The 566319-nt window shown below is 39.2% G+C and overlaps 5 protein-coding genes and 2 long non-coding RNA genes across 10 annotated transcripts; 3 read left to right on the top strand and 4 right to left on the bottom strand.

Annotated features, from left to right (window-relative positions):
* Positions 1–36564: 36564 nt before the first annotated feature.
* HS6ST3 (heparan sulfate 6-O-sulfotransferase 3) lies at positions 36565–309981 on the bottom strand. 2 transcript variants are annotated; one of them, XM_053935495.1, is made up of 3 exons: positions 309381–309981; positions 141029–141041; positions 36565–41646 (listed from the first exon to the last, which is right to left on the bottom strand). In XM_053935495.1, the coding sequence occupies exons 1-3, from the start codon at positions 309901–309903 to the stop codon at positions 40941–40943; spliced, it is 1242 nt and encodes a 413-aa protein (XP_053791470.1). In that variant the 5' UTR covers positions 309904–309981; the 3' UTR covers positions 36565–40940. The 2 variants fall into 2 exon arrangements, with proteins under 2 accessions (XP_053791470.1, XP_053791469.1); XM_053935494.1 differs by lacking the exon at positions 141029–141041 and having other exon boundaries at positions 309371–309981.
* LOC128784172 (uncharacterized) lies at positions 146948–149934 on the top strand. The gene is made up of 3 exons (XR_008429392.1): positions 146948–147126; positions 149194–149275; positions 149796–149934. It is a non-coding gene; the product is annotated as an uncharacterized LOC128784172 (long non-coding RNA).
* An 11380-nt stretch (positions 309982–321361) lies between the features above and the next one.
* Positions 321362–326065, bottom strand: LOC128784163 (uncharacterized). The gene is made up of 3 exons (XR_008429386.1): positions 325529–326065; positions 323153–323202; positions 321362–322824 (listed from the first exon to the last, which is right to left on the bottom strand). It is a non-coding gene; the product is annotated as an uncharacterized LOC128784163 (long non-coding RNA).
* Positions 326066–326377: 312 nt separating this feature from the next.
* Positions 326378–402133, top strand: UGGT2 (UDP-glucose glycoprotein glucosyltransferase 2). Of its 2 annotated transcripts, XM_053934018.1 has the most exons (39): positions 326378–326535; positions 328463–328545; positions 336493–336623; positions 337732–337844; positions 340511–340685; positions 343196–343292; positions 344360–344441; positions 346486–346586; positions 349516–349615; positions 353426–353486; positions 356201–356292; positions 357204–357354; positions 358350–358469; positions 360631–360716; positions 362241–362376; positions 363912–364043; positions 364756–364920; positions 365367–365490; positions 365589–365687; positions 367509–367603; positions 369764–369970; positions 371151–371282; positions 373182–373309; positions 374490–374585; positions 375674–375776; positions 380490–380569; positions 381941–382130; positions 382955–383113; positions 384264–384349; positions 388473–388557; positions 390007–390092; positions 392857–392955; positions 394110–394194; positions 394610–394792; positions 396007–396167; positions 396454–396568; positions 399168–399284; positions 400276–400420; positions 401326–402133. In XM_053934018.1, exons 1-39 carry the CDS (start codon positions 326378–326380, stop codon positions 401346–401348), a joined length of 4581 nt encoding a protein of 1526 aa, XP_053789993.1. In that variant the 3' UTR covers positions 401349–402133. The 2 variants fall into 2 exon arrangements, with proteins under 2 accessions (XP_053789993.1, XP_053789996.1); XM_053934021.1 differs by lacking the exons at positions 396007–396167; positions 396454–396568; positions 399168–399284; positions 400276–400420; positions 401326–402133 and having other exon boundaries at positions 394094–394194; positions 394610–394697.
* Positions 402134–408044: 5911 nt separating this feature from the next.
* On the bottom strand, positions 408045–434657 carry DNAJC3 (DnaJ heat shock protein family (Hsp40) member C3). Its single transcript, XM_053934028.1, has 12 exons — positions 434450–434657; positions 429199–429309; positions 426101–426225; positions 425015–425089; positions 419140–419292; positions 417665–417846; positions 415593–415712; positions 413700–413805; positions 413484–413604; positions 409587–409719; positions 408707–408855; positions 408045–408277 (listed from the first exon to the last, which is right to left on the bottom strand). The coding sequence occupies exons 1-12, from the start codon at positions 434529–434531 to the stop codon at positions 408120–408122; spliced, it is 1515 nt and encodes a 504-aa protein (XP_053790003.1). The 5' UTR covers positions 434532–434657; the 3' UTR covers positions 408045–408119.
* A 5415-nt stretch (positions 434658–440072) lies between these two features.
* On the top strand, positions 440073–480957 carry DZIP1 (DAZ interacting zinc finger protein 1). 2 transcript variants are annotated; one of them, XR_008429320.1, is made up of 21 exons: positions 440073–440183; positions 442034–442105; positions 443443–443512; positions 443589–444083; positions 448531–448615; positions 450144–450268; positions 451612–451773; positions 453149–453286; positions 454278–454340; positions 455573–455713; positions 457979–458027; positions 459339–459398; positions 468688–468833; positions 469121–469316; positions 471736–471865; positions 472043–472093; positions 472878–473080; positions 473439–473569; positions 477016–477187; positions 477923–478063; positions 480822–480957. XR_008429320.1 is itself a non-coding variant. In XM_053935204.1 (20 exons), exons 3-20 carry the CDS (start codon positions 443510–443512, stop codon positions 478003–478005), a joined length of 2433 nt encoding a protein of 810 aa, XP_053791179.1. In that variant the 5' UTR covers positions 440073–440183; positions 442034–442105; positions 443443–443509; the 3' UTR covers positions 478006–478183. The 2 variants fall into 2 exon arrangements, 1 of the variants encoding a protein (XP_053791179.1); XM_053935204.1 differs by lacking the exon at positions 480822–480957 and having other exon boundaries at positions 477923–478183.
* Positions 479742–492902, bottom strand: CLDN10 (claudin 10). Its single transcript, XM_053935205.1, has 5 exons — positions 492659–492902; positions 485630–485791; positions 485384–485465; positions 480815–480922; positions 479742–480111 (listed from the first exon to the last, which is right to left on the bottom strand). Exons 1-5 carry the CDS (start codon positions 492876–492878, stop codon positions 479997–479999), a joined length of 687 nt encoding a protein of 228 aa, XP_053791180.1. The 5' UTR covers positions 492879–492902; the 3' UTR covers positions 479742–479996.
* Between the last annotated feature and the right edge of the window lie 73417 nt (positions 492903–566319).

Raw genomic sequence — 566319 nt, forward strand, 5'->3', positions numbered from 1 at the left:
GGTTGCTTCCTGAATCCATGGTAGCTCTTTTGGAGAAAAGAGCTAGTCTAAAAATACTAAAAAAAAAAAAAAAGAAAAAAAATACTAGTCTATTAGAGGCAGATACAGATTCAGAATGGGAGTAATCCTAAATTAATTTTATTAACTTAAAAGATAAGTGTAGTCTGAGCTAGAGACCTGACTTTTTTCCTAAGCCGTGGAGAGGGGTAAGACCCTCTGGAGATCAAAACCTGTCTTAGGCCTCTAAGAGGTTCATCTCACCACCCTGGAGACGTTGACAGGGTAGGCATATGCATATAGCTAATCACCTTGTCCTCATTTTAAAATTTTCCATTATAATGGAAAGAAATAAGCAATTTTAGAGTGTGATTCACTGAATTATTCTTGATGTGTGCATTTGGACAAGGTGAATCGTGACCTAGAAGTGCCTGTTTCTCTCCACTGACCATAAAAGTTAAGTAGATCAGACACAGAGTCAAATGTTTGTGCCTGCTTTTAAAGAGCTGAGGCACAGCTCTAGTACTGACTGGGATGGATCACTCTCCAGAGGTGGCTAAAAATGCAGCTTACACAGTAAGACCCCATTCAGTGCCTTTAGTGATTGCCTGAAGAGTGATGGTGGGGTAATACAAGATCATTCTTACAAGGATTTTCCACACTACTGATGCAGAATCTGTGGAATCATAGAGCAGTTTTTCTGGGAAGGGACCTTTAAAGGCCACAGAGTCAGTCCCCCTGCAATGAGCAGGGACATCTTCAACTAGACCAGGCTGCTCAGAGCCGTGTCCAACCTGATCTTGAAAGTTTTCAGGGGTGGGACAATCACCACCTCTCTGGGCAACCTGTGACATTGTTATACCATCCTCATTGTAAAAAATTTCTTCCTTATATCTGGTCTGAAATGGCCCTATTATAGTTTTCAAACCATTACTCCTTTTCCTGTCGGTAAAGTCCCTATTGAAAGTATCTCCCGAATTTTCTTATAAGCCCCCTTTAAGCATTGAAAGGCTGCAACCAGTCATCTTGAACTTTCTCTACTACAGGATGAACAATCCCAACTTTCTCAGCCTTTCCTCATATGAGAGGTGTTCCAGCCCTCTTTATCTTCATGGCTTGCCTCTGGACTCTATCCAGTTTTGGGGATCCAACCTAGACACAGCACTCCAGGTCTCATGAGAGTGGAACAGAGAGGCAGAATCCCCTGCTGGCCACACTTCTTTTGATGCAGCCCAGGATATGGCTGGCTGTGAGCATGCACTGCTGGCTTGTTTTTCATTCACCACTACCACCAAGTCATTTTCCACAGTTCATAGGAAATCAAAATAATTTTTGACCATTACATTGTTCAGTGAAGCTCTTGGTCACACCAAGTAAGGAACAGCTTTAAGTAATAGCATATATTACAGGCAATATGGGCTGTCTCAGGGGAGAAAAATAGACTTGTAGAAAAGCATGAGTCCAATACTTGAAGATATATCTAGAGAGGTCCCAGTACCAGCTGAAGTACCCTGGCCAACAGCAATACAAAAATATTAGCAACATAATATTCAGAGCCCAAAAGTATGATCACAGAGTGAATCCTATAACACATTTTTATAACAGCCTTATTTCATGTTTCATTACTTTTGCTCTCTACCCCAAAATGTCCATTAATCAATGGGAACACGTGCTGCCTCAAGCTTCTCATGCTTGAGGACCCTTCTCCTTATCCAACCCCTCTATGCATGAGCTGCTTTTCAAGTGACCACCAGACCAAGACCACTAGAGCACCACCCCCATTAAGCACATGTCTGAGTGACTGGCAAACAGCCTGTGCCTCCCCTGTGCCATAGGGAGCCCATTTCCTGCCTATCCCACAGCCAGCTTGGGAAGAACAAGAGTGAACAGAAAGCAGCAGGCTTGCTGAGAAAGTGAGAGGAGATAAGAAACTATCCCTGACATAGGAATGAGCAAGATGGGGAAAGGAACAACAGCATTTCTTTGGGCTAGGGCAAAAGACAGCCTGTGAATAAAATATTCTGTCAGAAATCAGAGGAGGAAGCCATTTTGCTCCCAAAATAGGCCATTGTATTTTAATCCACCCTTAGGTACTCATCAAGGTGACTTCAAAAACTGCACAGCGCAGAATGATTTCCCCTGAGACCACTGTCCAGCCTCAAATTATGGATGAGGTCTTATGGTGAAAAAGGAAGCTAGCCATTAGAGGTGTTGCACGATGCAACCATCCAAAAGATGTAAGGAAAATGCCTCCTACAACACATGCTGCATTGATTTTCACAGTCTTCCAGGGACAGCTCCTCCTTTTCCACTACACTTGCAGTGCTGCTCTGAACCACTTGCTCCTGAGACACCAGACACAGCAGATACACCATGAGAAGGATGAACATGGCATTTTAGCTGGTTTTTCATTTTAAGTTATTCTATAAAAAAACAACCAAGTTTCAGGTGTTTTTTGTGGGGTTTTTTTTTGTTGTTTTTTTTTTTTTTTTTAAGTAAAATCAGGCTTATGCATTATCTTTTAAGCCTCTACTGCATATCAACACCTAAGTTTTATTAACTCCAATCAAGTCCTACCTTAATATCCACAGCGTGGAGTCTGGTTCTTCTGGTGTTTGAGATAGAAAAGGGACTGCCTCTGTTTTTGCAGCAATATGTTGGTAGATTTTGCTTTCAACTTTAAATGAAGCTCTGTATTAGTCCCCCTTCAGCTCTACTTGATGTTTTCTGGGTAGAAAACATCAGCACACTAATTTGTTCATACTCAGCACACTCATTTGTTCATACATCCAGGCTATGTACTGTTTTAATAAATGGAAGATGCCTAGAATATTTTCCAGGGATGGGGCATCCACAACTTTGTGTACCTTTTTACACAAACAAGGGAGAAACCATTTCAAAGAGAAACCCAGGTGCTGCCTTCAGCATGACAGTGACAGATTGTTGCCATATCATGATAGTCAGATTTTTGGCAACATGGGTCTCCAGAACCCCACAACAGTGCCACTGAAGAAGAGAACAAGGCTAGTTTTGTAAGGTGTACAAACTTTACTTGATCCCTACCTCTGAGGAGACAGAAATGTCCATTTTAAGAATTCTTAGAGAGCCCAGCAGATAGTCCAAGACTACCTAATGAAATGTCCTGTACTTTCCAATGATGTGTGTGTGTCATGTGTGGGAGGGCAGAAGGGACAATGAAATGGGGAGGGGAGGAAAACCCATATCAACTTTGATGATACTCTCATCTTCTCTGAATGAATATGATACACACACACACACTTTCCTTTTGCTTCTTTAATATTGTTTTCATATTTCTCTGACAGGTTGTGCTCTGGGATACCTCTGCAGACCCCACAAAGGCAGGACATACGGGTCCACCTGCCCAGCACAGCTGTGGGGAGGGAACACCCTGCACACAAAGACTTTGTAAACCAACCCACAAAACCAAGTCAGATGGTCACACTTGGTTTAGAAGTGTAACCACACAAGGAAGGACATACAAAATGCTTTTTGGTCCTGCATCAGACGTGGAGGACAAGAAGCTTATGCCAATTTATCAGCTGTGTCCATTCCTAAGGAGCAAACCTGAACCTCAATTAAACATACCATTATACAAGCACTGTATTGAAAAACTATGACTGCCAGTAACCTTTCTTCTTCTACATGTACAAATCCGATGCAAATTCCACCTAGAATTTCCCCACAGATCCATCAGCAGATTTCCCCTTTATGAAACTACCTACCCAAACATCAACCTCAGTGGCTGCTCATGGGTTTGCATATGCAAAACCTGAGGGACAGAGGCAGGGATGACTTAACTAAAGAAAGCACATGCACTAGGTTGAGAACATTAGCTACTGGCATTAGTACAAATTGGCCACAGGCATTGGCACAGGCATTCAGGCATTAGCCACAAATTATGTTGACATTTTGAATCTCTTGCCTAAAGCCTTCCTAAATTCCTGTGATACGTTGGGCCAGGCTGACAGGGATGGTGACAATACCAAAATAAAATATTAGAATAGTTTGGGTTGAAAGGGACCTTTAAAGGCCATTTAGTCTAACCTGCCATGAGCAGGGACACCTTCCAGGTTGACAACCTTCTTATGCTAGGAGCCCCAGAGGTGGATCCAACACTCCAGGTGGGGTCTCACAGGAGTGGAGTACAGGGGGAGAATCACCTTGCTTGTCCTGCTAGTCACAGTTTTTTGGTGCAGCCCACGATATATTTGGGTTTCTGGACTGCCAGCTCACATTGCCAGGTCATGTCTAGCCTCTCAATAGCCAGTACCCGGAATCTTTCTCAGCAGGGCTGCTCTCAATATCTTCATTTCCCAGCCTGTGTTGTTACTGGAGGCTGCCTCAACCCAGGTGCAGCATCTTGAACTTGGCCCTGTTGAAACTCTTGAGCTTCCCATGGGCCCACTTCTTGAGGCTGTAAATAAATCATGGTTTTATATAGTAGCAAAAAATGAGCATGTGAGGGATTTCTGATTTTTACATAATTCCACCGGGGACGTACAGTGGACAATCACACCAATTTGCAGCATTTATTCTCATTACTGCATTATCACAACCACAACAGAAGGTTTTGCTCCTACTGATCTTCGGAAGTGACTTGAGCAGGTCTTAAGAAAGCAGTGTGTTTTGCTCACTCTTCTGATCAGTTGGGCAGTTTCTCACCAGAGATACGATCTCATGGGAGAAACAGGCCGAACGGCTGCATTTGTACCACTGTGATTCTCCTCCATTACCCACAGAGAGGCTGAACTGAGTGCATCAGCAGTCATGCTCTGGCTCATCCCCAAGGCAGCAGGGCTGACAACTAATGCAAACACAGAGGAACAAAATTTCTGCAAGAATCATCAGTGCAAACCAAATCTCCTTGTCCTGAGCAAATGCAGGTGTCTGATTTTCAGAATGGCCCTGGTACCTTGGCCCCAGAGAGGGGTGGAGGTCCAGAGAGGATCCTGTGACTTGCTTTTCATGTCACCTTGATCCAGATCCAATGACAACATCCCTCCTTCCCTGCCCAGCTATGTCTGCATGTTGGACACCAGGGCCTGGACTTTAGGCACAGAGATGCTGGTGCTTTGGGAAGGTTGTGGAAAACATCTGGGAATTTTTTGGGAGCATTGTGGAAGGTGGACACGTAGAGCTAGGAAGGGTGGCATGTAGAGATATGCCAGAACTCACTGCTCCTTGGTGGTTCCTGGTAATGTCCCCTTGGGGAAAGATGTAGAGGTTTGAGAGCTTCCTCTTATCTGCCCTTCCTTTTATGTGTGATGGAGAAACAAGCCTGTAGCAGGGAAATGTTTTCTTTCTCACTCCTACCTCAAAAAGAAGCCAAACAATGGCAAAATCTTTTCCTTACATGAATTGAAATGTGCATGTGGAAAACCAGGGCTGATTTATGCCATTGGGGGTCTTCTCTGGAAGGGGCTGATGTTGCTGTGCAGCTCAGCTGTGGTTGGGGACATCCTGATGCTGTGGTTCGAGCACAAGAGGGAGGGACAGTTTGGCTGTGAGCCCAGGATAAAAAGCCAGAATGGTGCTGCTGATTCACCAATAAATCAGTGCCAGGCAAGCAAAAAGACTGTAGCTGAATGACCCTCCCATGTAACCACAGAGAGTCACTGCATTTCCCCCTAATTATTTCCCCTGCCACATTTTATCCTCTTAGAGTTACAAGCTCTTTGGGGCAGATGTCTTAGCGAGTATTTGCACAGCAGGACCTGAATCCCGAATGGGCCCTCCTGGCATTATGAAAATTCAATCAAGGGCTTCAGCCATAAAAATGTAAACGAGGTAGCTACTTATCATTTGTGCGTATAGAGACACATAAACACACATACGCAGATACAAATGCACGGGGAAGCAGTGCCTAATGCAAAAATACAACTCTTTTAAAGTAACAGCACTATGTTGTGCCTGAGACTCTTCCTCTGGATATGAATATGCATTTTACTTGTCCCTTTTCTCTCTTGTAGAATAAAAATAGTGTGACACTGAGGACAGAAGTCAGCTGAATAGAAATCCCTTTTCAGGACAAAAAGCAACGGCTACAAAAGTAATTGCAGCAATGCACAAAATCTTCTCAAGCAGTTTAAAAACTTCTTGTGATTTTCAGGTATAATTTTCTGCTGTATACAAATTAGTAAGATTTCACTGCTAATTTGAAGACCATTCTCTAAGTATGCTTTTTATTTATACCTAATATCAATAGCACCTAAAGCAATATAGCTTTTCTTTTTTCCCATGGAAAATAGCTGTATTTTACTGTACGATAAATTCTAATGTTGTGTAGTAAAATAGATTTGGATATGTGTTCAAGGGCAGGCTATTCAAGTCTGGGGTATTTGCTTGTGTAAATTTTGCTCTTAATATATTGGTATTTCAAGATTATTGAAATTGATTATCATTATTTCTCCACTGCAAAATTGAGTGTGTCTTATCATCCCAGCAGGCTTATTTACATATGTAGAACACAAAGAATATTCTCATCTGACCTGCTTAAATATATAATTTACATTACATACATAGAGCTGCATTGCTCTCTTAAGGTGACTATTTTTGACCTATGTACCATCAAGCATCTGTTTTTTTCTCCTCTGGGGAAAAAAATTGTCTGTCTTTTATCCCTTTTTTTTATTTTATTTTTTTTTTCTGTCATTCTGGTTAAAATGTCCTCAACCAGCTCCAGATAACATAAAGGCCTAGCTCTGAGACAGCTGTCTAGAGTGTTTTTATAGTCAGTTGGCAGAATTGAGAGCTTGGAGGGTCCAATTATCCCCCACCAGGTGGGTCAGATGAACTGTGCCTTAGAAGTGCCTGCACAGGGAGTCAATGGTGTCCCTGCTTCTGATTTCAATGCCAAGGCTTTGGCACAATGATAATGGCCCACTGTGTCTCATCTGTAGGTTGATTGTTATTTCTTATGAAAAGTTTGGCAAAAAGAAAAGGTGTAGGTTTTGATATTGTGACAATTTTTAGAAGTATGTGTGCAGGGCACTACACTGAATTTTTAAAATGCTCTCTGGATCATCATCTTCAGGTAACCTAGTTTAAGAAGTCTGGATTATATTCAAGGGTCACTTACACAGAAAATAATAAAGAACATACTATATTTGCCCTCAATGTGAGAGAATATATAATGGAACACATAGAACCATGAAGAAATAAAAATAAATGTAAAAACTTTCAAGGACAAGACGGCTCAAATATGTGGTACATGAGACTGGGGGTATCCCAGGCTCTGCCCCCATTCCCAGCCCTCAGGGAGCATCCCACTACCCCCCTGCACACATCCACAGGGAATTCACACCATTTAAAGGGTTCATTTTCTTATGCAAGCCAGATGCTGATAGGACTCTGCTGTATGGGAAAGTAAGGTCAGGCCAAGGCAGGGGACTGTGCTAGTATTTGGCTTTGGACACCAAGGAAGAGCTAGAACAGAATTGGGAAGGATGACTGGAGTCCTTTCTACAGATAAAGAAAAAGAGTCTGCTGAGTAATAAGGGGAAAAAAAGCTGGAGAAAAAATAAAAAGAGCTTACAGGATTTGAAAATGGTATGACAAGTCATTAAAAAAATTAATTAACAGACAGAGGGACATCACAAAGAAAGAAAAGAAAGACTCCTGTGTCAATACAGGTGCAGGTACACACACACACACACACACACACACACAGAGCGAAGCTGTTCAGAGGGTTGTTATGCCCAAGTCCTGTTTGTGCACATTTGAAGAGTCACTGCTCTGTATCCCTCCAAACTTTTTGAATTCACTGGAGAACTTTTCTGAATAACCCTTAGAGTAGCTTGTCCAAAAAGGATTTCTCATTAGACACCTTTAAATTGCCATAGCTGTGAGATGGGACACACTGTGACTGACACACTAAATGGGTAATTTAAAGAAATATTAAGGAAATTCAGAAATACAATTTATGGTAGATTCCTCCCTGTAATGTAACCAAACTATTAAATTTCTTCCTGAAAGTTCTGAAGCACATAATTTTCAGTACTGAAATTGAGGGGCTGCCAAGTGCCTGAGAAATATGGGTGGCAGGGAGATTAAAGGGAATGGCAGCTCGCAGGATGACAGCTGCTGGAGAGATATCTTCACCACCTGTGGAACCTGCTCCTGCTCTGACAAGCATTAATGCTCATTTCTAATACTTAGTAATCTCTAAGCTACATGTATAGTTAAAAACTGACACAGCTGAAAATTTGTCTCAGCTGTACCCAAGCAATGCCCACATAAAAGGATAGAGCACAAAAATATCCTCCATGTACACAATAATAATTATTTACATAATAGCTTACCAAACATTGTGGGATGAACAGGGAGGACGGAGCTATAGAGGGACGTATGTGGCTTATTCCTTGTGTCCTGAAGCTTTCACTATATCTTGTTGATCCAGCTGTTTTTATACTGTCCATTCAACATTATCTTGGTCCTCTAAAATTTACCAAGACATACCTACCAACCACAGCAACAAATTAGGAGGAGACTAGAGAGCTCCTTATCTACTGACAGGATCCATATTTAAGTAAGCTGCCCTAGCTTCTCATAATCTGAGTTTATTCAGAAACCCATAAGGGCCCATAAACACAGGTTATTCTGATCATTTTTCCCAACTTGTTTAGAGCCTTGTTCCCTTAAGAGAATTGTGCTTTTCTGCCATGCTGTGTACTCTTGAGAGATCACAAGCTGGACAGAGTCCTCTGTAATTCAGCCCAGCAGATCATGGGATTCCTTGCAATGACACAATGAAATCCATTTGCTGTGGATGGGACCTAAAATGTGCCACCAGCTCAGAGGGTGGAAAATCAGTGGCCAAAATGTTACATCCCTCCATCAGAAGAGCAGAAAGGCAGGTACCCTTGATGGCTGAGGCAGGAAGAACCCTCTCCTTATCTATGCACAGCTCTGACCCACGCTCTGAACACCAGGACCAGTGAGTGGAATGAGGCAGGCATGCCCAAAGGGACTTATTTCCTCCTAAAGCAGCTGGCATGAAGCACCTATGGAATCTCTTATCTAGGCACCTGGATGTCCATTTACATATCTGTGCATGGACAACACCAGGGAATCATAGAATGATTGGGTTAGAAGGGACTTTCAAAGATCATCCTCTTTCACTAGACCAGGTTGCTCAAAGGCCCATACAGTCTGGCTCTGAACACTTCCAGAGATGGAGCATCCACAGCTTCTCTGGGCAGCCTCTCCCAATGGAGAGGTACATTCAGGTATACCTTTATACACATATCACCCTCAAAACACACTGAAAAGCCCAGACCTTGATCTTGCTGTGGCGAGGCCAAGGGTGTTTCAGCCTGAGTGTCTCTTCCAAACAGCCCTATCTCACAGTCCATGCAAGGGGACAGGGTCTGAACTGCCACCCTGTCATGGCTAGGCACTGTGATAGTCACCAATTATCTCCCTACCAGCTTCATAATCTCTCCCTTCCCTGCAAAATTCATGTACTGGAAACCTTTTTCCCCAGAGCTCTTTATTTTCAGATTTGCCTTCATCTTGCTTGCATACCCATGTGGACCATTTTATTTTTCTTTTAAGATGAAGATTTTTTTTTATTATTCAGCTTTCATTTCCAAGGCACTGGTCATTTGTCACAAAGTATGCATGTCTATAAATATTGCCACACCACTGTCACCCTTACTTGTCCAGCAGAGGGTTTTCTGACACAGACTAATGGCACTGGAGCTGACTGGGACCACCACTGCCAGTGTATTTGAGTATAACTACTGACCTGTTGACAAGGTCAGTGGAAGAAGAACCAGAGCAGTGATGAGTACCAATACAGGGTAGTTCCCAATTAGTGCCAGTATCTTTGCTCATCCATTTAAGTAGCTTCACCAGAGCTTCCTCCAGGTTCCTCCAGGTGCTTTGCAGTCACCAGCGGCACTGGTTATCAGATGTGCTTCTCAGATGTGTGGGATGCCAGAAGCATCCCTCAGAGCAAGAGAGTTTATTTACCTTATTCTAGGCAGATAAATGTTTTGTTGACTCTGGCTGCAGCTTTCATAGGATAATTAATGCACATATCTTCTATTCATGACTTATTTGAATAAGTATCTGCATCTGCCCCTAAAATGTCATGTCAGTTACATAGATTTGTCACCAAGAGATAAATTAATCCTACCCTCAAATTTATGATTCGTGTGCTACTGTAGAAATCCAAATGCTAAGTTTAATTAACTCCTGGACTAATTACTTAATTTTATTTAAAAAAAAAAATCCTCTGAAGCATTCCTAGCCAAGCATTTGTGAGACTACTGTTGGTCTGAAAGGTACTAATGAGCCCATCAGCAGGGGATAAAGTCAACAACAGATCCAGTGCCTGGGCAAGCAGCCTCCCTCCAGCATAACACTGGAGTACTGCGGCCAATGATGTTTATCAGATTGATAACTTTGAGATACACTATTAAATAATGACTAAATGCATTACTTTTATTGAATGCTTCTTTTTTATCAGCCTCAAAAGCACCTAAGAGATGTCAGGACTTAGTAAGCCTCAACTTTTAAGTAGTCCAAAGCAAAAATTACACCAGAACCAAGACTGCATGCTCAAACCAGGAATGAATATCTAAGTGTACTGGAAGTGGTAATGTTTATCTGGTATTTTTTAATTAATTGTACCTTTAATTAGTATTCCAGTGCTCTGCAAACTCCCAAAATAGTTCACTGCAGGCTCTTTTCGAAGTGTTGGGCATCTCTGATGAGAGTTACAGATTTTGTGCCCTCTGACCTGAATCTTTAGGCTGAAATATGAGTGCTGTCTCTATAGCAGCTGGAGGGGAGCCCTCCAAACAGCTCCAAACTCACCTGACTCCAGAAGCTGGGGCTGAGAAGCAACCAGCAAACCTCTGGTTCCCAGAATCCTCCAATAAGTTTAGAGGGAGTATCTTCACCCAGGTCCGTGCAGAGGTGACAAGTGTCAGAGACAGCCCCTACACCAGTGGCTTGCAGAAAAGCAAAAAACATCCTCTACCAGTGCTGTGAAATCAGCTGGCCCTCAGATACAAATGCCATCAGTGCAATGCTTAAGGTATGCTGCCATTTATAGACCTAATTCCAACCAGCTCCTATCCGAGCACAAACCCTCCCCGCAGAGCTGCACGCAGCCTCAAAGCAAGACTGGGACCATAAGAGTCCTCAGCAGTGTATTTCTTGCACTCTGTAGCATACATTAACAGACTAGGAGACTCAGTGAATTCATATGACCACAGTAAAAGACTGGTTTCACTCCTAGCTTGTTAGCTGGGATCACTTCTTGTCAAGTAATAAACATCACTAATTAAAAACCTGATCCCAGTCCTGAGCTGCACCCTGTGCACCTCAGCCTTATTGAGGACTACAAGTACCCATCAGGTAGGTGTTTATTTGCTACATAATGCTTATTCCTACACCTGCACATTTATATTAGAACCCTATTATTTAAATTGTAAAAGTTCATTTAAATCCCTTTCAAAAGCAAGCAGTACAACAGAGGAAAAAAAGCTCCGTGTGTAAGCAGTCTGCACCTGCACAGTGCAAGAGCTAGAGCATTTTAATCCTGTGGTATGTTCAGCTACAGATTGGAGTCTGGCAGTTGTGAATAACCTTCAGCTCTTTGGACCTGTGGAAATGATATAGTTTGTGACTAACCCAGAGCCAGAGGATTTCAGATGAAGGTGCAGTCCCTGTCTGAAAGATGAGGATTATCATCAAGAAATTACTGCCATAACTAATAAGCAAAGAATAAAATATCCCCCTATCCAGCTCCTTCTGCCATTCTGCTCCTCACTGTCATTCCCATCATCTCCTTATCATCTTTCTTCTCACATCACAGGTATTTTGAATATTTATTTAGCCTGTGGAGAATTGGAGCATAACATGAGAAGGAACACCACTTTTTTGGTCAGTAATTCAGTTCCTTGAATCATCAGGATAAACTACATGGCCTTGAAGAGTGTTCATCCACATGAGAATTGGATTACAGTCTCATAAAACAGCACAGTGCTCCTATTATCACCCAAATAAAGCTGCCATAATTCTGGAACAAATAGGTGGAAGTAGTCAGCCACCAAGTATACAGTGTTGAAGCGAAGAATAATAAGCTGACATACGGTTCTCAAGAAATTCCTCACAAGGAGGCAGATTTAAAGCCCTGAACACCAGGCTTTTATGCACACAAAAACACACACTCATCTTTTATATCACTGTCTTATCTAAGATGCTGAGGGCTTAGAGACAGGATCCAGGTGCAGTGCTTTCCGAATAGCTGATGATGACAAAGCATCCACCACATTATCCTCTCTCACAAGAGGGAACCTGACAAATTTCTCAGCATTTATAAGCTAGGAAAGGAGCTGGTTTTGTTGCAGCTGCCCAAGATTTTACCTGGGTCAATACAAAATCCTGGTTGATTAAAAACATTTCACTGCAGGTTTCTGCAGCTTATGCTGAAAAATGAGCTGGTGAAAGGTTCTTCCACAGTGTCAGCTGGACCCTGTTCTCAGTAGCTGAGCCACTAAAAAAGTAATTTTAACTTCTTCATGTGTCTATAAATGGGGACAGGCTCATTTTTCCAAACATCTTTGCAGAAATACCTAACGACAGTGGTTTATAAGTGTGATGTGCTGTCACTACTTTTTGTCATCTGGATATGGTGATGGAACTGTTCACCACATAGTAAGCATGGGGGACCATGCGTTTACAAAATAAGGACGGACAACCCATTTAAAAGGGGTTTAAACCAAAAGACCAGGCCCATCTCTTTTCTAGAAAGTGCTCACACAGCTGTTTCACACGGATCATTAGGAAAGACCTACCTTCAGGACCAGGTCATGGTAGTAAAACATATCATTTAAGACCTAGTCATCCCTCACAAGAGCAACCTTGGCCAGTGCACAGGCACCAATAGGGCACACATCCACTTCTGCCTCCCCTCTGCCCTCTCCCTGCTCCCAGCCCTTTGTTCCTGCTGCTTGCCTTGTGCCAGTGAGGGACAGATGCCCTGTGGGCCATCTTCCCTCACGTAATTGCAGAAAACTACCTCAGAAAGAACCTCAATTTGTGTAGTTTCCCGCTGTTGGAGTCAATTGAAGCAGCTCAGTCAGGAGTTCAAAAAAAGCCAAAACTGTACAAACTGATAGACAGACACAGGAGCAGGAATGGCCTAAAGTTTCCCCCATCCATTTCAAAAAGCAATGAAGGGCCATGAAATCGGCCCCGTCTGCCTGCAGAGAGGGATGTGAATGAGCTCATACAAATACCCAGGCAAAGAATGGGCCTTTCTGCTGTACACAAGGAGGCAGTGTCAAACCTGCAAGCAGCATTGCTGGGACTGATGCCAGCCAGTGGTATCCAGTATGGATGTCCACACTTCAAATGGATCCTAAAGGCAGGTTTCAAAACAGTTACAGGAGCAAATACACTGAGAAACCCCTGATGTTCAACCTGTTTGGCTTAACAAAGAAGGGGCTGTGTTGGGCTCGTCTGAGGTTAGGTGTATCTTCATGATGAAATCAGTGCCACCAGAAAATTCTTTAATCCAAAGAACAAATGCATATCAAGCACAGCCTCTGGGCAGGGAGCAGAAACTGTATTAATTGAGATTCAAAATGAGATGCACAGACACGCTCGATTCCCCAGTACTCAAGGTGTTTAAATCAAGGCTAGATGCCTTTTTAAAGGCCATGTCATAGCTTAACAAGGAGTTACAGGCTTGATGCAGCAATCTCTTGATACAGTTTTATGGTGTGTAACACACAGTCCCTTCTTGCCTTTAAAATTTCTGCAGGACCGAAATCAACAACAAAAGTTTGGTCTGTTTTTTTGCACTGTGTCCCCTGCAGCACAAAGGACTCCAACAAACCAAGCTGCACTTGCTCCAGTGTGTACCCAACTCTGCTCCCCAGCAGAGTGAGGAAATTGCTTACAAGAATAAATAATATGGTGGTAAATCCAAGGAGCTGTCTGGACAGCCATGTGCGCTATGGTGCCACTACTATGATGGGGTCAGACCTCTCTGCCCTTGTCTCAGCCGGCATCTTGTGCTCTAATAGCAGCACCCTTTTCCTCCAACCTTCCAACATTCTCACCTCTTGTTGGTTTTCTGCCCTCATTTGGGGCCTTTTTGGTGTTCAGCTATGGGAGAAATCCCTGTTCAAAGTCTGAGCTGCTGGAGTTCACCCCATGAGACACACACTGCGGGTCTGTATGCACCATCATGCTGGGACTGTGTGTGTGTGAGAGACAAGGGGAGTGGAAAACACTGGGTATGGACAAGGCCAGTGCTGACAAAGCATGAATGGTAGGAGATGGAAACCACACCACAGAGTCCTTCTTGTAAGGTGCACACCATGCACATCTACAAGAGGAACAACAAACCCCTCTCTTTCCCAGCATATGAAAACACTTCCCCATACTCCAGCCAGGATGGTGACTGTCCTTCAGTGCTTTGCAGTCCTCTTGAGTCTCTCCAGCTGGCATATGTGAAGTCTGATCCTACTCTCAGTGTTAAAGCAGTATTTGAGGTGTTGGAGCAAGCAGAGGCAGCCTGCTGTGTGGTCACTGTGTGCTCTGAGGTGCTGGCCTCATATAAGTTACTGTCCAGCAGTCTCCAGCTGCCAAAGGGGATATGGGAGAGGTGGAGCAGCCTTGGAAGACAAGTATGAGACCCTAATAGTGGGCCCCGTTCTATACATGCTTTCTCTTCCCTGAAGCAAAAGGGGGGGGGGCAGCAGAAGGCACTCCCCAGTCTAGAAGCCACCCTGCCCTCCACATCCATTGCAACAATGCCCAAATGACAGAGTCTTTTCACAGAACTCCAGTCATACTTCTCATCCTTATCCCCATCCTATTTTAGGACCTGAAGTGCTCAGCTTACCCTTGCAGCTTTTAACACAGCCATAAGCAGCTCCAGCAGCAAGATGCTTTTTCTTAATCATCTTTGCTCCTTTTGCTTGATGGAGGAGGCTGTGGAAGCAGTGTGGGGTATTATGACATGCAGTGGTCACTCAAGTACACCACTGCTTCTTCCCAAGATTCCTCTCCCCAAATTAGGGCCACAAAAAGGTGCAGGGGTGAATACATCTTCCTTTGTGCTGGAGCAAAGTGAGTGCACAGTCAGCTTCCAACGATAATGCCGTACTCCAAGCAAACAAACCTCAGCTCATTCCAAAACCTGTTTATTCGTAAGGAAACTTAGCCAGCAAAGCGATAACTTGCTAAGCAAACAGCTATCCATGACTCATACCTCAGGAGACAGAGATGCTTTCTGAGAGCATCAACAAAAGCAGACTGATGTGCCCTGAGAATACACAGATTCTGAATGGTTTTTCCTCCTCTTTTCTCTCTGTCCAGCTCCAGCAGAAGTGGATGGACAAAAGCAGCAGGGTACTAAGAGGGCTTAGGAGCATCAGTAAGCAGGACCCAATAAAGACGCTTGCTGGAGCAACTGGAGTGACTGATCTTTTAGGTTTCCATGGCTAATTCTGGGGAAGGCATCGGTGCTTAATTGAGCATAAATAGAAGAAGAGCAATCAGAAAGCAAACTTAGGAGCAATGGTATCAGGATATATTTAGTTTTCCCCAAGGAGAGACAGTGACATAACCAGAATTATTACTCACTGTTTTGCAGAGGAACTGTTCTTCCAGAGCCTGCAAGGTGATGGTTGCTTTCTCAAGTGCTGAACTCACTCCACTCCCACTCATGTCAGCAGATTGGCTCACAGATGATTTAAGTCTTCTAACCAAAATTACCTTTTCCCCTCCTCATGAGTGTTCTTGCCAGGGAGTCTTCCTGAAAAGCACAGCAAGAACTAGATTGCTTAGGTTTACAACATATTGGGAAAACTTGAAGTAGGAGCAACAAGGCAGCTGCTCCCCATCAAACATCACAGTAAGGACCTGCCTGCTGAGGAGACATTAATTTCTCAACTCCTGGGGGATGATGGGGACTTCAAAAGCCTCTTTCTGAGACTGAAATAATAATTCTTTTGTGATCAGTCTAAGTATACGATTTTTGTATGTGTTTTGTGAGAAGACAGATTCTAAAGAACAATGTAATTTTACAAAGAAATGGGAAAAATATTGAAAGATAAAGCTTTCATTTAAACAGTACTCCTTACTTCTGTCACAAAGCTACTATTCCTCTATGCTAGCAGGACAGAAGCTATGAAGTTACCAATTCCATATGATTATATACCACATGTCTATACGGCACACCACTGAGCCCAAACTCTTGCTTTTCTTTAATCTCACTGCTGTCTATGTGATCAACACTCCATTTCCAGGCTGTGCCAACCCTCAACGTGGCTTGAAATCCTCATGTTCTCCGAGTTCAGAGTATACTTGACAAAAAAAACCTGCCTTCTGTCCACACAATAAAAGCAATGACACGGATGAATGGCAAAATTTAGGTGGAGATCTTGGGTGGCTATTGGGAATGTAACCCAAAGCTGCAGATAGCACACCTTGCACACAGGCCTGGAGGGTAATATATGATGCCCAGACATCTCCATTTCCAGTGGAGGAAGGGTTGGGCTGCTGTAAAGATATCCCGAGGCTGATTCAGTACTAGGCAGGTCTCTCCTCTTCTGGTTTGGTTACCCCATGCATTTTTAAGCAGAGGCATCTAATGCAGCAAAGCCAACTTTTTTGGATGAAAGATAGGATGGACAGTCAGGTAGTTATGGGTTTCCCAAGAAGAAGTGAGGGGAAGCTGGGCTCTCTCAGTTTTAAAAATGCCAGTAGCCAGGACGTGACCCATCCCCTTGGCCCCAGAGTGTTCTGGGGAGGACACTCTCTACACATCCTTTTGAAGCTGGACACTGCCCAACCCAAAAGCCTAAAGCAGCTTCCTTCTCTGGTAGAGGTGGCTGCTGGGGCATGCATTTGTCGTGAGATCTCCATTGAATTGGTTGGAGGAAGTCCTGGTTGGAGGGAGTCCTGGAGCCCAACAAAGGGCACAACATCTGATCTAAGCAGTCCCTTTGGCATCTGTTCTTTTTGTTTGGGTTCTCCTTCAGCCTGGTGCACCAGACTGCAGGGAAGCCCACTGATTTGTGAGTGGCTCGGACATCTTTGCCTCAGCAGCAGCTGCCTCTGACAAGCCAGGGGACAAGGTGAATGGCCAGGGGGAGGTGGGAAGAAGCTTATGCTGTTCAATTTTAATCTGCAATTGCAAGGCTGCTGGACTGTATCCCAGTTTAGGCAGATTGACTCCCACCTTTAATAAGAGGAGGTGAGGAAATGCCTCTTAAACTGTTTCTCATCTGTGTCTGGCTGTGACTGTTTTTGGCCCATTGCACTGCCAAGTCAGATGTTAGGGGTGATTTATGCTAACATCTCGGATATTGCATGGAGAAAGCCTGGAATCAGTGGCTGGACGGCTACCACAGAAAGCTGAGGAGCTTGAGAAGCTGTCCCTGCTCTGGTGTGAAGTTCCTCCTTCCTCCTGTCAGTGTAAATACTCATCTTCTGTTTCAGCACAGCAACAACAAAAAAGGTGTTCATTTAAACTCTGTGAGGGTGGCCAGAAGAGCCTTTGCACAATTAGGCACAGCTCAGAGACAGTCTAAGCGCTTTAGCGCCTCTTTGCTGTTAGTAGCTGCTTCCCAGCTGAGACACAGGGTCTGGCTAGCTGTTAATTTGGATACAGCAATTACAGGCTGAGAGCGCTGCTGGGCCAGATCCCAGCCTCCATGTGTAATGTCGATATAGCTATAGCTGTGTTTCTGGCATTTGTGGTAAAAAAAAAAAATTGCCTTTGGAAACAATTTTATGCACTTTATTTTCATCAGGGCTCTCTTAGTAACATTTGCCCAGATTAGAGTTCCTGGTATTCCTCCAAATCCTAGGACACCTACGTTTGAGCTCAAATTAAAAGCTGGTGAGGGGTCATTTTGTTTGGCTCACTTTGGAAATAATAATTTAAAAAAAAAAAAAACTCTGTCAGGTGAAGTGCTAGAAGAACTTGGGAGGAAAAGTCGTGGTATAAGAAGTACACCATGATACTTAAAAGTTCACCCCAGTCACATTAAATGAGGGAATGTTTAGGGTTTGGCCCCTCAGCATTAAGCTGTGGATGAGACCCCAAGAACAGGGCAGGACCCAGCAGCAGCATATTGCTGGGATAAGCAGGGGATCAGGCAGCAGGGATCTGCAGCCACCTCACCACAGGCAACAGCATCCCCTCACCAAGCAGCAGTGTGTCCTTTGAAGATACCTTGTAAGCCAGTTTTCTTCTGGCATATTATCTTCCTTTGTGATGATGTGCCTGTTTATCAGAAGCATAGGCTGTTTCCTAAATCCTTTCTAGCTCACTGCAAAGAGCTTCACCTGATGTCTCAGCCCTTCACCCACTGGCTCCATGTGATTTTTCCCTTTCCAGCTTCTGCTCAGGCCCCTCCTGCCCAGGATATAAAGGCTTGTTGTTGTTTTTGCATTTAAGCAAGCTTTTGCTAAGAAGAGGTATCTGAGGCATGCATATACTGTTTTTTAATCCTTTACCTCCCACACATCCCTCTTTTCTTAAACCAAGCTGTTAATAAGAATACAGATTACTGCAGCCAGAATTTATAGTAAGAATTTGCAGTAGTGAAATATAAATTTGAAAAAGTGGCAGCAGCATGATCAAGCCACAGCTCTGCTCATAAACATTTCTACAGTGTATATTTTCCACAGTTTGCCTACCACAGCTTATAGCCATAGATACAGTTTTAAATGAGTAGGCTTGTTTTTAAGGATTTCCTGCCTGACAACCTTCAGAGACAACATTTCATATCTCAGTGTCATTAAGTCTGCAGTAACTGTGAGGTCCCAATGTGATTATCATATGTAAATGTAAAAAAAAGGAAAAAATAGGCAAAGCACCCCGAGAGTCCTGCTGAAAATGGAGAATGCAATTCTTCACATCCTACAGATTCACTTCAGGGAGGAATTGAGCAACTGGGTGTCCCTCTGAAATGGCAAGCATAAAATGAAAAGACAGAAAAAGTGCCTCTCCTTCTTTGTCAAGAAGAAAATTTTAATCCAGGTTTGAAAGATGTGGTCTGGTTGCCCTTGACTGTTTGTGGGAGAGGCCACAGCTTCACCGGGGGCATGGGGTGGGATGTGAGAGAGCACAGAGCTGCCTGACAAGCAGACAGGCACGCACAGAAATGGGAACAGCCCGCAGACAGTGTCAGGCCAGGTCAGGTTTAGGACATGGAGCTGGTAGCAGGGCAAGCTGAGTTGGTGCTTGATTGCTTTATGAACCCCCAGTCAGCTCTTTGTCCCTTCAGCTCCTGTTCAGACGCCTTTTACTCCCCTTTCCCTCACCCTTTTCCAGCTCAGACTCGTGGTGGCACAAGTCCCACAAGCAGCAGTCAGACTGGTGCCCAGGCACTCCCAGGATGCCCCCAGGGCTCTGTGGACCTCCAATCCATCATCACTGCACGTGTCCCCCAAGGGGCCTTTACCTCCCTCATTCTCTTGTCCTGCCAGGCAGTGGCACATCAGGAGGCCTCTCACTGCAGGCAGTGCCAGCCTCAGGGCATGGAGGGGGATTCTGCACAGCACCATGGCGGCTCTGCACACTCAGCCATCCTATTGTGCTGAAATCTCATCTGGGATCACCTCAGATCAACCTTTTCTCCTCCCCCCAGTGGTGAGCAGGAGCCTCACACCCTGCTGTGTACTGTGTCCCTGACAGCTACAGCACAGCTGGGCCAGGTGGGACCTACTGCAGTTTCTTCTTATCTTAATGTAAAATAGCACAGAAAGCATCTTTCAACAGTGCTTTACCAGAGCTACATTTCCAAAGGTACCTTTCTGAGTCCATAGCTTATATATGTGTTACCCATGCACCCACCTGCCTCTCTTGCCTTTGACCAGACCTTATAATGGCTGCTGGTTTTGAAATGCTCTTGCAGCCCTCCACTGCTCAGCCCACAAATCATGTCCCTGCCTTCTCTTGTATGAGGTTGAAACAAAGGTTTGTAGGCATTTTTCTTTGTAAATTGTTTACAATTTGTACCCAGCACAAAAGCTGACAATTAGGCACGTTTTAAAGGTGTAGTTTAGCCTACGTACATTAGTCTCAGCTGATTGCAGTACCACTTCTTCAAAAAGCAGTAACCCATTACCAAAAAGGCTTCTCCATTAGTAGCACTTATGCTGGTTGTGCATATTTAATATAAAATTGCCCATGAGTAAAATGGCCATTACATCTCTCAATTAAATTGACATACACAGGTTATGCAGGTCCCACATCACCTTTGTGCCTTCATTCACTGCTTGCTCTCCTGATGATTTTCCCTGCAAGGGATGACAGGGAAGGACATCCCAACGTGCCCTGATCTCTACACCATGTGGTATTCAGTACATTTGCCCCTGTTCAGATTGGGAAATGAATCAGGGCCAAAGCAAGTGATAGCAAATGAAAGTAAAAACTTATTAGTCAGGTTTCTTGGAGAGGATGAGTTTCACACTGTTGCAGTCTCACACTTCATAGCTAAAAAAGCAAGAGGCGTCACAGCACAGTCATTATTTAAAGATCTGTTTCAGTCAGTGGATGATAATGCTTGTAAAGGCAGGGGGGACAAAGCAAGTTCCATTCCTGAGTTCACTGTGAGGGGTGCATTTAGACAATGTTTAGACAGCCTGTGACACTAAAAACTGACAGCCTGTCCATGGATGCTGCCACACCTCCAGTCTCTCCAGATATGGGACAAGCTGATGGCTCTCAGTGGGGAGGTTCTGGGTCTCAGACAGGGCACAGTCTGCAAAGTGAGTTCTTGGGGAGCAGAGGACTAAATGGAGAGCGTGCCTGATGCTCTCAGCTATGCCGAGGGACTGCGATCACAGAGTCTTTTAAACTTTCCTGCTTTATCACCTGCTCTAAGGAAATCTGAACTCCTCGAATACAGCAGCCCTACTATGATCTAGTCAAACTAATTTTTCTGCTGGTCAGATGCCTGGCAGCTGAAGGAAGCTTTGCACTCTTTCATCAAACTCTTTAATGGGGTTTTGACCCAGACTCCTCAATCACTGCTGCTCTTTGGATCTGTTGCTTCAGAAATTCCAGGAAAGAGTGGAAATCTTGCCCTCAATTGCTGTCCTCTTCAGAATAGGCACCTGTTCAGTGTAATGAACACACATTTGGCCTTTTTATCACAAATTATTGACTGCTCCCACCAAGCTGTTCAAGGTCTCGGGAAACACTTCTGGTGTCTCCCAGCCTGCTGCTGCCAGACTGGGCAAACATATGAGATATATTCTAATGGAGAATTCAGCTGGCTACATCTACACAAGTGGCTCAAACAGAGGTGTTCTTATTTGTTAATGTTCTCCCCAGAAAAGTTTTGACTTGGCTTTCCCTCAGACACTGCCTGGGGATAGTTTAGGGGCTCACACATTACAGGGAAAGTTCCTAACAAGTTGTGCAGGCAAACTTAACCTGGTTTGGGAGGAGGGAACAGTATCTGGTAATGCAACCATGAGTTGGTAACCCTGCCTCACAGAGGACTGAAGTGCAAGTCATAGCACAGGCACTACAGGCATTCTTTACGCCCACCCATCGTTCTCTTCCATGACCATCTCAGGTCCTGCAGTAATGAAGCTTCAACCTTGGACACAATGCTTTCCTCAGAGGAACTATCCATCAAGCTCTCAGCCCTGAGTCTGAAGCTCAAGTAAGTAGGGAAGGGAGTTCTCCCTCAGCTTGTCAGAAATAATGAATAGAATATGCAACCAGGTCTACTTACCATCATTTCAGCAGTGGGCTAATGAACTGAACAGCCAGGCCAGGCATAACCACATACAGGGTGCTGGCACTAGGGAAGGCCTTTTCAGCACTTGGGTGATATGTATTCAACAACAGCATTGTTGCATCGCTCTGGGGAATGATTCCCACCCACCCCCCTCCCCTCCCCCAGAGACCCCTGTAGCTGTAACCATGTTAGTTTAACCCTTCCTTCCTTTCTGGACCCAATTGGCTGGGAGCCAATTGTCCCTTCCTGAACTGGAGGGTAGAAAAGGCCATGCTCCTCCATTGTTCGGTCTCTTGCCCGTTCTCTTTCCCCCTCTTTCCCTCTTCCTCCTATGGAATAAACGTCCTGGACCACATCAGGGGTAAGAGCCTCTTTTGGAATCTTTTGCCTTAACCCTGTAATATTTTCCCCCAAAGCTCTCTCAGATCTGGGCTAGCCTTGTAACTCCAGAGGGCTGCAGGGGAAAGTATTAACACAGCATAGCTTCTGTGTGTTGGTGTTGACCAACACATTGATCAATATGAAATGTAGGACATCCTCGGTTTTAACTTGGTATTCTGTTGCTATTCCCTTCACACTTGTCCTTCAACAGGCTTTTCCTTCTTCAGACTTCTGGTCCCTAAAAACACCATGTTTCTTATTCCTTAAGGCAGGTCCTACTAATTACAGTATCTAAAGAATTCAACTTGCTATAGTTCTCCCAGAGACATTCTTGATATTCATTGCTTGCTTGGCAAATATCATGAATTTGATTGCTGATTTACAGGATAGCGCTTAAAACCAGTGTGGTGTACCAAGACAGTTGGAGAACAGGACACAAGGTCTCATTTCCAGTTGAAATTAAAGAAAGAATTAAATATTTTATTGTAGCAGTTCTGCTAAGGCCTCTATTATGCTAAATAACAGCTTCTGTATTAACTTAACAATAGGTTTTGGAGGTCCTAAACTTTATGTGACTTCCACTTCAACAAATCAGAAACTGGAATGAGCAACGTAGATTTAAAAAACCCAAATGCTAACCACATCTTACTTTACTATCCTCTCCTCTTTCCCACAACCTTTTCTACTTACCACAAACTATTCGAAATCCCACAGCCTTGTGCCCACAAAATTTTCCTCCCAAGCACTCAGTCAGCAGAATCATTAGATGATGGACCTCTCCAAGCAGGATATACAGTTCCATGGCACTAGACCTGCCTGGCCAAGACCAGCTCTTGACCTTCCTCAGTACCAATGACAGATTTGTGTCTTCCTTATTTAGTGGGTGGCTTAGGCTCAGGCAGCAGTGGGTTACAGAGCTGTGGTCTCAAGCATTTTTTTTGTGCCTCTACAGGGACCCAGAGATGGGGATTGTAATAGATAGCTCCACACAGTAAATCTTCATCTAAGGTAAAGTGTGCAAACACAAGACAAAATGATTCAGACCTTAATATATGGTAGAGGAGGGGGAATCAAGCCTCTTCATATTCAAGATGATCCTCGTGGAAAAAAAAAAAGTGATGCTTTCTTCCCTGTTTTTGAGGTCTGGCTCATGTTAAACTAATCCACCTGCAGGCCTAGTGCTTAAGGCACCAAAAAAATGCTGACACGTGAGAGCTGCATACTAACCATTGACCTTGAAACAGCAGCTTGAGTGAAAGAAAACATGTCTCTGGGTGCTAGGTAATTGATTTAACTTTAAGCAAACCAAGATTAAATGCAAGATCTCTGTGTCAAGAAGAACGTGAGGTCAAACCCAAAAAAACCCTCCACATGGTGATGAATTCAAGAAGGGCAAACGAAACAAACTGGAGATCTCAGCCAACTACTCTCCCTTGGAAACACAGGTACCCCACTTCTTCTTTGTTGAGATGTGCATATAAGAAGCTTTGACCTCCTTCACAATCTCTCAGCTCAGCTGAAATTGGAGCAGAGGAGGCTGCTTACCTGCTATTCATCCTTCTCCTCCACCTTCTGCTCAACTCTGCCCTCAGCTGAACAGATGGGCATGCCAGACTCTTAGGAATAAAGAACACTAGGTTCAAACCTCCTTGGACCAGAAGTATTTACAGGCTACATTTACATATTTTAATCTCACTTCCATCATGTGGGAGGTGCAGAGCATCCATGCACACTTGCACAAGACTGGCACAAGAGCACAGGGAGTGAAGCATCCTGGTGTGGCAAAGATGCCACACTGGTGCTGGATGCCAAGGCAGAGGGAAGGCAGAGGCTCTGAACACTGTCCACTTGTGAAATAGCATTTCAGACCAACTCTTTCAGAGCTCAATGTTACGAGTCCCACTGAAGCCCTCTATGCTCCCCACCAACCCCTAACTCAGCACTCTAAGTGCCATTTAGGAGTTTAGTGTCAACTTTAGGCATTTCCTTGTGAATTTCGCTGAACCTGTTGTGTCAGTGGCTGGCAGTTATGGAAATATTCTGTATTTGACCAATGCTACCTTGGCCATTGGCCTTTCCACAACGTCTACTCCTCTGTGTTTAGGGTGTAAAAGTCTACAAGGGCACCAAGTGACTCATCTCTCAGTCACACAACCACATCCATTAAAAATCCTACAACTGAAATAATGATTTTCATCTCCTTTAAAAATGAGATTTATTACGGGGGAAAAAAAAAAAGACACTCTGCTGTGGCATCTTTCTAAAGAAAGCAGGTAAAGTTTATTTCAGTTGAAGGCTTTACGTTGTTCCACTTGTCTCAGACAATCCGCCAGGGACAGGGCTTGTCACCCCTGGGAGGCTTGTATCCATCTCAGTGGCAGGAGTAGGGAAAACCGCGATTGTTTCTCTCAAGCCTCGTGTCAACAAGAAGCCTGGAGGTCTCAGGGAAGCCGAGTAATGAGCCTCTTCCTCTGGGTGTGGCTGCTCACAGCTGGCACTGATCCCACCAACCCAAACCTTAGAGTTTGTCTGCAAGAGAACGTGTTTTGTTTTCCCATTACCTTGTGGCGTGGCCATGATGACACTCAAATGTCTTTTTTTTTTTGTGCCAGGTTAGTTTGCCTCTGACAGGAGATATTGTATCCATGAGCCACCCAAACTACTGTAATTGTTTCTGAAGAGTGACAACCCACCTGTTCTACTCCCCGCAGCCCACTGTGTGGCAAAGGGGCTGTTAATGGCCCCTCTATCTACACAACAGCAAAACATTAGCATTACCCAAACAGAAAAGATAAACTCTGGGAGTTTGCCAAAGACTTAATTAATAAGCTAAACTTCTTTCCCTCCTCACTGAGATCTCAGTGTTGTCAGAAGGGCATCAAGGATTTATCTTTATTAGAATGAATTTACTTCTTCCCCCAAATGACAACTGCAGTTTGGTTTAAGCAGTCAGTCTCACACTAATTTATTTGTTCTCTGAGTACCCTTCACTACCCACAGAAATTATCAAATTAAAAATTGTCAGTTTCTGTAATGGTCTGACATTTTCAATCTGACAAAGTTCAAAGTGTGGCTCAACAGGTTCAAAAAGGACATCTGCCAAGAGCAGCTGCCCACACTGGAGCATCAATGTAAATGTTCGAGCAGGTCACTGGGAGAGCTTGAGAAAATATCTTGCTGGGTGAGCAAGAAGAAAAGGTGTCATGTGTAGAATGAATTAAAAAGGATACAGCATTTTAATGATATATCCTAGGGAAAACCAGAACTCAGGTATCTATCTAATCAAACTCAGACACTGAAAGGTAATATATCTCCATACTCTGAATTCAAACAAGGGGAATAACAAAAAATCCAATTGCTTGAACAGAAGCTATTAACCCTTTATTGCCTGCTTTTTCTTTTTAGTAAATGTCTATTCACCAGTTATCTTCAGGAATCTTAGACTTCATCAACTGAGAGCCATTGTGACACAGCCCATACAACTGTACCCTTGGAGACTGGCAGGGCTTGTGCTTGCTGTGATCTTGCTGCAAGGTGCTGCTTGAAAAGACAGCCACAGTGTTCCCTCTCCCTCTGCACCCTCATGTCAGCTCTTGAGCATCCACAGAGGCAGTGGGGGTCAGCTTGAGCCCCTTCTCCAGGTCTGCCAACGTTTGCTATCTACACAATGGGTACATGGCTGCTGGCTCTGGTATGTGGGAGGCTGTGGGTCAGAGGCAGGAAGGTAGAGCAAACCTGGCCTCTCCCCTGCTAGAGGGGTTCAAGAATAACATAAACAGATCCCAGTGACCTGATCCTGTTTCATCTGACATATGTGAGCAGCTGTACACTGTGCCAAGGCTTACATGGGGGCGGAATTAGTGCTGGGTTTTAGCCAGACACAGACGTGGTAAATCAATGCAGGGAAGGATGGGGACTAGCCAAAGCAGTGTGTCAGGATGTACACCTTGGGCCTTTTGCTGTCATTACCTCTTACAAGGAATTGCTTGTAGGAAGGGTCTGGAATTTTGTTTCTCTGTTTGTTTGCAGTCCTTGAAAGCACCATATGGGATTCCTGTGACTCCCAGAAACACATGACCTCTGATGTAAACTTACCAACACATCGTGGTGTCTAATTTACTAATGGTCTTCCCACTAATGATGCAGATTTAAAGCAATAGCTGACAACTCCTTGTCCAGAGGAACTGTTACAGCTCTCAGAAGTTAAAGTTTGGTCTCTCACAGAGACCAAATCTGAGGGAGAAATTAATGCAAAAGTTCCTGATTCCCTGATATAGCTGTAGCAAGGATGGAGTTAATGCACACGGTTCTTTGGGATTTATCTCAAATCTGTGATGAACAGGGAAAAAAGAGATGGTGTCTCTCTTGACTTTTTAAAGTCCTTGATAAATTCCTCAGGGACTAAAGGTTTTCTTCTGGCCTCCTGGCAGGCCAGTTACCATAGAGTTTAAGCAGTAATTACTCCATGGGATGCTCTCAGCATCAACAGAGAGCAGCTTTGGTCCCTTGGATTTTATTTTTTTAATCAGTAATTCAGCCATTTTACTAATATCTAAGAGGCAAAATTGAAAGCTACATGACCATGCACTCCAATTACATTATTTTTTACAGCAGTGGGGGTCTTCACAGTTTTCAGTATTTGAACACAGATTTTGGGAATTTTAACAATGCTTGCCAGAAAAGGGAGGGCACTGAGAAGAGAGAATGAGCAGACAGCTTACTGGTTAATTACATAATTAATTACATACATTACTTGGAAAATATCATGCCTGGTCCCTGAGATTACTTTGCTTTGATTACTGTACTTCAAGACTGCGTCACTGGCTCTGCAGACCTTTCAGAAAACATTTTACCAGTGGAATTAGGAAGCCAATAATCAATGTCACCAGGCCTCCAGCCATTCCTGCTGCCTACATGCCTTTTCTCCTCCATGTGGTTTAAGGTTCTGAGTACAGTTAGCTTTTGTTTACTGCAAATGCTTCCTTCATGAAGAATGATTCTGCCTGCCACCTGTGCATTTGACCTGGTAATGCAAGCCCCTCTTGGCTTCCCTCCTCCCTGCCTTATGTCACTGTAACTTCCTTTCCAAAAGCTGGTCCAGACCCGTTTTGTTCCCCCTGGTGGGCTTGCTTCTCTTTAATGAACTGTCAAGTCAAAGCAGAAAGTGTGTGGCTTGCAGGGGGTGTCTGTGGTAATTACAAGCTTGTGAATGATACATGGGCAAAAAAAGTTTTTAGTGTGCAGGCAAGAACATGTTAAAAATGTCCCTGGGGTGCAATTTTCTTTCCAGTAATGAAGTTGCATGGGGACAGATGCTGTCAGATGTGGTCTAGGCTTGGGAGGCTTTGCTTTAACTGGGTTTTAGTTTAATTTTGAGTTTTCAGTGATACTTTGTGGTATACCAAAGAACCTCCAAGGTGTTCCCTTGATGGACGGTGCACAGGCATGTATGATTTTTTTTTCCATGCTGTATTCCTCACCTGACTCCTCATGGACACCTCCCCATGGAGAGGCAAGAAGGTTCCCTGGGTTTCAGGCAAGGTTGTCTTCCGTATATCTGATTGACAGTCTTGAATGAAGTGTCCACTGAAAGGAAAGTCAGATATATTGTTGCAGACCTTAAGCCATCATCAGCTTGAGGTTCCTTACCTGAAGTAAGAGCCCAAGTTCTGCACTAGATGCATGAAGCAACCACAATTCAAAATTCCCACTGCACAGAAAGACCTCCCTTGACCCTCCAAGCCAACTCCAGAGTCACTCCATACTGATGGGCAGGCAGCTTTTAAAAGAGAATTGCCTGCTTTAGGAGAGACTGTATTGATATTCACCACATTCTTACAGCCTTGGCATGGGAATGCACCTCCTCATATTGCTATATTATTTATAGGTTAGGCCTAACACCAGGATATTGAAGTAAGGCTACAAAACATTTTCAGTTTCAGAAACAGCTCATAAATAAGAAGTTAAGTCTTATATTTTAAGAAGAAACATTCAAGTTCCTGTCCCTAAGCTTTACAGGAAAAAGCTGAAAAATATATGCTGCACAATGCTGCCAAAATCTATTAATCTGACTCTTCCACTGCTCACCTCTGTTGTAAACCAATTTGATCCCATGATTGCCCTGCCAGCAGAGGGGAACTAGGTGGCTGCTGCCTCTGCAGTGGAAAGGGTAAAGCAAAAGGGATGATTTACCCAAAAAGTCTAACTCCTGCTGCAACAGCTCCTTCCTCCAGCCTTCTTCTGCTCACCTCCATTTCCTGCCATTCTCCAGTAACTGACTGCAAGGAGAAAGGCATCCACCTCTCTTTCTTCTGCTATTTTCCTTCTCCTAATCTGTCAGCTTATGAAACCATGTTCTGCTCAGGATGAAGGCTTGCTTCCAACAAATGAGGAATTGGAGTTATTTACTTCATAATGGCTTTGGTATCCTTAAGCACCAGCCCTGGGTCAGCTGCATGCTCCTAAAGAAAACACACCACAGACCCAGACCAGGTTGTAGCAAGATATTGTGGCTTGTCCCATTCTTTATGGCTTCTAGAGCAGCTACCTTCTCACTTATGTATCCTACTGCAGACACCAGAGAACTAAGCAAGCCTGAATTCTTGCATCCTATTGAAATATAAACATGAAACCATTATAATTATACCTTTCTAGCAGTTGTTAGGATGGTAAGTTTGATTTTTGAGCTTTCAAACCAAAACACAATTAATGAGATTTTTGCAGTAGTAAAAATGCCTCCCCCCTTATTGACAATCTCTGCATGTAGCTTGGCCTTGCTTCCTACTGTGTGCAAATAATAATGTGGCTATCACTGCATTTTTGCTATAATTTCCAAAGGCAGTTGGAGCAAATGAAATCAGAAAAGGAAGTTTATAGTACTTCACATTTTTCTACATAAGGTTTCATGCTGTGTTATACACTGTTCATCACATTCTCCATACTTTATTTGCTGTGAGATATCTGAAATTCTTTGTCTTATCTGATCTATGATTTAAGAGTCTGACCTTTTCATCTCTCTGTAATTTCACTGCCAGCTCACTCAATATGCCTTTGTTTATAGCCTTACAGGAGGGAGACCAAGAGAAGATGGGTGTTGCTTATGCACTGGAAAGACCGAAATTTCCATTTGCTAAAAATTTGCGTGTGAAAGAGGGAAGTAGAGATATAATTTCAAAAGTTTTTGTAGAATCTGGAAATACAGATGAGAAAGCAGATTCGGCACCCTTTCAAACAGGACATTCTGCTAAAAGAATGAATGCAAAAGCAATACCTTTCTGTTAATGGCAACCTGTGTGAAAAGCAATTTCAACACTAATAAAACCTGATTTTTCAGCTCCATGGTGAGAGCAGTAAAATGGCAGCACATATCCCAGCACTTTCATCAGAATGGTTGGGAAGGCAAATGAAGCTTTTATATCTGCTACTGGGATGTTATATCAGCTTGCCTCGAGTTCTGCTCCCCTGCTGCCTAGGCAGGTTGCAGAACGAGCTCTAGGGATGCTAATTTGTGCTGGAGAATAGCTACTAAATTATTCAGGGCACTAAAGACAAGGGCTGAGTGTGAACAGCAGAAGACCCTGATGACATAGAGTGATGGCAATAAAATGACAAATGAAATTCAGTGTAGATAAATTTAAAGTGAGGCACCTGGGGGGAAAAAACCCAATTTTGACTTCCCATACATTGTGCTGAGTTCTGAGTTGACTACTGATACTTGGAAATGAGATCTTGCCATTGAAATATATAATTTTATGGACATGTCAGATTTGTGCTCAGAACTACTCAGAAATATCCAAAACTGAATTCAAGGAAATATGAAAATAAAAGTAAAGGTAAAATATAAAATAAAAGTAAACAACACCACTCGTATTCACTTCATATAAATCCTTGGTGTATTTAGTACTGTGGGCAGCTGTGGTCACTCCATCTCCAAAGAAAGATGTAGCAGAACGAGAAATGCAGCAGGCAAGCTCAACCAGGATAATCAAAGACATGGAGACTTACTGAACAGTCTCGTGCTCTTGCACCTGCTATGGAAAGAGGGGAAAGAGATACAAAGAATCACAAAATCAGGAGCTGAAAGACGATGAGCAGGGACTTGTTGCTCAGCATCTCTCCAAATTTAACAACTAGGTGTGCTTCAATGAACCTAGAAGAAGTCCAACTTGAAGCAATCAAAAAGTGGTAGTATCCTGTTGTATTCATGAAACTTTTGCCATAGTTAAGCTAAATAGTGCTAGAAGTTAATATTTAAATCCAAGGAGAAACTGAGTAAATTCAAAGAAGATAAAAAGTCCATGAAAAGCCCTTTAAATTCCAAGATGCTAAATTTGGTCAAGAAGTTCTTGACCTAAAAATGATTGGCAGCTGGGAGACAGATGGCATATATATAAATACATACATATATATATATATATATATTTAAACAGACATGCTTTCCTGCATATATATACACGTATATACATATATTTAGAAGAAGCCACACTCAGGCCTCTATCAGAGAGAGGATGTGGGTCTCCTTGGCCATAGTTGAATTCTTCCAGAAACTGTTTTTAAAGTAAATATTTATTGTTTTGGTCATGGGATGATATTGGCAGAGGCAGACAAGCCAGGCAGATTTCTCAGTTACAGAAGTCACTGTAAGCTTCAGTTCATCCAGTGATCATGGTATCATAGCAGATAAATTAGAGCCTACAGATACAATTAATCTGCTTTAGATTTCTTTAGTTTACATTCCTTTGCAGTATACAGAAATAAAAAGACAGACTAGTACGTCTAGGTTTAAGTAGATGTTTCAGGAAATGAATCAGCCTCTACTAGTGCCTGTATTTCCCAAGTCTGGGACAATTATGAGTCAACAAGAGAGCATATTTTGCCCAGGAGTACCAGAAATACATATTTCCTACATATTAATTCCTTCAGATAGTTATTCTATTTTGTGATTTATTTAAATAGATTTAGATGTAGCCTAAACAATGTTGACTGATAAATCCTGGTTGGAGTTCATAAATAAAGATGCATCTTTGAAACAAAATCTGGCAAAGAGAAGCCTGTCTCAGACCGAGGAAAAGTTTAAATTTGGCTCATGTTCTGCTGAGCTAGCTGCCCAGTTGATCCAAATAGAAAATGAAACATCCTGTGATTGTTTATCTAAACCTTACAAAAACTGCGATTAATTTATTTGCCACTTAATTCTCATAAACACAAAGCTGAGTAAATTTAGGGTTGTGCGATTTAGATGGTCAATGATGAATCCACAACCTGAAGTCTTGGTCACTATATGAGTCACTACTGGGGTAGTAGGGTGGCCGTAGCTCCCATACAATGGATCTGTTCATGTCTCCTTTGCATGGAGAGCAGCAGGCTTGGAGCAGGCAAGGGATATCTTCCAGATCAGGGATAGCCACAGAAACGAAGTGCTTGTGTAACCACATCAGAAGTCAAAGAAGGCCTTACATAAAAATCCTTACATAAAAAACAAGAGCAGATGCATAGCTGGGCTCTCTCTGTCTTCAAATCCAAAGCATGTGCGCCCAGCACGTAGGGATCAATCCAAATAAGTGGCCAGCAGTGCATTTTGACAGACATCAGGTGTTTGCACACATGGGATGCAGGCACAAGCACACACACAAACACAAACACACACACACACACACACACACACACACACCCACCCCACACATAAACCCCACTGCTCCCTGGGACCATACCTGGGCTGTGCAGCATTAAAGTTTTCACAAACATTCATGCTGTATTGGCAGTGTTTATTTTGCTGAAGTTCAACAAGGCCAGGTGTAAGATTCTGCATCTGAATTGGAGCAATCCCAAGCACAAATACAGGTTGGGCAGAGAATGGATGAGAACAAGCCCTGAGGAGAAGGACTTGGAGGTGGCTGACGGATGAGAAGCTCAACATGACCCATCAACATGCTCACAAAAGCATATCCATATCCTGAGCTGAATCAAAGCAGTGTGGCCAGCAGGATGTGATTCTGCCTCTCTACTCCACTCAAATGTGATCCCACCTGGAGAGCTGCATACAGTTCTGGGGTCCCCAACATTAGAAGGATGTGGACCTGCTGGAGCAGATCCAGAGGAGGGCACAGCTAAGCAGATTTTTCTGAAGATCTTCACATCCTTGCTTGCCCTTTGCAGTGGTTGTCTCCTTGGGTATCTGATGCTCACAAGCTGCCCCACCCCCCTCTCCCCCTTATTTCCTATTTCTTTGCTACCTCACTCATTACAGTGACTTTTGTCATCACCTTTGTACAGAGGGTCCCCAGATCTTCTCTCAGTCCTTAAATCTCCCCCTCTGATCTTTGTTGCATATTCAAATGTTTCTAGACCTATCCACTTGGAAGCCTTAATTCAATTTCAAGCATAGTCTTTTCGAAAGTGAAATGCTGCCCCATCAATCTCTGGCACAGTTGAGGTTCTACCTTCTCAAAAGTATATTTGGGGATTGTTTCCCCCTCTATGAACAGATGGAAAAGACACATTCCTGGGATGAGACTCTTCTTAACTATCATAAATGTCCAAAGCAGGCCAGAAACTCATGCCTGATGAAAGTACATTTGCCTCCACCACCCATAGGAAGGTCTCCAGGTGTTGCCTGAGGACATTGACTGCCAGCTGATCTCTACTTATGTAAAAGAAGTCTCATTCAATGTGTGTCACAGTGAAATGGTGAGCTGCTTACCCAGTGGAAAAATTCCTGCAGCAGCTTCCATGTCTGAGAAGGGCAGCCCTTATGTCCTCTCATCGCTACACATTTACATCACTCTAGGCTCCTACAGGATGGTGAGATTTATAGGTCATTGACTTACCTCCATATTATCTAATCTTACTTGCTCATGCTCTGAATTTTATTCAGATGGTGAGCAGGATACTCGCAAATTTCTTAGCAAATGTTGAAAGGTGTCACACCTTGGGTAGCATCTAGAGGTAAAACAGAAATAAATGTGAATGAAATCTTAAAAATCCCAGCCTTTCTCCAGTCATATGTAATATTGGCCAGCAATGCTGAGTCTCACTTTTGCTTTTAACTGTGACATAAACTACACATAACAGCACAATATTCTGATGTACTTCTTGAAATGTAACGATGTATGTGGCAAAAAATTATCTGTCTCCTGGTGGCAAAATCAATTTCTCCTTTGGCTATATAGTAGCATTTATCAGCAATACAGACATTTATTTCACTTATCATCTTGCTGCTCCTGCTTTATAACTGCTTTTACTAAAGTGCAAGACCCAGAAACACAGCAACATTAATTTTCTCTCACACTACCCTGCAGCACACGTAATTTTGTGCTCAGAACTGGTGAAGATGATGGACTTTCAGTTTGCAGATCACTTGTCTCAAGTGAAGCCCCCAAATGCTACAAACACTGCAAGAGAAGTTTAGGCTTCTAACCATAACTCTCAAGGAGAGACACTGTTGGTCGGAGATCTGCAAGTATCTGAGACATCTGCACTGGGTTTGCATATAAAACAAAACCTCTATTCTGAGATCTGTATCCTTCTGGAGCAGCAGCTGAAGGTCAGATGGGCAAATTCAGGGCACCATAAGCACCGCTGGATTATTCTGTTTAGCAGCCTGTATTGCTCCTCAGTAGTATGAACTCCCCATGCCATCTTGCCTTCCCTGTCAGGATCCAGCCTTTGGGCTCACTCAGCCAGTGGCTTCTGGGAGTCTGGTTTCAAACAATAGTGTGAGTTTATGGAGGCTGACATGTGTCTCCCAGGAACTAAGTTAGTTTTACATCAAGAACCAAGCAAGCAGTGAGATAGCACCATGTCGGTTTAGAGAAATCTGGAGATTAGAAAGTCATCCAACCCTTTTGTTTCCTCAAAGTGATATCAGTGGCAGGAAAATGGATAGTTGCAGTAGGGATCTCATTGGTGACATGGAAAGGGGCTGCAAAACACTATCTAACGCAGTCCTGTTGCAAGGCATATGTATAATTGTATGTTATTTTTTCCTAATTATTAATTCATAGCCTTGCCCTCATCCACTGTGTGGGTCACTTTTTCATAAAAGGAGATCAGGTTGGTCAGACAGGACCTGCCTTTCACAAACCTGTGCTGGCTGGGCCTCATGCCTTGGTTGTCCTGTACATGCTGTAAAATAGCACTGGAGCTGATCTGTTCCTTGACCTTCCCTGGCACCGAGGTCAGGCTGACAGGCCTGTAGATCCCTCTTCCAGCTCTCCTTATAGATGGATGTCACAGTTGTGAACCTCCAGTCAACTGGGACCTCCCTGGTTAGTCAGGAATGTAGATAAATGATGGAAAGTGGCTCAGTGAGTCCTTCTGCCAGCTCCCTCAGTACATTCAGGTGGATCCCACCCAGCCCCACAGACTTCTGTGTATCTGAGAGTGTAGCAGGTTGCTGACCATTTACCCTTGGATTATGGGGGCAACCTTCTGTTCCTGGTCCCTGTCTCCCAGCTCAGGGGTCTGGATATCCTGAAAACAAATGGTCTTAAGTACCTCAGCCTTTTCCTCATCCTTAGTCACTGTTTTCATCCACATCCAATAAAGGATGGAGGTTCTCCTTAGCCCTCCTTTTACCGATGATATATTGAAAGAAACATTTTTATTGCATTTTATGGCAGTAGCCAGATTTGGATCTAGCTAGGCTCTCACCCTTCTAATTTCTCCCTGTGTAACCTCACAATGTCCTTATAGTCCTCCTGAGTCACCTGCTTTTTTTTCTAAAGTTCTCTACTTTTCGCCAAGTTCCAGTCAAAGGTCTCTGTTCAAATAGGTTGGGGTTCTTCCCTGCTGAGTCATCTTTCAGTACATGGGGACAGTCTGCTCCTGTGCCTTTAGAACCTCCTTCCTGAAGAATGTCCAGTCTTCCTGGACTCCTTTGCCTTTCAGGACTGTTTCCCAAGGGACTTTGTCAACCAGGCTCCAAAACAGCCCAAAGTCCGCCCTCCAGACCCAAGGTAACAGTTCTGTTGACTCACATCTTACTTCTTCAAGAATTGAAAACTCGATCACTTTGTGATCGTTGTGCCCAAGACAGTCTCCAGCCATCACATCGCCCACCAGTCCTTCTCTGCTCACAAACCGCAGCTCCAGTGAGGCCCTGCTTGAGCCGCTCACCAGCCATATCAGGAAGTTCTCTTCCACACACTCCAGGAACCTGCTTCCTCTCCACTGTATTGTACCTCCAGAAGATCTCTGTAAGTTCAAGTCCCCCATAAAAGCAAATGCTAACATTTGTGAGTCTTCCCCCAGCTGCTTATGGAATATTTATCTGCCTCTTCAACCTGGTTGGCTGGTTTGTAACAGACCCTCACCAAGATATTTTTGGCTTTTCCCAACATGAATGTTTGTGATTTTTACTCATAAACATTCTTTTCATCACCGTCAACAAACTCTGGAGAGTCAGAACACTCCCTACCATACAGGGCTACCCCACAGCTTTCATACAGGTAGACTTCAAGAGCAAACCAGCAGTTCAAGGCTAACAGTGCAGCAACAGACTACAGCTTCTCATTATTCCCCACAGAGCTCAGGAGATTATCCTGACAGTTTGGACTGACCCTTAGTGCTGTTGGAGCAGAAACAAAGTCCAATTGGAAGCAAAAGATTTGGTATTGGGGCCTAATATAATTAAATAATAAATTATAGCAATATGATTTTCCTCCATGTACATTTTGTTAAAAACACACAGTAGATTTTTACTATGACATGAAACATTTTCAGTCATTTTTATGGCTATGTAGATAAGATAGAATCTTTAGTATTTCAAAAACACAATCAATGTTTATTTGTTCTTATAAGTAATTCATGGACCCAACAATATTCAACAAAATTTCATTTTTAACAGATCTCTTAATGAGTATCATTTTACATAAAATCACCAACAAATAAATATATGAAAACAATTGCTTTTGACATCACAATGGTTAAACACATTAAATAATTCATTAAATTGTGCTTTATGTCAATGAAAATTCCTAGGTCTACAAACTATCTTTTAAATAGGAATGGAAGTATATATGATTACTCACAATACAATCTCTCAGTAGCAGAATTCACAAACATTATTGCACATAAACAGAAGGAAAATTCCTAAAGAATAAAGTAATTTACAACCTATTAATTTGTTAATTCATCTTAAATATGGCAACTGATGGGAATTATTTTTATTTTTTTTCTTCTCTTCCAACATTTATGTGAAATCACAGAGCAAATGATATGGCCAAGAGGAAAGCCAAGGGCATTGCAGGCATGGAACCCATTCCCCTCCACAAAATGTAGACAAAGAAAGTATTACAGGAACCAAACTGAAAGAAGTGTTACAGTGAAAATTGGGTACGTTTTTCGAGTATGCTTTTTTTTTCCTGCACATACAGAGGATACCGCCATCAACTCCAGCTGAATGACTTTATTGTGATTGTTTATCTTGTACATAGTATTCCCCACCAGTCTGGAAACGAGATGATAATCCTTATCCCAGACCAAAAAAAAAAAAAGAATAATTCCATATCTATCAGGGAAACAGCGACAGAGGGAAGAAAAAGTGAGATATGTTTTACAACAGCAGTGCTCATAACTGATACAAGAGTGCAGGTGGAAACAAGATCCCACTAGGGCAAAAGGAAGCATGTACTAACAAGAAGACCAACTTAAGAAACCTGATTTAGTCATGAATGTCAAATCTGAAGCATCTCCAGACAAAAAGGTGATGTGACCTGCCATTTGCTTGAATAGGTATGATACAGTTATGAAGTGTGGCTCTGGATCTGACTTCCATCACTTTTTTTTCCCCTGCATTTCTGATTTTAGTGAACAGCAAGTAACTGCTGTATATTGGGTAGAATCCCTAGCAAGGCTATGACAACCTCACTATTAACACAACAGCAGTGAAAAGTACCCAACGTCAGAAACAGTGGGATTTTTTTCTCTTGATGGTGAAAAAGGTTTTTACTGTCAGCACTGGTGAGTGGGGAAGAGAGGACAAATTTTCATTCCTTAATAAGGCCATAAGGCCATACGGTGAGTGCTTGGTCTAGACATCAAATTATCAGGAACAAGTTCGAATGACACAGCATGTTTCTTTGTCCACTCCAAACCTACAGTGAATTATAACTGGAAAAGGCAGTGCTGGGAATGTGATGGGAGAGATTAGCAAGTACATCTTCATTACAAAAGAATGAGATTTGTTTCACCACCACAGTAGCAGAAGCCAAATTGCCTTGTTTAAGCAACAAAATAATGCCAGGAAGATAGATAGATAGAAATCCTATAGGATTGTTGCTCACAAAGCTTTAGAAACAAACATACTGCTCCCTGATCTTATATGGGCCAGTGTAATTATGGTGAAGTTTATGCTGTCAGAGCAATGAAAACCTGGAACAACAGAGATATGAAGCAGGACCTTTCTTTTGCTTTTGCATTACATTATTTCAGGCACAGTGCCCAAGAGGAAAAAAGCTGCAGGTCTGTGTCTTAGAAGTCAGCCTGAAGGTGTTTCCAAACTGCTTTATTTGTCATGTGTAAGGAAACTCTGCTAAGAAAAACAGGATTGTTAGTGCAGTGAGTTTGCTGGATCTGCAGCTGGAGCTAGGGAAGGAGGTGCCAGGTCCTTCACTCCCAGGGCTCTGGGCAAGGTCTTAGCTACTGACTGCCCACTCCTCCTAAAAAACCCCCAAAATAACAAAAGCAACAAACCTACTCCTGCACCAGGGGTGCAACACCAGGGCTGTTACATAGGCTCCAGAGGAAAAAAAAAAATCCAACAAACCAACTTCAATTTTGACTAAATCCCAAGCGTTAAGGCAAATCCCATTAACATAGATGCCACAGCACATTAACATCTCTTCAGGACCCTAATCTTGACTCCTGGGAAATGACTGATGAAAAAGGTTAGGCATCACATTATGATTTTGCCAGGCTATTCAAACTAACGTAAACCACCTATTTTCCTATTTTCCTCATTAGGCTTTGTTTTTTATCAGGCAAAAGGAGCAGTCTGGAGAACAGTTGGTGTGCTTAGACAGCTGAAACTGATACTTACAGTTACTGGTGAGGCTCCAGGGAAGTATTTCTCAGCACTGTCTCCTTTCCCTTGAAAAGAAAAACACTGCATTTTCTAAATGAAAAATGGGGTTGCAGTTGCTGTGAGCAGCATGGAGAGGTGGCCTGCTGAGCAAAGAGGTATATGAGGAAGGGACAACTTCTTTTTGCACTTAGGATGAAGAGAAAAGGATGCCCTACAGAACAAAAGACGAGTTGGAATTTATCTTACTTCCTTGCTTACCTTGCTCCTTAATGTGAATTTGGCCTTCCATCTTTCTTTCCACATGGCTGGCTTCTCCCCTGCCCTTCAGGGTCTCCCCAGCACCCTGAGCTACCTGTGCTCATGGAAACAAGAACTGCACTGGCAAATCCTGGAGACTGAGCCTCAGGTGCCAAAAGCATCCTTTCCCTCTCATGCTGTTTGGTCTCCAGCAAGATGTGGCAATGGGCGCAGGAATGGGGAGATGCAACAGTTCCCATCATCCCTGTGTCATGGACCAGAAAGCTCCTTCCCTCCACAGGTCCAGGGCCAGCCCTAGTGCCAGCAGCTAAGATGTCAGATCACTGTGAATTACCTGCACTGTGCTAAAGGTGCACTAGTGCCTCAAAGGTGCAAAAGTGAGCCTTAGCTCTTCATGGCCCCACTGTCCTGCAGCCAGGACACCCAGAGCGAGCTTCAGACCTCAGCTGTAACGATTTCAATTTAAATCTTGGAAGGTTGGTGTCCATACGTGAACAAGGTGTCGGAGTGCCTCTTTCAGGCAATGGGGATCCAAGCAGCACCATCCAGGAACCCAGGGAGCTCCTCACTCTTCCCGGTGGCAGGCATCCCATGCTCAGACAGGAGAACAACAATCTTCTTTTTCCCTTCTGAATGTGGAGGTGGGAGAAGATGTACATGAACTGTGAGTGGAAGAGGTATTAGGGACCAAAACCCACCACTACTCATCCCGAAGTAACACATTGACAATCAGACATAAAGCAGCATATTGTTAATGAACTACATTGATCATGAGGCATCATCCTGGTAGCCCTCTTCACTTCTTAATGCTATTATGATATTTCATGTTCAATTGTTGGATTATTGTATGCATTAACTTTCAACAGGATCATTAGACTGTATTTTTTATATTCTGCATAGATAAGTAGCAATAGCATTGTCAGAAGAAGAGAAGATACGGCATGCACAAAAAAAAAAATCCAACTTGGAAATGAAGGGACAAATTTTCAAATTGAGCCTCTTTTTTCTGTAACACATTATTTTTTCAACCAACTGGATAGAAACCTTGATTTTTGAAAACAAGCGAGAAATGTGCATCCACATCAGGTACTCCAGTACTTCTAATTAGCAAATCTATAAGGTAAAAGCCATTCATGCATGCAATAATATACTTTCAGCATCTTGATTTAGCAGCCATGTTGAGGCACTTAGAGAAATTTCCTCCTAATGCTTTACATTTATGCCAGAAGAAGAAGGAAAAAAACTCTCAGAAGATCTATTGTGCACAGGACCCTCTTTTTAAAATTTCACTATTACGAATGGAACAACATAAAATCTTGGAATAAACAGATGCAGTTTAGCCACAAGAATGGAACACATGGAGGAAGAACCCATTGAATAATTTTCTAGACAAGGAAGAAAAACAGATACAGATCTCTCATCATGAAAACAATAAATATACAAAGAATCCTCATATAGAGTAATAAGTATCAAGACTTTCCACATATCCATTACGTATCCCATAAAAATGAAAGCTGATTTTTTTTCTAGCCACTACTGTAGTTAGAGAGAAAACCAATTTAAACTGTATGCACTCAGCATCAATGTATTTTAGCAGACAATATAATAAACCTGCCTACCTTCACAGACAATGTATCTCCAGGCTTTTACACCAAATCTGGAAAATGTCACACTAATATTTAAGCTTTTCCTTCTCTCTCTTTCCTCTTCCCTGGAGTTTGCTTGACCCCTTTTGTGAATGTGAAGGCAGATTTCATTGCCCCCAGCCAGATAATCTCTGTGATGTGTGCTCAGCTGCCACGTGGACCTCATTTCTCAAAGCTTGCCTTTGCCACACACACTTAGAAGGATGGTTCCTAACTGGCTGGGCTCGGTACTCTCAGCACCTGCAGGGAAATAAGCCAACCCCTCCACCACCTCACCTGTAATCAATCTCTCACTGCTGGCCTTTGGAACAGAGCTAGAAGTGCCCCAGTCCTACATTTCCTATGTCTTTTTTAATCATCGAATCAAATTCTTCCCTTAATCAAAACACAGCATGTAGAAGTTTGAAGGGCGATGTGTGCACCTTCTCCATTTCATTCACTAGAAAGTTATGCACTACAGTTGTAACGAACAGTACGAAATAAACCAGCTCTCATGTCACAAACCAAGCAGGTATTTCCCCCCAATTTATCATTCATGTCTGCACAAGTTTTTAGTAGCTCAGATTGTACAGGGTACATCTGTTAATGCAAAGAATCTCTCTCTCTTCAACCCATCCTCATAGCTTAGGCCTTTGAAGGAAGTCTTTTCTGGCAGGAATCTTATTCTACTGCCATTTAATAACACTAATCAATACCTATTGAGAAAAAAATACATTCTCACTGGCAGAAACCAAGAAAAACTGAGACAAGGAGGGGGAGTTGTCAGACGAGGTCTCATTTACCAAAGCAGTAGGTCTCCCTTGGCTAATTCCCAGGTAGCCACATTGCACAAACAATCTGATCCTCTCATAGGTTAGGCAAGATGGAGGAGCATCACCACCTTGCAACCTGGCTATTATAATCTTCAGTAACAGCTACTTCTGCTGCCTCTTCCCTTGGCCACTGGTGAGCTCTCTGCTCCCGCAGCAGTCGCCGCTCCTCTCGCCTCTTTAGCCGGTTCTTCTGATGCTCCTCTTGCTTGGAGTACTGGAAGCGCTGCAGGAACAGGTCCTTTGCGTACTCATACAGCTGCATGTCCAAGAAATTCAGCTCCTCTATCCGTTGCCGCACATCCTCGCCGATGTCCACATTCGAGGCCCGCGTAACGTTGAATTGGGTGAATGGGGAAATGAATTTTAGGTTGAATGTCCTTTCAAAGAGATACTGTGTTTTCCTCTGAAATTCCGTCAGCCCGAAGAAGGCCATGTTTTTCAGATTGTTCTTGGCGCTTTGGAGAAGAATCATATTTCTCTCGCTCTCATTCATGAAAGTCAGGTTGTAGCACCCCACCAGGCTGAGGTCTGCCAGCATACGTACCTGGCGGTTGCTGGCCAAGTTGTAGCTACAATCCATGAATTCCTGTAAGCTGACTCCAGACCAGTCGTCTCCTTCATAACAGGTAGGCAGCTCGTCTGGTGTTGGACTTCTTCCATCGCACATATGAAGGGAAGTTTTCCATGTCGCACCCCTCTGGACATGTTTCCACTCACTCAAGTACCGTGACACTGGATCCCTCAGCATGGTGATGTAATAGAAATTCCTGAAACATAGAATTAAACACCATTTTAAGATTTCAGTAGATTTTCCTATTTATTCTCCAATAAAACTATTACCCAACACTGGCACCACACCCTTCACTTTTTCCAGTGCAATGTAGGCACTTCAGGTGACTCTTTCTGAGACAGTAAAATCTTCATAAATACTGTGAATAAAATACAAGGTAAATTGGGAGAGAGAGAGAGATGAAAGGAAGTAAGCAGTTATCAGAGAAACAGAATTACTTTGACCTATCAAGTGTTCAGTGATAGTTACTTTACATAGAAACCAATGAACTGAAGTGTGCTCCCCTCCACATTGAAGTATTAACCGCCAGCAATATCAGGAACTGTGTGAAAAGTGAAATAATCCTACCACTTCTCTTCTGGATTGAGACACATGTCTCACAAGATGCACAGGATGATAATCCCTAAAGCACTTGGGCATAACCTAAGAAAAGCTTAAGCAATTTCATGTGGATGGTGCAAGTGCTAAAAATAATAGCATGTGGAAGAATGGCATGAGCCACCTACTTAAGAAAAACCCTATTATTAAGTGGGTTGGAGTGAAGATAATAAGAGACCAAAAATCCATTCATATGACTTAATTTTAGACAAGTGCTTGATTGAAATTAGTTATAATCATGTAGTACAAAAGCATTTGTTGGTGCAAGGATTATTATTATTCAATCTACCTGTCAAGAATACAAAAGAGACACCAAGATAAATGATCTGAAATAGAGAAAATAACTATGGAGCTCACAATGTCAGTTCATCTTTTTGCTATTAAATTCAGTTTGTATGTCTTATTTATGGCAATCTGAAAGAGACTGCAATTAAATATGTATCAAGGAAACTATCATAGATTGAGGGGTTTTTTACTGAGGGATGTTTTACTCAATAATAACTCACCTGAGTTATAAGGTGATATCACAAACACAAAGCAAAACTGAAATACTTATGATTTATCTCAGCTAGAATAACCAGATAAAGAATCATGACTAAAATTAACACATGATCTGGTACAAAAATAGGCTTGTGAGTTTGCATGACTCATCTTACTGCAAACCACACATTAATAAATCATGAGCCCTAAGATTTCTTAAGAAAAGTCTGATCTCAGTACTTTTTCTTCAGCCTGGAAAAGGATGAAGAGAGTAAGCAGGAAGCAGAGAAGGTTGAAGGAAGTAAGCAGGAAGCAAGCATGCTGAAGACAAGCTACCCTGTAAACAAACCAACATTTTGGAAGTGTCATCTCATACAAGAGCTAACTCCAGTAAAATGAAAAACCTCAACATTTTTAACAACCTCCAAGACAATTACTTTGCTTTTTCAGGTGTCACCCATTTCCTACCACTAAAGATTCACCATCTCCATGAACCTTAGGTTAATCATAAAAATATTTATTTCCCCACATACTGCTAAATATGCAGATATATTTCCCAGTGCAGGCAAAGCAAAGGGAAGCAGGTCTGAATACTTCATTCTTATTCATTCTGAATTTTCCACCCACAGGACCTATAATATATTTTCCAGAATAAGGTTATGAGACCAAACTATGGACTATGTTCTGCTGCAGGGTAATTTCCTGAGCTACAATCTAATGGAAACAGCTGTTTCAATATTTATTTCACAGCAGAAGGTTTACAGGTGGAAGGATTTAAATTAGGGAGTGTCATGGATGTATTTTCACTATCACTTGCACTGGAAGCCAAGATTTCTGTCAGCATCTGATGACACTTTGAAGGATGATATTTCCAGAATCATTTGGAGTTTGGAGTTTCTGACCACTGCCCACACATGCACAAATTGCCAGATTGCATGTGATCTGCTTTGGTCTTCTTCAGTTACTTACACCGCCCTCATCAACAGGGAACCCAAGAATCACACAACCCTTCATAGACAGGTATTTCTAAAATCCCTCTTCTCCTGCAGAGCAGAAGTACCAGAAATCGTCCTGTGTGCTCTGCAGGATTGTTCCACTATGAAAAAGCAGTCGTTGGCCACATCAGGCACAGCTTTCTCTTCTCAGATTGGATGCTTATCTCATCTTGGCTGTACACTGTATGTATGAGAGCACATTAAGAACTACTTTCCATTTTACAGGGAAAAAAGGGGATGCATTTCACAAGTGCTATGCAGACAAAACAGCCCAACTCTCAAACACCCATCAGCTCCGAGCATAACAAGCTGTTGTTGCAACATCCAGGAGGCACTGATAGGGTTATGACCAAAAATGGCTGAAAATCCAAAAGAACAGAGATGAAAAAAATGGACAAAGACTCAGAGGCAGTTGCAAACATCTACATCAACAAAGGTGGGGCATTGGCTTAGTCCTTGTATTGCTGCCCTTCCTCTCTTCAGGTAATTTTGGATGTTAACAAGTGGTAACAGACAGATTTAAAAGTTGCTCTTTACAGTTATTTATACCTCTAATAATAGTTCTGTCCTTCCTCACCCATCTCCAGCAGTCCCAGTCAGGTATGATTCAGAGCAACAACAATTAACAAAAATACCTCCTTTGCATCAATCATTTCCCTTTCATCCCTGGATATGTAAATGTGTTTGATGTGCAATGAACAGGAGTATAAAGCAAATGCATGGAAATGAGAACAGAACATCTTTGGTTAACATCCGCAGCTTCCTGTCTGCATACCGGGCCAGAAACCTTCGCCAGCCTGCTGCTGCTCCTCCTCGTGACTACCTAACGTCTGCAGCTGTTTTCACTGCCCAGATAAATCTGCTGCTGGTTTCTGCAGCTTCCAGGGAGTTGCCTTCTTTTATTATCCACTGAATGGCTTTTTCATCTGGCAGGCAACCTTTAACAGCAGCTTGACATACATTTCGTTTCTGAGGGGCTGATAACTTACACCGCATTCACAGTTTATAACCTTCTGATTAACCTTCTGGCTGTGACCCTCTGTCACCCTTTTAATCAATATCTGTGGTTGGAAGACCTTAAGATTTTTTCCACCTAATCCTGGACACTGTCCAGATGACACTGTTACATGCTACCCCTCGACGAGGGGGATGCTACACTGAAGATGTGCACAAAAGTTTTCTTTCAGGGAATAGTGTGTCACGTCTCCAGAATAATGATATAAGTAAACACACTAATGCCATGAACATTTGTTTCAGTTGGAAAATTATATAAATTATAAAATTATCTTAGGAAATGTTTTCAAATTGTTTTCTAATGTTGACATTTATGGAATAATTATTGAAGCATTTTGGAGCCCTCAGTGCCTCATATACAAGCATTCAATCACACTGGGAGTAGCTGAGAAGTCAGCTCATAATAAAGACAAGAAGCAGGTTAAAAATACGAAACAGGAAATGGCCTTTCTTCACTGTTCAGTAAAATAGCATAAAGTTAGCTAAACACTGAATATGCTTGAGCCACTCTGAATACAGATGTGTACTTGTTCTTATTGGTGTAAATGACCCTCTTGCATCACCCATGCTCACACTTACGGCTATGTTGAACTCAATGGCTACCCACTGTGGTAAATACTGAGCAAAGAATTAAGTAATGACTTCTGTTACCCTGTTTGTCAAAGCAAATTCATCACAGACTTCTTGGCTTCATTTTTATAGACTCCCATCATCGATTGCTGAAACTACTGCCACAGATACCCTCAGTGCTTAAAGATTAGCCAAAAAGAATATGCTGGTATGTTAGGGAGAAGATATTTTTCAGAAAATATTCCAAGTTAATTAAAACCCATACAAGTTATATCTATATAATATATTTACGTAATCAATATCTATATCAGCATGTGCATGTGTGTATGTGTAAAAATTTACACTGAAATCTGGCCACAACCTGCTTTTGTCAATGATAGAAAAATGACAGTAAATGCATGTGAGTTTGCCAATGTATCTTGGGACTGTCTCTACAAACACAGATATGTAAGAACAGTTTAGATTTCATTTCAAACATCAGCCCACTAGTTGCAGTGTTAGCTCCTCCTAAAAGGAAACTTCATGCAGCTTCCCCAGATTAAGCAATCTCCTTTTGAGCATGATGTACTGAAACTAATGGATTATTGAAGTTGTCACTATGGGACAGTTGATTTTTTGGACAAGTGATGGTCACGGCAAGGGCCTGATGATCCATGTAAGGGCTCAAACAAGCACCAGTGTGAAGTGTGGGCTGCACACTGTTATTTACACTAGAATTATGAAGTACTTGCTAATTCCTAAGGCTCTAGTCCTACTTGCATGAAATCCAATCTCTTCATTAGCATTAGGCAAAGAAAACCTTTAATTAAAAGAACAGATAAAATAAGCTTCTAGTTATAACCTAGGAACATGTATTTCTTCCACATTATAAGGTATTTTAATATAAATACTCTAATCTTACATTAATCCTTCAATAGTATTGCACTGGTTTAGAAATTAATTTCAGAGGAGCAGAGTCTGCTATAAGCAGAAGTGATCCCAAACCAGGGCATTTTGCCTCTTCTATCACCATGGAACAGATGTCCCAGCTGAGGGAGATTTGCTAAATACGTGAAGGATCACCGCCCACTGAGAACAGAAACATCCTGTAGGGCCTCCTGGGGAAGAAGGATGAATGGCATCTCCACGAAAGGAGAACAGCGTGCTCATGGCAGTGGATGCAGAGACAGAAGAGTATTTGAGGTGGAGAAAAAGAGTCACCAGAGAATATTTTGGAAAACACTAGCAGACATAAGAAAGAAAAACCCAAGTGACTGAAAAAATCCAGGCACATCATAAAACTGTCCACATTTTGGTTCTTCCTGGTAGAAAGGAAAATAAAAGCCCTGGACAAGTTTATGTCCCAAGTGGAGATAAGTTAGTCGCTTTAATTGTGGAAGTGAGTGTGCTCCTGAGGAAAGGTCTGAAATACCCACCAAATGCCATCCTGTCAGCACACTTCTGCTACCAATGGAGGTTGTGGCAAGATGAAGGCTTAAGAAGGATCCGCATTATGTGAACAAAAGCCTTATACTTCCCAGTTTTATCCTGAAGCCCAAATTCTCACAGGCAGTAACAGAGTTAGCCCACAATCACTAACCTCTCTTTGGGCAAAGTATTGTCAGTATGGGTAAAAGTGAAAGGAAGAGGGTAAACAAATGAAACAAAGATAAGTATAATGCAGCACATGTACAATTAGGGAATAAGAACATGCAACAGCAATGATTAGGGAAGGCAGAAAGCAAAGAAACATTGTCAGGTTGATCTGAACTGGTCAAAGTCACCCTAGTGAAATGCAGATGTATCAGCACGAGGCTGGCAGCATGTCTGTGCAGAGTGTGTCTGCATCCATGGTGTGTTTAATTTACAGATAAACTGCCCAAAATAACAAGAACAGACTGTATACTTATCCAGAACAATGACACTGTAACGAAAATCTATGAAACAGCGCATGAAATATATGCATGTCCATCTGTCTGCAGGAAACATCATACAGCTTATCCACCAAGCCAGACAGATAAACCCTAGCTGTCCCACAAACTTTTGCAAAGATAATAGCAGGAGCACATAGGCTTTTTAAGCTTAGTGTCTGACACAGGATGCTAGACGCTGTGATGGAATGGTTTTCTAAGAAATCCTTTACATAAGTTTGTGAGCTTAATACTATTATCTGTCCTTTCAGGTTTTCATGGGTTTCTTTACAAGACTATTACTGAAAGAACAGCCACCAGCATTAAAAAGTGAAGGTTTATCTACTCTTACCACATGCATCACCTGCTCAGCATGTAGCAAAAGCACTTAATTAGCTGTTTTCTCAAAGGATCTGAGCACTCACCACTTCTGCAGTTATCTGGGATGATGAGCACTTCACTCAAACCAGTGGCTGTAATATTCTATAGACACTCCACATTAAAGGAGAACTTAGCATAGTTAAATAAAAGAAAAACTAAAAAAGCCCAACTTTAATTTTGATGTATAAAACTACACAATTTGAGATGTGTCTCATTGTTCCATCTAGATTTTGTCCCATGGCTCTGAATCCAACTAGACTAAAAGCTGGCCATTGTTTCCTATTTCCGAGTTGGCCACAAGACTCTGTCGGTTAAACCTACCCTTTTCATTACCCCAGTGGCATAAAGAGCAGCTAAATCCAGATGATATACCTGCTCAGAGAAGGGACTGGATGCTGCTTTCAGGGTAGGACACCTAATTGCAGTGGTCCACATATGAGCTGTGCATCGAGGCAAGCTCTGAAACCAGCAGGGAGTTGCTCAGCACAGGCAGTGATGTGTGTCTGGCCATGGCAGGGGCCACCTCTGGCATGAGCTGCATTCCTTTAGAGGCTCCCTCTGCATCACACCATGTACCTTGGCCACAGAGGGAGCTTAATTGCTGACCTGGAGGCGTCTATGTTGTACAGGTGTCTCTATCTGCAAGGTGAACCCTGCACTTGGAGCCAAAGGGTCCTTGCCAGAAGGGACGTATTCACAGAATACAAAGTTCAGGCCAACATCAAAAACTAACCACTAACATAACATTTTGTAATGAAGGAGAAATAACGACCGAGAACCTCAATTTCACAACTCTTTGTGCCTATAATACATCTACCCGTCATGGTATAATGTCTCTTTTTAAACATGCTTATAGACTTGGAGCATTCCCCAAAGCAAAGCAAAAATTTTAAGCAAGTTCTGTATTGCTTCCTACAAATGTCCAATCCAGCAGTTAGAAAAACAGTCCATTATAACTTTGTTGTCCTTGCTGAAACATCAGTATATCAGTGTGACAGAGGGAGGGCTGGGAGTCTGACAGCTGGGATTATATTTCTGGTTCTGGTAAGAAAAGGCGGTCGCTTGGGAAGTAATTTATGATGACACAGACTGTTATAGGCAAGAGAAATGTGGTGATTGGGCACTTAAGAAGCACTTAAGAAATGGGCAATCTTATATTTTCTTGCATGTCAGGAGGAATACTCCCTGCCACTAACTTCAGTTTCTTTTACAGTAATTCACTGCTTTCATCACAAAACTCCCAACTTTTCTGTTTAGACATTGCAAGCCCTTTTTTTCTTTAAAGATATCCTCTGAAATATCAGATTAAATTCTGTATCCATGCCATCAGAAAAACCTCAGAAAAGCTTTATAGCACTGTTTATGGGGTTTTTTTGCACAGTTGTTGATCAGAAGATTAGTGTCCTACACCTGATTAAAGAATGACAGATGACAACGAGTGCCTTTAGAGATCACTCACACTTTGACATCAAACAACTTTCAACAGTAGTGATTTAGGGTAATCCAGAAGGGTAAAAGAAAGGGAGCGAACCTTTGGCAATACAAATGCTACACATACAACATTAGGAATTTTTCCACCTAAAGAGTCCAATTTTCCTTGATGTGAAGCTAGAACAAGTTCAGTAATGGCATAGAGTGATACAAAGATATGAAAAGAATGAGATATTAGGTAAGCTGTTTTAACATAGCACTGGTTCATAGATTCATATAATGCAGAAAAAATATTAGTTTCAAAATCCAGCACTACATCTGTACTGAAAACAATGGTAAAAACTGCATTTGTGGAGATGCTATTTTTTTTTTTCTTAAATACTTCAGGAATGAAGACAAATGGCCTCAGACTATGCAAAATGACAATTTCTTTTTAAAATGTCTGATTTTAGACTTAGAACATGTGATTTTGTACTTTTTTAAAGTAATGAATAATCATGACAATAATAATCACATTCCTGACATATCACATTGCCACAAGCCCTTCAAAATTATCAGTGAAAGTGTATCTTGGGACCTACTGCTGCAAAAGGATAGTGAGAGTGCTGAGAATTTTTTTCTTCGCATAGGAGAATATAAGTTTGTGAGGATACAGACTTTAATAATGTATTTCAAAGAGGTGTCTAAGACATTAGGTGGAGATGAAACAGCCACCTTTCAGCACCTAAGAAGAGGCCAGTGAGAATATAAAGCAAGGCTTTTCACTCTTGTGCATGTCAGGATACCTGAGGGACAATAGATATAAATTGGAAAAGGTGAGAATAAAAGGAAAACCATTTTCATTATCAGAATAATTAAGCATTGGAAAGTTTTGTCAGTAGCAGCTCTGCATCCTCCACCCTCTCAGATTTTGAAGCTCCAACTGGACAGAGCTCTGAACAACCCCAACTATGCTCAGTAGTGGTGGCCCTGCTCTGAGCAGGAGGTTGGACTTCTCCTGAAGTCACTTCCCACCCCTGGGGTTCTGGGATTCTGAATGACAGCAGAAGGTCTGCTGACACCAAGTGTACAGTCCTGTCAGGCAACACAGCAAACACAACCAACTTGACAACTCCCTTGTTCTCTCCTGGCCACCCTAGGAACTGTGCAGAGGATTTTTTGTCTCTTTTAAGAGATGGTGCGGTTTTTAAAATAAGGTTTTAACTAGGCCTATAACACTCCAAATGAGCACACCCTGAATTATTGAGCAGTTTCATGAGTACTTATTTCAATGACATGTTATTAGAGTCTCCAGAAACTGGACAGTGCAGCGACTACCTGTCCCTAAAGAAATTAATTCTGTTCACACATATCAAGTCTGGATCTTGAGCAGCTCCTAGGTTAATGAAATGATGTAGTAACCCATGGTTTTAATCCCAGTGTTTTAGAAAATGTACATGAATAGCATATGAGTATGTGTGAGCTCTCTGAGCTAATATAGGTTTTTCATGTGTGTTGCCTTCAGGATTTAGGCATACATTTTCAAACACAGAGCATAAAGTTGGGGATTTTACTCTATATTTAAACACATAGGGAAGCTCAGCCTCACTGGCAGTGAAGAAAATAGAGAGTAATATGAGCAGATACAAAGAAATTTGTTGATTTGTTTAGGGGAAAAAAAGCTCTCAGAGACATCACAGTGCCCTACCTACCCTGCCAGCACAGATAACAGCACTCAATTATCCCTTTCCTAACTGCTTTTGAAATATTCTTTTCATGCCATTGCTCCTACTGAAAATATCTTGTGAAGGTTGCTTCTTAGAGTTAGGAACACAAGTCTTATTCCCAGACAAAACCTGATCTTGGTCTACTTAGATCCAGTTGTTCTTGAGTTAACACTGCAAAAAACATAAAGGAGATTTATAAATGTAACATCAGAAAAGGAGAAATAGCATTTAAGCAGAAGATCAGAGAGCAATCACACCTCTCAACTTTCAATTTACAAAGCTGAACTACTTTTTATTGTCTCCTCTGATAAGAAAAGTCAGAAGTGACCAAACTGCAGTCCCCAAAACCCTTGAGTCATGCTTGGATCCTTTTACTGACTTTTCCAACATCTCAGCTTGTCATGCTAGCTTTTGATAGGGGGCGTACAAAAGAAAGGAGATCCTGAGATTTGTTCCAGGTTTTGTTCATCATAGCAGTCTTTTCCTGGCATTTGAACTTGCACACTTCAAATTTCACTGTACATGGCTAGAATTGAGCAAATTTCACACAAGGCTTTAGAGGTGTCTTGTACAATAAACATTTCTTACCTCCACTGGCAACATATTCTCTGCTACACCCTCACACTGCATTTTGGTTTTTTATGGGGCCACATGACTCTGGGAACCCACACTCATTGTGTCACTGGCTCAGATGGTCCCTGTCCATGGCAGGGGTTTGGAACTTGATGGTCTTTAAGGTCCCTTTCAACCCAAACCATTCTGTGATTCTATGAATATGAAGACTTCCTGTTTGGCTGGTAAGCACTCAGTAGATAGAGGACAGCTGTTTCTGCCAGCTTCAGATGCATGAACCATGCACTTTGCACTACCAAACTTCATTTCCCCTATTTTTATTAAATCCTCAATGTCATTAAGCAAATTCCATTAATATACTTAAGCTTTTAGTGCCAACATCAGTAATGGAAGCATGAAATAGGGTCAGAGTTAAGACTAGCCCTGTGGAAATTCATGGATAACTTTAAGTTCCTCTTTCAGCACATCCTGTTTTGCGACCAGCTTCTTGTTCACCAGAAAATTCTTAAGCTCAGCCTCATGCTTTCTGCCTTGTATAATAACTTTGCACATGCTGGTCTATAAAATACTTCATTGAAGGTAAATTTCCATTCTGCTATCAGAGATGGATGCTGGATTTATATGTCACATCCCAGAGGCTGGTGGCCCCAGCTTTGGTGCGTGTGAGAATAGAGAGGTTGGTTAAAGATGGGGAAATGACAATTTGTTTCAGAGTGAAGTGGTCTGGAGTAGAAATGGATAGATAAGGTGATTTGATGGAAGAACAAACAAGCTTGATACAAACTGTAAATCATTTCTTGATGAGACACAAATCCAACAAATTTCCCTCCAGTGATTTTTGTTCTTTGCCTAAATTATATCAAGCTCACTTGTTCTAAGTATTCCTTAAATTGCTGAAAGGAGTAAAGTAGCAACAACCTTGCTGAAAGAAATACAAATACAAAATGCAATAATAATTCAAACAATGAGAATTGCATTGTTCTATCAAGCACACACATAAAACAACCTTTGTACCTCTTAAGTAACAAGGTGTGAGCACATGCAGGAGGAAATACCATTCAAAAGCAATAGACGTCTTACAAGATTCTTTAACAACATGCAAGGCATTTATGCTGGGGAGAATAAGAAATCTTTTGTGGTGAGAACTGGCAAAGGAGGGATCCATTGCTCACATCACCCCCATTCTATCAGTCACTATAGTTCACAGGTGATTGCTGTGTCTCAAAAGAACCGTGTAAATCTGAGGAACACGTGATCTCTTTACTCAAAATTGTTGTTTCTTTTTTCTCTGCCTTTGCTAGGCCACTGCACAGAAGGGAAGATGAAATAAGGGTGCATTTGCACTGCTGTCCTACCCACCTCCCCACTGAGCTGCCTCTAGCCCCAGCCTGGGGAGGGAGCTCTGAACTTGCCTTTCTCAGGAAGATGTTACAAGTACAGGGGATGGCCCACAGCAGGAAGTGGCGGCAGAAAACAAGAGCTGGCCAGGGAAAAGAAAGATGATGACAGACAGGGGCCAAGAGAAGAGCAAACTTGAAGACAGTGTTGCACAAGGGACCTGCAGTTTGAGTTTGTTTTACCAATATAACCTTAAAGGGTTACAGAAACCTGTTTGGGAAGAGACTCTCCTGAAAAAGTCTGATACCTATGGGCATGGGTAACAGCTTAGCATAACAGGATTCGTAAAATATCCCTTATGCACACAGGACAAACCATAAAACCCTCCTCAGAATCACGTCGCAGTCTCTCAGCAGCTGCCAAAAAGGTTAGAGGAAGTCCCTGTTTCAGAAGGATTCTCATGGCGTCACTGCCTGGGTGGCTGAGCACTCCTCCAGCTCCAGAGCAAAGAGCTGGGGACACAGAACTCCTCCCTGTCCAATAACTTAAACAACATAAGGCTTTTCATAATGGTTCTAAAGGAAAAAAAAATCCCTGCATACTTTCATGTAGAATTATGAGAGATCTGTTATCAAAAGGGTCCTGGCTGCCTGCAGGAATACACTTGGGTAGTAAAATTCCATTTCAAAGAGCCCCTGAAAAAACAAATCAAATGTAGCCAGATCCTTAAATCTTCTGACATTTACATTTCTTCAGTCAGATTTTGTTAGGTCTAAAACAAAGCAAAATTAGTTATTTTAAATGCAACTACAATGTTTGTTTTCATCCTCTTCCCGTTTTTTGAAGGAGCTGTTGCTATCCCATTTTATTCTCTGGCTAGGTAACACTTGCAGCACCAGCATCACCAGTGTTCCTTTGTAACTGGTTTCACTGGAAACCAGTTTGTGTCACAAGTGTAACAAGGCTCCCTCCCCAGCTGAGCTTTCTCTTATTTCCAACTAAGAGCTCAGTTGCAGGCACTCTTTTCCAAGCCTGGGATGCTCAGATAAAAGTTCCGTGGGATTTTTCACTGCAGTGCATTTTGAATCAGTACAGTAATTCTGCTCAATTAATAAAGTAATTAACAATAAAAAGGGCTCAGTAATTAAAATCTCTTTGAAAGCACACTAATTTATTCTCTCTAAACTTTGCCTCGAATCTTTATTAAGTCTGACGTCAAGCAAAATGACCATAAATTATAAATGATCATCACAAAATCCAGGCATCACAATCATTTTCTTGTCCTACATGCTGAGTTTTTAAAGCCTCCCATAAACAACATGACAGCACAGATATAAAAGAATTTCAGGTTTTTACTAATGAATACATTATAAGAGAAGTGTTCCCTATTGATACATTGAAATAATTCACAAAACCTAGGGAAATTACCCAGCTGTAAAACAAAAATGCTGGGTTTTTCCTTCCTAAAATTCCTCTTTTTGTAACGCAACTGCATGATTTTACCTGTAAGCCAATAAGCAAGAAGATGACCAGGTATTTCAGTAGAATACTTACATGACAGACTGCTGACTTTCCATTTTACACTGAATTTTGTGTTTTACTAAAATACTTCATAGCGTCTGAGCAAACCCAGAAATATTTGGTATGAATATATAACTCTAAGAAAACCTAGAAATATTTGGGATTAATAATATAACTCAAATATACGCAAAATTGCCATTTTCCTTCTGCATTGATCTAATAGGTATTTTTGTACCTATATAAATATATACACACACACACACACACACACACACACACATATACAAAAACTCTCCACAAGGGGCCCCTCTAATCTTCCCCAAATCTTCGCAAAAGCTTAACTTGCTTTCCAAAAATTGATGTCATAAAGCCTTTGTCCACAGATACTCTGGTATCTTTGGAAAAAAGTTTTTTACCAACTAGAAGTGACTTTGTGATAGAACTTCATACAACAAAACCTGTAGTTTGAAATGGAATCACTTTTTATGCACAATTCCCACTATATACTTGGCATGCAAAGAACTTTGATCAAGCTTTTCCAAGTTCACTACTTGCAATACCCAGCCAGAATGAGACCTTTTACACACACACACAGACACAGCCAGCTCACACTGCCACGGCAAGGCAGCCTCCAGGATGCAGCCTGGTTCTGTGTTGTTTTATAATTTGTAGGCAAAGCCCAAAGTGAGCAAACATGAGTGATTTCAGCCCTGTAACAATGCATCCCGTAGGCGCCACAGTTAAGGTACAAATGGTATTAAAGTTATTTGCACTGTCCTCTCAACTCCCTGCGGATATGAAAAACAAATCTTGTTTGTCATACCTTGTTATCTGCTTTAATATTCTGAATGTCTTACAGACACAGCGTTATAAGTCCTCATCTTCTTAACTCAGCTGTAGCTCTGTGATGCTTTTATTATTTACCATACCTTTGACCTTAGTATAGCTAGAAGAAATGGGACCATCTCTTTCTTCTGACCTCAGATCTTAATTAATCAGGCTTAGTCACACATGCCAGGTTGTGAACTGCACTGTACCATCAGTTGTGGATGGTATGCTCTGAGAAAGAAGCTAGTAAGATGAAATAAAGAATTCTAGGCTTCTAAGCAACTTCTATGAAGGATTCTTTATCTTTTGGGAAAGCTAGATAGAGATTATATGCATTCAATCCTGCAGATACAGCACAAACCCACCAATCTGCTAACTCAATCAAATGAATCTCTGCATCTTGATCTGCGGCACAAACTTTAAGCAAAGTTTCCATGATTTCTCAGTGATGGTACTGTATCATACTGTCATGTTTTACCCATGCCCATGACAGAGTTCAGGCTGCTCCAAAACTTGTGCATTCACATAAAATAAAGCACCCAAGAACCTGATGGGTCTCCATAAGTATACTGGCTCAAGCAAGTCATCATGGATGCCTGTGGCTCTTTAACTTTCCTCTGAAATGGACAAATCCTAATCAATGAAGCACATCTGTACAGTGGCAAAAAAAAAAAAAACACTTTCCAGTCCCTTCAGGCCATGAACTGACTACTTGAATCATAACATTTGATTAGCCTTATTATCCCAACTCATTTATACATAAATGTTTTCAGGGACCATGAAGCCATCCAGCCTTTATTAAAATCCAGCCACATTCTCTGAACTGATGTTCTCTTCTCTCCCTTCTTCCTTTTTGTCTGTAAAAACAAGGAGAAATGTCTTTTTCTTTTTCTTTATTTTTTAACTGTGGATTATCATCTTGCAATTTGATTATTGTCAAATAACCTCCTCATACATAAGTGCAGCATACATGCTCACATATGCAAATAGGTCAGGCTTTCTAGTCTTTCCCCACAGAGATATTTGACATTGAGACTCAACATGATCTAGCATCTTTCTGAACTAAAAGCCAGGGGAATTGTGTGTGGGACTTCATTTCCAAAAGTATTTCTCATGGAAATTAATGAACATCTGTGCAGATGCTGAATGTGAATTCAGGCAGCAGAGAAGGCCTATCTGAAACTGAACTTAAGCTCTAGAAATACCTAATGGTAAGCATGTTTATCTTTTGATTTCTTCCTTTCCTTTGAAGAGTCAGAGTGCTCTTCAGGTCACAAACTTTTCTTGCTCTAAAAGGAGTGGGATGATGACAGAGTTATGAAAGCTATTTCAGCATAAACAAGGAGCAAAGTTGCTGATGTGTATCCTAAGTAACACAAAGACTGAACATGAAACATTCATTAGGATTTCTTTAAAGACTCTGTAAATTGCTTTCTGTTTCATATGGAGTACTACTGCCAATACAAGTATAGAAGTGATGCAAACAGGAAAGCAAAATTCAGGTTAGATATTAGATATCATCATGAATATTTTTCTACAGTTTTAATGACTTCAATATTTCTGTCTTTAATCTAATAGAGATTACATAGTCTGGGTCAATCTTATTTGTGATACATATATTGAATATTACATCATTTAACATTAATTAACACCTGTGAATTTAAAAAAGAAATCTCATCAGAGCTGAGTAACTGAAGATATGCTACCTTCCTAGAAAAATTAGCTAAATAAGAGAAAAGGTTGCAAACTAAACTGGTTTTGGCTTTTTTTTTTTTTTTTTTTGCTTTGAAGATGTTCCTTTCCAATGGGCTTTCTCTAAAGCAACATTTTTGTTTATAATTGGATAATTTTTAATATATGGCAAAACTATATATCCCAGTAGTCTCACCAAGTGCTGTTTAGCACTTGTATCCCTGCTCTCCCTCTGGGGATAGAAGCCACTGTATGTTCAGGCTAAAGAACAGCCCTGCCTGGATGAAAAGGAAGTTTGCATGCACAGACACCTTTATTCATGACACTTTAATTTGCTCCATGGCCTTAATAAATACACCAGCATTAAGTATTCTCATACAAACCACGACACTCTTCAGACATTTTTTCATGTTGTTTCCAGTTACATTGCTTTTACTACAAGGAGCAATAATTAGTACAGGCATCATTGAAACCCCACACTTCCTAGCTTCCCTTCATTGCTCTTTGTTTTCCTCATTATTTGTGTCCTGACACAGCAGTAGCATAACTTTATGCCTGACGGAGCTGCAGAGGAAATGGAGCATTTCCATGTACAGAGGAAATTCAGCTTTCTCCTAGCTAAGTTTAAGTTTAAGCCCATTTGCTCTTGCACCAAGTTTCTCTATACAGGGAGCTGGCTGCAGGGAAAATTTGAGTGGGAGTGGGATGGTGTCACTCAAAGCCCCTGTCAACCACAGAGCTGTGGTGCCACTTGTCGGGGTGGGCACAGGGGTTGTGCAGCTGGCTCAGGAGGGCAGGCTGAAAGCTGGAGCATGGGGCACAGCTCTCACCTGGAAGTGTGTTGGTTTAGGTATGTGGCTGGTTCTCCACAGGCCACTTTCACAGTGCTGCCCTCATTTGTGCCCTTCCTCTACAAGCTAATCTTTTTAATTGAGATTTTAAAATTTTAGCTCTTTGCAACTGGAACCGCCTCATTTTTGCATCCCAGGCAAACAGACTCTCTGAGGGCTCAGTTTAGATCCCTGTACATCGGATATATTACTGTTTGTTCAGGCTTCCTTAACAAACATGAGAGCCAAAAATTATTTTGAAAACCTTGGTATGCAGTCCTCTCCCTTCTGCAGGTTTACCCCTGTTATTTGGTGTTATATATTGGCATAACCCTATCATTCAGCATATGGCAAGCGGCATCAGTGTAACTTTCAATGCCAGATATCCTAAGACAGTTATAATACTACAGTATTGCAATTGGATTTTGTTATTTTAACCTAGCCTGGACTTAGCTTTGCTTCCTAAAACGGCTTTAAGGCAATAATGTTCTATAACAACAGCTGAATTAAAAGTATCATATTAAAAAGGTGTTGAAGAAGCTACTTGACATGGCAGATAAACCCACCAACAGCTATTAAATACAGAGAAATCTTCAATAAGCAAGAAATTCTCAAGCCTTAAATTTTTTAACCAGGGGAGTGTATTCAGGTGTATCATCATTACATGCTTGCCTTGTTCTTGTCCTCCTTGGTCTCTCCATTTTTGGAGGCAAGGTGTTAGGTTAGATGGACCTTTGGTCTGACTCAGCTTAGCCATCTCTGTGCTACTTCAAGCCACCCACACAATGGTACTTTTTTTTTTTTCCCCTGACATTGATGAGAGAAGTATCTCATGTTGATGACTTAAGTCAAAGCAAAAAAAAAAAAAATTTTAAATCTGTACTGTTTTAGTCATATGCATAAGGAAGAATCTGGATGCCATGCTTGCCATAGAAAATGTTCTCTCACCTTCAATAAGAAATCTGTTTTCTGTTTTCTTAAAAATGGATGTGGGTGTTACAAATGGCAGTTCTTTACCACTTTTAAAAATGAATGCTTTCCATTCATTTAAGAAGAGACTATCAGAAAATATATTATTAGCAAGGGTTGGTAGGAGGTAACATCAAACAGCATGTCAGCTCTGAAAGAGAAATGAACCATGGAAACAGACCGAATGCAGGAACTGACCGCTGAGGTTCAGCACAGAGGACAGGAGTATCCCATCGAGGCCACGGCACAGAATGGCAGCTGAGACCTTCAGGTAGGCTGAGAAATGGCTCAGCCCCTTCTGACTATTCCACTGCTGCTCCATTCCAGGCCTGTGTGTGGCTGTGTGGCCTGGCACTGCAAATATGACCCATGGCAAACCCAGGCAGCATGAATTAGCTAAAGCACATACCAGCCCCCATTGGTTTTATGTGCTCACATGTGATATCTGATGGACACAGGCAGGTGCAGAACAAATCAGCCTGGTATGGCACAAAACCGATTTGCTGACTCCTTCTGAACAGCTTGAATTGGCACAGTGGTTTTATGTCAGAGGAGCAATTTGCATCATTGTTCAAGCCTGCTTTTGAGCATGTACTGGGATATCTAAAGCCAGTTCGACTGTATGGTCAAAGCAAAACAAAACTGTGGCCTTAGTACCTAACCTGTTAGAGCCATGCAGGAGTTACTCTGGATTTATGAGTGTGCAAACACACCAGGATGATCTGCTTTGTTTTGCTGCCCTGGGCACTTCCGTGTCTGTCCCAGCTTAGCAAACCTCTGCAAGTCTGTCCATGTAGTACACATTTCTTGTGTCAGTCTGCTAGAACTATATGAATGAAAGTAAATGACACAACTAAAATATTAAATTCCTTAAATGTTGAATATCACACATAAAATTCAAGTAGTACAACATATTTAATTACAAAAGTGTATCAATTCCATGAGAAAAAGTAATGGATAAAAGCCTCCATTACAAGGTGAAATATTGTCCAGGCACTTGAAAAATGGAAAAGAGTTTTATTTGTGCAGCTTTTATTTTGCCACTATAACACCCAACTTATTTGCAATAAAAATTATTATTTTTCCATAGAACTCCTGCTTTGTTCAGTGCACTGAACAGGCAGTGCTCAGTGAGATGCTTGTTCAATATTTCTTTTTATCATCATGTGAAAGCTCATAGTTCAGTGTTTTATTTACAGCAGATTGCACAGACTCTGCTCAGGCACAGAATATCACATCTCCTCATTGCTTTTACTATCACAATCATCCTTGCACTATGGTGTACTTAATTTCTTTTTGACTAGTATTTTCTACAACTCCTATTACCTATCCTTGCACTTTTGCATACCAAATTTTTATTTATAAATTTATACATTTATATTTTATTTTGGATCAAAAGGAAACATAACCAAAGACCAGGGACAAATTCCTTCCTTGAAGAGACAGGAAGTACACAGCTGCAATGATCTCATGAGAATGGGAAAGGCAAGCTTGAGTCTCTTAGGCTATAGAAGAAAATGAAGAAACATCCCTCAGTTCCTACACACCATGACCAGCTTTTGACAAAAGCAGACCCAACTGTTATTTGGTGTGGCACTCACATCTGCAGACACCGTGTGTGCCACAAGGATCCTGAAGGAAAGTGTTTCCCACTTGTGCTCCCCAAGAAGGACCCATGGGGCTTCTCAGATTCCCCAAAGCAGGCAACAGTAATGCACATGCACAGAGAGTCCTGAGACACCTTACATATCACAGCTATGGCTTCCAATGACAGAATCAAGAAAGGTTTTGTGTATGAGATTCCCAGATTTGGTACTCACTCCTTATGGCTTGGGGCCTCAGATGATTTAATTAATACCAACAACGTTGCAAATCAGGCCACGCCCTTTCTGCTTCATCTGGAATTCTGAACTGGTACAGTACTTCAAAATATTAGCATCTTGAAGATTTAGTAATTTGTCTACCTTAGAGTCTTGTTGTGTGTACCTATTTCAAGCGTGCATGGCCCAGGACAATGAATAGGTTGTTGTTTTGAAAACCATTACTACTAAACATGCCACTTCCAACAGAGATTCAATGCAACAGATAATTCAACAGCTATTTTGTGGATATTTTATGGACATTTTGCAGGGGTGGTCCATGGACTAAGGGAACGATATCTGCTTATTATATCAAAGGATGGGAAGGAGGGGATAGTGAGTAATGAAGTTATGTTGAGTAGTGTGGTACCTGGGTATGATGAAAATGGTATGGAGTAATGGGTGGAATGTGCTGGTTTCAGCTGGGTGGAGTTAATTTTCTACATGGTGGCTGCTATGGGCTGTGTTTTGGATTTTTGCTGAACACAGAGCTGATAATATAGAGATATTTTTGTTATTGCTGAGCAGGGCACACACAGAGCCAAGGCCTTTTCTGGTTTTCATACTGCCACGCTGGTGAGGAGGCTAGGGATGCATGTGAGGCTGGAAGGAGACACAGCCGGGACAGGTGACCCCAACTGATCAAAGGGATATTCCAGACCATAGAACATCATGATCAGTATGTAAAGTGGGGGAAGGAGGAAGGAAGAGGTGTTTGGAGTGATGGCATTTTGTCTTCCCAAGTCCCCATTACATATGGCATAATAGGGCCCTGCTCTCCTGGGATGGCTGAACACCTGTCTGCCCTTGGTGAGCAGTGAATTGATGCCTTGTTTTGTTTTGCTTGTGTGCATGGCTTCTGCTTTCCCTGTTTACCTTTATCTCAACCCATGGGTTCTCTTGCTTCTACCTTTCTGACTTTCTCCCCAAGCCCTGTGGTGGGAGAATGAGTGAACAGCTGCATGGGGCCTGGTTGATAGCTGGGGTTAAATCCCAACACTGTCTCACTTTTTATTTGGAGATGGCTGTCTCATATTCTTCATGGCGCCTTTCAGGCAGTACAAATCTTAATGAGGAAATGACTGACATTAATAAGGCAGTAATGTGTTTTCATAGCCACCACTTAGTGGCAGATGCTTAGAATAACTAAGACACAGATAATGGACAATTAACAGAATGATGATTTGATTTTTGTCCACCTATTTCTCATGAAGAAATATATTCCTGAATGCAAAAACTGTATTCAAATAGTAGATAAGGAAAAAAATATCTAATAGACAAGGAATATTTGAAACATCCATAAATAATACAAAGTTTTTCTTTTTTTAATCCAGAGGACATATGGATGAAATAGGTATTGTCAGTCAGCCAGCAAGTAACATTAATATCCTTTAAAAACATACTTCTAGGCTACACAGAAAACTTTATTTTAAATTCAGCCTAGCACTTTGTACTCACTAATGGGCACAACTTAACAGGCAAAGTTACTTGAAGACAAAAATAACAGCTTAATTAGATGGGGACCAGTTGGCCATCTTGTCGCCATTACCACCTTGTACAAAGTTAAAGGCTGAACAAGGACAGCCTTTAACTGCCTTGCTGAACCAGGACATCAATTATTTGTGGACATTAAAAAAGGTATTATCTAATTCATTATGTAGTGAGACAGTTGTTAGCACAGTAAATTAGCTGGATGATAGGTGGACTATGCATGCTCAGAATTAAAGCAATCACGGCATTATTTTCTCTGACGAGGGTTTATTCACTCAAAGAGCAAGTAAAGGATGTAAATATGAGCAAACAGACAATTGTCACAGTAATATCTCAATTCTGGAGATGTTTTGCATTCATCCAAGTTTGAAATCTGACTGCTTCAGGCCTCAAAAATCTGTAAGAAGAAGACATTATCCCTCACAGGAGCAGAGAAACAAAGGTTACAGGAGACCTACTTTGTCTGTCCAAACATCTGCAAGACCCCAGGCTGAAATGCAGAGGGGAAAGGATGGGTAACCCCAATGAGGCACTGTGTTCCTGACTCATCAAGCAGCATCTGTGCAAAGGTAAACCAGGAGCGGGCAAGCCAGTGTCCTTTCAAGAAGACAGACTTCTTCAGTTTAATTTTTCAGACAAAATTAATATTTTTGACCTTGAAAATACTGAAATATTTCCAAAATAAAATCATGTGACTCTCTGGGATACAGTATCAATTATTATAAACAAGATGATATCTGATATTTCAATTCTTTTTCAATGACTGGAGATATCTTTTTTTTTCCAACCAGTCAAATTTTTGGAGACTCGTTGGATACAATGGTCTTCTAGTCTTTTAAGTCTGTAGGATACTACAGAACTCTTGAAATTCTCTTTCTTCCTTGAACTACAGTAAATTGAAATATAAACTTTTGTGAGATCTCTTCTGAGATCTACAGAAAAAGTTCCTCTCACTTTTCCCAGTTGTGAGCTCAGAATTACCATGCCTGTGCTTTGTTGTGAACCACTGAAATAACTGATCTCTGTAAATGGTTTTTGCTTTAAATGTCCTTGCTCTGGAATCTTGTGAATGCACTCTGCCAGTGTATTATGGAGTAGCACAGATCTCCATGGTTTGAGAACAGCTGTGTCCAGTCTTCCTTACTCTTTTGACATTTAAATTTAATTTAATTATGTGGATAAAAAGCTTCCTCTGGGGAGTCTGGCACTGGGAATAGAAAACAGGCACCATACATTCAAACACAGATATTCTTACTCTCTTATCTCTAAAATGTCAGCCTGCCCTATTTCTAATCTATATTGTAGGATGAAAATGGTTAGTGTAAACACATTCAAAGCATCCTCAATTTAACATACAGCCTTTTGACTTGTGTTGACACCTACTCCTTCTCACAGGACTTCTAGGGTAAGACCTACTCAACCTGCTGTCTGTCACTGTGAAATTCTGAGTCTCAGGCAGTTCATCTGCAGTAAGCAGAGAAAGGCAGGTACTTTCAGAGATAATTTATCCCCTCCAAATACAGCTGTCTTCAAGACATGGAATGAGTTTGTCTCTGAAGGTGTCAGTGACTGGCAGTCAGCACACAGAATGATGCCTGCACTTAGCAGATACTTCTTCCCTTACAGCAATTGGTGAACAACATGGCAACCAGTCATAGTCTTTGATGGCCAGCTGGAAAGACATTTTCCCCAGGTAACATACTTTATATTACTGGAAAAATTACTCAGTTGCATCACTTCTTTTACGATATGTCTCTGAGTGCTACTTGTGGTGATTCATTGTTGGACTGAGCTCCTCAGCTTTGTAAGTGTGGCTGCACAGCAGTCCATTGAGCCATTGGTTTATTGCCTTATCATTCAAAATAAATGACAGCCCAATTAATTTTTCAAACTTTTGTGTCAGTGCTTTTGCCAGGACCTGCTCACGGCTGTCACTGGACAGAGGACGTTACGATGCCGTTTGGCATGTGCTTGGTAGGTGTGGAGTTACTCACTTCCTTCTGCTTCCAATAAGGACAAATAACATCGAGGGGTTCCCTTGAGAATTGCAGTAGTGGGTTGCCTGGGCTTAAGGCTTGACAAGCAATAGCAATTTTGTGCAAAAATTGTAAGCTCAGACACCATGAGTTTTATAAATAGGATGGAAATCAGGCTTTTAAATGGGTGTCTAAGATCCCAGTAGAAGGTGACTGGCTTCTTGCACAGTGGATTATTGCAAGGATTTCAGTCACCACAGTTCAGGTATTAAAGGACTGCAATAAATTACACAAATTGCTGTAAAATCCAATATAGCCCCATAAAATCATGAAAAAAATGCTAACATTTCTCAGTTGCTGACATGGTTATACAGACTGGTAATTAAACAATAAGGGAAAAATATAGAAATTAACATCAAGTCTGGAAATACTGCAAGGAGGAATTGATAACGGGTGCTATTTTGATCACTATTATTGGATACACTGTTATCTAGTATAAGACATGATGATTAAATGCTCTAAGATAAAAGCTAGCAAGTGGACTAATTATGACAATGACTGTAATTTGGAAGATACTAGTTAACTTCATGAAAACAATATAAAGATACTTGAAAGAATTTAGTAAAAAAAAAAGTATAGAAATGCATACAGAAAAATATATTCTGAAACAAATATTTTATGGAGTGGAAACATTTTAGGCCTTAAAAATATCCACGTTGGATAGGGCCCTTAGCAACCTGACCTAGTGCATGGTATCCCTGCTCATGGAAACAAGGCCAAAACAATATCTTTAGAGGATCCTTGCAACTGAAACCATTCCATGAAGATTCTATGAATATGGAATAATATGAGAAGTGCTTTTTACATTTATATTTTGGCAAAAAATGGGAAATTTGTCACTTCACACACAGAAATATCCCATTGTATGGTATGACTGTGCTGACTTAAGCATATTAATGTCTCAATTAATTACAACATTTTGGGATACAAAAAATAACAAAAAATTTGAGGGCATGGCAGTTTTGATGGGACAAGAACAAATATGTGTATCTGGGCTACATTAACTCTTGCTTCTTGAATTTTGAAGACAATGAAATTCAGCTACTGCAGTTTTCTCTGGACCATGTCCAGTTGGGTTTTGAGTGTGTGTCTCTGCAGATGGAGACTCCACAACCTCCCTGGGCAGCCTGCGCCTGTGCTCAGTCACTCTCACAGTGAAAAGGTGTTTCCTGATGTTAAGGAAACACCTCCTTGTTTCAGTTTGTGCCCATTGCCTCTGGTCCTGTTCCTGGGCACCACTGAGCAGAGCCTGGCTCTGTCCTCTGCATCCTCCCCTGGCACTGTCCTCCTTGCAGCCTCCCTTTGGGTATTGTATGTGTTGGAAAAATCACTCATGAGTCTTCACTGATCCAAGGCCAAACAGTCTCAGATCTTTCAGCTTTTCCTTATACACCCAGTGCTCCAAAACTTAATCATCTTAGTGATCCTCCACTAAACTTATTCCAGTACGCCCATGTCTTATACTGGGGTGCTCAGAGCTGGATACAGCATCACACCATAGATGTGGTCCCACCAGTGCTGAGCAGAGGGGAAGAATCACCTTCTTTCTTAATGTCAGTGGTTGTGGAATTGGGTTCCCTTAAAAATTGTGCAATTTAAAACTTTATCATTTAAAGCACACTAACAAAGCAGTGAAAGAAACCAATTAGGGAAAAAGTAAATGGCGAAACAGTAAGAAAAGACATTACAATAATTTATAACCCTTGTAAATTAAACAGAAAAAAAGAGATGCCTGGATGGTGGCAGCAGTAACTGCTCTGAGAAATTATGACAACTGAGCTAACTTAAGCCACTTGGATTTGTATTAAGCATAACCAGATCTAAGCACTGGGAATAGACACTGGCAGTAGCAGAGGGAAAAACAATGTTAGAAAATGCAATATGTCTCTTCCATTTTTAACTTCTAGGAACATGTGTTGCTTCCTTTCTGAATGCTAGCAGATGTCAGCACCCTGCAGACTGGTTTCTCAGTGGAGGAGAAATCAGAGTGGATATACTCTAAACGCAAATTGAGTAATTTACATTTAGACACTCATCCTGGAGCGGAGCTTGTCATAAATAACACGCAGGCGATCCCTTCTTTCAAGATACTCAGCCAAACGCCAATGCCCTGTTCCCAGGGAGCAACTTCAATCAAAGATATTGGCCGAAAGCAAACTCTGCGGCCTCTCACACAGCGATGGCCTCATCAGAAAGGTGTATTAAAATGTCAGCAGGAAAGAGATGCCAATCTCTGCCTTTCCTTGCACACAATGACATTTTGAAAGCAGTGCCACCTGGTGACACCTGCCAAACAACACTGCTGCTGCTCAGCGGAGTATACACCACCTCAGAAATACCTCAGAGGAGGGTCTGGAATTGAACAAAACCAAAAAGAAGAAGAAAAATAGAAGTGGCTTTTTTATTTATTTCCTTCTATAATTCCTTGTCAAGTTTCCACATGCAAAAATCTTTTTTCTCTTTTTCTGAATAGCGGTGAGCACAGGCAATGGTTTAATCACTGGCATCAGCTCCTGCCTGCTGGCACTGTAATTTATCTCAGCAGAGCGCAGCCTCCCCTGTGATAAGCTGCCATGCTACCACAAGTTATGAATCCTCTCACTAACAGTGAGGCTGACCCATAGCCAACAGTAGCGGGCTTGGTACAGAGCAGGTTTTGAAGCACAGTGAAGCTGATGCCGGAGTGATCACACAGCCTTTGAACGCTGCAAACACCCAACACAATCTGGAGCAGCATCCCCTCCTCACAAGGCCAACACAACAGTTTTGTTATGCTGGCCACCATGAGAACCAGCCTGCTGCATCAGGAATGGGCCCCAGACAAATTTGTACATTGGGGTTTAGTTAGAGAAGGTGAGTCAGCTTTCTTCTGTTTTTTTTTTTTTTTTTTTTTTTTTTTCCGTTTCAGTTCCACATCAAACTATAAACTGTAAGTATAAGGGAGCCAAGATCCTGCAGGCTGAGAGGGAAGCCAAAGCAATACCTTCTCCATAAGCATCTCAAAATATGGCAGGGCTGTTACACAAAGCAAAAACTTACTGCTTTAAACTGTCATATCCTTCAGCTGCAGTAAATGTAGTCTTTTATCTGTCCTCTGAATCTATTTTTACCTGCCTATTCCCAAGCACCAAAACTTAGCCAGCAAAGAGAAATCTGTTGCTGCTGAAGGTCTGTGCAACTCTAATTCCCCTTAGGTCTTGCTATGCATGCCATCCTCTGTGTCCACCGAATGATTGACATTAATTACTTCAATCACAGCATGTACACTAGCTCTGTAGAAAAGGAAAAGGATTAAAGCAGGAGCAAATGGAGGAAATTTTCTGTAGGAGGATGCAACACCTCCACATTCAATAGCAACTTCTGCTGGCACAGTGTGTGCTGCTATAACTGATGCCCATTCTGTGACCTACTCGGACACTTGTAAGCATCCAACCATCAAGGTGTCTATGTCCCAAGAATGGATGCATCATGCCATCCAAGTAGGAATGAAAAGAAAAGGAGCTTGCAAATGCTTTGTATTGAAGTGTTATTTTTCTTCCTCTTCTCACTTGCAAATCAGAAGACTCGATCATAAAAAGATTAGGAGCGGTCTCTGAAACACAGAACACCAGGTACACATGCATATAATAAAAACATCAGAAAAGGAAATCACTTCTGGGTGTTTTTTGAGAAACAAACGTTCATTGAATTGGATATGTGAAGTGGTTTGATATCATCTAGCTGCTGAAGATGAGGGCAAGCCAAGAGAAGCCAAAGCACCATCATGAGAGGTTCAAAGCACTTTAGTCATTTTCTTGTTTCTCTTTAAAATGGGGATTTTTCTTCCTATTTAAAGAGCTATTAAAACAAAGAGAGAGCTCGTATCAATTCACGCTCTGGATCTAAATATTTTAAAAGGCAAGCAATAACACTGAAAATATCTGGATGCATATATTCCACCATGAGTCATTATATTTTAATATTTCGGTGTCTGGCAAATCACCAAGTGCATCATCACTATCTACCCTGTGAGATAATTAAGTTTAAAAGTCATAACAAATGTAAAATAACACATAATGAAACAATCTAAAAGCTATGCATTCACTTTTTCCTTTGAATATTTTCTGATTACCCTCTTGCAAATTGTCAGCTACCCAGAGACAGTAAAATTGTTTGAATAATTTTAAGAGAAAAATCAAACACATTAACTTTTAATAGTATTTTATGAGACTCATAATTCTTTGGGATGTAATAACCTCTTATCCTACTGCGATTAGTCACTGGGATCCATCATGCTGGTCCCCTGGTTACTCAAGACAATCTAAATTTTGAGTAATACTAGAAAAGGTAATAGAGATCCAAAATTAATATGATCCTTTGTGCTTGTAATGTTACCCTAATGGAAGTAGGTTTTTTTATAAGAATTAAAATTCATCAAGGAGCAAATGTGAAGATCCAGAAGATGACATAATTTGTAGGAGATAACACTGAGATGGGACTCCAATACAAGGATTTAATTATTATCTTGAATAACCTCTGTCCTAATGACAGTTGTCTGAAACTATACCAGACACTGAAACTCCCTACTGTCAAGGCCAGCAGCAAGAGGCAGGAAGACTGTAAATCCCTCAGCTTGATGGAGTGCAGGGAAATCTCCCATTACCATTAGCCAGCCCACAGCCCACCAAGCCCACCATCCGAGGCAGTGGCTGGTACTCCGTGCCTCACAAAAATCCACCATATTCCTCTCGCATTCTTGTCATTGGAACTGTTTATCAATTTAAGCCCTGCTTATCAATTTAATGCCTTGGCTAATTTCACCCCAAAATAATGTTTGTTTACACAAATCTATTCACCATGGTAAAACAGCTCACGCTTGAGTGTTTCAAACGTTATCCTATTAATGGGAGACAGGATGGCAAGAGTAGATGTCCTATTGAAAATTAGCACACTCTCCAATTGCCTGTGTTATTCCTGCCTGTCGGTAAGTGGTGATTAACACCCCGCTGGCTGCAGCTGTACTTCTCAATATAGCTTCTCTGAGTGGGAGGATGCACAGAGAGTACCTCATTACTATGTCTTTAAAGCTGTAAAGCAAGGAATAATGCAAAATAAATCCTTTAAACTAAAGGTCATAGACTAGAATATGTTGGCACGAACACCTGCTTGCAATTTTTAAAGAAAAAAAATCACAAAGACAAGTGATTTATCTACTTTTATTTCATTCCCTTTCATTGCAGGTATGCAGAGGCCACACAACTGGATGTTAATAATTCTCAGCCACAGCAGTATGTTTTTATATAATGCCAGAAGAAAAGCTTAGGAGTTTAGCTAACAGGCTGCCTTGCTGGCTGAGACAGTAGAGCTGGCATTACCTATTTCTTCTCCTTGCCCCAAGCTTTTTGTTCACTGCAGACTGCAGGAGAACAGACCAGTCATCCAGTTCCCGCCACACTTCCAACACTGAAAACTGTCTTCCAGTTCAAGCTCACTTTGCGTGCACATTTAATCTGTTAACTGATAGGTAAAACCTGGCTATATTGCTAAGTTGCAAATTCCAATAACCGCACACTTATATGAGAGAAAATTACTGCCTGACAATGTAGAGAAATCTGCAGGGTCACCTCCTCAATAGATTTTGGTCTCTTTGTGGATAATGCTTCTGACCAGGGAGGATGTTGGTGGCTACCCTCAATCTTTATCTTTTGCTGTCACTCACACAAGCTCAGGGGCCATGCAGTCACACAGACAAGGGTGGGTGACACTGTTGTGTGTAAAATCTAACAGTGCTTTGCTGTGGTCCCATCAATTTCCCTTCTAGGTGGAGATAAACCCTTTGCCAGACACACCCTGGGCTCTGCCGGGTGCTGCAGGGGTCCAGCCTCAGCACTTGGAGGGGGCATTACCAAGCTGAGAGCAGGCACCCAGTCCTTTTCCAGGAGGACTCAGCATTCCTTGGAAAATCTAGTCTCACATATGAGCAGCAAATGTATCTAAAAATGTAACCACAAATTAGAGTCTTCTTGCCCTATTACCTGCTATGGGCATGTTGAAATGGATGCAGCTTCCACCACCACTCCATCTGTCACAGAGGTGAAAGTCAGTCTTGGGCAGATGTCAAGGAAGAAAAATAAAAATAAAAAGAAGAAAGAAAATATGACTTTTTCTATTGTAAAATGCAGGTGAACCCAATGGGAAGAAATGATTACGTCCAACATCAGTTCAGAAGGCTGAATGATTTCTTTATTATAACTATGCTATAATACATTAATATACTATATAAAGGAAGATACTAAAACTACGTGCTACTTTCTCCAACTATCATATCTAACTACTGACAACTTGTGACCCTGCTCTCGAGAGTCCAGACACAGTTGGATCTGATTGGCCATCAGGCTCAAACAATCCTCACCAGAATCCAATCAAGCAATCACCCCAGGTAAACAATTCTCCAAGCACATTCCACATGAGAAAAACAAGGAGCAGAAATGGAAATTGTTTTCTCTTTCTTTCTCTCTGTGCACCTCTATGAAAAATCCTGAGAGAGAGAGAGAAATGTGCCGCCACATTTTTCTGGTGAAAGAGTCTGATTCGGAAGTACTTGAATAGGAAAGGTTTTTATGCAACTGGGCCTTTGCAAAGCAAAGTAATGTGATCCCATCTCCCACTGCTTCAAGAACTGAGCACAGCACCCCTTCAGATCACAAATGCATTGTGTGTCAGGCAATCATTTTCTCTCATCTAAATCTGCAGTTTTGTAGCTTAGCAATATGGACTTTTTTATCTGTCATGTTATGGATTGAAAGTTAGCACAAACAGACATGCAGACTCAATTGTCCCCAGAAAACACCACCTCTCACTGCACAGAATTATCCTCCCAGGCACAGGGTTCACCCATGTCCAGACCGGCCAAGCAGACTGAAGAGAACCCTTTCAGGAGGAGAATTGGGAAAACATTCACTTTGTGCTTCAGTGACTGAAAGAAACAGTATGTTGGAGACTGAACGAGAGCTCTGAGAGCTCTGCAGAGCTGTGAGATGATGTCTTAAGTTTAGCAGTTGAGGACAGATTTTCTCTGGTTCCCTGTTGTCTTGCCGCTCAACCAAAAAGCTCTCAATGTTACCAGTCCTGACAGCCTCTGTGATCAACCAACATCTACCTTCTACTCCGAAACACTTTACAGTATTAATATAATTTCAGAAATGATAATGTTTCTATAAAATTCACAAAACACTGCTGAACACTGAACCTGTGCCTTCTGTTTGTTTCTGAGCTGGCTTGTTCAGAAAACAGGCACAGGGAGTCCTGCTGGGCCTAGGGATTATCCTTTCTAAGATCTCTGTTTGAATACTCCCACTGAGATGAAAGCTCTCCTTTCCACAGCAAATAAAGAAAACATCCTGCTGGACCCTGAAACACCAGCTTCTTCCATCTCCCAAAGTTCCACTGGGGCTGCATGAAGAACAGCCAGCAAAAGTCAAATTCAAGTAAGACTGGTATGGGCTGAAAGAAAATAAGCAGTGCTTTCAAGAATTCAAAGTTCTTGTGGAATTGGAAGCTGCGTGTGGGACACCACCCCTTAATTCAGTAGATTTACTGGCAGATCCTGGAACCCTCAAGATCTGCAGAAGCCAAGGGCACCGAGTATCACTGGCAATTCTCTACTGCCCACCCAGCATCTTGGTGTTCCCTCTGTGTGCTGCCTCGAGGGCCTCAAGAGAAGGAGCTCTGCCTTCCCCTCATGTGAAACCTGGAAAAGACACAAGATGAAAAAAGGTCAAGGATATGATGGAACCAACCACTGAGGCATATAGCCCGTCCTGGCAACCCACTGGGTGTGTGGCATGATTCAGCTTTCTGAAATGACATTTCCCTCTAATACACATGGGATTACTTGACAAGTCACACTGCACTACATATTCACCATTGCCCACCAGGATAATTAAATTGTCACCTAATGGGGGGAAGATCACAAGTACAGGGAACAAACCTGATGTAAGAGCCAAGCCTGGACTATTGAACATTTTATTTGTCTTTTTACTTATTTTAAAAGAGAGAAAAATAGTCATGAAACATGTGCGAAACTGCAAAAATTTAGCACAGCTTTCCCTCAACATGTTGTTTACAGAAAGAAGAACAGAAAAAAAGTCATAATTAGAAGAACTAATCACATTTCCAGAATTATTAGAAATAGAGTATTTCTTCTTTTGAATACTTGGGAGACACTCAGTGTGGTTATGTCAGAAGGCTTTAGATTAGACTGGTAATGTAAATATGCCAAACTTGCCCACCTTTAGAGATGAAGTACAACTAAGATTAAGAAACATGTCACCAAGAAAAGCTTATGTACCAGAGTCTGCAGATTTGCAACTAGAATTGTCAAGGAATTCTTGGGGAAAAAGTCCTTATGGAAGAAAGTCAGATAAGTTCAGGAGAGTCCTGATTGCAGCAGTTCTTATTTAAACCCAGGAAGTATTTGGGTGGTGACACCCTCTGCTTCCCACCATTGTTTTAAATCTGGAGATACCACAGGGATCTCTGGGTTGTTTCCAGACAACTGAGTTTACCTTCACTGAAGACCTCTGTCCTCTGGAATGCAGAAATCTAAAGGAATATCTAAAATATCTATAATTTTGCTAGTGTTTTGTCTGAAATAGTGACTAGAGAAAGCCCTTAGGCAGTAGCAAACAACTCCCCTCTGAAAAAGCTGCACAGTGAGATGGCAGAACCAAATCTGAGCCTCAGTCACTCACTCACCATGAGAGTAACCCTGCAGGGTAACTGCAACTAGTGAGGAACCAGCAGTGAGGAGGTGCCACGCCAGCCTGAGCCACACTGGCATAGACAGGGGATGATCCTGTTACACTTTTTAATATATATTAAGCACAATTGTACTGTTTTTGATCCTACGAAGAATTATTATTCTTCCTTAATGCATGGAAGGCGTGGTTTGCCATCAGCCACCAAAAGTCATTATGGAGGTTACACCTGGCCTGAAGATGAGACAAAGAACTTAAATCACTCCTGAACCATGGCATAATTGTGGCTTTTCTCAATAATGAGAAAAATGTTTAATTAATCATATATTTTTTTTGCTTTTCAAAGATTATGTTGTTTTTTTTTTTTTTTTTAAATGTATGATCACATTTTTAAATTAAAAAAGGGATAGGAGTACAATTTTTTGAGAGCTTCCATAATTTCACCCAAACCCAAAAGTAATTAATCCAGTAAGTTGCTTGGGAGTATCAATACAGACTGTCAAAACCAGTTTAACATTTTTTAAATCTTCCTGATATTTTCATAGTTATTAACTATAACACAACAGTACGCTTCTGGGAGCTCCACACTTAATTAGCTTTCATGGGTAAGAAAAGTTTTATTTAAGCATTCATACATATTCCCTCATGAAAGAGTATGTCTCGAAGCTACATTAATGCAAAATATGCACAAATAAATGCATCTGTGTGATTTGTGGTAGCTTTTTGATGCATTAGAATGAAGACAACAAAAGCTATGAAAAAAATCTGACATTTTTCTTAAAAATAGGTGCTTCCAGAATACATGCATAGTAAGTATTCTCCATATGCACAGCACTCAACTAAAAGGTTTTCAGAAACATCCTCATTCTATGTCATGGCAAGAAACAATACAAAACATATTGGTTATCGAACGGCTGGCATGAATTTTTACTGCACATAAAGAAGTATTAAATTTCACCATGTGAGTTACCCAGCTGCCTTAACAAGAAAAAGTGCAAAGGATCACATTTTCTTAATTCTGCAGTATGGATTCTTCATGAAGCCATTCTGCACAACATTTATTTATTCATGCCACATGCAACACAAAACTTCCCAGACAGAAGGAAAGAAGAGCACCATTTAGAAATAATTATGGTTTACAAAGTTTTATATGTTCTTTAATGAGGTTTTATATAAACATACAACATTTAGAATAGATGCTTATAAGCTGTTTGAAAAATTTTGTGCCAGGGACCGAATGTCATTATTTATTCGGGATTGCCTTCAGGAACACACCTTAAGGAACACCTGCTACCTTCTTGCTGTGACAGAGAGGGTCAGCCCAATCTGTCCAGGAGATCGATACAGCTGTAATCCTATTGCTTGGTTTGAAGCACGCCCTGCTATTTGAGAACAAATACAAACAGAAAACATAACTTAGCAATTCGTTGTATAGAAGGGGCAAGCCACTCTCTTACTAGTCTCTAACTAAATTTCAGAAGCTTCACTCTATCACAACAGCACATTCCTGAGCTCTACCAGAGATGTAAGGAAACAAAGAGAAGCTGTGTACAAGTTCAGCACTGGCTGCTGGGCCAGTGCAGCAAGCAGGTCTTTGGGGAAAAGCCTGAAGGGAGAGGGAAGCACTCAGTAGCAGCTTGGTGCCGTGTAATTTATCACTGCACAGCCACAGGCTACAACATATGGTGCTCTCAGTGAAGCACCCGAAGGCAGCTTGGTAGGGCTCTATGAAGATCAATGATACACCAAAGAATACCATTAAAAGACACATTCATCTTTCTCCAATCAATAACAGCCTTAAAATGATCTCCGTGACACACTATTCTTACAAGCATTGCTGCTGGGCTTCTTTAGCTCACTTGTCATGCTCTCGCTCAAATCTTATTACTGCCGACTACTCCACATGCTCCCCTTAGTGGAGGAATTCGGCTTCCCCTGAAACTTAACAGACAGAATGAGGAAGTATAAAAGTGACATCAAGTTCAATGAAGATACTGAAATGCATTCAGTCTCTTCAACAACCTCTGATAGAAATGGTGCATGTGGCAAGCGGGTTTTTTGGGTCTTCTATCAGATCAAAAAGTCTACTCTTATACACCCTTCATAGATTCTAGCAAGCCATTGCCAAGGAGCTTCAGAATTAATCAAAAGTATCTTAGATCTGAATAAAAAGCAATTAAAAAGAAAGACACAGCTGTCTAAAAATGCAAAGCATAATTTATCTTTATGCGCAAGCAGAGCATTGTGGGAATTTAGGTCCTCTCCATCAATAGGAATTCTTTTCCTCCTGCGATGGGCTTTATCCTCTGCATGGAAAACCAAGGGTCAGGCCCTGATGCAAGGATGTACTGAAGCAGCGTCTTGAGGATGCCAGAGTCCCATAAGTTTCTTGATCAGGCTGGCTGATGTCCCAACTCCTGCACAAATGGGAAGTGCTAGTGGCCTGTGTCCTTGCAGTTCAGCTGCCCTTAGGGTACCTCCTAGTGAGCACCCTGCAACCTCCTGGACCACAACAGGACAGGTTCTCTCTCTGGTCAGGGGAGCATAGGGAAGGGCAGTACTTCCCTTGCTTTTTGGAAAAATAGATAGGCAGTTTCCTTTTCCACACAGAGGCATCACTGAATCAGAGGATACCTGTGGGTCCTCAACCCTCCCACCAGCAAATGGTCTTTCTAGGCAATTCAGTATTCACTCCCTGAAAAAACTAATACTGTGGTTTTGCTTTGGCTGAGAGAAAACAGGTGCTGCTGCTGCTTGCCATGAGCAAGGGGGCTAACACATGAGTTAACACATCCTAGAGAAATCCTTTTTATTTTTGTTGATCAAGATACTAAGTCAAGACATCTTAAGCATTAATGCCAGAGTGACATTGGTCATCTGCTTTATAATGAGCTTGGTCAGTGTGGTTAAGCAGGGTTTACCTTCACAATCTGGGGACAGTAACCCAGAAGCCATTTAGGAAAAGACTCCCACAGTCAATGTCCAGCAGTAACTCTGAAAAACTTCCCTCACCTATGACACACACTTGTCCCTAAGTTCACCATATCTGATTTACTGCTCTTTGGAACCATGTGGAGCACACATAGGAGGTCCTTTGCTTTCCTACTTAGCTGAAGTTTAGTTCTGCCTCATTAAAAACATCACTGTAGCTGTATGAATGAGATTTCATTAGGTTCTTGACAGATATTCATTTGGTAGAGGTCACAGTCATGACAATATATGACTGTTTTTCCTGGACCTAAAACATAGTTCTGCCCAGCAATAAAGTTCAGATTTGAACCCACTGCGCTGGGAAATCCAAAACACAAGCATATGTTTGAATTGAGAATTGCACTTGAGGAAAGTGCACTGAGCTGAGAGGCTACACCCCCTAGAGCATCCAGAATTAGTAGCATTGCAACCAAGGCTTTGCCTGAGATAGTTCTTCCATCTGATGCTAAAACTTGCAACTGTGACAAGGTTTATATATACTTAAGAAACAATTACAGCTAGTGATGCAAAAATAATTCCCACACCAGAAATATTTCAGAAATTAGGAGAAAATATAACTCAATTTTGATTATAATTAGGTTTCCTGTGGTTAGTTAAATGCTTTCTCATTTACCCTTTCATTCTAGCAGGGCAATCAGTCACCTAATTCTTTATGAACTGTGCACCATGGTGTACATGCAAAACTGGCTGGAGACAGTCTCAGGACCAGCTTCTGCAAATGTGATGCCTCAGGCAGGAAATAGGCTTGGGGCACATACACATTAGAAAAAATAATAATAATAATAATAATAATAGTAATTAAGGAACAAATCTTAGCTCCACTTTATTGCTTAAAATTAATGTAGTTATTATACTGAGCAACAGGACTTTTAATTTCTAATTACTGTATTTATTTTCCTAAACAGATTTCAAAGTTGTTGCAAAAACCTGGATAATTGTTTCACATGAGCAATTAAATATTAAGACTAAATAAACCATATTCATCAGACAGTTATGTTAAACTATGCAATTATTTAGGAAAACCAAAAAAGAATAAATAGTTTGCATTTCTAAACTTTGGGAAAGGAATCACTTTTGGAGTTTATTATTAAAAGCAGAGAATTTTTCCTGTCTAAAATTCAGACTTGAGCTGGTTTAGAGAGCTGCTTGCAAACCGAATCTGTAGTTGTGGTGAACATGAAAATAGCTAAGGAATGTTCATTCACCACTTAAAATAGACTGCTTTTGAGCATAAGACTCCTTGTTGAGATTTTATTTTCCTTTAAAGGGAAAGGAAATTTGGCAGGAAGTCCAAACAGGGCATAATAAAAAAAAATAACTTCTCCAAATCTTTCTGTATTTGGTTCCATCCCATTGCAGCTTCTCTGCTTTGCAGGATGAATCAATAAAAGATATTTCCACTTTTAAAGGAACACAGAATTAGAGTAGTTTTAGCAAGTACCCCATTTACTACAAGGAGGTAAATTAAGATGGGGCTTTGTTTTAGGTGCTTTGTATAGGCTCCCACTGAAGCTCACCAGCAACTCATTTTAGTGCTGCTCTAATTCCAAGGCAACTGTCTGCATTCCCATTTAAACACTGTATTTCACCTGTATTGAAAATAAATTTTAATATATGCTTTGGGTTTTACTGTCATTTTTTTTATTCTACTGGAAGTTGCCCAGAGAAGGTAGGGGAGCATCCACCCCCAACTACTGCTATGGCTTCCATTTTGCAGCTCAGTTCTAAGTACCTCTTCCTGTGCTGTTTTTAATTTCAAGCATCCAAATAACATTTTAACTAGAAGTGTTTCCAAGATCAGGACATTGATCTTTCATTATGGTTTATCACTTTGAGACTGGAAACAAATGAAACCTTTTTTTAACCTTTAACTGTTAGTTGGCATGAGGATAGCTTTAAAAAATCACGCCAACCACCCCCTAGATAATTGTATGTATTTGTGCATCCACATGTGTTCATTTCAATGTATTATCAGTATTAACCAGCTGTTCCCTTTACTGAGTACAGGGAATACAAGCAATACTCTAAATCTTGATGTTGTCACATCTAATTGCCCAAAATAAATCTGACAATATTCCAGGGAAAACCACTGCAGGTATCACTACATATGCTCACTGAGGGAAGTCTAATGAAGAGTCAAAACAGAGCATGGAATGCCAGAAAACGCCAGTGTTCCCACCTAGGTTTTAAATAACATGGACTTTATCAAAAACTAGTGACTGCAAAATTTTGACTTTATAGATCTTCCTCTCTCAGCTGCATATGAAGTTGTGGCTCCATGTAAGCACAAGTGAGCAGCTTGCCTGGTGCTTGCAATGATTTTTCATGGGGAAAAAAAAAAATAAAGCACTGCAATATCTTACAGAAAGGGAATTTTTTTTTTTGGGGAGGCTTCCCTGACAAAGCCACTCATACCCTAGAAATCCAGACATGTTTTACAACTAACAGTTTTGTAAAAAAAGAGGCAATTTCAGAGCCAGAAACCCATGAGCACAAACATTCACAGACAATTTATAATTCTGTACCATAAATAGCTGGTCCATAATTCATTGACAAAGAGTTAATGAGAATATTTGTAACTAATACCCATAAGAAAGATAAGGGATGGTATAATGTGGTTTATACTTTCCTACAATACTTTTCAAGGACAGCAGGGAAAGGCTCCTGACAGCAAAAAGCAACAAGAAATATTGCACTGACCTACCAATTTCCTACAATCCCATCAAAGTAATCCATGTGTAGAGACATTAAAGAACAATTTGTCCCAACTGACAATTTCCAAATAACTAGATGCCTTTTAATTGCTGGCATCATTAACCTTAATAGTATAATTGTATAGCTCCAAATAATAATAACAATAGTAATATAATTTCCTCTTACTTCCAAATTGTTCAGCAAAAATGTGATGCACAGAATAAATTCTAAGAAAGAAGAGAAATGGAAAAAAAAAAGTTTCTAACAGATAAGAACAAGAACTTTATCAGTTGTATATGTCAGCTCACAAGCTTTAAGGAATACCTTCACGTAAAGTTCCTTAGACAAGTAATAAATATTAATAATTGCCAACCGCCTATAGGTTTTAAGTGACCTTTTCAAACAACATGTCAGCTCTCCCCATTCTGAGGACACACTGTGGAGCACTGTATAAAACCAGCCTTGTCTTGAATGATTCATTCCAAGGGAAACACAGGTTTCAGCAATGCTACCTGCTACAGTAACCTCTGCTGAAGACTTGCTGATATGCTCTTTCATTGACAAGTTTAACTGCGCATACGAAAAAAAAAGGAGGGATGTTCTCTCCCTAAACAGACCAAAAAGCCTTTCCTACCTAGTCTGGAGTTCCTGACTAGGATTGAATACTGGTCACTGAAACTTCTCTCTGTATTCAAGAGGGAGGGAAAGACATCTCTAAAACGAAATTCAGATTTAATGTTCTCAGTGACCCTCTGGGTCACTGGGTGACCAATAGGTTGGTTAGTCTGTACCTAGCTGGTGGTGAGGAGCACTTGGATTAAAATTATCTATCATGTTTTATACAGAACACCACATGTGAGGTGAAAGGAAAAATCCTTTTGTCAGATAAATCTGACAAATAATTGCAAATAGCTTGTATTAGAAATAATTGTAAATAATTTTATTATAAATAACCTTTGGCATAGTCATGTTCATGGAAAGGGAAGAGCCCAATAGATCCCTTCATTCTGCATTAGGGAGCATAATGTAGCAAATGTCTGATTCAGCACATGAACTTCTGGGTAAGGAGCAGTGGCCTTCAAGGGGAGGCAGATGCTCAGTGTTTCAATACATGTGTAAGTGCTGCATTACATATAAACCCCATGTTATGCAGTTCTCTCTGTCAGTGAAAAACACAATTATATAACCTGAATATTAATCTTTGAGAGAAAACATCACTAGAAAGCAAGGAATGAGGAAGAACAACCACCTGGATAATGCATGAGGCTTGCCCTCATCTCTGTTCCTATTTCGGCCACTCTTCTAGTTGTCCTTTGCCAGCCTTTTCATTATCTTTTGACTCCTTCCTCACACATAAAACAGGGATAATAATTCTCAGCTCCTTTAGGTAGTGCTTTGAGACCCATTGATAAAAAGCTAATCACTACAATGAGATTTCTATTGTAATTATAATTGTCCTAAAAGGCACTGAAGTATACAAAGAGAATAGTCTTTACATTTTGAACTGTAAAATATGCTTGGCAAAAATAATTGCTTAATGAAAGTGTAATTTCCTAAATGTTAAAAATTCAACAAAGCGGTAAGCTTACAAAATTTCTGATTCTTGTACCTTCAGTTCTGCATTAAGCACACTGATTTTTCAGAGATGACATACATCCAACAGCAGTGAACACTTCCTTTTGAATCTATATTCTGGATGATCAGTACTGTTTTACTATTATATATATAATATATACACACTGTTACACTATACTGTTGCCTGAAAATGTATTTCCAGGGATGAGTGCAGTGCTTGGAGCCCTCATCCATTCCTATAAAATCCTTATACTGTTATTTCTGAGTTTGGTGTGACACATGCTGGGGTTTCTGTGTCCAGCCCCTTCTGCTGCACTACAGCAGGAAATAGCTAATCTCCACAAACCTTTCTCCCCTGGAGTATAAAGTGATCAGTAAAACCTACATAGGCACTGGTCTACATCCAGATAGGCTATTTTATTTCTTGGCACAAAGTCATTCAGCTTCAAAGTCAGCCACAGACATACTTAATGCCCTAAACAGAAATGTTATGGAGTGGTTGGAGGACAGGTGTATGCACAACCTCCAACATTTTTTAAATTTAGCACTTCTGTTGAATATTGCATTTCCTTCCCCACTCTATGTTCAGAGTTGATGCTCATATCATATCATATCATATCATATCACATCATATCAATCATATCATATCATATCATATCATATCATATCATATTATATCGTGGGACAGATCTATCAAAAAATCAAGAGGATTTGATTCTTGCCATGACATACACACATATGCACTCTGACTTAAAAATGAAGTAAGACAAAACAAAACTAAAACTTGATTAACAGATGTTTCCATAAAGGCTCAGCTCAAGCAAAGCTATCTCCAGTGCACTATGAATATTCTTGTTAAAAGGGACATTTAAACATTGTGGCTCTCTAGAGCAGGCTTGTTGAGATCTATATGGTAGGAGTGTTCTGCATGATACTCTCACCAGAACAGCTGAAAGCTTGAGATATTCCATAGACAACCAGCAGCAATCTTGTCATCAGTCATCTCCAAATTTTATCCCATCCACTCTTATAAACTGTTATTTAATATGACTTTGTCTGGAGAGGCTTCTAGGAGAGCTCCTGCTTCTAAACAGGCAAAGGAAAAAAAGAGCTGTTGTTAATCTTTCATGCTAAGAAAACAAGATTCAGCTAAAAAAAATAAAATTAGCAAATCAGTTCAATGTAGTGAAATACAGCCAAGCCTGCTGCCTATTTTTTTTTTTTTTTGCATTTTGTTAACACCAATTTTTGTCTTTCTCTTGTATTTTTGTAAATTCCAAATTATTCTCTTTTTAGTTGCATAGCTTAGGTATACTATTAAGACATGGACATTGGGGTATAAGTGTTCCTCTGTAAAAAACTCTTTCAATTTAGGGCAGATTGTGTTTTTTGCTTTGCTAAAAACCTCTTTTGTCTTAATCTTCTCTGCAGACAGCCTTAAGGCTGTGTATGAGAGGAAAATCATCAAAGAGAAACATGCAGATTGTCTCTTATAAAATGCTGATATCAGCAGAGCACAGGCTTTTTGTACACAGAGTTGATATTTTCATCCATTAATACCTCAACCAAGTATTATTGGTTTTTGTCACCTATAAAATTATGTCTAATTTTTAGGCTACAGACTAGCAGTCTACATATCAGGAGATAGCTGTCTATACTGTACTTGCTATGTGCTGCATAGCAAAAGAGTTGACATTTCTTGGGAACAAGCCACCACATTCACAGAGCTTCATGTTACATTTGATATTCAGGGATGTTCTTCATTACTTTGTGACAGCTGTTGCCAAGTTTTGCTTCAGAATGCACTGTAAGAGTGAAAGCATACCAAGATCAAAGGTAAGCTTTATAAAAAAAGACTGCTGTAGAAAAGTTAAAAGAGGAAAAAGTTTGCTACTAAAATCACGTAAGACTGCAGGACCAGATAACTTAAACAAGCTCATTCCCCATGAGATGAAGATGAACTAGAAAACTGTCTTCTTGGGACCTCTGAACTGAAAAAGTTCTTCATTCTGCATGTGATCACACAGAAGGAACTCTGTAGGGATAGTCATGATCAAAAATATCTGCTTTGTGCAAATGAAGGTGGTACCATATGTTAAAAATGTATTTCTGACACTTACAATGAACAATGAGCAATTCTGCTGTTGATGTGCTTTAAGAAGCTACTAAAAATTATGACTTTTTATAAGGGAGGTGATGGACAACATTAAACATCGAGGAAAAAATAGATACACTTCCAGGAGCTCTCTCTTAATTTGATAAAAGGTCAGGAACAATTTTTCTTACAGCAACAGATTATCTGACTGGGGCAAGAGTAATCTCAAGAGCCATGTCTTTTGCTTTTGGGTCTTCCGTTTGCTCAATAAAGCCAGGAAGAGTTGTTCCACATACCACTTCAAACAGGCCTAAATAATTGTGCCCTTCTGCAAAGCTCTTCTGAGGAATCAGCTGCAATTCATGAGACCAAGGCACTCTTAGTAGTTCAATCGGTGTGTTACTGACTGATATTTCTCTTGACTTTTACCATTTTAACTAGAGTTTTCCGACTTCTTTTCTCCTTTGGCACATTTACCAGTTTATGAGATACATGCATACCCATTTAAACACTTGTGAAGAAGTACAGTTTAGATTTTGATACTTAATGGGTCAAAGCATTCTGCAAGGACAAGGTAGGTTTGTTGTAGGCTCCTTGCTTAAGCCAACCAGATGGCCATGTTATCCAGCTGGCTGGATTGTTCCTATGTGACACAGAAAGAGAGGACTGATAAAATGAATATGGAAAATTATGATGATGAAAAAAGAGCTAAAGGGGAAAAAAAAGGCTTATGGCTTCAGGTTGTACCCAAGAAGAAGCTATTACACCCATTTGTCTGCAATCACTTACAGTGTTAAACTGCACAGCTGTGATGTGGCTTGGTGGTCTCATTCTCTGTTAGCATTGCACTTCAGGGAAGCCAGTGGGCCAGTAAATAGCAAACAGCTCATAGTCCCTGAAGGCTACTATGATCTTTTTAAAAGAAGTATCTGTCTATTCCTATGGAAATACTGGAATATAATTTCCTAAAAGACATATTAACTACTTATGTTCAGATTACTGTATTCAGCAAAAAGCTTATTATATTCAGTTCACAAGTTCCTTCTCCCCCTCTCAACAAAATATACCTACTTCCCCTGAGATGTTTTTTAAACAACAAGCTATTTGCAAAAAAACTCAATGTCCCTTTAAGTAAGTCTCAGCAAAATACCAGTCAACTCTTAAAATCAGTGAAGCCCCATCAAATGCAGTCAGCATGGAGGGATCTCAGTTGTCTTCAACAACACTAGGAGAAGTTCCTTTCTTGTAAGAGGCAACAGGTCACTAACATGGCAAATTCTAGCATTTAACAAGAATGAATTGCTCTGGAAGTTATGGCTCAAGTAGCAGTCACAGTCCGTAAGAAAAATGCTGGTAGGTCTAACAGCATGCATAAAAATTTCTCTGTCCAACATTCAAAGGATTCCCATAAAAGCACCTGCCAACCCCTGGAGCTCAGATCATTAAGCGAAATAATGTAAGTGAACATCCTCTTTTTAAATTCAGTTTACACATTCACTCCAGCCTTCTGCTTCTATTTCCTGATAGGAAATATATCTAAGCCAAAAGGAAAGAATTCACTTTTATGGGACAGTGTGATCTTATTTGGCTTAAAAGCTTCTGATCTATTACATGATAACAAAACACACAATGTGGTTCCTGTTTACTTAATGCACTATTTCCCCAGGAATTCTGGTATTGTCATAAATAAAACTTCTTGCTTTTATTCCTTTAGAGATATTTCCCCTTTTCAGTAGTTCTAACAGAACTAAATTGTTAACATAAATTTTGTCTTCTTTCCACTAATGTTACCAATCAAACCTATGGGATAGTAAGCAGTGTCAGTGCTGTTATGAAAACTGTTCATCTAATAACTCCATGTGGATGGCACTCTTGTCTTTTGAAAGAGGCCAAAAAATAGACTGTTCGGGGAAGAAATATCTGGCACCTCTGCATATCAGACATAAACTCTCATTCTGGTTTTATGGCCACCGCCAGCTTGACAGGTAGAGCAGAGGGCCAGCCACCTCCTCTGCACCTTCCCCCACTGTGAGGGTCAACAAGGTTGCCCTGGCCATCAAGCTGCAGTGGGGGGGATGGGGCTTGCTTGGGACGCACAGATGAGACAGTGGGCTTTTTTTAGAGCATTTGCACTCAATCCCTCTTTGATGTCTACTGTCTGTTGTGAAGCTGGCTCTGGAAAGGACACGTGTCTACCTGATGTCCTGTCAGATAGGAATTTTCATCAGGAAATCTATATGGTTACGGATTATCATATCCACTGTCCTTCTGGAGGTAACCTTGCCTCAGGTGGTCCAAGATCTGGCCACCAGCACCAATCTACACCTGAATTCCCCAACGTTGAACTTTGATCCTTCTGATGGCTCAATGAGAAAGGAATAAGCCCCACTTTTTCCCCTGCAGTCGAGCACATCAAACAGAATAAAGCCATTGGATTGTCAAGCACTGGAACAGACTGCCCAGGGCAGTGGTTGAGTTATTCCTGGAAGTATGTAAAAGATGTGCAGCTGTGGTGCTTAGGGACATGGTTCAGTGGTGCTGGCTCTTCCTGTTTCTTCCCTCATCATTTCCTGCAACTGGAAGGACAGAAAAGAACCTATGCTCCTGATCTCTTTCCCAGTTGTCCCAACGCCCTGAGGTCTCTCTTGATTGCCTTTGGGATTCTTGTTGCAATTTCATTGCTGCCAACCTGAAAAACCACTAATGGACAATGATCTGAAGGCTGTATTTCTCTTCACATCTTCAACCCAAGCCTCAAAGGAGGCAGCAGATTTCCCTAAAAAATGGATACAGGCTGCACACTGAGCCTTCTGTTCCCCTCAGGAGACAGTCTCCTATAACTATGACCTGTCTTTTCTGCTGTATGGAAGCAGTGTTGATGCAGGTGACTTAACCTCAGTGGCACCGCCATGCTGGCTGAACCACTGCCCTCATCATTGTTTAGTTCCACTTGCACAACCTTGTACCTGTGATTTTGGGGTGATGTGGGGGAGTCACAGGGGAGATGTGCCTGCTGCACTGGACTTGTTGATCTTAAAGGGTTTACCCAGCCCAAATGGTTCTATGATTCTAAGTCCAGCTGTGCAATTTTATGCCTATTTCACGAGTCCACTTGGCACCATCTGAGTTACACCTTGACAGAAGCACCTGGATGGATGCTGCACTCCCACCACCCCAAAGAAGCAAAGGAAGGCTGAATGGCAGCAGCATATGAATGACAGAGTTTAGAACCTCTAAGGAACCACATCAAAACTACTGGGAGGAAGTCTAAGTATCCTCAACAGAAATTTAGTAAGTGGTGTCACAATGCCACTTTTTTTTTCATTTGGAGAGCAAAGACAATAGAAGAAGTAAGAACAACCACAGCGTGTCTTTTCCAATCTGACTAGGGGTCACACTGCTTCTACATTTGCTTTTCCTAACTTTCAGAGACAAAGTAGTGTGTAATGTCTGAAACCTGCATGAGTGTTCTTATATACTTGGTTGAAAATCTGAAAAAAACCCCCATTGTTACTATACAGAACTGGCAACTTTTAATTGACCTTTTTCTATAAAGGAAAATATTTTTTCAAATATAAGATAGTATATTATTATATTATCTCCAGAATATTAAGATAGTTTTCCACCTTTCTATCATAGGCAAAAATCCTTAACTCCTGTGTCAGTGTGCTCAAACCTAGGCACACTTGAGATTACTCCCACAGCTATCCCGTGTCTTATACACTCCTTATAATAGGTATAATTTCTTAAGACTTTACTAACTTCTCAGTCCTAAACAATATTTTTAGCAGAAGTTCAAATAATTGTTTTCATTGATTGTGGTACAACTACAGATTCGCGCTGCTTTCTGTGAATTCTTCCATTCCAAAAAAACCAGTAGGAATTAAGATCCTACTGTGGATGGGGCAGAGGGGGACTGGAGTATGTTCCTCCAAAAGTTTAATTGCCTGGCAGAGGTCACAAGGAGAAATGGCTTTTCCTCCAGCTCATGGGTTCAAATACCACCACCAAAGTAGTGCGAATGCAGAGCTTAAAATTCTCATTTAGTTCCCTACATGAAGTCTCCTTATCCTTGACTTGAGAAGAGCAAGATGAATTTCACTGATGGAGAATTTCAGGACAGTGCTTGATACATACTGACTTTATAATTAAAAATATACAACTGAAGGAAAGATGGTCATAAAATGTTGCCTAGGGCTACGTCTAATACATGATGTTGTTTTAGTTTCCTCCTTACATTATATTTTTATCATCAGCCCAGGGAGTTCATTAAATCTGTAAAGCTGTTGGAGGTTATCTGACAGCAGATTGTATTACTAGAGAGAACTATCGATCCAGGGTACTCAGTCTCATTACAGCACACTTCCATAAAGCTTGCAAGAGGCAGCAATCTGTTGCTTCTGCACTGACTACAGTTATTTCTCATGGATGGAATAATGAAATGTTTTCTGATGTATAATCATGACAGATTTTATCGAGAATGAGTAAAACAAGTAAAAGTCAGTCATAAAATATAGCATGGCTGGAATCAAAGGAAGTAAACTCCTCTGCTCTTCCATCAGATTGACAAATAACCAACATATTGTGCAGCTCCTTGTATATGACATTAAATCTCAATCAGTTGTTTTCCTACTGTGAAATTAAAATGGAATTATTTATCTGGAATATCAAAAAGGGCACTGCATCATGAACTCTAGTCTTGTTTTGATGCACTATCTTTCCCAACAAAGACTAAAAAATGCCAAATGAACTCCCTTATCATTGAAAATATATGAAATCTTAAGCAGCACAGGAAATTACCACTTGCATTTTTAAAACAATTATTAAACAGTGTTTACATCATAACATAATGCTTCTAACTGGGATTCATTAGCTTGAAATTTGTGAGGAGGAACTCAACTTAAGCAAATCTGCAACCCAAAGGACTCAGATGAACCCCTTCAGCAGGTTTTACATAATGGAATACCTAATTATATGTAACAGTTGATGTTACTATATTGACAGCTGGCAGTACTATATTCCGCTAAAGCAGTGATATGGTAATTTCAGTACTCTCAATTTAATCAAATTTCAATATCTGGGGCTGAGGTTTTCAAAGACTAACACATGCACTTTGTTTTTTCTCCAGTCAGTGTTGGAATTTTTTTTTTTTTAATCTCTTCTCTGTATTGACCAGTTGAAATGTAAGAATTTGCAATCATTTTATGAAACAGCCTGAACATGATTATGCTTTGGAATGGCAAAACACAGCTTAGCTGCTACCCTAGTGCCAGGAGCACAGGCACATTGAGGCGTTATCCAAATGTGGCCATATTGTACCACTTCCATAAAACAGTTCATACACGTTGATCTATGCATGACTAGCTACCTTGGGGAGGGAAGGGCAGTGGCAGAAAAAGGCCAAGAAAAGCCTGGGAGTACAGTCCAACACAGAATTTAAGATTTAGGGACCTCTCAGCAATGCTCTGCTGGCAGGAGAGAGAGCTGGGTGAGAAACTCACAGTTCTTCAGTCTGGCTGCTGCTCTTCTCTCTTGCCAAGAATTACCTGCTGCCTCACAAACTGCAAAGGTCTGCTCCATGCTGTGGATGTAAAGGAGTCTCCTGCGCGGGATTTGTGGGAAATAGTTCACATTAAATGCTGAATCTTGGTACCTTATCCCACCTTCTCCCTACCCATGACCCGTCACACTTCTAAATAGTTAAATTAAAAATGCTAAGATGGCACAGTACAACTGGTGAATGAAGAATTCTGTATGCAACAGCTCATCCACCTCATAAAAAAGCTTTTGTCATTATGCACTATCTCAGTTTAATTACAAAATACGCTTGTGTCAGGGTGAATATACTCCAGAATTTGGATTATAAATCACATACATGAAAGAAGGGCATTAAAATAACATGGAACTGCTTTACTTCTGGCAGTCTTTGACTTCTACATGCTTAATTTGACACAGCAACACTCTTCTGAAAACAGGGTTTTTGCATGTCAAGCTCTTATACTATTATAATGTACATTGTACTTTAGTTGCATTCTCTAAATGTCTGTTCAGTATTGGAGTGCTGCTTAGAAGTAAAAGAAAAAATGCAATTTAAGATGGAAAAGGATATCCTATAGATGGACTCTATGAAAGGAGTAAAAATACAGCAGAATATGAGCTTGTGGCATCAACAAGCAGGAAGGAACAGGAATTCTGTACCTGGGCTATGGCTTGAACTCCAGTCACATCATTTCTTATGGTTAGAACACACAAAACCTTCCCACTGCTTTCACTGAGGGGAGCCCACAATAGAGACCTTCCAACCAGAGTTCCTCCATCCAGTTACTTTGCTTTATGAAATGCATAGAAGTAATAATCTGAGACCTTTTCACCTCTATCAGTTTTTTTACAGCAGATTCACTGAAGAAAAACAGGCGGACACATATGGTACAATCACATAACCGAGAAAGGACTTTGCTAAAGTGCTGTTGAGAGCTGAACAGAACATAACCAGCAATCAATAACCCAAGCACTACAACTTGACAAGCGAAAGACAAGAAAATCTGACATAAAAGACAGCTTGTTGAAGAGACTGCACATATATGATGTACAGCATGGTCAGTTCTATAATTAGAGAAGCGTAGAAACCTCCTTTATAAAGGTGTCCTTAGATGTTACCAAATAATTTCACAAATGGCTTCTTGATGTTTTTGCACAGGGTGGTTTCAGAGTTTAGATCACTATATCAGAGCCTTATTTCTGAAAACCTGACCTCAAACTCAGCGGCTGCTTCCCACTGGACTTTAAAATTGGCTGAAGCACAACAAAAATTCTATCAGGTCTCCTACTGCAATAAAGCAAAAGCGTGTTACACAGTAGATTTCTTTTTGCCATTAAAAGTGTCCATTCCTTCCATAAACTCCGGACTGCCACATTAAGTTTTTATTTTCTTCTTTGGAATGTAGTGTCTTTGTTTATTAGACACTGTACAAAAGATAGGAAAGTGCCCTTCTCCAACAATTAATGAATGATACAGTGTCCCTGTTCTCTGACAACCAGCAAGTAAGTCGGACTGAGTGAAGAAGTGTTTCAGACAATGCAACAAAAATATGAAATATAGCATTGGGTTGGATAAATGAAGCAACAATTAGAAGAAAGATAACTTTCCCTCTAACTATCCCATGGGTGGAAACAATATCAGAACATCATATAGCATTCTGCCATTTTCCTTTTACAAGAATTAAATAGAAGAGGAGAACTTACGTAACACTTCACTGAGAGCTTGGAAAAGTTGTTATGGTGAAGGACTTCAGAACTTAAAACTGTTTCGTTTTCAAAATAAGACCAAGAAGAGATTTGATTACAGCAAAGCTCTACCTTTTCAGGGAGAAAACGCCAATATTAAAGGCCTATTTAACCTAATGGAGAATGACTTAACAAGAACCAATGACTAGAAGCTGAAGCTAGATAAATTTAAATGAGTATTAATGCCTCTACTTCTAGCAGAGAAGGTGATTAACCTTTGAAACAAACTACCAGAGGAAGTGCCAGTCACTCCATTTATTGAAATTTCAGATGGAGGCTGTATGACTTTCTGGAAAATATCCATCGGTCAAACAGGTCAGTGGGTTCCACATGCAAAGCTTTTCCTTAAGAGTGAAATTTACTTTACTTCTTGAATACCAGCAACACAGCTGTCACATCCACATCCACTCACATATGTATACACATCAACACCTTCATTTTTCTAAGACTCTAGCTCTTTCCAAAGTAAGAAAAGCTATACTCTATAAAAAGGCTAAAGAAGCCAAGGCTAAATTGCTCCTTTTCTCTTCTCTTGCCACATTAAAAGTGAGGTAGGAGGGAGGTGAGCTCCCATTTAGCATTCTCACTTGGAGGGGACATTACTGCACTACCAACACAAAAAGCACATGCTCTTGGTGGATCACATACTGCTCTTTGATTCCAGCCCCATTCAGCCACATACCTTACTAATGGATAATTAAGCCCTCATTACAACAGTTGGAAAGCTACTCTGTGGTGTCAGTCACACAAACTGCCCCACTGCATAAACTCCTACTGATGTCTCCAAATGGGCACTCCTTTCCACCTGGAAGAGGCTGGGCGTGGTTTAGGAATAATGCGCTCACCAGGGTGATGGTAAATGTTGCATCCATGTGCAGCCTCACTCCTCCAATCTGCCACAAGACCCAGAAGGACAGAGCAGCAGTCATGTGTTAAGCCATGTGTTTTCAAAAGTGTTTCATTAAATGATGTACAGAGGGTTTCCACAGTGGTGTTTTGAACTACCACTGCATCACAGGAAATGACATTGTAATAAATGTATATGTGTTTCTTAACTGATTTTTTATATTAGAAGAAGGTGGCATCTTACTTTAGGTGCATATTTTATTACACTATCTTTGTAAGATCACTGAGAATAGTCTCCACATTTTGCCAGGTAATGCATAGAGATTGCTGAGTAATACAAACCAAACACATCACTACACTGCAGTCACAGTCAAGTTTTTGTCTGACCCATCCTGACCCTTTTACTTGGTTTTCTCATGCTCCAGAGCCCAGAAAAGCTTTTCCACCTTCTTTCCTCTGCTCTTTAATTATAGAATCACAGAAAGGTTTGGGTTGGAAGGGACCTTGAAGATCATCTAGTTCCAGCCTCCCTGCCATGGACAGAGGCACCTTCCACTAGACCAGGTTGCTCAGAGTCCCCATCCAGCCTGGCCTTGAACATGGCCAAGGATGGAACATCCACAAATTCTGTGGGCAACCTGTTCCAGTGTCTCACCACCCTATTCCACCCCAAAGTCATCCTCTTCTCACTTAGAGAGGTTTGCTCTGTGAAGAGTTCATATGAGGGAAAGAAAACTGTTAGATGACCCACTGCTGTTTATTCTTGCTATCTGATGTTTACTTGGGTGATTTTTACAGTAAACTGGTATAAAACTGGCAATGGAGATTTCACCACCAGCCACATTTCTTCTCTCCTACAAGACACTGCACACGGCTCACAAAGTTGCGATGAGCCAGCCAAGTGTATTTATTTCAAAGACATCTATTCACTGCTTGATTTTCTACTGCTGGCTGTGTCACAGTTTAAAAAGTGCACTCTTCTCAAGAACTATTTCTGACTGCAGTGATATTCCCTGTATTTCAATGCAGGGGTATTGTCATTCCACAAATCATACAAAATATTTTTATTTTACTCACTGCAAAATGACAACTCCACAGTTTTCTATGATTCCCAAAAAAACCTCTAAGTTTCTCTTTGTTTTATGCTCACCTTAGTGCAGTATGCTTTCCTCTATTTTGGCTCAGGCTTTTCAAATAAACTGTGGCAGGTGATTTTGCCAAGGTTAAAAAAAACACTTACCTGATCTGTCACAGGCAGTCTTAAAGACAGATCAGCTAAGTCTGTCTAAGTAGTGCCTCCCACCCAACTATTTAAATAGAAAGTAGTTTAATATGCTATAATAAAAACCTGCCTGATCCTGACAGCTCCAAATTTTGCAAAGCAGAATGCAGCTGATGGAAAAATAAGGATTAGGCCAAAATGTTCTGTCATTCCAGCATCAAATGACTGCACTACAGTTTTTACATGACCTCCAAAACCCAGAAATAGAAATGCAAACTCTAACTTCCCTTGTGACATTGGTGACTCATTGTATCTCCAAAAAGCAAATCATAAAGTATCTTCTACCAGGTTTGAGTAAGTTTTCAAGGTGTTGCATTTGGAAACACTTCACATATTCTTTGAGGTATTTATGACCACAGCAATATTTCCTGTATGTATAAAAGGGAATATTGCTGGCAGGAATACCAAAATTGAATATTTAGGTGTATTAATTTACAAAGCCTTCTTCAGCTTGGCTAAAACATCAAAACACTGCCTTGTTGTCAAAACTAATTTCTTTCAAATTTTCTTGAGTATAACCAAAGAGTTCCCAGTGCCCCTCTCTTAAACCACTAGGAGCTCTGATCAGTGGGTAAGAGACAGCTCACCAAAACAGCTCCTTTCTCAGCCACACACCCAGCTTGAAGCAAACCCAGAAACATATTTCTCTGGGATCTCACCACCTCCTGCAAAGCTACAGCTTGAATAGCGTGTTCATTGAACATTCCCTAATAGGAGAACTCTATTCAAAAATTCCAGTGTAAAAATTTTTAATTATTTGTGTGAAGCTGCCAGTTTTAAAGAGGCTCCTGAAAGAAATGTGAGACTCCTCGGTCTGCTGAATTCTTGTATCCATCTGGCTCATAGTCCTACATGACTACCCCAGCATATGCATAGTCTTTCATTATGCATTATCTTAAATTACCTAAAAACCTAAGTATCTCACCTACAATCAAAAGATGTCCTGAATGACCATTTCTGCATCTGCAGGAACAGCTCCTACTGGTCATGGAAAAGTGTCTTGTCTAGGTACAAGCTGTAGCTGTAAAAGAGCAAAGAGACTTCCTCAAAAATCTGCTCAGCCCAGCAGGACTGATAGGGAAGGGAGTGTGTATTTAGCAGAGTAGGGTAGGAGCTGAATTTCTGTCCTCTCAAACCTTTTACCAAAATTATAATAAAAAATCTCACCTGAAGGATTGGTGTGATCACCTCAATTCAGAAACAAGGGAACAAACCCAGGAGATGTCAAGGGATCTAATGAGCATATGTTACATGTTTTTTATTCATTAAACGTTTTTCCTAGTTATACTATCAGAAAATACAGTAACAATATAAAAATATGCATTTTGTCCATCTGAGTGTATGTTGCATCCTGGGTTTGGGTTCAGATTAGGGGTTCTGATCTATGTTAGCTAGCCAAGTTCTTAGTACCCCCGTGTACCCCCTGTGTTTCCCCCTCCCCGCGGTGGCTCGCTCCAGGCTGCCTGCTATTGGAGCTGCCCCCCGTCACTCCTGTGACCACTCCCTGTCCCGTCCCGAGAATTCTGTGTCTGTCACCCCGATCCTGCGACCCTGTTCGCCCTGGAGCCCCGTGTCCGCCCCTGTCGCGTCCCCGTTGGCCGCCGTGGTCCAAGTCATCACGATGGTGCCTGTACCCATTAGGCAGGGAGGGCTCCTGCTCCCCTCGCCCCGTCCCTGATAAAACCCCGCACCTACCTGGTCCTGCCGCCATTTCCTCCACGCGGGTGCTGGAAGCGCGGGTCGCGGCTTTTCCACCTCAGCTCTCCACAGCCATTACAGCCTTCCTGCCTCCCTCGTGGGTGATTTGAACAATTCCTTCCCTCTTTGCCTCGTACCCTCGCACAGGCGACAGAACCTGGCAAGCCCCGACCGGCGTGCCGTGGAAGTGGCACCCGGGAGCATGCGGCGAACCCGGTCTCTGGAGGGAGGCGGTGCTGCTCCAGGTGCCGGAGCTGCCCGGAGCCGGGAGAAACAATGGAGAGCCACAGTGTAAGACAGACCAGAAGCCAGGCTCTCAGATTTATAATCCTGCCATCACTGAAATAAACTGATGACAGAATACAAAAACAAACAAAAAAAATCATAGTTTTCATTATACCTCCTCACCTTCAAAGTCTGCCCTTTATGATGAGGTGCATTAAAAAGGAGAGAATGCTCTTCTTTAAGTGCTTAAGCCCAGGAAAAAAACCCATCAAGATTTACAGGAACTACTGATAAATAAATTATATTTGGGCACTACAATTTTTAGAATGCATAGGTTTTTTATTAAAATCAGCCTTCAAGCACCAAAATGAGAAATCCCAGGAAATTAGACCTGTGTTTCTGCTGCACTGCTATGGCTCTGAAAATACAGGGCCCCTGCTGATTTACAGGACTGGCACTGTTGATTCTACCAGCTGACTACTTACAGGCTTGGCTGCTGGTTTGAAATAGTGCTGAACTTTGGCCAGTGCAGGAGTTTGATTACAGAGGCAATGTCTCCTGTTCCTCTTCATTATGCTGATAAAACAGCACCTAGCATTTCACATTAGGCCGAGCTTCTACTTTAATTACAGGATTTTTACTAAAGCTTGTCTTTCGGTGTCACTTCAGGAAATGTGGAGTCTGCAGTATAATGTAAAAACAACTAATTGATTCTGTACCACTGTGCCTGCGTCACTATTTGCAATAGATTATGGCTCCTGGTATTTCAAGTATGGAGAAGTAATATAGTGATATCCACTTGCTATGTAAGTAAATATTCGGTATGAAGAAAGGCCTTTTCCTGAGGTAATGCAAGCATTAAATTAATTTCTTTTATTGTTTTAGATAAAACTTTTTATTAAATAAACAGAAGTTTGATATGAAGAATACTTAGAAAAATGGCTATCTGTAGATGGTGACAGATTACTCATGTCTAAAAACTGAGTCAAATGCTGAATTTAATCAATATGTGATTGTGATGGCAAAGTCAGATTCATGAACATTATAAGAAGTGGAACCTGCTAGGAACAAAAAACCCCATTCCTAACTAGACACAGGCAGCACCTTATATAAATGCTGATCTTTCCAACTTTATCAGAGATCAGAAAGAAATAAAAACATAGCACTGTACTAAATTCTCTCATGGGCCACTGCATTCCTACGAAGTATCAATGAAGGTCACAGACTACGGGACATTACAAAGGGTTCAAAAATTAAGTGATTTCTGTTTTCTTTTCAGGCATCAGCCATTTTCAGGAATTACTTTTCATTTCCCTCATCAGGCCCCCATGGGGTAATCTTGCTTACTTAGGATATCTGCAGACACAGCCACCAATAGCCAAAGAAGTGGCTACAAACTGGCCACCAGGGCCACAAGTCATATGAAAATTTTGGATGCCTAATGACATCATCTTGGATACAATGAATTGTGCCCTAAAAGTTCCTATTGCTGTCCATAGACTATAAGAAGAGCCCAGACAAATAACTAGAGCAGGTATTTCCAATACAGAATCACAGAATATTCTGAGTTGGAAGGGACCCGCAAGGATCATCGAGTCTAGCTCTTACATGAATGGCCCATACAGGACCAAACCCACAACCTTGGTATTATTAGCACCATGCTCTGACCAACTGCAGCTGATCTCAGTGACAGGCAAATCCCACCCTCAGTGTCAGTGCACCTGCTCAAGCCTAGAAATTTAGATGCACAACTCTCCTACAAAGAGGACTAACATTTTCAGGTATAAGCACAGAGGTTCTTTCCCAATCATACTACTTCCAATATAACACAGTTAAATGGCCTGCCACAGCAAAATACACTTCACAACCAGGAGGCACCTGCATGTGACAGAGATAGTGTCTTTCTCTTCTGATGAGTGGGTGTAAATGCCTTGTAGCAAACAGGAACTTGAGCTCCTTTACCCTCAGGTTGAACAGTATAATCTCCTTACTGCTTTACAAGCAGTACCACACATCAAACCTAGGGTAGCTCTGTTTGTGCTACCGTGGTTCTGAACTTGCTGATGGATTTATTCAGCCACCATTCCCCGCTCCATGGGGGATCACTATCACCTCAGCCAACATTTCTAGTATGAAAAACCAATCTATCCTAGAGAATTAGTGATCTAAGTACACTTTCTACAAATTACCGGTTCTGTTCTCTAAAGTGACCAGCCATACAGATAATGAATGCCCTGATGTCAATAGCAACACTCAGCACCAGACTATAAATAAGTGAGGTCTAATTCAGTCCTCTCTTTCTTAAGTGTGACTCAAATCTACTCAGGTACTACTGTGAGTAAAGCTGCAATTGTCCAAGAAACCTTCTGCAAAATTATTTGTTTGCAGAGAGGGACTGATAAGTGGACATTAAAAAAACTAAGCAAAGCAAAACAAAAACCCAAACAAAAATTGGATATATTTTTGCAGAATTTTTGGGGAAAAGACAAAAGTAAAAAATAATTAAAAGCACTTCAATTCTCCTCACCCCTGCAGCTTGTCCTATGCTTCAGTGGGCTCAGTAGAGGCTGCTGCATCACCAGCATGCAGCATGCTGGATCATCACTTGAATTGGAGCCAGCCAGCCATGACAAGGATAGACTCATGGGCACTAAGCAGAAGAGAAAGTCAGTTTTGAGGTAATTACATGTTGAATGCCCTTCTTAACCTGCAGCTGTTGGGGGCATTCAGCACATATGGTTAAGGTTGATGAAATTTTTAAAGTCACTGAAATTTATAAGGTTACCTTGGCAGGCCACCCAGCTTGAATTTTTTTCTTGCTGGAGTAGGAAACAGCAGAGAGTGAGAGCACACTGTTTACTGATGGTAGAAGGGGAATGCAGTCATGCTGTGTCAGGAACTGCTCAAGGACCAAAACTGAACCAACACTCTTCAGTGCTCCAGGGAAAATGATTGAGGGAGAAGACAGACAGGAATAATTATCCATTGCTTCCTATAAAGCACCTTATCACTGTCTTGGCTCTCTCCATCCCTTTCCCCCAACCTCAAAAGAGAGGGAAGCATTAATAAAGAAAGATGCTACTTCCCTTTCTGGCTGCTGCATGCCTGTGGATGTGGGTACCTCCTGCAGTGAGTAGGGGAGCTTCTTATAGTGCTCAGACTAATTTTTAGCTCAGTGAGGAATTCTGACAATATTTTTGAAGGAAAAATCCTCAAGAAAGATTACTTTTCCTTTTTTTTTTTCCCTAAAGAAACATATTCACAGGAAGGGATTGGCTCACAGAGTCGTGGCCACTTGCCATTCCCCTTAGATTTTTGTCACACATTATATGATCCCAGGTGTGTGGCTTCAAATAAAGCTCAAGTAAGTTGCCTTAGAAAGACATTATTACTTAGAATAGACTGAAATCAGTTGTAGTTCTTACTTTTAGTCAGCTCTTTAGACCATTCTCCACTGTCACAGAACTGAACCCTTGTCTTTATGAGGAGCCAGGCACTGAAGAGCTGTCAAGACTAAATAAGGCTTTTTGGCCTTGGATGCTGCCAGAAGAATTTCCCCTTACTTACCAATCCCTCCTCTGCTATTCTCTGCTAATAGAGAGGCCTCAGCCACAGCCTCCAATTAAAGTAGCCATGACCCTGCTCCAAAAAGTTCACTCTCAAAAGAGAAAATATATTCTACAATTTTTCTTTTTCTTTTGAGTTGGTATTTAAAGCTGTGTTTGTCATGTGTCTACAAGCAGGTCTTAAAAACAGACTTGTACAACATTATATGAGGCAGTAAGACATCAACTGAACAGTGCATAAAGTGAGAAGTCATCTTATTTGAAGGATCTGAAATAATCTTTCCCAATAAAAGGATGAGGCTTCTTTTAAATCATCCCTCCGTAGGAAGGCTCCAGTGTTCAGGACTGTAGAATACAAGTTCAGTGTAATTACAGAGTATTTCCATGCAAATCACTGTGCAATTGCATTGGCATTTTCAGAACACTAATCATGATAAATGTGTTGCAAGCTTCTTTACAGTTTTTTAATGAGTAAAAATGTAGATCTGGCTGACTCAGAAGAGGCAAGCTTTGGACATTCAAAGTTTGTGTTAAAAGCAATCATAACAGTAGGACAACCTTACTGAGTCCTTGCTACTAACACTCCTTCACGACCTCATAGAAGATGTAAATAAATCTGCTGTTTGGAAACCTTATACCTTTTATCTAGAAATTAGTTGCAAATCCTTGATTGAGTATAGTTGTGAAATACAAAGGTGTAAAGTGAAAAACAACAATCTGCAATTAGGAGATCTGGTCAAAGTACATAAAAATAATCTCTAGAAGCCAGGCTTATTGCAGGAGTTCAAGTAAAAAAAGAGGCTATGCATATGCATGGCACTGACATTGAGGAATATTTAGTGAAGACTCAAACACATTCATCTTTACATGCAGCTAATCCCAGTGAAGAGTTACATGATGCTTAAAACAGCCACATACTGGCCAGGTGCCTGGTAAAATTGATAACTGAAGTATAGTTAAACCGGTACGTATGCACAATGTAATCTTGATTACCTATGTATTTTGGTATAACATAGAACTTGTAAGAATTAAGTGATGCATGGCAAGTGAAAAATTACCCATGTAATTTTTTCCTTTTGGAAAACCAGACTAATTTGCAGTGCTAATCAGTCTTGCAACAGAGGAAGAACAAAAGCCAGCCATAATGGGCAAAGGCAGTCAACTGTCTCAGCCATGTGAAGGAAGGTAAGAAGATCTTCAACTTTAGGAACAGAGATTGAGTTACATTTTCTGCACATGGAAAACTTTCAACTATGATAGACATAGGTCATCTCTATGGAATAATGAGCTGAGTCCCTAAGTATTAACCAGAAAGTGAATGGGAATCACCTTATGTTAATATTTTCTATGTAAAGATTATTACAAGCCACTCACACTATACCAAGACTATCAAGAAAGCAGGATAATGTAAATAATTTTGAAAAGGAAGCCAAACTTCAGATGTATAAACTGGATGATAGAGGTTAACAGCTCTGGTGATTCTGCTGACGCTTACTTTATTGTTGGTCTGTATTCTAAGGAAGAAGGCAACAGCAAGTCACTGCTGGGACAGAAGTCACAGTGGTTTCAAGAGACCTGGTAAAGTCCCAGGTAAAGTCCATTCAAAGCCCTTTCTTCCACAGCAGCCACAAGAGCTGTGTACTAGGGTACTTTAGATTACTACCCAAGAGTAGTGATGGTGCTCACCAGCCATGTGCCCTAACACCACATCCTAGTACACACTGTGAGGTCCAAATCAGACTGCACCATACAAATACAATAGCTGGGGCTCCTGGAAATATCTAGAGAGTAGATTAGCAGTGAGGTGTTGCTATTACTTCATATAACTAAGAGTACCTAAAATTTAACCAACTGCATAGTCAAGCTTAATTCAAGTGAATCAATAGAGTTTCCTGACTCAAATGCTACAAATAGTTATGAGGGACCTGCTCCAGCCTCTAAAGCTGGAGAAGGCTCATGACTGGAAAAGCTCGTTGACAGGCTTGTTGCTACAACCCCTCCAAAAGGATTTGGGATCTACATTGTTGTGTTTTGCTGCTGGAAGTAACTCTGTTCAAAAAGGAAGAAAATGCCTCATAAGTGAGTGAGTCAACAGGACTGGAAGAAGTTAACCAGTGATTTTTTCTGAGAGGGATCACGTCTGAAATATCAAAGACAGAATTGATAGAAACTGGAAAGTCAGAATTTCATTCAGACAAACTGGAGCCTGGAGACTAATGGAGCAGGCAAGCTTCATGGTTAAAACTTCTGTGACTTCTGTAGTGCCATCACTCAGTGTTGAGATACTGTGCTCATGCAGCCCAAATGCTGTGCCCATGGTAAAGTCAGACTACAGTGAGTACTGATTTCTGCCAAAGAAACAGTTAACACCAAAGCACACATAGTTTTAGTTTAAGTTCTCCTGCTGTTTACAGGAGCTAATTGCAATCACAGGCTTCTTCCTTTCCCAAAGCACTAGCAATAGGTGATGGCAACATTTGTCATAATTATCCTTTCTCAAGAAGTGCAAACTAAATAAAATCACCACAACACTGGCTGTCTTGAAAAGGTATCAGGATGATTTATTTATATAGAGAGTAAGATGAAGTATCGCCCACACTCACAATATAGTCATATTCACTAATCACACTGGGACACCAACAGCATCTTCTGCTTTGAAGAACTGGGCAGAAGGAAGCCAAAGGAAAGAGGCAGGCTGAAAACCCCTCCCTGCAGTGATCTTATGTAGGGGCACTATATTTGTGTTGTGTATGAGGAGCTTCAGCAGACCCATACGTTGTTACTATACCTTTAGCCATCCCTTAAGTGTTCAAACTTCACTGCTAGTGTGGAAAGTGTGTGACAGATACACAGTTAGTATCTCCAATAATGATACAAATGAATGACATTCTATTCAAACAGTTTAGACAATGGCAATAAAAATAAAAAAGCACACTAAAAAAGAAAAGGGAATGTGTGCATCAAATAAACTACCTGTAGGCTTGAAAGATGGAGGGACAATTTAAAGTGTGCTATTAGAGTATCAGAATTGAAATTAATGTCAGGCAAGTTTGAGGCTAACATGCTCATTATCCCTTTGATCACAGTGTTCCACAGTATTTAGCATGTGATGGAGAGCTTTCACTTATTTATGGTAAGAAAAATAGAGTACAAATTATTAATAGCTCTTCTCATTCACTAAGTGTTAAAAAGTAGCAGGAGGGGTGCAATGGCTGCTTAGAAAGCTCTTGTTTTGGAAGTTTTAAAGGAAATTCCATATTCAGTCCAAGCTAATAAAGTACCTTTGAAAGATAATACAGCTTAGTGGTACCACTTAAGGACAATCTCTTAGAAACCTTCCAGTGGTGCAAAAGGAACTAAGGCAGCATCCCTGCCAGTGCCCTGCCATTTCAGTGGCTGTTAATAGCACCCCAGATTTTCATCCCACCACGTATGAGTTCTCAAAATTGATTCCCAAGACAAACCACCCAGAGGAAAGATTTATCTGCTTTTGCTGAACCAGAGTTGGAATTTTCAAGTAGCCTGGAAACTAGCAAAACCAGTAAAGATGTGAGGCTAGCAGAAGGAAGGAGCCAACTGGGAAATAAAAACCAAACAAAACCAATCCAACCAAAAAACCACTTCAAAACCAAAGGTATGTATCTTTGTAAGATACATATCCCAGAAGTTCCCTGGGAAGCCTAAACACTGGGGTAAAAACACACATGTATTTCCTCTACCACTGCCCAGAGGGACAAATTCCACAACTATAAGTCTCAAGAATCAGGACAGCACCATCCATCTGTGTGCTATCCTGAGAAAACCTGTTAGGTTAGGAATTGGATGTGAGTTCTGGTGGACATGCTTCAGTCAGTTATTCATTGCACCTCCCATACTTGAACTATTCCTGAGAGATGTTTGTCCAACCAATTCCTAAAGAGCTCTACAAGCTCCATTGCTTTCTTCATTATTCCTACTTTTGGAAAGTTTTCCTAGTATAACCTGCGGCTGGCACAAAATACCACTTCCTTACTTGAACAGAAACTAAACTTGCTGAAAACCTCCACAGGTGCACTTAGATATCTGTGTTTTCTTGTATTTTTAAAAGCACACCTACTGCTAAGCTTGTGTAAACTAAAATGACCAATAAGTAACCATGACTTATATTTTAAGACTCTCTAAATAACAACTCGGACTGCCAAAGAACCTCAAGTCACACTTTAACTAACTGTATAGAAAAATCACTTCATCTACAAGCAATAAGCAGACACCACTGAGATAAAAAGCACCCTCTGCTTAGCAGAACTCCATGACACTACACAAGAGTTTATGACAAAAAGTGAAATGCCAGAAGGACAGCAAACTGATTTTTTAAAGTTCTGCATCTATTACTCAATAGCTCTTCTCCCAGTATGTAATTCTAGCAACACCTGCTCTCCTCAGTGTCTCACATCTCCTCCTTTTACTCCTTTTAGTTCTGCCTAGCCAAGAGATTTATGGCAGTGTGTGGTGTCCCACTGCAAAGCAGAAGGGAATACCCAAGATTCATAGATGCCCGCGGTGGAAAAAGGAATGACAAAAGTCAGAGAGTCCATGAAAACTTAAGTTTTATTAGTAAATTATACACTTGGCATGGAATTGTTATAAGCTGGTTTCTTCTAGTATAAACACACAGATGTGGATTTGGACAATGGGATAGAGTGAAAGAGAAGACAGAGAGAAAGAGAAGAAAGAAAATCAGAGAAAGAAGGGAGAAAGAAAATGAGAGAAGGGAGGGAGGGAGAGAGGGAGAGAGGGAGGGATGAAGCTGATCTTGTGAAATCTGTGTGAATTTTAGTATCAGTTTCAGAAGAATTGATGGTTTGGGTCATGAAGGCTGCAATCTTCAGCAGAACTTGGCAAAAGCATACAAACTAAAACAAAATTTGTATTAGGGGCTTCAGTTTACAGTTTCAGAAAGCTGAACTGAACCAGCTGTGGTTTGACCAACCAAACATAAAGTTGCAGCAATAAAATTAGGATAATAAATTCAGCTTGTACATATGTTATTCTATATACATCTGGCAATTTCTCTTAGAAGGATGAAAACAAAATAGTGTAAGATACTTCCATAGAAAGGCATACTGGTTCACACATATCCCTAACTGAAAGAGCTATATCAGTACAGAAAGCTGTCCTTAGATAACAGTATGTAAGTTCAAGTAACAGTATGTTATGATGTTTCTTTTACTTCACACGACTGATGCTTCATAGTTCTTACAACTAAGCACAGTTCTAGCAGGAAATATTGAGAAAAAGTTATGCAGTGTTTTTACACCACAGTGGTTAAGGCCACTGTTGCAAAGTCAAATCCTCTCCCTGTCTAGTTCAAAATAAGTAAACAACCTAAATCTTCTCTATCCTCTTCCTCTTCTTCCTCTTCTGTTCATAGCTGTTATTCTAGGGCAGCTCACCACATCCTTCCTGCTGAAATTGCCTTATTTTATAAGACCTGTTGAGAGCTTGTATGTGCAGAAAGGAAATTTGCCTTAAGGCAAATGGACTATTCATTTAGAGTTTGCAATGGTCAGATTCCTGAAGAGAAGAAGTATTTAATAAGCAGTGAAAGAGTCTGGCCAGTCTCCCACTGTGTGGAAGACCAGAGTTAGGAAGACCTGATTAATGAATTCATGCACTTACATGGTGAGGACATGAGGTACTGTGCTATTACACGTACCATAGATTGCTTCTCCTGTTTTGATCTAAACAGTTTGTTTCCCTAAGGTATTATTGGAACTGCTATTTCCACTTGAAAACAGTCATTTTTGATGAGCAAACATTTTCTTGTAAATCACTTTCCAGCATATTCTCAGTCTCGTTTTAGATGGATACCTGTCACATTGTGAACAACCTTTACACCCTCAGACATTTTCCCATCTAAATGCTAACTAGAGGTGATACTGCCTACTTAGAAAAGTCATATGAAGTCATAGCCCACATTACTGTAACAGCAATAAAAGGGCAAGAAAATGAGAAGCTGTGCTATTAAACATGATGAAAATAATAAATGTTGTAGCGTTTGCAAATGGGCTGGGGAGTATTTTGAAGTGCAAGCATTTTTCTTCCCAGTCTAGAACAGAGCTTGGTAATGAGGAGCAAGGTGCCAGAAGCAGACACATTGCCCTGAGACACGCTGGAATTGGTGGATCTTTCCAGCCTGCTTACTGCAGATTAGGCAAAGAGAGTAATGAACTCTCTGCAGTGCACTCGCGCTGAAAAAACTACCACCTACTAGAGGACAAGGCAGATTTCAAGGAGAGACTGGCACTTTACAGGGAAGATACTGGGATTTTGCTATACCAATAACTTTTATAGGAACGGTTGAAAGTGGGTATCAAGGTCTTTTATAGTCAGGCAATAAAAAAACAGAACTATGTGAGAAAATCTTCCACCATAGCTGAAAAATGTATCTGAAGCCAGGGGAAAAAAAAACAAACCTTTTTAAAACAGAATGAAAAAATGGCTATTTTCTTCTTGGGGATTTATATATCTTTTTAACAAAAAGGGAAAGAAGAAGCCCTCTCATTTTTCCTACTCTCCTTGTTCAAGTACATACTTATGGTTCAGATTCATCCTCCTACAATAGACTCCTTTCTGGTGTTCAGCATCAGACTGATCAAGTATTGTTTACATCCTGGCCTTGCTGTGCATTACTCTGAGCTAATTTACTTAGGTCCTAGCTATCTATCTGCTGGCCTCAATCTGCCCCTTCAGCCTTTTCTCAAAGCAGGAGATGGAACCTCTCTACATAAACTCAGGCTAATCCCACATTAATCATGGGAACTCCGGTATGCAGGGTGTTTTTTCCCTCGTACCATCTTTAAAATGTGGAATGATACAGATTAGAAGTAATGAATCCCTGAAGGATGGCAGGTGTAACTTTTCCCTGGTAACCTGCTCTTAGGCTTTCCCAGTGGGGATCACACCTTGGGCAGAGGCAATTTGCTCCCTGGCTCAAGGAAAAGAATATGCCAGACACAAAATAAAGGCCAGTCAGTCTATATGCCAGATACTCATCCATTTAAATAACACTGGGAGGAGAAAAGCCCCAACAAAACAAAAACATTTAGCTGCAATGGTGCAAGATTCTGTGCAGACAATCCCTAACCTTGATAAAGTCAACACAGGAGGAGAGGAGCAGTCACTTGCACTGAAAATAACCATCAGCTAGTACTCTCTGTACTGTTTTCTACAGTTACTTTCAACTAATTTACTTAGAAACCATAATCACCCATCTTGTCATGGCAGACGTTAATTAACTACAACATTCAGAATTATAACAGTCAGTCAAGTATCTCAGTTTTGACAAGAAGTGCAGCCAAGGTAAAGTCAGCTGATGCAATCTACTGGATTTCCTTCAGAAGAAAGTCAAAGGCTGTGAAATAAACTTCAGGAAGATCCACAAATGAATACAACCTCCAGCACAAGGAGCAAAGCCTGCATCACTGACACTGCCCTCAGCTGCAGCACACTTCATTATTAAAGAAAGCCAAGGCACTGCAAGCCTTAATTTCCTTCCAAGAAAAGGAACATGGGAGGGTGAGATTGACACAAGCAGCTTAGCATACTCTGGGTAATTAAGACTCAGCATTCTCTAGGGTGCTGTAATTCAGATGCCATAACTTTGAAACACTGGAACTTCAGCAAAGACAATTCAGTCTGTCCAGCGCTTTATTTTTAATTTGCTGTCATGCAATGATTAGTTTATTCTAGAGTTAAATTTTTATGATTATAGTTTGTAGCTTCTCAGTCTTCACTCTGTTTCAATACATATATGCTCTCTGTTTTCCGGTTAGCTACATCAGTTTTCAAGAAAATTACACTGATATTCCATATGCTTTGGTTTCTTTCTAACTTGATAGTTTTTTGTTCCTTCTTCAACTGATTTGATGAATGGTGGCTTTGTAATCCCTCTTTCAATAACTGCTCACATTAATGGAACTCCCCCCACTCCTCCCAAGCTCATCCATACAACCTGGTCGTGCTGTTTTTTCAAGTCTGTCTTTGTCGTTGTTGTGAACTTGCTTGTGGGGTACAAAACCAAAGACTTTTTTGGCTTTCTCAAGGTCTAGGGCTATACAAACAGATAATATGAGGCAGTATGTTCCAAGACTACAGAGCTTTGAATATGTCACTCTAAAATTTAAGAGCCATCTTGCCTCGTGGCATCTTTGGACCCCTTCACCTCAACCCCTTTACTTTAGCTGAAAGAAGCTTCACTTCCAATTAGCTTTGATCCACTTCATAACAAATCAGAATTAATGCAGGCTCAGGAAGCCAGAAAAAATCAGAAATTAATTTCCAGCATTCCGACATATAGCCTTTAGGGAACTTATCTGGCTTGGTCTCCAAGTCTGCTACAAGCTGCTAAGACTTCAGTGGACAAGATGTTGTGACTGTAACTAAAAGGAAACAACTGAAAGAACTCAAAAACCCTGATGTGATTTAGGTTTAAACAAGGACATAGACATTAGGAAACTATTTGATTTGTGGTAAACATGAAAAGAAATAAAACTAAGTGTGTGTGTGTTGCTATTTCACGACCCACTGTGCAAACATTGCTGTAGGCATGGTGGGTTTTATTGCTAATTAGTAAATAATCAAGTTAAAAATAAGATGGTTGGGAAACTGCTGATTGATGAGGAATAAAATAACATGACATAAACATCTGTCTCCCAGTCTAATATGTGTTAGTAGAGGAAGACATTGCTAAGGCACTTGAATGCTCAATGCCCTGATGAGATAGTGATTACATTGGGAACAGTGTAATGCAACTACAGCTGCCATTCCCCTTCCCACATGGGGAACGTTACAGAAATGTGGGTCTGGATTGTTTACTTCCAGAGTGTCTTTAATCTCCTAAGACTTCCACAGGGCACAAACTTTCCTTCCACATAAAACTCTGCTCCCAAGCAACAAAGATCTTAGGCTCTTGCTTGCAGCATGGATCCCTCCTTTACTGGAAAACACTTTCCCAGCTACAGACAGTGACAGCTGACATGCCCTCTCACCTCAGGCATGTCCAAATCTACTTTGTCAGAAACACAGATAGATCTGTGCAACAAAGAGCTTTTAAAGCTTAAGCATTTAAGAAAAATATCCCACACAGGTACAACTAGTTCATAAAAAAACTTATCTGGCAGAGAAAGAGCAACACACGGACTCTTCCACTAAGGCATCTTCTTCATTGGTTTCTTCTATTAGATTTCACACCTACAGAACTAAAATCACTACAAATTTTACTAGTGAACACAATATTTTTTCAATTTCTACTGGCCTTAACTTCTGTCCTCCAAAGAAGATAGAAATACAATTTGTCCTGGGTGCCACCCACACCCTGCTCCTTTGGTATGCCTTCACACTGAGAAGAAGAAAGGCTGCATTTGCAATGACCATCTCTCTACATTTATAAACTCATAAAGATCACACACAAATAAAAAATAGACTCTTTTCCCAGTTAAACATTAAAATAGCAAGAAAGTATCTAGCACTGCCAAACAGCCTGTCCTCAAAGGTCAAACAGTATTTTGGATTTTCCACACTTATAATAAATAAATAAATATGAATAAAACTACAAAGCTGAATAAATACATGTTATAAGAGGTGCAAACAATTTTCAAGATGTCAGCATTTACCTCACATCATCATACATTTATTCAGATTTTAACAGGCTGACTTCAGCCTATTTGAGAGTTATGAGCAAAAAGATACAGATTTTGTATTTAAAGAATCTACCTGCTTTCCCTGGCCACACCACTAAAAATTTATTTATGTAAAAATTAGATTACTTATTATAAAAAACTTATTATAAAAATATTAAAACTTGGCTTAAAAATAATCACCTCGGTTTTGATTTTATATTTTAGTTAAAGAATCAGTGAAGGAATGAAACAGAAGCAGTATTTTCAGAATACAGAGTATAATGTCACACCACACATAACTCTACCTGAAAAACAAATGCACACACAGCAAAAACTCTCTGAAAAGAATATAAATTAAGATTGCTGACAGATAATAAGTTAAAACAGTATGAAAAAAGGATAGATAAATAGAAGTTCAGAATGGTGCTGATATCTTGGATTTATGTAACATCCTCATTAACAATTTAAAAACAATAAACAGTACACTAAGTTTTAAATTGATGTATTAAATGGGGAGTAGGAAGCAGCTAGATTGGGAAGACTGAAAAGAATGGGCAGAAAACATTACCTAGGCAGAACACAAGAGATAAACATCTGGGACAAATATGCATGACTGCTATACCAAAGGAGACAGAGACCACAAAACTGGGAATGAAAGAAGAGACATGCAGAGAGCAGCAAACTAAGATCAATCTGCTATGAAACACACCTGTAGCAAAGGCACAGCGAGGCTGCCAGTTTGCACAGACCATGAAGTCTGCAGCCAAACCCATGTCTGGTAGGCCACCAGCACAAATGGCTGCCCCTTCCCCATGCCTGCTTGCCTTCTGTAAGCACCACCAACACAAACGCTTTACAGTGCTCATCACACACACTGTGAGCCTGAGGTGCACGCACTGACACGAGCACAGCATCACACTCCTGGTGTTTGCATCAGGTCTGGTGGCTGTTCCCAGCGGGGCTTAAAGGACAGTTCCCGCTCAGGAGGCCTTGTAGCACATTTCTAGTGGAGATGTCCAGCCAAGGAGATGAAGCTATACCTAACCTAAAGCAATACTCCCAAAAGATACATATCGAAAATAGGATGAGCAATATGGAATGTAATCAGAGCTGATGAAAACACCTCCAATTATGTAATTTAAATTACTTAGGAATATTTGCTGGGAACTAATGTTGCATAAATAACGGAATCAAAGAGATTACTTGAAAAGTTTCTTTTTCAGTTTTCATCAGTTGATAGGCGAAACATTTCTTTAGCTGACTGGGACCTCTGCTGCAGCCAAGAACATCTGGAGGAATTATGTAAATCCCCTGCAACTATGCTGTAGAAAATTAAACTAGAAGATTCCAATAATTGCAAGTGATAAAATACTCAGGCAGCTAAAATCTAGAGTGTGTTTTTTATCAAATAGAAGAGTTGCTAGCTATACTTTCTCTGTACAAGCTGAGAGTTAAAATGGAGCCTATTCACCAATAGTTTGGGAAGGTAACCTCTTGTCATTTGAGAGAAAAACCACAAAAGGTTTTCAAGAACCACAGAATGGAAGTTCCTCATACTCCTACACACACTGTAGAAATTCTTCCCTCAACTTTCCCATTGGCTGGTTTCCTAAACTTTTAACTTTTTTTATATATATGAAGAAGCTTTGCCCACATTTCCTTGAAGTAGTATAGTAGTATTTTGGGGAGCCAAAAGACTTTGAAGATCTTGGCCACACAAGATGAAGTCTTGCAATGGTCACATCCTTATGTTCTAATCACTCTTTCATGATTCACTGCTTTCACATTTTATATTGCTGCATTTTGTTGTTATAGTTGAAGTCCTACTTTCTATATTGTGTGAATTACATATCTTTTCTTCCTGTTCCACACTTTATCATGCAGACAAAAGAAATAAATTTCTGTCTATTTTGAGATTATCTTCTCAAGGTCAGTTTCCCAACTGCTCTTGTTGCCAGTCAGCCCAGAATGCACTTATGCACAATGTCTAACTTTGAGCATGATTATCATCCCACTGTATCATAATTTCCATAATGAAGTCAGAGTAAAAACTCTCTTACCATCTGCTTCAAAATTAAGAGACATGGAAAGTCTCAAATCAACTGCCTAAGTTAATAAATTGATTACCAGTCTCTTTAAAAGTCTGTATTTACTAAAGCAAAACTACTGAAATCTTAGGAACCCTATTGTCAGAATCCTTCCCTTTTGAGATTGCCATTTCCCCCAGTGAATAAAGTCAAACCACCAGAAACTGAGCAGAGTTCTTCTGCTAGTGATGGTTGTGCATATGCTCTGTATTAATAGAGTCAGTTGCCCCGAGGAATTAGCCATCTATATTCATGGATTAAATGAAACCGTATTCATTGACCAGTTGAAGACAGCACAGTTGAAGAACAGGTAATTTCTTGTATTCAGGACTAAATCTTTGCTTTCTGTTGCAGATGAAGGACATTCTCTATGGGTTCAATAGTATTCCACCCAGACCCTTTTCTCTTTCACCAATGCTTCAGTCTAATTCTCTGTAACTGAGATTTTAACTACAATCACTCGATTGAAGTATGGTTCATGGTGACACATGAGAGTACAATGAGAACTGATTTAGGGAACACTAGTCATTAGTAAGGCAAAATGCAAATAACAGGTACTTTTGGAACCTATATTAGATGCCTTTCAGATCTTAAATGGTATCTTAAAGCCAGACTACTGTATTGTGACTATGTTATCAACAAGGGGTTCAGCAGTTGGCCTCTTCCGAGCTTAAAGGTTCAATGTCCATTCGTAGATCCATTTGAAGTCAGTGAGGTATTCAGTACACAGTGAAGGAGCAAAATAAAAATGTACAGAACTGACCTGAAAATAATAAAAAAATGAAACAGCACTGTATGGTCAGGTGATAAGTACAGTCTTTTATTAATTCTCTTTTTAAGGTGTTTACTTCCATTTTTATCTTTGCACTATGTCTTTTCCCCCTTTTCAGTGACTCTACCGTGACACACGTGCAACAGCTCCTACTGTGAAAGGGGTTCAAGAGTTACCTTCCCTTTACTCTAAATGTTCACTTTATGAAATAACCTCAAAACCAAAGGGAGAACAAGAATAGATAAGTAATTTCCAGTATGCAGAGATATAGTCACCAGATGTCACAGTCATGTATGCAGCCTTGAAAGAGGCATTTCATCTGAATGCATTCATGAATACATGCACCAATTGGTCCAAAAGATTTCCTTGGAAATTTCCTGGATAAGCTCTAGGACTTGGCCTTTCTCTGGCTCCTCTGGTGTATCTCTTTGGAGCAGGATCCCATCCTATGATTACTTTGCAAAAAATGAACTTATGCTTTATTTTCAGGAATTTTTCTGCCCTCCCTTTCCCTCTACTCAATAATTCTGATGAGCACACCTTCTTTCTTGAATGTGAACACCTTTGTCCCTCTTGACTGAAAGTATAACATCCGTAGTGTCCTATAAAGTTCATTGTACACACAGACCTAGTGCAGGAAGCTGAAACATATATCACTATTTCCCACTTCCCTGGCTGCTTGGGAGCATTTACTGACAGATGTGAGCTCCTTCTGTATCTCCAAGGCATGGTGGGGATTGCTCCTTCCTTCTGGCCAGGACAACACTCTCCTCCTTACCCTTTTTACACAACCCTGCCCACGGAAGACCTGCTCCTGTTTAATTCTCTCTTGCTCAGATCTTCTGATCATTCTCTGCAAGACTGAAGCACTCATATTCCCAGACATGAGTTCTCTTGTTCTGCAACTAGATACTTACACTGCTCCTACTTTGTGTATCCTAACATATTCATTGCTTATTCATCATTAACATCTTCATGCTTAACATCTCCTCAGCATTCCTCATCTGCCAGGACCTGGGGTAGTACTGGCAGCGAGTCCACACAGACCAAGGCATTCAGTGAAAAAGTCCTTTCCAGAATGCGGGACTTTTGCACAGCTGGTATCTCAGTGGTCATGGCTGTAAATACACAAAGGGCGCAAGATGGTACAAAACAATATCTGTGGCATTACTTCAAGAAATACCAAAGCCTTCTCTGTTTCCTCAGCCCACAGAAACACTGTGTTCTATTTCCACATCACAGTTTTTTCCTACATCTCTGGCGAAAACATGGCCCCTTTTTTTTCCTTTCAAGGTCTCAGCCCAGCATCATACACATGCTAATACAGAAATTAAACATTTGTTGAGTAGCTTCCCATAAGTTTAGAAAACAAGAAAATAAAGTAACTAGACTTACCCCAAGGAAATTAATATTAGAATATTTTTCAATCTTGGCACTGAAGTTTTAAACAAAATAAAGTACAAGTAAGTCCTCCAGCAATGACTGTGCCTGCCAGGTAGATAGGGAATATACCTTTTCACTCTGGATTTACAGTTTCCCATTTGATATTTAGATAACTTTGTAACATTATTCATTATTAAGGCTAGATTCAAATCAGTAACCTTCAGAAGGGAAGTTACATATCCCATTTGTTACTCAGTTCTCCAGATAAGTGCTTCTGCCTCAAACTCATGCATCAGCTTTGATGACAGAGAAGCTGTGTTCATTGAAGTGTTGCTAATGCATTCCTGAGTCTGCCTAATTACACACAATCAACTGATTCTCAAACATCAGGATGCCAAATATTGCCTTAAATCACTACCACTTGATGGGAAACTTTCTATTGCTTGAATAGGTGAAAACAGTTTAGCAATGAAAATCAAATCCAACATTTTGAGACAACTTCCTGAAGGCAGCTACACAGAAATGAAGGCCTTTAACCCTCCTCCCGTCACACAGAAAATAACTTAAGCTATTTTTTTTCTTCCTTACAAAATTGAATAAATACAAGTCTTTAAAAAAAAAAAAAAACCCTCACACAAAGTATTTATATGTGTTCAGTAAGAGTATTGTTATAACTCTCACCTGACTAGATTTGTATGACAACACACTGCCTGGAAAACAACGGGTGCTAGCTCTTTCTCCAAGGAACATGATTCCACACAAAATTCCAAATGCACCATGGAACAGAATCAGCCTTCTGCAGATAATCCACCAGGACCATAATCTAAAATCAGCTGCTACCTTCACTCTGGATCAACTAATTTCACTTTTATCTAGAGTTCTCTGATATTTGAATTAGCTAAAATATTGCTGGTCAAGGCATCCTGAAACATCAGGATAATTAACAGAGGAATCTGGTTGTGGAAGACTGTTTCTGTATTTGTAAATCCCTGCAGATGTGCAATAGCAACAGACATAGCAAGATGACAAGGCCAAGGAAAACAGCAGCTAATAAAATAGACCAAGATGAAACTATTGATGCAATAAATCCTACTGTACCATCAACTCAGCTTTGTTTCCCAAGCTAAAAGTAAAATTTAATTGGGTGCTGCAAATCTAGATAACTAGCACTTGACCTATATCTGTCAATATGGGCTAATGCTGAAAAACATGGAAAGGATTCATGTACCTGGAGTAAGGCATGCCAGGGTTTGATCACCCTCCCTCCTGGCACACATGTGTCCGTGCCCTGTCACCCAAGACACAGCAGTGCCATCCCCTGCTTTGCCACCAGGCTCTTGGTTGTGCTCCTCATCAAGGGGTTTAGCTATTTATAGTGGGACTTCTGAGTAGGTCAATTACCTATGCCTGAGTCAGGTCTTCAGAATACCCACATCTTCATGTTTAATGCTGTTGACACAAAATACACTCAGCATTGTAAGCCCGAGAATTTTTTTGGGGGTGAGTAACATGACCAGCGTACTTCAGCGTTATGACTGTTCACTTGTTTCTAATTAACCTTTAATAAGGCTCTATTTTGAAACACTTCATTTCATAACCAAAAAAAGGAGGGTGGACAAAGAACCCCTAAACCCAAACAAGCCAATTCTCCATCAGTTTGGGCATCCTTAGACTAAAATCAAGATTGCACCATTCATGTGTTTATGAAGAACATTTGTATAAAGCTCCTGGAAAGGATGAAGGAGGATCTTTCAATGGTTTGAAGCAGACAATTAAACCTGAAAAGGGTGAGAATTCAAGATACAGCCTGAACTGCAACACTTGAGCTCCTTAGTTTAAGGCATTGCTTTGCACTGTGGATCTCCTGTGTGTGTAACTCTCCCAACACCTGTTAAACACAAGTCAGGCACCAAGATCACAGGTATGCATCTAGGGAAACATAAGACCACCAAGAATAAAGGCTTCCTAGTTACAATGCAAATGTACATCATCATCATCTATGCATGTGCAGGAGTTCCAAATATTTTTCCTGACTCTCCTGAAATCAAACAAAAATACAACACTGGCCACCATTCCTATGTGAAGCAGAGATGCCCCCTTGGAAAACAAGCATCTATATATTGACAAGCTGTCATCTCTGATGAAGTCAGGAGCAAAGTGCTCTTAAATCAACCTTGGAAGATAAAACTTTTAATGGTAGCTTTGCATTGCTGTAACTGGAAATGGATCTGCAGCTTTGTATTTTAAAGGCCAAATCCTTCTACTCCTTTGTTACCTTTTTTTATTTTCCCTTCCCTTTTCCTTTCCCTTTTCTCCAAATTAACATTTGGAACACTTGAAAATGCTAATTGAGTTTCACTTCATTCAGACAGGAAATAATGACCTCAAGATAATAAGACAAGTTAATAGTTCCCTGCAGATAAATTAACACAAGACCAAATACTTGAAGACCTTGAGGATCACAACTGTTAAACTTAAGTATGCATTCAAAGCAACTCTGAGTACCTAACAAAGCAGGTCACAGATCATCAATCAGAGTTTAAAAAAAAAAAAAAACAACAACTCTTCAAAGAAACAAGAGAACTGCAGAACTCATGAGGGTAATTTCGTTTCAACATCTACTTTAATACAGCCAACTGAAAGATGCTGTTAAGTAAATATATTAAAAAAACCACAACCTGTATGCTCAAAGTGTATGAAAAGGTGTGCTCAATGAAGTCATTAACTCATCCCCCAAATCAGGTATATTTCAATAAGCAATCCATCAGAAACAGATATATTTCTGTTGCAATAACATTGTATTTTCTTTTTGTAATCACTTTATATGGTTCAAAATATGAATTTGATTACAGTATAGCCATGAAGATGAAATGCTTACAGAAATCATAATATTGCTTTAGTCACAAAACAAACATTTCACAGCCCATAAACTGAAAAGTGTTATAAAAGTGCCCAAAGCACAATAGTCACTCCACAAATCACCTTCATGTCAGAATAGACAAAAATGTCTAACCTATAAGCACTCATAGAAAAATATCCTCTCTCTTTAAAATGCAGCTGTTGACAAATAAATGGGTAATTTTGACAAACTACTCAAGTTTAAATTCATAGCCCTCTGCTAAAACAGCACCAATGTGTTTTAAAACATATTGCTGGATCATGTAGAAATTTAAAAAATCAAATAACACTGGTTAAAAAACATAAATTATTATGAGAAATACAGAATCTGTGTGTTCAATGTAGTTTCAAAGATATCACTTGAGGATACTAAATTATCTTAGTGCTTAGAAAGGAGAAAAGCTGTTATTTACAATCTTCTATTTTTAATTTGAAGTTTTCCCCTTAATTACTTTTTGTTTCAGCTCAACTAGCAGGTGTCAAGAGCATATTTTCTTTGCTTGCACGAGTGCATCTACAGTTAAGATACCAACTCTGAATGGAAAAACCTGAAAAGCTCATTTTCCTCTCCCAACACATGAATATAAATTACACGGTAAGAAGAGGGATCTGGCAAATTGAAAATCTGCAGGACATGCACAGATATTCATGGGTGCCCACCAGTACAGGTAGGCAGCAGAGACCTTTCTGACAGAACATTGTCTCCACTGAAGGACTGCTGCAAACATAACCCTGACACTTTATCTGCTGGGACACACTGTTGAAGTCTTTGCATTGATAGCTGATTAGACATCCAGAAAACCCAGTCCAACAGTGACTAGAAACAATAATGACATTCAGTAAATCTGTTGCTTCAAACTGGAAACCTGACATTGACAGAACTACAGTAATAAAGATATAATAAATGCAATCACTATAAATGTGTTGTAAAATTCTAGCTTTTCTTGTAAAGCACTTATTTCCATTCAAACAGGAAGGGCACAAATTATGAGAGCCATAGTAAGCAAACATGAAATATATCAAACAACATTATCTGTGCAATAAAAATTAAAGAGAATAATTTGATTGGAGCTTGCTAATGATTAAACCACTTGAATTAATGTTCTGCATAAACAGTATGCTGGGTTTGCAAAGTGAGGCCTCAAAAATGAATGTGAAGGTTGTTTCAATTAGAAAAAACTATACATCAGTGGGTTTTCCTGTTTTTTGCTTCTTGTTCTGCAAAACAAATGCAAAATAAGATTTAAAAACACCCACTTAAAACATACTTGTTTATTTTATCACTACTGTCATTACATTAAGCTGTCATTAGAGACTTTAAACCTTCTGTTTAAGCCGGTTCACCCTTTTCATTTCTGTGCTATTCCCTAATTGGCTCAGTTTGCTTTTCCAATGATTTGGGGTTTTATCCTTTCTCAACGTTACAAAAAAGCACACTCCAAAGAATTTTCTATACGGCTTTCTCTGCAGTGGTTGCATGCATCATAGCAGTACTTTCCCAAACAGCACTAATACTATCTCGTGGTTTCTGAAAAAAGCTTTTCAATCAAAAGGCTGCATCATCCAGGATCAGGATGGCCCCTGAGGAACCTGAAAGGGCTTCCAGAGAGACTACATGCGACTACACACAGGTCACAGTTACAATGACTGGCCCAAAGCAAAGAGAAGAAGGTGCTCTGGAAAAGAGTTGATATTTATCCCAACATTTTGCTGCCAGTGCCCGAATCTCACATGAAAAACAGAGCACCTGCATACATGCAAATGCATCCCACACCATTAGAGCAGCACTGGTGCTAGTTCATGCATCATTCCAATCTAAATAGATCAGTTGCTTTCTCCATAGTGTCATTCTAATTTTCAATAAAAATTTATTCCCCAAAGTCCTGTGCAACATCTCATGGATCTGCTGCCTTCAAACTAAAGAAGAGTTCAGATTTTTATGAGAAGTAGTGTGGTGGACACCAGTTTTTAGAACCAACAAGGTATAAAGTTTAACAAAACAATTAGGTAACTGGACCACAATTGGAATAATACAGATCAACTAACTAGGTGTCTCTTCTACTAAACTAAATGTATATATTGATTCTCTTTTAATCAGTTTAATGAAGTTAACACTTAGACTAGGTCTCACTCACCTCACAATGGAGGCCTCCAATTAGTCTGAGAAACTTAAATCCTTGTGTTTCCCAGACTTTTGTTATTACCTGAAAGCTACTTAATTCTACCTCTCTAAAAATGAATCCAAAAAGATCTGTGTAATAGTTACAGAATATTATGCTACCATATAAAGCACTTTCTATAAGTGCCTTGTACAGAGATAGACCACATTAGAAAAACTCAGTTTCCTAACTTGTACACAATTCAACTCCAGATGTGGCATTAATTTTTTCATCCAGAGGTATCACAGTTGGAATTGCTCCGATTTACTTGTTTATATACCAAAGAAACACAGATGCTACAGTGTCTTGTTTAGGCAAAGAGAAGAGAAAATGGTACAGCATTTCCATATGAAGTTCTGAGGAAATATGCATGACTCAACCCAAATTTAATACAGGTCCATATTGTCCTTGTTTAGATGCACATATGTAATACCCAAATTTAATAACATCAGAGATCTGCTCACAGAATTTCAATGCTCAGTGGGCTTAGTCAAATTGAGAAACTCATAAGTTTGTGGGAAAATATTAGACATTGTTCAACTAAAATCTTACATGACAATGACTGAAACAAGGTCATGAAAAAGACAGTTAATTTTAGTATTTGCTTATGTAGTTTGTCAGTTCATCTTTCACAGTTCTAAATATTCATGGGAAAGCAGAAATAAAAAAAATGTTGAAAGGATTTTTTGTTTACTAAAAAAAAATAAATTTGCCTTCTTACTGTGAACTCTCACCTTCTTCCTACTACCAGCAGCTTTTGGCTACTCACTTTTTAGACTGGCTTTTAAAACAAAAAATTAACCCTTTCAATTTCTTCTCCTTGTCTGGGGAAGAAATGGAAATTACCATCTCTTTTGGTTCCTTCCTTAACAGCAAGTGTTCTGTTGTTATGCACATGCATTACTAAATATGACTACTTTGACGTGAATTTATGAAGACTGACTTCTGTTTTTAGTGCTTATGTCTCTACCTACATTCTATCCTTCTGCTCATGTGTTGCCTAGTCAAAATTGTCTGAACTTGAGCCAGTTTGTACATTGCTCAGTGCATGCCTAACTGAGACCTTAAACTTTAACTAATATTCTCAGACATTACTCCTTGCAGAACTGAATAAAGATATTCTTAAAAGGAACAGTATTGGGTAAAAACTTATCCTACTACCATGCAGAAAAAATGTTCAGGGACCAGACACATACTGGGCTTTTTCCCACAGATCTGCAAAACACATTTTGCCCTGTAGATGTGATGGTCCCAATTAGAAGTCATCAGCAGATTTTGAGAAAGTTTGTGGTTCTTGGTAACCTTTCAGATTATAACCCTCACTGGAGCAAGGAGTGCAAAGTGAAACCAGGTGGCACTGGGAGATATCTGGGAAGAGAAAACATAGAACATTTCAGATCCTTTGTGCATCAGTCTGCATCACCACCTCACAATTTTTCTCAGGTCCCATGAATCTACCTGCAGCATGAAAGGACAGGACTTAAGAGAAGGCAAATATTCTTCATCTAGCTTGTTTTTGACTTGGCCAACTGAAGATCAAGTAGACAGCACTCATTTTTTTAATACACATACAGTTGGTAGGTTTACCTTTTTCTCTCATTAGTATGAGGCTGTCACTCCTAGTGACCATCAGCAGTTTCCTGAAGACTTGAACTTTCTGCACACGCTGGAAATACATTTAATTCATAGTTTTACATCAGTTTTTACATCAACTGTCTTCAGTGTTTAGAAAAGCAAGTAACAATATTCTTTTAAGAAACAGGGCTGAATCCAACTCACAATAATTATGTGCATAACTTAGTCATGCAGACTATAGAAGGGAAGTAGGGAGCAATCTCTCAGACCACCATACTTACACTTCTTCAGTGCAAGTAAGTCCCTCTGGAAGTATAACTGGAATATCCTCTTGACTCTATTAATGCACAAGAAATTTGTGCATTTTGAGAGGGAGATTAAGCCTGCTCAATTTGTGCAATTACTGTGAGAGAACAGGGTACCAGCCTGGAAATGGAGCCTTCAGTCAATCAGATCCAAGAATGGATTTTGCTTTTATCAGTAATGGTGCAGTTTACATCCATATTCTGAGGAACCCTGAGCTGGGAAGATGAGTTCAGCATCCTCCTTACCCATTAAACCAACTTTCTTGTTACCTGCTTTCTTACTCGGCCCAACTTTCACAGCATAAAAGGTGACAGCTCTGCTGAGGACACCTCAAGACCAATTCGTTACTAGGAAATCGGTCAGGCCAATTCCCTTACCAGGAGACTAGGTCATCCATCTCCAGGCTGATCAACAACCAGAACCTGTGTTCCCCACTTCCCAGCCAACAATAAAAAAACAGCCTCCCACCAAAATCCATTTCAGATCTGCCCATATCTCGTTTTCTGGACATCTCTTCAAGATTTATACACTACTTTTCTAAATCCATCTGATAACACATGCAGGGCCCAAATCTTCCCTAGGCCACTGAAGTTAAGCATTTAGGGACCTTAGTGAATAAGCAACAAGTTCAAGAATGCAATTAGGTATCTCCTGAAATTCATCAGACTGGGTGTCTGTCTGGGCTTAAACTCTAGGTATTGAAAACTTAACACAGGGCTTAGGAGTCTAATCTCATCCATGGTCATCTACAAATCACGAAAGCTGCAGCATAAACAGCTCATGATCCAGGCCTCAGCTGAATTTCTACAAAAGCGGAAATTATCTGAAATCTATGGCTTCGTATACAAACTAGCTGCATATACAACGCGTGGGAAGCAAAATCAATAAATAACTCAAAAGGTCACCTAGTCATGAGTATGCACAAATGCCTTCTTGACAGATGTGCTTACCAACCTTCAGCACTGCCTATGGAAACTGGCATCACCTCATCCATTCCAGCGTTTCATTACCCTCACCATAAGATAGTCCTAATATCTAATATGATTTTTTTTGTTTTGGTAGTGAAGTTTGTGATTTTGCTATCCTGTCCTTTTCCCCATGTAGCAGCATTTATGCATAAATACTATGTTTTAATACAAAGATTTCCTCAATTCATTGAACATCTCTTCTTAAGTTTCCCAGGTATCACTGACAACAAAATTATAAATCTCTGCTTCATAAAGTGCAATAGCTGCTTCATTAACTCAGATAGAATAATTACAGTCATTTGAACAAACCTGAATTACACCCATCCAACTAAGCAAACCAGCATGATCCAGAAAGTTCCCAATTTCAATTAGCTGTTATTTCCTATGCCTGAAAGTACTGTAACCATACTGACATAGTATTTGAGGGTTGCTCTTCAGTTCTCCAGACTAGTAACCACATTATATAAAACATCATAGAATATGGAAGTCTCCTGGAAGAGACTGAAGGACTGAGGGTGGTTGGACACCTCATCCTATTTGCTGGTTTGTTTGAATTAAAATTGAAGGTTTGGAATGAGAACCTGCCATTTTCCCTAAGCCTAACTGAATATTAAATAATTGGGCAGAAGGCAAAATTTTCAGGACAGAAATATTCTCTAATCCAGGGGAAAGCAAGCAAAATGCGAAACTGCTGTTTTCTCTCGTTAGCATGAAACCTTAACTAATCAGGGCTTCTGCTCATTACATTTTCTCACTTATTTTAAATAAATAAAACATACCTTATGTAAAAAAGCATAGCTCTGTATCTTGAGTCTTGATTGCGTCTGCCTTAAATTGTCAATAAAGTCCAAAATTTAAAAAAAAATGCAGTACTGAAGGAATATCTATAAATTTAATCAACTATGACCCATTGCTCACCACTTTCCAACAGCTAGGGAAAAAGGAATTGAGCTGTAAAATTTGTTCTGGGCAGGAACTTGGCATTTGCTATCAAGTCAGAGTCCAGAGAAAATTAGCATCGTGAATTTCAAATACATTGGCTTATCTCATGTAACTCAAAGCCCAGAGATTTGATTTAAATCATAATGGACTAAATCCTGCCAGGTAGTCAGACCCATGCATGGGACAGGAAGGATTCTGGCAAGGAGAGAAAAGGGGGTAGAAAAGTCCTAGAAGATTTTGCCTTGGTAGGGTGAACTGCTTGACATCTATTTTCCAATGCTAGAAGTAGATGTAAATACCATTTAATCCATTCCCGCGTCCCATTAAGCACTAGTTAATAAAAAGCATTGAGCGCTGCATTCATCGATCCCATCCTTTTTGACTGCACAGAGTTTCAGGCATCGGGACAGGTGAAGGCCTTTTGATGGTTCTCTAAAAATGCTATTTTCATTTTTAATTAGGACTCACCAGCAAACAGCAACCCTGTTTTCTCATAACCAACTCCCAGCTTTAGAAGATATGCTTGAAGCTAAAGGATTGGAAAGGTTAGATTCCTCATATTTGATAGACCAATCTCATCATAAATAAGTAGCAAAATGGACAGAAATACTAGAATTCCTCATTAATAATTTATCCAAAACTACAGACAAGTTTACTTTTGTTTAAGAAGAAAATATCTGCTAAAGGTAACAAAGTATGTTTCATAACATTGTAAGATCAAAGCATTCACAGATTTTACAGTAACATGGAAAAGGTGAAATACCTTCTCATCAGTATTCTGCAGCATTTTGTTATTTGAAATGCTCTTTTCAAAACACTTCTATCAGTCATCAGAGATTATACTCTTTAGGGGAGAACAGAATTAATGTGGCATTTGCCTTACCTCTCTTCAAGCTAACTCATGCTAGAGTAGTTCTGATGTCTTCTGTGTTAACGTGTACACCTGCCATTGGCTTGGTATCAGAAGAAAACACTACTCACTTCTACACAGTGAAAAACATTTTGGTTTCCACATTTTCAAGGCGCAGTCAGAAGCATTTCATCAAACTTGTGAAAGGGCTAAGATTTCCAGAGTGGGCCAGGTTCTTCCGTGACACAAGCCAGATCTAAAAGACTGCTTAGTGCTCAACAGTTCAGTAGAAGATGCAAAAGTGGATGAAATGCTTAGCCTATGGTTTTACTCATTATATTAGATACTGCTTTGGCAATTGAGTTTGTAGGATAGAGTCCTCACCTATTTTCAGTGGTGTCCCCTTCCCCATAATATGCGTTGCCTTTTTCCTAACCTGGAAATGAAACTTGAGATAATTTTAGTAATGAGGTAATATAAAAGGGGACCTTTATTTGAAGGCCTTCAGAGGCAGTTATGGGAAGATGCCCACAAAATCCCACCGCTCCCACAGGTGAGTACATTTTTAAAGGTTTTAGGAAATTAACATAATTGATAAAAATCACCATTTAGGAGAACACATGGTGATGCAGTTCTCCCCCACGTCAAGCCCTTTCTCTCTGAAGGGAGCCCCCCTTCAGCACCAGCTGTACTTTGTCCATGAAATGTATCTTGAAGAGTTGTTCTCAGCCTTGGTTCCCAGGAAAAACCAAGACAGGATAGGGGCCTTGTATCTCCTGGGCCTTGGAGCTCTGGAATTCATTTTGTCTTTCTGCTTAAGGGAGGGCCATGGAAAAGTACTGAGAAAATTAGTTACTAATACAATAGACTACAGAGCTACAAATGTATGTGTGAAGAATTTAGAAAACACATAAAATAAAAAAAGGCAAAACCCAAACCGGCATCATGTGTGTATAACTGCAATTATTTTGGCAGAATAATTCATAATTGAAATTTCCTGGCACCTCATTTCCAATGTAGAGCACCATTGGAGGAACATGAGAGCAGTTTGAAGACAGTCTCGTTATCTACAGTACCTTTGTACTGCCTGTCTTGACCTGGGGAAGAGGTCACTCAGTCTTTTAGAAGAACAATTTGTAAGATGAGTCAAGGATGAAGGCAGGACTTGGAGAGGGCAATTTCATCCATAGAAAAGATGTAATGTTTTACTTATAATCGGATAGCCACTCCAAATAATTTGTAAAGTCCCAAACAGTACTTTCTATTCATGCATGTTTTAGGTGCAGTGATTTCAAAGATAGTTCAGTACGCAGTGCGTACTTTGCAAAGCAAACACCAACACATAATTATCTCCCATAATTATTTAAATAGTTCTCAAACAATTTCTTTTCTAAATTACATTACTGTGCAACTGGAACCATTACAAATGATCATATTGTTTAATTAGCCAGTTTCTCCTAATTTCTTCTACATTTCAGATTTTTAATTAACATTTCATAGCTCTTAAACTGAGTGTAATTACTAACAGCTCACATGAACTCTAAACTAAAATTAAATCTTTTAATAAACTGCTATTCTGAAAACTGTAAGGAAATTTAATATTTAATAATTAAGCATTTGTTTGGCTAAAATCCTTACCTATTCCACATTAAGAATTAGTTCAACAGCCCACATAAAAATGAAGTAAAATGCCCAAGTACACAGCAGTCTCTGTTTCAGAAACTAAAATAACAGCATAGAAAAAAAAGTATGCTGCATCATATATAAAAAATGCATGCTCTCATTTTCAGCTTCTAAAAGAGATGGAAGGCAGAGTTTTGACTTGGTTGAAGATAAAGGCCACAAAGAAGGTCTAAAAAGGCTAAATTAATGGTGAGAAGCTACCATTTTGGAAGAAGGCAAGGCATTGATCTGTACAATCAGTGAAAATGCTTAGGGTACAATCCAAGGTTTGGGAGGTATAGCAGGACACTGGTCCTAAAGATGAAGAAAGATATTAGAGAAGCAAATAATTTAGATGTGATAGACATTAATGGGAAATTATGGAGAAAATCAAGTGAAAGTAAGCTCAGCAAGGCCAAGAGGAAAGCAAAAGAACATGCTATTTTAAGGAAAGGATTAAGTATAAAGGGCAATCACCTTGAAAAGTGGAATTCAACCTACCCAGGGAATAGGTTGGAAAGGTCTCCCGGGAGAGGAACAGAAAGGATGGATGTGTTCTGGAGAGCTAAAAGAATTTTATTAAATACAAAAGCAAAGAGCTATGCTATTGCAGAGGAAGGGTACATAGTGCAGTGATAAAACAATATGACTGCCTTTAGAACCCTTTAGCAACCTCAGAATAAAAAACACTTTACAGAAAGCTTAAATAAGGACACCTATTTATGGACAAGGACACAGGAACAGCACCAGCATGTAGGAGTAACACTGCAAAGGTTATGACATGGGACAAGTTATAGTTTGTAAGGAACATAAGAGGCAACAAAAAAGGTTAATAGAAGGAATAGACAGTGAAACACTTTATTTCTGGAATGGGAGAAGAGAGCACACAATGAATGAAGCAGGGATGTCGTAAGTATTCAACACCTACCTTCTTTCAGTCATTTATTCTCCCCCACCCCAAATTAATTCATCTGACTTTAATAACTAAACAGGTCTGTGAAGGAAAAAGCTGAGTAGTAGCTATCTGAGTCAGGTTATCTGAACTGCCCCCTACACTCCTTTAGAAAGTAGTTGAGGATGTCTTTGAACCTAATCCACCTCAAAATATTGTCAACAACATGAATTTGTTTAAAGGCAAAAAAGATTTGGACTGAAATTCCTTCTTTAACTAGTTCAGAGCAGGAATTTTTGCCAACATCTCCTTTTTGGGGTAACACTCCTATAGCAGAGTATTACATGAGAGCCTAAAATAGTGTCCTTAATATTTTGTTGGAGCTGTTCCCTCTTGCATAGTTTTACCAGCAAATGAAACAATCAGCAAGAAGAAAAATACTCTCTAATTTATATGACTGGATCCTACTCTTTTTCTCTTACCCACAGTGAAAACATGCCAGTAGGAAAGGCAGAGGGTGAGATCTAGTGCTGAGGTGTATTTATTTTAGGTGTATTTAGATTTGGAAAATTTCTGTTTGTGCCCTTGAGATAGAGAGAGGAACTGAATAAAGTTCTCCCACATCAAGGGTGAATGCCCTAATCACCAAATTAGTTATGGGATTAACAAATAGAAAACTTCCAATTAAGCCTTGGATTTTTTCCAGCCACAATTAGTTGATACATTCAAATGCTTCTGAGACTTTAAATCACACTGTTCAGCAAATTTGCAGTTTTTTAGTAAATATAAACATACAGCCCTAATGAATATTGCCTGAAGGTGAACAGAGAAGCAAAGAAAACTTATAATTAATTGAGCCAGAATACAATTTTCTGACAAAGTGTTCCCTGGCAGTTATGGCCTTCATCCCTGCCACCCTACTTTCCCCCAGCTTCTTCTAGGGGACCCTTTCTGCTTCCAGAGGAAGCCTCCAGCTTGGGAAGCACTTTGCTTCCTGCATGGCATGGCTGAACTGCAGAGCAGCAGCAGCTACTTACCATAATACCATTTACATTGCATAGATATGGAAAATCAGAGTGCATTATTTCATAAGAAATGCTTTTAAGCTCCATATGTTCATAGCACTGTTCTCACTCTCCTGTCTCCCTTCTCATCCTCACATTTGTAAAAATAACACCAAGTTATTATCCAGTCTTTGTGATAGAAGGTATATGCAGAGCACTAATTAGTAACAAAGGATGAGAACAATGTATTAGCTAAGTCTTGAAAATATTTCTTATTCGCACACCCATTACCTCACTTTTATGAGGCTCACATCTGAGTCAGCAATTTTGCCCAAGCTGTTGTTTGAGGAGCAATGCAATAGCCAGATGGCAATGGTAGCATCCACATCATCTTCATATTCAGTGCTCACTGAGAAGGAGAGGAATGAAGCCACACTTAATCCTCAGAAAAGGTCTGGGGAAAGCAATGCAGCCATTCATCAGACTCGGACTTCATCACCGCTCCTCCTGACTGCAAACCACCAATGTATTGCAGGGAATTGCAGCCAACCATTCCAGAACTGCCAGTCTGTCCATTTTTGGTGTCTATACAATATGTTATCAAAGCCTGGTGTCTATAAAATATGTTATCAAAGCCATCTCCACATCCTTTCCATAAGGAGACTAGGAATCAATAGATTTTGGTGGAGTTAGCTTTCCTCCACCTTTCTCATGGTTTTGCATAAAAAAACCACTGTTGCTATGCTATCATTCTAAACTGCTAAATTTATATGTCAGGAATATTTTATTTTCTCCTTATGTTTTAAGTCAGTCATCTTAAATGTTTCTGCTGTGTGACAGTTACGTTTTGCTGTTTGAAAGTGGAACCTAAACTACCAAATATTTTTCATTGTAGGACAAATCCATATTTGTGGTAAGAGAAATAGGGTTCCATGAGCAATAATCTAAATTTTTAAATCCTTGTTTGTCATCTGGGGTAAATGTACAACCAAGATTCTCTGATAATCATCTTCAGTATCCTTCAGGCTCGAAGAACCTTTCTCCCAAAAAGGGAATGTTGGCTTAAGAAAGCACAAATTTAGCTATTTCCTTCCAGTTAGAATATGATGGGGTGCACCATTCTACATGGTGATATTTTACACTCAGCAACCCCATTAAGACTCTTCCTAAAATAAAGTATTTACATTATTGACACAGGAATGAGCAATAGGCACACAACAGAATCAAGGCAAACCTGAGGAACACAAGCAACAACTCACTAAGTAGCTCAGCCCCATACTGAATACATATGCTGCATTACTTGACTTGTAGCTCAGTGTCACACAGCATGTGATAGAAAAAGGAATTCCAACAGGAAGAGTGAATATCTGCTTCTATATGGCAAAAAAAAAATACTCATATAGGACTAGGTATATTTAAAGAATTCCTAAAGGAATGCCAATATAGTTCAATTGTATTTGTTCATAAGCAGCAGCACATTACAGGCAGCCTGTGATTAATATCACCTACAGAAGATGAAAGACTTGCAGAGAGCTGTAATAGTGGTTAATACAATAGAGACAGCAATTTGTTTTAATGAAAGTTACTCTCAGCCTTCAACTAGTTTGAGAGGCCAAAAAACCCTTTCAGGATCTGTACTGCCAAATTTGCAAGCTTCATTTTGGGTGCCTAGAAAAGCTCTCCTCAAAGCAGTGGGAAAGAGGCAGGTGTCCTTGAAGGCTTCCAGAAGGAAAACCTCTCTGCCCAACTTTCAGCCTTTTTGTCATCAGACAGGTTCACCTAACATATTTTAGAAGATTCATCTCTAATCCCAGTAGTTAATGCTGTATTATTGAACACTTCACTTTAATTATGAAATAAGTATTTGTCAATCTTCCTTGCTTTCATTCTGAATGTGATTACCCTTCCAGGTCTCTGCTGCCAAACGTTAATGGCTTGATTTCAGAGGTTGGTAGATGTTATTTTACTGTAGAGTTTCTGCACAGACAACGGCCTACCACCAATAAGAAGAAAAATATTGGACTCAGACACAGAAAAGTTGCAAGAAAAACATTATATGCTGGGGAAAAATAGTAAATTTAGAATGTATGATTCTTCTCTCATTATATATACATATATATATGCAGAATACCTTGATCAATAAACACTTACTAAAGCTGAGAGAAGCAGAACAAGCAACCATTCCTGGCTGGCCTCAGTTATTGTAACCAAAATTAACCAAGTTACAGAAAAATGTATTTTTAATTTCATCTTGTCAGAGAAAGAAAATGAGGTTCATCTGTGTGGTTCCTAAAGTTCTTCCAAACAAAAAAAAAAAGCAGAGTAAGAGTTATTATTAGTTACATAAATCTTGGAAGCTTGTTGCAATCCAGACTGTGATCACTAATGACTACAGAGCAGAAATCACAGTAAAAATCTAGCAACAAATTGGTTTATCTACCTGAAGCAATAATGAAGTGCCCTACACTCCCCCTGATAACTTCAGCTTCCACTTGTCTGACCTGTTTTAGTTCCTTGTTCCCATCACCATAAGATTTCATTTGACCTGTGGGCTCAAATGAACAATTCTGTGGGGTTTTTTGTTGTTGTTGTTGTTGTTGTTGTGTTTTTTTTTTTTGTTTTGTTTTGGGGTTTTGTTTGTTTGTTTGTTTGTTATTTTACAGAAAAGCCCATTCATCTTTGCAGAACCCCATTCATCTTCGCTGTATATACTGCTTCTCTCTCAGAAGCCTCTGTTGCTCCACTCTCCTTTCCAGGCATCACCAGCCCTCCCTCCCATCCTTCTCTAGTTACCTTCTGGCATCCAGCTTCTATGGGATATATAGTGCCACAGGAATGATGACATTTCAGCACAATTCAAGACCTCCCCTGACAAAGCTGTTTTCAACTGTCTCCCTCCTTTCCTTTATGTAGCCCATGCTGCTAGTCCCTGGGCCTGGATCATTACAGTACTTCCTTCTCTTGCACCTGCTTTTACTCCACAAGACACCTTTGGTAAATACTGAAAAGTATCCCCAGTGACATTCACCACCGCTGATTCATCTGCTCTTCTTTTAGCTCAGCCACCCTCTCCTTCCTTTTAATACCTTCATTTAACTCCAAGAAATCTCACACTGACAGTCACTGAGACCTTTTCGATGTCCAGGATCTGTTCCTCAAAATCCCAAAGCATTTTGTGTCTCTGCTTCTCTCTCCACATATAATATTGTTGATTTCTTTGAAAAATACCAAATGAAAACTCATTTTGGCCATTTTCTTTCTTTCAGTCCTACTTTTCAAGGCGAGAAAGGAGCCAACCTGGCTCTGCCAAGTACCCCATCTCTCTCTCCTATAAAACCTCTGCTTCCCAGCTGTCTTATCAGCTGGGATTCATCTCACCTCACTGTAGACACATCTGCACTGTAAATGTCTACAATGCAGCCTATTAGACACAGCAGAATGTATTTTTTTTTTGCCTTTACATCAACAGGGAAATACATTGCCTTAGTGCACAGTTCACCTTCCCCCAAGTCACCTTTAAAAAGAGGACAAATGAGTTGTGCCCAAAACGCCTCTGCTTTTCTGTGTCACCCATAACAGGAACCTCAACAATGAAGTCAGACAGATGTAGCTTGTTAAAATTAAACAACAAAACATACCCCAGCATGCATCCATCTCTGTCTTATAGCTGCCCATGCAAGTTCAACACAACTCAGAAGCTTGTCATGCCTCCTTTCATATTTCTTCTGATTACCACCACAGTGCAGATCTTGGTCCTGCAACTTGTACATCAGACTTAACTCTGATTTTTTTGGAACTCTTTCTTTTTGTCAGGAGATCCCTAAGTCCTGCACATGTTTCCAACTTAAACCATAATTGCTCTTCAAATCTCTTCCCATGGTTCTCCATCGCCTCCAGCCTCCCAAAGCCAGGCCAATGGTACTCTGTGCAAACGTTGTTTATCACATCACCATTTAGAGCACTGACTGACACACTGCGTCATATCAGTAACTGTAACAATACATTGCTCTATTCCTTCTTCTCCTGAAATAACTCATTCTCTCATCTTAAATTCAAATCACTAATTCTTAAGGATAGAGATAATATTTCTGTTCTGCATTTGCCTATCTTGTAATGGGATACTGTGTCATGACTATGCCTTTGAGGTATTATAAATATAAGTAAATAACACATACAATAACACAATTACATTGGTTTTGCTTACAGCTATGCAATTTTTCTTGGGTATTAAGCAAAAGAAAAATGAGACCTAGCAAATACTTCTGTGGAACTCCCTCAAATTAGAATATTTCCTTTATTAGAAATGCCACATAACAAATAAGAGAAGAGTAATAGAAAAACATTAGCAGATTTACGAAAGGACCAAAAAGCACAGATATAATTGTATCTAGTTTATTGCTAATTTGTAGGGCTCAGAATACTTCTGTAGATTTACTTTCCTGTGTTTTCTTGATTTGGTTTTGGCTTCTTCATTTTGCTGTAGCTTCACACTCTTGAACTTGACAGCACTAGAAAAATAAGGCAAGTCTACAAAGTTGTTTTCACAGATTTATCCAGCTGTAGGGAAAACATTACAAGAATGTCCTACTTATTTTGATATTCTCAACTGTAAACCTTCCCAAGTTTCCAAAAGTAAGGTTTCAAGAGCAATTCTTTCCATTTGTAAGAGGTTATTTAGTTATTCCCATCTGTCAGTAAAAATCAGAAACTGCCCTTTTGGATGGCAGGCAAAAAACTACGCAAGGTCACTTGTGCAACCTGAAGTTTTTTTAAGATCTCTTAAGCTATTTTACAGTTCTGCTTATAAACAGTTAAAATAATAGGATTTTTACTACCTCAAAATAAAATCATTATCTTAATGTTGAAAAAGCACAAAGATATAAATGGTGCACTTTTTAATCCCTAGAGTATCCATTACCATACTTAACCACATAGCTACTAGGTTATATACGTACATACATGCCTTGCAAGCAGGGCAGAGCTCATTTGCAGATCTTTAATTTGATTACTTTTTCTTTTCTTTAAATGTTCTTGTTTGAAATCAGTATCTTACTGTTGCACAGCTCTGTCTTTTGTTTACTGCAAGTGATTAAGACAACCAGAGGCAGTAATTTTTCTCAGCATTATAAAACAATACAAAATATTCCAGTTCTTCCTTTATTCATGTTACATAAAATATAGCTGGAAATTCACTTAAATTTCGGTACTGCAGTTCATATGCATACAACAGCCAGTCAAGGGAGTAAAGCTTTAACACACCTAGTCCACCACACAAGAGAATCCTGTGTTGGTTATGGGATATAAGGGGTTTTGTGCTAAGGCACGTTCAGTATGAATTGGCACTTGAATTAGCTGATGAGTTAGGCACTGGCGTAACTCTTTGTGTGAAGACTGCATCAGCTTGACCAAAATTTTTGGTTTGTCAATAGGAAAACTAGACAAAACATACACATTCAGAAGTAAGAATGTTTCTGAACGTGGGAGTTTTAGTTTCCTGAGATGTCTAATATTCTTCTCACATTTCCTCTCCCAAGCAGTTACTGCACTCCTTTAAATGACTTCTGAGAAAACTCAGAAAATATAGTGCAATTCATCCAACCTACATTTCGCAAACTTAAAAAGGAATAAAAATGTTGTTAAAGCTGCATAAATGACAACTTAATCCCACATCAGGTAGAGGTAAACATAGCAAGAAGCCAAATTAAATGCCATCTCTTTTTCTGTTTTTCTCCTTGGACTGCCACACACCAAACATTTCATATGATCTATGAGGTTTCCAGGATAATAAAGCAAAAAGATACATTTGTATAATTCTTTTTGTATTTACAGCAAAACAAATTGTCTTGTTTTGAAAAACCAGGGCTGATTGGAGTTGTGCAACAGGGTATAAAATTGTCATTGCAGCAGTCTGTGTTTGCATATAGTCAAATATCACACTGACAGTACAAGAGGAGTTCATTGTGCTTTGAAAGAACTGTATCTGTACATTGTTGTCTGAACTAAACCCCTGAAATCTTGCTTTGCACTTCTAATTTTCTAATTTTACTCTGTTTCCAATGTGTACAGATTGATCCAAGATGTGAATGCAAATCTGGAAAAATACCAGAAAGTTATTTTTACCTATGTTGTGCTGGCTCTACTAAGATGTTTTGGTATTTACACAAAACATGTTTTCTATTTGCAATTTTTCTTCTGTTTATTCAGTGAAAAACTGAAGTGATAGCCACCAATGTTTTCAAAGACGGTGCCTAAAACTATCCCTTCATATTTAAGCTTATGGCCTCCATTAAAACCAGACATATTTTAGAAGACATTGGGAACTAAAGTGTTTTCAACAATTTGATCATGACCTGAAAATCTTACAGACCTAATAAGACCAGATGCTTACACATGGCACAGTTTACACAGCACACTCCCATTCCAAGTGAATCCAAGAGCGCCCAGCATCCTCATGGACAAATCTCCAGTGTGCTCACAACTGCTCCCCCTCACCCTGAGGTCTGGGGCACTGCAGCAAAGCCCAAGACCAAGCAGCATCAGCCCCTTCTGCCACCTTGTGCAGTTGTGAGTGGGACCAGTTCACTTCATGAACAGCACAAGGAGACAGCTGGGGGCAGATCTAAGGCTCCACAGAGTCCAGTGCCAGGAGGCCACAAATGTGGAAGGTTGAAGTGCAAGCATGGATAAACTGCTAGCATGCACCAATTTTTGATTCATGCACTTTCTAGTCCAAAGGGGCCAACGTTCAACGTGAGTGGATTTTTCTTTCAGTAATTTGTTCAATGCCTTCTTGAACCTCTAAAAACATAGAGCATCCATTCATTGTCACCTGAGGGGAAAAAATTCTACAGCTCAAATAAACGTTGCATGCAGAGGTATTTCTCTGACAGAGTTCTGCTCATTTTTGTCATCTATCTCTAGAATTACATCTATTGACAAGATTTGCTCATCCTTTCCAAAGCAATCTCTAAAATAAAAAAGACTGTCTATTTCTAAAAATCTCCTTTTCCCTGAAGTGAGAGTCATGAACAGCAACTCATCATTCCTTCCCAATGCAAAGCAATGCAACTCTAATAGGAATAACTAGGAAAACTTTCCAGCTTGCTTGGTGAAGGTGTTGTCTCAGGTTTTAGCTTTTATATTTTTCAGATTCTGTGCTGCTTTAGTGTGTGGGTCTGGGCTTCATATAAGGGGATAGTAAGCTCTTTTCATAGAGTAGGTAGATAAAATAATTCCTTCTCTAGCTGGGGACCAAGGACAAATGATCCAAATCTCAGGCCCAAGAGCATAAACAACGGTGGACTGAAGGGAGAAAAACAAGAAGGATGGGACTTCAGGGGCTAAAGCTGTAATTGGACAATTAGCTAATGGACAAATATGCAAATGGACCAAAACTTATAAAAATGACCAGTCATCCATTTTTTATGACCATTTTGGGTTCACCTGGGTTATAGCCCTGGCTGGGCTCTTGTGCTGCCCAAGGTGGATCCATTGAGGCCTCCTAATAAATGCCTACTTTATTCTTTAGCTCTGTCTAGTCTCTGTTCTAGGTCAGCCTTCACAAGGCATCAAAGGCACAGAATGTCCTTCAACATCTGTACTCCGTAAGGAATTTGAGTACAAAAGGGAGGGACAGCCAGAGGGACAGCCCTCTGGTATATCAACCACTGCTTTAATTTTATATTGTCTGTAAACTTGCTAAGAGTGTATCCTGTCCCATCAGCCAGGTCACTAATGAAGATGTTAAACAGTAGTGGTCCCATTGTCCAGCCTTGGAGCACACCACTGGTTACTGGTCTCTAGTTGGACTTCGTGAAACTGGTCACAACAACCTTTTGAGCTTATCAGTTCAGCCAGTTTCCAGTACGCCTCAGCATTCACTCACCTAGAAAATTAAATCTCCAACAGACAATAACATAAACATTCTCTAGTAAACTGAGTTGGACAGAAGAAGTCAGAACGTTTTGGTGCAAAGTGCATCACTTTTTAAGTCAAATACTTCAGTCCAGCTTTGTTCACTTTCAGCTGCAAGGTGCCTGCTGTGAAGAAAACAGTGAGCTACCCAGTGCCATAGGCATTCTCCATGGTGTTCAGACTTTCACTGTACATGAAAGCACACTAATTATGCTAGTCTTACCTTAGATTTTCTTCCCTAAGATAAAAGTTCCTTAAGTGGGATGTAGTATGTCCTAATATAATACTGAGGCTTTTATCAGTAGCATATAAAATTTTTGATTCCTTTAAGTAGATTATCCTATGGCCATATGGATTTTCTGGGACATACTAGTCATTGTGATGTCTGTCAGACATCATGTTCTTCACAACTCCACTGGGAGCAACAGAGCTTATAGCAGGTCCCGAAGGATGGTCTTCATGGTTCAGCTGCTTTGCAGGAAGCATGCCCATGATCATGGTGTCTCCCTCTGTCTCCCCCGAATGCCCTGTCCAAAACCCACATGATTTTTATAGAGTCTGACGGGGCCATTGGTCAGTCCAATCTAAAACCTGAAGAATATTCCACAGGACTAGGAGTCTGATACCTGCTGCTTAGAGCTCTGCTGAACTTGCAGGACCCACACAGTGGGACAGGGTCCACAAACTGCCACATGTGTCACACATCCACCTCATGGTGCAAAGACGACAGCACCAGCATTTTACAATTATCCAGACAAATTCAGAGGCCGTATAAAAGTGGGATCTAGAAGTTTTTTATCTGTTTAGTGTGTCTATGCTTTAATTTTTTTTTCAGTGAAAATGGGATTTCAGTTAAGGAAAGAAATCAATAGCAACTCTGCCTTTGAGCCTTGTTTGTGAGGGCTAAGTGACCCTTGAGCTCCGTAATCCATAAAGGGCCTGTTCCCCATTATTTTCTGTTTCTCATTTCTTACCTTCACTCCTCCTAAAGTCTCCTTTCCCCAGGCACTTAGGTCCATGATTAATTTGGATATCTCACACTTTGCAGTGCGTGAAAGGTTTACATACAATCATAAATTAACTAGGCTATAAATAAAGTCATCACTGTACACTGATTCACAGAGCTTCTTTCTTTTTCAGGTTTTTTTTTTTTTTTTCATATATCTTAAGCAGCTTTATTACAAGATGGCAGCCTCAATTAAAACAGGATGAAGAGACATAGGGCTAACTTCACCTTGTCTAGTTATTTGCCACCAGACAAAATGAATATAAAACTGCCACTATTCTGTTACAATACACTTTCAAAACTTTTGTACCCACAAGTCTCGAGCAGCACACTTTCCAGCTGCAATCTTATAATTAATCTTTAAAAACAAATCCATCATTATATTTTGTCCTTAATAAAATCACATAAAATAAATAAAGTCACATAAAATGCAAATTCTTAACCAAAGTTATCTATTGCCTGTTAATTTGGTTTCCAAATTAAACAGTTGCTAATGCTGAAATAACTAGAAATATCTCCTCATTGTTTCAGTTCTAAAGAAATTACTGAAGAACTTCAAGTTCACTTCTGTTTTGCCACAGATCATTGAGAATTTCACAATATGTTTCAGAAAATCCCAGAGTAGCAAAGGATCCCAAAATATTTGCAGAGAACAAAGCAGTCTGGCATTAGACTGCTGTCAGCTGATGGACCATAAAAGCCACACAGGTGAGAAGCAGCTGATTATTTGAGAAGAGGTTGGAAAAGGATGATTTTCATCTGTCAGGTGAAATATACTATATGCTATATAATATTATATTATAATACAATATGTAATAAAAGATATTGTCTCTTCCTGAAAATCAAAGCTCAAAAATGCATGGGAAAAATACTCAGATATAAAGTGAAGGCCCACAGAAAAATGTACTAGGAGGAAGAAGCAAGGGGAAAAAGAATGTTCTGCTCAAAAAAACCCAGATAGTATACTGCCATCACAAAGAAAATCAATTTTCTGTATTTGATTAAAAAATAAATTTGTGTAAATCTCTCATCAGAAACCAGAAATGAATCATTTAGCAGATGATTTCTACATACTCATAGGTGGAGGGCATTTCCTTTATTTTCTTTTTGCCAAGACAGATTAAGGATGACATGGGAGGAGGGTGTCAGTACTGCTGCCTCTTCACAGGCTCAGTTCAGGAATCACTTTGGAAACTACAAAGAGTTGGTGGTATCCTGAGTTTCCTTAGCAGAAATCAATGGCATGTCCTACTTAAATTTCTTACTTCAGGTGAAATATCCTGTATGTTCCTTCAGTAAGTGTCCTGATGTACCTCCATAGTGAAGCACTGCCTGTGCAGGAAGGCGAATGCGATGCTCACTGCAGAAATAATGCTGAATTTTTCCACATTCAGAAAGGGCTTATTCAATGTCTACATTAAGCCTACTCAACCACTAATTCCAGCTTGGAGATCCATTAGGATGTAAAGCTTTTTCACACAGACAAAAAAGTAAAGTTATGCCCTCATTCAGGGAGGTAGATGGGAAATGAGGAAACTACAGGGAAAGGCAAGAAAATATAGTTTTTTTGTTGTTGTTTTTTTTTTTTTTTTTTTTTAATCAGGTAAAAATAAAAGAAGAAGTAAAAAATTCAAAAGATCTTTTACATCAACTTTCTTCTGTTAAGAAAGATTCAGGACAACTTCAGTAAAACAAAGAAGTCCCACACACCTTCTGGAAACCCTCTGCAGTTGTAGGTTACAATGATGAAAAAAATGGTGAAACGAGGTTAGTGTAGACCTGGTTCCATCCTGCCATACTGGATGGATATTACCATAATTATTTATGACATATTGCAAGAGCACGCTAGGAAAAATTACTTAAAAATTAATTTTAATGTACCTTTAGATACAAAAGAGTCACATCACAAAGACAAATTGACATCCCAGGTTAATAATGTTCTTCTAATGTAAAACCCAAATGCATGTCCCTTTACATCCTGTTCAGCATTCAGCATTATTTTTTGTGAGGAGTGGGGATGGGTTTGTTTTGGTTTGGTTTTTCCCTCTTAAATACAGTCATCCAATCTAAAGCTTTAATGTAAAACTTACATGGATGTTTATAATTGTGCTGGAAATAAAATAGCTAGAGCCGTTTAGCTCAGTCTAGCATGAGGAAAGATGGCTAGGGGTAAAACAGCAGTCTCGGCTTTCCTGGAGCACTGACAGACACAACAAACACTAAGGGTCAACTTCCCCTTTTCACATGACATCGTGCCATTAAAATCTGCACAAAAACCTATTTGCAATCTATTAGGAAACCATAAGGTTTCTTTCAAAGTTTTTAAATATTATTTTAAAAGTGTTTCTCTGCAAGTGCAATAATTCATGGCACTGCCCACAGAACCGGTCCAACACAGAAGGCTGGTTATCAGTCTGATAGAACATGAGCCTGTAGTGGTCAAAGAGAAGTAAATCTCTACACATTTCATTTTTACACACTGAATTGTCCAATCACATCCTATCTACTAAAAAAAAAAAAAAAAAAACCCAACCCAAAGTCATATCTTCACTGATAATCATTCCTTCATGCACTTTTTGGCTTTAGATACCATGGTTACAGATACAGGCATTGGAGGAGGCGTCCTTTTCTTTCAGTCCCACTCAGAGTTTCATAGCATTGTCTATTAAAAACACAGTGAACCTTTAACTGAACACAGTTCAGAAACAGCAGGTGAGCAGTAAGATAGAAAAGTGTTCATGGTGCTTCAGTCAAGGGGACCAGACAATCTGGAAGAATAATGCTTTGGAGATCTTCACATCCAACAAGGTTCTTACAAGGAAGAAAGAAGGTCTTCATTTGAAAAGACACATGGATTTTAGAGGCTGTCAGAGTCATGCCAGTCTCACCATACAGACTGGATCTGTAACTGCTTCTAGCTCCTCAGCACACCTCATGCTATAGATTGAACAAAAATGTAGGCATTCTCAAAAGAAGAATGTAACCTCTCGGACTACCACATGCACTAGTCAAGAATATGCAATCACTAGAAAAATAAAAAGGATTTTAAAGGAAAGCAACTGGATTTCTGTATTTTAAGAAACAGACAATTCATAATACAACTATCCTTTCACTGACTGTGTGCTATGTGGATTAAGTCCTATAAAAGAATGAAAACACAGGAAAGTCACAGAAGTAAGCTGTTATTTTTTTCCATTACATAAGAAAATGAATATGAGTATTTTTCATGTTGTTCCAAATAGGCATTTATTTTTCTCATTAGCAGGATAAATTAAGTTATACAGTTTGATAACTGTCAAGTAGTTAATTTGTTTTCATAAGTTTATACAAAATTTCAGCATGATCAAATACCATTTATTTGTAACTAATGATTCAGGAAGCCTCTGTTGCGAGATCCTTTCAACAAGTCTGTTTTGGGCATGCTAATGACAAGTATTGTCCTATTCTTTTAATCTCTGCAGCATCATTCCCAGAAATTTGTATTGAACACCTTAATATTTTTCCAGAGATACAAGCTAAGGAGTACTGAAATCACTTAAATGACACACTGAAGTCAGCATGTCGGTTCTTGGTACAAACATCCCACCTTCCTCCATTTCAGGGCTCTGAGAGCCCATCAGGTTCACCAGCACTTGTCATTTTCTGTTCCTTAAAGCACAAACAGCTTTCTACACAGGAGACTCCCAACAAAGCAAAGCAAATACACAAAACCAATCAAGCAAACAGTCCCATCGTGTAAGAGTCTATCTGCTGGGCTTGGAGGGAATTTGCACTCAGATTCCTTTTCTTCACTTTTAGGAGTGGGAAAGCAGGAACCAGGTGCAAGGAAACAAAAAGGAAAATTGCTGCTTATATCTAAATGCACAGACCTTGAGGAAACGTCACAGGAAACTCTCCTATTTTTTGTCACAAAACTTACCACATGGGGAAATTTCCTCAAATGCCCTTTTCTAGGGGCAAATTGAGAATCTCAGCCCGTATTTCTACCCACACACATACCCAATGTATAACTGCTTCTAGTTTTCATTAAGGTCCAAGTTGCGTGGCTACTGCAAAACAAAAATGCATATTCATTACTGACCAAGCAGAGGTAATCTGTGCTTGAGGGTAAGTGACAGACACCATCTCATGACAACAAGCAGGTTTGCATCGATCACAGCTGGATTATTGGGTGGGAAGACAGATATCTTGTGTGCTATCACTCCTACAAATCAGATCCCTTACAGTCCCTAACTTTTTCCATCAGATTAATTTGTTTTCTCAGACCTGAAACTTACTGGGATGATCCTTCTTATTATACACCAAGAAAAAGATGGTGCAAGGGTGGAACACCACAGGTTTTCAGAAGCCTTCCTTAATACCCACACTCTTCTTAACAATGGACTTGTTCCTTGTGTCCTTTCTTTGTTCCTTTCCAAACAAGCAGTGGCAGTATAATAAACTGCAAGTTTTGCAAAGTGGTGAACAGAAGCAGTTACAGAGTCTTAAAAATACTAAAATAAAATAATAATAATTAAAAAACCCACAGAGTAATATGGCTTGCAGTTGCCAGCTAAGAAGGCCACATGGGAAATCAACTCCTGCATTTTCCAGCAAACAGGTTCACCCCACACTTTAGCACCTCCCTAATAACTCTATTTATGAAAAGTCAAAACTAAAACCCAAAAAAACCCACAGGGAACAGACCCAAAGATACAGCTTGAGAAGTTCTCAAAAGTGAGGTAATTAGTCATGGACAAGCTGAAAAAAATCTTTAGTGGTAAACTTTTAATTAGCACATTTAAAAAAACCTCAAGCCTCTCTTTGGAAATACACGTTGAGACTCACTTTCTCAGAGTAAAACATACTATAAATGCATAAAATGCATTTGAATCACTCTTCCATTTCATCGTTTTATTTTCAGAAGTTGTGTACATGAACATGCGTTGATGTCCCAATAGCCTGATGTTTTGGCAAGAACTTTGCTTTTCTGCCTGCCTGCCTGCTTAAAAGCCAGGCTGTCAAGATGATGCAGCATTTCAGCGCTAAGTCTGGTGCTTCTTATTTAAATAATTTACTACTAAGATCCTCTGGTACATGTCCTCCTTGTGCTCCTCTTGCTTTTTCTGAGACTCATGTGGCAGATGGTTCAAATGGCGTGACACACGCTTGGTGTAGAGAAGGAAAGTGACAAGTCGGATGGGGCTTTGAGCAGTCTGGTCTGACGGAAGGTGTCCCTGTCTGCAGCAGGGTGCTGGGAACTAGAAGACCTCTAAGGTTCCTTCCAACTCAAACATTCTATGAAACCATTGCTGGATCCCTGGACACGGCCCCCCAGGGCTGAATCTCATGGGTTGAGGAGAGCCATGTCTCAATATTAAGTTGTGTGGGTGTGGATGACTTGATGTACTTTGTGGTACCTTTCCTCTGGTATTTCTCAGACCCTTTCTTGCTCACGCACTAGGAGAAACTAGGACTCTGGTAAAACAGAAGTAGAGAAACTGAGCTGCAAGTCCATATTTTTTCCTTTTCTTCTTTTTTTTTAAAACTGTTTTCATTCTTTTGAAATTCTCCTTCAACATTTTCTTCTTTAATGGAAGATTTTCAGTCTTAGACCCAGAAAAAGGAATTTGAAAATGACCAAATGAATCATTCTCATATGAAAGCTGACCGTTAGCAACAAAATTTTAAGCAAATGCATTATATTGTATTTTGGCTAAATTTGTGTGCATGCTGCACAAATCACCTAAAAGAGATTTCTGTTTCTCACAGTCCCATGTTCATTGATCTGGATTTCTCTGAAACATCAAGATTTCCAAAACAATTCACAAACAAACAAACAAACAAACAAAAGGAAAGACATTGGTTCAGGCTTGTATTGTACTTTCTGTGTTGTCACCTACCAAAAAAATATTGAAAATATTATCAAGAGTCTCTACACAAGCAATATGTTGAAATGTGAAGGAGTCAGTGGAGTACAGAATTATCTAACCCCAGGGCATGGGATATTTATTTTGCCAACCTCTGTGAGTTTATTTCTGTGTTAACACTGTATTAACAAAACCTTTGCGGTACACTGCCCTGGAAAGTAAAATACTTCAGGGAATTGGTATCATTTTGCTCCACCAAGCATTTACATTAATTTTGCATTATGCATGCAACCCCACACTTTCCCATTTACTAGTTACAGAGCAAACTTTAACTGAAGTCAATAATACACATTAATAGCCTCCAACTGTATGTTTACTAGGATATCCTCAAGTACTCAATGCATAGCAAGAATAGCATGATCATTTCACAAACCATTTCATCTGAATGTGAGGATGTGTGTATCTCCCTGCTATTAGAAGAGCAAGTCTACAATACCAATAGCTAACATTACACTGAGAGGACATTCTTTGTTTTCTAAATCTTCTCAGCTCTCAAATGCTGGAAGGCATTGTGGGACTAACTGGATCGTATTCTTCCATGAAGAATATCACCCAGTGGAAGAAAAGGTGATGTTACTTTGGTTTTTTACCTTTTTTTTTCTTTGATGGAAAGGCAAGGCTCCCCTGTTAAGCAACCTTTGCCAGAGACTAATTCACTGGAAAATTGCTTTTCTGGTCCTAGCTCTTTTTTCTCTTGAATAGCATCTGATTGTCTCCACTGGCAGTTTAATATACACACCTGACAGACATGGACAAGAATTACTTTGTCTTTTCTGATTTCAAATTACATGTATTAATTAGCGTTCTGATTGCTATTTTCAATATTTGAAGTATATTTTTCTAATACTATAACTATCCCAAATCATTATCAGAAATGTAAAATTTGTCAATGCACATTTTCTTCCAGCTTAGTTATGATTCTCTAAGGCCTTTATGCAGCCAATCACTGGGATAAGAAAGAGCTCCAAATAAAGAACCTAACAGCTGAGTGGAAAAAAGTTCTTTCAATTACTCTAGGAAAAAATGGTCAATTTCTTTGGATGACCAGAGGTGGGCAGGTACCAAATAACAGAAAAGTCTTTCCCAAATAATAACCAAATAACTGAGAGAAGAAATTTTGTTATGTGGTAAAGTCTGTTATTTTTTAAAAAAACCTTATAACCAAAGTGACTGTGTGTTAAAATGCACTTCAGATGGAATCACCAGCATGAATAGCTTACCTCTTAAATAACAAGGAAGCATCTAAATATGAGCAGCTGAATAGAAGTTACCTTAATAAATTTGCTTCAGTGACAGCACTTAAATTATCACTGAAAAAAAAATTAAAATAAAAAAGTTCCTTTAGTGCAACTGATGTGCTGTCTCTTTCAATGAAATTTTCATTTGCCAGTCATTATCATTTTGGTGGAAGACTAAATTATTTGCTGCTTGTCAGTGAGGGGCAGAGTGTAGACAAAATGTAAGAAGTTGACAAGTTAGATGATAGAAATGAATAAAATTTATGTTCTTATGAACCTAATGGCAAGTAATTATCTCTGAACTGGCAGTACAAATGTGCTTTTTCATCATGAATATCTGACGTGCATTAGAAATTTCCAGAAGACATATTATTTATACAGTAAAGCAACAGAGTGGAAAACTTGTTAAATATATGTCTTCTGCACCCAGCATTTAATAGAAAAGTTTAATTGAGTGGTGAACCTTTTAGAAATTTTTTATGCCATGTTAAAAGGCAGGTGGTAAAAAAATCCCAAAAAACACCCCATAAGTCCCTAAGTCAACATTCTAATTTTGGTTTTTTGTTTGGTTTTTTTTTTTAACATTTATCAGAATCCCAGATATGGCTGTATTGTATGTTCTGGTCACAACCTGCAGCATTAACAAAGCTGGCTATAAGAGGATGAGTGTGTATGTGTGTCTGTACACTACAACAGACACAATATCACAAAGTACAGCACCTCCTAACACCAGTATTGAACTGTAAGTGGGCAGCCAGAAAGTTGCATATATCAGAATTATGGTGGACTGTGCTGCTGTTGTTCTTTCTCATGTGCTAACGTACACTTACACTCCCAGCACAGAAGTCTTGATTCATACTTTTTCTAATCCAGGATAGGGGCTGTGCCTCATTTGGATGCACGGTGCTCTAGTCAGCATTTTGTACATGACCGTATACCTCGATTAGCAAACAATATTTGGATCCTGCTAGAAAGACAGAATGTTTAATTTCCTTGCAGACGGTACAACATTATTCATCCCTTAAGTACTTAAGTGGTTCACTAATAATTTATCCTCACAATATTCCTGAAAGATGAACAGCTGGTATTATCCAAACTTACAGATAAGAAAACAAAGCACAGGAAAATCAAGGTCAAACATACCCATTAAAAGGAGATGCCTATTATGAGCATCTAAAGTCAGGCCACTGCTGAATACACAGCACAACATGGCTACAGCTGCAAACATTCATGAGCAACTGGAAGGAGCCATCAGAGGAAAGCACAGTGAGCTCTTCCTTTTCTGAGTGAATATTTTGCCATTAGATGTTTCATTTAGCAGATCTGTATAAAAGGAAATAGTTTTCATACTTAGAAACATCAAGAATTCTTAACACGCCTTGTGCGTTAGTGCTGAAAAATTAAATGCATGTGTCTTGGAAGTTTTAAGAAGCAAATGAGGCCTACTCACTATATTTGGTTTCAAAGTACTTTTACAGGAACTAAGTATTTTGAAGTTACGTAGGAGTACTACAAGTTCAACCTGTACAAAAATTATCTCAACGAACATCTTATATACAAGTGGGCAGGATTTGCTAACTGACTTTTAGAGCTGATAAATCTAAAAGTGATGAAGCAAGTGTGTCTGATACTTCAAAAGTGTTATTTTTGTATAATTATACTTCATAAAAGCCCTTGAGCACAGCCTTGTAACAGAACAATGCAGAACAGGACAAACAGTCCTCCACAAAACTGACAATTCGGAGTGAATATAAAAAGCTACATTGGGCAGATTGCCTTGTGCTTTTCAACAACACTGTACTGAATACTTCCTTCCCAGGAGGAAGGAGGTAGGTGGGATTTGAGAAAATAGCACTCTCAAAGGATGACAATTACTCTCACAGGTACTATCCCAATGTTCTCATCCCCAGAAGAAGCCCCTGTTCTGTGGATATTCTCAGCTCAGTCAGAGAAAAGAGAAAGGTTTTCTAACCAGGCAAGAGCCTGGGAAGCAGTTGGGAAAGAATGTAAATAATTCTCTAATCTATCTTGTTATTCACATTGTTTATAGATATGTTCTGCTACTGTGCGTCATTCACTGCCCACCAATGGTGTGGGATGTTTTTACTCTAAGACCAATGAAATTAATCTGCACGATGTTCTCTATATATAGAGTGGTGCATTTGAAATAAAGAGAGAGTTCATTTTCTTTGCCTTCTGATCTGGAGTTTTTTGTTCCCGTCCTGCTCAACAGCGTCACTGTTCTCTCTCATAAGTGATTCTCTCTAGGTGCCATCCAGGCACCTAAGAAGAGGGTATAGCAGTATAGCCTGCTTGGATTTCCTCCCTGTTTAATACAGCTCCCCATGACAGGTAACATTAGCCTCAGGACACAGAAGTGTCTTATTATTAAGTTGGCACCTCAGAGAGTACAAACAATGGAAGGAGCTCAGTTAAATGAAAATCAACTTAGCTGAAGTTTTCTGTCAACAAAGAAGAAAATTCGTTTTTTTGCAGTATTTGTCTTCACTGTCTGTCCCATTATCAAAATTTGTCAAATTCTGCTTGAGAATATCAAACTCTATACTACAGCAGTCCTGACAACTTCAGTATTGAAAGGGAATAATTTCAAAAAGTAGAACCCCCTCAGAGCTTGCTTCCTGAGGCTGGTACTCCGAATGAATTTTCCATTTCATCAGATGAGAAACACAGTACTCTGAGCAAGTTTGCTTTCACTGCATTATTTCATGATTTACAGAAAAGGCATTTTATTGACAACAAAATTACAATATTTATGTCTTTGACCCATATAAGGCTACATGTTATTATCTGACATCCATCAAAGGCCAACAGGTATCAAGTAACGTTAACTTATATTACTTGTGTGTGACAGAGGACAGTGCCAGCAAATATTACAGGACAACAGCATTAGTGCACAAACACATCCTTTTGCTCATAGAAAAGCTAAATATAATGTTTCCTAACCAAAACCATCTAAGAGATCAGTCTGTACTTAACACACAACCTAGACTGCAAATTCTTTGCTGTGTTTGTTGTATGTGGGCTTTTCCCCACCAGCATGAGGAGCTCTTTGCTCAGTCTTATACAAAGCATCTGACACTGTCTCCCCACAACATCCTTGTCTCTAAATTGGAGAGACATGGACTTCACACACAAGCCCCTTGGCAAATAAGGAATTGGCCGGATAGTTGCACTAAAAGAGTTGCAGTCAATGGCTCCGTGTCCAAGTGGAGACCAATGAAGATAGGTGTTCCTCAGGGGTCTGTTTGGGACTTTTTAACAGTACTGTTTGGGTACAGTTTAACACCTTTTTTAGTGACCTGGACAGTTGAACTTGAGTGCAAGTTTGCCAGTGATACCAAGCTGTGTGGTGAGGTCAACATGCTGGAGGCAAGAGAGGGACCTTAGGCTTAGGAGATGTCTGTGTGAAACTCATGAAGTTCAATGAGGCCAAAGTCCTTCACATGGGTCAGGGCCATTCCAAGCACAAATGCAGACTGGGTGGCAAAGGGCTTGAGAGAAGCCCTGAGGAGAAGGACTTGGGGTGTTGGTGGATGAAAAACTGGACACGACCTGTCAGTGTGTGCTCACAGCCCAGAAAGCCAACAACAAAGAAATGCGATCACCACGTCAAGGGAGGGGATTCTGTCCTTTCCCCTGCTCTTGTGAGACTCCACCTGGAGTGCTGCATCCAGCTCTAAGACCCTCAAGGTAAGACCACCATGGACCTGTTGAAGCAAGTCCAGAGGAAGGCCATGAAGATGATCAGAGGGCTGGAGCACCTCTCCTATGAAGACAGGCTGAGAGACTTGGGGTTGTTCAGCCTGGGAAAAAGAAGGCTCCAGGAAGACTTTAAGACAGTCTTCCACTACCTAAAGGGGGCCTCTGCAAGAGAGCTGGACAGGTTTTTTTTTAAAAAGCATGTAGTGACTGCACAAGGAGGAATGGCTTTAAACTGAAAGAGGGCAGGTGTAGATCAGGTATTAGGAAAAAAAAAAATTTTACTGTCAGGGTGGCGAGGCACTGGAGCAGATTTCAAAGAGAAGTTGTGGATCCCTGGAAGTGTTCAAGGTCAAGCTGGATGGGGTAGGAGGACTGGAACTAGATGACATTTAAGGACCCTTCCAACCCAAACCATCCTATGATTCTATGATTTACTAAAAGAAAATTGTATAAATTCAGTTTGCTGGAGGTTTACAGCCTTCTTGGCTACTCCTGAACGGAGAGCAATTGGCAAAGAATTTAAGATACATGAAAGTTAACCTAGAGGAAGGAAAAGGAAAAGGAAAAGGAAAAGGAAAAGGAAAAGGAAAAGGAAAAGGAAAAGGAAAAGGAAAAGGAAAAGGAAAAGGAAAAGGAAAAGGAAATTCCTTCAAATCAACAAATAAAACCCAAGAAAAAAATCCACACAAGAACAGCAAAGGCAGTATTTTCATTCCATCAATTTCTGAAAAAAAACCCAAAAAACCAGTAATTTAAACCACACATTCGTGGGCTTCTCAGGAGGACTACCAGGATGGGAAAAAATGTAAAAATGCTGAAGCAACTGCCTGAAGTCAGTTACTGAGTTAACTACCTGAAGTGACAGCACCCGGGTTTTCCCCCGTGCATATAGCAAAAAAAAAAAAAGCCAAAGAAAGTTAATTTTCTGAAGTTATAACACTTTATTGATTAAAAAAAAAATCACCTTGGGTGTTCTAATAATAAAGTTTTCAGTTAAAAAGTAAAGACCTCATGCCTGCTAATAAGTGTAGGAATATGGACAAAAGGAATATTTGAGCTGGACATCAAAAATGAATCCTCAGTCTCTGAGAAGTGAAAGGTTCCCTCAAGGTTTCTATTACTGTTTCTCAGCAGGTCTACACATGCAGTAGCAATTTGGTGCTCACAAGCAAAAATACTGAAGGTTTAAGGTCAGTCTCTACTGTCCTAGTAGGAGAGAGAAGATAAAGCACTGAACAGCAGCTATCTTCAGTTATCTAGGATTATACGAAACTGAAGGATCTCTTTTTATTTCAAACCCATGCTGGGTAAATCGGGTTAGCTGTTAAATCAGAAGACTCTGTTACATACCTTTCAGCAGATACATCATTACAGCTGCCACTGCAATTGTTTTCTTCTATTTTCTTCAGAAACCATAGGCAACTGTACAATTTTAGAAATTTCCTCTATTACATACAGATACCTGCAAATGTCTCTTCCCTCTATCTGATTTGAAGGACAATAGATAAACTCTCTTATTCAATGAATACGTGACACTTTCACATTTTCCTTTATCTTCAAATTTCTATTTTTACCCTTACCCCCAATTTCTAAAAAAATGTGCAGTAAGGTCACACCTGTTTCCCTTAAAATATTTCAAAGTCACTACTTTTACTCCGTATTTTGAGCACAGTACTTCCAACTACATCTGTACATTTGGTATTTACTAAGTCAGTCTGTGAAGATGGACAGAGACGTGTCAATTTATCCCTATCATCTCTTACATCCAGGCGAGGATGGACACAAAATGCCCTCTGGAAAGGCCATCCACTTAGACTTTCCTATCCTGCATATCCACATTTGGCAGGATCAGTCCTGTCCATCATTGTTGCACCAGAATACTGATATGGAGGTCTTGTACAAGAGCTTTTTGGACTTACCCTGCCAGTGTCCAAGTCATTACCTGCCTCTCAGTGAGTCACTGCCCCATGCCCATCCATCTCATTCATTTTTATCTACTAAACTACTACCTGACCCCAGCATAAGCCACATTTTCATTCTGCCTAAGGACTCACCCTGCCATTTCTCTCTGGAGCACTTTCTCCCTGGCTGACCTTTATGCAGGGAAGCAAAGTGCAATCAAAGCCTTTAAACAGCATCCCCACTTTCCTTCAATTCTTCACGAAAACACATCTTTTGTGGTCTTCTGCAAAGCAAAACACCCTTGCACTAATGAGGCCACTGGTTACTCAGGACTACTCAGTAACTACTCAGGACTACTGATTTATCCCTGCAGTTTTTCCCACATTACCCTCATAAACAAGAAACTCTGCTGTCATCAGGCTTCCTGAAGCAACTAAGAAAATGCATTTTGTTTACCTGTTGAATCCCTCCATAATCCTAAAATTGAAGCTCTCTGGTTGGTTTAAATTTTATTTGTAAATACAGCCGACGTGATTGTATAAACCTCAGGCTACAATGTACATTATTACAAATAATAATTTGTAATAATTTGTGTTGCAGCCTCCTGCTCCTGGGTAATAAAACTGATTTCTTTTGAAAGAGAAAAACTATAGCATTTCTCAATTCTCTGAAAAACTCAAAGGATTATCAGAGAATGAGAACATTTTGGTAAAAGCATTAGCAAACCATGCCTAGTGTTGCCACCACTTTTACAATTTCCCTGGAACTTCAGTAATTCTTTTAAAGACTCCTTTTGGAGTTAAAATAATTTGCAGTGATCTTTCTTTTCACATGAAACAAAGAGCTAAGTACCAATTTAGCTCACTAAAGCTTAATCATTAAGGTAAGGTGACTAATTTAGCACTAAAACCACCTCCAAAGTGTCTTTTGCATCTCAGTTACCTAATCATGAAGGGGCCTATATTCCTCTGTTGACTAGAAGGGAAGTCTAAGCAATTGCATCACTAACACAGGTACTAGCACCAAGTCAGTCAAAGCAAGGTGAGTATATGCCTCATGCTTGTGTCATCAAGCTTGAACCCAAGGTTTATGTGTTTCATAAATAAGAGGCAACTAAAATCTCAGCATTAACCACTAAAAAAAAATCCTTTCATTTTAGAGGCCAAGTAATAGCTTCAGACCCTACTCTGTGATCACCAATTTACCACATTTGGGAGAAAAATAGTAAGTCCCAGTGCTTTTGCAAAATAGTGTAATAGGATAATTTAAGACTGAGGATACAAGCTGGAGACACACTCTGTCTCCACTTCAGCAGAGCACAACACAGTTCAGCAGGCTAAGGCAGATGAAGAATGGAATCTCTGAGAGCTCTTGTTTTGATGTGAAGCTGAGCTCATTATAACATGCCTGAAAAGTCCCAGTTCCTAAGCAGAATTCTAGCCTGGGCTTGTCACTTATTTACATCAATTGAGCCCTTTGGCCTATTCCTTTCTCTGTGTATTTTATTTTATCACACACAGGGAGTAGTCGCTGACCTCATTTGGACTACACTTTCCTCTCAATTGACTTTGAAGAAAAACTATATCAGCATCAATAGGCAAATTTACTGGTATCCACCCAAGCATGACAAAAGGTAAGAGCTCATGTTCCCCTGCCCCAGCATTCATCAAAGCCAGAGAGACACACACAAAAGAAAGGGCACACTCCAGTGACACACACCCAGTGATGGGAAGCCTGCCACAGTATCAGCCCAGTGCTTCTCAGTCACAGTACGTGGCAGTCACACAGGCTGCTTAGCTTAACCCCTGGAAAGCTGCTGATTTGCTGTAATGCATATTTAACAGCCACAGTCACTTTGAGAAACAAATTTTGTCCAGTTGGGCAGCTAGGTTAATAATGCCCACCTTTTCTCTTTGGCTGGCAAAAAATTAATTTGATGAACATTATCAGTATTCAAACACTTGCTTAATTTCAGAAGGGAAAAATACAAATATTTCATATTATTTCTATTTTTTAGTAAAAAAAAAAAAAGACTAGAAACTAGAATGTAGAAAGATCAGAAGGGAGAAATAATAGAATAGAATAGAAGGAGAAAGTGCTGAGTCTGTTGGTTCAACACAAGCATTACTATTTTGGGGATTCTTCTTATCTGATTGAAGATTCAGAGAAGCTCCCTTTTTCATCTTTTCTTTTGCACTGGCAGAGGTGATAAAGGAATGAAGTGGGGGAAAAAAAGATTACCCTGCACTGTTAAGCACACTACTGACTTTGCAGGAGAAAAAGGAAAAACTGTCACCTAAAATTGGGTGTCCTGCTCAGAAGCAAAGCCTCTGATGTGTGCCACCCTGCAGAACCAAAGAACAGACCTAGTCAGATAACTCTGCGGAGCGCCGCTCATTAAAGGGAACCATCTTGGAACAGGTGGAGAAAGAACAGGCAGAAAGAACAGAACAGTCAGAGCAGCCCAGGCAGCAACAGAAAAAAAGCCACTTCTGTGACTTGCAAAAGAAGAGATTTCTTCTTCCTCCCCTTCCCAAATTTAGTAAATTTGTAGAAGAAAAAACAACAATTGGATAAAGGGGAGAACCGAACAGTAATTTAATGTATGACAGGGAATCAAAAACTCAAGACAAGGCAAGTCATGAACTAAAAGATGTAATGGAAGAACTGTGCTGGATTAGGCATTTCTGTGCCTGGTGGGCTTGTTCAGCATTTGAATCTGCTGAAACACGTTCAGTATTTTTGGAGGGGCTGTGGGATTGAGCCGGGCTACCCTTCAGCCGGTTCAGGCTAAGATGTGTGGCCTCAAAAGGGTTCATACCAGCATAGCTCAGGGGAATGAATGAGCAGAAACTGCTTTTTTTAATTGGTAGAGCTTCCTGAGACAGTATGTACTCTGCATAGAGAATGTTCTGTTTCTGCAGCTGACAATGGCAATTTCAGACAAGAAACAGTGAGGATGTGGGTGCTTAATGGCAAAATGTTGGTTCTGCAGACTTCAAGTTAAGCTGCTTCGTAGCATGGCAATTTTAACTTCATCTATTTAACACTGTTCCTAACACCTTGAAATTTTACATACTACAAAACCTGCAATTTTTGTTTCCTGCCATGCTTTTAAACCAATATGCATTAAGGGAGTGCTCTGTAACACTTGGGCAATGACTTTCCGACACCACATCTGTGTGTCCCTCTGCAGCATGCCTGTAGAAGTCACACAGACCAATTCCATGCAGAGATCCTGGCACGAGCCCACTTGTATTCCTAAAAAGCAGTGTATGTTCCTCATGCATTAACCACCCACTACTGTGTCCTTTTATTTCCTTTCATGTCACATGCTTGACACGCCTGGCCAGCTCTAATGATGCATGGGATGGTGGAGCAGGGAGGAGGCTGTGGAATTCCTTGGCACTGTACTGACAGGAGCCTTTCTGGGAAGCATGAGCTCATGCTACACCCTTGCATCCAGAGCTTTCTGTCACATGGCTGTCACTGTATCTCACTGTATGGACTGATAAACTGGGACTTCATGAATTACAGAACTTTGATGTGGTATTTCTGGAAAATCATGAGATCTGCCACTTGATCCTGTTGACCCCCTCACCACTGTAATTTTCATTTCTAGTTTTTTACAAAGCACCAACTAGCAAATGCTAGGAAACATACTGTTGTTGACTAAAATGTCATGCTTAACCCCATCCAGGAGAGCACCCAGCAGAAATGCCTTGAAAAGCAATCAGCCCAGCTCCAAAAGCACATCTGGAACAGCATGGTGCTGCATCCTTGTGAGTAAGCAGAGATGAGGCCTGCAGAGACCACCTGTGATTTCCCTTGGTTTGTTTTTGTCCATCAATCCATCTACCTCTTAAACTGGCAAATCACTTATTTCATAACGACCACCACTATCAGAATGCATGTCAGTGTTCAGATGGAGGGGACATAAAATGGTAAAAATTATGGTGAGATGAGAACACATTTCTGGTTCTGAGAGGACAGACTTAGGTAGCTATTTTGTGTGATTTACATCACACTCTTCTTGGTTTCATAGCCATGTGAAGCGAAAGGAAAGGATGAGTGTTTGTTCCAAATTCATGGACAGATCTAAAATTAAAAGCCTAAAGTAAGACTGCAGCACCAGAGCTGACCATAAAAAAGCATGCCTGGGGGATGGTGTGCCCAATGTTCTCATGCTTCCAGTTATGGTAGTATCCCGACACCATTATCAGCTACAACTAGAACCCACTTGAACCCACCCAAGGGAATAGCCCAGTGAATTCTCTAGTTTATCACCTTATCTCTCAATAGATGGCAATCTACTGGGACCACACCACTGCCTGACCCACAGCTCCCATCTCTCAGCACGCTTCCCAACAACTGCATAGGGGTTTACGCCACCCAGGAAAACGGGACACTGCGGAGCTCCAAACTGCACTTCACTGCACCAAATGATAAACACATGCATGTGTATTCCATATATTATAATTTTTCTAGATTTTTCAAAACTATATTGCTTGACCCTATCCTCTGGTGATACCCATAATTGCAAAAATCTCAAGTGTACACTTCAGCTGTCTTTGTCTGTTGCTGAGTTTTTTGGGGTTAATGTTTCTATAACACCATAGAAGTTGATGTGTAGGACCAGGTGCTCACACAAGCCTCAAGAAGAACTGTTTTATTCACTGACTGAGGAAATTGTACCTGATGTGTGTCAGGACAGGGTCCTATCTGTGTTCCAGGTGGTAACACCTGAATTCTCTGCCTCGGGAGAAGAAAGTAAATAATCCACCATCCTAAGCTGCTCTTCAATATGCAGAAAGCTGGTTGCTTATATAACCCTCAGTAACTGAGAAGCCCTTCATTTGTCCATCTAAGTAAGCTTTTATTCTCAGAGCATTCCTCACCCATCTATCTCTAAGTGTGACACAACAAGCTACAGCTCGCTGCTTTGCATGTTACCAGAGCACAAAGACCCTGGGACATTTCCTGCACCATTTTTTGATCAGAGGAAAAGACTTTTTTGTCTCTTTTAGATTTAGCAATCATCCCAGGTATCAGGTTGACCCAAATCAGTTGCAGCAACAAGACCATCTAAACTTATGCCTGACACAGCACAAGTCAAATCAAGGGTGTAATTCTGAGCGATGCTCACTATGGCATGGTGCAGTGCTGGTCAGCAACTGACTTGTAAATTGACCATAGGTCTGTAGATCAAATCAAACATTTAATTATCTTGTATTTTGCATGAAATCATTACATCTCCTATAATCACCACCTGTAAAATTACTGTAGGGATAGGGAACTTTATAACCATCCCTGAGGCAGCCAAGCATTTTATTCTGCCTCCTTGGTATCATTCATGTCTTACATTCCCATTAAGCAGCCAGGTCTGACACCTGTCTCTTTAACCCACTCCCATGGATAACCACATACATCTGCATGTAAATGATTAACACTCCCCTCTCGTGAAGCCACACATCTTTGCGCTCCAGTGAGAATAACTGCTTAATACTATTGCAAATAATAAAATGTGTCATTCAATCCTTGTAATAAAAGCTTAAACTCCAATGTGAGGTGACGTGGGTGTAAGTCAACATCAGCAATTTGGACTCGAAGGCAGTTTAACGCTATTCATAGGTTCAAAGATGAGTAAATCTTCTCTTCTGGCTCCTATACTCTACCATCATCCCAGTAATCAGACTTCTGCTAACAATAACCTACTCGAACCCCACAGGGATCATTCTTCTTTGTCTACTTTCTCCTCTTAATTTTGGCACATAAATTACACTAGCTTTGGTTGACAGGGAAAAATGCAAAGCTGATGTGTAGAACCATGTAAATAACCCATGTATAATAGCTTCTAAAAAGTTTACTTCTTCAGTCATCTTTACTGTTTGGCACATGTAACCTCACAAAGGAGTACAATATTCCAGAAGACATTTACCAGTGAACTCTTATCCAACTGTAGTGTATCTGTACTTTCATTTTTTAGCACAGTGAAGGTTTCTAACATACATTCAGACAAGTGTTGTGCCCTCTGCCATAGACTTCCCTGAATAACTGAGCTCCAGAGGTGAATGCTTCTCTTAACTGTATCCTACCATGAGATACTAACATAAGCAAGGGAGAAATCCTGAGGAAACATAGATACTGTTTTAAATTGGGCTGGTATTATTTAGTTGGAAAACAGTTTTTCATTGTATTTCTTCATTCTCATAGGATAGTAGGATTTGTTTCTAGTTCTAAAAATCTATTCATAGATCCATGATGCATGTCCTTCCCTTCTTCCACTAGAATGATATGTTCTTAAACTGAGCTCATACTGTATTTTATGCTTCACAACTGCTGCTAGAAATGTTCTTGCTCTTTTCCCAAGATCAAGCAAGCCTTTGCTAGAGGGAATGCTTACAGGTGCAAAGAAACCAGATCTCCTGCCCTCAAAGTGCTCCTAATTCTGGGTGCAGGAGCAGTGACATACGGCTCTTGCACCTTTGTGATGCCATTTTTTAAAGAAGAAAACTACAATAATCAAATCAAACTGGTAAATTTACTGAAACAACAATAGGAAAGGACATTCAGAAAGATAGGTGAGTATCGCCTTACAGGGAGGAAGTGCCATACCAAAGCATTTCAAGTGTTATCCAACTACTCCTTACACAGACCTTTTTGTGAAAACAGTCTCATTGCCTGCAGTTTATCAGCCTTGCCCAACCTACCCAAAAGGTGATCTAAGGGCTCATATGCCATTTCCATGGGAGATGGGACATTAAAATAAAATATATTCCAGCTCTTTGATTCCCATTGATTTTGTGGGTAATACAATAACCAGAATGAGATAGCTGAAACCAATAAAAACTGATTTATAGCATTAAAGGCATTCTTTATAGCACTTATTTATGGTACATTACATCTGAAATCCAATTTCACAGGCTGCTGTTTGAAACTTTCTGTTCAATCATAAATACACTACATACAGCATAGCTCAGTGCCACAGAGTCAGATTACACAAATGCCTATGTTCCCAGAAGGAACTGCATTTCTGCTGTAAATGAGTTTGACAGTAATTTTTCCCAACCAACTTCGAACCAAAAAGTTCCAGGCAGCAGTCAATAAATTTAGAATATATGGTTACTCCTTTAGTCAAAATAAACAACCATTTATTAATGTATTTCAGTTATTGAAAAGGCATTAACAGAAATCACAGAAAACAAACTTGGCATATGTTGCATGATAAACTACTGAATACCTTTAACTATTGTAGCAGGGACACTGTTTTAAAGGCACACACTAGCAGACATGTGTTCCACTCCCATTAATGGGGATGAGAATGCTACAATCCTTCTCGTCTAATTTTCAAAGAGTGAAAAAAAAGGAGACCCCTCAGTGTATCTCAAAGCTGCTCACTTCAAAGGAACATACCACATTCAGGTCACTTACTATAATCACTGTCAAGAAAAGGGCAAAAAATCAGATCTGACTTTTACAGAGACACTGTCATTTGAATCTGGAGCAAGTTCTTATTTATTTGAAAAGACTTTTCCCTGAAAGTTAAATCACTGCAAACTATGTATGTCAGGCTTTACACAAATCTAAGTTGAAAGATGTTTTCTCTCTGTCTCTGATATGAAGGCAGACTTTGTCTTTGCGTGATGTTTCCTTTCTTGGTTATAAAAGATTATTTTTAAAGATGGAATTACATTGACACGTTACAAAACAGAGTACCTGTAGTGTTAGTAACTAAAAAACTAATTGATAAAAAAAATCATATTGTGCCACATGACGTTTTGCTCCTCTAGAGACCCAACTCCACGGAGAAATAGAGAGACAAAATTGTATCTCCAAACATACAGGAGTACTTCTGACCTTTGACTCTTCAGCTATAAAGCCACAGACTCCTGCAGGGAATAGAAAATATATCAATACTGTAGAAGCAGACAGTGGCTGGAGACCTAGTGGGAGCAACAAAAAAATGTTGACTGGTATATGTTTTGGGGGTAGGGAGGGGAGGACAGAAAAGGAGAACTCAAATCCCAGGTTTCCAGCTGAGAGCAGACCTGACCTGACACATGTACTTTACTCAAACTTCTACAGGAAGCAGAAGGGAGGGAAGGACACTTTCAGTAAGGAAACTTGAGACTGCAAAGTATTAATAATTTAATATCCTGACTTGCACCTCCAGAACACCAATTCAAATCTGATCCATGTCAGTGGTGACCCAAACTTATTAAAATGGCCTGCATGTTGAAACAATCTGATAGACTTAATTGGTTTCTAGTGTATGTGAAATAAAGCTGGCCACCACCTTTGACAGTCGTAGCAAACTTTACAATGGTTGAAGGCAACAGATGAGAAAAACTCCCCCAGAAGGGTCTCCCCCCTCCAATGCACACTAAACAGCTCCCAGGAGAGACACTCCCTCGTACCATAAACAAAAGGAACCTACGTTGCATTAAAGCACTGTAAAAATATACCAATGAGAATTCATCAGTGTTTGGTATTTTTCCAAAGAGCAATTACTGTATAACATGGATATTTATTTAGTTTTGTTTTGTTTTGGGTGGTTTTACCACTGAAAGAAAGGTTTGGCCAATAAAACCACATCTTGAGCGAGACTACACATTTGGCTGACGTGGATATGAGCAACCATTTGACATCTTGTATTCTTCTAGATTATAACCCACATCCTACAGCTGCAGCATAGTGGACCCAAGGATAAAAAGGGGCAGAATGGAAAAGAACTGCAGATTCCATAATCCAGGTCCTGGTCACGGGCAGAAAAACCTTCTGTTTTTCTTGACATAATTTAAAATGACTTATACCTGAGAAAATACATAACTTTACACCATCTTAGAAAGCTTCTGGACCTAAAACACAGACTTTGGAGCCTTGTGGAAAACAACATTTACATACATTTCACTGAAATGAAAAAGATATCATAACACCTATTCTGAGTTTTAATGAAATAAAATTAATTAGCCTTGATCACAAACTATTTACATACAAATTGAGATCTCACTTCAAGACAAGACATATCTAAGTCTGTATTTCCAATTTTAATGATGTCTCCAAACCAAAGCCCCTTCCATAGTCTTCCTGCATAAAATAAGCAGAACAGCTACAGAAATTATTTTTTCAATTTTTCAGCAACCCAGAGTTTTGCTTACAATGCAGTTTAATTTGTAAAAGAATTTATGATGAGTCTGCTCAGCATATTAAATGCAGCATGCTAGTACTTTGATGACCTTTTCCATGGAAAAATGTCTCCACCCAATCCACGAAACAAAAAACCCTACAAATCCTGTGATCTGTCTTAAGGGCAAAATAATAGGGGTAGTAAAATTTTGCAAATTACAGAAAACATTTAAGTTAGTTGATCAAAATTTAAAAAAGGCCTGAGGTCACTAGAAATACTTCATTTAAATAAGTGTACAATATTAAACATATTGCATACAATGCAGAAAGCTTAGAAAAGTACTTAGAACACTCGTATTTCTGAATTCTTCACTAAACCATTCTAATGGGAAAAGAGTGAAATTTATATTGGATAGTTCACTGACAAGTCCCACTTTATATAGAAGTTCAGTTAAGATGATGGAATGAATTGGAAAATTAATTAAAACAATAAATCTATATTTTATGTTATAGATTGCAAACATGTTCAGTTCCAGTAAAGTACACTCTTTGAAAAAGAATATAGAAGCATCAGAGGGATCCAAAATTACAGTGATAATGGTAAAAGACATGAGAATATTATTTAAGCAGATAATTTACTAAAACAATAAATTATGTTATATTTTTATGCTTTTCCTGTAAGACAAGATGAAATTCAAAAATAATACATTTAAGTCTAATTAAAGGATCTTGAAAAAAAAGATTAAATACAATACATTCCCACAAGATAAAGAGCAATCTAGGCTGCTATAAACACAAAAATACAATCCAAAACCACTATGGAGTATGATAATTCCTTGAAATTACCCAAATGCCTTTTTGTTATTTTCTGTTAAATGAAATGCATAGCTCCTTACACATGCAGAAAGTGACAAATGTAATGCTGGCACAGCTGTAATGTTTCACATGGACACACAGCTTTTCTCTGGATACCTGAATAGGAAATTAATAGCATAACAGACACCAAAGTTAACACCTCACGAAATCTAGCTCTACTTGCTTAACCAAAGGAAAGCAACAAAGAATTGCAAAATGGAGTCAGCTGCAGCAGAAATTCAAATTCCACTGTCCTGCCTATGGATGGGTGGACAACAGGGCACACTAAACCTCTTCAGCAAATCCTTAGTCTCCAAAATAAGGGCATTTCCCTGGAAACACAAGTGTTTTCTCTGTTTATCCTTTGTGTTCACTGTTATCAGGCTTCAGAAAACTTACTAAAAAAAGGCAGAAAAATAACAGAAATGGAACCAAGTCTGGATAAAACCTCTTGAGTTCTCAGATTCCGTTTCCTTACATAACAGTTACTTCTCCCATGCCTCATCTCATGAATGGATCATGCTCTGTTTCAATAACAGCCAAGAGGGCAATTAGACGTACAACAGCTGTACAGCCCAGGATAGATGTCAAAGATGTTCTGTATGTGAAAACAGAATATCTATGTGAAATCTGTATGTGAAAACTTCTCACAAGAGAAGTTCAAAGATGAAGAAAAGAGGCACATTGTACATTTTACACTGAAGAATGGCACATAAATCTCAGAGCACGTTACCTAGAATCCCACCTAACCGCAGAGATGTCGGAAGTCTTGACAACACTGCAAAAGGAGGGCCAGCATCTAATTCTCTGTCCCACCAGTAGCTCCATTTTCTTCTGTGTTTATCCCACCCAGTCCAGACTGGACAAAGCAAAATGATTTTTGTGGGGATTTTCAAAGCACCTGAAAAGGCTCTGCTGCAATAAACAACAACAGGGCTTTATAGCAAGAAACTGAGTAGGCAGGTGAATGCCACGGCAGGCAGGTGAATGACAGGCAGCCACGGGGCCACACTGGAGAGGGCCAAGTCTGCTCAGGCAGTGTCAGAGAACTGCAGGGAAGAGGAAGATGAACCATGTGCCTTTTTGGCCACAACACTGTCTGAGAGCAGTTCCTACAGTAAACTATCCTCAAGCAAGGTGAACCCATACTCAATAAAACCATCTGCCTCTAGGAATGTGATGCATACCCCAGGAATGCCTCCCTCTGGAAAAGACAACACGTGACTGCTACAATGACGATCATCAAAACTGGATGCCTTAGAAACGGGACAAAAGGTGGAGAGATGGTCCAGGGCCAGCACGAGAAGGGCATCAAAACCATTGGGAGGAACACTTTTACATCTCTTGTGTCAGAGTTACACAGTCTAAAAATCCTCTGGGGCTGCAAGAAGGAAAGGGGCACAGACTCCAAAATGGCCCCACAGTGCCCTCCTGCTTCAGAGTCTGAGACAGCTGGAGTCTGACAAGCCATCACTGGCAAAAACCCAGCCCAAACCTTTTCACTGTTATTTGGTTCCAGCTTTCAGGGAAATCTAAAATGTACATTTTCCCCAAGTTCTAAAAGACGACTAAAAGACCTTTACCAATGTTTTCCCACTGGTATGTGGAGGAAAGTCTGAAAATCATAGTAATAAAAGTAAACAGCACTCACCACTTCAACCTGAATTGACAGTACTTTGACCCCCCATAAAAAGACCTGTCTTGCATTAAGGTAGAAGTATAAGGAAAGAAGGGAGAATGCACTAAAAAGCAAATTTAAAATAGTATCCTAAATGCTCCAGAGCTATTTTTGATGCATATTATACATTTTCCTAATTTTTCCTTTTCATTAGTCTCAGTTCAATACTGTGCAATCTACTATAATTCAGGGAATTAAAAAATGTCAGTCTCAGCAAATCAGGGTTAAGATTTAATAGAATAATGTTGAAGCACACAATAAACAATTATAATTATTAAAGCAAACTAGACTTTATATTTCATTTTCATTTATTTCACATCTAAAGACTTTATTATGTTTTATTTACTAGTGCATTAGACTGAAAAATTTGTAAGGCACTTTGAATTATTGATGGGACTTAAGTTTTCCAGTGTGCTCATCATATTTCTGGCCTCATAATTGAAAGCCTAGAGGTTCTGAACTTGTTCATGTAACTCCTATCCAGCTGTTAGAAAGAGAAAAGAAGGGAGACTCCTCAGATCAGCCACCATCATGCAACACAGAATCATCACAGAATCATCATAGAATCAGAGAATGGTTTGGGTTGGAAGGGACTTTAAAGATCATCTAGTTTCAACTTCCCTGACATGGCCAGGGACACCTTCCACTAGAGCAGGTCACTCAGAGCCCCATCTTGCCTGGCCTTTCCAGGGATAGGGCATCTACCTATATGAGACAGGGAAGTTTAACCTTGATTTTACAGTCTAAAATTACAAATCTCAATAGTAGCTGCCAAGGGGAGCTACCTCCTACACACTGAGTATGGGACACAGAGTATTTCCTTTTGTCTCTGGAGTATAGGTAATCACAGAGGGCCACATGCTATAATTAGAAATCTTGCATATTTGGAGGGCTTCACTACTTCTGCAAAATGTTATCAACTTTTAATGAGAGAATCTCTATGGCAGAGTGATTTTTTTTCTCATTAACCACAACAATTAAACAAAATATACTTGCTTGTTAACTCTAAATCTTTCAGGGAACATGTGTCATATTATGAAAATTATAAATTCTCACTTTTAACTGACTTTTCCCTAATTAATAACCATAGTGCTTCTTGTGTTTTTATGGCCACTATTAATGAAGTCCATGAACTCATTGAAATTGGGAAAGCTACTGCATGCCAAAAATGCTTCATAATTATTCTAAGTTGATTAATAATTTTTATAGCCAGGTAGATCAAAGCCAATTCACTTAACTTTCAGTTAGAAGTATTTTTAAATGTTACTGTTTGCAGCAGTTGTACCAGATGGCAACCAAGATGCCCTGCTCTTTTTGAAAGTTCACAACATCCCTTTCACCAGTCATCTTCTGTACTGTAATCCAGGATTAAATATTTCTGAGAGTTTCTTTGACTGATAAAACAAGTCACATGTACTTAGAAAAAATATTGCCTAATATGCACAAGCTTGTAAATATCTTTAAACTGCATCAATAATTGCTCATATTTTTAAGGCAATTTTTAATGTTTATATCGTCATCAAGCTCATAGGGGCTTGAAAGAATTAAAAGAATAAAAATAAGTACCTGGCTTCAAGTAATGAGCTGCAGAAACAGCACAGAGGTGTGTAATCAGCGCAAGTGAAGCCAGTGCCTGAGGAACAAATCTTAGTAATCTGTTGAAGCTTCTGCTGAACAATGAAGTTCTCTGGAGCTGTCTTGCAGTTAGGGAAGTGAGATCACATTCCCATCTTCCCATCAACTCCACATGACTCACTAGGATTTATTTGAGTTATACTGCTTGAACTCTGACTGTAGGAGCAGCAGTGTACAACTGGGCAGGTATAAGCTCACTTTGACTGTGCCTTTCTAATGCGATGAGGTGGGTGTACAGCAAGCTCTGGAATTTTCAATGATGTTTGTATTGAAAAATTTCATCCCATGAACAAACCCTTTGGATAATGATGATGTATTGCCAAGAAGCTTCATGGGTTCCCACTCTACGCTCTGCAGTTTCTTGACTGCAGAACTGAAGATGCAGGCAGGAGACTTGACCTTCTCTGTTGATTTCCCTGCAGCCATATGCTAGAAAATGCTCCCACTGAAATTCTCAGAGTCCAAGGAGAACTCATACTTCACTTTTTTCTCTTCCTAACAAATGCCCAGCAGAATAACCTGGACAGAGATGGCAGAAGGCTGACAAGGTGAACAACAAGGCATGACAGTGCCAATTTGTTCAAACTGGACAAAATATATTTTCAGGCAAGTCATTTTCCTAAACCAAACAAATGCTGAAACTGCCCATTATGAAAGGGAAATGCTCTCACACAGAGCAAGAAATCCAGGAAGAAGCATTTCAGCCCATGAATTTTTAAATATTCTTTTCTCCAAAAGAAGGCGAGGGAATGAGGAAGAGCTTGAGTTCCAGCAAAACTGAACTCAGAAGGAGGAATTGAAGGATAAGATCCTATTTCACAAATAGGTGCTAAAGTAGGATGGTAAGATAGTTCAAACTGAATTGCATAATAGCAAACAGTCTGCCTCTAGGCAGAAGCACTGTGCAGCCTGCAATTTATGCTGTGAGGGAAGAGAACTGCAGAAAAACCTCATGAAATCAAGTGATTAGTCAATAAAATGGCAAGTGAAATTCAGTGTAAACAAATGTAGTACACATGGGGAAAACAGTAATCTGAACCATGCATTCAGCCTAGCAATGAGATCTTAATGGGCTGTTTCCACTAGAATTGAGACTGTGGATAACAGGAATTTTTATGAAAACATAAGCTCTGGACTGATCACCTGCATTTACTCCAGGGTTGGTGGGTCATCCAAACCAGATGCCTTTCTCTTAAAACAATGTATTCAAATGTCCTCCTGTAACATATTTTTGTTGCAAACATCAGATTCTAAGGCTTTGGCTGTAATTTGCTTTGTGTTTCTGCAATATAACCATAAGTACACTGGAAAGATTAAAATGCTTTATTAGGCCTATTTAGGTAAATCCGACTATGCAGTTTATTATCTTCAAATAATATTATGGTAAATAATTCTTCAGTCATCCTCCCATCTTAAAAATAACATCAGAACACTTAAGATTACTCCCTCTTTTTTAAAAAATGCAAACATATCCAGGACTTACCCTTCACCAAAAGGGCAAGGTTACCCTTCCCCTACTACCTTGAAATGCTTATTCATTAAAAAAACACTCCCTGGAAAACTTTCACAAAACAAAGGAGCACTGCTTATTTGGTTAGGCAGAGCAGTAATGCATATTTACAGAACTATGAGACTCAAATACTGTCTGCTGTTGCAGCAAAGCCCAAAATTTAGGTCCAGTCTCAGAGCACACTGGCAACCACAGTGACTCCTTCTCCATTGCCCCTGTTTGGTACGAAAGAGGAGAAAAAGAAAGAGATGAAAGAATGTTTTGCACAAGCTTCATGCTACTGAGCCTGTCAACTCTGCTAATCTCAGCAAGGAGAAGGGTCAGAGCAGCCTAGGAGCTATTCAAAGTGTTCAAAATCAGTTTGGATGGGTCCTTGAGCAGCCTGATCTACTGGAAGATGTCCCTGAACATGGCAGAGGGGGGTTGAACTAGATGAACTTTGAAGGTCTAACCCAAATGATTCCACGGTTCCATGTTTCCGTTGAAAATGAAGACTTCAGCAACAACAACCCAGGAGGTCCATGCAAGCAGGCAGAGTAAGCAGAACACAGCACACCTTCCCCATTCACTCTCCTACTCAGGGCAGGGGACTGCCCAGAAGAACGGGAGGGAGGACAGTAACAGGACCCCACTCTTCATTCCCCCTTTGCCACTCCATAGCAACATTAGGATCACTGTTGAAGACAGACAAGAGCAAGTAGGAAAACCTGGAATTACAGCAAAGGTTAACAGGAAAGGTGTAGCTCATGCCATTTGTCGTATTATGCTTTGTCTTTTCCTCTCCCTGAACAACTGCCCTCTCCCTGCATAGAAAGGAAACCCTTTTCATTATGAGGTAGGTTTGTGCCATGAAAAATCTAATGAGTAGATGAAACAGCAATTCATTATCTATTTAAATATTGCAGTGGGTTAATCCAGCACATGAAAATGGAGCATGAAGCAGATGGCCCTTTATAGTTCTCATGATTTCTTAAATATTCCCTCCCAGTGCACAGTCATTCTTGTATTTAACATGAAATGCACAGCTTTCACCATGCGCACATTATGCAACCATTCATACAACCTCATAAATGTTACATCTTATAGAGCAATTATTTTTTATGCCTTTTTTTAGAGGAAAAGCTGTATCATGTCACAGCAAAGTATTCTTAGATGTCTTGAAATAATTTAAGGTAGCCACCAATAGCAAATCATAAGTCCACTAAATGCAAATATTTGCTCAACCTACTTTTTGGACGGATATTAATATTCTGGGTTCAAAAAATAACACAGAAAAAGAATTTTGACATTGGATTTGGGTATAATAGTTCAACTGTTTAGTATCTTGCAGAATACATGCCAGGAAAATAGGTATCTGAGCTCCTCTCTGCTTCATTAGAGCAATTACTGTCCATACTGAAATAGCAACTGCTGCTTTGGATTTCACAAAAATCTATTCTCTGCCACTGAAAAAAAAAAAAGGTAAAAATCAGTGATTGTCTCTTAGTCGTTTGCATACGTGACAATCCAGTCCAAAGCTGTCCATATTCCTTGCAAAAATCAGATTATGCAAATACTTTAAAAAATACACTTCCTCAATACTGTGACCCACATAAAGTGAAAAATTTCTAAAAATAATTTTTGTTATTAAAATGCACTAAGATGATAACACACCAAATGCAATTAATATACCACAAATTAAATCTGTTGTGTGCAAAAAGCCAACAAGAGTCTCATATACCATCTAATCTCAATCACAAGTAAAGCAGTACTTATACACATATTTTGTAATGGGGCATTGCCCTCCAGATAAAAAACACAATGTAACTATTATCAAGTTTTATACTTTTGTTCCTTTTTAAACTACTATATTGGTACTAAATACCACAGTGTAATCCAATGTGCAAACAAGTGCAGCACCCAGGGGCAGACAGGAATGCCTAGACAGAGCCAGAAGAGCCTCCATGGAAAAGAAGCTGGGAGAAGCGAGGAAAAAGTCTGAAAAAGGACCTGGCCACAAAGAAGAGACAAAGCAGGACAGGTCATAAGTGTTTGGTAAAAGGCAGCAGGGATGTGGGCACCCAGAAGCACACCTTGTTCCAGAGCTGGAATTAACCCCAGGATTTCCAGCACAGTAAGCCAGTTTGTATGAGGCAATTGAAAAAGTCAACCAGAGAAAGTAGCTGCTGACTGCTAATTTAGTTTCAGCAGCAAAGCTCTGAACTGTGCATTTCAAATTTTTTAATCCTTACGATGACCTATTTCTGTACTGAATTATTTGCTGCTTTCTTCCTAATGGATCCTCTAAAACTACTGGAAAGTGCAGGCACAAAATTGTGCTGAAACAACCTTGTGATGACTTTAAGTCAAGCACTCCAGAGATATGACAGCAGGAATCTGGTTTCGTCTGCCAATTTAACTTACTCCCCTCCATGCACACAAACTATAATTTGGTCCTTAATTGTCCCATCAGAGTAGTTCATGGAGGCTGGATTCAAATGTTGGGATCTGTTTGCAGATTGATGCCAAACAAATTCCTGAAGCAGCCGTCTGGCTGTGACAGTTTCTGACAGGCACAGGAGGAGATATTTGGCTTTTTAGGCAGACGTTTTGCAGTGACTGAAAACCAAAAAGGTCAGCTGAAAACATCCTTAGGATAGGTGAAACCACCTGACAGGCACAGCAACTGCAGCACGCCGATACCTGCCCAAATGCACCTCTTTACTCCACTGTTTGCAAGCAAACCTGATGTGCTGGAAAGCAAATTGTTGCAGACGTTTTGTACCAAAGGCATGTAATGACAAAAATAATATCAGCAAGGTGTCAGAAGAAACCATTGTGGGGTTTGGGGAATACAAAGAGACATTGCACTGATCCTCCTATCACAGTCACATGTTTTTCTGCTAATATGAATCCACATGAGGAAGTCTCCAGGCTAAGTCGATTCTTGAAGCACCTGAAGGTTGAGTTTGAAATAAGTAAAAAGCTCTTAGAGTGCTCATAAGATTTCTTATCATTACATGGTATTTTACAAAGCAAAGAATTTAAAAAGGTCCTACTTGCCTAATTGTGATCAACTCAAGCATAATAATTTCCCCTGCAGTTCCTCAGTAGCCCAATCCCTTAGATCACAACAGGCAAAACATCGCTGAAGCACCGACAGAACTGACAAATTTGTGAGGCAAACAAATCTCACTGTGACCAGGAAAAGAAATTTTTTCTCACGTGGCCAAGATTATAAAAAAATACTAAGGCAATTATGGAGAACAGGTTGAAGAAGACTATCATAGCAAGTTACCATATTTGCGGGAATGCCATGCTATCTAGTGAAAAAGCAAGGAAGAGATTCCATATGAAAAAATAATAAGAGATCATTTAATTGGAGGCTGTGTCACAGGCACAAAAATTAAGTTTGCATGCTGCTTTTGCAAGCTTATTATGGTCTTATTACAATTTCTGTATTTGCTGCAAATTTATATCAATATTTCATGCTATACTAAAGTAAGATAGATGCATTTAAACTGGAAATAATTGGTCTTCTCCAGAATTTATTTATATTCAGCAGTTTATATTTGTTTTTCTATTTCATATATTTAATTTGCATTTATTTTGGCTCGCATAGAATATTTAAAATGGGTATTATAAAGTCAAAGATATTCTTACAGCATGAAAGAGATTTAGAGAGGAAATTTTTTTCCATTTAAAATTGGAGCAAGCATAATTGAAGAATGAGAAGAAATCTGAACCATCTAAAAGAATTATAATTAGAGCCCAAGTCAAAGATGACAAATTTCACCATTTAGAGAGATCATGATGAAAATGGTAAATATGAGTTGTCATGCTTTAATTAAAAAGGAGTGAAAACGGCATGAAAGCATTCATTGTTAAAATGTTCTTAGCACTGTAATTATTTTTATTGATTAAAGTAATTATTAATTCATGAACAGGCTCTAAAATGTTGATACTGTAATTCACGAAATGAAGAAAGGAATATGCCATCTCATTTATTCATGAAACCCTTGTATTTCCATAAATAGATTTTTATAAATGCATGATAGCTAAAAAGGAAAAAAAGTAAAGCATAGTCCAACCTGAGACAAACTCCTGAACACATCCAAACTTATAGAGTGCAGAGCCTCACTGAGAAATCTAGCCTTTGCTGTTTGCCCAGCCCTAAATTACACCATTGCTCAACTCACTGCATCTGAATGGCTTTTCAGCAGAACTGCCTTCAATGTATTAGCCTGGTGACAGGAATAATACTGATACATTACAAAAAAGGGCTCTCTTCCCTCAGATCTGTCCTATTCTTTCTCCTGGAGAATTTTTTGTGCCTGAGTGGTAGAAAAAAAAATTAAATTTTAAAAATATTTCTAAAATGTGTGGGACATTTTAGACCTACATGCACAAGCTGGTGTGGATGACAGGGATCCCCTGAAAAACCACTGCCTCGACACACACAAGCACAGCAGTTCCCAGTCTTGCTGTGCATAACATGGTATTGAACAGCAAATGGCAGCTTCCCTGGAAGCACCAGCCTGACAGAGGTCAAGAAACATTTGGACAATTCTCTCAGGCACTTGGTGTGATTCTTGGCGTGTCCTGTGCAGCAGTTGGACTCAATGATCCTTGTAGATCTCTTCCAACGCAAGAGAGTCTATGATTTTGATTTTATGAGTCTGTTTTTTTTGCATGGAAGGTCAAAAGCCCTGCTGACTGTAGTTCCAAAGGCCTTATTCTCAAAAGGGCAAAGTTCTGGAATTCCTCGGGACTGAGTGTGGTGGGAGATAAGAACCCTATGAGCATCTCTCTGGCATGCTACTGGCAATAACCTACACACACCAGAGACATCAGCCATCCTCAAAGAACTCTTCTGGCATCTTCTAGAACACCTTCCCTGTACTAAGAATTTCACCGTTGGCTGCTGACGCCTGAGTGGGCAAAAGCCCAGCAGGGAAGCTCCTGCAGGTGCACAGAGTGGGAATGCACAGACAGTCAGGTGAGCAGCTGGGCTGACCGGGTGACATGGGGGGCTCTGCACAGCGGGAGGGGTGCTGGGAAGAGGTGTTTATTATGCCCTGCAAGGCAGCCCAGGACAATGTCTAAAGCCTCTTCTGCCTGGTTGCTGCATCCTTCAGACAGTTGCAGGGAAGAGGTGTCATAAAAGTGACTTTGGGGTCTATACTTTGTGTCATCTGACATGCTCTGAAAACAGCCTTGCAAGTCAAGACTCCACATCAGCCTGGACGGGATCTGCTGTACTTAGCCAGCGTGACTGAGTACAGTCACGTATTCCAAGGGTTCTCCTTCTCTTTGCTGACAGTCTGCAATGCTTAAACTCTGTCTTTTTACATTTATTATTACTACTATTATTATTATTTCTATTTATTGTTATTTCTTTTAAATCTGTTTTATTTTTAATGGCACCCTTGTGATTAATAGCACGTTGCTTTCACTCTCCTCTCCCACCCAGCCCTGCTGCAACTTTCCACTCATTTATCATCTCTGAGCTCTGGGGTGGGGGACACTGCTGCACCTGCAGCCAGAATATGCACAGTAAGGAGATCTTCCTTAAGCGATCAGGCATTCTATTTACCATTTAGTGGGGTATTTTCCATTTCTCTTTCCAGTGCCCCCAAGTGCCAGTTTGCAGTTATTGTCCTCCCCATCAGCCCTGCTTGATGTGCTCAGCACTGGGTGAGCACTGATTGTCTCTACCCAGACAATCCTGATTCAGGGCAACATCTCAAGTAAGCTCATGGACAAGCTTTTGCACCTCATGTCTCACCAGCAAGACCTCATTCTGGTGGAGGAAAGCCTTGATGACAGCCCCAGTGAGGAAAACAGGCTGATGCTGATACAAAGGTGTCCCACACTGCAGGGCAGGTCTCTGACAGCCTCTATCACAGATACAGCCCTAGTGCCAGCTCTGTGCATTTTACCCAAACAGAAACAGCCAAAACAGGCAAGAACTCACTGTTTTTTGAAAAATATATATATATTATTAATTGAAAAAAATATGGTCTTCTGAGGCACAATATCCCTGTTGATACTGGTTACAGGGACACTGGGATGATGTGGGGTGAGGTGAATCCACAGATACCCAGTTGTCCTGTGAAGAGGCACCATAAGCCAGAAAGCAGCTGAAGGAAGTGGGCAGAGTTGGGAGATCTGCATGCTGGTCCTTCTCCTGACTCTGCTTCACCTCTACCTCTTTGATCTTTGCTTTTCCAGAGCTTGTCCTGGTGCTGCTCCACGTCTCTGGGGGGCCCTGTGCAAATGCATTTCAGAAACAACTACTCATCGGTATTAACTGAGAGGACAGTTAGAGGACTGCACTGAGGAAATCTCTGCAGAGTACTGCCAGCAGATGCTTTTTCAAGCCAGCAATTAATAAATGCAGCAAAAAGCCAACTCACATGTCTTTCTCCCTCAGCCATGACAGACATATGCAACATACAATTATCCAAAGCAGCAGCACCCCCAAGCCTACTGTAATCCCTAGAATATAGTACAAGTCTGGCAATTCAGTTTTCTTAGTCTTGGCCTCTTCTTCAAGCTCTTGCCCTGCAGGAGAAGAGAAAACAGCACACATTACTGTGCTCTGTGCTACAAATAATCTCACAAGTGCCATCATTCCCAAAAGAGCAAAGTTCTGAAATTCCTGGGAACTGGGTGTGGTGGGAGGTGAGCAATCTCTCCTCCTATCCAGACAAGACCACAAGCATCTCTGTGGCACCCTGCTGGAAGTAACCTCCACACAAGAGAGACAACAGTTGTCATCAGAGAGCTGCTCCTGTTTCTTTCTCAACACTGCCTGCAGCCCTGACAAAGCCTGCTGGTCCCTGCAAACCAAAACTACCTGCACCTCCTTTCCAGCAGCCAAGGGCCCTCTCTCCTCCAGTGACTGGCAGGGTGCTCTCCCTCTCCTGGCTCAAGAGCCAGTAGCTCCTCTGCACATCCCTCACACATTCCAGAAGCAACACCAACAGCCATACTCATCCCACCACAGCTATGAGTCTGCTGGCTGAAACTCCATCACAAGCAGAAGTGCCTGCAGAATCTCTCCTGGGTTGTCATTCTTGCCTTGAAGCTGGGCTTTGCATGAGCTGAACACAAATTCAGCACACACCTGTTCGTGACATCTGGATATTCACATCTGCACAAAGCAACTCTGACCAGTAATTGTGCAACTGTGGCAGCAGCTGCCCCTGGGACTCATCTAGGAGCTCAGCTGGTAGCAGACACCATGCTGGACCATCTCTGTGGCTCTGCAGCCCATGCAAGGTGTGAAATCAAGTGTCCCTGCAGTGAGGCTCTGACTGACCCCTTCCTGCTGCACAGGAAGCTAGAAGCACAGCTCTCCAGGTCCTAACAGTTAACAGCGAGTTGTACTAACCGTTTTCAGTTTCCTCCAAGCCTTTCAGGACCTTCTTTGTAACTTCAAGTGTCTGCTGGAAATCATTCCCTGTTCTAGCTTTATATGAGGACAACAGAAATGATGAAGTTACATTTCACATGGATAACATGGAACAGGAAAGCTTGCCCTGTGAAGTCAGTAGAGACTCTCAGATACTCACCCGTGGGATATAAGCTGGGAACCAGCACAGAATCCACCTGAGGAGCTGGAAAAGCCCTTTCTCTGGCCACATCTACAATCAAACCCAAGAGATGTACTCACTACACATTCTGCTCTGCACTGTCATACCTGAATACAGAATGTTACAGAGGTCATGTAGTGACAGAGCACACACCAGGAGGCTGGCTAACCATCATCAAGTGGTGGAGAACCCACTGCCGAGTTTCTGGCCCCACACTGTCACTCCCCACCTCTCTGCTTGTTAGGAACCCCTCATTCCCCCCAAAGTAGCTGCAGCCACCCCCCCCCCCCCCACCTCCTCGTGGTGTGTTTGCCCCATGCTGCACTGTGGAGCCTTTCTGGCTCACCCTGCCCTAGCCCTGGCCCTGCTGCTGCCAGCTTGGGGCTGGGTGCAGCCTGCCTACCTGCTCCCTGCCCTTGTATTGGAGCAGACTGGGTGTCCTGGGCTTGCAGGACCACCAGAAAGAGGAGGAGGCACTGGGTGAGGACCATGACCTGCCACGCTCGCAGCATGCTGCAGTTGCTGCTGCTGCTGCTGTTGCAGAATTGCCCACAGCTGGCACAGAACAAGTCAGAGGGGCTCTGTGACCTCACTGCCCCGTGGGGCCATATCCTCCACCAGGGCTCCCCAAGGTGCTCCCATTGTCTGTGAATTCCTGAATCTGCCCACCGTTGAATTTCCTGTTTCTGCATGAGCATGGAAGAAGCAGAAGTGGAGAAGGGTGGACCTATTTTGGGAGGCAGCACTGCACATGGGAGTGCAGAGCCACTTAAGTCCTTCTTCTCAGAAATCTGTATCAAAAGCTCTGTATAAAGACTGCATAAAAGAGCCAACTACAAGTGCCTTTTGACTATTTTTGTCAGGCAGCATTCTATCAAGAAACTAGCTTTTCCCCTCTCCTTTTGCTACAGTTTCATTACATTAAAGACACCATTTCCTACCTCTGCTATTGTCCTTCAAAAATCAGCATGCTGCCCCTAGGCTTATCCCTAGTGAGCCAGGCTTATCCCCTTCCCCCTTCAAATCTAGTTTACAGCTCTCCCAACAAGCCATGTTAACTCCTGAGCGGAGATCTTTCCCCCTTTGAGAAAGGTGTACCCCACTGCAGCCACCAGACCTGCAAGCTGACCTGTGATCAAAACCCTCAAAATTCTGCTGGGAGCACCAGGCTCTGAGCCAGGTATCCACCTGTGTGGTTTTCCTGTTAAACACATTGAAACCCTGGATGTAGGTACAGACTGAGGAATAAGAGGCTGGAGAGAGGAAAGACACTGCTCTGCTCGTGCTGGTCTGGCCTCACCCTCAAGTCTATGCGCAGTTTAGGGCGCCACGGCAGAAAATAAAAAAGCTATTAGAAAGCATCCAAAGGAAGGCTATGGAGATAGTGAAGGGTCTAGAGGAGACATGATATGGGGTGGTTGAGGTGACATACCCTATTCAGCCTGGAGTCTGAATTCAGAGAGGAGTCTGAGGGGAGACCTCACAGTGGTCTGCAGCTCCCTCATGGGGGGAAGTGGAGGAGCTGGCAGTGATCTCGCTGGTGACAGTGACAGGACCCGAGGGAATGACATGAAGCTCTGTCAGGAGAGGTTTAGGTTGGATATTAGGAGAAGTTTCTTCACCCAGAGTGTGGTCAGGCACTGGAACAGGCTCCCCAGGAAGTGGTCATGACACTAAGCCTGACAGAGTTCAAGAAGTGTTTGGACAATGCCCTTAGGCACATGGTGTGATTCGTAGGATTGGATTATTCTTGTGGGTCACTTCCAAGTCAGGAGATTCTATTATTACTCTTGGTAGGGGGTTAAAAATATATCTGTGGTGATATTTAAGGTCATGGGTTCTCAAATGGTGTCTGATGTGAGGAGAGTGGGTTTGTATCCATCAGCTGTGAGCCAGATGGATACCAATCCTGCAACAGGATATGACTGCAAGCAGGATGTCAAAGAGATTTTAATTATGGAACAACTTAAATCTAAGTAAGAAGGAAAAAAAAAGGGGGGGGGGGGAAAGCTCATTTTGGAGATGTCAACAACACTTTGTGTGACAGATTGCTAGATTCTTTTGTTTAGAAGGCTAGACAAGGGTCAGAAGTGAGAAATAGAAGGAGCACAGCAGCTACTCATTTGTTTTTAATACTCACAATTTTTCTTGCAGATTAGCTTTGCATCATGCTGGAGTCCTTAAGGAAAGAGCTGGAGGGGTGTCGGGTATGGCACACCATGCTCAAATCACTTGTGATTATCTAACTCCTTCCATAACACAAGCACTCCAAACACAAACTGGAAAAAGAGAGTAAAAGCTTGGTGATTTTTGAGTTTGTCACTGTATTTTAAGAATTCTTTTGCCAATGCACTTCTCTTGACATAAGACTGTAACTACAAGCCATAAAACACTATGATTGGACAAGAAAGGCAAGCCCTGTTCACAGGAGCACAATAACTGCAAACTGGCACTTGGGGGCACTGGAAAGAGAAATGGAAAATACCCCACTAAATGGTAAATAGAATGCCTGATCGCTTAAGGAAGATCTCCTTACTGTGCATATTCTGGACATATTTAGGTACTGCACCCACACCTCTGAGCTTGTAGTGAGCCAGCCACATACCTCACACTGTCAGGGTCCACAGCACACAACACACTACCCAGCCTACAGCTACTAATACTGATAAAATAAGGAGTTCCAAGAGTGCCAAAAGGAGTGAACGACAAGAAACAGATGGTCTCTAATGGAACATATTTGCAAAGACAACACTGGAATTCCTGCAAAGACTGCTTTCAGGGATTGCCAAGAAGCCACCTGATGCCCAGTGTGATGCTATCAGGCAAACAAATGGAAGACACAGTAATCCCTGCACCCAACCTTTGTCACTTCCTAAGGCTAACAATCTTACAACCATACAACTTCGACTTTCTCTATAAGGTTTGCCTTAAAAAAACCACATAGAACATAAATAGTTCTCTGATCCTCAAGTTCCAGCAACACTATGGGAATAATCTCTGTTATGTGAAATAGACACTTAGGAAATCCTGCAGAGCTCTGTTTCATTGAGGACCATTATATAGCTGAATAAAATCCTGCCTAGCAAGATCTCTGGAATCCTGGATGCTTTGGATCAGTGAAGCATCTTCTAAAGCTACAACTTCCAGCCCTGGGGAAGAAATTCCGCACTGAAAGTTGCTTCATGACAAACAGGACAAATCAAATAATTTCCAAAAGCTTCTTTAGCCCTCCTAAGTTTCTGTAGACATAATGATGAAGAATAGAGACAGACATATCTTCCCATATGTTTTTACAGGAAATTATGACACAGCCTTAGTAAATGGATATGACTAATCATTTCTAGAAACATTCTAATTTCTGACAGCACAGGAAAAGAAAAAGGCATAAGTAAAGTTAAGATTCTCACATCTTTTCCACACCATGAAAAAGACTACCAAAATTAAGACTCAAGAGAAGCCTGTTCCTCCCGCAGAGGAAGATGGGAAATTGGTTCTGCTAGAACTGAAGAAAGTAAGAAAAGCTCAAAATATTTGGGCTGCAACCAGTTTTCAGAGGCATTACTGCAAGGGAGAAGACTTGCACACCTACATTACTGAGAGGAAGAAGACTAAGCAGACAGAGGAGAGAAAGGCTGGAAGGACTTCATACCACACATGGCTCTGGCTGTCAGATAAGAAAATCTCCCCCTTTACTGCCTGACCTGTATTGCTACTATCTATAGTCACTTTGCTTTGCACTGGAATTTTTTAACACTGTTTTTAACTACTATAATATCTGTCACTATATTTATTTCTTCTGGACAAAAGTTTATCTGGGTAACTCACGCGAAGAGACACAAACTTTGAGGAAAGAAAAAAGAAATCTTAAGATGAAATGCTTATGTAACACTAATTTCTCTTAAAGTGTTGGCAGCTATTTGAGTTTGCTTTTAGGATAAACACTCGATTGCCTACAGTTTCACAAAAGAGAAGAAAAATATTAAGGAAGTATCGTTTTCTATTTTGAACTGAATTGCCCCATAAACAGAAAATATTGTTCTATTTGTTCTCCATCCAACCTGTCATTTTTTCAGACTTTTGTTTTAGTTGAAAATATAATCTCATGTGACATTTCTACTACAGATTTTAAAGACAGGTACCTGCCAGGGTTTGGATCTCTTCAATGAGAACAGGAGGTAAATAAATCCAAAGTCTTTAAAACTGCATTTACTAACTTTTCACTCTCACACTGGAAAACATCAGTGAATTAAGTATTCTTCAAAGAAGCTGCTTTATCATTACATTTAAAGCATTCCAAACCATTTCCAAACCAAAGCATTCCAAAGTATTTCCAAACCATTATAATGATACATTATAATGTGTATTGCTGGAGTTCAGTGATGTCCACACTAAACAGAGATGTTTAATCATTTGTAGAAACATTCTCACTTCTGAAAGTGCAGGAGAAGACAGGGTCATCAGTGAGGCTGGATTCTTCTCTTTTGAAAAACATTGTTGGAATTGCATGTGATTCCATAAGCCTAAGCATACTCTGGTAAGATATACTTATCATTAGCATGCACTCAAGCAGCTTCATAGGCTGCCAGGAACACTCCAAAGCATTCTTCCATGGACTTGGTGTGCACAGGAGGCAGCAGAACAAAGAAATGGAGTGCTCCTGCCATTGTGATTAGGACTGGTTTTGGCACAGCTACCACATACCAACAAAGCACTGCTTTAATTGTTATTCTGGCACTGTGTAGTAAATGGTCTTAAGCAAGGAGGATTTTATGAGTATGAGCATCCCATCACTCTTCTTCCAGCTCTACCCAGAGTTACTCAAGCTATCACATGTAGGAGAGTTTACCCTTACATAGTCCTAACCCACTGGACAATTCATTATATTTGAAAAGTGAAGAGCACTTACTTTGCAATTAAATCTCTCAAGAAGGAGGAGGTGCTGCTAGGACTCCAAAGCCTTTGGAAGTTAGAAGCCTTGACTTCTGCATGAACCCTCTTATCAAAATAGAAATCAGACTCATAGTATTTCAAGGACAGAAACATGAAGCAAATTGAATGATCCTACAGAATTAAACACTGCTATGAAAAGCTGTTGAAAATAAAGCAAGTAGATGCTGTAATCACAGACCTGCAAGCATGAGATAGCAGTGAGTTAGTCTTGCTATCTTACTTTTACAGTGCATATAAACCCCAAATCATTTCCTTCTAAACTGCGAAAGGAGATTCCCCTATTGACAGGGATGCTAAAAAAACACCTTCTACACATCAGAAGTAAATTTTAAATACACCAAATTATAAATGCACCAGAATTTAATTTGGCATTGAAATATGATTAAGCTTCCTGATTGAAATTAAACAAGAAAAAAAGAATTGCGGTCTTTCATTTCTCACTGATAAAAACCAAGGAAACCTCAGAGCACCTTCTCACCACAAAAACATTTCCTCCTCATCTTCTCCCTTGCTTAATTACTGAAATCTTGAGGTACAAACTGTACAACTGACACAATGCAAAATAAAACTGCTCTACCATATATTATCAGAACAAGAAACCTCATCTCTTTTTTCTAAAAGTGAGCTATTTTTCACAGTTACTAATTATTAAGTAGGATAAGGAAGAGTTCAGGAAAAAAAAAGGACATAAAAAGTCCAGAGCGGCTTAGCACTGAAACAGCAAATGAAAAAGTATCTCTCATTAATTCCTTCTCCCAGTTTTACCAGCAAAAAACCCCATACCAATTATTTTGAAGCATAACAACTGTCATGTTGTGCATCAATTCAAGTTCAAAGCTCCATAGCATTTATATGCATCAAAACCAAATCTGCAAGCAGTGTGGCAAAAGGTACATTTGCGAGTCTCAGCAGGCAATCACATGGCTGAAGGGAAATGCAAATGTAGTCCTGCTCACAATCTACTGGTCTTTTGATGAGAAGAGAGGCCAGGATCAACCAAAAGAAGACATGTGAGCAAGTTTAAAAAACATTTTTTTTCAAATCTCTGTGTCTTTCAAAAGTTTGGTATTGATTTCTTTGACGGAAAACTCAAAAACTAGCAAGAACAACATACACATTTCTTTGCTTCCTGATAACAAGAGGGTTGATGTAGTCATATTTATGGACATTATGTTGAGTGCTTATATGTGTCTTTTTATAGAGAGGAACACCCAGATTATTAATTTAAATGCATTTAAAATGTGTATTTCCTTTTTGTAAGATCCTTTTAGAAGCTTGAACACTATAGCAGCAGAAAAACATAGGCTTAGCATAATTTAGGGTTGTTTAGTAAACCATGCATCTGTTGTAAATCCTATAGAGCTCAAACACATCTCAATAAATAGTCACTGAAGAGATTTAATTTATAGACCTCAAAGACCCTTGATTATCAGATTCTTCACAGACTTACTAGCAAGCCTGCTACATTTTATTTAAATAGCAGAGATGAAGTGTCAATGAAAAGGAAATAAACTACTGGTTCTTCTGTCCTAAATATTGTTGTTTTATATACAGTTTAAAATCTGATTTCTTTGGAACAGAACTGCAAGTTTTGCACTACAATGTAAAAATAAAAAAAAAAAAAAAAAAGAGAGACCAAGCCAAGCAAAATCTCCACCCTCACAGAGACCTTGTAAAATTTGCAACTAAACCCACTTTTAAAGCAGAAAGGACTAAGTTCAGGCTGTGCCCCTTTGAGCACATTTGAGTATGTGGCCAGAGCTGCTGCTCTACAGAACTCTTGCATCACTGGAGATAATTCTGCACGTGCCTTTGGTAACTTCTGCTTATTCTACTTACCTGAGCAAATTCCAAGCATGGCTGCAAATGGCAAGGGGGCCTCGGTGTGTTTGGTTTTTTGTTTCTGAAATAAGACCACAAGAAATAAGGTGAAGTGCTTAGAAAAAGAGACCTTATCATTGATTGATGTGCAATTCACTGCACGTTCCCTGCTCAGCAGGAGCACTGCATTTTTCTCCTAGATGGTGTCTGCAACCACAAGGAAACGCTAGGAGCAGCCAAGATCCTTTCAAACAATGTCATCTCCACGAGTCAAAAATACTTTTCCTTCCTTTTTTGCTGCTACAAAATGGAGAGAAATTAGATTTATCAAAACCCAAGTAGGATGTATATTAATAAGGAAAAAATAAGCAAGAGGATTCTGGACCTTGAAACTTCTGAACTCCATCTCCACCCTCATTCACTTTCCAGTGTGCACCCCAAGTGGAAAATGAGTGCACTGGAAACATGTTCTTAAGGACTGGAAACATGTTCTTAAGGACTGCAATATATGGTTGTGAGAAAAGGAAGGAGCAGTGAAGTGAAGCAGAGAATTCTGGTTTTATATTTACACCCTTCTAAGTTTTTAATCACTATACTTACTGTATGTTTGCTGGTAAGTTTTCTATGCAGTTCAAACAGAAAAATTGAAAAACTGAGAAAAAGAAATCCCACTGCATTCAACAGTGTATCAGACAGTGGCAACACCTTCATAATAGACGCTTCCTGGTGAAAGAAAAGGCTGTATTTTGTATCAATTTTTCTGCCTGAAGACTAACAAGTGAAACAAAATAGGGAAATACCCCTCCAGCTTGCTGTACCAGGAGCATTTTGTTTAGAAGAATGGATTAAACTATTCCCATTAACTGGCTTACTCAACAATGCATAATTTTGGAAAAGTGCTTAAAAATAAAATCACTGTACAAATTCAAGGGAATAATTTTTGTTTTCATCCAAATTCAAATGCAGATATAACTTAATGAAAGGCCTATGTTAAAAGCTGATTGCATGATTTTGGAACCCCCCAGAGCTGTTTCTGAACTCCCTTTCTGCTCACTCTAAAAAAACAAACATGACCAGATTGCTAGTCCAAGTAACTCACAAGCTGACCGTTAACAGATAAGAAACTTCCCTTCTTTCCAGCTGTGAAACTGCTACAAAAATGTCCATGATTTCTTAACATGTTAGGACAGAGAATCATGTTTTCTACTTATAAAGAATATTTTTAGGAAGAAATTAAATTCACAAACCAGTGAAGAGTTAATGAAAATGAAAGAACCCAGGAAAATAAACAAAAAAATATTTATTTTCTTATGACTGCAAAATATATTAGTGCTATGGAAAAATTCCAGATTCATACTTGGGTAGGCAATAGAGCTGGTAAGTCCCAAATACAGTAAACGTGAGAAATTGCAGGCTGGTGAAGAAGAACCTAGAGACTGAGGAATGCTGACTTGGCCTCACCTCTACCTTGCTCTAAAGCCTTCACTGAAGTCAGCATGCTTTGTGCAGCAGAGAGCGAGATGCACAGCAACATTTATACATTTTTATTGCCATTGCCTTCCCTATACTAGGGTCTGACATTTTTTGAAAATAATTATGATTTTTTTTTAGCAAGACATACCTAGCTGAGATTGAAGTCACTTATATGATTTCTTGAGCAAGTGTAGCGAATAAAGTAAAATCCTACCATGAAATTCCATCTTTATTGAAGCTGTTATTCTCAAGACTGCAGAGGTTATGAAAACATGCTCTGTATCCCCACAGTAACTTGAAAAAAGCAATTTAATTACTTCCATCCTACATAATCAAGTTTCATCTTTACCTTTGCATCAAATCCAGATGTATCTTTCATAATCATTTGCTATTTCGATGGACTTACTTCACGTGGAAGACTCTTTTGTCTTCTTAAGAGGAATCAACTAAGAGCTCTTCCCATAAAAACTTTCTTGATTGATGAGCAGATGCTTAGTTCCTAATGATATTTCCGAGGTTAGTCTACTCTAAATGAAACAGATTAGCTAAGTTTTAGCCGCTGAAGAATCATCTTAAACAAAGGTCACAGAACATCTCACTATGCAATTAATAAAGATTCAGCTAGTAATTCCTTGATCAAATATTAGTATTTTTGATTGGTCCCAGAAGAAATATCCTTTTTTAATGCAAACCTGGCACATGAATCAGAGCCACAGCTGCTGCCTGATATGATCAGCGTACAATATTCTAATCCCATGAACTCTGACTCAGCAAGCATCTGCTTTCCAAATAAACTTTATCAAACAACATTTTTGCTTCAGAATTTTGTCAGCCAAGGTTTAAAAGGAAACAAATTTAAAACCCTCTTGCAGATGCACTTTGAAGTCAAGTACTGTATTTTACCTTCCTTCCAGAAGATATTCGCTGGGAATTTAAATTGTTATGACACTGAGTTAGGCTGTTTAATTAGTAAAGAGGACACTGCTACGTTTTTTTTACTGACATTTTATTCAGGCTACAGTTAGAGGATTTGTTGGATCCACAAAGCTTGATGTGCAAGTTTTAATTGTTAGTATTTTACTATACCAATGGTCCCTTGGGTAGCAGGAATTAAGTAAATTTATTACATTCATGTTTAAGTCTGTACATTGATTACCTGTCTGCTTCTAAGCACACACAGAAAGACATAGTGGCGGTCCAGAGCTACCATTCTCTCCTACTACCTTGCACTTAAAATGACAATTTTGTGATTGCAAATTTTCCATGCAGTTTATAGACTGAGACCTTTCCTACCACTTATGGAAAAAAATTTCAGTTGCAAATTCTTTCAGAAATGAACAATATTGATACCAAAACACATGGACCTTTCAGGAGAGGAAGAATGCCAGTTTATTCTCATCTTTTTGCCTTAATGCTTTTTGAAGTGCAATCATTTGGATTGTAAACAAGCAGTAAGATCATTCTACATAGCTGAGGGTGAGCCAGAAAGAAGGAACATCACATCAATATCATCTTACAAAAGGAAAAGCACAATATTGTAGAAATGGTGACATGGAACATTGTAACTCTGGGGTCCATCTAGTCTTCTTCTCAAACCAAGACTATGACCAACATTGTACCATTAGGTCACTTAGAGTTTTATCAAGACAAGTTTTGAAAAACTGTCAAGAATGGAGACGCTGGATGACCTGTCCCGGTGCCATATGATCCACCTACTCAAGTTCTTTTTCTAATGTGCAGCCTAAACCGCCTCATACACCATCTGCTGTTGCCACTTGTTATATTCTCCATCACTACTTAGAAGACCTTTCTGTATCTGTAAATGCTTTTCAAGGCATTTCTTCAGAACTGGAAAAGCCCAGTTCCTTCAACATCACTCACACAGGATGCGAATTCCAGCTCTTGCTCATTGCAAGTAGCCCTCCTTCAACACCTGTCCAGTTTCTCAACATCCCTACAACACCAAAGTCTTATGTGCAGCCTCACAGAGTGACACAGAGACAAATAAAAGCTCCTCTCAATCTGTTGATCTCATTTCTTTGTATACACCAGTGAAGAAATGCTAAGGAGCGATGGTGTAAGGATGTAATTAATACAAAAGAAGCCTTGGCACAGCACAGACATTCACATACCACTGACAGGGGCAGGTGCACAGGTAGAACAAAACTCAGAATACAGGGATGCATGCTCCATTGCTTCTTTTCACAGATTTGGGGCAGGCCTAGTTTTCAAACAGTATGGCTCCACCATGGGGAATATACTTTCTCTTTACCTCCTTCATGTGTTCGCTTTTATTGCTACGGGTTTGCTATGCTATCTTTGCCAGTTGTAACAGGACTTAGTATGTATGCCTTAGATGGCTGCCCATTTCAGGGTGGATTAATGCCCCCCTAACATCTCTCTTACTCAAGTGAAAATGGAGGGAACCTAGAGTTCATCTCTCTTAGTCAAGTGAAAGTTGAGAGAATCTAGAGCTCAGATTTACTGTGCCTGTGTCAGAGCTCTACAGTGTAGGTGTCTACAAATGAATGATTCATTTGGGCTGGATACATACAGCCAAAAACTTTCACAACTTTTTTTTTTTTTTTAATTAAACCAATACAGGAATAATTTTCAAAACTATGTTACATTATACCATCTAAGTTATTGACAGGTTTGAAGATAAACTACTACAAAATAAAAGAGCTTAAAGACAAATTAGTCCTATAATTGGTTAACTATTGTTCTTTACCCAACACATACTACGAACATTCCATATGCATTCAATCATTATGGATTCATTAAAGATAATTGCTATATTGATACAGTCTAAAGCTACTTGCTAAAAAGAAACAAACATAAACAAACCTCCATTGTAAGATTCCGTCTTTTGCCAAGTGTTACACAGTTAAAATAAACGCTCTGTATTTAGAACTAAATGTTAGAATTAGCATAAGCAACTATAATTGAGGTTACAGCATAAGAAATATTATTTCCTATTATTTCTAATAATTGCTAATAAGTTCAGAGTACTATTGTCCGAGTTGAATACAAAGATATGATTAACTAGTACAAAAATAAAATAGCTAATTTCAGTGGAGGATAGTTTTACAGAAGTCTGTTTTAGTGCCATGGGATTGAGAAATTTCACTGTCCTAGGACTGACTTTTAGCTTAATTAAGTATTACATTCTCATTTTCCAAAAGCAACTTGTACAGCCCAAATCAGCTCCCAGTTATATGCCGTACTAGTTTTACTGATTCTTGACTTTTCAGGGCTTAATCCCAGCCAGCAACTAAGTACCATGTAGCTGCTGACTCACCCATCTCATCTTCCATGGGGTGTGGATTATGATAATAATCCAGTTTAATAATTGAAATCAAATTGTTATTATTGTTGATCACATCCATTGAGACCTCATAACATTCATCTTGCCAATTTATTCCTAAAAACTGGATCTCCCCTTTGGTCTTGACCTTGCTTTGCTTTAGAGCAAAACTGGCTTTCTGAGGGATTTGGACTATTTTCTTCCCCTTCTCAAGACTTACTCTTCTGTTACCTCACATGATGATGCCATCACTGTATTGCAGGTTTTCCCCAGCTTCATCCTGCTCCAGTATAGTCTGCACCAGTCCATGGCACATGGCAGGGCTGTGTGTCCACCCCTGGGAATGACAATTCCAGGTGTACTGGACACCCCCACAAGTGAAAGTAAACTATGGCCTGCACTCTGCCACCAAAGGGATTGAGAAAAATTCATTAGTGATATCAGCTATTCTTTACCACTTGGCTGCCTTTGCCTCAATTTTCTATTGAAGGGAGTAGGACATACCCACTTTAAATTGCTGGAATTAAGTACCTGCCCCTATAATCCCACACACTCTGCCACTCCTGACTAGCCAGTCTCAGGACTGATCTCTGGGTGGCATTCTTAAATAGTTCTTTAACCTTAAATAAGACCTGGAATACATTCAGAAGATAAAGCAAGAGGAACACGCTGGTTTGAACATCTCAAGGATATTCAAAATTCTGAAGAGCTATTGTTATTATCCTGAATGAGAAGGAGAAGAGAAATCTCTGTCATGATTTGGATCTCAGAGGAGAAAAGGCAAAAGGTAAAAGAAACTTATTTATAGTTTCCTGCAGTATGGATATGACTGCAATGCTGAGTACAAATACCATATTAGTTTGAAGACCAGCAATTCTATCACATCATAAACCAATGTTTGTTACAAAGTACAATGTGATAACCTTAGTCCAGTTCCCTCAGGTACTGAACAACACAACAGGGAGCATGTACTGCAAGTAAGGGATTACATAATGCAACTTTAAGATCAGCCATGTCAACTTTGAGAGCAAAGAAATCATTGTGACCAGTGACTATTATGCATAATGAATGCTTGTAACAAATTTGTTCTAACACATTCTAGGCAGATTTGTTGTTAACTCAATCCACTGAGCCCCACGTTGGGCACCAAAAGGACTGTCCTGGCTTAACCCAGTTGGCAACTAAATATCAGACACTCACTCACAGCCTACACAACTCCCGTGGGATGGGGAAGAAAATCAGAAAAAAAGGTAAAACCTGTGGGTTGAGATAAGAATAGTTTAACAATTGAAATAAAGTCAAATATAATTATAATAAGAGAATGAAAAGAGAGATTTGTAATAATAGGGAGAAATAGACCCCAAGCAGAACAAGCGATGCACAGCACAGTTTCCCACCACGCACTGATGGATGCCCAGCCCATCTCAGAGCAGTGATCATCCCCTTCCAGCCAACTCTCCCTGTTTATATACTGAGTGTGATATTCTACAGTATGGAATGTTTTTTTGGCCAGCTCAGGTCAGCTTCTCCTGGCCATGCTCCCTCCCAGCTTCTTGTGCACCTCTGTGAAGAGCATGGGAAACTGAAAAGTCCTTGCCTCGGGGTAAGTGATACTTAGCCACAACTAAAACTTCACTGTGTTATCACTATTATTCTCATATTGAATCCAAAACACAGCACTGCAGCAACTACTAGGAAGAAACTGAACTCAATTCCAGCCAAAGCTAGGAAAGTCTACATTATTACTTTCAATCTTCTATGCATTCAAAAACTCCTGCACTTCTATAATTATTAATAACAAGTTATTAGCTGTAGTTTCAGGCCTCATTTAATGATACTCAACTAGAAGGTCACACTCCACGTCCTGCCATCATCCTCACTGAGGATTTAAACTTCATGCAGGTCCTACAGGCAGAGATACAAGTACTATAGAAATCCATATGACCGCATGCTCTTGGGATGGCAACACAAAACGGAACATCATTACAGAGCTCCCAAAACATTGCCCTCACGGGGGAATGGAAGGAGCAGTTGGAGAGAGAGCCTTGAAAATCCCCCGTCTTCCTTGAGCCAAAGAGGTATGAAATGGCAGTGTGGAGACAATGTGACTGCCCTGGAGATGTGTGTTTCTGCATGTAGCCCAAGAATAATGGAGAAGATGAAGACATGGCAGGGTAAAGGAAGTGTCCAAGGAGTACGTGGGCTGCAGAAGAGAGGGGAAGCAAGAGTTCTCTGGCCATCAAAAGAACAAGTGGAACAGGTAGAAAGGGAAGACAAATACCAACATTGGCTACTCATGAATAACGTGAAAATGATAAAGACTAACCGCATGCTGACAGGGAATAAAAGTAACCATGGAATCATAAGGCAGGGGTGGGTATCTGGGAAGAGAGACTGAAGAAAACAACAGACAAATCCAAGAAAGAAAGTAACACTGAAGTCTCAACATGTTATTTATTTCTGATTTATGTGTTTTGATATTCATTGGCTGAAGGCAAGATTTCCTTTTCCCTTACCTTTTCAAAGACCAACAGATCACTTCACTAAGCTATGTATTGCTAGCACTGTACAGCAAGGCAGCAATTTGGGGCGTACAGGTATTCTCTGCACACTCCTCAACAGCAAAGCAGAGAGAGAGGGAGGAGAGACAGCCTTTCTTCTGAGGAATTGAGCATAGCAAGGAGCACCTACCTTCCAGAGACTGCAGTGTCTGCAATGAGAAAGTCCCAGCACAGGCTGGGAATCCTACAGATTCACACAGAGACTGCCCAGAGCCAGCAGCCAACATCCAGACCTCAGAAAGTCAGATGGAAGGAAAATTCTTCAGTATCAGAGGAGTCAGTGCAGAATTTGCTGCTATTTAGAGCCATTAAACTGCCTAGAAGCAAACACCTTTTGAACAGACACGCTGGTTTTAAATCAACAAAAATCCTGTATACTTTCTTTTCATGCCATCTTATCTATCTACTCTGAGTTTTCGGGATTTAAGAAGTTACTTATTCTAGCTTTGACTCAGATAAAATCATTCTTGAGTTCAAAAGCTTTTTGTCTCCTTCAGAGAGCTTATTAGAGGATAAAGATCTATGTACATCTACCTCAAAGGTCTGACTCAAAGATTTATTCACAGAGCAAATGAGCAAAGCAGGAACAAGCCTTCATCTGCAGAAAACCTGCCATGAACAGCTTCACATTTAGGATCTCCCAGAAATTAACTCTGCTATTCTGTGACCTTGCCAGAGCAAGCTACAGCATAAGCATGCACAAGGACACATTAACATTCTTGAAGGACAAGAGAGCTGGAAATTAAGCTCACTTCAGTCCAGAAATTCATGGGAGACTGTCTGAGCTTAAGACAGAGCAGTGCTGAAAAGAGTGGAATTGTCCAGTGCAATTTAGTTTCATCTCATAGTTTCCTCTCCCAGGAAATGTTTGTAGTTTCCAGCAGCTGTGAGGGAATTAGGGCTCAAGCTAATTGACTGCCCTTGAAAAGAGCAGATACTGGCTGTGTGAGGCAAGAAATGGCAGCAGCTGGAACGGGAAGAGAGCTTCCTACTGATTTGGGTATTCCAGGCAATTCGCAGCGCAGTAGATCAGACTAGGTTGATGGTTACTGACAAGATGTTGCTTCACAGAGCCTACTCAAGTACCTAATGCAGAGGGATCCAGTATGGAGCATTTCACAGAAACCTCTGCGACTTGCTGTGGTTAGCAAAAGGAAGAATAGTCAAGTGTAGATGGTGTCTGAATGATATTCTGTAACTGAGGAGAAACTGTATGTATGGACTTCTCTGGGAAATACACAGACAACTTTTAAGGCAGAGGTAGAACACCATGTACAGTACCAGACTCATCACACACTGGTTTACTGGAAACAGAGTGAAGTCCAGTACTCTTTCTTCAAATTAAATCACTTATGAGGAAAGGATGAGTTGGAAGATGGTTTTGAGTGAATTAACATGCCAACTCATGGCATATGTCATGTACCTTGATTCTCTTTCCTCTGGAATTCCCTGAAGACACTCCAAGACAAGTGAGAATGACTTTGAAATGAGGCCTCTACAGTCAGGGATCACTTGCACAAGAGAAAACAACCAGAGCCCTGAAGTGCAAGGGTCTGTAATTACTCAAATAAAAATTGAAGAGAGGTTGTTTTATTCTTTAGAGACAGATGATAATACAGATCATGCTACACTCAAGTCATCACTTATATAAAAGTCTTGGTCCTCTACTCCACAATAGATGTGTGCTTTCATCAAAGTTTTCCACTTTTTTTCCCCCACGCTGACAACAAAAATGAGCTTAAACTGACAGAGAAAGTGATGTCTTGCTTTCTTAAAAACACAGGCTCCTGTGAGCAATTGAGCAGTTATTTCCAATCCCAGATCTCCATCCCCCTAGGTTTCCCCAGCATCTTTTCTTCCAGAACTGTGTGCTCTAAATTGTATTTGCTACAATTATGAGATTGTTGCTGGAGCAAATCAGAATGCATTGGTCTTTAAAATGCATTTAGCCAAGTGGTAATAAGCAAGCATTGGCTTGTAAATATTTACTGCTGTTTCGTGCATTATTCCTCCCTTGTTAAACTGCTGCAAAAAGATTACACACAATTTAAAACTTGATAGATGTATACATACCAGAGCATGAGACATACAAAATTGTTACGTTACTGTGAAAATGATTGAGACCATTTCCATAAAATCCTGGAGAAGTCTTTGATTCAGTAGAGAGGAGTCATATCTGAACAAGGTCCCAACACCACATTGTTCAACTGGACACAAGTTTCTATGCTCAATGAAAATAATGTAGGAAAGATGAATACTTTTACTTTGTTCAGAACACCAACTAAGCCCATTCCTCTCTTTTCTGCACTACATATAAAGTAGTTATCAAATCTAAAATCCCACCTTCTAGTTTTTCCTCAGCTATATTAATAAATCTGTCATGAAACTTTAGCTTCATGAATTTAATAGTTTAGGGACACTGCAATGTTAAAAAGTCTGGAAATTTCACAATAAAAAAGTAAGAAAATGTTATTTGTTTTAAAACAAGCCAGAATAAAGTTATTTATCAATACAATTCTGCTACATTTTGTTTGTTTTATTCCGTTATTCAAAAATTTGAAGCAGCACTATTACTTTTTTGCTAGACTGGATGGCTACAATCAAAATGAATTTTCTGCCTCAACTCACCCTTTTATTCCAGACAATTCTAATTAGGTTTCAGGAATGGAAATGAATGAAGTATACAGACTAAAAGATATTTTTCTGTCATATCAAAGCAAAATCCCCATACATGCCTTGTCTCAATGAAGCCAATATGCAGCAACCCCAAGGACATGGGTCCACTGCCATTCCAGACAAATTGAGGCACTATTTCTTAGATGGGGGTTCATAAACTGCATTAAAAAGTTGCTTCAGCATCCAAGAACAGCCTTGTTCTGAAAATCACGTGAAGATACTCCGCTGGCACAAACTAAGATAATACATACACTGAACAGTTTCTCCTCACTGGTCTTTCCCAAAGCAGCAGCCTAGCACTCAGTTTAGGCACATGCAGATAGACAAACAAATGAATTTTCACCGTGGGCATGATCTGGAGGAACACAAACTGGGTCAGCTGTATGTGGATGCTATGGCGAGGGATGGAAAGTCATACAGTGCTTGGTTATCCCAGCCCATACTTCACACCTTATTTATGATCAGACACCAACACAGCTAAACTTCATCACAGCTAATTTAGGTGTCAGAATTCAGGTCTCAGTATTTTGAGTTTTTGTTACCCGGAGTGTACCTTTAAGATCTACACAGAAGAAAGTGGACCAACAAGCAAGACCTGCTGCCCAGTGGATGCTTATCAATCCACTCAGCTAACAGTAAGGCCAGTGACAATTAATTACATATTGCACTGGCTACTGATGTGAGAAACTCTGGTCTGAAAAGGATGATCTGATGGCTAGCATAGGAATATCAATCATGCAGACCAGCAAATCAGACAGCAGAAAAGTCATAAATCTTCTGGGAGGAACACCTCCCAGCCTTTGGGAAGAAACACCTTTTTGTGTTGAAAGGTAAGCTATACTTCATCAGCTTCATATTTTTTTAAGAAAAACAACAATAAACCAGTTTGACAGAGACAAAACTGTTGTACCCTTAAGGATTGATTAGTTCTTGTATGTATTCAGCTGTCACTCTACACAAGAGTGCCCGATACAGATGTCCAAGTGCAGATAACAGAAAATTCAGAGTACATCTGGTGGGCAACTACCTGGCAGAGTAAGGGACAAGTTCTGGTGTGCGGGTCTTTAAATACACAGTTTGCCTGTGCAATATTCATTTGTGCAGCCTTTGTGCAGCATCAGTTCAAATCACAGAAGCAGCATCACCCAATCACTCCGTACAGCTTTCCCAGCGGCAGCTGTGCGACACATCTGCACTGACAGTGCTGGCAATACATCTGTGCTGCGGCATCTATCATAGAGGCAGGGCTTCTTTGCTCCTCAAATTCTGTCTATTGCTCAACATTCCCAGGCAACATTACTCATCCCTCGCACCTTCTACAGTCAAGAGAGAATAACACCCCCAGAAGGTGACTGACCTTAAGCAAAGAGGGAAAATAGCATATTCGGGCATTTGATTCAAAATCTCGATACGCTAATGGCAACACTATAAAGGAAAGCAATTTTAAAATTTTATTGTAAGTACAAAATCCTTACAAACAGCTGAATATGCTGAGGAAACACAAAAAAACAAGAAGCATTATTATTTGAACTCAAATACACTATCAGCAGGGTATCTTTGAGCACTGCTATAAATGAAAAATAATTTTCAGAAGACCTATTAGCTCCTTTCTTTTGATGACATTAATTTTGAGGACATTAGAAGAGACAGTACAAGACCTGAGACAATCTTAAAGAATCATAGCTCAATTAGTAGGAATTAGAGAAATTGTGCTGTTATCTTCAAGTTTGAAAGAAAAAGGCTTTGGGCTCAGTTAGGGATGCATTAACACATCAAGTTAAAATTAAACATGAATAATAGGAATAGACAGTGGTGTTACAAAACAAATGCCTGGATATTCTAAGTGGAAGCAGAAATAGGGGAAAAAAGATCCCCCCCAAAATAACTATTTGCTTTTAAAATTGTGTCATTTCAGTGTCTATGATAAATTAAAGGAACTCAAAACTTTTTAAAGTAAAATTCGCAGGACTAATATTTACAAGGTTTTCAAATACTTTATGTACGTCTGGACACTTTAAATGCTCTCTGCCACACTTGATGCATGAACAAAGCAACTGGTTGCATCTTTCCATGTATTCTGTATTGCTTCACTCCTTAAATTATCTTGAGATTTCTTTTAATGAAATTTGCTGTCCTGGTATCCGTGAGGGCAGAAAGAGATGCATTAATGTGGAATTTCAGAGAAGAGCACAGAATAAACGATAGTATGTAACTGAGCTGGTCACTAAAATGGAGGTAAAAGCAGGCAGCTAGGCAGATCGTAGATTTTCAAGAACAACAAACAGAAAGCAGTTGTCCCATTTGCAGAGGCAATATCCAAAGGCCTATCCCAGACCAGAAGGAGTGACTCAAAGCCAAATGGAGTAACACCTTGCTTATAGATAAAAAGCTATTGGGATTACTTTAATAGAGAACACTTAAGTAATCATGTTTGATGGGTAAGACTGCATCATTTATCAAAAATCTATGCTAAAATTTAATTTTCCATGTGAGTCAAAGACAGCAGTGGCAGCACTGTTTGTTGCTGATCTGTGGCTGCTGATGCCTTCTGAAGTGGAAATGATGGATGCCACATGTTCTAGCTGTGATTAAATTTGCTTTGACAAAGCAGCATGGAAATCTGATTTTCAATAGACTCTTGCATTTCACCCAGTGCTGAGTAAACAGATACACAACATAATGCTATATGGTTGTCAAGCTGATGGCTAATTCATTCTGCCAGTCCAATCAATCTACCCATTAAAATATTACCTGTCAATATCAAGTAGTTTCATCTTGGAAATTGCATGGAAACAGGAAGCTGTTTAGAAGTAAACAATGCCAAAGCCAAATGTGTCATATAGCTATTTCTCCAGATCCCCCCAACAGCTTCAGTCAGCCCCAATAAAAGGTCAGCAGAAGCCTCTTGCTTCAGCATGCTCAATGCTTCTCAAACTTCTTACCATGCCTCAGGACAAAGGTACAATGTAGCAAAATCCACTCTTGCTGTGCTGCTGCTTGAAGAGAAGGAAGCAGAAAATCACATTAAGAATACAGTTTATACACCTGCACCTAAACTGCCTTCAGTGGGAGACATCCTTCATTCCTTGACTGGTAGGGGATAAGAGTTGGCAAAACACAGTGATGAGATTTTTCAGTGAACTGAGCGCAGGCACCCTCACATAACCTTTTAGTTTTACCCTTCATTTGGAGGAAATTAGGATATTACCCACTAATCTTTATGGGCAGCAGTTCTGTGGACATTCCTGCCCTCTCCGCAGTGCCTGAGTGCTCCTGCCAGCTGTCATAACCACACATGCGTGATGCTCCCAATATAATCTCTGCTTTCAGCATTCAGCTCCTCACCACGCAGCAAATCAACATGGCAAGTACTCTGAGTATATGCTGAGTATATCCTCTAAAAGTCCTCTCAAAAATATCAGTGTAATGATTTTTTGGGGCCTTTTTCCTTTTTTTTTAACAGAAGGATGTTTAGAATCATCCTATGGTTATTAAATTGTAAAACAACCCCTAGCCCTTTGACAGTGTCAAACAGAGCAGTAATTAGTAAGCTTAATTGAATCAGGATGAAAAATAAAAACATGCCAATAAGCACTATCAACCATTTCCTATTCTTCCTATTCTTCTGCTATTTGGACTTTTAGAACTTGAAAAAACAAGTTGATCTAATATAATTTCCTTTCTAAGAGAAAGAATAAAGAAGATTTAATTCAAATTATACCAGCAGAAACCTGAAAGCCCTTGGTTCATGGTCACATAATATGACAATTGCTTGACATGGACAGAAAATCATAATTGAATAATGCTGGTTATTTACAGAAAAATTAAAATATACTTGAAGTTCTTGTAAGTTTTTTAGGAAACTTGCCTTATTTTCAGATAGTTCTGTTGAAAACCATCTTTATTCAAAGTATTAATTGACTACATCTAAAGTAGGCAACACAGCTACAAATAACTGTAAGAAACAAAGTGAGTAACTAAATGAAAAAGGATTTAGCCTATCTATATCAAGGTAAAATCTGAAAGCTTTCTTTTAGTTTCCTCCAGGTGACTTCAACACACACTGAGGTCTTCTGCATGCTCTACCCTAAGAGACAGTCCCAACTACAGAGCCCACACCTAGCAGCATGCCTTCACTTTCACAGGCATTGTCCTCTTTGCACTCCCCTGGGGCTTCAAACAGAATTATGTCCCTTGAAATATATTTATAACCTCTTCTCATGTCCTCATAATTTCATTATTTCTCCTTTATTCAGAAGGGACTCTTGTCACTCCTCTTTTTCCTTCCTCAGATATGTAGAAATTCCATGTTAGACAAGGTGTCATCTCTCAAGTAACCAAAATCAACTGCTAGACCGGATAACAGAATAAATGCACTTCAGAAATAATGTCTTGGGGGGCAAGCCTCAGAGCTCATGTGTTTCCAGAACTCTGTTTTTCCTTAATCACAAAGATTCACTGGAATCACAGAGTCTTACTGCTTTGAAGAAGGAACTAGAAATCCCTACCCACTCACCCTAGATCTGCCAGCAGATCCTTTCTGCTGCGTTCCTGCTGACATTTCCTGCCAGAGACTATGAAGACTATAAAAACTGAGCAGTCTGAGCTATGGTTACATTAAGTATTTGTGGTGGATGATATCTTAATGTCTAAGTGATACACTAGGCAAGTAAGAAGAAACATCACACAAGGCACCTGGAAAGTTTCCACCAGGAATAACATAGAAGGGGCTGGTGTAGTCCAGCCCAATGTCCCAAGGAAGAGACACAACATGTTCAAAGGTCTAAAATCAGAAGTCCTGAGGCATTTGAATCTGTTGTGTAATTTTAATGGGACACAAAATAGAAACTATTCCGGCATGTTACCAAGACTGTTACAAAGTTCCTAAGTAGAAAGAAATGGCATGAGATAACACGACAGAAGCGAGAAGCTCTAACTGGCACAAACCATGTCTAAGGGACATGGTTTGAATACTGCATAGTTCTAATTCATTATTAAAGTATTAGTCTGGCTATATCTTAGTTTATTCTACTAAAAAGGTCTAAGCCTTTGGCCCAATAAATAAGCACTGAAACCTGAGGCACCTTCATCAGCAGTTATGCAATTATATACAGCACAACTAAAAATTCTAATGAAAAGCTTCACTCTGAAGTGCTTCAGAAATGGTTCTTAAACTCTTGTGTGATTAATTTTAGCAGTTTCAAGAGCACTTTCCTAATTAACTGCCCCATGTGCCTAAATTTCTCTGAAAAATTTCAATTTTTAATTATTGAAAATAATTTTTGAAGAACCAAACCTACTGCTAGAGTGTAGAAAAATATCAAACTTAAGCTCTGGGTAAACATACAGCAAATAGAAAAGCATTAATTTGAGTGTCAAAAGAGACTGGACAGGAAAAAAATGAGGCCCACTGAATAACTGTTAATCATGTCTTAACTAGATTAGCATTAGAACTAAGAGATAAATTAACCAGAAGACATGAAGTAGTATTGTCCCTCTCAACACCAACACAAACAGAACCAGCAAATTTATCTTTGACAAAATGAAACACCTCTCCAAATTAAAGAAAAAGCAAGGTAATATTTAATGAAAGCAGGAAAAACACTATTACCAACAGCAGATGGAAGGAGAGATAGACGAAAGATACAGCAAGAATAAAATTGAGATGTGAAAAAACTATAGCCAAAACCAAAAACTTACAATAAAAAAAACCTAAACATGTCAACCCCAAACATTTTCCTTAAGGAAACTTTATTGGAATAAACTCACTAGAAGTAAACTGAAAGACTCATGAGTGAAATAACAAGATGCTCACTAGTGTTATCATGGAACCAGCCACTGAATATATATTTTGGTTTTTAATTATTTTTTAAGATACTTATTTGCATTCTAATACTTTCACAGCTATGGATACTTCAAAATGAAGGAATAAGCTTTAGCATGTAGACTACACCTCAAAACATTTGGAATGTTCATCTTCCAGTGCAAATTATGTGTAATTTGTCACCAGTTCATATCCTACTGCTACTAATTGATTAGACAAAGTTTCAGAAAGCAACCACACCAAAGTAGCTTGGGAGTTGAATTTCAGAAGGGAGAGGAAGTGGGAAATGGCCCATTCAGTGTTTTTTATCTTGAAAAAATACAGTATCATTTTCAAGCAAGCATCTTTAGAGGTTTTTGCTCTTTTCAACACAGATCTACTGCCATGGGTAGCTGATGTTATTCTTGTGGAATTGTGTACCATTAAGGTGTTGAACAGTGCAACAAATTTCTTTTATCTTGGTTCTAGATAGTATGATGTGTTTTTCTAGGACAATAACAAACTTGCAGCATTGTGTACTATGCTTGTTTTGTTTCCTTTTTTTTTGATTCTACAAGCAACCTTTCTGCTCATCTGGGCGGACTTCACAATTTACCATCAATATTGGTTTCCCATTTCAAAAATAATCTGTAAATTTAAATTGCTTTTATCATTATGCAGTGGTAAAACAATGTTTTGAAACCATCTATAAATTCAGAAAGCAGTTTTCTAGCCAAACAAAATCAGACATTTGAAAAATGAACATAATTGAATCCAGAAAACAGGAAGGTTCACTCTTCCACAAAGATTCATTTGAGTCTAGATAATAGATTCCTTGGAGAAAAAAACCCAAACCACAAGTCAAAATAATTTATTGATTAGCAACAGACCTATGACGAAGGATGAGCCAACGTTAATGCATTACCAGTGATAAGGACATCTAGGAAATATTTTATGCCATTCACTAAGATAACAAAATAAAATAACTTTTATATCAATTTTTTTCTTTGACTGAGAGCATTTTGATGGCTGGCATTGATTAATACATTGGTTATAGCCCTAAGTTTTCATCTGACCACCCAAAATCAACAGAAATTTTATTGCTATTCAAGCACAGCCAGGAAAAAACACAGGTAAATATAAATCACAATGATATCAAAAGCCCACAGCAGTCAGAAAATGGATATGAAAAAAACCAAAAATTTAAAAAAGTTTTATCCAGGAACAGTTTATCAGTGATAAATAAGCAATAAGCCACTGAGTCTTGCCACATAAATCAGGAAAGAACTGGCTGAGACAATGTTAGTCTGACTAATACCTTAGTTAACAGAGCACATCAGAGACCTCACTTCACCCTCAGTGTTCATAACTAAATATTTAGTCCTTCTACTCTGCAAGGCTCTGTCAAGGTCAGGACAGCTCTCCTGGCCACCGCCAGTGCCAGAGGCAGAGGAATGAGGGAATTGTCACACACATATCATTACCAGCCGCTGTGTAATCTGTTCGCTGCACACATCATTATCTTTCACATTAAAAGCATCGTAAGGTTAAACAATATAGTGCATAAAGCTTCCCTACCAACTGATACACCCAGGAAAACATTCAGACATAAGATACAGATGGATAATGCTGGGCTGTTAGTGCTGGACAAGCCCTGATAGCTCTATCATCAGGTATTTTGCATACATAGCTGCAAATTACAGTGAATTAATATTACAGTTTTTATCAGCAGATAAAATTAATTCTTTTATTGTCAAATACTAGCTCTCTCTTTCATCTTTAAATTCATGCATGAAATACTGAGGACAGAAGCAAGACTTACAGCCATAGCAAGAGTATGTTAAATCTCTCAGACACTATTAATGATTTACAATTTTAAAAATGTACAAATAATTTGCACATTCATTTCTTTTCCAGATACTTGTTCACTCAGAACACTCAAATTTGAATTCCAGCTGACAAAACATTTGGATCTAAAGTTCTTTAGTTAAATTTTATTTAAGTCTCTGATTTGGAATATAAGTGATCACACTTAAGTTTGTCTCAATTTTTAAGTGACTTAATCAAATTAAGGCCATTGCAATTCTGAAGCAGAAAGGTTAAACAAGGATTTGATCTAATTTAACTAACTCAAACTTGGACGCTTAGTGAATTCAAAGAGATGGAAACTAATTTAATTAATCTACTTTAAAAATCAATTTGGATTAGTTTTCCTGAATGACCCCATGTATACAACCGCCCATTCTCCTGACACGGATAAAAGTATTACTCTGCTAGCCTGCACATATCAATACAAGATGATTAGTTCTCAAATAATAAATTGCAGAATCAGCTAACCAATATACCAGTTGACAGCAAAACTATTTACTAGGCTCTGGGAGACCTTCCAGCAGCTTTCTAGTACCCAAAAGAGGCCTGCAGGAAAGATGGAGAGCAAATTTTTATAAGTTGATGGGACAAATTGTAATGGATTCAAAACATAAGAAGGCAGGTTTAGAATAGATAATAGGAGGAAGTGGAGGGTGGAAATTCTTTACTGTGAGGCACTGGAACAGGTTGCCCAGAAAAGCTGTGGATGCCCCATCCCTTGAAGTGTTCAAGGCCAGGTTGGATGCAACCAGGTGTAATGAAAGATGTCCCTGCCCATGGCAGGGGGTTTGGAACTAGATGGTCTTCAAGTAAAGATCCCTTCCAGCCCATTCTATGAATTTGGCTATATATTGATAACTATTATTGAAAGAGCGATAGAGCAACACCAACCAGCCAACAACAGCCAAGCACACTCCCTGTTCACTTAATTCCAGGTCAGCATCAGTGACAGCTTTCAAGAGAGCCAAACAAAGAGCTCAGATGAGGTAATGCCAAGTGTGACTGTGTCCTGTCATCCTCAGGTGCCGGGTGTATATTCCCAGATCTGCATCACCTCCTACATGCCCTATACTCAACAGAAGTAAACAAGACAACAGGTAATACTGGAGGGAGGGACATCAAAAAAGTACCTCCCCTGTTGTAGCCCAGCACCTGCCTTGTGGTGTACATTGAGCTTTCAGTGAAGGCCAGACTCACAGTTTGCATCCACACTTGCATAACTTTGTCTGATGGAGTACAGAGAACTGAGATTTTCTACATTTTTCACAACCCTGTGTTGACTGGAACAGTTCTCCATCACCTACTGTAACCCACCAAATTATTAGTTGCGAGCAGGTAAGCCATTTCTGTAAAACATTAGACTTTTAGATCACTCCACAGCTTGTTCTTGCTGGTTGCCTTAAAAATTCTCCCAAAGGTTTGCAGATGCAAATATTGACAGTTGTTTTAACTGGAAGCAAGCATAAAGTTATTTAGTGCCCATACACAAGTTTGCCCAATATCATCACATTTGGAGTTCCCATTTTTCCTGCTCTGTTTGGGGATCCTAATTTTTAACACACACATTTGAGAAAACACAGATGAACACAAACATCGCTCAGATTTTCCTCCTCCTCTTTAAATTCAGCAGATATAAATATACAGCTAACAAGTAAATATTTACCAAGTAATAAGCATTCAGCCATTAGCATGATTCTTGTTTACTTTTGCCTTATGGCCTTCATGCCTTACAATGTCTTTATTCTAAGCCATGCTTTCCCTGCTGTGTACAAGGAGGGGAAAGCATTTTTATACTCTAGTACTAATTGCAACATGTATCATAGATTCAACTTCAATAGCAATGGCAGGGGCAATAAAGCCACAAAGAAACATCAGCATCAAATGCTGCTGGAAGAGAGTAAAAAAGACTTAAGGGAAAGGAATATAGTCTCCATCACACCTACTCCCATTGGGTATGGACTAAAAAAAAGCTGTATTTGAGTTACATGCAACTCTTTTGTGACATCCTAACAGTAAAATGCAGAAAAAAAAACCCCATTTTTATCTGCACTCTTTTATATACTAACACTCCTAATCAAATGCGTACCTCATATTTACTTGACTCCCTGCCTTTCAGTTTTTATTGTATCCCTGAATATTTTGAGTGCATTAATCAAATAATAAAGTCAACAGGAAAAGAGATTTTCCTCATTAAGAAAAGACATTATTTAGTGATTCAGATCACATTTGTCTTTCCAAAATTTAAATTCAGATGCTTTTCTGAGAGTAATTTAGATTTAAAATAAAGGATGCCAAAACAAATGTACTTTAATGTATCCTCAAAAGATCCCAAGTTTTATCCAGAGCCCATACTGTTCTTTAACCACTTATAGCCTTAGCAAGACAGTATTTTACAATATTTGCACGGCTAGACAGAAAGAAGAGGTATAAAATGTGATTTCAAAGTGTGACATGAACCCAAGAGGTTTTTCTTCCATTTAAAACCTGTAGCATTTTAGGAGATCACATCATCTCTTGACTCTCTAATGTTTCTATATTATTATGAGCATTTTGAAATAGGTGAAGACATACTTCTGAACAAATTATATTCAGGGGAATCATGTAAAGGGACTGAGGAAATAAAATATCTGAGTAACATTCAAAGAGTTAGCCCCCATACTACCCATTTAAGCTCCAGTGTTAACAATCAGCAGCTCTACAACTTTCTCATACATTAGAAAATCACCACCCTCTGTCTTCTTGAAACAACTGTGTAAGGTTTTGCACATTAGATATCGGTCTGCAGGTACATCTGTACACACTCACATCTAAGAAGAGTTGTTTGACCTAAACACAAACATAAGTGAACCACAAACTTTTTTATTGACGCTACCAAAACAAAACATTAATGGAATAAGGATGCCCAAGTGGCTGTTTCATTAAACTGGATTCTCTCACTCCTCTCTTCAGAGTATTGTAATGGCAGTCATCAATTCTGGCATTCAAGGACAGCAAATGATTTATAGCTGACTACACTAAACTAATTAAAAGCATCTTGCATAGTGCAAGATGAAAATACTGTCATCTGCTCAAAGCAGGGCATAGGTGAAAACTATGCTGCAGAAAGATTTACAAGCAAGTTTCTTGTTAGAATTGAAGCAAGCCAAAGTCAGTGTTCCCAGTGTTCACACAGATGACAGATTTGTCATACAGAATAATCAGATCAAAGGGAAAACAAGATGAAAATAAATCAAGAACTCTATTTTCAATAATACCATCTACACTCCCAAGTAGTACTTTTCCTTAGTAAATATAAAAGCCCTTGATTATAATTACAAAAAGCTTACAATTAACCTATTTCAGGCTATCATTTACCAGGTGTTTTTACAATTTTCTATGCTAAAAAGAACTGCTGACTTTTAATGAGACTAGTGCAAATAAATTTAAACTTCTACCACCACTTTACAGAAACACCATGGGGAAAGCATTAAAGCTACTGATGGCAGTGTATTTTTCCTTTCATTCTATACACTTTAGGTCTAATTTAAGGATTCTCTTTTCTCTGGCACAGCAAGTTGCCACTACCTCTCTTTTGAAAGTTGCATTATTTTCCAGGTATTGCTGGATGCAATCAGCAGGAGTCATGGCCAAAGGCAACAGGCAGAGTTTATATACTGTGTGCCCTGGCCAAACGAGGCACACAAGCAATATGAACAGTCAACTTGTTTTCCTAGAAGCAGTGTACAACCAGGCTTACAATTAAGATACAAAAAGGTGTGTTCAATGCCAGAATAGTACCTTACGTGCTGCCTAAATTCCTTGGGAATGCTTATGAGACAAAGCAACACCTGTTCCTGACCAGTAGTACCCCCAAAAGTGCATGGAGGAGGCTTGGCAAGACCACTGTTATTGGGAGAGACTGTCGAGTAGGTGGGGTAACAAGAGTCCCCAAGCCTTGAAGCACCAGATTTTCTAAACTGATCAAAATTTGTCCCATATATTATCATTATTTCTTCTACAGAACTTGCCTGGGGTTTTCAGCTCAACTTGAAAACAGACAAACAATTATAAATAATCTGAACGAGGAATCTAAATATCTGCAGTAAACTCCCTAGGTTGGTGTTTATTTTTCTTCCAAGCTTTTGTGTAATGCAAAACACAATTTCTGTTCACTTACAACTATACAGAAATATACCAAGCACTTGATCATACTTGGCAAATTAACAAAATCTAATTATGTATTTTGTTTTATCATGCTATAACACATGCTAACATGGAATAAATGATTGGTACTTCTTGTCATCTTTCTCAAAAGCAAAAGCTATAGCAAGTAATATGTAAAATTTAAAAGTGGGCAAGTGGAAAAACACAGAAGTATTTAAGGTGCCTCATAAGTCACAGAAAAGTAAGATAGGGAGAAGTACACAAAATACATAGGGTACACAATCAACCACTGCAGACATATTACATTGACTGTTTTTGTTTTATTATCCAGAAGAACAAGACAATAAGGAAAGAAACTGAATGACAAAAGTAGGATACATAGCATTAATAAAGATATAATTTTAACATATTTTTCATTTAATACATTATGATGGGTGGGGTTTTAAAATTTCTAAATCGTGTATAATTAACCATGGAGGTTACATATACATGCAGAAAAGGTACTGCCATATGTACATATGTTATCCATGGAATGAGATTACATACTCACAGGAACACTCGATTACAACAGATAAAAAGACCATAAACCCCTGCAGTGCTTCACAAAATAATCCATGACAGATGCTCACTGTGCAACACCACCAGGTGTGGGATATTGGAAAGAAGATGTTACTGGTTTATTCTAACACAGCTGTTCCTGATTTTCTGGAAAAATCTGACCTCTTCAGGAAACACTCCAAAGCTGAAAGGAAAGGAAAGGGCAATACTGTGTTGAAGCACTCAAATGTAACACCTTTTTAGGCAACAGGAAGAAGAACTACATAGAAAAAAATTATTTGGTATCACAATGATCAACTTCAGAGTTATAGAGAAAAGGGCTCGTATAAATGCTAGGGATGTTCGGGGATAACATGAGAAAGGCTTTTAAGCCAGCTATTTACAACTGAAAATCTGTTAATTAATAGAAAGCCTGAAGGGCTAACAAAAGATTGATGGCACTCCAGTAAAGGATGAAAGGCAGCACTTCCCTCTCAAGGAAAACTTTTTAGAGGTGTCATCAGCAGAGGACAATTGTCCAAAATTCACCACTATAAATCAGACCAGTATTGTTCCCCCAGGCATCCTGCCAGCTTCCAGCCCAACTAGATGGCAGAGAACAGATGAAACAGACCCAGAAGGCAATGGGAGGCTGTTGTGCCAGGGAGGGACCAACTCAGAGTCTAAAAGTCTCCCTTCAGTCGTGGATCCCTGCCACACGAGGAAGTTAATTTATAGAAAACACATGCCATGAGTTGAGGGGAAAACGTGTGATGGTAGTGAGACAGGATTTTGGTTTCATTATGTCCCCTCCAGAAGTTCACTGAGAAGGAAATGCAGCTGGTGCTCCCACCCCAAATCCCCACAGGTCAGTGAAGATGTATGACCTTCCCCCACAGCGCTGGCCGACTGCTCTTCTGTCAGGAAAACACCAACCAGCACTCATCGGGATCCCAGGGACAGAAATGAATGGAACACCATGGTTGCATGAAATTGCCACCTTTAAGAGAAGTTTTTTTTTCCAGCACAGAAAGGTGGACTTGGGAGGAGACCTTACAGCTGTCTGCATGTGTGTGTGAGTCAAAAGGTACTATGGAAAACACTTCAGCTGTCACTCAGCCCTCTGTCCTCTTCTCTGCAAAAGTCATGCAGTGGTTGCATATCCATCAGGAGTGGCCAATATGCCATTTAACAGGTGAGAGGTGCAGCTTCTCAGCCAAGCCAGTATGGGCAAACCAAATGCTTTATTTGGGAACCCAACATATATTACCCTCCCGAGCTGAATTACACCTTCAGTCTCTAAAATCTACAGCATGGGTGGCAAACTGCCCCTATTTCACTATTGCCCTGCAATACCCTCTACACAAGCCCCTGCCTACATTTTCAGCAGTAGGGAAATTGCTTGCAGCTTTCTCACACATATGTCACAACTCTCCAGCTCTGTAGCACTTAAACAAAGGTGACTACACCTTTGTGTAGTCCCTCACATCTACATTTGTTGCTCCTTTTTTTAAATGTACAACTAAAAATTGCCCTCTCCTTCTTTTTGAACTCATTTTTTGGTGTGAGGCAACCAACCTCAGATTGTGCTGCCCTTTGAATCAGCCCTTCCATTGACCATGCAGCAGGCATGAAAGGTCACACCATCAGAACTCCTTATCTTTAATCAGACATCCATTTTCCCCTCTGCTTTAATCACTTTACATCTCATTTTAGATCTCAGTAGATTTTTTACCCCCTCCTTAATTTTTCTTTTCCTTCCTTCTGTTCCCTTATGTGACAGAAAGCTCATCTGCACACACACAGCTATTACTATTTATTTCTGTACCTATGTTGTTTAGGCCTCTACAGGGTTCTCGGAGAATAAAATGCATGGAAAATAAAATAAAATAAAATAACTTAAATAAAATAATTTAAAAAGCACATAATATACTCTGCAGCCTCTTATGCTACATTTTTGAGAACAAACAAAGGAAGCTGAGACTAATTTCTGGTAATGAACAGATAAGAAGCAGAGGATGAGAAGGGTCCAGTCAATAATCCTTGATGGGCTGGTATCCTGTAAAGATCTGAAGTGTCTTTTACAACTGAGTGAACCTGACTACATTGCTCTTTTGAACTCTATCCTCCCACACACAGCAAAAGAAATGGAAGAGCAGTCTCACTGTGACCAAAAAGCCTTTTAGCTCAGGCTCTTCAGTAACAGGACAAAGTGATCACACAGAGACACATTCCAGGGATATGGTCCCAGCTGGATGCAGATCAACACTGTCCTGAATCACAGGCATGTCACCTGTGTGCTTTGACAGAGGTTTTCCTGTGTTTGCTGACACACTTTTATTCCATTTTACTCAATTTCACTTTGGTTTCTGAACCCATGTAAAAGGCTGGAGCATGCAATATCCTTGACCACACTACACAGGAAGCATCTCCGTTTGTTCTGAACCTGACATACATTAGCTTTGCTTGTTGCCTCTGACATCTGCTGAGAGACATCCTGAAACTGTTCACCTTTTCCATTTGTGCTTATTATATTCACTGTTCAATTCCCTCATTCCAAGGATGGTAAGTCCAGATTTATTTAATCACTTACTTGAGCAGAATTGCTTTCACACCTTTTTTTTTCTTTATTATTCTGCATTGTACTTTCTGCAATTCTATTTATTCATTGTCACGATGGAGGGGGGACAGAACCATACAAGTTACAGGTTTCTGCAGCTCTATCTGCTTAGTTTTTTATTCTCCACATAATCACCCCCAATATTCTGTTTCTTGGCCTACCATTGAGCACAGAAGCACTGTTTTAATGGAATTACCTCTTATAATTCGAAGATTTTTTTCTTGAATGGAAATAGAATGTTCAGGAACTCACTGTCACTCACATAAAGTTAGGATAATTCTTCCTTTCCAATGCACTCTTCAATATTTCATCTGCCATCCATCACCCTGTCACTCAGTACTTTTAACCATATATTTCAAGTTAGCATTAAATTGAGTAAACATCCTTCTTACTTGTTAGTGTCACTTAGTGAGCTTGTATAACTTTGGTTATGTTAAGCAGAAAATAAGCTTTCAAAACAAAAAACAAATACCTGTTAGCTGAAGTAGCATTATTCCACCCTCCAGTAAGAGTGTGCTCAGATGATTTATTACTCATACACTGCTGTTACACAGTGCTCTAATACTTTAGTGTATTCCCTTCTGCCTGGGTGCAATCCAGGTAGATTTTCTTTTCTCCCCTGCAGGTAAATTCGTTCAGACAGGCTCAAAACAACATTAACAATGTACTGTTTTTACACTATCCCACAAAGCTAAGAAGCATTCACAGGAATGATTTCAAGTATTTGTGGATGCTTTCTTTTCCTTGTAATTGATTTGACTCTCTGCCTGCAATGCACATCAGCAGCTGATACACCAGAAGATACAGCAGAGCAGCAGCATGTATAGGTAGCAAAATAATACATTAGTGAAGAGAAAGGTGAGGTGAGTTAATGGATAGTTTTTCCTTCTTTGATCCCCTAAAAATAAATATTTATCCTTCTAAAGAAATATAAAGGTATCTAAAAGTCTGTGACTGAAGAGAATTTTTACTTATTCACTCATGAAATTGAAACTTTCTTTACATTTTCTCCCTGCTTTTTCCTGCTCCAAAGGCCGGGGGGATAAGGGCTTCATTTATCTGTTTATTTTCTTCTCCACACCTAGCAGCTTCTGGCAATATTTCAGGTTTTAAGGTAATAGGACCATGCCTAAGATGTTGGCAGCACAAGGCCAAGCTATGGGACCCTGAAATGCAAGCTGTCAGGCTGGGCTGGTGCCACAGCCATGCAGTGGGGTGCAGGACAGGAGCAGCTGGGCACCTGGCATCCTTTTTGGGCAATTCCTAAACAACCCAAAGAAGCAACTGCAAAGTAGAAGCAGAGAACCACAGAATGGTAAGAAAAATCAGTCAAAAATCAGTATTGAGCAGGTTAGGAAAGACAGTAAATGTCAACTCAGTGAAAAATTAATTTGGGAAGCAGAGCACTGATTTATGTGCTGGATTGATTTATCCATCCAAACAGCAAGCCCCAACACAACAAGTCCCCACTTGCTGTTTCTGGATGCACAAACTGGGCACCACGTGATTGCAGCAGAGCATTCAAGATCCCAAGTCTGGAAGCAAATTCCCACAGGCAGACAGACTTAAAAGTTGTTTCATGAATGTGCAAAGTCACAGGCTGAGTTTGTCCAGGCAGCTGACACAGAAACTGAACGCAGGCACACTGTTCTCTGCCACTCCTTGCTCACCACTGCGGCACAAGGACACGCGACAGGCAGAGGTGTCTAGAAAGGAGCACTCAACAGGCAGCACCTGGCTGGTACCCAGCCAGCTCTTCAGCCTGATGTGCACCTCTTCTAAAAATATCAGTGGGCTTTTTTTTTATTATTATTATATGTTCATGCATCACAACATATTTTAGTTGTCGGACAAAAGCCAAACTGCCCTGCTGCTAGCAGGCTGTGTCAAAATGGAAATGTGTTATACAAATTATTGAAATGTTAAGTCATGCAGTATCTATGCTGTTCAAAATATTTAAAAAACTGTCAGAAAACTGTAGGGTACAAATATATGCATCTTTAATTTCAGGTTAAGATGGAGGCTTCTGAACTTAGGGAACAAGTTTACATATTTCTTACCAGCCTTCTACATCTCTAAATTCCTGAATCCATGTGCCAGATCCCACCCCAGTGACTACTACGGATCATATAACAGGTCTAGTTTGCTGCACATGGTCCAGCTTCCATGGTAAGGAAAAGGAAGGGAGTCTTCAGAGAAGACCTGTGGGCAGGCACACCCTGTGAGGGCCTCTGGCTGTAACCAGTACATCTGTGTATATAACAAATGCAATTTATGTCATAGTATATATAATGGGATATATAACAACATGACTGTACTCACAACAGAGGTGGTGGTAGCAAGTAGATCTTGCTGAACTAAGATATCTGAAACTCAGGTGAAAACCAAATGTCTGATGCTAGTGGCATCTATTTGTCACTAACAGAATTTTTATTCATAAGTAGAGATTACAATGTTTATCCTATTTCTTTGCCCATTTGTGTTCCTGTACACTCCTAGGAAAAGACAAGTCAGCATTGCCTTCTAACCAGTTTTCCTTTCTTCACACAGCACAGTAGACAAGCAGAAGACAAACGGATTGCAGAGCAGTGCCAATTTTTGTATGGGCTGTCTAAATGTCACCTACTGCAACAGATATAACATAACATGACATAACATATATAACATATAACATATAACATAACATAACATAACATAACATAACATAACATAACATAACATAACATAACATAACATAACATAAATTTAAGGTTTCTTTTCCTGATCTTAAAATGCTAATCATGGAAAACAGAGCCATCATGGTTATTCAGTTACTACACTCACACAGGCAATGTTAGGTATACACAAGAATAAAAGAGATTAGACTCCTAGAGGTGTGGATCACATTCTGCTGTGGACTACCTTTAAGTCATTTCCCACATTCTTTTTATGCTTGGAGTTCCTGGTTCTCATAAAACTTAGATTAGGGCAGCCTAACAGAGGCATGCTCTTAATTCAGAAACAAAGTGATTTGTGGTGTTTCACTTCAAAGGAAGACTAGTTACAAAAACTGCAATATGGCATTCAACACCTGAAATCCAGCTACCATATCTTTTACAGACTCACTTAACTTCTTGCTTGGGATAGGCAAGAAACTATGGTTTATACAGGAAAAAAAAAAAAGGAAAAAGAAAAAAGGCATTTCACCTAAAGGTGGGAGAGATAAAATTGGAATTAAATAGCACAAATATCTAAGAAAAACAGTTTTCCTTAATATAAGGTTGAACTGGTATAAGTGACCTTGTAATGTTAAAGTGCATCTTGATTTTAATATATTTGTTCCTTAACAGGCTGTGTAAATCAAAAGCAATGAATAATTTTTAAAAATTTTATTTTGAAAGTTTTATCTTATAATAACTGTGGGATAAAAGGCAGGAAAATGAACTACCTGCAAATGAGTAGGAAAAATAATTAATGGGACAGTGACGGTGAAATATCAGTAAACCAAAATTGTCTACCCAAATTCATTACTTCTAATTTTTTCATTTAACCCTCCTCCTCAAAAAAAAAAAAAAAAAAAAAAAAAAGAAAAAAAAACCCAAAGGCAAACCAAAACCTAATGTACAAGGTTAAAAGGCAGGCAATATTTTGGAGGTTGGTTACTAGAGAGGAGATCTGGAGACTGGAGTTTAAATCAGGCTGAGTGCTGACTAGCTGGGCACGAGGACAACCTGAAGCGCTTCTTGCTGCTCTGCCCTTTTTTTCAAGACTGAAATTCCTTCTCTGCCTTTCCTCTGGGTAATAAATATGTAAATACAACCTGGTGGCAGAAGTATAGAGTGTGGGAATTAAATAAGCCTTGTGCTGAGAGCTGAAGGAGCTGGTTACAGAGCAGCCAGGCTATGCTAAATAACCTTTGCTCTCCCTGAGTATGGTCTACTGCAGAACACTTTCTGATAGAAACCTACTAAAACAGTATGTGCAGCCACGGCTTCACTCCTAATGTCCCAGCATAGATCAAAAAGAAGGATTCAACTAAGTCAATGATGGAGAAAAACTAATTTCATGGTAAAATAATTCTAAAATATATTTAAGGTACATTGGCAAGGCTACTTTAAAGGGAATCTGCATTACAAAACATGTAAGGGAATTGAAGACTATATTCTCATGTTCTTCTGCTGCTAAAAAAACAGTTATTCATTATCAATTTTTGACTACAGCATTTTATGTAAACAATTTTCTGAGAAAAATACTTCTTCCTTTCTTCACTGTTTTGGTTTGGGTTTTATTTTTTAGACAGAATAGAAGGCACTGCTGCTTTTCCATCACCCAGAATTTCCATTTTCATCTTAGAGGACACAGGAAAATAGGATGAAGAGAAAAAATTGAAAATAACGTTTTAACTTATGAAAGAGCAACTGCCTAAATGTGAATTTGTACCACCTGTCTACGAGAAGTTACTTAGAACAAATATAAAATTGTGTTTTCACTTTTACATATGACAATATCAGGGGTCACTGCAGAAAACTTGTCAAAGCAGCTGCAGCTGAATTTCGCACATTTAAAGAGCAAGAAATGGAGGGCAGCTCTGCACTCCCTGCTGCAGCAAAAACATTTCCTGGAAACACAACTTAATTTGCAAAAATGGAACAGCCAGGTTTTCAAACCTGTGCTTTTCTAAGCACAGAATATTCAATGTTTGAACAATACCTGTGATCCTGAAATGAGGAACTTAACTTTTGACTAGAACACAGAGTACCTGAAAATAAATATGACTCCAGATCCTAAACTACTAGTGTATTCACTACCAGGTAAAAAAACCCCAATGTTCTATCAAATTGTTAGTACATGACTATTTTTAAAAGAAGCGCAGCATATTTTGTTTTCAAAAAACAGAATTATAAGGGGGGGAAAAAAGTGCTAAGAACAACAGACAAAATACACACACACATTTAACAGAGAGTTTAATTAAGGCACAAGAGTGCCATTCAAAGTCCAAATTTCTGAAAATGCTTTTTTATGTTTGCAATGCCAAATTGCATTACAAAAATTACTTATCAAAAACACATTTGAAATATAGTATTTTTCTCTCATTTATGTATCCTGTAACTGGAGAAGCAAGTCCTTTAGCCAGATCACGTTAAATTATTTAAATTACATCACTTTTCTGTAATTGTGATGTTTTGTTATTATTAAATATGATGCTACTAGATTTATCATAACTCAGATGTAACATTGAATTTTCATATCAGAGACAAAAGGGAGTATTAATTTAATTTTCATCATTACAAAGAAAAACAAAAGAAAATTTCCACATGGAAATAAGTGGATTCATTTTCATTTCATGTATATTGTGAAATTAGATGGTAAAAAATGGTGAAATATAACGCCACTCAATTATTATTTCTTTAACATCTGTTACTGGCATGTAAGATGAATTTCACTGTATGAATTTCAAGATTATTTACCAACCCCCTAGTCAGTTGCCCTACCAAGGCTCTGTTTGCTTAGAAAAAAAAGCTATGGAAGAAGATCATAACTGAAGGAGCATTTTTCTTCCCTTTCTTTTTAAAACCAATTTTACTCTACCATTCTCTTTTTATAGACACAAGCCTATAACAACAACTTAGCTGGTTGCTTTCTGTACATCCTTTCTCACCCCATGAGGTGCTGGAAATATGAAGGAAATCCCATAAATGCCAGATTGTAGAGCATCTTGACATGTGTGATGTGATCTGCACTGCAGCCAAGCCAGCCCTCATTTGATTCCTGACACTGATCCATGTCACCTGTCCAAGGAGTGCCACTGGTCACTACAGCAATCCTGCTGAGATCAAGCACTGCTTAGGCTCCAGCAGTAAAATGCAATCATCTCTGCCTGAAATATTCCCCACCTAGCCACAGACCTTTTTCTGTCATGTTTTGCAGAAGAGAAATTTAAGAATATGGTTATTTTCATGCTTATAGTTAGGATTATTATTAGCTCCTTGGTTTTCTCACCTTGAAGGGATTTCCCAGGTGTTAACAGAGCCTTGCTCAAGCACTGTCTTAAGCCACAGACCGTGCTGCTGTCTTATCTGCTTCTGTCTATGTTCTGTATTCATTTCACCAGCTCCCCCTCTAGTCCCTGTTTGTTTTGCTAATGGACTTGCTGCCATGGCATACATAAAAGTAATACTAATATGATCAGGGAAATTCAAGTCCCCAAAATGCAATCTCACAACGTTTTGCTTTCTGTAATGGGTTGTTACTCTAGCAAGTCAGAAAGTTTACAGCTGAAAAAATGCCCAGAGCCAACAAAGAAACCCAAAAGACAAAACTGGACACTGTAGCTTGAACACCGAACATATTTATGTGGGAATTTGAGGTGTTTGCTAAAAAAGAAACAAACTATGCTGCATTATTGTTTATGCTGAGTTTTAATTAGTCACTTCAGATAATGAGAACACACTGATCACCTTTTACAATTAGACTAACAGACTCCCTGTGCAAAGCACTTGAGTCCTATCCATTGTGGAGTGTTACTTTTGGACCACATGACTGAGCTGATACGTGGCTCTAGGCAAAGCAATTAATCTCAATTTATCCCAATTTCTCTCTGAGTTATACTGTTACTCTTTTATCTCACAGACACATTTAGCATTGGTAAATATTCTGAAGGTGAAATTTTCCACCAATGGTCTTCCAAACACTAACCAACTGTTAGCGCAGGATGGCTGTTTTCACTTCTCCCTGTCACACAGGAAGGATGACACAAGGCTCTTGCAAAAAACAGATGTGTTTCAAACAAAACACTTACATAGAGGAAATCACTATGTGCAGCCAAAGGAAGAGGGGAAAAACTTGCCAAAATTAAGATTATAAAAAATATTACACTTTTCTAGAAAAACAATTGGGGGAATTTCAGGAGATTTGTATAGCCTTGTACATATTTTACCAAAACTCGTTTTCTATTGTACCTCAGAGGCACATGATGATGATGATATTTCCATGGCTGAATTAACACGGCCAACATTCTGCAAAGTAAATAGGCTCCTATTAATTAAATTAAGCATGGGGTGAACTTAAGCTGTTCTATCTCACTGTCAGTGAATGTTTTGCTGGCTGGGAATGTCCCGAAAGAGGAACAGAAGTGCTTGGAATCGATACTGTCCAAACCAATTCTTTTTCACTGTTATCAAGGACAACCCTGTAATTAAGAAGCAATTCCCTTAAACTGTCCAGCACAGTACACAAGGATGACTTCCTAAGACAGCTTCTCAGAGACACAGTTTGCACCTTGCCTCATGGGTTTGAATAATGTTATCACCCACGTAGACTCCTGAGTGTAGATAAAAGGCTTCACTGCAAATAAATTTTTGGCTCAAAGAAAAATGCCTTTCATATTTACATTTATCCTGAAGAACTCAGGGCATAAGCAGGTATCATCTTGAAGAAGTCAAGACATATTAGATAAATTACATAAAGCTAAGTTAGTCTGAGGTGTTAGGTTTTTAATAACCTTGATAACTAGGAAGTCCTAGCTACATTGCAGAATTATAGGTAATTTACTTTAATCCACAGAGATAACACTGGTTATAGATTTGCCTAATAACCTCTGCAATATTTTGGCCTCATTATGTTCAGATGTTGTCTCAACATATTCCAGAAGTCTATTCACTGGTTTCTTCACATCAGTAACTGTGATACATCATCACAATGTACCTGTTCCATCCATGGTTCCAACACAGACCTCCTTCCCCAGATCTGAGGTTTGCAGAACATTATGTGTGCTTGGCCTTATTGTACCTCCTCACTCTCTCTGTATTTATATCAAGGAGGGAAACAGTTTTCCTTGCCCAGAATTTGTAAGAATTCAAAAAGAAAAAAACTCCTGAAATTTAGATTACAACAAGATGTAGAAATGGGTACAAACCAAAACAAGAATCAAAAAGTTTACCCTGAATTTTTAAAAATTAATTCATTAATTGAAACACCTTAACACAGGCTTTTCTCTCTTTTTTTTTTTTTTCCTGTAATTTTTTCCTTTGTTTGTTTGTTTGGGGTTTTTTTGTTTGTTTCAGATCTAGTTTATCACCATAAAACATGAACTGTTCTGTACGATAGTTCTAAATTATGAGAATTTGGAGTTACAAGTAATTTTATTAGAAAGAAGCATTATAGTAGAATATAAATAAGTTATAATGATGTTCAGTTAAACAGGTAAATAACGCTAAATAGTAAGATTATTAAGTAAATAATAGTAAGATTATTAAGTAAATTATATACAGTGCTTGAAAATAAGACTATGACAAATGTTTGAATCTAACAAGTTTGTTCACATGAGCTATTTATTAGAATTACCACCTGTCTTGGCAAACACTATTCATTATTTAGTAATTCTAGTAATTAAATGGTTTAATTTCTAACAGCAACAGGGAAATTATTTGCAAATCATTTTTGGCTTGTGTGCTCCTTGCTGAGAAGTTCTTTTCAAAATACTAGATAAATTGAAAAAAATGTATTTTTTAGAGGAGAAATTTACCTATAAACCTGAGTATACTCAGGTCGAGTATCTCACACCCTGGAAGTGTGCATAGAAAGGACTTCTCAGAATGAGTAATAGAGCACAGCAGCTTGGAAGAAATGAAGCAATGCAATTTTGCCTTTTTATTCATAATACTTCAATGCCCTGCAGACCCACTGCTTCTCACCAAGCATTTGAATAATGTCTGGTTCCTGAAGTCCTGCAGCTCCTTCATGGAACATCATCAACTTTGGAAAAAGGAAAGGGGCTTCAGGTAAAAAGCAATTGCTCAGGTTAGACGGTGCATTAAAAGTTATTTCAGCTGCAAGACAGAAAGGGTAAACTGTAGAAATGATTTTTAACAAAGGAGATTGAACATCATGAAATCACATAAGACCTGTGAGATTGAGATGTTTACCATTTATCAGGCAAGATAAACCAGGCAAAGCAAACATTAGTTAGAGATCAAAACAGAAGACTAAGTTCCTCCAAGTTCAGAAAGCATTTTATGTGACCACTGTTCCGCATCGATATTCAATCAGCTCCAGGGCAGGTCCCCAGCACAGTAACAGTAAACGAAAGCAGTGATTAGAGACAAATAAACCTAAGCCAGTATTCATAGTTTATCCAAGGCCTAATGTTCATTTAGTACTATGATTTCCCTAGGAATTGATGCAATGTGAGGAACAGAGTAATACATAATGAGTTTCTTAGACTAAGAGTGTATATACATTGCTGTAATTTCAGGATAATATAGAACACATTGATCTTAAGGAAAAATACTTTGGAAGCTTGGTTCCCTTCTTGTTTTAATACTTGCTTTAGAAGTAAACACAGGATCAGAAAGTTGGGTTAAGATTAGGTAGAGCCTGCTTGGAGCTGATGATGTGCATGTTAATGAAGATGCAGAGAGATGAGACTTCCTGTACTCTGCATTCCAAAGATGGTTTAACAGAGGACCAACAGCAACTATCTCCAACACATACACACCACGACCCTACAGAAAGCCCTCAGGTATGCACAGGCACAGAAGAGAAAACAAGATGCCTTCTGCTTCTAAGGCAGAAAGGTATGCCAGGCTTAAAGAACAGAAAGGTAAGTCCAGGGAGCAGCACTATGAGGAGAAATTAATGGAGCCCTTGCTCCTGAATTGCTCTGATTTATCACCCTGCAGCTACCTAATTAGGGAAGGGAATAAACAACTTGGACCAGAATATGGGAATGCACAATTGTTCCATCTTGTTTTAGGGATCCTAAACACTACAGTTCCCAGTGAGACCACTGTGCTGAGACACTTAAGGCAGTGTCTGTGCTGCTCGGGAGTCACAGTGAATGTATTGTGCACATCATTCATTCTGTCACTTGTATACAGAGTGATCTGTACAACTAGAGAGGTCCTTCAGAGAGTGGGATACTCAGAAATATTCAAAATTTGTGTATGATGTACAGATATCTCTTCTAAGACTGCTTGTACTGCTAGAAGTGTGCACAAGCAGACTTTGAGGCAATATAGAAATTTAATCAGAGTTACATTAGTTAAAAGTGTTTATATATTTGGGGTTTGATGAAAATTTGGGAAAGGTTAGGATGACACAAAGAGACTCTAACATTAAAATTCTTTGCAGGCACCACTTCACATCTATCAGCTTTGTTTGGATTGGGCTCTTAGCTTTTTAAAGAGAAGAAAATCAACTTAAAATCAGGTTAGGATTAGAACCCAATGGCTGTATTGAAGAACAGGCAATTCCTATTGCAAGCTTAGCAGGATAACTAGGAATGAAGGAGAACCCTTTACTCAACACGGGTATGATGCTATGAAGTTCTGGGGAGGAGAATCCATGAACTATTTGCATTCAAGAAAGGAAAATATTTTTAGAGTAACCCAGTAGACCAAAACATCATAAAGAAATGGATAAAGGTAACAGAGAATAAAAGAGATATCCTTAGAACAAGTTGAATTTCACTTTTCCCTTTAAACTCTCTACTTAAATAACGTAAAAGGAAACTGAAATAGCAACGATGAAACTTTGAAACAAGTATGTGAGGCAGAACCAAGGACCCTACACTGAGAAAGTTCCATGTATAACTTTCTGATGTGGAAAAACAAAGCAGTAACTCAATATGAAAAATCCAAGTAAATAATCTTTTAGCAACCATAATGCCAGCTAACCCTTGCCCTTCTGAAATCTAATGCAGCTATTCTTCAACCCAAGGAAGATGCTGTATAAGACCAAAGATTTTTTAATCTGCTTTTGTGTTCCTGACAGTGTCCAGTAGTGAAAGATCATAAAAATAGGCCAAGCTTGTAATGCCTTTTTCTTATCACAGTGGAGATTTCAGTTCAGGGATTTCCTGATACAGAGATGGTATCTTTGTGTTTAATAACCCTCAGCAGGTTTTTTTCTTCTTTTGCCTTTTATTTTTTTTCAACACATAAAGTCTTTTAGCAATAGAGAAGCATTCTCTTGCAAAAAAACCCCAAAAATTCAATATTTCATTATTTAATGTGAAAAACTGTCTTAATGTGTTTATGTTGAACCTGTCACCTGCTGACATTTAATAACTCCCAAGTCCTTATATTACAAAAGGCAATGACAATCATGTCTCATATAAAACTTTATTCAGCTAGAGCATGGTTTTACAAATGCTTAGAAGATCTCTTTTCCTGGAAAACCGAGACAAAAAAAATGGTGCCAGACAACAGTAGAATTTTAATACGTTGATTTCTTTCTTGTGCTTTATTCTAGGTGATTGCTTGGAACACAATCTTAAGTGTTTCCTGCATATTAGGTTCAGAGTCATGTTAAGACCTACACATATGCTGTCCACATCTTAATTTTATATCAGTGCTTTATCATTCTGCAAGCAATAAACAAAAATGATAAGACATTCATGACTGCATGAACATGAAAGGACAGGACAGCATGAGCAGCCCCAAAACTTCCAGCAGAGAGATAATGATCCATGGGAGCTTGCACAAAAGGAGAAAAAGCATGCCAAGAATGCCACCTTTTAATTCTTCCTGTACAAGCAAAAGTCTAATTAAGTTTCCCTGCTTAAACAGCATTTATATTTACTTGTAGTAACTTGTGAGAGTTTCTTTTTTAAGATAGAAAATACAGGCTTTATGAAGTCAGAGCATTTGTCAAAGTTGTCAGGTTAGTTCTGTAGTATCTTTATATTCCTTTTCCAAATTTTGAGAGGCTACAAAAATAGCATTTGTCAGAGACCCTACACCTATATTGTAAAACCATAGCCAAGTGTTACGTAACTAATATGATCAAGTAGTTTTCCGTTTACAATTTCATATAATAATTTGCTATTTAGTTCTCTCTCTATAATAGAACACATAAAAGGTCATTAAAAATGTTATGTAAAATAGCATACCCATTCTCTCTGTAGTGGAATATCTTCAAAGTTCTCAAATATGAATCACAGATTTTTTTTTCCCAGAAATATTAAGCATTTTTCATCACTTGATGAACAATGTAAAAACACAAAACCCACAGGGAAAAACACCCATGAGCCTTTCTCAACAATAACTTGTATACAATTGGCAGACTTTTGCAACATTTCAAAATGTCAAGAATCCTTTTAGATATTTTAAGAAATAAAAACAAGTACAAGTAAAGCAATTCACTTCCCAAACACTTTTAGATTAAATATTCCTCTTTGCACAGTATCTTTTCTATTTGATTGTGGCAAATTGTTAATTAATCCAGAGCAATGGATCATCTATTGCAGCATCACAAAAGTATCTTACACTATCATATTGTACATATGCAAACACCTATGTTTCTTTTACAGGAGGAAAAACAGTACTGTCTATATTTCTCAAATTCATATTGGGAAAATGAAAGCAATCAGAACCCACCCACTCAGCACTGGTACAGCCACACCTGCAGCACTGGTTCCAGGACTGGAAAGAGACCAGCAAAAAGCCACTGATAAGATGAAGGGGCTGGAGCAGCTCTTCTCTGATGAGAGGCTCTCACAGAGGGAGAGGGACTGTACAGCTGTAGAGAAGAGAAGGTTTGGAGGATCTCATCAATGTATATAAATAAGGGGAAGGTACAAATAGGAGGGAGCCATCACTGCCTTCCCTGCTATGTCCATTCCTAGTAGTGGTTGACACCGGATACTTAGCAAAAGAATGCACCATCCTCATTCACAGAGCAATTCTTTGCCCAACCCTCCAGCAACCTTTCATCTTCCTGGAGATTGTGATTCAGGGATTCCCAGTTCCCATCATCATGCTTAACAGTCCTAGATGGAAGTATCCATCATGAACGTGTCTAATTGCTTTTGAAACCATTCAAACTTCAAGCCTCCACAACACTCTTGCAGCAATGAACCCTGCAATATAATTATGCATATAATGATGAATTACTTCCCTTCATTTGTCTTAAAGCTACTGCTTGATCATTTCACTGAATATGGCCTTGCTTTTTGTACTATGAGAAAAAGCAAATAATAACTCTTTCTTCACCTTCTCCATGATATTAATGATTTTGTATACTTCACTCCTAATTCTTCTGAGTCATTCTTTTTCTAGACTGAAAAATTCTTTAAAGTCTCCTTACACAGAAATTGCCCCTTCTCTCTGATGCAAGACCTCTTAGACTTATACAAGAGCATGATGCTTTTCACTTATGCTTTCTTCTATTCTCATGATCATTTCCTAACATTATCAAAACCCTCCTACAATTCTCCTTTTCAAGCTGAAGAATGCAATTTACTCTTTCTGTGTGCAGAATCTGTTCCATTCTTTATATAATGCTATTACATCCTCCTTGAGTGTGGGAGACAAGACTTGCATCCAAGTAAAAGCCACACACTGTAACACAATGGCATTTTAGTTTTTCAAAAGCTGATGCTACCTGAACTATTCTATTTTTATCCTAGGTCTTAAAATCTAAACTTTTTCTACATTAAAGTAGAAAACTGTTATGAAAAATGGCCCAGATCGAGAGAGAGAAAACAAATTTGAATTTCAATCCAATCAATAGACAGCTTTTTAAACAAATCTCAAAACAGAGTGAAGACATTCCTCTGACAAATACCAGCCAAAAGAATCATAAAAGCTAATAAAAAGTCAATACCACCTTGAAGAAATGTATGTTTGTGCTGGACCATTTATTGCCATTAAATGGTGCACTGGCAGACAGATTGTTTTAAGCCAGCCATTAGCCTTGCCACACACAAGCCTAGCTCTCCTCAGTCTCTTGACTTTGCTCACATGCCACATACAAACAAATTGTTATCTGGATGACAAAAGTACCACTGCAACCACAGACACTACAACTAAAGCCTGGCAGTATTATTCCATCAGTACCCATCTGTGGAGTATCGTGTTCTGCAGGCAAACTCAGGCTGTGAGTTTTAGAAGGATTTTTCTTTTCTTGAAGGCTTCAGTCTTTCTCTGCTTTACCAAACTGCATAACCTTCATGTTTTGGAATGGATCTCTCTAGCAGGCAGTTACATTCTACCTCCATGGATATTTCTTTAGCCACTTCCTCAGATGGCTTGACTATAGGTCTCAGAAAAATTCCTCCTGAACTTGTTCAAGCCTGGTCCAGAGATGATGATCTGAGCAGCTCCATCCTCGGCACATCTCATGTGCACGGTCTCTCAGAACTCCTGTGAGCTCATGGCACACTGCAGTCATCATCTACACAGAATTGAATGAGCTCTATGCTAAGATAGAGCAGTGTATTTTGCAAGGACTCCTCCTGCTTCTTTGGAGTCTCCAACATTTTCCTTTCCTCAAACCATAGAAGGAAAACTGTACTACCCCTTGAGACAGCAGGAAAAAGGAGAAGTAAGCACTTCAGATAAGAACTCAGAAGAATGAGGAATGAGAACAAAATAAATACATAGGACAGAAGGAAAAAAAAAAAACCAGGATAGAAAGGAATGCAAAATGGCAGTGGAAAGAGAGTATGAAGAGAAACAGAACAGAGAAGGTGGGATATAAGATGACAAGCTTAAAAAAAACCCTACAGACAAAAGACATAGAAATGAACATTTAGAGTTCAGAGTATAACACCAGGGAGAAAAAAGAAAGCTATCATGGGCCCCGAGAAAAGGGTTATGACTGGGATTATGCTGACTGGAGAGTAATTCTTCATTAACTCAGCTCTGTTCTACCAGGAGGTTTGCATTTTTCCTTGGTCTTTCTGGGATGGACTATCATTTTCCAGCAATGGTATCTAAATAAGGGAGATTCTCCTGACTTGGCTACAATAAGTAAATCTCTGAGTGAAGTCACTGTAAACACCACTCTATTGTCAGTTTAGCTCTCTACCATCTTCTAGGAGAAAGTCTAAAGACATGTCATTCTCTTAATCCAGATGCCTGCTGCAAAAAAACCCTTAAACACCACCATCAAGGGGAAGGAAAAGAGAATCCACAGAGATTCAGCATATTCAGACTTTTAAATTTGGACATCTAGAATGCTAAAATACAAAAAGAATACTAAAGTTTCAAGTCCACAATTCAAAGATCAAATATGAGAAAAGAAACCCTACCTAAGCCATGTTGTCATCTCTTTGTTAAATGCAGTATGTAATTACATGATCATGTACTCTTTGAATAAATTACATAAAGGATAGACGAATTTCAGAATGTCAGTGATACTTGTCTACAAAATCAGCCATATGGATCTCTTTATTTCTGCTGTCATAGAAGTTAGATAGTGAGTAATGACTGAGAGAGAAGACTTGAGAAAAAAAAAAGCAGATTCAGTGTGGTTTATACTCTCCAGAACTGGAGAACTGTATGTGATCTCTAATATTGCTGTGTGATCCCTGTATGATGTTGATCAAGGCTCCTCTTTGAAGATAATCAAGAAGATCCAACCTCTTCTCCAACAGTTAAGTCAAGACTCTACATCAGATGATCCAGCACTGTCCAAGAGATGCCTTTCTACATCTTTACTACACCCAGTATGATCACTTGAGGTCCGATGCATTATTTAATAAATCCAAATAGCTATAACTGCCATTGATACAAAAACACAGAAAGATATTACTAAATAAAAATGTTCAGCTCCAGAGTTCCCAAATTCCTCTGGCCAAAATTATTTATTACAATATCTGTGCCTTATTTCCTTATATGTGTGCAGTGATTACAGCACCACCTCACTGCACAGGGATGCTCTAAAGATTTTTTGCAAAGATCTAAGGGGTTGCTGTAATCAGGGAGGAGATAGTGTTTTTTCTAATGTGCCTTTGATAACCTGACATCCTACAGTGAGGGCTACAAAGAACAGCTCAGGGAAATGAGAAGATTGTATCTGCTGTAGGATGCATCTTTTCTACGTAAATGACGCACAAGAATGCAAAATGAGCATACAGCAAGTGCTTGTTTACTCAACAAGACTAACCCTCTGGGATAAATGAGATGGGAATTTTTGCCGTTGACAAGATGTTTGGGGAGTAATCATATTTTCAAGAATTATTTCTTAAAATGTTTTAAAACTTCTTTTCCATTAAAAAGAATGATAAAGAATCATATTTGTGCTTCTAAATACCCACTATAAACAAGATAAAAAGTAAAAAAAATTACCAATATATCATTTCTGATAAGAAGCAAAATGTAATTCCTTACCTACCTGTAGAGGGAAAAAAAAAAAAAAAAAACCAAAATGGATTTATAAACATGAGCAATTCAGACTGATTTCGTATCTCCCTAACCCACGGAAAGTCATCCACAGGTGAAAAAAACGTCTGTTCTAAAACCAAATGCCCTATGAATGGCTCTTTAAATAGAACACTGCATGGCTTAAGCACCTACATTTCATGAAAATAAATAATTCCTTCAGTGATTGCAGACTTTTTATTACTTTCTGAAAACTACAGATACAAAAGTGCACAGAAGTGAATACGCAAAACAGTGAGTCATCTGAGAAACAAATTAGTTCCATTTAATTCTTCAAGGTTACTTTATAAATTAAGTCTAATGAGATGTCTGAGTCATTAATGCTAGAAACATCAAAGGAATACATTCTGTTCATAAATTTTCGTGATTTTGACTTATATAAAAGTGTGTCCCGTTTTCTGGGGTTTTTTTCAAATTTGTTTCCCAAGTGTCTGCAAGCAGGTGATCACAGAAGCGTGTACACTGTATTTTGAAAGATATTAGTAATTTCAATGCTCTGACTAGGATACAAAAACAGCCACACAAATTTGTGTTTCTTAAGGCAGCAAGAGTGTGACCAATGACAGATCCAAGAACAGAGACCTTAAACATCATGTGTGCATGAATGCGTAACTTTACAAATAACAAAGGGTACTTTGAAAAACAGATTATCTGAAGATGGTTAGCCTCTACCATTGCTTTCCAAGGAGTGTCATGATCTTTTCTCAAACCCGGGCTACACAGCATTTGGATGGAGGAAGGGGAGACTACCCTCCCCAACTTCCAATCCACGCTTCACATTTGAAAGTGCGTATCGCCTCCACTACTCCATATGGAAGCAAGAGCAACTCAAAGCACTCATGCCACATGTAGCTAGGTCAGATGGTTGGTTATGATTAAATTCTGCCTCAGATTACTGACCTGAATAAATTCCACGACATACGGAACAAGATGACAAATTCTCACCCAAGAATACCAACCACTTTCTCTAATAGCTGGATGATGTAGAGTGATTCAGTGTTACTCCTGGGACTCTTAAAAGATAATCTTAGTCATGGCTTTGTGTGTTGATTTGGACAGAATAACTTGCAAATTTACCACTGGGATTGTGAAAGGCACCAGAAATATTTGTGATAAATTACTGTAAAGGAAAAGCAACTTCAGAAAACCTTGAGAAGTATTCTCTCCTATTCCAAACTACCTTGTTAATTTTACTTTAAAATATTTTAATCAATGTCACGGACAATTTGTTTTATGCCATAGAGAATGTGCCAGTGATGCTGACTAATTCCCCTGTAAATATCAGGTGATCCTGGTTCAGCACTTTGCAGCACAGAATTATTCTGAAGACTAGAAAAATAGGCTTTCCAGACTTTTATTCCTTAATCTATTTCTTTCCAATATGTACTATAGCATCTGCCATCACTAAAGCATAGTAATCCACTTCTTAATACATAAAGAAATTTAAGCCCAGCATGTATCCAGATCATTATCCATTTCCTCATTTATTCTTATTTGACGGATCTATTTTTAGATCTTCCTACTGAAGGTATCATGATTTCAATAAAGCATTTCTGCTTAAGCATACTACTGTTGGGCTCTCTTTAAGGAGAATTAGGGTGTAGCTTACTGGAATCTAACATTTTTATTTTCCTTTAGTCCACTTACACATATTACACAAACAATTAGTCTCATTAATACCTTTTTTACTCATTATATATATATATATATATATATATATATATAGTTCAGAAGTTCTAGGCATAGAATCCTAATGATACTGGGATGTAAAGATGAAATGTTGATACCCACTTAAAAGATTTCAATACAAAATTTGAACTGATCTGTAGTATGTCCTTCCACTTAATCTATTAAATTACTTCCATAAGGTAGTTATGAACACAAGCTACTAAAATAATTTGAAGATTGCATCTTCTATTATATACTACTGGCTAGATAAATTAGCACTAAATATCAATGACTAATACTGCTGGGACAAACTTCATAATTAAAAGAATATAAAGGATTGAAAAATTGAAGCATTGGCATTTCCTGTATTCTGGTATTGATGCAATTGTTAATATACTTTTGCTTTTACATGCAAGTCTGTTTCTTTGAGAATAATGAGTGAGCAGTGCCTTGGCAGCCAGGAGGACCAACCATGTCCTGGGGAGCATCAGGCACAGCTGGGCAAGAGAGGGGAACATCCTGCTCTGCTCTTCACTGGGGTATCTTCACCTCGAGTGCTGGGGGCAGTTTTGGGTGCCACAATATAAGAAAGACATGAAGCTATCAGAGAGCATCCAGAAGAGGGCAATAAGGATGGTGAAGGGTCTGGAGGGGAAGTCAAATGAGGAGTGGCTGAGGTCACTTGGTCTATTTAGCCTGGAGAAGAGAAGCCTGAGGGGAAACCTCACTGTGGTCTTCAACATCCTCATGAAGGGAAGAGGAGGAGCAGACATTAATGTCTTCCATGCGATGAGCAGAGATAGGACTCAAGGACACAGCACCAAACTGAGTCAGGGGATGTTTAGCTTAGATATGAGGAGAAAGTTTTTCACCCAAATGGTTGTTGAGCACTGGAACAGGCTCCCCAAGGAAGTGGTCACAGCACCAAGCCTATCTGAGTTCAAGAAGTTTGGAGCATGCTTCCAGATATGGTGTGATTCTTGGGGTGTCTGGCAAAGGGCTAGGAGTTGGACTTGATGACCCTGATGGGCCCCTTCCAACTCAGCATATTCTATGATTCTATAAACACTAAATGTAATATACATAGATAAGGAAAATAATCAGAAATTCTACAGCAGGTAGATCCAAAGAAGCATTTAGTGGACTTTGGTGCACAAATCAAGAGAGTGATGCCACCTCCACTCTTCATGCTCTCCCCGTAACACAGTTCCTAAATTCACTATTCCTGTGGTCTTTCAACATACCAGTTTCCTAAGTGGCCTTGTGTGTGGGTTCAGTTATTTCCAGAACTGAGCAACTGGTTACTGATCTGACTACACCAGATTTGAAGCCAGGAAACTACAGAAAGCAATGCAAGAGCTCCCTGAGAAGCCAGCCATCCTACTAAGTACCAAATTCACATGATTATCCCCAAACCAGAACAAATTATTATTTTCTTTTTAAAACTGAGCTGCTAGAAGAAAATTTTCCTCACTTACTAGCCTCCCATGTTCACCTCTACCCACAGGCTGCAGAACTGAAACTCATGCATCTTACTGCTCTGAACAGCTCTGCACAAGCCCAGGTTAGAATGAAAAGGCCAGCTCTTCCCTGTACTCCTGAAACTTGGCTAACAAAGCCAAGAACTAGGGGCAAAGGGGGTGCTTTGGGAATAACAGGCTGGGGCAGGTAGGTCCTGCAAGAGTAACCCCTGAAAGAGGAGGTCAGGGACTGCCCTGTGCTGCTCACAGCCACATCAGCAGCTGAAAAAACAGACCTGTCACCTACCATAACCATTCCTCTTATTTCTTGATACTGGAATCAGAAATTACAAGTTAATATAAACCAGCAAAAATTTCCCAGTTCATGACTGGTTTTGCTCACGATGAGGAGGCAAAGGCTCTCCTTTAGTGTGTTCATCTGCACTTTGGAGGATGTTCAGCTGCTGTGCTTGCAGAATTGTATGAACAAGTGAGATGAGAAGAAAACCTTTTTTCAAGGCTTTGATGGATGGCATTAGGTTATAGAGTCAGAACACCAAATTACTCTTAAAACTGCCTTCCACTTCTGAATTAATTTAGATACTCTTGTAAGTTTCTTCATATAAATTACATACTTTTGGATAGTAAGAAATACAGCAACCAGCCTGTGGAACAGTAGTACTGGAATTTACTGTGCTGTTACATTAAAGGTACTGAGGATATCAATTCCTCAGGCTTGTGGGCATAGAGTGAATCTCCATTTGAGATCCATAAGGAACCACAGGGACCCATAACCTTCCACATAACATGTCATACACACAATTTTCCACTCAGCTACAGTTTTCCACAGCTGGTCTTCCAATTTTATCATTTCAAGACAAGTTGAAAAATATGAATTCAGTATAATGAAAGTCCAAAGCTCTTCATCTCCTGGTTTAGCATTTCTATCAAATAACAAGCACTGTGTTCCTTTCCATGTGTTTTTTCCATAAGTCCTCCACTTCTATGTTTCCTCCATGCCACTTTTGAAGCTTTATTTTCCACAAACTTTCTTTTACAATGTATTTGGGTAGAGAGGCTGGAGATTAAACTCATCTCCTCACCAAACCATTTTTAACATTGTTCTGACTGGTACTAAGCACAGCACCAGCATTTTCAGGCTCCTATCACAATGATTTCCAGATCTCTTTTCTGAGCGCTAATGGATAATTTACAGTCCATCACTGTGTTAGCAGCAACATTTTTATCCCCTTTACGCTACTTTGAATTTATTGCTACAATTTTAATTCTTGCATTATTGCGCAGTCACTGAGTATCATGAGATTCTTCAGTAATTCTTTCATTTTAATTTAAAGCTTTAATTATTTGATGCTACAGAATTATGCCTTTTTTATGACTATTTGGCATTTTTCCAGATCCAGAAATATGTTGAATAGCATATATTCAATGAGATTCCAGTTAGATCCCAACCATAATCTGCTGCCAGATTTGTGGTAACCTTCTTCCAACAAAGAAATATCATGTTAACTCCATACACTGTCTCACTGCCAAACTAAGTTTACTAACAAAACTTAGCTCTACATACTTCTACTCAATGAAATAATGATGCTATCTCCAACATCCTAAAGCCTCAAAGAAATTAGCAACTGGAAAAATGGAAATCAGAATGGCTAGAAGATGAGGGAACACAAGGGATGATTGTATTCCAGGCATTGCCATGAGTCCTCAGACCTCTTCAGTTGATCCTGCTGCTTTCTCCAAATGCTCTGTCAAACAGGAGTTAATACTTCAGACTGCACCTATGTGAACATCTGGGTATTGCTTTGAGAAAGTGTCAATCTTCATGCTGAAATACTTGGGTTAAACTGGAATGCCATGACTAGCATCTAACCCAGCAGCAAGAGCAGTAATTTTCCTCTACTTCTACTCACACAATCCTTTGGCATCAGTTCGAGCATGTCTTTTCATATGCTGATTCAACTCACTAGCCAGAAAGAGGTTTTATTTATTTCACTAGCCTAGTTTCTTTCCAAGCTACTGAGTTTAACTCTTAGGCAAAGGAGTGTGGTGAACACCACAGACACCAAGTGGGAGCTCAGCCCCTACTTCCTTTGATATGAATTCCTCCCGTCCCACACAGCCCCACACCATCAGGGCAGCGGATAGAGCAAGTTGTAAGAGCAAAGCTCTCTCTCACTCTTCCATGACATATTAGATTTTACTTCTAATTCAAAAGACAAATATATTCACTCAAAACAAAAAGTTTCCTTTTTAAACTGAGTCTTCATGGGATTACCAGAAAATAAATAATAAATGCTTTTTAAATCTTATTAGCAAATGTCAAGATCATATCTAGAATTACTACATCAAATTAGTCATCACAAAATTATAATTTATTCCTCTAGCAAATATTGAGATTAATTGCCTGTAAATTCCCAAAGACACAGAATACTAATAATATCACTACTAATGTGCATTTACTTTAATTAATCTGTAAACAAGCCTCTGGTCTTGAGACTGAAATGTCCACTCAGTGTTCCAGGGAAACTCTTACAAGGTATTGTGATCAGAATATTATTTTTCTATCATTTTATAACAATTCCTGGCCATTCCTTAGTGCCCAAGATCTGGGCATTTCAAAGTGAATTTATACTCATCATACAGTCTGATCATAATAAGAGTTAGATGGAGGCAAAGTTTAGAGTCATTAAGGCTGCTAGAAGAAGTAATTTTTTCACTTGAGTGAATGCATTCAACATCTAATTCCTCTCCAGAACTACCATCTGATGGTTATCAGCTAAAACCATGGTATCAGATATCCCACTCCCAACTTAATCGCATCCTTATCTGGTGAGACACAGACAAATCTGCTCAAAAGCAGAGTGACTGTGCTCCAACTTTCTAGTGTAGCTGTCCAAGCATTAGTGCCTTCTGCTACTCCATGACACTGTGTTAGTCACATTCAGTGGCTGATGCTGCTCCAAGGTCTGCTCTCAGCAACCAGGCTCTGGTGCAGCTAAATCTCCCAGAAACGTGCAGTCAGTTGTTATTAGATTATTAGTAGAGCCTCCCTGACCTTTGCTGTCTTGAAATTAAACTGCTCAGGGACTGAAATAAGCATCTCATTTAGGTGCACAGTAGTAATTTCATCTTAAAGTATAATGCCTGTAAGCCATTTATAAGTATTTTCTAAGGTATCTGAGACTGTTACTTAGTAGTTGACATTTCCAAATTACACACTTCCTGAACTATTCCATATGGGGTAAAATGGCATCTAATTCGGCTTTTCATGCTCTTAGCTACATGGAACTTACCTTCCTTAATGTTACAAAACTTTGTGCACACATTATTCAATCCACCTTGTGGGGAGTTGTTAAGTGTTTCTCTCAAATGCCTACAACAACTATTTTGTCCACAACAGGCAGTAGTGTTCAAAACAAAAATGATTTAACTGCTGAAGCACATTAAGTTGTCTCTCATCTGTGCATATGCAGATTTGCTGGAAGTAGGAATTGTTTACTCTTTTTCTACAACCTTTGAATTTGTAGTACATAGCTTTTAGCACCCCACTGCATCTGATCATCAGGGTTTTAGGACTCATTTAATCTGGAGATAACACTTGGTTCCCTATATTGTGTTCACCTATGTAATTAAAAAAGTTAGAGAAATGCAGTTTGACACTTACCTAATTTCTACCAAATTTCTGCAGAAATAGTGTAAAAAATTTCCCAAATCCCTACAATAGACATTAGGGACTGCATGAAGGGAAAATTATTGCCTGCTCCACCTATAAAATGGCAACATATTATTAACCACATTACTATAAGACTTGGTTTATGACCTACCTCCTTGAATTATACCATCATTTTGTGTTTTTATTTTGTGTTGCCAACACTGTTATACGAGACTCTTTAAAATAAAGAGAGGAGTTTAAGGAATGATGCAACATCTTAGGAAGGCCATCATTACTCCAGTTTGTTGGGAAATCTCTTTTAGGGATCTGAAGCAGTAAGTGGTATGATGCTGTCAAGTGAACTCTACTAGAAACAGACTTGTTCCCCATTTCTCTTGCATACAGGAAGAAGGACATGGAGGCTCCTTTCCTGATGTTTTCTAATGACTGCTTCATCCTTTGCCAGGTATGGTCAACAACTGAGCTTCACTGGTACTGGAGAGACCACAACAGCTCCTTTACCTCTCATCACGAGCTGTGATGCTGCTAACTCGTGACATATAAACAGACTGTGCATCACTCAACCGGAAGATGACAGAAACATCCCCAAGCTCAGTTTCGGACAAATACTTAGATCTTAAAGTCTTTCAACAGAAACAGCTAGGGGTGAAAGAGTAAAGAAAAATGCAAATATTTTTGGTTTTTATAGGAGATCAAAATGGAAATCTACACAGCTGCTATTCCAAGGAACATAAGGAAGGTAAGAGGAGAACAAAGATCTGTAGGTGCTTCATAACTGGCCCCTGTCCCCCAGAAACAACCACAATAACAATGAAAATGGGTCTCATCTGCCTTGCTCCCTCCTCCTACACATCCCAGGAAGGGAGTTGATGGGGTGGCATGCACAGCAGAACAATTTTAAAGCCTGGACTTACATGAACCAGGCCCATCTCATCCAGACTTCGACCAGAACAGGAGTTGCACCCAGCCATCTGTGCTCTCTACCCAATTGCAACAATCTTTGACATGCAAGTGCAGCATCCTGTTTTTCATATTAGCAAGATCAGAAAGTAATTTGCCTTATAGTTGAGACTGAAATAGATGAAACTGCTTTTCTGCTCTCATAATGAACCAGTCAGTAATTCTAAGACTCGTATGTAACAACTGGCAAGGGTAGATGGCCAAAGGTTTCAGTGGATATGAAAGCTGGCAGAAGGCCAACAGACATGTGGTCCCATCCAAGGGCAGACTGCAGGAAGAAAAAATAAATCCAGGAGGACTAGTGGACCTGAGCTCTGGAAGAACAGTAAGAGAGTAAAATCAGATCATCTTTGCCTGACAAACTCCCTAATTGAGATTTAGATGTATGCACAACAGGTGCGTAGTTAAATGTACATGAATTAATAAAGATGCTGCCTGCCATTTGAAGTGGCACTACAGCATCTGTCCCAGCTCCTGCCTGAGGCTCGAGAGTGACCTAGAACCATTAGACACACTGGACTTTGGGGAGGAATACTCAGCTCTACAGTGTGCTTGGCAGAAATTTCCAAGTATCTCTCTTGTTGATAAGCCAGTAAAATGTACTTGATGTGAGTAATTAACTATTTGTCCCTGGCGTCTCTGCAGTGTAATTGTACTGCAGACATGGTAGCAAACAGATGTCGCAGGAACCGAGAAATGCTGGGGCTTAAATAAATGTTCAGTAGTATTCTCATACTCAACTACAGCGGAACATAGAAATCTATGAACTGCCCATGCCCAACAGGACAACTCCTATAAATGCATTTTCCAGAACCAAGACAGATAGTTGGTGAAGCCTGCAAGGACAGTGAGGCCAATGAAGTAGGAAGACATTTTCCTGTAGCCTAGAGAGCGTGTCCTTATGATCACTAAACTAACAGTATTGAGCCAAATCTACCCTAGTGCTCTAACAGAAAAAAAAATAATCAGAAACCAAAACTGAAACTTTACCTAGAATAGAATCATAACATTATTTATGTTGGGAAAGACCTTTAAGATTGAATCCAACGGCAATGATCCTGCACAAAACTTAAAAGTGTCCAAAACTGTCTCGAAAGGTTATCCAATCATGCCAAAAACTGCAATGCTTTTGGATCCTCCTTTCAACTTGTTGCCACTTTTACTTGTTTCCATCAAGGGCAAATACATGACCTGTGAGCACTGAATAAAGAAGGGTTTAATCCAAATTTCCACTACAGTTCAATGAAGCATTTATTGAACAGCAGTTGTTATTAGCTTTTGATATTAGGAATCCTACAAGTCAGTGTCCAGTCTGCGGTTTGGATTCCATTTTCAAAAAAAAATTTAATGAACAAGTAATGTGTGTGTCACAAAGCAGTAAGATAAGCCTAACCTTTTAACCTCCATGCTTTGTATTAATTAGTCAACACCATGAGATTGTTTTTCCTATGAGAACCTAAAAAGAGAGTATGAACAACCATTCACATCATGAAACCTTTCTGATAGCTACTTTTGTAAATATGCTGCATTCAGACTGCATAAGAACCCGGTGATCACTGTGTACACATCATACTTCTCAGAAAACCTTTGAAAATGTTGTCCCTTAAAAATAAAAGTACCCTAATTAGCTTCCATCCATAAGTAACCTACCTAGAGAAAAAGAAAACATTTTATACAAAGCAGAGAAGATCTTCCCTGTTGCAGAAGGAAAGGGGAAGGGAGGATTTTTACCAGCTTGAGCCAGAGCAACTTTATTTATCTTGCTGTTAAGTTTAGCATGGTAAAACTCATATCACTGAAGTGATTGTCCTATCATTGCATCACCATATTCTGAACCAGCTATTTGTGCGAACATGACAGGGCTTCAGAGGCACTGACAGTACTGCAGACAAGCAAAACTTAAATATGCATGAGGTGAATCAAGCACTCATTTACAGGATCACTTGGAAACAACGATAAGTGACACAGATCCCTTGCAGTTTGGGGGATTTTATTTGAACATGTTGTATTAAACTTCACATAAAAATATATGTACTCTTCTCCTGCATTAATTTTGAAGATTGGAAAGGATAAGAAAAATTAGCATTGGTAATCACATGCAAACAGATCTGACATAATTTTATTTGAACAAGAAATAGATTATTCAAAATAGCACAAACAGGCGGTCTGAGGTGGATTAGTGGTAAGTAACCCTTCCAATACTTCCTTGTAACAGCTGATTGCATTGTTTGCAAAACTGCAGGGAAATTGTTCTCTATTTTTCTAAGAAACACTCATTGTAATTTAGTTTGTAGCCATCCTACCAGACCGGGCATCTTATTGCCCCCATTAGAGCTGTCACATCTTACAAGAAGGTTCTTGGCACTTTTTATTTCCTTCTGCTGAAGGGACCACCACCTTCAGCTACTGTGACATTAGAGTTGGGCCTGCACTACCCAGCCAAACAAAACCCAAAAGATTCCAGCATTTATGATTACAAATTATGTTGGAAGATACCTACAGAGCTACAGTGCAGTTATTCTGAGTTGCTTTCTTGGGGAATTTAGTCATTTCAGGATTTGGTTTGATGGAGTAAAAGCTCAACAGTCTGCATTTGTTCACAGCAGGCCAAGCTGTACTGATCCAAGAAAATACTAGCAGTGATTTGGTTTATGCTAATATCAATTTTTAAATCCACAGCATAGCTACAGACCTTCAACATGGGGGTCCTGTGAGTCCCATAAAAGCCATCAGCAAACTGTGTTGCCTTTGCAATTTTTTTCCTCAAAAACCAGTGTAGTTTGTAAAGACAGGTAAGATACTAAGGTGCTACCTTTTGAGTGATTAAATGCCTTTTCACGAGTCCAATAACCAACTACAACAATTTTCTGTAGGTTTGCTCAATCTCTTGTGGTGCAGGTGTAACAGCAGTTCTCATTCCATAAGTCTATGTTATTTATCACTGCTGTCCTTTGCTCCTAAAAGATCTGAAAAGATGAGGGATTTCTGCAATCTCATTGGTACAAACTGTGATACATACTTCAGAATGCAGAAAGAAAATTATTTATCATTTTTGCCTTTTTTCCCCCTAAATCAACATTAAGATTTTTCTACCTCTTTCTAGTCATAAGCCTGTAATACAGTACTAATTTCTCTTGATCTGAATGTTTTTTAGAATAAAATCTTCTTTTCTTCCCTCCATTTCCTAGCTATAGATATTTCCTTGGTGCCCTTTCCCTTACTCTTTCTAAAGGAACAACCATTTTCCTATCTGTATCTTCCTCCCAGACAATTTTAAATACAGTTTCCCTCAGCTCTGGGAAATTAGCCCTTTTGATATAAGCTTGTGATTGGACTTGTGCTCTATTTTCCTACACTAAATATAATCAGATCACAATTACTGGTCCCTAGGCAACCATCAGCTTCTAATCCAGCAGTTATTTCATTTTTATCCATCAAAATGAAACCCAGAATTGACTTATCATATATTCAGTGCAATACCTTTTTGCTTTAGCGAATTATCCTCTATTTTCTAGCAACAATAGCTTGTTTTATGTCCAACTGCACAGATCTTCCACTAAATGTCTCTTAAATTGAAGTTCCCCCATAACACCAGCATTTTATTAACTGTGAATTACAGAGGTACTTCAAGTAACTTCTTCTCTCTAGTACCATTTGATGGCTGGTACAGATCCCTCTGGCAGCATATCGATCCACACACATTCAACACCTCATGGTTACTTTCTCAGTAATACTCAGAAGGGTAATGAAATCCTTAAAAAATAGAGTGATTATCTGATATATTATTCTCTATATCCTTCAAAGAGTGACTTTAATTCAGTTCAAATGATCCTGATGGTTATATAAAATTTCTTATCACACCTTTTGCTTCTTAAGATAGCTACCATCATTGAACAAGGAACCAGAAGTTATATTCTTCATATTATTTGGAGCTTCACTGTAATTTTCTTAGATGCGCCAAGTTGCAGTCTGTATGTATTTGTCTTCCTTACCAACTTCATATAAAAATGGTAACTGAAAGCTCTCCTGGCTATCTGTATGAAGTTTTCAATCCAGGTCATTGATCTTCTTCCTGCAAGTTGCAAATCACCTTGTTTCTGTGGCTTTTCTGACTATAGATGCAACACTGATTTCCACAAAAAATGGACTTTCAGCTTCACCTCCCCGGGAGTACCTCCTGCTTAACTTCCAGAACTTTCTGGAGTAACAAAACAGGAAATGCATAAAGGCTCGTGATTAGTATCTTAAACTCACAGGAGGATTTTGGTCTCTCTTTTTTTTTTTTGGTCTTTTTTTTTTTTTTTTTTTTAAATATAAAGCATACATCTGTCTTCCTAGGACAATCCCTTTGGGAACTATTAAGAACATGCTTGGTGCATACCTTTGACTTTGTTAAGCATCAGTGACAAAAGATCAGCAATACCCTTTTTTCCTAAAGCAAATAGGTCATGCTCATTTAAAAAGAGAGAGTTCAAAATCAAGTCATAATACAGATGTTCATTAAAAGGCATGGGTTTTCTGATAAATTAGTCTTCCCTATATTTAAACTAAATGTTCATATGCAAACAAATAAATCCCTCCTTCTATATAAAACTGTGTTACATGGTTTTATTTAAAAATTACACTTAAATACTGCCCAATATCAATTGTTTTGTAATCCTAATTCTTATAAACTAGTGCTACAGATTTTTTAAAAGTTCAAAATAGTTGTCCCAATTTTAATAAGAAAATATCTAGCCTTTTTTTTCAGTTTTTATCTCCTTGACTTTGGTGTTCCCTGAAAGGAAGTTGGCTATTGTCCATCTTAACTCATGTAACATTTTGTTGCTTACATTTAATGTAATTGCAAACATGATGTGCATTCATAACTAAGCCCGAAGGGTAAGCCGAGAGCCTGAGACATGCTGGAAAATGCTAAAATCAGAGTGGCTAATCCCTTCAAGAGCAAAAAGTGGAAAATATACGACTAATGAAAGTAAACCAATAAAAATATCTATTATAGTGCAAACATGCTGTGACACCATTGCCCATGACATTGAAAAGTATATAGCCACTTTACTAATGAAATTAAATTATACTGGTTACAACAGACATGAGTCTGCACAGCCTGCTTAATGAGTCTAAATCTAATCAGAGGAACCTGTGATAGTCTGGTCCTGTCTGGACAGACCTGAAAAGCTGGAAGGCTTTCACTGCTACACAGCAATAAATCTTCAGAACCTTGCAACACCACTTTTGGTACTTGCTCCTTCCTCTTCCTTCACTCAATCTGCTGAAAACATAAGAGTCTGACATTACCGCAGGAAGCCTTTCCAAAAAATCCCCAAGCACTTCAATAACTGTGGATGCATCTCACAGACCTTCTCTGGCACTATGACCTTGTCACAGACAAATTATGTATAGCAGTCTTTATAGCTCTGGGTGAGAAGGGGGAACTAAGATAGAGAGTATGTGCATGACTGATTGAAGGGGAGTAAACATTTGCCTGGAAATTACAGCATCCCAAAAGTAACATGAAGAAATAACCCTAAAGACCAATGCCCAAAAGTAGCATGAGGAAATAACCAAAAAGGACAAAACATGGCCATGAGAAAAAATCATTCAAAGCACTGCAAGATTCAGAGACTCGTGTAATGGTCAGGCCAAGAGACTCGTGGGTATCTCCTGGCATGGTGGAGCAATTTTGTTGGAAGAAAGGGGGAAAATCCTCTCATGACCTGGAAAAACATCAGCCAACAAGACTGACAATTGTGCAGAAGCACTGGAGCCCTCTTCCTCATTACTGGAGCTGGGACAAAGCTTCATGTGGGTCCCTGACTTGGACCATGATCAGAACAACTCCATCCTGCTCAGTGGTTGAAGCCCAGCCCAAGTAGCCTCCATCAGCCAGGGATGGAAGAGCAGGGGCAAGACTCCTCTGGATAGCCACAGCATGGGCAGCAGAGTAGGCAACTGGAATAGGTCTTAGGTAGTCCTATAGTCTGTTAATGCTTTATGTAGTGTTTTCTTCAGTTTTACTGCTTTGCTGACCTCAGGCACTTTAACCAGCTAATGAAATAAGCATTTCAGTTAAGTAAGGGTTTGTCTCTTTGTGTGGCACTGCCGCACGCACGCGCATCGATCGGCTGCCACCGCTCCTCCGGGACAAAGCTCAGCGCGCAGCGTGCGGGCAGGAGGTACCGCAGGTATCCAAAGCTGCAGATCAATCCCTGCCCTCCAGTGCACAGCTGCCTCCTGAAAACATGGGAGAGCACATGGGCAGTGTGAGGCTGCCCCTGCAGTGCATAAATACCCACATTACTAACACAGTAGAAAGAAACTTAAATATTTCTCAGTAATTCCCCCTCACTACACAAAAGACTGTGATCTCAACTGTGTTGACATTTATTTTACAATGACAATGTGATGCTTGCACAGATGACCATGGCCACTCTTGGAATACAGCATGTTATGCCTTGTTTCCTTCTCATAGAACATAGATAACCAAGAGAAACTGTGCTAATAGGCACCGTGAATCATGAATAATAAAAAAAGGAGACCAAAACAAAATGAAACATCTTTGTATCTAGCTGACTGAAGGAAAAAAATAAAAAACACCCAGAACCCCATTGAAGAAAATCCTTATATTTCTCATAGGGCAATGGTTGACTAATTACCAGGAAAGCATTACCAAGCTGAAGAATACCAGGATGGAAGCAACTGCAGGGAAAAAAAAATAAATGAAAAAAAAAACCAAAAACAAAAACAAAAACAAAAAACAAACAAACAAAAAAAACCAAACCAAAACAAAAAAAAAACCAAAAACACTTATAAATCCACTGTAGTAAAAATATCAAAAGAAATCCTGCCCTTATGAATTATTTAAAAAAATTATATTTTAGTGCAATGGTATAAGCATAATAAGCAGTATACTGGATTTTACTGATCATTCTCACCCATATCTAAAGGAAAACAAAAATGGAAGTAGATAATTTTGACAGGGGACAGATTCTGAGGAAGAATCTAATAAAAGTGCAATACGCAGAGGAAAGATTTGACAGCAAATGGTATCAGTCTATCCAGGCAATAATAGGAGAAGAGACTGTAAAAAGTGCTCAAAATCCCTTTTCCCATAACATGTTTCATCTTTTTCCCAATTCTATAGCTCGAGGTTTACAAAATCTACCATTTTACAGCAAACACAAAGGACTTAAGAGCTGTTCTGAGACTGAAACTAGAACGTGGAAATCCAAAAACAAGACCAACCTTCGCACAAGAGCACAATCTTTTATATTGTGAAGACTATGAACTTCAAGAAGCACTGAATAAGACAGTGAATTCAAGGAGCTGAATAAGACAGTCTGAATTAAGCAGTGAAATGCTGCCAAAAATGGACAAAAAAATTAAAGCTAAAACTACCAGATACAGCAAACGGGCTGATTACATGGGAACTTAACTTAAATACTAAGTTGCCTTAAGACCAGCATGAAAGGTGACAGAATTATGTTCTCACATGCTAAACCCTACTTGTGCAAACATTAAATTCAAAACAATCCACTAGTGAGAAGTGTTAACCTTTGTATTTTGATAACAGAGTGAGAAGTCTCATCCTACACATATGTTCACTGAATATTTTAACATTATAAATTTTACATGACTTTCATATATTATGGAAAATCAGATCCTGACAATGACTCTTTTGAAAAACTTAATGCCCCAAACAAAACATATTAAAAGGAAAAAGGAATTGTTGGCATGTTAAAATACATAATTTCAGCAAGACTACAGAAAAACACGGAAGGTACTATCAAACCTGCAGTTCACTGTCCAGTCTGCAGTCCCTGCTCTGTGCCTGCTTACCATAGCAAAAATCAACAGACATCTCAAGTTAAGAATTTTATAACACAAACAAATGTAAGAGGACTGCATAAATACAAGAATAAAAGGGCAATCAGAAAGGTAAGTTTGACATCTCTGTGCATATTCTTCCCTAGCAACAATGTCAGGCAATAGCTGCAGGCTTTCCACAAGAAACATGACAGCTAGCAAAAATGGAAATCTTGCAATTTCACCAAAGTACTGCTTGCCTCCCCAGCTTCTTACTAGGCAGCTGAAAGTTGTGTGAGGAACAGCAAAACTGTAAGCTTCTGTCTCTATATTTTTTTTCAAAAGCATAGGGAGCAAGGATACTAAATAATTCTCAGTATGAAGGTATTAAGTAAGTAAAATAGAAGACATTCTATTTTATGCAAATAAACATCAAAGAATTTTCATTCATATTTTTAACTAAGGATTAAGAGTGCAATTATTCACCCAATCTGTTCATTTAAGAATCCATCAACTAAAGAGATTAACATGCCTTATGGTCACAGAACATGAGGCAGTTTTGTGCCTATACCTGCATTAGTTCCATTAATAAATGCAGTTTTAGCATGTATTAACATTTCTGAGCTGTCACCTGTGAAATTTGCAGTAAAGAAAGCATTCACTTCTCCCTTGTAAATGTACAGTAACTACAATGAGGAAAGCCAACCCCAGGGATTTTTTTTTTTTAGCAAATTAGTCATTGTGAAAAGGTAGTTCATTTTGCTTTACAAGACTAAATAAAATAAGTGAGAGACTATTTAAGGCACACTATTTAAAATGTGACTGTATGATAATGGCCTTGTTACCTGTGGCAATGTATGGCACAATTACATAAGATATGTAAGCTACATAAGCAGCATTCTACATAACTCACAGTAACTATTGAGTTATTTCACTTCTGAAGTTCACAAGTTCAAATGGCAAATATGCATCTCAAATTCAGTAAAACTTCTTACTGCTTACCGTAAACCAGAGGGCTCAATCTACCTAAGGGTTATATGACAAATCTAATGTGCATTCCATCTTTTTCCCCTGATACAGAAAGATAGCTATTACAGCAACAGAGTACTAGAAAGGGCAGACAAAGAGCCAAGCACTTTGACCATAATAACCTGCAGAATTACTGGAATCATATGGAGAAGGGATTAAGATACAGCAACATATCACCTTCGAAACATTCTCCAATGAAGACATGTTAAAAAATAGAGTCTGACATAGTCATAGCAATTTCGGTAACAAGGAGACCTGACAAACCTTTGCATTGTTGGAAAGTACATCTGCATGAGAACACTCATCTTTTAAAAATGTCTAGGAAACAACATTGTGCCTATTTCATGTCTACAAAGAAACTACACATGAAGTCAATCCAATTTCAAGGCATTCTTTAAGTCCTAAAAATGAATTCTTTATTCTGAATTTTCCTTTTTTGATATTCTGCCATAACAGCTTTAGACAGAGCACCACAACACAGCACAAGTCCTCACAACAGGATCATGCTTCAGGCATTTTATTCACAAAGATTATTTGCTAAAGCTGTACTCATGCCTGCATTAATTTTTTGGTAGAAGTAGCATATATATGCAGCATAACTACATTTCAGTAAAATACACGTCTGATCTACAAACTAAGCTGCAGGTTGTCTCAGGTCTGAATAAGCCCTTACACAGCCAATGAAACGAGGGGATAATAAAGGAATGTATTCACCCCACCACACAGCTTAGGAGGCACTCTCCATGTACCTGGCCATAGAGCAGATCCAGATACTGCAGACACTTGTGGGTGGAGGAAATGTGCCTTTACAGTATCTGTAACATATGAAGGTATGTATCAGGCTCTTCTTTTTGCTGTACACACAGAGCAAAAGCAACATGTCATTTTTCCCCTTGATCCTCTCTTAGCAAGGTGCTATCAGGACTATCAGTAAGCCTTGACTGTGTACTCAATCAACTTAAACTCATTTCCATTGTTTACTGTCTCTTGCCTTCTTGTTTCTGTGCACACTGTCGGTACAGGTGACTTCAAGTGTGACACATTCAAACTCTCAGACTGGAATATAAATCTCAAAACTTTTTGGCAAAACAGTGACAAAAGAAACTTACTCAAGTCGAACACTCCTCAGTATACTAACACACTTCCAGGAAAATTAGAACTTGTTTCCATTACAAATGGCTAGGATTATGAGAAAGGACTGGTTTGTACTTATCAGGAATGACAAGGGTTTTTTTAATAAAGTTATTGCTATGGCCTGACCTCCAGTGAAGAAAAATCCCAGAGGTAATTCCAGGTTAGCTGGCTCTGCACAGTCTTGGACAAAGCTTTATCTCACTAAATGTCTGCTGAAAGGACACTGCTAAACTTTTTGGCTTTTTAGTTATTTCACATTTACAGAAAGGCCACCTGAAAGGCTTGATCCTGGGCAAGTAGGACTGCCTCCCACACACAGCATGTGTGACAAGCATGTCAAAGCCCCTGGTTCCACAGGAGGAAGCTTGGGGAAAAGCAGACACAGATGAATTTTGTGACTCTGAAAAAACCTCAGGAGTCATGCACAACATCAGGAAGGGATTTGAGACAGACACAGAGAGAATTCACTCCCAGTGACAGAGGGGCAGAGGACTAGTGAAAAGAGACAGAAATCTCTCAATCTTTTTGTTAAGGTGATAACCACCAGAAAGACTCCTTTCGTAATTTTGATCCAGGAGAAAAGCTCCCAAGACAATCTGCCAAAATGTCTGGCAAGCCCATGAGATGTACCAAAATCAAGTATATTGAATGTGGATTATTATTATTATTATTATTATTATTATGCCCTTCTAGAAGTCAAATCCCTTGAGAGAAAAGAAGGGATCTTGCACCACTATGTCAGTTGATGTAAAACTGATGTAAAAGTTGATGTAAAATTGAACCTGTGGAAAACTGCAATCGTGCTTCACAGTGCCCTGAGCTTTAATGCAGTCAATATTCTTGAAGGACAAGTTTGTCAAGAGAAAAGCTGTCACACTCAGTCTGGGGAGGTGAAAACAGAATGTCCCTCAAAACACCCCACAGCCCTTCTATCTGCAAGGAAGATCAGACTGATCTTGGAAAAAGGAAAGGTCCACTATTAAAGCGCTTCCTCTGTTTCCAAAAAGCAGGATAACATGACCTAAAGGCAAAGCCTAGAACTGGGTGTTAGATGTGGGTTTGCCTCTCTTCTAGAGCTTGAAAGCAGGTTCTAAGAACCATAAAATGAGTCCTTACAGCTAGTAAAGTAACTTGTAACACAGATTTTGGAGTGACAAAAGCCACAGTTATCATGATAAACTTCATATTTTACAGAAGAGTAATTAAGTTTGCACATTTATTCAAAAGACAGGAGAAGTATCTATCACATTTCCAGGAAGGCATTTGAAACCTTCCTAGGTAAACCTGTCCTTTGCCAAAACAGAGGTACAGGACTAATGCCCCCACCTATTGAGTCTCAGACTGCTAGTAATCCAACACAGGGCTTATAACTCAAATTTCCAAGCGCTTTGTGCAATCTGCATGTAGTCTGGTCTCATCTCCCTCTTTACCCCTTTCAAACAGCAGTATTGAGATGGATATATAGCTAGAGATAGGTAAAAGATAGATAGATAGATAGATAGATAGATAGATAGATAGATAGATAGACAGATAGATTATATCATTTCTATGTCTTTCTGCTTTGTTCAACATAATTTAATTTAGTCCACTATTGAGTCCCCTTCAGCCCATGCTTTCATTCATGAAATCATCTACACATACTACTCAACTTAAGAGGGGCTTCAGTTATATCCAGGATTTGATCAAAAAGCACACTCCAGAATGGGCCAAACCTGGACACACAGCAGTCTCTCCCATGGGATGTTTTCTACTATCCCACCAGCAACCAAAACCTCCTTAAGGTTGAACAAATGTTCAGTCCTGTCACCAGGGCAGCTGGATCCCAGCAAGTACAAACTTCAGTACAAACTTAGGTAAAAATGTGCAGAGGCCACATACAACAGAACTATCTTTTGCATAATCTCTCCTTTATAGCTCTGGCAAATTTACAAACCAAGCACAGGCAAACCCTCAGTTGGTCTGTGTTGCCCCACTTCCATCAACAGCAATGAAGCTATGAAAATTCAAGGTAGCAGAGGATCTTGCATCAGAAAACTACATATCTTTCTTCTCAAAATCTTACACTGCAATCCACATGAAACAAATCATCTTTGCATAGCCCAAATACTAAATATCTGTTTTTCCTCGCTCTTCACTGTACTCTAAAAGACCATGGAAATCATGGAAATCGCAGATGTTTAGGCAGGAAGACAGATTCCCAAGGGTTTGGTTTTGATGCTCACTCCAAGCTTTAAATGCTTAACCAAACCTGTCAAAATCCCTTGTTGCCTCATAATCTAAGCACAGAACACCTGGACACAAACAAATTTTTACAACATCTGATGTCACTGATCAAGAGTAAGATGATGAAAGAAAACTTTCAAAGGTTTTAACTCTATTTGGATAAAACAGGCATAAACAGTTTGGACTCTTGGCCAAAGCTTCCTTGAACATTAAGAACTGCATCTGGCAAGGAATTTGAGAGTTAATTTCACATTAAAGCCTAAGAGCCTATGCTTTGTGCAGAACACAGAAGGGAAAAACCCTTAACTCTTCCTGTTGAAAAACAAAAGCTGACCTTTACTTAAGCAAAAAAAGGCATAAATTTATGGGGTTGAATTATCAACCACTCACTTTTACAGGGTATTGGAGGACACAGAATCAAAATTGAGGACTCTGTGGATGCTGTTCCTCTAAAAAAAGCAATAGAGACACTCACAGAGCCAGCAGGGGGATCAAAAGCACCAAAATTATCAATGAAAACAAATCTCAAGTACTGGAGAAAAAGTCTTCCTCCTCTATGCTTTGACACACATTATAGCACAGCAAGTTATAAAAATAGGGTGTTCAGAACAGATACATCAGTTGAGTCCATCAGCTTTATAATTTTTTTCTTTTCATATTCAACATTGAGGCTGGCTCTCTCTTCACTTTCAAGCACATGGGCAGCCACTGCCACCTGGACACTTCAAATTGTCCTTGGGTGTGACTGTGACCTTCTTGGCCAAGTGTTTGCATTCTGAGTTTTGTTTGGAATTTTCTTGCTTTTCATTTTTCCCTTGATCCTTTGTTCCTTGTTTTCTTTAAAAGTTCTACCAGAACCCTTTTCATTCCCACCATGACATTTATCTCAGACTGCTCAGTAAAAGACAGTCGGCTAAAAAGAAAGAATGGGTGAGCACAACAAATACTGATTTCATTTAAAATGTATACTTTAAAACTTTGAGCACAAATATTCTTCCTTTATATATCGTTAAGCATGACTAAGTATGATTCGGCTCCAGGTAAAGATACCTAAACATTGCTGACTTGCTCTTCTACTCAGCAGAGATTTCATTGCTACATTCAGAGAACCCTAAAGGAGCAATTTGCCTCTCCTGTGACAGACACCTAAGACTGGTCAGCTAATTCACTCTTAAGGCTCTGTCACTGTAGTGATTTTATTTCCTTGGACAGGAATGGCATGCTTGAGGATAGATACATAAATTACTGGATAAATAACAAAATTACAGGTATTTTCACGCAGGCCTTCAACTTGGTATGGACAGTCAGGCCTTAATAACCAAAAAAGTGTATTTGATTCTTTGGTGAGACACCACCTCAGAAGAATTCAAGCATGTTCATGCCACTGGAAATGCCAGCTGAGGGTTCTAGACCAGACCAGGCTCTGCTGGTTCCTGCTTACTCATGTACTGGACCGAGTCAGACACACTGTTTGCTGACAAAATGTGGGTGTGAAGTGGTGTCAGTGTTATTAAACCTGTATAATGTAAAGGTAGATAATATCCTTGTTACTCCAGGTTTTCAGTCTTGCTACAGTACAAAAATTACATCTATTTGCAAGTCTTAATCCAAAGTTTTGATCTTTGTATTGTTCCCTATATTGGTGTTGAAGTATAAGCAGTGTTTAATAGTCTTCAGCATCTATTCTGGAAAGACAATCTTTTAAGAGCAGTAGTTGTAGAAATTGGGCCAGCTTCCAACTGTCTGACAGGTCTTTTACTGCTGCTGTAATACATCCAAAACGTGGAAATGTCACATGCTTTAATACTGTAACTACTGATTACCAATGTCAGAGAATAATACACTTCTAGGCTGTGAAAATAGCCTAATAACACATTAAGGCCTAATGAAGCAACTTAACCAAGGCCATTCCCTCTATTTCAGTGTATTTTCAGACACCAAATTAATATAGATATATTTCACTGACATTTAGAAGAGAAATTACGATTTTGTCTCTAAACCAAAGAACTAGCTAACCTACAAGTAGACTGAGAAAATTGTGGAACAGAAAAGTCAGTCAAACCCTATTCTGAAAACATGAACTTCCCACTTGAGAGCAATCCCTTTAAGGAAGAAAGCTTGTAATTCAAAAAGGTGTTATAAATATACACTAAAGGAAGTTAATTAACTTAAGTAGTGCAATGTAAACTACTTTATGGGACACACAAGAAATACAGGTGACACTTATGACATAATTAAATGAAGGTATTAATGGTTCAGCAGTGTCCTATGTGGGTTACGTATGGCTGGCTCTTAAAGTGTTTGTGGCTGTGGTAATGTCAGTGTGCAGCTTCTTTCTCCTCTGTTTCTCAGGGCAGTCCAAACTATAATGCCTCTGTTCCAACTTTCTCAGCTCTCTGTAATATCCCAGAAATGAAAAATGCAATAAGTGGACACAGACACAATGAAACACTTTGTTGTATTTATCTTCAACCACTTGCATAAAGCAACAGAGCTTTAACCAGCACCTACTTCTTCCCATGGAATATCCTCTGCCAACACCTGCTGCTGCTTCCTCCTACGAGGACAGAAGAGTTAAACTCAAGACCTTTCTGCTCTTCTCAACAGAGACTTTAAAAACACCTGATAACTCAGTAATATTCCTGTTAAATACAGATATGTAAGGCAAAAGATTAATCTAATAGCACGATATACCAACATTTATTGTTCAATATTCTAAATGAATGCAGTTATTATCATATTGTCATGAACCAACTGAGATGTACCAATGGAGCCTATGTAAAAATAAATAGTGTTATTTAGACCCTTCTTTAATTTTTACATAAAATCTTTCCCCTGTTGCTTGATCTCCATTTGCTCTAACAAGGGTGGTCACACCTCCTACTCCCAAGGAATCCAGTCTCATCCAGGTTGAAGCGAGTTTGATTATCACAGGCTTTCACAGACACTCTTTTCACACTTCAAGAGAAATATAGAAACAACACTCTGAGAAGAAGAAAAAAAACAAATAAAACCAATGTGAGTTAGCAGTGAAAGGCTGTGCTACAAGCTGCTTTACCTTACTAGATAATCAATAACACTGTTTTCACACCTTGATGATGTTACAATTACTTGTACAAAGTGAACTGGAATTTTTATGCTTCCCTCCCTTGGTTAGTGAAATGTCACAGCATTTAGAGTTAGCGTGAAGTAATACTTCGGTTCATCAGCACTCCTACGTATAATATTTGGGAATAATGACCATAAGGACCATTTTAAAAAGCAATAAGCTATTAATGCATATGTGCTTGAATAATTTTGTTTTACAGCACTTTATCTTGCAATCAGTATTTTAGAAACAGGGGGAGAGGGGTGAAGGACAAAAAAAAAGCCAGGACCAGAGAGAGATATCTGAGTCTTTAGATTTCTAATTTGTACACAATCATGAAATGAGTCTTTTAGAAGCATTGAGCATCTATTTCTTATTCTTTAAAATAAAGCCCTGCTTTGCATAAACAGACAATTATTATAAAACCAAATCAGCCTAGTGCAGAATGGCATTATTGCCAGCACACCTAGACATATCACCTTAAAAATACAAAGAGTTGCCAGGCAATTCTGACTACCCCACACACAAATACCAGCTGGAAGCAAAACAGGGGTGAAGGCAGCCTTTCAGTCCCAGCCCCTAAGAGCATGAAACATTTCAGCTTTTCTACTTTTCCACCTCTCAACTCCCATATTTTTTTTTCAAAACAAACACCATTTGTCCCTTTCCCCCTGCCAGAACATTGGCAGCATGGTGAAAAAGAAGCAAGCAGCAGAATGTCTCCGTTTTACAGTACAGATTTCTTACTTTATACAGCAGATTTCTTATTTTAGAGAAACACATCCAAAGGCAGACTTGTTACTAAAATTTCAGGTTATAATAGAATCTCATGTTTTACACAGCACTAGATACTAGTATATTGATAGATATAATGATAGGACAGTTCTCAATAGTCTGCTCCCCTTTTAGAGTCATGACATTTTGTTTAACAGCATACACCTCTTTTAAAGTCCTTTTTTTCCACAGGAAAATATTAGTTCTTAGTAAATTTGAAACCAATTAACCAGCTTGCTGGGCTTTTTGCTGTTACCAAACAGCTGATGGACTCAAATACAAGCCAGTGTTGTTACTGTTTGGAAATCAAAATTATTCGTGCTGACTAGTCTGCTTTTGTGAGATATTTACAGCAATACGAGCATACTTTATATGGTGTTTGCATATTATGCAACTCAACCCACTTGGTAAACAGTAAATACTACTAAAAATTTAAAAATAAATTCAGATTATTTCTTTTTAGGGACATACTGGATCTCCACTCAGTAAGATGACATATACTATTTTTAGTCCTAAATGGTAAAAAAACATTAGAGATAACTCTTAGAAGTAGTTTCCAAGCACAGCTTTCACATTCTGAAAAGTCCATACCATATTTTTCACTATAAAAAGGACTTGGTGATCCCTCTCGTCCTCCCCTCATTTCATTCTCATTCAAGTGTAATGAAGCAACATGAAACCATTTTGCTCAAAACCTCTCCATTCTCCAATCTTTTTTTGCACTGCTGTTGCAGGAAGGACAGAGGCTACAGTAAGGAGCAAACAAATAGGCACTAATAACTAGATGAGCACAGAGTAGAAAATAAAACTCAGTAGATACTTTTTTTCCATCATTCCCCCAAAAAATACTTCATCCCTAAAGCCTGGAATATATTTAGGCCTTAGGAAATGCTCTAGAGATCAACTCCATGCCCCTTGACACTACAACTGCAGAGATAATCATGACTTTCAGCAGCAATAAGGCAGCTACTAACAATACTCCAAGCATTTGTGTACTTTAATAATTATACTTTCCGCTCAAATATGCAGAGGACTAGCAAAAAAAGGCAAACTATTGACCTGTATCTTGTTTCATTCCCGAAGTTCAAAAATCTTAATATTTACATACTCCAGTGCTATCAGATTTGAAGATCAAAGAAACAGTCACTGCGGCAAATTTTAAGATCTAACATTGCTGATTTCTGGATCCACCACTTATTCTAATTTTTACAAATTGCTCAACTGCAGTGATTTACCACAGCTGAAATAATAAGAGTCTATAATATCAGCATTTTGTCAGGATAAAATTGGAGGAGATGCTCTTTCCTAACCTAATACAAAAGAAACTAAATTAATGGATATTTTGTCTTCGAAACACTATGATCTGTGGTTGCATTAGTTGTGTGAGATGAAACAGTGGAGATCAAGAATGTAAGAGCATGAAGCAGTATTTAAAGTTTGAAATAGTTTTGGAAATGACAATCCAGAATGCTCAATTAAAGGTTCTGCTTGACTATCTCTGATTCTGTAGATCCATGTATTCCCACAGACAGTCTACAGTAACTGCTCTGTCAATGCCGAACTGAATGGGACACAAATTACAAACTGAAAATCAACTTCTAGACTGGAAATGAAGGAGGAGGGTTGTCTGGAATTTCTGTTTTTGCTAATGAAAGCAATGGTTTTCTCCCTAGTATCACTGTGTATCTACTTTACAAAGTTCTTCAATTTTATGTATGATCACTCCTGTGGCCGGCAGAAACTACAGTTGCTCAGAATCCAGTTTGTGATTCTGAGTTTTATCACAGTAAAAGGCCAGTTCCTGGTTGCACTCGCTTCTCACAATACTATGAATTTTGCTTTCATATCATGCTTCTGTATCTCACTTCAGGAGCAGAATGAAGATCACCAACTTTTACACAAAGCTTCTCAAAGCCCAGTGTCCAAGACAGTACTCTGAGATGTCGAGAAGGTCAGCTGAAGCAATAGCCAGCAGCTTAGCTTTCCTGACAAGTTTCCAGGGGAAAAAAAAAAAAAGAAAACAAACCCTAGGAGAGCACAAGAAATAAGGCTCATCTCACATCTGTCAGGAATGACTCTCCATAAAACAGGAAAAATGTGCTCATACAAGTACAAGCTTAAGTGGGTCACAGGCTGACATCAGCCGACATTTTGCTCAACCAGGCGTGTCTCTGCCTGAAGTATCTTACTGAAGAGGTATTTTGGGGACAAAATATTAGTTTGAACACAAAAGCACTATTACAGTTGATTCAGCTTTGAATGGTGAAGCAAGAGGGTTCTGCAGAGGTGGACAGGTGGACAATAAAGAAATTGAAATGTCCCTTGCATAGGTATTGTGATCACTACTGATTTTTTTTTTTTTTTTTGGTGATCACTACTTTACCTACTGATTTTTAGAAGACTATACACCAGCAACATTAACTAAAATTAAATCCAGAAACTTACATACACTTTGAAATATTGTTCATGCCAAACTCAAAGCAAGTTATTGGAGGGGGGAAAATGGGCAAATAGATTTTTTAAAATGGTGGTTATGTAAAATTATACAAGAGATGCACCAGTGACTCTTGTTTATATCAGAAAATGCTGAAGAAGAGCAAACAGTAAGTAGGCCTATTGGTCTTACTAGATCTAAGTGGGAAAAGAAAACTATTTCTCACTGAAAATCATAACGATCCACAACTTCATTTCCAAGGACTATCTTGAAAAAAATACAGATATATTAATCTTCTAGACAGGAACTGGCAGCATACAAGGTGGAAAAAAAGCATTTTAGAGGTAGGTTTTGCTTTCATTTTTTTCTAAACAAAAGAGATTTTAACCATGTTTTCAGAAGATAAGAAAAAGGAGCCACCAACAGAAAGGCAACACTGGAAACAGTACTGAGGACTTATTTACCTGTGAGGTATAAAGCTATTGATAAAAACTTCCAGCACCGACTCCCAGCTGGGAGCCCCAAACTGTAATGTAGCTGTTCCTGGTGTGATAATTGTGACTGCTAATGCCCTCAGATCACAAGACTCAAGCAATAATAGAGGTACAACTTAAACCACACCATGAAAGACAATGAGAACTGAATTCATTCCACTCTTAACTCAGGAGCAAGTCTTACTAATGAGGTGTGCTACTCTCACATTGCAGGAGCATGTGGCTGGACAGGTCTGACACTTTTCAGTTTGTAGTCCTGTCACAGTGTAACCTGGAGGTAATTTCAGTAGAAAATACAAACCCATCTCCTACTGTTTGCATTCAAATCTCATCTTCACTCGACAAGAAGCAACTCCCCACCATGACCTTACTATTTACACCTGGAGGCACAGCGTTTCCAACTGAGAGCCACAAAATGAGCTGATAGTTTTCCTAGATACAAACAAGTATAAAATGTTCTGAGGTTCACTGTTGAGATGGTATTTCAATTGCACCATGTGCATCACTCTGATACAGTAGGTGACCCTGAGTAAAGACAGAAGATGGAAGAAGGGAGAACAGACATGCTGGCTTAGGATGGGATACAGGAATTATCAGAATCATTTTTGCAGGAGATGTGGTTGAATTAATGTTTAAATCAATTAATTATGTCCCCCACCTCTGCATGTCGTAGTGCAACTCATAACAACTCAGTGTCCTAGGCTTCTACATATCAAATGTTTAAAAAGTAAATCCAATTGTGAAGGGTTAATATTTGTAAGCCAAAAAGCATTTATTGTGGGTGAACCATTCACTCCCCTCCTCCCAAGAACAACTGTTTGAACCCCTTAAGCAGTCTATGTTCAGAACAATTCCCTGGAAAAATGGATTAATAGGAACACTGAATGTGAGGTTCTCAAAGAAGCGTGGCAAATGTGATTTGTGATCAACTGTGTAATTCTACACATGTATCACCCTCCACAGTACTTTACCATGTTAACACATTACTTTCCATATAGTTTTAACATCATAAAATGGGCAGTGCATCAGCTTCTGCACCATATTTGTTCTATAAACAAGTAAGAACTCCATAAAGTCTGCTGCCTAAAAATCACTGAACTCATTTAAGCTGGAAAGCTTTTCCATAAAGAAAAATTCAAATATTCCTGTTAATAAACAGATAAATGCAAATGATCCAAAAACCTGTGAGTTTCATGTGAACAGATGACCTCCTCTGAGCTCCTTCTCTGGCATTGGTTCAGCATCTCCTACAACCTCCCAAGAGGTCAATAAAAGACCACCAGCTTGAGGCATTCACAAAGAGCAACTATGCCTCTCACTCTACATCAAAGGAAATAAAATGTATCATGACATTAAAAGCCTTTTTAGAAGAACTCTTTACTGTCTCTAAGCAATCAAATCACCAGGTTCCACCTCCTAGTGTTTCTCCTACATAGTGGAAAGACAAGAAATGTACCCAGATGAAAAGGTTTTGCACTTGACAACAAAACACTGAACATTGAGTGTTCTGAAAGTACACTAAATCCCTCAAACAATAATTAAGCACCAAATGAACCATTTAAAAATTCACCACTGCCATTAGAACAAATTAAATTAAGCCAAGATTAACACATTAAGTTTGCTCAACCCAAAAGCAGATAACTTCACATAGTTCCTGTTTAGCTATGTGCAAACTATTTTTCAAAATACCTGACTGGAAAGATGGGCCAACAATACATGCAATTAAGTAAATGAGATAACTGGGTAACTTGGATTCAAAGCATAATGGCGAACTAGCCCTTTATCTTTTCCCCTACAGTAGTTAGGATACTCCATTTCCAAGGCTTCTGCTGATAAAAATTAAGTTTTCACATTCTAACATATTCTAATACCCAATTTACAAAGCTGTGCCCCTTTTGATTAGAAAGTCTATTTCACTGGAAAGTATTTTGTTCACATGTGTTGAAATTTTTAGCATTCCTTTGACCTTTATGTCAATGAAAACAGCAGGATCCAGGCAGCTGAAAGACTTCAGTACAGTAGGTTACCTTCTCTGTATTATTCAAACCAGGAATGCCCAAACACAGGGCCATTATATAGGGCTGTAGGTTAAATATAGATGTTTGAGTGATTCACAGAAGTAATACAAATTTCAATACTTTTAAGTAGAAAAAACCAAACCCAAACATTTTCAGAGCCATGTGCATGTTTTAGCACATATAAGTGAAAACAACTTAGCTTAATTCTGTAAAGAAGGAAACTCTTTTCTTCGGGAATTTAAACCTGTTACCCATTAGTGACCACGGCAATGATACACAGGTAGGGTTTTTATGCAAGAACATTTACAGATTAAACCCTTCTCACTCCTAACAGGAATATTTTTTCATTTTTACTATACAAGCAATAATTCATAGAGCAAGTTAAGAAGGGCCATCCCTTCAAATGGTCATCTTGCAATGTGGTAGGAATTTTTATATTTATATTATTTTTATATCATGGTAAGTGCAAATAAGGACTATGCATTTAACTTCAAAGGGTTTAGAAAAGTTCAAAATCATAAAAAAGATGCTAATAATAAAGAAAAAATATCCCAGTGTTTCCCACATTCCAAATGTTTCAAAACATGTGGGCTTGTTCCTCATTTCACAAAAATATAGAATTTAAATATCTTTGTAGGAAATTCCATCTAAACCAGCTTCCCATAAGATGATTATTGATTATTCAGGAATATAGCAAAGTTGCAAAGTTTTTAAATTAAAAAATGCTTGACAACAGACCAATTTTTAGTACAACTACTATTTATGTTATTCAACAACCAACTATAGACACTGGCACTTATAATTGCCTCCCAGAATCTGTATGAAATTGTTTTCATATGCAATTTCAGTGTAAACTGATTAAACAGCAACTAAAGAGCCAGGCAAAATACAAAGGCTGAAGTCTTCAGTATTGAGTCTGAGCAGCAGGTGATGCTATTGATGATACCCAAGAGTGGCCTCTGATGTGCCTTGTCCTCACAGGTGTAATGTGAAGAATGGAGCACACTATAACTGCTCCAGAAGCTGCAAACTCCCAGCACAAACTGACCAACATGACATTGCGAGTAACATTTACATTTCAAAGGCAGTGCAAGATAATATTTTCAAGGAGTTTAGACATGTCATTTCATTGCCAGCTGACATAGCCTTCACATTTAACATCAATTACACTTCTATTTATGCTATTAGCAACCTAATTATCCAACCCACTCATTCTAACCAGATCTGAAAGCTACCTAAAACTAAATTCGACTAGTATATCAAAACTTCACCTTACTTTCAATTGAGTGATTAATAATAATCTAATAATAATTCTATTACACATTTATGTAGATTGTATCTGGAAAGGAAGCATATCAATAGGGTAAAGGACATTGCAAGCACCTTCTGAGGTTTCCACTTAATTCTTCAGTATTTACAGTCGAGAGAATAATGCAAATAAACAGATGGAAATTGTTACGAAAGAAAATGAACAATCTCTTTAAAAACACCTGAGACTTCTGAAAGGGCTGGTACCACTTTTTTTTTGACTGCCCCATCAGAGCCACAAACTCCTCAGGCATGAACCTAAAACTTATAATTTTTCACAGCTTGATAAAACATTTTTATTTGTTTTAAATACTGTAGCAAATTGACAATTAACAGCTCTTCATTAAAAGACTGTTTTTTTACAAAGACACAGAAATGCCATAAGCAAATGTAACTCCTATTCTGGCTGGCTCATACAATACCTATACTTGGCAGGAACAAATTAGAATCTCCTAATCAACACCTCTACTCTGCTGTAAACTTTGCATACATTTTTTTATTGCTTGGTTGGTGAAGTTTGGGTTTTTTTTTTGTGGGGTGGGTTTTGTTTTTGTGGGATGTGTGTATTTTGGTTTGCTGCTTTCTTAATAAACAAGCCATTCTTACAATCTACTTCACAAAGTGGACTTTAAGGCTTTTTCCCAACACTCGGGAGACACTACTCCTCCCACCATCCTATAAGATACCCATGCACAGGTTTTTTGGGAGTGCAAGGTAAACCATTACAGATATTCAGAAAGTACATTCATTAGTAATGTACACCATATATCACTGTCTTTGCTGACAGCTAGCATGCATTACAAAGCTCCCAGTTATTACTAGGAACTGACATATACTCCACCACTTCAGTCTTAGCCAAAAATACTGGTTGACAAGACTTGAAAGACATACAGCATGCCTAAGCTATCCAATACTGAATAATTTAAATCCTTTGCAGAGACAGGACATAAATCAACCAATTTTTTCATTGAAAATGAAGTTGACAGTCCATCCACTGAATGGCAAAACTTCCCTCTTTAAATCCATTAGACCTTTTGTCTGTAAGGTCAAGTACATTGAGAAAGATCTACTGGACCACAGGTACTGATGTCAAATTGGTAAAACGGAAACAAGTGTCCTGTGGCTCATTTCTCTTTCTCCCTTCACGAGAAAGAGTTTCTATTGCCAAAGATTCTTTTTTAATCTTGTCCCCACTCCCAAGTTCACTATGTCTTTGTCAAAGCTATAAAACCTGGAGCACAAGCGTAAAATTAGGAACAGCATCTTGATTTCTAGCTTTGGGTTTTGTGGTAGCCATACTGAAATGCTTCTTATAGTTAATTAGTCTGTATTTAAAGATGCTGAAGGATAGAGTAAAATAAACAAAGTGCTTATAGTATTCACAATATGGACTGCCCTACAGCTACTGTCCAACCTATGCTTGGCAGCAGAGCAAAAATATACAAGATATGACTGCAGCATGTAGCTACAGCTCATGGCAAAGCCTGCCTTGCCTTGTCTTACAAGGCAGGGTAGAAGGTGAGAAGAATGCCTACTTTATGAATGCACACATGGAGCAGGGAGACCACCATGAATATATTTGCTGCAGTTTTTGGTGAACACCTGCCGCAACTACGCCACAAATGCCAGCACACAGCATATTAACACATCCATGCCCAAGCCAAAAAATTTGCAATCCTAATGGGTTCACATACTTTATCTGTCATCCAAAGGTGACAGCTCATAGCCTGGCAGAGGCCATGGGTGGTCAAGAAGTGGCAATGGAGTGTGACGTTTCCTTTGCTGGGCAGAAGAATTTGAAGATTTGGGGAAAAAAAAAAAAAAAAAAAAAAAAAGTGGTGTCTTGAGAGAAAGAAGAAAGAAGAAAGAAAAAAGAAAAAAAAACCCCACCCAGGATTCAGTCCTTTCTCTACAAAGTCAGAAATAGAACAGCAATAGGAATTTCTCCCACAAAGTAATAGAGATTCAAATGACCTTCAGGCCACAGGGCAATGGCCTTAAAAGCAGGTCCTGTGCTGTTTTCATATCCCATTCTGAAACTACCAGCTGACTGTGCAGCTGTTCCAGAAGTTATTACAAGAGAATGACTCTGGCACTGATGTCGCCTACACATGAAATAAGAAGACGTGGAAAAGGGAGAAAAGATAACAGATGTTGTTCACAAAATACAGGAGACCTACAAAAATGCAATACAGCCCTGAAAATTCATATTAAGGTTCAAATTTAAAAGTTACTATCTCTCACTTTAAAAAGTGGAGGTGGTTGTTAGATGCAGATAAGAGCATAAGCAACCAGAAGTGTATCAGAACAGAATTAACATAGTTGAGGGTTTTATTCCTAAGAAGGAAGGCTAAGCATTGAGACAGAGTACTCTAAAGTACTCGCAGCATGAATTTTGGGTGCCTGGGAAGCCAGAACTCTGCCAAATTGTTTTTGACTGGTAGGTCACAATTGAAGGGTTCATTCCAAAGCTGCCTGCCTGCAGTGCACACCTGCAAGACCAGTGCTCCCCAGCTGTGGGAATACCTGCAGCAATGAGGAAGAATTTGGGATTAAACAACAAAATGAGCTGACATCTAAACATCTTCTCTTTCTTGTAAGCAAGGATACAGAAAAGCCTCCAAAATTAATACTTCCAAGAGGCATATAGACATTGGGATGGCAATTATTTCACTAATTCCAAAACACAAAGCTGCTTTCTTTTAAAGCCAAAATGAAATTAGAAGACAATGTTTCAACACAATTAGAAGTATTACTTGGTTAGTACCAGAACAAGGCACTCTCAGTTGCCAAGCAAGAGGTTAAGTATACAGCTGTGAGCATCAAGGAACTTATTCAAGCACCAAGGGAAGAAAAGAAGGCAGAAGCTGAAGAGACAAATGTTGTCAAACAGCTCTAAAGGGAAGAGAGACTTCAGACTGGAACTCTTTCCCACAAATCCCACAGTTGGATAACTCTAATTTTATTCAGGAGCTATTAAGAATGAATTGCTACAGACCAACAAAGAGCAGCTGTTCTAAAATGTCTACAGGATTTCAAAAAAATAGTTTCCCCTTTCCCCTTCTTCCCAGCATAATTTATTTTTATTATGTACACAGTGTACAAAAATAGTGATAAGCTTATTGAAATTACAGTACTAGTCCAGGAGTTAAGATTTTTTTAAAAATGCACTACACTAATGGTAATGTAAAGTTAATTTTTTTCTCCTCTTTTCACTGATCTTCATATAAAGCTTTATTTAAATGTTATCAACTTCAGCACTGGTTAATGACTTTCACAATTCTTTAACATGAAATTGGTCCCCCTTTCTCAACAACTGGTGGAAAGTTATGCCAATCCAAATGAAGCAATTACGACAGAAATCAAGTCTAACCATTTACATTTTCATTCACTGTAACAGTCTTTAAGTGTGATTAATCAAATCAGTCTTCCCTTTTCAGCCAGAGCTGTAATTGCCAAGTGCAAATTAAAGCATATTATATATGACATACGATACTTAATCTGAAGACAAATTTTTATTAAGGTTTAAGTCAAACTTTGTTAAATGAGTTAAAGATATCCACTGAATATATCTTAACATTACTTACATGCCCTATGGGAAAAGAAAAAATATTACAAAATATTACAAAAATACTTCAAGCCTCATAGATAATACAACTGCTTTGACCAAAAAAACCCACAAAGAGTAACAGTAGTATCATGCTTGTAAGAATACATAGAATATCTTCACAGATTCTATCATGCAGTTCAAAAGTGGATAGCAAATAATTCTAGAATCCTAGACAATTCCTTTTCAGCAATAATGTACAAAAATCCTTCACAATGATAAAGAACTCCTAATTCTGTGAATAACTCCCTACTGAAGTAAGCTGACAAGACTTCAGTTATTTTAATAATTGTTGACAACTGCTGGAAAAGCCAATTGCTATTACTGTCCCCATAGCAAACAGGGGCAAGAAAATTACACCAGTAAGGAATCTAAAGGATAAGAGTTGCAATTCTTATTCAATACCCTGATGTTTACTTTACCCTCTTAATTTTCCATGTATTGATAACCATATTAATGGTTTCTGATGTGGTTAAATAGTCTTCTTTGTCCTACTATATATGTGTATATGTACTACTATATGTGTGTATATATGTACTATATATGTGAACCTGTTGTATTGACAAAGTCTGTAACAGAAAAGTATTGTCTCAGAAAGACAATCAGGAAAAAGCAGGCTGCAGAACCTCTGAAAAACCTTCACAATCTAAAAAGAAAAAAAATCCCAACCAAAACATGACACAGTATTGCTTTTGGAGGGTTTGCTACCTACAGAAACATGGCATGGGATATTGCTTTAGTTCAAAGAGAACAAAAAAGACACTTGGGGTTATAGTAATGGAATCCATCTTCAGTGCACTGAACAGTCAAAGGCAACGTATCTGAGGACGTACAATTATGAAGAGTTAATCAATTCCCTTTTACCTATGAAATAATCCTCCACAGAAAGCATTTGCTTCACCCCAACAGACTTTACTATTTACATCACAGAACAGCTAATATAATTTGAATTAATATTGAAACACTATTTATATATATATATATAAAACTATTTATATAACACTATATATATATATATATATATATATATATATATGTAGATAAATAGAAGACATCTATTCAGTTCCTGTGCCTTAAGTACACAAACAGTTCTCTTAAAATCAGTTCTCTTATTTCTCCTGAAATAACTACACTGCTGCATATTACAGGAAAAAGTGTGTTGTATCAGATAACATGATGTTTTCCACCCAATTCACATTATAAGCCATGCATTTAGAATATAAGCACACTTGTCACACAGCCTATGACAGCCCCACTGGACTGGAGATGTACAGTCTGACATCTGTACATCCCATACAGGATCTAGCAGGTGCAGGATGACCAGCCAGCTGGCTGACACTACATGGAACAAGATAGAGGAGGGGAGAGATTAGAGACAGGCAGAGGTACCCCTCCCAACAGGGAGAAAGAACAGTTTCATCTCCTAGCTGCAGCAGTCACAGAATAGGGAATCTAGCACCTTTGGGAACCTTATTATTCTTTCCCACCTGACAATTGGCCAATAACTTCAGAAATTATTTTAGGGAAAGGAAGATGCATTTGACAAGTCAGCTGACAGAGAGCAAGCCTTTGACCTCTACCATGTCTCTATGCCTGGAAACCAGGATGAAATGTCCTTGTGAGTAAAACTCACATAATCCAAATGTGAATTTGTTCTATTCAATCCTCATTTTTCATTCACTAAGAGCACTGTTTCTTATATATATCCAAAACCATCTGCACAATGAAGAAAAAAGTAGATGCTAAAGGTGGATTTCAAGAAGCCCTAGCTGCTATGAGACACCTGGATGTGAAAGCTTAATGCAGACTTGCCTATTCCACTGTGGGATACCTACATTCTGTCTGGTACCTGAAATACATTTTTAAACTTAATTCAAGGCACAATTAAGCCACCATGCAATTACCACATTCTCATTTGTTTTTTCCATTAATTGTTGAATAGCATTTCTAATTGGATCTCACTAGTTTAAAATATTAAACAGAAACAAGAAAATCACCTAATTCAATCCATGCTGTATTCTCGTCATTACATACATTTCAAACTACAGGTTAATACCTTATCCCACTTGCACTCATCTGTCATGGGCAGCAGGGTACAAAGGGAAGAAGACAAAAAAGGGAGAAAGGAGAATTAAAAAGGTGCAGGACTGTAACAGATCCCTTCCTCTCCATAACATGGCAAGACAGCATTTCATAGGCTGGCTATGAGTCCAATGGTAAATAGACTTTTACTTCTGAAATCAGGAATTTTTAACTGCAGTTTGCCTTGTACTGCTTAGCTGAGGGAAACATCCTTCTCCACCCAAGCACTGCTCAATCATCAGATTCTAAGCTGTTGGTCATCAGAATGACACTTTACATCCATACTATGTAAAGTGTTTTTATATGTACATTTGCTGTACATACAAAAACATTTCTCATCCTCTGGAGAAGTTTTCCTTTCATGACACAGTCTACCACAACTGCTACTTGTAATATTCTACAGAGTACCACTCTTTGCTTAAATATACTCAGATGCTTCATGAAATTTCTGTATTTACTAAGTTTTCTTTGAAGTTGTCTTAATTACAGGAACATTTGTGACTTTTTAAAATTAGGAGTTAAGAAAAGCCAAGAACAAGATGATTAGTAGTCACAACATTAATCTTTTTGCTGTACCTAACAACTTCATTTACTATATAAACCCTTGTGGAATTGCTGTTCTATTGAGCTGATGTTGATGTACTTGCTAGGGAGTTACTTCTTCCTCTTCTGTTCTCCTCTGAGATGTAACAGATGGGCTCTCAGGAAATTGAATCTGATAGGAAACACACTCACTGACTTCAGTGAGCTCTTACAAGGCTAAAACAGAAAAATAAGGTTCACAAGTGACAAAGAAACTCAACACATTTAATTTAAATACAAAGGCTTTTTTTGACAGTGGAAAAGAATTCCTGCTTCAGCAATGAGTTTTAGAAAATATACTGTCTTTTAACATTATTATTCTCATCACTTAATAAAGATGTATTTAACAATTTTCTGGACAGACTTTACATACAGTGCTTTCATCATTGGCAAGGAATAGCACCACTCACAATGCACACTGAACAGCAGACTCCAGCCCTTAACTCCTCAGCACAGTTGAGCAACTTCATGCTACATTACTTTGGTAATGCAAAAAGAACCCAAAAATAGAGACATTTTTAACTTGGACTGTCTAAGTCTCCAGGGAAATGAGGCTTAGGCAGTCCCTCATCTGTTCACTTGTCACATTTAAATTTGCTGGCCAATTTCAACTAAATTTGACACAGAGTTTGGATACTCAAAAATAATTAAGTTCCTGCAAATTCTACAAAAATTAGAAGCTGAGTACAAAACCAACAAAAGAGACATCTACAAAATGCTTATAGGTGAAGGCAAGAACTTTTAATCAATGCCCTCATTAATGAAATAAAAACACTCAGCATCTGTTGTATTTGAGTATATATTGTGTTTATGCATATTTGAGTAAATATTCACCATATATATTCAAAACTTTATGGGACAACCTGCTCTAGACAGCCCTGCTTGAGTAAAGGGAGTGGACTAAATGATCTTTCTGCCTGATCTACAAAATTTTGGGGTGGTGTGGTGGTGTTACATGTGTAGTTTCAGAGAAGCCACACCAAATGATATTGAACAGGGATGCTAGAAAGGAACTCAAGGGGAAGAGGAAGAAGACCTCGTTGAAAGGTGAAGGAAATAAATCCAAAGGCAATTGAGTTCTAGCCATTATGCTTATTAATGGTCCTTTTTCTTCAGTGGCCTTCAGAATTTCACTGAAGACTCGTCACTGCACTCTCCATGTGCTACTAGCAGAATCATTTTGGAAATAATCTTTAAGGTTACACGCTACACAAATGTTATTACAGTAGTGTAAAACATAGTTTTGATAGCAAAAACCATTCCTTTAATCTTTTACACTGACGTGAATGTACCCACATTAGGAGTTGCATGGAGTTTGAAAATACATACTCCTTATTAAATGAAGAAATAAATACAAAAATGTAGATATGAGGCTTAGGCCTGTCATTTTGGTGAAGGAGAGTACTGGAGGACAAATTTTGAAACAGCTAACAGGGAGAAATAATGAGAACCAGTAAACTACAGCAAACGGGAAATTTAGAGAGATGATGGAACTTTCCCAGCCTAACTGAATGCTCCAAAAGATTCTTGTACAAGCAAAAGAGTAAGAGTGGGGTCTGGGGGGATCCATGGCTGTTATCTATAGACAAACTAATTATTCAGCAGCAGGAGCAGAGAACATCATGGCCTGGTATAAATTCTTGGAAGAACTGCATCTGCAATAGTCTGGGCACTTCTGATTTCTCTCAGTACAGAAAGGATGTAAATGGGAAAGTTACTGAGAAGGACAGCAAGCACCTTGAAACACATGGAATATACTAACCTAGGGAACCATTAAGACACCTGGATCCTCAGTCCAGAAGATGAGGTAACTGAGATATGAGGGTAATTTATAAGATAATGAGTAACAGGAAAATGGAGACAGAACAACTGTTCAGTGCACCTTCCAATTTAATAACTGAGGAACATTAAATGAAGTTAATGTGTGTCAAGTTCACAGAGGGCTTTCCTCACTAGTTATTATTCTTGCTCAAATACCTGCAAGAGACATCAGAAGTTTCATGTTCAAAAAGCAACTGGATGTAATTTTTTGGACTAAAACTTTTCAAGCAATAAAAAACAAAATCCACCATAGGCTAGGAGAGTATTCTGGGGTCTTTGTCTAGTGACAATGAAAGTCGCTATCTTATTGCCAACGGGAAATTTTAGTTTTAGTCAGTACAACCATTTGTATATTTTACTGGCATATTTCAGTAAAAAGCATTGGGGTAATGGCCATTTTCAGACTCTTTGACAATGCAAGAACCTCTAATTTTGTCCTAAGTATCAAAGCTATATTCACCATATTCAGAATAAGATTTTTAAAAGGTTTTTGCCTAGCAAAGATACAAAGAAAATTTGGCTTTCATATATGACTAATTCAGAAGATAGACCTACTAGCGAATATTTACATCATCCCAGATATTCATGAAAATCTGAAGATTACAAATAAATCTTTATAAGAAGTTTCTGTTACATAACCAAGCTGTGTTATCAACTTCAGAAGGCATCAAAGGAACTAATCTCAGCTCTTTATATGCAAAGCAATATTTCAATCATATCTCCTTGGCCTTAACTTTCAGGCTAGGTAGGAAAGAGTCTAAGTAGTAATGTCTGTAGAGCAACCCAACTTTGCACCTTTTTCTGTAACATATGAAGCCTAGACATAATATCCCAGGAAGCAATACTTTAAAATCTTCATACATTCTACATTAACAAAGTAAGGCATTTAAATGAAAGTCCAATATAGTAAATGTAGCTGGAGGAAAAGAGAAGAGAGTAGCAGGGGGAAGCAAGATATGATAGTATTATATATCCCCAGTGACATGAATACTTTTTTTTTTTGTTTGCATTTAATCTTCATATAGTCTTTTTCCCCAGCTCTGAATTTAATTTATCACTGTATGCTGATAAGCTGTCAACAGTGGCAGCACTTTCATATATTTTTGTGCAAGAACAATAAAAACATGACCCTTATTAGGACTTTTCAATGGGGGAAAAAAAGCCCAAAACAAAACAGTAATTTATATTATTCTTATTTTCCATCAAATAGAAACGGAATTTAATCCACAGAAACAATACATTCGACGTTTCCCTTGAGGGAGGAGGGGGAATGTTACTAAAACAGAGACAAAGGGGCTGCTTTGCAATATGCCATAATAGGTTAACCAAAGTTTGAACTCTGAAAAGTTAACATAATACGTGTTTTACAAGATGAGAGAAACACTGAAAGGATTTCAGAATTATCTTTTAGGAGGATACAGATATTGGTATTTAAAAAAAAAAAAAAGCTTTTCATCAGGAATAGCTTCTGAATCAAAACAATACTTTCAAGAACATGAACCAAAATCTGCCTACAGAGCGGAACAGTATCTGTAACAGGACTTACATTTATTTCCATTTTTCTAAAGAGGTTAATTTAATAGTTTTTCTCCAGTACAAAACAACAGGAGAAATAGAATTTGAAGAGTATCTGGGACTCCCTGCACAGCACTTGGAAGAACAAAATCTTTGAAGAGTTCTCACTGCTACAAAGAAACATGTATTGAAAATATGTTAAAAAATTTAGCCATGCACTGAAGCTGTCGGAGAATATAGACCATTCACCATCCCAAGATCTGTAGGCTAACTGTTGAGTTCCATGGTGATAGCTGAGAAACTCCAATTACTTTTAGATAATAGAGACAAATCCCCAGATAAAATACATAGAAAGTAATTACCTTTAATATTGTAACAATGCCAACAACCAGTATTTCGTTTGACATGTTTAGAAAACAAATTCCTGGAAGAGATAAAAATACTTTATCATTAAGCAGTATTTGGTCTTCTCAAAGCTCTGCAATAGAGACTTCTATTTGCATCCTTAACATATCCAGGTCAGTGTCATGTGTGAGCATATCTACATCATCATTTCACTGTTCCAGGCTGTGCACACTCCAGTATTTAGCAGATGCATGCTGTGTACCCATCTTACAATATATGCAGACATACAAATCTACACAACTAACCAAAAGTTGGGTAGTTAACCAAAAGTCAAGGCTCTTACATTGATTTGCATATTATCTTGCAAATGCAGCATGTTAGCAAACATTTTGATTTTTAGCTGATAGATCCTTTAGCAGGTTTTTTTAGCCCTTAGGACAACTACTCAGACCAGCCTCATAACACCTCAGAATGGATTTTGATGGTACATAATCACCTCTGCCTAGATGATGGCACATATAACCACTCCTAGAAACTTTTATTTTTTCCACTTAGAAAATCAGTCCAAAAAACTCTGTCACAATAGAGCTTGAACACATTGAGAGCCTTCACATATTCTAAAGGCAGGCAGAGTTTTTAATGAGAAACTCTGCAGAGTACTCAAGTCCCAAGGGAGAACCAGGTACATCAACCCCGGTTCTTTCGGCTGCTGCCAGTGACACAGCAGGCACTGGACAGAGATGCTGTTGCATCCACCATTCCCTCATTAGCAGAGGCATCATCTTGCCCTTTGATTTCACTTGAGAGGGAAGAAACTTAACTTCCTTTCCTCTGCAATGGCTGCTATCTCTAGTTTCTAGTTTCCAAGCAAGAATCATGACACATGACAGTTTCTGGGAACAACCGTGCCCACCAACCCACAGCCACCACAGGAATTTTCAGGAGGCCTTTGAAAAACAGCCCAAAGTAATGAGTGTGTTCCATTATTGTGATTCAGGTAACAGTTTAGAAAATGTTCTCTTCCAACATCAGTTTCACGCCAAGAACTTCACAAATTAAATTAATGTAATTTGTTGTAAAATTGTGCTGACATACATGAGCACCTTTAAAAATTAACTGTGTTAAACATACTCAGTGTTAAAGACACTTTGTTATTCATACACATCATGTTGCTCAAAAATAAACCCATGGAAACGATTTTGAGGGAAAGAGGGTCTGTTTATTAGAATAAGGAACTCCTAATGAAAATACACAACTGAGCTTCATGCAGTGCAAGCAACAACAACAGTTAGTAATATTAGTAAAATTCTTACAGTTATTTCTGTATTAAGCTTTGGTCCATGTACACTACAAACACATTGTTTGTATTCTGTAACCATTTGGTTATAACCTGATTTAAACAAGAGCGTATAAAATACAAGATGGCAAGGATCTACAGGTGGAATTTATTTAGATGGCCTAAAAACTAGGGTCATGGATAACAAATAAATAAGCTTTTGGACTACATAATCTCCATCACCAGTAAGATCAACTTAACCCACCTGAATAAATGCTCAAGACTTCTAGGAATCTTGCAACATCAGTTAATGTATTCATTTTGGAGTAATTTTTGTATGTGAAGATTTTATTGAGGTCATAAGACCCACTTAATTCTGACTTGTGCTTAGAGATAACCTGATGCTTACATCACCACCCTCTTTAAAAATAAAACCAATTTTAGTTCTACCCACAGACCTACCAGCTTCTACTTGTTCCTAACAATAGCAAAGGCAGCACAGTAATTGTGTGAGAAGTCAGGACCAAAAAAAGAAGAGTGAAAGGAAAAGAGATATAATTTTACAAAGAACATCTATGCTGAAACTCTTCTTAGGAAAAAAAAAAAAAAAAAAGAAAGTAATAAAAAAATCCAGTTTTGCCTGATATCAGTTTTTAGTGACCTTATTCTCTTTGGAATGTTCAGTTGTAAAAGGTAACTTATCATACGCTCAGTTCTTCTCTCCTTTTATCTAATAATACACACAAGCAACAGTCTTTTGAAACCTTTACAGAAACACTGTCGGGTACTTAGTTCCTGCTGAAGACAGAGTATTGAACTACACAAAAGAAAATCAGTGTGATAGAAGTTATGTATGCCTTAACTTTGGGGGATAACAAAAAAAGCAGGAATAAATAGCCACAGTAAAGAGGGAGTAACACAAAAGAATGCTCACAAACAAAGAGGTCCTACCAAATACAAAAAAAGATACAAGACATATTTGATAAAAGTTCAAATCAAGCATTAAAACTGTTGAGTGTATTCCACATTCTGGCTGGGGTTTGTTTTTGCCTATTACAGGTAATATATAATTACCAACAAACATCATTAAGAATTGACACATGATAAAAAGATTTGCACCAAAAAACATGTAAAAGCCCCAGCCTGGGGTAACCTCACACACTTTAAAATGTGTCAGTAATTGTATTAATGACTGTATTTCTCTAAATAAGGATTTTGGCAATGCCATCTTGGTACACAAGGTCAAAAGACACGTGGCTCCAAATTTCAGTGAACACGTGAACTAGTTGAATCTCTGAGAAAAGGATGATAGAAAGGGAAGACAATACTTCTGTTAAATTTAACGTGGCAATCAACAAAGCAAACGGGTAACTAGTATTGTTCTAGTCAACTTCACACTTAGGCCTCAAATTCCACCAAAAAGTAGAACATCAAAGAGGACTGAAGGAGTCCATGCAGGAGGAATTGGACAAGAGATTACCCCTTATTTTCTTTTCTTTACTAGTGGTACCTAAATGGTTTTATTCTACATCCCAATGGATTGTGCACCCATCCCACTTTGGATACCAAAGTCTTTGGTCTCCAAAGCCATCTCTTACCTAGGTACTATTCTTGCAGAGGCACAAGAAAAAGAGCTATATATTCACCAATCCAGGATATTAAAGTACAATGGAGACAGCTTTCTTGTTCTTCAGAAGCAACCTTGAGTGGTACTCAACCACAGCTTGAAACTACAAGCTGATAGCAGACACTTCTCTTGGCAGTATTTCTATTATATCTTATTGTCTGGATTTTTCCAGTCTCTTTTGTTATGTTCCAGACTTTGCCCAAGATAATGAAGAGCTGACAGTAGAGCTGCCTTGCTATTTCAGTCCTACCCCTGAACAAATGGTGTGGAAATACAGGCAGCAAATGCTATTACTCAGATAGGGTGAAATTACATCTTATAATTCAAGTCATTGTCTTTAAAACAAACAAACAAAAAAAAATCAATAGGCTATTTCATTGTCAACTAACGAATCACTGAATAACACCCAGAAACTTAATTACTTCTCCCTATTAAAATTTTAACCAGAGTAGAAAGCAGGATTTCTCCTCTGCCACACACTGCTTAAAAAGTGAATCTGCAAAAACAAAAAGGGGAAGCCATACAAACAGCAGGACTCCTAAGAAACCACACTAAACACACATCAACACTTTCTAGAAAAGAGCTGTTGAACAAGAGGAGGTATCATTTGTCCTCACCATCACCATTTTAACAAAGGAAGTACTTTCCAGACCCAATTTATTGCAAAAATAACGTATAGAACAGTATTGAAGAGTCTCCATCTGTTACATGAAGTCAAAACCAGATATCAAACACAGATTTTGTATTAAGCACTCAAACTAAGACAAGGCAAACATTCACCACAATAACCACCATGCTGCAAGGTTATCATAGTAAGAGTGATCCAGTTAAACTTTTCTTCACAGTTGGGTGTCCACCACAGAAGCTTCAGATTTACATAGCCTCACTCAGTCTTTTCAACCATGAAACCTAAACTGACTAGCCAAGTACAACCTGTTGCACAAAGACTGAGCTCCAGAACCAAATGTAAACATGACACCCCAAGCCCAAGAATGAAACAATAAAAAAGTTCAGAGGCCTTTAGGCACATTCAGGAACTCTAAAGTTTATATAAGGTGACCCTTAACACTTAGTTCCTGCTATGTCTAAGCTCTACACGACTATCTCTCTTTGGTGGCTTCCCACAATGGTGAAAGCAGCAGGCTCAATTTGGGAAATAGCCAAATAACAGCCACAAGAAACACCATCTCCTTGGACTTCATAGATCCTTTGTTTTTCCTTTTTAGGGTTTTTTTTCACCCCCTAATCTCAATACCATGTTACCCTACTTAATTTCAGATTCCCTATGTTTAATGCTTAATTTAGAAAGTGAAGCAATTCGGTAGGAAATGAGGCAATTTATATCTATTCCCACTGCTGCTTCCTCCCAATATGAGTGTGTATAAATAAACATATAATGTCATTAAAAGGGAAATAGCAGCCCCCAAATATCCACTGCTTTAGAATAGCATCACTTCTGGCTGCACTGGAAGAGTGTGTCCCACCACAATTTCTGAAAGAGCACTGTCATATAACACAACCTCTATTTACTGCTAGACTGGCACAGCCCACCCAAATCTCCTCAAACGCAGTTGCTGGCCTGAACTTACTAGCAAGTGCTATATCCATCTGCTGTGTGGGAGAGATATCACCCTAACTCCTTTAAGGGGGGAAAAAAAAAAAAAGCCAACCTGGATCCTGGCTACCTTTTCCCCCAAGCAGGTAAGAAAACCAAATGAAACCAATACCAAAAATAATCAGATTTATCTCCTGAAACAGTACTTTGCTCCTATGACAAGCCTCCAAAGCATGTATGTGGTGGTGAAAGGAGTCTCAGATAGACTCATTCCTTTACAAGGCAGGTTAGAGTGCTTTCTAAATTAGTAGTCCTCAAAAAGACTCCTTTTAACATCTGTAAGTCATTTAGACATGCTTTCTACATAAGAACAGTTAGAAACTTCACAGCAGACTCAAAATCAAAATTTATGCTCATTTATTATAGCTGAATTACTCTAAGACTTTGATCAAGATAGAGCAATAGATATGAAACAGTATTTTAAAAGAGCTGCTGGTTTCTCAGTTGTAACAACTCAACTGAGGCAATTCAAACTTCATTTTTCAATTTTTCATATTTCTAATGTTCTGAAGTGCTCAGTGTAAGACTCAAAACTAACATCTCCTTATTATAACTTGATTTCAATAGCTTGCAAGAAGCAGCATTTTTCTCAGCTCCATTTAAACAGCTTTGCTGATGCACAGAGCACGCAAGAGAAACACAGCCATGAAAAACGGTAAAACAAGCCACTTGGGTAGACTTAGCATCTTGGTTCCTGTGAAAGTGCTGAAAGGAATAAGAAATGAGAGGTCTCAGAGAAAAGGCTTGTGATTGTAACTATGAGTAGGAATACAACTGTGGGGTATGTGCCAATTGTAACTGTGTCCCTGCTCCCCTCCCCTTTTTTCTTTAACGCAAGGACAGATGAGAAATCTCAATCATAATGGCTTGGCACCCTCCACACTGCCACAGGACACACCTTGCTCAATGCCCATCTGCCACTGCAGAGGGCAGGGTGAGTGGCAGACTTGAAAGCTGAAAGAGATCTTAATTTATTTATGTTCTAGGACAGTTTGTCTCTTACATATCATTGCATTGCAGGTGCATCCATTGGTGCTCAGATTGTACAAGTGCTTTTTTAATCAAAAGGAAAACAACGGCAATGCTGACAATTTCACAGGACAAAAATAATATTGAAGACACTTAAACTGGCAACAAAAACAACAGAGCAGGAGAACCTCCTCTTTCACAACTATGAAAGATACAGTGATCTGGTTTGCTTCTCCTTTCTTATTCACCAGAGACAACCTATATGTTAATGGCAGCTAGAATTCAGGTCCAGTGCAACTCTACTCACACAAGTTGTATTTTCCTTTGCCCCTTAAGAAATTATTAAAAAAACCCACAGGCAAGTACAAATAGTTCATTTCTGGGGCTCTCAGACCATCTAGGAAACAGAGAAAACAACTCCCGGATTCCAAAACATAACCATTACCTTGATGGAAAGAAAAAACTTGTCTTCTACTATGTTACAAAAGGTAATCTAACATTTGAAGAGTGCAGCTTTTCAAATCCATGTCATTCAGGATATAAGCTTGAATGCTGTTGGAGTTACTTGAAACAAACTAATTCAGCTTATCAACACCAAAATCACATACACCCAGTGCTTGTCTTTGTGGGAATCTGGTATGTGTTCTTTGCCTTTACAGTATCTATTTTTTTTCCCTTCACGAACCACAATGTTTTAATTGACTTACAGATGCTAGACACCCCCCAGAAATGATAAGGAAACATGATTTCATTCTGACAACTAACTTTGTACATACTCTTTGAGAAGTTATTTTGAATTCAAAAGCTGCTCTGTAATCTATTTAATTACTGGACTCATCAGCTCAAACTGAAAAAATATAAACACAGAAGATACAGATTACAGATATATGGAACATGGTAACCACTAAATGTCAACATTTTAGTTATCAGATCTTGCTTTGCAGATGTTTACTTACAAGTTTCACTTGACTCAATAGGAGTTTCTATAAAAATATTTTTCCTATCTCTTCAGAATTGTTTTTTCCTCTATTTAAAGGGAAATTTACAGCTGAAATTATTCAGCATCTAAGTGCTTTATATACTACACAAAATTAAGCAGTCATTTTTCTATAGAGAAGGAATACAACAATCATGTGCAAGCATACTTGCACATCTGTTATTTCAAACATTTTTTTTTGTTTGTTGCTGCAGGGTCCAAAATCCCCAAATAATTATTGCAAAGGCCCACTGCTATCCAGTTGTATAAACACAAATAAACCTAAGATAACGCCCTGAGCTCTAAGAGTAATGAGAGAGGTGGAAGTGATAGTTTAGTCAGGCATGAAATTGATTTTATAATAGCAAATATCTGTTGCCTTCCACGTGCTAAGTAAATAATTCTAAAGAAGAGAGTAAAGATAATAAAAAAAAAAAATCATTACCTGCTCCTACTAAATCAAATGAAAGAGTGAAACCTGTTCTTACACTGACCCTGAAACCTGTTTAATAGCTAATTAAAGCAATTACTCCAAGCATTACAAAACCCTTAATCATCAACAACTTCAGAGGCAGAGGAGATTTTCTTTTAAACTTTCTTCAAAGTTATTAGTATTTTCTTTAAATAAGAAGTTTACAACAGCAGAACTTTCACCAGTAGTCACTACATTGTTAACCACAAACACAAATTCCAAACTTCAACTAATCTGGTTAGCTAGATATTCTTAAGACTTTACCAGATTAGACTGTTCAGGAAAAGATGTATTAAAGTATTCAGTAATTTCAGTGTTTTTCTCAAAAGACTTCAACAGTACAACACCTGAAAGTAGCTCTACAACAGACTCTTATTTCTCCTATTCAGAAACAAGTTTGGTAGCCAACAGAAATCCAGTATTATTGCAAAGCAATTACAAAAACCCCTCTTCTGCACCTCCTCATACCAGCATCTGGAATTCTGCACTCCTTCACATTCCTCACTCTTTTAAGCTTACTTCAGTTACTTTTCTCCTCGTCTCCAAAGCTGTCTGACACAGTCTCAACTTGCATTCCTTCATTTGTAAGCCCCAGCCACAAACAATGTTTTAGTTTTAATCAAGCTTTGTGTTCAGCAAATTTTCATAGCCTTTTAATAGCAAATAGTTCTCTAGTGCTGTTCCTGGTGGCTACTGGAGTTAATTACGCTGCTGTTTTGAACACTGATCATTTTCAAGTTTCTAAATGTTGCTGTGCTGTAACAAGACACAGAACAATAACCAAAACTAATGGCTTGGCCCTTATGAGGTGTTCAGCTTGACAGTATATCCAGTCATAAATTAGATAACTAAGAGGTTAACAAAAGACAAAGGCAATTTTATTAAACTTCACCTTAGCTTTGCTATTTCTGCCTACACTTAAAAACCCCAAATATTCTTGAGTTGATCATTAAGGGATAGAGATACAGTATTAAAAACAAGAAAGAAACTCATTCAGTCCTATTCAGTTAAGATCATGAACAATTTTGAGTTGAGGCAGGGGAAGTCCCCAAATGAATTCCAGGTTGGTACACATGACCACATTGCTAAAACAGAAATGCTCAAAAGACTTGTTTAATAATGTTGTCTTATATCCAGTTCAGAACACGCCCAATACCCACATTCAGCCGTTAACTGATATCTCCTGCAGGAGACAAGAATGAAGCATCAGGAAACACTGGAAAGGATCAGCTTTTGGTAGAACAGCAACATCTTTCATTGGCAAAAAAGCGCCCTTTTCAAAAGTTTCTATATGAAACACTGTAACTTGCAACCAACTCCTATTGCCTTCTCTCCTCTCCTTTTAGGTGGCTGTGGCATGGCAACACCTAGAGCAAGGGAAATCTGCCAACACAGGAAAATGTTCAGTTGAAAAAACATTAAATACATTATTTGAAAAATCACCTACCTTTTTTTTCTCAATTACAAAACACATTCCTAGTGAGTCTTAAAAAATAATAATAAATAAAAGGAAAGACAAGTATTGGACAAAGAGTTCAGAAGAGATTTCATAAGCTGTCATGGAAGTTCCATCAGCTAGTTCATTCATGCAACAATAATCCAGAGAGACGGCTTAAATAATAATTTATTTAAAGGACAAATGTAACTAATTACTCAAAGTAAAAATACTTGTAATTATTCAAAAATATTTTATATATAGGGCTGCCTTATTAGATGAAGAAGCTTAGGTAGTTTGTTCCCGAAGTTAATAAAAAGTTCATTTGGTGTCACCAGAGAATTTTAGAGACATAAGGCAATTTCACTCTTCCATAACAACCTGTGCCAACTCAGTTTTACTTTGCAACTTTACTTCTTTTTCATGTGGCAACAAGTCATCTGAGTTGACTTGCATCCCACTCCCTCCTTTCTTCTTTCCTGTTGTTGTTAAATAAAACCCACACTGCTTTGAAACTTGATTTTGAGTTCAGTGACCACATACCCACCAAAAGGTACTGGCAGACCTACAAGCAGAATCGAAGACCTGGACTATCACACTTTAGGCACAAACCAGCAAAGATCATGTGCTGTTCTTCTTCCTTCAAGCTGACTTGATCATAGAATGGATCACTTTGGAAGGGACCACAGTGATACCTCTTCCATTTTTACCTTTTTAGAGCAAAGAGTTCCTTCTGCTTTCAATCCAGTTTCTTCTAGTGAAACACATTCTGTAGGTAGGTCTAACAGAGCAGGCCCAGGGTTCCTTTCAAATTAGAGTCCACTCAAAACCAAGCTTTTCTCTTTCTGTTCCAATAACATCAGACAAGTTTCAGCCACATAAAATCTAAATGAGCTTTCTTTCATAGCAGTAATGAATATCATCATAACTATTTTTCTACTGCATGAATTTCACTTGGAATTTTTAGTACAGCAATTACAGTCACAGGAAGCGAATTATCCCAATATCTATAATTTCAGGCATGGTGACTTTACTTACAATACAAATTACTTATTTTAATGGGATATTACAGTAAACACATGCCACTAGATTTTCTGTTTCAGGGTGTTCCTGATATGATTAAACTGTTTTAATCTTTTATCAAAATGAAGTGATTGCCATTTCACTCCCTCCCATATTTGTATGCAGCACCTCTGTCAGACAATTTTGAACTTCTATTAATCTCATATATACTCATAACAACCCTGCCTATTCTCCACAACCTTTGCAACATCAGGGATGGGCCCATAATCCTAGCTTGCAAGTAAGGTAAAATACTTACTACAGATGTGCATCAGGACTTAGTAATAAAAGAAAGATCTAGTACCATGCTGGCATTCTTGTTAACTCAGATTTTAGTAGGCAGTGCTTATTTTGACAAGCTAGGGTCTCTCTTCCCTCTATCCACTCCTTAAATTATTACCTGGGAGAAGAGATCAACTCCCACCTTGCAACAACCTCCATTTGGGTAGTTTTAGAGAGCAGTAAGGTCTCCTCTGAGCCTCCTTTCCTCCAGGCCAAACAATTCCAGCTCCCTCAGCTGTTCCTCATAGGACTTCCGCTCTAGATCCTTCACCAGCTTTGTTGTTCTTCCCTGGATATGCTCCAGTAATTGATGAGAGGGACACTTCAGCCACCAAGTGTGAAAAAAGCACAACAAACAAAGAGCTAAGCTTCTCTATAATAAGGCAAAAAACAGTTGGTAAACAAGACATCACTGAAGAAAAATTATCAACAGAGCAATTCAGTAAGTGATGTGAGTGCAATAGAAAAGTCTCTTCTGATGGTTTTGTTAGAGTTTCGTGCATTGATGGAATGGGCCAAACAAGCAGCATGGATATTGCTTCTTTTAATAGTTTGCTAGAGTGAAGTGGTATTTTGCTAGAGGCAAAAAGAACTGAACAGAAAGAATTAAAAATAAATAGGCCAGAACGAAGCGTATTTTCAATTTCAGCTGCAAAACCAATGTAGCAACAACTTTCTCTTCTTTTAGTATGAAAAATAATTATGGCATATTGCAATGTCACCAACATAAAACAAAGACTGAACACAAGGGTGTTCAGTGCTTGCTTTTTTCATCATTTCAAGAGAAAACTGTTTGCTCTACTGAGAAGTTTCTTTATGCGTAGTAACACAAAAGTAGAAAACCAGCGTGTAAATCTGATATGCTCAATCTCTATATTTGAGTTTCCACTGAAATAAAAGAAAACAATCTTCAGAACTAACTGAAAATTTAAAGATGTCTAAAAAGTAAGGGTGCTTGCTTCTCTTGCTTTTAGTGAGTATGATTTTATTTACACATGGTTCAGCACTTGTTCCAAAGTGACTGTGCATACGCCCCAAAAAGTAGTAGCCTAGGTCATGAAGGTCAAATCAAATTCAAATATCAGACAAATAGATCTATTGACCACAATAAATGCATTCTCTATTTTGTTCTTGAAGCCCCCAGACACTGGAAAACAAACCTTTGGGGAAAAACAAGCTAGAGGTTGACTTCTATAGCGGTTACGGGTCCACCAACATTTAAGAGAAAAAGAAGAATAATTTCACTGCCATTTCCTGGTTTTACATCTTGCCAGGTCTATTAAAGACAATTGGAGTTTTTCCTCTCTCCACTGCAATGCTAATACATTAGTTCTCAGTTCTATTTTTGCAGGCTGAAATAAAGTAGCTCTACACTTCTCTGGAAGTCACACACTTGACACATTTTTCTGAATAATGTTTTCTCTTTAAAGATGAGGAGTTCAGTGATATGAACAAGTATATTTCAGAGGTGGGACTTAAGACTCATAACTTTTCCTTACCAATGTCATCTACATCAGCTCCTTAAGCTCTTGAAATTAGAGATGTACCAGCTAAGCATTAAATAAATGACTTAGAGGAAAAAAAGAGTATAAAAGTAGGTACTAAGATTTATATAAAATATACTAATTACTAGAGATTAGAATAAATTATCTAGTCTCTTGATTTCTCCTTTGGAAATCACATACTCCAGACCCTGAGTATTCTTATTTCTTTCTTCTGCATTGCATTTACCTGTATTGTGTTTCTGTATTGTGTTCGTCTCTCTTACAGTGCCCAAAATGGGGCAGAATAATTCAGAGGGTTTAGCAAGGCTGAACAGAACAAAAACTTAACTATTTGTGTCACATGCCTGCAGATGATGATACTTTTTATGCAGACCAATTTAATTTGACTTTCATCAAAAGAGCCTGACATCATCGAATAGTGATCAGCTGCAGCTTGTGTTGGTTGCAGCTGGGGTAGAGTTCATTTTCCTCACAGTGGCTGGTAAGGGACTGCTTTGAATTTGTGCTGAACACAGGGTTGATAATATAGAGATGTTTTTGTTATTGGTGAGCTGAGCTTACACAGAGCCAAGGCCTTTTCTGCTTTTCCTACTGCCACACGGGCAAGGAAGGAAGTTGGAGGTGGCAGGACGGCAGGACCACTTTTCTAAACTATCAAGCTCCCTTGAAATTCTGAAACCATCCCTTCAACATCCCAGCAGATGCTCTCACCCCTGTCACAAACATCCATATAATTAACAAACTAACTACTAATGTCTTCAAACAGGTGAGCCTCAGGACTACAAAGTAATTTCCTGCGAAAGTGAAATACTGAAATCTGTTCTGCATATAGTTTGCAAACAAATTCTGAACCCAACTTGCATTCTTCTTCTCTGAGCCATTCTTCCCCTGTCTAACTTGTGAATATCCCATTTCAGGAACTCACCAGAGGTCATGTAGACAGCACCTAATATTTCTTTAAATACTTTCACTAAAACTTGATATGCAGAAGTCAGGTGATTCAATTCCACCTTTGAACTTCTCATTTTTAAAGAGAAAACATTACCTTACTCAGAATGGCAATGTTCTGCTTTCTCTGTTAGCTGAGTTTTTATTAGATTTACTTAAACACTCATTCCCCCAGCTGATCGTATCCACTTTTTAAAGTTCAAATTCGGAGCTACAAAGGGAACTGGAGGGCTGGTAAGGTCAGTCCAACTTCATAACCTTAAATATACAAACCAAATGACATGTAAGTCAGACAATACCATTCATAGGGTTTTGAGCACAAAGCACACGGCATTAGAACATCTAGAAGAGGGTCCAAACAGAATTCCATTTTAAGAAATATGTCTACTGAGTACAGCCTTCATTAAAACACTAGAAAAGTACCCTGTTGTAAAATAAATTAGTGTTTTAGATCTTTGAATTGTAAATGGTTTGGGGTTTTGAGAAGCAGTTTTCCAAAACATGAAATACTTAGTTTGACTTCAGTTGATTTTCAGATCACTTAAATCCAGAAACTTGGAAGACAAATATATATTTAATTCCTGGTCTCATCAAAAGCCTTTAAGGTGAGTAAACACATTTTGAAGTCTGAGCCTTGGTGTCTCTGATTCTTGATTTTTGTATTTTCTTTTATAGATTTCAATACTCTTAAAATGTTCTTTCTCTAGCAGTACTTTTTCATGCAATGCCAGATATATATTTGTACACCTTTGATTCTGAAAGTATTGCTCTTAATGCTGGCACAAGTGCAGCAGAAACAACAGTAATCAATTTGATTTGGCCTTATGAAACAAGTGTCATTTTGATAAATGATCCTAATTAAGTTGATATTTCAGGTAGAAAGTGTATTGAGTTAATGTGTTGGCATCTCTCTAGTTATAGTCAGACAAGTACAGATGTTGCAATAAAGCAGCAGCAGTACATTATTAACTTTGCAAGTCACTCAGTCTGCATTCACAAAGTTTGATCAGAGCCACACAACCCAGCAATTGAAAGAAAATGCTGATTTTAAGTTTTAATTATTCAGCAACATACACAAGGAGTAATCCCAGGAAATTTCAAAGCTATAGGTCATTTCTTGATGATTCCTCCTCAGCATGGAAATGATTAATTAGTATAGTGGCAGCACAGTTGTTTAGAAAACCCTGCTCAGACACCAAAAGACAAAACCTGCGTTTCTTCTCTTTTACATAAATCTAATTACCAAGTGTCCTGTTAAGGCTAAAAGACATCATACATTTACATAAACCTAATTACCAAATGTCCTGTTATGGCTAAAAGACATCATACATTTACATAAATTTAATTACAAGATGTCTTGTTAAAGCTAAAAGACATCATATGTTTATGCATTACTTTCTTATGCTGTGCAAGTCTTTGATCTGTGCCTCGTGGTTGGCAAATACAAGTTTAGTTTCCATTTAGCAATTGTAACAGATAAAATAAACACTAATCATCTGCTCTGAAGTCAAAGCAGTCTTACATTTTCCCCATTTTTCTACTGAGTCCTCTGCAGCTCTAAATCACTTTATTGTGCTTACTAATTTGTACAGACTTGCAGCTGCATTTCCTAGTAAAACCCAACTCTCCTGCAGTATGGGAGCAGCTTTGTTACCCAGCCAGGACAAGCAAGCACGAGCATCAGTGGAATGCCACGCAACTCCGTCACTGCGAGTTTGTGGCACTCCAGCTGACTGGAGTTAACTGGGTGCCACAGTCAGCTGGAGCTAACTTCTGAGAGAGCAGCTTCCTCCTCAGACACCACAGGGCTACACATCCCCTTCTGGAATCGACAGGGAGCTGCTGGCCCGCTGTGCAGCCAGCAGTGGTTGAACTCGAAGGCTCCTTCCCACTCTCAAGTGGAAGAACACTTGGAAACACTTCCAGAAGCACATAGACTGAAAAGGACACTACCTGCAGCAGGTTTCAAAGGAGTTTGAAAAACCATGCCCCAGCTCCACAGTTACTCTAACCCTCAGCCCTTCAGAAATTGTCTTCCCTTCTTTTATCAAGTTTGGCCTGCTAAAAACAAGCATGTAAGGCTGAAGATACCTTCTGAGGTTTCTTATATCCATACTTCTATACAGTAATGGAAACAGGGGGGAAAGGTGAAAAAAAGAACAAATTCAGCAAATTCAGTTGGCTATAAATTCAGCAAATTCAGCAGTAGAATACTCTTCTCTGGTCACAACAAAATGGAATATTTAGGCATCATTATAGAAAACGGCAAATTATACACCTATTTCCTTGACAAAACCATATCATTAGCAGCATTACCAGTTTTAAATAAAGAAAAAATATTCATATCCACAAAATAACAAAGTGAATACCAAGAGAACATCACTGTTAAGCATTATTAAAAAAAAAAAAAAAAGTCAAGTTTTAATTTCCTTCAAAATTTGCCCAAAAGATATTAACACCACGATAAGATCTTGCTGGACTTATGAGGAATATTAGGAGTTAATCATATCTCTCACAAGAATTGTTCCAATGTGGACAGCTTATGTAAGGCAGGCAAATAAGTCTTAATGCTTTAAGATCATGAAGCAGTAGTACTAGAGCCGAAGTGGTTAACTCTCACAAGAACATAAGCAGTCCTAGCAAATGACAAAGTGCTCTGTGGACTCATGTCCACTCTTCACAGATCTGTTCATGCTCACTCTTTCTATGAGGTAGGGAACTACAGAGAAAAACAACAGATGAAGCTTTGTTAACAGCCCCAAAGCTTTGCAGGTGGTGCCCCATACAGTTATGTACAGTGTTGGTATAATAATGATAGATAAAAATATTTCCAAGAGTCAAGAGTCTCATTTACAAAGGCAACTCCACCTTGTCAACAGAAAAAAAAAAAAAAAAGTACTTTGAGATAGCTGATGTTTCCTAGGCATCAAAGATATTTCTTGGAGCTTTTCTTAGAGGGCCTGATCATCGTAGTAGGGTTGCTTCCTGTAAGAAGGCAGAACCAGGTTCTGCCAGTAGTAAGGCTCCACTGCTGATGCAGAGAATGAAAGGATTATCACCATGAACCACAGCACTCAGCTGGCCAGCAAACTAGCTGGAGTGTGCAAACACAGCTTGAGGGGAGCATGTCATGCAGGAGCTGCTCTGGAGACTGCACCAACTCTACCAACCACTCTTACAAGAAGAGACCTCTTCGACTGTTCTCAGGATGAACACCTTCACTTCTCCCCCCATCAATACCAGGTTCCACAGTCACCTGACACACACCTTTGCCTGGCTCTGATACAGAGAAGTGCCAGTCTGCAGTGCTGGAGTGGTGGTCTGGCATGAGGGAAGCAGGAGGGCTTAATCTCTGCTCAGTGCCAAGGGTATTTCACTGGCATAGCTGCCGTGAATTTTGCAGACATCAGTAGGCTAAAACTTCAGATGAAGAGTATTTTCCCCCAAACTGACCCACCCAAGTCAGAGTTAGAATCTCTCCTGTGAACTATGCAAAAATAGAGGTGCTGATATCTATCTCTGAACTTCCCTGTCTTCACTGGGCAAGGCCAAGAGAGACACAGAGTCCAATAAAGAAAATGCATGCAGTCTTCTGTGGCTATCTGTAAAGGAGATAAAAGAAGTGTCTTAAACAACAATAGCATTGGAGGCTCTGATACTTTGCTTTGGTCACAACCTGGCTAACACATTTTGAAAGAGTGAAAGGGAATACATCTTCAGCTCAAGGAAGGAAAAAAATAAAGGATACTAGGGATACTTTCTAATATTATTCTAGTGGTAAAACTACTGAAGACTACAACTAGGGTCATGCACTACCATGCACCTGCCCAGCAGTACCGTCATTTGGTACTGCAAGAGGGTACCCCTGAATCTCAGCTGGGCCCAGAATCAGCTGTTTTGATTTCAGGTTGGCATATATCCGTTTCTAATAAAGTGCAAATCATAAGGGAAACACGTAGTAAATAATTGGGTTTTTTTTCACTAAAAAAATAAAACTACCAAGGCCATAAAGATCTAGAAGAAAAAAGTTTCTGTATCAAAATCACACCTTAATAATGGATAAATCTATTTCATTTTAATTTTAAATATTCCTTTACACACACTGCACATATAAAGGGGACAGAGTTCAATACCAACAACATCCAATGCTTAAATAATCCACTATTTAGTTTAGTAATTTTGCTATTCTGTTAATCACTTTTCAATGAAAGAAGCATCTGTGCACTAAGCACCACTCAGCAAAATTTTTAAAAATAGCATATCACTCCCTCTAGACTAAACTTTCTTTTGAAATTTTTTTCCCCACCACAGATCGCTAAATCTTCTTGCACTGCTGACTTGGAAGCAAGAGTATGTGTAAGTTGCAATTCATTTCATTGCACCATCTTGTGGTTAATAGTAGCAGCCACAACAAGAATGATCCACAGCAATATTGTCAGGTGTTGACAAGACCTCTGTGCTGCCCCACGCTTTTAGGATTCAAACTAACTCCTTCAAAGTGCGCCATGGAAAGCTGTCTGTCCCATTCCCTCAGCCAGGTTACAACAGAGGGCAGAAAATTATGAAATTTCTTAGGTTTTGAGTGTTTATTTGGCTATGCAGCAAGTTTTAAACATCCACAATCACACGGCCTTGTTATCTCAATTCCTTAACTCCGGATTTTACCCTTCCCTTCGCTATGGTCCCTACAGACAGCTGTACATTACAAATGCAACAAAACCCTGACAAAGTTCAGGCAAACAAGAGGACAATCTTGTGGCATGTAGCATCAGAACGTGGTGTACCACCTTACACCTTTGCCTGTCAAGTCTGAGATGGCAAAGCAGAGGTGCCAGTTTAAAAAACTTAATGCAGAACAGCTCCTTTTACATTCACTTCATTGAGAAACCCAGAAGGCATTTCCAAATAGCCACAGGCGCTGACTATAGTGCTTATATCCCCTTCTAGAAACTTTTGTGCTTGTAGAGGAGGCAAGGACAATTTTCATACTGGTGCATGAACATGAACATACATGAGAATGAACATATTTTCAAAACCACTCCAGCATTTTTTGTTGTTTTCCAGTATTCTTAGGCCAAACTGAAGTAAACAAGTCAAGCAGAAGCCTTACAGCCACTTTTATCAACATCTTAATGCTGCTCTTGAAAGTAAACAGAACGTAAAGTACATGGAGCTGTTAATGGGAATACAGCTGTTTTACTATATAGGGCAGAGAAGGAACAAAAACCAGTCAACAGATCAGTTGATACAGTCTTACAAAAATTAGCTTTTGATGACTACAAATGAATATCCAAGCAGTTAATATTTGGGAGTCATTAAGGCTTTGCAACTAAATGACAAAAAGCTACATTGTTCAGTATTGTTCAATAAAACCACTTTTAAAAACTTTACAAAATATCAATAAAGTATTAACTTCCCAAGAGCAGAGAGCTATTAGCTCATTCCTAGCAGTGAATTTAAAACATTCTCATCTCCTTGAAAACCATTAGCCATCAAAATATTTATGCACAAGGTGTTATGAAGGCCACTTTACTAAAACTAGACAGTTTTTCTATTCAACAGCAGCAAATGAAGTAGACACTGGTATAAATGCAGAAAAGTACTTACCAAATCACAAAAGGGAAAAGGAGGGAGTACATTCACTACTGATGACATGAAAGAAGACCCCTTAATAGGTTAGGTTTAAATAGCATAGTTGTTCTTTGAGAAGTTACTAGCACAGTAAATCAGCATAAATAACTTTAAGTGTACTAATACTAATTCAACAACACTTAAAGCTGGTAAAGCAATTACTGGCTGTAGTGGTTTGATGCTGGCCAGATGCCAGGCACCCACCAAAGCCACTCTCTCACTCCCCTATGCAGCTGGAGAGGGGAGACAAATACAGAGAAGTGTTCATGGATTGAGATAAGGATGGGGACAGATCACTCACCAATTACTGTCATGCGCAAAACAGACATGAATTTGGGATGTTAACTGCTAACAAAATCAGAGCAGGATAATGAGAAGTAAAATCAAGCTTAAAAGCCACCTTTCCTCCATCCCTCTGTCCCTCCCACACTCTACTTCCTCCCCTCAGTGGTTCACGGAGACAGGGAATGGGGATCATGGTCAGTTCATCACGCACTGTTTCTGCTGCTGCTCAGGGAGAAGAATTGCTCCCCTGCTCCAGCGCAGGCTCCTGTCTCCACTGGTCTGCAGGTTCCTGCCAGGACCCTGCTCCAGCATGGACCTCTCGTGGTTCACAGTCTCCTCTCAGGCATACACCTGCTCCAGCATGTGCTCCTCCATGGGATGCAGGTGGATCTCTGCATCCCCATGGACCTCCATGGGCTGCAGGGACACAGCTGCCTTACCATGCTCTGCAGAGGAATCCCAGCTCCAGTGCCTGGAACACCTCCTCTGCCTCCTGCAGTTACCTGGGTGTCTGCAGAGTTCTTCCTCTCACATATTCTCACCCTGCTCTTCTTTGGCTGCAATTACATCTACACAATAAAACTTTTTTTTTTTCCTCCTTCTTACATATGTTATCACAGAGGCATTACTATCATTTCTTATCAGCCCAGCCTTGGCCAGCAGAGTCTGTTCTGGAGCTGGCTGCCATTGGCTCTGCTGGACATGGAAGAAATTTCTGGCAGCTTCACACAGAAGCCACCCCTGTAGCAGCCCCACTATGAAAATCTGGCCATGCAAACTCATAGAATAGCAGATAAAGCAGAATAATGACCTCTCTTTTAGGCACCAAGTGCAAATGAAAGAAAAAATTAACCATGCTAAAACTAGGTGGATTTTTTTCCTCCACAAATACTCCAGCCAAGTAACAAATACCATTTCAACACAGCATTGCTGGGCCACAGAAACCTCCAAACCTCTCCATTAGTCTACGGACATCCCAATCAACTTTTATCCCATATGTTCACTGCCTGCAAGTACTGTACCTACAACATTCAAACCACTGAACTGAAACCTTTCATTATTCTATTGGGTTCATGCTTTGCACAAGATGAAGATCATGAAGCTTGTTCAGAAACAGTCATACTTCCCTTTAGCTGCAATAGCAGCAGCCAAAGATACTGCCCAGACCCATATCAAAGGCATTTAGCACCTTCCTGCATATACAGCTTGACAGTTGTTAAGCAAAAACCTAACATCACTACTCCATGATAAGCTAATTTGCTTCCTAAAACAAACTCAGGTTTTCTTAGGTATTTCTTCCTACAGTTTACATCAGCATCCTTGATGTTGTATTAAAATGATTGTACTGTTCAATCTGGAAAAAGCCAAGTGAAATTCTTACCTAAAATTTATTTATAACATTAATTTTAGCTATCCAATCTAAAACTAAATTTAAATATAATAAAACCCATGTTAGAGACTAACCCAACTAAAATCTGTTCTGCAAAGCTAAAAGCTTGCTGTTTAAAATGCAGCACATCCTGTAATAAAATAATGAAGTTGCACTAGTGTCTGACACATGGGACTACAAATTCCCAAAGTGGTAACCCAGTTTTGCCAATACCATGCTTTTTTTGCAGGATAAGAGGCAGATTTTTGTCATTTTATTTTGTTCAAGTGGTTCCGCTCATTACACAGATTCTTGTAGTTAAGTATCTGACTGGGAGCTAAAGAGGCAGGAAAACTTTATGCACATGAAGAATGAGCATTTTGACATGGACATGACAACTCCTACAAATAGATCCCACATATACAGCAGTATGAAAGCATGTGTCCAAAAAGAAACAATGGGATTACCACAGTGAAGTTTCAAAGAGCCTTTTGAAAGATCAGGAAATTTCCCCAACAAATAGAGGAAAAAACTGCAAACATCCTAGTGTACTATTAGCAGGCGACTTTACAGACATCATACAAGAAAATAGATTTTTAAAAGTAAAAGGTTTACCAAGCATGAATACAGAAAAAGAGATGTCTAACTATCTTTTCAAAAACATATGCAGCTTAGTATGAGGCAAAAAAAGAGAAGACAGGTTTATGTGGGAGGAATGATACATGACATACCCTAATAAGATGGATAGAAATGCACTTCTCCATTTGTTATCTTTTTCTACAAGGGTAAACGAGTGAGGGCTTGGTTTCATTCACTAATAAAAAGCATATGTACAATTTTATATCTTAATATATTTTGATTTAGGTTCACACCACCATTTAGCTCTGATGAGCACTGCATATATTTCACATCCAAGTGCACAGTACGATTATTAATAAGACAAAGTAATTTTACAGAAGCTTCTCAATTTAATAAATCCATATTAGGTTCCAATATGGATGTAAAGACAAGATCTGTTACTTTGACTGCTATCTGAGAAATACAATTAAAGCCTAATTTGTTGAAAAGCACTTTCAGGCACACATACAGGATCTGATGGGCATGCAATTAAATACATTATACTTTCAGAATAGTAGAATAACTCCAAATGCTAGGTAACATACAAACAACCTTCTAGGAAAATCAAACCATGTCCAGGTATTTTCCAACATCATTAAAAAAATCTAAATGTCATTTTACTTGCATCAGTTGAAAGCCTTTTGATCAACTAAGTGGCAAGTTCATGTCCCTTTCTGGGTCATTTTTGTCATCTGATTGCAAATTATTTTTAAACAATACCGGACAAATACTTTGCTTTACTCTTCCAGGATCTGGATCAGGATCAAGAACATTTCCAGACATCCTAGAAGAAGTAAGGCGGGGGGGAAAGTGGAACCTGGTATCTAGAATAAGCCATTAGCATTATCTTACATCACGCCCCTTATCTCGTTGGATTTATTATTATTGCTCTTTTTTTTGAAACAAACACTGAACTCTATTTTTGGAGCTCCAAGTCCTACTTAAGACAAGCAAAACCCCTAAACGAAATCCAAGAAATGAATATTCACAACTGCTAAACAAAAAGTCCAGAGTTACTATGATAAAAGAAGTCTGTGCTTTCTTATTGCCACATTTAGATGGACAAACTTGTTCCTGCCACTTTCCATCCTCCCTACCACCCCTACAGTGATTAGCATATGTGGGAAGGGATAGAGTCTAGATTCCAAGTAGTAACTATACTGAATTAAAACTCAAACTACTTCAGAATTCTCATGCTTTATGACATAAAACTTTCATTATTAAAGAATCAATATTTTTTTGCTCTGAATGTCATTCTTCCTCTTTCCTGAGTTTTTACTGCTTATGCTATATACAAGGCATACAATGAAAGCCAACAATAAACACATGGCAGTGTATTTAGAAGAATCACTGTCCAGAAAGATATTATGAATATAGAAGTATATGCACACTAGATCAGCATTCATATTAATCTTAAGTATCTCCAGAAAACAACCATCAAGACAAATAACATTCAAATGGGCAAGACATTCCTATTCCTTAATTATTTCTGACAGTACTGAAGGTTTCTTGGAGTGAAAATTTAAGCTTTTTATAGTGTATTAAAGACTATAAATTCACAGTTATCAAATAAGGAGAGTGTCATCAGTTGCCATATGAATGGCTCAATGGAACTGAAATTGGAATTGGTGTTCAAAAAAAAAAACTTGATCTAGGCAAACAAAAATAAGGGACTGGAGAAAAAAAAATGGGAAGTATATATATCATTATGTAATTCATCAGTTTGGCCTCCTTTATAATACTACATACTGCAAAGCTCTAAAATCCTGGCATCAGAGTGAACTTAAATGCCGCACAGAAGATCTAATAGAGAGACACTTACAGGAATTAGAATGGTTTCCATAATAGATAAATAATAGATTGGTGCTGTTTGTTTTTATGTTATTAAAAAATTGTCTCTGTGGCATGCCTGTGGACATCTCATCTATCCTCCATGCCGAGGAAGGCAGTCAGTAAAATAAGCCAATAAAAAGTCAACAAAATAAGTGGAAATCAGTAAAGAACATTACACTCAGTAAGACTTGTAAGTCTTCAGCAATGATTGCCAGAGTTCGTCTACACCAAAACTCAGAAGGGATTGATATTAATGGACTTGTAACAATTAATGAAATAGAGATGCCCAATTGCTTCTGGCAAAAGAGTTGAGGAAAAGAAGGCATAATATAATTGCACACTGACCCTACAAAATCCTTTGGGGTTTGTTTTGTTTTGCTTTGTTTTCCTGGCTTTGCTGCTTGGTTGTTTGGGTTTTCTTTCTTTTAAAGGTTTGGTAGTGAAGACATCTAGACAGACCAGAAAATTTCACCCAGCATGGCAAACCTTACTTTTTCTGTAGGCTTTTCTCCATGCTAGTGTGCATCTTGCCAACAATGGCAATTTGCAAACATCAATAAACCAAGCTGCATGAGATACTAGAAAGCTTCAAATTAGAAAAAAAGGCCACTAAAACTATAAGTTATCCAGCTGAAGTCTGCTTTGTACATCACCAAATCAGAAAATAATTTTGGTTGGACAGCACTTTGGAGGTCTCTTGTATCCAGACACCTGCCCAAAGCCAGTCTGATCAGATGGCACCAGGCACTGTCCACTTATCAACATCTCCAAGCACAGAGACTCCAACACTGAATGAGACATTCCAACCCAGTATTTTGACCAAGGCAAGAACATAGAGGGGATGAACATGTCAGGAATACAAGAAGTTCTCCAACACTGCAGGGAGAGCCAACAAAACAAAAAAAAAGCATCTCTTACAAGAATATATTTCATCAGACCATGTTGTTAGTCAGGGGAGTCTAAAAGTCCACAGGATCTTCCCTTTTCTGATGGCTATGAGAACAAAATTGAGGTTCTTTTTTTGGTGTCTCATTCAGGCATTGCCTCTAGACAGCATGGCTTTCTATTTCAAATATCAACTACAAGCCTGCAGTCTGGTAGGCTTTTCAAATCCTAGGACTGGGTGGTGGGATTGATGCTTGGGTGGGTGGGAGATACACGGAGACAGAAGGAGCAGGGAAGTAACTGAACTAAAATAGGAAACAAGAGTGAGGTAGGAACACAACACAGAACAACAGGGGAAAAAACCCAGTAAGAATAGCATAAGAGGAGCCCAGAAAACCAGGGAATATGCTCTGCAAACCACAACCACGAAGAAAAGAGAGGAGATGGGGAAAAAAGTAGGGAAAAAAATCCCACAAAACAACGAAGAAGAAACAGCAAAAAATATCTTTGCGTATTAAGTAAATCCTACTTTTTTTCTGGTTCCAAAGTTGCTTTATACTGCCACTTATTAATGCTCCAAAGACAACATGACCTTTATGCTCTCAGGGTTAAAAGAGGGCGAGCCTTTTTTTTTTTTTTTTTAATTGTTATTTTGAGTCTGTTTCTTCCTGGTGAAGGAAAAGATTAGCCAAAAATTTTCAAGGAGGAATGATTTCTCTAATGCTTTTTGACTCCTTAGGACTGTATGCCTGGTGCTTCCACATGCATACTTCTTCTCTGCTGGAAAACATCACCTGTGAAAGCTGGTGAATCCTAACTGCACATTGTGACAGCAAATGGTGAACCATGACAGAGGCAAAATTTCACATCAAATATGATCTGAGCATGATCTAAAGCTGCAACTGTGTGTGATATTTCTACAGCAGCTAAGCTCAACTGATTGATTGTAACCCACAGCACTAATCAAGCTGGCACAAGAATCAACAGTCTCAGCCCTCCCAGCCCCAGCTGTTATCCTCAAGCTGTCTTCCTTCCCTTATATGCAGCTGCACAAATGTAAATATAGCTAATTTTAATTGACACAGATTTCCAAAACAATTCAATTTACAGCCACATGAGCTTTGGGGTTGAGGAAGGCTGGGCAAGGAGAAACATGCATTAGAACAGTAAATGAGACAAGAGAGGAGTGACTTTTTTTGAGGAAGTGCCAGTTTATCCTGGCTGGAAGTCTTCAGCTGTAGTTTTATACCCATTTTAAAGTAGCTCACAGGACTACCACCCATGTGAATGCCTACAAGATCTCCTTGAAGACAGTAAAGATAGAATGTGCTTAACCACAGCACAATTACTTTTTAGAGATTAAAATAGGGAGACATTTTGTACCATGTACCTAGTCCCATAATAACCCCTTTACCAGTTTCCTTAATTTTAGACATTTTAGAAACAAAGAAAAAAAGTTTCTTTTTTTTGCAAGACCACATTTCTAGAAACAGCTGTATTGGTCCTGCACCCCAGTCATTATCAAACTCTCCATATTGCCATGAAGTGAGTTGTTCCCCCACAGCTGTATACTAAGGAGTGTGGACAAAGCAGCAAAGCATCAGCTTTTCCTTTCCATATTTACAGTGCCTTGAATTTATGCAAAGTTATATTTGACCAAGCATACCAATCAATATATGAAGACACTGCAGGATAAAATCAGAAAAGCTTCTCCTGTGATGGGTATTTTATTACAGAACAGGCCACTTAATGAGATCTTCCCAAAGACTCCTCTAACAGAATCAAAATTTCAAGGATCTGAATTAACACCTTGTAGAACTAAAGTATTAATTAGACAACAGTTTGAGAGACATTGACTACTATAATAAATTACTGTAGGCATGAAGAGCTTTGATTAATCTTACTTTCCATATGCTTATACATAATATTAATTTATAATATCCTTCAAATAAAAGCCTGCCACATTTCAATAATCTGCCAATTAGAAACTTTTAAATGGCACATAATTTTTTTCAGAAGCTACACATGGCAATTTCAGAGCAGATATTAAACCATTTTATCACAAAGAATAAGCTTTACAGTTCTGCTATACACAAGGAATTCTTACTATTTGATTCAAACAAATCTTCGGTATTCTAAAATGTAATTGTTTTACTACTCTGCCTTAAGAAAGCAATGCTGAAATTCACATGCAAAAAATATTTTATTAGTCTGGGAGGGTTAAAATTTGTGATTTTTTTATCAATAAGGTACAGGGAAGGTTTGGGTTCATTTGGGGGGTTGTTTTGTTTTATTATGTTTTAGGGGGAAAATCTTCCCATTTTCTTACCCTTTTGTACAATTTTTCAAGATCTAATACTAAATTGGGCACAGAAACATGCAGGCCAGTACATCACACAACGAAGCACATGTATCACACATGACTAGATATGAAAAACTCCCATGGAATTCATCTTTGTACATAAGCGAATGTTATAAAAATCATTCACTGCACACCAGCAAGGTTCAGAGGTAGACCTGAACAACCCAAAGGAATGGGTTTAGTGTAGGTTACTCTAAAGAAATACAATAAAATCTAAACTTGTAACAAGGAGATTCCTGACTAGGACCTCTTGCACTGATGATGTAACGATGAGCCTCCCAACCTAGACCACAGAGTCACTGAATGGTTTGGGCTGGAAGGGATCCTTAAGGATCAGCTAATCCACCCTTCCTGCCGCAAGCAGAGACATCTTTCCCTAGACAGGGTTGCTCAGAGCCCAAGATCAATCTGTGATACAATGAACCACATACGTGATAAGGTCTCAAAAATCAAACTACAGAATGAAGAAACATAAGAAAATCACACTGTGTAGAGCAGACAGAATTGCAGAGTACATTCACATGCTTATGCACAGTTAAATATTCATATATCCACAATAAAAGTCAAAATTTTAAAATAAAAGAGACAGTCTAGATAAATTTGAAAGTTATTTTGCAACTTTCTCCATTGTTACAATGTACACTGATAACTTTGGCTAACATTTTAACAATAAATTCACAGAAGGATCAATTTTGTATAATTTCAACAACTTACACGCTTTAAAGTGCAAAAAAAGGCACTGACCAACCATTCACAACACTGGCAAACAGAATCTGCTTTTTGTACTGGTAACATCTGAAGAGTTGCCACATAATTTTGATTCATATTGCACTGAATCAAAAGCATTCAAAAAAACCACTTGCTCCAATTTTGTTTCAGCCTTCAGCAGGCTACCTAAGCGACAGAAATACAACAGCTACATAAAACAGATAAAACAGACAGAACATTTGGATTACCTTCTAAGCTTTAATTCCAAAAGCATTTCTTAAATATTAAACTGTTCCCACTTTATTGCCCTCTGAGTCAATTCACTTCCTACCAAGATTATTTGAAAAAAAAAAGCTATTCAGTTCAGTAATGTCAATTCCACCAGAAATGGACTTCAGTATTGATACAAAACTGACTGCTAATGCAATAATCTCCCATTTTCATTTTAATTTATAACAAAGCAGTCTAAAATGTACTAAAGTCAAAACACATACCAGAAGATTATTTTGTCAAATTGCTTTCCCATGCATTTTATGTAAAGAAAGTGCCTCTTAAATACCTTTTGTGTTTAAATTCAATTAAATTTAAATTTTAAAAATAACTATGATGATAATATAAGAATTGGTGGTCCTACTGGAGACTCAACAGATTGGACTACACAGGTGTGTAGAAAACAAGGCAAATGTGGGTTGTGGATAGTAATGCCTTCCCTGAAAACTCAGCATTCAATGATTCTGCCAGACAAGTGCCTTAAGTTCTTCTGGCACCTTTGGATGGCTCTGGATGAATTTTTTTCCATGACTTTGTCTAGCCGTGTTTCAAGAGGCTGGTTTCAAAAGGAGCAATGCCTAAGGTAAATAATTTACTCTTTTTTTTTCTCACAATACCAAGGAAATTTTCTTAAGCCACAGAAGGTGTATTAAGAAGACTGAAAGAGGTATTTCCGTCTTTGTATGCTACACTGAAGTCTCCATGCAAACTCCAGGGAAGTTTACAGCTGGAGGATTTGTTTTCAAGAAGCTAAGGGTTAGGGCTCTGTCAGATGTACTTGTGGAATACACACAACTTGAAATGTTGTGATAACACTGAAAGTACTTTCCGCAATACAAATTAGAAAATGTTTTTATCTCTGAATAAGCCTTTCTATAATAACTACAATATTCTCATGGGAATAATAAAAAGTTATAAATACAAGATAACAATGTTGTAAGTGATTACTAACAACATTTCCATCAGACAAGAAATAAACTGTATGTTGTTATTCACACAACTTCTAATCAAAGACAAGAATCTCTTGAAAATTGCCAAAAAGAAAACACTCTCACTGGTGCAGTATAAAACCAAGAAATACAACATAACTCTTTAAAATGCAAAAGAGCCAAGAGGTGAAGACTTTCCATTCATTATATATGACAACACATTATTTTTCAAGTACAACAAAGCCCTCAAAAGAGATATACCACACCAGCTTGGGAAAGGCTGTGGAGAGCATACTGATTTTTGCAATTGTCTTCACTCCTTCAAACAGCACACTCTCATTACCTCTGCACCACAACAGGCAACAAGGGGCTAAAACATGAAGAGCGGCAAGAGAACTACTACGTACCACAGCATGGAGACAAGGGAGGTAACAGAAAAACTTCTTGAAAACATAAAGAAAATTTTGAAACAGTAATTGTCCTTTGAACAGGACAAAGACTCATTATATTCAGCTCTGTCTGACCGAGAGAATATGGCTCAACCTAGTATTTGGAAGCAAAGAACCACCACAAAACTTAATTTACAATTGCTAAATTGTTAAACTGGCTAAATTGTTAAACAGGTATAACAGATTCACGTGTCTAAGAAATATTTTTCTTACTTTTCAGAACACTTTTGCATATTTCCTAGTTGTGCATGAGGTAAAGTAAAAGACATTCTGGTTAAACTCGTATATACAACTTGCTTCAGCTGCTGACAGCACACAAACATAGGACTTCCAACAATTTTTGGAAGAAAACCTACTTTGATCCAACATTACCTTGAGAAGAACATCCCAACTAGACTTAAATCCATCACCAAGAATGCAATATACACAGAGAGGTCTCTCATGCAAGATACAGATCGGGCATTTATTAGAGTACCCCTCTGCAAGGGTTACTCATTTATTCCAAGATTGACTACTTTCATTCCTTTAAGTAGTTAGTAGCAGTATTTTTAATAGTATACAATAAAACCTGGCAAGCAGCATACAATAAGTAAAGTCTGCAACAGGAGGTTCACACTTCTGATTTGAAAATGAAACATTGATAGGAACCTCCTTTTAACTCTAGGTTGTAATGATTTGGACCCAAAGAGTTCAAAGACAAGTTTCTTCAAACCACTGAACTTCTCTCAGTATTTTATTACAAGAGGACAAATGGGTTATAGAGTATGGCTAAATGATTCCTATCATACTCCATTATCATTTGCTAATAAGTTTTGTCAAGCTTTTGCCAATAAAGCTAAAACTTATCTTGTTTACTGTCTGTATAAGGCTTAGGAGATATTGTGAAGAAGAGTAGATAAACAAAATGAGACATAGATGTATAAGAAGTAGTGTAAGGGAAAAAAAATCTGTGAAATCACTTGGGTGCTATTCCAAGAGACAGATTAATTAAAAAAAACTCTGCTTGTAATCCAAATGCTTGAAATCTTTAAGATATTAAATGGGACCTTTCATAGAAGATCACTTGGATGTCAGGAATTTGCCTATAAGAACTCATGCAAACATGATAAAGTTTGAAAAACCAGAGCTGATAGATGTGAACAGTCCCTTAAGGCACCTAGAATTTAGCAGCATCTTTAATTTTCAATTATAGAAAAGATGTATTGAAACAAAGTACCCATGAGTATACTCAGGCTTGACAGCACATTTTTTTTTTTTTTGGTGGCTGTCACATCAGCTCCCCCTGCAGAGCTGTCATTACAGCATCACTCAATACCAGGGAAACACACGGTTCACTCCACCTAACAAAGGTTTCTCACCCTACTGATAGGAGAGAGGAATGCCATAATATAATTCCTCTTCACATCTTTTCTACTGTAATTGCAGCTTCCAGACTTAAAGAGGGCAAAGCACATCCACATATTGTGCTCACGACGTTTTACCAGCTGGCTGCTGGAAGAAGTGCTCTGACTAGGGAAAAAAACTGCACAAAGGAAGTTTGCTTAAATATGAAGTTAACAAAAAACTTTATTAAGGTTTTTAAGATTTTATTTCTGCCAATAGGTTTTCTTATACACACCTATATCTGAGTGCACCCATACTTTAGGAACATCTTCCATGATTTTCAAAGAATCCTTTCCCTAGTCATTGATTAAGAAAGATCCACCTGAGGGATAAATCTGTTGAACCGGGCCAGAGATCCTCAATGTGGAATGTGGTGCTTTTTGTTTCTCTTGCCTTCTTGCACCAAAGTTCTTTTCCTTACCCACCTTTTCTTCTTTTAATCTGTCTGTGATTTAATTGGAGTAAAAGACTACATCTTCTCCTGTGGATCTGCAACTACAGAGGCAATCAGGAACAGCATCTTAAAAAGACAGATGCTGCAGTCTTCTATTTGGCAGTTCTCCAAGTGGCTAATAAAACACTTTTCTATGCCAACCAAAGCCAGAAGCTGCGAAGTAAGGGGTCAAATACTAAAATACAGGATCTTTTCCTTTTAATCTTCCAATTGGATTGTAAGCAGCCCTGCAGAGAAGGACTTGGGGATATTGGTAGATGAGAAACTGGACAAGAGCAAGCACTGTGCCTTGCAGCCCAGAAAGGCACTTGTCTCTTGGCCTGCATAAAAAGAACCTGTCCAACAGGCCAAGGGAAGTGATTCTCTTCCTTGTGAGACTCCACCTGGGTACTGCATCCTATTTGGGGGCTCTCAACACAAGAACATGGACCTGTTGGAATGACTCCAGAGGAGGGCCACAAAAGTGATCAGAGGGCTGGAGCACCTCTTCTGTCAGGAAAGGCTGGGAGAACTGGGGCTGCTCAGCCTGGAGAAGAGAAAGCCACAGGGAGACCTTACTGCAGGCATTCAAACTTTAACAGGGACTTATAAGAAAGGTGAAGAGAGCCTTTTTACCAGCAGTAGTGACATAGTAGCAACAGAACAAGAGGTAATAGTTTTAACTAAAAGAGGGTAGATTGAGATTGGATTTGAAGTGAGGGTGGTGAAACATCACAGGCATCACAAGCGAATAGGCTGCCCAGAGAGGTGGAAGGTCCATCCCTTGAAACATTCAAGGTCAAGTTGGATGGGGCTTTAAGCAACCTCATCTAGTAGAAGGTGACCCTGTCCATGGCAAGGGGTTGGACTAGGTGATCTCTCAAAATCCATTCTAACCCAAAACATTTCATAGTTTTATTATTCTATATTCTTACACTTGCCAAATCATCTCTTGACCCTAAAAGGATGTTGAATTTTTTTTGTGAGGTACACAAACATTGTGGCAATGAGAACCACAGAAAAATCCACAGAAATTAATAGCCTCTAGTAAACAGAGCCTGGGACTCAAAATGAACAACCAGGCTAAGATAAAATATTGATTAATGTCTTAGGAAATGACTATCATCTATCCTCTTCACTGAATGAGACAGGACTGGGGGTGGGGGGGGTGTCAAGGGAGCAGAGAGAAATATTCAAGTGATTATGCAGCCAGAGATTGTATCATACTGCCCATGCACAAGGGGACAAAGTGGTAAATTAAAAACATACCACCTAAATTATGGTATTTCTTAAGCATGATGTTAATTTTAAAAAATGTTTATAATTAGCACTGCTGTCTTTCCATCAACAAAGCAGATTAACAATAACTTTAGAAACATCTTGGATCATCTCATATAGTTCATTATATTACTATTCAAGCAAGTAGAAGACATAAAAATACTGATCATTGTATTATTCCACTTTACTTTTATTAACATTTTAGTCTTTCATTTTAAAAATCCTCAAATGTTACTATAAAAACCAGAATTTTTTAAGAGTTCCTGTTTGAACACATTAGGCTTCAATTAATTTGGATATTCAAACATTGACACTACTGTAATGATCCAGCATTAAAGGAAAACAAGCATTTTGCCTGAGGAGCATTTATGTACTTACAGATGTGCACAAAACTAAACTCAGTGTGCCAGTGTTTCTCCACAGAGACAGATGCAGCCTCCACTGGTAAGGCACTTAAGAGTATAAACCGAGAAACTGATTTCAAAATGTTGAAACACACAATACTTCTTAGGCAGTTTCTTTCCTTCTGGCCATATTTCAACTTTTCCAAAATTCATCAAAGATATATTTAAAAAAATTAACTACTGATGCCACAAAAGATGCAATTCTGAATTCAATGTCTGTAGTTAAATCACACATCTTGGATGTATAATGTGACCTTGAAATCATGAGGCATCAGTACTATACACCTTGCACAAATAGAAATGAACACAGTCCTAGGAAATCCACCAAGTTGAACTTTTGAGGACGGAATAGAAGAACAATCATTTTTCTGCCTACATATATACTACTATTAAAATTTAAAATCACTTCAAAAGTGTAACTGGGCACGTAAAGTAATTTTTACTCAACCCAGTGGTTCTTAGAAGACATTCAGGATCAAATAAGATACAGTCATTTAAATGCAGGCAACCAGTTCTGTTTCAGGCATCCTAAGGTAACATCCCCCTCTTCCTTAGTCTCCAGGTTTTTCAAGGAAATGCACCAAGTCTAGACAAATCAGCATCTTCATCTCAGCCACCAGCCAGTTCTAAGTGCCTACTGTACCCTAAGGGAACCAGAACTATCAGCTAGTGGACTAGGGGAATATCTTAAAACAAAAAGCCTCTCCACAACATTTATACAGCCAATGCCTGCCATCAGCTCTAAAAACGGAGTCCCTCCTTGAAGTTTGGCACCCACAACTTCTAGTCACTTTGAAAGAATGTTAGTTTGAAAAAGTTAGCAATTCCAGTATTACCCTCAATTAAGTCTTCAGACTATTTGGTTTCAAACTCATACAGCCAGGTTTTCTTCCTTGCTTGGTGCTTCCATTATTTAGTTTATTCTCTTCCCTTAAGGGATTGACTGTTTTCCCCTGGAGTACATTCTGCTGTCCCCTCTCAATCCTTCAACTGCCTTTACACTTATAAAAAGTTATGTGCAACAGACCATTATCAGTGAGCAAGTATACTTGACTCATTCCACACACAAAATACGTAACACTTTTTTAAACCTCCGCATTCAAAGCACAATTTCCACTCACAGTCATCAAGGCACGCGTATATTGTAAAGCTGGCTTTCTTAGCAATGCCAAACAATGACAAATAAGTAATTTTTAAGAAGGCTAAACACTGCAGCAACTGGGAAAATTAGTACTGATTTTAAGGGCAATAACTATTCACTCTTACTTCCCATCTTGAACAAAATAATCTTCCTGACCTTTAATGCAAATCTGAAGATGTCTGTTCCTTTCCATAAACATTTGTACTGAAAATTATTAGCTCTTGAAATCATAATCCTATTCTTTGTGGTCAAAAGAGTAGATTACCATGAACATTAGTTCATCCTGCATTAAAATTTAAAAAAAAAAAAAAAAAAAAAAGAAAACAACAAACTACTGTTCAATATTTTCCTTTTTATAATCCTTAAAATTTCAGAAAAGCTATCTCATTAGCTAGTAGCTCAAGTGATTTATTTCCTGCTGTATTCCATAAATAATGTCCAGCCACAGAGAATAGAAGAAAGTGATCTGACAGCTAGTTTTAAAAATAGATCAAACACATTTTATACAATTATCTACAAGAAGAAAATAATTACTGCTATTATAAATCAACTAGACTTTTGAATAGTAGAAGCAAATCTTCCTCTGAAAAATTACTGATTCAAATAAAAAAAATTTGTAGAAGGATACAACACTTCATGTGGACTTACAGCTACGCCATTCTAGCAGAATACTGTTCCATGTTTTGCAATTACCAGATTAAAAAAATAAATTAACCTGGAGTATTATAGTAAATACTGAAAAAAAAAAACTATCTGAAATCTGTGGCACTCAAACTAAATACCATTATCCTTGCTTTCCAATGCAAATAAAAGATGGACTAAGTTCCCTTCCTGTTCACCATGTTTGCCACTTACAGAAATTACTATACTGGGGAAGGCAGAAGATTTTGGTGCCAATATTAAAAAAAAAAGTCATTCTGGGTAGATTGAAGCACGCACAATTTCAGATAAGGAAGAATTTTAATAGATTTCAAACCGTGGCATTGAGGCCAAAAGTCCCTCATATACCACACTCTTATTTGTTAAAGATTATCTTACTGTTAATATCACCTGAAAGTCAGAGAAATCTGAGCCACTACCTGTGGCAGCACATTTCTCTCTCTCTCAGAATTTTTCATAGAGGTGCACAGAAAGAGAAAACAATTTCTATTTCTGCTCCTTGTTTTTCCTATGTGGAATGTGCTTGGAGAATTGTTTACCTGGGGTGATTGCTTGATTGGATTCTGGTGAGGATTGTTTGAGCCTGATGGCAAATCAGATCCAACTGTGTCTGGACTCCCGAGAACAGGGTCACAAGTTGTCAGTAGTTAGATATGATAGAGAAAGTAGCATGTAGTTTTAGTATCCTCCTTTATATAGTATATTAATGTATTATAGTATAATTATAATAAAGAAATCATTCAGCCTTCTGAACTGAGTTGGACATCATCATTTCTTCCCATTGGGTTCACCTGCATTTTACAATACACTAACTATTTTAGTGTTAGACTAAAAGCAGTCTAACACTGCCAGTTGCCACTTAGCAACTCAACAAAACATCTTAAATGACAGGTAACACTTCCTCAAAAACTGTAAATATCAAAATAGCTGGTCACTTTAGATCCTACTTGAAAGGATAAAGTTCTGAAAGAGTTATTAAATAATCTGAAGTCTGTGGTTCTGTGATATCTCTGAACCAGTTAGCTGAGTTTTTTAAGAAGGGAGGGATAAACAGATCTTGTCTTAAAATTAAGCAAGTCATTTTGGTTAACTGGAAAATTTTTTCTGGATCACTCAATGAAGATTTCTACTAGAAAGTGAGTATACCTCATATTGTATTAAGGAAACCTCCACAGTTCTTTATTTGCAAAAAGTTTTCTTTCACTGGTATCATTTGTGAAGATCTCAGGGTGGCCTCTGAATCTTCGTAGCACAAACTGTAAGTTGAGTTAGTGGGACTGGTTCCAGATGAAGCAGTCTGAAGTACTGAGATCAGTGGAAACATCAATAAGCTATTTAAGACTGCTCAGTGAGCTGACCTTCCTATTTATTTCTATTTCTCAATAGCAGCATAGGAATATGGGAAGCTATAGATAAGCATTCATTCCATCTTCTGAAACAAGGATGCTGCTGACATCATGACTTTAAATCTTATGCAACTATGGATATTAGCATTCTCTGCTACTGTAAGAAGTATCCAAAATAAAAACAAACAAACCAATAAAACCACTCTCTTTTAAGGAAAGCATTTTTCCCTTTCATCCAACAGCCAGAAGATGCAAATGCAGGATATATTATATGATAGGACTGCCCAACATATGTGACTGAATTGCCAAAGCATGCACCAGGGACACTTATGCAATTGTAAATAAAACTCTGTGTGCACTGGGGGAACAGTTTGCCTACAGGCTAGGCAATAACAAAAAGACACAGTTAGCATTTCCTAAATTAGAACAGATGAACTTTAGAGTTTCATTTACCCATGTCTATAAACATAAAAGGTTCTTAAATCCATATAAATCAGATTTTTTATTTTTCTCAACTTGCTAACATTGAAAAACTAGTCTCTGAACAGCAAGCAACTGTGTTAAGATAGTAATTCTAAAATACCTTGGTAATTGCAGTCCTCTTTCCACCAAGATTATATGCCTAGGTGTATCTTCAAAAATGAACATCAAATAACCTATAGTAAGGCTAATCTGCAAGAAGAGAATCATTCTCAAGCTTAAACAAAATGAAGTCTCAAGTCCCACAGTAAAGTAGGATGTAAACCTGCATTTAGGCTCTGTGTAAGTAGAGTATGATGTAATTAAGTTTACATCCACTAAGCTTATCAGTTAATTGCACATTTTATCAATTCCTCAAGAAATTTAACAGAAAAAAAGTTGTTAAGAAGCATTAGACATTCATACCATCAGCTGCAGGTACAAAATTTGCTTCTATTAATGTCAAATAAAGTTTTACAGTGTCATTATGCTATTATTATTTACATCCAATGCAGTCATTAATTATGGTGGTACATACTGCAGTGGAGAAAAAGAAATAAAGCAAGGGATTCCTCACCTGAGTTCCTCAGAAGCACAAGAAAGCCCTGTACTATCACTGCAGCTCTGGAGCTGCTTTTCCACCTGCCCCTCCTTTGCTGTTCTCCCCACAGGCACTTCAGCCTGAGCGGCACACAGTACCAAACAGTATTTGAACAATATGATTAAATCCTGTGTCTAGAGAGAGGGACTAGAGAAGTACCTTGGCCCTTTCTCTCCACTCTCTTCTCAGGAGCCAGTCACTGTTAAATAAGAAAATAATAATCTACTCTGATTTTAATAGGGCCAAATTCAGTCTTGACCTACTTTCAACAGAAAAAAACTGAATGAGGCATCATTAGCTTAAAATTTCTTCCTATGTACTTCCAAAATATTAAGGCTATTTTTTTGTAACAAATTCTTCTCCACAATACACTTCTTACCTCTTCTCTCTAAACTACATCCACACATATGTACAGGAACAACTTAAGGGGTGCAAAGGAATATGAGCTAACATAATTGGAATAAAATACCACCTTGATTGCTCGATCAAAGTTACAAAGGAAAAACAGAGGTCACTTAATAGCTGTAAAGAATGTGAAGTCACTGTCATTGGGGGAATACTGACAGTAAATGAACACTATTTTCCTGCATGTAACTGACATAAATGGTCCAGTACAAGCCTCTGTGGCAAGCACACAGGAAAACAGAAGCATGACAAATTCACACTTAATATTATGCTAAAAAGATAGAAATTCATGTTCATCCTTTACAGAATTTGATGCTTTCACTATTTCACGAGGTTACAGTTTACAGTACACCATAAAACTCCCTACAATTCATAAAATGCCATGTGGCAAAGACTAAACCAGCAGTTTGCAGGAATGAGATGGTAAAGAAAGGAGAGATGTCTTCCCTAAACACTGAGCACTCAGCCATTAAAAATATAGTAAAGAAGCACACACGTGACAGATAGGGACAGATGGCAAGTAGGGAAGCTACAGGGCAGCTAAGACTGACAGTGTTCTTGACAGCTTCAGAAAGCAGAACCACAGTCAAGCATCAAAAGGTGACTGCGTAAAGATATTTTCTCAGGGACTCTGAGGAAAAATCTCAGTATGGAAAATGCAGATTATCTCAAGCTGGGGAACCACTAGTGGCAAGGGAAGTATGAACAGGGCTTGAAAGGAGGACTAAGGAAAAGCCAGCAGACTTGCATGACATGAAGCAAGCAGTAATTTGTTTTCCAGCCTTGTAACTAACTCTCCTTCACCCTGAGGTTTTCCTGGGTTTATCTGGTCAGGTTTTCTGTATTTGTTTTAACAAAGTCTTTAGATTCAGTGATTGAGAAGTTCAGTCCCTATGCTAGATATAAAAATGGAGATGTGGGTGAATATAGGAAGTAATTCCAACTAAATGCACCGTCTGATTCAAGGTCCTAAGTTGTATTAATGAAGAAAAAAAAAAAACCATACATCATTTTTTAAAAAGCCTTGTAGTTGAGGATTTAAAATTACAATTTTCAAGAGCCAGTGTGGTTTATCTTAAAAATGCCAAATGAAGGTAAAGGATTTCTTTGCTTTATACATATTTAAGAACTCGCAGGTAGTATTTCTAAGCATTGCTACCATATGTACCTGTGCTAACAGCTGTACCACTAAATAAAAAGCTGTCAGAATTTGCAGATTCAGAACTTCAGCTGAAAGGGATTTACCATAGCAGATGTATCTAAGCACATCTTTTTATGCACAAGTACTTTTCATACCGACATCTCATCAAGCCAAAAATGCCTTTTCATTATGTAAAAGGATTAAAAGGTGCATATACATGCAGCTCACAGAAACTTCACAAGGAGTTTGCTGTACTCCATGATGATTACTTTGATTCAATGGATTTATAATCCATCTACTGCAGTGCAAGTGTCTGCATGAGTCTGAGTGCTATATGGGCAATTAAGACCAAGAAAGTTGAAGATGATATGACAAACCAAGTACCTGCAAAGGCATGAAAAAATTGGGGCATGCAGAAACTTGTCTCCTTACCTCAAGAGTTTGCATTTTATCCAGGCAAGTTACACTTCACTGCCAAACTACAGATATCCTTCTGTTTCTCCTCTCCACTCACACTCAGCTCTAAAAGGCCCAAGTCTCTAAGAAATACTCACAGCCTTATTTACATTTGCTCTGATTCCACCACTGCAATCCACCTAAGATTACAAAACAGTGCATCCCATGTCCTTTTTTTCCCCCACCAGTCCTCTCTCACACAAGCAAAAAAAAAAAAAAAAATGGATGCCTCCTCTATGTCTTTCAGATCTTTTAATTCCCATGTCAAATTCATATTCCTTGTCTTGAGGTTTCCCATATTTCTAACCATGCCATTATCCTTAACTTTTTCTCCTAACTTTTCCTAACCTAAGTGTGTCTGATGATCAACTTCTTCAACTGAATGTCACCTTTTTCTATATCTTCCAAGTCACAATAAACAAATAAGCCAATAAACAAATTAACCATTTGTCACCACAATTCAATTTTCAATGACTGAATTTCACTTAGATTTTGGACTATCAAGTCTAACATCCTGGTTTCAGTGTACAATATAAACACCTAAAGCCTCATTGCCAGTAACAGCAAAAAAAAAAAAAAAAAAAAACCCCAACCAAAACCAAACTAAAAAAAAAAAAAAAAACAAAACCCAAAAAAAAAAAAAAAAAAAACACACACACACACAAAAAAAAAAATAGTTAAAGTGAGAGCAGCAGGACTTTTTTTATACAACCAGCAACCAGCTTAAGCTCCACACCAAAAAGCCCAAATGAGACACTTGGCTTACTACCACTGCTGCACAAGCAGAGATAAAACTAATTAGTTTACAGCATGAATTTCTGCACAATTTTCAGTTACATCTCTGCAACACTGTCTTAAAGTATGGACAGTGACTGAAAGAATCTTATTGTTGGAGAAGTGCGTAGGCCATTAATCAGTTCTGAATAAAAGAAAAAAAAAGGCTAAGCCTGCTCTAAGAGCTTTTCAACAAGACACTGTTGCTGAACTTCTCGTTCAAGAGAGTCTTCTCACAATGGCATTCCAGATCTAGAGGACTGATCTTAAGTGTTGCCAAAAAAAGTGTATTATCAGATCTAAGAATAAATTTTTAGTTCTTCATGTGGAATATTTTCTAAAGAAAAAAGTTTGAGAGCAGAAAAAAAAACACACAAAGATAAATAATAGTTACCATTTCTATCTGAAGCATACTACAACCACTCAACTTCCCTTGCAGACATGTTTTTTGACCCCTTTCTAGATGCTACAACATTATTCATGCATGATTTTCTATTACAAAAGCCACGTGGGCCTCCCACTGTGCTGTACCAGGCAACAATATGCTAATTCTACTTCCTATAACAATTTCTCCTAGTTTTCCATTGCAGATGCTAAGCTTTTTGTTAAGTAGTATGAGTCTTTAAAAATTATTTTCAAATTGTTCAAATGCCAAGTTTTAAGCAGAGGGTCACATCTATATTTACTAGTTTGGTTGCTTAATTCCTGAGCTCTTTTCAGTACCATCTAGTTCTGGAAACTGGCAATTTTAAATATCATCTGGTTTATGTCTTTGGTTTTTTCATCCCTCCTTTTTCTTTTTAAGATTGTTCCATAATTGCTTCTATCAACTCTTTACTTTGAAGAGAGATCCTTTGAAACGTCCTCCATAATGAAAGGTTCCTGTTCAGAATTTCTTCAAGTTAAAAAATGAACTTGGATACAAGAGGTAAGACAACAGCTTCTTTTTTGATAGAGCTTTACCTCTAGAGGATAGAAGGAGAGATCATCTATTAGCCCTATGCATTCTCCAGTGGACTTCTTGCTCACTGTGAGTTTCAAAGATATTAATTTTATACCTCCTGCAAATTGTTCCTCAAACACCTTTCTTAGCTGAATGTATGCATTCTTACCTTACACTGCCAGAAATTTATGAAGCTTTGTATTTTGCTCTTGCAGACAAAACTTAACTTTTATAAAATGGTGAAAATTGCTTTGCGTAACCACCTTTCACCCTGCTGTTAAACTACGCCATGCCAGTTTATTTTTGGACTTACTATCTTTGATAGGTGCATGCATTTCCTCCAACACTCCCACATGGCATCTTCAAGTAGTTTCCATGCCACTTACAAGGATTTTCATACTATAAATTGTCTTTAATATGGTTTTTAAGTTTAAAGTCATTTTATTTAAGAACAAAACCCCCAAAGCGGGGAATTTTCAGAGATGGAGGTAGATGATCCTGCAAGAAATGTAAATATATTTTACACAATGACAGTAGCACTTTGAACCAGATCCTGCACACAGTGGTCAGAAGCACATACAAAACTGTTTCTCCCTCTTCTGGTTTGCAGACTAACTGCTCCATGAAACACTCACTAACTGTGTCCAGCAATTTAGTCTCCACATCAATCATTGCCTCAGTCACTGCTGCTGCCATGCAGGCACCAGGCTGACCAGGGAGCAATACAAACAGGAGGTTAGAAGAGAATGAAAGGGCTCCAAAGAGAAAGAAGGGGAAGAGAACAACCACACAAAGTCAGCTTGTGTGCATTTAGACACCACATTGCTCATGATGCTCCAGGACTTGGAGTAACATATATGATTTTTCATGAGCTGCTGTTTCTCTTAATTTTAAACCCGTGATTACAGGAAAAAGAAATAAGAATTCAGATACTAGACGTGAATTCAAGAAGTAGGAGGCAAACAAATCTGTATTAAAAGATAACGAGAAAGCATGTGCTAACTGCTTAAAATTAGCTCTCAAAAATTTGAAGCTAAAATTTGACTACTGAGATTGAACAAGCCACTGCAGAGCAAATACACCTGAAAATACATGCTGAAAATTAGCTTGACAGAGCAGTGTGCATTCCTGTGTCTTGTTGCAAACAGATGTTCTATTTGGATTTCCTTGCATATTGCTTCTCTCATGAAATCCCTTTTTCCTCTGTTTAACTCAAGGGTATCTCCCCCTCTACTTGGACCTAAGTTCTCCTCTTTACTTCACACATTTCCAGTCCCATAAAACCATCACCCTTTCTCCCCAGGTTACAAAAGCATTAACGCCTCCCTCCTTTGCCTCTGTGGCAGGGGGACAAATCCAGGGCCTATCTGCCTTCCTTCATCTGCTGGGAAGGATTTCCCTTGATGCCTCAGATTTTAGCTTTTATGTTTTTTGGATTCTGAACTGCTTTAGTGTGTAGTTCTGAGCTTCATATTAGGGCATAGTAAGTTCTCTTCACAGAGTAGGTAGACAAAACAATTCCTTCCCTAGCTGGGGACCAAGGACAATTGACCCAAATTTCAGCCCCAAGAGCACGGTGGACTGAAGAGAGACAAGCAAGAAGGATGGGACTTCATGGGCTAAAGCTGTAATTGGACAATTAACGCCAGTATGCAAATGGACCAGAACTCACTTATAAAGTGTAAGACCCCGTGACTGGTTGTCCATTTGGTGACCATTTTGGGTTCACCTGGGTTATAGCCCTGGCTGGGTTCTTGTGCAGCCCAAGGTGGATCCATTGCGGCCTTCTAATAAATGCCTACTTTATTCTTTAGCTCTATCCAGCCTCTGTTCTAAGTCAGCCTTCACTTCTTCAGTAAGAGAGCTTACTATCCCCTGAAATGAAGCTCAGAGCTACATACTAAAGCAGTACAGAATCTGAAAAATAGACAAGCTAAAACCTGAGGCATCACCCTGCTCCTGCCTCAGGATGAAACTGGTGCCTCGCACTGTAGAGCTGGGTTTCAGTACTGCCATAGGACAATTACTGGTAAAACACAATATTTTTCTGCTAACACTATCCACCCTAAGCTTAAATACCTTCTGCTCCAAGTCGTTGCAAAAATAAAAGACTAGGGCATGTGCTGTTGAGACAACTTGCCATTGTTTAATGCTTTATCCTAGGACAAACTGAACACAAATCAAAAGGAAGTATTATAATAGCCCTCTGAGCAGCAGCTTAAGGGAAAAGATGGAAACAAAGAGTTATACAAAAATGCATCTTTTCAATCTCCTGGCTTTTCAGGTAGGAGGAAAAGACAGTTATTTTTTCTTATCTGTTTTTGTGCACTGCTAGGAAAAGAGAGAACAATAAAAGAAAAGAATTTAGGATGGATTAAACTGGTCAGTTCTGGCAGCTCTTGCAAAGCCAAACAGCTAAAAGACCCTTTGAACTTCGACAGGGCAGACAAGCTCAAGAGCTGATTCAAGCCTGCAGCGTGCTGAATACGCTGAGCAGAGAGGAGCACTACTCCAACTAGCTCATTCTGTATGCACAGCAAGCAAGTACAATGTAAAGGGGATGTGAGCCACACAAGAAAAACATATAAAACAAAGGCAAAAGAGCTGGCAAGATAGAAAGGATAGCAATGTGGGAGAGTGAGCAACACCAGGCTGCCAAGAAGGTAAATCAGAAGTGTACAATGTGACCTGAGTAATACAAGAAGTAGTAGGTATCTTTACAGAAAAAAAGATAAAAATAAAAACTGATTGTGAAAAATAAATCTTTCATATTCTCCATGTTCTTTTAAGCTCTTCTGCTATCCGTATATATGGTACAATGGGAAAATCCTTTAGGCATATATATAAATTTACCTCCTGAAAGAATACACAACTTGCAATTTGGCTTAAAATATCCATGCAACTCCAATGACTCTCTTGCTAATGAAGACTTCCCAATTCACCTTTTTTGTATTTTGTTTGGGCTTATGCTTAATATTTTCATTGAAACTACCTGATAATATTCTGGAATACAAGTAGCAGAGCATGAAACAAGAATGATAAACTTCTAGCATCCTCACTGCTCTCCTAATCAAAGCCACAGCTCTGTGTGGCTGCACTTAAGCTTCCCAGTCAACCTGTAAGTCAGATGCAGTCCATCAGTTTTCCTATTACTCTACTGCAAGGCCCAGCAGCCATTTAGATGGCTGGTACTGACCCATATCACAGTGGGATTCTTTACCCCATTGTCAGGCATCTGGCAATTTAATCAAAATGAAAAGAGGTATAGCCTGATAAAAAAGTAATCTGCACAAGTCAGAGGCAGTGCTGCAAAATTCAACATACATTTACATGGTTCTGGAGAGCAAAACAAAAGACTTGGCTGAAAAAGGAAACATATTAGAGAGGGCCTGAGCTGTTTAGGAAAAGTAATTTCAGTGACTCCTTTCATTTAGGCAACTAAATTCTCAGTTTGGAGGAAATCATTCCAATGGGTGTTTTCAGGCTTTAAAAGCCTGATGAAAAGGCATGACTACTTTAACACAATTGAGCTGAAGCTTGTGACACAAGTCTGTCCTGAAAACAGGGACTTTAAACCTTTACTTCACGTAAGTAAAGTGTTAAGCAGTAAAAAATAAAGATGCACATGCGAACTAACTATTTGAGATCACATCTTCTGAATCTTTTCTGCTTGGCACTGTAAAGCCTTTATAATCAACTTTAAATAAATGCAAAGTTCTTTGCCTATATATTTGCTGCTTTTTTTTCTGGATTCTGTATTTGCCTACAGAAGCTTTGAAACTTGCACAATAAAATCTTACATATATTGCAAGTTCAATCCAATAATTCAGGGGATAAAAGGCAAAACAGTTATGTTCTTTCATAACAAACTCTGGGAAATTATCGCATGTTAATACATGAAAAAGTTTTACACTATCACTTAACTGTGAACAGTTTAATAACATTAGCACTGTAGATGCAAGTTAGATCTCTGAAGAACACCATCTGCAATATGAATATGGAAACTATAAAAATGTTAGCTTTATGGATAAAAATAATTTGAGGAAATGGTTGACTCAACATATCCCGAAATAAAAAAGTATTTAAGATGACAAATATGTGACTGCCTCTTATTTACTGAACTGCTACTCAAGTTCTAATTTACCTACTAAAACCAATTTAATAAGAAAAAATGTACCTTCCCAGTCACCAGAGAAGCATACCATCCCATTCTTACCAGAAATGTATAAAGGAACATATTTTTTGTAATACATGTGCAATGCCAACTTTACTGGATGTCACAGAAGTATCACAGCCCATTTAAAAAGTTATTGCTGTAATAAATTGTTTCTTCCAACAAACTAATGCAATGTCCACTGTGAAAAAAAAAAATCATTGTCTATATCCTTCATTTATTTAATAAATACAGCTTCTGAGCCTGTTCAAGGAATTCTCAAATTGAGGAACAAGGAACAGTTAAAATACTTACTTCAACACCTTTTCACGTTGTAGCATCTTCTCCATTGTAATCTTGCTTCCCAATTTCCATAAATAAAAACCAAACTGTACACTTAGCTTCAAGAAGGATTCAAGGAACTACAGGCTGGTGAGTCTCATCTACAACACTGGAAAGGTGATTGAGCAAACTCCCCTGGAGCAGTGGATGTTGTTTGCATTGACATCAGCAAGGACTTTGCCATGGTCTCCCACTGTGTTATTTGAGGCATGCTGGTGGGACATGGGTACTATACAAAATCCAGCTGGTGGCTGATAACTTGTGGTGTCACTCAAGAACTGGCAGTGATGCCAATGGTGTTTAAAACTCTCTATTAATGACCTGGATGGTAGGACAAAGATTACCAGGTCAGAGTCTACCAGTCAGCAGGTTCAGGGGTAACCCCACACTGGAGAACTGCGTTGATGGGAAACTCATGAAGATCAACCATGGTAAGTGATTTACTGTAGGAGTGGTAGGACTGAGAAGCTGTGGACTACCTCTGAAAGTTTTCATGGCCAGGTTGGACAGGGCTTTGAACAACCTGCTCTAGTGGAAGGTGTCCCTGACCATGGCAGGCGGATTGGAGCCAGATGATCTCTGATACCCCTTCCAACCCAAACCATTTTATGATTCTATGTAAAAGAAAAAACTCGCTCCTGTGGTGAAGTAACACACAAGACAGGCTGGGCATGCAGTGGACACAGCTCTACAGAAATAGATCTGGAGCTCCTGGTGGACACTGATGAATAACAGCCACCAAAATGCACCCTTGGGAAGTGAAGCAGGCCAGTCAAGTATCGAGCTCTGCTGGCAGGTGAGACTAAGCAAGCTGGGGCAAGTGACTTCCCCTCACGCCACCTTTCAGCACTGGTAAGACAGCACCTGGATTGATGTGTCTGATTTTGAGCTCAGCAATAAAAGGCAGACGTTGGTGGAGTGGGAACTGTCAGCAGAGGGACACCAAGATGATGAAGGGGCTGGGACACACGACACATAAACAGTTGCCAAGTGAGGCTTGTTCTGTCTGGGGACAAGGCAGCAACCAGGCAGACCTCATTACTCTATTCAATTTTCATTTGGGAGTAAATAGAAAAGTCATAACTTGACTCTTTTTAGATGCACACAGCAGTAAGACAGGAAGAAACCAACACAGTTTGGACAATGGAACATTTCTGGAATATTTCTGCTAGCTGAAGATAAAAGCTCTTTTTACCATGAGGGTGGCCAAACATTGCAAGAAGTTGCTCAGAGACCCTGTGGCACCACCATCCCCGGAGTTACTCAAAGTTTCTGGGCATAGCCTAAAACAACCTGAACTAGTCAGACTGATTTTCAGCAGGGTTTTGAGCTACAGGACAAATAGTGGTCCCTTCCTACGTAATTCTATAATGAATACAAATGACTTGTAGTAGAAAACAACATAAAATATTTCATTAAGTTACTCTTCTCATCTAAACCTTGTTAAGTCAGCAACAGAAATGACCTAGCTTTAGCCTGAGAGAGGTGTTTCTGGCATGTAAACAAAGGTTTTGCAGTTATAGAAGTTATTCACCACTTACATTGGGAACTTCTTGGAAAATAATGGTCCTACTCCTATCACTAAAAATTAAAGTATAGTTAAATGATGAAAATTACACCTGACAAATCTGTTAGGGATTTACACTGCTGGAGCTGAAGGTGCTTAATTTACTATTTGGCTCTCTTATTACAACACTTATCTAAAAATAAAATACCTATGTAGAACAGGAGCTCAAACTACCTAGTACTTGAAGTTTTTCATTACCTCTGTATCTTTCACTTCCAGCAAGCATAAAAGGAACATATGGAGAGCTTTAAATCCTAAACCATTTGTATTGGAAAAAAAAACCAAACTTTCAAATTGCATCATTTTGATCCTTCCTTGACCTTGCAAGACTGCACAGTTATTTCTGCTCCCTGCTCTCTCCTGCTCTCTTCCAGACTTCACTGTCACTTGAGGCTCAAACTGCTTCTCCTCTTTCTTCTCTTCCTTGGAGGAGCTCCTCAAGCAAACATCATCAGTTGCTATTCCTCCTATCCCCACATTCTCAGACAAAGCCTGTGTGCAAAGATAGATGAAAATAAAGTCAAAAATTGCAAGTAGACACTTTTAAGTATGCAAATACACAAACACTGAGATACAAATGTATTTCCCACTTACACAAAAGCCAGCTTACAAATCAAATGGAAATCTGTAAGTCAGCAAGTTCTTTACATTGATATCATTAGAATTTAGATGAGAAATAAAAAAAAAATTGTATTTTTTATTAGTGCTTTTTGAAGTGCTTTATTTCACTGACCTCACTTTCAATTTAATTTATTTGCAGAAAGTAACTGGCCTCAGAGATGTCAGCTTCTCCACACACATCCCCTGAAGGGACCATTTCCTTCCAGTATCAAAGAGCATCATGTGGCAAGACTTCTCATCAACATCAAGTTACTTCACAGAACGGGAAATATACTCTCAAGTCAATTATGACTATCATTGTTTGTTCCATCCTTTGGAAACGGAGTCTGCTCATTGCTTTCCCCATCCCAACATTATTCTTCATATGGCATTCAAAGTTCATCCACTACTATGCCAGTATGTTTGCAATTTCCTTTGAGTTTTTAAACACTCAGAGCCACAGTCCACCCTGCATGACCCTGACACTTTCACAACTGACATATAACTGTATTAGTGTATTAGTACATAGAACTGTATCACATTTACATCAAGCATTTTCTAACAGATTAACAATTAATAAAGAAAAAAAAGGGGGTTAAGACATTAAGTTTAAACACTGTTTTTTCTAAGATGACTTTAAGCTATGGGCCACACTCCAAATCTTTTTAGAAGTACACATAAGACCACCTAAGTGTAAGCTTCACAGCAGAATCAAAATACTAATAGGTCCTATCATTACAAGAACCCATTTTATACCTTTCCAGTCAATACATATTGAGATCTCAAACACTGATCATGTGTTTGACCGTAAGTACTTCAAGAGTTATTGATTTTGCTACTCTAGCAATTTCTCTGAAAGAAGATTCATGCCATCTTGAACCAAATCCCAAAACACTTCTGTTAAGTTCGTCCCCTTTAAAAAGTAGTTGTTTCAGGGCTGACTAACTGTAACCTGGTGGTTGTCCGAATGAGACTCTTAATTCATGCAATTAGCCTCCTACACAGTGTTTAAAACCTTGCTCAGCAAAAACAGAGCTTTAAAGGGACTGAAAGTTACCTCCTGAAGCAACTGGGAACATTACAACATAGAAATTTGGGTTATAAATACTTCCAGAGAACAGGCAGCCAGTTGAATGCAATACTTAAAATATGAAAGAATACAGGCTTCCCCTTGCTCTCATTGGATCTCATTCTGCACAAACAGCAGCAGAGGCTTTACATTATATATAAGCTCAATTCACTGCCATGGCTTCACCAAACTCTAGAAGGAGATGCTTTACTCTTGCTTACTTAGAAGTTAAGACATGGAAAACTGTCAACACACCTGAAGGGAAAAATCATTCAGTTCAACCAGATCTTTACACTTCCATTCAGCTTGTGATCACCAGAGCTGAGCTGGCAGAGATTTTTTTCTTCACCACAAAGAGTTCTCAAAAAAAACCTCCACAAGCAAGCTTACAATTTTATTCCTATTTTTGCCAGTGGCTTGGTCCACAGATCTGATCTCTATCCATGTAATGGTATTCCACAGCAACTTTTCCCGCTCACAAAGTAACCTTTCCCATTCTGCCTCAAACCAATACATATCCTAACACTCTGTAAGGATTTAAGCAATACCCTACTCAAGAGGATGCTAAATTAGGTAGCTGGTTAATAGAAATTTAAGAAGCGTCACAACATGAGAAAGTCAAAACAGCTGTTGTGTCTTATAACACAGCCCTAGAGGATGCTCCTGACACTTCCACTCTTTTCTTCTCCCACAGGACTTCTCTGCCTGGCTCCTGCATAAAAAAAGAGAATAGCTGCTGCACTGTAAAGGAAACCTTATTAGACAGCCTATTTTCCAGAAAGAAATACCAGAAAAAAGGTAAATTTACTTGGATAAATCACTAAATTCTCTTCCAGCCAACTAGAACTGCAGTTGAGGTGATCATTTTCATAGCATGCACCTTCCTGGCTCAAAACTTACTCTGTTCCAGTTATCCATAAATTACAATGATGGATGAATAAGAACTATCCGTTCCCATTTGAAATAGTGCTGACCACTCTTTTATCATTCCTGGCAATTAACAGTAAACATGAGTTCTACTCATTTTTTGTAGGCAACCTGCTGAGATTTATAGCAGTATCTTCGAAAGTCTGAAGACAAGACTTGTCTTTGGGTGAAAGATTTTTCAGGGTTATGACAACCTTGATGCAGAAAAGTTCTGGTACATCAATCATTTGTCTGCTACTCTGACAGGGGAAAACTCACAGGTGACACATACAGGGCAAAAGTCGTTAAGGATAGTTGCTAGTTGTTGCCACAAGTTCTAGACAAGTTGTCTGTAAACAAATAGAAGAAAAATACAGCATTACTATTTCAATCAATTTGGATCAAAACAGTCTAATTTTCTTCTAAAATACAGCAATTGACTTAAAATAGGAACATTAGAAAGAAAATGCTTTTAAAAAAAAAAAAAAGGACAACTTTAGACAAAATCTCCAATTACTCCCATAAGCCAAATAAAACAGAGTCTAGGAAAAAAATATGATGTGGCAAGGGCAGAACTCCCTGGAAAGCAATTCTGAGAGTTATCAAACAAAAGATTTATTACAAAGGGATTTCATTCTATTCAATGTTTGCATCAACAACATGGATACTGAAAACAAAACCATTTTTACTAAATGTGCCAATGATGAAAAGCTAGGAAGGAAAAAACTTAAAATAAATTTTGCAAATGAAAGAAATTGACAGAAGGGGAACGAAATCCACAGGGGATGAGCACAAAGCTCCTCCAAAAAGACAACGGAAAATATAAGTAATAGTCTATAATAAAATTAATTGTGTCTAAATCCCAAACTGACAGTCAATGTCAGGCAACTGCAAAATGGTAAATATCAGTGAAATGTACAACCAGAAGCACAACTTTCAGAATAAGTCAAGTAATCTTTTCTGGTCCATTTTGTACTACACTTAAGAGACGAAATACTGTACTCCCACCAAAATACCACTTCTCAAGAAAACAACTGACACAAACCCAAAGAGTAGGCCATTCTTTGTGTTCTTCCAATAAAGACAGAGTGAATTGGATTTGGTTACTTTTTAGCAGGAAAGCTTGAAAGAGGGCTTCCTAAGAAGCAAAGTACCCAGAAGGCTACTGCAGAGAAAACGAGACTGATTTGTTCTCAGGTTCTCAAAAGACAGGAGATGCAACAGGCTTAAAATTGAAGTTAACAAGATTCACACTAGGCACTTGGGGAAGACAACACCACTTTTCAAATTTAAGAACAGTGAAACCCTTGAGCAGATTACACTGGAGACAGGTAAGGAAGTAAAAAATCCAGAGTCACTAGCAGAAGCACAGGAAATTGTTTAGTCTTTCTTGTTCCTTACTTTTATTTAAAAACTATATAGAATTTACTGGCTCCAGCACTCATTTCAGTAGAAGATACTAAGGTACAATAGAGAATTTGTGGGATTTTTTTCAGTTTAAATATTTGTGACTTTTTATTCCCTTCTCTCCATTATCTTCAGCATAGTCCTATTTTTCAATTAACACTCCTACATTTTTGTGATGATCAGTTACCACACCTGCAAAGATCAGTCTGTCTTATTTTTTTATTTTAGCTAGAGCTTAAAAAACACACAATAGTCAAGTAAAAGAATGCAAAAGAAGGAAAAGGAATTCTACTAATATTTTCTATTCAACTTTCTCCATTTCAGGACTCATGGGTTTACTGCTGAATTACACTTCCATAGAAAAGTGTAGCATATGGTAAGTTAAAAAGGACAAGGAAATAAAGAGTGTAATGGAAGTGAATTAATGAAAATCAATAGTTTTGAAGACTAAACTGCATTAACAATAAAGCTTATGGGGTTTACACAACTTGACTGATTTCACTGTTTCATATTAGAAAATTAGACAAAACTTTCTATAGAGTGTTCTTTCAAGTGTGTAGTTTAAAAGATTGCCTTCCTAGTCTAATCAAACATCAAATAAACAATAATGAATAATTATTAATTATACTGCAGGCATCATCAGCAAGGGATAAGAAGTGCCTTGATCAGGACTACTCAGGTTCTCTCAAAGCTTCCTCCATAGAGCAGAGAGGCAAAGCAAGCCCTACCTCACACCCCAAGGACTACCTGGTAACCTAACAGAGGCAGACAATCGGTGTGGACAACGTCTCTGCAATATTAGATGTGGAACTCTCCTTCTCTATTTTTAGACACAAAGTCCCAGTTCTATTCTAGTCTTTCCCTTGTCATGAGTGAATGGAAGAACCGGCCCTCCAGAAGACAATTCAGCAGGTCTCAGACATGTCTGAGACCATTAAAAGAGCTGCCTGTGTTATTCTATTTCTCCCCACTGTCTGCAGAGGCAGCCTACTGTCACTCAGACTTGACACCAACTCTTCTGTAGCATACCAGGTTAAACATCTCACAACATTTCTCTTCCCATTCTTTCCTCAAACAGTGTTGGCTAAGATTCCACAGTCTCAGCTTCTTGACACCTATGAAGGAAAGCCAAGTTCTGGGGGTGGAACTGAACACAGGCATCACCAACTTCAATGGCTTCCACAGAGGTCGATGCAAACATATAAAAGACTGTTTCTTTAAAAAGAAATGTTTTAATGAAAAAAAATAATAAGGCACTATCCAGATAGTAACTTTTGTAAAGGTGAAAGCTACACATTAGTATGAAAAACTAAAAGCTTGCCTCTGTAGACACTTAAAACAGGTATTTTAGCAGAAAATCTCACATCCTGAAAATGAAAACATATGAAAATGTTTGAAGAAATAAAGTCTACAGTTTTTGTCTTGGTTTGGTTGTTTTTGAAAGGAATGTCATTCAAAAGAATTACTTGGTTTTCTAACAAAAGAGATAGTTATACAACTTCATAGTAGCATCCAATATGTTAACAACTTTTGATACCTAAGCTGGGACAAGGCACACCATTCCATTAAGTCCCATAGAGGTAAAAGTCCATGCTGGCACTTGGGCCTAAAGAAGTTCAGATTTCTGGAGCACAACATCACTTTTTGCCCCATGTTCCATCTTGGGTCCTGAGACTTCAAAACTCCACCATTAGGAAGAGGAAAATCTAAGACAAATTCTGTTAAAAACCCTCACGTGATTTAAACACACTGTCCACGGAAGAAAAAAAATGGAGAGGTTGTGCTTCACAGGTCTTCCAGGACCTTTACCATGACCATCCACTCCTTATCAGCGAGCCCCTTCCCCCATGAATTCTAATTATAGTTTCTTCATGAAATCTTCTGAAGATCTGTGTTTAAAGGTAGGACTTAATCTAACTTACACTATTTTTAGCCCTCTAAGAAACAAATTTTCACTATCATACACTAAAAATCCTTTATTGCCTCCATGTAGTAGAAGACAGACCTCATATACAGGAATATGAAAGAACAGATTATGTTAACACCTGCTAGTGGAGAAACAAACAAAAAATCTGAAATTCACGTAACATCTTCACTCTATCGAATATATGGCACAGGAGATCAAACACCTTGGTAGCAGATCCGTAAAAGTTTGTCCTGCCGATATCTGATCATTGTCAGATATTTAACCAATTTAGGCTAATTTCCTGACACCATAGCTGGAAGGCAGAAAAGTTGAACTATTCAAAGAAGTCTAGTGCTTCAAATACATGCAGAAATCTTAAAGGAAGACTTAAAAATATTCATTATGCTTTACATTAGACTCGTATGCTTGTTTCTTGCCTGTTTTAGGAATTCAGTCTCCTCAATTCTCCATTCAGACATTAAAAATATACTTAGATGCATGCCTCTAATAGTACAGCAAAGTAGTTTGGGCTTGATTCCAATTTCACCAGGAGCATATACATTCACAGCAGAGATAATCCATACTTCAGAGTTATTTGATTCCTTTTAGAGTTCCTTGAGAAGCAGAAGTCAAGCTACATGGTTATAATGACAAAACAAAGGGAAAAATGTAAAGGTGTCTCCTAGCACAGGTAATAATTCAAGAATGAACGAGTATCAGAACAATGCAATAAATTATTCACAGCGCTTTCCTCATTTATGTGAGGACAAATCAAGAAGTACAACCTTACACTAGCCAAATAATCCACTAATTAAACAAAATCAGTAACCAAAAAAAATCAGAAAACAGTGTTCACCTATAATAGTAAAGTATCACTACACGTCTTTTTTCAAAGTAATTACTAACTATGCACTGAATAACCACTATGTCTGGCTGTGTAGTTCAACTTGAAGTTTTAAATTTACCTAATACAAGAATGGTTTTCTCTAATAGTACTGAAGCCACTACTCCAATTTTATTGCCCATTTGTAATCTTTGCAACTGAATTTAGCACTCAGCTGTTTACCTACTAATATTCTTCATGAGAGAGATAAAGTGGATTTCACTGGCAGATGATGTATTTTCAGACATTTTTACAAGTATTACTCTTCCTCCTCCCCTCCCTTTTACGTTGCAAGTTTCTTGAATATTCCTTAAAGCTCTACAGCTACCACCAAATTATTTTGTCCTTGAAGACATAGCATTTCTCTTCCATCAGCAAATACATACACTTCATATTCGGCTAAAGGTAATTCATACAATTTTATGGAAAAAAATTAACAGTATTCGACAAGTACAGCCCAAGTCCAAAACCATCCACAATAAATTCAAATTATCCTGATTGGAGTCTTTCCAAATGCAACTAGCTTTGCTGCATGGGAGGGCCTTTGATGTTCACATAGAATAACCTGCAAATTGTTCAACAACAACAATAATCAACTCTATTGTCTTGATGAATAAACCCTGTGAAAATGTGCCTATGAATGTCATGGAGTATACATGTTAAGTGACAAGATACAAACCACAATGTGGAAGTAATTTTACTGAAAATTTAAAGTTTGTGGACTCATAAAATCAAGATGGATCTAAAATGAAAAAAAAACCACAAGGTAGCTGGCAAACTATATAACTTTTTTAAAAGGTATTCTTCCTATATTTCTCTTAATATTTTACAGAGTTGAAGTTACAATTATTAAAGTGCAGAGGTTTAAGCGTGAATTCAGCTCACAACTCCTTAATACACATGTCCAAAATCAATCAAACAAATAGAGATAGGTTCTAATGCTAGCCTGAATAATCTGACTGAACGGTGAATAAATCAGAACAAAGACTAAAACTTAATGCATCACCTAGAGGTATCTCTAACCAAGAGAGATCAGCCATCTGACAAATATTCCACGATTAGAACAGGCAAGACCTTTCACAAGACCCAACAAAACCACACTATAACACGCAAAGAGGCAGCGTGCACACAGAATTCCCTATTCCACTGTCATCAGGTCACCAAAGGGACATTCACAGTGCGATTTTTGCCAGTACCGTGGTCCCTGCCCAGAGCCTGCCACGCATGGTCTCCCACTTTGAGCTCGCATGGAGAGCGAGCGGTCAGGACAGCACGGGAAGCACAGCCCCTGCCTATGTGCCAACGCGAAACACGGGTGAAAGAGTTTAAGGGCTTCTGGATACTTCGAACTCCGCTAGTTACAACATTCAGCAGCTGCAACGATCCATCAGATTCTGCAGAGGCACTCTTCTTGCTGCAGAAGAGCGTAGTGATTTGTTAAAGACAAGTTTCGAAAGGACAAACAGGAGAAACTTGCGGGAGCAAGAGCGGAGTTTCTCTCACGCTAACCCGTACAAAGCAGCTGCGTGCGCGCTGCGCGGAATCAGCACGAATTTGAGGCAAAGCGAAAGCATCACAGGTAACACACCGGGAAGGCAAGAGCCCACAGCAGAACCTCACCCGGAACACCAGCCTTGCCCCGCCGTTTGCTTCTTACTGAGGACGGCAGCGGACAATTCTCGCCCAGGGGCCGGGGAGCGGGACCTGCTGCCAGGGCGCTTTCCCACGGCGCTGGGGAAGGCAGGCTCCGATTTGGAGCATCTGGAAAGCAGGCACTGACCTGAGGGTGCGGTTGCCGGCGCAGCCGCGGCGCTCCATGGCGGCGGGCACGCAGCTGGTGAGCTCGGTCCAGTCGGCGTGCAGCCCGCAGCTCCAGCCGGTGGAGAAGCGGGAGAAGAGCCAGGTGTCCTTGTCGCCGCCCGGGCGGTGGCAGGCGCACTTCTTCTGCCCGGCCCGGCAGTAGCAGGGCTGCTCCAGGTGGATGTTGCGCACCAGGTGCCGCCCGAAGGTGGTGCCGCCCGTCTTCTGGATGTGGAGGAAGACGATCACGTCGCGGCCCCGCATGTCGAACCGCACCCGCCGGCAGAGCTCCCCCTGGGCGAACGGGAACTTGGCCGCCAGCCGCGGCATCGCCGCCGCCTCCTCCTCCTCCTCCCGCTCCTCCGGGCCCCCCCAGCGGCGGGCGGCGGAGGCCGGCGGGCGGCGGGGGCAGGCGGCGCCGGGGCAGGCGGGCGACACGTACTGGTAGACGATGAGCAGGAAGAGCAGCGCCAGCAGCGGCGGCAGCAGCCACCTGTTGAAGCGCTCGTCCATGGCGGTGCGCGGGGGCAACGCGGCACGGGATCAGGCGCTGCCGGCCGCTGCCGGGGCGGCCGCCCCGCTCGGATCCCGCAGCCGAGGGGCGCACGGTTCCCTCCCCGACGGCATGGTCTTGGCAGGCGGGCGACCGCGGCTCACTCCGCTCAGCCCAGCGCGCCGCGCCGCACTCCGCCCGAGGCCATCCCGCGCCCGCCGCTGGGGCTGGGCGCCGAGCGCCGTGCCCGGAACGCGCTGCCCGGCGGCGGCCGCACAGCTCCGCTCCCGATCCCGCTCCGCCGCAACTCCAGCCCAAACACAGCGCCCGGCTCCCGGCGGGGCGCGCCCCGCCCCCGCCCGCTGGCCAATCGCGACCGGGCCGGCAGCCCGGCCAGCCAATGGGCGGGCCCAGCACGCCGGCCCTGCCGCCAATGGGAGCGCGCGGCGGCCCGGCGGGGGCGGGGGGAGCCGCCCCGCGCTCCCCTCCAGGTACCGGACCGGGACCCCGCGCGCGGGGCGGGGGCGGAGGCGGCAGCAGCCAATCAGAGTGCGGGGGCGGGGCGACGGGCAGCCAATGGGACGGGCCGGGGAGCAGCCAGGTGAGCGGGGCTCCGCTGAATTCCTCATTTCCCGGCACTTTCCCGTAGGGAGTGGGTGTCTGGCACCATTCGCGCCGTCACGCCTGTCATTATAACCCCAAGTGCTTCATCCAAGGAGGTCGGACAGCGCTGACCACCCCACATTTTAACCAGCGGTAGCTGATACGCGGCGTTGCTGATTCTTGCGGTCTTCAAAGCACCAAGTCCCAAACCATGAACCCCCTCTGCAGAACACTTTTACTCCACGAGGCAATAACAGCGGTTCCCCAGCAGCGCTGCTGCTCCATTAAAATGTCAAAAGGTTACTTTTCAATCCTTTTCATGTATTTACAACAATCCGCGTCCTAAAACTGTGTTGTTTTCCCTACTGAAAATTACCCTTTTTTAAAAAAGACATTCAAATCTTTAGCCCGCAGACCACACTCAGCTGAATTTTTCCAAAAAACCCAACTGTTTTGCCTGGAGTGTGCTCCCCATAATGTTAAAACTCTTGTTACAAACACTTCATATCCAAAACCAAACCTCACAGGGCTCCTGGATTACAATATATTAATATGCAAAGCATTTTGTCTTAGAACTGATTGCACATCTTGCTTATTTAATTACAGAATGCCTTTATTTACTGAGGGATTAATTAGATATCTGACAGTGCTAAAGCAACTTCTTTGCTCAACTCTAAAGACAACTTCACCTCTGCAAGGCTGATAACTGAAGAACAGTGCCTTCCCGTGGGACCACTTAACTTTAGAACTTATAAAAATAGATCAATGTATTTTAAAACGAAGATTTTTTATATAGAAACTAAGAGTACTTGGATTTTTTGGGGTAGAATATCTGCTCCCATTAAAGCTTGCCAGAAATCATAAAAATTACCAGAAAATGGTCTAAACAGAAGGAGCTCAAGCAGTAAATGTTGTGCAGTGTCCACAAGAACAGCAGCCTACACCACCCACCTCCAAACGCCTACCACACATGCATGCACACTCCCAGTGTCCTATAGTAGTGGTAATACACTAGTAAAAGTCTGACAGTTGCAAATTTTTGGGCCTTGCCAAAACATGAAAAGAGACAATGCACTTCTACCTTCAGTGAAATTTTTTAAGGAAACCTTCATGGGCTGCTTGGTGAAATTCACCCTTGTACAGCCATGCACCACACTGCTGGAAGTCCTTTTATCCTTTGGAAGAAGACTTCAGAGTCTGGTGTCAAATAAACCTATTCAGTCTTCTGCCTCTAATGAGAAGAGATGTGCACTCATTGACTCTTAATCAAGGAGAAAACAGCATTTTCACCTTGAAAAATCACCGTATTCTTCGCCAGCAGGAGCAGCAGAGCACCCATCTTCTCTTTAGGGAGACCAGACTCGTTTTTCTGCTTTGGCCACCACTGTGCTCACCTGCTTTCAGACTCCCTGTGCCTCCAAAGTGTGGACTTAGTGAGTTTATCTTTTAACCTCTTTCTTTTACTAGGTGACACAAAGCATATCCTAGAGAAATTTACATATTTATATGTGTAAGATACAGAAGCATTTAGTTCTCATCTCAGCCTATTCACTACTTAACAAGAAATATGGCTAAATTCATTTGAAATAGAAGTGCTGCTAAAGGATTTAGACTCAAGTATCCCTTCTGATGCTTTTAACATGATGCAGAAATACCATAATTTAAAATTTTCTTATTAAATACCAGATTGTTAACACTGTACCTTCATCTCCATGAAAAGGAGCTCAAAACTAAAGTTGCTAAACAGAGAAACCGTCAAATTTAATTAATTTTAAATTTCAGTAGAATTTAAAATTCTTATTTATTTAAACTCACTCAAGACAGTTACTGATTCATGAAGACTGGTAAAAAAATTATGGAATAGATGTACAAGAGAAGTAAAAATATTTATAATGATATTTAGCTGAAAAGCTTGACTTTTAACAGGTTCCCCTTTTTCTGAAGCTAGAAGAAGTTACTTGCAGTGCCACATGAACTGATGGGTTTATGCAGCTTTCAAAGGCAGGCTTTTACTTATGAATTTGAATGTTCTTAATGATGGTCTGTGGACCACACTTTATGTAGAGTCACAAACCACAGCACAACCAACAACACAGAGTTTTCATTTGGTAGTCTTTTATGTTCTCTTTATAGAGGCCCACGTTTCTGTGCAAGTCCCTGTGGGATTAAGTTCTAATAAAATCATTTAGCTTCTTTGCAAGTCCGTGGCTGTAACTCCTTAGCATCAATGAAGCAATGAAAAGGGTCATTTTGAAAACAGTAGTGTTCTCATTGATTTAATGGGATCATGACTGGGTTCAAAATGAAGCCCTAAAAGTTGCAAACACTGCTCAATCACAACATTTTCCCTTTCAAACATAACTCATCTATAAATCTCCAATGAGATTTTAACTACAAGGAAAATCCAAAGTCTGTTAAAAGCTAATTTTGAGATAATCTTGCAAAATCAATGTAGTTTTTGTGGATTTCACAATAAAACACTAACATGTAAGACTTAGGATTCTCTTTTTTTTTTTTTTTCCATAATTCTCTAAGATCCTATGCTGACAACAGGTATCTCAGAGCTCACCCAACAAGCATTCAAATAAAATAATACTGGAATGACCTGTTCCTTGTGACAATTTTAGGCAGAGTACCTTTACCTGTTAAAATTTATATGCCAAATCTACGGTCATTTCTACCAGAAAGAGGCTAATATGTAAAAGGGTTGCACAGAAAAATATTTCAGAATTCCAACACAGTATGTCCCTTGTCCTTGCCAATTCCCAGGTAACGCTCAACACATTTTCCAAGTTGCTAAAAATAAAAAATGGCATACTTTCAATATATTTTAAAACATAATACAGTACTTGCTGGTCTGAAGCAATGGGCATGTGAAACAGTGTCACTGCCAACATCAAAGTTTGTACAAAATGCATTAGTAAGCAAGTGATATTTTATGAAGCAAACGTACAAAAACATGATTTCATTTGGCAATTACATGTCTGATAAGGTTAACATCTGATAGATCTGTTAATATAAAATTAAAGTGACACCTACCTCACACTGGTCTCTTTAAATTATTTATTACTGCTTGACCTGAGCTGTTTCAATACTTGTAGCCAATTGAGACTTCCAATAAACCAATTTTTCATCATGCACCAAGTCCCAGGTGTTTCCTTTGTCATGAGGATAGAAATTGTTAAATTACTAAACGAATGCTAACTTCAGTAATTTGTCTGGGTTTAATTTGTGTCAATGTTTAAAGTGTAAACTATCCTTATTTTTTGTCAGATTAAATTCTACTATGTACACTTATCAAACCTTTATTTCAATGACACATTGAGTGCCTTATTCTTCCTTGTAAAAGAATTTATGCATCATACTGCCAGCAGTTCTTCTCCTAATAAAGCTGTAATTCAGCATAAGGCTTCTCCTGCTTGCCATTCTTTTTCTGGATGTAATAATCTTATTATACCAATGACCACCTTTAATTTCCTTTACTCAGAATGCAACCACTACAGAAACAATGCTTTCAGCCAATGTCTCATAAGTGCCAGTCCATATGCAGGAGCTTCTACAAGTCATTCCTTACACCAAATTGCTGCATGTTTTCCTTACAAGATAAATGATCAGCTATATTATGCTTTATTATCCTATATTGCTATATTGCAGCTATTATGCCTATATTATTGGTAGTCATAATTCCACCTCTATAAGATGCTGACCTTGGACAGCTGGAACATCATAAATTGCTTCCAACATTCTAGTGTTTTTCTTTTTTTTTTTTTTTTTGTTTGTTTGTTTGTTTGTTTGTTTACAACCGTATAACTCCTCATAGCAATACCTTTCAATACCTTTATTTAGGTTACAATGGGTGTGAAGGTAATTTCCCAATAACAGAACATATCTGAAAACTTTGAGCTACGTTTTTTAGATAATGCCAAAACAAGATATTTAAAGGCAGATTCCCTTTCTACCAGGTAAACTTGGTCATCTTTTGTTCTTTCACACCTGGGCTTTGCAACAGGGACATCTAGCAGAATAAAGAATGACCAAATGTTCTAACCATGTTTCACTGTGATGACTCTTTCAGACAACTCCTGGATATAATTTGGAAGTCAACCATTCCAGAAAGCACGTCCAACCAGCACTCAGTGACCAAGATTATAGCTTCAGTGTCGGTCAGACCATGACATGCTATTTGGTGTCAGTACCCAAGACAATTTCTGAACATGTTTAATTTACTAATGGAGACAACACTGCTGAGCATTTGCAGGTTTCAATTTAAGCCAGGAAAATTTGTGTTCACCCTCTCGCATTTTGTACTGTGGCGTAACCAAGTTACACTTACAAAGCTCAGCTTGAAGTTACAGTGTGTTAACTAGCAAAGAAAATCTCTGGCATGTAAGGCTGCATATGGGCTTACTGGAGTCCACTGCCCAGACAACGGAGAGGCACTCAGGGAGCCTTGCTGGTATTCAGCTATAATCCCAACTGAAACAAGGATGATGCTAAGCAAATTAGCTACAGGGCCTCTGGCTGCTGTGGCCATTCAAAAGATGAGTGTGGCTTCGTGACGTGGCCAGATAGAGTCGGTGAGTGGGAAGATACTTTGAGTGAAGTGAGAAATATTCCAGTTATTGAAAGATGCAATATCAAATGACAAGCAGCCAAAGGGAGAAAGCAAAGAGTATGAAATGCAGGGTGGTTTTCTGTAATCCCAAATACTGAACACGGGGTCCTTGTGTATGCTATCTACAACCAGAATCTGCAATATGAAGACAGCATGAGGAAGGCATTTCACAGGACACAGGAAATTGTTGTCTCATTTCTGCCCCGTGCATAGAAAAACTTAAGTGTACCCATATGTATTCCTTCCAGCCCTCAGCCTTCTGAATAATGAAATATTTATTATGCAAGCTCTAGAGTGTAGAGGAGCTTTTGGGTACTTATTACAGATAAAAGGCATGTCACCTGCACCACATCCACACTTATTTTTCCACATTTGGGTCCAAATGGAGATGCTGCAGACTCAGTCACTCTGATAACCATGTGAAAGATATCGCTACTGCATTTTCATAGGGTGTTTTGGTTTTCCTAGTAAAGAACAGTCTAGCAGCACATGATAAACACACTTGTTTGAAGATCAGGGTGTCCAAGAAGTCAATACCCAAGTTTTCATATTGCAGCTTCCTCTCTGATCAGAGAGGTCAATACACAAAGAGATACAGCTCTTCTGAAATTGGTGCATGTTTCCTCTTGCCTAACAAAAACTAACAAATATTCCTATCAACATTCCCACCAGGACCCCAAAACGGCTCATACGGCAATGTAAAGGAATTGCAAGACTGTGTAATACTGCCACCTGGTGATAAGCGTCACAGAAGCATTTTCTTACTCCTACCATCACACAAAAGCCTTTTGCTTCCTTTCAGGTGCTCTTAATCTGCAAGGGCCCATCAAACCTCACTTATCCAACTATCACTTCTGCTTGTGCTTAGAAGTGAAATTACTGAGGTTGTCAAAGTTATGAAAGCCATATCCTTTCCTTCAAAACAGAATTCTAGATATGCCATGGACAGACATAGCCTATCTTGATCCAAATCCTCATCACAACTCCATATGAAATCTAGACACTTTGGTGTCTTCTTCAGAGAAAAAAAATCTGAAATAATACTAGAAAGGATCCACTAGACCTTCCCTCTCTCCAATTTTTTCTACTATTTTCAGTCTTTGGGGTATAATGTAAAAATAAAAAACAAACAAATAAATAAAAAAAACAAAAGGCAAAACCAAAAAGCCCCAATAGAAATAACAAAAAATCTTCCAAGAACCTTCCCTCTCCAAGATGGCAAAAAATATTTCTGTAGTACATGATCTCTGAGTCCTTCATCTGATCTCTGTGGGATACAGGTGAAAACTGAAGAAAAAACATGTCAAGTGGTAGCACAGGCTCAACTTCTAGCACCCCTATCTGGCTTTCACAGCTGTCTCCAAGTCTGAACCCTTCTTTTATAACTGACCTCCAACTCCTTAGTGAAAAACAGCAAGCTGAGAACTGCTATCACTTTCTGGGTTGCCGCTATTTCATACAAGACCTCTCTTGGATTTTTTTCAGAAAGCCAACCTGCACTCTTTGAAGTTTAAATTCAAGCACTCTTTAATGTGCTGCTATGAGAATTTTTAGAATAATTCAGTCCTCTTCTTTGGGTATTTTTCTTAGCTCTTTCTTATTTAACTATCATTCTGTAAGCACCTGAAGGCATGTAATCAGTGGTTCTTCCCTAACTCACGGCCATTCAAAGATTTAATGTTTTAGCTTTGTGTATTCATAATATATAGGAATGGTGATATTTATTCTTTAAATTGTCCTCCCAAGATCAGTGAAATACTGGTCCCATCATCAGTTAAAAGTTCAGTTGGACTTCTGGAAAAGGCTGAGAGGAATTCAGTTTTATTTCTGAAGGGATCTAAGTTATTTCACAGCTGAGGCTGCAGCAGAATTACTCCTGTTACCTCAAATCTGGCCAACCTACAACAGTCACAGCACAGAAAAGTCACTAGCACTGTAGGTGAGAGGTTAGAAACTCATACTCAGTTTGAAGTCTTGGTTTGAGACATCCATCTCTGGCACTAATTTATCTTACGATCTTGGATTAAAGTATGTTGGGAACTGTAATTACCATGAGAATCAGGAATTTTAACCTATAATGGCAATCTGTGGTAGCAAATGTCAAGACTAAAATAGTTCTCCTAAGCCTCAGCAGAACTATCTGTTGGCCTTGCAGTCCATTTTCAACAGACCAGTGACTACGTAAGAAATATGAGCGGGAAGAAAAATTGTTCAACACTGTGACGGGTTTCAGATTAATAAACTGTAAATTCAGAGGGAGAGTTGAGGTGAAGATTGCTGGAGTGTTCAGATTAAGAATTGACAAAAAATAAGGGAATAATTCTTCCGCTGTCAGAAAAAGGCGATCAAAATACAGATTGGTCAAAGCAGCTTGTTTGACCAAGGGGTCTAAGGGCACCTCACATTGAAGTGGTTCAGTGAGAAGCATGTACCTACAAACTACCAACGCTGCATGTCATCTTGTAGCAAAAGAAAAACTAGAATAAAATAAGAATTGCACTGCTAAGAGAAGACAGAGATGGTCCGCAGCAGTGTAGTCACACTGTGGTTTGCAGACCATTGATGGTGAGTGAAATACCAGAATCTGATCTGTAAAATAATTAGCAACCCTGGACCCTCTTCCATGGTTTTATGCAAGCATAACAGAGAATTGATAAGCATTAAAATATTTGAATTGATACTTATAACATAAAAGTCATATACTATAAATGTATTTTATTTAAATAGAGATGTTTTTAGTATAATTATCATAATTTCTCCCAACTGCTAAGAAATAGTAGGATGCAAGTTGTCCAGACATTTTATAATTGCATTCTTTTAATAAAGTGGTTGGGAACTCCAAATTTATAGCAAAACTGTGGGGAAAATAGGAGCTTACACTTTCTTTTGAAAAGATGATTCTTAGAAATATTCTTTTGAAAAAATTTGCTGGGGCCTCCAGCAGGCAGGATCTCACTTTTCATTCTTTAGTATCACAGAGTAGACCTATCATTTCACCTTAATCCTTTCAGAGGCTCAAGTTTATCAACCTATTATACTATAGTAAATTCTTGTTGACAACTGCCAGTTATCAAAATTATAGTATGAACAGCATTGTATCAAATGTGAATAACCACTACAAGCAGCATACTTCTGATTTAACTTCATTTAATGTAGGAAATCAAGATAAATGAATAACAGGAAACCAAAAAAAAAGCCACGTTTTCCAGACAGAAACCTATCTCTATTACAATTTAATAGACAAACGTAACTTTCCCTTAGTTTGAGGGGTTAATTCCGTGTGATTACCATATGGTAATCACATAGGATTGTGACCATTTTATTTAATTTATAATGATAATTTTATTTCAGAGACAAAGTTATTCAAAAGAGGATGCATTCAAGATAGCATTCATCCAGCACTAATCCTGCTGCCTTCTTTTTTTCTTCCTTTCTGTGTCATCAGTGTCCTATAATTTGAAGCTGTACATTGCTCCTTCAGCAGCGCTAGAGACAGGAGGAAAAGCTCATGCCACTGCTCTTCCCAGCAGAAGGACAACGAGATAGAGGTAGCAGCAGCTGGCACAACAGGGGTTAAACAATTTACTTTTCTTTAACGACACTTCATTTTTGCCCTCAAAGTTTATCTACATTAAAATATTCTAAATGTAGTGTGTTTCTGTAAGTCTAATTATATGCGGCATGCGAAAACATATTCGATAATCATATTGCTAATTATGTGCAATCACTTCAATACACAGGTGCAAAGCTCCAGAAATATGCATATTTTAATCACCTTGTATATAGATATAACCCACAACTTTTCATTTAAGTCAGTGACTCTTTTTTTTCTGAGACTACACTTCCTTGGATTTTTGACTGGCTAGTGCCAGAGAAAGAAATATACTAGGCTACTACAAATCGGGAATTTAATTTATATGTGTATGTTCCAGTGCTAAAAAAACTGTAATTCCTTACTTTTCCATGGTTTATGAATATTTTAAAGCACACATTTTATAATTTATTGATGGACACAGCATACTGACTTCAGAGATATGGGAATCATAATTTTTATTTTCCTTCTGGGAGCTTTAATTCTCACAGTGTTTCTGTAGTATAACTTTGCCTGGAAAATCATGTATATGTGGATGGGAATGTGTCTTCTTCAGTTTGGATTAAACTTGAAAGACCTTCTTAATGGTTTAAAACCAGAAGGTCATAAAAATCTTGAGCAATAAATTCACTTTCATTATATTTGTAATAGCTTGTGGCTGCACTTTTTGCCTCTCTTTCATTTGTATGTAACTGTTATTTTTTACATTGATTTTTAAAGCTGCCTTCACAAAATGGATTGCAATTATCTTTGTGTGTAAATCGTAAAAACTGGAAATTTTATATACTCAGATTAACTGAAAAGGACATAAAATATTAATTTGCGGAATTCAAAAGTAATATTTCTATCTTCCCTCTTAAGATATTTAGCATAAATTACTGGAAAAATAGCTTTAGATTACTTGTCTGTAAGTATTCTTTTTCACTTTGAGAAGTGAGCTGAAATGACCCTGAGAGACAAGAAACTCATCTACTGGTCTGCTTCTAACATTAACAAAAGGACAGACCAATAGAAGGGACAAAGCAAAACCAGAAAAGCAGCACTGAAATTTGTTCCACTGGAAACAAATCTGTCATACTGCACACAATAAAGCAGCTGGCTTGTTCTGTTTCACTTTAGCTACACAAATTTTTAATTAATGTGAATTACACTTAAGAGTCACAGAACAGTTGTTACGAGTATTACGCATGCTAGCCACTGTAACAGCGTTTGACAAGGTTTTCACTAGATCAATAAGCCAAAAAGAGACTATTCTATGAAGTCCTTTTTATAAATAGTGCTACAGCTCAAGCTGGATGGCTCTAAAAAAGGACCCCAAACAAACAAAACACTGGGCAATTGTATATATAAGTTTCCCACCACTCATGCAACTGATTGGACCAGCTCATGATGGGCTCAACATGAAGCACAGGGAGATCCATCTAAAATATGAGGAAAATCTTTTTTACTGTGGGAGTGACAGAGCATTGGCACTGGCTGCCCAGAGAGGTCATGGAGATACTCAAAATCTGCCTGGACATGATCCTGTGCACCTGCTCTAGGTGAACCTGTTTTAACAGGGGTTGAGACTACATGATCTCCAGAGGTCTCTTCCAACTTCAATCATTCCATGATTCTGTGATTCTGACTGGGGTCTTCCCATTCTTCCTTGGGTCCCTTCACTGTCTCTACATGGGTCATCTCTCTTCTTCTCTCTAAGGATGCAGCTTCTGCCGCTGATTGCAATTTCTTTATCTTCAGATTTGAACTGGCTCTGGGGCCTTCTTTTACTTGACCATAACATGTGTTCAAAATATCAAGGTGAAATTTCACAGCTTGCAACCTACAACTTCAGCAATTTTAGCTACTAATGCTAAGCAAGTTGTGCAAAGCAAGTTCTGTCTAAGTAGCATACCAAATCACACCACAGTTTAGGCTGGATGGGTGCACTGAAGGCCAGCTTGTTCTTCTCATGCATAAAGCAGGACCAGCTTCAAAGTCACCTCAGGTTGCTCAGCACCTTGTCCAGTCAAGAATCACAGCACCATAAAAGAAAGGTGTAATTCCATTCACCACTCTGAAATTAAAACAGCACAGTGCACACAGGTTTGGAAAGTCATTTTTGTTTGTTGAAACACTGGAACAGGTTAGACAATAGTTGGTGGTTGCTCCATCCCTGGAAATATCCCAGGTTTGTGGGGATGGGGATCTGAATAACCTGATCCAGTGCAAGGTGGTCCTACCCATGGCAGGGGGGATTGGACTAGATCTTTGGTGGTCACTCCCAACCAAACTATTATGATTCTGTGATTCTCTCAAGAAGTGCATTATAGTTTTTGTTCCTTAATTAGAGGTGCGCTAGCAAGACATTCAATAGGAAGTGAGGAATGAACACGAGATTTGTCCCGCCAGGTGCTCAGTCACACAAAGCCTGCAAGCCAGCTGGTCCTGGCACCCAGCTCTGCTGTGACCCAAATGCTGCTCTATGCAGAACCAGCAACAGGGAGTAGTGCACAAGTTACCTCTTCAAGAGCCCATGCCACCTTGCAAGGCTATGCTTCTTCTGAGTCTGTACTTCAGCCTGAGCCAGGAGCTGCTGTCAAAGAGCTCTGCCTCCCAGCATATGCTATCACTGGAGCACTCTGGATGGTGCAGGCTGCACCCTGAGCAGGTGGAAATACAATTGCAATTCTGACCCAGTTTAAAAAGGATAGAAGAGTTTGTTCAAAGAAAAACTGCACTTGGCTTTAATTAGACAGTACGTCATGGTTCTGCAGTCCTCGCTTCTGTCAAAGGTGACTTGGTTGAGTGCACATTCAGGCTCACTGGCTGATATCCCAAGTTATATTTTTTAGGCATTCTGGAAAGGGTACAGAACTCCGCTCACTGATCTGACTAAAGAGGAAAAATCACTGATATACTTTGTTGTACAGGTACATTTTATCTTTATATTTGCCACCTTGCATGTAGCAATAGCACCTTTTGATCCCTACATGATAGGCCTACAGTTCAAATCCTACCCTATTCTGGGTAATAGTGTATTTTCTTTCTATACCTTCACACTAAAGTCTCTTTTGGTGCTGGTGTGACACTATGTGGCCAGAACTGTCCTGAGGCATTTCATTGCCCATACCAGCTTCTCAATTAATCTAAAAATACATAACTTTGTGCATTTTATTTATAAATATTTTATCTTCTGAAGTTATAATCTCCCAAACAGTTGCATGTGACAAATCAGGTCTAAAATACAAGTATGTGGCTATTATTTGAATCATCAACAATGGTGATTTAATAACCTTATTGTACATTTTAGGCTAAATTATATATCATCAGCATATCACCTGTGCTCCTGTCACTGAGTACATAGATTCACAACTTACAATTAGAGAAAGAAGGAAAAATGTACTGTTTTTCAACACCCAAGAACCTCACAGCATATTGTAAATAAGAGATTATGAGCACATATCAGTAAACAACCAAGATTGTTAGTTGGCATCAGAAGTGCCAGCTCATGCTACATGATGAGCTTGACCCAGGAATAATAAGCTAAGATTTAGCATAGACAAACTCAGAAAACCCCCTGCAACATGGTAGATAAGCCCTGCTTTTATCCACTGGTGCAGTTAGTTGCTCAGATTTGACATGGTAGGAGCCAGGGCAATACAAAAATCAATGCGAGCATACCGTTGGCACAGCAGAGCAGTGGCATTGCTTATGAACTTGAGCTGGTGTATCCAAATGGAGCTGCATTCCCCATTACGACCATTTTACTGTTCACCACTACACAGTACAGACATGCTCAGAGTTTTGTAGGAAGTTTGTTGACCTGGTCCAGGAAGTATATTCTGCAGATCTCTGAGGTGGATAATTTTAAATAAGAGGCTGTAACTTCTATGTTTGTTTCACAAAGCAAAATGTTGCTCCAGTTTCCTTTTTATCTCTTTTTCACTTTTTTTTTTTTCTTTTCCATAAAAGTTGGAAAGAGAAGCATGCTGGCAGCAAGCCATTTACTATCACTGCAGCTGTATGCATGGGCATGGCAAAGCAGCATAAATTCTCATTGCTAGAAAGTTGCCACTGAGCAGATTCTGTGAGCTGTTGAAACCAGACTTATGTTACTTCTGCATCAATTCTTCTTTCACTGGCTCATCCCTGTAAATCAAAATGAAAAGTTAACAGACTGTGAAATATATTTTGCATGGTCTGCTCCAGAATAACAATATATTGAGATATGCTAATCAAATAACCATGGCTGGTTCTATAATGGAACAGACCAAAATCGATGCAGTACAGCATCCTTAGTCTTTCTGGGGAGACACCTCAAATGCCTGTCATAGTAGTGACTTTGACAGGTTCTGAAGAGATTGGCCTCCAATCTCACACAAGGTAAAAGGATACCAGCAGCTACTGCTCAGGAAGCCACCAGTTAATAACCATGTAACAGGAATATCATTTGATTAGTGTTTGACATTTACATTACCTCCAAGTTAGGGAGAAAAGAAACCTTTCACCATGAAAATTGTTTTCAATCTGTAAAGAAAATAAAGTTTTATTTTCAGCTAAGTGAATATGCTGATGAAGCTCAACTTATTTTTAGTTATTGCTACTGTTTTTATAAAATAGATATAGCTTACTGTGACTTACAAAACATTTGCATCTTACTGAGAAGCATTCATTAATCACTCCCCCTATTCACACTGAAACTGCTATGATAATCAATTTCTATTTGCACAGCTGCAATATGAATAATTTTAAATTTTGTGTCTAATTGTTTTTCTGTTCTGCTGAAAAATGGTTTCAGAGAACTAAGGTTTTTTTCACATTATATATATGGAATGTATGTACAAGAATGGCCAAGTGTTTTTTGGAATACTTAAATACAGAAAAATCTGTTGTAGAAATGAAGATTAAGTCTGCTCTCCATCTCCTAGATTTGCATTTTGCTTAACAGATTAAAATCTGCCTGTCTCAAATATACAGAAACAGATTTTTTTTAAAGTATGTACTGGCTCTTCATGGCTAGAATGTAGTTAAGGTAAAGCAAAGGAAAAACTGATAAACATGCAAAAAGCTTTTATAAGGAATACAATGTTCTCGTACAACACAGTATTTCTTTCCAAGGAACAATCCAAACTGCATCTTAAGCAATGGATTAGGTTGCCCAGAAATGTTTTGCAGGTGCCTGCCTTGGATTTTTTTTCAACACTTGACTGGACCTCAGATCGAACCTTGTTCTGAGCTGGAGGCTAGACTCAGGACTAGAGACCTCCTGAGGTCCCTTCCAACTTCATTTTGCCTATCTATGATCATAAATTCAAGGCCTCTAATAAAACAAAAACCCTAAATGCAAGATAGAGATATTTCAGCACAAAGATTCTCTGTCTAACAGAGGTTTCTGTATTTAAGCAGAAAGGATCTTTTCTCAAGAAAACTACTGGACTGGCTGTTTTCTGTAGCTCACTACAGAGTAATGATCAGACCTTTGATTCAGAGCTACCGTTTTACCTTGCCACTGAATTCAAAGCTAGTTATATTTCCATAGCCACTGCCAACAGATTTTCCTTACCTTCTTGTATGGCAAGTCATAAATTGTCACAGCTCAAGATGAAAAAAGTACAAGCTTAGGAGTTCACATTTAAGCAACAATAGCAGACTATTCAATATCAATATGAAATGAAATATAAGAGAGCAGCTTTATATAGAAAAGCAATTGATAGATTAGGGTAAGGTGGGTACATCCATCATCACATTGAATCACATGGAGATATGAAAAATGCATGATAAATGTATGTACATGGGGAATGTGCTATGTACATCTCAGTATTGCTTAAAGAAACATCAAAAAAGCAACTTGTAACTCCTTTAACTATAGGATAACTTGGACTGTTATGTGTTTTGGTAGATAGTCAATATAAACCAGCTATGGCCTACTCTGTGCAGAACAAGTGCAGCATGAGCTCTTCCAAGTTCATCAAAAGCATTTTGAACTTTGCTAGGGAGTGGTGGAAGTGTGTTTTATCAGTTCATCACATGTGCACTTTCTATGAATGGAAGAGTTTGGCCCCATACCTGGGTTATTAGCACAGAAAGACAAGGGAACCAAACTAACTAATCCGTACAGTACTCTGGCCATGCCATCCCAGTCAGCAGAAGCAACTCCTGAACTGTCAGTATGAAAGAAATTAAGCTGCTTAACTTCATTTCACTGCCCTTCTCCATAGAAAAGATGCTGGTTTTTTTTTTATTTTATTTCTAACAGCTTTACACATAAACCAAAAGAAATATTCCTGTGGTTTTCATTATTTCTGCAGAAATATAAATAAAATTGTATGTACCAATTTTAGGTAAGGTTTACTTAACCTGTTAACATTAAAGTTGGCATCACTGAGGTGACACAGTGGTAGCTGGAAATTATCTGAGGTCTTACAACAGCACAAATTTGTGTGAATAAGTTCAAAAAAGATCAGCCACAAAGGCCCCAGGCTGAATTTACATATGAATGACCCTCAGGAGGTATTTTTCATACTTAGATATTATAAAGACCCAGAAGCATGTAAAGTATAGGCACTCTGTGAAGGCAAGTTCCTGTACCATAGTTTGAGATGAGCACTAACCATCCAAACTATAAAATCCACAACCTTCTCCTCAGAGTTATGCCCTCACTGGTTCTCACCACCAACAAAGCAACTTTTAGCAGTCAGGAGATGACTGTGTGCAAAATAAATTAAAATGTATGCAGGAGTAAGACATTCCAGCTTTCAGCTTCAAGTTCCATGAGTCACATTTTGGAAAAGGCAATACTCCCTATTTTTAATACAGCTGGGGGATTCTTCCTCCAATGAACAACTATGCAGACCTGATTAACATCCCACAACACAGCTCCAGCAGCACCAGCCTCTCTTAGGTGTGAAAATCTGAGGGAATGTAGCAGCTCTGTTGAGGAAATTGAATTAACTACGCAGATTTTGAACACATTAAAAAAAAAAAAATAGAAATTAGAGAACACGAGTTTGGAAATTCCACGGTAAGCTAGGCAAAAAGTAGAGGCAGAGTTCCTGTGAAGCTCATGCTTCTTGAGGGGAAAAAAAATATGCAGATAGGAAACAAAATACACGTCAAAATTTGGAAAACTTGGAGGAAGGGGAAAATAAACGCCTTTCTGTCAGAGGAACAACCGTACGTATATATTACGTCTGAAGCTGCCCACCCAGAGTAAGACTTGTACTACTGTTTGTAGGCTGAAGGCCGAGGGAGAGCAGCCCGCCAGGACGCGGTCAGCGGGGAGGTTGCGGGAGGCCAGGGCAGACGGCTGCTGTCCCTGGACACAGCCATGTCCTTACTGCAGCCACCGCGACCCAAGCCTAGGGCACCATACGTAAATCACACACTTGCACTAAACAATCCGAAACTTAAAAGTTAAAAAATAACGGGACTGCCCCGACGCCGGCGGGGGGGGGGGGCGGGGCCAGGCGTGCCTCAGGGGGGCGGCAGCACTGCTTCTGCGCTTGCGCACTCCTGGCGCCGCGTGTCACGGCGCCGACCGCCCCGCTATTTATGCTCCGTCAGCCGCTGCTTGGCCTCCGGGCTGACCAATAGCGCAACGCCGAGGGCGCGGCGCAGCCAGTAGGAGAGCGGCATGGCTGTGTGGGCGGGGCGCGCGCCGGGGCCGTGCGGGGCTGGGCGTCCCCGAGCACCGCTGCTCCTCATGGCGGGCTGGGCGCCGCTGCTGCCGCCGGCGCTCCTGCTCGCCCTGCTTTGCGCCCGGCCGTGCCCCTGCGGCACCGCTCCGGCCTCCTCCTCACAGCCTGTGACCGCCCGCCTGGCGGCGAAGTGGCCGGCGACCCCGCTGCTGCTGGAGGCGAGGTGCGTGCAGCCTCCTCCTCTTCTTTCTCCTTCTTCTCCTCCTGCCAGCGGCCGCCTGTCCCGACTGTCTCCTGGGGAACAGGAGGGCGGAGGGACCCCCTTTTCCCTCCACTGAGCGGGAAGGAGGGCTGGCAGCGTTTCTCTCTGTCGGAGGGTGCGTTAAAGTACGTGTTGGATGTGAGGCTGAACTGCTTTCTCCCCTCGGAAAGTGTTGTGGACCATGCTGGCAAGGCTCTCCCACGCTGTGAGGGAGCTGTACAAGCGGCTTCGTATTCAACCTGCTCAGGCGTTTTGCAGGTCGCTGGGTTGAGGAGATGTAATGGGCCAATTACACGATCCCCGCCTTCCGCTGGGTAGCATCTTCGTCTGCCCCCAAGTAGTTTGCACCTTAATTAAGTGATTATAAAGGTGCTAGTGTAGATGTGGACCTGTAAAAGTGAAACACGGTGGTATTTTAAAAGGTACTTTAAAAGGTACTGTTAACTTGCAATCACAACTTCAGCTTGGAGAAGAGAAGGCTTTGGGGTGACCTAATTTCAGCCTCCTGAAGGGAGCCTACAAGAACGATGGGGAGGGAGCCTTTCTTACAAGGGCATGTAGTGAGAGGACAAGGAGGAATGGCTTCAAACTGAGAGTAGGTTTAGACTAGATGTACAGAAGAAATTCTTTACTGCGAGGGTAGTGAGCCACTGAAACAGGTTGCCCAGGGAAGTTGTGGATGCTCCATCCCTGGCAGTGTTCAAGGATGGGGCTCGGAGCAAACTGCTCTAGTGGGAGGTGTCCCTGCCCATAGCAGGGGATTGGAACCAGATAATCTTTAAGGTCCTTTCCAACCCAAACCACTCTGTGATTCACAATAGAATGGGAAAATGTTTGCCAGTTTTAGATGCTTGTGGCTCCCCTGCCCATTTGGCTTAAATTTGTTTTGTTTTTAAACTCACTTGCTGCTGTTTGGAGAACACCCATGAAGGGTAGAACCGCAAGCTTCTGTAATCAAAGGAGAGGCAAACTTCCAAAGTAAAGATTAGAAAACAATATAGTCATGCTAGCAAATGGAACTTTTTGGTAGACAGAAGCAGGGAGAGCGAAAGCAACTGATGTTCCCCTAAGGAAAATAACAAACCTTACCTGTAATTCATAGAATCGCAGAATGGTTTGGGTTGGAAGCGACATTAAATACCATCTAGTTCCAACCCCCCTGCCATGGACAGGGATATTTTGCACTAGACCAGGTTGCTCAGACCCCTGTCCAGCCTGGCCTTGAACTCCGCCAGGGATGTGACATCCTCGGCATCTCTGGGAAACCTGAGCCAATGCCTCACCACCCTTACAGTAAAGAATTTCTTATGTATATCTAACTTAAACTTTGCCTCTTCCGGTTTGAAAAAAAAGTTGAAGGGTGGTATTTAGTATAAAATAAATCTTACCTTTTTTGCTTTTTAAGGATTAGCCCAGGTTTGAAAGTGTTTCAGTTTGACAGTCTCCCTTCATGCAAAGGAGATGTCATTGATGAAAGCCTGTAATTTAATGAAAAACTATAACCTGACAGAGAGTGTGTTCTTATTTGTATAGTTAGCTACTATTAAATAAAATCTGGGTACTGAATTGATATAGTTTATAAGTGTATATTGAAATATCTATGGAAAAAATAAAGTGAACATTTGGGGGTTTTCTGTAACACGAGAATAGTCTGCATGCTTTACAGCTCTGATTGTTGAGTTTGGATGATAGTACTTTGTTCAAAATATCTTTTGACCAAAATACAGCTCAATTCAATGTTTATGGTATGGAGTTGGTTGTTAGTCATTGGATATCTAACATTTGGTTGCTGATGGGTATTTATTATTTTAAACAACTCAAGGTTTTTGCTGTGGTGCATCTTTGGACAAAAACAACCTATGGATAACTAATTTTTATTTTTAAACAGTGAATTTATTGCAGAAGATGGTAATGAGAAGTTTTGGCAGTTCTTGGAAACTGTGCGAGAATTAACGGTTTATAAGCAAGGAGGTAAGTTAAACAGCATGCTGGTTTTTAATATCTTACCTTGTGCTGTATTTAACTTTGGGGCACAACACATTAATTAGTTCCAGGCAGATCAAGCCTGACTCTTCCATTATTGCTTACTAGGTAGGTTTCTTCCAGAAAGTTGTAGCATATTTTCCCCTAAGAGCAATACTTGCAGAGGAGTTTAAAAAAGGGAAGGAAGAGGAGATGGACTGAACTGCTCTTACAATATGGAACAGAAGTGTAAAGATTAAAGATACCTACCTTCTTACATGAGTTGTCAAGAGACTTCATGTTTTCTGTAAGATGGAGGCTTGCAGGGCATAAAATCACACAAATAACTAAAACGAGAATGCTAGGAAACATTAAAGGAAAAATTCAAAGAATTACCAGAAAAGGTTTAATACTTGTACATAGCATGGAGGCTGTTTTCCAGCATCAGTACTGATGTTTTAGAGTAAAGGTTTATCACTGACAAAATAGGACTAAAAAAGCCTTGCATGATTAGACAGAAGAATATTAAGATGTTAGAAATTTGGAGAGAAGACCAAAGCATATTATCCAGCAAAAGAAACATAAAAAGCCACCCCAGAAGAAACCTTGAAGAGAAGTTTACTAGAAATGTCCATGGTAATGAGAAATTGGGAGACCGATGGGGTTTTACACCAGGTTAGGCAGTATTAGACCTGCTTGGTAGGTTAACAGATGAACAAGGTGAAAAAGGTTTCAAAACAAGGTAAGGCTGCTTCATTCTGCTCGCTATTTACAGAACAGTACAACTCTTTAGGCATGAGTGCGAGCACCTAATGCTACCACTGGAAGAGACTAGAGGGGAATTGAATGTTAAATTAATAGTCATAAGCTAACAAATTGTAGAAAGATCATGCAGAAAATGACAGTGAGAAGTGCAGGTACATGAAAAATGCTGTATATGGGAGAGAGAACTTGAGAAACAACATGTTTCAACAATTGTGTCTGACTGAATACAATTTCAAAATGTGCATCTGATAATGTTATTGAGTGCTCAGCAGTGCCCCAAGCAGCCAGTAGACTTAAAAGATTATTAGGAAGGGAACAGGGACACGCATGGTAAACGTAATTTTGCTGCTCTTGATTCCATGATGTGCTTTTATGTTGAGTAAAATGTGATTTTTGACTTTACTGTCTCCTTGTGTTTTCCTCATTGTTTCTTTAGAATGAAAAAAGTACAAGCAGAAATGTACAAAGATCTGTGATTTTAATTATATAGTATCAATTGGGGAAATGAAAAAAACCCACCCAAAAATTACTGTAGGATGAATATCCCAAGGTCAGAAGTGTATGCAAAACCAGAGAGAGTCACTGAGAATAGAATGCCCAGGTGGTGAATGCTGCTAAAAGCCATCCCGTATAAGGCATGGGGACATGGAAAATGGAAGTAGGTGCAGAATTTGACCTGTGGTCAGCTGCTAGTAGCATTTGTTGAGGCAAGTGCTGTTGACTAATGCTGTTTAAGGTCTTTTTCAGCCCACAGGACAGTGGCATGTGTTACACCCTCCACAAGGTTAGGAATGACACAAAACTTGGCAGGCTGGAGAGACAGACCAACAGAAACACTGGGAAATTCAGCAAAGGTGCTTCACAGACTCCCTGCACATGGGCTGGAATAATCTCATCAACAGCATAATCTGGCTGCTGACTGACTAGAAAGTGTTTTTTTGAGAGGCAGAATGGGGATCCTTGCAAACAGTGAGAAGGCCAACTACATGCCAGGTTGCAGCAGCAAGAGGGTAGCCAACAGGTCAAAGAAAGTGTTTGTTCCACTGTATGAGGCACTTGTAGGACTGAATCTGGAGTATTGGGGCCATGCTGGGGCTCTCTGTGAAAGGAAAGACAAGAGTCCATCATTGGAGCAAATCTAGGAGAGGATCTCTGCAATGCTTAGGGAGGTGGAGCAGACTTCTGAGGAAAGGCTGAGAGAACTGTGAATGAACCTGAGAAAGGAGGGACTAAGGAGAGACCGCTTATCTTCAGTTTTCTAGTAGGGAAATGTGCAAAGGAAGTGGAACCAGGCCCTTCCTGAAGGTACACAGAAGTATGAAAAAAAGCAAAGGGTAGAAGTTGAGATATGGAACTTGTGGTTAGATACTAGAGAAAATGTTTCTGCCATAGGATTGGGTAAACACAGAAACTGACTGCTCCAGGAGGCTCTGGAATCTCTATTCATTGAGATAATTCAAAATTGTACTGCATGAAGCCTTGAACAACCTAGTCAAGCCGTGAAATTACCTCTCTAAGTAACAGTTTGGGTAAGGTGACCTCCAAAAATCACTTTTAACTTACTCTTTTTCTTCTATAAGTGGTTTAGATGCAGTTGGTATTGCCTTGAGATAAGACTGCTGTATTAGGTGATGTGTCAGGTTTTTTTTTATCAGCCATCTCTTTTTTGCTTGCTTAGACACACACTTTCCAAGGAGTTTGAAGCTTTAATGATACTTACTATTAGTGACACAGATGTCTGTTGAAATTAGCTGTTACTTAAATACCTACTTCACCTGGATAAACTGTGATTGAGAATAAATAAATTACAGTAGGATGATCTCCATGATCTATCATGCCAGTGAACTGTTTGATGCTGGCAGTTGGCAACCTCGAGATTGTACTAAAATACTACTTTAATTAAGCATATTGAGCAGTAGAGGTTTGTATTATATATAATACATACACATGTATGTATTACACTTGTACATATAGGTGTGTATGGCCAATACACAGCTATGACAATAATGCAGGAAAATTTTGAAGTTCTTGCACCAAGTGACTTTCCTGAAAGTTGAGTCATAGTTGGGGTAGTCTTAATCCAAGGAAATGGATGCTCTTCATGAACAGCAAGTCTGCATTAGGCATTTACAATAAAGTGCTTAGCTTGAGTGAAGAGTCTGGTACTGCAAGACTGCAGTGGCGGAGTTTACAGCGAGGTGTGTAATACTGGACATCCGAGGAGATGTTGGTCCTCTATATGGAGTGGAATGAGTTCTGTCATAACTGCTGCATGTCAAGACACATGGACGTAGAGGGATGTTCATGATGTGTTGAAACTGATGTAGCAACAATTACTTCAGTAAATTAAAGGATCAAGCTAAAAAAGGATTGGTTGAGGTAATTGACTTATCAGTTATTCTCTGAGTGATGCCAAGAGTAGACAGGATGAATAACCAGGAAATGAAAGCATTGTTTGTTTGTCTAATAGAAACATTTTCATAAAAGCTAAGGAATTCCTAGATTTGAAGCTGAAAATCTGGGTTTATAGAGGAATTCAGTTATAGACTTGTATCCCAAAATACAGTTTAATGTTTCAGAAGAGTAGTAAAGTGTTAAAGCTAGAAGGCAACTTAAAAAAATCAAGTAGGGTAGCTTGCTTTTTTTCTTCCAAATCCTCCCTTGGATGATTTTCAATTTTTTTTTTAATCAGTTCTCAGAACTTTTGGTTTTAAATTTAGAATAATCAACATCTCTTGTTAATTTGCTAATTTAAAATATTTAGCATTACTGAATTAGATTTATTAATGGTCTGTTTAGCTGTGATATTTGTAGCAGTTTAATGGATTTGATAAGAATTTTCTACATGGAATTTGGTCAAACATTTAGTCTAGTGATGCATTTGGTGGGTTTTAACTATTTTCCTTTTCAATATGAACTCAAATCAACTTGGGCAGCAACTTGATTATACCATATGGAAAACATGAAAAGGTTAGTGATGGCATACACTGTATTGAATTAATGTCTTCAGGGAACATGGACAACATTGTTTATATCTACATAATGTGCAACATATTTTCTGCTAGGCTTGTGAAATACTAGGAAAGGCAGATGATGCTATTTTGAGCTGCAGGTATGTTACAGAGAAATGAAAGCTGCAAAAATTTCATACTAAAACCAGCACTTACAAAATACTGAAGACAGCATTTTAAACTTGCTGCTGCTTTTATATCCCTAAAGGTTAATTTATGATCACTGAGGGAAAGTAAATAGCCAGTTCCCTGCTGGCTAATTATTGAGTTGAGTGTTTACTGTCTTCCCAAGTGCTTCAGTTTATATAGTGAATTTTCAGCAGCCTCATAAATATATATTAAAAACCAAAACAAAACCAACATGCAAACATATTTTCTCTATGGAAGCAATTTTCTCTGAAAAAATGTAACAGTATATTTCATAAAAACAACCATCATGCAAATTATTTTTTGCAATTTAGAAGACTACACATTATTCACAACTAAATTAAAGAAGTATTTTTATGTGTATATAAACCTTAAAGATTCCAGAGGAATCAGTTTCACAAACTGATTTCTATACTAATAATGCAATAAAATAAAGTATTATCTCTTTACTGACATCTTGCTTGGATGACATAGAGATTTGACTGGCCAGTGATTGCCTGAACTACTGTTACCTGAGATCTCTAATTCCTTAGCTGATCTGTGGATCCAGACATTCATATCTATGCACTTGGAAAAGCCTCATACATCCATCCCACCAAGTTCAGCACACTGTGTTCTTCTGATTAATTATGTCCCTTACGTTTACTCTCCCTACCTCCTGTGCCTCAGTAGTTTGAATTCTCTTGTGGGTTACCAGCATATATTCAGATTAATTTTGTGATATGTGTGCATGAGGTCTGAGGAGCTGTGCTATAATACTTTCTTATCTTTTGTGATTGCCCTGGTTGTCTCTTTTAATTATGTTTAACTTGCCTGTGATAAAAGATACTACTGTAAATGGTGGATAGGAAATGTCAGCATTTAAATGTGAGTCTGCTTCGCTGACTGTTCAGTTCTTGCTGTAGTCAATCTAATCAATTTGGCTACAGGAGTTGAGAGAGTTTTTCAGCAGACTAATGAAGGCATCTTCAGAGTGAGCTTTTCAGGTCTTGTTGGCCGCTAGGCTATATTTCACATGGCTAGGATGAAAGTTCACTGATGTGAAGTTCATACATTCAGATGTCTGCAGTCTGGAGCTGTATCCTCTTAATGTGGTCTCTTATTTACTTTTAAATTGACTTTGTTAATGATTTAGTAGTAATATGGTGTCATGCACGATCTTATAACCAGAAGAATCTGGTTCTTTGTGATTCCCTGTAACATCCTAAGAAACTTACTATGAATTCTACTCTTTTGGCAATGTTAAAATAAGCTTGGAGGGCAGGTAGTGAAAATAATTTGCAATGCTTAAACCATAGTTCTGATTAGCTGAAATTAACTCAGTTGGTTAGGGCATGGTGCTAATAACACCAAGGTCACAGGTTCAATCTGTGTACAGGCTTTAAGAGTCCGCTTAAGTTCACTGTAGTGTTGAACTTCAGGATGTTTGGGGGTTCCTTCCATTTCAGAATATTCTGTGTAAGTAATAAACTCTAAAAATTGGGTTTGCATTAAGTAGCTCATAGTATTTGGCATGGATTCATGTGTCTTGGTGAAGTTCAAAGTCCAGTTTTATTCTAAGAGAAGCCAACAGTGTTAATAGAAGCTGAAGTAGTAGGAGTGGATGATTTGATAGACAGATCCTTGTCAATGTTTTACAGTCATTTTTTGAAGGCAGATAAAAGAACATCCTTTTTTTTTTTTTTTCTTATTAAAATCATCATCATTGTAATAGTCTTCCAGGAAAAAATTGTCAGCTGTTTTAAATACACCAGTAAAAGGACAGATGAAATTTGTAAACCAAAAAAAAGACTTGTGGTAAAAATATTTTATTGAGGTAGTATCTTTAGAATTACATATTTAATGGCTCTTCGTTGTCTTTAATAGGATGTTATTTAGGGCAAGTGGAGAGGCAGGAATTTCAGGTTTAATTTTATTTTTGTGGAGATAATTTGAAGAAAGTTTGAAAATACAGTTATTGAAAAAAAAGTTTCAATCTGGAAAGATTTGTTGCTTCCACATGTTTATATTCAATGTTTTGAATGTGTGAAGCCAAATTTATCTCATTTAGAATCATAGAATGATTAAGGTTGGAAAAGACCTCCAAGGCTGAGTCCAGCCTTTGACTGATTGCCACTTTCAGTTAAACCATAGCACCAAGTGCCATGTCCAGTCATTTCTTGAACACCTCCAGGGATGGTGACTGCACCACCTACCTGGGAGCCCATTCTAATGGGCTCTGATCTAACCACCCCTTCAGTGAAAGAATTCTTCCTGATGTCCAACCTGAATGTCCCCTAGCACAGCTTGAGGCCATTTCCCCTTGTCCTGTTGGTACCTGGCAGGGAGAAGAGGCTGACCCTGACCTGACAACAGCCTCCTTTTAGATTGTTACAGAGAGTATTACGCCTCCTCTTCTCCAGGCTAAACATCCCCAGCTCACTCATCTGCTCCTCACAGGACTTGTTCTTGAGAGCCTTGACCAGCTTTGTTGCTGTTTGGGTTCTGCTAGGCTATGTGTAGGTGTAGAGAGCATAGATAGGTTTTTCATCCATTGAATTTCATGTAAGACAGTAACAATTATATGTCATGGATTAACCCCAGCCAGCAACTAAGCAGCACATCTCCACTCTCTGTCCTCCCCAGTAGTATGAGGAAGAGCATTAGGAAAAGGTAAAAACCTTTCCCTCAACCTCTGGGTTGAGGTAAAAACCATTTAATCATTGAAATAAATTGAAATATAATAATAATAACAACAGGAAAAAAAAGAGGAATAAAACTTCTCTCAAGTGATGCACAATACAATTGCTCATCACCCACTGGTGACCAGCCTGTCCCCAAGCAGAGGCTGACAACTCCCAGCCAGCTCCCCAGTTTATATACCAAGTGTGACATTCCATGGTATGGAGGAGTCCTTTGGCCAGTTCAGGTTGGCTTCTCCTGGCCATGCTCCCTCCCAACTACTTGTGCACCTCCATGCTGGGAGGGCATGGGAAACTGGGAAGTCCTTGACTCAGGGTAAGTGTTGCTGAGCTGCAGCTAAAACTTCAGTGTGTTATCCCATTATTCTCCTATCAAATCCAAAACACAGCACTCACTGTTCCAGCTACTAGGAAGAAAATTACCTCTACCCCTGCTGAAACCAGGACATCATATAGAATTCATTGGAAGGAGCTTTCTTGAAATGCAGATTATATACTTTTCTAATGTTAGTGTTTTTTTCTAATGAACTACAGCAAACTCAGCCTTTCTAAATAGTGAGTCTTAAGGAGGAGAAGGCAGAAAGAAGGTATTAGAGGCTTTAAGAGCAAAAAAAGATTTTTTTTTTACATCCACAACAGGATTGTAAAGAAGAAAATGAGAGGCTAGAAGCTGCTTAGTTATGAAAATTGAGTATGCCTGTAGAATGGGAATTGAAGGTTAATTATTTCCAACCAATGTTCTGTATTACCACTTTTGTCATTCCTAGACACCATCCACCTACCTTCTTAATCAGAGTCCCAATTTTGGCCTTGAAAATACAAGATATACAGGGAGCAGGGAAGCTACTTCACATGTTGTATCCATTGTCATACTCTTGTTTAAGGAAGAAATAGAATATGTGAGAGTAGCCCAAAGAATGACACCTTTAGAAGATACTTATTTACGTAAGTTGCATGGTTGGAGTGTTTCAAAACTAAATGTGAGGAAATTATTTGTAAAACAATGCTCTATTTGGGCCTCTCCTTATTGGTTTTTTGAGAGATATTATTGAGTGGGTCTTTATATTTCTGAAAATAATTTCAATATGAACTAGTGCTGTTGAGCTCTCTTTTGTTAGTTTTTTTTTTTTTTTCTTTTTTTTTTTTTTTTTTTTTTTTTTTTGTATGTGTGTTATTAGGCCTCTGGATTCGTATGAAAGGAAACAGCTATTAGTGGACAACACTGAAGACTTTTGAATGCCAAGCAGCACTGGCATTAATGGTTGCCTGTTATATAGTGTAGGTAGATATGCCACATCATTTAGACCTAAATACTAAAAGTTTGTCTTTTCTTTTTTTTCTCTCTTTGACAGATTCAGAGTACTCGTATTACAATTTAATCTTGAAGAAAGCAGGACAATTTTTATCCAATTTGCAAATCAACCTCTTGAAGTTTGCACTTTCCATACGGGCTTACTCTCCAACTGTTCAGATGTTTCAGCAGGTGACAGTATTGCCTGATATATTTGGTACATGATTGAATGAGGTATTTTGGCTAAACAATGTTCATTGTTACAGTTCACCAAAATATATGCCAGTATTATTTGGAATCAAACATGATAAAGGTGATGTTTTATAAGGTGGTTATATTGACAAGAACAAGTAGTCGTCTTCAATTGTATGGATACCATTCCCTTCAGGGTAGAATTCTTTTGAAATTGTTCGTTTTTGAAAACTTGGGTTGTGGGGATTTTTTTGCATTGCTTCAAATAATCCTGTGGGAATTCAGACATGTCCAGAGTAGGACATTTCCTGTAGCGTCAAGTAATTTATATTTGTTATTTAGTGGATTTCTCATCTTTCTCATTGTTTTAGTATTTGAAAAGTTGAACAATTAGAAAAACATGCTTTATTAATGAAAAAGTGAGAGGACGTAAATTCACTGTGCCTCTAAACCTAAAATTGCTACTTCTTTTAGCAATGCCACCTTTAGGGTCAAGTGAAAAGTCCATATTTCTGAAAGATAATAAGCTGTAATAAAGGTAGGGAGTTTTGCAGGTGTTCTCTGGTGGAATATCATAATGTGAGACTCATGTCTTTTTGTTTTTACCTTTCATCTGGTGAATCCAGACTCACTGACATTCAGTCACATGATTCCCACTTCATATTGGAATAGCTGAGTAGAGCTTTAAAAAAAAAAGGCAGGGGATGGGAAAGAGAGAGAATCAAAAATTGGCATTATTTGTTTGGGATTTATTGGTTTAGACGTCTAGTCTTCGGATGTTAACATGATTGCTGATAGCAACCAAAGTTAAAAATATCTCAGAGTATAGTCTGTGATTTTAGCTTGTGGAGGAGATTTCTCTCCTGGCTTTACAGAGCAGAAATGTACCTTTCATTTTCTGGAGTGTGACTGCATTTAATAGACTACATCTCACAAAGGTTATAGGGTCTTAATATTTTAATTTTTTTCCCCCCCACATGTACCCAGTTTTGAACGGGCTTAATTAGAAACACAGCTTCATGGCAGCTGTTGAGTTATTTTAATCAAAGGGATGTGAGTTTAAGTGCAATCAAAGCATTCTGGTTGAGTATAATTGTTGAAATATTAGATTGCAGCTGATGAACCTCCACCAGAAGGCTGCAGTGCATTTGTGGTTATCCATGAGAAGCATACCTGTAAGACTAATGAAATAAAAAAGCTGCTGAAGAAGGCTTCTAAGAGGTAAATATAATGAACTGGTTTAAGAGGAAAAATAGATTACTAAAGAGCTTAATATTATTAGAGTTTATCAGTTATGAATCAAAGTAGAGTAGGTTTTAAAATAAAATCATAGACCTTTGGTGCTCTAATCATATGGACAATTATGTATTTTTTCCTTTATTTATTTTTATTTTTACATGGGATAGTCGGGTTTAAGTTACAGCATACTTTCTATACAAATTTAGAGTTTCACATGTCTGACATAGGTCTGTCAGCAGGGTACTTTCTCTATAGTCAGTGTCACTGCAGTTAAGGTTCTCTGGGTTGCAAGGGCTTGGCTCAGGAGTAGAAGAGGAGTCTACTTCATAGAAAGGCATAACCTTTCCTCACCTCTTCCTGGATGCTAGAAGTCTCCTGACTTTAGGGATTGATAATTTCAAATCTCACTGGAAGAGAAAGAAGAAGCTGCAGCATTCTTTTTGTGTGGATTCATCATGTCAACCTAACATATTCAGGAAGTCTTAGGCTCTTTGGACTAAGGAGAGCCCAAATATTCTGCATGTCAAGGTTAAGGTTTTGCTTCATTCAGTCCTTTATGCAACAGCGACTGTGATTGTGTCTTTTGCATTTTCAGCCATGTTGCAATGGACTGTGTGGGTCTAATTGGAAGTGTTTTGTGTGGAGGGGCAATAGCTCCAGAGCTCAAGGGCTCTGGGCATGTCAAAGAACACATGGTTAAATAGTTGGTATTGCTTATCTTGCTAACTGTCCAAAACACAACACTAAGGTTTCTGGGGCTGTTTCTGTGAAGAGCAGAACCATTAATAGAAATCACATTTTGCTCAAAACAATCAGTGCCTTACATTTGTCGGTACATGTTTGGTGTCTTCTATCCCATTGCTTCTGCATCCTATCCTGGGTACCATCTAGACAAGCATATAGTTGCCTGTACTACCCTAGTAACTGATTAACAAGTGCTGAACTCCACATCTCTGTAATTTTTTTATCTTTTTCTTTTTGTCTGCCCAATTGTTCTTCCTTGTCTTTCAGACAGCCTTCTTATGAGCATCTCTTATGGCAGGAAACTAATTACCTTTCAGTTCTAAGAGCAGGAGAATCAATTCCTTGTCACTACTATTCAGTGTTGAAGAAAAACAAAGAACAGAGGCTTATCTTGGATTTACAAGGGCTGAACACTTTAATTCTCAACCCAAGGTCATTAGAGGAGCTCTGTGCAGTGTTATTTCATTACAGCAGTTAATATTTTCATGAAGCATGTTCATTGTTATATGAGACTGTCACTATTCAAGTCATGGCAGCACTCAGTAACCACCTTCGTTGGTTGGTTGAAGTAGACTGGATAAAGTTAGAAAAAGAGAAGCTCACTTGGTTGAGGTTTTCCACTCTCTCCATGAAAGTGGCAGCTCTTTGTCTCTGGTTATGAGAAGGAAGCTGCACATGTCACATCCTGCACATATGCTTTTACTGGGGCAAATCTGGATCAATTCTTCCACAGAGCTTTCTCATTCAAGAATTGTTTCAGACTCCTGGATCTCACCTGTTTGGTCTGTTTGTCCTGTGATAGCAGTGGGACAGCTTGCTTGATATTTCTCTGACACCCAGCTACCTGCACCCAAGTTAATTCTTAAACTGGGCCCCTCCTTTTATTTCTGCCTTACAAATGAGGTCCTTAATTGCATACCTACCAAACTTACATAGGACATTGATATTAAAACCCTGAGTAACCTCATACAAATTACTCCTGGTTGAAGTGAGGGTTTGCAGCACATTACCTCCAAAGGTTACCTTTGTAGTGTAAATTACTTTACGTTTTTTTACACTGAATATGTTCCAAAGATCTGCATCACAGAAACTATGGTGCTCTGCTCACACCTTTCGAGTATGGCTCTTCAGTGAGTGTCTATCACACACAGTTCTGTACTGTGTGTTGAATTAGAGTTTCCTAGCTTGTCTTGGGCGTGCTTGGAGACAGTTTACTGGTCTTTTGATTGTCAGTGCAAAGGCAGCTTTGAAAAAGTGTGCTCATCAATAATTAGTACCTTGAGTGTATTACTCAATCATATCCCCTGTTACTTCTCCATCTTTCCCAGGTTTTATTCAAAATATGTCTTTATTCTTCTAAGAAATCATTGCAACATAACTTTTCTAGTCCTGGTTTTCAACTAGGAGGGTAGGTAGGCAGTCAAAATTTGCTAAATTAACAGAGCCTGATGGTTTCAAAATAGTATAACCCCAGTTAGTTTCCAGGTGTGTTGGCAGCTTTCTCAAACTTCACACAATCTCCGTGTGCTACTCTGTTACTCACTGATTGCTCTGTGCATCTCTGATAATGTTCTGTGTCATTCAAATTAAAAGCTTCAAGCTGTTACTGATGCACAGAATCTTCAAGTGCTATGCTTTTCATATGCTGTGTGTTGTGATTTGATAAAATATTTCAATTATTTATAGCTGATGCTGATTTTTCAGTTTCCTGTACTTTAATTTGTGAATTTGTTGTTCTGGGTTTGTTTGTGAGCAATCATGATTATTTTGTGATGATTTTAACATGGCTTGTATACTTTTAGCATATAAACACTTACTAGTTTTTTTACATTATGAAGTAGAAAAAGTGCTACTGTTTTAATTAATTTTCTGACTTCATAATATCACCATTATTTTAAAACCAGACCCAGGCCGTATCTTTTTAAGGGAGACCATAAATTCCCAACTCTCAAAGAGGATGGCCCAGTGGTTATTCTATATGCAGAAGTGGGTACGAAAGACTTTGTCAAATTCCACAAGATTTTATCTGAGAAGGCACAAAAGGAGGAAATTGTTTATGTTCTCCGGCATTATGTTCAGGTATGCAATTCAAATCATTGAATTGTTTCAGTAAACTGTTAGCATTCTGTGTTTGCTTTGCTTGCTTTTTGACAAAACACCTTTTCTACATTTATTTTTGTGTTTGCCTAAATTACATGTAATACATTTTCTAATATTAAAACTCTCCAGGTAAGTAACTCACCAAATACAAACTATGAAGCCAGGAAAGCATGGTAATGTTACCAGTCCTGCGTGCAAGCACTGATTGCATTACTAATCTTGAAATCCCTTTTTTTTGTTTTATGTCTGGGTTTTGTACAGTGTCAGATCTCGGGTGAATCTTTGTGCAGCAGACTGAACATATTAGTAACATATTAGAATTAGAAAAATGGAAAGTAGAATAGAGAATCAAATTGAGAAATTACCAATTATATTTTTTACATATTCTCCACATAATCTCATGTTCATTGAGATACAGCACCATGGGCTGTCACAGCCAGTATCATTGACCAGTTTTAAAATGTTAGTGTTCCATAGTGTCACTATTTGAAACATAATGTTTCTGAATTCTTTTCTTAACTTACTCTTCTCCCCAAAACAAAACAAAAAAAATACCAGTACATGGAATTATATTGTCCCCAGTTTTGATTATTGGAAGGCTGCGGCGGTGCGTTGTTTCTCCGGGCAGCTCCGGTGCCTTTTGGCACTGCCTCCTTCCGGAGCTTGGGTTCGCCGCTCGTTCCCACGTGCCGCTGCCACGGTGTGCCGACTGGGGCTTGCCGGGTTCTGTTTGCTTGCGCGAGGGCCTGAGGCGAAGAGGGAAGGAATGTCCAAATCACCCACGAGGGAGGTGGGAAGGTTTTATTGGCCGTGGAGAGCTGCGGCGGAGGGGCCGTGACCCGCGCTTCCAGTGCCTGCATGGGGGAAATGGTGGCCGGGACCCGGGAGGGGCGGGAGGGCAGGCTCCGTGGTGATGACTTGGACCACAGCGACCAACGAGAACGCGGCAGGGGCGGACATGGGGCTCTGGGGCGAATGGGATTGCGGGATCGGGGTGACAGACACACAACTCCCGGGACGGGACAGGGGAGTGGTCACAGGAGTGACAGGGGGACGTCCCAATGGCAGGCAGCCCGGAGCGAGCCACCACAGGGAGAGGGGTGCACGGGGGTACACAGGACTCGACTAGCTAACATAGATTAGAACCCCTAATCTAAACCCAAACCTAGGATGCAACAGAAGGCTTTTGTGATTTATATTCAAAGTACAGCTCTTAAATAGTGTGACTAATCTGAGAATAATCTGGTGGAGTGAGAGGTTGCTGTGATTTATGTAGACCAGGAATTTCAGCGAGATATGTAGTTTGCAGATGACTTGGAGTTGTTTGCTCACAGTAATGAAATAGAGAATTTGAGGAAACCAGTCTTGAATTCCAAGTTGTATGGGGTTTAGTTTTTATTGAACTTTGTTCTTTTATGCTTTTATTTCAATTAAATGCCTACTTGCATATTAAATGTCTCATTGCTCTGCCTGTCTTATGCATCATGGTCTCCCCAAATGTGTGTTGTCTTCTTGGCTGCACCTTTTCTCTCTTCAGACCTTTCTTCCCTTTTCTTCCTTCCTCACAACCTCCATTTTTGTTCTTTGGTACATACTGGGATGGATTCTCCCTCCTTTTTTATATTAAATACCAGAAGAGGGAACATTGATAACAGAAGAGGTACGGTCTTTCTGCTATCTCTTTCTTTTTTTAGCCAGTATCACTGAGACTACTTATGGAGTGCTCTGTTCTCCCTCTGCCTTGAGTTTTGCTTGGAGGGTGGACAGAGAAGCCTCCCAGCCCTGCTGGGTTTTCACTCAGTACAGAATGGTTCTTAGAAATTGCAAGTTAAAGCTCAAAAGGCTTTCAAGAAATTGCCGCTTTGCATGTGCAAATTGCATTTTGGAAAGGGGATTTGCATACATTTGGGTCAAATTAGGACATATATTTTGAAATAAGTATGTTTCGTGTAATTACACTATTGAATGTCAAACTTCCACTCCAAAGTTACAAGTAGCTGTTGTTTGTTTTTAATAAGTGGCAACCTGTTTTTCGCAGTGATACTTTAATACATTTTATTACTACTCCTTGCAGAAAGTGATTAATTGTTTTATCAAACTTTTTTAAAGAGTAAGTGTGATGCAAAAATAGTATTTCCTCTTAACATCCTGGAAATCTGTCAACATTACAAAGAAATGAGTATTAGTTGAAAATGTGAATTGTGAGACATCAATAATTGTGTACGGTGCTATAAGGTGTGCGTGTGAAGATTACAATTTTGACCAGCCTTTCTGTGATGTGCAGGAGATTAAGGACATTGTCACCTTCTTTTACATGCCTTCTCAGTGGACTGCCAATATGCCTTGCACTTTGAATTGAAAGATAAATTTAAGTAATGACTTAAATGTCATAACATTTTAAAGTTACAGTATTAGATATTGTTAATCTCCTTTAAGTACATTTTGTAATTAATGTTTTTTTCTTTTGTTAAAATAATATCATCAAGCAGAAACCAAATTCCAGGAAAATGTATTTATCTGGATATGGTGTGGAACTTGCAATAAAGAGTACAGAATATAAAGCAGTAGATGACACGCAGGTTAAAGGTATGTGGCTTTTTTAATTTATTTGGTATCTTACTGGAGAAACTATTGAAATGCATTAAAATCTTCAATTTGTCAAATATTTAGTCATTAATGTTTTGAAGGTTATATTTAATTTCTGTCTACAGAAGAAAATCTCAGGAATTGAGAACTAAGAAATCAAAATACACAAGAACGTTTGTAAAGATCTGTTCTTAGGATACAGTCAATTTTCTAACTTCTAATTGCTGTTTTCTGTGGCTCTTCAAAACAATCTGGTCTTCTTCCTCTCAGTAATTTTAAGATTGTTTACCTTTGTACTTCAGTTACTTTACGATTGTTGGCATTGCTCATATTCTAGTGGCTACAGTATCTGCACATTAGTGTTTCAAGGCTAGGGTTTGTTTGTTTGTTTTTTTTTTCTGATTTTCTGTGGAAATACTTTCACAGTCTTCTGTAGAAAAGATATGATGTACTATAGAATTTGGACTGGTGCACATTACGATGTATTGAAATAAGACATTTACTATAGAAAGTGGTAACTACAGCCTAGGGACACAGAGAAATTACTTTGCAGGGCCATTCACAAGATAAAAATAAAGTTAACTCTCTTTTGTAAAGCTAAGGTTTAATGACCTTTGAGTCATGTAAAAAAATAGTTTAGTTTTTTAAAAGGGGAAAAAGCTGATCTACTATTTTCATCAAATGCCAGTTGGAGATTCAAGTGCTTTAAGGTCATCAGGCTTTTCAAGTGTAAATTTGGTAGTAGTTGACTGATGAGAGTTATACTATATCATTTAATCAAACTGAGAAATGGCTGTTTTGTGAACTGTTAAAGCACACCTGTGTAATTTTATATAAAAAATGTTAACACTGAATGAATTATATTAAAAACTAATTTTAATGTTGCAAAGTTCTGTAGAGTAATTAATTTGGATGCCAAAATATGTCAGTATAAATTTAATTGAAACTACCTCTGGGAATGACAACTTCGTGATTTTATGTTTCTATTAACTGTTTTATAATTCATAAAAACATAATACTACAATAACTTTCTTGGCTTATATTGTCTACATGTGTTATGTATTCAGGAGCAAATGAGACAAAAGAAGAGGATGATGAGGAAGAGGAGGAGGAAAGTGATGTCCAAGGGTTTCTCTTTGGCAAATTAAAGTGAGTTGATATAAGTTATAATTAAACGTATACATTTGCTTCTGGAACCTCAACCAGTTGGGTTTTTTTTAATAGAAGAATTGAGATTTATGTTGGAAATTACTTCATTTGGTGGAAATTTTGATGTTTTATTTTTTATGTCTTCTGAACATAAAGATGCAATGGTTTATTCTGTTAATCCCAATGTATTGCTTTTTGTTTTCTAATTATCTTAGAATGTATAAAGTAACTTTTACTTTTAAAAGTATCTGCCTGGGTAACACTAACAAAACATAGAACATTGTGATTTCACCTTTTTTAGATAATTAGAATCAAAATGTTGGTTTTCAAAATAAAAGAGTAGCAGAAGAAATCCAAACATATGTGCTGTATCTCCATAAGGTGTTTTTAAGGTGGATAGTAATGGATTTCATAGAGTTAAGGGGGGATATTTCTAGGAAGATGGGCTTATTATAGATACCATCTCATTTTGGAGTTTGTGAGTTTATATTCTCTTCCAGCAGGAACTCTTATGTCCAAGCTGCAATCTGTTAAATGAAATTGAATGTTACCCTACTGAGCACTCCTTCCAGTTCTCAGTTGGTGGATTCATTTTGTGGTATCAGTCATCCAAAGTCCTTCCCTTTTCCTGTAACAGATCCATGTAGTGTATCATAAATTTTTTTCATCAGCAAAATACCTCAAGATTGTGGGTCTTCTCTAGATGTCATTCTCTCATTATTTAAAACAAAAAGTAAACTTGTTTATAAATATTGTCACTAAACTGTAAATCTCAGAGTTCAGAGCTGCTAATTCTGTCTAAATTCTTGAGATCCCATCCCCTCCCTTCCTGCTTTTTTGTTCTTAAACACATTGAGGTAGAAGTGCACTCAGATCTTGAGGCTTCCCTGTTGTTTCACCTATGTGTTTGAGATTCTGCACAGCAGGTAATACCAAATGCTTATGCCATATCTTTATCTGAGCTTTTTTTCTTCCTGTATTTTGCTAGGTTTAGCTGTACTTAGTCTCTTGATTCTCCGCTGTGACTGATTTGAGAAGCTGTCATATAATTGTATCTTTTTGACATTGTTTCTAGATTCATTTGGTTTTTTTCTCTTCTCCTTTTCATACAGGAGGTGAAATAGATGTTTCAGTAGTCTGTAAATTGTCCTCCAGTTACAGCCATGTCAAAAGTTTTACTTTTCTCAGCTGTGAAATAGTTATGAATGTAAGCACAAGACATAAAATGTTCAGAAATTAAATGGAGTTTTTTTTTAAAGCATATTTATAGCAGGCTGAAATATTTGTCCTCAAAACTTCTTTACCTACCTATTATGTTTTCAAAACAAATAGCTAAGCTTTTGTGTACCATGTTCTTTAGCTCTGACAGATGATTTGTGTGCTCAGTAGATTGATTTTGTCAGTGCTGTCAATTTATAAAACATGTTCTCAACATTGTATTGCCTGTACCTCTTGTAGTTAATGCCACAAAGAGTGCATTCATTTACAGTCAATATATAATAGAGTTGATGTACAGTTAGTTATACATCATCCTATAGTAAGCTGAATAAACAGTTACCTGTATGGTGTGTTAATACTGTCCAAACTTTGACTTCATTTATTCCATCTAAATTTATGTGGCAGGTTTTGAGACAGATCACTACAAAATAAGTGAATTCCTGGTATTTAGTAAGACTTTCCTTATAGAGAGAGTTGTCAAGCATTGGGACAGGCTGGCCAGGAAAGTGGTTGACTTGCCATGCCTGGGTACATGTGGCCCTTAGGGACATGGTTTAGTGGTGTACTTGACAGTGCTGGCCTAATGGTTGGACTTAAGAACCTTCAAGTTCCTTTCTGACCTAAATGATTCTGTTTAAGTGGGGTTTAGCCCTTAAAAATCACCTTTTCTCATCCAAAATTCATATTTTTCTTTCAATAATAAATTCAAGTTCATTCTTGGTTGTTACCCTAAGAATACAATATTAGCTGTGAGCAGTACTGTGGATAAGAGCAGACACTGATGGTTGTAATTGATTCTTTTTTGTAATAAAATGTTTTATTGTAGACGGATGCATCCTGATCTGAAAAACAATCTGATAGAGTTTAAAAAACATCTAATTGAAACTACTAACAACATGGAACCACTGAAGGTTTGGGAGATGCAGGGTATGTATTGTATTTTATTTTTAATTAACACAATACTCTACTTAATATTCCTTTTGTTATTTTAATTATGATAAAAGCTTCTTTTAAAAGAAGAGACATAATTTCATAGAAAGGCCTTAATACATCAAGTATTTAAAAGGCATGTGCTGATACCTTGTATTGTATGCTAGAAATTAAAAGAACGTTGAAGTAATTTTATAAGATGGAGGGATAATCTGCCTGTTTTTCTGCCTGGTATGTCATCTCAGGTATTAAAACTTGTTTTAGATAGTTTTTTTAGAGGTCAGGCAAAAGATATAATTTTGACATGACTGCTGGGTTGGGATGAAATACATGTTAGGACAGCTTGCTTCCTTTAATTTATAAATTTTATCAATGTACTGCAGTTCACATTGATGCATTTTTTAATATAATACCAAGTGGAAGAACATGCTTTTGAAAACTTTCATGTAGAAAAGGAAAACAAATACGTTGATTGCTAAAGCTTGTGTGCTAAAGCTTGTGACTTGCAGGACATTCTGTAGCTTGAATTAAATATAAATCTCTCATAAAATGTCACAACAGTTAAGTTTATGCAAGTAAACTTCCCCCCTTACATTCTTCAGCTTTAGAGGATAACCTGATCAAAATTAGTTTGCCTATATATTAGTGCAGTGAAGGAGACTGAGCAATCATCTGAGCTTCAGTTTCTTTTGGGACCTTGATGTTACAGAGCTTGCTAGTGATGTCCAGTCTGGTATTAGCTGTGTGAGATAATTGTAGTTCACTTGTAGTCTTTTATCATTGAAGTTCAACTGCAGGATTTATCTTTGTCCAAAATTAAAAACAATTGAAAAATATTGCTTTAAAGTTCTCTTGAGAAATCTACTTTGAAAAAAAAAACAAAGAAAATAATGGGTTGGACTATTTTTCTTTTTGTGTGTGATTGAATGCCACTTGGCTGATAGTAAAGCTGAAGCAGCCATGAAACTTCAATCCCTTTAATGTCTACCTTCAAAAGACAGTACAAGGTCTCTGTTAGTGGTGCTCTTTTCTGTGGTGTTATGGCTACATATATAAAAAAGGAAACTGGTGCTGCTCCCCAAAGAACTAGTTCTTAGTGTTGAAAGTAGTTAAGTGTTGGGGTGCTGTTAATTAATGTCAGGAAGACTTGTAGTGGCTTATGGTGCAGGATCTTCAGTCTTCAGCCTCCACATTTTTGGTGCAGTTGATTTGATACCCGGACTGCTGACATGACAGGGTGCTTTCTCTAGTTCATTCTTAATGACTAATTATAGTGGCTGAATTAATGGCTCAGCTTCTCTCTGATTTCCTTTAATTAGCTTCAAAGTAAAAATCTCGCTAAATTTAAGCAAAACTACTTCAGCTATAGGGCATACTTCTATTTATAAATGAACCTAAACACCATTCAAGAGTTGTCTTTCAAGAGCTTCTATATTTTAGGTAAGTAATTTGTAAGTACTTTTTCCTCAAGGTGCCTTACACTGTGCTCTCAGCTGTGTTAGGGTGCTGCAGGGGGAGGTCTGTAAGTGACAGCCCTGACCAGAGATAACGAAGGAGGTACAAAGATGTCAGTTGGCATCAGTGGTATTTGATTGTGTGTATCCTAGCTGGTCAGCATAACATGGAAATTATTAACAGTTTATGAAGGGTTTTAGGTGTATGACCCAAGTTCACAGCTTCCTCACTATCTGTAGTAACAGCAGCAGCTGGGTGTTTTTGCTTCAACAGATCACAACTTATATGCTGTTGAAAGGATCCTGAAACCTACTTTTAAGAGTGATTTCTTTTCTTGTTAAAAGTATTAAAAAATAGAAGTTAACACTCCACTTCTCACTCACCTATTTTTTTTTCAGCCAATAAGTACCTTATCAGGCTAAACTAGGAATGTCCTATTCACTTTGATTCAGCCTTCCATTTTTTTAAATCTTAATTGCTTCAAGAAGATGGCGCAAACTTTTACTAGGCAGCATCCGCTACATCTTTCTAGCCAGCACTTTTTACTATATGTGGCATCAGCATTCCTCAAAGTTAATAATGTGAGGCTTTCAGTTTTTGTTTAAACATCTTGACTAGAAAATTCTGAGGAAAAGCCATCACTGCACGAGTTAATTATGCAGATGTATACAAGGTATATGGAAGCATCTAGTATAGTACTGTGTTACCTCATTGATTCCAAAATTGGATTTGTCCTAGCCTTACATGTCAAAATTTGTCATGTTCAAGTTAGACTCCAGGGATAGCTGACTGAATTCCATCACTGTTTATTCAGTGGATAGACAGATTAATTTGAAACTGCCCTGTTATCTGAAAATGTACTTTGTTCTGAAAATGAGATCCCTTTAAAAATGTGCTGTTTATGAGAACTGAAATTTTAGGGTAGTTTGACTTTCCATTTGTGAGTCACTATTTTCTTTGTAAAGTTGCTGCTCCTTTTGAAAATTGTTCAATTCATATGTTCTATGCAGCTTTCTACATTAAATATATTTGTCATCTGAAAAAGTTGTGAAGTCCTGGATCTGGAAAGGTCTTGCCCCTTCCTGCAGTTATGGGTGTCTGTGGATTGGTGTGTGTCTAGGTTTGAGTGTGGTACTACCCTTTTGATGATGGCATAATACCTCGTGATGAATGGTCTGGATTTTTTGAAGTGTTTCTGTAAATTTAGAAATTACATATACAATATGTATGTTCAAGAAAGTCAAGCAGAATTCTGTAGAAAAGCCTGAATTTAGTATTTCCAACTTCAATATGACCAGTTTTTCAACCTTAATAATGTAACTTTCATAACTGTTGAATCAATGACTGAAACATAAAATATATAAATAGTGAGAATGTGTATATGGAATAGTTTTCTGACTGTAGGCAGTAATGATTGAGTGGTATTTCCAGTGATTTTTTTTTTTAATTTATTTTTCTTCCCTCATTCTAGATCTTAGTTTTCAAGCAGCTACTCGAATTATGTCTACCCCTATTTATGATGCCTTAAAGATAATGAAAGACATCGCTCAGAACTTCCCAATAAGAGCCAGGTATGATATTTAAGCTTTTTTTTTTTTTTTTTTCCAAACACTGTTTTTGTTTGCATTTGCCTGTAATGACAGTAGTACAGATTTATATCCAAATCCTGCAGTAAGATACTCATGTTTGACAGCTTGCTAGATGGATTCCAGGCAATTTCATTGAGTGGAAGATAACTCTAGGGAGAGCTCATGGTCAGTCTCTTAAATGTTTCCTGTCTGATGCAGGAGATGCCATGAGGACATGGTAATTACTTCAGGCACTTAGTCCTCATGGATTTCACTGGACTGATATTTTCCCAGCTGAAAACTTCTGTTGAATTAGTAGCAGAACTAGTCACAGTGGGAAGAGGCAAAATGCCATTAATAAATTTTGTAGGGATCTATACACTTTAGTTCTAAGCTCAGTGTTGCTGTTGAGATTGGGCCCTGGCTGTTGTATGGTAGTATTCTTACTGGGGAAGAGGTGTCTTCCATAACAGATTACTTAATAAAAGATCAAGATAAATATTAAATAAATGGACATGTCCCAATTTTAGCTATCTGAATATGAAAAATTGTTCTAACTGTAAGCCAGTAGTATTGTAATTGAGAAATGCTTTTCTTCATACTTATTAAGTTCTTCATGTAATCCTATCAGCAGTATTTGCTTGAATTACTGAATTAAATGTAATGCTAAATAGGGTTCTTAACTCAGCGTGCTTTCACATTTTGCCACTCTTGTTTAATTATCACAGTATTTCATTGTCACCCCTGATTGTCTGTTGGAGAAAATCTACACCATAATGGAAAAACTACTGTTGTAACGTCTTGTGTCAAGGAAGCAAAATGCCTTTTAAAATGCCTGAAGCATACTTATTATGAAATAGTATGGTCAAAGTTTGCACTTAGATTAGCAATCAGAAAATTCAGCTTTCCAGTAGGAGATAGTGGAAGCATACATAATGTCGAACTTCAAGTCCAGTTCTGTTCTTTAAAGGACAGGAAAAAGTCATTTTGAAGTGTGCCAGGTGACATTTAAATCATGGATTTTACAAGTCATTAAATCGTTACATTCCACTCCAACTCCCATTGTGTGTTTGTGGCATTAGAGAGCTCAATTTACCTACTCTTCAAGTATTTTCTGGGTAAAAGTATAAGAAGACTTTAAAATTATTAAAAGGGGAATCACTCTTTCTGTCCTGCATGAATTATTCTAATATGCTAATCTAGCATGTTATTTTTAACATGAGAGATTATAAATATTCAAATAATTTAAATTTGGTAGGTCTACATTGACAACTTAAAGGAGCACTGTGTAAAAATAGTGCACAGACTAAACTTCATTAATAATCTAATCATGCTTAACCTGATGAATCAAAATACTAGTTTGGAAAAAAACCTAGAATAAACAGGAAATGAAGAGATATTGCTTAGTCACTTTAGATAAATAGCCAATCATTATAATAACAGTATTTTTAAATTGTCTAAGTTTCAGACAGTTTTTATATGAAAACAACCATTTTCATTACACAAAATTTAGTTTAAAAAGGCTGTATGCAAATTCTAGAACTGTAGTTTTGAAAATAAAATACTGCATGTTTCTTAAAAATGGGATTCTTTAGACCTTAAAAAAAATTAATATGCCACTCCTCTGAAATTTTCTTTCACTTTCTAATGTACCACCTGTATTTTTGTCTCAGTATTTCCAGTTGAAAAGGTTAGTCTGAGGTAGATTTTACAAAATGTCATCAGATGCAGACAATGTACCAGATGATATATGTCATGGCAACATTTTGATAATTCATTTTATAAGGTATTTTTCATCTTTTATTTATTATATACTTGTCATATTATTGCATTCTCAAAGAGCAGATAATTAAGTATTATAATGCTCTGTTACTTGCTATTTTTTAATCATTCACAAATGTTAACATTACGATCCTGTGAAAGGCTCCTTTTTTCCTCTCAACATTCAGTACTATATGACTACATGTTCTTCCAGGTAAGAATAAAGATGCATAAAATTATAGAGAATATTTCAGCCTTAAGGTCATTCCACAACTTACCTACATCACATAGAAAGATAAATAGTATCCATTTACTTTCAGCCAGTGAAGTGTTTCTCTTTAGTTAGAGTCTTGCACTTGACGATTACAAAAGCTTCGGTAAAAATTTTGTGACGCGCTGAACAAATTGAACAAATGACAGAACTGCAAACAAACAGATGTCTTTCACAGGTATGCTTGTTACCTCAGGTTGCTAGGGTGTCCTTTTCAAGGATCAACCATCACACTTTCTCCATAAAATTATGCTAGAATCCTGCATTGTCAACTGCCATGCATGAACAAGGAGCTATTTAATGATTCCTTGGATTGCTTTCTATTACTAGAACAGCTATCAGTAAAGCATACCTTTTGCTGATGGGTATTTTACTTCCTTGCTAATGTTGGACCACCTTTGTATTTTCCTTTCCATCTTTTTATTATTTTCATATTTTTGTTTTATTTTTCTGCCTAACTACTCACATTAGAAGCCATTTGGAAATACACAGGTTGTCCTTTTTATCTGTGCATTTTTTTATCAACTGAGTGTGCTTTTGAGAGTTACAGGCCCTACTATTTCTGTTGAGTTCAACATAATAAAACTCAGGTTTTAAAATTTTTTTTTGAAATTTTTTGCTTCAGAACTCTCTAATACCAAGCTTGGAAAAAATGCTGTTTGCTCCTACAGTATGTCTCTTTGGTCACCTGGAAAGCTTGAATAGTTATTTTAAAAAAACTGATTTTATGTCTTATTTCTGACATATTGTGAGAAATGTGGAGTGTACTAGCAAGATCTATTCTGAATCAGTTTCTTTGGGGGGAGGTGAGGATTTATATTATTAAATGCTTTATTTTCCACAAGTTTGGAACTGGCTTAGCAGAATCATTCTCAGTTTGCTTAGTTAACTTTCAGGTTTAATATTACTCCAGTTTTTCTTGAAGCCCCATACAAATTCACTAAAACATGTACAGTCCTGTTTTGAAAAAAAATGTTCATAAAGACAACTAGAATATTTATTTGGGCATTTATCAGGACAGTCAGATTTAGGTTAATATGGTTTAGGTTTTTTTAAGACATGGAGAGATTAATTTGCCTCTGAAAGTGTTTTATGATAAGCCTGATAATTATAAACTTCACATACAATACACTGTGGCAGGGGAAGATAAAATAGTCATCCAGAGCATTCATCAAAGGTAAAAAAGACAAATCGATGTGTTACCTTCAACAGATGGAATGATTAAGGAAACTAAAACTTTGTCTATCTGTGAATGCTTAACATTTTCAAGGGTCTCTATCTGCAAATCTCTTTTTTCTAAGTCTCAGCTAATTTTAAAGGGGTCATTGTTTGCATGTTTTCCTTGCCTTTGTTAGACAAATCCATGGCTTTCCATGCTGTAAAGTTGAGTACCATGGAGACAATAATATTAACTTAAAATATGCAAATATGGTATGTATTCAGGTAATAATTTAGATGACCAAACAGCTTACTTTTTTACAATATACATCTAGAAAAACAAGCCATGAGGAAAGATTGAGAGTGGTAAAAAATACATTGATGATATTACTGAAAAAAAAACCCTAGCCCAAATCTGAAATGTGGGTTTACTAGAGTAAAACAGAACTATATTTGTCTTAAATATTCAGAATTTATGATACTGCATTACTCTTCTTTTTAAGACTTAATTACATTCTTCAGTTACAGTGCATTGGTTGTTTAATTAAAATACCAATTACATATAAAATAATGCTTTTTTAAAAATACAGTGGTTGAGTGATACAAATATTTTGTTTTAACAGATCACTTACAAGAGTACTCGTAGACAAGAAAATGCAAAATGAGATAGAAGAAAATCAGAAGGTTTGTTTTTATTTCTTCAGATGGACATTTGAACTACTGTTGTATTGCTGCTTTTGGAGATTTTTTTTTTACTGTAGCAACTTTCACAGGTTTTGTTAAAGAAAAAGACCTAATTGTTCTAAAATCTGTTGTGAGACAGGTAACATTTAAATATGTAATTCAAGTATTTCACTTTCTGCTATTCGTGAACCTTTCTCCATTCTCTCTTTAGGTTTTACAGAATTAGGCAAGGCCAAACAGTTTTCATGGAGTGTTGAGTTGAGTCACAGATTGTGTGCTGGGAAAGCAAAATAGGTATCAGTTACTTTTTCTATGGCTCTGGTGTTGAATCTAAGCCTGCTGCTTATGTTATGGTCAACAAATGCGAACTTTGAGCTTTTCACACTCTCAGAATCACACATGCAGCTATTCTGCAAGGTGGTTTGAACATCACTTGTGGCAGATGGTGGTTTTGTTTTCATCCTTGATTTACTGCATCATTTGTGCCTTGTACCGTGTGAGGAGTCCCTGTTGCTGTGATTTTGACTGATCTGAGATTTATTTTGAGATACCAGTCAATATTTGGTAAATTCATTATGTCTGTCTCTGTTCAGTTTGGATTTTTTCTTTCACATTGAGTGTGCAGGTGAATGTTAGGCACCATTCTTGTAGGACTGGTCATGTGGCATGACATCAATGACTGGTCAAATGAAATGATCGGGAGAAGTATCTTAAAATTTGGATCTGAAACAAATTACAATGGATATGTGTGGTTGGTCAGCTGAATCACTCCTATGATTCCATTAATGTATTAGCTACATTAAGTGGATTTTATGCACCTATCACACAGTTTTAGTTTCATGTGAGGTCACATCCTTCCTGTACTCTAAAGGCCTTTAGGCAGCTAAAAGCTAAAATTTGTTGAATTAAAGTGAAGAAACTTCCTGAACACTGCTGCTTGAGCACAATAAATTGTCATGTGCATTCTTGAACTGCAGTACATCCATCTAGCAGCGGGAGAGATATGATCCCATGCTGTGTGTAACTGGATGATTCCCTCTCAAGATAATGAAAGTTGAATAGGAAATGCAACGGGAGGAAATAAAGTTATTAAAAGTGAAAGACATGTGATGATTTAGGTGTAATGAGTTGATACCTAAGCAAGAAATAGACAAAGAACTGCTATAGATAAAAGAAAAAAGTAAAATCTCATTAAACTGAATTCACAACTTACAATGCAATAATTTGCTGAAGTTTAACAAGAAAATACTACATGAATATTATCAGCCTTAAATTCTAGTGTTGGATACCTAAATACTCCTTCCATCAACGTTTTTATGACAAAGTCGATGCACTTCTAGACAATAAAATATCTAGCATCAAAATTGTATTAAGAATCTTAACTCTGATTTATCAGTATCTGTCAAGAAGATGGAGCCAGGCTCTTCTCTGTGGTGCTGAGCAATAGGACAAGAGGCAACAGGCAAAAACTGATGAGTTGGGAAGTTCCACCTGAACATGAGGCAGAACTTCCTTACTTTGTGAGTGACTGAGCACTAGAACAGATTGCCCAGAAAGGTTGTGGAGTATCACTCACTGGAGATATTCAAGAATGCATATCTGAACACTATCCTGTATGTGTTCAGGATGTGCTTTAGGATGACCTTGTTTTGGGAGGGAGATTGGACCAGATGACACACTGTGATCCCTTCCAACCTTAACCATTCTGTAATTCAGCTCAGTTCTTTTCCTATTTGCATTTCCTACTTACATTTAACTGTGTGAAAGTAACCACCCTGCTTTACATGAATGATACCATTTTCAATGTTCTCTCATTTTTGCTCTCATTTGTCCAGTTACAGGCTTATATCAGGAGTGCTGTACTGAGCTTGAGTTGCTGCTGTAGGCATGTTTTTCTAAAAGTACATTTTTTTTGTTCACACTTACTTTGTTTAGCAAGTGGGAGCTAAATTGGAAGAAAAAATACATCTTCTGTATTTTTTGTGTTTTCTCTGTTGGGAATTCAGGCAGATCTGCAAATCTGACTGCTCCTTCTGTCATGGGTTCTACTGCTGTTTCTCCTGTCACTTATCTTGCTACAGACTGAATGATGTTGTGCCTCAGAGCTCTCTGTAGGAAAATGATAATAGATGCTTTACTCCCTAAATACCACCTTCCTCTTGTATTTGTTTATGGTGGATCTTTTTTGTTCTTTGCCAAACAAAGATACGCTATCCTTTTCTCTCTATGTTCTTTCCATGGTCCCTTTGTTAGACAAGATTTTAAGTTTCTAGTCCGTTTTTCCTAATTCCCTGAAACAATTCAACTACAAGTTTTTCAGAATTGAGAGATATTAAGTCATTGAGAAAGCCGGTTTCAAGTGGAGGGACACATGTAAGGTTTCCCTTTGCTGTGTGGATGTATAGAAATAATTTTAAAACTTCAAGTTGTATTTCTGTATGTGTGTATTTTTACTTTCTGTTGGCAAACACTGAGAATGTGTCCTTTTCTCTGCCTTGTACGGGTAGGTTGTTTTCATTTGTATCTGTACATCTCAAGTATATTAAATAGCACTCATAAAATATGTGGTCATTATTTTTTCCAACACACAGATAAAAGAAGACATTGTGTGGAAAAGATTTGATATGTCTGTTTCGCAGAATTGCTTAAGGGTGTTTATATATGTTATTATAGACATAAACCTAAATAAATAAGTGGTACTTTTTACTTTTTAGCATTTCCATGAAACACTTGGAATTCAACCTGGAGAAGCACGTTTATTTCTAAATGGCCTTCATATTGACCTGGATTTTCAAGATCCCTTTAGGTAAGATGTACATGTTGTTTGAAGGTCACAGACTTACTTATAATACTGGGGAGTTGTGCTCCTGGTCGTAATCTCATCTGTTGCATTTTTGGGGCAAGGAGTGTTCCAGTGGGAGGAATACTGATTTACAGTGGTTTTGCTTAGAGTATGGCCATTATATAAGTAGTTGAGAATAACCTTTTCTTTTGGAATATATTTTCTAATTTGCTTATAATTTTACAACTCACCATGTAAAATTAATTTGGAAATGGAAGGAATCTAACGTGTGTTTGTAAAAAGACTGTTTTCCTGATTTTTAAGTAACAGGGATATGAAAGTGCTACTTTCACAAAGTCACAAGGTCTTGCCAGCTGTGTTCTGCTGTGGAGTACTTCAGGGGGATTTTATTCTCAAATTTGAATTTTCAGATTGCAGCAGATGTTCCAGAGTCCTATTGGGTCTTCTGGGAGGTTTTAGGGTATGGCTGTGTGTTTCCTCTATGCTAAGTTCTGCCATGATACGGGCTTAGAGTTCATCTGTGTCTACATTAATTGCTTGCTTCTCTATTCACGTGCAAAGCTGCTTCTTAGAGCACCCCAGCTTGGATTTTGGCATCAGGCAGGACAGTGCAGCAAAAAAGCTTTTGCTCTGCTGTCCTGACACTTCTTACTAAAGATGGATAAAATTGCGTTGTATAAAATAGATCTAAATGAATAAAAGAATTGTATAATCTGTTGTAATTATGTTTTGAAATAAGTTAGAGGCATAGTGTTGTTAACTGATGTTGTTTTAAACATTAGGCTGTGGGAGAATATAAAGAGAAAACATTCCTAAGACTATTAAAATGAAGATTGTTTTTAGTTTTATTAATAATTTTTATGTCATGACAAGAGATCTTTGTAGACATTATGTGCTTTATCTCCCTGAAAAAGCATTTTAGATACTCTTAAACTGGAAGGAAAAGTGATGCATGGCCTTCATGAACTTGGAATCAAAGGAGAGACCCTGAGTAAATTTATGAGGTTGCATGTGCATCCTACAGATAATAATTATGCACTAGATATTCGCCACTCTTCAATAATAGTAAGTACATAAAGTTATTTTTTTAGAGATTACATCTTTGATAATTCTCTGTAAGAAACAGTTTTCCTTTTTTTTTACCTCAGTTGAAATACTCTGCATAAGGCCATATATCAATTAGCAGTTCAAAATGTTTTCAAGGGTAATATCCCTTCAATATTTTTGAGTAATTTTCTCTAGTTTATACCTTATTAAAATATTAAGATATAGGGTGTTTAAAGGAAAAGAAAAATATATTTAGAGTAGTTGAACACTCCAAACTATAGAATTTGCCTTTTATAGCAATTAATGTAGCTATGTAATGTTACATAATATCTCATATTAAACAAGACTTCTAAGTGTACTTTACAAGTATGATAAGTGAATTTTGGGCGTCTTAAATATATTACTTCTAGCTGTCCAATGACTGTGATTTTTACCCTTCTTCAAAATTTACACAGGTTTCATTACAAAGGTTATACACCAGGGGAAAAGGCACAAACCAAAACCACTACAGCACTAAAATATTATTTTCTTGTATATGAAAGAGCCACATCTCACTCTTCTGTTTGCCCCAGCTTGCACAGAAAGGACTAGAAGAATGAATCAGCCACATGTTAATTGGCTATTTTGATGTATCTAGACCTCTGTTGCTGCAGTCTGAAGATAAATATTGTGCTTGGATTACAAGATGGTTGTGCTGTATTACACACATCTGTGTGATACATCGTTATGATGTTTGCATTGTGAAAGTAATATTCACCGTTAAAAAAAACTGGTTTTATTCACATCCTCATACACAGCACTAATGATCCATTTTCCTTTTCCATCCAGTATTAGTTGTATTGTGTACTGCAGATAAAAACAGTTTGATTAAAAAGAAAAAACAAAGATAAAATTTAGAAGCTATTTCCTATTATTATTTAAGAAAAGGGAGACATTTTATAGTATTATTATGCCCACATATTTTTCTCAGTGTTCAATGCATGTTTTCTAAATGGCAGCCTTTTTTGTTTTAGTGGATTAATAATATAGAACAAGATCACAGCTATAGCACATGGCCTGCAAGCTATCAGGAACTGCTAAAACCCTCATTTCCTGGATTTTTACATGAGATTAGACGCAATTTATATAATTTGGTAAGTTTGGAGAACCTTGGGTTTTTTGCATAATGTATATGTTAATATGTGGGCAGACAGTTTATTAAAAAATACACATGCTGGATTTATTGTTATGTGGATCTGCTACGAGTAGTGAATACTGCTTTATCTAGTGAGTCATAGGGGGTTATTAGTTTGATTTGCGGATGGATTTGGGCACAGTTTTGTGAAGAGTTTTTATGTTCCTTTCCATGTTACGCATAGAAAATTCACTACTATCAAAGCATGAGGGAAGGTAATGATAGCTGTCCATGGTTTAGAGATGGTAAACTGAGGTACAAAGAATTTAAGTTATAAAGCATGCTAATTATTAATGTCTTGTAGCTTAATTTTTCCTCTGTAAATAGGATTCTGTATCACCTAGTAAGCTAGGGAAGCAGCAATTGCTGATTTAATTTAGAATTACAAAAGGTAATTCTACAAACCGTAGAATCATAAAGTGGTTTGGGTTGTAATGGACCATTAAAGGTTACCTAGTCCAGCTCTCCTGCAATGACCAAAACTTCATCCAGCCTGTTCTTTAACAATTTAAATGGTGGTCCATCCACAGCTTCTCTGAGCAACCAGTTCCACTGGGACACCTGTGGTGTCTCACCATCCTCACTTCTTCATATTCAGTCAAAATCTGCCCTCTTTTAGTTTAAAACTGCTACCTCTTGTTGTATCACTACAGTGTCTCTACTACTTGTAAAAAAAACCCTCTCCTTCCTGTAAGTCTCCCTATACACACAGGAGAAGTGCTCCAGATTCTGATTATTTTTGTGGACCCTTCTTTGGACCCACTTGAGGTCCATGTCTTTCCTGTGCTGGGAACCCCAGAGCTAGATGCAGCACTCCAGGGTGGGTCTCACCATGGCACAGGGACACAATCCCCTCCTTTGCCCTGCTGCCCATGCTGCTTTGGATGCAGCCCAGGACACATTTGGCTTTCTGGCCTATGAGTGCACACTGCCAGCTCAAGTCCAGCCTCTCATCCACCAGCAACCCCCAAGTCCTTCTCGGCAGGGCTGTTCTCGATCTGTTCATCCCTCAGCCTGTGTTGATAAACAAGGAGTTGTCCCAGCCTAGATGCAGCACTTTGTCCTTGGCCTTGTTGAAACTCGTGAGGTTCCCACGGACACACTTCTTGAGCTTGTCCAGGTCCCTCTGAATGGTTTCCCATCCTTCATGTGTGTCAGCTGCACCACTCAGCTTGGTGTCCTCTGCAAAGCTGTTGAAGGTACACTTGATCCCTTTGTCTTTGATATAGTTGCTTGAAGTGATGCAAAGTTTGTGTGTAAAAAGACAATGAAAATACCAGCAATAGATAATAAAAAAGTGTATGTTTATAATGAAGTGTAAGATGTGTAATATGAAATAGATTGCATTGTGTATTCAGGGTTAAATAAAAGAGCTGTATTATAGAAATCTATAACACACCATTTCAATATCATCTGAAGGGGGGCGTTCAAAATTTTTAAAGTTACTCTTCCTTATTTCAGCTACTGTAGCAAATTTGATGAATTGTAAAGGAAGTTTGCAGTAACAAATTTGAATAAATGAGGTCCAATTAAATCTACATAAGGATAACTTGCCTATGCAGACACATGTTTTAGATTCTATGCATGCCTGAAAGATCTGAGTTTATGCTCTAAGCTACACTAGGTGAAAGAGTGACTACAAAGATAGGTGAGACAGGAAGGAAGAAATCTTCCCAAAAGCTCAATTATTTACTTCAAGTTTTTAGCAAAAATATTGTTGATTTATTTTTGTTTGGTTTTCACAACAGAAGAGAGTTTGTTAAAAGGTGTAACAGAAAAATCAGCTATTTATCTTTCTAAAATAAATATGGAATTTATTAATAAAAGCAGAGTAATGGCACAGAGTCTTTCAAAGGAGGACAGCTGGATGGATCACTTGGTTTGAAGTTCAGTGAATGGTTAAATCCTATTTTCACCGTTTGATCCAAATTCCTTAATTCTGATGTTATTTTCATTTATAGTCTTATTGTTTTCTTAAAATGAATGCTTTAAAAAATTGAAAACAGCTGGGGCATACAGTTCCTTTGGAAATGTATGTTCTTGTGTTAGAATTAGATGAAGAAAAAATAAAAACAGATCAAGAATAAATATTGGATGCCTGATACATTTTTTCTTCTTAGGTACTTTTTGTTGATCCTGTCCAAGAAGATACTGGTGATTATATGAAGCTGGCAGAATTATTCTATCATCATGATGTACCACTTAGGTAAGGAAAACTGCAAGTCTTGAGGAAAAATCTTTAAATAAGGATTCTTTCCTTTTTTCTTCATCTTCTGTTCTACTAGACAAGGATATGAATTCAGGTTAAATCCAATGTAACAACATTCTAATAAGGCACATTGGTTACCCATTTGTGTCAAGCTTACTCAGGTATTAAGTATTCTTAAGCAAATAGATTGCAAGGTATAACATACCTGAGTGTGTGTAAAATGAACTGCAAAAGTCTGATAAATTTTTTTTATCTTGTGAAAGAGTCCCACTGGGTGCCCTTGCAAAGTTGCATTCTAATAAAAATATTCATTATGTAAAACATTATTTCAGGGAATTTTTAAAATTCAGTTCTTTCAATTGTGATTGCTTTATTTAATGTTGTTTTGATATATACACTTAAAGACCATAGTGAGATTATCCTCATTGAGTTTTGAATTTCTGAAAGTGAACATCATTTTTGAGAGAGAGAGACACTTCTGAGGAAGAGTCTGGTTGATCTGAGATACATAATTGTAAAAAAAATGAATTGGTCTCAGAAATGGCTGTTTATTTCCAGTTTATAAAAGAAGGATATCTAATGTTCAGCAAGATTAATTGCATGTTAAATATTTAAAATACTCCTGTTAAATGGCTTTTTGTGTCCTCAATAAATTACAGGTGTTTAATTTTGCTTTAAAATTTTACTAGTTCTCATCTTTTTTTGTAGTTGTTTTACTTAATTTTTTTTATCATTCAATTACAAAAGCATAATGAAAGACAGATCACAGTATTCTGTGTGTCTTCTCAGAAAGTTTTGGGTTGGAAGTGACCATAAAGATAGTATAGCCTAGTCTCAGTCCAGCTTTTTATATGAAAAATGGTATCAGTGCACCACCTCCAGAAGGCCTTTTTACCTCCAAAGCCTCATATTCCTTTGGGTTTTCTTTCAATTAATGGAAATGTAGGGATTGGTAGTAGAGATGTTTAAAACTGATATAAGTGGAAAATGAACGGCAGTGGAAGGCCCAGAAGGTTAAAAAGGCCAGAGAAGGGCTACTAGGAGTGGCACACACTGATGATGGGACATCAGTACCCCAGCACATCTTCATGCCTCTACTCAAGATATCTCTGTGAGGAAAAATAAGACAGGCAATGCCCAGACTAAAACAAAGACTTGAGTCATTAAGAGATGATGGCAGCAAGGTAAAGAATCAAAACCTTCATATAGGTAAGGAGAGAAAGTAGTGTGATTAAACCCTATTGACTCGCAGAAATCTTAATTATTGTCAGCTGTAAAAGGTATATGTAAAGTCAGTACATAGCTGGTAACCTAAGCATACCGTAGAGGTGATGAAGGATGCCTGGCTGGTATCCTGTGTCAGCACACAGTCATAGGAACACCACCCAGGTACAGGGTTTTTATGTCTATGTGCTGGGCAGATCACTTGAATGCAAACATTTGGTTCTTCCATGTTTGTATTAGAATTTTTGTGAAGCAGATATTGTGTTAAAATGTATGATCTTTTTCTTTTTTTTATAGAATTGGAATTGTTTTTATTCTAAGTACAAAAGAAGAAATTGATGGAAATGAAGATGCTGGAGTAGCTCTTTGGAGAACTTTTAATTACATTGCAGAGGAATCTGACACCTCTCAGGCCTTTACATCGATAATTAACGTTCGTTCTTTCACAAGAAATCATCTATTTACTTCTGGTTTATAATTTATTAATAGTTAGGATCTTGCTACCTTGTGATAACATGAGATGTATGCATTTACTTTATGCAGAAATTAAGTATTAAAAGCATGTATAGCATTAATAGTCTATAGAATTATTTGCAGAAATACCTTCATCTTGCAGAAACCAATTTTCTCTTGTAATTTTGCCTATCACCAGGCTTCCTTCAATAATATAAAGAAGTAGATGCATGCCTTGCAGATTTTAGTATTAAGAAAAATTATTCTGTATTATTTGTGTTAACATGATGGGCATGTCTTTGTGTTCTGTGTCTTTTGGAGTACAGGGATTTTAATGTCACTTTGGCAGTCCTATAAGATTTGAAAAGCCCTTTCTTACTGTCCAGTGTAGGAAGTGAAACAGTAGGATAATTTATTTTCTTTGGTCATGCTTGAGCTGTCCATGGCTGCAGAAAACATAGAAGTACTCCAAGCTTGCAGCTTAATGAGACAGGTTAACTTTGTGAGAAAATGCAGATTCTCATAAGACAGGAATTTCAGAGATGAGAGGTGAATGGAGGAGAAATAAGGTGAGCCATCTATATAGAGGCTCTGTGGGTAGAAGTTAGAGAATATGGTATTTATACATAACAATTTTACTTCAGTTTGTTTTCTGGTTTTATGTTTAGTGCTTAGAAAATATCATGGTGTCATGGATAAACTTAGAGAGCTTAAGATTAAAGGAATTGAAGTAACTAGGAATACCTTGGAAGAGAAATCCACAAATGTTAGGGAGCTGACATATATGGGTAACAATTATCCATGACTAGATAAAAAAAATATAATTTACAGTGTGCTCTTTAAAATGTTGTATTCCTCTCTTTACTTTGTTTCCTTATATAAAAAGGTGGGATGATAAATATAATAGATAACAAAAGCAGAAGCGATAAAATAAAGTTTGAGCTATTCAGAGCTATAGAGGAAAATATTGTTCCTCATTTTAAGAGAAATGAATAATTCTCACTTCAAATTTTTATTGTATGTTTGATGAAAGTAATAAAATATCATTCTATGAAATAAAATAATGGTAAGGAAAAATTATCACTGTAGAAAAAAGTATCACTGACTGGTTTAGGCTTGGATTAATATGGATTCAGGTAACTATTTACGTTAGTTAGTTTATAGAGAGAATTTAGATTACCTCTCCAATTAGTAGAGAGAAATAACCATTCACATTTAGCTCACATAGGTGTATTTCTTTGGCTACTTCAGATTTAGACAAAAGGTATAATAATAGATCAGTCAGAACAGTGCTTTAATAAAAAATCATGCATATGTGCAATGGTGATAATTACTAAAGCAGTATAAAAATTGCAGTACAGCAACAAAAGCAATATGAAATTATAACAGTATAAAATTTGCTAGTGCACTATAAAAGATTATACTTATTTATTATTTATTTACTTCTATTAATTTTATCAAGTTGTTTGACAATTTACTACATTTTTTAATTTCCTTCGGTTATAATTCTTACAGATGTACCATGAGGTGAAAGATGGAAATGTTCTGACAGTAGATGATGTGAAACACGTTCTTAGGAGTGAGTATCCCCGTGCTGATGTTCAGAGTATCCTGGATGTTCATTCTGAATATGATGAAGGGAGGAAGGTACGTTGAGAGCGCTGCTGAGTAAGAAATACTGCAGTGTATACAACTCGATGCATTTACTAAGCTGAAGGATTGCTAAATGTTAAAGCAAGTAAATACAGCACCTTTGAGTCAAATTTTTCTTCAGCCACCATTCAGTCATTAATGGAAATGTTGTAAAGGTTTCTTCATTACTACTCTCACTATGAAAATTTACTTTTGCCTGCTGCTTTCAGGAGCCACAAGTATTTTTCTAGTAGATGTGTCAAGGGGTCTCTCTTGAATTCTGCTTTCTTATCAAATAAAGCTTGACTTACAAACATAAAAACCTTTTGACGTTTTTTTAGGGGTCTTTCTTTGGTAAAAACAGCTTTGACTGTCTCAGGTTCTTCTCTGATGTTATTTGCTTAATTTTTATTTTTATTTTAAAATAAAAGAATAAGCTAAGAATGTTAAGCAAAATAAAAGACAATATCTCAGCAAGATGATAAAGCAAAAGTTCACAACAAAGTATATGGATCTATAATTTCCTTTGTCATTCTGTTTGACAAATGAGTCCCATCTGTCCTGTTAGGTTTCCAAATGCTTTCTGTTTTGTCCCTGCCACTCTTGACAAGGTGTGACAGTGAAGAGTGCTTGGAGATTAGAGTTCATCCTCTCTTGATACTTGTTTCATTTTTTACTACAGTCAGCCACAGTCTCTTTAATCCTGTGATATTTCTGATTTGATCAGGCAGGAGCAACCTTTTATAAGAAGAGTGGCCTGGGCCCACTGCCTCAAGCGCTGTTTAATGGCGTGCCCTTTCCCAGAGAGGAGATGGATGCGGCAGAGCTGGAGACGCTTATCCTTCAGAGGATTTTTGATGCCACCGGCTTTTTCCAGCGGGCAGTGTTCATGGTATGCTTAACATTTCTGAACGAGTGCAAGATGAGGTATTTGACAGTAAATTGTTTCAGTCATGTTTATATATTATGGTTTTTTATAATGAGATGGCTTGAAATTAGTGATATCATGCCTGCAATTACGTTTTTACAATCATTTGTGGTCATGGTTTTGAAAGAGTGTATTGAAATTATTCAAGGCTGAAAGATCAGCTAAGCATATAGTCATTATATGGAATTTTTCAACCAGAAATGAGAATGTACTGCAATTTTTCATTGAAAAATATATCTGATATTTTGAAATGCTGTCTGTGTGACATTTATATGGTTTTGACCTGACATTGTCCATAACTTGGTGTGTATAGAAACTTTAAGCTCAATTGAAAGATTGTACAAATACTTGGTCTTTGTCTTGAAAATCTGTCTTAAAAGTACAGATCTTACATTTTTCTGTTACTCCAGGGTTTGTTAGATGATCATGTAAATGCAGTGGATTTTCTTATGGATCAGAACAATGTAGTTTCCCGTATAAACCCCCATATTCTTGGAGCAGAAAGAAGATACATACATTTCAGATCCGCTTCTGGTAACTCCTTTTCTCGGATATTGTTGTGATTTGCGGATTGATTTTTGGTTTTGTTTTTGTATTTTAAAGTCTAATACTTTGTGTTTTACATTATGCAGTTCCATTTCATGTGGAAGACTTCTCTACTTTCTCCTTTTTGGACTCACAAGATAAAAGTGCTGTAATTTCAGATAATATGAAGTATTTAACGAAAAAAGGTAATTAATTTTCTCTATAGGTTATCTATCTGTCTGTATATGACTATTACAAATTGTAAAAATTTACCAGTAAAATATCCCAAGTAAGTCAATATTCCAAGGATTCCATGTAAATTTAATATTTCTCCATATACCAATATCTTCTTTCAGGAAGCAGAGCATATCTGAATATTACAAACATAAATTATAATTAACAAGGTAGTTAGTTATTGTAGCTTTGAACTGGGGTGGATGTTGTGGCTTGTTGTTTTTGTTTTACAAACATGAGGTTAAAAAGCTTTAAAAGACTTTTGCAACTTTGAAGGTAGACTCAGCTTCTATATATATGGTTTTACTTGACGATATTGAAGTCTGGTTTTCAAGTGACTCTTACTTGCAGCATTGTCAAGTGCAGAATGTAGAGTTTGTATGTTTATACCAAAAGTAGGTATTTCTAAATTTAAGGAATGATTTATAATGTTTCTAATTTATTAACATTAAGTATCTAATTTATTAAGACATTAACCCTCTAGTTAGATAATTTAATTTTGCTGAATGAGCCTTTGTTTCTCTATAGAAAATAAATAAAATTTATATTCTGATAAATTATAACTAATTTATAGATTTTGTCTTTGTTAAAACTAAAATGTTTTGTACATTTCAAATGCTTTTTGATAAAATGTTCTCATTGCGTATGCAAGTACTTTTCCTTGAGTGAGAAGAAATTACCACAATGGGGTCATAATTCTGCATGGAATTTTACAATAGTCTGTGCTTTATGAAACAGCTGCTCATTTACATCAGTCCATCAAGGGACACAATAACCCTGTTAATAAAGTACTTTCTTTCAGTGATTTTTATGTGGTATTTACAGAGTTTTAATTAATTCATTATCAGAAAGAAATGCCAAACACTTAAATTTCTTTAAAATAAATTTATTTGACTCTTTGATTTGACTATTTGATTCTATGTCTACAACCACAGGGACATCCGAGTCAACTGTCAAATGAGTGGCTTTCAATCTGTAGGATTATTTCTAAGATTGAGATCTCTTGTATAACATGTATGACCTTTAAGCTGGAACCTATATTTCAAATCTCTCTCCCCAGTGTGTTTCTCTAGACCACAGCAACAATTGATAATAACCTTTTCCTAGCATCTCACCAGAACCCTGGAAAATTTCTGTCCTTATGCATTATGTTTTAGGGGATGTATGGTAGACCTGAGTAGACTGATATTCTTCTACAGATAATTTTGCAGAATTTTTCACCCACCATTCCTCTTCTGTGACAAGTAAAGAGCAGGAAACCATAGAGCAAGAAAAACAGAAATTACCTGCATGTACACTCACCCAGTAGTTTACTTTCCTTGAACTGTATTTAGTATATTCCCATTTGTGTCCAGAAATTATAAGATTTTTCCTGCCTTTATTTGAAGGACTTTCCTTTGCTGCCAGGGAAAGTTACCGGCTTAGTTTATGTGGTCCTGTAAGTACTTAATTCTTTTCATTTCTGGCTATATGATCAGTCTTCATCAAATGTTCACAAGTAACCTCTGGTAAAGCAGGAACTAATTATTTAGGGCGCTCTTGTCTCAATGCTGAAACAATGGATCAGCTCTTTTAGTCTCTCTCTCTCCTATTAATGTGATAAATTGCCTTCTAAGAATCTTATTTCAATTCAGAGGGCAAAAGATTCTGATGTGGCAAAGATTATTCTTACAGGTGAAGTCAGCAGTCAAACATACGCATGAATTTAGAAATGACAAACCGAATTAATTTGTTTTTCATTAGTCATGAGGAGATTCTCCAGAACATAAAACAGGATTATCTTTAATTTTCAGATGAAGATGCATTGTATGCTGTTACTGTCTGGATTGTTGCTGATTTTGATAAGCCAGCTGGTAGACAACTGCTTTCTAATGCCTTGAAAAGCCTGGTGAGTTTCTAGCAGATTTTATTAAAATAGTTATTATGAATATGTTGTTAACAGCTCTCTCTGCACATTAAAAAATCATACTCTTAAATAAAAGTGTAGCAACTTTATTGCTGGTCAAATGTAGCCCAGAATGTTACCTGGAAGGACTTTGGGATACTGCCTGTTGATGTGAACCATTAAGCAGTGTTCTCTTGTATTTTGTGGCATAGCTGTGGCCATGAAGCAACCATTTTCCCCTGTACTGTTTGTGCGCTTCAAAGATCAATTTTCGTGTGTGTTTTAATACGCTAGGAGGATCATCCACATTTACGAGTTTGCTTATTTTTAAGTTCTTCTGTGTTAATAATAAGATTTATAGTATGAATGTCTGAAATATGAATATACTTCAGAAAGTATAAATGTCAAGTCAATATAAATGACAAAAAGACCCTCTGTTTGGGCCAGGTTAAAAGAGTACTTAAGCTGAAATGGGGAAAGCATCTAGATTTTCTAATCAAAAATGAAATAGGAACCACCTAAGGGAATTAGAAAATTGGAATGTTGCCAAGAGAATGTGATAACAACTGTGTCTTAGAAACAGGCTTTTAAAAAGTTAAAGAATTAAAGAAACTTGTACTATTCAGTACAAGTCCTTGTTACAGAAAAACATTTAATTTCTTGAACTATTTGATGTGTGTCTCAGGCTTGACAGATGTACTCCCTCTGTAGCTTCATTTTTTAACCCTCTTCAGCAGGGGAAATGTGCCACAGCTCCCATCTAAGAGGTGAGAATCACCTGAGCAAATCCCCCTATGCTGGTGAGAAGAATCTAGGAAAAAAGCCCAAAACATTAGATAAATTTCATGTGTTGCTTGGTCTAGTAATTTTCAAATTTCATGAGAAATAAAACAGTATTTTTTTAAGTCCATTGATTTGTATTGAGGTTATTTACTCCTTTCTAGTCCATTTTATCTCTTGAGTCAGGGTCTAGTATAATTCCTGATAGTAGCAGAATTGGCATAGTCACCACTTGCCCATGACTTGCCATCAGCATTTGAAGTAAAGCATGCAAAAATCTGGGGGTGAGAATGGCTGAAGGAAATCCACTTCTAGCTATTCCAGCTAATACATGCTATTTTGAAAACTCTGATAGATTTTTACTTCCTTTGAAAAAAAGCTTAAGCTGTCTTAGCTGGAAGAAACCTCTTGAGGTCATCCAGTTCAGCCTCTCACTCAAACTGGAATTATTGCCTTGATTACATCAGGTCAGCTATAGGTGTGTTTGAAGGATTTCTGAAAATCTCCAAGGAGGTGACTCTGTCCCTTCCCTTTTCAAATTACTCTGGTGTTGCACTGCCTTCCTATTGTAGTTCTTTTCTGCCAAGCCAAAGTTCGTGTGCATTACCCCTTGTTACACTCTTTGCTGATACCAGGAAGGGTTCATGTCATGTTTTTCACTCCCCCTTCAGCAGCTATTGGTTGCTATCCAAGTTCTCTGTAGTCTCCTTTTTGCCAGGTGGAGCAAACCCAGATTCTTTAGTGCTTCCTCATAGTTTTCTGATCATCTTGGAAGTACTTTGTGGAAGCCTCTCCAGTGCTGAATACCAGTGATTGCATTCTTTATTTTTTTGTTCCTTCCTGCATTGGAGTCCATTTACCTTTTCTTCAGTTAATGGTGTTATTTGATCCTACCTTAGAATCATCACACTCGCTGGTAAAATTTGAGTGGCATCACCCATGTTAGGAAGTGAAGGATTTTGCTCCTGCTGAACATTAGAGTGATAAGTGGATAAATTCTCTTGCATTTATTCTATGCTTAGTTCAATAAGTTTTGAAAAATAGACATCTATAAAACTAGTTCTGAAGTCCGTAAATGAATACTTGCTTATGTCCTTTGTTAAAAATATGCTTCTGCAAAATGCTCAAAGGCAGTTGTTCTATTAAAAAAACTTAACACTTCTATTTAAAATCTTTATCACAGAATAGGTAAATCCTTACTAATAATATTTTTACTCACAGTTGGAGTTCTGAGTTAGTCATTGATGTATCTTTTCTAAAGACAAATAGCTGCAAAAAATTTAAATACTTATGGGCATTTCACATAGTTATAAATTATATGAATACATTAGAACAGCAGATGGAAGTGTAAAATTGCTAACTGTTCTGTGTTTTTCTTTGCAGAAAACAAGTAGTCATACACGAGTTGGGATTTTGAACAATCCTTCATCAAAAATAAAGGAAGATAACACAGCCGTTGCAAGAGGAATTTTGGCTGCTTTTTTAACCCAAAACAACAGCAACTTAAAAAGTTTCCTAAGTAAACTCAGTAAGGAAGAGACAGCAAAATCCCTTTCTGCTGGAACTAAAATTGTTAAATTCCTCATCCCAGTGAGTACAAGCTAAATTAGATTACTTCCTTCTTTATTATACATCTATCTTATTGGAAGGAGGGGGTGAGAATAACAGTGTTTGGCTGAATGCCATGAAGTTTATTACCCATGCACCTTTCTTCTCAAGCAGATTTGGATTTTTGATGACTTTCATGTGATTGAAGAATAGAGATTTTTTTAACTGGGAGAAAATATGAGAGTATTGAAAAATTCAGAATAGGGAGTACCAGATAATTGAGACCAAAACAGTTTAATTTTTGATTTTTTCATAGCTCTCTCATTTAGTTAAAATTGCAGTATTAATGTTTTTCAAGAATTTAGAGTTCAGAGAAAGTTAAGACTACATGAGGGTGGAGGTGAGTTATGAAATAACAGCTGCTAACTACTGTTTTTTGTCTCAGAAGGAGTTGTAAATTTTAGTCTTTTTAAATAGGAGTTGTTGGAAGACTAAGAAAACTCTCTGGAACCATATTAAAAAATGAATATTTTTGAGTCATGCTCTTGTTTCATTGTTTAATAAATTTTGAAAGACATAAATGTCTCTAATGAAGCTGTGTAAGCTAAGTATGTTACTAATTCATGTCATTTTATTAATTGTATCTGAATTAATCTGTTTGCTGTTTATTGGTCTGTTTATTACTAATGAAGACATACATATCAGAGTAACTTTGACAGGTGAGGCACAGTTCCAATGTAAGTTTCAGCATGTTTTTCCCCACATTGAAAATGGATTTGTGTGTCTTCTGGATGATGTTGGCTTCCCCAAAATATGTTCAAATTGTATCCAATGGCCATATTAGAATGACTGTTAGGTTTTTAGAGTATTACAGATTTTTGTATATCGTTTTCCTAAAAGTGGAAATAGAGTTGAGTTGTTAACAGAGCATTTCTTTTCATGCAGCTGTTGTGCTGGATCATAGAAAAATTGCCTGACCTCAAGCTCAGCTTTGCTCTCATGGTTATTCACAGTTGCCCCAGCATACAAACTGCACTCTAGGTGGTTTTGAGACGTGGCTCACCACCAGCAATTATGTTCATACACTGAAGCTGAGGTGGCTGTTGTACTTTGATTTCTTGTTTTACCACATAACTTGAAGAAAATCTTTGATTTCCTCACCTGTTACAAAATTTATTTTTGCTGAATCATTCTAGCATCTCATGCTTTACCTTTGCTTTAGGGAATGGATGGCGATACTTTGGAGAAGAAGTACAACACTTTAGGACTGGATTTAATTAAAACTCAACAGATGTTCTGCCAGGAGGTTCTGAAGCTGCTTCCTGGGCAAATGGCTGTTATTAGCAATGGCAGGGTAAGAAGGAAATTAAGTCTCTCAGTATTTCTTAGGATTTTTTTACTTCTGGAACTTCAGTTTCAAACTGAAGAAAATGCATTATATTGATTTCCCAGTTATTCAGACAGTTGTTAGAGAATGGTATGAATGTATGCCTTGCTTTTTTTATTTTGTTTTACTCCTAATTTGTTCATTAGCTCCATTCCATTGAAGCTACTATGTGTCTATGTCATTCCCACAGCTATTTCACAGTTAATCTGACAAAATTCGCAAAATAGGTTAGTATCTGATTTATTATTTGTGAAGTTTAAGAATAACTTTTGATCCTGAAGTTACTTTTATTTTACTATGAAAATAAATGTATATAAATTACATTGAGTAGGTTAGTATTTCAATCTCTAAAACACCACATTTTAATAAATACTATGTTCTTTTATAGTCTTAATTCTTAATATGCAGATAAAAGTATAGTAATTTTTTTGTTTCAATTTCTTGTATGTATATGTTGAAACCAATATCCTCAATTACAGTTTGTCAGTAGATTATCTGTGATCAAAAAATACAATGTTGCATTCAATATTTAGTACTTGTTAAATGACAGTCAATGCCTTACATTACAAATACAATTTACAAACTACATTTCAATTCTTCTATTTTCGATTTACTCCACCATTCGAAAGAAATAGAAAGAAAACTATGTTGTCATCTCATAACTGGAAACTCTTTAAATTTAGTGAGTTTGGTTACTCTTATGCATCCTAAATGCTTCTGAGATGCAACTGAAATACTGCTAAGTAACACAGAGAAAGCATTTTTGTTGATGAAGCTTTAAAGAAGTGTTGGCTTTTTTTGTGTCAGCTCCCTCATAACTAAATTAGTGAATTTATTTTATAAATTATTATTACTGTTCTCCATGCCTAAAAAAGTTCAAATAATGTAATATTTTAAGTTTTGGGGAAATAAGTTTCATAAAAATGTTTGGATAAATTTAATAATATATATTCATATCTGTGTTTTCACTCTAAACTATTACTTTTAAAAAGACATGGGATAATCTTCATTTCTGTCCTTACTATTTCATCACAGAAGTTTAGCTTTTATGAGCAAATTATTTTTTTCTAATTTATTTCTCCAAATTACCCTAGTATTTCATAATTACACTATGGTTTCATCTATCTCATGCACCATTAATTAAAAAAAAAATCAAAAGTGGAATTTGTTATATAACCTCTCATTTATAGGAAGCAGTTGAATTTTGAAGAGGCATTTAGCACCCAACTTATATAATAAGATTCTACATCCTGGGAGCCCTGTAGGCTGTTGAAGCTGTCTTGGGTCAATTTGGCCTGATAGACTGAGTAGGAAATCCAAACAACATCCTCAAAACTATTTTCTGGGACTCCAAGACACTTTCCTTTCTTTCAGACACCAAAAAATGTAGTAATCCTGTATCCTCTTATATTATGCATTTTGTATCCTTTCCCATTCTTTCTATCCATTCTGATTCATTTGACAAGTGGTAGAAGGAGATTTTAGTTTTTTAATTCTATGAACACAGAGTGTGGTAGACAAATAGTAATGTGAGTTTAAAATATTTTACATGAGAGAGCTTTTTCTTAGAGTTATTTCTAAATAGTGTATTCCTTAACAGAAGGATGTATAATGAAAAATAGTGTGGATATTTCCATTGCAGTTATTCTTTGTGATTGATAATTAACTGTAATCATATAACTGTAAAAGCCTAATCCTGCATAGTTACTATAAAATTTAATTAGTTTTGTAATCAGTAGTATTGATGTATATAGAGATTGGGGTTTCATATTCAGTATTGTGCATTCATTTAAAATATTAGTTTATTTTTGCTTACAAACAGAGCATTACTGGGACATTCTACACTTAACATTTTTTTTCTCTAAGGTACTGGGTCCTTTAGATGAAAACGAATTCTATGTAGAAGACTTTAATTTGTTGGAAAAGATAACATACAGTACCTCAGCAGAGAAGATTAAAGCTATAGTCAAGGAGATGGGAAACAGTAGTAAAAGGTGAAATTCTCTTGCCTCATAACATGTGTGCAGATCTGCTGAATTACTCCAAATACTTTCCCTACTTTCACTGTCCTTACAACCAAGAGTACAGTTAACAGTAAAAAATTCCTACTAGGTTTTGTTTACATAAGAGTAATTGTAAAGAATAATAATAAGCCTGATAAAATACAGTGCATCTTAGGCCAAATCTGAGTATTAATATTTGAAGTAATTGTCTTTGGGAATTGTTAGTTAAGGAGCCTGTAGAGGCATGGGCTGATGTTGTGCCCTGATACCATGGTAGACAACATTCACACATCTGTTCACTGAAGAAGTGTAAAGATGGGATGAGTTCAGGCCATCTTCTCATCTAAGGATAGAGCTTATGTACAAAGAAGAAAGCAAAATTACATTCTTCTTACAGTATCTCTCAACTTTCTGAGTATCATTTCTCTTATCTAGAAGGACTGGCACAACTGAAAGAATCATTACCAGAAAAACAAAATCAACAAGAGGCAGACCTCAAGAGATAAGTAGTGAGAGACAAAACATATTTAGAAAAATATTGTGACTTAACAACACTGAAATGGAACTATGATTTCTAAGGAAACTTCAGTAGGAAATTCCAATAGAAAAAAATTGAAAGAGGTGGCCTGACTTGAAACCAGGACCTTTATGTCTGTTCCTTAATGTTGTCATAAATGGGAAAAAATTTTTAAAAAAGAAAAAAAGAGCTAGAAATGTCAGCAGATCTTAACATCGTATGCTCACTTCTCTTGATTCTGAATCAGGTCGCTTTGGCAAATTTGTGACTAATAAAACCTTGTCATTATTTCGGGTTTATTTTGTCTTGTGGACCAAGCCTCACATTTCCATCAAATTATACAGATTTGAAGACCCAACAATTGAGAAAAATAATTTCTGTAAGGCTGAATGATAACTCTGTGAATTCTGCATCTCTTAAAATTAAGAAGTGTCCATTTCTCAAGGCTTCTATAAGGCTGTAGTGGTTCTTGGCTGTTGTCTTGCTAAAGGTTTAACTCCAAGCTACAAGTCCTGAGGTGTTAATCACCTTAGAGTCCAGGTCTGGGATGTGGGCTTCCTAAATATCCTTTATGCAAAGAGACTGACATTAAAATGTTAATGTTTTACTCCTTTTCTAATGGAAACCAAACTCTATGTGCCTTATTTGATACAGTGGCAGTGACTTGATTATGAAAATAGACGCCCTGCTGTCATCTTTGCCTAAAACAGAGCTGAGACAAGATGTTGAATTACTCAAAGAACAGCACAGGTCAGTTTTGTCATGATAATGCACTTAGAGTAATTTTTTATTAACATTTGAATGTATTGATGATTACATAGTCTTTGGAAAGTTGAGTAAGCATTCTAATTTTGAAACTGTTGTATGAATAGCCTGATCATCTGCTACAGCATAATGCACCTTTATCTTTTTCCTAATAAATTCATTAGTAATGCCTGTTGATTTCCCAACCTTACCCTTTGCTGAAAAGAGAGCAGAGGGCTACATGTTTTAAAAGGACATATGATAATACAAAAACTGTGATCAAATTACAAATTTTTATAAATATTTTTGTCGTGCTGTTTCCAAATCTCTCCTTGTTTTTGTTGGTAAAGGTGCTCCAGTGTGTATGCTGATGGGCTCTCCCAGTTGATGAAGGCAGGAGTGAAATCAGTGGTAGCCTTTTTAAAGAGGCTGACACCTTTTTCAAAGTTACACTAGTAGCAGTCAGTACTGTGCTGCTGCTACTGTGCTGCTACCATATGCTTTGTGGAAAACAAATTCCAGTTGACCCTTTTCTCTATTTACAGCACATGACTTTTTTTTTTCATTTTTTTAAAATGAATTTTACTGATATGTCATTCCTGTAAATCCAGAGTACTTTAACTAGGGTTTGCTTGACTTAGCCTAATAAAAGTCTATCAAACTGAATTATTTTCTGTAATGCATAAAGCTAGTCCAGCCTGTCAAGTTTCATTCTTCTCAAATGCCATTTTTCCTTCTCTTTTTTTCTTTTTAAATTATGTCATCACCACTACTTGTCTGATCCAATCTCTGTCATTTTGTAGACAAATGACAAAAAGGCCCTTTTTTAAGTCTTAATTTTGTTTTAGAGAATGTATCTAATCACTAATCAGTATAGAAGTATGTAGATTAATGCTATATTTTTTACTCCTGTTTGCATTTAGCTTTTCTAATTGTATCACAGGGAGCAGTCATGATTATTGCTTGAAATTAAGGAGATATTTCCTTGAGCAGTAAAATCTTAAATGCCTCTGATATTACAAATCCGTGTCTAAAAATGTTTGTCATTTTAAAAAATTTGGTTTTGAGTTTTCATGTCACTTGTTTTTTAACAGTGTAGTAAAATTTGAGCCCCAAGAGAATGACCCATTCTATGACATCATTGCTATTGTGGATCCATTGACAAGAGAAGCACAGAAGATGACCCATTTATTGATTGTAAGATGATGGTCATTTCTTATAATTTGCTTATTTGTACTTCAGTTGTTTCTAAACTTGTTCTAATTTCCACATACGATGTAGTAAAGAGTAAACAAAATTTGGTTGTTTTTTCTTTTCCTTTAAGATATGTATTTAGTTATTTTAATTCATAAAAGAAGTTGAGAATGACCTAGTTCATCATTATGAATATCTCATTTGAACGTAAAATTCATATGCCCTATGGCCCAGTCCTCTTAAAGTGAGCCTGTAAGTGCTCTCTGCAGTCAGTAGAAAGAAAGGAGGAGATTTTGTACATAATTTTTTGCATCTCAGAATCTCAGGAATTATGTGCTTCTTTCCATTAAACCAGATTACATTAGTTTTCCAAGGCACCTAAATGAGGTGGTCTAAATCTGATGTGTAATATCATCATAAGAAGACTGGACTATAAACCTTTCAGTTCTTGGAGAGATATTTCTCAGTTGATTAATGCTACCAAGTATATCTAGATACTCTTCCATTGTGTGTAGCTATTGATCTTTGAAAGAGAAAGTGTCTTAAAAACACAGCTGCTAAAATTATTTTCTTCTTTCACCTACTACAGAATGTCACTGTGTCTCAGGTTCCTTTATAGTTTCCCATAAAAATGTAAATTTTGTCTTCACTTTATGGTCTGTTATAATTCTGAAGCCTCCAACTTGATTTTTGCTGCATCCTATTTTATCTTTTTTTTTCCTGCAGTAATTATGCAAGTTTCATAAATTCTTAAATTGCTTTTCCCCCTCCCATTTTCATACCCTTTTATGTCAAATGTTGAAGCATCCACTTGCTCTTCATATAGTGGAGCAAAGAAAAACATTTTTTTTAAATTAATGAAAAATTTTGCTATTTCAGGATTCTAGAATACTAGCTTTTCTTTAGAACCAGATCTCTCATTTCACCCTTCTCAGTGAAAATGAAAGCTTGATATTACCAACTGAAAATATTTTCACATTGAAATGGACTGGAAACTTTCCATTTATCCAGAAGTTCATATTAGGAGTATAAATCACATCAAGGATCTTGTAGCTCAGAGCAGAAACCTCCATTCCTCTGAGCTCAACAGGCTTTCTCATGCATGCTGGGGCAAATGACTCCCATGGTGTCCCAAGCTGTTCAGCTGTTGCAGATCCTGCTTGAGTCATAGGGACTCTAGTTTTATTCAAAGCCAGCCCTTAGGAGAGAGTAATGAAATGCTGTTGAAAGTAAACAAACCAGATGTATTTTAATGTAGATTAAACTTTTCAATAATATATTTTAAAAAATTTAAAATAGCCTGGAATTTTTTATATATATAATTATTATTATTTTTACCTGGAAAGCCACCACCTCCTGCTGTAGAAACAAAATAGACATACAAATACAGCAAGCCCCAAACTCAATGTTCTTAAATGAATGCCTTTCTGATTAGCTTACTATACATAGGTGATTTAAATACTATAAACTTGAGTCACTGGAATATATTTATATTTAAAGGCGCTTTTTTCCACTTAACATAATTGGATTAGAGCTGAGTATGTTGGATTGGTAACTATTCATGGTGCAAAACTTGAGTAACTACCATGGCAGAACACGTGATTCTTGCCCCATTCTGCATTGAATATGTCCATATAATGATTGGGTTTTTTCCCCCTGGTGAAACTACTCTATTATATTACGTTCTGTCACTTAATAGTTACTTCAAATAAATCTTTTGGTATTTTTAATTAAAAATACAAACAAAAAGTTACTCATATTAAGTGGAATTGAAATTGTGAGAGGGGTAAATAGCTGTAGGTAGGCTGTAATCTGAACTTTACTGCTTAGTCTGAGAGACTGGCAGTTTCAGGATAGAGGAAGGTATGAATCAGAGCACAAAGGAGAGCTCAGTCGAAGCTACTGTCTGTTTTTAAAATATCTACTGGATTGTATCATAAGAACTACTCTAATCCTCTCCACAGTGAGGTAGGTAGCACCTTCCATATAGTCTGTGCTTCCCTTTTTTCAAAAAGTTCTGTTACAGACTTCAGCATCAAGTATTTCCAGACAAGGTGGAGTCACTGTCCACTGTAAATATTTAAATGCCAGCTATAACTTTACCATGGTTAGGCCAAGTAAGTTCTCAGCAGAATATATGGAAGAGCTAACTAGTCCTGAAGTTATGAAAGTCATCTCTATGGTGATGTGAGAAAAGTAGAAATTCCTTCTGCTAAAATGGAGGACAAAACTGAAGAGTTGTGGTTCACCAAAAACAGGAGGAAAGATTATTCTGTATACTCTTAGGATTATTCACCTTTTTTTTCTTGTTCCAGGAATTCAAAAACGTGAAGAAAAAAATCAAACATTTTATTTTTTTATTGTCAGTTATCTTTTGCCTTTTTTCCTTTATTCATTCTGTCTTCAGTGAGGACTTACTATTCTATCCCTAAAGTAAAGGGAATCCCTGAAGGAGCCTCTTTTGGTGATCTAGTCTGATTTCCTACATAATGCATGTCACAGGACTCCTTTTTCACAATTATCCTTTGAAGTAGAAATAATTTTTTAATCAATTCCTAATTTAAATATTACCAAGCAGTTGTGTACAGATTAGAGCTCCTACTGAGATTTTCCAGTGGCTGATTAACCTCACTGTTAAACTCAGTATTGGAATTACAGATTTTTTAGATCCATGCTGTAAGCATTGATGTTCTCATCATCTTGCCAGTTCTGTTGAAGATTCTATTATAAGTTTGTTTTCAGTGCAGATGCTTTGTATTGTCCTGAAGTTTACAAACAATTCCAAGTGACTGAATAATCATGGTTTACTGAGTTACTCTTCTTCAGATGAGTTGTGGTAACTCAAATAAGTGTCTTGCAAATGACTTTTTATTATGCACATACACAATAAAACTAGCTTTTGAGTAATTTTCAGGCCTCCTGAAATATTTCAGCCATGTTTTCAAGTGTTTACAGAAAATTTCTATGCTGTTTGAATTTTCTTACTTAAACAGACTGAAGTCTTCAAGTATCCTCTAAAAGAGTCTTCCTAATTTTGTCACCATTTTCATGTGTTAACTAAAATGCCCTAGTTTCTGGTGTCCTCAGAAGCCCTAAATAATAGAACCAAGTTCAGTATTTCAGAATTCAGTATTGTTGACAAATGCAGAGATAATGAATTACTGTCTTATTTGTCATTTCCTATTTAAAGTCCTTTGAAATGTTAATTAAGAATGGCACTTTTTTTATTTTGTCTACTGTACTAAATTTTATGGTCAGCTGATGAATTGGGATGATGCATCAGCCTTTTGCAGGATAATTTCATTCTGTACACAGAAGCCTATCAATGCAGATTGCTGAAGAATCATTCTTGTTATTGGGATGAGGGTTTTCTTTTGTTTGAAGGTGAAGTCCATACAGGCTTTTATCATTCTTTTTATTCTGAATGATAGATAGATATCTGAGTCACTTTGACCTCTATTTTGATTTTGGTGGTCTTAAACGTATTTCATGTAATGGTTTCTCTTCTTATGCTTCTAGTGCTCTTAGGCTTTCACTTCCTGCTTCTTCACTTGTTCACACCAATATGCTATTCCCTACTCTTTGTTTTTTATTCAGTACTTTTTCAGTGATGGTATTCAGATGACACAAAAGATGAGAATAAGAAGCTAGGAATGGAACAGGTCCCTAGGGCTAAGTTACAGCATTGTAGTAAAGAATGTGTGTAAGCCATGGGTTGAACTGAGGAAAGGAAAATTATAGTCATGATAAAAGAGAGATTTAATGATGACTATTGTCTTGCTTTGATGCCAATTTATTTGCTATTGTAGTAATTTTAGATATTAGCCTTACTAGTATTGGTGTTGTAACTTAGCTTTTATGTCTTACTGGCCTTTCTAATATCCATAAATGTAGGCATAGCTGATTTATGCTTTCAGGTAAGCACTTTGTGTCAGAAACCACAGAAATTAAGGTAATTTGATAAAGGTTTTTATGAGTGCTTTAAAGAAATTAATAACTTTGTTAGCTTTAAGCAAAACAAAACAGATTGCTCACAAAAATTAGAAAAAAAATACTGTCCTAATTTTATGGTTCCTTTATAACAGCATCCAGAACATTACTATTTTAGAAATTAACAGATGAAGAAACTGAGAGGAAAAAAAAAAAAAACAGAAATATGTTAACTTACCAGAATGTTTTGAAGTTAATTGAATGGTTTAATACATCGTTGATCTATTGTTGACATTTAAAGTTATTAAGTAATTGAGTATTAAAATAGTTATTTGAACTTCACTATATTTAACAATTTTCCATATACAACTATTTTAGAGTGAAAGTAATTGTTTTAAGACTTGTTGAATTAAAGGCACGTGTTCTACTTGGAGACCTTAAAGTGTTTTAAAATCAGAATGTAACAAGGGTGAAAATATCATTTACTCAAGCATAGGAAAATGGAGGGAGCTGCTCTTGAAAAAACTGTGTGGGTAGGAGAAGATATTAATATTTTGACTATCAAGAATATCATGTGCTAAATCATGCAGTTTCAGGAAGGGACATATCTTTATTTACAATATCTGACAATAACCTTTAACGTACAGATAAATTTACATCTTTAAAAAGTTTTAGATTCCTGCTGAAAATAGAGAAATGCAGAATGTCACAAGGGGAACTTTGGCTTATTTTCAAAATTTGGTGGTTACCAAGAACCATTTTTTACAGAGATTTTTTTTTCTGTAGGTACTCAAGGACATTATCAATATGAAACTCAGGTTATTTTTGAACTGCAGATCTAAGCTGTCCGAAGTGCCACTGAAGAGGTTAGTAGTTCATAGTTTGTGATGCTCATTTTGGAAAAACAGCCTTAATGGTATATATTTTCTTAAAAAGTAAACATTGCTTTGTGTTTCTGAATTCTTTTTGTTGACTCATTTTTCACTGAATTTTACCTAAGCAGTTTGCACTTGTTTAGAGAAAAGTTCTTGTTCTAATATGTCAAGCATCACAGGGAAGTGATCTAGTCCATCAAATGCACCTCTCATTAACAGGCCTTAAAAAAATCAATAGAGAGTCTTTTATGCCTGTGAAAACTTGCAGAGGGGGATTATCTAAGTTGTTCCCTTCTTTACAGCCCACTGTTTATGTAATGAATTGTACAGATTCAGTACTCCTAGGAATTAAATTCATCTGAATAAATGTACAGTCTACATTTGTTATATTGAGGTGCTGTTATATTTCATTAAAAATATGATAGCCTGAATTTATCTACTATAATTTGAAGTTTCTTTTATCTGTGTGTAAAAATCACGGTTCACTAATTCAGTGATAGACATTTACACTGAAATGAATTCCCTCCAAGAGGATTTCTTTCCCTCTAATGAAATGTTTAAGCACAGGCATCTCCTTGGCAGGTATTTTACCTATAATCCTAACACCTATATTACCAATTGCCTGTGAAAGAGGCTGGTGGTAGTGCCTGTCTTTTAGCCAGTGGGTTGGAGAATTAATCATTTGCCCACAAAACAGAAGTCCTTAGTTTTTATGCATTCTGAGAGGAATTACTCACATCTCATGTTCCACAAAAGGGTCTTAATTATCAGTTTCCTGAGTGTCTTCTTGTGTGAACATCATTATGATGGTTTTTGAAGCTGGGCACTTTGCAGGTCTTGGTGCCTGCTTCTTTCCTTGTGTTTGGGAGAACTTTTATATATGGAATAATTGGGGTAAGAGCAGGAGAGGAACAGAGAAACCCTACCCTTCCTCTGCTCTGTACTTGCTGCTGCTAGTGACAGTAGCCATTCTCAAAGACTTTATATCCAATAGAGGTTAGTCCTTCTGCATAATTCGGTGATACAGATTCTGAGAATTCAAGGCTGCTAACAGTCAAGCCATGTAGATGCACCTCTTGGGTATTCACTTTCATAGCCTTTAGAGTGTTAATGGAAAACAGGCACATCCACAAAAAAATCACCAAAAGGGAATAGGTCTGTGTTCATCTACCAGCCCATTTGAGATGCTGTAGGTATTGTCTGATGATATTCCAAAAGAATAAGGAGCTACTTTGCCTCCAAATTTCATCATACTTGGTAATACTCACTATATTTGACAATATTTTAGAAGAGCTTCACGTTTAACTTTGTATTTCACTAAAAGTTGAAAGTTGGGGTTTTGTCACACTTTTTTTTCAACAGCTTCTATCGTTTGGTTCTGGAACCAGAATTAACTTATGGAATCAATAAGCACCTTCCTTCTGAGCCTGTAGCAAAATTCCTAGAATTGCCAGAATCACCTCTTTTGACCCTAAACATGATCACTCCTGAAAGCTGGTTGGTTGAAGCAGTAAACAGTTCCTGTGACCTTGATAACATTCATTTGCAGGAAGTAAGTAATAGATTGCAAACACTGTAAAACTTGTGTTGTCCCTTCTACTTCAAGAGGGAAGGGGAAGTGTTGCAAGATTTGTCTTGTGTCTGTTCTCCAGAAATACTTTCTTTGGCAATTGATTATTTAGGCAATATTTTACCATTTCTATTGTCATCATCTTTTCTTAATTTTCTCTCTTAAAAAAAGAAAAGACAAGTCTCAAAGGAAAGTAATGAAATACAAAAAAAACCAAATGCAAAGTACAAGTTAAAGCAATTTACCTGCTATGTTGAGCTTTGTGTTTAGAGAAATACTACATTTAAGATAAAAGTAAAGCAATTAAAGGATTCTTTGTGTTTCCTAGATAGGAAACCTAGTTCTTGTAACCTAGATAAATCTTCATGGAATATATGTCTGTTTATTAACGTAGTTCAAAATGTATTTCCCCCTCTTTTAGTTTACAATTCTTTCAATTATTATTTAATTCTATTTTAATCCCCCATCTTCAAAATCATTAGATTGTTTGAGTCAATAAGCTTATGCAAAATATTGAGGGTAAGTGTTGAAAGTAAAATTAGGATTTACCTTACCAAGGCAGAGGTGCCTCAGCTTCCTCAACAGTCAGTGGAAGAAAGGTCCCTCCAGAGATCATCTTTCCTCTTTGTCTTGGATACCTGTTTTATAACTGCGTGCAGTTCCTTCTGGATGGACCTTTCTTGGGTTGTTTTGACTGTGGGAGTTACCTTGTGGTAAATCCTACACAAAATGTTTGTGGCAGTGATATTTTGCTTTTCCCACACGGTTAAGTGACATAATTTATTGATGAAGCATTCCTTCCATAGATAAAAGGGGCAGTTACAGCAGAATATGAGCTGGAATATATATTGCTTGAAGGACATTGCTTTGATGTGACAACTGGCCAACCTCCTCGAGGGTTACAGTTCACTCTGGGCACAAAGAAGAATCCTGTCATGGTTGATACTATTGTGATGGCCAACCTCGTAAGTACTTAGTACAGGAATAGTCATTACAATTGCACACTTCTTGTGAGAATTCTTCATGAGCATCTTGTTCTTTAAATCCATTTCTCTGTGTTGCAAGCTTAGTAATGCTAAAAGTTACAGGCACATCCTGGAGCTGGCCTCATCTCCAATTAGTTGAGCTTTCCCCCCACCTCCTCTCCTGTGATGCAGTATAAGTTTGAATACAGCCTAATTTTATACTCTTGCCTGCAGTGCATAAACTGGCAGCCTAATTGCCTCTAGTAGGTGGTAGGAGGCAGTTATATTCAGGCTGAGAATCCCTGACAAAATGTAAGGTATGATTCACGTGCTGATTAAAATAATCCTTTTTGTTACACAATGATTCAGGCAAAAGAAGACTCCCATTTTAGATGCTTCAGGTGAGTTCTTAGAGCCTTGACTGGACATACCCACACCTGAGAACTTCTCTCATCTTGCAAAGTACTTACCTTTCATGTTGGCAGTCTGTAGAACCAAAGACCATGTGACTTCTGAAGTGAAAGATTTATTTTCTATTGGCTAAGGGAATTTGATAGAGAAGGATTTTGATGACTAAGACCTTTTACCTATCTGCTGTTCACTAGTCCTTGTTAATACTGTATCATAAGGAAGGAAATGCTTACTAAATTGTGAATCTTTGATTTTTGCACAAGTATTGAATATGGACTCAACAGTAGATGGTGTTTGGCATGATGAAGCTTCTAACAATTCTTCACATTTCAAAACTTGCTCTCTGTGACTTTTAACATAGCCATAGCTGTTTACAGTGTTCCTAAAATGGGAAGGAATTATGTTGACTTGGAAAGTTGTTCCAGACAAAAATTTTGAATTTCAAAGAAGCTTTTCAATTTAGGTCTGTTCAATAATTTATTTCTTTCCTGCTCTTTTACTTGGTGCTCTTTTACTGCTCTCCATGGTGGAGTTTTTGTATGCAACTTAAATTCAGCTAGAAAAAACAGAGCACTGAAAGACATTAAAACAGACGTGCAGGAAAAGTGATAGTTGTTGCATCACTGACACACTTCTTTCAGGGCTAGTATAAATGTTAAGTAGGTTTTTTTTTTTCTGGTATATGAAGATGGTTGAATCTGAAATGCAACCAGAACAAGTGCCTGTCTTTTTTACTTAGGGGTATTTTCAGCTGAAAGCGAATCCAGGTGCTTGGATGTTGCGATTGCGTAAAGGAAGATCTGAGGAGATTTATCAGGTTTTTTCGTAAGTATGAATCCATCATTCAGAAACAAAAATTAATCTGAAAGCGCAACATATTTTGAAAAGATCTGACAACACCGAAGAAAAGTGAGCAAAGATAGCATTAAAAAGTGTAAGATGGAAATGATGATTTAAAGTTTGTAATGGATACCTTATTTCCTTGTATTGGTAGTTGTTGTTCGATGGCTTCATGTGTTTTTGAAGGCATTTCAGTATGTTAATGCATAACCAACCTAAGCTGTTCAGCTAGACTAGATGCTAGCCGTGTCTCTTACTATACAGTTGTACAGCTAAACACTTTTCCTGTCAGTTCCATGCATGGTTAGCATTATCACACAATGGCTGCACCAAATTCTGTAGAAATGTCATTCATGTTGATTAATATTTTGACATTCCCAACATACTTAATACGTAATTTCAAGAGTATGTCCAATGGAGCATTGCTCCCCAGAATTATCTCCAGAACTATCTGGAGGAAGTACCCCAAATTTCCTTCCCATATTTTTTTTCAGCCCTGAGAATGCCTCTGAATGCAATATATTTATAGATGGCATCTTTTTTTAACAGGAGCATGTAGTCATTGCAGTCATTTCTAGACTATTCAATTAATTCTGAGTGTTTCTTAGTTGTCTAAGTCATCTAAGGATCACTGTGGTTACAGCTCCACCTTAGGATATCGAAGCAAAGGATATCTTCGAGACCCTGGCTGCATGTTGACTGCACCACATTTCCCTCTCTTGGGAGAAACCTCTGTCCATAGAAAGGAAGTTGTATTCCTGTAACTGGCATTTAGGTGACATCTCTAAGGCTTCTAGATGTGTCCATGGTTGATTTTCATGTAAAGGAATATATGTGCTCACCATCATTCCAACTATTCCTTAGAAGAATCACCTTTTCCCCATGTTTTATGTAAAAGCATAGACCTGTAGCCTATGAGAGCTTTCTCTTGAAGCTATAGATCTAATCACTTCTAGAGGAACAGTATTGTTTATTTAATTTAAGCTTCAATTTCTCCTTTTTTTTCCTTTTTCCTGTTACCTCTTTTCCTCCTCAGAGTAATTATGTGGTTTGAGATAGGTCTATTTCTTATAAAATATTTATTATTACTTAAAGCCCAGGAATACATAGTTCCATATGTTGTTAATTATCAGCTACTATTAAAAAACAAAAAACTTGATGAACCTCTTTGTGGTTTTGAGCATTTAGTTAATATTGGTGTTACAGGGAGAAATATTAATGGGATGTTTGATTCTTTCTATTTGTTTGCAATTTTCAATTTATTTTTTTCCGGAAATCACTTACAATTTGTTGAAAAAGTAGAAAAACATAGTCCTTACCCTTAGAGATTCACCTGATTTCCACCAACTGGATCTGTACTATTTGTTTAATTTAGCATTTCATTCTTAAGAAATATAAAGTGATTTATATAAGATAGCCTGGTTTAAAAATAATGTAGTGAGGTGCAGTTGGGTTAAATAATGAAACAAATGAAACAAAACCACTCTACATTCTAGCCTGGATCAAAGGAAATTTAAATTATCTGCTGCGGTTTTGCACATTTTCCCTCTGTAGCATAAATGGGCTTGATTGAACTCCGCTAAGTTACTAAAAACTAGTACCTCATGAGGAATCTAAACAATGCAATGTATTTCATCTCATTATTCCAACTGTAGACTTAAAGTACAGCAGGAAAAGTATGTTTCTAGGGCTGCACCAGGATCTTTGGTATTTCTTTTACAGTATTAATAGTATGAAGTTGCTATCAGAACTCAGGCAGCTATTTGATAGGATGGAATTTCGCCAAGAGCTATTGCAGTATATTCTCCATCCATATATATTAGTCACACCATCTCCTGTTGAACTCTACTTTTGAAATGTGAGATGAACCTGTTTTCTCTGAGGCACAGACCTGTACATTATAAAGGGAGTTTTAGAATGTCCTACATCTCAGTATTTATCTTACTTGCTTCTCTCATAGTTGGAAATAATTTTTTTTTTACTATATGTAAATACATAACATTTGAACTAAGGTGACTCCTTCTTCCTAAAGACTGCTTCTAACAAAGATCATTATATTGATGCAGTCATGCTTGTAAATCAATTTTTATTAATAAATTCTTATGAATATTAGGAAAAAAGAGTTGTTACACTCAGCAATAATCTGAGCACTGCTTATTATTGGGACTTTGATGTTGGTAGGAAAACAAGTAGGTATTGCAAGATAAGTTTGCAGAAAATAATTTATAGCTAAAGATACATATAAAATCCTAATTAATATTTTACTTTTTAAAAAGGCAGATATATTAGATGTAAAATATAATATTATTATATTTGGATGTCATGCAGACTGCCTAGCTGAAAGGTTTATCTTTTATAACTTAGGCAAGGAGTTGTATGTTTGTTTCTTGAGGCTGAGGTTTTAAAGGATCTCCATTTCTTGAACCCAAATTCTTTTGTTCCCCATATGGAAAATTATAATTTGTATTATATTGGTACTTACTTGTATTTGTTTAAAAGCATCTAAGTGTTTTGAAGTTAAAGTTGGGACATAAATAGTCTGCTAGACATGTTTAGCTTTTCACAATTACATAATATTAAGGTAGCTGCTATTATTACATATGTCATAGTGCTGTCAATATGCAAGATGTTTTGCTTGGATTTAAAAAAGTTGTTCATAGTAGGACAGAAATTCATCAAACTGAGTTCTGTGCAGAGTAAAACAATTGGCACTCAGTAAAGATGGCGCCCACAGGGAGGCATCCATGAAAGAGATTTAGGGAGACAAAGCAATGCTGTTGAATTTACATCCAAACCAAACACTCTGAGAATATTGCAAAGACTTTGGAAAATCCTCTTTATCAGCAGACTCCTCTGTATCTACCTACAAAATTCATAGCTTAGGGATTTTGAGGTAACTGAGGGAATAACGGAGAAAATATGGGTTGGGTGAACACTGGGGGCAAAAATGAAACATCGGGCTGGATGCTGCTATCAACAGTTCGTGTTTGGATCAAATTTTACTATTTCAGAACTTTTTAGTGACACACTTTATTTCAAATGGAATTAATATCTGAGCAGTATAATCCCTGTGATGCAAATACCATTGGCTGGGTGTGCATATGTATGATACTTTAAAAGTTTGAAAACAAAACCACAATAGAGAGTGGAAAAGTTCAGATAATTCTGAATGTTGTTTGGTACAAGGATAGGCCATTTCCATGAGACTTAGTGATTACAGGCACATTTTACCAAAAAAATTTATTAAATGAGTGTGTAAAATCCTGCAGTGTTCAGGTAAGTGGTATGATACACATTGAAACAAGATTTAAATATTTCTTTCTAGGGGAAAAAATGAAGCCTAAGGAGTAGCAGATTACTTTCTTAAACCCATTTTTCGTGTGGGTAGCTTTAGCAAGAGAAACCCACATAATGCTGATAAAAGACAGAAGGGATTGAAGGGGAAACATATGGGCTGTTGAGTTGTAAAAGCGAGAAAATTTGAAAATGATGTTGTTATTATAATGTATCACAGTAACATTTGTCGTATTAGCTACTCTTAGGACTGCAGCAGTTTGGAGACACCTGAATGGCTTTTAAGTGATGCTCAGTAGGGCAGAGGTTCATGTGGTGCTTGCACAGCTGTGTCTTCAGGGGTAGAGTTTCCAAAGCCAGCTAACTGAAAGACAATATTCACTATCTCAGCACTGTGATGAAGCCTTCCCTCTACTTTTAAAAGCAGGAATATTTTAAAAGTACACTTAATGCCATCACACAATTCCTAAGATGTTTTCCATATTTGAAAAATAAATTGTTGTTTAATATTTGAATATTATATATACATAATGCATAATAATGTGTTATTAATAAAGTCTAGGTTACTGCAGTTTTTCATTGATTAGTAAGTTTCCTGTGAAAATTCAAATTAAAAAGTGAAGGCAATGACTGTGGACAATGTCCAGTGCTGAGTAGAACTCAAAGTTTTTTAAGTTAAAATATAATTAGATGCAAGTGAAGTAATTTTTTCTGTAAATATCAGCAATTCTAAACCTTATTCTCTGATTAAACCCAAGTAACAATGCATGTTTTAATGAGACAGTACATTTGCCCGGGTTTTTTTTCCTCACAGCCATGAAGGAACAGATTCTGTAGCCGACCTGACAGACGTTATTGTGGTATTAAACAACTTCAGAAGCAAAATTATCAAAGTTCAAGTATGTATGCAGTGTTTCCTGATATGAAATATTACTTATGCTTATGTGTCTCAGGCTATATTTAATTGAAATATGTACACTGAAATATATAATTTAGATTTTGTATAATTAAAGAGAAGGATGTGCAAATTAATTTAGTTAATTTGATCCAATCAGGGTATACTAATTGTGTGGGAGATTTGTTAAATAGCTGTTAAACATAGATAATATTTATCTCATCTAGCTCGCGGTGCCCAAGTATGTAGTTTTGGTGACTTAAATTCCCTTTCTGCTTAGCAGGAGAGAGTCCAAAGGACTGTTCTTCCCTGCTTATAAATGTATTTAAACGAAGAGAATGACCTTTTGAGACATCCATTTCTCTCCAGTGACTCTGGAGAGATTTTACACGAAGTCCAGATTCCACAGTGGAAGTCAAAATTAGTTGTGTTAAATTTTACCCTAGGCAACCAAATTTGTGTCAACAAAACTGTTACTGTCATTAGATGCATCAAAACTAGCTAATGAAGCACCACTTACATAGAGAAGAAAGATCCTCATAATACACTATATTTTCCTATATATATTTTAAATCTTTTTAAAATACGTGTAAATATTTTAAAACACCAAATGTGAGTCTCTTCCTCAGTCCTCTTACTGAAAAGTTTTCACAAGCCAGGGAAAATGTGTAAGACTGGCACAATAAGCCTGTCTCTAAACCACAGAGTATGGGTGAAAGGGTGCCTAATTTTCCGATTTTGAGCCAAAATAGGAATATTATTCTATGTGAAAGGTGGCATGGATTAAGCGTATAACTAGAATATGTAAGCTCTGCCATTCAGTTGAACTCTAGAATCACTTCACTGATATGTAGGATGTGGCTTCAGGGGCATTGGCTAAAAAGACTCATGGTTTAGTGTCAACAGAAATCTGTGTTAGCTTGACAATATAAACATGTAAAGTTAATATGATTAGATTCACACATTCAGGGTGTTAGAAGCTATTTGGTTTTCAAAAGCAATTAGATTTCTTTTAATCAAGGAAATTGAGGTGGTAAATGAAATTAATCTTGAGCTGTTACAAGCATCTTGATAAGACAGCAGAAATTGCTTAAGTTGGATGCAAGAGAGCTTATGTTTCAGTGACAAATTTGTCAATTTCTCTTTGTGAAGGGCTTATTGAAAATGACTATTTCCTCTCAGGTAAGTTCCATTGTGAGGTGCTATGCTTCTGCCAGCTAATGGCTGGATCACAAACTTGTGAGGGAGGAAAATGAGATAAAATTCACCATACTTGTAATTGTTTTTTGCATAAAGATGTACAGAGGGCTTGAAATATGCTGGCTGATTTATTAATCACTATACTTAGTGGCTCTAGCCAGTTAGTACACCGTAGTTAGGTATCACAATACAAGTAGTAATTACTATCAACTACCTTCTCAAGTTGCACAAAGAAATTTCTTTTACTGACTAGGTACAGAAAAAGCCTGATAAAGTGAATGAAGAGCTTCTTACAGATGGAACAACAGGAAAAAAAGAAAATGTGGAATCAGTTGCAAGGTAATGCCTAATTTGATTCTAATTCAGCTGTTCCAGGACATGTTTATTACTCATAGCAAGTAAATTTTCTTACTTGATAGTGATACAAATGTGTAAAAAGTCTCTCCAAGGGATTTATGATGTGAATAAAAAGGAGGAAAGACAAGCTATAATGTCATGTAAATCTCCTTTTTTTATTTCCTTCTTAATCCTTCCTTGATATTTCCAGTTTCTCTTCATTTTCTCCTTTGGCTGTTTTTTTTCATTTTGCTGTGGCAGGAAATCAGTCTCAATGTGAAAATCTCAGCTGGTTATGTGGTACTCAGATCTGTCAAACTGAACATCAAAAAGCAGACCAATGCTGCTTGTCTGCTGCTGGACATAATTTATGAAATCTCAAAAAGTGTTTTTACCTTTTACTTTAAAGTTTGAGTTCTGTAAGTAATTGTAATAAGCATCTCAAGCATTACATTTGGGGCTCATAACTTCTAATTTTCTGTTTTGAACAAGACTCAGAAAAGGTTTTCTTCAGTTTTCAGTAGCTTGGGCAATGGTTGTCAGTGACAGACTGCTGAGGAAAATAAAGAAAAGGCATAGCAGTTCTACTTTATCTACTAATCAGTTGGCTCCAGTCAGTCCTGTACACACACCTCTCTTGGTAGATCCAGGGCTGGCTTCTGTTCCTGCTTTAAAACGTCTCATGGTAAAGCCTCTTGTTCCACAAGTACCTACAGACCTGAGATCATATTGAGTGTCTATTGCTGATTTTATGTTTATCACCATTTATCCACAGATGATTCTGCAGTTACAATATAATAGAATCACAGAATATTAAGGGTTGGGAGTGCCCTTAAAGATCATCTAGTCTCAAATCCCCTGCCATGGGCAGGAACACCTCCCACAAGACCAGCTTGTTCAGAGCACCATCCAGCTTGGCCTTGAACACTGCCAGGGATGGGGTAGCCACAGCCTCCTGAACAGGGCAACCTGTTCCAATGTCTAACCACCCTCACACTAAAGAATTCCCTGCTACTATCTAAGCTAAATTTCCCCTTTTTCAGTTTGTACCCATATTGACTAGATTCGGAGACCCTCCCAGACTACTATGCTACAACTCTGAAAAGTTTCTTCCACACTGGACCCACATTGCTGCACAAAGCCTCCTTTGAAGAATGATGTTAGTTGAAGGAATTTTTCATTGACTTCAAGCCCACTTCTAATTGGCTGCATCAAAAGATGTATGTGCAGAGATCAAAATCTTAACTCCCTCTAAGAAGGTTACAAGGCCAGAGATCTCTCAACCTTCCAGGGCTTGCCTTTTATCACAGTGGCATTTATCATGCTCTAAGCTTGGCTGGGCCAAGGAAGCCCCTCACCCAGTGAAGTTTATTTGCTCTTCCCAGTGATTCAAGGTTGTGGCTCAAGGGCATGATTTGAGGCTGTCAGCCTTTTGCCATGTAGGATCTTGTCAAATACCCTTCCTTTTTGTTATCCCAGAATGAAAAGAATATCCACCAGCACACTGTTCAGAACAGGAGCCCACATGTGCTCTAACATGGGAGATGTGTACACCACTTTTCCCAAACCTTTTCATGCTTGAGCTGCCCTTCTCCAACCGACTGCTTTTCCCACGTGACCTTACAGGTCAGCCCAGCAGCTTTGGGAAATTTCTGCTTTCTGTAAAGCTTTACAGAATCAATATTTTCAAGATCCTTGCATCAAACCCCAATTTTCTTTTTTCACATGTGATGGCTGCTTTATAAAGAACTTGACATCCTTTCAGTCCTGCTATCACTAAAAATAAGACATGGGACAAAATGTCAGGAAGAAAGGGGACAGACTGCTTGGACCTGTGAACTGCAGTCTGTTTAGCCTGTGAGAGTTCAGTGCTGGTTGAGAGGTTGTCTGTCTTCTTTGAAGATGCCACACCATGCAGACAATGCCGCTCCACTGACATCTCTCTCTGTTACCATGCCTGAGTGAATAGAACGTGGGTTTCTCAAAAGATTATTCACACCACTTAAACACATTGCAGCCTCTCAGCTATTTCTGAGGTTTCAGCTTTGTATCAGTGGAGTGATCTGAATTCTTTTGAATACATTGGAGATCTGAGACTTGTCTTATTTGCTCTTAAAGATTATGAGGATACCTATTTTTACACTTTCTAAAAGATACGTTTAAAAGGGATATAAAAGAAAAAGAAGAAAAAGTAATAGGAGTGACTCATGCAATCTAAGTGTGTGAGGAATGACTCATCTCACAAAAAGACTATTGAGGTATCCAACAGTATCAAATGGCTTGATAACCATTTGATAACTATAACCGATCTGGCTCTGCAGTTCTGAGATCTCTGAAGCAGTGCCTGGGGGAGACTGCAGCCACCATCTCCTGCCTCACTGTGTGCTGGCAGGCACATAATTAAAAACCAGCCCTGGTAGACTTTGTTATTCAAAACAAGCAAAGAGTGCTGTGCAGCAGAAACAGAAACCTCTGTAAAACATACCTTGAATACATAGGTTAGCTTCTAGGGAGAGGAATCAGAGTAATCTGAAGAACAGTCACCACAGACCTCCGAAAGTTATGAGAGTATTCTGGGGAAGGTTATAACTCCTAAGCCTAGGCATGTGCAGTGGAAGTAGAATGTAAGTGTATTTGTTTACTGCAGGATGTGTATTTCTTTTGTGTATTTTCTTATTTTTGATTCTCAATGAGCTTAATGATAATTTAGTAGGATTTTTTTTCTACAGAATTTTTACTTTATATAATTATTTATAATAATTCTTAGATTTTCAGAAGAAATTCCATCTGATGAGAAGGAAAAGAAAAGTGATATTCTTAACATTTTTTCTGTTGCTTCAGGCCATTTATATGAACGTTTTTTAAGGTAAGGAAAGGTAAAAGGGGAAACAAGAATTTCATAGCAAAACCCTACATTTTCTTAGTAAAACTAAGCAATTAAAGAAATGGACTTTTTAAACAACATCTAAATAATAAATTTTCAAAACTGAGAAAAGTTGTACTCAGTGAGAACTAAATTAATCTTTAAGAACAAAGTGATTCAACATATAGATGTTCAAAAATACCATTATTCTTTGAAGACAGAAAATGTCTTTCATGTGTGAAGTAGAAGCATAAAAGATGAAGTTCAGCCTTTCTGTGTAAAGACACAACAGAAGTGACTTCACTGGAGTTGTATCTATTTGTATTTCATACAAACTGGATTTACTACATGCACATACGGCCTTACTTACCTCAGGGTCCTTTCAATGAGCAGTGACTGCTTTTAAGGAATTGTTACAGTGTTGCCTGATCTCTTCAGGACCATCTGTGTTACTTTTCTGATTGGAGCACTGGTGATTTGATGGCTGAGTCATCTGAAGTTTGAGCATTGTGTTTCTTTCCTTCAGCCTGCAACCATCTTCATAAAGGGAAAGACACATTAACTTTAAAGGAGAAAAAGTAATATTAAAACATCCTGCTTGCTGCTTTGTCTTATTTTCGAGTTCATTATGTCTTGATTATAAGGCAGACTTGACCTCTTGTAAGGTTGTAAGTCACTGCTTATCTGTCTGGTTACACCAAAGACCATGATAGTGAAAAAGAATTGAACCCAAAATAGTGATTCTTACAGTTATTAAGGGTTTTCAGAAGAGGATCTGACTTGAACTTTGCTTTTTTTCTTTTCAGCAACCTATTAAACTCAACCAGTAGATTCTAAAATAAGTTATTTCAGTAGCCAAGTTAATATTTAAGGCACTAACCATTATTTGGATTTTGTCAGGCACCGCTCCTAGAATAAAATATGTTAATCCACTTATGTTCCTTCTACTATTGCTTAGCCAATCTGGATGAAATAAGGCCATCTCAAAGGACCCTTGAACACAAGCTCTTTAAGGCTTTTAATTAGAAGTAGATAAAAATTTCTACTTAAATTGGGTTAAAGAAATTGTAGTTAGAGTTTTAATACTTTCTAAGTGCAGTTGAAATTTAATGACCCATGTGTATTTGTTTGTTTATTGTAGACTTATATTTCCACAGAATTATGATGCTTTCTGTCCTACGTCATACAAAAACACCAGTTAAATTTTGGTTTCTGAAAAACTATCTCTCCCCAACATTTAAGGTAGGAGAAAAGTCATCCTCTTTTTTTTTTTTTTCTTTAAAATTTTAAGTATTTTTTTTTAATTGCAATTGACTAATTATATAATTTAAATTGAATTTTCACAGTGGAAAATAATCCCTGAATCTGTTAAATACCAGTGTTAGGTAAAAGGTTCTTCTCTTCTGGGACATGAAGCCCAGTGATAAATTATAATAATTTATTCTCTTTTGATAGTCTCCAAGAGCTTGCATGAAATGCTATTTCTATTGGTGTAGCTGAGGATACTGCTAAAACTAAGGCAAGACTTTAAAATAATAAATTACATAGTCAGTAAGGCAAATACAGCTGCAGCTGCCTTGGAACATTCACTCCTTTTCCTTTTGAGTCCTTGTGTATCTCATATATGTGCCCCTGATGGTTTTTGTTCTTCTTCTAGGGTGTAATTCCTTACATGGCTAAAAAGTATGGGTTCAAGTATGAGTTGGTCCAGTATAAGTGGCCCCGTTGGCTTTATCAACAGACAGAAAAACAAAGAATTATCTGGGGCTACAAAATTCTTTTCTTGGATGTTCTTTTCCCTTTGGCTGTGGATAAAATAATATTTGTCGATGCTGACCAGGTAAGAAAAGATAATGGCATACGACTGTATGAGGAGTTAATTTGGGCTTAAATTGATCCAGTTTCATTCTCTGTGGCCATTTTATTCAGATGTTGATCTCAAAAGACTGTTGCAGTGGTACAGACAGAACTAGTGGTGTTGCAGAATGTAAATGCAAGAATTTCACTTGTCTTCAGTCGTGTGGACATTGAGTTGTCCTAAATTGTCTGTGTAGAGAGAAAGGCATCTGGAGAGATGTGTGTGATCTTAAAGGTGCATTTAACTGAAAGCATATTGGAGTGACTCCATCTCTGGGCTGATTGTGAGAGGAATTCTCCACTATGGCCAGTGTCTGAGGTGATTTGGACCATTTGAACAACTTCTAGATGGCTGAAATTCTTCAAGATTAATCCTATCTCTGTTTTAAATTTGCATGCAGTCCTTCATTCAGGAATGAACATTGTATAATGTACTGAAAGACAAAGTGCTGCCTCAGATGAGTTTATCACAAGGTTATTAAAAACCTTGAGAAATATTGTGATGTATTTTGGTCCTTTTCCAAAGCTCAAGAATAAATTAAATTTAGATGTAGCAATGCAGACTGCAACTCTTCTGTAATTTCATTTGGATGCACCATGTGGAAACACTGGTTATCTGTCCTAACTACTGTAAGGACTTCTCTCTGCTCCCAGATAACTAAACTTTTTTTTAACACTGATGAATTAGGTAAGTAGGATTTGATGGCAGAAGGATTGATTAACAAATAAAGGGCATTTGTAAAATGTCATTAAAACCCTTTTTTGAAAGTACTTTACCATTAGATACAAGGATTTATCAAATGATGAAATAATTTTGGAGTGCCCATGGTGGGTAATAAATGAGGAGGATTCTTTAGAAGGGACATGATTGGAAGATTTCAAAAGTTATGCTTCTTTATTGAGGAATTTTATATTGGGCAACCAGAAACACTAGTCTGTGATTTAAAAAAAATATTGCCAGTTTTAGATCATCTACTCAATAAATGTGTTACACAGATGGCCACTGTTAATAATATAATAAACAATAATAAATAATAAATTTTGAACAATAATCTGGTAGATATCTCCCAGTGGAACAGTTTATCTATACCCCACTGTTGTAGCATATGAGCAGTTTTTTAATTAAAATTAAATATTGTGAAGCCTGCTGCAATACCTACCCTCACAGAAACAGTACTAAATTATATTCTTTCTTAGATTGTGAGGAGTGACCTGAAAGAGCTCAGAGACCTAGACCTGAATGGAGCTCCCTATGGATACACTCCTTTCTGTGACAGCCGCAGAGAGATGGACGGGTACCGCTTCTGGAAATCGGGATACTGGGCTTCACACCTCGGGAAAAGGAAATACCATATTAGGTAGGACAGCCCCTTCTGTACACTTCTTGTACAGTTTGGGAATTTGATTAAAATCTGGTTGTTGATCATTGAGGCATTCAAGAGCAATTTTCAGTAAGAGATGAAGAAGGCAGGAATTCTGATGACATATTGATTTCACTGTTTTATGGTAGTTTCAGCCACTTAATAAAGAAAAATATCCCTTCAGGATGGGAACATGTTTTACTTTCTTGTTACTTTTGTTACTATTATCAAAAAGGTGAACCCCCAGAAATCTTATTTCTTTGGGGTTTTTTATTCCTTTTAGTGCCTTATATGTTGTGGACCTGAAGAAGTTCAGGAAGATTGCAGCTGGAGACAGGCTTCGGGGCCAGTACCAGGCTCTTAGTCAGGATCCAAACAGTCTGTCAAATCTAGATCAGGTATATATGGCTTTGAGCATTTTTGGGTTTTTCTTTATCTTTCGCAATATATATGGACTGTCTTGTATCTCAACATAAATGTTACATAATTTCAAAATGGTTTGCCATTTACTGCTGTTTTAGCCTATTTTCAGGAGCGCATATGAGCACAGTTCAGAAAGCTGCTTTATTTTCATTTAAAAATGAGGAAAAATCCCAACTTACAGGACTTCTCACCTTTATTTGTAGTTGTTCTCTGTGCATTTATGTTTTTCTGATGATAACCCTACATTCTGATAATGGTAATTATATTCGTGTTTAGCAAGAGCTTGTTTCTTTTTTTTTTTTCTTATTTTTTTTCCATTGAGGTAAATAAAATTTTCTTTTGTAAGTTAACTGCAAATGCACTCTGGTTGCTGTACATGGTCACCTTGGAGTGGCTGGAGTTTGTCTCACTTTGGGTGAACCTCAGAAGGCTTCATAAGTGATGCTGTCCCTGCTTTTGGTGTTTTCCTTGTGGAATTACTTAAGCACAGAAGATTTTTACCTGCCTCTAGCAGTAACAGGATCCCATGGTAGCAAAGCTCACATTGCTCAGTCCTTTTCCACACCCCTTACTTGCTCTGCAAGCAAGTTTCGCTCTTCCATAAGAACATTATTGCCACTTGCATTTTTTTTTTCCAGAAATAAAAGTAAGAATTGAAAAGAGCAGTTCTTATGATACTGGACAAAGAAAAGTGGGAATACAGCCACATTAAAAACTCAGACTAGACTGGACACCTGGAGCTGGAGAAGCCTTTAGGTGTATGTTAAGAGCAAAAGGCTGAAATAACAGCAACAGTCAGAGTTCACATCTTCCTGGACCACAGAATGAATTCCTGGCCCTGATCAGCCATGCAGAGTCCTGATGTGATAGAGCTGTGTGTTCTCCAAACACAGTCTTTCCCACATGTACAAGGTGTCTTTCAGAAAGACTTCTTAAGATTCAGAGGTTACAGGGTTTCCACCATAACTCTGGTTTTCAGAAAATTGGTTTTATCTAATGTTCTCAAAATACTAAAACTTCTCATTTTAAGATTCTTATATTTCAAATTACAGCTTTAATACATGATAGCATATATCTCCTATAAGCCTGTTGGATGAAATCTAAAGCCACTTAAGGGCCAGATGTTAAGGTAGCTAAATCTTGGCAGAATGGAATTGGAATTACTTTGGAAAGTGAATATTTCAAAGTAGTATTTTCATAATAATTTGGTTTGACTGTATTGATAGGAACTACTTGCTGTCTTCATTGCTACATCTTACACAAAATACAGCAATACTCCTGGAAATACAAACCACAGTGCAATGTATTTGAGACGTGGAGAGCTTTCATCTACTGATAAGGATGCATTATAACTCTTCTATTACTATTTTTGTTTTAAATACCTGTCTGGAGTGCTCACTGCCCTTCTCAAAGAAGCAGCAATCTCAGCTCTCTGCTAATCTGCCAGCAGTGCCATCTTCATGGGTGGTAGTTAAGGTTCTTAAACCACAAAAAAAGTAGTAGATAGAAGGGGAAATGATGATTTTAAATGCAAAGGAGAATAAGTATAGAACTCCTAGGGAGAAAAAATAACACATCATAAAAACTAGACTTCCAGTACAGTTATTTTGTTCAGAGGGTTTTTTGTATTCCTTTTTTTTTGTTGTTGTTTACTTTAAATCCTGAAACTAACAGCTGACTTTCTGCTTTTTACTGCATGTAACAATTTTTTAATTGACAGCTTCTAAACACTCTGTAGTAACTCAGGAATTGTGATTTCATTTATAAAGTCAGAGAGGCACAACAGAAAACCAGTTTCTCTCTTTTGGAATTGAAATGGTGATAAACCATTCCAAATGGTGATAAACTACTTTCCAAATATTATAAGTTTTTTAAAAAATAAAGTATTTCAATTAATGTTGAATGTCTTGGCTTTTTGTATAATTTGATGTAATTCTTTGGTACTAATGTCTGTATTTCCATTAAATTATACATCTTTCATAATGCAGCAATATGTGCTATTTTATTTTGTCACATTTAGCAGTGTGAATTGGCGAAATAAGATGTGACTAATACTTGAGTATTGACATTTATTCTAAAATGCAGTGTAAGGGTTGCACACATGAGGAAGCTTGCGAATGGATGTGCCAGTTACTGCCCCTGCTCTTTGTAACTGGCCAGAGTAGGTGCAGTAGGTGCAAACCTGCCTGAGGCCTGAGGTGTTTCTCATTTATAAAAGCTGTTCCCTGCATTCAGCCACATCTTGGTTCAGAGTTTTCGTGATGAGACTACCTGACTATGTAATAAAGGTCAAAAAAAAAAAAAAAAAAACAAAAAAAAAAAAAAAAAAAAAAAAACAAAACAAAAAAACCCAGAATAGCCAGAACATAGCCAGAATAGCAGCTTAAAGCTTTTCCTTCCCAAGCTCATTTCTGGAATCCATTTTCCTAGAAGTTGTCTCAATTTAGAGTAGTGGCATAATCCTGTATTATATGTTTTTTGAGTCGGGCGGGGGGGGGTGCTTTTTTCAAGTTTAAGGAATGGAAAGCTATTTTCCATTCAATGCTAATATGTGATTTTACAAAATTTGTACAGGATCTTCCCAATAATATGATTCATCAAGTAGCCATTAAGTCTCTCCCTCAGGAGTGGCTTTGGTGTGAAACCTGGTGTGATGATAAATCCAAGAAAAAGGCTAAAACAATAGACCTGGTGAGTTGATCCTGACTTAAATGAGTTGTACAGATTAACAACTTTGCTGTGGTTTCTGGGGCTTTTCAGGTTAAGTGTGTGTCATGTCATGAGGCAGCCTTGCTGGAAGGCACTGCAACATTCCATCCCTTCCCCTGAAACATTTTCTCCTCTGAGACCTCTCCCACGTGCTCTCTACCAAATCTGCTTATATTAAAGCTGAAAACCGTACCAGAAAATTAAGTGTTGTTGTCTCTTAACCAGATGGGATTGAGGCTTTTTGTGCCTATATATGTAATAATTTATATTTCTAATTATAAACCCTTATAATGCTTATAATTTTTCCATAGCCAAGTTACTGGAAGTGTGAGAAAGTGCTGTTACCTGTCTGGGCACTATGGACTGCTGTTGTTTTTCCCACATAGAAGGTTCCTCCAGAACCTTAACATTATCATGGTTTTCTGGGTCTGTTTCATTGCTCTAAACAGGAGATAAAGCAAAGTTTTAAAAGCATAATGCTCAGGACACTATCCACGTTTAGGAAAAAGAAAGTTTCTTTCTTTGGGAATAGAAAGAGACAAAAATCTTTTTCCTGTCATTTATTATCCTCATCCCATTTTCCCCCCATTTAGATTTTTTTACAGCAACACATACTATTTGTGATGCTTTAGATATAATTTGAAAGGAAAACAGACAGTTGGAACTTGATGTGATTTTTCAGTATGCAAATAGTTTTCTTTGTGTCTTTACAGTTGTTAGAATAAGTTTGTTTGTGCAGTAAAGACAGGTGCTCTCTGTTCAAAACCCACATCACGTTCAGTTTCAATGTGCCAATCTTGCATTTCCCGGGGCAAGTTTGTCTAAATTTTAGAAGTCTTGTGCCAGCCATGTCTGTGCTATACTGACAGTCAGCAAAAAGACAACTGTTTGCAATTCATTTGTGCTAAATTCTCTGAAAAGGTGTTATTTTCACATTTGCTTTGTTTACATCTAATATGTTTTGAACTTTCAGTGCAACAACCCCCAGACCAAAGAACCAAAACTAAAGGCTGCTGCCCGGATAGTTCCTGAATGGGTTGATTATGACTCTGAGATCCGAAATTTAATACAGCAAATTGAAAGAGAGAAGAAAAATCTAACATCATTATTTCAAAAAGGTAATTTACATGGATATTCAGCTGTTAGCTTCTAAAAATTAAATGTTAGTCTAGTTTAAATTAAGATTGGGGTCAGTAGGCACAAATCTTGTGTTTGTGTAATTTCCCTTGTTCTTAGAGAAATGGTGTGGGGTTTGAGAGTTGTGTGATGCTTCTTTATAGAGGAGTTACACTGACAGGACAAACCCTCTTGTTTCATGCCAGAATCTAAGAGGAAGCTCAGTAGTCCCATTTCTGCACCACAAACGCAACCAACAGTCACACATAATTTTAGCCACAAATATTATATAAAGCACATTAGCTTAGACTTCACATAGACTTCTAATAATGTCTATTAAGCAGTCAGGACTGAGTATTAATTTGCCTCTCCATCTCTCTCTCCAGGCTTATCTACCCAAGCCTTTTTGCACTAGACTAAATTCTATTTTAGTTAGTTTGGGGGTGGGGTTTGGTTTTTGTTTGTTTGTGGTTTTTTTGTTCTGTTTTGTTTTGGGTTTTTTTTTAACTAAAATTGTTTTAAACTCCCCAGACAAACAAAACCCAAAACAAAAAAAAACCACAAAACACACATACAGGACTCCCAGGAAGACTTGATTTCTTGGACTAATATGAAACAAAATGAAAATATAATCTCAGCTCTCAGGGTTGAAATAAAAATTAGCAGATAAATATTTATAAGTCTTGAGTGGAGGAATAAATTCACTTTTCCTTATAAAGACTTCTTAGTGGGTTTTATTCTTTGTGAAAGCTTCTGGTCAGCTTGTAGCAAGGCTCCAAAAATGAAGTTCATTTTGCTGAACTGAGTGATTAGCAGGAAATGGAAAGTAAAAGGCTTTCTCCACATCTTACAAACCCAGGCACTCTTTATGTAACTCTTTTGTGTATTTTTTCCCCTTTGGTAACAGGGCTCAAGCACGATGAACTTTAGCACAGCCTGTGACCAGAAATGGTGACAGCTCCAGAGTCTTCTGGGAAGGACTGAACAGAATTTACAGCTGTTATGTTGGCACTATTTGCAGCCTTCTTTAATGTGAAGTCAAATATTTTATAACTTAAAGTGTTATTTTAAACATTTAAAATGCAATACAAAAATAAGAAATCCACAGGTATTTGGGGGTTTGGGATTTCTTAACCGGTATGGAGTAGCTTTCCCAACAGCTTTGCTTTTGTTTTCCTTCTTTAAAGTACAGTTTGCCCAGAGGACTTTGGAATGTGAAGAAAGATGTGTTCGGTATTGTCAGTCCAGGGGAGGACACACACATTAAATATGTACTTGAAAACTTGTGCATATTCCATGCACTAGGGTACTGTATTTAAATATCAAATATTTTGGTTCTATGTCCATAGTTTTGTCCCTTAAGAAATGCTGTGGTCACAAGAAAGAATTTCATAAAAAAGGTCTAATTTAGACCACACAAATGTAACTCCATGTGGAAGCTAAAGCAAGGAATGACACTCTTCATTTATTATGCAGAATTGCTGCAATTTTAGAGATTTTTTTTAAACTAATTTTTCATTCTTAGGCTCCTTTTGGCCATTTAAATGTGTGTGATAAAATTCCATTATGGTTTTGGTTGAGGTGATTTTCCGACCAGCATACATTTCATCAGAAGGTCAGTACCTGAAAGCTGCTTCTTCTCACTTTTGATTATCATCATCCTGTTTATAACTGAAAAGAAAATAATAAAATACTTGAGTATTTTTTGTCTATCAGTGGTGTCTCCTGTAATTTTCTAAACCTGTAGTCACAAACCTGTTGCTTTAATGGGATACTGACATTTTGATCCCACAAAAATTGCAGGGGAAAGTTCTTGCAATGCACATATTTGAAAATGGGGAATTTGTGTCTCAAAGTGAAATCTAGTGCCTTAAATATACACCCTGCTGTTCAGGCTGTGCTGGTTTCAAAATGGGATTGGATGAGACCACACATTCTTATAAGAAGTCTTCCAGTTTAAATGCTTGAAATTACACAAGACCATGTAATTAGCAGTAAGTGGGTGAATCAGCAAAGATTGCACATTATTTCCACATTTGCACATTATAGCAGCAAATAATTGAATAAACAATTAGAGAAATGAAGTAGATTCTGTATCCACTGTCATTGTCCTCAGCTGTTGGTTACTTAAAATTTCTTACTGTAAGAGCGAGTAATTAAAATCACATGTTGCTGATATTTTTTCAAGCCATATTACAAAGGAATGTGAGACATGCAGGTTTTTTTACAGCTTTTTACATTTTCTGTGGGTTTACCTTCATGTATTTTGAACAGTTTTAACATGTCACATACAGATTTTTAAATGTCTGTTGAAGGATTTCCTTTGTATGAAGTACCCAATAGAGTATTTCCTGTGTAACCCAATAGGAAAGTCAGTAAAGCCTAATGTCAGTTCTCTTTATGTCTGCTCTATTTCAGTGCAGGAGCTGTTTTGTTTTGCTTGTTCTCTTAATTACTTCAGGATATCATGCAGCAAGTCAAACATATTTGAACATAAACTTTAAGTTGGTATTTTTGTACCACAGAGATGGACCGTGTGTACCATTACTAAAAATGCCACACGTAACAAGGAAGTAACTGATTTGCCATAGCAGAGCACAAAAGCCCCCAAACCATTATTCAACTGTTTACTGCGTTATTTTATTTTATTTTCAAAATATTCTTTATACTTCCATCCTGCTGCCTGACTCTGCAGCAGCATTTCACATGGATCTGCCTTGGTATTCCAAGCTTGAAGCATATATTGGAAAACTTGCTCTAGGACAGAAGTTAAAGGTTCTTTAAGAAACCTTAGTTCTCTTTAATTATAATTATCTGTGTGAGCATGTTCTGCAGTATAAAAAGTGGGTAATTCATGCACCGATTTCATATTCATTTTCTCTGTAGCATCCTGTTCTTTTTAAAACTGGATTACCTCTACTGGCTTTAAACATAGTTCTTTAAATACTATTTCCTCGAGATTGCTTAAATTATTAGAATATAATTTTATAAATGTAATTTGCTGGAGATATTTTGAAGATGTAAAAGGTTTTATGCAATTGTCTAGCATTTTATATATTTGTACCAAATGTTCTGGTGGGTTTTTTCTGCATAATACTACTTTCAAAGAAAGCTGGTTTTTTGAGATACACAATGGTTTATAAAGTAAGAAAGGTCCCACAAACATATTCATGACTTTTTAAAGATCTCTTTAAGGCAACACTTTGAGTCATTAGCATGCCATTATATTTTAATACTAAATACATGGATTGTGTGGTTGCAAAAAATATTAAAAGGTACCACTGCAGAAAAAAAAGATTAATTATTTTCTGCTTTCCCTTTTTGTATTACGCAATAACCATTCCCTACTTGGTTAGCAGATCCAAAGAAAAAAAAAATGGCAGCAAATCCTCAGCTATCTTTCCTCTATAGAAAGTGTTTTTGCAAGGAAGCAACAGCAATGTTCAAAGCAAGGCATCTGCTGTGAGGTGAGATGTAGAGAGAGCTTATTTTTTATTTCCAGTCTCTGTGCTCTGCCCTGTAAAAGGGAAGAAAACACATCCTAGTTGAGAGTGTTGCCAAAACATGGTGCAACTCAGTAAATAAGCGAAAGAATATTTGAACTATTCAGATGAAGGGTTTTTACAGTTTATATTCCTATGACAGTGTCTTGTGTATATCTTGATCTTCTTGAGATTAGCTGGTAAGTTTAACAGAAAATGAACAAACCAGGCATTAGTGCACTATTGTTGATGAACCAGAGATTTAGGATTAAATATTTGTCAGTAAGATTCCTTTTAACCCATTCCCTGAATCAAGTACTTGCCTTCAGTCTGAGACTTCATGGAATCACAGGATATGAGGTTGGAAAGGACCTCAAGAATCACCTGCTGCAGCCTGCTTTGTCAAAAGCGCAGTCCAGACAAGATGACCCAGCACTCAATCAGGCCAATCTTATTGTCCAGCACTGGGGAATCCAGCATTGCCCAGGGATATTCCAAGGGCTGGTTGTTCTGTGAAATCAGCACTCAACGGAGCTTCTGCAGTTGCTGTAGTTGACTTCTATACAACGGCAGTTCTCTTCCACACAGAACCTGGCTGTCTCCTCCTCTTGTCCCCTGCCTGCAGAAATGCCCTGTGCATTCCTGCACAGCTCCAGCTTCAAAGAGCAGGGCGAGGAAAGAAGGGAAGACAAGTACACAGCAGTGCTTTATTGTCATCATAAATATCTTTATTGTGAAAAATACCATAAAATAATTCCCACAGTTCTAGAAAAAACAGTTCCTGCTTTGTAGATTTATGATTCCATATAAAGACATTTTATAATTTGAAACATTTGATAAATCTCTGGCTAGCTTTACTTATCCTTCTTAAAACATGAAACTGCTACTTAGTAATTTGCTGAGGGCAAAAAAAAATTATTCTCCCATTAATTTTGTTACGGCTTTATGGATAAAAGTGTGTATTACAGAGCAAACAATACCTTATAATAAGGCACTTTTAAATACAACTAACCTGCTATGCTATCCTGGCTAGTTTCCAGCAAAGCTCCTATAAATCACAGCCCTAAACAGAAGAATAATTCTTGTTCCAAACACCAGTCTGAAAACTGAATTGATAACCAAGTGTTAAGGTTTGGTTGGTTTTCTGGGTTTTTTTTTTAAGCTAATACATTTTCTGCATATGTCCCAAGTTTGAGCTCCTCAGTTTGTAATTCACTTTTAATCTCTTTTAATATTGATTGATTATTATATCAGTATTTTACCAAGTAAAATATGCTCCCCCCAACCTTCATTTTAAAACAAGTTGGAAACGAGTTTATTAAAACTGAAAGAACTCCACAGAGAAAGTTTGCATCTACATACAGGCCAATGATGGGAACAATGCTTCATGCACATCTCAGGGTTGACAAACTACCAAGACATTTACTTCAATGCTCAGTTACTGAACATTATTGCACTACAGACACCCACAAATAAATAAAAAGGCGAGTTCAGCTTCCTTGCATGTCGCCTGCATCATCAACACTCAGCATGAGACCAGCACTTCATTTGCCAGAGTCACATCAGGAAATGCAGCGCCGGAGCTGGAGAGCCTTGCAACATAAATGGTTTATTTTAAACAGAACTTTGTCTTTCTGTCTTCCCAGAATACCTCAAGGCCCTTCAAAACAGCACCGGGGTGGTAACACTTCTTCTGCACAGCAGCTGCTCAATACTAGGAAAGCCTTGTTCTCCACTGTTGCTTTTTGCTATTGTTTCCAAGAACCTGTCTTCCAACAATAGGAATCTATGAACAGCAATCATGCATTAATCATCTTCCTTCTTCTACTGACTACATTCAAGCCTTTTTGTTCTTAGAAGGTAATTTTCCCGTTCCCATTCATTCATTTTCAAAACGCACACGGTCCTTTTTTGTTCCTTTCTGTCCCGCTGCCTCCAAGAAACAAACCCACACTGCTCCAACATCAGTGCCTTGTATGAAGAATTTACTCATGAGGGAACATCTTATTCCTTCTCTAGACAAAAAAAAAAAAAAAAATTAAACCTCAGGAAACAATTCTCTCAGCTCGAGCTTTTAAAGCTGCACAAGGGCAGTCCTTTGAAAGAGGACTTACTGCCAGCAGTCCCCTGGCACACAGGCGCAGCTGTCTGTAGTCTTAACTGTGACTTCCCGCAGCCCAGCCACTCCTCATGTAGGGAATTGGGCACATCGCTCACGTTGCTCATTCAATACTTATTTAAAAGCAGCCCCTGCTGTAGTGAACAAGGCAATACAAAAGTGTTCCAATGGCTCACGCACAGCCCCAGGGCTAGTGCAGCTGGGCGGAGCTCACCCCTCAGGGCTCACAAGAGCCACAGGAGGACACGGGACAGCCACCTCCACAGCCACCTGCCCAAGTTTAGGTACTGCCAGCAAGCAGCAGGTGCACAGAGGCCAAGCCCACAGGGCAGCAGGTTCCTCACTGTGCAGTCAGTTCCTGTGTCTGAGCCAGCCCCTGAGAGCTGTGCCAGCCTCAAGCGCTCTGAACAGCCCTGAGCATTTCCAACAGGTCACAAGCACAAGTTGAACTTGTAGAAAATCATTCAATTTAGTGGACATCCAACACTGAAGTTTAAGAGGCTGCTGTGGTGGTTTTGTACCATAAACCATTAGAAATCACCACACAACCTCCTCAGTTTGAAGATAAATTTGTCAACACTGACCTTTCAATTGCTGTTGAAAAACATTTTACAAAGCCACATGGCCTCGCAATTATGTTGGTGAGATACTTGAGGCAGGTGCCAAGGGTGCTGCTTCAACAGCAACTTCATCTACAGTAAGAAACCCCTCCCTTTGAAGGCCTTCTTTGCTCATTTCATTTGTTTTACTGAGGCTGCTTAGGTTTTCAAGTGCCAGGAGTTGAAGAAAGAGAAGACTCCTATCAACTGATTAATGTTTTCCAGTTAAAATCCAATCAAGAGAACACTGATGAACTGTAATTCTTGCATTCCAAGAAAATGGCTGCTGATGAAACTCAGTAATTATGTCAGTAATTATGACAGAAGCAGTTAGAGAACAAGAAGACTCCTCACTCCTACCAGCTGCAGCTCTGGTAACACCACACAGCGCATTCACACGACTCCACCAACTACACCAAACCCATTTTAAGTATGTGCATATAGAAAAAAAAAAAAAAATAGAAACAGACTTTTGGCTAGTGGGAAGCAAGTCCCTCTTTTTGCACACAGCCGGTCTCTGCAGTACCAATGCTATTACATGAAAGATAAAATTCCTACAATTTCATGTAGTACTAACTCCCTGTTGCATCATCCAGCAGAATTGAAGTTGTATTACAGGGTAAGGCTGGAGTTAATATCACATTCCTGCAGTACACTCACATCACAACCTGCCTCAGTTCTGACATTATGTACAGAACCAACAAATTGCTGCAGTCAGGGAAATGTCACATCAATTTTTCTGCTCAAATCTGAAGCAGATATTTTGCTGAAGTGCAAACTACTCAAAAATCATACCTAAACACCCAAAACCACAATCAGAAACGTTCTGAAAAACAAGTCTTTCTGCCCCATCCCCACCTCACTGCTGACAATTCCACCAAGGAAATCACCCCAATTAATTTCAGGTTAGTGAACAACAAAGTGAGCAGGTATTTCAGATACAGTTACTTCCAAGCACTCTCTGTCCAGAGTGATTGTTGGGACTGGTTCAGTGCACAGCCTCTTCCCCACCTCTGGCACTGCCAACACCAATCCAGCAGGTGGTCACTTGGATTTCCTCTTAAAAATACTGGGAGATGGATCATTCTGCTGAGCACAACCAACAGTTTGTTAACGTAGAGACTACTGTAACTACTACTTGCCATGTTTATTAGGCCCCAATCCAGAAAAATATTTACATGCATTTTTATCTTTAAGCATATACTTGAGTTCTAAATTTTAAGTGTTGTCCTAAGTAGCATCTTACTGGTTTTTCCATCCGTAGAAATAAACACGTCCTGCATATCCCCAGCAGATACAACCCCCATCAGTGTGAGCTTGTCAAGCTCATCACAAATCAAACCCAATGAAAGAAAAAAGGAGTTTTCTTCTAGTGCAGTAAGACTCTGGGTTAAGGACAACTTTATAGGAATTAAGATTTTGCATCTTGAACTGAGAGACTTTTTATTTTTCAATGAATTAAGTAAAAAACAGCAGCAGCCACCCAGAAACAGTCTTGGCTCTAACTGAAGTGAAATTTGAATGTAAATGGTCCTCCTCCAGAACCAAAGGGGTTGAATCCTTGCCACGTGTTCCAGCTCCTGTGAAAAGGGTTGTTGCCACCTTGCTGACTCTCCGCATCCAGTGGGTCCTCTCCCGCATCAAACTTCCGCCTCATTTCTGGAGGAAACAAAACCAAGGTGGAATCATGGCACAGTACTAACAGGATTTCCCCAGAGTACTTCAGTTGCTGTTATAATCTAAATGCAGTTTGCAATAGCACTTGAAGCAGAAGGAGACACATATATCCTTGACATAAGTATATCCAGAGTTAGTCAATCCTAGAAATCTCTACAAGATGTTATCCCTGGAAGAGACCTTCAAAATGTAATTTTTATTTGACTTTTAACGAAAGTTACTGAAACACAATACGTACAGATTACATCTGACTTCATGCCACAGATTGGATACAAGCATTAGTGTACTGCTTTCTCAAGATGGGTAAGGGCAGAAAGGGAAAAAGGGAAGCTGAAATGCTTCTTATGACTTACACTTTTGTTTCGACCTTGATGTAAAAAAAGTAAAAATAAGAAGCCACTGCATCATTACCTGGGTCAGTGAGGACTTCTTTAGCAGCTGCAATATCAATGAATTTCTTCTCTGCTTTCTTCTTTTCTTCCTCACTCTGGAAGTTATCAGGGTGCCACTGGGATGCCAGCTTTCTGTAAGCTTTTATGATTTCTTGCTTTCGAGCATTTCTAGATGGATAAAATTACAGGTAACTTCATTTTCTGATTGCTCATATGCCACATTAATGAAGTTTATTTTAAACACTGAGACACTAATTAAGGGCATCAAGAAAGTTATGAGGTGCTGTTAACCTTCTGCAAGTGTCATTGAAGACTCTTTACACAAAACAAAGGAAGGAAGTTATAACCTTAAGCAAGATTCCTCACTCCCTCCTTTACCATCCATATACTTCTCTTGGAAAGATGCTACTGCCAGTGACTCTGCAGAATATAGTTCTCAGTCTGAGGACTGATGAATAACAAAAAACAGATCAAATTAGTTCACAATTGGAAGGATGACCAATACTAGTTCAGAACTTTGCTTGCTCCTCATTAGCAAGGGAAGTTGTTCAGTCAGTCCTTCCAGACTCTTCCAATCTATCACACTATCTGCCACAATTTTTGTTACTTTTAGTAATTCTTGCCAGTCTTCATTTCTTCCCCATCTAATTCATATGACTTAGAGTCATCTATACTATTTCTCCTCTCTTCCTGCTGTTGTTTTTCCATTCTTTCTAAAAGATTTGTAAACAAATGCCACTTTACAAGCTGAACACTAAAAATTAGTACAGCAGAAGAGTGAAGATAGCAACATACAGAGCAAAAATTAACACTCAGCAGAACAAATTCAAGTGATCAGCCCTAGAAGTACTGGTTTAAATAACCACCTAACATCATCATCTCTGGAATTAGTATCTCACCTTTTTACTCCCAGGATTTTATAATAATCCCTCTTCTGTGATTGCTTCAGCATTCTCTGGGCACGTTCCAGCCCTTCCCGAATCTGCTGGTCATTTTCACTATTGGCTTGAGCAGTCTCATAGTCTTTAATAGCTTTTATTAAAAAAGTCAAAGAAAAAATGTTTTACTACTCTACAAACTTCCAGTTCAAGAACTCAGCCACTCAACAAAACTGAAGCTTTGTTACTACCATATATAAACAGCAAAACTGTAGTTTCAACTTGACATGTTTTGGGGTTTTTTCCCTAAATTAGAAAATCTTGGAATAGAGGAAATTCACTTTCACATATGAATTAGGAAATTTTCTTTCTTCAGGTTTGTCACACTTGTGGGAAATGAAAAAGAAGGGAGGGTACCAATGTAGGTCTGGACGTTACTACAGTCACAAGCATGAACAAAATGAGTATCTAGGACTGGGATGAAGAAACAGAAACCAAGAAGAAAGATTCAGCAATTAGTACTTGAAAAGCCTACTGCACATTAGTCTCACTTTGTTGTTCAACTCAAGGATGATTTAACCGAAGTCCTTAAATGAATATTCATTCTTCTCTCCAAGTCTGCACTCAATCAACACAATAGGAAGTCTCTTCCTCTTTAGTGACTATAAAGACAGATTTCAGACTACCAGTAAGTTCATATTGTTAGCAAAAGGTAAATACTGGCGTTTTACACCTCTGCATGCAAAATATGTAGTTATATTTTAGTGGTTTTTTTTTCCAAAGGCATGCTCTCTCTTTTATTTCAAGAGTTTCATTTCTCAGGAATGAAAGGAAGAGAAGAAAATATTTAAAAAATTTGAGGTCTACACTTGTTTAAGTAAATTCTATTATTATTGCAAGTGCTTAAGACACCAAGTTTATATATCCTTTATTATCAAAATTTATCAAGGGAAGCAAGTTGAAGTCTTTAATGAGACTGCTCTTCTTTCACTGTTATAATAATCCTCAAGGTCTCATTCGCAGATCCAAGTCTCTTAGGTTTTTCAAGTTAGACAAAGTACTTGCATCAGATTATTTCCAAGCAGATGCTATTTCTCAGCAGGTGTTACATTTGTTTTTCACTGTTTCTGAGCAAGACAGCAGGAAGTGCTAATGAATTTGTATTACCCAGACATCTGATACCACTGCAATCTTGTTTCAGTTACTGAAAAAAAAAAAAACCTCCAAAAAGTATTGCCAGAGCCCAAACAATTTCCTAGGCTACTACAAACCAAACAAAATTTCTATTCATTTTAACATCACAGAACACCACCTTTACTGTTTAAAGCATTCTGGCTTCTGTTGGTATTTTTAATAATTTGTCCAACCATTAAAAAAAAAACCCAAAACAGGAGTGTTCCCTAATATGTGTGCTGAATATGTGCTATCAAAACTAATAAAAGCAGTGAAAATGCAGGGATTTCATTATGCTGCTTTATTCCTCCAATAATGTTAAGCCCCACTGAACTTCATCTGCTTCAGGTAATACTAGGAGGGGCTAGTAGAATGTCCTGCCAAACGCAGGTCACATTGCTCAGCCTCTCTGAGCACCACATCACCTACAGTACCATCATGGAAAACCTGCTCAGGGGTCAACTACTTGCCATGGCAGTATCCGATTTCTCTTCTTTTTTTCTGAATCAATTTCCTTATTTAAGGACTGCAAGCAGTAAGCACAAGGGAAGGTGTTTCAGTGCGGCACACTGCAGAGGGAATGCATCCAGCACACTCTGCAAGTACACATTGCACTTTCCCTCTTTAATTTTGATGGTACACTCCAGTGTAGGGATTTTCCTCTTTCAGAGAGCTAATTGCTCTCTCCATCTGAGGGGTGAAGGTTGGAATCAGGTGGAGAAGGATGGCAACTTCATGACCACAACAAGTTTGTTATGAAGCCAGGAGACTTATTATTAATTCCTAGTATGTCAAGTGAGATATTTAATCAGTTCTTTTGAGTCACTATTTCTAGAAGCAGTAGTACCTCACAAGCAAACAGAAGAGTCACTGTTGCTTCTTAGTGGCCTGGTATTTCAGAAAGCTTCCTTTAATCCTGCTCCATGACATGAAAGGAACAACTCTTTCCCAGTGTCACTTTCAGTTTAAATACTTCAGTCCTATATAACTCTCGCTATTTCAATACAAGAATCTTCATGATCTCTCAAAAGGTAATCATATTCTATCTCTAAACAATTTTGCTGGCTTTGGTATTTTGCCTGAGTTTTTAAAACAGTGACAGATTAATTCTGTATGTGGAATAATGGCCAATTTCCTATCAAACATGAGTAACTGCAGACAACCTACATCCATGCCAAGACTGTTAGAGAAACAACAGAACCACTTTATGCTCTTACTGAAACCTCTACCGTAGTAGTCGGGAGGAGAAAAAAAGAAAACACAAAAATTAGTATGATCTGACCAATTTTGAAACAGCAAGGCAGATTTTTTCCTTTTTTGACAAAACTTGTGCTCTAGACAGATAGACTCCTGTACTTACAAGGTATGCCAGAAATGGAGTCATTAAACATCTGTCTCTGCAGACAAACCCTGGCTCCCATGTGATTATGAAGTAATTAAAACCATCTCATGAACACAGCTATACAAAGTGAACTGCATCTTGAACACTTAACAATAATCACCTTCAAAGTTCTGAATTACAAGTACTTTGAAATTTCCTACCTTTAACAGGAAAATAGGTGCCTCCAGCTTGAAAAATTTTTTGAGGGAAGAATGAGAATCATTTTGCCCCTTTAAATATGAGACTACAATTTTAATTGCTCTCTATGCTTGTGTTCTCTATGGCAAAGAGAAACCAGCCATCAAAAGATAAATGAAGACACCTCCAGGCAGATGAACAGTAATGGGCTGGCTGTAATGCTCTTGATGGAGGCACTGCTGGAAGGCAGAGTGTAACTACATGCACCTCGCTGCTGTCAAGGGCAGGAGGAAGGCACAGGAGATGTTACACAGTCTGGAGAAGCACAGCTCTGCTCTAGCATGGTTCTTCACTTGGAACCAGGGTAGGCCAAGCCCAGCAGGCACCAACACAGGAAATAAGCTCTCCCAGAGTCCAGGTATGTCCTCTCTTTTCCTTACATCCTGTAACAGGCAGGTATTTGCCCCAGCACAAGACCAGGCTGGCTGGCTGCATTTGTGCAGAACCTTGCTACAAAACTTTTCTTTCTTCCAATTCACAACAGTTTGAGCCACCCTCCCTGGAGGTATTTAAAAGTGATGCAGATATGGCACTTGGGGACACGGTTCAGTATTGGACTTGGAAGTGCTGAGTTAATGGCTGGATAATCTTAAGAGGTCATTTCTATCACTCCATGTAATAGGATGCAACGTACAGAATCTCCATATGGAAAATGCTGCCTCAGGAATAGAATCCGTTTCCTCTGAACAACACTACAGAGATCCATGGAGGAGAAGCAATGGCTGTTACCTTCCTCTGCCCTCAGCACATGCTAGGGAATAAACAGTATTATTTCATGCTGCCATCTCAAGACATGAAAATGGAGCTCCTAAAGTGGATTTACGTTACCCTAACACTAATTACCTTTTACCTCTAAATGCAATTCTGTGGCATTGCTGATTATATAAAACATCTCTGAGCTGAGTAAGCTGCATAGTCTCATAAAACATCCCAAACACAGTCCACTGTTGTAAAGACAACTCTGCTGTAGATAAAACAAGTATATTCCACGTAGACTAATCAAGACAAATTTACCACCAAGTATTTTTGTAAATCTGCAACTACCAGGACTAATTAAGGATAACATGGTGTAAAATCAAAGCGCATGGTAAAAAAAAAAGCCTTTGAAATGCTGACTACACTTTAAACATCCAGATTAAGTATGTGCCAATGGCATACAAATGTACCTTCTTCATACATGTCTTCTAGCAAATAAGCTTCTGCTCTGTCTTTCAGGGCATTCACGTTGGTTGGTTCTAGCTGCAGAACTTCTGAACAAAGTTTGATGGCTTCTGTAGCCTGCTGATTCTAGAGAGGCAAAAGTAAAACCAAACTCATGTAGTTGTGGAAGTTTTATTTCATGTTTGAGTTGAAGACATTCAGAGGGAGATAAGCAGAATTACCTTTGATAAGCAGTGACAGATCCTTTCTTTGGCACGAGTAGAATAAATTGGGACTTCTGGCTCAGTTTTCATTACAGACTCATATTTACTGATAGCATCTTCATACCTGTTTAAATCATAAAGTGGAATATCATGAGATGTAATCACTATCTTAGGGTGTTGCATTTTATTTAAAAATTCTTAAAATTCACAGACTCGCCCATCCTTCTATCGAAGGACTTTCGCTTTAATAGCCTTGAAAGCGAGGTGTGAAACAACAGTATGAAGAAAACTTGCAGGCACTTCAAGAATTACATTCCCATTCTCTTTTCTGTGCTGAGAGACAGAAGAGCAGGCACTAGGCCTATCAGGCTTATGCACAAGGTAACAACAGCCATCCATCACCATGCACAGCCAAGGGTCTCCAGATTTGCCTCCTGCAAATGACACTGCATTTCAAAATAAGCATCTCCCCCACTGATACCTGAGATGGACTCAGTTCTGTGCTCACAGTAAGAGTCCAGACTATCTGCACACTACAAAAGGTACCTATTCACAGAGGTACAAAAAAGCTCCTTATGCCAGTTTTAATCAGGCAGATGTTTTCTCCTTTTCTTCTTCGTAAGTCACACAGTAAAGTGTTATTTTGCTGTGAAGGCCTCAAAATGCTAAAGTTACATGGTTTGAGCGAGAAACAGATTAAAACATTTACCTAAAAATGTAAGAGTGAGATTGAATCCACAGGTTGCTATAAGTTAAAGAAATGCAAGCTCTCAGGCTCCCTGAAACTTTGCTGATGCTGGATGAAATAAGTGAAAAGAGTCCAAACAGACTTCTGGCTTAATAAAACTGGCAACAGTTGTGCTTTTTCACATTCCTGATGTACTTAATTTAAAAAAGCCACCTTGACAATGTCTAATGATTTGTTCATGTGGACAGCTGGATGCCATGTGCTTGAGAACACAAAACTGAAGTAATGCAAGAACTACAAGAATACAGAGGCACTGTCTATCATTTAACAGGGTGCATAAAAGAAAAAAAGCTTATCTGTCAGAACCACTTCTGCCATCAAGGGCACTGCAGAGTTACTAAGTGGTTTTCATCTTAAGATATGGTCCTTTCAACAGAATAGTTGAAGTTGGAAGGAACTCTTAGAAATCATCTGGTCTAACCCCACTGTCCATGCAGGGCCACCTCTAGAAATCTACCTACAACTGTGTCCAAAATGCTTTTGTATAACTCTAAAGTGGGGAGACTCCATAACCCCCTTGGACAACCTGCATCAGTGGAAATGAGGCAGTGTAAAAAACAGATTCTGATGTTTTAAAGGGAATTTCATGTTTCAATTTGCACCCATTGGCCTGATCCCATCACAGAACACCACCAAGCAGAGCCTGGCTCTGCCCTCTTTGCATCCTCCCTTAAGGTACATGGATGAAATCACTCTGTAGCAGACAAGTCTCAGAGCAAACACTGCCAGCCACCCCAGCCTTTCCTTGCAGAAGAGAGATGCTCCCAGCCTCCAATCTTAGTGGAACATCACTGGACTTTCTCAGTAGCTTCTTCTCTCTTGCACTGGAGAACCCGGTGCTCAGCTGGGGTCTCATCAGTGCTGAGTAATAATATACGAGAGCTGAAAACTCCCATCCCTAAGTTTGTCTTACTACCTGCTGCAGAAAGAAGTTAAGTATGCAAAAGGGACACAGTGGCATCAGAAGAAATCAGAATAGAATAGTTGCTATGCAAGTCAATATTTATTTTAATTGTAATTTGAGAGCTCTGCTCAGTACCCACTTCAACTGACACATGCAAAAATCATCACTTTAATCAGCTCCTCAATCAGTAAGTTGGTGCCTCAATTGTGGGGTTTTTTTCTCTTTTTTTTATTCCTTTAATATAGCAGTAAATACTTACCTGCCTTCTCTGATGAATTCCTCTGCTGACTCGATCTGCTTATTGAGTTTCTTTACTTGCTTATAGAGAGAGAAGCATTGCTTATGGTCTTGGTCCAGTTTCAGACACTCCCGGACCTCACTTTTCACAGGGAGGTAAAGAGAAGGGGGAAAGAAAAAAAAAAAACCACGCCTAGGTCACCACATACTATGAAATTTTACCTGGATACACAATGCAGCATATATAAACCGTTCAGAACAACAGTCAAGCTCTTTCACAAATCTCTCCCTTCATCCACATATTAATATAAAGTTGAGACCAAAAAGAGTTTTCCAAAATATACAGGGATATTTACCTGGGTTTGGTTTTAATTCTTTTGTATTGCCAAACACACAAAAGATTAAATGCTACATTCATAACTGACTAAAGAGCTGAAAAATACCTTTGAAGAAAAAGGCACTCTGTGAAGGAAATGATATTCAGCAGTTATCAGATGAATAGATAGGAGAATTACCATCAACTGTAACTCAGATATATTACAAAATTCCTACATTCAAGTGTATTTTGTGCTGCTTGAAACCGAAAGCTCAGCTAAGACACAAACCTCCTTGATGGAATCTCAGCCAAGCCTGAGGCTGATGTTTCACTGTGAAGAATATTTAATCAGACTCTGATTAGGGAAAATATGTCTCAAAATAGTCCAAAGTCTAAAAAAAAAAAAAACCAAAAAACCTCCAGAATGCAAACCAAAAAACCTCAAGATGGAATAAATGTTTTGGATCCCATAGAGTTATTATAGCACAACCACTATGTCAATTTCAGGAAGAGATTACAAAATCTTACTTTGTTCCTAAGCACAGACAAAAATATCTTATTATTTGAAAATAATTAGGCCTTTAAGAGGAAGAAACTAATGTAAGGACAGGAGATAGCACCCAACAAGTCCAAGAGCTATGGAACTCCTTCTCAACATATCTCATGATGCAAAAATTAATGGTATCAGGTAAGAATAAAGGAAAGAGGCTTTTCTGTTTCTTTCTGATTCCACTCTGTTCTTCAACAGTGCCCTCAACTGTGCTTTTAAATGCCACCTATACTTGAAATCACTGGGCAAAGTGATGGTCACCTACCAGAAGTCATCACAGAAGTGACCTATGAGCTCACAAGATTAAGTAGGCTCTGGAAAGGGAATGCCTAATGCAAACCAATTACTTTAATGTTTACTTTTGGCTAGCTATAAAACTAACTTCTGCAAGTATAATCACATACAGTTTCCATCTGCCAAGGAAAGAAACACAGGCTTTTTCAGTTCTCTTCACCTTATTGAAGGGATTCTGTGGCAGAAATCATATTGGAAGGGATTCTGGAGATGAAGGCAGCACATCTGAAATTATGATTGGCACAGGAACCACTTCTGTGCAATAGGAAGAATTCCATCATTTGTGCAGCTAGACACAGAACTGAACAGTCCAGATTAGGCAAGTGTAGTTATCTGCCAGACTGACTAGGGACATATGGGAATAAGACCCTAAACTTAACTCAGTATGAATAAAAGGATAGGGCATTATCAAAAAGTCATCCAGGACTTTCTGGGAATGAGAGGCAAACAGCTCTGCACCCCAAGCTCTTCACACTTGGACACTTCTGTACTTTTTATTTATTCTTAAGCTTGTAACCTGAATGTATACATCTTCTCCCTGTATCTCAAGCTTAACTTCAACCTTCCTTAAGGTTTAACCTTAAGGTTAAAGGTTAAAAAAAAGCTCCACTACAGGAAATTTAGAGAAGCGCTTCCTTCTAGGAGAAATACAATGAAAACAGCACTTGTAAGCAACTCCAGTGGAGAGGAACTCTGGCTTCTGTTTAAGGAAACAAGATGCCTGGAACCATCAATGGTTGGTCTTGCCAAGAACAAAAATGGGTTTCTTCACTGCTAACTCTTAGTTTCTAGAAAGGAATTCCCTTTATCAGATCTAGACCACAGTTGATTCTCCATCCAAATGTCACACAAGAGATACTTAATGGTTTATCATTACCTATATAATTATATTTTCTCTCTCAATTATAATGATTACAACAAATAGTAAAATTACCTGAGAGATAATTCATGGTCCCCCAGCTGATAATATATTCTGCTGATTTTATAGAAGGCTTCAGTATTATCATTCTTTAATTTGGCAGCAGCTTTCAAGTCACTAATGGCTTTGCTTGGTTCCCCTTCCTTTATATAACACTCTGCTCGAAGTTCCCGTAGCTCTGCATCCCAAACACAAACCTTGAGAAATCAAAATTAAAGCTTGTTTTTGGTCCATAACACTTCACTTCTTTTCCTCCCCAAAAGAAAAATCCCATTTAATTTCACTTTGCCAACTGCAACAGCATAAGATTCAAGCTGCATGCAGAGCTCATGAAATTAGCATCTCTGCTTCCTGGTGGATGCTGTGATGCACCTGCCCAAATAGAAAAACAAAGGCCTGAAAATTTTGTAAATGATGCAATGAACTCATGCAGAGAGATGAATTAAATCTACTGGCATTGCTTAAACTAGGACAGTCTGTTGAGTCTCCAGGAAAGGATATCAGAATCATAAATTATTTTATCTTCCCAAAAGAATAGAGGTAATGAACAGCAAGGACCAAGCTGTCGGTTGTTCTCTAGGAAGAAGCCTGTGGGTAAGATGCAGCTCCAAGTTTGACCTTAATATCTGGATTTTAAAGAATAAAGAGAGGTAAAATTGTCACAGTAAGGCAAAACTAATTACTCATGAGGAACTGCCTATCAAAATTTGATTTAGGGAATTAAATCTGTGTAAGTCTTATCAGCTGTTTGGAAACGATCCTCTTAGAGGAAGCTTTCCTGCTTTTCCACATTGCCTCCCCATAAACCAATTCCTGTACTGTGGCCATTTCATCACCAAAAGCTCTGAGGTTGTAAACTCCAAGTCAACAGCACTAATTTCTATGTGCAGTCATAGCAGTTAACTGTCTTTAGTACATTGCTGTATGACACAAAATGCCCACATGATTGAGTTATTTACACTTGCACTATCAGGCTATCTATACCCACTAAGATTCAACAAATACAGATACTTAAGGAACAAGATGAAAATTCAGCTAGCTATCTATATTTTTGTGGGGTTTTTTTTAATCTTTGTTTACTTCCTTTTCTCAAGGCAAAAACTGTCTGCATATGTGCAATGAAAAATCCAGATTAAAAAAACCTGTAACTCCTATACTTGGCAGAACCTCACTGATTGCAGAAAAACTTTTTCCCAGCTTCCGCAAGAATACCAAATTGTAGAAAAACAGGGAAGTATAGTCAATAAAGTTATCTGTAATTGAAGTTTCACTGAAGTATCTTTAAGACAAACTATTATTTTGACTTCTTCTGCGGCTAGTGCTCAGCCCTCTCCTCTCTCCAACACTATTACAGACCCACAGTGCTCAGCAAAACTAAACCAGTTACACCGAAGTTATTTTCACATCAGTAAAGAAACTATTAAACAAAACCACACAGATGTCAGAAGCTCTTACTTTCTTTTCACAGTACCATTTGACTTAACACTTACTGCCAAGATTTCATCAAGAAGAGAAATAGCAGCTCCGTAATCCTCTTGCTGGTAGGCAGATAATGCTTGTGAATGTAGGCGTTGCAGCTCATCAGATTTTGTCAGCTGAGTCTGGGCTTCTTTTTCCTCATTATTGCTAGGATTGGATTTGAGCTGCAAACATGAACAAGGAGAGAGACTCAAATGCTTGTGCAAGGACCTCTTTCAGTCCCATTAATAATCATATCATGGAGAACTGACTAAAGCTGCGAATAAATCAAAATGAGTTTCAAAACTCCACTGGAAGCATTTCTACGTCTGAACTTCAGAAGAAAGAAACATTATGAGATTCAATGCAAGATTTCAGAAGTCAGAAATCCAATTCTTCATTTCTTCATACTTGATCAATCATCACTGGACACATCATACACAACAGTCACTGTCCCCCATCACCTGCTGGACATTGCAGACCTTTTTGTAACCTAATTAATTCACCTCTGCTATCAGCTGTTAAATGCTGTATTCCTGAGGAGGAGCAGACAGTGTAACCACATGGCATAATTGCATCTCTCACTTTAAGCACTATACGTATTTATAACTTCATGACAGAAATAAATGAAACATGTTCCAGACAGTTGTTACTCTGAAGTTTTGTTTCTTACATTTTCCTCACAAAAAGTGGCTGCAGCAGCAAGTTAAATGGCTACAACCAGGGAAAAGACTCAGCTGGGCAGTCATGCATTCTGTTTCTTACATAGTTTTATACGAGTCTAACGTTTTGTCTACAAGAACTCTCATTTCTCTAGCCCCTCTCTCTGAGCAAGCAGAAGTCATTACATTGTACTTGCCTTTTTCATTTAGGCAGGTTTATCTTTTCAAAGAAAATTTCTAAAAAGATCTTTCACGCAACTTTACTATCATCCAGGAAGATACATACAGCCAGAAAGAATCTCAGCCGTTCCCTTGCAAAGTCATGGAATTTGTAGCATTACTGTAGCTTGAAAGAAGCACTGGCTTCACACTTGCTGCTGATCAGAATGACTTCCAAGTTTAAAAGGGACAAATCAGCATGACTATTTTTTTGGTTGTTTTTAAATAAGAACTTTTATTATCTTGCATTCTCTACACAGAAGAATGTCAACTAAAGTCACTCAAAGATACCCAATACTTTTTTCTTTCCCCATTTATCTTGAAGTGGCCTCTTCCCTTCTTCTCACCAGTAAGTTCTTGAAACACATGTATTTTGTGCTTATGTCTCTAATGTAATTCAACTTTAGTCCTCAGAAGTCCTTTACCAGAGTTTCCCCTGGTTCTACCACTTGAATATATGAATGGAAAGAGTCTAAATGATACATCGAAATCATGCACAGGTCCCACACTTTGCCTTCAATTCCTCTTTATAAATCTTTTCAAACCTTATGCAGTTTTTCATTTTACCTAGCAAAAATCAAGTTAGACCTGAAAATTCTCCTTTATTCCTTACACTCTCTTTCAGCAAGAGGAGAGGAATGTGATCAAAAATTTTTCTTTCTTTGTAGGATTCCCAATAAAAGTCTCAAAGCTTTTCTTCCAGTTAGATCTCTGCCTATAAGCCCTTGATGCTGTGCATCCACTCTCTCCCTAAAATCTGGAGCTTGTAGCAGAGGCAAATTTCTGCACCTGTAATTTCAAAAAGTACCAAGTCTACAAAACTCTCTGAAGTTCTGAACTCTTCAGTTCCAGCTCAGCTGACTTGTTTGACTTCTTCCTTAATTTCTCAGCATTTTCTTCTTAAAAATGAAGAGCCTTTGGTATGGATGAGCCTTACACTTCCATAAAAACTTGTGATAACACCACACTCCTTAGACTCACAGTATGTTTCCTGTAATGTATTTGGAGAAAATGTCAGTGGAATATGAAAAGCGACATTACAATCATGGAGGCAAGTCCAATAGTAATCAAGACCATTTGAGCAAATCATCCTAGGTAATTTTAGGTAACACAACATGTCCAGTTAAAGACAGGGAAATTTTTCAAGGTATCATACAAACGGAAGTCATTGAGTGTGTACTACAGTATGATGAAAATACAAACTCATAAGCTCTTATTAAGTAATTAGCATATCGCTATGATGTTTAAATCAGTAATGTTAACTAAAGCAAAAAGAAGCCTGTTCATTCAGCTTGTGAAAAACATCCTGAAGGGAACTGAGGGAATCTCCATGATTTGTGCTATCTAACATCAAGACATCCATGCACTCAAGGACAGTGCACAGAGGAAAGCCCTGCACTGGTAACGTATCAGGTAACACAGCTAAAATGACAGACAGATTAAAAAAAAAACAAAAAAACAACAAGGAAATATTTAAATACCTTTTATTCTTTAGCTTGGAAGCTACAGATGATCACTGTAGCACACAGGAATGTATTTGGCAATATCTAAGGTTATATTAAATATCTCTGATGTGGTTAAGAGAGCCTCAAACACCCAACTAGATTGCCTAGTAACTTAACCCAATTTGATTTACTTACAGTGCCATAAGCTGGCCTCTCCCACCTAAATCCAAAACAGTACTATTATACATAACAACCAACCACGGAAAGCTCTTGTCCAATGTATTTTGCAACAGGCAAGGGTTTAGATGAGAAAGCAATTTGCAGCTGTACAGAGCTCAGTCACTTGGTCTTGGCTGACATCTAGTGGAACTACAAGCAGTGCCTTCAGTGTCAAGTTTTGAAGTGTTAGTTCTTCCAAGGCAGACAGAATTGTGTATTTAGGACATCTTCATTTACAGTATTTATTGCAATAAATTGCAACTGTGAGTGTTACAGTCAGTCTTAAAAAATACTAGAATTTAAAAGAAATATAACAATTTGGTCCTTTCCTCATTTTCCAATAGACAAGGCAGAAGTTCTGCTCTAATTCTTTACCTTTTACAGAATTCACCAACTCAAATGCTTGTCATTTTCTCTAGAACATAAGCAGAATCACTGACAACACGGTAAGGCACGTACACAGGGCTGCCAGGATTTGCATTGTTTTTGTCACCTTTCCAGAAGGCCTTCCATCAACAAAAGTATGCCAGAATCCCTTTTATTTTCAGTAAAAATCTCACGTTTACAGGTAAAATAAACATTCCATGGCTTGAGGCCCTGGACACGAATGTTGATGCACCCACAGATCTGTCCTGCTGACTTCTATTAATCAGAAACCACTAACCCAAACAGAAGGAACTTGATATTAAAGCATATGAACACTAAACCAAAGTCATAGCAGAAAAATAATTACTATTCATATAGCATGTGCAACAACATTGTAAAATCACCAAAGGAACTCTGCTTACTCCTTGTTTCATGTGGAAAACCTGACCCATGTAAAAAATTTAATCAGCTTGATTCATCTGCTGGCCTAAATGAGAGGTTTCTAGAAATGTAGTACTGCTTAATAGGTGAAGGCAAAAGTCTGAATCACACCCTCTTATCCAAACCTCATGACGAATTTCAGCCAACAGGAAAGTACAGAGTACAAAAAAAAAAAAAAAAAAAGCTAAAATAAAACACGAAGGCCGAATCTCAAGAGGCTCTGCTCCCAAAAAGGAATACTGCATCCTTTGCTGCTAGCAATTTCCACTGCCTGCTCTCACACCAGCACTACCTCACAAAACAGCCAGTACTGATATGCCAGAGAGGGCACGAATATATAGAGAAGCTGCTTAGCAATCAATCATTTAAAGATATTTAGGGTGCTCACCACAAAACTTCTTCCTGATACTATGAAATTATATAGAAATAATTTGAGGACATGAATTTTGTTTTCTTTTCAGAAGTACACATTAAAGGATAGGTTTACTGTTTTATATGAAATACAGTTACAATGGTTTCTTTAAGTTCTACACAAAGTCATTGGTCTTACAAGCTGCAAAAGTTTACCTGTCATCCTTCCCTTCCTTTAGATGGGCTGAATTTTCTTGCTTTCTCTCCCTCAAAAATGACTGCATCTCCTAAACTACTGAGATGCCTTTTAAGGAACACGACTACAAGAGAAGGAATGGGAAATCTGAAAGATTTAGAAAACAAGGGAAACCTCTCAAAGAAATAGGTATTCTATTTAAAGATTTCAAGGTACGCAGCACAATTTAATCCACTCCCCATATGAATAATTTAACCTATTGCAAATTACTACTTTAATATTTACTCATTTTACTTGAATATACTGTACTTAATTGAGAATTACGCCCTTCAAAACAGACCACTCTAAGCACACAGACAACACTGCTCATAGAACAAAGGAAAATGGAAGTCAGATTGAGGACTAATACACTCTTTTCCTAAATCAGCTTCTGGGAAGAAACTCTGTTCTACTTCAGACTTAAAGCCTGATTGAGTACTGAAACTATCTGACTGACCAAAGGCAGCAAATAAATTTTTGCAGCAGGTTTGGCAATAGGATATTTTACAGTTGACTGGAGAAATAATTCCACATGCAGCATTAAGTAATACTTCAAGAAACAGTAACTGCAAAGAGATGCACACACAGACTCACAATCAACCCTGACACTACATAATTGTTACTGCAGCAACTGTGTCCTCAGTTAATCCAAGCTGAATGTCTCTCTCCCACATTTGCAGACAGCAGGGCTTCGCTGCTATCAGACCACACATTCCTGAGGAAGAAGCAGCCAGATGTGCCATTGCTACATGAACTTCAGAATAAGCTGCTGGAGCTCTGCTACAGACACAAGAACTGCCTGCTACATTTCTACCCGCAAGAGCCAATCCTCGTAGCTGTCCGGCAGAATATACAGGATAACCAATCCAGTTTTGTCATCCACACTTACTAGTAAGATTTCCATTAAACAGCTGCAACCTGGACCACACAACTTCTTTTTTCATCACTCTCTTCAGAGACAGCCAACAAGACAGCATCTGCTACTTTGCAAATTCTTCTTATTTTGGCTTAAGGGACACACCAGCTGTTCAAACTAGCAACTCTTGAAGAGCAAGCAAGAATGAAGAATGTATCTTATTTATACTCCTATTTACATGAATTCTGTGCAATAGAGAGGAAATCTACATTCACATTCTCTGAGGTTTTTTTTTTTCTGGGGTTAGATCAGTTTACCTGTGCAGCATAGGGCTGAAATGCACAAAATACCCATCAAAACTAAAAACAGCCCAAGTGAGTTTTAGGTGGGTAATATCCAACTACTTTTAGCTGGAAACTGCACGATTCCTGATCATGGAGAGGAAGTACTGTCAGACATTCATGAAGATGGAGAACTCTGCAGATTAGGAGACAGAGGGATGCCACTGAAATGTACTGATTTAACTGCTCAGTGACTAAATTAAGTGTGGTATTCACATATCCTTTGAACAGAAAGAGACACAGACTTCTCCAGGATTTTCCTGGGAAAGTCTGTGTCTCTCTGTTCAAAGGGTAAGTGAATACCACAATTAAGAGTCAAAAATGCTTTTGCAACCAGTAAAAAGAGATAGGAACCTGCAAAGGTTGATCCATGATGCCCCTAGTGACTTCCCAGGGAGACATCAATACAGTGATGTAAACCAGAGTTCAACTACATACTTGGAGTCCCACATCACTTATTTCTGAATGAAGGCTGCTCCCTTCAGCTATAAGCAAGCAGAGATCATGAAGTATCAGGCACACACAAGAAAGACTTTGCAAAGTGCTCCACTGTTTCAGGCAACACCCCATTTCATTTGCATCACTATACTGCAACTTCACTGGTCATTTATTCATACAGGGTTGCTCAGCTACTATGCCTGCAAAGAACAGGAAAGACAGACTCAGGCCTAGATAGAATATACTCTATAGAGCATCAGAGTTCAGATGTGACCTCGGCTCAGAACCCAACCTTAAAAGTAGTGATGTAGATCAACACTGGTCTCCAACTTACCACATTTTTAAAGTCATCCTCTGCTTCATCGAATTTTCCTTGCTTAAGCAGTAAGTGTCCTCTCTGTAATCTTGCCTGAAATGAAACATAACTTTTTATTTACAAATGGGAATTGAGCAAAGTATGAACACAAGTTTCATTTTAGTATAGCTAAAAAGCTGAAACAGGGATCATGACACCCATTCTTTGTCTTTTTGATTTAATGATGTTCCTATAAGGCCTCTTTAATGGCAAAGGATTGCTCTGCACCAAAACTGAGGGGCAAAAAGCAGACAATTTTTATGAAAAGAACTCACGTGAGAAGTTTCATAAATCAAAGTGAATGTGACTTTACACCACTTTCCTGATTATTACTGCTCACAGATGAAATAAAGAGCAGAAATAATAAACAATTCCTACATTTAATTATTTCATTAAACTCTCAGAATAATAGAAGCTATGTAAAAAGACAAGTCAATGATTTAGAACACTTTGATTTCTAATACGAATCTATTCATACAACAATGAAGTTAATATTTGCTTCTTTATTGTCAACTATACAGGACATGCCACTGCCCACAAAAAAAAGGGATGTGAGAGAATCAGTTGGAGAGGATTCCAGCACCAGTTTACAACTAGCGAGGCAGTCTCCATTGTACACAGAATGGAGAAAGGGGTAAGCAAATCCAAACTTGCAATAGTCACACAGGAATGCAGTGAGATTAGGACAGTTACTGTGGAGATACCTCAAATCTAATGCTGATTAAGAGGAAAAAAACCCCCGAGGCATCTGTGTGCTTTCTTTTCCCTGTCCCAAATAGCAAAGCCTTGGTGAACAACAGAATAACCACAAGTGAGAGAAGTGTTCAGCATAAATCCATGAACTTAATAAAACTTGTAGTTTTTCAAATAACTGTCTAAACTGTACTCAACATCATTGCAAATTAAGGCACATACACCATTGCTATTATTTTACCCACTTTAAAGCCCTCTGAGGGATAATGTATTCTCTATTCCTGTTGAGCAAAGTCTGAAAAAAACCCCAAACCTTCTTTGAAGCAGATTTTTCTTTACATTTGAACAATCTTCAATTCCAGTAATACTTACTGATGTGAAGTCTTGCTTTAATTCAACCACTTTACTTAAATCGCGAATTGCTGCTTTAGATTTGCCCATGGCTAAGTACACTGTGGCTCTTCTGTAATAAGCAATGTAGTTCTCAGAGTCTCCCTCTGCAAATGAGCAAACAGTAATCAGAATACTATCACAACGCTACTGAAATTTCTGGTACAGTGGAACAGTAGTGACTAAAAATGTATCATCTGACTTTTAAGCTACTGGAAATAATAGTATACATTAATAAGACAAAATTTGCAACATTGTGCAACCAGTATTTTCTATGCAGTTTAATTATTTAACAATAAAGATTACACAAATACTGTAAATGCCAAGTAATTGAGAGTGAAGATCAAATATGCATGTGTTCTTCAGCTTTATACAGGAGAACCACCTCTACATACTAATGCAGTTTACCTCCAGCTGCAGGCCTACATTTCAAAGGACATTAATTCATCATTTTCCAGCCCAACTGCTGATCACCATATCAGATAAATGCAAATATTCCCAAAATTACTAATATGTTAGTGCAATGTCAACACAGACACAAACTCTTTATATCATTCATGGAAATATCAGCAACTTCTTTCTTTAGTAATAAAGTCAGCATCAACATTCCCTCTCACCAGCAGACAAATGCACACACGCTATCAACATGAAGGCTAACTTCAGGGCCCACACATTCCATGTTGTCTCCTGGTCAAAATTCCAAGATCCAGCAACTTTAATACTCTCCAAGCTAGCACATACTCCTGTACAAGAGGCAAACATCAGTCTCTGAAAACAAGAATATTACTCTTAACATTCTTCTCTATGCAGTATTTCACAGAAACAGGTTACTGCGGGCTCTCAAGGAAAAGTAACTTCAATCACCGAAACAACCCAATGCTGGAATACAGGAAACCTTTTATTATACTATTAAAAACATAATAATCAATCTAGAATTTGCAGACAAGAACATCCATATCTGAGGAACAGAAGCAGTATTTTTCTTCCTCACATCACTTGAGGTTAAAGTTGAACTTCAAAATAAATGGAATAGCACCACCAAAAATCTTATGATCAGCAATGAAGTTTCATAGCTGGCCACCTTCATTACCAAAACACTAGTTCAGTTCTCACTGAAAAAGCTATCTGCACTCTTCCTCTACAATACCTTGGTTGTGAAAATGCTAATCTCCAGAGCTGAAATTTAATAGGCACTCCCATGCTGTATGCCTCTTTGTATGTCAGGCCCTTAAAAAAAAAGGCAGCATTGAGTCCTAAAGGTGTAGGCTACATACAAATCGACAGCTGAAATTAAGGAACTTCATTAATACACAAAGGATGAAAGGTAGGAAAGAGCTAAAATAGAAAGCACATTCCAGCAGCAGATGATTATCTGACAGATTGTTTTGCCTCAGTAAAATGAGGCAACGAATTGCTGTTCATTGCTGTTGCTGGAGTAAGTTGTCTTACTCCAGCAACAGTAATGAACAGCAATTGACACCTACACAGACAGAAAGCACAAGCTGGGATTGAAGAAAGAGTTGAAAATTAACTAAAGATAGGTAATATGGACAGTAGTTTTCTTCTATTTTAGATGTTTGCAAAAAAAAAAACAGAAATAGACTGGCTGAGGCAAGACAGAAAAATCTATTTACCTCACAGTCTACAACGATGCAGTACAGCCAAGAAAGAATTCTAACCTCCTCACAAGCACAGTTGGCAAATCATGCTTAAAATCTTTTCAAAAAGGCAAAATCCAAAGAAGTCTGATGAAAATGAGGCAATCAGGCTAAAATCAGCATCCAACTAAGAATCCCATAAAGGTCACAACTGAGGTCGTCACACCATACTTCTACAAGCTGCTCAAGCACAGCTGGCAAAGCAGTGGGTTTCACTCATGCAGGCACCTCACATCACTGCTGCCCCTACAAAACCATCAGCACCTGCACAAGCCACACACTGAACTGGTCGCCTCACCCAATCCAAGTTCAAGTCTGCCAACCAATAATAAAGGAAAAAATCATGCCATAGCACTACCTGTGCAGAGGAAGGCTTTGGCAGCAATACAAACCAAAGGAGTAACAGATTACATCTAGATGGAACAAAGAACTTCCATAAAAGAAAAAAAAAGGAAGTTGCCTCTTCCATTCTCTTTATATAAGGGAAATTGATCTTGGAGAATGCAAAGAAAATATTAATAATTCAGAAGCAACCAATGTTTCGTTTGCATCTCACTATTAAACCAAGGCATAAATAAAAAAAGTATCAAAAGTATGACTCATCAATGTATAACATACTAGTAATAGTCTTTTCACAGAGAAAAAAAATGCACTTGTACACATTGTAACAAAGTCCAATAACTTAAAACAGCACCATACAATTAAGAATCTGTAATGTTAATGGACACTGCTCTTTACTGGTACTGTCTCTACACTTCAATTAAAGGATTTTAATCAGGTAAGTTGCTTTAAGACACTTAAAATCAAACATTTAACTTCTCAGTTTGTTGAAAATGCAGAACATCAAACAAGTATAAACTCACTATTTGACTACTAGAGAGGGACAATTTTGGTCTCTGCTGCCAATTCAGTATCTCAAACTTGCAGCATCAGTTTTATTGAGGTATCGCCTACTTCAAGATTTAATTAAGAAAAAATAAGAAGCGAGAGAGCGACTATTTTAAACATCGAATTATTTACAGCACTGGATAGGAAAAAGCATGGAAAAAGCCAGCCTTTCAAAGACATACTCATACTTTGAAAAACATCATAAAGATGAAACCTGATCTTGATGGGATTAGACAGACAGGGAATACCACATCAAATAATATCAGTCAATTATAATTCCTTTCATACAGCTAGCTTCTAGTGACTTAAGTGTTTATGTATCATGTAGTTAATTTAACAGTTTTCTTTTATCAAAACCAAAGCACAAATATTCTACTGCTGGCTTCTGTCCAAACTGCTGTATAAAGATAGCCCAACTTCTGTGATTCATGGAATGCAATTTGCAAGAAAGCAGGATATTTAATGAAGCAAACAGTGGGAAAAAGCCCACCCAAAGGTATTTCAGTACAGGAGTCGCCTCCCTGAGATACGCACCTATAGCTGCATGAAAGTGAGACAAAGCATCCGCCAGCTGTCCAGCAGCCAATAATTTCTTCCCCATTTCAAGTTGTTTCTCTACTTCTGCATTTATTCCACACTCAGCTCCTTAAAGAACAACAAAAAGATCAAGGTTCTGAATGAATAGTTTGATTACAGCAAACAAATACAGTGATAATACGATACATGTAACAAACCATTCGTTCATCCTGTTTCCTGTAGTCTTCAGATCACAGCAGAATTCCACTACAAATTACCCACCAGCTTATGGCTATTAAAAAACTTTCACACTAGAAAAAAATTCATTTATTAAGAGGAATACTGTATGCCTAGATTTAAGTAAGGCAATATACTGAAATCCTGAATAAGCACATTATATTAAAACCCAATGATTTATAACTTATTTCACTCAGGTTTTGCACTGAGCTGATTCAGATAGGCACTTTAAATACAAAAATGTAGCAGCACTCCAAACTTGTTTCTTAGAATCCAAATAAAAATGTTACAGTACAACCGACTGAAGGAAAGTATATCCAAACGTCTCACACTGAAAGGTGGTTAAACAACAACGTATTTCTAATGAACAAACAGTAATTTCTTATCACCAAATCATCACGATTTTAGCTATAGGCACTCTCAACACCATGGATCATAATTTTTTTTTTTCTACTCCATTACATAGCTCATAATTCCTTTAATTCCACATTATAAGAAAATCCTTGAGCTGTTTATACTAAAATGAACAAAATACCCTCTGCATCCACTAGAGAAAGTTCTATCTGTTAAAAGACTGACAATAAGTCAGCACGCTGGATTCAAGGTCTTCAACTCATTTGTTTTAGAACAATGATAGAAAGCAAATTTAAAAAAAAAAAAGTTAATGGAAATTACTTCATGAAGTCCCAAATTTACAGTGAATATTTTTTGTTTAAGTTGATGGAGTAAAAACTGCCTACATGATAAATAATTTTTATTTGAGGATCTTACTAAATTATTCATTTTAAAGTCAATTCTAGGCATGTAAGAAATGTATTCCCATTTTATGTGTCTAATTTGCAGTAAAAAAGGACATTCTTCCTTGCCCATTTTCCTTCACTAACGTAAAGCTTCAATCATCAAGCAGTCCAGTGTCCTTTAAAATGACAAAGCAAGTATAAGAAACACAATGAAAAAATTAAGAACTGAAAAAAAACCTCACCACAAATTTCCCTGGCTTTGGAAGTATGCTAGCAGTAAGCAAGTATAAAACTATAAACAGACTGAAGGATTTAACGTGACCTAATACCAACTAAAATCTCTTCAGTTTCATGCCTCCTGTGTTTCCCCACACACAAGTACCTGAAATCTTTAAAACTTGTCAGCTGGGAGTGTTATCCTAGAATTGAGCTATAAATTACTCTTTGATGAACTTTCCATCTACCCAAATATGGCATTCAATTCCCACAGTCTCAAGCATCCTTGTTTTACATTCAGTCACATCAGGATAGCTCCAAGAATATATTTTTCCCACAGTAAGATGTACCTACACAATGTAGTGTCTTTCAAACATCTTGTGTACAGTACAGTTATACAGTTACACAATATTTAGGTGTAAGGGCCATCTTTTTCCTTGAAAATAATGAAGACAATTACTAAAACAAATGAGAAAGGTGACCACTGATAGCAACCAAGTAATAAAAGCAGGAGCAACATGGATAAATAAAGAAGCAAATTGTGAAGTCTTCTAGATTTCCTGTAAAATACATTAAACATTGACATACATTAAACTATATATTAACCTATACATTAAACCTCAGCTCTGCAAGTTGCTGAACATCATAAATTGGTGCATGAATCTCCAGGAGCAGCCTGCATTATCAGCCTAACCATGACGAAAAGTGACATTTACCATAACTACTCAACACTCTGCACTGACCCGATAGTTGGACTGTTTATTCACAGAAATCTATTGCTTATTCATTTTCTGGCTGTAGGCAAACAATTGCTCTAAATAAAGCAGCGACAGTAGACATCTGAAAACTGATAACATAAGCACAGGAGTCCAAGGACTCAAATTCCCTGCAACCTGTTTGGGTACCTATGCACTCTTTGGTCTGGGAATGAGCCTAAGAAGCAAAGGAGCAAAGAAACCCCAAACCCCACCCCACAGAGCTCATTCCAACAGACACGCATTGGTGAGCTGGATACCACAGGCCCAATTGAAGAAGCTCTGCATGCTCCACCAAGAAACTAAATTTACCCAAGAGATGTGCAACTTTCCCATTATTTTTAAAAACTTCCATGTATTTTAGTTTGAGAATCATTCCTTAAGACTGCCTAAGTGTTAAATATTCACCCTGGGCCTCAAACTACCATACACATGAGCCCAGCTGTTAAGCCAAATATTCAGGATAAATTCAGAGCCTGTAGTCCTTGCAAGTCTGGGGCAAGAGTCTAAGAGTCAAAAAAAGCCAAACCAACACAAAGAAACCAAACAAGCACGAAATCCCAAACTATTCCCATATAATTTTGGTACTAACCAAAATTGCTACTAACCCTGACAATTCAAGGGACAACAATCAGAAGGTGTGAGGAAGATAAGTAGGGGCAGCTGACCTTTTTTTCCAGTTAAAAACTCACTTCAAATAAATTATAGCTTCCTGGTAAGATTTTTGTTTTATTAGGATCATTGGTACTAATATGCAGGCACCTAAGTCTACAGACTTCAACTATATCCCTGTATAATCGGTCTCATCCACATTGCAAAGAACTCAAAGCCCTGCAACTTGAGAATAGTTTCAAGATGTTACATTAGTCTACACGCTCCTGTTTTCCCCCCTGTAGAATTTCCACCTACTTTTTTCTACATGTTGTTCTCAAGCTGAGTAACAAAATTATGAAAGTAAACAGAATTAATTCCTACTGTGTACCCAAACCAGTTGTTTCAACGACAAGGAAGCAGCATGCATGCCATTAATCTTAATCACATTCATCTAAACCTTTCTTTTTCCCCCATAGAGGAACTTAATGATTGCCTTATCTTGTCAGGAGACTGGGAGATCCTGCTTTTGTAACTTTTTTTTTATCAGAATGACTCTGAATCTTAAGTTTGCTGTTATTTTTCAACAGTTTGGTCTTTGCTTTAGATATATTTGCTAACATGATTTTCAAAAACTACACTGAACTAAGTAATATGTGGACAAGCACCAACAGTTTCACAAGCAACACTTCTGAGGTTTACAAGGAGCCTCAGAGTATGCAGTAGAGCCATATGCAACTTCCACACATCAAGTTTTCACTCCCTCCCCATTTGCAAAGGAAGTTGGTAAATACAGCAAAGACTGGCAGACAAAAAAAGCCCCACCCTCAAGTAGCCTTTGCATTTGGGTCCAGGAAAAGAAAGCAAAAAAAACCCTTCCAAACTTAGGGTGAAAAAAAAGGTGGGATGAGGAAAAGAAACACTTCTTTAGTCCTCCTCAATCACCTCTTTTTGTTGTGATTAGTGTGGACAAACAGCAATCAAGAATTAATCTTCCCAAAAGAGGATCTCTGCCAAATTCATCACAAATTGAGGTGAAGAGGAGGAATCAAAAATGGTTTTTACATGGTGTATTTACTAGCCAGATATAAATAGTATTCACTGCCATCAACTGTGAGACACAAAGTTAATACAGAATGATTCTTCCAGATTCATGAATCAGATGACAAAAGGCAGACTTCTATTACCAAGACATCAAGATACAAATTTAAACGTGACTATTAACACCTTTGAGCTCAAAGACCAGTAATATTTATGAGGGGGAAAAAAAAAAAAATCTAGATACTTAATAACATAACCCCCCCCAAAAATTCTCTAACTACATATTCCGAAAAATTAAATCATTTACTAAAAAGTTAGTGAATTCAGTAAATAAGATTCAGTACTACCACTTCTCAGTCTATTACTGTACTCTACATCTTTATTAACAGAAGTTAAGACAATTTTCCCCCAAATTAGGAAATGCTCTAAGCCCAAATAGCCCTTAAACCACACACTTGAAATAGGCTGGCAGCTCTAAATTAAGAATCCTCAGCAGGAGCACCACTGCCACAATCTAAGGGGGGAAAAAACCAGTATACTCTGAAAAAAGTTACTATTTGTCTCCTAATACTACTAGAATGCATATTAAAAAAAAAAAAAAAAAGGCAAGTTGACACCACAGTACGTGATCTAATGCACGGCGTCTTTGGCACAGTATGTTGCCACCTGGCCAGCTGAAGTATTCTTTAATTTAGTGTATTAACTGAATTTTTAATGTTAACCTCTATCTTCCTTAAGCCCATAGCCGTTCTCTGACTACTGACAGCTTCAGTACCACTTCCATCTGCCACTGGCAGGTAAAGAATGCCCCTCAGGTAAAACCCTGACTGTAACCACCATTCTGCAACAGAGTTAGAAACTTAACAACAGCCTGTGAATAAAAGTCTGGCTACACAGGTGTTGCTGGCAGTGCACTATGAAAGTAAACAAGCTGCACAAAGCACAGATAAGCTGAACTTCAAATACTAATGGTGAGAGGTGAAAAAAAAAAAAAAAAAACCAAAAAAAAAAAACAACAGAAACCATAACAACAAAACACAAACAGAATAAATTCAACGCAACCATCAAAAGCCTCAGCGAATCTGTAAGTGTGGTACTAATACTGGTTGCGGTTGAGAAGGGCAACTGGAAAAGCCTTTGAACTTCGGAACTACACAAAATCCACACGGGAGTGCGAAATTCACGGCTAGCACAGAACGGCCAATGCTGTCACACAGCTGCACTCGAGGACACCAGGGCACCCGAGGCCTCACAGTGGCTGGCGGCAGCCCCAGCCCGTCCGCGAGCAGGCCGGGCAGCGCGAAGCGCGCACACAGCGAGCCACCTCCAAGCGCACCGCCTGGATCTCCCACTAGCCCCAACAGGTCACCGGCAGCGGCCGTGCCCTTGTTACGCACCCTTCGCCACAGCCCCGAGTGATGAGGTGGCAGCGCTGTACCTCCCTCCTCACACCCTTTCCCGAAATGTGCCCCCGCTCAAGACACACGGGCCCGGGGGGGGGGGGGGGGGGGGGGGGGGTGGCGAGGGGTGTGCGCCCCGCCGCCATGGCGGACACCGCGCAGCCCCGACAGGAGGGACGGAGGGAGGGCGACCAGCCACCAGCCACCAAAGCCGAGGGCCCAACCCCGACGGGCCGCGGCACAGTACCCCTCGCAACGCACCGCCAACAGGGACCCCGGCCCAGCTCACCCTGGTACTGCAGGTCGAGGAGCACGAGCAGGAAGGGCAGCGCGGAGCCCAGGCGCCCGGCGGAGGCAGAGGGGGACACCATCTCCTCCTCCTCCGTCGCCGCCCCCCGTCCCGACAGTGGCGGCTCCGGGCCGGGCCCAACCGAGCGGCGGCTCCAGCTCCTCCGGGGAGGGTCGTGGGCGACGCTGATTGGCCGCGCCGCGCGCGCCCGCCCCTGCCTGGCGCCCGCCGCCGGACGTGAGGGAGCGGCGCGAGCGCGCCCGTCCCCGGCGCGTCGGCCCCGCCCCGGCGCGGTGCCTCACTGAACATGGCGGCGCGGCCGGCCTGCTGAAAGGCGCAGGGGACGTGTGCCCGGCCGCGTCTGCATTTCATCTCCTGTCTCTTTGCCCGCTCCCGCCCTGCTCGTCTTGACATCCCTTGAGTCAGAAGTCGTTAACGATTTGCCCAGAGAATTACAGAGAATGAATATCGGATTGGGAAATACAGTCTCGCCTCATCACAGAAGCACAGAATATCCTGAGTTAGAAGGGATCCATCAGGATCTTTAAGCCCAACTCCTGGCCCTGCACAGGACACCCCAAGTGTCACACCATGTGCTTGAGAGCATTGTCCAAACACTTCTTGAGCTCTGTCAGGCTGGTGCTGTGACCACTTCCCTGGGGAGCTGTTCCAGTGCCCAGACACCCACTGGGTGAAGATCCTTTTTCTAATACACAGCCTAAACCTCCCTTGACACAACTCCAGGCCATTCCCTCAGTCCTGTCACTGGTCATCCCAGAGAAAGATCAGTGTCTGCCCTTTCTCTTCCCCTCATGAGGAAGTTGTAACTGCAATGGGGTCTCCCCCCAGTCTCCTCCAGACTGAACAGAGCAAGTGACCTCAGCCGCTCCTCATATGGCTTCTCCTCTAGGCCCTTCATCCTCATGGCCCTCCTTTGGACACCCTCTAATAGCTTCATGTCTTATTCTGAGTTGTTGCTGGTAATATATAGTAACATCAGAGGGCGGCAATTAGCAAGGAATGACTCTTGAAGCTACTCATTGCTTCAGAGACAGTGAACTGAATAAGGTGACATTTGGTGGAGATAGTTATATCTGTGGAGGACCCTGGTATGCTTGGTGATACAATTGATAGATCCAATTTCATTAATAATCTCGATTCCAAAACCACCCTAACAAAAGTTTCCTGAGCCAGGAATAATATAGAAGCAATATAGCAGACTGAACTGAGCAGAATATAGAAGCAATCTAGGAGACTGTTGTGTTGCATGCACAATCTAGTATGAAAATAAAGGAGGAGGTGAGAGAGGATAATAACACAGAGGTAGTATTTTCAGGACTACTTCTTGTAAGAGGTTTCTCAGTCCTTGTACCTCATTTTTGTTCCCACCTATGTACAACTCTGTCAGAAACTTAGCTGTGATGGAGCTAAATTAAATAGTAGTGTATATTTGCTTAAGATGGGATTCTTGTTTATGTAGGCCCATCTTTTGGGAATTTCACATTTGGATTGCTGTTCACAGGAGAGGGCTGTGGGGAAATTACCTTATCTGGTTTCCTTAACAGTATATGGAAATAGAAAGGCTTCTACAACCCACAGTTCAGCACAAGAACTTAATTTACATGCTGTAAACTTGCACTTGGAAAAGCTGATCTTTGTCATTGGTCTTGAAAGGGAGCATGAGTGTCCAGTCTTGTCTAGGACAAGGGAGTAAAATATTTAATTTATGAAAACATGCCCTTATTAAAACATGTATTTTATTTTAAGGGCATAGAATATGTTTCAATTAAAATGCTACTCTGAAAATAAAACTTCAAACAGTATCTCAAATATTGAGATACTGTTATTCTTCTGAAGTAAAGAATCTTATTTTGAAAATATATGGAAAATGTTAACATTAATGAACTCTTTATGTTTCTTGATTGAAGCAATTTCTGAAATTCAGTCTATTTGCGTAAGTTGTTTTGATTTCCCTGAAACTGGTTTTGATTTACCCAGCATTAATTACACATATTTTTCCCAGCTCAACTCCAAATTTCAAACCTCTTTGATACCAGGAAGCTATTTTGTTTCTCTTGAATGTCTCTGATTTTACAAACTGTGAAAAATACCATTGACAAAGTGCTGTGCCATCACTGAAGGTGTTTGTTCTTATTTTGTCTTCCAAAACACCGAACAAGCAAAGCTTGCACTTCCAAGCACTTTAATCAGAATTTAGAGCATGTATGTGTGCAGCCTTACCTCTGCCTCCTCTAGCAGACAGCTCCATACTCTTCTTTCCTAAGTGGATGTTTCCATCTCTCAAGACATTATTCATTCAAGCCACTGGCAACAGAACACTTCTCATGCAGAATTTTACAAGTTCATGTAAGCCATTGGTCAGTGATGGCATCTAGCATCCTCTTTTACCCACCCAGCTGCAGGCTGTTATAGCCATGTCAGTGAAAAAGTGCAATGCAGTTGTTAGAAAAAGAACAAATATCTAATGTATGCCATTAAAAATTCATCTAGAGGTAGTTAAGTGTTAAAATCCAAGTACTTGCTTGTGTGACCTTTCTGTTGCTGCAATTGCATCAATGGGTTCAGTGTCTTTGCAGACATTTCTCTATAGTTAAGTTGAATTCCCTCCAAGTTTGGAAGAAAGGAACATACATGAGCTGGCCATCTCAGTAAAATCCAGCTAGACTTGTTATGTGAAGAGAAACTTTTAAGAGAAACTGTTTTATTTTAAGATGAAAATGATTTCATTTGAAGAGTCTGAAGGACCCAAACTTGAAAATAAAATCTATTAAATTACATAGAGCAGCATCTATTCAAACTGCTTAATTGTGGCTGGTGGTATTTGTTGGATTGAAGGAGATGACACAAAAGGGTCAGGAGAGTGGTTCATTCTACCTTTCTTTTAAATATTTTGTTTTCCTGTGATAAAAATACATAAATTATTTCCTCAGGTAAACTGAGTGATGGAAAGTTTGAACAAATGGAAGTATTTATTATAGGTATTTGTCACAGTTTAACCCCAGCCAGCAACTAAGCACCACACAGCCGCTCGCTTGAAAATTGAAAAAGGTGCCGTGGTGTGAACTGGCAGGAAGGAAAAGACTAAATAAACTAAGAATCTGGCTAAACTCATTATTATACTTGCACCATTCTGGTGAAGTCAGCTTTCCACCAGAGTTAATGATTACTTGTATGCGTCACTCTGAGAGCACTGTAGGAGAGAGGTTACTGAAGAGTCCATTTCTCAGTTCCCAAGACAGTTTTTCCACTGCCCTCTCAAATTAAAATGTCTTGTACCACATGTGTAGTCCTCCTCCACACCACAAAATACACCAATAACTTTTTCACTTAACACGTTGCATCAGTGCTCTGGGGGCACTGCCAGGCCTGGCTGTCCCTGCCCAGCCTCCCTCAGCACCCAGTACCCCTGCTACTCCGAACATTTCCCAAATAGCCACTGCCGAGATGTCATCATTTTTCCCTCCACAATCAGAATACTCTCATTTTTCTGCTCTCCATTTGCAGGTACCCTCTATGAGCCTCACAAATACCTTACAAATGCTCTTGGTCCTCTCCTAGTAAATCCACGTTTCAGGATGAGTACTTTTGTCACCAAGGCATATAAGGGTAGAACTCAGCACTAATGTGGGTTAAAGAATACCCACCCTTGCCAAGTGAGGCTGTACCATTTACAGCTAGTAATTAAAGATTAATCAAGCTCTGGACCAAATTAAGAGTAAAAGAATTAAAGGGTGAGAACCACCCCTTCAGTATAAAAATCTTGGTTATAACTCTCATCCAAGGCCTGCTTGTGTATTTTGTATTAAACAGATACTAGAATAAGCAACCAAAATACACATTTCTGCACACTTCATATACCACTCCCCTCATCAACTGAAGAGCATTTCCAGCATTTTTGCACAGTTAGCATTTACTTTGATATAAAAACCACTTTCATAGCAAGAGAGATCCTTAGAAGGCACGCTGAACAGACTCTGGTGTTGCCATTAGGGCATTCTAAGGGCATGGGGTATAAAATATCTTGGGCACCCAAGGGCCTGCACTTGTTCATCTTGCTCTCTGAGTGCTCCAACTATTCACATATTCACAACTATTCATCAACTTGTATTGCCTGTAGGCCTGACCCATAGAGGCTGTGACTGTCACACTGCAGGTTTTCAAAGTCCTCTCTTAATTAAGGTTTACCACACTAAAGCCTTAATAAAGCATCTTCTTTTGGCAATGCCTGCTTTAGTAGCCCTACAGATGCAGATCTGCAGAAGCAAAAGTTGTTAGTACTGAGGACTGGATGTCCACATTTGTTCAGGTTTCCTTCAGACTAGCCTGATCCTCTGGATTGGACACACATTAGTGACTGAAGCATGCTGAGGTACCCTTGGAGCATCAAAAACTTAAGCACCTAAATGATTACCTCTTTTTTAAAGCTGGTGTTCACAGCATATGTGCCTACATCTACACTGTCACAACAGAATTTCACGGTTCAGTAAGGTAAGCTGGTGTCTCAGTATTTTGGAAAACACAGTGGCATATCCCTGGCCAAATGGAGTTCCTAAATGAAGATTAGGTGTTGTGAATGTCGCATGATTACTTTCATCACTGAATTTGCCAGTGTAATTTATATTAAATACAAACTCTTTGAAATTTTCCTTGTGGCCACAAAGGCTGCACAGCATTTATAATGGAAAAACACAATTCAAAACACTTACAGGGAAGAGGAATCAGAAGGATTTGAGGTAATCTGTAGCTGTTGGAATTAGTCTATCTGCATGATACGATACATATTTTCATTGAAAATAACAACTTCATCTGACATTACTTCTTTTAAGATACCTGCAGGAAAGCATGCTCGCAACCTTATCCTGGTACTGGAACATGGTGTTTTCCTACAAACGTCAGAAAACTCTCACTAAAGCTCCTCACCTTCTCCCGATGGAGATTATCACTACGTTCTCGGTCCCTCGGGCTTCCCTCCAGCTCAGCAGGCAGGCGAGTCTCTGCAGACCCACAAACCCCTTTCCAGCTCGGTGGGCAGGCAGGATGCTGCAGATCCCGAGACCCCGCTTCTGCTCGGCGGGCAGATGGGATCCTGCAGCTCCTCAAGACGGCCCATCCAGTTCGGTAGGCAGGAGGGCTCCTGCAAGCCCCAAACCCCCCATCCATCTCGGTGGGCAGGCGGGCTCCTACCCCCACCCCATCGCTGCCCTGCCGCGCCACCCGCCTCCCGTCGGCGGGGACTCCTCATCGCGCTAAGTTCGCTGCTCCACAGGTTTAAACATGTCATGTGCCGTGACTGCGTGGCAAAACGCGCCTTGAATTTCCAAAGACAGCCTTTCCAAAGCTTGTTGTAACTTCCCTTGCATTTAACAAAAAGGGAGAGAAAAGGCTTCTTCTCGGTCGGAGAGGCTCGGGACCGGACTAAGACAAAGGACATCCCGCCTGGGCATCAGCATCTGCTGGGCCGGTTTTCAAGCAGCGAGAGTCGACGAGCAGCGGGGGAGCCCCCGCCTGCCCCGGCGGCCGACCCCTCCGCAGCCACCACCCGCGAGCGGCCTCGGGGCAGCGGGGCCGGCGCGGGACGGGCCCGGCGGAGACCGGGGGGCGCAGCCGCCGCCCGCCGCGGCACCGCCGGTAACGGCCGGGGCGGGAGCGACCGCAGCCCCGCCGCCCCTCCGCACCCCTCCGCCCGCCGAGACCCGCGGAGCTGCAGCCGGAGGTGAGCGCAGGGGTCTCCCTTTCTCCCCCCCAACCCGGGCGCAGGAGGGTGGCGGGAGGCAGAGTCCGGAGGAGCCTCTCCCCTGGAGCAGGCGGGAGGGAGTGGCGAGGCGGCCGCGCTCCGAAACGTTGCCGGAGGTTTTGGCAGGCAGATGGAGCCCGGCTCAGGGCCTCTCGCAGGCCCGGCCGTGCTCGGCCGCCTCCCGAAGCGCCGGGTCCGGGCCTGGCCCGCGGACACCGCCGCGGGGAAGCGCCGCTTTTCCCCCGTGCCGCCCGTCCCGGAGAAGAGGGGCGGCCGGGGGAGCAGGCGGTGCCACCCTTCTTGACCAGGCCTCGCGGGTGGGTGATGACCCTAAATTCCTCATGAGCACAGAACCTAGAATAGAGTAAATCCGGCAGAAAGAAAAGGGAAAAAAGATCGAAAAGGGCCGCCTCCGTCCGTCCGTACTTTTTCTGTCTCCATCGAGATGCCGGGGTGGTTTGTTCGTCTTCTCAACTTCGTGGTGCCTCTCCCATCCCTGGCAGTGTTCAAGGCCGGGTTGGATGGGGCTCTGAGTGACCTGGTCTACTAGAAGGTGACCCTGCCCATGGCAGCTGGTTGGAACTAGATGGTCTTTAAGGTGCATTCCAACAAGGACCATTGTATGATGCATAGATCATGTACCACTGCAAGGTCACGTTCATTTAAAGCAGGTTTAATTGGAGCAGCATGCAAATCTGTATGGATATTCCTGACTAGATATATTGGTTGCGAAGAATAAGCTGTCCTCGGGCATGGTTTACTTTGCTAGTTTTAAATAATGTTTGGAGGTTTTTTTTGTTGGTTTGGTTTTTTTTTTTGGTTTTTTTTTTTTTTTTTGTTTTTTTTGTGGTTTTTTTTTTGTTTTTTTTTTTGTTTTTTTTTTTTTTTTGTTAATTTAAGGCTTCTTCTGCTTGACACACAAAGTGGTAGCTTTCAAAATTCACATGGTTTTTATGTAAAGAAATTTCTCCTATGTCAAATAGATGGGGCACATATTGGGCTTAGATCTTTGGGAGTTAGATTTCATTATGTGTAATATGGCAGATCTATATTTGATATACATCAAAAAAAGTTAAATAGATTTCTTTGAAGATTTGCTGTAGACTCTGTTCATGGAAAAGGAGGTGGCAAAAATGTCATTCTTGCAGGAGAAGACTGCAGTGTTGCAAACATCACACAGTATCTTTTCTAAATTAAAAACAAGTGGCATGGTAAATGATAGAAGAATCTAAATGGAACTGAACCTTGAGTGTAAGTGTGACCAGTAGGCTTAAGGTTCAAGATCCAAAAAACAACAACCAACATAGAAATCTACATAAAACGAAGAGGTTGTAATTTGTAAGGGTGCTCGTGTTGGTGCACATAGCAACGTTGCTGGTATTTTTGTGGTAGCAGTTCTATATTGTGATTACTGGTAAACATGTTACTGTTTATGTTGGAGAGGGCAATGTTAAAAGTGCAGATAAGAGATGAGGTTCATTACAAGTTCCTAGGAGGCGAATGGAGGGAAATACTAGGGGGGAGTATGAACTATGTGGAAGAGCTGAAAGGGGACAGAGGAGGCCTAACATGGTTAGGATCTACATGATCTATGAGAAGCTGAGGGAGCTGGGCTTATTCAGTGTGGTGAAGAGAAGGAAAAGGGGTACTCTAGTAGTGGCCTGCAGTTACTTGAACAAATATGGCAAAAATATTCGAACCATTTTTTAATCTTGGTGAGCAGATACTTGGTGACACATTAACAAAAATGTTTTCATCAGGAGGAGAGCAGACATACAGCAGGTGGTACTGGGAGGTCATGGATTGTCTGTTCATCTTAAATGCTACAGGTGATGTGAACTAGTGTGCGGCAGAAATTTGGACTGGACGATGATCACCAGAGGTCCCTTGAGAACATCTCTGTGAGTCTGTAATGCATGATGTAGAGGAATCTACAGAATGGAGTGTATGATCAGATATATATTGTGTGACTGTTCTTGGAGAGGTATGTATCTAGGAATGACCAAGAGGATGAGAAACTAAAATATGTGTGGAAGGGACTGAAAAGGTAGGGAGGGATAAATGTGGAAGATGGCAACAAGGCAGACGTAGCTAGGGGACTGAAATATTAAGAAATGGTAACAGGAAGAGCAGGTTTTTGGAGAAGAGTGGAATAGGATGATTTTGTATGGTGGAGGAGAAAGATGCTGCTGCTTAGAAACAGTTTCAAGCGACTGAGCAGGAGCAAGGGAAACACCATATGGTGAGCACTAGGGATTGAGGTGGCGCAGGAAATATAGGCAGAAGTTGTTGGTTGCGTTGAAGAAAAGTATTTGTGCATGGATGGTAAAGTAGGTGATGTATGCAAGGCACGAGGGGCTGAAGTGTTTGGGATTAGTAATATGAGACAGGAACAACAGATGTGGTGAGGTTGTAGGGTTGTATGGTTGCAGGAGTGGGTCTGGTGTGTGCTGATACCAGGCAGAGGTGTGTTGATCTGATGAGTAATGAGAGCGTGTGGAAGCGGCGTGCAAAGTGTGTGACTGTGTTAAAGTGAGGACGGTGTTTGAAAGCACCCGGCAGGAGGTTGGTGTGTGGGCATTGGGAGGGGTATGGAGTTGCAGTGGAGAGATTGCATAGAGCTACCAGCTAAGGCACATGAGGGTGCAGCAGTGTGAAGACGTACAGAGAAACGACGTATGTATGAATGCTGATGGTAGGGAGGTAACAGGTGTTGTCACATCTGGGAGAAAGTTGAGTAGGCGTGGCTGGAGAAGGACACAGGACAGCGGTAGAGGAGTGTAAGTCATGGCAGAGTGAGAAAGGTTGGAGTCAGGAGCAGCACGGAGGAGGCACAGGATGGGGATGCACGTTGATGCAGCGAACGTGCGAGCAGGGTGGTATGTACAGACCTCAAAGAAGCGAAGGGAATGTGGAGAGAGAAAGCGTATGCTGTGTAGCTGTGTTAAGGATGTATTAACATACGAGCGGAGCCGAGGATACGTTTGTTGATGCGAGTAGCGTGTGAAGATGGTGAAGGATGCGGTGCGCGGGGCAGCGGGAGCACCGGGACCCGCGGGAGAGAGATCCTTAGCGCGGCGCTGTCAGGAGGCTGTGGAGGCGTCGCGGAAGGAGGATGCCGGGAGGGAGAAGGACGGGATTTGTGCGGAGCACGGAGCCGAAGGGCCGTGGGGCGGGGAGCGGCGGGGCGGGCGGGAGGCGGCACAGCCCGGCGTCACTGCCGCCTCCTCTCGCGCAGGCCGGGGCTGCTATAGCGACGCGGAGGACGCCGGCGCCGTGCGGAGCCGCAGGGACGGAGCCCGGACATGGTGAGCGCCGGGACGGGCGGGCGGGCGGCGGGGCGGGGAGTGTCGGCCCGGGCTGAGCCGTGTCTCTCTCCCGCAGCCCTTCTCCCAGCGCACCTACCACCCGCCGGCGGCCGGGCCCGACGCGGGGCCGGTGGTGTTTCCCCCGTTCCAGTTCCGCGGGCGGCACGAGAACCCGGACTGGCGGCGGCTGAGCACCGTGGACGTGGAGCGGTTGTCGCGGGAGGGGGACGTGGCGGCCCTGCAGGCGCACCTGGAACATGTCACCTTCTGCAGCGCCGAGCGGGAGTGCTGCCCGCACTGCCAGGGCCCCGCAGACCCGCTGCTGCTGAAGCTGCTGCGCCTGGCGCAGCTCTCTACCGAGTACCTGCTGCACTCCCAGGAGTACCTCAGCGCCCAGCTCGGCAGCCTGGAGGAGGCCCTGAGAGAGGCACAGGCCCAGCGTGACCAGCTGGGCAAGGAATTGGTCCAGCGCTCACAGGAGATCCAGGAGCTTAAGGAGGAGTGCCGGCGGAGGAAGAAGATGATCAGCACCCAGCAGATGATGCTGGAAGCACGAACCAACTACCACCAGGTGAGAGGAGAGGGCCTGGTAGCCCAGTCACCCACACCTTGTCAGCTCTGGACCTGCTGGAATGGGTGGCAGCGCAGCCCCGCTCTGCTGGGGTGTAGTTGCTTGCTGGGTGAAAGGCTGGAACTGCACGGACCGGTGACCTTGCAAAAGGAAGTGCATTGCTGGCGCTTGTTTTCCATCTGTGTTTCAGAGATTCTTAGGAGAGTGCTACATCATCTTTAACAAATCCTCTTTTTACTAACAGGTGCTCTTTACTCTTGGATTTGCTTTAGATGCATCTGAAATGTCAGACACACACATATGCAAAACCTGTGATAAACATGTTACTACGTTGTTGTGTTTGCTGTCTTTCCTTGTCTGCCAACTGTGTGGTCAGAAAACACACAGGGCAAATGGATTGGAACTGATGCTGAGCAGTAATGTACTGTCTGCGAGAAGTCACTGTCCTGCACTGATATTCTCCAGGCACAAATTTTCTACTTGTGTGCATGACACAGAGGTGACTCAGGCAAGATGGTAAAGAGCTTCAGTGAGTTAGCTCAGATCTGATTCCACAACAATCTGTTCCTAAAGGATTTTCCTTAACAATCTTAATATACAACTGTTCCAACAGTGTCATGGCACTCTGTTTATATTGGGAGGGTTTTTTGTCTCACTACAACAGTGTGCTAGTTTGATCTAAGTATTTTTCAGCATCAGCATTTTCAGGTTTCAGGAATGCAAATTTTGGCTTCAAATGTAATCTGAAGTCTAAAGGGTACACTGGACACAGACTTGACATGATTTCAGGCTAGCTCTGTATGTTTAAAGTTACAGGCAAAGTTCAATATTTAAGACATCAGTTAAGTTGGCTCAAGTGTTTCTGTAAGGGAAAAGGTACCTTATGCCCCAAGAGTAGAACTATACATGAGGCAAGGTTCATACATTCAAGTGTTAGTCTCAAGGACAAGCTGCTGATATGCTATTATTAAAAAAAAAAAAAAAAAAACAACAAACCTGTGTTGCAAAAGAATACTGACTGCATATGTCATTTTATGCGTAAACTTAAATAATTCTCATACTGTGATTGCCAAATATTTTCAGATTTTCCAGAAATATTTGTAGTGTGCATCTGTCTCTGTGGAAGCTGAAAAACACGGTAGTGAACTTGTCTCATTTCTAATCTGTTCAATGGCATTTGTAGTAAAACAGAGATGGAAATCTATTTTCCATTTGTAATTTGATTTCTTATAAAGAAAACTTCTGATCTCCCCCCTTTCATTCTTCTGTTTCTTTTCTCTAGAAGTTATTTAAGTTCACATGAGAAAAATTAGTTCAGGGAATGATGTTGAGCAATACCTGAAGTTCCTACAGTGTTTTCAGGATTCTGAGTTTGAATGCCAGAATAAATTAAACTCTTCCCAGTGTTTGTAAATGCAGGGTAGTAGTGTGATCAGTAAACAATAGCTCTGTGATATTTACCTGTGCCATGATCTTCATTGCCAGATAATAGGGGCTTTTCTGGGTGTTCCTGAGAGGATAGATCAGATTCCATCCCCCCAAAGTCCTGGATGTTTTGCAAATAAACCTGTTACTTGTTTACAGATAAGCATTTTTTTACTGGAGGTGCACTTTACAGCTAATGTAAACATTTTGGAATTCAGATGTAATGCCTTTAATCCAAGATCAATATAAGTTAACCCATGAAATGCTACTATAAAATGGTACTGATACCTACAAGTCATAAATTTAAGTCTCGTTGGTCAGTACCTTCATATGAGTAATACAAATTTAATTTTAAAAAATAGTTTTCACTTTTTTGATACTTTGTTCAGAAATCTAACATTCTCATCTACAATGTGGGCATAAAGTGCATGTTGTAGTTAACACTGAAAAGTAAGTGCAAGAAAAGTGTTGCATAATTCAAAACCTAAATATTCCCTATGTTAATCCTGTCTCCTGCAGTAAGAGCTTGCTTTCACTATCAGCAAGTCAAACTGACCTGAAGTTTGTGCTTGAATGGATAACATTATTTCACAGCCAATTTAGTTCTGTAAATCATGTGCAATCTGTTACACTGTACACTCCCTCTTGGTTGGCAGTAATGCTTTGCTGCCATATTATATCACTTTATTTTGGTTTTATATTAGGTCTTGCTTTTGCTCAACAAAATTTGTCTTAATTATTCATGGCTTTACTGTTTGCTGAAAAGTGTATTTTATAGGATACCTGACTACCGGTGGCAGTATTTTAAATATAATACGAAATCTGGGAATCTCACATAATCACAGAATCATTTAGCTTGGAAAAGACCTCTGAGATCATCAAGTCCAACCCTTGACTGATCAACATCTTATCAACTAGACCATGGCACTAACTGCAGTGTTCATTTATTTCTTGAACACCTCCAGGGGTGGTGACTCAACCACATCCCTTGGCAGTCCATGCCAATGTTTAACCACCCTTTTAATGAAGAAATTCCTTCTGATGTCCAGCCTGAACCTTCCCTGTCACAGCTTGAGGCTAAGTCCTCTTGTCCTGTCATTTGTTGCCTGGGAGAAGAGGCTGACCCCGTGTAATTACACCCTCCTTTCAGGCAGTTGTAAAGAGTGATAAGATCTAAGCCTCCTCTTCTGCAGGCACCTCCAGCCCCCACTTTCACCAGTTCCACTGCCTTTCTCTGGATATGCTCCAGCAGCTCAATGTCCTTCTTGTAGTGAAGGGCCCAGAACTGGACACAGGATTTGAGGTATGGCCTCACTAAGGCTGAGTACAGAGGGACAATCTGGTCCTGCTGGCCACACTACTGCTGATACAAGCCAGGATGACACTGGCCTTCTTGGCCACCTGGGCACACATTGGCTCATGTTCAGCAGCTGTTGACCAACACCCCGTGGTCCTTTTCCACTGAGCAGCTTTATAGACACTGCCCCAAACCTGTAATGCTGCAGAGGGTTTTGTGGCTGAAGTGAAGGACCTGGTGCTTCATCTTGCTGTACCTCATAAAGTTTGCCTCTGTCCATCAATCCATCCTACCCAGATCCTTCTGCAGAGCCTTCCTAACCTCCGTCAGATAAACATTGCTGTTCAATTGGTGCTGTCTGCAAATTTACTTAGGGTGCACTCAATCTCCTCATCCAAATCATCAATAAATGTATTAAACTGGGCTGTCACCAACACTGATCCCTGGGGACATGAAGTGACCAGATGCCAACCACGACTCTCTGGGCTGGGCCATCCAGCCAGTTCTTAACCCAGAGAAGAATGCACCTGTCCAAGCCATGAACTGCCAGCTTTTCCAGGAGAATGCTGTGGTAGATGTTGCTGAAGACTTTGCTGAAGTCCAGTAGGCAATATCCACAGCCTTTCCCTCACCCACTAGGCAGGTCACCTGGTAATAAAAGGATCAAGTTAGTCAGGCAGGACCTACCTTTCCTAAACCCATGCTGACTGCATCTGATTGCTTGGTTGTCCTGTATGTGATCACACTGAAGATGACCTGTTCCAGAGCATTGCCAGGCACTGAGGTTGGGCTGAAAGGCCTGTAGCTCCCCAGATCCTCCTTCTGGCATTGATTACGGTGACAAGATCTTGAACCTGGTTTCTTACTGTCATATCACATTGATAAGTAAAAATTACTTTTTTTAATGTCTGTGGTTTGTTAAAATGTATTTATTTGAAAAAAAGTATGAGATAGAGGTAATGAATGACCCTAAAGTGATGAGGAGCCCTCATGCATAGTCTTAAAGTATGTTACAGGGTTTGTAGATGTAGCTTCTGTTCTTATACTACCCATCTATTTTTAATATATTCTGAACATTAGTAGAATGTATTTTGAAGGTGAACAAAAAGGATATTTTGAAAAGGGTGGGATCCAAATTTGACTTAAAATTTATATTCAAAACTAGAAGGCTAATTATAGAAACAGTAATTGAAAGAACTTTGTGCTTTAGAAGGATTCTAGATGGCATCTTACAACTCATATAGGCAAACCCATCTTTATTGGTTTTTTTCCAGTTGTGTGGTGCTCTGCTTTGTGGTGTTGCATGAATCTGAAGAACACCTGAGCTACTGGTTGGCTGGAGTCCGTGTATTGTGCTGAAGAGGGTTGTCATGCCTTTTCTTTATAGTTCTCTACCTACATATATGAAGCAATATCTATGGTTTATATTTGGATTTGAACTTGCTTGGCCAGAGTCTGTTCTGTTCAGTTTGTACAGTGCCTAGCACAATCAGATTCTTGCTCATGACCATCACTGTGAAATGTTAAATAGCATTAATATACTAATGACTTTACAGAAATTGGGTACCATGAGAATTGTTGTTCTTATTCTTGTGAGAGGGAATTTGTTAAAGTTACCTTATTTTTATATATGAACAAAATGTAATAACCTGTTATAAACCTTAACCACTGTATTTACCAAAAAGATGTTACTAATGTGTTTTTAACTGTTTTTTTTTTTTGTAGTGTCCATTTTGTGAAAAGGCTTTTATGACCTCTTCATATTTAAAAAGTCACATTCAAAGGCGTCACCCAGAAGAGTCTGAGATCGGTATGTACTTTAACGTTATCAAAAAAATTGAGAGATGTGGTTTAGAAAAGTGTAAATACAGTGAGGATGTGCAGTCCATGATTTTGTGTAACTTGGAAGAAAAGTTTTAATTTTTTTAGGTGGCAGATCTCAGTTTGTGTGAATGCAAGTGCCACTGACAGATACAATGTATTGGGCAACATATGTTTCAGTCTCTGGAAAATAGTTAACAAACACCTGTGTGCCATATTCACAGCATCTTTTCAAACTAGCATTTCTTTTGAATACTTCAGTCAGTAGCACAGTTCAGAGTACAGTTTCTCTTTAGGCATGTATGTTATGGAGGCATGGATAAAATGAAGAAGCTGCACCAAGGAAAAAAATTTTGCAAATCTATAACAATTATAAATACAGAAATAGTCCACCCCACCTGAAATCACTTTGAATAGGATCAGGCTCTCCTGAACTGACTGTAAAATGTAGTGAGAAAGAGAAACTGTTAAGAGCAGTCTAACTTCATCTATCTGTGATATTCAAGGTTGCTTTATCACTAACTTGCATACTTTTTTCTCTCATCACTGAAAACTGTTTAGTTTGAAAAACAATGATCTCAAAGTTTCTTTCATTCATACCTAATTTCTCTCCTTCCTGCTAGGCTGCATGCTTATGATTTATTGCTAAGGACTAACAAGTACTGACAAGTAACAGTGATTAGAAACAAGTTAGGAAAAAAGGAATGTTTGGGAGGAGAAAAAGTGGAAAGAATCTAATGAGGTCTGACGTGTAGCTTGTCAGGCAAATGAAACAGCAGCAAGAGTGAGAGGGGTCTGAATAAGCAGCTGAGGAAGTGTAAATATATTAGAAGGAGAAAGAAGCACTTGTGCACCTTACACTTGATAAAAATTATGATAGTGTAAGATGCTGCAGAAACAGTTGAAGTAATTGTTGTATAAAAGGATTAGCCTGAAATGGCTCTATGGAGAAAATATCGCATGCAGTTATTTCTGAAATAATATTCAGATACCCAGATAATAGGCAAGTAAATAACTGGTAAATTGATAAAACCTTTAACAGTTGAAGATTATTGTGACTTTGCATATTTTAACATTTTTTGTTTGATATTCCCCCAGTTCTTTCCACACAGATAATTAGCTGTATTCCAGCTGGGCTCCTTACAAAATTCATTTTGAATAAACTTAACCTAAGAGATTGAATAACTGAGGTTCACTTTGTCCTTTGTACATCCTCTTTATCAGCCTGCGTTGCTTAGATTCCTTTGAAATTAGGTTATAGAATACTTTTTCATGTAAATATGTCATAAACTATTTCACATGTCAGTGGTACAAGTATTTGAGGGTAAGTTAGCAGTCCAGAGAATATATGTATTTAAAAGCATCTATAGAGAATCATAGTAGTGGGAAGGGAAATGGTCTAAGAAAGTCACACTTTGTGAAAATGTTACTCAAACACTAGAAATGTATTTGCAGTAAGTATTACAGTTCCAGAAATTGCAATAAACCTTTTTAAAATCTGTGTTTCTTTTAAACAGAACAGAAGAAGAAAGGAAATATAGAAAAATTGCAGGATGAGATTGAAAAACTGAAGGAACAGTTGCAGCTCACCAAGTCCCAGTTAGAGTTTGAACAACAGGCTAATTTGGCCAGGTTGTCTAAGGTAGTACTTACTAAGTAATGTGAATGTCTCAAAAGAATTAGCACTTTGAACTGTGTTCACTCAGCCCACAGAAGTATTTGATTTCCCAAAGTTGAACACTTTCAAGATTCAGCTGGGCAAGGTCCTGTGCCACCTTGTCTAGTTTGTGCTGTTGTCAAGAAAGGCTGGACCAGATTATCCTGAAGGATAATCCAACCTGATCCTTCCAACCTGACAGTCTATGATGGATGATTATTTTCTTCCTTTGTTTTCAGACAAAGGATCTTGTCTGTAAGACAAGATCTTCTGTAAAACATGGAGTGTTGTTTTCCATGAACTCAGCTTCAGACTTCTCTTTCTTCAGTCCTTTTGTTCCCCTTTCTTGGAAGTGTACAGCTTCCATTTTCAAAAGTCCTGAATGATCAAATCAAAAGCTGGTAGAGTTTCACTTAGGAGTGCAGGCACTGTCAGAATAATGGGTCTTGGCCCTATGTGGACATGTGGAAGGTATTCTACTCATTCATTCTGTGTCTAGCTTTTGAGAAATACATCTATAACATATTTCTCCTGCCCCCGCAGCATTGTTTTGTTTATGAGGTAGAACTTGGAGTATTCATAACCGTGCAATGTAGATTTTTTGGTGCCTTAGGAGCTTCTTTTGAAGTCACTTGTCTTAGCTGAGACTCCTAACTGCAAGGGGACTACCTGAAATGTCCTGAACCTACAAGTCTGCAGTGTTACACAACAAGAAGCTTTCAAAACTTCTCTGTTTTTCTGGGATGTCAGGGAAGATAGAAATGTGTGGTGTGACTGTTTACAGTTTGTCTGCCATGACTGACATCGAATGTCAATTCAGGTGGCACAATGGTAGTGTCTTCTGATTGAAAGAACAGAAGATCTTATCCTTGATTGAAGGATACAGATGATCCCATTCTTCCTAGTTGCACAATGATTGCATGTTATAGAGAACAAATTCAGAGTAAATGCTGTGATGGAAAAATGTTGGTGTTTCTTAGAAGATATGTATGTCCTGGGCAGTGAAATGCAGGACTTTAAACAATTTGAGAACTATATAAAATTTCATCACTGTGCAGTGGAATGGTTGAAGTAATCTTAATGGATGGAGTAAATGCATATAGGGATAAAATAGTTCTAATTTCATCTATGAAACAATGGGCTCTGAGTTGAGTGCTGTTATTGCAGGGCAAGATCTTAAGATTGTGATACGTAGCCCTGGGGAAATGTTTTTTGATGCCATAGGAGTTCACAAATATTGAAAGTGACTGCATTCCACATGTAGTTTGGGAGCTTGAATTTGTATTGAATGTGAGGAAAAATAACAAATTTTTTTTTTTTAATTTCAGGAATGTGACCAGCAAAAATCAAAAGAAGAAGAGTTTCTACAATCATTTCATAAATGGAAAGATGAAGAAAGAGAGAAATTTGCTGATCAAATAGAAAAAGTGAAAGATATGTTTACGAAAGAGCTTAAGGACTTGCATTCAAGAAATTCAACCTTAGAAAATGTAAGCAATTTAAATTTTCTAACATTTTAAAGCATGAATCCCTTACAATAGATGGTAGTGAACTTCACATATTTGAAATGTGATATAGTCTTTGTAAAGTTTGCTACAGAACTCTTAAAAATAATGATTGAAAGGTAGCTATAATTGTATCTTTGTATACAGGTATTTTATTAGCATAATTTCAGGTTGCCTTTTTTTTTTATTTAAAGGATTGCTTTGTATGAATGAATGATCCCTTCAGCAGTTATGTCAGTTTTTTTCTGTACTCCTCAGCCTTTGAATGCCTGTTTATAGGTTAGTAGATATTGTGGTTGCTGCATGTTAGATATCCTTATATTAATATTTTCATAAGTGGTGTGGAGGACACTAACCTCTGCATTACAGTTCTGACAGAATTCGTTTGTTTTCAATACATACTTTGGAAATGCTCACTAGCTAGAGAATCATAAAAGTTTGGCTGTGTCAGAAAACAAATCTGCATGGCATTACCAGAGCGGCTTATATTTTGTAGCTGCTAAGTCCTGTGTACTGTTACAAGTCATATTTATTTTAGATGTAGATATTTGTGCCTGGCTCTCAGTGGCCACGGGATAGAGGTTGGCCGGCTAGCTGGTCCCGCTTGTGGCCGCAGGGCAGACACACAAGTGGCCGTCCCCGAGTCTCTGCCGAGACTGTTGCGGGTGGCGGTGATTGCTGCGGCGTGGGTAGCACAGCAGAGGCACAGAGCACGAGGAAACCGAGGCAGAGGAATAAGGGAGGGACACTTGTCTGAGTCTCCAAACGTTTAATGTCGACGTCAGGGCTGAGCAAGTGAACCCAATCTGAACCTGAAGGGGCTACTTTTATAGGGATGGGGGGAACACAGGGAGGACACAACCTTTGACCAATAGGAGGGCATTAGGGGAGAGGTGCAGGGTAAGGGCTCCCCAGTACAAGCCAACATGGGGAGGGAGTAAGCCCCACAACCCAATTCTGCCCTCAGGAAGGGATGAAAGACAGGGAACACTCTAGAACCAAAGGAGTGTGCTATCTTTGACAGACAGGGGTGAGACAAGGGAACAAGGGAGGTATACAGGTGGATTGACATGTGGATTGACATATAGTTTTGGCGGGGAAAACTGTGACAAACAACTCGGGACTGAACCATTAGGGAAGGCAAATGGGGTAGAGCGGCTGAGCCATTACAAACTTATAACAAGGAATATTAAAACCTACTACAGAAGAACCAACTGTAAAATAACAGACTACCACAGATATTATTAATGATGTGAAATTTGATAAATGCTGACCTCACGAGAAACGGGAGAAGTATCTGATGCAATCTCTGCATAACTGTGTTTAAAGAAAATTTTGCATTCCTTGTCTCTCCTATTAGCAACTGTTAGAATTACAAAAGTCCAATATGCAACAAAAATCCAATTTAGGAATACTGAAAGACAGCTATGAATTTACAGAGGAGAAACCTCATCATCTTCACGATCATCCATATGTGGTTAGACTTCTGGAAAAACAGGTAACATTGTAACTTAATGTATTGCTTTTGACAGATTATTGCTTTCTTTTTATTTTTCTTCATCTCTGAGTATGATATGAAATCCCTAAGTAACATTTTCATTATTCTTAATGCAAAAAATAGCTGGTTTTAAAGATTTAATACTATTTAATACTATCCATATAATGGCAAACAAGGATTTGTTTTCTTTATCTTTTATAAATGAAGTAATTGTTACTTATTTATCGATATTCTCTTATTCTTTATGATTGAGTATATCTGTCTTTGCCAAATCTGGTGGCAGTTCAATTCCAGAAGGCTCTAATAAAGCATTTGTGTTTACTCATCTATGAGGCCACTTACAGAAGAATTGCAATATTCCATTTCCCAAAATGAAAAAGAAAATCAGGAAACTTTCTGACAGGATTTTCCAACCTGTGACTTTTGTTTTCTTTCATGGTTTTTGGGATGTGAAAGCCTTTGTTATTATACAGGTATTATACAGAAGTTTGGTCACTTCTGTAAAAAGATGTGCTAAACTTAGTTTTGCTTTTTTTTTTTTTTATTGCATCAAAGAAAATTGGCTTCACTCTAAAACTCATATGTTAATTCCGGGTTTTGTCATTATTATGCAAAAGACATTGTTAATGAGTGCTCAAAATTGCATTTTTTAGAGGGAAAACCCCCTTCTCTTACTACTCTTTTTGTTAATACACAGAGATGTATAAAAATGCTTGTATATTTCTCACTCACAGTGACTGCATATACAAATCAAAGAGAAAATACAGTTTCTGGAGTGATTGGTAAGAAAACCACACTCAGATGTATAAATCAACTGTTCTAGGCATTAAAGACTGGGTTACTCAAATTTCATCAAATCCGTCATCTTTTTGGTATTTATGCTTTATTTAGAAAAATGAAGCTGCATGCATGTACTATTAACAAGAAACAAAGCTGCATATATCAAACGAAATGTGTTGTTAACAAGAATTAATGGATTTCCTCTATGCAGGAAAAAAAGTGGATGTCTTGTATGCAAGCCAAGTGTCATGACCATGAGGCAGAAACGTCCCTGGTAAGTGGCACAACAAACCACTTACACCTGAAGGAGACATTTTTTTAATTTACTCTTTTAGTAGTTCTTGATACACTCTAGTACATCTGCCAGATATCAAGAGTTTATAAGAGTGTGTCCTCTTAGCTGTATTTATCATCTCTGGTTTTTTTTTATGTTAGGATCTTGGTGTTTCAGTTAAGGCCAGGGTTGAAAATGAATTTGTCATTTCATAATCTGATGGCAAACTGAAGCTGTATCTGTCTTTTGAACAGCTTATAGATGGTTCTGTGAGCACTGTATTATACAGTATTTTCTGTTATGTGGCTGAATAGTTGAGATATGACTTGCCAACATGTAGCTTTCATCCACCCTGTACCTGCTGCTACCATGGACCTATGGCATATGTCTCAGTCTTTTTTTTCTCCTTCCTATCACTTCTCTATTGCTTTTTCTGTTGTAGCTTTCTAATGCAGAATCTGTTCAGCTTTTCCAGGAGAAAACATCATGGCATTTTATTTTGCATCAGTTTATATATTTTACTATACAAAGCTTTATTCCCCAGATTTCTTTTTACATCTGCATTTCTTTTTAATCTCTTTCCTGCTTTGTTTCTCTTGCTTCTTTTCTTTACATTTTCCTTTCATCTGCGTGACCATGTAAGAGCTGAGCAGATCATAGTGGTCTGACCAATGCTTCTCCTCCTCTGGCAAGAAAACATTGGGGATGAACCATGGAACAGTCCCCAAAAAGGATGTAGTTAAAGATACACCCATATACAGTGCAAGAATAGAATAAGGGAGAAGTAATGTAAGTATTACTTTTGGGATGGTGCACCTATATAATGTTCCCTTTCTTCCACATTTGGAGGTAATATACTAGGTTTATTATACAAATTCACATATCACCTCTTTAAAGTGTCATTGCTGGACACTATTTATAATTAAAACATTTTTATAGATCTATACACTTTTCCCTGCAATCTTATTTTTAGGCAATCTCAGCAATGTGTCTGTATGTCCTTTCCTTTATATTGAGATTTAGGTAGTCTTCCTTGTGTAATTCAAAAGTGATCCAGACAACTGTTCTATGTTATATACAAGTCCTAGTGAAGTCACAGAAGACAATCAGGTTTTCGCTGAGGAAAAAAAAAGTTAAAAGTATCTAAGCATGACGCTTGTTTAGACATTATAGTATTAAAATATTTTGTATAGTGGTAATATGATGTTACATTTCTTCTGATTGCTTTCTAGCTGCGGTCAGAGGTTGAGAACACCAAAACATCAGCAAGAGAAGACCTGAACAGAAATAACATCTTTTACAGGAAGAGGATAGAAGAATTAGAGCGGAAGATTCAGGACCAGAATGATCTGATTAATAATCAGAAGAAGCAGGTCTGTTTTGTGAAAGGCTCTGTTTCAGAGAGCACAGGACACAGAGAGACACTATACTAGCATTTGGGTTTTGATATTTCTCTGACTATATATTTAATATTCACAGTCTGTAATAGTATTGCTGAAGTGTTTTGGTTACGCTTTGGAAATTATGTTGGTAAATAAGAATAGATCTGGAAAAGAGACAGAGGAATGTAAAAGAGGAATTAAAACACATTTGATAAAGAAAGGCTTAATAAACCAAAAATTTTTGATAGTGAAAAGGATTTAATCATAACAGGATCTACTGTTTGAAGTCTGAAAATACATTACTTCTCACACTAAAAATAAACAATCATATTAATTACTGCGAGAATAATTATTTAAATATCACCATGTGAAATGTATCAAGACCAAGTATCAGATTGACCACCTGAGATGGGGTAACCCTGGTTTATACCCACATATTGGGGAACAAGAGGCTGGAGAGATGTCCTGCAGAAAGAGATCTGGGGGTTTGAGGTGATGTCAAATTGAATGTGAGTCAGCAGTGCTGTGGCAGCCACAAGGGCTAGCCATGTCCTAGGGTGCACCAGGCACAGCATCTCGAGCTGTTTGAGGGAGGGGATTGTCTTGCTCTGCTCTGTGCTGACTCACCTCAAGTCCTGTGTGCACCTTTTGGGTGCCTCAGTATAAGAAGGGCACCAGACTATTTCAGTGCATCCAGAGGAGGGCAAGCAAGATGATCAAAGCTTTTGAGGGCATTTTAGGAGGAGCAGCTGTTGTTACTTAGCTTGTTCAGCTTGGAGAGAAGGCTGAGAGGTGATCACAGCCTCAAGGAGGGCAGTGGAGGAGGAGGTGCTGATCTCTCTGGTGATCAGTGGTAGGACACAAGGAAATGGAATGAAGCAGGGGAAGTTCAGATTGGGCATTAGGAAAGGGTTCTTCACCCTGAGGATGGTTGGGCACTGGAACAGGGTCCCCAGGGAAGTGATCGTGGCACTAAGCCTGTCAGAGCTCTTGGCATGTCTGGACAATGCTCTTAGGTTTAAGTTTTAGGTAATCCAATGAGGGAATTGGACTTGATCCTTGTAGGTCCCATCCAGCATGATTTTATGATTTTACGTTTGGAAATGAATTGTTTTTGCGTAAAATAAGGTTTTGTTGAAACATAACTATAGATTTTTAAAAGTGATTGTGGGGGAATATCTGGGTAGTCTGGAGTTTAGACTATGGCATGATTATGTGGCCTATTCCTCTATTAGATGGTGCATTCTTTGTAAATCTGATTTTACACATTTTGCTTGAGATTAATGTTAAACCTATACTTGAATGCTTAAAGAATGGAAAGACAAATAATAGCTTTTACAACTCCGCCTTCACAAATTTTATGGCTGGAGAAATGGAGGACTGAATCATAGATGAATTTCCTTCAAGGCCTTTGGAAAGATAACAATATGACCACAGATGTATAGTATGTTCAGAGGAGTCCAAGTTTAGTGTTCTTAAAATACAGTTGTGCAGATCTACATTCTCAATCCTTGGAAAATAGAAGGCCTTGAGAAATAGCTAACAGAATCCAAACTTTTGCAGAATCCAAATTTAATGGACAATGAATAGAGGCACTACTGGCTATAACCAAACTGATAAATAAAAGAGGATCAGGGTCCAATATCTTGTGCCAGCTCCATCTGACAGTGGCTATGTGTTTGAATGAATCGTGTTCTTCTTCTCTTTGGGGAATTGGAGTGCAGAACATTGTTTTAGTGATACAGGATTCAAAAGTTTCCTGTTTTCTTTAGATCACATTACAGACAGTGTGTTTCCTTTACTCCGTCAGTTCAGTGCTTGTCCTGGGGTGTCAAATAGACAAACCTGTAAAGCAGAGAGGAGAGCTGTTCATGCATTTAAGATCAATGTGTAATTAAACACTCCAATGTTTCCCTTTAGTGGAAGCTAGGCTTGCAAAATGGAGCATGAATTGCTGAGGAAGACAGTGTTGAAACTCTTAAGTGCTGAAGTGGCCCATAAGTCTGCTCTCATTTGACTTTATAACTTGCAATAACAGGATGTACAAAGCATGAGTGTATAATAAGAGAACACAAAAACATTCATTAAGCATGAACAAAATATATATTGGGCATAGAAGTTGTATTTTTCTCCCCAAATCATAACAAATAATTTATCTTATGGAATAGTACTGAAACTAGGTATTTCATGCTAAATGTTCATTTTAGGTATTGATCCTTTACATTTGTATCCATGTATCTGTGTTTTCTCCTTTAGATAAGAGAACTGTCCACAAAACCAGCTCCAAGTGTTAAAACATATGATGGTGAGTACAAACTGTAAGAAAAAACATACTTAGTTTCTGATTTCTGTATCCTGGCTGAAACAAATATAGACATCAACTTGACTAACAAAATGCTGAAATAAAATCAGTACTGGAAATGTATTTGTTTTTCACAGGGTGCCTACCTGTTTCCATGCCACGATTTACAAAGATCATGTTTTGTACCTGTAAAGACTTCTAATGTACAAAGTTGATTGCTTGAGTAGTGAGGAGGTGTGAAATAGAACAACTTTATCTTGTATTACGTAAAAAACTTCCAGATTTGCTTTATGAAGTATAATTTTAATAAGTTTTTTTTCATGCTTGACTGTCCTCAGGCTGCAGAACTCACAAAAGGGAAAATACTGAAAGAGTAGACAAAACTAATTAACTTGTCAGTTAAGACACAGATGTTCAAAGAATGTTAAGAAGTCTTATATTTTTGTCTGTGCAATACTTTAACATCTGAAGTCTGTTACAAATAGCTAAACCTGATAATTGTGTTTCAGGATATTGTTCTGCACTACAAACACCCATATAGTTAATGCTGCAGTTGCAGTGACTTGAACAAGTTTATTGCAATAGGTGATAACAGATGAATTTACTCTGATCCTAGTTTGGAAACCATTTTGCTGTATTAACAAGACACTGACTTGAACTGAGTCAAAGAGCCTGGAGTAGGTTTACTTTGAGGAAGACCTAGTAAGAACATGGCCATGTAGCTTTTCATCTGTTGCTGGTCATATTCATTCACACTGAAGCACAGACAAGTAAAAGTCCATGGCACACAGGCAAATTTGCTCCTAGCCCCAAGCTGATCTGAGGAATGTAGGACTGAAGTGCAAATTCACTCCAAGGCTATACCCTATACATGATCTATAGGTGTATGAGGGTTTGCACTCATTGATGTCACATGTGGATGCTGCAAATCGTCTCTGGGGAGTGCAAGCCCTGGGCAGGCTGGTCTTCACTAAGTAGCTTTGGGCCAACACTTCTTCCCTGTGACACAAACGCAGCATTGCACTCGTGACCAAAAAAATGATCACATTCTAGTCCAGTGATGATTTAGTTAGCAGTGTCTTTTCCTGATTCTAGAAGTGTTAAAAATGCTAAGCATACATAGAGATGTACTTTTATGTTGTGAAGGAATGGTTTTTACTTCATAAATGTTTTGTTTATTTTTTGCCCATCAATGTAAAAAAATAACTAATTTATAAATATTATTAAATATTGCTATATTTAAGAATCTGTATTTTTCTACTACTGTTTACAATACTACAATTTCATTACTTTTTTACTGTTATGTTATTTTAGTGAACACTCCTGTAGAGCGTCTTCAAGAACCTAAACCAAGTCCATCAGTTCCTCCACATGGTAAGTATTTTTGATAGGTCCAGATCCAGTACTTTCAAATCTAACCCTTGCTCTTCTCAGGTATGTTGCTTGTCTAAGAGCAGTTATATTGAAAGAACATGATTTCTATGTCAGAGTTGAGAATTTCTATGAAATAATTATAAGGATGCACTACTGAGAAGAATAAATGAAAAACAAATTAAAATAATTTGGGAATATTTCCTAGAATAGTTATGTTATTGAATCACTTAGATGAAATTTATTGAGGAACAAATTTGTGTTTTCTAACGAACTATATGCTTATAGTGGATAGGTACATTATATGCATATACTGGATAGGTACATGCATCTACTGGAATTTGTGTAGGGAAACATGTGGAGATGTTTGTTTAGAAGTCTTGAAATACTGTATTTTCCATGTGACTTCAAATGGCAAGGAGCAAAAATACAGAAGAAGTAATCGAAATAGACAGTTATCCTGTCCTAGTTCTTCAGAGTATACCTATGGTTACATATAGATCATTATTTAGATATTTTAACTTGTGGCATTGTGGTATCCTTTAGAAGGGGATCGGGGCAAGGGACGTATATTTACATTGTTTTGTACTTTGTGAAAATAGTTTTGTTTTTTTAATCAGTATGCAAATTAATACTTTGTTACCATACCAATATTCTGTGATCAACTAATTCTTTATTTTCCTTTTAAGTAGTGAAGTAATGAAAAACAAGCAAGCAAAAAGTTTCAAAACAGTTTATTGATTTGAATTATGAATTGTAGTTAAATAAGGGGTTTTTCTAATTCTCTTAGTTTTTAAACCTGTCACAGGGAGACTAAATGGAATTTGTCTGTGAAAAATGCAGATAATTTTTTCACCAATTGCAAAAAGTTCTGAAAATGCCTCTGTGGAGAAAGGGCATTATATATCAAGCTTTCGATAACTTGATGAGGAATGAAAAACTCATGTAGTGCTCATTTTAAACTATTTGTTATGACAAGAATCATTTAAAAAAGGAAAAGTGATTGTATTATTGCTAATTATTCTATGGCAACATTATTTGAATAATACAGAGATTTCTTTCTAAACTATGCAAGGTTTAGTAGTTCACTGTTTGTAGCTTTCTAAGTTAAACTATATAGATGAATGTGGTGTAGACAAAAGTAATAGTATACAAAGTATAGAGAATTAGGAATAGCATTTGGAACAATTAATTCTTTTTCATTTAAGCCAGCCTCATTACACCAAAACAGTAGTTCTGGTTCTGGCTAAGAAGTCTCACAGCATGTAGTTTGGCAATTGCCCTGAATTTAATACATAAGTTTTATGAAGATTATTGCTGCTAAGGACTTACCCACCAAGCTTGTCAAGCATTTACAAAGATAATTGCTGCTAAGGAATTACTCACCAAGCTTGTCAAGCATTGGTACATTTGCTTTCATTTGTACCGAGGACAGAAACAGTCCTGTGAACATTAGTATTTTTTGTACTCTGACCATTTAAATCAGCTCATTCAGATCTTTTATAATTTCTTCCTGCTTCAAATAGGAAGTTTGTGACATCTTGTGAAACTTCTCAAGATAGAAAAGGCTATTCCTGCCATTGATACACAAAAGATTCACCATTAGTTTATTAAGAAACCTCAAAGAAGGTGTTCCCCTTCAGATTCCTTTGCTGATTGCTATTTTATTTATCTCTGCAGGTCTCTCTGTCTGTCCCCTTTCTTCCCTTCTGGATTGTTTTTTAAACTTGCCTTACCTAATTTTCTGGAGGTTAGCAGAAGTTATGGTGTCTTTCCCGAAGTTTTCAGGACTCCTCAAGGGATTGACTTACTGAATTAAGACATCATGGCTGCATCTCATGCCTTTATGAAAAGAAAAGCACTTCCTGGTAACTTCTGTAGACAAATTTATTTAGCACAGATCATCTTATAATTGCCTGCATATAATGTATCTTCATTTTTTAAAAAACTAATTCTAGAAAAGGCTCTCTAATGTGAACTTAAGTACACTTTCAAAGGCACTCAGAAGCTTTTGCATCCTAGTATTCATTCTGCACATCTTAAGTCTGTGTTATGAAAAGAAACCCAAGTTGCAAGTGTGAGTTATCCTAGATGTAAAGTAGGAGAATGACTATGTTAGGTCTGGTATTTTTGTGTTAATATTCCTGACTTCTTGTGAGAGCTAGTAGAGCTCCTTGAATGCTGTCCTGGCAGAACATTCTTCTGTCCATTTCTGAGCTGCCTGTAGGGTTTTGTGCAGATATAACTTAGGTCTTACTTTGAAAGATTACTTCAGTCTCGCAAAAAAGGCAACAGATTAATTACAATTTATTTTTCTGAATAATATTTTAAAATTAGGCTTTGGCTTCTATATTACTCTTGAAATGTTGATACTTGTTCAATATTTAGTGTTTTTTAGGTCAATAATGATAGGTGGAATTGAAGACAGTAGTTAAAAAGCAAAGCTACCAATTAGATTGTTCATTAAAACCTATGTCTCAGTCTACAAACATGGTGTGGACACCAAGGCTCACCTATCACTAGGTGAAGCATCTGAGGAAAATTTGGTTAAAGTACTTACTCTTCCTAGACAGTAAACAGAGAAAAGGGGTGCCTTCAGAGTTTAGTTCAGCTGAACTAAGATCTAAATGCTCTTTGAAGTTGCCTGTGTCTCTTTGATGACTGTAGAAGGAGTCTGAGGTGACTAGGCTCCTAACTTAGAGGCCTCAGGTAAGCGTCAAAAAAAATCAGACTTAGGAATATTGGTTTAAAATACTTCTGCTGCTTATGTGCAGTATGTGGCTTTCTATTGATCAGTTAGGGGAAAAAATATATATAAAGTGCATTAATTGAAAAACAATGGTCCAAAGTACAGGTATCACAGAGTAGGTCTGGCAGCTCTTTGTATGTGTAATTTGAGTATAAGTTAAATGAGTATATAATAAGTGTATCCATGACTTACATTCCTTACACGTCCAAGAAATGCAGTAGCTTAAAAAAACAAATTTTACATTTTTTCTTAGGTTGTTACATTGCAAGTGCAAAGTGCTTACTTTAGATGACACTACACCATAGATAATTTTATTGCTTCTGTTCAGGCTAAAAGTTTTTTAGCATTTCATATTTCAACATAAATAGATGGGATTTCTTCTTTGAATGTTGGCCAGAAGACTGCTTTTCCAATAGCACTGTCAGAATATTGGGATTTTTTTTAACTAGTAGATTAGAACAGACAAAAAATATATGATATACATGAAACATACACAGCCTGAATCCTTCATTATTGTTTCTTACATCTTCCTATTCCACCCGTGTAGAAATTGTCTTAAAATACTCTTTAAAACAGGTACTTAATTGTTTCTTAAAGTATGCTGGGCACATAATTTTTCAGTAGTATAATTATCCACTAAGAAATTAAGGTAATCTGTACTTTTGATACATCTCATCTATGTCTCCATACATACTAGCTGGCAGAAGAGATAGTCTGGAAGATATGGGATGATAGACACACCTCTGCTGGCCTTAATGATGGCTAGAATTAATATGTGATGATCAGATGGCCAGAAGAAGCACATCTCTGGTAAACATAAGGAGAGGACTCCCTAAGGGGGGTCATCTCCATACCTGTCTATACACCAGAATAATGTTTTTTCTTAAGTGTGATTCCAATGTGATGTTTAATAGATAACTCTTAGAATATGTGTACAGTGAAGAGAAAGAAAAGGCTTGTTTACATAAGGGAAGTTGGTGCTTTCAGGTGTTGCACTCCCTCCTGCCTTAGCATTTGATCTCTTCTGTTACCATGCAGTGAACAACAATATTACACATAACAGTAATGCATTTTGGGTTTGCTCTTGTGGATATTCTCAGTTCAGTCAGAGAGAAAAAGAGAAAGATTTCTGCCAGACTAAGCCTGAGAAAGTCCGAGAGGAATGTAAACAATCTATTATCTTGCTTTCAGTTCATGTTGTTTATAGATATGTTCTACTACACTGACCTAAGTCCAGTGTACCAATCAGGTGAAATGTTTTTACTTTAAGACCAATGGAATTAATGTTCACGATGTTCTCTATAAAAGAGAGAAGTGCTTTTGAATAAATGCTCATTTTGCCTTCTGAAATCGTGCGGGTCATTTCACCTGTCCCTGCTCAACAGCATCATCCTCTTGCAACTGTTCTTAGTAATTACTGGTTTTTCATTTCCTCTGTTTCTGGTACAGTGAGGAACCAGAAGCATGTACCTTTATGCCTGATCAGCAGACCATTTTCAGGTCTGAGTTCTGGGGACTGGGATTTTCCTGTTACATTAAGGCACTTGGCAAGGACTTGTGCAGAGATGAGTCAGCCCCTTTAAGCAGAGAGCATTTGAGTAAAGTACAGGTAAAATAAGCACAGTTTAAATCCAACTACACAGCAACTGCCTTACCAATTGGTAAGTCCAGCCAAGAAATTCAGAGGCCTCACTGCCCATGCAGCTTAATTAAATCTTCCCAGAATATTTAATCTGTGCTTCAGGCTCTGTCCTTCTAAACAGACACATTTCAGGCTTTTGGGAATGATTCCAAACTGTGTCTGAACACTGTTTTGGAGGATCTTAGTTGGTGAAGGGCAGCAGTGTGCCAGGAGCAGTAGTGTGGAGGATCATGTTCCAGTGCCCAGGAATGCTCTGGCCACTGGTAAGATTTACAGCCTTAGAGACTGAAAGACCAGAAGCCCATTTGTCTCTCAGTGTTTTTCTTTTACATGTTTTCCTAAGATATCTTGATATTTGCATCTTGTTAACGACTTGTGATAGTTTAAGAAGCATTTTTAAAAAACTTCTTATTTAGTGCAAGTTCTGTGGGAGCAGATCTTAAGTCTGGTAATTGTCTTGGAAAAGCAGGTGAGAGGCTGAATATCACCACAGGCATGGAAAGTATGAAGAGACCAGCTCCCATACACAAGCATTTATGCCACCAGATTTAATCTCCTTTACATGGGGAATATTGGAGATGTGGCAGTGTCACTTAGCCCCAAATGCTTCTTTCCCTGTGATTACTTATCACAGTGCATCCATGTCTGTACCTGGTGTACAAGAAATGCCAAAAAACATCTTCATGCAACGTCACTTCCTCCCCTTCTATCCAAAGAGCATAACAACCATTTATAGTGCAAGAGGTTTTTTTGTGAAGGATGGGGATATAGGCCCAAACTATGACTAATAAATTGTTTACTCTTATAATGCCTGCAGTTGAATGCTAAAAGTAGAGTTTGCATACTTTTATTGTAAACCTTACAAGACACTCAAGCTCTAGTTTTCATTGAAAGCAATTAATTTGTAGCAGGTGAATATTAACATTTTAAAAACCTGATTTGGTCTACATATAATAATTTTCAAGCATGTCTTATTGCTGAAGTTTATAAAGTTGTAAATAAACCGTAGTCTGACTTCATTGTTTGTGAAGCAAATTGTACCTGACAGCCTATAGAATCATAAATTCAGTGTGTTTAGGAAGCTGTTTGCAGCACAGACATTTCAAGAATTCTTTAAAACACGTGATAATACTGAATCTTACTCAATTGGAGTGATTGAAGATTTTTTAAATCAATTTATTGGGAATTATTTCATATATATATACATATGTTAAATCTCTGTCTTGCACATATGGACTCAGTACTTAATAATTCTCTGGAATAGTGAGTTAATATATTTTTCCATATATTTTTGAGGTTTACTTTGTCCATTTCACTTGTCTTCTTTAAACTTTTAGTGTAATTGCACATAAAGAATATTTTTAAATACATCTTAAAGAATTGCTTCTTATGAGAAATGAACATCAATATTTATTTACATAATCCTGGGTGGCCCTGTCATTGTAGATGTCTAAAACTACCCTACCTGGCCTACCTGGTGCCATTCCAGAAGTTGTGTGATGTATCAGTCAAACTTGTACTGATGGTTTAAAACTCTGATGTATCTGGATGACACCATACACCTGTGTTTGGACAACAGAATCACTCCTGAAGTGACTATTGTATTAGGGTCTTCTCTACAAAAATGTACCCCTGAGGCAGTGAAGAGTCATGTTGCAGTGGGTTTGTGATGGTTAAGCAGGTTGTCAGCAATCAAGAAAGTTGACATCAATGTGGCGGGTTTTTTTCTGACTTTCCCTCTCTGGACCTTGACCTTTTTCTGTCCTTTTTGTCTGGTGTTCCTGTTCTTCCTTATTATTAGAGCAGGCACCCTTGGTGCATATGCTGGAGCCCATAGAGGAGCTTTCAGAAGAGGAGAAAGGTAATGATTGATTTAGCTCAAAATATGCTGGCATGTGTTTCTTGAAAACAAAAAATATTATTTGATACCTACAGTATTTTTCATTGTATTTCAATTGAAGAATTATATTTTTGTGATTTGGGTGGGAACATTGTTTGTGTCAGTCTCCTGTTTGCTATTGCTTGTAAATATTATGATTTCCTCAACCAAGTTCAATGTTTTTATGAAAATCTGGCTAACTTCTTTAAAGCAGGCACATTCCATATGTCTAAAGGGATTTTAACGAAGCAGAGCAAAAATTATGGGGAAAAGCCCCTCACTAGGAAATTTTTGGTGCTGACACTATTGCAATATGTGCTCACTACCTTTTTAAACTCTGCATAAGAGGATAAAGAGTTCAGGTGGAAGGAAGTTGATGGTGGAGGTTGGAGCTGCCAGCTTCATGAATGCATCACAGGTGCTTTTACAAGTAATCTGACTTGCACCTACGCATAAGCAGCCACAGCTCCAGCAAGGGTTGTGTAATTCAGAATAAAGTTACATAGCCCAGCACTGGCAGCTGTTGTGCCTCTTCTGAGGAGACCTTGGAGAAGGTCACATTTACAATGACAGAACAGAAAGCACTGGTTCATCCTGCATGGTGTTCTTCTCCTGAAGGCAGCTAATAGTACCTTAGGTAAAACACCAAATAGCTGAGTAACATAAAAATCACTTCTGTGTGTGAAAATCAAAATCAGTCTTGAACCCTACAGCCAGTGAGTTTAAATTTCAAAGGAATGATGCTGTTTTGAAAACAAAATCATTGTTTGAATACATCTTGGGAGGTTTCCCCAGGGAAAATCCAGTGACTCTGAACAATCTGAAATAAAGACTGCTTGCATTTTTGTCGTTCCTTCTGCTGTTTCTCTTGCTTGCCATCTTCTCTCTTGATGGATTGTCTTTGTTTCTTCTGCTGTGCCTGAAGGCATGGCCTGAAGTGCAGAAGAGAAAAAGAAAGAATGCAGTCTGAAAAGATAGGTCAAGATTTTTTGGTTTTGATGACGGTCATTTTTAAGGGAGAGTGTGAAAATTCTTGACTCAGAATGTCATTTTCTAGGATTATGTAGGAGCTGAGACAGTGGACCAGATATAAGGTCCCTTGTCTCAAAAGTTAAATCTAATATTTAGGGATGAATGAAAAAACAATTCCTTAAATAATTGCTCTGGCAAAGAGGATTTGGCTTGAGTCAATTAGCAAGATAATATTGTCATTAATTAGGATAATGCTGGATAGTCTTGTTACCCTTATTAGTATGTAGTAATTAGGAATTTAAAGATGAGTTTAAATGTATCCTTTTTATTGTAGGGATTAACATTGGAAAGAGATAGGATTTTCAGAAGGCTTCTGGGAGCCTTACACTTTAAAATGTCTCATGTATGGCTTTCTGGCAGGATTTGGTACTGACCAAATGGCATAATGATGGCATAATGCCATCTTGTCCTGAGTGGGGATGGTCAGATAGCCCTGTCTTTCCTCAAGACCAATTGTTTGCCTCTTCTAGGACTCAGTTCTCCAGATAAATCAGTTTTAATGTAATCTCTGTCAGGGACTGAGTTGTCCACACAGTTCCCAAAACCAGATGAGATTTCAGCCTGATTATGTCCTCTTCAACACATATCTAATAGTATGGCAGCTGGATTCTCTTTCAGTTTTCATTACCTATAGTTCTTTTGAGGACCCCATGGGAAGCCAGTTTCTCAAAACTGCCTAATATGTCATTTGTGCATCTTGAGGCTTCTTCGTCTCCTCTTTAGAGTGCTTGTCTTTCCCTTAAAGAAAAATGAAAAGTAAATGGAACTGCTTTCTAATAAGCTGCCATTGTTTACAAATAGAAAAAGTGGCACATTTGTTTAAAAATATAATATTGGAAAGTCACAATATGGAATTGTGCCCTTCATTCCTGTCCTTCTCTATTGGGTGGTAGATGACTTTGCTGCCTTGTAAAGTATACTGGAAAGAGACAAACTCCTGCCCAAGATCTTCCTGTTACTTCAGGGGAGTTGGGAGTGTGGTTTATAGCATTCTTTCCTGGGATGTTTTATACTCTTTGCCAGTTTTGCTGACCCACTGCCAGACAGAAGCAGCCATCATGGTTCCACAGGTCATCGCTTCATTTACTTTAAGTGGCATTCAGCAAAATTTTGTCTTGCCGGTGACAATTTACAGACAGGCTCTAAATGTGTGTGTTTTGCTTCTTTACTTTCCTGTATGACCCTATAATACTTTGGCCTAACTTGAATGTCAGTCTTCATTTTAAATGGAAGAATCTGTCTAGATTATTCTTTATTGCTTGCCTAAGAGTTTTTTATTGACATAAGTGTCATTGTTGACACTTAAAGCAAGGGAAAGAGATAGGAACTTCTTTGTCTGCTTTAAGTATGTATGATGTCACAGACTTGCATAGAAGAAAACACAACACTTAACTTTGTCCTTGAAAGATTTTTGAGGATGGCTATTATCCATCATGTATTTTCTGTGAAACTAAGCCCCAGACTAAGGTTTTTTCTTTACCAAGACTTTGAAAGTGTTACAGCTTTGCAAAGATTTAATTTCAGTAGATGATTTTATCAGAGAACATCATGTTGCTTGAAGCTCTTCTTAAGAAAAAGTTTGTAGTGTTCTTGTTCTGATTTCTGCTAGAATTCAGCTTTTCTTTGAAATACCACGTTTAGAGAACTTAAGTATTGGAAGATAGTTTTTCTTTATCAGAAGTTTTCAAGTACAATGCTAAAAGTAAAGATCTTTGTTGCCAAATATTCAGTGCTGTATCTTTACAGTAACAAGAGCAATAAAAGATACTTGTGATGGTGAGTACAAAGTGCTGAGGTACAGATTCCAAGTGAGCTCGCTTTTGTAAGCTAGCCCAGGTTTTGAAAATGACACAATTCCATGTAGATAAAAAGTGCACATATATGTCTATGCTGTTTCTAAAGAATGCGTGCTTCAGTGCAGTTTTTGATTGTCTCATGTAATGTGGATTTTAAAAGCATCTCTTAACAGCAGTTTTCTTTCTTATTTTAGAAACTGAGAAAAGTGATCTAAAACCAGACAGAAGTAATAGGTATTTAATAAATGCTCTGAAGTCTGATCCTTCTTTAACTAAAGAATTGCGAGTTGTTTTGGAGGAAGCTCTGGAGGAGAAGCTGGAATCCTTGGGAATTAAAGCAGTAAGATATTGAATTATTTAAAAGAAGGGTAATCTTTGTACCGCTTTCCTTCTGTTGTCTTTCACTCCTGTACTACAGTTCTCATCCTATAAAATCCAAAGCTAAATTTCTGTGTTTTAAATAACTGTAAGTCCTTAACCAGTAACCTGAGAGGATGGCCATCAAATTACAGGTGTGGAGGATATGGCTACACTTGTGAGCAGTGTTACCAACTTCTGTGATTTTTCTACAAGCTTTGTGATATCTGAAGTCTAAAAGAGTGTTTGCAATACAATTTGTTTCCTTAGGGTGTTCGTGGAATATCAAGTGATCGCTTAAATAAAATTTTGCGAGCTATTGAATATGCCAGAGAGCGCAAAGAGAAGCAAGAGCCCACCATTCATGGAATTCGAGAGCATCTTCAACGTCAAGTTGGCCTTCGGGTTGAAGAGAAATCATTATCTTGTAGCAGAGCTGGTTGCTGTGCTCAGCTTCTTGGCGAAGGTTACAGTGGATTTTGGGGCTTATTTCATTGTCTTACATTTTATAACTGCTATTTAAAGTTTTATTTAACAACATTTCTGTACAGCTGCTTTCCTGCTTTTCCATATTAACATTCTATATAGTTATGGACAACTAAACTGTTTTCTTTGAAGGGTTCTTGACATGGTGTTTAACAGCAAGTATCTTAGCTCTGGCAAGATGCATAGTGTTGTGTTGGGAGTGTAGCAAGCACTTTGGCAGCAAATAAACCCCCTTGCTTTCCAGCTGGTCCTCACAGATCTGAAGGGCTGAGTATGACTGTGCTTAATTTCTGATTTTAACCAATTCAGCATTTGAAGTGTGATCATGTTCCCAGGTGCACCGGTAATGTGGGTCACAGTCTGAGTCTGGTCTCGTTTTGTGATACCAGATTCTCTAACACTGACACCTTAGCCTCAATCCCTCTTCCCTGGCTGACTGCAATGATGAGGGTCATCCAGCCTCTCTGCCTGATAACCTACCACCCCCTCAACATGCCTTCATGGCAACATAATCCCTTAGCTACCCATGTTGTGGCATATCTCATGGAAGTCCCTTCATCATATATCTCATTCTCATAGGCCTCATTCCTACGTTATCCACTGCGTGACTACAATCACACCTTCAGTTTGATGCCCCTATCACACCTGCTTAATGGATTTTTGGGGTGTCTCTGCAGAGCAATTGCTCATACCTCTCCCCCACACCTTTCATTATACCACACCCAGACTATTTATGTTTCTGACAAATCATTATACAGATTTTTATGTACATGTCTACGATAAAAGCAAAACATATTAGAGTCAGGATTAACATAGCAACAACAGGATGAAGTAGTTTATTGAAAATTCCTCTAGCTGTGAGTGACCATCTGAAGAGGGAGTCTGACCACTGTTGCTGTCCATCTTACTTGTTACTGTATTCTTAACAAGGTCCTAAGTAAAATTGGTTAGATGTTACCAGGACTGAAATTCCCTGTCAAATTCAGTGTCATTGAGGTTACCTTTCTAAATTCAGTGGGCAAAATGCCCTCATCTCCTTCCCTTATATCTGCTGCCACAGTAAATTTCACAAGTGAGAAGTGTGTGTGGTGCAGAATGTACTCTAGTAACCATATTGATTAGCTTCCATAGATAGAAGAAGTGAGGGTCTCCACCCTGCAGGTTGAGCACGTTGATGTGTGAACCAAATTTGATGATTAACTTGATCTTCAGTGAAGATGTGCTTGCATCATTCCCAGTATCATTCCTGGAAAAGGAAAGCAATACTTTCATTGGGGTTTGTCCAGACAGGTTATCCATTAGTGGCTTAACTTGTTTAACTGCTTGGACTAATAATGATTAAAGTCCCTTTTCCAGCTCAGAATATCTCTGTTCTGTCTCTTTCAATGCAGCTGGGCTGAATCTCTCTGGTCCATCAGGGCCAGCGTGAAACAGGCTGCAGTACCATGTTCTCAACAAAATCCCGTTGTGCTGCAATAGGGTCACTGGGAGGGCTGTGGGACCAAGCTCTGGAACTGCTTCATGTGTTGCTCAGTCCAATCCCATGACTTTCCCTTTCTGAGCAACCTGTGCAAGGGATGAGCAATAATAGAGAAAGCAGGGATATTTGCCCCAATATCCTAAAATTCCCATTAACTGTTGTAATTCTTTTAATCTAGACAGATTCTACCCATGCTCTATTTTTCCAAGGTGTCAGAAGCGGCTCCTTTAATCCATCAGGCTCTGAGGAACTTAACCTTCTTTGGGCCCTTGACATTTGGATGTAGGAATGTCCAAGCCTAAGGCTGTTAACCCATTCTTCTCCTTTTCTGTTGCACACACAAACTCCATGGGGTCTTCTCCACTTGGTATTGTATCACTGTGTTGCAAAAGTGTAACTACAGGCTGGGTACATGAGCAGTCTGTTAACCACAGGTCTGGTCACATTCTAAAGAGCCTCGGTCTATCAAAATAGAACATGTGTGGTTCTTTTGGATTACCAGAAATATATATATATACACATTTATATATATATATATATATATATATATATATATATATATATATATATAAAAGCATTAACTTCAGGGTAGCTGTTTATAGCACTAACAATACAATTGCAATCACAAGCTTATTTTCCTGGGTCAAAACACTTGGCGTAGCCAAGGATTCAATTCTAAAGGGTGTCTGATCTCTGAGGACCAGCTGTAAAGCAAGGGGGTTTATTTTCTGCCAAATTGCTACACTTTTTAACCCAACACATGGTAACTCTGAATTGCTTGGAAGAAAAGAATTGCATTTTTTTCTTCTCTTTTTTGTGAAATTATAGTCTGCAGCAGACACATCTTTAATTGTAGAAATTACATGTGAAAGATACCGAATATTGATTGTATGAATGACATAGATAACTTTTCTTATAGAAAAACACAGGTTCAACCCATTGGGAATTTCTTCATTTACCACACCTCAAAAACCATCAAAGTGGTCTCCATCAGCTGTCCGCCCACCTGGACAAAGAAAAATCATCCCTGAGTATAATTCTACACCAAAGTAAGAGATGCCATTTTAAAACACTCATACCTCAGATAACAGTCCTATGGGTTTGGGTTTTTGAGGCTGATGTGAACATTTCCTCAGTTGTAAGAATTGAGGGAAGAATTCACAAAACTTCCATATAAACTTTATGCTTGCTATCAGTCTTGAAATAACTTGTCTTGTTATTTTTAGATCCAGGAAAATTCTTGGAAGTGGAGCTTCCAGAAAGACATCTAGCATCACGTATGTTTTGTTCCCTTGCCTTTTTGAAGACGACATTTTTGTTGACATGTTTGCCATACAAAAACCATTATTAAGCTAAAATCATAAACACTCTTTGTGCTGCGTACTTCATTTTTTGGTTTCAAGTGTTACTCCATTTGAGTGTGTTATTATAATCCCTGAAAGATGGCATGTTTTTCTTTCAGCATATGTATTCTATGTTGTGGTTGAGAAAGAGCTATTCAATAAGATCAATAACTTCCTTTAGTTTCTCTCTTAGATGCTTTTTCTGACTATGTTAATAGTATTTAGAGACTTTGGGGATCTATTTTTTTCAGTTTATGAAAAATGATATACAATATTCCATGTTCTGTTCACATCAGATGCATTACTTTGCCACTTCCTGCACTGAAAGATTCCCACATCTGATTATTGTCACAAGAGACTTTCTGTAGCACAGATTCCTTGACCCTGAAATTTGCTGCTGATCCATGAAAGCCCATCTGTGTTTGCCCGGCAAGACTTGTTTTATACTGGTCTCTTGTTTTGTAAAGATGGTTATGTAAATGGAAAGAGTCATGTGTGTATAAGAGAGCATTTTGGGATAACTTTCTGAGTTTAATTACCAGTGTGATTTCTTTTAATTTTTTTTTAGTACTTAAAATTTAGGGGAGATTCTGCCTTTTTGCACTAGGAAAAATGCACATAATTGGAAAGGAAAGTACAAGGAAGTTTAAATATGTATGCGTTGACGCACGCACTGAAACCCAGTAAGTATACTCATGTTGTATGTGGTTTTCCTTAGAACACCACCATTCAGTTCAGAGGAAGAAGCTGATGAAGATGATATGAAACAGTCTTATGTAACACCAGAAGCATTGCAAAAGCAGTCAAAACCATCAAGCAGCATAGTCCATGCTTTTCAGAAGCCTTTTGGCAAAAGCAATGGGGATGGGATGGAGGAAAATGGACCTCAAGAAACTGGAACACCTGCCAAAACTTCTAAAGGTTTTTCACTGCATTTGTATATAGATGTTGTAATAGCTGTGCATGATTTTGCATTTCATGGTAATATTTCTGTGTTAGGAAACATAGTGAAGGCAGACTACCTAGTCTTGAGTGTATATATATATATATATATATATAGGTAAAGACTTTATGTTTTTGCTAATGTGTTTCTGTTAATGTATTACTTAGAGGAGATGTGCATCATGCTCTTCTATATAAATGCAGGAAAATACACAATATTTGTCACAGAGAGACTTCTTTTACTTATTTTTACGTTGGGGAAGATTTCTAGAGGGTTTACAGTAAAGTCCCTCCTTGTGAATGGAAACAGTCAATTTATTTTTTTTCTGAATTTTAGGAGCAGTTATTCAAAAACTGACCAAACAAGTTGGAGAGAGTCTTTCTAACCATGGAAATAAGAACAAACCAGCTGGAGGAATTAATGTTGCACAGGCATTTATTAAGAAAGAAGGAGTGAAAGAACCAAAGGTATCACTTTTAATATGCAGCATTGTTACATTCAGTAATTGAACTATATGTATGTTTTTTTTTTTTTTTTCCATGCTGAAATCATCTTGATGCAGCAAAGAACTTCATTCTCCAAGACAGCTTTGGAATTACAGCTAAGTAGTCTTTTTGGCTACACCTGCTCTGGATAATAGAAAAGTGCTAGCAAGGGACCAGTAGCAAGTTATTTCATCCACACTGCTTATTTAGCTTATACCTTGATTGGTTTGGATCACTAACCAATCAAAGTTTGGGCATGGTATCATTCTTATCTTCTATTCCAGCAGCATGGAGAGTCCTCTTTTATTCATTTTTCTAGTGTCTTGATTTGATGGAGGAAAAAAGGAATTTGCTTATCTAATATTTAAAAACATTATTTCTAGAGCTTTATCTAATATGGGTCTCTTAAACACATTTTCATTAGAGGACAAATGGCATTGGTCTTTGTTCTGCTTCAATCCACAGTCACATCAGATCTGTTGCTGTCCATTGAGTATGGGCTGTGTTCACCAGCAGAATACTAACACAATGGATTCTTTACCCCTCAGGCTCCTAAGGTCCTGGTCTTCTCAGTGTAGAGTTCTATAATTGGTAAACCATTTTGCTGCAATTTGGGGTCTTTGCCTGAACACTTTTTAAAAGGAGCAAAAGTTACTCCAAATGAGAAATCAGCAGCAGATAGTGATTTTATTTCAGTTTGAGTAGTTGTTACTAGATTGAAGTAGACAGGCAGGTACTAATTCTAGCATTCAATACAATATTTTTTCACTATATTAGCAAATAATATTTACTGAGAATCCTGTTACCCATAATAAAATGGATACCCTAGGGCTTCCTGACTGTGAGTCAAATCTGAAACTCACCACTTCCCCCAGAAAGAGTGACATTTCTACTTCATTTTCCAGAAAGGAGTGATTGTCCTAATCAACTTTGGCCATGAGGGTAGCATAATCACATTTAGCCTGTGTCCTTGTAATTGCTATTGATGACACCTAAGTTGTCCATTGACTGTTTGAGAGCAGCAAATTGCACCAGACTCAAAATTATCAATGCAGACATGACTATTACAGTGCAATTCTCTTTCTAGTGTTACTTCCAAATTCTTTGTAATGTCAGATTTTACAAGACTATAAAATGTTCACAGATAAATTGGTGGATGATTTTGTAAAGATCTTTCAATGGTGGGCCATTGTGTTCAGTAATTTGGGTTTCAAGAGCAAAGACCTGTAGCAAAATAAACCTCAAAACCTATGTTTTAAAAATGCTGTGGTTTTCACTGATAATCTCCTTTCCCCCATCTCTCAAATCCCTGAACCTTAAGGAAAGTATTAGGGGAATGAAATACCTGCTATTGTGGCAGAAGTTTGAGTTTGAGACCCTCAGAGAAGCCTGAACTTGGATAAGTCCATGGGACTCAGTGAGATGCTTCCCAGGGTCCTAAGGAAATTGGTTGATATAGTTGCCAAGCCATTCTTCCATGATAATTGAAAAGTCATCGCAGCTGAGTGTTTTAAAAAAGTAAGAAGGAGAACCCTGAGAACTACTGGCCTGTTAATCTCACTTCTGTGCCCAGAAGGATCATGGAACAGATCCTTCTGGACAGAAAATTAGACTATAGTGAGAAGACAGTGGGTTTTGATTAGATATTAGGAAGAAATTCTTTACTGTGAGGGTGGTGAGGCACTGGAACAGGTTACCCAAAGAAACTGTGGCTGCCCCATCCCTGGAAGTCTTCAAGGTCATGTTGGAGGGGGCTTTGAGCAACCGGGTCTAGTGGAAGGTGTACCTGGCTATCATGGGGGAGTTCAACTGCATGATCTTTGAGATCTCTTCCAACCCACACTTTTCTATTATTTTATAAAAAATGTTGTAGCTATGATTCATTTAGAATACATTGTGTCCCTGATGTATCCTGTATGGACACCGTGAGTTCAGAATAAGTTTATGAAACCAGGGCAGGCACAGCTACTTTTTTTCTGCAATCTTTACAGAAGAACACACCATCTTGTATGCTTTGGTAATTATATGCATATATTTATACCCATATTTATATGTTTAATATAGACATCTTTATATAAGTCTTTGAGTTAATAAAACTGTTTAGCAGTTTTAATTGGTGCCATGTATTTACCCTTGATCAAAACTGAATTCTGCTTGAAGTTGACATGTTTATCTCTACTTTTTTACAATCATTTGGGACTTCTTGAATGTTTGAGGAAACTCTTCCTCCAGCATTTCTCAGTATATGTGACTGACTTTCCCACTACCACACCCTCCAAATGCAGATAATTTGAAACAGCACAATAATGAATTCTGGTATGTTAAGAATACAGCATACTGAGCAGATCTGTCAGTTTTTGAAAAATAGTTTGCAATGTTAAAACGGAGTTATGTTGCAAGATAAGCATTACTGCAGTCTCTTACCCACTTTCGAGACACACAACATGTTCATATTTGTTGATTTTTCTCTAGCATATACATACCTGACATTGCTTTCTAATAGCATCTGAACCTTCCTTCTGTGCAATGGAAGCACCGTCTAGATCCTTACTGTAATACTGGAGGCTCCAGTGAAATAAGGTTTTAGCTTTGTGAGAAAACATTGTTTGCTTTCCACAGTTAAGCTCTCTAAAAATAGCTCAAATCCATCAAACCACATCTGACTGAAAAATAGGGAAATGCTGTAGCTCTTCTTGCTAAAGCTGTCAGAAGATAGTTCTCAGGCAGATGAGGTAAGAGGGAACCATAGGCTCATTGCCTAGGTTCATCTGTCTGAATTGACTCTCATTTTGTGAATATACAATACAAATATACAAATCCACCACTTATTTAAAATATGTTTGTACATATTGACACTGAGTCTTGAGGGGAATGTATACTTAAAGTTTGAGCACCATACAATTTTTTAAATGTTCATTATTTAATTTATCTTTCAGTAAATTAGGTTTAAATTGAAAAGGCCTTTACTGCAATATTTTTTCCTAGTTTGACTACAGAATGCTTGTAAACTGCCACCTTGTGTGTCATATCTTTATTTTTGTGTAAGTAATCTACATTCTAATGCTTAAAGGACTTTCATCTCACTGGAATATCCCAGGAAAGATAATCCTTTTTTAAGACTGGCATATAATACCTGAAAGCAGAGGTTTATGTCAGATACAGAACTGGCAGAACTTTAAATGTTTGCAGTTCCTGACTTAAAAAAAAAAATCAACCAAACATATTTTAGTTTCAGTACGATTACAGTGAATTAATATCATTTAGGTAATTGAATTAATGTGGATTTTAAAACTGTGACGATAGATTTCATAAAGGCCATGTGCCAGTGCATTCTTCTTTAGCAGTTTCACATTGTTGAGTTTAGGAAAGAACTCAGCACAGCTTCAACAGACAAAGGAAAAATGCCTGTTTTTTCTTGTGCCTGTTAGCTCACAGAAGCTGATGAAGATGATTGGGATATTTCATCAGTAGAAGAAGACGTTTTATTGATGAAAGATGACAGAGGTCAGAAGGCAATGACAGTTGAGAAAAACGAGCCCAATGCTGCATCTGTGGTACATGCATGGGGCCTTCCCAAGAAAAGTGCACCAAAGGAGGAAGGTAACGTATTCATAAGTGACTGACCCACCTAGAGGAGGATTAAGTACAGTGTATTACACATTGTAATTCAATAAATGGTGTTTCATAAGAAAAGAAGAAGAAAACCTTTGTGTTTGGTTTCTTGCTATATAAATATCATGTTTTTATGATACTTAGTGATACATAAACCACACACAGACATAAATACACAGAGATACCAACTTAAATTTGAGATTTTAAACCATAATATTATCAGACTTCAACATCATCTTAAAAATTAATCATCTGAGGTTTTTTTCCTTTCCAAATTTAAGGGAGAAGGGAACTCCCTTTTTCTTGAGTGTAATAATATTTCAGGTATCTAACTGACTTACCAGGCTGAGATAAATATTTGAACTAGTGCTAAAGCAAAAGCCTCAATCTTACATATTTTATATAGTAGTTTCTCACCCTAACATTTCAGTGTTTGTAAAGGTTAAAGCTGTGTCAGTTACATAAAGATACTTCTGGTTATTTTTGAAGGGAAGGTAAGGTTGATACTGACTGCTTGTATTGTGCTTTATCTTCTGTGAGAGAAACAATCTACGTATTAACAGCACTTGTCATTTGCTTACTGGTTGCAATTTGGGGCTTCCTGAAGTCCACAAGTGTTTGCTCACATAGCATGTAATTTTATTTTATAGACAAATACAAAGTAAAAATATCACCAAAAGAGTATTAATAACTATTAATTGTTCTGTCTGTTTGTTTTAAAAGGCCTTCATGAAGCTGATAATACAAGCACGTTAAAAAGCAGCTTAGTCACTGTAACAGACTGGAGTGATTCTTCAGACATATAATTGTTCCATTCCTGATTGGAGGTCCTGCTTTTGGGTTCTGCTGGGGTTCAAAAAGCAGGTGAAAACATCAAATGTTTCCCAGTAACTTCTCTTATTGGTCCTGTAATAACAAGGAATACTGTTTACAGAGCTCTTGTGTCTTTCCGTCTGACTCTGAAAAAGAATATTGAAATATGCATTACTGGCCGTGTCTGTTTGGAAACAAAGTAATTCTTCTTTCATTTTGTGGTAGTTTAACCCCAGCCAAGCCCCACACAGCCACTCACTCACTCCCTCACCTGTGGAACTGGGGAGAGACTTAAAAGAGTAAAAGTGAGAAAACTCGTGGGTTGAGATCAAGGCAGTTCAATAGGGAAAGCAAAAGCCACACACTAAAGCAAAGCAAAACAAGGAATTAATTCACTGCTCCCCATAGGCAGGCATATGTTCAGCCGTCCCAGGGGAGCAGGGCCCCATCATGTGTAATGGTGGCTTGGGAAGACAAATGCCATCACCCCAAATACCTTCCTGTTCCTCCTTCTTCCCCCACTGTATATACTGTGCATGATGTCACATGATCTGGAATATCCCTTTGGTCAGTTTGAGTCACCTGTCCCACCTGTGTCCCCTCCAAACCTCCCGTGCACCCCCAATCCTTGCCGATGTGGTGGTATGAAAAACAGAAAAGGCTCTGTGCAAGCCCTACTCAGCAATACCAAAAACATCTCTATTATCAACTCTGTGTCCAGCACAAATCCAAGACACAGCCTCATACCAGCCACGGTGAAGAAAATTACCTTTATCCCAGCCAAAACCAGCACACTCATGAGTTCAGTGGTGAAAGTCTCTTTCATTTTTCTGAGGTGAAGATTTAGCTTCTTATGTTTACATTAAAGATTGAAACTGGGCTTGCAAGAAAGCCTGTTAACCAGTGAACAGAATATACTGCAGAGTATTACTTTATACAATCTTTAATGCATATTTTTTTATATTTTATCATGAACTTTATATAAAATTGTCAACATTTTAAAGAAAATATGTCCATGTATTAAACTATTACGTTTCTACCGTGGTTTACAATAAACACCAAATGAAAAGAAAAAAAGCCTCAGCTCTAAAGCTAATCATCATTAAATGCCTCCTATATGGGGAAGTTGGTTTGTTGTGGGTTTTTTTGTATTGGAGTTGAGTCTTTGTTAGCATAAAAGGACAACAACTGGAAGAAAATTACAATGTCAAGCCACAGTAAGGAAAGCACTAACCTGCCATTGCACAAGTACTTGACATTTCTGCTTTGTCCGTATTGGCTGCCTTCTTTAAAAAACAAAGTAGTGTTTCTACTTAAATGAAGTACAGAAATAACATAAAACAAAAAGAACCTTGACTTTGTAGTTCTAATGTAATTTAGATAATATCAGATACAAAACTTTTTTTATACTGTGCCATTATTAAATAGGACTGTTCGGTTTTTTATATTTATACTGTTTTCCCAAAATAACCAACTTTTATTGAAACTCCACAGGTCCATCAGGTCAAACTTCACAACAAAACTGAGTTTAGGGACTCAGTCTAGGAAGCATTTTGTGGTTATTTGTAATCTCTGTTCTCATTTAGTGACTTGTACACATACTCCCTCAAAAGTCATCACATTTCCATGGACAGACAAAGAAAAAACACTAGCTGAATTTTTGAACTGCATTATGCCAATACAATGTGTGTGATACCATTCCCATAAGCAGCTGACATGACAAACTGAATTAGTAAATACCTTGTTTATTTCTTTTCAAGAATGCAACATCAGCTCATGATTTCCAGGTATAAACTTTACAATACCAACATCAATCTTAAAATATATAATAAAATTTACATCAATATGTAAAAAGCTGCAAGTTAATATTTTTAAAAGTCATTGTCTTAGTGGTAAGTACATTGGACTTGGGGTGGGGGGAATCACTCTGAATGAAACGTACAAAATCACGTTTAAAAACACTTTGAGTCTTCCAACAGTGCAACTAAACATAAGCGTTCTTGTCAAAGTGCTTGGGTGGGGTTTTGTCAGGGACGCTGTTGTGGACCTTTGTACGAGAAGACATCACAGATGTGGCTCCATTATAGGCATACCCTCTCCTGAAGAGAAAAAAACAACCATTTACAGCTCGTCCCACAGACTGGTGCCATCTCTGCATCCAGGCATTCTAATAATAAAGCTAGAAGAAATGTATGGGAATGTACCTACAAATTTCAGGAGAGGTGGCACGTTCCTACTCTGTGTGGTCCCATTCTAGTTAAATGTGGCCACTCCAGCTATCTCTTTGCATCTGTCTTTACACTTTCCTGTAATGTATATCTCTCGTTCACAGCTAAGTAAATTAGGGCCTAATCATGAAATAATTAAAATTGTGGCAGATCCTAGATGAACAGTTACTCTCTACAGCTGTTCTTTGTTATCACCCCTCTTCAGCTGCTGGAGGTCCCACTGCCACCACCACTCACTTTTGATCTGATGATTTGAGATCAAAGAAACTTGTCTATTCATGCCTGTAAAGCCACCTGACCGCTTTTCCTACATCATTGAATGCACTGTTTTGCAACTGTAGTAAATTTATGAAATATATATATCATAAGTATTTGTTCTGAGCCAACAGCTTTTCTTAATTACATTAATGGTGGACAGAGCGTTATCCTTACATACCCTTCCTTTCTTTTATCCACACAATCTTTTTCAGAATCTCATTACAAAGTGTTTTGGAACAGTAATCAAATTAATACATATAGCAGGTAAAAATGCAGAGGTATTGATTTCTTTCAGTAAGTACAACTTGTGTTTTACCTTGCAGAATTACTGTTTTCAGCTATTGAGAAGCAGAATATAATGCCACCAATTATGCAGAGTGAAGCTCCAGCCCATCCAATGAACAAAGCTGCTCCTAATTCATACCTACAAGAAGTTAATAAATGTATTTAACAAAAGAGCATGGATTTAACAGGGTTATTTCCAGAATAAAATAACTAAATATTTTATTTTTCTTTAATAACTTTCCATTGACACATAAATTATTTACCACAAAATCAGCAGTTCTGCCATTCACCACATTCTTTTCATTATTTCCCTCTCACTCAGGAAGCAAACTCTGTCCCTGCAGTACACTTGGGCTATGCTTCTCTCCCTGCTCAGCCAGGGTTAGGGGTTAGGGGAAGGCCTGGCCTTTGTGCATCTCCTCCTGTATAGCTTCACTGTGGGGTTATGTCATTCTATGACCTGTTTACAGCACCAACTCCTCCATTCAGTTTTGTTCCTGTTGGCTCCCAAACCAAACTGGACTGGGGCTTTTCCTGGGCCAGAGACTACAAATTCTGCCTACAACCCTCCTTAAGTTTCCCCTCAAGCTCTCAGAATCTGTCTGACTCTTATCTCTCATCTTCCACACACCAGCCTGCTTAAGAGTTTGTACATATGCATAATATGCATGCAATGTATACATACGCAATGTATGCATATACATACACAGGTGTGTCTGGTGTAACCATTTGCACACACAGGTGCATGTTCCAGCATCTTTCTCCTTCTCTAGTCCCTGTGGCTGGATTCTATCTGGAAGAAACTGCTCCCCAGCACCTCCATGGGCAGAGCTCCCAGTCACCAGCAATGGTCCCCTCTGCTGCCTTGGCCAGTCACAAACTGTTTGCTGCCAGGAACTACTCCATTTGTCTCTGAGAGGAGACAGTGGTGCTTTAGCAGCATTATCCCACTAAATCCATGTTTCTAAAGCAACAGAAGTAAATGAAGGGAAAGAAGGGCATAGGGAAGAGATTCTTTTCTTTCCTCTCAGTGCTAATTCTTCAAGACAAGCAGCAAACCATGGATGCTCCTTGTCTGCTCCATTCCCCAGCTCTCTGTCTGAGTACCACTCTTAAGGCACTTTAAGGATGACCTGCATTAGCCTGCAGCCCAACAGTCTCCAGGGTCTTCTATTCCTCACCTTTGGAAAACACTTGTATATATCTCTTGCTCTCACTCTGCTGCAGTTTCCCCTTAAGGAGACCTTTATCTTCTCCAGACTTCTGGGATACTGCACAGAAACACAGGCCCCTGTCCCCCATCCAGCCACAACTGTCAACCAGGAGTCTGTGCTGTTCAAGCAGATGCTTCTATATTGATTTGTTGTAAACTGTGGTGAGGCAGCCAAATAAAACCCCCTGCTTGACAGCCTGCCTGTGCAACTGCAACACTGTAGTTGCACTTCTCAGCTAGTTCTGAACATTTCCGTGTGCACAGGCCCTAGTCTCACATTACCAAAATATCTAACTGAAAATACCTGTCAGCTGTTCTGAAAAAATTGTATCTTTACAAAATGGCACTGCAGAAACACTCAAAAAGAATCCAGTGAGGTGTTAGAAGACCTCAGACCATAAATCATCAGTGGACCAAGAGGCACATGCAAGATCCATGAAGAGCACATGAGGATCAGGTGCACAGACTGTGAGGGGATAAAGACCCAGGGATTTCTTTATTCAGGCTCCCTCTCTGGAGACACCAAGCTCAAGTTGAAATAAACTGACTCTGCCTCAGAACACTTCTTCAGCACCAGCATGGAGTTTACGGACCCAACCCCCAACTTAAACTGCTGGGAACCATAGCTCCTTCTACGCCGGGAAACTCTCCACCCAGTCCAGTTTCACTTCAAAATCTGCCAAACCTGCAAAATTTTAATTCTACTTATGCTCACATTTCCAACCACCTTGCTACGGTTTTCACATGACTCAAGGAGATTTGTGTCTCTCCAAGGACAGGGGGTTCTCTGAATCTACATCAGAGCTCATCACCTAAGATCCCATTATATTCAACATGCAAGAAATAAACACAAAGTGCACTTTTCGAGGCACTTCTTTCACTGACCTATAAAAGCAGATCAGAGACTTGCTCAGATGTGAGGTAATCCCCCTCACAGGGATCCCTCCATCCCTACAGGACTGCCAGAGCACACCTAAGGTACAAGGACCAGGATTAGGCTCCCCACAGAAGTAGATGCAGATCACCACACTGCTGGAGAACAGAGCTGGACCAAGATCCAGGATGGCTGTTGCAGTAACAACTTATTTGTCAAGACCATTTGCCTAGAAAGTGGGAAACACAAGTTTCCATATTTTTATCTAACAACACAAAACTGTTGACCAGAGGCTGAGGGATTTAAGCAGACCAAGCGCTATCTTCTCTTCCTGAAACTCTTCAACTGTACAGAAAAAAATCATGACTATATTTGATAGAATTGGGTAGAAAAGGGGTACCTGAGTGTTACCTACTAGCTGGGACAGAAGACATGGGGTTTGGCCTTTGTAGCTGGGGTTGTTTGACCTTGTGAAGCAATATTTGTTACTATACCATGATTAAACAGATTGCGTGTATGGCCCTTCTCAGGGGACTGCCACACCACCAGGTTAATGACTTGCAGAGCTGTCCTGATAGGTCTTTCTTCCACATCTTCAAACAGAGAAAACAACCTTTCTGATTTATACTGATACTTAAGAGGAAAGCTCAAGATTTTCAATGGCATATCAATGCCTATATGGGAAGTTAGTCAGATAATTTAAATTAAAAATAGTAAAGAAGGCTGGAGGGAAATCCTTATGGCTGACACAAGGTGCTGAACATTTTGTATCATTTGTTTCCCACTGGCAGTATCTCAAGCCTGTCTTTGACACTGCCAGAATAACTTCAGGAGAGAAATGTGCAGTAAAAGGAAAAAGGCTGAAACCCTCTCTCAGTGAAGAGACAATTCCAAATTTGCACAATATACCAGCAAACATATTAAATGTGCCGGCAATGCATAACAAGTAAGGGTTCAGAGATGGCAACAAAATGGAAATTTTACATCAGTTGAGAGAGGAAGGAGCTGAATGCCACCATTAACTCAGTCTGATGCAAGGTCACTGCATGAGCTACGTGCATTGTGCACAACTCAAATTAAAATGTCAGGATTTCCTCTCTGCCTTTATCTTTGTAATCATGATTATGTCTGCCCACAGCGGAGCTATGCTGGTTGTCCACAAAAAAAGTTAATTTCTGGAGAGGATGTTTTACTACTGTTATTTCAATATTTAAACTGGATTTCTCATTCCTTCACAGTAAAATTCCACCATGAGGTCTGCCTGCTCTTTCACAGCAGACAAGGGTAAGAATAGAGTGTAGGAAAAGGACTTCTGGCAGCAATCATGGTACTTTTCACTAAGAACAGTAAGCCTGATGAATAATTAACTTCTGTCTATATAGCCAGGCTCCATTTTCTTCAAAGAACCTCACATCCTTCTTTCTTTTGGTGGCCTTTTGAGCCTGTTTTCACTACATCAAATAAGCAGAAACTAGAGGGGAATTATGGAGAAAACTAATACAAGACTGTATGGAGAAAACTAATACTGTTTCAAGATAGGAAAAGCAGTGTCAACCCTACTGCAAATGTAGATCCCTTTAGTGCTATTTATTCAGACTATTTTCTTTCTGTCAAAGTGAAACATAAAGGCTCAGGGTTCCTTACTGATCCCTTACTTGTGTCTCAGGGAAGTGTGCACCCAATGTTTGGCATTCCAGTGATTCTGGAATCACTGCCAAGAAGACTTTAAAATCCTTGCCTTTAAAAAAGAGTTTACATCATGTATGAAGGCAAAACAGGAAAGTCTATGATGCTGTAATATACAGCCAACATTTTCAGACTTGGTAGTTAAGAACGTCAACCCAAAATCCAAGCGTTGCTTTGTGGATTGCTGCTTTTGCAGGTCCTGAGAATTTGCACAGCTTTCAAGGGAGTCTTCAGGTATGCTCATTATCTCTGGTGTGGATCCCAAAATTCTATAAATACTCACTCTCTTAAATTTAATTACAGGTATAGGCAAAGTATTTATGTTAGTGCTTAAAAGATTGTGGGTTTTGATAAGGTTTATGATCCAAATTTCAGTCACCTGGGTTCTCCTCAAGAGGAATCAAGATTGCTCAGTGCTCAACACTTTTATTGAAGCCATCTGCTATCAAAGGCTCAAGGAAATACTTTTCTCCCTTCCCTATCGAATGATGCACCTAATGAGCCCCTGCGTCTTGTGCAATCCTTTTGCTGCACCTCTGGCATCCAGGCAGGCTCCATTCCCAGTTAAGCCCAGCTGCCCTGCCAGCCCACAGTAGAGCTGATCACATGGATTGCAGAGCCATCACTGTGCAGCAAAGTGTTTGTTCATTGAATTTCAGCACCTGGTTGCTCCAGTTAGAAATTGTGGTTAAGTAAAACTGCAGCCCACTCTCCTCCTCTGCACAAGGAGAGAAGCAGCTGCTGTCTGTCTAAACAGGCTCTGGTGTGCAGTAGGAAACCTAAGGTCTACTTGTTCGAAAGATTTATGGTTATAGGAAAGTACTTACTTTTGTGCAACAAAAGAAGGGTCAAAGAATTCAGACGTAATCCTGTTTGCATACAGGGAACAACTAGTCATAGAGCACAACCCTGAAAAGCATAAGACAAACCATTCAGTGGAGCTGGCAGCACAGCTTTGGGCCTGACCCTGAAGTCAACGAAGCCATGGAGGTTTGTGCACGGGTTTCTGTGGAAAAGAAGCGGCTCTGGTATGACTTCATATATGCAAACTGATAGAAATAAAGTATATTTACCAGAGAGTATGAAAATCAGTCCAGCTAAGCAAGCTATTTTTGCTTTAGTCTGATCAGAGCCTCCAACTTTTGTACATTTCATTCCAACCAGTCCAAAAACGGCACCGAAGAAGCCCAGGCAGACAGCGGAGATCATCAATCCTCTGCAGGCTTGGATGTAACCTGTGAGAGAAAGAGCAAGCTTAATGTGAGAACCGGGACCATGACAAGTTTTGCTGTAGTTTCCCTCCCTCTGTGCAGCATCAGACACTCACTATTACAAATGGAATTGGACTTTGGCTGGAACAGTATCACTTTACCACTGAGTGTGTTCATAGGGCCTCATCACCTGTGCCCAGTTCATAAGAATCATACTATGGCACTCAGGGCTCCAAAACATTATCCCATAGCACTGGGTATAGCATCTGCAAGAGGTTATACCCATGAGGTTTAGAAGAGCAACTCCAAGTGGTCTGATCAGGTCACAAGTTGCAGAGCCACCCTGTGCACTCAAAGCAAGTCTTACATCAGTCCAGCTGGGCGTGTGTGTCGCAGGTGCAATATGGCTGGCAGTGAGGCTGGCAGCAGTGACCCTGGCTGGGGTCCTGGATCTTCCTGGGCCTGCCTGGATATACCACTGATTTGATTTGGATCTGCCCAGAAGGTTCTCATTCTGCAAGAAGTCAGCCATGCACTCAGCTCCATGGACAGCAGTAGTCCTTTGGGATAAAGCAAATTGCTGCCATATTTAAACCTGGACAAACAGCTTGCAGCTGGCTTCAGCCACAAGCAATTTGGCTGTGCTGCCCGAGACTGCTCCCAGAGGGACCTCCCAGGGCAGGACCCTTCAACAGGACAATGGGCTGCTTGGCCTCTTCTCCCTTCTGAGAATATCTTGTAATTGAAAGACTGTGATAATCTCATATCGCTGCTTACGGGGTGGAACGCTGCAATCTTACACAGCTGAATAACCATCACAAGATGTTTTTCTTCATAACCTGTTGTTACATCTCATTTAAAATGAAAATGAACTCCCACTATTAGGGCATTCATTCTTTTTGCTTTGATCTCCAGTGGGTGGAAATGTTGAGAGCTAAACCACATTGTCATTGCCTATTACACCAAATTTTATTTAATAATAAATAAACAAAAAAACCCCACCAAACCCTGCATAAAGTTTTAATATGTAAGAAAATAATATATTAAAGCAGGAACTAGAGGACATCTGATGAAAACAGAAGGCAGCAGATTCAAAACAAAAGGTGTGCTTGTTTGTAAAATGAAGCTGTGGAATTCCTTTCTACAGGATGTATGGACACTAAGGCTTTACTGAGACTCAGAAAGAGACTGGATGTGTTTCTGATGGAGAAGTCTGTGTCTGGCTGGCAGGGCTTTGAGATGTACATGGCTACCACAGACGCTTGGCCACTTTCTGCTATCTTTACTGCCACCTCCTTTAGCCACTGCTGAAGGTATATCAGTTCTAGGATGACCGGCCTGTGCTTGAACAATATTTTAAATCCCCCACTGACTCACAGCTTTGAGCAACAAAGCAACGTGTAGCACATAACACCCCATTTTAGCAGGCCTGCTGAACCTGGGAGCTGTGCTGCCCATCTGTGAACACAACCTACTAGCATTTATCCACCACTGCTGGCACACAGACAGACTTCTGTCATTTGCAACAGGCTTCTGTAGCCCACCTGCTCAAGAAAGACACAATCAATGACATAAGTGTGACTGTCACACAGCTCACATGTTGGAATGTAAGATAGAGAGTGATTTGTGCAAGACTCAGGTTGGAAGACAGCAGCCTTGCTTTGTTAATTTTTGCTATAGGCATGGAAAACTTGCCTTATGCTGCTTTAAGTGGTGTGTAATGTATTTATTGTAGCAGACAGGTAAAGCACAAGATGAAGACTGGAAAGGAAGCTATTATTTTTGACAGGTCCAATTTATTGACAGTGTTAGTTAGCTAATTGACACATTAAAGTGCTGAACCATGAACATGTTTACCTGGAGGTCTTCTAAACTTTTATTTATGTCTGAACCTCCTAGGAAAACCAGTAAATATTCACCCCAACTAAGATATCCAACATTTGCTAGTAACCACAGGGCTGAAATTCAGTTTTTGCTGAAGGTCAATACACAGTTTTAAAATAGGTAGAGGGTAGCGAGACAGCAAGAAATAATTAACTCACTCACTCAGAAATCATTTTCAATTATAAACAGCATGAACTGGAGGACTGCTCAATTCTGCTGAATGAATAACCTTTCTTGCTAAATAATTCACTGAAGTGGGCAGGCCAGCTATAGTAGGGCTTATTTCAGTTCACCAGAGCAATCAGCCAACTGGCACACATTTTTAAAACAAAATATAGGAAAAAAAAAATCACAATTTACACCAGTACTATGGAAAAGCAGAAGGCTCTAGTAATCCCACTAGGCTGACTGGAGTATTAGGAAGCATGAAAGGTTGAAATCAACCTTTTCACCAAATCAAACCTCTTATTGCTTAGATCCTGGATTCAAACTCTGTATAAGATTTGGCTGTAAGAGGAACTAAACCTCTTTTTTGCTTTCAAGAAAACAAGATTATATTGGGCACCAGACTTATAGGGCTTGTTCAGCTTGAAGAAGAAAAGGATCTGGGCAGACCTTACAGCAGCCTTCCAGAACCTAAAGTGGGCCTACAGGAAAGGTGGAGAAGGACTTTTTACAAGAGTGTGTAGTGACAGGACAAGGGAAAATGCCTTTAAACTGAAAAAGGGCAGATTTAGGTTAGATATTAGGAAGATATTAGATATTAGGAAGAAATTCTTTACTGTGAGGGTGGTGAGACACTGGAACAAGTTACCCAGAGAATGGATGCCCCCTCCCTGGAAGTGCTGAAGTTTGGATGCAGCTTTGAGAAACCTTTACTAGTAGGAGGTGTCCCTACCTATGGTAGGCAGGTTGGAACTAGATGGTCTTTAATGTCCCTTCTAACCCAAAACATTCTGTGATTCTATGATAATGAAGAGGAGTGGAAAAGGGAGCTGTCTATTTTTTCCTAGTCCTCCACTCAAGACTAAAACCTGTCCTTTTCCAAATGTTTATGGTCTGTATTTGCACCAGCTCCTGCAGGAAACTTGTCATGTACATACCAACCAGCCAAATGAAGCTCCCAAGCAGCAAAAAGCCATGTGTTTTAAGCAGACAAGCAGAAAAACATGCACTGCTCATAAAGTCATGTTTAGCAGCATTCCAAGAGAAACCTATTTCAAGGTGAGTTGTTTTTTTGGGGTTTTTTTTTTGGTTTTTTTTTTTTTGTTTTGTTTTGTTTTTGGGGGGGGGTTTGTTTTTTGGTTTTTTTTTTTTTTTTTTTTTTTTTTTGTTTCAAACAAATGTGTTTTGTCTTGCATTGAAATTAATCTTGTTAAAGCTTCATCTTTCTTGCCTCACTGCTCTCACACTTGCCTCATGCTTACAAAGACTTAGAAGGCATTCACGTACTCATATCATATGACACTATGGAAAAAAAATATATATGCAAAGTTCTGGGGACTGCCACTTTCACAATAAATACCTCTGGTGGCATTTTGCAGTCTACATCACGTGAAGTGTAAGAGGTTGCCTTACAGATACAGCACAGATTCCTTCCAAAAGTACACACCCATTGCTTTTGTATGTCTTTCTAAGCTCTAATACCCTCTTTTAGCTCATAATTGAATTTTTGTTCAGCTCTGTTCTTGCAAAAGGTCATCAGATCCACTGTAGGAAACATGGAAACTGATACGTCCTCTTTTGGGGAGGTGGTTTCATCAGTAAATTTCCACCTATGACCAGTGGCACAAAAAGTAAACCTGAAATGACTTTAAGCCCCACAGACAGGAAGAGCATTTTTGCTTGCATAAAGAATGTGGGGCTCAGCACTTAATGAGGGCTAGTCAAATTGGTTTCTTCTATAGGAATGCATAAAGGTGGAAGGGGACCACAAGCAATTTTCTCTGGAAGCCATTCATGTGGAGTGATGGCCTTAAAGCCATGATGGGCTGCTGTGCCATCCCACAGCAAGCTGGGGAGGACAGTCCAAGCCCACTCCATGACAGAAACCAAAACAAGGGTAAAGAGGAACCATGTCCTGAGCACCCCTGATCTGAACTATGACACTGCTTCTGAAGAAGGAAGGACTTCTCCTGCATTCCACAGAAAAATTCCAGCAACTACAGTAGAATCATAGAGTCATGGAGGTTTGGGTAGGGAGGGATCTCAGAGGTCATCTGGTTCCCAGCTCCTGCCATGGGCAGGGACACCTCACATAGACCAGGTTCCTCAAAGCATGGTCACACCAATTTCTTTCCCCCTCATTTTGCCTCTGACCCCTTGGAAGACCTGAGTGGTCTCTGAGCGGGTAAGAAGTCCAGCTTACTTAGAGGTTTCCAATTTGACCAATAAAAAAAAAAAAATTCTGTAGAAGAGGAACTGCTCTGAGAGGCAAATCTGCTCCATCTGTGTGATGAAGGAGTAGAGGCAAGCCACATTTCCCTAGCACAGAAAAATTTTTAGGAATTTTTTTAGGAATTTTGAGGAGAGCAGCATATTGTCACTACATGTATCTTTATTGTATCATTTATCTTTATTGTTTCAGCTCACAAACACTTCCCTGAGAACAGAAACCAGATCTGCCCTGTTTGCGTCTTCTGAGTCCCCCTACCTGAGGATGGAGTCAGGAAGTTCCCGCATTCCCAGTCACAGGGAATGGGATCCACCTTAGACATGTAAGTCTGGGCAAAGAGGAAGAGGAGGGAAGGAAGAGGCTAGACAAGGGCTGAGGCAGACTTGTCTACTTGTTGAGACAAAAATTCTTTAAGCCACGACTGACACACCACAGCCCTGCACTCCCCCCCAGGGCTTCCTGTGGTGGTTAGGGTGAAGAGGGGACATACACACCCACAGTCGGCTGCTGGCAGGTTCCCTGCAGAGCCTGTATCCACAAGGAAAGGAGTTGAGCTAGGCAATGTACTGAAAGCACCTCTGACTGCAGTGGCTGCCCCTCTGACCCCACCCAGCTTGCCTGGTCTGTGCTGGGGGAGGGGGGCGGGGGTACATCACTCCCCCTCCAGCCTGCCTTTCATTCATGTTGTGCCTGGGTACCACAATCTGTCCCCACAGCATTTAAAGATGCTGTTGAGAAGCACTGAAGCCAAGAACATTCTACTACTGATAAACAACCTGGCCAGAAGGGTTGGGAGAGGGCTCTTCCAGACATGCATTTCAGATTCACTTCTGTCTGAAATGAGCTGATGGCTCTTTCACTGTGCACAAGGCACCTCGGAAACTCATTCTTTGGCCAAATGGAACATGCTACCCAACACACAAGGTTTCAGTGCACAAGCATTTGGGTGGAAGAAGGGAAAGGATCTTGCTGTCAAGTGTTGTCTTCTTTTTGAAGATTTAAATGCTCCCAATTCTTCATACATTGTAACTATGCTTTTCTTACTTTAAAATCAGATTCACCCAGACCTAAAAGAACAGCTAAACAATAGATTCAAGGGATCCAAAAGGTTTCGCTCCAACGATCACTCCATGCCTGCCTGCACAGAGACCCCTGCTCCTTGCCCAGTCCTGGAAACTACATTCTCAGCTGCTACACTTGGCCACAGAGTGACTGATGTCAATGGAGGCCAGCCAGCTCTCCTATCCCTTTGGAGGAACTGGCAAATTCCTCTGCCACCACAGGGCTGGGTCAAAAGAAAGTCTGGGAACAGCACTTCTCCCCCAGAGGGAAGCATCCTGTAGTAGTGGTGCTTAAGGGTTGCCTGTGTTGCCTCATTTTGGTATCTTGACCTCCTTCAGCCCTTTCTACATACAGAGGTTAAAAGTTTTCCGATATTGATATTAACATCATGTTCATATTAATCCCTGTTACAATTAGTATTAATCTCTGTTAGTGATTAGATTAACAGACCTTCCTTTCCTCTTAAACAGAACTTTTACACCAAAATATCTTCTCAGACTCCAGTGCAAAGGGAATGTCTTGCCAGACTGTGAACAGTAGGCATGATCTTTTGTGAGTATCAAAGCCACTGGAACACTGCATATTGCATTCATTTATAACTATAAAACTTAGAAAAGCTGCCATAATTTTAGAAGCCTTTCCTCCCTTTCTTTACAGCCACTTCTGAAGCTATAAACCGATGTCATACACACTTCTCCTGTTTCTACCAGCCACGATCGGTGTGGATTTATCAACTAAAAGTTTAGTTGCAAAGATTTCCTGCAGTGAACCAGTTTCCCTGTACAGCTTCCTTAAAGGGCAAAAATGTTTCTCCTTAATGAGGGAAGAAACGCAGCACCAACTCAACCTTTGGTTTCAAGCCCTATAGCAAAACTCTTAGCTTTGCTTCAAAATAACATTGCCCTAAAGCTGAGCAAAGCTATGCATCCCTTCTGCATACCTTTGCATCCCTGACTGCCCCGAGCTTTCACACTGTCATTTATCAATGAAGCAATTACATCTGAGTTAATAACCACTTAGCAAAACCAGCAAAGGAACATTAATTAAAACAAAACTACGCCAAAGCTTGTTCTTCTCCACCGACCGTTGCATGGCTGGCAAAACCATAAAAAAGAGGAATGTCACGACAGTCAGAAACTAAATCGGCAAGAAAATTTTGCCTGCATTCTTCTTGTGTCAAATCCACACATTCGCTCTTCTGATGGGGAAAAAAAGACAGGTAGTGACAGCACGAGAGCCCAAACCGGACACTTGGGCACCAAATATAACCTCAACTAGTGGGTTTTTGGAGGAAAAAAACTCACTTCCACAGGTGTGCACAAGCAGCACGCTGCCACCTGCCTGGGGACACGGGGGCACCTGCCCATGAGGCCGCGGGGAGCTGCCTTCGCCCGGGTCCCCGCCGCCCCCCGGCCCCGCTCGGCGCACCCCGACCCCCCGCTGCCCTCCCGCCCCGCCGAGCCCGGCCCGGGAGCGGCCCCGGGAGCTCCCGCAGAGCGGCACAGGGGACACCGGGGAGGTGTCGGGGTGGGGGTCAGCGGGAGCCTGACCGTCCAGCGCCAGCATGGATGGGAAGTCCTTGCAGTTGGAGACGCCGGTGGAGTCGGTCACGCAGGTCTTCCAGAGGTTGGCCCAAAAGGTGGCGGTGGTGATGACCGTGCCATCGATGGTGGACACCTTCCAGTAGTCGGTGGGCAGCGTGGAGGAGACCAGCACCCATCCCGAGATGGTCAGCAGGAACGCGATGATCTCCGCCGACGTGCTCGCCATGGGCCCGGCAGCAGGCGGCGGGCGGCGCGGAGCCGCGGCGGATCCCGGCGGAGCCCGGGGCGGTGGATCCCGGCGGCAGCGGGCGGAGCGGACGAGCGCGGCTGGGCGGGGGCGGCGACCGCGGCCGCGCAGCCCAATCAGCACCGGCAGCTCTCGGCATCGCCCCGGGACCGGCCCCGCCCCGCCCGGCACCGGCATCGCCCCGGGGTCCCCAGAGCGGACCTCGGCACCGCCCGACGGGGTGCTCCCCGGGGTGGCGAAATGAACCAGACCTGAAAGCAAACAGCGGCGACCTGTAATTTGGGGTTAGAGTCTCCTTCCTCCGCAGGTGCAGGGGTCGGGAGGGGATGGCATCAGAGGGACGGGTGCGTCCTTAGCGTCTCCTTCCCAGCTGCAGGTTTGCGTCTCTTTCCGAATGACCCCGTGCCATCCTCCCCACAAACAGCCTTGCCAGGAAGGTGGCTTTGAGCAATAATTGTAGAATACAGGTGTGCCGACCGTGAGTGCTCCGTATTCCTACAGGGCCATAAGCTTTTGAAACGCATAACAGGGGTTTTTAATCCTCTGAATTTCAGCTGGCCTCTGATATTATCCAGCCACAGGTGATACAGCATTTGATACCTGTTTTTGCAATGTGAGGTGATGAACTTGGGATTTTCTACCTCACTTTTCATGCAGTGGCATTCAAGCCTGCAGCTCGCAGGTGGAGAGTTATCCACAGTGATTTCTCCTCGTTTGAAGCTGTTTACTTTCCACATCAGTAGTATATTTGCCATTGATGTGGAAAGTACACTGCCGGTCTTTACTTTCCTCCTATTTATGTCAAAACTATTGTTACATTTTCTAAACCTTTTTGCCAGATGGGCAATTACTGGAGGATAAGAAGCCATATTTGCATCATTATTCTTCTGTTGAATGCTCTTTGGTTTTGCCGTGTGGACACAAACCCGGATGTAATCACCTTACAGACATATATTAAAAAAAAAAGGAAAAGAAAAAGGAGAAAAACCTCAGAGTTGGGTGTACCTTTGGATGTGTGTCAGAGCTCAGTGGGAACAGGGTGTTTGTTGATCTGTTAATGCTCCTGCAGGATAAAAGGAGGTCCACAGATGCATTTCCTGATGCAGTGGCTCTCTGCCTGCTCTCTGCCTCCCTGGTACCCTCTGACTTTCAGGTGACGCACAGCAGCATTGACAGGGAAGAGGGAGAAGGAAAAGCAGGCAGGAGGTTTGTTTGCACAGCAGCATTGGGCATGGGGCATGCTACAGCTCCATTCAACCTCTGTGCCAAGATGCCTTCCTCTCTCCTCAGGAAGGAAAAGAAATAGGGTCATGAAGAAGGTGAGCCAGCCTCCTGTGTGGTGTCAGGCTGTAGCCAGAGCTCACTTTGGAACACTGGGATGACTATAGATCCAAGTCCCATCTCCATGATACTATGATCTAGTTATCATAGGGCATGGCAGCAGAAGGGAAAAAGGAAAGAAAGATTTTTTTCAATATTTCCCCCATCATAGTGCTTTGAGACCTTACAGACTGGAATTATGTTGGTAGTGGTAGAGTAGATCAATCCAAGCTATCAACTAGGATCTAATCAAGTCTGAGGTAGGAGACTTGAGTCCAAAATTGAGTCATTGTGTTTCTTGACATGGGACCTATTGTTTTGTTGATAACACTGCTTTGCTTGGTGAATCCAGGGAGTAGCATTTGGGCAAATCTTGGCCAGGGCCCATCAGAACTTTTTGGTGCACTGTCATGCAATAACCAGAAGGCTAGAGTGAGTGTTGAAGGACAGGAATGCAGCCAGGACACCTCTAGGCCTGAGTCTGAGCTCCTGAGTCTGGGAAGGAGAGGAAGAGGGTCTTCCTGAAGAGAATAGGCACTGCTCTCCAGAGGGCCAGCAGAAGTGGCAGGCTGGTGAGTGACCCTGCTGAGGGTGGGCAGTCCTGCTGAAGCTGCTGTGGCCTCTGGCTGTGATGTCCAACAACCATCTGTTCTGTCCCAGACCATGCTGCTTTCAACAGAGCCAGACTTGGCTGCCATGTACAGTGTGGATCCATGTCTTTCTGTGGGCCACCTGTCTGCTGCCAGGGATGTCAGGGTGAGCCCATGGAGGTGGCTTAGGACGAATTAAATTATTTCAACCTCAATCCCACTCTCTGCCTGCCCATAAGGACCTTTCAAGCAGGGCTAACTTATATGTATGTTCCCTTGTAAGCCTGGTTTTATCCAGAATGTTGTAAAGTGGCCTGAGTGTACATGAGAACCAGACTTGCTTTGGCTTCAGGGAAAGGCTCCTCCTTTCATCTCCTGATACTGTTGCTTCTGAGAATGTTTTGTGTTACTAATCCAGTTATCATTTTTGTCATCTAAAATCAGAGTAAGATGTTGCACTTCTGATCTCAACTTTGGTGATGTAAACACAAAATGGCATAGTGCACAGCTGAGTGTTCACGCCAGGCTGAAGAGTAAGGCAAGTTGCAAGAGGATACTCTTCCCCCATGACATTTTCTTCATGCTGACTGGAATCTGCAGGGATTGGTAAACATTCATCTGGGAGGCTGTGTTTCTCCCCTGTATATTTTTTTTCAGCTTCTTTCTCTTGTGCAACTGCAAGTCCCTTTACCGTGAGCTTAACTTATGCATCTTCCAGTTTTCCAGGATACTGTGGCCTCTTTTCTCCCTGTTGATATAGTAGGAACTTCAACATCTATATGAAGACATTTCTATATCTCTCTTCAACCTCTGTCTTCCTGCCACCATAGCTCTGGCACTGGATTTGCTTATTTGGCTTTCTTAGCTATTTATAGTTTATGTAGTAGAGCAAAAGTCTTGTCCTTTGGGGTTTTTTTTGGTTTTTTTTTTTTTTTGATTGATTTTTTTGGGTTTTTTTTTTGTTCCTGTACTTCAAGACAAGTTATGACTTGGGAATTTTTTGAAAGTTCCTCAGGTCGCTGTGGGACTGATTTCCTTTTTCTTCTGTTCATCAGTAGATCATGTCAATATAATAGCACAGTTTTGTGCTGGGTCATTTGACTGAGTATGGGTTTTATTCCCTTGGACTGGGGACTGGGTTTATTCCCTTGGACTTAAGAAAGGTGCTTGTGTCTTTTTTGAAAAAAACAGCCCTTGTGGTTCATTTTTTGTGGCAAGTTTCATTGACTCCTGGGCATAAAAGTGGCACTTAGGAGAGAAATATTAGTATGTGTTTAGAATAGGCTATTTCATTTGGAAGGGACCTGTGTTGATCATCTAGTCCAGCTGCCTGATACTTCAGAACTGACCCGAAGTTAAAGCGTGTTACTAAAGGTGTGTACAAATACCTCTTAAACACTGATGGGTTTGGGGCATCAACCACCTCTCTAAGAAGCCTCTTCCAGGGTTTGACCATGCTCTCAGTAAAGAAATGCTTTTCCTAATGTCCTGGCAGAGCTTTGAACCATTCCCACGCATCACATTGCTGGATTCCAGAGAGAAGAGATCAACTTCCCCTCCTCAGGAAGCTGCAAAGAGCAATGAGGTCACCCCTCAGCCTCCTTTTCTCCAAATGAGACAAGCCCAGAGCACTCAGGCACTCCTCACAGGACACCATTTTCAGCCTTCTCAGCCCAGCTGTTGCCCTCCTATCCTATCCTCAACATCCATCTTAAATTGTGGACCTAGCACTGCACACAGCACTCCGGGTGAGGCCACAGCCGTGTTAAAAAGAAAGGGGTAATCCCCTCTCCTGACAGGCTGGTGATGCTCTGTTTTATGCACCCCAGGAAGTGATTTGCCCTCCTGGCTGCCAGGACACTTGGCTGACTCACACTGATGCTGCTGCTGACCAGCACCCCCAGATCCCTTTCTTCACGGCTGCTATCAAGCCTCTGTTCTGCCAATTTTTACTTGTGCCTGGCTTTTCTCTGTTCTAGATACAGAATCCAGCATATGGACTCGTTAAATTTCATCCCAATAATCATTGCCCAGTGCTGCAATTGGGCAGTGCAAAACCTTTTGTCCCCCAAGAGTGTCAACGGCACCTCCTGGGTTGGTGTCGTCAGCTAATGGTGTGTTCAAATCCTGCATCCAGATTGCTGATATTGAACAGATCTGGCCCCCGGGAATGAGGTGTGAGGAACACCACTGGTGAACATTGACATCCAGATGTAGCCCCACTACAACCCTTTGGACTTTGTCCTTCAGCCAGCACACCATAAATCCATTCATCCCACAGCTGGACAACTTGTGCGGAAGGATGCTGTAAGGGACAGTATGAAATCCCTGACTTAAATCCAGAAAAACTCCATCCCCCACCTTCCCTTCATCCACCAGGTGGGTGACCTTATAATAGAAGGATATGAAATTAGTTAAACAGGATTTTCCCTTTGTGAACCCATGTTGACTGTGCCTGGGGATTGCATTGTTCTTTAAATGCCTTTTGACAGTACCCAGTGTGATCTTCTCTGCAACTTTTCCAGGAACTGAAGTTAGACTAACAGGTCTGTAGTTCCCTGGGCCTTCCCTCACATCCTTCTTGTAGATTGGAATAACACTGGCTAGCTTCCAGTCAGCAGAGACCAACCCAGGGCTACTGAGGTTTTTGAACTACATACATTTTACAAATCAGGCTGGAATATTAATAAATAGTTGAATTTTTATAATGTACAAACTTTTATTATATTGCCATGTAAAGAAGAACCCTTCAGAGATGGTTTTGCTCTCAAGTCTGAAATACATTATATTATTTTAGCTCTTGCAGGCTCAAAATTACAAGTAATCATTATTGCCTCATAAGTTAAACACTGGATGACAACAACATTTGTTCTGCAGCCAGGATAAGCAGGCTAGGGTCGTCATGCCTTTGTCCTGGAGTAATTTTTCTTGTAATTTTACCATGCATAGGTTGGGCAACTTGAGACTCTTTCCTGGCTTTGCCATGTTATGATTTCCAGGGTGCCTAGAGCACTTGTGCAAAAGGAAAAAGTCCCGACTTCATTTTTCTTCAGCTGAAGGACAGCTTCCTTGTTTGCTAGGGTTTTCCTGAGAGTCTGAATATTGAAAAAGTAAGGCAGACATAGGGAACATAGACAGGCTTATGAGAATGTCATCACCTGGGTCTGTTGGCAGTGCTAGATCTGGGGAGGGCACCCCAAACTGGCATGTACGTTAGAGGGGATTAACACAATGGTAAGTGAGGAGCTTGCACGTTGCTCTGCATTGTGCAGAACAAAGTGCCACCTAAAAAATGAGCAACCAGATCCTCTTCCTCAAAAGAGAGCAAACAAAGGGATGTTTCTGTCTCACCTAAAAAAAAAAAAATCCATCAGATTTGGAACATCAGTTAATAATCACCAGTCCTTGCTGGGGGTGCTATCGTTGTTTTTCTTAAGTGGTGGAAAAAGGAATTAAATTAAATTACTGCATGTCTTTTGTAAACTGCCAGGACAAGAATGATTTTTAGCTATGCAGTTCATATATTACATAACAAAAAGTAAAAAATTAATAGGAACTGACAATCCAGAGCATTTTAAAGGAGTGAAAAATTGCATTCCGCAAGCCATAAACTTTCCCCTCTCCCTCTCTCTGTTCAGTGCATTCGGACATTACTGACTTTGTTTCTTGACACTGTGATTAATGCTTTGTTTCTTTCTTTTGGTTTTTTTTTTTTTTTTAGCTTGCCTTAATTTTGTTGAGAAAAGCCTGTGTTGTTCCCTGAAAGTTTGTAATACAATCTTTTAAAAATAGATATAACCTGTTTAACAAACTCAGCAGGAAATGTGAAGAAGTGCATCTCCTACTTTCCTGGAGGTGCATTCCTCCTGGCCAACAGCACAGGTGCAGCTCTTGTCTGTCAGAAGTGGCCGCCACATCAAATTAAGTTTTGCTAAGCACAGGCAGGTTGCTGTGGAAAGAGAGGAAACCTCCGGATAGATTTTAAGAACATGCGGCCCTATGTAATGCAATTTAGAATTTTGCAACATCTTAGAAAGTTTTAAAAATAAAAGAATATTGTAAGTAAAGGAATTTAAAACTATTTAACTGACTTGGCAAATGAGAGGCAAATGATTTCCCAGAGCAGTTGGGGTTCAGAAGTGATCCTTGCCAGTGAGCCATAAAGACAAAGAAGTTGAATCCTGACCAGTGTCTGAGCAGCAGGACAGTGTTTGGATATTGGTGTCCCTGCTGTGGAAACACTTTCCCACCAAGCATGTCCTCTGCCCTCGTGTGCCACAGCTGGCTTCTGCTGTTTCCTGAGCACCTGGTAGATCTGGGCATCTGTCATTTTTTATAGGCACCAGAATAGCTCCCAGCCAGAGGACACACAGAAGCAGGAGCTGACCCTCTGCAGGGAGCACAGCAACAGGACAAGGGGCATGAGTTGGAAGGCAGGAAATTCCCTTTAGGTATTAGGAATAAATTGTTTACCAGGAGGATGGTCAAGCACTGAGAGTGCGCTGCCCAGAGGCGCATCTCCCTCCTTGGAGGTGCTCAAGACTTAACCGGTCATGGCCCTGAACAAGCCCATCTGATTAGATGTGATTTGGACTAGATGACCCCTGGAGGTCCCTCCTAACCTGACTTTATTACCCTGTGATTTTGTTACCTCGCTGGAGCAGATGGAGGAGCACTGGGCTGCATTTGGCTTATTATCGCTCTAAGTGGCACCCAGGTGCACTAATGATCACAGATTATATGTTATGCCCAGAACATGATTCCATGTGGTCCCTGATACCCTGTTATTTAGCACACAAGCTGAAATCTTTTCACAGATAGGTGTATTTCAGTTCATAACAGCAGTGCATTTAACTATTTTTTCAGCTGTTTACACATAGGGAAATTTTTCCATGGTCATTCTCTTTTTTTAATTTATTTTGTAGGATGCCTCTGGACATGCTGAAGAAAACCCCAAGAGGGCATGTGACACAGAGACCTTTAGCTCTGCCAGTGTAATACCCTTCCTGAGACAGCAGAGCAGGGATGAGAAGAAGAGACAAGCTCATGGAAAAGAGGGACTCATTTCCTGGGTGGATGCAGGAGCAAAGATGTTCAGTGTGTGCTTCAGCTAATAGGTGGTGGCAGCAACTGGAGAGAGTGGCTGGGGACATGTGAGGTGACTGGCAAGGGCCCTGGAGGAGGCAGAAATAAGCTGCAGCAGAGCATGAGTGGGGTGATCATTTACACCGTGCTCTTTACCTAGCCCTGCTTAGGTGTAGCCTGGCCCTCACCATGCATTTGTCCCAGTTTCCAATTTGAAGGGGAGACAGGTGAGGGCGAGTTTCTGCCTTATACCTTCCCACCAGCATTTCTCTCTGCAAGGAAGCTCTTCCACATGCCTTCCTCTGGTTCATCTCCCTAGTTCCCACAGGGGCTCCTTATTTACTCAGGGAATGGTTGTGCCATGAAGAGGGTGTCATGGTTTGCTGTCCCTGGCCCCACTGTTTGTCAAGCATCAGTTATCCCAGCTGGTGGCATAGAAAGATTTCATTTAACCGAGAACCTGAAAACCACAACCTGGAGCAAAGCAGCTTCTGCAGTGTAATTAATTTTAGAGCAAACGGACTGGGATCAAAAAAGGTCACGGTGACAAAACGGAGTTAAAAGCTGTCTTAGATCAACATGCTCAAGCAATTCAGAAACAAAGGGAATAAGGAAATAATATGCGAGAGATTCAAAAATCAATAAACCGGTTGTGGTTAGTGTGCATTTGATCTATCATCAATACTGCTCCTTTTGATCCTTCTGGTTTGATTTGGTTTCTGACGTGATGTGTGTATTTGAAAGAGAAGTGGGTAAAACCCTCCAGTGAAAGGGAGGGGTTGCCTCCAGGTGTAGAGGCTCTTGGATGAAGAGGACAGATTTAAAATTCAATTTAAATTTTCTGAGCTTAAGAAATCACAAATAAAAGTGGCAGTAATGAGATATGAGGAGAAAAAAAAAACATCTTAAAACATAGGTGTCAATGTCAGTGTGTTTGTACTGGGGCACATGATCAAGTTCCCCTCGTTTTCCCATCTACTGAGAGCACTGCCTACTCAAAAATTACTGGATCAAATGAACTTGGAAGTTTTTTAGTGTACCAAGCAACACTTCAGCTCATTTCTGTGTGCAATCTGTGTGCAGCACCATGTTTTTTCTATTTTTTCAGTGCAATGTTCTGCCAGCCTCCATGCTGACACTTGAGGAAACAGTCCACTACTACATGTAGTAAATGAAGCAGTATATTACCTGGGAGAAAATTCATTTGGACTGCTTATTTTTGCTGGGTCACAGTCCAGAGTAGCCAGCAAGACATTTGCCAAGGGCAGGACATAATGTGCTTTGCCTGTTATGTTAATGCTTTCATGGTCCCATACGGAAAGCATTTTTCTTCCATTCCATTGCAGTAGTTCTACCTTGCCATTGCCCTTGCAAAGAAATAAAGCCTTTTCCACTGATAATAGAGATCCAGGTATGCACTGTGGGGTTTTCTTGTGTTTTCCTCTTTGTTTTCCTCTTTCTTCAAATGTTTTTTCTCAGCTGATTGTTTATTTCAGTGGCTCATTTATGTGCTGATTGTTTATTTCAGTGGCTCATTTATGTGCTCATTGCAGCTTTTTGATTCACTTTAGCTGCAAGCCGGGTGAAGAAGGGCAGAATCACTTTCGAAAATTCTTTATTAAAACTATGTAAAGTGTCTTTTTTCATACCAGAAATGCATTTTGTCTTTTAGAAAAGGAGAAATTCTTAAACAGTTTTGACTTAAGTTGCAGTTTGTAAGGTGGGAAACTGAGCATGTTTCTGATTTTGGTGGTATTATATGGATTAAAATATTGAACTGCACTTTTTATTTTCAAAAAAGTTGTATAGTGGGAGACAATGGGATGATGCAGAAATCTCTTTACTTGGTGCTAGCTCTGGGAAAGTTCAGTTTCCTTTTCTTTTCCAGTGTTTGTTTTAGTTATTTTATGTGGACAGGAGTCAGAAAATCTTTCAACAGCAAATTCATGTTTCGGAAGTCTCCGGGTCACAAAACAGTGGATTTTGATTGTAAATTGCTTGACAAATGCCAGCAAAATAAAAACGCCAACGGATGCCAAACATTGAGACTGGCGACACTAGTGTGTTTGGTTTTCTTTAATGACTGCTCTTTGTTTTTCTACTGGATGGTGCACTATTGACAAAAATTACTTTCAGTGCTGTCTGAGGATTAAGGATTTATTTGGAAAGATGGCCTAGAGCATTTTGTTCATGTGGTATTCTGGGAACTGTTAACTTTTCTAAATGCATACAAGAAAAACCTGATTTTGTAAGAGAGAGAGTTAGGATATGGCATGCAAAAGCTACAGGCTTGATGCATCCATTAGAGATCTGGACACAAACATTAAAATTTAGCTAGAGGAAGTGTTTGTGCAATCGCTGAATATTCTGTTAGTGTGAAGTTCTGTGCTTTAGTATGAAATGCAAACATAAAAATGCATGAACTTCTATTGCCAGCCAGAAATCCCACCCCATCCCCTCCAGTCCCATTAAATACAGGACATCTCTGGAAAGTGCGCAGTTTTATGGGAAGAATTTTCCTGCTTGTAAAGGAAATCTAGAGCCATGGGCTGTAGGCACCAGCTCATAGATGCCTGTGTGCAAGCTGGTCAGTGACTGGAGCCGTGTGGAGCTGCAGTTCTGTGCCAGCCATTGTCCTCACCAGGCACCTTCCAGTGACACGTCACATGCCCTGAGCTGTGAAAATATTGATTTTGGGATCACATGCCTGAACAAGTCTCAATTTTCCTCCCATCCCAACCAGGATCTAAGCTCAGGCTGGGATCCTCGTTCAGCAGGTGTATGCCCTGGAGGTAGCTGCAAGCCCTTTGCCTGCCTATTCTTTGCAGGAGGTTTTATCCACCTCTGCCCCAACTGTTCTCCAACTCTGGCAGCACAAGCTCCAGTGCTGCACATTTCTGCAGGCTGAGGATGGCTTAAGCATGACCAAAAGCACAAGTGCCTCTCTCCTGCCTGCAGGCTCCCCCTGTGTTAATCCACCACTTCTGTGGGAATGATTGGCCGCAGGTTGCCAGCCTCAGGCACGGGTCACTCCCCAGCTCTGTACAGGGTGACCAGAGAAATGGAAGACATGATGGGTTTTTAGGACTGAGTTTAAAGCACAGAAATGAAAAACCACAGTTAAAGCAAAGGGAAAGTGCAATCCTCCCCTGTGTTCAACAGAAGTTAATTCTTGTGTTTTTCCAGCAAATCTCATGCCTGGAGAGCTGACTGTGCAGCCTCTGCTCACCCACTCCAGCAGCCCAATATTGTCCTGGGTTCTCCAAGGCCTTCCACCTATCTTGTACACATTGGCTGCCTGTTCTCATCCCAGTGAATCACAGCATGAGTGGCTCAGCAGGTGGGCATCTTGGGTTTGAAACCCTCACCCCTGTGCCCCTCTCACATCTTCAGCAGTGGCTCCCACAGTGAGTGTCTTGTGCAAGCAGAAGCTGCCCAGTTGCCCCAAGAACCTCACAAGCACCAATGTGTTTCTTGGCTTTTGGCAGGGAGCAGAGCCATCCTTGGATGCATGCCTGTCAGCTGACAGGCTCCTTGCCCAGATGCATTTCAGTGATTAACCTGCTGCCTCTGTCTGTCAGCTTAGGGGTTTCCATGCCACACAAGAAAAGACAGGAAGGTTAGATTTGCTTGAACTCCCTGGGACTGGTATGATGTCCCAAGGGTAGGCATCCTTCTGGATATTCAGATCAATATCTACCATATGGTTGGAGCGATGCAGAGCACTGTAAATAAGGCATGTAACAGCTTGTATTGCAGGCTTGCTCTCCAAACAAGGCTTGGAGAAGTCAAGGAGCTCTTTTCCAAGGCAGGACTGTAAGAGGTCACTCTCCTGTTTGCGCTGCCCCTGAACTCAACCTCTCTTCTGAGGCATTTCTCGGCATGCTGGTGGTCTGTTGGCTTGTGGGAATGGCCCCTGCCAAGTTCTTCAGGCATGGAATAGGTCGTTCCCTTCTCATTTGTAAAGTGTTGTGGTTAATTTCTAATCAGAAGTGCCTTTGAACTTCTGAACTTTGAACTCAGCGAAAGAAGCCTTCCCTTGAGTACATCAAAGTTTGTTACTTGTGCTTAGGGGAATGATTTATGCCACAAACTCATCATGCCAAGAAATTATAGCAAGTCCTTTATGTGGCATAGGCATCATTGAATATATTAATATGCACAAGTAAATAAAATAAAGCCATTAGTCTAGGATGCACATCCCTGAGAGCAGAATTTTCTCTGCAGGTTTTCAAGCAGGTTGAAACACCAACCACTGATCTTTCACAAAGACAATCTCTCACGTGTTAGAACACAGCAAACAAGAACATTAATATACATATTTATTAACTTATATTGAAAGCATGTGATACAAATAATTTTATATATCTCTGCCTCATACTATGTTGCAAAAGAGATCAGGCTCTTATGGAAACTATTATTTCCTAGATATTGGAGAAAAATTGTTTGGCAACAACCCCACAACCACAGTTTCATGTTTTCTTAATGATGTTAATCACATACACATACATCTCCATAAGTAAGCATTACCATTACAAATGGATGAAACCAATTCATAAAGTAGCAAGAGAGGAATAATGGTTTAGGATAAGTAGAGAAGACTGAAACAACCCAGTACACATACTATCCCTTCCCATAGCAGATGAAAATGTTCTTTTCCCTTTCCTTGCAGAAATCTATCATAGGACACTACAAATGGTATCTGCGACAAGGCCTCTATCCACAGAATGTCTTCTGCAATCGATATCCTTACATACTACTGCACACTACCCATATATTCCTAGGATAATTCATTATTAGAAATGGGATAGGCATGTAATAATTACAGCTGTTCATTAGCCTTTTCAGGAATTATCTAGATTTACTTACAAACAGAGAGGTACTTCCTTTGTAATTCTTTTGTAGCTTTGCTTTTCAAGCCTAAAAATGCCCACCACAACAGTAATTTCATTAGGATTTTGCTTTTTCATCCCTTTTTTCCCTTATACACTGTCTGGGTTTAGAATTTGCTTTAGTGTGTAATCCATGACAGAAGAGTCCCCAAATGAGCTGGCTGTGAATCTCAGGTCACTATCGTTCTTCAGCTCCACTCAAACATCAGTTTACAAAAAGTATGACATTTTGTGTTGGTTTGTTTGTGCAACAGCTGAGCTTTTTTGTGATAGGGAAGTAAAGTACTTGAGTCATGTCCATTTGTTTTCAATAGGGCTGCAGTAGTATTGAACTGAGAGGTGTTTCTGAGGTTTTTTCCTTGATGGCTTCTAGCATCTGATGCTGATTTCACTTTTTTTCTTGTCTAGCAGCAGTCAGCCTGGTGAGATAAGCCATCTTAAGCCATTCCTGATCCTCAGATGAGCACTGAGCATACTCTTTAGCATTTCTGTGGACATACTCTGTACTGTTGCAACACAATACTTTTCACTTTAGTGTTCCATCACCTTCAGTGACTTGGCTCTATTGTCCCAAAATATTTGCAAGCTTGGGAATACCCGAAGTTATGGTAGTGGCCCTGTATAATCACCCTCTCATGCAATTAATTTTGGGGTAATTTGTACTCATCAGTAGAGCTTGCTAGATTTTCTATTAATAGGATGAAATTGCAAGGTGATGTCAATGAGCTCTAATCCTGTTCTGACTTGGGTCTCCCTTCAGAACAGCCAGGCACTGGTTCACACAATTACTTCTACACTGTGCATCCAGAGACTTGCAGTCTTATTTAAATTATGCCTGCTTATGACCAGCTCCCTAAATGGTTCACATAAAAAACTAACTGCTAGTAGTACTTTCTTCACAGGTGAAAGTGGAGGGGCAGGTACCCTGATCTGATCAGAAAGAAGATTCAGATCTCTTCTTTCTCATGACCAAAGACAGGACCCAAGGGAATGGCATGAAGCAGAGTCAGGGGAGGTTTAGTTTGGATATCAGGAAATGTTCTTCACCCAGAGGGTGGTTGAGCACTGGAACAGGCTCCCCAGGGAAGTGGGCTCAGCACCAGCCTGATAGAGTTCAAGAAGTGTTTGGACAATGCTCTCAGGCACATGGTGTACTTATTGGGGATGGTGCTGTGCAGGGCCAGGAGTTGGACTTGATGATATTGATGGGTCCCTTCTAACTCAGAATAGTCTATGATTCTATGATTCTATGATTATGAGCTCATCCTGGTGGCTTTTAAAAAATTTAATAATAATAATAATAATAATAATAATAATAATAATAAGTAATATGGAAGCAGTGAAAGATCAACACCAGAAGAGGTAAGTCAGTGAAGGATTTATTTTCTTAATACTGGAGTATTTTATTGAAGGCATGAAGCAGCTGTGAAGACTGTTTCTCCAGCTCCTAAACCACTTCCTGATGCCCGTGTCAGAAAGGATCTCTGAATGGTGACAGTAAGGGTTGACCTTGCCTTATGTATTAGTATGCTCATGTATTTTTTTTTAGGCTCTTGTTGCTTCTTAAATTAAGATAATACTACTATATTAGCTATCCCTGCCTGCTGGGAGCAAGGATGAGGCTGAGATGCCTTTGTGCCTGGGAAGCAATTTTCAGACCAGAGACTCCAGAGAAATGCAAAATTTTGCCCACCTTTGTATGCTGAGACCAGAGAGGGCACACTGTGTAACCTCACCATTTGGCTGAAATATGGCTAGAAATGTGACACTGGCTTTGCACCTGAGCATGCAGAGACACCTCAACTGAAGAGTTTTTGTGTGATGACTGTTTCATATATGCTTAAGGGGCAGGGTTATGTCTTTGAGCTGAAAGAAACTCCCTGTGAGTGCATAAATTACAGAACTGTGTTTGAAGATTGTATCATATCCAGTGGAGGTGATACAATCTCCATAGCATTTATATCTTTGAAATGAGTCATTATTTTAAATAATGATCCATGCTTGTTCATTTTCATGTGAACAGTTGAGGAAAGCTTAGCATGAAGGATTTACTTCAAGCTTTCAAACTCTTCCTCAGGATCCACTGGTCTGTGAAGTTTAAAGATCACTGACTAAGGCCATGTGAAGTGGTAACAGGGATTGATGACACTTGAATAAAGAGAGTTATCGATCTGTGTGACAGCTGCCATCGTTAACAATGTGGTCTAACCACAGTGACACCTCTCTTCCTCTCCCTTCCCTTGCCAGCCAAGACTATTTCAATCTCTCTGCAAATGAGCCTTCATTCTGCTCTGTATTGCAACACTGATGGTAGCCCCACAAACAAAGTAATCAGAGCTTCCCACAAGTTCATTTACATTTGAAGTGAATATGATGCAATATGACAAGTGGTGTTTGGCAATAAGCACATTATAGGTAACCCTGCTCCACGCTGCCACTGTAGAGCATTTCCTGGCAAATGCAAGAGGTGGGATTCTGTTTAGCTTGGATGGCCAAAGCACAGATGTCCACATCTGGGCCAGTCATCAGAGCTCCATGCACCATAGACAAAGGAATCTGCAGAGCTACTCAGCTGATAAATATAGGGTGAAATGGGAGAACTGTGTCCCTGAGTGCCTAATTCATTTTATTGACTGTAAAAGGAAGCAAAATGGGCAGATTCTTATGTAGTCATCTATATTACAAATGTCATGGGATGAGATTTTTACTGTCAAATATTTTAATGTCAAATCCCATATTTACAAACTGAGATATTTACAACCTGAAAAGGTTTTGTCATTCACAAATACAGGCTGGCAGGAATGTAGTGCTTTTGTATTGCTGGAGATGGATGAATTTTGCACCCTCTACTGGAAAATATGTTTGGTGCATATAAAACATGGAAAAGGGACATAGATACAGTGAAGTCCTCTCCTCATTGTCCTAGAGCAAAGTTGTTATATGCTGACTAATCCTTAATTTCTCATCACTTATGAGTACTGGCACACATGACTCTTGATTTGTGAATTTACCTGCTGCCAAAGTTAATAATAAGACTGTAGCCTCTTGTGAAATGTGATTTCCAAGTGAATACACTGAAACTCAAAGAAAATAAAGATTTTTATTATTTTTAAAATTTCAATTGCTATGTATTCACCTGGAAAATCCAGAGCACAAAACAACGTGGAAAGCCTGAATATAAGCTCAACTATGGCAGTTTTGTAGTGACATAGCTTGATTAGTGTTAAGATCTATGTAGCTCTGAGTTCACAATCAGATCTTCTACACAGTCACAGGAAAGCAAACAGCAATTATTATTTCACTTGTAAGAAGAAAAAGCTCTTTTCAGGGTTACATCACACGCCTTGTCTCCCTGAACAAGCAAATGTGGCAGGTAGATAATGCAAATGAAAGAAATGGTTGGGCCTATAGGGTCTGACCTTGGAAGAATAGTCATTTCGCTATCAAAAAAGAGAGAGCTGATAGTTTACCCTCTAAAGGAGAGGTTCATTGTCTGAAACTTGACATATGTGAAAAGGGGCATGAAAGGAGTGTGGACAGCTTTTCAGGTGGGATGTGGACACTCCTGTCTCTGAGTTGTCTCGTCCAATTCAGCTGAATGACACGTCTTCCAATCTTCTGATTTAAGCAGGATACAGTAAAATGGAGCAGGTAGTTACCAGAGTCTGATATAATGAGTCTGTACACTTTCAGCAGAAGTGTTTGCAGGGAATCTGCTTTCCACTGATACGACATGGTCACATGCTGGAGGTGTGTGATCACTCAGAATCTCACTGGATCCTGGCTGGGTATCAGTAAGTGAATAGCAAATAAAACACATAATCAGATGGATTTATTGTGTTAAATTTGCAAAGATCACAAACTACTCTTTGCACTGCTGACAGACCCTGGTCATAACATCTTTGGCAGTCTTAGCCAAGGGTGTGAAAATGATCGGCAAAATAATCAGTTCCCTCCAGGCATTCTGAGAAAGAAAAGGCGCTTTGCCAGGAATAAGAAATGAGATCTGTTCTGTGAAATGAACTGTTCTTCAGGTCAGTTCTTCTCCCCAGCTTGGATAAGACAGGATCAAGTCAGACATGGTACTGACAGCTAGCCTTGCTTTGCTCAGCTGTCAGGTATTACCTTTGCTAACTGTCCTTGAAAAGGGAGGAGCAATGGGGCAGCACATAGATATGAAAAGATGTAGACCCACTTCTCCTGGGGAAAAGGACTAACACTGGAACATATATAAACATTTAGCATCCAACCCTTTTGCCATTCCACAAAGAGTAGGCAGGGTCTCAGCTGCTCTTACCCACAACTACACAAAAATGACTATAGATATGCACAAAGTTTTTGCATCAGTAAAAATCTGGGGTTCTATATGCAGCTCCTGCTCAGTACTAGGTAGCACAGCAACCACCAGCATTCCATGTGTGATAGATTGAGTCCAGTACAGAGCTCCAGTAGCCTCCACTATCCCCAGAAGCAAAATTTGTTCCCCTGAAATGGAGATCTTGCAGATCTGGCCGTGGAAGCAACATGAAAGCATGAGGATGTACAGGCTGCAGCAGGAGTGGACTGTGAAAAAAGTGAGAAAGGACAAGAGAGAAACAAACCTGCCTCAAACAAACCTGGTGGGAACAAATCTGTCTCCTGTGGACCCAGGAGACATGGAAATGTCTGGCACTTCAGAATATGCTACCTGTGGGCGGGGAAAACAGGCATGAGAAAAGTAGCAAGCCCTGAGGAAGAGCCTCTCAGCTCTTAAGAGCGTTCTGGCACGAAGGTAGGAAGGCTCAGCAAAATAAGAGATATGGTCATTTTATAAGAAAGACTTACTCTTCAATAACATGTATATGGATAGGGAGGAATCCATAAGTAATTTCTGTTACAAACATGGGTCTCACCTTTGAACCACAAGCCTGAGCCATTTATTAATTTTGAATGGAATCTGTCTGTTTTAACATAGTTGTCTCAAGTTTAGGATTCAATCTAAGCCCTAAGCCACTGACTCTAAACTCCATGTCTGGCAGATGGACACTTCCAGTGGCTGATCCAGTTCATTGACATCATATATGTTTCTCTGGGAATTCTCTGGGAATCTCTTTTTCACTTATTGCAGAAGAGCTTTGAGATGATTATACCTTAGACATCCTTTTTAGACTGCTAAAATTAGTGGTGTGAGCCCCACCCTCTAAATGTTGTGCAACGCAAGAGGTAGTGCCGTTGAAATGAGTGACTGGCTGTGCACCCCTGGAAAATCAACTTTCTAGACCAGTGATGAACTGCACATAGCACCCACAATTTGGCAACTGTCTGAGTCATCTCCTGTCTGGGAACAGCCCCAGTGGTCACACTTGGGAAGGATTTCTCTCTTATTAGATAAAGCCTGTTTTGTTCATGGATGGTTTAACCTGATTGTTGACAAATAAGGTATAGACACACAAAAAAATTCTGCTTTCATCATACTGAGTGGGTTGGCTTTCATGCCTGTGGTAGGATATGGCCTCAAATTGTGGTGAAATCAAGTTATCGTACTGTGGACAGCTAGAACACAGTGAAAAGGTCACATCAGGAAAGAGAAAGGCATACGACTTTGTTCATTGTCTTCCCAGGTGTTTATGTACTATATGTGCCCTGACAGCCAGAGTGCAAGGCCTTTGAAGCATCCTTCTTTACCCCAGAGGCAGCAGGTGGGGTGAGTGGATAACGTTGTCATCCTTGCTGCAGGAATCCATCTGATCTGCCTTTCAGGGCTAAGGAGCAGCAGTGATATGTTTCCTCCGTGTCTGCTCTTTGGGGAAAAGGTTGTGTCTTACCAGTACCTTGGGAAATGCAACATTCACATTTACTGTGTTATTTATGATAGGGTGAAATTTCACACGGTGTTGCAAGTCACCTGGAATGTGTTTGCCTTAGCATGCCCTCTTACTGCCCTCAACTGAATTACAGGCATCTCTTCAGGTATCTATTCAGGCAGATCTTGTTCACTGAATCATTTACTACCCCTGGGAGGGAGAGCTGTTGGGATGCTGCTGCTCTGGTCTGTGGTACTGGGCTGTTCTGATACTCAGCAGGTGGTGGGGGAGGTGTGTGAGTGAGAATTTTACTGCTCCGCACTTGCAGAATTGGCAGCTAATTAACATGTCCTTCTAAGGTACCCACTGGGAGTAGCTCTGGATCTGTTCTTATTACAATACTGCAGCATTTTAGAGTGTGGAATGGGAGGAGTTGGGAAATTTTTGAGGCAAATGTATTCTGTCTAAAGTGATCTGTATGGAAATGTCTTTTCTGTTCTGTTCTTTGGCATTTGCAGGGGTAGTAGGGAAGTTCCAGTGTGAATGGTTTTGTCCTAAAAATAATGCTTTTCCCAGGCATGGTCTACTGCAAATTTGTCATGTGAGTAGACCTCAGCATATGTTGGTCAAACCATGATGATGCTCCTCAGCTGAATTATCTGATGGGCTTTTACATGTATTCCTTTGTACTTCATGGCATCTCTGTGGCGGAGGGAGAGGATTTTCACCTGCTTAACTTCCTACCTGAAATAGTTTGCCACATTTTAATCTTCTGCCATTGCTTTTGTTTTCTTGCATTATATTTTTTTTTCATTTTCACAGGCTGAAGTAAAAAATTGATTACTTCTTCCCCCTTTAGTGACTCATTCAACTTTACCCCACCTACTTACTCTTTATTTTTTTCTCTTTTAGATGCCTCAGCTATCTCTGTGTTCTGTTGAAGAGTTTCAGATGTTATGGGGCAAATTAAATGGTCCCTCTAATAGTGCACCTTATATTTCAAGGAACAGTGTTTTCTTCTTTGAGGATTCACATATCTCAACTGCCCCACAATTGTAAATTACTGCAGGAGATTTTTTTGCTGTGGAGATCCATTCCTGCTTTGATGAAGGGAGGGACATGTATATAGATGATATAAAGATATAAAGATGCATCTTTAAATGTGCTGGCAACAGCATAAAATGGCCATTTGCTTCCCTGTCACAATGTCCCATAAAGCTGTCCTTCCTAAGGCAAGTTCCATTCCCAGTGACAACCAGTAGCGCATTTTTTCCTGGGCAGGAGCTACATCTTCACTCTTGCAGGTTAGAGACCTGTGTATGTGGGAGATGTCCTGCCACTTTCCCCCTGCCTTTCTAAAAAAAATGAACCAACATGGTATTGATTTGTTACACAAGCTCATTTTTCCCTGTAGATTTGCCGCATCCCCTTGATGGTACACTGCAAACTCCTCTGGTACTATTTGGAATTGTGGAATGAGTCTACTTGATTTTCCAAGCGTCAGTTCTCCAGATATTATTAAATGTTCAGCCTTTCAGGAGAATTAAATGTGAATCACAGTAAGTGTCCTGGTTGGTGGTTCTTTTGAGTACATGAAAGCATTTGTTTTCCTCATACCATTTCATTTTTCACATCTGAGCCTTGCAATGGCAACTCTACAAGCTTTATAGTTTGGGGTTGACCTTGGAAAGAGTGAGGTATGTGGTGGTACTCTTGTTTACAGCAGGCATTGAGCAGAATATTGCAGGACAGGCTGCATGGCTACACAACGGAGAGGTAAGCAGTCTTTAAGAAACGAAAACTGTAATTAGGATCAGCCTGAAGAAAAAAAAAGGTGCTGTCTATTGGCAAAGCAGATCTGTGGAGCCTGCTGTCCTCAGAAATACATACCAGTTTATGTTTTGGTCAAATGAATGCATTGCCTCCAAAATAGATACTGTAAGTGAAATAAATTACATAGAGTGGACAATGATGGTGGGGATGATGAAGAGCCTGGAGAAGACCCAGTCAGTGTAGGCAAATGCACCTGGAGACTTCAGTCTCTAAAAACTGACCCCAGATAGCTGGGAGGCACCTGGATTCATATTATACCTGGAAGGGGCTAAAACATTTAAGGACCCCTACTGCTACTTCTTTACATCTTGATATCAGGGCAGGATGATAAAGATACATCTTTATATCAGGGCAGGATGCAGCTTAGCCAGCTTTAGCTAAAAGATTTGCCTCACATTTGTTGTGCAGATTCTTATAGTTTGGAGCGAGAGAGGAGGCAGTCCCAAAGGACAATTTCTTCTAGGGCAATTTATGTAGATTGAAAAAAAAAGCTAAGGAGCAATTCAAGTACATAAGACTAGTGCCATTTTAATTGTCCTAAAGCACCTTCAAGTACCCTGACTGGGGAATGTGTGTCTTCTCTACCATATTTTCCAGGCCTGCAGAAAGTTTCAGGTATTTTAAGGACTTTTAAGTTGTCCTCTGTTTAACTACCTCAATTTTCCCCTTCTGTCTAAGTTGCCATAAGCCTTTCTTTCAGGCCCTCATTCATTCAATTTAATTCAGGAGTGTAACTTCCTGTGCTCCTTCTGCAGAGAGGTCAAATTTACCTAAAATTTGATCCCCTCCCATCCAGAAATGCCTATACAGGGCTGAAGCTGTGCAAAAATGCTGGTTGACAATGATTATTACTCAGATTACTAGTATACTTAGGGATTATCCTATTTCCCACGGCCTGCCCAAATAACAAAAAAAGTATCCTTTAAATGTCTCTCTCTCTCTCTTTTTTTTTTTTTTTCATAACCAAGCAGGCAAAATGATCAATTTCTTAGCATGCCACTCCAGCTTGTGATTCTCTTTATCCACTGAGTTCAATGGAAGTCCAACACCTCAATTAAAGGTCTCAGTTTCATGGCACATCTGAGCATCTCAGCTGAAGGGGCAATTCACCTTTTGATATTAGACACAGTCTGCCCAAGCTCTACTGCACCACAAAATTCCTTACCTGGGATCACATGAAACAGCAGCAATACTGCAGCTATGCCTGAGAGGTCAAATGCCTCAGCCCATCAGGAAAAAACCACTTGCCCATCTGCACGTGGGATTGGGAGCAAGGATGGCCAGATCCCAGTTTCTGCTTAGGACAAACCATCTCACTTTTGTGGCTCACTTTTCTGTGCAATAAGGAACTATAAAAGCATGCATACGTGACATTCATTTTTAGATAGAATTTTATCATGAAAACCTCTGCTTGCTGATATAAATCTCTGCCTTTACTGATACATTATTTCATTTAAGATGTCTTACAACAAGAAATAACCCTGAAAGTATTTATTTCTCTCCTTATTGAGCTCAAACACCTCTCCAGATAAGGAATACATCTGAGAATTGATTTCATGTTAAGACTTGATTGACATTCAGGACAATACAATAATTCACTGAACGGCCTTTAGAGGGAAGCAGATCCAAAGAATCCATAGAGAGATCAAGAGCAAGCTTTTTGCAAAAACAGGCTGCTAGATATTTTTAAGCAAAACCTGAAGCTGAGACACTTTGCTCATTCCCTATGTCTCTATGTAGTACTGGCTGAGATTTGAAAACCCCTCACATTATTCCAGTCTGAAACCCCTCATACAGTGAAGGACACCAGGGCTATTTTTTCTTAATCTGCTCATGTCAGGAGAGCTTGCTGCTTTGTTTCCTGGGGGGTCTTCATTTAGCCTTCCAAAGCTATGTTGAAAGTAGGAGTTGGGCATGAAAGAGAACCCCAGGAGCATCTGGGACACTATGAAGTGGTAGTCAGCAAGTCTGGAAAGAGATACCTTCCTGTCTGATCTTATAAGCTATGAGTTGAATATGGCCTGATGCTTCCTGACTTCTGTCTGCTCTCTTGTGAGGGATCACACAACAATATTGTCCGAGAAATACCTACATATAGGCACAGAGTCAAAATCTCAGAAGGTGATTTCTAAATACTACATATGTGAAGGGCTGTGGTATGTGTGACCTCGTAATTCCACCTGTTTGAAGCATTTTCTTTACACTAAGAAGTGTTTTAAAGGCAGAAAATTATTTTAAAGATCTTTGCAGATCAGAAATGACAGCAAATTCTCTATGGGTAAAGTTCTCTGCCCTTGCCATGTTCTTTTTATATCTTGGGGGCATGCTGATGGGGCAGGACTTACTCAGTGGGCAACTTGCCAAGGCAGCTTGCCTGTCTGCTGCACTTCTGGCTGTTGTTTTATGAGGACAAGGCAGATGTGCTATATATAGCCTGGAATAAGATAATGAGTCTGAAGCAGCCTGAAAGAAGTTAATGCAATTTTCAGTACATGCATACTTCTCTATACAGAAGGCCCAAGCAATGAGTTCATTGGACCTTGGTTGCCAGCTGCAAAACTTCATGGCTCAGTTTGAGACCTCAGTTTGCTCTCCTCAGCATGTATCTGCTCTGGAGTGTGGCCTGAGCAATCCCAATCATCAGCCTGCCGGCTCTGTTTTGTGCCACAGATGGAGCCTTCCTAGATTCTTGGAGGATTTTTAAATGGCAGAAGCCTAGAGAAAGACAAACAGGGTCAAACTTTTAAAAATACCCCCAAAAGAGTAAGCATCATTAACTGAACTTTCTAACAGGTAGGGAAATTAACTACTTGTAAGTACCTTTAAAACAATGAAGAGACATATAACGGTACAGATCAGCTATATCAAATCAATCTAATTTCTTTCCTAAAAGGTCAGAAGGACAGTTAGGTAGAAAGGTGTAATTTAATGTTGTATAACTTGAGTTTTCACACTCAATACAAACAACATGAGGTTTGCTGAAAACAGCCTAAGGCAGGATGCCAAATACTGAATCATCAGTACCTTCCTGACCATGATGCCCTCAGAGGGGTCTGCAGGGATCTCTGCTGAACTTGCTGCTTTTCATCCTTCGTTAGCACAGCAAGCAAATAGAAACCCTGTTATTGATGGCAGAGCTACAACGTGAATTGAATGAAACAATGTGCATGTAAATTAAACTATTCCCAATTCCATCCCATTATTTGTAAGATGATTTTTAGACTTGCACTTGGCTCCCTGGCAGCCTCTGCATGCCCCTTCTGAGATTAGGTGCTGCCCCAGACATGATGGGTCACAATGCTCCAAGGAAGGCTCCTCTGGAGTTCCCAGGCATATAAAAGGAGGTGCATCCCCCTTTAAAATGAGATGTTATACTCCAAACTTACATAAACAGGATTATTGTATTAGGTTTCATGCATACCTTTTCACTGATATTGCGGAGGGAAGCTCTAAGCAGATTAATGAGTCCTGGGTGTAAGTTTAAACTTTAATCACATACATTATTAGCATTCAAGGGTTGTGCAAGACAGCATTTCAAATGAAACACGGAAAGAAACTTTCATAACGTTTTACATGTTGTGGAAACCTTACCAGGTCGGCATACTCTTACATGTCTTAGTCATAATTGGACAGAATATCCTAATAATGTGATTTTACGCTTTTACTAGTGAAATTTTGAATCTCTAGAAGTAGGAATAAATCCATAGGAAAAAACCCACAGATAAACAACAGATTTCTTAGGCATTTCAAGGACAAAAAGGATTATCCGCTGTAAAACCTCTCCTATTTCCAAATAAAGTCCAGTTGATCATGCCAGCACAAACAGCAAGGAGAACAGGAGAAAGAAGAAACACCTGTGCCTGAGTAAAGTGATACTTCATCTCCTTTTTCTCTGTAGGTGAGAAAAGTTTTATGTTCTATGTGGACAGTAATTTGTGGATCCCCAAATCAAATTTTCAGGAATGTTTACCCTAGAGGAACACATCAAACTTACTAATTATTGGCCAGCAGGCCAATTCTTGAGGTATTTACATAAAGTTCTTCCCCTAAGAGTTGTTTCTTGGACCCTAGTTTCTCCTGTAACTGGCTATATAAGAGCTTCTGTCATATATATGTAATGGATGATGATAAAAGTTGAAGATTGGACTTGATGATTGTGGAGTACTTTTCCAACCCAAATAATTCTATGATTCTATAAAATAATTATTAGTAGAAAGGCAACATACAAACTCAAAGAAGCAATCTGTTCCTTCCTAGGCACAACACAGAAGTTTGGAGAAGTGGTCAACTCATCTCATTCCCAGTCAGGTAATTAAGACCAGACTCGTGTCTACATTGAAACATGCTTTCCAAAAGAGAAAAGAACAGTGCGAGATGCATGAACTGTACCAAAGGGGAAAATCCAAATTGGTTTATAGTACAGAGGTCTTGAAATATGCAATTAAGAGCACATTATTGATGAGGATAACTATCTTTATTGCTTCCTCAGCTGAATCAACTGACAACCTCCTGAATTATTTTGGAATGGACAACATGTGGAATCTCTTCCACTGAGACTTTTTGCCTTTGTGATGGTTACTGAGAATCTGTATGATCAAGATAGTTTTTATACAGTTACAAAAATGTTCCCTATCCATATTCTTCTCAACCTTGGATTTGTTGTTTGAATAGAAAAAAAGTGTAAAGACATCTTTCTCCTAGAAAATCTTCATTGTCTAATGTCCTGTCCTCATTATTTACTCACAGTAAATAATTTCTTCTTTAGATCTGTCTAAACCTGCCCTCCATCAGCTTAAAGCCATTCCTCTTCTTACTATCACTGTATGCTCTTGTGAAAAGTACCTCTTCAGCTTTCCTGAAGGCCTCCTTTAGGTACTGGAAAGCTCCTGTAAGGCCTCCCTGGACCCTTCCCTTCTCCAGGCTGAACAATCCCCAGTGTTTCATCCAGTCTTCATAGGAGAGGTGCTTCAGCCTTCTGATCAACTTGGTGGCCCTCCTCTGGACTCATTCCATTAGGTCCACAGGTCCCATGGGCACTGGAGAGAAGTGGGTTCACCAAGCCCCTGGCTGCTGCTGTCATATGTGGTTTCCTATTCTGTGGTCCAGCTGTGACAAAGAGTTCTGGCTTCTGCCTCATCTCTGAGTGCAGTCTGACTGGACATTTTCATCCTTTTCTTCAAGATGACAAAGGGCTATAAAGTATTTCAAGTAGAGAGGCAGGGTGCTGTACCTTCTTGATTTTGACAGAAATTATTCCAAGCCAAGAAATGCAGCAGTGACAGGTGGAGTAACTCCCCGTGCCCTGGAGGAACAGACTTGCCAAGAGCCTGCAAACCACACCACTCCAAAAGAATATTTTCTTTTGTTTTTTGTGAAGCAGGGTGATTAAACAAGCTTGGTTGTCTTCTTCTATCCCTTTTCTCCTCCTCCTCCATTTTGCCATAAACCTACCCACTTCTTTTGAAGTTTGCTCCCTAGATTATAAATACTCTGGGACAGAGCTGCTTTGTGCTTTGTGTTTGCACAATGCCAATTACAGGACATACTCCTAGAAGCCAATAATAGGCAATCAGCTTTTGTTCAGGTTTCAGTGGTTCCAGATAAGTGCAAATAGAGCACAATGCCTCTGGTTGGTTCCTTTGCGGAGAACTGTATCAGAGAGATGTATTGCCCCAAATATGTGAGCAGTGAAAATGTCTCAGGAAGCGGAATCTGATTTACAAATGTCCTCAGCACCCTACAGAGATGTATTTTCTTTCCAGTCCTTGTCAGTTCTAAAATCTCTGTGGTTTATGGTAAAAATGAATGTGGCACAGATTTTCCAATGAAGATACAGTTTTATCCTTCAAGAGAAATAATGTAACTTTATTGCTGGAATTAAAACCTAGATATGGAATTCAATAGTATATGAACTACTGTAAAAAAGAAGCCAAACTTGAAAACTACTATTGGTCACATTGCCAGATCTCAGTGCAGACATCTGAAGCCCATGAGAATTGAATCCTCTATGCAACAAGGCCAGTTAATCTGCTTACTTATCTGACATTAAGCGCCCAAAGTGTAGGATTTTAGGCTGAAATAGCAGCTATTGGGAAACAAACACTAAGTAGATAAGAAAAGCTTTCTCACAACATTTTAAACTTCCTCAATCCAATTAAAAGCAGTGCTTCTTCTCTCCCACAAGCTGCTGCCCATTTGCTCTGCTTGTTTTTCACATGCCCTGCTTCTTCCCTTACAGGACTTGTGTCCTTTGCCATACTAACAGGCATTCAGAGGAGTGGTGTAAGGACACAGGTAAAAGAAGTAGCTTTAAAAAAATATTTCATATTACAATAATGATTAATATATGAGCTAATCACAAGGATAAGTGGACCAATAAGAACATCACTGTTATTATTTTTTCTGTATTTTAGGAAAAGAAAGATATAAAAGAGGTCAGACTGTTTGTGTATTTTAGACTAGTAAGGTAGATTACTTAAGGCAGCATGTTTGGGATAAAGCACTCATGTTACCTTATCCCAGCTGATGTTGCCATATGCTGCCCATCCCCCAAATTTTGTTCTTGTCCCAGTAGAATGTAATTTCCATAAAATTTTTCTGACATTTTCTTTTTAAAGTATTTGACAATCTGTTTCTCAAGGAGGAAGTTCTGTTGGCCTCATGAACTCTGAGTCTGATGTAATTCCACCAAAATCTGTGGAGTTTCCCTGGCATCGAAACTACAGTAATTTAGGAATTACTCAGGCTTTGCATTTCTTGGGTTTTGCCAGTAGGAACTTGGAACTAGCAACTCAAAAATTACTTTTAATTGCATCTGGAGATCCCCATTTACTTTCAAAGATACAATCTTCATCGTCACACACTCTGGATCAGCACACTTGCATTCACGTTTAGAAGCTTAATTATGCATCAATTACATGGGGGAATTTTAAATGAGATTTGCTGTTCCTTTTGTTTCGTGGATTTGACTAAAACATTCTGTTTATTTTGGTGTCACTTTCATAGCTGGCATGACTGATTTATCTGATTACTAATTTATTTGACTCCAGCCAGACATATACTGCCAACATCTCAACAAAGGGCTCCTTTGGAAAGGGTTTATAGAGTTTCAGTTCACTCTAACTATTAAGCACTTTATGAAAATGTCCATTGATTCCTAAGAGCTGGCTGGTAATGATATAGCCTTCAAAACTGAGCTTAACCAGCCCTTCCTCTTGATTAGCCTTTTTGCCCACTGTAATTACTTTTCCACCAATCTGGGATTAGTAGACGACCTTTCAAGAAGTGAAGCATCTTTAACAAGGGAAACAAGGGACAACTTCAATTTGTGTGCACACATGAGCACAAAGAGTATGTTTTATGTAAAGGCTTGCTCAAATAAATACATGGCAGGCTGTTTTTGAAATAGCTGGCACTACCTCTTGCATGAGTGAGATGCCAGCTCTCAGCAAGTGCCTATCAGAGACTTGTTTTCCATACTCACACTCATCACCACATGACAGCTAAGAGCATGGATTTCAGTGGGGCACCTGGGCTGTGTGGAAAGAGGGGGTGACAAGGCTTTTCACATCAGGGACAGCCTGAGTCCTGGTGAGATGAAGGTCAATTCAGTGAAGACTGAATGATGTGGGGTGAAGAGGGACTCCTTGATCTAAGGTGACAATTTAAAGGCTGCTGTCCTTTGCTCCTGCAGCAGCCTTTGGTGAAAGTGTTGCTCCCTTCAGGCAAAGACTGGGAGAGAGGAGAGATGTGAAATATGGGAAAATTCGCTGCAGAAGGACAGAAGGAAATTGCTTTCCATGTGCTCTCATGTTTGGATTGAAAGTTCTAGGAATGTATTACATCCAACTGATCTGAGGTATCGGGATCGACCTGTAGGTATCTTCTGAGTTGGGACAGGATTCAGTTGAATCCTGCCTGGTATGCCCATACCTTCACTAATCATCCATCTGCTGTACTGTCAATTGGCATGTCTAGACTGCTCCTCTGACCTGCTGTAGGCATGTCCCAGGGATAAGACAGAACCTGTCCCAGAAGGAGACAGGACTCCCTGTTCCTGTTGCCTATAAAGTGATCACAATGTTTTACAGCACTGATGTGATCTAAAGTTATCTGGGATAAATCCTAAACCTCTGCTTAAGACCCAGTGCTGGAATTTTAACACCTCATCTATATCCAGCTTCAGGTGCTTGATGAACCAGAATAACATCTCCCAGGCAGGAAGAAAGGAGAACTGTAGGACTCACGCCATCCAAGATTCTTATATGTGATAGAAGAAGGATAATATACAGCTTGAGTACTTCAAGGAGTTTGGCTTATATTGTCTTTCCCTGCCTCCTGGGCCCCCCTTCTGTTTTGGACTCTTTCAGATATGCTAGGAGAATAATGTTTGGCAGTAAAAATAGCATGGAGAAGGGAAAGTGGATGAATGTGAGTTGGCTGCCTTTGTTTAGGGCTGTCAATCTCTCAGCAACATCTAGCCCAAATCATGGGCATCAAATGTGTTGCACACAGCTCAGTGCTCTGCAATCACAGAGCAAAACACCCACTCCAAATTCAGAAAAAAAAGTAGGAAATACTTCTAAAAAAAATACAAGAGGATTTAACACCAACTGGCCTTTGCAGATCAAAAGTTCACTAAAAGATCTTTGTCGGCCAAAGGCTACAGAAAAGTGGACACTAGCTGCTGTATAAATTGTATTTTTTTGAATTATGGCTTTCCACCTTAACAGGCTGCAAGGGGGAGTCCCATAGAGAGAAGAGGTGAGGACATCAAGAGGCACATTTCACTTCTGGCAGCTGGAACTGAACATGAGGTATAAGGCTGAGCTGATTCAGGCATCTTAGATATCATAGTTATCATAGATATTGAAGGTAATCACAGAGTGAAACAACTGCAGAGTAACAAAAGTAAGCTAAGGGCTAGAGGCAGGCTCTTTATAAAAAAGGTCAGTTGCTTCTAGGATGGAGTGATAAAACTGCTAATTTTTAATTCTTTGTAGTAATCCAGTCTCACCATTTCCTGTGGTATTACCACTGGACATGGGGAACTGATTATACTCTTCCTGTTTTCAGCCACTTATTACGTACTTGAAGACTATCTCTGTGCCTACAGCTAGTCTTCTCTTTTTTAGACTAAACAGTCTCAGCTCTCCCAGTCTTTCCTCATAGAGCATATTTCATAAACTTGAGGGATTCTAGTTGCTTTTGTCTGTGTGCCCTTTCCAAGCCTTCAAGTGTAGTACCCAAAGTGGACACACAACAGCAGCAGAGGCTTTGTTTGGGAGAAACAGAAGCCATCTCACATCTTACAGACAAACTAACTTTAAAAAGGCTTATCGTTTGTTTTTTCTTTTGCAAAACAGTATAATCTATATGCATTAACTGATTTCAACGGAGAGGATCCTGGATATTGGATTGATCCCTGCTAGTCCATCTACACAGCCCCCACAGCTGACCAGAAGATTGAGGGAATTCTTGTTCTGCTGGGTTTCCAGTAAGTTATTTAGAAAGAAGAAGGTAGATGTTTTGAGGCAAAGGAGAGGATAGATTATAAACATTTAAGATTACCTAAGCAACTACCAGGTCAGACATAGCACTGACCTAATTTATGATCCTGTCTCTGTTAGCAGCATGAAGGAGACAGTAAGGCTGTAGGGATATTGAGAGAAAAGGAAAACAAAAAAAAATAAATTCATTTCAAAAATATTGCTGTTGGTAGAATTGAGTGAAAGCAGATGTAACCCAGTGAACTTCAGACCCTGAAGTAATGTTATTTCTTTCACTTAGTGAGAAAAGTGAGCAAGCCAGTGAAAAAAATCTCTGGCTTTAAATCCGCTTTGAATGACTCATGCATAATAGAAATAATTCTTGGTTGGGAGGAGACTTTTCTTCATCGTTCCTTTTTCTTTTAAAGATCTTCTCAGGAGTCTTGTAGGCCTCAAATACATTTCTTTGCGTCCTAGTTCCCGTCCCTTGTTCAGCAGTGGTTTCCCTTCAGTATTAAGGACTATAACCATGTGCTCTGTGTGTGTACGGGCAAAGGGATATAACATGGATTTCTGTTGCTAGATATTGATTTTTGATATTATCCAAGATTCAAAACTGTAAAGAACAGGTGGTTGAAAGCACTCAGAGTCCTTCGATAAGAGTTCTCACTCACTCTGTTGCTTAAAATGCTAAAAATTTTTGGAAATCATAGAATTTTTCCCAGCTGAGTGGGCAGATTTTGCTGAAATTGAGAATTTGGGTCCAGTCCCCCTTGTATTAAAAGTGGTGGCCAAATTGTCACCATTAGGTCAAGGCAGAGCCTGGCACCTTGCAAGCTCACTTTCTGCTTTCCTAATGATCTGATGTGTTTTAGATGGCTGCAGCCCCTGTATTTTTTCAGGAATTCTCTTCCTGCCCCATGACCCAGCTGCTGTACACCAGACTGGCTTTCCTTGTCTGCAGGTGTTTTATCTCCTTGCAAACAGTTCCCAGGAGAAAGCCATTCCTGTCTCCCAGAATCTCCTTTCGCCGGGTTGTATCTGAGTCTTGCACACATAGACCTTGCTGATAGGTGAAAATCTTATCAGTTGGCCCTGACAACCTGTGGTGTCCTAGGCTGCCTTGGGCTTGCCCTTAGGCCTCTGCAGTAACCAGAGGAATCAGCACACTGCAGCACAAGTAGTGAGTGACCTTAGGAAGCACTCGAACATTTGCATATTATTGCATACATAAAAATAATAATTAATGTTAGTGGGATGTGGAGTGGTGTGGAGTACCTCTTATCAACAGGCTCCACAAAAGCTCCTTCATTTGTTTATAAGGAACTGCAGACCAGAGATGCCTGAATCTGTAGACAGGAAGGGTGAGGGGGGAAAACATCTCCACTTGTTTTCTCCTTTGAACAACATTTTTTCTAACCTTAACCATAGAAGGTAGTTAAGCCACTTGGCACACAGACTTGAGTGAAGTACCTTGGCTGGAAATATTGGCGTGTTTCTGTTAACACCCAGAGTGTTCTGCTCCGTGCGTGCGGAGGGCGGAGAGGGGAAGGACTCCCCACACTGCAGCTCTCTGCCCCTCTCAAGCACAAGTCTGGGCAGCAGTTTGCCTGCAGACACACACTGCTGGCTTCAGCTGCCATCTCTCCTCCTGCCTCCCTCCCTGCTCTCCCAAGCACAGCCCCTCGAGAGGGCCCACCACCAGCAGCCAAGGCAGGGGAGCTTTACTGCTCTGAAGGATTAGCTGAGCCATGGGATGGGGGTGCTGCACCCTCAGTGACACCCAGGCCAAAGTATGGCTATGGCAGTGCAGGATGTCCTGGCCGTGGAGGGAATGGGAGCCTTGAGGCACAAGAGGCACTGACACTTGAAAATGCTGCATTTCTGCAAAGAATTGAGTTTCTAGGAACAATGTTAAGTAAGCACAATATTGGAGGTTTTGTAATAGTCACTGAGTAAAACAAAATTATGTGTAGTGTGAGGATGTTGAAAGGTGGTGTAAATTAAAGTTGTCCATTGCATTAATTTTTCTGGAATATAATTTATCGTCTGCTTTGTTAGGTGGAACATTTCCATTAAAAATATGATATGGAAAAGCCAGATGCCATTAATGATTAGTTAGTTAATTAAATTACCTCGCATCCCCACTTTGTGAGATAACTATTTCTGTTATTACCAAAAGGAGGCTGCCTCAGGGCCCAGTATGTGGTGTGATGTTTGCTGGGATGAGATGCCAGCCTGGGGAAGTAGCTTGGGCACGTGGTGATCTTGCAATGGAGAAGTTGTTTATATATCCCAAGAGTCTTATTCTCCTGGTGGCCCAATAAATACCACACAGAGATCTGGACAGGGAGTTACTTTCACTGTTTCTTACTGGCTGGGGTTTGATTTCTGCTTTTGCTGCTTACAGGATGAAATATCAATAGAAAGGCTTTTATGTGACATTCTGTGTTATTGTTTAGAAAGTCATTTATGAAGAAGGAAAAGGCAGTCTCCAGAAAACATAAAATTTTGGCAGATTTCCATCTACAGAGGAAATTTAGAACTTCGGAGCTCTGGTTTTCTTTGGAAATACGATTCAGTGAGCGTTGCCCTGAATATGAGCCTAGACACATCTTTGTTTCTGACTGGTATCTGCAGAAGAGTAGCCTCACATCTTAGCTGGATGCAAAAGTGATAGCAACTATAAAAATTGTTAGAGTGGACCTGGTAGAAAACCAGCATATATTATTCTGAAAGCACAGGAATAAGAAACTTCAAGTATTTAGTTTTGCTTCTCATTTTGACTGTCAGGTTATGCAATTGTACTCTTTCAAACACCAGTAGAGTCTGTATGGTTAACTTCTGGCCAGGACTAGAAGTAAAAATTTGGAGTCTAACCTAAAATAATCTTATAAAATAATATTAATGACAGATCCAGTTGGTGGTGTACAGTTTTAAAATCTACCACATGGAAGCCTTGGTTACGGAAAGCTGTTCAATAGCACAACATATCTTAGCTCAGGATGTGCAGTTTAAAAATTCTGCCTTTATGCAGGTTAATCCTCAGGAGGTGTTTCGCTAGTTTGGTTAATTACTTCCAGATTAACACACATTTTCTTTAGAAAAGTTAACAGTAAAAAAGAAACATAACTTGAATGTTGAAATGAATGTGTCAGTAGACTTGGGCATGGTCCTCAGAAGGGTTTGGTACCTCTGCTTTTTTAGCTGTTTTAGGTAATTTTTTAGAAAAGTAAGTGGCAAATGTCTGTGTGACCAGCACAAGCTATTTAAGGGGAGATATGAATGAAATGTTCTCAGGGGACTTTGCATGTACCTGAATTTCAGCATGTGCTTTGCTGAATTGAAAATGTTTTCATTCAGCAACTGAGAAGTGCTCTGGCACTTAAGAATGTCCTACATTAAGGCACAAAAATCTGTGCCTCTCCTGTTTTAGGAAATGCATCCCTGAAGAGGAAAATCATACAGAAGACCCAGGCTTCAATGTCATCTGTGGAGAGAAGATTGGGTGGATTATGGGAATCCACTGGGCACGGCCAGAGGTCCCTCACAGCACTGGCACCAGGACTGAGTCAAGCACTCTGAAAAAGGGGGGTTCTGAAGCCCTGAGTTGCCCCTGGCGACACCTCAGCTCTAAGCATTTGATTTAATTTGAGTCAATGAAAAACCAAAGGGAATACACTGACCAGTCTGTAAACCAGCAGAGTGTCCCATGGCACCCCCTCCAGGGGAAGGCTTATAAGGATAACTGGACACTGTAGGACTTGATGCATGTGGGATATGGGGAGGAATCCCATGTGCATATCTCTAATAAAATGCATTTTGCTTTACATTGCAAAACTATGTGTAAGTACTATGAGATAGGGTAACACATGCATTAGGGGATTTAATATCCCTACTGACTGTGGAGTGATTTATTTTCTCTACCAATGTGAATGTGACTCTTACTTGCCCAGCCAACTCCATGTAGTAACTGTAGGAGAGATTTTTATGTATATATATTTTCCCCCTACATTTCCCCATACTCATTCCCAAGGTATTTGTTTAGCTTCTCTCCTCTGCCTTGCACTACTCCATGATGGAAAACTAAATATTCAAGAGCTTAAATCTCAGCAGTGTGAATTTCAAAATCATCAGCTTTAATGATTTACAAATGCAGCACTTCAGTCTCCTTCTCTTACCCTCTGCCTATCACAGCCTATCACCTCCTTTCTCCTCCTGCTGCAGGTACTTGTGAAAATGAAATGGATTGTATCTCTGAACTTTGAATGAAGCTCTGGTTGTAGCATGACTTCTAAAAAGATAAGAAGAGGTACACTGGCCTTCTGCTCCTCAACATATGCCAGAGGGAAGCTCCCCTCCCCCACCTAAGTGCTCACAAGGCAGACCAAGGTACAAAACCTGTTTGAACAGAGATATTTTAAGACATTGGCTGCATACCAATTACTGCTGAGTCCTATTCATTTTGCTCTCTGTTGCTATGTAGCAGTAATCAAAGAAAGCTAAAAGCAAAGTGGAGATAACAATCTATCCTGATGTGAGTATTAGAAGATGAAAGAGCTTTGTTATTAATGCCCCAATAACAAGCTTTGCATTCTTGTCCTTGCACCAGCTGCAGAACACTAACAAATAGGAGCACTTTCTACTTTTCATGTTTCCTCAGTGATTTTCTTCAAATGAAGACCACTCTGAGTAGCAAAAATCTGTAAAATTGAGTGAAGAGAAGCAAAAGCAACATTACTCTTGTCTAGATACCAGATTTAGACAAAGTGAAAAAAATCTCAGCACTCTAATCTCTGTCCTTGTCCAGTGAGAAGACAGAAGGCTCAGAGCACAAAAAGAGTATTGCAGAGATGCTGTCAAATTGTCAGGTGTAAATGAGCTAAAAAGGAGGACTGATCTGCAAGGTCTTGTGTTTTCTTCTAACTCTGAAGGTTTTAAAGCAGTGTCAGAATTTGTCTTTTGTAACTGGCCACCACCTTCTCCAAAACTGGCAGCAGTCTCTGAAAGCTCCATCCTCAGTGTTTTCCAGCCGGCTCCATGCAGTCTAGTCCTGCAATTCTTGGACTCCCTTTCTATATCTTTCTGGCTGCAGTTCACCAGTAGGCACATCTCTTTCCAGTCTGCCCACAGCTCTGGACTATACTGGTTCAAGTAATTGGCCAGAGCCAGACAGCCTGCATAGCAAACAGCAGTAAATAGTGATTCATTGTGGTTTATATTCATGGATTTTCAGAGCATGTAGATTAAAATCATGGAATCAAAGAGCTCAAACAGAAGACAATATTTGGCAGCAGGAATCCTTGAAAACCACTTCAAAATCTTTAACCTATATGTCATCTCTGACATCCACAAATCCAGGTTTCACAGGTTTGTTCTGCCTCTGGGGGGTTTCCTCCGGAAGTTACCATCCCATTGAAAACCCTGGATTTTGCTCTGTATCTACTGCAAAGCTGCTGCTGGAGCTCCCGTGGGAAAAATGTCTTGGATAAATGGGAGTTAACCACCTCCTTCAGTTCATATCTGTTCTGCCAGAGGCTACTTTGTGAATGGCTCTGCTACATATGAATCCACTTCTTTTCTAACTTGAAATCAGCCTTGCAATAAGGCACGGTATGGCTCTGACTAACTGCTACCTAGGCTGAACTCTTTAATTTACTTTATTCATTAATTTTTGGCATGGGGGCAATGATATGCAATATAAGAGATTCCAAAAGTATTTGCTGCAGAGGGTCATGATGTTTCATGACCTCTAGTGCATTACCAGACTTCTCTAGGAACCAAATGTGTTTCAGGCTAAATTGTTTGAATGCTGACTGAATCAGCATTTCAGTCAGTCCAAATGGTGATCCTTCTGCCTGAAGAAAAATGGACAGTACTTTAAGAAATAAAGCCACGGGAATTAAGCCATTAATAAAACTCTGAGAGGAATTCTGTCTGTGTCTCATGGTCACATTTCCCAAATTTGAGCTCTTGATCCTAGTGTATATTTCCTTTCATATTGACACAGCTTTGCCAATGCTGTTTTGACTTGGGTTTTCTAAGTCACTAAATAGACACTGTACTCATTGAACAGAAAAGCCCAACAGAGGGGTGGCTCAGCCCAACAAACATGGATCAATCATACCTCCCTTCAGTTTGCACGTTTCCTAGAAGGATTTGCTTGCTACTTGAAAATTCTTTGGCACAGTTATCCTCTAGCCTTAATATTGGGGCCTGTGTTCTGTTTTTGGCTGTGTTAGAGTTACTTTCTTTTCCTAGTAGCTGGTACTGTGCTGTGTTCTGTATTCAGAATGAAAATAATGTTGATAACCCCCTGATGTTTTAGTTGTGGCTAAGTAGTGTTTATCCTAAGTCAAGGACTTTTCTCTTTCCCATGCTTTGCCAGTGAGGAAGTGCACAAGAAGCTGGGAGAAAACAGACCTGATCCAAAACAGCCAAAGAGATATTCCATACCACAGGTATGTTCAGCACATAAACTGGGAGAGGGAGGCATTGTCTGATTGCTGCTCAGAGATGAGCTGGGCATTGGTCAGTGGATGGTGAGCATTCATACTGTCCATCACGTCTTTGTCTTGGATTTTATTCTTCTCTCTCTTTTTCCTATTGTAATTATTGTTACTGCTATTTTTATTGTTACTGCAATATTTTGTTTTGTTTCAATTACTAAATTGTTCCCACCTCAGCCTGTGGGTATTACCTGTTCCTGATTCTCCTCCCCATCCCACCGAGGGTGTTTGGAGAGCGAGTGACCAGCTGCGTGCTTACCACTGGGGTTAATCACAGCCCCCGTGACTCTGTCCCTTTGACTGCCCGGAGGATCTTCTGGCAGAGTCTCCTGTGGCTGACTATCAGCAAGAAGAAAGCCGTCCCGGTGGATTTCTCCCTTCCTGATGATAGCTGAAGCCAATCACCCCGGGCTGACGGCCCGGCCCCTCCCGTGGCGATCCCCCAAAAGCTCACACAGCTGCTGCTTGCCCGGGCTCTGGGCACAGTCAAACCTCTCCTCACCTGTGGCTACTCCCCCGGGGGAAGCCGGGGGGAGGCACGCCGCCTTTCCAGGGAGCTGGGCAGCCGGCTGTCCCCAGCCGGGAGGGCGGCACCACCCCCGGGCACGGCCGGCGCTTCCCCGGGGCCGCTCCTGCAGCACCATGGAGAGAGGAGCGCGCCCGCCTCCCCCCGGCCCCGGCGGGACGGCAGCGGGCAGGGCGGGGCAGGGCATGGGCATGGGGCTCTGCCTAGCAGCAGGGAGCAGAAGCACAGTCTCCATCCCCAACGCTCACGCAGCCTGAACCCCTGCAAACCCACTCAGGATGGGTGTAAAGCCGTGGTGTTGGCTTCTGGGGGATTTAGCACTGAGTGCCCTCCTCTAAGGCTGAGGAGGCTAATGGCCTTGGCTGCCGTGTGTATATCTGGCTGGCTTGTCCACTCGCACCAAACAAATGCATAGTATGCTTTCTCTGGCAGTTTGTTTCTGTCAAGTAAGGGACACTTTCATGTCAGTCCTTTCCTGCTCTAGAAGCTGAATTCTCTGGCAAAATTGCTAGTGTCACCCTGAAGCCCAGCTAGAATTGCTCTCCGCACCCTGATGAACCCAAATGGTGTTTGACTATGCAGGGCTGTTCTGGGTACAGGTGCTGCAATAGTAGTTGTCTTGTATCAACTTCCTTCTGCTGCTTATTTGCATTGCAGTGGCGGTATCATGAAAAGGGAACCCTGAATCAGTTTGCTGATGTGACCCAGAACAGTTGGGCATTGCCTGGTCCATATTGGCTACCATCAGGATAGCACTATTTACCCCATCAGGCTCCGCAGAAACAGGCACAGACAAGATGCCAGCAGGAGATCTGAGGCTCAAAAAAGCAAAGGTTCAAGGAAGCAGATTTCTTCTAGTTTCTTGTACACCTCCCTGAACTCATGGTATGGAAAACCAGAACATACAGGAGTCATGAAGCGGTGCCGTAGGCAAGGCATGCAAAATGCCAAACTAATTGTTTGAAGAAGCCTAGTAGCTGTCCTGAGAGACTAATGAAGTGTCATAGAAAATGGATGTAGACACAATTCTGTACTTTATGTGAATGAAACAGCTCTGTGTAACATCACCAAAGTCAAAATACCTAAATAAAGTCTCTAAGCCATGCTTGATAGCTAAAAGATGGTTCTTGCCAAATCTGGGTAATTCTGTCATTGTAAGAATTCATGAGAAAAACGACAAAAGAGGTTAACTACTACCTGTGGAGCACTGGGGAATTAGCAGGAGGCAGGCTGCATGCAAACTCTGCCATAAAATGTTTCTGGAGTTCACAGCTCTAGAGCTTCAGTTCTCAAGCTCATGCTTTGAAGGCTCTTTAAATCCTTTCTTGCTGATAAGGACTGAATGGTTAATGAAAGGTTACTCTTTTTGAAAAAATGTTGTCTCACTGCTAGTTTTACTTTCTGGCATTTCTTGACTGTGTGAGTTTATGCTTGTGAGTAATGGTCTCTTGGTTTTAATCATACAATTTCTATGGGTGTATCTGATGCTCTGATAATCATAACCAAGTTAACTGAAGAGACAATGTTCCCAGATAATATTTAGCTTGAAGCTTGTTGTATTTGTGTCAGATCTGATGAATGACTTTGTTGCATACTTCTCCCAAAGCAGTTGATTTAATAAAAGATATTGCTTCTTTCCACAAACATTGCCTTAAATGACTGTAGCTACAGTGCTATTACTATTCAGGATCTACCTCTAAGATCTTTCATCTGAATGTTTCAGTCACTGCCAGCAGAGCACACCGTGGCTGGACATGTGAATGCACATGTACGTTTGGCAACAGCCCAGCTCGCTTTGGATACTGTTAGCATTGTGGCCCTGCTAACCCAGACTTCCAGAAACACAAACCCCTCAACACCTGGGCTGGGTTGCAGAAGCTGAGCTCTCACTGCCTTGCCTATGCTCCTATCAGTACAACTAGTCCTCAAGCTGAAAGTCAGTTCTGGCAAATATCTACATACTGCCTGCAACTGCAGGGTAATCCTGCTCAGAGCAAGGCCTCTGGAATCTGTTGGTTTTGGTTTTTTTTGGTTTTTTTCTCCTGTGAAAAACAGAAAAAAAAAAAAAAAACCTTAAACATCATAGATCCCATTTAGAAGCCTCCCCTGCAAAATCCTCACAAAAATTGCAATTAAACATTTAATGACCAAATGAATCTGCTTTGGAGTAGAAGTGATTTACTACATTAATGTAATACTGTTGCTGCTACTGCTAATACTTTCTGTAGGGTAACCTGAAAATGTAAAGATAGGAATGGAATGAGGAACTTGTGTAATTTGTCTTTGGCTATAGGAAAAATTCTAAATAGATTCCATAAAAAGATGAACGTGCAGAAGAAAAGTTATATTGCCAGCCCTCCCTGGCCTCAGTATATAAGTTACAACGGTATATTGAAGCTCTGAGGACAGAGAGTTCATTACTTCTTTAATCTGAGCATTTTATCGTTTTACAATCCATGACAGAGTGAAAGTGCAAAGCCCTTTCCCTGTTGAACTCTTGTTTTCCTTGGATTATCAGGAGTTTATGTTTAGCAGGTTTTCCAAAATGAATACCTCACTCTTTCCCAGTAGTGTTTGTGCTACATGTAACATTATCCTTTGCTGGTGCGTGCACTGGCAAGTTAAAATTAGACTTCCTAAATGTCATTACAGCAGCTTGTTACTTTCTTACTTGAACAAGAGTGCGCTACTTTAATTAATTAATTTCTACTCTATATTCCTCTAAAAAAATAAACATGCAAGATCTTACGCAGATGCTTAAGTATATATTTAAATGATGCATGCATAACATGCATTTTCTGTTTATTCAAATTTCAATCTGCCAGTGATGAAAATAATAATAACAATACAAAGTGGCAAACAGATTACATCTGATTATTCTGAAAGCAGACTTTGTGCTACTAACAATAGCAATAATGGTACTTTCTAGTTACTTTATATTGCTTTAAACAATGCCTGAGAAGAAGAGCTGATTTTCTTCCTTTAAATCTTGGCAGAAATAATGCATAAATGGTTATTTACAAAATATAATATTCACTTCTCAAAAATATGTGTGAGTTTCTGTGCCTTTTAAGTAATTTTTGATGAACAGCATTCTTTAAAAGAAATAAAACCCTTCTTACCCATTCACATTTCTCATAGGTGATGTGTGATGATTTGAAACAGGGCATCATGAAATATGTAGGGAAATGATGCTGAGTTTTATCTCAAAATCATCTGTATGTATAACAGTTGATCTGTATGTCACAGCACGTAGTCTGATGTGTCAGGGGCATGAAAGGCAAAAAAAAAGGTAAGGATCTGGAACATCCCCAAGCTTCTATGCTTCCATGTATGTGTGAGTCTACGACCCTGTCTATGTAATATCTTGTATGGTAATAACCATGCAATGTTACATTTTATATTTCATTCAGTCACTGGCTGTTAATATCTTAAGAGAATTGTGCTTCTTTCTGGTCTCATAAAAGGTTTGGATGAATGGTTCTGTCTAGCCTGGGTTTATTTCCCTAAAATACTGGAGTCTTAATACATTTTTTCCTACCCTAGTCTGACTCCATCTTGCTTGCATGCTGCCCACTCCAGGGAGAGCAGTCCTTCTGCCAAGGCCCTCATGAGTGCTTACACACAGTTTCACTGAAAACACTATTTTGCCTATTATCACAAAGCTTAACAGTAAACAAAACCAGACCTCTTCATTTGCTGCTTTACACATAGAGAGAAACACAAAACACATTGCATGGTACACTTACAGTTAGCCCCTATCTCAGAGAAAAGCTGTTTCTGACATAAGGCAAGAAGTCTCCATTCGTTTTTATGCTCTGATAGATGGCTTACAAATCTAAGACTTTCCATTAAAATGAACATTCTGAAACAGCACACCTTTTATCTTTAAAGCTAAAATATTAGCCTGTTATACAAGCAAGTATATACACTAGCATTTAATTCCTAGTATATGAACATTTGCACAGAATGCACATATTCGTGGATGTGGTTATTTGCTCTCTGTTTTTTTCAGACACTAAAAAGAGCACTGATAGCTGTCACAGACCTTGGTATCTTTCCCCCTCTCACCATCCAGCAAGCACAATGCTCATTTTGGCATGGAAATTAGAGCTGTAAGACAGTTTAGTCCATTTCTCTGCTAACAGTGGTTTGATACCAACAGTTTATTACTGGCACTATGTCCAGTATACTTAACACATATTATCAGCCACAGAGTAGAGCTTATTGTCTTTCTTGGAACACATATCTTTCCTACAAAGTTGTTTCTGATATTCTGCCTACAAGATCTTTTACTTATATTCATCACAGTGCTTTCTTTAAACATAATCTCTTGCACAAGCCAAAATAATCTTGTATTCCTCCAGCTCACATCTTGCAATACACATGACTTTCCATAAGTTCCAGTTAAATTATGCTTCCTTACCTTCTACTTTGAAGATAGTAAGGTGAGGTCTGCAGTGAAAAGCCCCCAGTGCATTGCCAGCACAGTTCATCCAAAGACCCTGGAAGACCCAGGTTGCAGTGATAACAGATGATGCTCGGCTAGTGACTTTCCACTCATTTGATGCAGTAGCAGCAATAGCAGCACCCAGCCCACAGAAACAAAATATGAAAGCTATAATCTGTATTGCCAGCATGTTTCTCTGTAAACCAGGGACTTACTAATGCCACTGTGTGGAGAGAAAAGCACTTCAGTCACGTGTGTAAGCAAAAAGGCATAACATAAGCAAATTATACTTGAACAAGTTCAGTACCACTTGCTACAGAAAGTTAATGTGGCTGAAAGAAATTTTCATGGTTGAGTGATTTAAGAAAGGCCGTAGGCATTACAAATGTTTAGAAAGAAAGTCAAGGTACAACTTTATAGGAACTAATTACTAGTACTTACTTACTAATTTCTAATTGTAAAAATGAATTGTTTTCAATTTTTCCAATAAAGTATTCCAGTTAATGCTTAATTTTTAGTTAATTGGAAACTTACAACCATTCCATCTAGCAAAATAGGTTCAGAGTCCAAACTGTACAGCGCTATTTAACGGATTACCACAACATTTTAGGAGGATCACACAACACTTGAAAAATAACTCATTGAAAGGCTGTGAAATTAATTCAGGCATAACCAACCACCAGGCAAGCAGCTCTAAAACTGGAGGAGGTAGCGTCTGTGGGTATATTTGTAGAATAGCAAATCTAGAGCAACAACAGAAACAGCAACTGGTCCCTGAGCAGTGATGCAGCTGCAGCAGTCAGCAGAATGAGCCTCATGCAGCCCCCGCTGAGACTTTTCACTTGGTCATTGTAGAAAAGGTACTGCTTCTTACACTCTGCATGAAATATCTAGTGTAGAAACATCTGTCCCACCACTGACTGAGCTCCTGCAACCTCATGCCATGAAGAAACCTCAAAGTATGCTACTGACTTCATAAAATGTTGTCTTTGAAGCAGCAGGCACTGACAGCACCACACAGACACAGTTATTATAATTCAGTTCCTGAGTATACAATCATTACTGGCATGGGACATACACACAATTTTGCAGACATGTGAGGCCTTCACTCTTTTAAAATTCCAGCTTCCACCAGTATTTATACCTTTCCTGGTACTTTTGGCCTCCTCCTTAAAGAAGGAGCAAACTCCTTTTCTCTTGGGTGCTAGTGTATGCCATTTGGTGACATGAAATGACCCTGAATATTGAGTGTATACCTTCACTTTTAACAATAACAGTGGTCTATGCTTTTTCCCTTTGGGTACTTCAAGTGTTGATTCTCCCTTTTACAGCTGTAATAAAATGCCACACTGAACACTGGCATTGGAATTTTTCTGTAGACTTTTCACAGCTCATAGAAGGGTTAAACAAGGGTGTTAAAATACCAGTAACATTCCATGTAAAGAGCAAGAGGAGTTTCACTGGGACTGTCCTGCTGAACAGGTACAGTGGTACTTCCACTTTAACCAGCCTTTGGCTCAGCACTGAGAAGAAGGACTGAAAAGGATGATTGTACAGACCAGAAAATTACACCACAGGAAGGAATTTCTTTTCAGATTAATTAGTAGGCTCACATCCCACACATCTAGAGTGAATAGAATTTTTTTGTTAACATAGACAACTTGAAAGACATGGAAGGTGGGTTTGCTACAAAGCATCAGTATAATATGGCAGGTTGTTTTCATGTTGAGGACAATATTACACAGGAAGGAAGCAATTTTGCATTGCTGTTAGATAATATAGTAACATTTTTCTTATGTTAGGTGTCAAACTCATGTCATCTTTCATATATATATTCACTAAATTTGAAAGGGCATAGAGGAGAATACAGAAATGGGTCCAGCTTTGAAGCAGATTCCTGAGAGCTGAGATTTTTTGTTCTATATCTACCATACAAAAAAGTTTGGTTTGGCTTTGCTTTTTTTGTTTGTCAAAGACTATGCAAATTCACACAGAACACTGAGAAGACATTTCATTAGGCATCTTTTTTTCTTTTTTAAACCCTCTGAGTGACAGTAATGTTGGCTGAGTGCTCAGAGTAGCTCAAAGGCATGTTTTACCTCTGATGCTAAATTCAGGCCTAGTTCTGGACTTTCCTTGAGTGTTGTCATTGACAAAAAAACCCCTCCAAAACCAAAAAACCAAACCAACCAACCAGAACAACCAAAAAGCCCTCCAAACTCAGAAGATGCTCTTTTGGACTGGAAAAGCTAGGATGACTATATGCAAACACACTCTCATCCCTCCCTACTCCTCTTTTTTGCTATTCACAGCAATGTGCCTTATCAACATAGCCTGTGAGGAGCTACCCAGGCTCAGCAGGACAGGGCTACTTGTCTGTTTCTTAGTGACCTGGATCTAAGGCAGAGGTACCTTTTCAGTAAGACCTTGCTCTTTTAAACCCATTATCATGCTATTATCATGGGAAGGGTTTTCACATTTCTATTTCTATACATACTTCTACGTCTCTTCCCCTTCTCACTCCTAGATAATTTTCTACAATCCAGTACAAACTCATTACTGTTATGCTGGTAGGACACCGAAGGCTGCTTACTTTAGTGGAAAGTGCCTGTAGACACCACTTGAACTGTAGACTACACTTTCATGGCTTAAGGAGGACTTAGTGGTTTCTTGGCCTTTATCTTTCTTGTTTTCTAGTGCATGACTGCAGAATTCATGGTCACAAGCACTTCACTCTGCATTGTTTCTAGAGAGTTAGTGTGTGAGTGATGAATAAATTAAACAGATACTTAAGTGATAAGAAAGAAGTAAGCAGTCCTGTTTACAACCCTCATTTCTTCTATAAACTGTAAGAAGTAAGTTAATCAGTCATTTAAGAAGTCCAAGGCAAAGTTGAAAGTTAACCTATTAATGCTGTTTTCCATTATATCAAAACTTTTTTCTCTGTTACTGAACAGACAGAAAGTTGGAAAACAGCCAGGAGTTTAAGGACTGTTTAAATATGAAGTTGGAAAAGGAAAAACATTTTGCTACATGCCTTTGTTGAACCATTTCCCCCAAAGTCCACAGATACAGTAACTGATTACGTGACATATTGCTGTCTCTGTTAAACTGGACAGTGTGCCAGTAACATGCAATATTTCTTTTACTACTGATACTATCTTTTTAAATGTCCAGTGCCAGTTCTTAAACGCAGTTGATGACTCTGCAGCAGGGCAAGAATGTTTACAGAGGTAAGCTGTAGATCTTTCAGTTTGTGAATTCTACTTCAGCCTGTGTCAATTGTTGTAAACTTTTAATTGGATTAGTTCCCAATTGCTGATACAGATCTGGCTGCTGACAACATATATTTCGCTCATGAAGACAAACACAGCTAGAGCAAATACTTAGCTAAACTGAATTAGTTGTGGAGAAAATTATGGTAAAATTAAAAAAAAAAAAAAAGAACCAAGTGCAAATCAGTCCTGATGTTATCTAGATAAAAGAGAGTTCTGCAAAGGAGGTACCTAAGGGAACATGGAGACAACATTGTATGAGATAAATAATCAGTTATGCCGAAGAAATTCTACACAGAGTGGGTGGACCATGCAAATTGATCCTCAGCACTGCCAGGAAGTTATGGGAGGCCTAAACAACTAGGAGAAATTGGACAAAGAAGTTATCCAACTTAGAAGTTACAAAGACAGAATCAGTGACTCAAGACTTCTGGAGAAGTCAAAGATGTGAAAACAGTGTGTAAAGAAATCAAACGCCCAGGGACATCTCTATTAAATTCAGTCAGGCAAGGCACCAGCTGCATGATAATGTGACTGGTCCTATTACACAAACACAAAAAGAGTTCCTGAGAACTGGCAGTGAAGTACGAGATGGTGTTGAAAGACGGAAGGGTGCATTCCAGATGAGCACCAAGTTCTGCATTCTCTGCCAGGTGTATGCAACGTAGAAATCAAGCAAGCAGGGTAGCAGGCATAGGCTGAAGGGGCACCACCTAGAGAGGAATTTCAAGGAGCAGTGAAATCACTGGAAGTGGGAAAGTTGAGGAAAAAGTCAATTTCATAGTTTACTATAACAAAAGGAGAACATCATGTTTCAACATTATGGCGGTATGCAGCAGTTGCAATTTGAGATGTTTGCTGTTCAACTCTTTAATCATGCAGTGCTGGGTAACATAAATAGAGAAGGAAAACTCAGTTCAATGTTCGTCCCAAATTTATGGCTTTTCATTGAGCACTGCAGCCACAATACGAATATAATTATATTAGTGTTATGTAGTATAGTATAATCCCATTATTAATAGTACATTTTTTAATATTCCCATTCCCATTCCTGTAAATATTTCAGGTCAGGGTCAATGGGGTTCTTAGTAATCTGCTCTAACTGAATATGTCCCAGTTCAATGCAGAAAATTTGGACTATGTAGTCTTTAAAAGGACCCTTCAAACTCAAACTATTACATGATTCTATGATATTGCTGTAAAAGAGAAAGAAAAACTTTATATCCTTATCACTAGGAGAATTGCTGTGCAAATGTATGGATACAGCAGGTAATTCAATTCAGGGTTTACACTAAATTTATACAATTATAGGTGTACATGTGTTTAGGAAAATACATAACTATATATATAGCTACATATTATATACATGTACGTATGTAGCTAATACCTATGCAGGTACAAGCTATGCTTTATTACATTTTAAAGCATTTTCTGTTAGTTGTTTAAAACTGCTCACTCGTGCATATTTATATGAGCACTTCTTGAGTATTTGTCTAAGAACATGTGGGATTTTGAAAAACTGATTCAAATCAGTGTTTGGTATGAAGATAAAACCACACAGGGTTAACTTTTTTTCCTCATCACATTTCTTAACTGGGCATTAAAAATAAAAGATTAATTTGAAAATGCTACTTTATGATGGTAGAGCATTATGTTCCTTTTTTTATGCTGTTGACACTAGCAAACTTGGATTAAAGACATTTGCTGTCACTAAGTGCATTGTTGCTGCTGGCACTCAACCTAGACTTGCAGTAAGTGGCAAAAAGCCAAAATGGCTTTGTCTGCATAAAAATATGAAATGCAAAGAGCTAAAATGCAGTGAAGTTAGAATGACAGGACAAATCATGTGTTTGATCAGTGCTGAAAGCTGGGGTGAAATTCAAAGCCATAGTGCTTTGCTGAGAACTTCCAAACAGTTATAGATTAAGTGATAGGTTCAATGAAGAGATCGTGGTTTTTATAGAATGAACTGATCAAACCCAGCCTCTATTGGAATAAGCCTATGCTACAGTATACCAATAGCATTACTGGAAGCTGTAGTGTTAGATATGAACAAGCTCCAGGGTGCTATGGATAGAAGAGTTCAGTGCTTTGAATGATGATAGATGCCAAGTGAAAAAATTGCAACACAGATAAAGAAGAAAGGAGGCTGGGAAAGAAGAAAGTAACAGAAATATGGTGATATAAGTGCTACAGACACATGCAAACACTAAAGAAAAACACCACAATGCTGAAAATTAGTTTTTCATACAAGTGAACTCAGCCTCGAGAAACCCTATGTAAGTGCCCTGAGTGCATCCAGATCTACCCTTCCCAGAGGTCTGAGGTTAAGGCAAGCTTACAAATGCATGATGGTGCACATCTCCCTTCCTGCTGGAGATGTGGGAAGAGACTCGCAGCCAGCAGGGTGCTGTGGAAAAGCCATGGCAGGTGTCCCTCTCTGCCTGTGGGATCTGCTTTTAAGCTTGGTCCTTGATGGAGCTACAGTGCCTGATGCCTGGCAGCCCAGGTTGTCCTGGGCCATGGGCCACTGATCCAGAGCTGGACCCTGTCCCTGACCTGCAGTCTTGACTTCCCAGATTGACCTTGAACCCTAGTGATCACTGGGCTGTGTCTGACACTGGGGGCTGTCGCTCCTGGGGCTGCCCCATTCTCTGGATGAGGGCCTGTCCTACCACCCCCATGGGGAGCCCCCTCTGCCCTCTGGCCAGCTCAGGCCACCATGAGCTCCAGTGCTGTGGGGCCTGGGCCCTGCTGACCCTTCCCGTCAGCATGCCTGCTCCGAGGCTCTCCACAGTGCTTGCTCTCTGCACAGCCCTGATACCCAGCTCAGCCCCAGGTCTTGACTTCCTCAGTGGCATCTGAACACCTCCATCCAGACCAGAAACTAACCCAGGGCAACTCCAGTTCCTCCCATGCCCCTGGAGCTCTTCAGGAATGGTCTGACACCCTTGCCCCGCTGCCTGACCTGGACCATATATTGACACTCCAGCAATATCAACCCAGGCTCGCTGGCCACTGGGAATGGATATGTATCACCCACCCTGCTCCAAGCCAAGGAGATGCATGGAAATAGTTCCATGAGGACCCCAGCATGGCCTGAGACCCATCAGACATTGCCCAGGATCCCCTACCCTACCCTCATGGCCAAGGCACCTCACACCCAGTGTGTATGACCTCAGGTCTGTGCAAACTGTGAGAACGCTTTTGAGCCAGCAGTGAGCCCAGGTGGCCAAGAAGGCCAAAATAATCCTGGCCTGCATCAAAAATAGTGTGGCTAGCAGGATTAGGGAAATGATTGTCCCTGTGTACTTGGCACTGGTAAGTCCCCACCTCAGAGACTCCTCAATTCAGGAAGGACACTGAGGTGCTGGAGCAGGTCCAGAGAAGGGCAGTGGAGCTGGTGAAGGCTCTAGAAAGTCATAAGAAGAGCAGCTGAGGAACCTGGGGTGTTTAGCCTGGAGAAAAGAGGTGACCTTATCACTCTCTATAGCTATCTGAAAGGAGGTTGTGGCCAGGTGGCAATTGGCTTCTTCTCCCGGGCAGCTAGGGGCAGCATGAGAGGAAATGGGCCAGGGAAAGTCCAGGTTGGACGTCAGAAAGAACTTCTTATCTGAAAGGGTAGTCAAGCATTGCAATGGGATGCCCAGGAAGCTGATCAAGTCACTGTCCCTGCAGCTGTTCAAGAAATACCTGGACATGGCACATAGTGTCCTGAGCTAGTTGACAAACGTGGTGCTCAGTCAAGTCTTGACTTGATGATCTTGGAGGTTTTTTCCAGCCTTACTGATTCTATGAGTCTACAGCATCCCTTATTGAGGAACCCATGGCCAGGGCTCATCCCTTCCCATGGGAGCTGCTCTGAAGACAAATCTTTGTGTTGTATCTTTAGAAGGGCCACAGACCCCACTGTGGTGCAGCCCAGCCTGCACCTGCCTGTGGGCCCTGCTGATCCTGACCTGGGTCTGCACCCATGGGCCAATGCCCAAGCCCGGCCACAGCCTGTCCCCATCCCTAGGGAGGTGACCAATGCCCAGGACTGGAGCTGTCCTGGTGACCCTGGCTGCCCTGCTCCTGGACAGTGGGGTTGCATGGCCTCTGTCCTGACACATGGGATCCATGCCCTGGGGAGACTTTATCCAAATGTCAGGGCATTAATGGCAGAAACCATGGTAGAACTGAGAATCACAAACCCTGTCTGTGCACATTAATGTTATCTGATTGCATTAGTAGTTTTGAATGAGTGTATTTAAAAGTACATGCAAATAACCCTTTCTGGTTTCTGTGCCATGTTATTGAGTACAGACAGAGAGAAAACAGCTTGACATGAATAATAGACCTGAAAAGATGTAGATGATGATATAGACCCAACGATATAGATTTTGAAGATAAGGTCCAAATGTGACAAAGTAATCCAAACTGCCTAGAATATTGTGACATAAAGTAATAATATTATGAAAATTAATAATTAAAAGGAGCTGCTGAATTACTTTCCTAATGCTATGTTTTGTATGCCAGAAAAGGTTTGGTGCCTTCCCAGTATTTCATCTGATAATACAGCTATTTAAAATTGCAACAGATAATCACATTGCAAAACTCTTTACACATTTCTTTAGCCTATGTCATAAGGACTGTGGAAGACACAGCTCTCTTTGCCTCTACTAGCCTGCCATGGTACCAGCCCTCTGGGAGGCTAACACTTCACATGAGATTTAGGCAAGAAGGAAAAATTGTTGTTGCCCTCCTGCAGCAGATTCACCTCCCCTCCTCCTTCAAGAAGGTGCTTCCACCAATGTCCCATACTGGTGTGGTGGGAAGAGACCCCTCGGCTTAATTACCACATTTTTTGGGTATCTGCCAGTGTGCAGTCCTCATGACTGTTGCTATGCTGCTAGTCATTCTTTCCATACAGGCAGTAGAAATGCATCTGCTCGTAAACACACATATGTACACCTCCTTCTGTCTTAAACAACCGAGGTACTGAACACGCTATGCAAGCTCCTGTACCAAGCTGTCCTGCTCACATAAGCACTTTAGACAAAGACTAAAGTGATATCCCCTAAAGCTGATGCAGAGAGCACAGGACTATGTCTACACACCCAGGCAGCAATTCCTGTGACCTCCTCATATTTTCAAAATAGAATTTAGTAGAATTCAGCAGTTTTGTGTCACAGAGAAATTATCTTCATTAAGGTCATTAATGCATTTTTTTGTCACCAGTGACATCCCAAATCCATGACATGTCAGACATACCTCTTCCAAGGCCTAACACTAGGATTGGTATAGGTTCTTCCTGCAATTTCTTTGTATTGCTTCTGGGAGCAGGGCAAAGTGCTTCATTCTTGCTCTAGCTGTGTTTCCCTCAGAGCATTTCCTCTAGAGTAGCAAAAGACTCTATCTTCTACTTTTCCTTCTTGACTCCTAACAGTACTGCTTACCCTGTCAGAAAGTCCAAACCTGGTGTTTCCTACAGCATATATGGATTAACTTTCAGGTCTGGCTGGTCTTCAGCCTTCCCTTCAAGGGGAAACTTTCTGAAATATTCAAGAAATCCTTTACCTCTTCTGTTTTCAGGTAGGAATACATGTTAGACTAAGGTGGGATTGAGTGCAGATGATACTGTTCTCAGTGTTGTGTCAAACTGAAAGAGAGCCGAGGTTTGTAAAACTGGAGAAGGACAGTATTGTTCTGACAGTGTTTCTGAATGTTTTAGCCAGTTAAGACAACACCATCATGTTTTTCAAGAGCAATAAGGTGATTACAGAGATCTATCTCACACTTCAAATGGACCAGGTGGAAAGCACATGTGAGGAGCTAAAGGTGGGGCACAGCTCTTTGTTTGCTGGTGTTTTCCTAGCTTACCACCCAGCTAGACTTAGGCCCAGCAGCTACAGCCCTTTTCTTAAATCCAGCCCTTACTGCTAATTAAAAGCACGTCTAGGTAATCCATCAGCCATGACACACACCTGACTGAGAACTGCTAACCACATTAATGTCTTCCAAAATTGTCAGGAGCTGATAAAGCATGATTACAGCCTGCCACAGGCTAAGTCCAGTTTCATCTGTCTTGTAAAAGCCAGCAGATGAATGCAGCTTTAGGGTAGGCAGGAAGCTGTTCAGTAGAATCTAAGCCCTCCTCAGCTCTCTGTTCAAAACAGGGCAAGCACTGAAGAGGAGGGGAATTAATCACAATCTGCCTCTCATATAGATTACTAGCTCTTGATATTGCAGTGCCTTAAGGGGAGAAGGAGCCTTTAACACATTTCCATCTTTCTGTATGTCACAACATGGGTTAGATTTCAACAGTTTCACCTTTTTAGTATGACTAAAGTCTATCTTTGGATAAGGCATTTGCTTCTGATTTAATGGATGAAGATGAAGCCAGGAATGTGTTTCTGAGTTTTGTTCCAAGGGTAAAATTTGCTCAATATCTTAAATTGTCTTCATCATTCAGTGTCTCTTCTTTTGTTTTATTAAACAATCTTTTAATAATAATTATTAACAATCTTTTAATGGCTACTATGGAAATGAATCAGGTTGATTGAGATGATTTTTTGAGATTCCTTTCATCCATGAAATACCTTCATTCCTTTCATACATGAAATAATTTTATACTGGAGTCAGTGTATTACTTCAATTATGGTTTTCATAATCTAAATGCATTAAGTTCTTTCAGTCTCTTGCATTAAATATTTTCTTGAACTTTCAGATACTTTCTCGGTTTTTTTTTTCCAGCATGTTTCAACATTCTTGTCAAATTATGGGGATCAAAAAGGAAAGTTATAGTCTGGTATTGCCTGTTCCAATGCTAGTTTTATTTTTTATTCAAAATAATCAATAAACTTTATTTCCCAGAGTATATTGGAAAACAATGTGTTCCACAGTACATTGGAAACTCATATGCAGTTATGACTCTTGAGAACTTTCTGAAAGCATTATTTTCCAGAACTGGGAATTGAGTAATCTCCATATGTTATTTTTTTACAGTTTACTCTGTCAAAAGAAAGTAATGTTTGATGCCCCCTATGTCAAAGTAAGGCTTGCTCATTTACTGTCCTCAATGAAAAATAATAAAATATTTAAAAACAATAAAGAAGTCTTGATAAAAGTAATAATTTCTGGAAATTAAGAAATGAAGTCATTTTAGAAAAAGAGCTCTTGCACTGCTTCAGCAGAGTAAAATTAATCCATCTGGAAAACAAGAAGTTCAATGACCTTTCAATATTAAAACATATTCCTCCTAAAGATTTTAAATCCTGGCATTATGCCAGAGGTACCTTTTTGATTTACTGACCAACCTTTCCCATTCTGGGCTCTGCTTAATTCCACACAAGCAGCCAAATGTCTTGCATGATGCTTGGAAAGCAAACCATTGGTTTGTTTTAGAGATTATGATGGAGAATACACAACTGACCTACTTAATTTTGTGGTGCTATCTACTTTGGCAACCAGAGCAAATTAAGTGCTCTCTTGTAAACAGTGGCTTTCATGCTTCTCTATCTGTACTTAATCATGTCCCAGCAATGTTTGCATATTTGTCTGAGATGTTCTCAGGCTGAAAAGCCAAACTCCAGAATACTTGAGGACAAGAACTAAGGCAATTACTCCTGCAATTTAATTACAGAAGTAGCGATGTCTGAGGAAAAACTTTGTTGTTTCTTATAGCAGTGTGGGTTCTGCAGGTTCAGAGAGTAAAAGAATTTCATTAGCAGAGTGATGGTATTTACACGTAACTACACATTGTGCTAAAGTTTGTAATTTGTTGTTATTATTTAATTTGGCTTGGGAATGGAAGGATGGGAGTAGGAATGGAAAAAGAACATCACTGGGAAGATTTAGCTGGTGTAATTGAACACTGATAGTTATATTGCTCAGAGGCTGAATTTTGGCAGGAATGAACATTGTGCTCCCTTTCCTTGTGAAGCAGAGTGCAAGTGAGAAGGTTGTGCCTTCTCCCATTTGGTCCTTAGCCCTGAGCTGAGGGAATTCTCCTTTTCTTCTCCCTCTCCCCAGGTCTTTCCCCCTGAAACACAAGCTGATGGTAGGACGAGAAAGGGAAGGGAAAAAGAAAGGAAGGGAGGGAAAGAGAGGGGAAGACAGGGGAAAGGATTACTGCAATTAGTCATGGTTACTGGATAGCATTGATCCATTTCTCAATATGAATGTGCTCAGTGGGACAAAGTTTAGGGCAGAAACCCATGCTAAACGCATAGTAGGAATAACAGCTTCTCTCTTATGTTCCAAAAGCATATTACCTGCATTTGCTGTTCCAGGACATCCTGAAACAAACAATGATCCTCACCTTGGGTGACTGAGCTGACCAGTGTTACAGTTGTGAGTCTGATGGAGCAGCATCATGGGGAAGAGTTTTGTAAACATTCATATTGTCTGAGTCAACATCACCTCCTTGTCTGAACCACCTTTGATTCATCCTGCATGCATAAATTGTCTTTTGTCTCTGTTTAATACTGAGTTCTTTATTCACAGCCAAGTGATAATTCAATCTGGAGCCTTTTTCATTTTTCAGGAAGGACTATTAAACAATGTCTAAGAGCAATTATATACAGATGTAAGGCAAAATAAGACTGTTGTTATGCTTCGATGAGCACAGAAAAAAAAAAAAAAAACAAACCAATTTTCATTTGGGCTGGCAACTACAATCTTTCTGAAAGCTCTGTATCTCTTTGGCCCTGCCAAACTTGTTAGCTATCATTTACTTTTTGGAATTTGGAAGGGACTGAGGGACCTTCTGCAGCAGGTATTTTATAGCTGTCTGAATGATGTCATATCAAAACCTCTACCATGTTACACATATGTTGCAGATGTTCCAGTGTTTAACCCTGTGCTTTTCAAAAGATTCACATTGGGCTCAGAAAGAAGGGGAGTTTGTTTAGACAAATTCCCCAGATGTTTAGATATTAGTAAAATCTCTTGTTTCCTATGAATAGCATGTACAGTTCAGTAGTGGAGAATAACATGCCCTTTGGGGAAAAAAAAATTGAATTACCATTCTGTCCTGATATTCTTTCTTGTTCCATTCTGAAAGAATCCATCATGCTGATTCTTACAAGAAAATACATTTCTTGACAAGTATATACCCATTGTCTGACTCCTGGCTGATGATTTATAATCTCCTTAAACCAGTGGTTTATTTGGGATTTGATGGAAGCAAGGGTGTTATGTTTACTGAGAAGGGCAATCATGAGAGGAGAATAACTACTGGAGTGCCACCTCCTCTCTTGTGGAAACTTACAGAATCTAATTCAGAGAAGAGAGACAAAACACATTTTGAAGTGCCAAATTCTTTGTCTACCCACCACTCACAGCTGCACATACTTCACAAATCTCCACCCCAAAGCCTAGCTCCAAGAGCAAAGCCTCATTTGGCCAGAGATGCACTGAGGCGTGTGGTACTGCCCCTGGTGTTAACACCTTACACAAAGCTGATGTTACTCACCTGCTTTATTTCCCGTTCATATTTTCTATCCACTTCAGGTGATTGAATATTATCACTGCTTCCCAATCACAGGTGAACTGAAAGTCATGCTTGAAAATATATATCTTTTATGTCTTTTAAATGAAAGCATGGAATTTGCATCTTTGCCATAGAGTAGTTCTCTGTGATAAAACTAAGGTAAGGATGTGACTGCACATACAAGCAATGAAACAGAAAGTAAAAGTAAAATTTATTTAAGGGGATATATACTGCTCAAGAGAAAGAAAATATGAAAGTGGTTCCTATCACATATGTGATAAACATATCATTACTGTGATTCGTCTATCATTAATGTGATTATCATATCACTAATATGATAAGATTGAAAGAAATGAGGAGGGAAAATGTGCCTAGACAAGAAACCAAGGTCTCAGTGCCTCAAAATATGACCTGCTTGGGTAACATGGGTAAAGACCACCTAACTTGATTTTGCAGAGGAACAAAAAGCTTGGCAATTGTATTTAAAAGAGAAATAGTTCTGATAATTTGGAATCACTGTGATGGAATCCGAAAAGGACATGATGCTTTGGCAACAAACTCCTTTGGGGTTTCTGACTGGTCTTGAAGAGCATCTTTTCCTCTCTGTCTCTCTTTGTTGATCATGTTGTGCCAGCTTTTCCTGTTTCTTGACCAGTCCTTTACTACATGTCCATGCTGTAATATAAAACCTTGGCAGACATACGTGGCTGTAATTGCAAAATGTTAGTTACCTGAGCTGCTTTACTTCTCCTTTTGATCATGAACTTTCCAGCTAGATATTGAAAACTTACTTCTTCTGTTTCCTTAGTTGCAATAGAGCATATAATTGCTGACTGTGAGAGGTGGCAGGTTCTTCTCCACATTGTAATTTAAGCATCAGGAACTAATGTAATTTTAAACTTGCTTTTGAAATGTGTGCTTTGTGGTACTCTGATTCTGGAATAAAACTTAAGTGGTCACAAGATGATTCAATTTAATAGAAAGGGACAAATTCAGGTAGTTTTGAAACTAAGCTTCCTGATTTTGAAAGAAGTGGTGATAAATTCATAGGACTTATGCCTAACTGCATAAAGTTCAAGACCTTGAATGCAGAAGAAGTCTGTAACCTGCAGATATACAAAATGGAAGAAACAGCTTCAAACCTACTGCATGAATAGGAAAAGGTCAGTAACACAGACTATTTTAGCCTGCTAAATGACTTCTCTGTAGTTCAGAACCCAGCAGGACAACATCAGGAATGCCTGAATTTGAAATGACTCAAAGCTCACAGAGCTTTTCAAAGTAAACAACAAAAGGCATTGAGATGTATAAAGTCAGAGAGGACAGAGAAAGAAAGTGTGGATCCACTTGTATGAACAAAAGAGGTACATGCAAAATGCTAGGCTGGTATGAATCCAAAACGAAGGGTTGGATCCAATAAGGGACCTGGGTTGTGCAAGAGTCAGCACCCAGTCTGGAATGCCCTTGCAGTTGTTTGTTTTGCATTGACTGAGGAGATACAAGCACTCCAATTGGGATTTGTAGCACTGGAAGAGTTATGGCATCTCTGGGACTTAACAAAGAGTACCAAAGGGTGGTCACAAATGCTGTTTGTTTCCTGGATTTTAAGCATTCTGTTAAGGACTACAGGAAGTGCCCCAGTGAGACCTGGGTCCATTCTGTGCTTTGTACATACATCATATATTGGGATGCAGATTGCAGGCTCATGGCTTCCTTAGTAAAGGTGGGAAGGAGAAATACATGGAAAAAAAGCAACAATCAGTTCCGAAAAATTTTATGTTAACTAAAACAGTTGACAAAGAAGTGGAGGACACATTCCCTGACTTATGTAAATCCAAGCCTCCAGCTGCTAGGTAAATGCTGCAGACTGTGTGATCAGTGGATTTTGGAGCAAGTGGAATGAAGAAACAACTCAGCCTCTGCCTTAGACAGCCACAGAGCTGCTAATGCAAAATTCATGATTTCAGGAAAGACATCAGACCTGACCCCAGCAAGTAAAGGACTCAGATGGACTTAACATCATCTCATCTTTCAGTCCTTGTGTTTTTTATGCTATCCAGCAAAACAGGGTAAAAAAGATTAAATCATTGTGGTGTGAGCAACCATCTAAATACAGGCTAATATAGAGTCTGTGCTTGTATTTTCTTTATCCCTCAAAATCAGTAAAGCAGATAAGCTTCCATCTGGTTTCATCTCCCCTCATTATTGATATCCGCACCTGCTAGGACACTCCTTCTCCAGTTTGCAAAATATTTTGAGATTCTTCAGGGCAATATTAAAGCAAAGATGACACAACATCTTTATAATTTCCACATGAGTGAGGAAATTAATACATCCTGCTATACACTTCAGAAGCAATCTGTGCAGGGTACACTTTCTGGATGCAGATTTGGGCCCTTTCTCTGAAACATGAACTTTAAGGGATTTAGAGATTTTAGAGGAGCTAAGATTTTAGTTAGAGATAAGCCTTACTAGAGTTAATTAAAATAAATGGGTAGGCCTTGATGAAGTTAAGAGTTAGTAGTTAACTAATAATTGATTGCTTGTCAACACAATGTTTAGTTAGCTGGGTTTATAATGAAGAATATAGAAACTGACAAATAGCTTTTAGGAACATAAGACAATTGTGGGCCTCCTCTGTTCTGAAACCAATTGAAGACAGGGAATGGGAGTTCTACCAAGGCTCATTTGTCATATTTGCATTGAAAAGGTAGAAAGGTCAGAATGCGTAAGACTTCATTTACTTCCTCATTTTCGGACCCCTCCCCATGAAAGGGACCACCGAACAAACTACGCATGCTTAATAGCTTTTGAAATGATTAGCATACGAAGCGAGGAATGGGATGTACTAAATTATGAATATGTATTTGTATTTTGGGTATTCAATTCTTGTGTGGATAAAAGGACTCTGTAATCATTTGAAAGGCACGGTGTGTATTTGGGAGCTATCCCGCACGCTGCCCGGCGTCGCAATAAACACACACTTTCTAACTTTAAACTGTTAGAGAGTTTTTGTCCATCACAGTTGGATATCGGTACTAGATCAATATCCATATTTATTTAATAAAGCATCTCTTCTGGCAATGCCTCAGTTCCTCTGTAACCTTCAGCTTCCAAAAGGTGCCTGCAGTGTGACCACGAGGCTTGAAATTCTTCTTTCTATCAAGGTCTTGAGGGACTCATTGTCACAGGGCCAGTTTTACAAATTAAAAATTCCTGCATCTCTAATGACTGGTTCATCTGCAAAATCTTTTAATCTAATTTACAAATGTTCGAAGTAACAGAAGTGCCATTCTTTGAGGCAAAGAAAGGAACAGCAGGTCTACCAGCCATCTGTTTCCTGAATAGTTTGAATGGGAGCAGAGCATTTACCTTCCTCAGTCTTCAATCTTTTGACTACCTCAGGATTCAGATGGAGAAAACCCAACACATTTTCTAAGACATCTGACTTGTCATGTATTTAAAAATTCAATAAATTGGCGTTCAGGAACATGACATCTACTTTAAAATCTCTATCTCCTGCTTTCCATGAAGCTTCAAATTGATGGACTACTTTAAACTGATGGACAGTAGTCCACTTCCTATTGAAAATGCAAACAAAATAATGTCTTTAAAAAGCCCAATTCTTCTTTAAAACTCTGTAATGATGATTTTGTTGAAAAATTTCTAATGGACTCAGTTCAGGTATGCCATGGATTGAGCCCATGGAGGACAATATAATAGTACTTGTTTATTGCATCTCACAAAATGTCCTGTTGTCACTCATGAGGATAGGTACTAAGACGCTAATCCTAAAATCCAAATTAATTTTTTGGCAATTGTTGTTGCTGTGATATCAAGCGGCTTGGCTTAATGTTCAAGTGTCATCACTCATCAGTCATTGCTCATGTTTGCAAAGCCCACAGACTTAGTCATGCTGACATTTATATTATATTACCTAAATTAATGTAGGGCCTAGGCACCTACATATCCCTGCCAGTCTCAAATCCAGGAGTCACTGTTCTATTATAGCACTTCTGGCAATGCCTTCAAGCCCAAGGTTCCGTAGAAACAAATGCAACAGGAAGAGTCAACCTTATTATAAACATATTAATGTCACAAGCTTTAGCAGACAAAGTAAAACACAAAATTATGGAGTTCATGAAGCAGAGCTGAGCAATGACCTCATGCTGCTCACCAGCCTGTTGGTATGTGTTAGCTGCTGCTGTTAGGCTGATGTCACCTCTAATGCAACAACTAAAACCACATTCCTGGGTATGTGCTTGCCTAGACATTGTCTCTCTTCCCCTATTTTTTATACAGCAGCAAGAGGCTCAGCATAGGCAGCACAGCAGGCACCAGAACTGTCTAAGGCTGTTACACAGGAACACATGAGAGAGAAAATTCAAACATTACCCATTCTTCATGGTTTTTTTCTGTCTCTTCCCACCCACCCCATTGCCCAGCATGCATCTCAGAGCTTGGCTCTGCATTCATCTGCTCCAAAAACTGCAGTGACAACAGGCTTCAGAGGGACAAGATGGCATGATATATTTGCTAGCTGACTTCCTCCTATCTAGTTTCTGGCTGGACTGGACACACAAGAAGGAAAAACCATTCAGTGTATTCTGCATCACCCAGATATCCTCAAATTGTGTCCCTGTCACTGCTTAGTTTGCTAGTACAGAAGTGGTGTTGTCCTATTAAAGACATCCCCAGGAGAACAACATTAGCAAACAAAGCTTTCAGTGTTGGCTGGACATCCTGCTTCTCCTCTGCAGAGATGCAGCCACCTCCACAGTCTAGACTGCTTGCTCTGGAGGAGGGAAAAATACTTTCCGGGACATTCAGGCTGCCTGAATGCACGCAGCCTGCCAGAGCTGGCGATGTGGAATGGCACCATCTCTGACAGAAAACAAACTTTGCTCTCCCTTGTCTGAGAAAAAAATTCTTCATGGGTTTCTCCTGGAAGAATACCAGAGGATGGTTTTGGAAGGGGGCTGTGCCTTCAAACAGACTGTGAGCTCCTTCTGCAATGAAGGTGAAAACCAGAAACAGGCCTTGAGGTGCTGCAGGGAGCCTAGAAAACTTGTTCTGTCCTTAGAGCTTTCTCATTAGATAGTTGTGTGTTGTTCTAACCACATTAACTGGCTGAGCTGCTTGGATTGAATTGCTAAAAGGCAAAATACACATTTATTTCAGGAGTTTTCTGAGAAAGGTATACCCAGCAGAGTTTCATTCGATATTGTGAAGATTTTCAGACCCCTGGCAGTCAAGGCCAACCATTCAATCCCAAATTTCTGAGTTTTCTCCGGTGGTCTGAGAGCAACAGTCCTCATGTTAAGCTGCTTTGGGAAGACTCCAGTGAGCACAGGATTGACGTTCTTTGGGTTGTAAGGGTCTAAGTGTTCCCAAGGTCTTTGCAATGAAAATGAAAATTATTTGTCCTGGGTATGAGCAATGGTAACTGGCTTTTGTTGGGTAGCAAACATGTCTTTTAGATTGTACTGCTCAAAATATTCCCTTCTCCTGACTTCACCTATGTCAGCCAAAGAGATGCACCCTGTGCTCTCCCGCAGCTCTTCTGAATCTGGAGCAACCAAAAAGAGGGGGGCATTCAGGCATTCTGACAAAAGCCAGAGACTGAGGGAAGCACAAAGCTCACTGTGGGATAAGGTGGGGTGGCAGAAAGGTCCTACTCCATGCCAGCATCTGGGCAGGCTGGGCCGGCAGGAATGAGTTCAGGTCAGTGACCCAAGCAGGGCTGCCAGGTATATCCCAGTAAAACCCCTGGGGAATAGTATGGAAAGCTGTTAGCCTGGAGGGCTAGTTGTTGATTTTTACCTCCCATTTTGCTATTAGACCCTAGTGGATAAAGGCATGAGGCAGGAGGGTGACATGGTCAGCAGGTGCACATGGAGCATAAGGGGAATGTGAAGTACAGGCAGGGATGGGAGCATGGTACAGGTATGATGCTCCAGTTTTGGGTTCTGCCCCTGTGAAAGCTCTGCAGCATATCCAGTGCTCTGCCAGGGAGAACTGCTTAACTGAACAGTGTTTCCTTTTTAGAAATGGTTGTTGGAGATGTTATTGGTGCCATTCCTCCTTCCTACTATGGCTAAAACACCTGTGCATGAAGTGTGTATTTATTGTTCAAGATAGTAGAGCTAAGGAGGAACTGTACTTTTTAAGCATGTTCCCATGGATGTGATGGTACCCATCAAAATTGGGCCATTGGTAATAAAGTTCTGCATAGAAAGAGGTAATAAAGAGGGCAGGAATCTTATTTCTTTGCAATTAAAAAAAAATACATTCTCATTGAAATATTTTAGGGCTTTTGTCACATTTTTTTGTTTCTTCCTGTGATATTTCATATGTCAGATCGATTTCTGGGCAGGAGAAGAGACCAACTGCATGGAGACAGTTGTGTGTGTCTGTTTAGGGAAGTATCTGTGTCTGTCTGTGTAAGAATATGACCAGTGCATGCTTTTGATTGCATTCTCTGGCTAACATAGAAATGCATCTATGTAATCAGAAAAATCTGCTAATAATAAAAATGAAATGGTTAATTATTCTAGTGCCTGTGCAGATGATATTGATAATGCCTTTTATGTGAAAGAACATGAACAAAGCAGACCTCTGACCTTCAAAGAGACAAAAGAAAGGAAAAAGCCTAATACTGTGCCAAATTTTAAAAACCAGAAATGCTTCAGGGAAAGAAAAATAATAAGTTTGGGAGTGAAGAGTAAAAAAAGCAAATATTTAAAAGTATGAAAGCAATCTTGTCATTACCACATTCATTAGAAAAAAATTATTCTGACTATCCTTTGCAAAATATCAAATCTTCAATTCCCACCAAAAAATAGGGCACATAAATTACATCAGAGGGGTTGACTTACATTATATATTGCTTCAGTTAAATATTCAGATACTTGCATCCTCAGCCTATAGATAGAGCAACTCTAGAAGATAATGCTCTTTTATAGGATCAGAGGAGTAGAAACATTTAAACCAGATTGTGGCTAAACCAAATAATAAATATAATATCCCGGGTTTGAAAAACTGTCATCCTGACATTTTACCTTCTGACTCCTTCACGGTTGTTCTGGTTTGCTTGTGGTGCTGCTTGGGGCAGCAACTTGAAGAAGGTTTTGAGAGAAAGGAAGGAAAGGAAGTTGCGGAAGTTGCGGAAGTTGCAGGAAGGAAGGAAGGAAGGAAGGAAGGAAGGAAGGAAGGAAGGAAGGAAGGAAGGAAGGAAGGAAGGAAGGAAGGAAGGAAGGAAGGAAGGAAGGAAGGAAGGAAGGAAGGAAGGAAGGAAGGAAGGAAGGAAGGAAGGAAGGAAGGAAGGAAGGAAGGAAGGAAGGAAGGAAGGAAGGAAGGAAGGAAGGAAGGAAGGAAGGAAGGAAGGAAGGAAGGAAGGAAGGAAGGAAGGAAGGAAGGAAGGAAGGAAGGAAGGAAGGAAGGAAGGAAGGAAGGAAGGAAGGAAGGAAGGAAGGAAGGAAGGAAGGAAGGAAGGAAGGAAGGAAGGAAGGAAGGAAGGAAGGAAGGAAGGAAGGAAGGAAGGAAGGAAGGAAGGAAGGAAGGAAGGAAGGAAGGAAGGAAGGAAGGAAGGAAGGAAGGAAGGAAGGAAGGAAGGAAGGAAGGAAGGAAGGAAGGAAGGAAGGAAGGAAGGAAGGAAGGAAGGAAGGAAGGAAGGAAGGAAGGAAAAAAGGAAGGAAAGAAGGAAGGAAAGAAGGAAGGAAAGAAAGAAAGAAGGAAAGAAGGAAAGAAGGAAAGAAAGAAGGAAAGAAAGAAGGAAAGAAAGAAGGAAAGAAAGAAGGAAAGAAGGAAAGAAGGAAAGAAGGAAAGAAGGAAGGAAGGAAGGAAGGAAGGAAGGAAGGAAGGAAGGAAGGAAGGAAGGAAGGAAGGAAGGAAGGAAGGAAGGAAGGAAGGAAGGAAGGAAGGAAGGAAGGAAGGAAGGAAGGAAGGAAGGAAGGAAGGAAGGAAGGAAGGAAGGAAGGAAGGAAGGAAGGAAGGAAAGAAGAAAGAAAGAAAGAAGAAAGAAAGAAAGAAAGAAAGAAAGAAAAAGAAAGAAAGAAAGAAAGAAAGAAAGAAAGAAAGAAAGAAAGAAAGAAAGAAAGAAAGAAAGAAAGAAAGAAAGAAAGAAAGAAAGAAAGAAAGAAAGAAAGAAAGAAAGAAAGAAAGAAAAAGAAAGAAAGAAAGAAAGAAAGAAAGAAAGAAAGAAAGAAAGAGAAAGATTGTTGTTTTCTTGATATATGATGCAAAATGTTCAGTAGTCTTTTGTTGAAAAAAGTTATTCTGGCAAGAGAATTCATTCTAGGTTCACAGAATTCTGTAAGAAAAAAATCCAAATTGAGAATAACAGCAAAAGGCAAGAGAAATATTAAATTTTTCTGCCAAAAAAGTTTTTGATTCTTCAATTTGAAATCACTTGTTCAGTCTAGAATTTCCTTTAAGATTAAAAATGTAAAGTGTCCAGATTTACAGGCTTAATAAAAAGCTTTCTTCAACCTGAAATTACCTCTTCTATGAAATTACCATCAAATAATAATAAAAAAGTATCATTCATATAGGTTCATCCATCCATCTAACTGCCAAAAGAGTATCCTTTTTTCCACTTTCCTTACCACTTTGACTCTCTGTCATCTGATATTTATTATTATTTAATTGTGCTGCCATTCATCCAACCAGGGCTGAACTGTGCTAGTTGCTGCATGATTAGGTAGCAAAACCTTTAAATTAAGAGTTTCACTAAAGAAACCTTTTAGATTAGAGACATAAATAAAAAGGTTTTAATCGAATACTTATCCAGTGCAGTCAACCAGAAAAAAAATGGTTGCCATGGCAGCTAGAATTTCCCTGTATAAATGTTAGGAGCTGTGATAGTTCACTGGTCAAGCAACAAAGTTTGGAACCCCTGCTTCTTCCTTGGCTGCAGAAATGTATCATTGGCCTCTCTCTCTGACTTCTTTATTTAATCAGCTGCCAACAAATTTAGGTGTGAGCTTTTTTACGTTGCTTATGTCTGCTACAGAATATAAAATTTTTGTCCCTCTGCATCGATCCCTTGTTGTCATTCATACAAATTATATCCACCCTAAGTGTATTTTGCAAATGATGCTTTTAGCATCATGTGCCATTAAGGAGCTAAGGATGTGCTTAGCCTAAGCATTTTGCTTTATGGCTGTCATAGGTCTCAGCTAGAAGTAAAACTCTAAGCTTCTCTACTGGTTACTGTAAGGAAGCAGAGACCAAAATGCAGATTTGTCTCACCTTGGCATTTGTGGCATTAGACTGTATTATCACCACTGCATTACTGTGTGATTTTTTCCCTTGTGGCAATGACAATGAGAATTACAGTGCCATGTTTCTTTTGTAAGGTTGTCACACCTTTAGAGAGAAATATGTTATCTCAAGTGGTGCCTAATTCACATGGAATGTCACCTATTTCACAGAGAAGGGACAACATCACTTTATATCTCTGGACTCCCAATAGCTTATATCTTTCTGAATAATTAAGGGCTGCAGGGATGTTTGGGGATGTATCTCATATCTGGACTTACCTGAGGGGTTGTACAATGAATGGGAACAGGTTTTGGAGCCCACTTGGGGTTCAGTAGGATGCTAGATTTATTTTGATTTCCAAAAGTCCTATTTACTCCTATTTACCTGTTTGGATGCTGTCAATCTAATTTATGTGCAGATATGTCCAAGGAAACAGCTGGGTTTACTGAGTCACTCCTGCTGAATAGAAACTCTGCAGGAGGAAGTAGAGAGCACTTACCCAGTTCACTTACCCACAAATATTCCAAAGCAGAAGTTACTAATGCCATGGTTGTCTTACACTGGGTGGGCCTTCTTCCTTCAAATAATGACCTTCCTATAAGGAAATATCATTCTTACAAAATTACTGAAGGAAAATATTTTAAAAAATTTGGCAGGCTAAATGACTCATTCAAAAGGGTCATTATTTAAAACGCAGAACAAAAGCTGGCAAAATTACTCTTATTCTTTTTCTGTAATAATGTAACTCCTGGGAATCCAGGTCCTGAAGCAGAAGCTCTATGCCAGTGCTGGACAATTGAAGAATGAAAGTGATTGTCAATCCCCAAAGGAGCTCAGTTCTAATATATGAAAACAGTGATTTATCCAATCCTCTTGAAACTCTGTATTATAAAGGTTACCAGGTAGGAAAATGAGGAAAATGACAGAATTCACTGAGTTTTTTTTACTCTCCATTTTCCTCTGTTGAGAAGAGCAGGCAGGAAAAGCCATCAGCACAGGTGACGTTAGCATCGTGGTAGGATTGTGGAAGACTGATTCTTGTTGTGAAAGGATAATCATGGTGTTGCCTCCACTTAAGAGGTGAAAAGCTTTTTGATATCCGGAGAGGGATGACACTTTTGTGCAACCCTCTGGTGGCTGGTCATCTCCTTTGAAGATGATCTGGAAAAGAAAGGAACACACACAGTGGCACCAGCTTTCTCTGGCAGGAGGGATGATGGTGTAATTTTGCTGCTGTGAAGTATATTTTGAAGGGTATGAAATGCATTTATTTACAGAAACAGAATTACAGCTATGACTTCTGATACATCCTAAAGCCATTCTGTGCATAGAGATATCACTTCATATACACACAAATTTATTCCACCTATTCCTGCCTGCCCCTGGTCACAACTGAGGAGATTTGTAGAGAATTCTTCTCTCACTTTGGTCTGTTGTCAGGTGTGATGAATACATTTGGCTTGTTGGACAAAGCAGCCATTCTACACTTAACCATCTGCTGGTCATCTTAGTACCTGACACAATCATCCTCCATCCCTGTCCCCCTTTCATGGTTAACCTCACCTCTCTCTTTCCCTATTATGCTCAGTTTTCCATTCTTCTACCTCATTTTCCTTCCTTCTTGCTTTGGCCCCATGTTGGATCCACCTTCTCCCCAAGCCTTGGGTAATACCTCCCTCCAGTCTTCTTTTCTTCTTAATCTCTGTGGTTCATGTAGCAGTCCTTACTGCCGTAGCACTTGCTCTTACACTGACTTTTCTAACTTCATGGCTGTTTCTCCTCCTTGTGCTATTGTCTGGAACCATCCTCTTCTGAAAACCTCTGCAGCCTTTTTATAACTCTCTGACACAGAGTATAAAGGTTGAAAGGCCACCAGAGTGAATTTGCAGACCAGAGATTCAATCAGGAAGCAGGTAGACACTAACAAATAAAAAGATTAAAATGTAACAAATGCAAATATGGTCACAGGATTCCCAGGAATGCTTTGCAGCTTCAAAGCCAGAGGAAGAAGTGGGTATGTATAGGTTTACATCTGGTCAGTTCAAGTCATGGCATGGGAGTGCTCCAGAATTTTTCACCAATGCTAAAAGTTTTGTGTATTTTGTGCAAACATAAGTAGCCCTTTCTCTTATCTCCCACAGAACAGCCAACTGTGTCTCAGTTTGGTGGTATCTGAAGCCATGATATTCTTCTTTCCTTTTTACACTTACACACCTTCCTGTTCCCTCAGGACTATACACACTCTTTGCACTTGGATATGAAGCCTTCAGCCCATAGGAAATACAGTGAAGTGCAGAACACAGAGTGCACATCCCTGAGGTAACATGGGATACTGTAAACACGCCTGCTTTTTATTCTCTTCTATGTCTGCCATAAACTATTGTTGAATGCAAGATCTCAGTTCTTGCCCTCCAAGTGCACTGTTGCTTCTTCTCAGAGATCTAAATAAATGCCACAGCAACCAAGGTAAACATCTTCCCACGACAGAGGAAGTAGAATGTCCCTCTGTAAGAGTAAGCCTCCCTCTGTGGGAGAAAAAATTTTCCACCTTGGTTTGTCTGAGGCTGAGAAACAAATAGTCATGGAATGGGAGCACTAAGGAAGACTTCACTGCCTTCTCCTCTAAAAGCAATATACATTAGGCCAACCTTTTTCTCTAACACAAACACAGCTGTGAGTATATTAGCTTGAAGCCGCACAAACCAAAACAGATTAAGAGCAAGAATAAACATGACATTTAACATGTTGCTAGAAGATACCTAGATGCAACAGTGATTAAGGTGTTGTAAGACTCTACACGCAGAAAAACATATACTTGGTGCCTGTGAGTCAGTATTTATAAGCATTTGAGTCACAGAAGCATTGAATCATTTAGGTTGGCAAAGACCTTTAAGATCACTGAGTCCAGCTATTACCTAACGCTGCCAAGGCCATCACTAAACCATGTCCCCAAGTGCCACATCTACCCGTCTTTTAAATACCTCCAGGCATGATGACTCAACCACTTCCCTGGGCAGCCTGTTCCAGTGTTTGACAACTCTTTCAGTAATGAAATTTTTCCTAATATCCGAAATAAACCTCTCCTGGTGCAATGGTCATTTCTTCTTGTCCTATCACTTGGGAGGAGAGACTGACCTCCACCTCACTGCAGCCTTCTGTCAGGTAGTTGTGTAAAGCTATAAGGTCTCCCCTAAGCCTTCTTTTTTCCAGACAAAACACTTCATAGTGTTTGGGCTTAAATTTACCATTTTAAAGTAAACCAGATAAAGGAAGATTTTAGCACCAATTATTATATTAGAAGTCTTGTCAAACTCTGACTCACAAAATGCATTCCTGGTATATGGCCCACCTATGCTTGAAATACCCCAGAGAAGTGTCAGGCTGCCAAGAAATAATTAAGGAATAAGGGCCTTGCCCAGTGGTGTATGGATAGGAGTGAGGAGGCCAAGTTATGCGGACAAAAAAATTGTCTTTTGGGAGTTCTGTGTTGGCAGGTAATTCGTGTTCTGCTGACAGCTGTGCCCAGAAGTGTCAGAAAAACTTTTGGTACTTCTCAAATTGTGGGTGCCCCAGCAAAAGTGGGAACTCTGTGTGACCCAGTCAAAGAAGTCAGGCCTTGGACCTTCATGTACTAGACTGTGTTTCACCTCTTGGTGAAACAGCCAAGAGCTAAGGAAGGCCAAGTGATAACAGTGTTGACAAACTGTGTTGGTCAGAGCTGAAAGTAACTATGTTTGCAGTCATTTTACACGGTTTGTGCTCTGATTCAACGGTCTATATTTGCTGGTAAGCACCTCACACCCAGGTCAGACATGATACATTTAAGATGCCTCTGCTGGCCTTAGATTATTTCTTTTAGAACAGAATTGCCTTTTCCTCTTTCCATGTGTCATTAGCTTTCCAAGAAAGTCTTGAAAACCTAGTAAACTACCCTCTCCTTCTCAGCAGAAAAATAAAGGAAAATATGAAAAATTTTAAAATTATAATTTTAATATTTTTCCTTTTTTAAAAATTTTTTTAAATATACTTTCCTGCCCTTAGCATTTTGTTAGAATGTCTGGTCACTTTCTATGCCTTCTGTTTTCCAAAGCTAATGGTGTACACACACACAGACTTTCATTTCACTTTGTCTTATAAGGTTCCTATTAAAGTTAGAAATCAAGTGTGCAGTGTGTTTCATTTCCTATTGAAACTTACGTGATTTTATGATCTCTAAGTATTATTCACTTAGAAGTATTCTAGCTTTTTCTCCATCTTCATCCAGGATGCTGGATGATACCAGGCTTTCGCTTAGTCCATTGATGGCAGGATATACTCCCAAGGTATCTCAGAAAAGGTGAAAAAAACAGTTATATTTTTTAGGTTCATTCATATTTGAAGAAAGTGTATAGACTGAGGATCTCTACTGGCAACATATGCAGTTTCTATTGTGAGATCAGAAGCCTTGCCTTATAACAAGAGGAGTTACTTTAATCATGTTCAAAATCCCATCATAGCTGGTAACCGACAATAAGGAAAAAACCACTCAATTTAAGGGCTAGCCACTCAATTTAATAGGGAAAGTTGCCACTCAGTTTAAGTAAGGTTTTCTGTGACTCTGTGTTGCAGAAAGAAAAAAGATCTATGTAGTAATTTATTATTTTTTCTGTGTTGTCTTCTGTCCCCTTGCTATTGCCAAAAATGATTTTATTAAACTTCAATCTGGCAATGACAAATTAAACACAATCAGGATCTAGATGATCTTGACAGTGATGTTTCATTCTGAAAAGTGACCTATGTGTCTTTCCCTCTGGAGCTTGTTGCTTACTCATGTCATTGCTAGGATGGAAAGAATTCTGGAAAGATACTTTTATTTTGTTTTGTTTGACCATCTGTACAATGTCTTTTTCCTGATTTTAGCATGTAAGTAGAGTGGCTTCAAGAAAAAACAGAAATATCTGGGCTGTAATGGTGGAGCTGCTGATGGATTTGTTCTGTGGCTTACCAATTCGTGAGTGCTCACTATTTGCCTTTTCCTTCCTAAGATAAAGGAGAATGCCCATGCTTCCACTTCTGACATCTCTCCTCTCTCTTTTGCCTGTTTAGGTTAACAACAAATGAAAGAGAGCATGCAATGGAAAATGATTTTATATAAATAAACATGGAAAATGCAAAAGAATGCTGTAATCAAGAAAAGTTTTGAAAGAAGCACAGATGTTACTCACTCAAGTCAAATAATGTTATTTGCTGGTAGTTTGTCACATGTCTTCATAGTCACTTTTGAAAATAGAGCTTTCTAATCAAAGCCATTTGAATTCTATGTTTTACAAGTGTTCTGTGTCCCAAATTTTGCTTTAGAAAATCAAGACAAAACCCTCATCTATATAGCAAGATCACAGTATCACTGGAATCAAACCTACATGAACTGAAATGAATCATTCACCTCCAGGCTGAGATGAGGTTTTAAAAAAGGAGTTTTTCCCTCCATTTTCTGGACTTCATGGTAACACCCTGGCAATCTTGCCCAGTCAAGTGAGTCCACAGACACTGGCATTCACAGAAACCACGGAAGTCAGAAGGTCAGCCAATCCACTCCCTACACTCAGACCAGGTTGCCTATATTGAGCAAACATCATGACAGAGATTATAGAATCATTGAATCATAGAATATCTCAAGTTGGAAGGAACCCACAGGATAATTGAGTCCAACTCCCTGCTCCTTGCAGAAGCAATCTTATTTTTAAAAGTCAGGGATGGGAAGTCTTCATTTTCCTGGGCCATCAGTCACAGTCTGCATAAAAAATGCAGTAGGTTGGTTTTTGTTTGCTGACTCATCTTTGCCCTGAAACTACTTGAATTTAATTTTTTTTGTTATTGTAATTCGCTGTTGTTTGGGGATTATCCCTGGCTGTGTGCATTAGCATTAAGCTAGAAAACCAAGAGATCAGGATAGGAAGGAGGCAAATAAAGGGCAATATTTGCTGTAGCATATCACAGAGAATGTAAAGAAAGACTTTCCTCTTCAGAAACTGTATTATCAACATTATAAATGTGGTTCAAAAATAGAAGACTTGAAAACGTAATGAATAGAAGCAGGAAGATTAATGTCTGTTACCTGGTGAGAGTAGAACAGTGAAATGAGCTCTTAGCTGCTAATGGAGAAGAGAGGGTTATGTAACTCAGGACAGCAATATTGTAAATATGTCAGTCTGTGTTTTCACTAATAGCACAGGGAGCTGCTGCTGAAGGCCTGCTGCAACCTCATCCAAATCATCCTGCAAAAATATCAGTCTCTAAGTGCACAAAGTACAAGAGATGAAATTGTTAGGGGCAACTTAACAGCTGGTTGGTGAGTCAAGTTTAACTTTAGTACAATTTTTCTGATACTTTTCTACTGCATCAAGTGTTCAATTTAATAGAAAGTAACTGCTTTGAATCTTATCTTAGCATATAATCAATAGAAACTATTTGCTATAGAGAAATGACTTTAACTCAGTTTTGTGTAAGGCAAATAAGTATATCTGCAACTACAGTCATCTACAAGGCATCAGAGACATCACCATGGGATAGGCAGGTAAAGCACCATTAAAGGAAGGCTGAAAACTTCTGGAGTGTGGCTGCATAGAATATCCTACCATGTCTAAAACGTAAGTGGGGACCTATGTGTAGGCACCTGATTTGCACCATAATTTAAGGAGAATGAATTAGCACAATTAGCACAAATAAGAAACTGTGGCATGTAGAATATTGATATGGGGATGTAGAAGAAGATATAGGGAAAACAGAAATGGCTAGTGGGGTAACAAGAAGAAATAGGAAAGGCATCCAAGGAAGACTGTTGACATTACATGCTGATGATCAGGTTGAAATAGCAGAATTACAGCCTGGTACTGCAGCACTGCCATTTCCGCTCTGCAGCTGAAGGAGAACAGGCCAATATGTCTGTACTGCAGAAGGACAAGCACCATTCCCCAGTGGATACAGCAGCCAGATGATGAGTCAGGCCACTGGGTAGTGACAAGCTGGGCTGCCAGCCAGCGGGACAGCCTGCTTTCCTGCCAGCAGTGTGGTGGGATACAACGCTGCCTGTTTGGGTCGTCAGGCAGGCATATGGTCTGCCTTTCTGCCTGGCTTCAGTCAAAAGCATTAAACTCAAACAAAGCACGGCTGCAAAGCCTTCTCATTCTGCTTTCATAGCTTGTCTTTGGAACACTAATCCCTCCAACATCTTTCAAACAGCTTTGAATTTGATTCTGTCCCTAATACTGCCTCAGAAATACCACGTAGTGCTCAGCAAATCTTCAAACACACTCATCCACAACTTTTTGGTTTTCTAGGTGCTCATCTCAAGGCCCTGGGGTATGATAAGGAAAAACTCTTCAGCCCTGATATCAATGGCTGCTTGCTAGAAAGGGAAAGGTTACAGTGCTATGTCCTCCAAAAGATTAACCTTTAGGTTCCTTTTGCGTAACAGGGATCAGTGCCTACATTTCACCTCAAGATCCATGTTTTATTTGCCGTCTGGATATCAGTGGAAACTGTCCAGTAATCTTCTAAGGGTTTTGAGAAAACTGGATGTTTATGAACTTCCTAATGCTAAGTGCTCTAAAAATGCAGATGGGGAAACTTATTAGTCTGAGTGTATTCAAAGTAAAAAGACAATAAAGAAGGCATAAGGCCAGACATGATAAAATGCTTACTTAGTGACTACTGTCTTTCTTGTGCACTGAATAAATAGTGAATCTTGTGTGTTTGCACATTTGTGACATCCCCTGTGATCTGAATTTATTTCCCCAGAACAATGTATATGCATAACAAGTTTAACTCAGTTGTCACTGCCTTAATTTGGCTATTTCTCTATTTGAATAGTTGGCTTTGGTAGATCATTATCCATATGACTGTGATAATTTAGATTTACTAAGTCACACTTTGATTAGTTTGTTACATATCTTGTTCTCTCCACATGAAAATAGCGTTGCCATAGCAAAATGTTCAATGCATAAATTGGCAGTTGCTTTTTCTGAGTCCTAAAATAGAAATAAGATTATTAAATTGATTACTGTGGTCTTTTCCCTTCCCTTTCCTCTCCATGGGCAGTCTCAGGTTTTCGTGAGCACTTCTTTGCCCAATTGTTTCACACTTTTATTACTGCATTAGCTTCTAATTGCACACTCAGCAGATAGAATTACGGGTTAATTTGGCTTTCAGGATTTATTTTTTTAAACGTTATTTTCCCTTTCCCTTTTAGATTTTCTTCTCCAAAACTTTTTTGGAAGTGTTTTGTTTTGGACTTAGGAGTAAACACTAATATGTATTTCAAAATTAAGTGGTTTCAGCATTCATCAGTCATAATGATGGCAACTGAACAACTTATTTCTTGAGGATTGCTTTTTGTCTTTTTCCCATCATCACAGTAATACTGAAAATTAAAGTCATTTTAATATTTTGCTTTAATACTTTTACCTGCATTCTGAAAATAAATTACTTGTTCATGAATAGTCTATTATTTCCTTCCCCAAAGTAAGAAATGTTTGGGTAATCTTTCATTGCACATCTTCTTCACAAAACTGAAGTCAGCCTTAAGATTTACATTTTCCTTTCTCCCTCTCCCTGACCCAATCTTTATTGACATTTTGGGACTTACACTATGCTGTCATACCTTTTAATTCACTCATGAGTATCTAATGAGTGAATTGTGAGACAAATTTGTCTCACAGAAATCTAAACCTGTCCAATTTTGCTGATGGGCAGAGCTTTTCTTTACAAATTTTGGGAGATTCTTTAAATTTATTATACAGGTTCTGGGATATATAGGGACTATTTTGTTAAAGCCTGCCCTTTCAAACCACTGCATCCTTTCCACAAGTTTTTTTCCCTTGTTTTTATCTGGGAGGATCTAGAGAAAGCTGTTGACAGGTATACTACTTACTGTTCATGAAATCTGTGGCACACCGTCTATGCACAAGCAGCGCAGGCTGTTTCCAGCCCCATCAGTGCTCATTGACAGCAAGCTCAAGCTGGATTTGTCTGACATACGGTTATGACATTCGTTCAAGCATGAACTGATGCTATTTATTCAACAATATAGTGTAGCCCCAACCCTCTTTTATCTCAACAACGTGTCAACTCTGATGTGTATAATTAAAGTCAGATGCCACCCCTGTCAACAGTTTCACTGTCAATACATATAAGCAGGAAGAGAGAGGGTTGGTTGCTCCTGGGGACATGAAATGAATACGCAGAACATAAGAATGGTGTTTGTTTTGCAGCTGGTTCAGACTGAGAAGGAGTCTAGGAGATCAGGGTTGTGATTAGTTGCTTAAAATCTAGTCGGAAGTCAGTAACTAGTGGTGTACATCAGGTGTTAACATTAGGTCTAAAACTATCTGACATCTTCCTAAATGATCTGTAGGAAACAGAGGGCTGCCTCAGCAAGTGCACTGATGATCACAGAATCACAGATCCATTAAGCTGGAAAAGACCTTTGAGATCATTGAGTTCAACCTATGGTGGCCTAACACCATCTTGTCAACTAGACATGGCACCAAGTGCCACATCCAATCTTTCCTTTAAGACCACCAGGGGCCGTGGCACATAACTGGGAGGGAGTGCCAGTGACCTGATCAGTGACAGATAACGCTCCACAGACTTGTGCTGCCATCCAGAGGGACCTCAACAGACTGGAGAAATGGGCTGACAGGAACCTCATGAAGTTCAAAAAACAGAAGAGCAAAGTCCTGCAGCCAGGGAGAAAAAACCCCAGGCACCAGTATGGGCTGGAGGCTACCCCAGCTTGGGGTCCTGGTGGACACCAACTTGAACATAAGCCAGCAATGTGTCCTTGTGGCAAAGAAGACAAATAATATTCTAGGATGCATTAGAATGAGTATTTACCAGCAGGTTGAGAGAGGTGATCTTTCCTCTCTACTCAGAAGGTAGGACTCCCTGGAGTCCTACATTCAGTTCTGGGCTCCCCAGTCCAAGAGGGACATGGACATACTGGAGAGACTGCAGTGAAATGTCACAAGGATGAGGAAGGGATTCTAGTTACCTTTCCTATGAGGGAAGGCTGAGAGAGCTGTACAGGCTGAGAGAGACTGGAGAAGACCAGGCTAAGAAGGGTCTCATTCATGTGTAAACTGATGAAAATAGGAAAGAGCCAAGTTCTGCTCTGTAGTGCCCAGTGACAGGACTAGAAGTAATGGGCACAAACTGAAACACAGCAAGTTCCATCTGAACACCAGGAAACACTTCTTCATTGTGGCAGTGACTGAGCACTAGCATAGATTGCCCAGAAAGGCTGCGTATACTGTGGAGAGTATCTCCATCCTTGGAGATACTCAGAAGCTGCCTGGGCATGGCACTTAAGCAGCAGGGATTGGACCAGCTGACCTCCAGAGATCTCTTGCAACCTCAGCCATCCTGGATTTTATAGTCTGCAGAGAAATAACAGCATGGCAGGGAATCATTCTGCCACAGAGATTAACAGTTCTTAGGTTACTTCAGGTACATGTCCCGCATTTTCTGCTTTCCTTGCAGTTTTCACTACTCCTTTTCATCAGGGTCCCTTTGGCAGGCCATGGGTGACATGACTGGAGACGAGTTTGGTGATCACTTGCTAAACCTTTGAGAACTGTCAATTTCAGTGATGCACCACGTCCTGAAATTAATTAGCTCTTTTATTATGTATCGCCAACCCCTCCTAAACATTGTTCTTTTGGTTTGGTTTTCGATTTCTAATACAAGAACATGCAACATCTGGGAAGAAGCGCTGATAAGCAAGCGTTTTTGATGGCTTTTGGTCCCGCTAAGTCTGACTTGCCCCTGACTCGCGACGGATTTTTCTGTCCGAAGAAGCCGGGCGGCCACCTCGCTTGGCGTTGCGGGCACCGAGGAGATGCTTTCCATCAGCAAGGGGCACACACAAGCGCGAAACCGGGGGGAGCGGAGC

Source organism: Vidua chalybeata, chromosome 2, assembly GCF_026979565.1.
Source record: "Vidua chalybeata isolate OUT-0048 chromosome 2, bVidCha1 merged haplotype, whole genome shotgun sequence".
Taxonomy (NCBI): domain Eukaryota; kingdom Metazoa; phylum Chordata; class Aves; order Passeriformes; family Viduidae; genus Vidua; species Vidua chalybeata.

Bases quoted from the DNA above. Each gene is read 5' to 3' on its own strand.
- HS6ST3 (XM_053935495.1), bottom strand. From the start codon at position 309,903: ATGGACGAGCGCTTCAACAGGTGGCTGCTGCCGCCGCTGCTGGCGCTG.
- UGGT2 (XM_053934018.1), top strand. From the start codon at position 326,378: ATGGCGGGCTGGGCGCCGCTGCTGCCGCCGGCGCTCCTGCTCGCCCTG. The intron at 328,546-336,492 runs GTAAGTTAAACA...TCTCTTTGACAG, and splicing joins AACGGTTTATAAGCAAGGAG to ATTCAGAGTACTCGTATTAC. The intron at 375,777-380,489 runs GTAAGATGATGG...TTTTTTCTGTAG, and splicing joins AGATGACCCATTTATTGATT to GTACTCAAGGACATTATCAA.
- DNAJC3 (XM_053934028.1), bottom strand. From the start codon at position 434,531: ATGGTGTCCCCCTCTGCCTCCGCCGGGCGCCTGGGCTCCGCGCTGCCC. The intron at 417,847-419,139 runs GTAAGTGTTAAG...TGATTTCTCAAG, and splicing joins TTCTTGATGAAATCTTGGCA to GTTTGTGTTTGGGATGCAGA. The intron at 408,278-408,706 runs GTAATGATGCAG...TGTTTCCTCCAG, and splicing joins AGAAGTCCTCACTGACCCAG to AAATGAGGCGGAAGTTTGAT.
- DZIP1 (XM_053935204.1), top strand. The intron at 453,287-454,277 runs GTAACATTGTAA...TCCTCTATGCAG, and splicing joins TTAGACTTCTGGAAAAACAG to GAAAAAAAGTGGATGTCTTG. The intron at 454,341-455,572 runs GTAAGTGGCACA...ATTGCTTTCTAG, and splicing joins ATGAGGCAGAAACGTCCCTG to CTGCGGTCAGAGGTTGAGAA.
- CLDN10 (XM_053935205.1), bottom strand. From the start codon at position 492,878: ATGGCGAGCACGTCGGCGGAGATCATCGCGTTCCTGCTGACCATCTCG. The intron at 485,466-485,629 runs GTAAATATACTT...TATGCTTTTCAG, and splicing joins ACTGATTTTCATACTCTCTG to GGTTGTGCTCTATGACTAGT. The intron at 480,112-480,814 runs GTAAAACACAAG...TTTTCTCTTCAG, and splicing joins GAAAACAGTAATTCTGCAAG to GAGAGGGTATGCCTATAATG.